At 39.3% G+C, this 516,779-nt stretch overlaps 18 protein-coding genes, 1 long non-coding RNA gene, 1 other non-coding gene and 1 pseudogene across 23 annotated transcripts; 11 read left to right on the plus strand and 10 right to left on the minus strand.

Annotated features, from left to right (window-relative positions):
• Positions 1–7,463: 7,463 nt before the first annotated feature.
• LOC134668728 (uncharacterized Golgi apparatus membrane protein-like protein CG5021) lies at positions 7,464–13,085 on the plus strand. Of its 3 annotated transcripts, none has more exons than XM_063526169.1 (6): positions 7,464–7,593; positions 9,367–9,446; positions 10,576–10,730; positions 11,235–11,314; positions 11,712–11,825; positions 12,213–13,085. In XM_063526169.1, exons 1-6 carry the CDS (start codon positions 7,579–7,581, stop codon positions 12,411–12,413), a joined length of 645 nt encoding a protein of 214 aa, XP_063382239.1. In that variant the 5' UTR covers positions 7,464–7,578; the 3' UTR covers positions 12,414–13,085. The 3 variants fall into 3 exon arrangements, with proteins under 3 accessions (XP_063382239.1, XP_063382240.1, XP_063382238.1); XM_063526170.1 differs by having other exon boundaries at positions 9,382–9,446; XM_063526168.1 differs by lacking the exon at positions 7,464–7,593 and having other exon boundaries at positions 9,275–9,446.
• A 319-nt stretch (positions 13,086–13,404) lies between these two features.
• On the minus strand, positions 13,405–13,498 carry Trnai-uau (transfer RNA isoleucine (anticodon UAU)). The gene is made up of 2 exons: positions 13,461–13,498; positions 13,405–13,440 (listed from the first exon to the last, which is right to left on the minus strand). It is a non-coding gene; the product is annotated as a tRNA-Ile (tRNA).
• A 210-nt stretch (positions 13,499–13,708) lies between these two features.
• LOC134668771 (TATA element modulatory factor) lies at positions 13,709–34,250 on the plus strand. The gene is made up of 10 exons (XM_063526229.1): positions 13,709–15,962; positions 17,607–17,821; positions 18,983–19,124; positions 23,901–24,120; positions 24,701–24,916; positions 25,623–25,815; positions 28,442–28,586; positions 29,254–29,334; positions 29,726–29,920; positions 30,652–34,250. The coding sequence occupies exons 1-10, from the start codon at positions 14,082–14,084 to the stop codon at positions 30,793–30,795; spliced, it is 3,432 nt and encodes a 1,143-aa protein (XP_063382299.1). The 5' UTR covers positions 13,709–14,081; the 3' UTR covers positions 30,796–34,250.
• Positions 34,251–34,527: 277 nt separating this feature from the next.
• LOC134668633 (serine/threonine-protein kinase SMG1) lies at positions 34,528–320,587 on the minus strand (the record flags this gene model as incomplete). Its single annotated transcript, XM_063526074.1, has 15 exons — positions 34,528–37,953; positions 38,608–38,714; positions 39,431–39,519; positions 40,188–40,342; positions 40,893–41,090; positions 41,809–41,907; positions 42,430–42,637; positions 44,719–44,843; positions 46,970–47,184; positions 47,857–47,984; positions 48,985–49,157; positions 49,913–50,128; positions 51,827–53,153; positions 61,856–62,064; positions 313,769–320,587. Coding segments are annotated over 15 exons (10,146 nt in total), but the record flags the coding sequence as incomplete, so codon positions are not given.
• On the minus strand, positions 155,156–158,580 carry LOC134668729 (uncharacterized; annotated as a pseudogene).
• On the plus strand, positions 187,703–188,917 carry LOC134668608 (uncharacterized). The gene has a single exon (XM_063526046.1). It carries the CDS (start codon positions 188,057–188,059, stop codon positions 188,915–188,917), a length of 861 nt encoding a protein of 286 aa, XP_063382116.1. The 5' UTR covers positions 187,703–188,056.
• LOC134668730 (D(3) dopamine receptor) lies at positions 296,249–311,994 on the plus strand. The gene is made up of 5 exons (XM_063526172.1): positions 296,249–296,484; positions 306,878–307,396; positions 308,516–308,675; positions 310,154–310,324; positions 311,207–311,994. Exons 2-5 carry the CDS (start codon positions 307,026–307,028, stop codon positions 311,705–311,707), a joined length of 1,203 nt encoding a protein of 400 aa, XP_063382242.1. The 5' UTR covers positions 296,249–296,484; positions 306,878–307,025; the 3' UTR covers positions 311,708–311,994.
• A 336-nt stretch (positions 320,588–320,923) lies between the features above and the next one.
• Positions 320,924–321,972, plus strand: LOC134668731 (ribosomal RNA-processing protein 7 homolog A). The gene is made up of 2 exons (XM_063526173.1): positions 320,924–321,064; positions 321,183–321,972. The coding sequence occupies exons 1-2, from the start codon at positions 321,010–321,012 to the stop codon at positions 321,938–321,940; spliced, it is 813 nt and encodes a 270-aa protein (XP_063382243.1). The 5' UTR covers positions 320,924–321,009; the 3' UTR covers positions 321,941–321,972.
• A 576-nt stretch (positions 321,973–322,548) lies between these two features.
• On the minus strand, positions 322,549–326,929 carry LOC134668732 (integrator complex subunit 15). Its single transcript, XM_063526174.1, has 7 exons — positions 326,785–326,929; positions 326,420–326,712; positions 325,912–326,166; positions 325,374–325,515; positions 324,767–324,892; positions 324,100–324,248; positions 322,549–323,261 (listed from the first exon to the last, which is right to left on the minus strand). The coding sequence occupies exons 1-7, from the start codon at positions 326,861–326,863 to the stop codon at positions 323,109–323,111; spliced, it is 1,197 nt and encodes a 398-aa protein (XP_063382244.1). The 5' UTR covers positions 326,864–326,929; the 3' UTR covers positions 322,549–323,108.
• A 218-nt stretch (positions 326,930–327,147) lies between these two features.
• LOC134668733 (cleavage and polyadenylation specificity factor subunit 4) lies at positions 327,148–331,485 on the plus strand. The gene is made up of 4 exons (XM_063526175.1): positions 327,148–327,335; positions 327,437–327,713; positions 329,310–329,550; positions 330,298–331,485. Exons 1-4 carry the CDS (start codon positions 327,233–327,235, stop codon positions 330,574–330,576), a joined length of 900 nt encoding a protein of 299 aa, XP_063382245.1. The 5' UTR covers positions 327,148–327,232; the 3' UTR covers positions 330,577–331,485.
• Positions 331,486–343,012: 11,527 nt separating this feature from the next.
• Positions 343,013–343,967, plus strand: LOC134668493 (NHP2-like protein 1). Its single transcript, XM_063525941.1, has 2 exons — positions 343,013–343,225; positions 343,526–343,967. The coding sequence occupies exons 1-2, from the start codon at positions 343,223–343,225 to the stop codon at positions 343,913–343,915; spliced, it is 393 nt and encodes a 130-aa protein (XP_063382011.1). The 5' UTR covers positions 343,013–343,222; the 3' UTR covers positions 343,916–343,967.
• A 1,421-nt stretch (positions 343,968–345,388) lies between these two features.
• On the minus strand, positions 345,389–348,234 carry LOC134668734 (chitobiosyldiphosphodolichol beta-mannosyltransferase). The gene is made up of 5 exons (XM_063526176.1): positions 347,579–348,234; positions 346,936–347,216; positions 346,406–346,691; positions 345,899–346,016; positions 345,389–345,494 (listed from the first exon to the last, which is right to left on the minus strand). The coding sequence occupies exons 1-5, from the start codon at positions 348,121–348,123 to the stop codon at positions 345,399–345,401; spliced, it is 1,326 nt and encodes a 441-aa protein (XP_063382246.1). The 5' UTR covers positions 348,124–348,234; the 3' UTR covers positions 345,389–345,398.
• Positions 348,235–350,346: 2,112 nt separating this feature from the next.
• Positions 350,347–351,716, plus strand: LOC134668735 (RNA-binding region-containing protein 3). The gene has a single exon (XM_063526177.1). The coding sequence runs from the start codon at positions 350,404–350,406 to the stop codon at positions 351,703–351,705; it is 1,302 nt and encodes a 433-aa protein (XP_063382247.1). The 5' UTR covers positions 350,347–350,403; the 3' UTR covers positions 351,706–351,716.
• A 2,721-nt stretch (positions 351,717–354,437) lies between these two features.
• LOC134668738 (nucleolar protein 11) lies at positions 354,438–359,755 on the minus strand. The gene is made up of 5 exons (XM_063526178.1): positions 359,514–359,755; positions 359,219–359,383; positions 358,362–358,568; positions 357,319–357,454; positions 354,438–355,516 (listed from the first exon to the last, which is right to left on the minus strand). Exons 1-5 carry the CDS (start codon positions 359,643–359,645, stop codon positions 354,450–354,452), a joined length of 1,707 nt encoding a protein of 568 aa, XP_063382248.1. The 5' UTR covers positions 359,646–359,755; the 3' UTR covers positions 354,438–354,449.
• A 514-nt stretch (positions 359,756–360,269) lies between these two features.
• LOC134668739 (alcohol dehydrogenase class-3) lies at positions 360,270–361,843 on the plus strand. The gene has a single exon (XM_063526179.1). The coding sequence runs from the start codon at positions 360,549–360,551 to the stop codon at positions 361,677–361,679; it is 1,131 nt and encodes a 376-aa protein (XP_063382249.1). The 5' UTR covers positions 360,270–360,548; the 3' UTR covers positions 361,680–361,843.
• Positions 361,844–362,335: 492 nt separating this feature from the next.
• On the minus strand, positions 362,336–380,727 carry LOC134668775 (regulator of MON1-CCZ1 complex). The gene is made up of 14 exons (XM_063526234.1): positions 380,524–380,727; positions 379,983–380,353; positions 378,967–379,088; positions 378,163–378,278; positions 376,769–376,879; positions 375,472–375,604; positions 374,716–374,816; positions 373,060–373,217; positions 372,237–372,366; positions 368,585–368,675; positions 367,927–368,078; positions 365,998–366,167; positions 365,098–365,150; positions 362,336–363,352 (listed from the first exon to the last, which is right to left on the minus strand). Exons 1-14 carry the CDS (start codon positions 380,641–380,643, stop codon positions 363,300–363,302), a joined length of 1,881 nt encoding a protein of 626 aa, XP_063382304.1. The 5' UTR covers positions 380,644–380,727; the 3' UTR covers positions 362,336–363,299.
• A 169-nt stretch (positions 380,728–380,896) lies between these two features.
• On the plus strand, positions 380,897–390,758 carry LOC134668744 (protein CC2D2B). Its single transcript, XM_063526191.1, has 13 exons — positions 380,897–381,421; positions 381,645–383,459; positions 383,760–383,941; positions 384,026–384,146; positions 384,477–384,636; positions 384,804–384,971; positions 385,258–385,524; positions 386,018–386,170; positions 386,592–386,909; positions 387,150–387,227; positions 388,447–388,607; positions 389,139–389,256; positions 390,267–390,758. Exons 1-13 carry the CDS (start codon positions 380,931–380,933, stop codon positions 390,450–390,452), a joined length of 4,218 nt encoding a protein of 1,405 aa, XP_063382261.1. The 5' UTR covers positions 380,897–380,930; the 3' UTR covers positions 390,453–390,758.
• A 5-nt stretch (positions 390,759–390,763) lies between these two features.
• Positions 390,764–405,796, minus strand: LOC134668765 (diphosphoinositol polyphosphate phosphohydrolase 3-beta). The gene is made up of 4 exons (XM_063526220.1): positions 405,345–405,796; positions 405,084–405,239; positions 395,516–396,286; positions 390,764–394,669 (listed from the first exon to the last, which is right to left on the minus strand). Exons 1-3 carry the CDS (start codon positions 405,441–405,443, stop codon positions 395,900–395,902), a joined length of 642 nt encoding a protein of 213 aa, XP_063382290.1. The 5' UTR covers positions 405,444–405,796; the 3' UTR covers positions 390,764–394,669; positions 395,516–395,899.
• A 3,263-nt stretch (positions 405,797–409,059) lies between these two features.
• LOC134668634 (disks large-associated protein 5) lies at positions 409,060–419,185 on the plus strand. The gene is made up of 14 exons (XM_063526075.1): positions 409,060–409,147; positions 409,257–409,354; positions 409,632–410,709; positions 411,029–411,171; positions 412,330–412,488; positions 413,211–413,376; positions 414,420–414,640; positions 415,799–415,876; positions 416,488–416,735; positions 417,018–417,122; positions 417,211–417,312; positions 417,882–417,983; positions 418,071–418,172; positions 418,838–419,185. The coding sequence occupies exons 1-14, from the start codon at positions 409,144–409,146 to the stop codon at positions 419,151–419,153; spliced, it is 2,922 nt and encodes a 973-aa protein (XP_063382145.1). The 5' UTR covers positions 409,060–409,143; the 3' UTR covers positions 419,154–419,185.
• A 17,120-nt stretch (positions 419,186–436,305) lies between these two features.
• Positions 436,306–437,150, minus strand: LOC134668787 (uncharacterized). The gene is made up of 3 exons (XR_010098824.1): positions 437,034–437,150; positions 436,525–436,677; positions 436,306–436,420 (listed from the first exon to the last, which is right to left on the minus strand). It is a non-coding gene; the product is annotated as an uncharacterized LOC134668787 (long non-coding RNA).
• Positions 437,151–439,585: 2,435 nt separating this feature from the next.
• LOC134668494 (uncharacterized) lies at positions 439,586–441,720 on the minus strand. 2 transcript variants are annotated; one of them, XM_063525942.1, is made up of 3 exons: positions 440,694–441,720; positions 440,484–440,611; positions 439,586–440,015 (listed from the first exon to the last, which is right to left on the minus strand). In XM_063525942.1, the coding sequence occupies exons 1-3, from the start codon at positions 441,180–441,182 to the stop codon at positions 439,667–439,669; spliced, it is 966 nt and encodes a 321-aa protein (XP_063382012.1). In that variant the 5' UTR covers positions 441,183–441,720; the 3' UTR covers positions 439,586–439,666. The 2 variants fall into 2 exon arrangements, with proteins under 2 accessions (XP_063382012.1, XP_063382013.1); XM_063525943.1 differs by lacking the exon at positions 439,586–440,015 and having other exon boundaries at positions 440,022–440,611.
• Between the last annotated feature and the right edge of the window lie 75,059 nt (positions 441,721–516,779).

Below are 516,779 nucleotides of genomic sequence, written 5' to 3' on the forward strand. Positions count from 1 at the left end.
CGGCCTTCGCATTTAGACACTTTTACTATTTTTCTGTGCTAAAGCACTGACATCTTGGACGCTTCGGGCCTTCGGCCTTCGCATTTAGACACTTGTACTATTGTTCTGTGTTAAAGCCCTAACATTCTGGACGCTTCGGGCCTTCGGCCCTACGCGGAGCTCGGCCTTCGGCCTTCGCATTTAGACACTTTTACTATTTTTCTGTGCTAAAGCACTGACATCTTGGACGCTTCGGGCCTTCGGCCCTACGCGGAGCTCGGCCTTCGGCCTTCGCATTTAGACACTTGTACTATTGTTCTGTGTTATAGCACTTAAATCCTGGACGCTTCGGGCCTTCGGCTCTACGCGGAGCTCGGCCTTCGGCCTTCGCATTTAGACACTTGTACTATTGTTTTGTGTTATAGTACTTAAATCCTAAACGCTTCGGGCCTTCGGCCCTACGCGGAGCTCGGCCTTCGGCCTTCGCATTTAGACACTTGTACTATTGTTCTGTGTTAAAGCACTAACATTCTGGACGCTTCGGGCCTTCGGCCCTACGCGGAGCTCGGCCTTCGGCCTTCGCATTTAGACACTTGTAATATTGTTATGTGTTTAAGCACTGACATCTTAGACGCTTCGGGCCTTCGGCCCTACGCGGAGCTCGGCCTTCGGCCTTCGCATTTAGACACTTGTACTATTGTTCTGTGTTATAGTACTTAAATCCTGGACGCTTCGGGACTTCGGCCCTACGCGGAGCTCGGCCTTCGGCCTTCGCATAGGCGGTCCACACCACGTTTCACGTCAGCCATAGCGGCTGTGTCCCTGATACAGCCTCTCTCATTTTTTTAAAGCCCTCTAAGACCTCCATGGACTCATTTACTTATGACTTTTTTCAGTTAGCATTATTAAGTTAAGTTCAAGCTGCGAAGAAACCATATTTTCAATAAAGAAATTATTATTCTTTATAAATGTGGTCGGACTGCAAAAACTGCCCGGCTAAGGTGAGGCCGACTAAGCCATAAGTCAACAGGCTTATTAAGCTATTATAATCCGTTTGTTTCATTCTATTTTTCGATGAGGTAAATTGTAGCTCTTACGTGGTACCACAAAATTGGTCGGACACATTAACCTGCCAACACAGGATTTGGCCGACCACTTTTTGTTTTACTGTCCTAAAAGGCAGCTATCGTACTATACAAGTCTGCAGCGGATTTGATAGCCCACGCAGTGCACCGCTTGCACTGCGTGGGCTATCAAATCCGCTGCAGACTTTTTTTGGTCCGACTCTATGAATTTTACACGCTTTGGAATGAAAATTGTCGAGTTACGAATTTTTTTCAAAAAAATGTATGGTGCAGAAACAAGAAATCATTATTAAGTACCTACTCAAGAACCACAAAACAAACCGTAATATTCTCGCAGATGGTTATACTACGAATTATTTGTGATTTTTTGGCATATTACATATATCCGTCACGGGTGCAGCTTTTTAAAAAAAAACATTAATTGTTTCTATGGAAAAAGCACGAAAACCAAAGTCAACTGTTGTGAGATATTTTGATTTTTTGTACCGGCTAAATACATTTTGTTTGAAAAAAAATCATAACTAGTATTTTCGACTCAAATCGTCTGAAACTTACAACTTAGCATAAACATACTGGGCAAGACCCATTTCAGTCAAAAAAAATCTTAATATATATTATGTTGACTTTGGTTTTTGTGCTTTTCCCATAGAAACAATTAATGATTTTAAAAAAAGCCGCACCCGTGACGGATATAATAATATGTAGTATGCCAAAAAATCACAAATAATTCGTAGTATAACCACCTGCGAAGATATTACGGTTTGTTTTGTTTCTTGACTAAGTAATAATGATTTTTTGTTCCTGCTCCATACATTTTTTTGAAGTGAAAACTTCTTTAGCGGCGCTGAGCACTTTTTGAGGTGGGGAAAAAATGATAAACTCGATACAGCGTAACACATAACGCGTAACGACGACGACGACGGCTGACGTCATGTGTCACGCACAATGTTATTCACCAAAGAACTTTAGTCATAACCAGGTCATAACGTATCATAATCAGGTGAATTATTTAAAACTGGAACTTTTATATTATTTAAGCAATAAAGCTCAATGTTCTAATCTTGTACGGGCTGAAATACGAGAATCTCAGTTACATTCTAACTTTAGGTATTCAAATATAATTCAATAAAGCTGCATCTTGATAAAATCGCTAATAAAAGTGAAAACTCAGAATATCATGACCAAATATATTTAGATGCGAGGTCTGCAAGGTAACTTTACAATTTCTATTCGAATTTTAAACAATTAACGCTACAAATTTAAGCTCACTAGCCAGCAATTTCGGAACTAAAGTTTTTCAATAGTAAGGAGGATGGGTCAATTATACATAGGTAGTGCTGCAGACATTTTGGACTAGTCATTGAGTTTTCACTTCTGTCGGCACTCCAGGGGGCCGATTTTTGAAATTCGACCGTTCGATCGTTCGGAAATCGGTGGAAAACGGCGAAATGCTAATTTTTGAAATACTAGCGATAGAAATTGGGAATCGAGTGGTATTGACCACTCGTTTTCAATTCTATTAGTAGAATTTAAATGCCTAGTAGTAGAGATATTATTGAACGAAATTTAATACACGAAATCGAGTAGTCGAATTTAAAAAATCGGCCCCCAGGAGTGCACCCCGATTTTTTTTTTAATTCGTAACTCATTCCACAACTTTCATACCTAATCGTCTAAAATTCATAGGTTACTATAACAATGCCTAGCAAAACCGATTTCAATCAAGAAAACATAAAAATAACTTCGGTTTCTATGTCAATGACAGCCTAATTTCAGCCCACAGTGTGGCGTCAGTCCTCACAAATTGGTATTCAACCGTCCGCACCTCATTTTATCGGTAATATCGGTCAATATCGGCGGTTGAATTCGGCGAACCAAGTTGGTGTTTGCATCCGCACCTCCTGATTCGATTGGGCAATTTAATCAGATTGGCGAAAAATTTACTAGTCAGGATCTGGTCAGGATACGCCTTTAGCCCCCATTCCCACGGGCGCTTTTACAACGCGCGTTAAAAAAGCGTTTGAATGACACCAATAGATACATGTGTATTTATTCACACGACAGCGGTGGCGCTAAATAATGACCGTAGTTATGCAGAAAACGACCAACTCAATTTTTTTATCAATGCAGAAAGAGACCAAAGCTACTGAGTTAGGGTCAGTTAGTGTGTAAGTCACTTTGACAAATATAAAAAGTTGGTCGCTTTCTACAGAACTACGGTCTTTTATCACGCGTTGTTAGATTTTCGACTTACCTAAGCCTTGGTCATTAAATCGAATTTAGAGTGCGGACAGATTCAAGCGCTTTTTAACGCGCGTTGAAAAAGCTCTCGTGCGAATGGGGGCTTAGAGTCCGTCGTTGCGACCGGCTGTAACGACCGATTTGTAAAAATGCATCGTTAAGCCCGCTCCACACTCGTGCGCGAATCGCGGCGCGAAGCCGAGTCTGGAGTCGATTTCGCATATCAGCGAACTAGACTCCACACTCGCGTTCGCGGCTTCGCCCGCGATTCACGCGCATAGTCTGGAGGGCGCTTTACATTAGGTCCGTGTTCTATGTATAAGCCCCTTTAGCAATCACCGCTACCTGATTGGCTACTAGGCTAATCAAATTCAAATTTTTCAGTTATGACATTTATAATGGGACCAACTTCGTAATCACTTAAGCTTTTTTGGCCGTTTCATACATTTTGATCGAGTGGATGTCGACGTTTTCTATGGGAAGGCCAATATTTTTTTTGGGATTTCGGGGTTGGTCCGATAGAAAAAGTTGTTCAGTATGACCCAGTATGACGGGCGTAAGCCATAATGCTATGTTGGGGGCTGCAATAGTGTCCTGGCTGCTCCTTCGTCGGATGCTATCGCAGCTTGTACGAAAGGCTTTAGTATATAGAATAAGTTAGTTGTAAGAATGTATAAATTTGTAGTTTTTTATGGAGCGACATGTTCACCTCAGTGACAAGCTCTAAAAATAAATAGAAAAAAAAAGTATGACGGGCGGCTATACTAATCTGTAGACACATATTATTAATCTGTGAGCTAGTTCAGCTAATATTTCACGTGCATCTGTTATTTGTGCACGCTTTTTGGAAATAATTATATCTCTGGCGTCAACAATCGGAATCTTTTTTTTGAGTTGAGGGATTGCGATGTTGAGGCTTGATTTTTGATCTGAAAGAAATTCAATCAAGATTAATTTTATCATGAGCAATCCAAGCTATAGTCCGTTTTTTTTAGCATTAGAAAGAACTTCGCAGAAGTAAGCTTCTGGTTCCAAATCCGGCACTTTCAGCGGTAATAATTTGAAGTAAATTATATGTATTGACCATGCTACATTAGATAATTCAATAATTATTAACAATTAAAGAGCCCGATAAAGACTGCACGCTTGCTTCTGTGGAGTTCTTTCTAATGCTAAAAAAAACGAACTATATTCAATAGCAATACACAACAGTATAAGCAAGTTACCTTTTATTTTAATTCCGTCGTATTTTTTTTTTTTTCTTTTATGGCATCGCGCTCCTGGCGCATTCAGCCAAACGAGTAAAACGGGGAAACGGAATTAAAGTCCGTCGTATTTGTATGATATCCTTTAAACTCTTGTCAATTAAAGGCATATCCAGATTAGTCAATTTTTCGCCAATCTGATTCAATTGCCCGATCGAATCAGGAGGTGCGGACGCAAATACCAATTTGGCTCACCGAATTCAACCACCGATAATGACCGATAATGACCGATATTACCGATAAAATGAGGTGCGGACGCAAGAATACCAATTTGTGAGGTTAGTATTTTCGTTCTGGGGCATTTATTCAATTTCATCATCATCATCGTCATCTCAGCCATAAGACGTCCACTGCTGAACATAGGCCTCCCCCTTTTTTGGGGGGTGAATGCCATAATCGCCACGCTTGGCAGGCGGGTTGGCGATCGCAGTCGAGTACACCGAATTTGAGGGACGGACGGACATACCCGTTTATTCAATTAAGAGGGCTCTAATATCACCATAAATCTAAAATTGGAGATTGACGCCAATTTCATTACTGATCAAATCGACCGATTCGATCAGTCCCGAAGGAATAAGGAAGTCTTCGTTAAATAATACAAAAAGAGAGTGTGTAACTCAGAAACTTAGGTCAGATCCAACGGTCTACTTCTGTTAAAAACTATTAATAAGAATTCTCTGTAAAGGCTTCGTCACACAGGCGCGTTTTCCGGGCGGCGCGTGAGCGGGGCGCGCCGCGTAACTAAAGCCCCTCATTCACACTCCTACCTTGTCGTCCGCCTCGCAGGACTACGGTGTAAGATATAGCTCACACACCATCCTACTTTGTAGTCCGCCTCACAGGACTACGGAGCAAGAAATAGCTTACACACGGTACTAAAGGGCCTACCGCGAACCACGTTGGACGTGCTAGGCAGCACCCCTGCCCTGTCACACTTACGTACGAATTTACACGCGCGACGGAGGGGCAACACGTCGAACGTGGTTCGCGGTAGGCCCTCTGTTTTGCCGTCCATCACCAGTACTATGGCATCCTACTTGAGTTTGTAGGACGGCTCGTAGTCCGCAACCCCCATACACGATCCTACCCAACGAGGCGGATTACGAGGCGAACTACAAGGTAGAGTGTGAATGGGGGGCTTAACAGACTATCGCACCGCACCGTGACCTTGGAGTGTCGCACCCATAAGTGAGAGCGAGAAACGTATATCTCTTTTCTTTGTTAGTAGAAAAAGGCGGTAAATTGGAAAAATGTAGGCGCGAAGGGATATCGTCCCATAGAAAATTTTAATTTCACGCCTTTTTTTACTGACAAGATTTGCTTGACCACCTATAGCTACTTTACATATAAAACGCTCACGCCCCGCTCGCGCGCCACCCGTAAAACGCGCCTGTGTGACGAAGATTTAATTATAGTTCGTCAAACATATGTATCTCTGGTCAAACCAATTTGACAGTCAGTAAGCCCCCATTCGCACGACAGCTTTTTCAACGCGCGTTAAAAAAGCGCTTGAATCTGGTCGCACTCTAAATTCGACTTAACGACCAAAGCTTAAAGTCTAAAATCCAACAACACTGAATAAAAGCGTCACCGTTGTCGTGTGAATACATAAATGGTTATCCATTTGTGTCATTCAAACGCTTTTTTTAACGCGCGTTGAAAAAGCTGTCGTGCGAACGGGGCCTAAGAACCAGGAAAACTATACTCATTTAAAGTAGCTAACACACTATCGCACCGCACCGCGACCCTGGTGCGTCGCACTCATGAATGAGAGCGAGAAACAGATATCTTTTTCTCGCCCTCACTTACCGGTGCGAAGGGTCGCGGTGCGTGCAAATTGCAGGCACCTTTCTCTGTCATTCTATTCTAATTATAGCTGGTTTTGCAAATCTTATCAATAAAAAAAGGCGCGAAATTCAAATTTTCTATGGGAAGAGATCCCTACGCGCCTAAATTTTTCAAATTTGCCGCCTTTTTCTACTGACCAGATCTGCTTGACCAAGTATACATTTCATGGATCGAACAATTGTTTCCGTCTGGAAAGCCCCCTCCACACTCGTGCGCGAATTGCGGCGCGAAGCCGCGAACGCAAGTGTGGCGTCGATGTTCGCAGACAGCGAAATCGACTCCACACTCGCGTTCGCGGCTTCGCCCGCGATTCACGCGCATAGTCTGGAGCGGGCTGAAGAAAAATATATCTCTTTCTCGCTCTTACTTATGGGCGCGACGCACCAAGATCGCGGTGCGGTGCGATAATATGTTAGCTACTTAACCTTACCATTATCTGCTTATTTTTTGCGCATGGCAACATTACTGAATCGTAAACTTAAAAATCGTCGCCCCATCCCTAGAATATCACTCTATGTGTCAAATATTTATAGTCTGTGGTGTGGAGCGAAAAGTGGACGCCAATTATTGGGCTGTACATTCTTGGGTTGAGCAATCCCGGGTCGAACATTATCGGTACGGGCCAATAATATGCGACCAATATTCGGCGTCCACTAAATGGATTCGTATTATTGGGTCGTGTATTATTGGGTTGAGCGTTATCAGGGTGTACAAGCTCGGTCCGTGCCAATAATACGAAGCCACTCTTTGAACAGGGCAGTAGTGTACAACCCAATAATACGCATCCAAAAAAGTGGACGCCTATTATTGGGCTGTACATTATTTGGTCGTGTATTAACCGGACTCGCCCCGAACCACTACACACCACAGATCCGGAATGTGATTACACGAAATCATTAATGCGTAGTTAGCAAATTATGTAAAGTCGTTATGTTTTCAGAAACGTGATTTTTTCCCTTACTGAAACAAGGTAGCCAAACTTACAAAATGTACAAATGTCAACCAGATGTTTCAGAGCACGGGTGACTATTTATAATCTGTGAAACTACATGTCACGTCAACTTTTTACGGGAAGCGAAAATAATATTCGATTTTCGGTGTTTTTCACGATTATTCATTGAAAATATAATAATTATCCGAAGTGAAGTGTGTATTCAGAGATGAACTCAGCAACCGTAAGTATTACTAAGTAGAAAAAATGATTAATTTTAATGCAATTAATTGCCAAAAGTTTACATTCGTTATTACTCATCATTGATTCATAATAAATATTTTCTTCCTTTAAAACGGTACTATCCAGATAACTGATTTGATTTGCTCATTTATGACTTTACTTGTTTTTAGTATTTATTTAACTAGCATTTGCGCAAGTTATTTTTCGCATTAGGTTTAATAAACCATACCATTTGTTTGCTTTTGATGAACTGTGAAGTAACTAAGTAACCTATCATATTATTTACCGCCTTGACAATTAATTGGTCTGTTACTATTTAGAATTTTATCAAATATATGTCTGCATGGAATTGATGTGAAGTTGAGAATTGCAATTATGAACAATGCAAAAAACTTGCATGCCCAAACAAAATAAATACATATCTCTATTTCAGACTAATCATGATTACAGATGTAGTGCATAATTGTTTTCCTTCGTAATTTCTCGGAAACGTTCGTATTTGTCATGCTACTTCAGTCAACGTCTGTACTTTTTGTACAGAGGCTGACTGAAATAGCAACATATGTTTCCATGAAAATATGAAGGAAAATAACTAAACACTACATCTGTACAACCATATAATATATGTAAACAAATATTAGAAATAAAACTAAGACCATCCTCATGTTTGATTGCCCATAATAGTATAATTACTACAGCATTCAACCATTACTACTTGAATGCTTTTGTCATTGGGTAGCAACTAGATAAATTATATTTTTGCAGCTCCCCATCCAATATTTACTCATCATAATTAATATCAACCGGGTAGACAACCCCATTTAAAAGCCCACTTTGAAATCAAGTTGTGTTCATACTTCTGTGCAGTTGTATTATCCAATATGGGGTGTTCTTTCATAGCTGGTCCCGTAGCAAAATTTGATGAGTGAGATTATCATATTGTGGTTGCGCTTGTAAATTCCACTATTATGTTAAGCAAGATAACCTTATATTATAATTTCCAAATGTCATTGAAGTTTTCTCAAAATTTACAAGCTCAGTAACAATATATTCATCTTGTAGAGAATGGATTCTCAATTAATAGGTACTTTACTTAACTTAGTTATATCTGAAATAGATGTGAACACATTTTTTTTTAGAAAAAAGTATTGATTATTTTATTAGTGCTAATATCGTAAAATGGGGTGAGTTGGGACAAATCCAAAGTTCAAACCTCAATAAAAGTTTATTTTTATATGTGGCACAATTTACATACTTGAAAAGTGTACTGGTATAGTATGAACTTGAGTTTTTCAATGATAATCTGTCGTTTCATTTCATAGATTCAACGAGAAACACAAAATAGTAGCAAATCCCAGGTCACCCCGTAGTCGGGGTTAAGAGGGGTAGGAATTGAGTGAGATGGGACACAATATTACAATAGCTTGACTTCTCAAGAGAATAAAGTATTTACTTTACATTGGGATAAATAAAATAAAATAAAAAATTGGGATAACTAGTCTTAAAAATACCACCTCACCTCGTCACGTCACCCCATTCATAACCCAACTGCCCTCGTAATCTCTACTCACCCCATTTTACGGTATGTTGTCTACCTGCCAGTGGCGGCGCGTCCAAAAAGCCGATTCCCACCTGCATGCCCGTTTTTGGACGTTTGAGCAGAGTTGTAATGTTTGACGCGCCGCCACTGCTACCTGCCATCATGTAACAAAGTTTGTATGCTCGCATTAGCTTTGCACGGCTTGGCCTGTAGATGTCGCTACTTACATTACAGCCAGGTGTGCCGCAGGTCCCGCTGCTGGATGACGACACACTCGCGTTCGGGGAAGAGGACAATGCGGGGAAGAAATTTATGTAAGTTACATTTTGTAGCAGTAGATGTTGCTACTTACATTACAGCCAGGTGTGCCGCAGGTCCCGCTGCTGGATGATGACACACTCGCGTTCGGGAAAGAGGATAATGCGGGGATGAAATTTATGTAAGTTACATTTTGTAACAGTAGATGGCGCTACTAGTTGATGAATTCGATTGATCAGGGCTGAGTTTCAAGGGTGTTATCTCATAATGTGGTTCAAGCGAAGGCACGGAGACCTAAATACATTATTTAGATGGTCAAGAAAATCTTGTCAGTAGAAAAAGGCGCAAAATTCTAATTTTATATGAGACGATATCCCTTCGCGCGTACATTTTTCTAATTTGCCGCCTTTTCTACTGACAAGATCTGCTTGACCATCTATATATGCTTAGATAATTTTTTACAAAAGCTCATGCCATCATAAACTTTCGACCATGAGTGACAACTACACATACTGCAATTACTCTGGTTCTCTCACGATGTTTTCCTTCACAAAATTATCTATTTAATTGTAAATTTCACGTGATATTTCGTATTGCGCACATAACTTTCGGAACAGTGGTATGAGCCGTGATTCAAGTTTTCAACCTATGGTTAGAAACCCCACACACTCTAATACAAGTGACTCCCTCAACCATGGGTCTCCAGACCCTCTGATCCTGATGTATCAGATGCATGTCCTCGGCTCCTCACATCTCTTCCTTCATCCATCTACGCTCACACTGAGCGAAATTATAGGAAACTTACCAATCCATGTCCTACTACTGACCACGTACCATCTCCAATATTAAATTATGGGAATTGACCTGACAAAACCCTTTAGCTAAGGATATACTTCTGCGGAAATGGCGCTGCATAGCTGACATGTTTTACGAAGGCCAAACAATCACCTATCCACAAGCAAAGGCTGACTTGGAAAATCCCCTAAAAAAGAGAGCAAGGTCGCCCACGTACCACTTGGAGGCGCACAGTGGAAAAAGAGGCTGCATCAGTTGGCCTCGGCTGGGCGGAGCTGGAGGGGGCCGCGCCGGACCGCGAAAAATGGAAATCCCTTATATCCCTATGTCCCTGATGAGGGATAACAGGATATCATTATCATCACCAATCCATGTCCGTATTACTTACAGCCACCCGTACATCGTGTTCTTCCACTTGGTGTTCCGCTGCTCCGCCATCGTGGTGTACATCCTCTGCGGATGGTTCTCGGACTCCTTCATAGCGTCCTTCGTGCTGGTTATCCTGCTGCTGTCCGCCGACTTCTGGAGCGTTAAGAATATCACTGGTAATCTCTTGTTAAATATTAAACTGAATCGTAATTCAAGACCAAAAAAAAGTAAGACAATGTTGATGAATGTTGCCACTTTTTACTAGCGCGTCTTGTATTTATGTAAAATAAGTAAATAAAAGTACTTTTTTTAAATCGTAGGAGTAAAATTACCAATAAATAAATTATCTTAGCGTGTTTATTCATAGAAAAGGAATTTCTATTTTACAAACAATGTATTGCAGTGGCAATTGTCTAACTTTTTTTGGTCTTGAATTACGATTTTCAGTTTAGGAAGACCAACATTTCAACATTACTTAGGCTACGTTCACACGGCGTGATTTTGCTCGCATACCGTATACGAGATTTTATCGAATATCGTAGTGACAACAAAATTTGTTTGACTACCAAAATATATTTGGAGAAGCCATTTTAAATATATTTTTATTCATAATTCGTCTATAAAAACTTAAAATCTCGCAAGGCAAACCCACATTTTATTTATTTTATTTATAATTCCAGGCCGTCTCCTCGTGGGTTTGAGATGGTGGAACTATGTGGATGACGATGGAAAATCCCACTGGGTGTTCGAATCCAAGCAGGTATGATATTGGTTTCATTATATTTTCAGTTAGCCTATATAATATAAAGCCTAAATAAGCACATGAACACTATGGGGAAACGTGACATGGGGCGGTGCAGACTAAGTATGGAGGCAGAGAAGACGCCTTTGCAGAGGAGTAGTCTCTTGAGATCAAAAAGATCCTGCAGCTGTTTGAAGTTGCAGGTTTGGATTGAGAGTTGTAGTAGGTGACGATCACAATAGATGGTCGCAGTGATACATAGGATTTGGAGCCTTATATAGCGCCTAACACGAAGAAGTAGAATATAATATATTACTCATTTCGCATATAGATAATTGAACAATACTTCAAAAAATCTACGTTGGTGCCAGTTTTTTTGCAAACTTTTTTGTAATATAATTGTTTTGTCTTATAGAACCGAGTGAACCGCAATGAGAGCCGACTGTTCTGGCTGGGGCTGATCCTGTGCCCCCTCGTGTGGTGCGGGTTCTTCCTCATGTGTCTCTTCACACTCAAGTTTAAATGGATGGTAATGGCTTAGCCTTTTATCGAGTACAGCGCCATCTATTGGTTGTAGCTGAAACATTAACGACTTTAACTCCTACCCACATCAAAATTGTTGTGTCTGTACCTGGATCTTAAATTCCTTGTAGGGTTATTTTCATCTTTCATCATTACGAGTATGTGTATTAAATAGGAGTATTATATAGCATTGAGTTTCGGATTTATATCAACAAAACATAACAATCTAAAGTTAACATTCATATCACTCACATACTAAGATTTTTTACTGCCATTTTGTGCAAACTACATTGTACTTTATTTTTAAATTTTACCTACTTCTCTGACACAAGAGAACGCCACTCCGCCCTAATCTGCGCTTACATGTTTTTTTTAATTATATTTTTTTCCACAGCTCCTCGTACTAATCGCCCTAACCCTCAGCGGGGCGAACCTATACGGCTACATCAAATGCAAGTTCGGAGCCAAGGAGAACCTGCAATCAGCCACGACTGACTTCGTGAGGAAACAGATACTTCAAAACGCGACGTCATTCATGTTCTCACAACCTTCTCCGCCTAATGCGGCTGGTGGGAATAGTACTGGCGTAGTTTAAGCAGTTTTAGATTCTAATTGAATTAATATAGAGGTGATTTTGCCATAAATGTGTTAAGAGGTACAACAGAACGAGCCTTGTTTATGTTCTCACAACCTTCGTCTTATGTTGAGGTTAGAAATATGTAGTACTGGCGTAAAGCCATTTTGGACTCTGATTTAACGACCATAGGGTTGATTTTTGCCTTAAACGTGTAAAGAAAAAGATAATACAGAAGTCGCTAGGGATGGAAATAGTACTGTCATAGTTTAACTTTTATTTTGAACTCTTAATTTGGAGGGACAGGGGTTATTTTGCTATAATCTAATGTTCTTGTAAGTAAAAACTAAAACATGTTCTCTTGATCTTTAACACATTTTTGGTTAAAAATAATATTTTCTAGGTATTATATTTTCTTTGTAAATAAAGTTCCTTGATGTTTCTAAGTATTTTATTTATGTACCTAAGTAAAGATATTATTAATGAAAAAACTTGATGTAATATTTAAAATAAATGTTACATCTTTGCACACAGATTGATATTTATTGTTTAATCATAATTCTATTTTAATTGTGATTTATTCGATGTTTCATTCCACTGCATATTGTTATGATTGTATTTTCATTCCAATTTGATAAAGAATATTTGTGATCAACATTTCGATTAAAAACTAATAATAATTATTTAAAATTATGGCTCTGTTTGTTTTATTTTGAGACCTTTAAAAACTAAATTTGTTTTACGCAAGGACAGATTAACCTTCATATTCGTGGTGGTCGAAAATAGAGTGCGACGCGCTCATTCTTTCTTCCGTTCATTCTTTTGTTCATTGGACCAAATTATTGTACAGAAGCCTAAGCGAGTGCTCACTATATAGGTTTTACAAAACTTTGTTTTTTGAAGATTTTTTTTCAACAGCAAAACCAGCCGTGAATGAAATTTAGTTTCTTTAGTTCCTCTATTTGAACGAAAATCCTTATACTCTTATGTAAATTGTGTCATACAAAAATTATGCTCCAGGTGAGGCTCGAACTCACAACCCCGGCATTTCTCACACGAACACTGTCTTATAAGTACCGTGCGCTAACCAATTGCGCCACTGGAGCTATGGTGGCACAGGCCGAAATTGCCCGTCACTTTTGCCTACTCACTTTGTGGTCAAATGACGTCCTGTTTCGTGATATCAAACGTCAGAATTTCGGAGTTTTCCATCTGCACACTTTATTTGACACAGTGTTTGTTTTGACAGCTCGTGGACCAATAAGAAACTGTGTCATTTAGCAGCCAACGTTCCTGATTGGAGCTTGACACGTCAATACTACTTTGTTTATGACCGAATCGCAAATCGTTTCAGAAAATTCAGTCCATATTTCGTGTACATGAAATTAAGAAGTGTAGTTATAGTGTTTCAAATTGCTATAAAATTTAATTATTTTATTTCAGAGAGTTTACGCCAGCCATTCTAACAATTTGTCGAAGATAGGGTACCGTCGCAGGATACAAAAAGTAAAACATAAATACAAATATTACAAAATGGAAACGTCACATAGTTCCTGTGTTGTGATAATGTGAATAATGTTTTTCGATTAAACAATGGCCAGTTAAAACATTCATACGGTGATATAATACTGCGGATATTTTTAAATAGACAAACGTGATGTTTGTGTGCGTAGTCAATGAGATTACAATATGAATTGGTTCGACACGTCTGGTTTGACGAGTCTGGCGAAGACGGCGCTGAAAGAGGCCCAGAAGACGCTGGACAAGGCTCTGGACATTCAGGACGAGAGCGGGGAGGAGGAGGAAGCGGGGGCGTCCACTTCTCAGATGAAATCTTCGCCAGGTGAAAGTGAAACGACCCCAAAAGACAACTCTGATTTTTTCGCTTCTTGGGGCCTCACAGTCAGCGCTGAAGGCCCTCAGGATGCCAACGAGCAGACCGTAGTCACCGAGAGCCCTTCTAAGGGCTCTCAAAGCCTCTGGGGCTCTTTTGCGGGATCTTTCTTTGAACATCAAAAGGATTCTGACACAGATACAGCTATTGTTCAACCTCCAAAAGCTAAGTCCATGAATGTTATTAATGACTCGAAATATGGCAGCGCTACTGACTTGTTCTCTAAAAGCCAGCTTGTTATGTCTGACGATACAGAGTTTGATATTAAAAAGGTAAAAGATGAAGTCAAGGCAGACGAGAGACGTAATTCATCCCGCTCAAATAGATTATCACTGGTGTCTAGTAGAAATAGTTCTGATTCCGTTGAGGTATTGTCACAGAGTTTGAAGACTACTCCAGACTCTGAGGCTGCGTCCGTTCACTCCATATCCCACAGTAGTAGTGTTGGGCAGAAACTTAACTCCGAATCTGTGGAAATTTTACCAGACAGCCTTGTGAGTCCAAGCTCTATTGAATGTTTAGGCTTTGACAGTTATTCCAGTGATAAAAACAGCAGTACATCTTCAAATCTTTCACCTGGTGAGTTGAGTGACAAGAAATCCACACCAGTTGACAGGACAGAAAAGGCGGAGACTGCAGACAGTGTCAGTTTGGTCGCAGATGACGATGAAGACACCATGTCCTATAATTCCATCTCAGAATGCACAGCACCGACTGTTTTAGACACCGACGACAAGCCTGTAAGTCCATTTCCGAAAAGAGAAGGCAAGAAGTTGTTAGAGAAAGAATTTATACACTTAGATCCTCCATTGCTACCACAGAAAATGCAGATTAGTGAGAACTCTTCTAATGACGGATCCTGGTCTGATCGCACCTTGAACGCTGACAATGACAGTATGATTCTAGATGTCAATGTTGACGAGCCAAAAAAAGAGACTGAACCTGAAGATGTGCTTATGGAGAAATTAAGTGATTCATCCTCATTTTACAATGTTAATGTTTCTGGAGAAATGATTAGGTCTGAAAGCTCAGCTTTTGTTAATGTGGAGAAGCAGCAATGTAGCCAGTCTGATAAATCCGAGTCTCAAAAAGGTAGCATTAAAGAGCGGACATCACCAACCAGCTCTGATAGCAAGAGTGACTTAGTCAAAATCGGTTCTGATCGTACGTCCGGCCATACTTCAGGGGATGAGCTTGAAACAACCACATCATCCGACATTGAGATCATTCCAAGTCCAAACGGTGACAACCATGGTTTCCGTAACAGTCCTGCTAAATACAACTTCAAAAAATTTGACGGCACTACCTCTCCAAACTTGGTTGATTTAGTCTTAGGAAAATCTTTAGCGACTAAAATCCGTGGACATAATAGAGAATTATCCGAAGCATCAGTTCAAAGTAATACAAGTGACGACAGTAGTACAGAGAATGACCGGCTGATGCGTCGGCTGTGTGAAATGGCAGAAATACTGGAAGCCAGAGAGAACAGACTGATGGAAGTGAGCAGAAGCAATGCAGAGCTGGCGGAGAGTAATGCGGACTTGAAGACCCAGGTGGAGAGCTTGCTGGCGAAGCATGGGACGCATGAGGGAGGGGATATTAGTACGATCACTGAGGACTATACGCAGAGGATGTCTGCATTGGAAAAGAAGTTCCAACAGGCCATAAGGGAAAAGGTAAGCAACATAAGTACATATTGCTAGAACAGTTTATACTTTATGAGGTACCCTTTATTAAGCCTAAATAAATAAACTAATGGACAAATTATCTGCTTTACCGATTATCTTCGTTTGAGACGCGTTAAAGTCACCCATACAAACGCTGTCTTTTAAGATTTAAGCTTGCTATGGCTGAATTCAAAATTATATTATTATGTAACTATGGGTCGATTACATCACATGCGATGCAGCTGCTCCAACGCACATGTAAAGGCCTGTCTACATATCGCGCGGCAAACTATCGAACATTGGCTCGCGAGGCAGCCGCGCGCAATGGATACCGCATTGGCTCGCGAGCAAACACGATCAGATCGAGTTAATCGAGCAGATTTTAATTTACTTAGCTCAAAAGACAATTAAGCACCAGCTCTTAAAGATTAGCCCGTAGACACGCAATGGTTAAGGCCGTCCCTGACGTTACCTAGGTATTTATTGGGTACTAAGTTACAAGTGTTAAGAACAATGCAATATTTATTATAGTTTTAATTATACCTACCCAATAAGTCATATCGTCTTCCGCTAATCGATCTGTATCGATTAGTAGTTACAGTAACTGGTACTTACTACTGCTACTACTGCTTATTAATTTGTCTATTAAAAATAATAATTTATAGATATGGTCCGATGTTTTTATATACCTAAATAAAATGTAGTTATTATATTTTTACTTCTTTCTGTAGGCATTATTATTACTTTTACATACGAAAATCATGAGCATTTAGCCATCAAAGTTCTAATGAATATTATTTTTGTTTAGAACCAAGATATAACTGATATAAGACATGTAAGTACTTACGAACCAATTATATAATTTAGCCTATAGGTACTCATACCTCCCACTGCTCGGCACAGGCCGCCTCTCAGGCACGAAAAGGATAGGGTTATCGTGCCCATACTGGCCCAAAACGAGACAACAAGATCAAAATCTTAAATAAAACTCCACACCTATGAATTTTTTGAGGGATGTAGGTTTCATCACTTCACCGAAAAGCGACTGGTAAATATCAAAATGATATTTCGCATATTAGTTCAGATAAACTCATTGGTATGGGCCGAGGCACAGAATAAATAATAGTACTAGGTACAGAAGATTCACTCTGTTAACAAAACGCGTCTGTTACGATTAGGACAGATATGACCGCTAGGTGGCGACAGCGCCACGCGCGGCTTATGGCTAGCCACCAAAATTGGTGTGGGACGGATGTACTTGTAGCTAGGGTTACCAGATACAAATTTAGAATTTCCTAACAAAATTCCTGATTTCCGAATATTTTTCCTGACATTCATATTTTTGAGGGGGAGGGGTGCGATGGCCACCCGATTGAGCCGATAGCCGCGTTCTATTAATTTAAGTTTTATTTTTGTTATTTGTATTAATTTAAGTAAATAAAAAGGTACTTTATGAAAAAAGTCTATCAAATAAAAAAATCCTGACATTTTCGTGTTCCGTCCCCATTCCTGACAAAAGGCCAAAATTCCTGACATGTCAGGAAAATTCCTGTCATCTGGTAACCCTACTTGTAGCTAGCTGTTGCAAAGAACAATTTGCAAAAAATTATAAGTGAAAATATTTATCATACTTTATAGGTATTTTTTTTACAGGACCAATTACGCAAGCAACTTGACAGCCTCAAATCCGACTCGTCCCGCAAGAACTCCTCCGAGCTAGAAAGCAGTTTGAAAGAGCGAGACGAAGTTATAGCGCAGATGCAAGAGGAAGGAGAGAAGCTAGCTCGTCAGCAGTTACAGCATTCGAATATTATTAAGAAGTTGAGAGCGAAAGAGAAGGATAATGAGCAAGTTATTAAAGGTCTCAGGTAAGTTCTTTTTAAAAGTACCTATATCGTTACCCTAGTAACCCTAGTTCACAATGGTACAGTCGCCATCAGATATATAGGAACGGCCAACGTAGTCACAAATATCTGACCACGCCTCTATTGTCAAGGCGTAGAGTAGTTGTTCATATATTTTTGAACACCTCGGCCGCCCCGATATACATATCTGATGGCGACTGTAATAGGTAATTACGTCGAAAATTTTGTTGTAATGATTACCATAGAGAAATATATGAAGAATAGTGTCAAGTAGCAGTACTGATAATTCCGCTACTCGACGCTAGATGTCGACTGCGAAAATAATAGTCATTATAGTACCAAAACTGATGTATGGAGTGTGCACTCTATTCTTACTATATTTCTCTATGACTAGGGTATCGATATATCAACTATCAAATAAGAAATCGAAAACAAATAGAAATTCAGCGCTTATAAAATTAGATACGCTACCACTTTAAAGCGCAATTTAAATTCTTGGTCATAAAAATCTTTGGCACGCTACGGCGATTTCACGGTACGTAAAGTATCGTTTTGCAAATGTTGCTGATATATTACTGTTCTAAGAATAGGCCTATAGGTTTTCTTAAAAATTCCTTTCTTGATATCTTCATCTTTTGAAAATTCTCTACCATTCTCCACGGCACCAAACCAACCGACACCTAAATGGATATGAAATTTGGTATCCGAAGTAAATAAAACAAATGAAATCATTTATTTACATACAAGATATAATTATACAGTGGTTCTACTAAACGAAATTAATAACTAGCTTAAATCTAAAATAGGCCCCCGTGGCATTGTACCAAGGATGCTGGCGGCATTTCCTCGCTGTATCACAACGTTGATACGTTGTGCGAGGTAGCCGCCAGCTCTTCGGTCACCAGTTACGTCAACCAGACGCTTCGCGATTTCTACGAACAACTTGTGCGCGCTGGGACAATAAAACAAAGTCCCCCGCCGCGTCTGTTTGTATGTATGTTCGCGATAAACTCAAAAACTATTGAACGGATTTCATGCTGTTTTCACCTATCGATAGAGTGAGTCTTGAGGAAGGTTTGTACATAATTTGTTAACCCGTGCGAAGCCGGGGCGGGTCGCTAGTAGTAAATAGTAAAGGTTAATATAAACTGTATTTTATTTCAGAGATAAAATAGCTGAACAGACTTCCGAATTAGATCGCCTGAAGAGGTCTATCGCTGCCAAAGAAGAGTTAGAAGTATCACAAATAGAGGCTGTGTACCGGCTTACCACGGCGAACAAGAAACTAGAGGTGGAACTTGCTGAGGTAAAGTGAACCTTATTATTGTATTTACAGAGTCGAATTCACATGCCGCCAAAGTTCTGTTCATACGTATCACAGGTCGAGGCTGGAACTGCCCACAGTCAATAAGAAACTAGCCGAGGTAATCTGCACCTTATTAATATGTGTTTAGAGTTAAATTTACAAATGCGCCCACAGAGGTCTATCGCTGCCAAAGAAGAGTTAGAAGTATCACAAATAGAGGCTGTGTACCGGCTTACCACGGCGAACAAGAAACTAGAGGTGGAGCTTGCTGAGGTAAAGCGGACCTTATTGTTAGATGTTTAGAGTCGAATTTACATGCCGCGAGAGAGGAACTGTTCATAAGTATCCCAGGTCTCGACCTGGCCTCGGCTCGGTATCAACTGCCCACAGCCAATATGAAACTGGAGGTGGAAATCGCCGAGGTAATCTGCACCTTATTAATATGCGATTAGAGTTAAATGTGCAAAAGCGCCTACAGAGGTTTATTACTGCGAAAAAAGAGTTAGAACAGCGAATACGAATACTTAGTACGGCGAATAAGTAACTAGATGTGGAGCTTGCCGAGGTAAAGTGAGGCCAGGCAGTGGCGGATTTGCAGTCTTTGCCGCCCTAGGCCCTGTAGGGGTGCGTATCGATGGCTATAAACATTTTTATTATAATATCAGTTGCAATAACGCTTATTTAGTATAATTATTAAATGGTATAACAACACTTAATATATTTTCATATGATATAAATTATCATTTTATATAAAGATTAATTGATCTAATAACATTTAGCATAACATTCTTCAAGTATAATACATATTTTCTATACTGAATTTATGATATAAAGTTATTTCATCTAAAGTAGAATTGTTGATATAATGTATTAGATTAGTACATTGTGTATTAAGGGCGGGAAATAAGAAATTACGAACGAGTGTCAATTTTAAGCCCGACGCGAAGCGAGGGCTTAAAATGTTCACGAGTTCGGAATTTCTTTACCGCCCGTGGCACACACAATGTTTTTCATCACACTTGTAAGGAAAAAAAGGAGAATTAATAAAAACAAACTTCTGTATAAAACACTTTTCCGCCCTAGGGCGAAAATTTCAATTTCCCGCCCGCAAGCCCTACGTGTAAATAAGTGTTTTTCATCACACTTGCTCGGAAAAGATTTTTTCCGCCCTAGGGCGAAAATTTCAATTTCCCGCCCGCAAGCCCTACGTGTAAATACATCTTTTCCGAGCAAGTGTGATGAAAATAATATTTCCACATTTACTATTACACACTACAAAAAACGATTATTTCTACATATAACGAACTGCTATTTATAACTGGGTAGGAAAGTTTAAGAACTGCGACCCCTACACAAAACCAACCGCTACCAGAATACTAGGTTAGGTTAGGTTTAGAACTGCGACCCCTACACTAAACGAACCGCTACCAGAAAAGTAGGTTAGGTTAGGTTAGAATTGCGTCCATTATACAAAACAAACCACTACCTAATCTGCGTTATACATTTACATATGTCGTCATAAAAATACCTTTACTATAATATTATACCGAATAATGCTTATACATATAATAATACTTGTATAATAAATGAGCATTATATCACATGATCGTTACAATAAATGAGTTTTATATCAAAAGATAATTATACAAAATGATATGAAACATTTTAATAATATACCAAATGTATATTATACAAAATGAGTTATTATATTTTCTGAAATTATATAAAATGTTGTTATACCTACAGAAAATATATTAATTATTTTTATATCGATCATTACACACCCGCCCTGTAGTTGCCCCTTTCTCAGCACGCATCATATTGACTACATTGTGAGCTATTTCTTGCTATCATCAGCGAATTATGGTCACAATTACCCGCCCCTAATATCTTGCCGCCCTAGGCCAAAACAAAACCTATTTGGCCTTAGGGCAAACTTAAAGCAAAGGGCTTTTGGTCTACAGCAGCGGTTCTCAAACTTTTTTGGTGACGGAACCGTTTTGGAAAGCGAAATATTTGACGGAACCCCAAATTAAATATTTTCGTTCGTCACTGTCGACCAGATATACCTATTGTTTTTTTCTTATTACTAGAAGTCGCGGAACCCCAACAGAGGCTTTGCGGAACCCTAGGGTTCCGCGGAACACACTTTGAGAATAGCTGGTCTACAGGTCGCATTTTTTCAAATTGTAAACTTGTCCTATAATATTTATTTATTATTTATTTAATGGTCAATCAAGAGTATTACCGTTAAAAGATTGTCAAGCATTTAAAACATACATTTGTGTAGATTTTATGTTATGTACTTATTTGTGATTTTAATGTAACGAGCAGGCCTCCAACCCCCGCCCACCTGGGGGAGCATACACCTGCCGCGTGTGTGGCCGTGGGATCCTTTCTCGTATAGGGCTTTACAGCCACGAACGCAAGTGTCGTAACCAGGATGCTGCTTAAAACATCTGACACAGATGATAAAGGCCTGTTATTATATTGTTATTGTTTCCTTTATTCATCATTCTTCTTAGGCTAGGTTTTTATAATATGAATATAAAAGTAAAATATAAAAACACTTACAAAACAATAAAAAATACATATAAACACATTATAAGAAACCTAACCTAGGGTGCCGCCAGCAGCGGGGCAAGGCCCAAGCTACCGGTGGTCAGGGCTGCAGAGAGAGGAACCGGCGGACTATCCGCGCCGTGTCCAAGATCACCGCCTTCTGCATATTGTTATTATTATTATACCAAAGTATTGCGCAGAACTGTTTTACCATGAAGCGAGAGTCAAATCGGTAAAAGTGTACATTACATTACGTATCTAAATGCGTTTTCCTTATCGTAACCACATTGTAACAGTCATTGTCCAATTGGAAAAAGGCTACAACTGAAATACAATGCCATTTGAAATTGAATTCTAACTGGATGCAAATAAAGTTTAATATTAAAGTTGAGATATGTTAAAAGATGTTATTTTTGTGTGCAGTGATTTATAGAGAGGTAATGTTTCTGTGTTGTTTAGACTGAAGGTATTGTACGATCGAGTTTACAAATATGTTTGTTTACAAGCCAACGTTCCAAAAATATTCTTACACGACCTTATTGTCAGTGTCTTAGAGGCGTGTATATATATTTTTGGAACGTTGGCTTGTAAACATGTTTGTGAAATTGACTGTAAGATTACCACTTTATGAAGAGCTGAATGGAACGAATGAAATTGGCAATTTGCATTAGCATTTCGAATCGCACAAATAGATAATATAGAAATTATAATTCATAACGTGTTTCTTTATACATATAGCGTATTGTTGAGAGTCGCCTTTTTTACGTTGTAATACTTATTTTGTAGAGATGCATGCACACATTATTAAATACCTAAATGTTATGTTGTAATTTATATTTTAGAAGTTTTAACCTTTTGGACGCCAATGACTGATATATCCGCACCGCAGGTCCAACGCTAAAGACGGATTAATCGGTCACAGACCACAGAGCAACATAGACCTACGTGCATATGCATAAAGTTCAATTTCAGTTTTAACACTTCGGTGACGTGGCGTCTGAGTGACAGCTTTTGTGTTTGACACGGCATCAAAAAGGTTAAACTTCATACATAATATATAATAATATATAAATTGTTGAAGTCTCATATCAAAAATAGCACTTCATATTAGGCAAGTTTCATATCATATCATCTGGGACCTATTTCACGATAGGTTCTCGCGGGCTTGGTTTCCGCAACTCGACGTCACAATATTCCGTCTATTTTGCGTGATAGGTTTTCGGCACTATTCTTGCCAACCCAACTACCAAGAAGCAGAAGCCTAGCAGACCCTTGGTGTTCCCGACGACTTCTAGGAGAGACCACGGTGAACCGAGGTGTTGTCGTTTCACGATAGCTAGTGGCTTAACCTCTTGTCTGTCTGTCTTAAGCAGCAGCAGTTGCTAAGCGGGCGGCCAGGTGTTCAAAATGATCTTGACGCGACTTTATTGTTAAGAGAATAAGAACGTGTCAAGGTAATTTTGAACACCTCGCCCGCTTACCAACTTCTGCTGCTGACTGTACCTATAATAAGAATCCTGACTGAATTTAAGTCGTCTTTCTGTATTCTTTCGTAGATTTTTTCAGCTCTATACATCACAACCGAGTTCTGAACGAATGTTTACCACTACACAAATATGAAAGTTTAAAGGAAGGAAACATCTTAATTTTTTAGCTTTTTTTGACTTCCGCTAGTATCATGGACACTATTTGATGTAACATTTCCGCTATTATATCGTGAATTATGCGACGATTTCAGATAAGGATACGTTATCTTTTAAGTGTCAGCATGAAATTGTAAAGCGATGTAAATTTAATTAGACAGATAACTGAATGAAAAGATAGTTGAATTATCAATATTAGTAAGCGTTTAAAATAGATAGATTTGACTATAGTCTGTATTTTTAGGTATTTAAATAAAAGTAAGCTAACAATTTGTATATTTTCGGGTAGTTATAATATTTATTGGTTAACCAACCAACTACAAAACCGTCCGAATCAGTCACTGAACGACCTGACTTTAACCTACATTATTTGATCATGTAATGTTTTCATCTACCCTCAACTGGCTTAAGGAGCCATTTGAGGGTAGATTTTGTTTAAATTTATTTATTTTTTGTTTGTATTGGTATCAAAATATACATGGAAAAATTAATCATGTCTAGTGAATTTCAAACGCGCACACAAAGAAGTAGGTAATTTTCCATTTAGCTAATTTTAAAATTAAATTTCTAGACAAAAAGCGCACTAGACGACGCAACCCAACGCCTCACCACGACCCGAGCGTCGCTCGAGGCGGCCAAGCGAGAGTTAACCGACGTAGAAACAGAGCGAGTAGAGCTGCGGGCACGCTGCGACGCCGCGGCGCGCGCGCAGCGGGACGCCGACCAAGAGCGCGCCCTGGTGGAGACACTGCAGCAACAACTGGCTAGCTTGAGAGCGGAGGTAGTTCAAGGTCAGTGTAGTTAGTGCTAGCACGACTCTAGCGTCGCTAGAGGTGGCCAAGCGAGAGTAACTTTATCCTACTTAATTAATAACCTTCAGAGATTTCGCAGCCAGAAATGGCTTTTGAGTCAATGAGTTTTAAAATTTGAATTCTTATTCGCTGACTCGATATCGCCTCGACGCAAAAGCATTTTTTTCTTATGATATAGGAAGCAATCGAATCGCCCGATGGCAACCCGCAACACCAGAGGGATCGTACTTACAACGCACTCGCGTTGCCGGCCTTTGCGATGGGAGTACGCTAATGATATCTCTATAGAGACCGTGCGGTTTGGAGGGTCTGAATCGGAAACATATGTGTACTTGTATATTGTCAAAGCAAGTGCTACCATCTACCGTTCGCGACGGTACGTTTCCTTGTGCATAGTAGGTTCTGCCATCTTGTGAGCCACATCGGAAGCATAAACGACACATTTACGCCTCGCGTCAAAAATCTCACGGTTCATATGCTATATAGTTCCTCCTATATGCCTCCTATAGTTCATGCACGGGCCTATTGAATGTTTTGTGAATGTACATATTGTTTACAGAGGAGCGTCGCTGGGTGTCCCGCGAGGAATCCCTCCGGCGTGAGCTGACGGAAGCCCGCGAGCTGTGCGCCGCGCTGGAGGCGCGCGCCGGCGCCGCGGCGGCGGGCGGGGAGGGCGCCGCGGCGCTGCTGGCGCAGCTCGCCGCGCTGCAGCGCTCGGCGCTGGAGAGGGACCAGGCACACGTCAACACTGTGAGGGGACTCAAGCAGCAAGTCGGTAAGACAGTAGGTTACTAACGGAAGCCCGCGAGCTGTGCGCCGCGGCGGCGGGCGGGGAGGGCGCCGCGGCGCTGCTGGCGCAGCTCGCCGCGCTGCAGCGCTCGGCGCTGGAGAGGGACCAGGCACACGTCAACACTGTGAGGGGACTCAAGCAGCAAGTCGGTAAGACAGTAGGTTACTAACGGAAGCCCGCGAGCTGTGCGCCGCGCTGGAGGCGCGCGCCGGCGCCGCGGCGGCGGGCGGGGAGGGCGCCGCGGCGCTGCTGGCGCAGCTCGCCGCGCTGCAGCGCTCGGCGCTGGAGAGGGACCAGGCACACGTCAACACTGTGAGGGGACTCAAGCAGCAAGTCGGTAAGACAGTAGGTTACTAACGGAAGCCCGCGAGCTGTGCGCCGCGCTGGAGGCGCGCGCCGGCGCCGCGGCGGCGGGCGGGGAGGGCGCCGCGGCGCTGCTGGCGCAGCTCGCCGCGCTGCAGCGCTCGGCGCTGGAGAGGGACCAGGCACACGTCAACACTGTGAGGGGACTCAAGCAGCAAGTCGGTAAGACAGTAGGTTACTAACGGAAGCCCGCGAGCTGTGCGCAGTAAAGGTAGTAAAGGTAGTAACAGTGCAGTGTAATATTGCTTTTATATTTAAAGTTAAAAAATAATAATACGAATATAATCAGAACAGAAGCATAAATTCTAACATCAACTTAACTCTACAGCTGAAGCCGAAACCTCGCTAACCAAAGCCGTAGAACGCGAGCGCCTCTCCCGCGACGAATTAGAAGAACTAACTCAACGACTTGCCGCGTCAGAAGGTTTACTGGACGACGCGCAGAGCCGACTGGACACAGTGACCAGCCAGTGTCGAGAACTGGTCGCTAGGGTCGACACACTAGAGGACGAGTTAGCTAGGTAAGTTAGAACGCTAATTCGACGGCTTCGCGCACCTGAAGGTTTACTTGACGACGCACAGAGCCGACTGGACACTGTGACCAGCCAGTGTCAAGAACTGGTCGCTAGGATTGACTCACTAGAGGATGAACTAACTAGGTAAGTTTGAATAGCTGACTTGACTTGACTTTTAAGGGGATACCTGAGGTTTTCATCGATTTTTGATAAGTTTTGAATCGTATCTCCTTTTTTTGCACTACAGATAGAATTGTAAGACAAACGGATATCTGTTTTTCAATCTTTTATCTCCAGTTTTGGCCACCGGATTTTGAAAAAAATGATGACTTATTTTTTTGCGAATTTTTTAAACATTGTCTAAAAAAACACTTTTTTCGTATCTAGTTTGCAGTGAAAGATCTTACATGTACGAAATTTACATATTTGGGTTCGTCTTTGACGTCCCGAAAAACGTGTCCAAGGTTTTAATTTTAAACTAATTAACACAAAAGTTATAGCCAGAAAACCAGTTTTTTAGCCTAAAATTGTTCAACTATCATGCCAAATATCTCGAAGACAATGAACTTTGAAGTAAATATGGGATACTATATTGCTTAAAGCCGTTGCTATTAATATAATAAGCTACAAAAAACATTTGAAAACCAAGGGATTCAGATCGAAGGTCATTGGCGTGGGGGAGCCCCTTAAGAGGTTACTTGATGACTGGCTGCGTCTGAAAGTTTACTGGACGATGCACAAAGCCGACTGGACACTGTGACCAGCCAGTGTCGAGAATTAATCGCTAGGGTCGACACACTAGAGGATGAACTGGCTAGGTGAGTGTAGGACGAGTTTTAGGAGTTAACTAGATGAGTGGCGCCTCTAAAGGCTTACTGTACGACGCAAAAAGCAGACTGAACACTGTGACCAGCCATAAGTGTCGAGAACTGGTCGCTAGGGTCGACACACTAGAGGACGAGCTGACTAGGTAAGAGTGTGATGAGTTGGAATTACCTTGTGCGAATGGAAGTCGAGTGTCCCCTTACAAAATAATGGTCAGGAGACCAGAATCTACAACACTACTACTTATATACCAGATTGAAAACTATTTTCATGGTTATGGTTGCGAAGGTTTTGAGGGTTGTACACAAATCAAGTGAGGTGTTTCGGCTACTTTTTGACCCCCCCTCCCTTTTGGTGATATTGGGTGAGGTTTTTGGCTACCCCCCTTCCCCTCATACCCAAAAGTATCTGCTCATATAGTAGGTATTTTTCTTAGTTTCGTTCACTGTAGAAAAATACAAGTGAAATCATCTCTTACGCAAAAAATAGTTATGTTAGAAGGGCGTGCAGGTTGTACAACGAGAAATTTTTGAGCCTTGATATTTTCTGTGAGAAACTTAATAGATTTAAAACACTATCTATGCAGTGTGTATAATTTCTTTATTCATAAATAACAAAACCTTTTCAAGATTTAGTTTGTAAAAATTGGTAGCAATACCATAAGGTTGCTATAATACTCTTATTTTTATTTTCATCTTTTTTCTTTTTTGTGTTTTGTTTTTGCACGCACAAATAGCTCTGTTTTACTGTGTAGAAACTACTTAATAAACATGATGTTCAAATATTCTTATTAAGGAAACTGTAAGTCTAGTTTTAAGAAAAGTTCTAGTGTTATATATAACTATGAAAGACTGTTTGTTTCTTAAATAAATAAATAAAAAAAATAAAAAATAAAATCTCATACCCCCCTCCCCCAACGTGATCTGTCGTGATTTTTTCGTGACCCCCCATCGAACCTCGCGTGATTTTTGCACAAGCCCTTGGTTATAGATATCGTAATACTCAATCTTTAAAATCTTTAAATACACTTAAGAACATTACATACACAATTTTTTACACACACAAATCTCACCAAAGTAGCCTGCCTCTGGAATGGTGCCAAGAAGACCCCTTTGTTTCTCATAAAGTTTTAAGTCATAATATATTGTTTGTCATATTATCGTAAGGATTTTTTTAAGGTTATAGACGGGTTAGGTTTGTTTTATCCTCCTAAGGCCCAAGGTCCTACCTATAGTACTTATTCAGTTTGATGTTTAAATCATATTTATTTGGAACAGAGTCGCATTTGTTTTGTTTCGTTCAATTTTCAAACAAAACCAAAATCAACTCTATTCCCTGAACTAAAGGTTCAAATTTCAATGGCAAATTCTGGATTTTTCATTTGTATGGCTGGGCCTTAGGAGGTTATGGCAATCCTGAAAAGTGACGCGTTTCTGAATTATGACTAACGAAAATGCGGGCAAACAATAAATTATGACTTACAGCCGTATTCGAACAATGAGATACGTCAAATACTAGATATTGAAAAGATATGGTTTCGATATGTCAATGTCAAACATGTTTTATATTTACTTAATTATTTGTGAATTAAAATTACTATTCTAACAAGTGTCAAAATTGACATTTCTTCAAACAAAAACGTCACTTTTGACACTGACATCTATTCCATATCGTTTCAATATCTAGTATTTGACGAATCTCATTGTTCGAATATGGCTGTTAAAACTTTTTGGGAAACAATAGAGACCCTGCCAAGAATGCTGGCGGCGTTGCCCCTTGTCTTTCATCTTTAAATTGCGATTCTCAGTAAATCCAGAGAGCTGTCGCGAATAAAAGAAGAAACCAGCAAGCAGATAGCAGAGTTGCGGCAACAGCTAGCTGCCGCCGAGACTGCCCTGGCTGCTGCCCAGGATGCCTTGGAGACGGAGAAGAAACGAAACGCTATTCTACAGGTATACTGCAAACTTACCAACCTCCTGTTCACTGATTTACTAGATATAGTGGGCCTTCCGCGATGGTTCGCAGTTACGTACGAAGTTACAAGTACAACAAAGAGGCAACTAGAGATGCAACGGATAGTTGTTTGGCCTGGCCGATGGTCAGGCCGAATATCCGGTATCCGGCCGCCGAATATCCGGTATCCGGCCGCCGAATATTCGGCCAGCGGAACTATACCTACATTTCGGTTTTTCAGGTGCGCATTCTGCAGGTTTGACCTGTTTCCTAGTCAACGTTCGCGCGGACTCATTTCTAGGTTCGAAATAGTAGGTCACTATCCGATATCCGGCCGGATAGTAGGTCACTATCCGGTATCCGGTCGGATAGTAAAATAATGGACGGATAGGCCGGATACCGGATAGTAACCGGATATCCGGTGCATCCCTAGAGGCAACACGTCGAACCTGGTTCGCGGTAGGCCCTCTGAATAGCTGTGTTTTGCGGAGGTCCTCAAATGTCAAAATTACGGATGGCATTCCACCTGTCCAATCTTCAATGTCATTGCGTTTCACTCTCTCATTGTACAAAGAAATGTAATAGGTGGAATACCATCCTTACGATTATCAAAGACATTTTAGATTTGACAGACGTATTATAAATAATGCCACGAATGTTTTTAAGGAGCAAGTTTCGTGTCGGGGCGACATCAGCCCGCCGCATTCTGTGGCGTCCGACACGCTGTCCTCGTCGTTATGGGCTTCGGTAAGTATTTCATGTCTTTTTGAAAGCAATTCTGTACGAAGTAAAAAGTTTTATAAACAAAAGATATAGGATTTTTTCGTACTGTTGGCACGTGAGCGGAGGTCGGAGGATCTTTGGGGAGTCGGAGACAAACAATGTGTTTCTTATATGCATATATTGGGAAAGTGAAATAAATATCATTAGGATTTGCTAGCCTAAATTAATTATTATTGATTACAGCGCCACCTATGGACTGTCTGGAACTACGTACCCTTATGGGATGCGTATACGTATCGATTATCGATAGCCATCTAGGGTTCGATAAAGTATAAAAAGGGTCAGATAGATGGCGCTGTTAACACGTACCTATCGCATTTTTGTTTTGTAACGTAACTTTTTGAAATGTTTCCAGGAGGACACGGGCCGCGCCACGCCCACCGGCGCCGTGATGACGTCACAGGCCGGCGTCGACGAGCTGCTCTCCCAGCTGCAGCGGCGAGACGGCGAGCTGCGCGCTGCGCAGGCGCGGGCGCTACAGCTGAGCGCTGAACGGAACACGCTCAGAGACCATGTGGCTTCACTGAGAGCGAGACTGGATGATTATCAGGTGACGTAGCTATAGTTGTTATTGTTACTTGGTTAGACTCACCGGTCGATTACTCTCGCAGTTTTGTAACTGTGTGTGTGTGTGCGTGTGTGTGCGTGTGTGTGCGTGTGTGTGTGTGTGTGTGTGTGTGTGTGTGTGTATGTGCGTGCGTGCGTGCGTGCGTGCGTGCGTGCGTGCGTGCGTGCGTGTGTGTGCTGCGCAAGCTCGCGCTCTACAACTTAGCGCTGAACGAAATACGTTACCAGTTCATGTAGCCTCATTGGGAGCGTGGCTGGACGATTACCAAGTAATATAACTATACCGTGTACAGAAAGTTCTCGCTTGCCGAATATCCTAGTTTAATATTTGTATACTTACTAAGAACGTAAATGGGCGTTTTCAGAAATAAATATTGAAAACCTGATTCTTTCACATCTGGACGTTCTAGGGCTCATTCTACTCAGAATCGACAGCATTCTCCATCCCACCATTAAAAAAAAATGTCCATTCCATTACGTCACGTTTAAGTATGAAAAAAAATTTCACTTGTATGTGCGTGACGTAGTGGAATGTACAATTTTCATACAAATTTTTGGGACATTTTATTTTATCATCAGAATTGATTATGCTAGTGATTCTGAGTTGAAAGAACCCAAGAACACCGAGGTCTGTGAGAATCGGGTTTTCGATATTTATTTCTGAAAACGCCCAAATTGGTACCATATTTTCATATCAATCTATTTAATTCACAGAGCGTTCAAGAGCAATACGACGCCCTACTCCAAATGTACGGCGAGAAGGAGGAGCAACTAGAGGAACTGAAACTAGACCTGCAGGACGTGACGCAGCTATACAAGGCGCAGCTGGACGAGCTGGTCGCGCTCAAGCGCAGGTAGCCAGCGGCGGCGGCCGGCCCGTCTTAAGCCTTTGCAAGAGGAAATATAAAAATATTCACCCTGGATTGTATTGGATTTACACACTGTATTTCCCATAATTAGAGTTTCTTTTATTTTTTGCCATTTTTAAATATTGTGACCTTTTACGCCACTTTTGTGTTATTTCTAGCCAGGATCGCGAACCCTTTTCATCCTTATAGGAGAAAAAAGTGTCCTAAAATTTCTATACATTTTTCAATCTTTCCTTTTTGTTACTGCCATACAAAGTATATAGGAGCATTCCACGGGCTGTCCCGTACAAACGCATTTTATTTCCTGTGTTGCGACTTTTTTCTCGGCATTTAAAGCAGGCGATTATTTTTCTGTGCATATTTTTGACCATTTGTCATATAAAAGAAAACTCTTATACCTTTAAATGTTCAGAAACTTCGCGTTTGTACGGGACAACGGTAGACAATTTCATGGAATGCTCCTACAGGGAAATGGTAATAGGAAAAAAACTCTGGGACATTTGTTTATCCCATAAGGATCGAAAGAGCCCCTGATTCTGAGTAGAAATAACACAAAAGTGGCACAAAAGGTCACAATATATAAAAATGGCAAAAAATAAAAGAAACGCTCAATGTAATCATTACAAAGTTTATTTCAGTGATAGGGTTTCGTTTTGATTTTGAATGACTTCTTACAATTTCCAATGGGGAATGAAATTGCCTGTTCCAAAATTATATTACTAGAAACTTCCTTTATTCCTTTTACAATATTTCGAAATAAAACCATTTTTTGGAAATTATGAAAAGCGATGTCATCCTTGTATAGTCACTTGGGCGCGTGAGGTTAGCTTTTTAGCTATTATGTCTCTCTCATGGCTTAGGAGACGTAGCCTAATAGGTGACAGTGACAGTCTTTAATCGCTAACGCAAATCGAGATATCAACACATTCAGGGCCAAAAACCCGACGGTCGGGTATACTGTTCGTAGCGGCTACGCGCTGCATACGGCGAAACCGTGGCTACGCGCTACGCCCGTAGCACTTAGTGGCAATGAATGTGTTAATTGATCACGTTCGCATCAGTTAAATCAATGTATTTTAATATTTCCATTGACGATTAGAATTTAATTGCACATTTGAAATATAATCTTAGAGACGCAACTCATACAAACATGGCAAAAGATATTATATGTCTTGTGTTATTATATGTCTTGTTTTTGTGTCTTGTTGGACTTGAACAATTTTTGACCTGTTCATATAGCTTTTGCAATGAGGAAAGTGAAGCCTATTTCATATCAAAAGGCTACCGCTACTAATATAATGTATTCCAATAGTATTTCCTTCTTAATAATTGTTGCTATAATTGCCATTTAAATGTAAAACGGTGTTCATTGTGTATTTCACTTGAAAAATCACGAATTTGCACCTGTGTGCTATGTACATAGCTGACATTGTGATATGCCTTTATTAAAACAATTAATGTAGATTTTAAAATCATGGTTATGGTCAAAAATGTATGGTCAAGGAAGTTTATTTCTGTGTTAGTTCATAATTTGTCACTGTGAATGAATTCCATTCATAGTGGTTATGCACTTTTGCAGCTGTATGTGCTGTACATCGTGGTACAGAAATAAAATTCCTTGACAGGGAGAAAAATAGGTAAAGAACCTCATTGTCAATGGTTTTAGGGCAATACATAATTACATATAGGTACATATGTTTTGTCATTGGTAAATAAAATATGGCCTTGATATTAAAGTACCGTCAAATAAATTATAAATGTAACGGTGCACAGAAATCTCTGACAATTATTGAATAGCCGAATTAGATATAATCTGGTAAAATGCAGGCATTATATATATGCTTATATTTTTTTTTCTTTAACGTAAGTTCTTTTGAAACAGCTGATTTTGAAAATGCGTAAGTCCGCTTATTATAGTAAATAGAAGTATTATTTGTAGTGATATTTTGAAACTGTCACAATTTACCCCATATTATTATACCCCTATATAGTTCGTTTTTTTAGCATTAGAAATAAGGTAAACAATCTTGATGTGTCTTTTAATTGAAAAACACATTTTTTTTATAAGTTACGGCAAATATGTAACAATTATGAATCTAATATGATCATTTATATTCTTCTGCTTTCATAAGTAATAGTTTTTGATTTTTAAAAAGCGTTTTCCAATTAAAAGACATGTCAAGATCACTTACCTTCTTGCAAGTTCTTTCTAATAAAAAAAAAACGAACTATAGAGTAATTTGCATTTTAAAATTCTGACTTCACGAAGTGATATTGAGTTATGATAGCAAAATCTGATAAGGGAATCTTAAGTAATAATCTAATAATAAACACTCTAATAGAGGGAATAAAAGGATCACTTTGAATGGATTACTTGTGTACTAAAATACTAAACTCTGAGATTGCGTATGATGATATTGTTAAAATTGAATAAACTCAATTTATTTTTTAATTTCTGTTCGGTTTTACCAAATACTTGGTCAAAAAATTTATAGACATTAAAAAATTCATAATGAATTTTTTTAAACATTGTTTTATTGGTTGCTTAGTTATATTCTTTAAATGCCTTAGATATCATCTAAATTTTACTTAGTGTGTATTAAACTATGTAAAGATGTATAGAATGATGTAAAATGTAAAGCTATTCATAAGTCGGTGACATAAATATGTGAATGTAAAGACCAGTGTTTAAACCGTTCGTTAGTCAGATTCGGTGTCCATACATTTATGTCGAGGGCTGGGGGGGTCTTCTGCAATTATAATGTTTTAATAATATATAAGTCAGTGGTGACAAGTGCCCTTATAAGGCAACATCACCTATCGAGGAGTAACGGCTGATATAGACGATGCGAGTTTCATACCATTGCGGGTTTTGATTGGTCGGTCGAATTAGACGTAACCAACAGTCCGCAATGTAACTAAAATCGCATGCGAGTTCGTACGCCGTCTAAATCAGCCCTAAGGCTCAGCGGGCGCAGCATGGTTCCATGTGTATCGCCTGTCACTATGCTTGTCACTATCGCACTTACATACCTGTTAGAACGTGACGGGCATGGTGACAAGCGATAAAATGCGACCGTGCTACCGCTGCTGGGCTATATAACCTTGGTCAATTCGTTCGTTTGTCTCTAGCGCTCGCAGAAGTGTGATAGGCAGACGAATTTTGTAATTTGGTATCCATTTAGGGCTTAGAACCCCTCCGTGGTCACCACATTTGTATTTCTTGAATTAACAGCCATTTAGGGCACTTGTGTCACCTGATTAGTTATGTGTTTCATTCTCAAGGAAAAGGAAATGGGTCTCGCGGGCTAATAATTCGCATTGGAGGTTCGCTATATTTACACTAGCATCTACCGCACGAAGGTTCCTTTTCGTTGAAAACGACACATTATTTAAATAACTCACAGCTGCCTGTATGTTTTTGTAAATAAAAATGAAACAAGTAATTTTTGTTTCTTTTTCCATTCCCGATTATAACTCGGTACATATTGTATGAATATTACCTACGGGTTGCTACGGGGAATAGAAATGTATTTGTTTTGTAATCGATGGAAACAGCAAATGCACCTCTGTTCCTGTTGAAAAAGATTGACATGTAATTGAAGGGATGTTTACAAAAACAACATAACTGACTACTGTGGTATTGTTTTTGTAAACATCCCTTCAATTGAAGGTAATATCTATAGGAAGGATATGCTGACAGATAAAATAAAACAAACCATTTGACAATACACCATTTATTAATATTGAAGTAAACAACCATACAGCAGTGGAGGCATTCCAAGTCTACAGAAGTTGTACAAAATAATTTGAAATAATTGTGGATTTTACATTACTATATATATGACAAATTCACATCGATAATAATTCTTACTATGACGGTTCGTTATACTGAAAGAAACGAGGTTTTGCTTTTACCACAACCACATACCTAGATCGAATGGGCTTAAGAGCCAACAGGAGTGGTCATTTCTCCATACAAACGTACTCGACTGTTTCCTCCGTGGGTTTTGATGCTAGAGCAATGATTTTTTCAACACAGATTAATATTGTCAATGTCTGTGTCGGACCGTTTTGCTTTACACTGATTTAAACTTTCACGATTATTTAACATAATGAAACTACACAACGTTTCATAATGTTTCGTTTTGCTTTTTTGATATTTTTGTTTTTTAAGGCGCTAGAGCCCTTCAAAAATGGCCAAAATGGCCTCATTGACTATGCCGCAATGAGAGGCGTAGTATTCAAAACTGATAATCAATTAGCCAAAAAGCAAAACGGTCCGACACAGATAATTTCATAATCATTTAGATTTCCAAGTTTGGTTAAGTTTTGGAGGAGGAAACAGTCGAGTACGAAACCTCGATTTTTGAGATTTTTTCGCCTTGTCCTTATCGCACTAGTTTTAGGAGCCACTTCCGTTAGCGAGACGGGTATATTTACCTAAAATTTTAAAACTCAGCTCCTGTTTCGTCTTAATTTAGCCAACTTCCACGAGGGTACGATTTGTTCTTGCGGGCTTCAATAGGAATAATATAAGAATGTTAGTACAGTCAACGGTAAAAATATGGGTGTAGACAACTTACTCAAAAATATGTCCCATAGTTCTTAATTCACTGACATAAGAGTTATGGGACATATTTTTGAAATTATTTGTACACCCATATTTTTACCGTTGACTACAGGCGTATAAAGTTATCGTTGCACCCTGAGCTATTTTACTATGGAGTCAAATGAGATACCTACTTATGTGCAACGGTATTTGTATGAATCCCCTCCCTCCTCAGTCGTTCACTCTTGACAGAGTGGTGGTGGTTGTGTGATGAGACGTATCTGTCGTGGATAACGCAGCCCTCGCAATGCGCCTCCATTTGCCACGGTCTTCGGCGTTACGGGAACATTGGACTATGGTGGTTTGTATTTGTATGAATAATTTGACAGATCTTTAATCTTTGATGTTAGTTAAAAATGGGTAAGATACGGACTTAATAGAAGATTTCATATTTCTGACACGCAAGTGGAAAAAAATAATACAAATACAGCTGAACAAAACGTTACAAAATATGGCTATAAGTCTTTGAAATGTGGTCTATCTAGCGCAGCCGTTTGAGTGATCTGAGACATATGGCTGTGGTCATCGCGCAAGATTCCATTTTTCTACAGAATTTCCTAGAAATTTCGTGTTTATAGCTGATTTTACACTTAATTTAACATCGAGTTCATGACATTTACTTATTTCAGTATGTTATAAAAATGTCGACATTTATTTATTAAGAACTCTTGTATCTAAAACACCTTTTACATATAACAATAATATATCTATCCAGACAAATTATTTTTCTGTAACATATAATTTTGTCACATCAATATTTTCTGTTGAAAATTTAGTCTAGTACATGTAACACAAATCTTATTATATATTTTTGTCCCAAAATGCTCCACTGCCCAACCACCCTTAGAATACATATGAAGAATGAAGATTAACACTACACAGTCTCTCCCCAGGCACACATGACACTACAAATAATGCGGGTAATATGATGAATATAGAACTCATTTTCTGTAAATTCAAATGAAAAGTGATATTCTTATACCAATTAGATGATGAGAAAAGAGGTACTTATGAACAAAAAGGTCTACGTATTTTGAAGCCAAACAAGATATATTTTTAATGATTTAGTATGATTTTGATGTGTTACTGTGATTAATAGGGAGGATTAATAATTATGACAGTTATTTTGTCATTTTGTTTACATGAAAACTTGAAAAATAACAAAGTAAGTATATATGTAGGTGTCATGTATAATGTTTTAGAATATTTTAGAGTGACTACCTACTACGCATTCACACTCCTGGTTTTAGGCACCAAAGCTACACGAAATTTGGCAAAAAATCCAATTTAAACAGTTGTTTTTTTTTTATAGATTTCATTGGATCTAGTGAAAATGGTTAAAAGTACTACAGAAAATGAGTTCTTGAGAACGCTTTTGAATGTATTGAAACGTTACATGAACTACTGAGCATGTCACTAAGAATTTACTTGAGTCATATTTTCAAGACTGTCAAAATGTAAAATACAACTAAGTATGTTCGAGAGGACTTTTCATCTTTTCAGACTTGTCAATACAGTTTATTTTGAAATTTTATTCAAAAGTTTTCTTTTTATATGAACCCTAATATTGCGCTTCCACGAGAATAAATTTGTTAAGCAATATGCATACATTTCTATTGAAATATTTTATAAATATAGATCAACGGGTTATCAACCCTATTTATATAGAGGTATAGTTCAAAACAAATTGTCGCACTAAATATTAAAAAGCTATGAAGTTTTCATTTTATTCAAAAGCGTTCGAAGCATGACGTTATAAGTCTGCGGATTCTTACAGTAATATGACATATATAAGCATGTAACTAATCTAAATATAGCTCTCGGCCTGACAGCTTTGTGCTATTGACGCGTATAATCGCCACAAAGACGCATATTGTCGCAGACATAACCCAAGCTGGTTAGAGAGCATAAAAATAATCGCGAATTTAAAACATCTACCGGATTAAGTGACATTTCTGTCAATAATTGTCGCCTAGTTGTTCGGACAACAGCCGCTTTTGCGGCATTCCTGTTAAATGATTAGCTTTGAAGCTTATTTTCCATTGAATACCGTTTTCAAGTTGATCGGCCTTCCTAAGTCTAAAATACCGACAGTTCCGTTACGAAGGCTCAGTAAATCGCCCGACTTTCGAGTTCGAATCCCGAATAAAACGCCTGATGGGTAGGATCCGGGCGATATCATCATTGCCCGACGAAACCTTTAGTAAAACCTGTAAAATAAACCGAACGAAAAAAGACATAGACAATTCCCCCCCACAAGAGGGGGGGTCAGCTCGCTGGCGAGCCAATCTCCGAGCAAAGTCGACCTCTGCGCGTCAGAAACGCTTAAGGCATTTGTTTGTTACGTCCCAGTACTGTGGTACTCATCTCCGGCGGGCAGCGCGCGGGCCGCGGGGCGCAGGCGCGGCCGTCGGTGTGTGGGGGGGAGTGGGGGGGGAGGCCCCGGAGGGGGACCCCTCAGACCCACGCCATCCAGCCTTCGTACATTAGGCACAAGTTCTCTGCGTTAGTCGCTTCCGATATTATGTAGTCCACCTGCGAACATTACATTTTTTTAAATGGGTATACCAAAAACAGTGTTTAGAGCATAGCTTAGGGCCACCCCACATTTAGCGTCTTTCGAGCGTCGGCGTCTGGTCAGCGCTATGGAAAATGACGTCGCTGCGCAGTTGCGTCGACGTTGCGTTGAGCAGCGGCCATAGAGCTGTAGACGCCGACGCTCGAAAGACGCTAAATGTGGGGTGGCCCTTATAGTTTGCGCTCGAAGTCCGAGTTTTAAGTCGAAGAAGCGCTAGGGTGAGCGTCAATGTTACCTCAAACGTATTGTAAAGACGTTTACGAGCGTGACAAGTGAAATAGTTTTTTATACAATAATACAGAGCTTTTTAGACGAGTACCGTGTTTAGGTTACGAATCTTGCTGAGTGGCCTAAGTAAGGTACGAGATTAAAAAGCTTGATTATATCACTATTGTATGTAATAGTTTTTCATTAAGTCAACTAAAATATTATTATTATTTATTAGGTATAATACACATTTACAATATACTTTATATCTCAATTATAAAAATTCCGACACTGGAGATTTTTTATAATATTACTCACGAAGCCTATATGATTATAAAAATAAAATATTTCCGGGCATAAATCTTTGGATATAGTAGAAAAAATCAAACATGTGTATAATTAACCTGGTCCTGGACGCGGCCGGCGCGGGCGGGCTCGGGGTCGCGCGCCTCCAGCTTGAGCCGCACGCGCTTCCACACCCCCGCACCCACGGCGTTGCGTTCCCCTCCTCCTACACGATAAACAAATTGCAACCTTAACGCTTTGTAATAAAGTTTGTTTTAAATATCCCAACGTACGGAAACTTTCAATATATGAAACGATAAAGGTGAACAATAGTTATTTGTTTTATTTACAAGGGGGCAAAGTTGTTGTTTAAACGCTCGTGCTAATATTGATGCCCGAGCAAGCGAACGATTCCAAAATTGAAACACGAGCGTAGCGAGTGGTTCGTAAAATGGAATCTTGAGCGTTGTGAGACTTGCGAGGGTTTCAAAGCACGAGGGTTAAACAAAATTTGCCCCCGAGAGAAACACAAAAGTTTTCACCACACCAACCCGAAGCAAATATTAAATGTAAAATCAAAGAAAATCAAATCCAAATGAATGTTATTAAATATTCATCATCCAAAATCATCATTTAAAAGTCAATTCTACCAGCAAACATAAGAAAACAACTCAAAATTTGCATTTGATTACTTTGCCTCACATGTGAATAAAATGCAACTTTGCTATAAGTTTTTGAAGTGCAAAGTAAGCCTGGTTTGGTGAAAAAAAGAAATTAACAGTTTAACTAATCTACAGTTGGGACCAGCCTTACACAAATTGACCTAGCCCCAAACAAAGCAAAAACTGTACTATGCGATGAACTGTGAATACAGTCTTGAATTAAAATAAATCACTTCGAGTAACATTGCAAAAACTCTTAACGATAATGTACTGTACTGACCATGTTTGACGCCGGTTCCCCGCGTGCCCACGGCGTTCTGCCGCACTAGGCGCCGCGCTCCGGTCTCCGCCGCCCAGCGCGTTCCGAGCCTGCACGCATAGTTGTGTCACTAGGGCTCTATGTATCCAGCTCTAACTTCATATAAATTACATGTTTGCTATCTCAACTTCAGGGTCGACATTGCCAAAATATCTAAGCAATAAGTGTTTTGACCTTCATTGAAAGAAAAAGTAAGCGTCATCCAGAATCTCTATTTTATTCAAATATTTTTTTTGTAGTGACAAAAATTGAGAAAGGTATATTGAGATGTTTTGAACATGTGGAAAGAATGAGTGAAAGAAGGCTTACAAAGAGAGTGTATAAGGGAGAAGTGGAAGTTGGAGTTGGAAGGGGTATACCTCGGCGGACTTTCTCTGATCAGATTGGAAAAATCCTGAAGAAAGGCCAGGTCAAGAGCACCCGAAACCGGCGAGCGTGTATGAGGAATGTTATGAAAACGAAGGAAGCGAAAGAGGTACGTCAGGATCGTAGCAAGTGGAAATCCGTGGTCTCTGCCTACCCCTCCGGGAAATAGGCGTGATTATATGTATGTATATATTAATTTTTATATTTCTATTCTTGATAAGCGAGCGAGACACAGCGAGTCGCGCAATGTCGTGGCCAGGCCGTAAGATATATTTGGAATGAAGATACACTAGGGATAGTAGGAAGAAATATGTACTAGGGAGAGTAGGAAATAATGACAGCCGATACTTACTCAGCCAAGTCCGTGTATACAGCGGGCAGTCGAACGGTCAGTTCGGCCGCGGCAGCAGTAACCGCAGCGGGTCCTGCACTTGTGTCGTTTATGATATTCAACAGTTCCGTGATTCGTTTCTCTCGAGCTAGGATTTCGCTCGCTGGGTTTACTCCCTGTAAATCAATAATATGATATAATTATATTTTCTAAAATAAAATCTACGAAATCTAAGAAATTCTTTCGAGTCCTCATGGATTAAATCATCAGATGACCAAATTTCTGATTATACCCGAGGTGACTTCGTTCACATATACCATGAACGCCAATACAAAATGACTTCCTTATTTTCATCTTAGGTCATTTCGTGAACGTATCCGTATACTTTAAGATTTCTTTAAGGCTTTTCACTGCATCAAACGTTACTGACAAATGCAGTGGTTTCTATAGCCTACAATCCGTGGTCCAATTTAAAGCTTTCTTAAGTTTTACATAACCGGTAGAACTGAATACGTTTCAATATCATATACAAATTATTTGGAATAAATAAGTAGGACAAGTTGATTCAGAGGATAAATTATTCCATGGCGTGCCACAAGGGTCAGTTGTAGGCCCTTCGCTTTTTATATAAATACATGTCTTTCCAATAAAAATGTTTTGAGTTTTCTGACAAAGCTTTAGCTCGCTGGCTTAGTGAGTCCATGTGTGGGGTGCTCGTGTACTCACATCGTTGACGTGTTGTAGGGCCTGCAGCGGAGGCCTGATGTCCTGTGCCAGTGCACTCCTAGCAGCGGCGGGGGCGGCGAGGTTGGCGGCCTTTGACGCCAGTTGCTCCGCGGAGGCCTTGCTCCGCTGTGTGAGCGAGGCCGCGTCTCGGGTCAGGGAGGAGATCATGTCTACTAGGAGCGAGTTCACGCTCTCCACCTGTAGATAATACCAAATAAATTATTAATGGATAAATTACCAAGGACAAACCGATTTCGATGTGGTTTTTTCGTTAATGACAATTTCCTTGCGGTGGTTCTAATTCTTATGTTCGATATAAATCAATCCAGCAGTTTGAAAAGAGTATGAACTCTTTTCCAAAATTATGTTAGGCATTTTTGGTACAATGTAGGGTAGGTAGGATTTTTTTTAAAATTTTAAATTTAATAGTTTTACGTAAAAATTCAACCAGTTAAAGTAATTGCACGAAATGTTTCATTTGTTATCAAGTATTAACTAGTGTTATTAGAAGTAGTTGGTATTTGGTATCAACTAGTTAGTTAAATCAACAATTATCGTTTTTTCCAAGTAGTCATTGGTTGAATTTAGGAGGATGAGTATAGTGACGTAACAGGAATTGAAAACAGTGGCAGAGTGGAACGGAATGGCGATTATTCCATTGGCAAAAGCCAGGTCCATAAAATTATGATGATGAAACTAAGTATCCTCCTAAGACCCAGCCATACAAATGAAAGATCCAAAATTTGCCACTGTAATTTGGACCTACATTGTAGGAAATAGAGTTGACTTTTCGTTGTTGGAAAATTGAACGAAACAAAGCAAAAGCAATTCTGTTCTAATTGAATAGGATTTAAATTTCATCGAACTGAAGATGTACTATAGATAGGACCTTGGGCCTTAGGAGGTTATTACGTACCCAGTGTTGGTCAATGTTGCCTTCAGGATGAAGCATTTCCATGAGTGCGTGTTGGGCGTCAGTTACTTTCAGGGAGTACTTCTGCGACAGCGTGCAAGCCTGTGGATAGTTACAAAATGAAAGTAAAATAAATGAAATATATCTGTTACTTATAAACGTTAGATATTATTTATATCGAACAGTGACAGTTGTTGGAAAAATAAATAATGAAGGATTTATGGCGTAGTATTTTCAAAATGTTGGTCTTTCTTTAAATTTAATTTGGCACGTATTTGACGAAAGATGGGTCACGGCGAAAGATATCAGAATGTCAATAAGTAAATATTCTTTATCGTGCATCATAAAGTTAAAAAATATATAGAAAGTGAAATATGGTAAGCTTAAGGGCCGATTTAGATGGCGAGCGAACTCGCATGCGATTTTACTTTACTTACATCGCGGATTATCAGTCGTTTCCAATTCGGCCGACTAATCAAATACCGCAACGTAATGAAACTCGTATCGTTTAAATAAGCCTCTAGACTAGGTATCGACTTGCAGTTTTATCGCTAAAAAGCGACCTCCGCTAGACAGCCCTCTCGATACGATATCTCGGAGGCTCGGCCCAGTTTCGGACGGTACCTTCTCCCAGTGCGCCAGCGCCTGCCGGGCGGTCTTGGCGGTCTTGGCGTGGCGGGTGCGCATGGCGGCGGCGGCCCGGGCGTGGCGCTGCAGCGCGCGCGCCGCGGCCACGGCCCGGCGCGCGCGCCGCGACCGCGCGCCCCACGCCGCCTCGAGCGCGGCCAGCGGGGACTGCAGCGCGGGGTTGGCGCCCGCACCCCATTTCACTCTGAAACACATCACATATTAATAAGTTACATTCTACAATAGATACAGTTTTTAGGGTTCCGTACCCGAACGATAAAACGGGACCCTATCACTAAGGGTCGGTTGCACCAAACTGTTACGAACGTTAAAGAGTTCGCTAAATTTTTATGTATGGAAAGTTTCATAGTAAAGGCGCGGGGCGCGCCGGCTGACGATGATCAGTCTGTCAAATGTGGTCGGTGCAACTGGCACTAAGACTCCGCTGTCCGTCCGTCCGTCCGTCCGTCTGTCACCGGCTGTATCTAGTCGAAATTTTCGATGATGTATTTTTGTTGCCGCTATAACCACAAACACTAAAAACAGAATAAAGATTTAAGTGGGGCTCCCATACGACAGACGTGATTTTTGACCGAAGTTAAACGACGTCGGGCGGGGTCAATACTTGGGTAAGTGACCATATTTTTTTTACCTTTTTTTGCATTATGGTACGGAACCCTTCGTGCGCGAGACCGACTTGCACTTGCCCAGTTTTTTTGTTACTACAGAAGAATAATGTTTTAAAAAGACGCGTCCCGCCAAATTTGTTGCCGGTCCCATATTGGGATACCCTCTTCCGATTGAGGGAAGACTTAAATCTTCTCGAGGTAGAATCCAGAGATTGGACCCGGTGTAACTTTATTTAACGTTCATTTATCTTTATCTTAACGAACGCCGGTGGCCTAGCGGTAAAAGCGTGCAACCTTCTATCCGAAGATCACGTGTTCGAACCCCGGCTCGAGTTTTTCGGAACTTATGTACGAAATATGATTTGATATTTAGCAGTAGCTTTTCGGTGAAGAAAAACATCTTGAAGAAACCTGACTAATCCCAACAAGGCCTAGTTTGCCCACTGAGTTGGAAGATCAGATGGCAGTCGCTTTCGTAAAAACTGCGCCAATTCTTGAGATTAGTTTCCAAACCGATCCCAGGCTCCCATGAGCCATGGTAAAAAGCTAGAATAACATGAGAAAGAGGAAAAGACCGTATTCAATTTATTAACCGGTATATAAATTGAGTCGCTTAACTTCAAACTCGGGTAAATCCATCTGTCAGATTATGACATTTTGGTATTACGAAAAGGTAATAAGGTAGATATTTGCTGAGAGGGTCGAATGGATTTACCAGAGTTTGAAGTTAAGCGACACAATAGGCCTGATGACAAATTTTGAAATCCCTTTTATTATTGTCGGTACACCTGTATTGGTTCCGAAAAACACAATATTTCAGCTATACTCATAAGATTTAACATAGATAATTGCATTTTATTATAGCTAGTTTAACCTTCGCGCGAAAACGCCTCGCATGCCATTTGTGACGTCATAATTTAGTTGGTGGTAGGGTGGTAGACAATGTTTACATACTTACAGTTACGAATTTCCCTTGAATCCGAATGATATTGTTAATTCAGCACCATATATTACGATTAGGGATGATAAATACATTACAATAATTTATCACAATAAGTACAATAACTCATTTTACACAAAAACTCTCACACGGTTGCAGTTTAAAATAAATTATTTAGATACATATAAATTTTGAGTGAAAATCACCGAGCGGCGGTTTACTTTTTAATTTTTCACTTTTTCTAGTTACGACAGCCAACATGGCAATGATAGTTCCATTCAGCCAAATAATTAAAAAAGTTTGTAGTTGAAATATCGTATTATTTAGCATTTTATTTAAATAATAACAAATAGATATCTACTTTATTTCGTGTAATTATATTTTTTGGACGTAATAAATGTTTAGTGGCGAAATAATATTTTTTTGCACCTTTCGAACTCTTTGGTGAGGACGTATAGATTTCGGTCAATGAGGTTGTCTATGTTGCTCTAAGAAATATGTTATGGATTGATGACGCCACTGTTTAGAACGCTTTTGATTGGCGTTTCAGTAATAATGGCCGATTGGAGAATTTTGCACTTTTATTTTATTGAATATCATAATAATCCTTCAGTTTATACTGAGATTGGGCCATTTTTTAGAATCATATTAACATATATGTTTCTTTGAAACCATTATTTCCATGATTCTTTGTTACTTGCAACAGGCCTATTGTACCTTTGATGGGCGGCCGTTAGTAATCCCTGTGCCTTAGCGGCGGCGGTTGAGAGTCTTTCCATGGCGGCCGCCAAGTCTCTGGCGCGGCGGGCTAACACCGGGGCCTCTTGGTTTGAACCCAACACCTGACAATAACAAAATTACATATTTGATTAATAAATAAGTAACTAGTAAATAAAATAAAATAAATGTCTCTACGGTTAACATCATTCTAGAAGTTGGTATTCTTCGAAAATAGATATCTATCAAACACACTTACGCGCTTTTACGTAAAAAAAGACCGCATCGTAATCGGTTTAAAACTTGTTCGAAAGCTACAATGCCAAAACGGACAGACATTGACGTCAAACATATAATAACCCTATATTTTTGAAAAGGTCTTTTCACAAGTTAATAATAACATTTACAGTAACATCATTGTAGTATTTTATGCAACCGTTGTTTAAGAGAGGTCAAAAAAGGCAAGTGGCGTGAGTAACATTTGAGGCGAAGCCGAAAATTGTTAATAAAGACGCCACGAATATTTTTTGACTCAGTTAAACAACGTTGCATACAATACCTACTTTTTCTACGACCAAGCACTTATTTTGAAATAAAATTGTAAATTTAACAAATATTTTTAAATCAAGAAGTAGCAAAAATGGGCGGGAAAAGAATGAATGGATGAATACAATTTAAAAAAATGTCTATGGTTCACTTATTTGTCAGAGATGACTTTTATAATAAGGTTGATCATTACACGAAGTATCGTAAAATCGCCAAAAAGATACTGCGTGTATGCACAAATTCTTTTTTGGGGAATAGACTAAAGACTTGTCTTGATAACTATAAGGTAGGGTTTCAAAGGTGTGTGCACGACCCTTTAAATGACAAATAAAAGTACGGGAGTAGAAAAAGTATATATAAACATTATGTTATATAACGTTTTGCTTGTTTTGTGTTGCGCATTTAATATTAACCCTTAAAGGGTCAAAATAATAAATACACGATTCAATTCGCATCACATCATAAAAAAATCTACATAAGGAAGGAAGTACAAAAAAAAATGTTATAGAATGATAATATTTACCATATAATATCTTAAGTGTGCTCTATAATGGGTTAAAGTAGCTACCTAGAATACACTCTGTGGGCACTGGGAGGAAAATGACTACATTTTTATATGGAAAAGGAGTCTTCCACTGGGCACTATCCTCAGACGCCTGTAAGCAGTACATACCTCAGCGTGCAGCTGCTGGTGCGCGGCGAGCCTGGAGCGGGCGGCGTGCTGCGCGCTGGAGGCCCGCGCGCGCGCCGCGTGCGCGTGGTGCGCGCGGACCTGCGCGCTGCGCGCCGCCGCCACGAGCGCCGCCAGTGCCGTGCCGCGCTCCGTCAGTGCAAGGAGTACATACCTCAGCGTGTAGCTGCTGGTGCGCGGCGAGCCTGGAGCGGGCGGCGTGCTGCGCGCTGGAGGCCCGCGCGCGCGCCGCGTGCGCGTGGTGCGCGCGGACCTGCGCGCTGCGCGCCGCCGCCACGCGCGCCGCCAGTGCCGTGCCGCGCTCCGTCAGTGCAAGGAGTACATACCTCAGCGTGTAGCTGCTGGTGCGCGGCGAGCCTGGAGCGGGCGGCGTGCTGCGCGCTGGAGGCCCGCGCGCGCGCCGCGTGCGCGTGGTGCGCGCGGACCTGCGCGCTGCGCGCCGCCGCCACGAGCGCCGCCAGTGCCGTGCCGCGCTCCGTCAGTGCAAGGAGTACATACCTCAGCGTGTAGCTGCTGGTGCGCGGCGAGCCTGGAGCGGGCGGCGTGCTGCGCGCTGGAGGCCCGCGCGCGCGCCGCGTGCGCGTGGTGCGCGCGGACCTGCGCGCTGCGCGCCGCCGCCACGCGCGCCGCCAGCGCCGTGCCGCGCTCCGTCAGTGCAAGGAGTACATACCTCAGCGTGTAGCTGCTGGTGCGCGGCGAGCCTGGAGCGGGCGGCGTGCTGCGCGCTGGAGGCCCGCGCGCGCGCCGCGTGCGCGTGGTGCGCGCGGACCTGCGCGCTGCGCGCCGCCGCCACGAGCGCCGCCAGTGCCGTGCCGCGCTCCGTCAGTGCAAGGAGTACATACCTCAGCGTGTAGCTGCTGGTGCGCGGCGAGCCTGGAGCGGGCGGCGTGCTGCGCGCTGGAGGCCCGCGCGCGCGCCGCGTGCGCGTGGTGCGCGCGGACCTGCGCGCTGCGCGCCGCCGCCACGCGCGCCGCCAGTGCCGTGCCGCGCTCCGTCAGTGCAAGGAGTACATACCTCAGCGTGTAGCTGCTGGTGCGCGGCGAGCCTGGAGCGGGCGGCGTGCTGCGCGCTGGAGGCCCGCGCGCGCGCCGCGTGCGCGTGGTGCGCGCGGACCTGCGCGCTGCGCGCCGCCGCCACGCGCGCCGCCAGCGCCGTGCCGCGCTCCGTCAGCGCCGACGTGACCAGCACCTTCTCGCACAGCGACTCCAGGGACACGCTCCATGACGCACCTGAAAGTATTCATAATGAAGAAGAAGAAGAAATACATTTATTTTAACGTCACAACATAGTACATGGAAAAAAGAAATAAAAGAAAAGTATGCAGACATAAAAGAGATTGGGACGCTAAAATAGGATCCCCACTCGGCATGATGCCGCGGCAGACCGTGGCGCTGGTTTTCTGTGGGGACCTGACTTAATCTAAAATTTGATGGCGACACGTACGCCAACGACACACAAATAAAGTATTTACATTGATTTAAAATTATTTATTACAAGCTAGACTCTAGCTTAAACTTTTTCCAGTCGCGGACCGCTTTCAAAATTTAAACAATCTCACGGATTCCTATCTAAAAAAATATTTTAGGAAAAGATTAGGACAGAAGAATTAGTCTCGGCAAGTTTAGGTACTATAAGATTTCCTTATAAGTATGTTTGTAGGAACTGATCTACTGCGAATTTTTGATAAACATGCTACGGACCCCGTTATAAGAAACCCTGAGCTAAAAGACCGTTTACCTCATTTAAAAAGCACAGTACACATATTTTGAGTTCCTCTGGGTTGAAAAGCCAGATGGCAGTCACTTTCGTAAAAACTAATGCCAATTCTTGTGCGTTCAAGCAGACCCCAGGATCCCAAACAAAAATTTTGAGGTTACCCCCATTATAAAACAACATCGTACCGATTTCCTTCTGTTCCACCTCAGCTGCGAGGTCCAGACGCTGCCGTCTCAGCAGCAAGCATATCACTGAGGCCAGCGCCTTCGAGTGCACGCCTAGCACGCAGCGGGACACGTATTCAGCGGTGAACCTGAAGTCAGGAAGAGTTACACTTAGGCCCACTTGCAGCATTCCACTAACCCGGGGTCAACCGGTTAAACCTGGCGTTAACATGGTTACTAGTACAATTTGACACTAGGTTAACGGTTTAACCGCTTAACCCCGGGTTAGTGGAATGGTGCAAGTGGGCCTTAGCGATGCGTCAAATTACCACAAAAAAAGTATCTCTTCTCTTTTTCACCGTGTCTTACAGCGCAAACTCCTTAGAACAGTGGTTTCCAAAGTTGACTGGACTCCGACCTACCTAACCAAAACTGCCAAATTCGGGACCCACTTGGACGTCTTAAAAATAAGGCATACCCGTAAAATATTATTGTTAACACTCAAATGCCCTAGCAGTTTCAGGGCCCACTCAATATTCGCTCGCGACCCACCAATGGATCGCGACCTATAGTTGGGGAAAGGTTGCCTTAGGAGTAATACAGTGTAGCAAAACCATCAAGTCAAATGGCGCAAACTGGTACTTATTTGGCGGGCGTAAAATTCACGACAACGCTTGGTTTAAGACACTCGCAAGTAAGCGAGCCAAGCGTCATCAGCCTGACTCCTGTTCGTCACGGGCACATTACACCTGCCAGGCCTGTGGGCGTGTTTGCCGCTCCCGTATTGGCTTACACACCCACGAAAAACGTTGCCGCCCTACCTGAAGCTGCTTGTATAGCCCGTAATGATGATAATGACCCCCCCCCCCCCCACGGTCCTATCGCTCTATTGCCCATAGTGGCAGTGGCGGATTTGCAATCTTTGCCGCCCTAGGCCTCAGGCCCTGTAGCCGCCCCTTTCTGAGCACCCATCATATTGAGTACATTTTGAGTTATTTTTTGTTGTCATCAGCGACTTTTTTATCACAATTGGTCGCCCCCAAAAAAACTTGCCGCCCTAGGCCCGGACCTACTTGGCCTTAGGGCAAACCCGCCACTGCATAGAGGTATAAAGCCCAAGTCAGGTAAAAAAAAAACGTGTCTACTGACCGTTTGACAGGTTTACATAGCGCCGTGTCATCGTAGACAGCTAGCGGCCCGGAGCCCCGGAACGCGGCCGCCGTCTGCGCACACATGGCTAGGGCTTCACCGATGGCTTGGACGCGACGGACGAGGAACAAGTCTTCGAGGACGGAGCGGAGCGCCGGGCTTTGGAGGGCGGCCTGTTAAAGAATAAAGATTTCACTCATGAGTCATGACATGACATTCTTAATTATGGTGGTATCCCGCCTCTCCAAATTTCTTTGTCCAATATAATTGCGTCTCACTCTCCGATGAAGCAAAATGTGAGACGCAAAAAATAGCGTTGTACCGCAGAGCAAGCTTCACAGCATCAGTTCTGCAGATGCTTAAGACACTAAAGAGTAAAACTTATCGACATATCATGCTTGGTCGTTTACAAAGCCGATCATTCTCCATGCAAGACAGTTCACTCATCATTTTTACTACTGTACAGAGCTTCAATAGAGCCCGGTCTTTATACCATGAGGTCTTCAGTCAATACTTACCGACATATATATGCGAACGGCTAAGGAGTGGAATTCACTTCCTGCAAATCTATTCCCAGTCCACTATAACTTGGATCTCTTTAAATGTGAATAGACATCTCTTAGGTAAGCATGTTCCATCCTAGACTGCATCGGCACTTACCATCAAGTGAGATTGTAGTCAAATGTATACCTTTTTCCAATAAAAAAATAAATGGTCTTAGACTCACCAACATATGCATGGCAGTCGCTGACGTGGTCTATCTTCCTCCAGGCGGGCGGCACGGACGCGGCCAGCGGCTCCGCCAGCTCCCGGGCGCGCATCTCCACCGCCGCGAACAGCCCGTTGAGGCCCATGAGCGCCATGCGGCCGGGGGACTCAGTAGGGCTTCGTAGCGGGCGTAGTTTCACTGGCTAGCTCGGAGACTCACCGACATATGCATGGCGTCGCTGACGTGGTCTATCTTCCTCCAGGCGGGCGGCACGGGCGCGGCCAGCGGCTCGGCCAGCTCCCGGGCGCGCATCTCCACCGCCGCGAACAGCCCGTTGAGGCCCATGAGCACCATGCGGCCGGGGGACTCCCCGGACAGTAGGGCTTCGTAGCGGGTGCGGAGCTCGGCGGCTAACACTTGGGCGCCTGCGGGGCACTGAGAGACAACCTTTGAATGAACTCATTGATGAATATTAGATTACCTTACCTACCTATCTAATACTTTCAAACGAGCACTTTTTGTATATTTATTTATTTATATCATATTTCGGGGATCTCAGACACGGCTCTAACGATTTCGATAATATTTGCCATATGGGGGTTTTAGGGGGCGAAAATTCAACCTAGCTAGGTATTATCTCTAAGAAAACGCTCATTTTTGAGTTTTTATATGTCTCCCAGATATTTACCATTATATGTTACGTTTGAAAATATCTCTTCTCCCTTCCGGCCGGAAAGCATCTACTTTATCATCATAGAATAGCTTTCACAAATGAGTCACTCAGAATTGATATTATTTGGGTATGTTTAAATCGCGAGTAAACCGATTACTTCTAGGCAAACGCGCTCCACTCCATTGTTAACCGCAACTTTCGCTTCTAACGGTCGGCGGTCTACTTAGCCCAAGCTTAATATTTTAATAAAACGGAAAAGACTTTCGGGTTCGAACACGAGATTCACTGGCAATAACAAACACTAAAAACATTAAGTACATTAAGAATTATAGAAATTACGCCGTTTAAATACTAATGGCTATGTGAGTTATAGACCTCCCGAGCATAGCTTACAAGTGAATAAATGTATGACTCCGCCATTTTGAAAAAAAACCACAACATAAAAAACTATTTAATATTCGAACCTGGCTCACAAAATTTCACGAGATTCTATTGAGAATTTCGACATGTTAGAGCAGAAAATCCAGATATACGTACGAAAGCATTTTCGACCACCAAGCAAGTACTTTAATAACTTTAATATTTATGCGTGCTGTAAAATAGGAATTAAATAAGTAAATTTGAAATACTACCTGCCTTACAAAGTTTAGTCGCTAGAACACCTAATAATATATAATAGCGCAATAAACTTCTAAGCGCGAAAATCAAAACAGCATCCACGTGTCGTATTATCTTAAAATATACGATGCAGAATGTTATAGCGAAAGTTTTCGATTCAATCTCAGCAAGTTGTCGAGTAGCAAATTGCGATGCGGGCGACGTCGATAACTTGGAGTTGCGAGTTCTGCCTTTGAATTCTAAGATGCGGGTCACTATCTGATATTACAACTATTTGGAACACTTTTACAGTTATTCTTAGACTTTGCAGATGCTTTGGACACTTTGGTGAGATGAGATTACATAGATCAATTTATTTCTTATTTATCGCAGGATATTTTACAAACGTCACATCACAATGTATCAAAAAATCGTCGACGTGTAAAAAATAATAATATGTAATATGCGTATGATAGATAAACTTATCCACGTGATAAAATAACCATCCCTTTTTAATACTACGAAGGCCATTGAAGGTACTCGTAACTATCAAAATATACAGTGGTTCGTATTTGTTATGCTACTTCAATCAACCTCAGTACTTTTTATACCGAGACTGACTGAAATAGCAAGACACGTTCGTACGTTTCCGTGAAAATATGAAGGAAAATAATTATGCACTACCTACATCTGTATGCTGTATTGTAAACTAAAACACAATGAGTCGTTTCGTCAGAAAAGTTAGTACCTACCTAAATATCAAGTAGATAAACGTAAGGTGGATGTAAAAAGCCTGAACGCCAGTGATTCTGTTTTGAAAAGCAGAATATGATTTTAAACATATCTTTGTTAAATTCTCTTACCTCCATATCCATTAGTAAATATCTGAAGTTCATCTCCAACTGGGTAAGCAGCTCGTTCAACGGCATCGGAGTATTCATGATCACCGCATTCAGCTCACTGATCATCATCAGCGTCGACGGGTCCTCCTGGTGAAGCTTCTTCATGGCTTCCGGCAGAATTATGGTGCTATAGTTGTAGTTCAACTGGACCAGGTCAGATAACAACAGGTTGGCATTGCGAACGCATTCAACTGCTACAGGCATGGCTGAGTCTTCAGCCGAAGCTGATTGTAAAGGTAGCAGGGATAGCAGTTCGACAGCTTGCATCGATAAAGCACTCATGTCGTCTAAGAACCATTCTCCTTCTCTGGACGTCAAGTCCACTAAACAGTCGCCCGCGCTTTGTGCGCTGTTCTCTAAGATAAGATATCTTCTGTTCAAGTTGCATAGCATTCCTATGACAACGCTTTCCAACGCTGCCCCAGCCCTCTCTTCAGAACGCACCCAGGAGCTAATATTCGTCTTCGCTTCAATGTATGCCTCTTGAGCTATTGCCACCGCATCTGGACCTCCGTGTATTTGCAGTCTTTCAATTGCCTTGTTTAAATTAACGTTGGCTTCAGCAGTAATAGTTTGTAGTTGGAAGTTGTACGCAACTATCTGTTCTGTGTTGTTAGCGTTGTCAGCGTTGACTAGAGCCGTAACTTGGCTGGAGACTTCACGGCACACTTCAGGTGATTTGCTCTCTAAAGCTTCGGCCAGCCATTTGCGGAACATCACAACGCGATGGTACTCGGTGTGGGTTTGCGGGTAGTATTGAGACACCGCAACATATTGTGAAAGGAGTTCTAAGCAGGATCTGACGAGGACAATAGTCTCTTGCATGCTCTGATTGAGTTCGTTCTCCGCTTGTTCGCATTGGGTGATCATAGAGCTCTGTCCAGCATTAGCGAGGAACTCTTTGATGTGGTCGAATATCGGTTTCTCATCATCTTCACTTGGGCCTGAAAATTCTTGCACCCATGCAACCAATTTGGGACCATTGATAGCTTCGTTGGCCGCTGCGAAGCTTTCTATTTGAGTGTCAAAATCGTTGAGTATCTTTACGAGGGCTTTCATAGAGTCCTCGACAGCGTTCTTTGCCTTTTTGTAGGAGGAGTATTTCTGCGAGATAGCGTACAAAGGATGGCTGCTTAGGTTCGGTCCGTACGCTTCTATCTCTTTGACCAGCGCCATCTGCTGGTGGCAGTCATGGAGTCTGGTCTCAATGGACTTGAGTTCTTCGGTTTCCTGGAGCCACTGGTCGGCGCTCGCTTGGACGTCTGGCAGCGCAGCCAGGAACTGCTCCCTGAAACAACATCGGACCGTGAATATTTAATGACAGGGCCACTTAATAATGCACATAGGGCGTGTAATCAAAGTGGCTTTCAGCGGAACAGTCGTGTTTAATAATTCTAACACACCTACGTGTCGGCTTTATGCGCCGAGCTCTGAGCTTTAAATAGAAATAACCTATTGTTTGATTCCTAGCTTTACAGCAAAACCAATATTTAGCTGTGAAGCTTTTAGTCCGGAAAATAATGAAAATTATGAACTATGAAGTTTGATTGAGGTACATATTGTTGAACTCTATTTTAATCGATTTTGTTATGTAACACGAGGCCGGCTGTTGTTTAACGTTTCTTCACGTGTGATCTCGTTTATTGTCTGTATCATTCAGTTCGGGTTTGTTTTCAACAAATACTAGCTGTATTGTATTGACGCCTGTAGTTCGATGTAAAGCACAACCTTCATAAGTTCAATAGGACACAAAACCTTTTAATTCAGGTGGAATTAGAACAAAAGTCAAGTTTTAAACAGCCATAGCTTTCCACTTTATCTGAACTAGCACAGAGGCGATATTCGCCTGGCCACCTGGCACAAGTAAACCGGTAGCATTTGTTATTGTGTTATCTCCCGCGGCTCACACTCGGCCGGTTATCGCGACCATAAACGGGACTTATTTGTATTTATTGCGCCAGAAACATTGCTACAGTGAGTACAGAATTATCGTTGTTTAGGGACGGTACGCAATATGGGATTTAGGAAGTGGTTTGAATATTTATAACATTACATAATAGGTACATTAACCACATGCGGACTTTCGGAGTAGGTATCTTTTACTTCGTTATGACTATTTTTCTTTCGTTATGACTTGAACTTTGAAAGTGAGTCTTGAAACACCATTTAAAATTATAAGCTAACACGTCTTGTGTTTTACGCGGTGATTCAATTTCTCATTATGCCAATGTGCCTCGCTCTTGCTCTGATGAGGCGCGAGGGAGCTACAAACTACAAAGTAGGGCATGTCATTAGCAATAACATCGCCATATTGTGCGATTTTGAATGACTTTCCGTTGCCGCAGTTGAGTATAGTCCTCTCGTTGTGTCATATTTTTACGAAAATTCAGTTTAAAAATAAGCACAAATTCTTCTCTTAAAAGTTATATTCTACATGAAACTTATAAAATAGGAATATTTTTTAATCCAAAATCAGCTTGAGTACCTATTGGTAGTTTTTATAAGCTTTGTAACAAAATATGAAAAAAATATTTTTTTCATATTTTTTTTTAAATATGAAAAGTTCCACGTGAGCCGGTAGCAAAGAAAACATTATAAGTATTAGAGTTATTAGACGATTGGAGATAATAGAAACTACGTTAATAGATAGTGCCCTTGTTTCGAGGTTAACCAAGTAAACCACGGTCGGACATCACTAATAATTTATAACTGTGGTGTTAAAGTAATCAAGCGAAACCACAGCCAAATGGTACACATAATCTGTCACGTAACAGTGTCATTTTCGCGCTCATTTATTTGCACGCCCCGGCCACATAGTTGAGTGTGCTCAGAGCATAAAAAGGTCAACCACGGCGTTGCATGAACAAGAGATTTCCTTTGGCAGGATTGGTCCTTAGGACCCAAGGATGGATTGAAGAAGTGGAGCCATCCAGATTTTTGATGCAGGTGGGTGGGGGGGGGAGGGGTTAAGCGTCTGCGACGTCTGAGATCAATAATTGTTTAGGTTTAGGTTCTAAGTCAAGTTTAGTATAATTTTCAACTAAATGAAAGATGTAGACATAGATTTCATCGAAATCGGTTCAGCGTTTATTGATTTCCCATACAATCCTACACCTTACCTTTAACTTTTAAGGTATTTTTTTTGAATAAAACTATCCTATGTTCTTCCCCGGGACTCAAACTATACCAAATTTTATCTAAATCGGTTCAGCGGTTATTGAATCCCCATACAAATTTCCTCCTCCCTTTTCACACCCTTAAGGGATGATTTTTGAGATTAAAAGTATGCTATGTTATTTCCTGGGACTCAAACTATCTCTGTACCAAATTTTAACTAAATTGGTTCAGCAGTTTTATAAGCGAGAAGAGGAATTAAAAAAAAGTATTTTTGGTGTCATTATGATATCAGAAATGTATTCAGCACCCCCGATTTATACGAAAACGATACCAAACTTGGCATACTAGCTTAAATGATATAGATATCAAGACCAAATTGAGAGCCCCCCCCTAAAAATTTACATCAAAAATCTCGGTGGCTCCACTTCTTGAATCCATCCTTGGGTCCTAAGAACCAATCCTGCCAAAGGAAATCTCTTGTTCATGCAACGCCGTATGTTAGGCCCAGCACCATCCGCTAACAGTTTAATTTACTTAATGTCAACACTAAACTCCAGCAACGCACATTACGAACAGCAGCCGCATTCGAACGTTCTCAACTTGATAGGTATAATGGAGAGAGAGCCAATACATCTGTAGGTACTTAGGTAGGTGCTTATTTATATGGGGCAAAACACATTTCAGAAAAAGGTCACATCTGTGGGCAATAAGTACTAAAAGTTAACGACCCGAAATATAAGTGCATTCCCATTGCCAGGAAGGTTTTGGGGTTTTACTGAGCAACTGTTATTATGAGACCAACCCCGAAATCGCGAAAAAAAAATTAACCCTCCCATAGAAAAGGGACCAGCTGAAATGTATGAAAGAACCATATTTTTTCTGCAAAACTGAACTTGAGATAAACTGGAAGTAATGTCAAACTAATATAAAAATAAGTTGCGATTTTTTAAAATTGGAATGAGGCGCCAGGCACGTGTCAAATGTGGGGCGCGACCTTGACTCTCAAAACGCTGCACCACTGGGTTAGGCTGTTGCCTGACCGGTGGCGATAAAGCGAGTAGCGATCGACTATATTCTCGCGCTAGAAACGTACTTGTATTGTACCTCGATGTAAATTTGAATAAGTAAGCATTTTAACAGTTAGCTCTGATGACACTAACCACATGCACCATCTCTAACGCCTACTGTTTACGTGGAGCAGCAGCTGTACAGTCAAAGAATTTAATTTCCGACCCATTTCGTACCTTGTCGCAGTGACAATCAATGTGAAAGTCGCTAGAGACCTCATACTATTGTCACTGTGACTTTGACTGTACTTTATTGCTTTCTGGTACACTTGCGCTTGCGTGCAGCTTATTACAATCATGGCACTTACGTCGAAAATAAAAGTAAACAGAATAAATTCGCGACATATCGCCAGTGATCGGGGATTTGGTTTTGTTGCAACGCCGCGGGATCTAGTAGTATTTTTTGTATGGATACGGGAGTAAGCCCGCAATATGGATTGAATTTTTCACAAAAACGATATCTTAATATTTTTGAAATACAATTACCTACATTTCATGGGATTAAAAAAAAACATTATTTACCCTTAGTGACAACCAAATTCCCGATCACTGCATATCACACAGAGTTGTGTGATGTGTTATGCAGGCAGTCTCGCTTCGTATACGAGTATACAGCAAACGTACAATGACGAATACGCATAATGTGCAATATGAACAGTGAGGCCTTATGTAAAAGCTCTCGCTCGTTAAGAAAATCTCGCCCTTATGCTACCCGCTGGTCGCCGCTAGTCAGTCTGCCGCCGTATGGCGCACTGGGCGAGTACAGTCAACAGCTGATGCATCGAAATTCAGACAAGCAGCTTATGCAACGTATGCATTGCTTACTCTCGATGGGCCTTACGTTTTTGCAAGGATGACGAATTCACTCTTTTCGGATAAACGCACCCATACTTGCCGGCCTCGCCAAGGTGCAAGGTTGACGAATTTTCACTCTTTTCGGATAAACGCACCCATACTTGCCGGCCTCGCCAAGGTGACAATCGCTAATCGCTACGACAAAGAAACGCTTTGTGTCTCTCTATCACTCTTCCATATTAGTGCAAGAGTGACAGTTGCGTTTCGATCGCTACGGAGCGTAACCCAAGTAGCACAGATTAGCTGTATAGCAGCCGCATAATGAAGTACGAATACGCTTGAAGCTGGAATAAAAAAGCTGCATAAGAGCTGTATAAGCCTCTTTTCAGCTTTTATAACTCTTAAATGGACACAAATTATGCAGCCTTAAGTTCACATAGCTGTTTAAGAGCATTATAGCAGCAATTTAATGGAATTATAAGGGGTAACAGGAGTTATAAGAGGTGTATATTGACTGGGTAAGAGACCACCAGTTACCCTTTATTCAGTTAATATGTCACATGTGCGCCCTAATACCGGGAAACATTGACGTTGGGCTGAATAAAAGATAATTATTAACATACTTTTACACCTCTGCCTTAAAAAACATATTTATATTGAAGCAAAAACCTTTAGCGCAACAACACCATAAGTCATTTTGTTAAAGTGTTTAGTTAAATGTTAGTACATGATCTTTTATATATTAATGTGAGAAAGATGTTTGGGAATGCAAGTTTATTGACATTATATATATACATTATCTAAGAAAATTTCAATGCGCCACGAGAATAATCAGGATTTATTTAAATTAATGATATAAATAAGCTATTGTGTAAAAACTACTTTAGTGGTTTGGACGGAATTATGAGATAAAAAGTTAATAATACGTTATAGGAAGTGCTAAACTAGTGATTTAGGTTAAGAACTCATGCACAAAACGTTATTGTTGCCCTTAAAAGTTGGAAAAGTAATTTAAATTTTGTAGGTTATATACAATAAAATGGCGGTCAATGTTAAAAAGCAACGTGAACCGTTAAAATTCTAATATGCAGCATACGACTGTTATATATCTGATTAAGATACTTAAGTGATCCACTATAAAGTCCAAGTCGTTCTTTCGATACACTAGTGAACCTCTAAACAGTTATAAGGCATCTTGTGAACGTTTAAATAGCCGCTATACACACAGTCTCAATGGTAGTAAAATAGGCTGCTTAGCGGTAAACATGTTCAGCGCTAAGCCGTATTATGCGCCACATGTGTTCGATTATACGTCTATTGGTTTCATAACAGTTCGCTCGTTCTCCCTTATAATAAGTCAGCAAAATAAAAGCTGCTTTAGCGGTAAACATCTTCAGTGATAAGCAGTATTATGCGCCACATGTGTTTCATTTATAGGTCTATTGGCTTCATATTAGTTCACTCGTGCTCCCTTAAAAGTCAGCGTAATAAAAGCTGCTTAGCGGTAAACATGTTCAGCGATAAGCTGTATTATGCGCCACGTATGTTCCATTATACGTCTATTGGCTTCATAATAGTTCATTCGTGCTTCCTTAAAAAGTCAGCGTAATAAAAGCTGCTTAGCGGTAAACACGTTCAGCGATAAGCTGTATTATGCGCCACAGGTGTTCCATTATGCGTCTATTGGCTTCATATTAGTTCACTCGTGGTCCCTTAAAAGTCAGCGTAATAAAAGCTGCTTAGCGGTAAACATGTTAAGCGAAAAGCTGTATAATGTGCCACATGTTTTCCATTATACATCTATTAGCTTCATAATAGTTCACTTGTGCTCCCTTAATAAGTCAACGTAATAAAAGTCCACAATTACCTCCTTATACAGCACATGGCGTAATTTTATCCACTAAACAGACCTTATAACGGTTAAAGCATTTGATAACCCTTAAAGCTGTATAGGTTCGTAGCAAATATACCTTTATATCACTCTTTGCGTATTAATGGTAGTTTTCAGAGCCGTAATGCAGCTTTTAATCAGCCCTAAGCTATATAAATATCACTGAAATCTATTATACAGCTGTAGGACCACGAGTGTGCTGTTATAAGTGTCTTAATACGCACAAAGCGTTAGATAGAACTAAAAGTGAGTAGTTATAGAGCTATCTGTGCTACTTGGGAAGCGATTGGAATGTTGGCTCCGCGGCCTGTAGTCCCTCGAGAAAAAGAATGAACGAAGAAGAAAGTTTCTTGTTCACTTTGGCGCATTTAGGGACTAAGAAATTTCCTTTATGATAATACACGTACCTAAGATAGACCTGGCAGTTCTGGCAGCTGTGTCGATACGATAGCAACTTTACGGTGTATACACCCCTAGCTTGCAAAATTAGCTCTTTGTAATACCTATACTGCGCATAATGTGCATCCGTTATTCAGCTACGCGATTTGAATAAAACCAGCTTGCATTCTTGTTAGCAACGGTTTCCTGACTTAAGTGCTAAACAGAAGGATAAGTATAGTAGCAAAGAGGATAGATAGTATAGAGGGGTCCTGTTATAGTAAATTTTGTAGTCACCGTAAAATGACTGCCATCTATCGACACACGACTAAAACTCAAAATAAACACAATAATAGAATTATCAAAAAAATTTGTATATATGGATAAATGATTTTATTATTTTTATATCATTTTTACCCATGTTTATTCCCTGATATCTATGTGTTAAAATTGTTAAATATGAAACGGTGTCGTCACGCCATCTAGACGGGGATAGGCCAAAGGTGTGTGCGCCATCTATCCGGAATGACTTTTTCTTGATTTCCGGGCACGTTTTTTAGGGTTCCGTACCCAAAGGGTAAAACGGGACCCTATTATTAGGGTTCCGTACCCAAAGGGTAAAACGGGACCCTATTACTAAGACTTCGCTGTCCGTCCGTCCGTCCGTCCGTCCGTCTGTCACCAGGCTGTATCTCACGAACTATGATAGCTAGACAGTTGAAACTTTCACAGATGATGTATTTCTGGTGCCGCTATAACAACAAATACTAAAAACAGAATAAAATAAAGATTTAAATGGGGCTCCCATACAACAAACGTGATTTTTGACCAAAGTTAAGCAACGTCGGGCGTGGTCAGTACTTGGATGGGTGACCGTTTTTTTTTGCTTTTTTTTGTTTTTTTTTTTGCATTATGGTACGGAACCCTTCGTGCGCGAGTCTGACTCGCACTTGCCCGGTTTTTTTCTTAAGGGGCCCACTGATTAACAGTCCGCTGGACGATATCGGCCTGTCAGTTAGAACAAAAATTTGACAGTTCCTAACAACTGACCGGCCGATATCGTCCGGCGAACTGTTAGTCAGTGGTCGGCTTTAGACTTTATTCATCTTATACGAAGTTATACATGTCTTTGATAGTAGTTTACATTGTATCGCTTGAGACGAATGCGCCAGTAGGGCTACCGCCAATACCGAAAATCGTCAATTGCGGGGATTTTTCTCTGTCACTCTAATTACGCCTTCATTGGAGTAAAAGAGAAAGATCCCCGCAATTTGCGAATTTCGGTTTTCGCGGTAACCGCTAAGAATCCCCCCTTGCCCTACGGCCCCTTTGTTTGACATAAAGTTTTAAGTCATAATGTATTGTTTGTCATATCATTAGTCCTAATTCTGAAAGCGTTAACTTTTCATCAGGATTTTCCTAAGGTTATCCTATAGATAGATTAGGTTAGGTTTGTTTTATGACAATCCTGAAGGGTTACGCATTTCCGAAAAAACAAATTTAGACTAACGAAATTTCGAGATTTTGAGATAAGATTAACGAGATTTCGGCGTCGGCGAAAGCTGGCGGGATACCGCTCTGGACCGATCAAAGTGGCGTGCTCTTGTGTTGGAGGCCAAGACTCATTTTGGGTCACCGCGCCAACCAAGTAAGTAAGTAAGACTAACGAATTTGCGGACAAACAATACATGATGACCTTAAACCTTGTGGGAAACAATAGTGATCCAGGTGTGAAGGTAACTGATCTATTTAATCCATGTCGCTCGCTACTGAGCCCATCATGTGTAACTGGCGAAAAATAAACACGATTAATCTATGTTTGTTCAATGTTTGTACCGTGCGGGTTTGTGCTATGCTACTGGCAAATTAAGAGACTCAGCTGTTTCTATTTGTTCCTGTACTGGCGATCAGGGTGGGAAACATAACAATTTAAAAACTTGAAAAAGTTGCGTCGGGTGGCGCTCATCATTTGCAAAGTAATTCCGGTAATCTGTGAAAATATTTTTACAGTACATTATGGTCCTATTTTCCCGCACTAGTGCGTAAAATAGCAATTTTCGTGCGCATGTCAAAAGTTTAAAGCGCCATATGTACTGTAAAACGTTACGTTACGATACACGTATACGAATAGGTAATTCGCAACTCGTGTCGATTTAAAGCATGCCTTCAGTCGTGTTTTAATTTATCGCCACTCGTTTCGAATTTCCTCTTTTCCGCACTTGTATCGTAAATAACTATTTTAGACAAACTGCCTGTGCGATAGGACAGATTTTACCCTCGGTCGGTTCTACAGAGTCTATCTGTACCCACCTATACCTATTTGCTAAATTAATGTACGTGTAGACAGACTGCAGTCCAAGACACGTGGTGCAGAGGATGTACTAACAGGTTAGTCAGAAGACCATGTAGAGGTAGAAAGATTTAAATACCTACTCACGTGACGTCTGCTAACTGCTGTTTAAGCTCATGTATGCGTACAGACAACATAGCTACTGCACCACGAAGTTTCCTCTCTCCTCTGCGCTTCTTCGCGCCCCGCCCCATACAATCGTTTACAAGGCATTGTAACAGCCTGGCCACTACTAACTTCAGCTAAGGCTAAAAAGATAGGTAGGGAACGAAAGGTCAGATCCCTGTGTCTCGCTCCAACCTATGGTTGTCGTTGTCGCCTTTGATTTTCGTGGCCAGACCCGTAAGGACTAGCTAGCTAGAGGACTATGATGCGGAGGAAGATATACTCACGTGATATCAGCAAACTGCTGTTTCAGTTCATGTGCGCGCACAGCTAACATGGCGACGGCTGCTCGCAGATCCCTCTCTCCTCTGCGCTTCTTCGCGCCGCCCCATTCTACCAGGGGGTCGTACACGAAGGCTTCAAGTAGGGTTAGGAGGGTCTCGCGTCCACGGCGCATGGTTCGTAGTACGTGCTCGCAGGCGAGGCGGAAGATACCCTGCGAAAGAAAGAGTTAATTAATGTTTTGATTTGAACACAATTTTACACAATTGATTTTACGACACTGTTAGTGCTTGAAAATGGAGACTAGGTCACCGAAACATGTCGCGCTAGTGACTAAAAGCACGTGAGTTTAACCGTAAAATTTGCTTAATGTCAGTATGTCACACGATAGTTTAAATTCGACGATAATTATTGTTAACATGTTTAACTCCAACAACACCGCAATTCTCAAAAAAGAGGGATAGCATAAAAAAAAAACATTTATTTCGGACCATGGAATCCATATCGTAGCTAAATTACATTAAATTGAAAATAATAAAATCGTAACATAAGGGGAGGTAAAAGTTGCAAAACTTTTTTGGATAAGATTGGAGAGGAACCATGTTGTAACAATGCTACAGCATGGGGTATTTATATTTAAATGGTAAATAGAGCATTTAACAATATGGATAGTGGGAACAGTTAAAAATCCCTTACACGCAAATTACAATAGTTATTAGAGAAGAATTCTTACAAAGCAATAAGAACTTTCCCAAGCGGCAAACCAAAGACAACGAGAAATTCAAGGTAATCCTGAGATTTTGCAGTGCTATTATTTTAAAATTGGCACCCGCATTCCACAGCTGGGTTGCAAAATTTACCGCTTATACTAGAAAAGTGCGATTTCATTTTAGGTATAAGTACCTATTATGATTTAACTAAATATTTAAATCTACTAAAACGTTGGCAGTGAATGTGTTAATAAGTAGAGAACGTCTAACGTGCACATTACTTGCTTCTTTAATAAAACAGTTTTTAAAATTTTATATTATAACCCCAATAGAGGTATTTAACAAAGATATTTTTACTAACATAATGTAAAACTACGTCACAAGCGGCAAGTTAAAAACAGGCTTTAAACAGCAGTACGCAATAATTTTACAGATGTAGTGCATAATTGTTTTCCTTCGTGTTTTCTCGGAAACGTTCGTATTTGTCATGCTACTTCAATCAACTCAGTACTTTTTGTAGCGAGACTGACTGAAATAGCAAGACACGTTCGTATGTTTCCGTGAAAATACGGTGGGGAATAATTACCTACATCTGTTCCTTCGCGTATCTACCTTACACAGTTCACAGAACATCAAAACACGAACTAATCCATGATTGAAACTCCGTCAAAAGAATTCAATTTGCAAATTTTCCGTAACAAACGAAATAGAAAACGAGATACGAGTATGATACAGCGTATCAGCATATACCGCGATCGGAACGGAACCGGGTCAGTCCCGCATTAGCTAATAGACAGCGTATGCACCAGGGATGTTGCGGATGAAGATTTTTTGACACCCGCGGATGCGGATACTTAAAGGCTCACATCCGCGAGGTACTTAAAAAACTTCAAATATTACATTTTTAGTTATTTTTATTTAAAAAAACCTACGTTTATTATTTCAGCAAGAACATAGGTGCGTTATATTAATAAACAGTAACTTGGTCGACTTTTCTGGACCTAGACGATTTCGTTATAGGTAATGACGAGATTACCTAGCACTTACGCCGCCGCTAAGACGTAACTACCTGTACCGACTTGTTCGACATCCGCATCCGCATAAGCTCCGCATCGATTTTATGCGGATGCGGATGTTGAAAATAATGCGGAAGTTCCGCGGTTGCGGATGCGGATGCGAATATTCGCAACATCCCTGTAATAGACCATGTATGCACGTGTGCGCGGCATCATAGTTTCCGTGCCTATAGGGAGGTAAGCAACGTAAAAGTTTGATGGACGTTTCCGTTATTCAGCAGTGGGACAGTTGTGCAAATGATGGCTCCTCTACACGATGGGCCAGCGCCGGCCACTCCAAGGGACAAATTTATGCGTTAGAGGGAGCAGGTGATATTGCTATCTCATTCAACCGAATGGCTGCGTCCCTTGGAGTGGCCGGCGCTGGCCCATCGTGTAGAAGCCATGATATGAGAGATAGGAGCAGCGGCATTAGGTACCAGTTTGAGAAGTTTTATTATAATTTCCCCAATAAAAAAATGATAAGAAAAAGTTAGGTTATTTTTAGAAACTTTTTTTTAAATTAAAACATCTCTATAAAGTCTGTATCTTTAGGTATTTAAATAAAAGTAAACAAACAATTTGTAATTTTTCGGGTAGTAAAATAACATCTATTGGTTAGTCAACTAAATACAAAACCGCCTGGATCAGTCACTGAACGACCTGACTTTAACCTACATTATTTAATCAATTTAATCATGTAATGTTATCATCTACCTTTTGAGAGTATATATATATATTCTCAAAAGGTAGATGAATCTACCCTCGAAATCTATATATATATATATATATATATATTTGAGGGTAGATTTCGTTACTTTTATTTAAATACCTAAAGATACAGAGTATATTTATTGTTCATTCAATAGATAGACAATCTATTTCTTGGTGTTTTAGTATTTCACTTATGGCTCCTCTACACCATGGGCCAACGCCGGCCACTCCAAGGGACGCAGTGATATTGCTATCTCATTCTACCGCATGGCTGCGTTCTTTGGAGTGGCCGGCGTTGGCCCATCGTGTAGAGGAGCCATTAGACGAAGTTAGGCACCACGGTGAATTTATGGTTCCCTACGGTAAATACTTTAGCCACTCCAAAATTTTCAATAATTGCGACATTGATATCGGAGTTTTCTTAAAAGTAACACAATAATATTTTGGTGAAAAAGATCAATATTATAGTTAGTATATTATTTGTGGCTATATTTCTGCTGTGCAGTTATTATTGTACGAGAATATTTTCATCAACTCTTAAAGAGTGTTGTTTTATATCTTACTTTAAAGTTCTCGATGTGTTTTATAAATCTTAGTTAAACTTCTTCAAAATGTTTCTTTATGAAAAAATATGTCCAGTTTTAACCACAAGGGTAATATGAAAGGGCCATAAAAACAACATTTAAGAATATTACAATATTTTTAACACCAAAATATTTAATAGTAAGTATGAAGATGTAAATCAATTTTTTTTTACGTTGTCGATATCCATAATTACATTTGCACACCTTTACAACATTGTCATACAATTTACCAAATTTTACATTTTCTACAGCATCATTCTATGACTAAGTATTTATGTGAATTACGATATTGGAATTACTGCTGACGTCAAGTATATTTTTATTCTCACATTATGGAAAGAATTAAAAAAAAATTCTACGTATCCTGAGCCCTAGCCCTACTAGGCAACAAGATGCAGGGCAGATTACAAAACTTGAGCACTGGCGCGACTTGCAGGTCAAAGTAGAGAAGATTGAGCAGGAAAGCGGACCCTGGCGCTAGGCCGGGAAAACGCTAGGTTGAAGAAGATAGGTAACCACGTTTTTTGACATTCCGGATCACGGCCCCAAAATAACCCAGTATATAGCAAAGCTCATATATTTTCACAGATCGGGCGGCTACTTCAGATTCCAGGCCGTGAACAGCACGGCCCACATCACACGATATTTGCATAAGAGTAATCCTCGCCTGTCTGCCTGTCGAGTGTCGAGGCCCGGGGGCAGCACAGAATACCTTCATATAATATAATAGAACCTAGAAAAATGTATGAAACAAAACTATTGAAACGGATTATATCGCGTATATTAAATACATAATATACATCCCGACGTTTCGAACCCATTAAGGGGCCCACTGATTAACAGTCCGCCGGACGGTATCGGCCTGTCAGTTAAAACAAAATTTTGACAGTTCCGAACAACTGACAGGCCGATACCGTCCGGCGGACTGTTAATCAGTGGGCCCCTTAAAGGGTTCGAAACGTCGGGATGTAGTATGTATTCAATATACGCGATATAATCCGTTTCAATAGTTTTATTTCATGGTAACTATCACGGTAACTGAAAACAATACTAGAAAAATGTAGTTGTTATGTGGTTATTGTTAGTTTCAGTGTTGATATTAAGTAGAATCGCCCATAATCGGTGATAATTCTGGCCGAAGGCTGTCGCGTTTCGGAGGTTCCGGGGCAAACTGCCGAATCCGACACAAGACCAGGACCCTTTGTATTATTTATTCCTCGGCTTGGTATGTGTATATAGGTATCGATTATCACAGTATTACTATTTACTTTAACGGGACTTGATTACGTATACTTAAACTTTAAAATTACCTCTGACGTTTCGAGGACGGAGACAAAAAAATGTAGGACAAGTTGACATCGACATTTAGCTGTGTGAGTTTTTTTACTACCCTTGGTATTGTCACTTACACCCAAAAATATGTATTGTAGCCATGTAGATCTCTTATACGGCTAACCTATAATATACCTTGGCTAGAATATTCCTAGGGAAGGACTAAATAGCTGTCGCCGCACAAAATTAAACGTGCATTTCACTACAAACTTTAAAAGACCGGAGCTTTCCGACATTTTTGTGTGTTCCGCTTCGAATTCCACCTGTTTTCATGTAAAATGGGGCACCGCGGTGTCCGCGGTTATATTAAACGAAATCTCTAGTTTTACAGATGCTATTTTCAATGTACAGTGGCGTTCATAAGTGCGTGGATAGATGTCGACCGTAATGCCTTAATATTACGGTAGAAACATGTCCACCAATACAGTTCGATAAAAGTGAAACGTAAGAACCCTGATGTAATATTGGGCCAACGAGGTGTGCATCATCACCATCAGTTAAATTTTTCACAATTGTGAAAGTCGTGATTTAATTCTGTGCCTCATTTTTACTTTAAATATCGAACACGCAAGTACCTAACGGTCGAGTTGGCTCCCTGACGTCACGGGAGCTTTTGAGCCACACAATATTTGCATGTCACGCTCAGTAGCACGATTTTCAATATCAAGTCTATTCTTCCTAAAAATATCCCTGAAAGGAATTCGGATGGGAGATGAAAGGTTCCATTAGTTATTAATAGTGGATGAGAACAACTACCATTGCGATGGAAAGGGCTGATATACATTAGCATATATGTCATGGAACGGTCCGAATTTCGAGATTTATTTTATTAAGTTATTGCACGACATAGGGAAAATTCCATTTTTTGACAGTGCATGTGAGTTTCAATACATTGCGTTATTTGATCGGTCGGCTGAATTGATGTAACCTCAATGGTCCGCAATGTAAGTGTAACTAAAATCGTAGGTATAGATACGAGTTCACGCGCCGTCTAAATGAGCCCTAAAGCTAACAGAATATTTACCAGAATTTAGAATAGAAACGCTAGGCTAAATCAACCCAAAACCAACAGTTTTGTCATCAATTAAACTCTATCGGAAACCAACGAAGTTAGTTACCGGAACGAAGCGTACTTCGCAGTCGGTTAACAATGCATGGGGTTCTATTCAGAAACATAAAATCCAATTCTATTACGATACGAATTTGATTTAGGAATTAGTGTTCCAGTCAAGCCGCGTTTTCACTTAGCACATTCAGGGCCAAGAACCCGACAGTCGGGTACACTGTTTGTAGCGACTACGCGCTCCATACGGCGAAACTGTGGCTACGCGCTACGAGCGTGACCCGTAGCACTTAGTGGCAATGAATGTGTTAAGAGTTCTGGCCCCGTAGACAACATGCCAAACGCCAACGTTCCCGTAGCGAACGACACGCGACTGCCACTGTCACACTAATATGGAAGAGTGATAGACAGACACAAAACGATTCGTGGGCGAAGCGCAAGCGATCGTCACCTAGGCCGCCTGAGCAAGTAATCGTACATTCGTTCCTTAATGGAAAAAGTTGCTCCAATAATAAATAGGAAGAGCATTTGCTCAGAACACAAAATTAATTAAAATACTGCTCTACACATATGCAATTGTGTTCTGAGCGTGCAGTTGAGAGGAGTACCCGTACCATGAGTCGCTGACAGTGACAAAACTGACATGTACGATACGCCAACGTCTGCGTTAGTTACTTACTATACATCGCGCTCGCACTAATATGCGAGTACGAGCGAGATGCAAAGGAATTAAGTTACGTTCTCGATAGCATTTACGTTAGTGCCAAACTGGGGGTAGCCACACAGTAGGTAAATGTGAAAATTTCTGAATCCTGCAAAGGGCCCGCGGCGTTTGCGAATGGTTCCGGATTCAACCCCAGCGGGCCGCCGTATTCGACATAGTCTGAATCATACACGCTTGTAGAAGGCATACATAATATAGACAGTATGGTTTACAATTTTTTGGGTATTTTCTTTCAGCGTTATTAGGCCAATACCCTTTGTATGTTCCTTTGGAATACATTTGTGAAGGACACGGAACAAAAGGAAAATCACGAGTCGGTTTGTTGTATGGCTTTGGTAAGAAAATTTGTTAAGAAAAAAAAACATTTCAAGGGTTCTTGAACAATATGTAACTGACGAATACTGACTGCCTAAAACGTTTCGTAAAGTAGTCTGTTCGAGGTACGGAAAACGGTGAAAAATATAGATAATACTCCTAAAAATACGTGTGATACCTCATTAATATAAAAATATATTCGAAGTGTGTATTAGCATACAAAAAATTACAAAATTTATTAACAAAAAAAGGGAGAAAAAAGTAGAGTTGTCTTATTTCCCAAATATCTCAAAAAGTATTAATATTTAAGAAACCAAAATTAATATTATTAAAGAGGAGGATATTTCCAATCAAATATTATTTACTTGCAGAACTGTATCTCCATTATTTATACTTTTCATTCAATGCTGAACACAGCCCTCCGCGCCTCTTTTTCGAGAAACGCGCGCGACGTGAAAAACCCATTACGTAACATTAAATATGATTTTAAAGACATTAAATATTGATTGAAAAATTTAAAAAAAAATGGTGTATTTAAAACATGTCAACAAATGTACTACTTGTATAAATTTATCTTAAAGTTATTTTTTCAATGAGTTATGCAATTGTTAATAAACAAAATTTTCTCGAAATTGCTTCTTTATTGAAAACAAAATTAAATGTATAAATAACTATTGTAAAATTTTGTCGCTTTCTAGAGCCCTTCTCATATACATTCTTAATAAGATCACATTATAAAAGTTTTAATAAAGTTAATAGTTTGCTTAAAATAAGTTTTAGAATAACATAGAATATTGACGTAGAACGAAAAATCAAGGTAAAATTGTAAAATATAAAACAATATTATAACCAAACTATTACTTTTTTTCAGAACTTTTATACCGTGATCTTATTAAGCATGTATATGAAAAGGACTCTAGAAAGCGACAAAATTTTACAATAGTTATTTATACATTTTATTTTCGTTTTCAATAAAGAAGCAATTTCGTGAAAATTTTGTTTATTAACAATTGCATAACTCATTGAAAAAATAACTTTAAGATAAATTTATACAAGTATTACATTTGTTGACATATTTTAAAAACACCATATTTAAAAAAAAAATTCAATGAATATTTGATACCGTTAAAATTATATTTTCTCCAATATGCTCGGAAATGTTCACCTTACTGTAGCAAAAATAGTACGGGAAGTTCTTCGTTAATGTCAAACTCTAACTAAAAAACATCAAACTATCGCTGTCCTGTTCTAGCGGACGGGAAGTAAAAAAACACTACAGTAATAACTTATTACTGTAGTGTTTTTTACTTTTTAATAATAATAAACGCAAACAGCCAATTATTATTGCCGCGAGCCGCTTCTACACGACCCGATCAGCTATCATTTCACGTGTATGATCGTGCGAATACTGCTTAATAAAATCAAAGATTATTTTTATATTTTTTTTAAATCTCATCCGTGTTCATAAAGCTTACATAGTTTGTCAAAGGACTTTCTCATTTCAAACATAGACAAAGAGAATCATACTATCTTTGTCTTACACTAGTACTAGCACCCAAAAGAAAAGGATGGGTGTAGTTTTCCTGGTTCTTACTGACTGCAAAGTTGGTTTGACAAACTATATTGCGCAATTATATTGAATGAACGAATATTGAATGGTACTGAATGGCAGAATAAGTTTGTGCTTTTAACTTTTAAAAATTAATTAAAGAGGGAAATTGTTTTTGACATTTTGGATGTGAAGGTTTGATTTGAGTGACGCTTGATGCTTAAATAATAATTACTTTAGCTTATTTCCTCGCATGTTTGGAGAAAAGCACTATATATGCCTCGGCAGGAATAGCAATTCGTGGATTCGTCTTCTTTGTCGGACTCCGCTTCGCGTCGTCCGACAAAATCGAAACTCATCCACGAATTGCCCTTTCCCGGCCTCTGCAATAATGTACTATTAATGTTACGTAATCGCTTTTTCACGCCGCGCGCGTTTCCCGAAAATGAGGCGCGGAGGGCTGTGTTCAGCGTTGAAAAAGAAGTATAAATAATGGAAATACAGTTTTATAATATTAATTTTGGTTTCTTAAATATTAATACTTTTTGAGATATTTGGGAAATAAGACAAATCTACTTTTTTCTCCCTTTTTTTGTTAGTAAGTTTTGTAATTTTTTGTGTGCTAATACACGCTTCGAATACATTTTTCTAGACATCATTACGAATCTAATGAGGTATCATACGTATTTTTAGGAGTATTATCTATATTTTTCACCGTTTTACGTACCTCGAACAGACTAAAGGGGCCCACTGATTAACAGTCCGCCGGACGGTATAGGCCTGTCAGTTAGAACAAAATTTTGACAGTTCCGAACAACAAGTTATAATGTAATCTGTATTATGAAATAAATAAATCTAAATCTAAATCAACTGACAGGCCGATACCGGCCAGCGGACTGTTAATCAGTGGGCCCCTTTAATGAATCAAAAAGTGTATTAATCTGCTCACTAACTTTTATGTCCTAATATTGGCCACTCCATAAAGCTCCATAAAATTAATTTACTTCCCAATTATTAATATCCTCGTAGGACCGATACTTCTCACAGGTCATTAGCGGAGGCGAGTAAGCATACATCCAGACGCCCACGTATTAGTACGCTATTTGTAGCCCAATTTGGCAGGCCATCAAATATTAATACGGATATGGTTCAGCACACCTACTCATTATGCTTCGGTAAAATACATATTCATGTAGGTATACCAAAACGTGGACACAGGACATATTACATATGTTTATACCGAGTGTGGCTTGTAGCACGAGCAAATAATTAAAACAGATTTTACACCTCAAACGGTGACACTTTTGTTCTACAACTTTTAAAAATTATGAAGTATTTAGACTCCCTATTTTTCATACAAAATAAATATTATCTTCAATGGACGCCATCGCCACGCCATATCAGTGTGATAGACGTTGCTTGTCACGCTTTAAACATAACAAAATTCGCAATACATTGCGTCTTAGAATAAACTTTAAAGTGTATTAAAAATCAAACCACGAGTTATTTTTAAAAGTCGCTGAATAAATGTTGGTCAGTATGAGGTGTACAGCCTACAGTTTAATTTTTTGCTCATATTACAGGCCACACCCGGTATTCACAGGACATAATTATGTTTACGTATATCACCGTGGAATATTTATTTCGGGTAGCGAGCAAAATGCAGGAAAACTGAATGAAACCTAACTGATGTCATTCAGTGCTCGATTCGAACTTTAAGATACGTCAATTTAAACTTTAAGAAACTATTTGGATTAGATGTGTTGTGTAAAACAATCCTATGTGTACAGACGCAAAAGTTTTAAATGTTATAGTTGAGTTCTACGTTCCACTTGTGAATAGGACTTACATCTTTAGGATCTTACAACTTTAATCCAGTTTAGCTCTAGTTTAGAAGCAAATGCATGTCTGGATGTGTATAATAGGGTAATCCCCTCCTAAAGCGTCAGTCTTGTCTACTCGTATAGTCTACATACAAAGCGATGTCTGTCTACAAAGCTGTTCCCACATTCTCTTCACGTTAGTTGACATGCGTTCTACACGAATCACACGTAACTATTTTAAACGCTACTATGTGTGGTCAATATGACGATGATGAGTGTTAATGAGAATAATGACACACAGAATAAATAATAGTACTACGTGCCGCCGACTTGACACAACGGTAATGAAATGAATGAACACATACTTTAGGGGCTGACGAGTGGCGAGAGTACGTGAAATACGTGAGTTTAACCGTATAATATAATGGCGCGAAAACGATAGATATAGATAAACGGTGATAGATTATATGTCGTTACTGTAGATGTCTTCTATACTTTAATACATAAGTACTTTATAATTTACCCGGTCTAATGAACATATAGGAACCTACGTTGGAAATGCAGCTGAATCTAGTAAGAGGTTTTTTTTAATCATCTAAACAAACAAGACAAAATTTAATGTGTTCCTTTTATGAAACACTGATGCATATTGCTCATCTATAAGTACTTTTGTTGCACGCCTGCATCTAGAATATTATTTACCTACCTTGACACGCACGGGATAACCGTCTTTACCCCAGCGACTTAAAGCTCATTATTATATTCACGTCTACATACCTATATTCAGTATAACCCGTATATTATAGGTACATCCATTAGCTCGCGTAACAATAAATAGGAAATATATTTACAAGCTTTCAGTACGACAATCCTGGGAAAAGCCTTCGTGTACCTAATAATATCATATACCTAAATATTATTGAGTAATTGGTTGGAAGTGGAATTATCGGGAAAAATGTCTATGAGTAATTCTCATCCAATGAGATGTCGGTTGGAATTAGTACAAAGAATTATAAACTAGAGGATTATCGGGAAGGTTGGCCATGTGTTAGTACGTGGTATTGGAAATATTATTGGGAAAAAAATTACTCAAGATTTATTCTAATCCCACGGAATGTGGGTTGAAATTTTACAAAGATTAGTGTAAACTAGAGAATTATCTTGAAGGTTAATTAATTAAAATTAATATCTTGAAGGTTAATTAATTACAGATGTAGTGCGTAATTGTTTTCCTTTGTATTTTCTAGGAAACGTTCGTATTTGTCATGCTACTTCAGTCAACATCAGTATTTTTAACAAGCTTTTATTAGGTCGACCTGTATGTAACTAACTATGTAATGGAATCTAAGGTAACTAATTTAACCATCTTCCAAGGATCGTAGCGTTATAAAAATTGGCAGCTGTATGTAGTTCTGATGACAATACAATAATATGGTACTGTCGAACTGATCTGATGATGGAGACAGGAGGTGGCCATAGAAACGTCGACTTGTATGTAACTAACTATGTAATGGAATCTAAGGTAACTAATTTAACCATCTTCCAAGGATTCTAGCGTCATGAAAATTGGCAGCTGTATGTAGTTCTGATGACAATACAATAATATGGTACTGTCGAACTGATCTGATGATGGAGACAGGAGGTGGTCATAGGAACTTTGTGATGAAACAACGCAACCTAATTGTGTTAGGGGTTTTTAGAATTGTCTCAATGAGTATTAGTTGTCTGTCGTAAGAAAAGTACAGTCAGCGATAAAAGCTTGTACCAAAAATGAAATTTTTGCCATAAACTTATTTGTACTCAGACTGACTGCAATAGCAAGACACGTTACGTTCGTACGTTTCCGTGGTTGGTTATGATTACTTATATTATTCCTGACATTTAATGTTAAACAAATTTTCGGTTAGGTATCCATTTAAGTAAGTGTTTTCTTTTACTTAAATGGATGGAGTAAAAGTGTTTACTTTTACTTAAATGGATAACTAACCGAAAATTTCTTTAACATTAAATGTCAAGAATAATATCAGTAATTATAACCAATTATGTGTATTCCTAAAATGATAATTCATTCCAATTCTACTTCATTACTTTCTTAGATAATTACGAAAACTAAATCTGTAGATAAAAACCGTACTTACCCATTATAAAACACGTAAGTACACACACTTGTATATCCATTCGTTGTTTCTGTTTAAATAGTAAATTACTTTACGTTTTTACAATGTCGCTACTTCCAATTAGTAAAAAAAATAGTAGGTAGGCGGCGACTTAAATTAAATCAGGTTACCTCAAGAATCTGTCAGAGCAAAGGTCAGCCCTGGGCTCATTATATAATTATAACAGTAATTAGTCCTCAAAGGTACTGCATAATTCATTTTTATTGCTCCACACTGCTCAAAGGTCCAGGGAATATTATGAGGTATTCTCTGGAAAAAGAGATTTTGTTGAAGTAAAAGATACATTTTACGAAAATCCTTACGAACCTTACGAAAATCCTGAAAAGCAACGGTTTCAGTTTTATGACTAACGATAATATGACAAATAATACATTATGACTTAAAACTTTATGGGAAACAAAGGGACCCCGGTCGAACTACCCGATTCGAACTTTAAGATACGTCAATTAATAGACCTAGAAACGATATGGATTAGATGTGTCAGTGTCAAAAGTGACGTTTTTGTTTGAAGAAGCGTCACACTTTTGACTGGATTAATATTTTAAGCACTTAAGCTACCGACTACCGAGTGTTAAATTGTTACTTAGATTATTATTTTTCTATTCTTTCTACCTACGAGTAACTTTACATTTGAAAAGTATTACAAAAGATCCGAAAATAGCAAATTGGCTGCACTCAAGCTCATATTACCCACGCTTCCGCGAGATTCATTATACATTACGCCAACGAAGTGCTTGAAACATGATGTATAATTATTTTCGGCCAAATTGTTCAAATGGCAAATACTCCACTCCAGTACAGTTATTTTGCTACATGAATGATTCGATTTCTCCAGCTAAGATAATTAAATAATTTATTCATGTATGTGGGAGTCGCGTTACAATTTGTGGTTGCAATCGCATTAGAACCAGATATATTTAATATGGTTGCTTCAATTGTGACAATGTATGATGATGTATAGTCAATGTATATTTATTGAAACATTAACCAAATAAATAGGTATAAAAATTGTAGAAAAACTTATAAACCAAAAGTAACTAAATTATAAATATTGCGATGAATGCGAACACAAATGCGATTAGCTCACAGAGCACTATGACTAGAGATGTCGGACCTTCAGTCCGCATCTTGCAGATAAACATAGAATAGAAGGGATAAGTGCCGCTAAAAGCGACTACCTGCTTAAACTATTGCATGAAAACAAAATAGACGTAGTCAATATTCAGGAAACACACAGCAGAGATGACGCAGATCTCGAGAAAAGAGGCCAACTCCCTGGGTATACGTTAGTGAAAGCAGTCCACCATCCCAAATATGGCGTAGCCAGTTACGTGAAATCCAGTCTTACGGATGTACATCTAGTGAACTACAGTAATCAAAATCTGATTTTCTCCATAGTTATGCGTATAGGAGACATGACAGTCACGAATATCTATAAGCCCCCAAAGGTAAACTGGGGAGAAGATTTACCGATGAAACAACCTCACCCATGCGTGTATACTGGTGATTACAACAGCCATCACACTAACTGGCGCTATCGGCAATCTGATGAAAACGGAGAGGCTCTAGCTCGGTGGGCAGAGTACTGCGACCTCCATCTGGTCTTCTGTGCCAAAGACAAAGGTACCTTCCGCTCCGCCAGATGGGGTAAAGAATACAACCCGGATCTAACGTTCGTCTCTAAAGACCATCTTCAGCGACCTTTACCGTGTCACCGCACCCTGCTAGCAGTCTTCCCTAATAGCCAACATAGATCAATTGTCTTACATGTTGGTCTCAAACTGCCACTTATGAACTCGATGCCTCTACCTCGTTGGAATTTCAATCGAGCAAACTGGGAAGATTTCCGGAAACAGTTGGACACCGAACTTGCAGCAGCTCACTTAGAACCAATCGCTACAAACTATGGAAAATTCGTAGAGTTTGTTATGAAATCAGCGAAGTCAAACATCCCTAGAGGCTACAGAAAGGACTATATACCCGGCTGGAATCCAGAAAGCGAGGAATTATACAAGCAATATCAAAGATCTGGTGATCACAACATAGGGTCTGAGCTTCTGAAATCCTTAGATGCTGCACGGCATAACAAATGGAAGTCAACTGTTGAGGATATGGATTTCAAGCAGTCCAGTCGCAAGGCATGGAGAGTCCTAGATAGCCTGACAGTTAAACAACACCAAAAAAAGCAGACTGGCAGTGTTAAACCAGACGCTATCGCCGATCGTATGGTTGAAGTAACCAGAGCCAAACGTGATAAACTCTTTACTAAGGAAATAAAGAAGAACCTCAAGGCACTTAAACATAGCGCGCCAAGAAACCATCATCTCGCCAGACCTTTTGAACTTAGTGAAATAGTTAATGCCATTAAAACACTCAAAATAAATAAAGCTGCTGGTCCTGACAAAATTTTCAACGAGTTTATCCGTCACATGGGGCCGGTTGCTGTAAGCTGGCTATCTGAGTTATTTACCTATATTCTCCGGAACAATAGACTGCCAAAACAGCTCAAGCTATCCAAAATAGTCGCAGTACTAAAACCGGGAAAGCCCGAGGATCAACCTGAAAGCTATAGACCAATTGCCCTTTTAAGCTGCGCACTTAAACTGCTTGAACGTTTAATCTTAGCTAGAGTTGAACCGTACATAGAAGCTGTCACTCCACCTGAACAAGCTGGGTTCCGAAGTGGAAGAAGCTGCACGGACCAAGTACTGGCCCTTACGACTCATATTGAAGCCGGATATCAAAAAGCCTTGAAGTCCACAGCAGTGTTTATAGACCTGACAGCTGCTTATGATACGGTGTGGAAACAAGGTCTAGTTTACAAAATATTATCGGTGATTCCATGCAAGGAGATAGCGGATCTCATAACCGGTATGTTGAGCGAGCGGGAGTTCGAAGTGTTCTTGGGTGACGCTAAAAGCAAGAGAAAGAAACTAAATAATGGCTTGCCACAAGGGTCTGTTCTAGCTCCTCAGCTCTTCAATTTATATATCCACGACCTCCCACCTACAGACGCTACAAAATTCATATACGCTGATGACATTGCACTAGTAGCCCAGAGCAAAACTTTCAAGTCTGGAGAAACCACCCTTACCAACGACCTAGAAAGGCTAACAAAATACTTTCAACACTGGCGCCTAATACCCAGTGCAAGCAAAACTGAAGTATCGTGCTTCCATCTGAGCAACCAAATGGCTACCTATGAACCAACGGTCTATTTCAATGGGAAAAAGCTCAAATACAACCAGCACCCAAAATATCTCGGAATTACTCTGGATAGATCTCTCACGTACAAGGAACATCTTGTGAAGCTCTCCCAGAAACTTTCAACGCGGGGTAATATCCTGCATAGGCTATGTGGCACCTCGTGGGGAGCATCCGCCGATTGCCTGCGCACCACTGGTATCGCACTGGTTTATTCAGCAGCGGAATACTGTGCCCCAGTGTGGTCAGAAAGCGCTCACGTGGGCAAGGTGGATACCAAACTGAATGAGACTATGCGGTGTATATCAGGAACGGTTAAGTCCACTCCTTCCCATTGGCTACCAATACTATGCCACATAGCACCTCCACACTTGAGGCGAAAACATGCACTCAGGAGAGAAGCTGAGAAGATCAGTTCCAAACCAGCATTGCCTATCCACAATGAGTTTTTCTACCCACCACCCCAACGCCTAAAGTCCCGAAGTCCTGCGTATGCTGCTGCTCAAACTCTAAATGGTTTCAATGTGACTGAAGCCTGGAAAACTGAATGGACCACTGCTTCTGCTGGCTCTCACGTGGAAACCATAGACCCGACTTCTAAACCATTAGGTTTCAACCTTCCCCGGAGATTGTGGTGTCGCTTGAATAGACTGAGAACGGGTCACGGTCGCTGCAATTACCTTCTGCATAAATGGGGGTGGAAAGACTCTGCAATGTGCGAGTGTGGCGAAGAAGTTCAGACTATGGAGCATATAATTCAGCGATGCCCTCTGCACTCATACTCGGGACCACCAGAAGACCTGCTGCGCCTAACACCCGACGCAATTGCGTGGCTAAACGCACTGAATATTGACATTTAATCTAATTTTTAATTGTAATGTAATTTTTATTCTGTGACATTTATATAACTGCCTATTTTTGTATAAGCCATACGATTAAATAAATAAATACTAAATTATATCCTAAATTAATAAAAATAAAACATCCCTAAACTGCAATAAATAATCACCACTCGGCAAGGTGCCGTAGACGCTGGCAGCATTACCTCGCTGAAAAGCTTTTACTCACATACTTTAAATTACGTAAACTCACTACTTTAGATTTCCGATATTTTTCTTTCATCATCATCATCTCAGCCTATATACGTCCCACTGCTGGGCACAGGCCTCCTCTCGAGCGCGAGAGGGCTTGGGCTATCTATAGTCACCACGCTAGCCCAATGCGGATTGGGGACTTTGAATTTCTTCGCAGATGTATGCAGGTGAGGTATTTTTCTTTATGTACGTATATCAAAATACGGAAGTACGGCTTATTTTTCCACTGTTACTGTACTGCTGGGCACAGGCCTCCTCTCGAGCGCGAGAGGGCTTGGGCTATAATCCCCACGCTAGCCCAATGCGGATTGGGGACTTTGAATTTCTTCGCAGATGCATGCAGGTGAGGTATTTTTCTTTATGTACGTATATCAAAATAAGGAAGTACGGCTTATTTTTCCACTGTTACTGTACTGCTGGGCACAGGCCTCCTCTCGAGCGCGAGAGGGCTTGGGCTATAATCCCCACGCTAGCCCAATGCGGATTGGGGACTTTGAATTTCTTCGCAGATGTATGCAGGTGAGGTATTTTTCTTTATGTAATTATATCAAAATACGGAAGTACGGCTTATTTTTCCACTGTTACTGTACTAATATGTTATGGCCCAACCAATATTCCCCTCGTTAAGCCACAAGCTCGAAGAATACGAGCACCCAACTAATAATGCAGCCGACTAACGAAGGCGAAGCTATTGACTTTCATAATATTTACTACCCCAGGGCATTGCGGAACAATGCACGGATCAGTCTATGAGCTGCGGGAAAATGAGACGATAATACTTTCTTTGAGACCTGGTTCGTTAGTGAAGTTTAACATCGTTGTGTTCCTGGATCTTATAAGGGAGATATACCTGTGTATAATCTTTGACTTTGAGTTTGAATAACAGCATCTCATTAGGTAGTTTTTCCTCTTATGGCCAAAGACAAAATCAACGCAGTGACCTAATGCCGTATTCGAACTTCAAGATATTCACAAGAGACGACACGTACTAGATCCATTCTAGATACGTTATAGTTTAGATATCAACTAGTTCTCAATTGCAGCGCAATTCGGGCAACCAATATCACTTTTAACGTTAGATAGACAAGATATCTATTAGATGTGAATTGGATCTCTAAGTCATATCCTGTGGAAATCGTTCAAGGGTATCTCCAGAATCGCGCAAATGTCAAATTTGACAGGTTAGATCTTAAACACATCGTTATCGTATCTTGGTGATGTCTAAAAGATATCTAATAAATGTCTATTTCAAAATCCGAATCGGGCCCATAGGCATTTTGAACCTTCGTGTATTTCAATTTATGCAAATTATTAATTCTGTCAGAAATAAATTTGGCTTACTTAACAGCCGCATGGTATATTTTGTAAGTGGGGACTTGTCGGTCCAAGTTTTAATGAAGTGTCGCCTCGCGAGCGCGGTGCGCGGCTCCTTACTACTTATATTTTCTACCTACATTTTTAATAGTGTGAAAGAGTGCGTCCCCCTTAAAGCCTCCCCTTTTACTGATACTTATTCGAATATGATTTTTTTGAGTACGAAAAACTGGCCAAAAGAGATAGGGTTTAATACAGACCTAATGGGAACTACTTACAGTATACCTACAATAGTTTAGTTTTACGGTTCAGACACACGGACGGACCCGCGCGCCGCGTCTGTGTGCCATCCGGCTATAGAATAATGTTCATACCGCTCGCTGTCTTGGTCACACAGCAGATCAGCGCGCATCTTGCCGCTTGATTACCAGCGCTACCGACTGCGACGAACAATTTGAGATACGGATTACGAGTATAGTTTAAATTCTAACAAGATTGTTAAAAAAAACATAAAATACACACACACACACACACACACACACATAGAAGATTGTTGTTGTTGTTGTTGTGTGTGTGTTGGCGCTCAAACTGGCTATTTGCAGTAGACTGTGTCTGTGACTTATATCAGGCGTGGCTCACTCCGCGATTTCGTCGCGTCGCTATAAGTACATGGGCCACACCAGTTTTGGTGTCTAGTAGTTGCCGCACACCTCTATGGAACGGACGCCTGCTCGCGCTTGCTCTTGCATCTCTCGTAATAGACGCTTTTTGTTAGAGAGTGAACCTATTATGTAATATTATTTATTCTCTGCCTATACGTACTGGCCGCGTAGCCAACATGCCAATGGCTTAAGCTCCGTAGCGATCGAAACGCAACTGTTACTGTCGCAGTAATATGATAGAGAGACACAAAGCGTTTCGTTGTCGTAGCGATAGCGATTGTCACCTTGGCTATAGTTTGTTTTTTTTAGCATTAGAAATAAGGTAAACAATCTTGACGTGTCTTTTAATTGAAAAACACATTTTAAAAATAAGTTACGTCAAATATGTAACAATTATAAATCTAATACCATCATTTATATTCTTCTGCTTTCATAAGTAATCGTTTTTGATTTTTAAAAAGCGTTTTTGAATTAAAAGACATGTCAAGATTGCTTACCTTCTTGCAAGTTCTTTCTAATGCTAAAAAAAACGAACTATAGGCCGGCAGTACGTGCCGGACGCCAGTGGAGCCGCGCCCGTGCTAAGTCTGCGCTCAACTTGCCACTCATACAAGCCGCCGCAGGCACCCGTTTGTTCACTGTGACGTATTAATACCGCCCGATCGAGAAAGTCAAAGTGTTCGCTCTGTTTTCTTACGATAACTTACACGTGTGCCGTAGAATTCCTAGAAAACTTCAGCTTACTTCTATTAAAACCTAATGGCACGCATAAAGGGACGCATTTATGCGTTAGAGGGAGCAAGTGATATTGCTATCTCATTCTACCGCATGGCTGCGTCCTTTGGAGTGGCCGGCGTTGGCCCATCGTGTAGAGGAGCCATAAGGCATTAACGCTTTAGTTGGATCCGTTAAGTACTCAAAGCGTTTAAAGTCTCAGCTCGCCGGACGATATCAGCCTGTCAGTTAATTACAAAAGGTGACAGTTCCGAACATCTGACAGGCTGACATTGTCCGGCGAACTGTGGGCCCCTTTAGATACAAGCCAATTCGAACGTACACTGACAGTTATCAGACTGATATCTAACTGATGTCATTCAAGTAAATCGTGCAATTCGCTCGTACTTGTCCGTACATGACTGTATTGGCGCGGGCAAGATGCACGATAACGAAATAATATGACTCAAATGTCATTCTAATTTCAGTGTACTAATTGGCCTGAAAATCTAATTTAACTGTCGAAAAAAAGTGAAAAAAAGAACGTAATTGTTTATGTAAAATGGTGTATTGCAAAATGTAAAGTAAAATATTGCGATCGACATTCAAACAAGCGTAATATCAGATAACCGGACAATTTAATCAAAAGTACCAAAATTTCATCAGGGCTCGGAATTTTTCCTGAATCAAGCTTGGAGATGAGCAAACAACGGCCGTCCGGAGAATTAATCGGCGTGATCAAACAATTGAAAGTTAAATTACGTTTTAAATTTCCTAGATAAACTTAACGGACTAAAATTAAAGACGTGCCCACAGTGTAGGGCTTAGCTGAGCGCTGTTTATATTATTATTCATTTATTTAAGAGGGCGTAGAGGAGGGTAAATTTTCAGATTCTGTCAAATTACCCCATTTCACGCACAAACGCAGCTCACGCACACTACCTCAATTTACTGGGACAGGTCAGTGACCCCTAATGTTTTTTTAAAGGTGCTGTTTCGAGTTTTGTGTTAACTACTAACCTTCTTTGAGGAATTCAAACTGTCACAGCTTTCCTTTGTGAGAAGACAGAGAAAAAACACTTTTTTATATATAGCTTTCCTTGTTTGTTCATGTCATGTCATAGGTATGTGACGTATTAGGTAATTAATTATTTTCGTTGTTGACTTTTGTATTAAGATAGGTTCAAAACGGCGACGCTCTTAACTGTCCATCGGTGGACCTTATGCCTTTTGTAATAAGGTTTACGGACTGTCAGTTAACAGTGTGGTGGTGGGCAATGGTAGGTATGCAGTTTGTAGACAGACCGAATTAAACCTAGGAGTTTTATTATTAAAGATATAAGAAATCATCTATTTTACCTACTCGAAAAAAGTGGACTATATCTAAAATTATCCCTTTATTACTTATAGGTCTTGTAACATATTTTTTTACAACTAAAGACGCTTATTATATTTCACTTATAACTTAATTTTTAAAGCTCTGTTAATAATAAAGCTTTAAAAACATCTAATAAAATTCAGGTACTACACTTATACTTTTGTAAGTCAGTAAGTGATGCTTACTTAAAACTTATTGGGAAATCAAATAACTCATAATTACCTATATTAAAATATATAAATTTACTATTTCATCTCATTTCATCCCAATCCGCATTGGGCTAGCGTGGGGACTATAGCCCAAGCCCTCTCGCGCATGAGACGAGGCCTGTGCTCAGCAGTGGGACGTATATAGGCCGAAATGATGATGATGATTTCATCTCATACGTTCAATAAGGCCCAGGACCGGGCCTTGTCACCCGCACTGACAGAGGGCCTTTTTAGCCCTACATAATATTAAAGAACTGTATCCCGGATAGTATGGGTTCTGGTCCATGACGCGTCCTGAAGTAACTTATACAGTGTGTAATCGTTAAGTGTAGCCAGGCTATAATTCCGTAAATATAACAGATATCAGAAAACTTCAAATTGATATCAAAAGTGCATTACCCAATGAGTAAAATTACATTTATAATTTTTTTTAAATAAAAGTAGAAATATCTCAAACATTAACTTCAAACCCTCCCATACATTTAGTACGACGACTCACCCCTCAAAGAACGTCGGTGTCGTAAGAGACAAAACTGCTTGAGATTCATTATTTGCGATAGTAAACTGTAATAAAATAATAAAACTACCGTTTATTAAATAATACATCCAACATTTCTTTTTAAAGGAAGTACATTTTTTGTTTACAGTAGTTTCTCGAAATGACGCCCTTCTTGTGCGATACATTGACGGGCCCCCTTAAATATTTCTAAATGAACTTTGCGGTATAGTTAAAAAATCAATGTTGGATTTATTATTTCATAAACGGTAGTTTTATTATTTTATTACAGTTTATTTTCGCAAATAATGAATCTCAAGCAGTTTTATCTCTTACGACACCTACGTTCTTTGAGGGGTGAGTCGTCGTACTAAATGTATGGGGGATATTTCTGCTTTTATGAAAAAAAAATATTAATGTATTTTACTCATTGGATTACGCGCTCTCTATATCAATTCGAAATTTTCTGATATCTATTATATTTACGGAATTATAGCCTGACTACACTTAACGATTACACCCTGTATATCATTAGATAGTTCATAGCCTATATCGATAGAATATATCGTTCTTATGAGCGTATTTGGTGGGCATACCTTATTAGTAAAAAAGTCTACTGCTTTATAATAGGGTGGCACTGGTGGCAGAAACTCATTTCATTTGTAAAATTATCACCTGTAATTTATCTGTAAAATATAAAAACATTGTATTCACACTTTTCAAATGCCAGATGATTATTTTATTTAATTTTATTACAATATTTAATGTTTGACTTGCCACGTGCGGTGCCACAATTATTATTCAGAAAAAATATATGAGTGCCTATTTTAAAGTGATACTTTTTAGAATGGAGAATAAATGAGCAAAATTTAACAATTTTTTTATTTAGTACAAATCACCACACTGTGATTGTAAAAAAATACATATAATATTCATTTATTGTGCAAAAATCAGTTTATTTGTATGAATCGTTATACATACCTATAACGATTATTTAAAAACTGAATTCCTCGTCCCTAGATTATACAAAAATTATATATAACTTGCCCTAGTTGCTAAGAGCATGAAGAAATATAGCATAGATTGGACCGGGGAGCCGACCATTTCCCCTCTTCCCTTATTTTGGTATACGGTACGATCTCGTTGCTACCGGGCCTTATCAGCCCATTATTTGGTAATAACGGTATGCAAGGCATCTAACACAAGTAATAAAACCTCCATGAACAGAAATGGGTGACATATTTTATAAGATTTGACAGTATCCAAGAAGAATCTTCAGATTCAGAATCATTAAACGGCAATTAAGCCACTAGTATTGGGTTGCCTATAATCATTTTTCTGTGAATGTACTCGTAAACCTCTATCCGTTAGTATGCGATTAATTAATGGACGCACCATGGCCCAAATCGGGACACAGTTCTTTAACACGTAATGTTAATAATCAGTGAACATTATTAATTACGCTCAAATGCTTAAGTTTCAGTACAGGTAAAAGTACATATGAGCTGTACTTTTAATTGTTAGTACAATCGGCATCAAATAGATAGTGACGGCCAAAGTGACCAAATATAGTTATAGGATCTAAATGTGAACGAATAAGGTCAGGTGAGGCATATAAGGCCCACCTTTATATTAACTGAAATAGTTTTATTAATAATCAGGATATTATGACCAAACCAATTCAATATATATTTCATGTTTCTTACACTGTTACTGTTACTGTTACCGACACAAACACCAGAGAGGAGGAGATCAAAATACGCATCCAAAACGCCCTGCGGTGCAGTGCAGCCCTCCACAAAGTGTTGGTGTCCGGGCTTCTCAGCAAACATACACCGTTACGGATATATAAAACCGTTATACGGCCTATCCTAATGTATGGCTGTGAGGCCTGGTCCCTAACACTAAAAGAAGAAGGTCAGCTCCTGGTAGCAGAGAGAAAAGTTTATCGCAAGATCCTGGGACCTATTCAGAGAGATGACGGTACCTGGAGGAACTGGAAAAATGCCGAGATCGAGGAGTTAGTGGCCGAACCCAATATCATCGGCGAAATGAAAGCGCACAGACTTCGCTGGTTCGGTCACCTACTCTGAATGGGAGAGGATCGGGCTGTCAAGAAGGCGTTCTTGGGACGACCGACTGGTAGCCGTCCGGTGGGTCGGCCCAGGTATCGCTGTGAAGACAGTGTGGCGGCGGATCTACTTCAGCTTCGCGTCAGTAACTGGCAGGAAGTTGCGCAGGATCGGGACAGGTGGCACGCTCTCGTTTCGGAGGCCAAGACTCTCTTTGGATCGCTGAGCCAAAATAGTTAGTTAGTTCATGTTTCTTAATATACCAAAATAGTTATAAAAATATTCCGGCGCTTTTGAAAAATCCATTTTATAAAAAAAACATACCATGTTGGTTCGGAACCGGGCCTTGTTACTGGCACTGACAGTGGGCCTTCTTACAATCAGTCATAGTACAAGTTCAAGAATAACAGAAAATACTACCGGGCCTTATTAGCTTTTATCATGAATTAATTTCATCTTAAATTTAAAATGGTCTATAGTAAAATTCGGCCTACATGAGTCATGGAAAAACAAATTGTATTTTATTTAGTACCTATATGTTGTTCAAAATCTTCAGTAAGCTAACTTATAAGAGTCTATCTATTATAATTAATCTAGATTGACAGTTTACTTAGCAAATTGTACTTTTACCTTTAGGTTTTATGTCGGAAATATTTCACCCAATTTGTACTGAAACATAAGCATTTAATATACCTATTATGTAGGGCACTTAAATTATTTTAGCGGACCAAGCGGATGTGTATGTTTGTGGACCACTTTTTTTATTTAAATAATTAAATTGTAATTCATTCAAAAAAAGTTATTACAATTAGGGATTTAGATACCTCACCTACCTTATTACAAAGCATTACAAAAATGTCCAAAGGCCAAAGCCACGCCGATAAGACATAAGACCTCATAAACGACTTCATAAATATAAACGTTCACTAAAAAAACCCAAATTCATTTCTGATAATTTTATTTCGTTACTGAGTTATCGTTTTGCACCGAATATCAATGAAATAAAAGCACGTTGTTGTTTGATAGATACATTTATATAAACATCGTCACATGAAACCAATATAGGCACTCGTAAACCAGACCACTGCGATGCTACTGGCTTTAAATATCGTTCTTTCAACTGATGATATAGCCACAAAAACCCGCTGAAACTGCAGGTCGAGTCTTGATTTCAATTTCTTGATGATATATCATTGCAAACAAAACAAAACTGGTTGAAACTAAGAATTTTATTGCTGAAATTATGTGAACAACATTGCTTCGTCTTCATAAATAACATTTTAATAGTTTATATTGTTTAGGCTAAAATGTGAAGAATTTTGTTGATAAATTGTTTATCTAGTATATTGACATTATGTCATATATGTTTTTAAAATGACGTAATATGAATACCAGCACAATGAAAATTTATTCCAATAAGAAATAACAATTCTTCAAACTTTTTTCATTTTAAGTGAATTAGGAAGAAGCTAATTACACTGATTTGGTTGAATTAATATATTTAAAGGCCGGTAAAGGTTTATTTGACGTTCATAAGCGCATTGTAATATGCCTACTTGAATAAACATTTTTTTATCTTTATCTTTTTTATCTTTATTTTATTGAATAATTTGTCATATTTTTTAAGTATTATGACTTGTGAATAAAAATAAATCGAAATTTTAATGACTCTAGATCTCCGTGTGACGTTATTTATTTACCCTATTTATTTTGAACACAGTTTTTCACTGGTATCATCATTCGTATACGGACATGAATTTCTGTCAATATATATGCCAAATCGAAATGTCAACTTGGGAGAAAGAAGTACGCGTCCGCTTCCAACGGCCCACAGCGGGCATCTGAGGAGAAGGAGAATTTGACAGATATGGCGGATGTATGGAAATTATACGAAAGTTTACGTTTACGATTGAATTTCTCTGTAGCCTTTAGGAAAAATAGGAAAAGCCTAATTCGTTGTAGTCCAGTTATCTGGCTTTCGAAATCACTCGATTTTATAGCATGAGCATCGATTTTTTTATACAAATTTTACTAAACGCTGACACTCGTTCATCACGTTTTAGGTACAACTTTGCATAAATGTATTTATTATATTGTAAAACATTTCAGATTTTCAAGGGTGATTCGTTGTAAACACACTCTTTGGGATAATAATGACATTTATTATAATTTTTTTTATCAAGAGATGTGAACGCTAGCGACTAAACGGTGACTGCCTTTTTCGCTGATTTTGCTCGATGCAGTCTTAAAAAAAAGATATAGGTAATACTCGTAGTTCAGTTTTATACACGGTGGTCAAAAAATAAGTACATTCCCGTTGCCTAGGAGGTTTTGGGATTATACTGAGCAACTTTTACTATGAGACCAACCCCGAAATAGACGTGCGCGCCGCGCCGGCGCCGCCGCGCCGCGCCGCCATTCATACGCGCCGCCGCCGCCGGCTCATCCACTCGGCGCGCCGGTGCACGGTCATATATATAAATTTATCGATTTTAATTTTTTATGGCAAATCTAATGAGATCCTCACGATTTTAATGCTTGAACAAACGTGAACTAACGTGGCCCGATGACTTCACATAGTTAATTTGGCATATTTCGGGGTGGGGTGGTTAGCGTGAAGACATCCACCCCACTTTGTAAAAATTAAAAAAAATAAGGAATCGAGGCCCTAACGATTCTAATGCCTGAACAATCATGAACTAACAAATATCTTGCTATCTTGACCAATAAAACTTATAAAAAGTGGTTTGGGGTGGCTAGCGCGAAGACAGACACTGCCGTATTCGAACTTCAAGATATTCACTAGAGACGACATGTACTAGATCCATTCTAGACGTCTGCGCCGATTTAAAAAAAATCAGCGGTAACGTTGCCAAAAAATCGGCGGCGACGGCGTGTTTTCGGCGTGACCTTGAATTTCAGGTTTCTTAAGAAAAAACATTAATTTGTTGTTTTTCTTGAAAATTTTATCAATGCAGGTTACTTAACTACATATAGTTTGAATATGCTGTGAGTAAAATAGGGTTTGTAAACGAATATAGGATAGGTATAATAACTTATTTTCCCTAGTAACTGGCTTGCATTAAGAGGTTACCTGGTCCCAATGCCCTTCGATCCGATCTGTAACTCTCCGTTTTCTGCTGCTGACTGCCGCAAGCCGACCTCTTCATAGCGTTAGACCATCTCGCACATGCTCCAACTCGAGCACGTTTGCCTTTCATTCAGCTTAAATTGATGTGTTTCTCCACATCATGCGTTGGATAAAATGCCCGAAGAATCTAAGGGCTTACCCATGGCATGTTAGGAAGAGATGAGTGGCGATATAAAGCTCTTTCAGAATGGAGGGGTTTGTTCTTGTAGCTGTCCAAGGTATAAGCAGCACTAGCAGCAGTCTTCGTTCGTTCGTTAACAGTTGACGGTGAATACTTAGGATTACACAGTTAATTTAATTTGTGTGTCAAGTAGTTTCTGCAACTGGCTATTCAGTTTCATTTAATTAAAATTGATAAAATATTTGACAACTGTAACATAAATAATACAAAAAATCCATTTTGTAATCCAAAAACAAACTTGGAATAGCTAATTAACAACACTCAAGGTCACGCCGATTTCACGCCGATCATTTATCGGCGGCGGCGGCGTGGTCAAAAAACCCGGTGGCGGCGGTGCGCCAGCGCGGCGCACACGTGCAATCTATTCTAGATACGTTATAGTTTAGATATCAATTACTACTACTACTAGTTCTCTTTTGCAGCGCAATTCGGGCAACCAATGTCACTTTTCTAAGTCATATCCTGTGGAAATCGTTCCGAGTATCTCCAGAATCGCGTAAATGTCAAATTTGACAGGTTAGATCTTAAACATATCGTTATCGTATCTTGGTGATGTCTAAAAGATATCTAATAGATGTCTATTTCAAAATCCGAATGGGGCCCACAGACCCCCTTTTGTTTTAAAAAAATGTATGTTAGAATCGGAGATATGTTCAAGAACAGCGTGTGCGTAAGTATAATGCTAGTGAAAAGCTATAGATAGTTAATTTTTGCAGTTTTTAGTAGGTAGTACCTAAATGAAAAAATGTGCTACACGCCGGCGCCGCCGCGCCGCGCCGACCAAAAAAGCCGGCGCGCCGCTGCCGGCAAATTTTACGTCGGCGCGCACGTCTACCCCGAAATCCCGAAATAGTACAGTACAGTCGACGTCAAAGATGTGTTTACATTTTTCGCCTATTTACAAATGAGCAAGGAACAAAAAAGTAAACGCACCTCCGTCCAGTTACGTACCTACGTAGCGTATTGCATATAGGTATAAGCATCGCATATACATACATTTCATAAATTGGTTTTTAAGATATCTTAATCATACTTCTACCCGGTTTCCAATCATAACATCTGCTTGAAAAGAAATTAGCCGCTTCCTGCTTAAAATACAGTAAAAAACCTTCATACTAAGAAAAAAATCGGTTAATAAATAAGGAAATGTAAGACAGTCCTCGTGCTCTGTTTTCGTAGAATAAGTACAGATAACACTGAAATACGTACAGACAGAATGACGTATGTTATACGCAGTGAGAACTGAAATGGGACGTTTCGTTACGGAGTTCGGTACGGAAGTAAGGACGGCGAGGCATTTTAAAATTTCAGTCTGTCGCAGTTTCTTAAAGCTGGCAGGTTGTTGAGCTGAAGAGTTTCGGGTTTCATTAGCCTTATGACTATAAGGTACGCCCCTATTCTCTTTAGATTTTTAATATTCTTGGAAAATGAGGAAATTCATGAAAGAAAAACCGGTCAAGTGCGAGTCGACTCGCACACGAATGGTTCCGTACCATTACGCAATAAACGGCAAAAATAAAAACACGTTAGTTGTATGGGAGTCACACGTAAATATTTATTATATTCTGTTTTTAGTATTTGTTGCCCCTATCATAGCGGTAACAGGAAAACATCATCTGTGAAAATTTCAACTGCCTAGCTATCACGGTTTTTAACAATAAAGCTTCAATGGCTTGTTACTTTCCGATTTGTTAGGAGTGACAAATTACCGTTCTCTAAGCACCATACTGGGCTGGCTGAGATGTAGGATCAGTATCGCCGTTATACGCGCCACCAGCATGTGTATCCGAGGCACACGCCACCGTTTTAAGTCGACCGCCAGGTGGCTTGGGTTCGACGACGGTGCCGCCCTTCCACACATCGATTGAAACCACTTTTCTACCCTACCCACATATGTATTACCTAACCCTTTGCCTATGTACTTATGATTTTTTTAATGTAATAAATTTTTGTTCATGGGAAAAGTGACCAATTACTATGAAGTGACCAAAAAGTATAGCAGTCACCCTAGTTACAGATAGCACTGTAGTGTTTCTTCAGGGACATGTTTCTACAAAACGTGCACATACAGGGTGTCCCAGAATTCGATGTCAAGCCGTAAACGGATGATAGTCCAAGTCATAACAGTTATCATAAAAACACAAAAAAAAACCAACTCATGTTTTTTAAAAATTATGGCCACTTTAAAAATTCACTAAAAAATCCACACCCGCTAATGGTTCTTTAACTCTTGTTACTACAAAGACCATAATTTATTCTAATTTTTTTATTATTGTGTAATCATGAATAATTACAGGGTGTGGATTTTTTAGTGAATTTTTAAAGTGACCATAATTTTTAAAGAACATGAGTTGGATTTTTTTTTGTATTTTTATGATAACTGTTATGACTTGGTCTATCATCCGTTTACGGCTTGACGTCGAATTCTGGGACACCCTGTATACACAATACACATGTCCTCCGTAAATCAATACAGAAACATCCAGAGACAAGCCAGATCACGCACGGTTGGTCCGGAGCAAACAATACCATTTGTTATTGTAATGTACCCCGTGCAAACAGATTGACAGCGTGACAGCTGTCACGGCGAAAACGATGACAAACAGAAGAACTTTTGTGTCCTCAAAAGAACTTAGATTCTGAGTAAAATGCGAATTCCTCCAAGAGGTACACATTTTCCAAGATGGCGGCGGTTGAGATCCCCAGATGTCAAATAGTGTGGACATGAAAAAGAAACCTTTAATTAACTGTAGTGGGTGCGCTACGCGTACACTCACACTCCCTTAGGTTAGCCCTATATAAGCTTTTACATTACGTTATTTAAGACATTATAGATCGATACTCCAAGCAAGTCGTTTCATTCAACGTCCCACCTCACATGGCGACCCTGCCAGTGCGGCCTTGTGCTGCACTGGCGGCGCGCCGCGCCAGCCAATTACGAAGAAACATCAAGACGAAAAATAAAAATAAATCAATTATTTAATTGACAAGTGAGCGAAATGTTAACACAACAGTGATATTGACAATTTGACAGTGCTGCAAAGTGGACAGTTTCAAATTTAACAAATATTATTATCAAAAATACGTCGGACTACATTATGAACATTTTTGGTGAATTGGTGTGGTGTGGAACTTAATAGAAATAAATATAGTGTTATACTAAAAAAAGTGCCAATAGATACGTTCGACTAAATAAATTACCCTTTAGAAATGACTAGAAAATATATATAAAAATAGGTAAATGCGTGAGTACGTTTTGGACAGTTTCCAATTAATAAACTATTTTGAATTATAAAAAATAAATAAACAAGTGGAAATTAACAAAATAGTGGCTGTAAAAATGACAAATATAAAAATGGACTTGTTTCAAAACAATGCGGGACTTATATCGTAGTGATGGTGTTGGTATGCTGCTGGGCGTTGTTCGTGTCGTGAGGCCGAATGATGGGTGCTGGGAGAAATAAGAAGGATTGGCACGCCAGACGAAAAATTGGTTCACATACATATTATAATTAAAATATTTCCATTCAAAGATTCCCATTCTATTCCGCGACAAGTATAGTTATTTTAATGTGAAGATTTTTTAATGTGTATGACCATATTAATGACCATAAAGTTATATAGAAAATAGTTCTAATTAATAAGGTGTGCTTGATGACGAAACACCAATATGGTTAAAAGTTTGCTACATAATTATTATATTTCTTAATGCCATTTTTTTTCTTTAATTAAAGCAAACCATTCTTTTTTATATTATGTTGATCTAAATTGTAATTTTAAATTTCAAATATGTTAGTCCAATTTCATTTCAGTGTTACAAGTACATAAGGTTTTGTTTTAAAATTATTCCGAATACATTGCACAAGACACTTAGAGGTAATTCCGTCATCACTTCCGTATAAAGCACATTGGTCACGTTGCTACCACGATTGGTATGCGCCGTTTGTAATTTCAGATCAAATTTCAAAGTAAACATTGTAACATTGTGCATCGATTTAGATCACTTAAATTTTACTGTAATACATATATTATTGTTAATAACAAAGACAGAGCCCACTTTTAACGATATACTAAGTTTATGATTAAGCTTATTACCTAGGTATAGTTTATAACTTTTAGTAGAAATTTAACATGTTTTTCTTATTTTGTGACTTATACTTAAATATTCATATGTATCGGACTTGACATTTTATAAACACGGATCTGACATATAAAACAAATAAGATATGACTATAGAGGTATAATTATGGCTATGACTTTTTTAAATCTAGAATGGTATGTACTGTAAGAGACGAAATTGTATTGAGTTAGTTGGGATTTGGTACGTTTAAGTAAAGATTTAATGTTGGATTTTAGGGGATGAATTTTAAGGTTCGTAACAATGTTTGTAAACCATACCAAATTTCAGAACTCTTCTAGATATTTCGAGGTTAGACCTAATCAGATTGTGCTAATTGTAGAATACTACCATAAAAAATTAAACTACATTAGTAAACATTAAATATTAGTGATTTTTTAACTTATTACTTTTTTTACTTTTATTTTTGTACAAACGAGAGAACCGCCATAACATCCAAATAAACGAAAACATATGCATGGGCTCGTATATATATATTATTATATATGAAACAAACAGGATTTTTCTGTAAGAAACTAGATAATTGCTCAATACCAAAGAGCTACCTCAATGTTTTTACGAACCTGACAAATTCAAAAAACTTCAGCACAATCTCCTGTGCCGCGATTTATAAAATTTTACCAACATTATTTGTATTGAATACCTACCACAATTATTAATCAAAACCATTCGACCGGTGTAATGTCCCTGATTGAGCGCTCATTTTGCGATTATTCAACTGCGCAATAAAATTACGGTTAGCTGATTAAAATTGCGGGATTATCAATAAACAAAGCCGGAAATACATTATCTAGCGAAGCCAGGAATCGGAATCTACTAAATTTATTTCGTGTTGACACCACTCGCAGTGCATCTCGCTCTTACTTATACACGGTGTTGCTTTTTAGCACGGATTCTGAACGATACAGAATAGAAATACTTTATTTGGTGTAAAACATAAAACTTAACCTACTTATAATACATCTTATTCTAATACATACAGGACCTTTTACTTTACTGCATGACATAGGGGGTAGGCCTTTGCCCAGCAGTGGGACATAGTGACCTCTGAATAATAATAGCTATGTGTCAGAGTTGAATATTAAAATTGCCATGTATGGCTGCGTATGCGGTAAAGACTTAACAACAGTTACGTTCAGCGAAAGTAAAAACGATTATAGAGAAATCGACGATTTGGTTTTCTTACTGAACCGTCCCATAAGTACTTTACTTTAGTATCTTGATTATTTGTGAAAGTTTAAAAGTACATCAAATATGCCGTTACAAAGTCATGGACACGAAATAGACTGGAATCTATTATATATTTATAAAGACATAAAACTTTTCTGACGTGGGTCACTCGGTAGATTTTCGTCCTCTACGATTGGACCTCGACTGGTCCCTACAGAACGCGACGACAAGTATCTTGATTGGAGTGAAATGGGTTGCGAAATCAGTTCAATTGGTAAAGTCTGAATGCGCTTCCTGTGGCCTAGTTCCATTTTCACAATTGATACCTGATAAATTATAAATTTGATACTGATAATCTTTTGTTAGACTGATCATTAACAGGCAACAAATAATACATATTTCAGCTATGTTGGGACAAAAAGACCCAGCTAAAAAGCGATGTTTTATGATGATGAAGAGTAACGGGTAAGAAACAACACCACTATGTTATACATAGTGAACCAAAGATATCCAAAATAGGTATCCAAATTACAAAGGAACTGATGCTACAAAAGTTTCATGATTTCTTTATATTAAATCCGCTTTTAAGATAAGATAAGACCGCCGCTGAGCTTGAATTTCGATTTTTGTGTATTTTTTAACGGTGCACATTAATAGTTATTTACGATACAAGTGAGGAAAACAGGAAATTCGACACGAGTCGCGAATAACTTATTCGCACATATATTGTACAACGTTTTACAGTACAATATGGCCCTTTAACTTTTTAACATATGCACGGAAAGTGCTGTTTCCCGCACTAGCGCGAGAAAGTAGGACCATATGTACTGTAAAGAATATTTGTTTAAAGATAGTGGTTTCAAACTGAGTTCCGTGAATCTGGTTTGGTCCGCTCTTCGATTGTAGTCACTTAAAAATACATTTAACGTTCACGGCTTGCAAAAATACAACATCAGAAATAAAACGAATACCGCATGATGGGTTTTTGATTTTAGCGTGATTTGGGGCCTATTTGACTCGATACGCTGTCAGGTCTTGACATGGCTCTATGGCGTGTTGACTTTAGTCTACCTATAGGTACTTGTGAAATAGCCTTTTTGAAATTCACACATTTTATCATGACATCAATATTTTATTTCGCCAAAGGAAAACGTATTGCTTTCAAAACTTTATCCATAATTAACATTGATGTGCTAAAATCATTCTTTTATTACAAAATGTTCATGTAAGCTATTCATTTCGATCGCGAGAAGTATATGTACTGGGTAAGCCAAAATACATACAAAATACATCTGCATAATTGCATTATAACAAAGCTACACTTAATTGCTCTTATCTCATTACAAGAAAGTATACGAAATGACCTGTCTCAAGTCTCAACAACACCAGTATAGAAAATTTCAATTCCCTTATTCCATAAAAAATCCATTTCGCTTATTTTCGGAGCCCGAGTTGGGGATTATGCGGCATGTTTTCTGTGGTACGTAAGCGCTCTGCTTACTGTGACACGTTTTACCTAAAATTCCACGTGACGGCTTGCCTACTAAAGCAAGGAAAGGCGGTATGTGCGACAAAATTTAGCAGGTACGGCTAAAATTATACCGGGTGTGGCCTGTAATATGAGCCTTTGCTCAAGAACTTTTAAAAATTATGAAGTATTTAGACTCGCTATTTTTCATACAAAATAAATATTATCTTCAATGGACGCCATCGCCACGCCATTATCATTGTGATTATGACGTTGCTGGTCACGCCTTAAGGTGAGGTATGCCCGGGGAAAATTTTCAGATTCTGTCAAATTACCCCATTTCACACACAAGCACGCGTCACGCACACTACCTCACTTTACCGGGACAGGTCAGTGACCCATCCTGTTTTTTTTAAGATGCAAATGAGAGTATTTTGAGTTTCGTCTTAACCACTAGCCTCCTTTGAGGAAGAGAAACTCTAAAAAAGTTCCATTGAAAGAAGGAAGACAAAACAATATATTTTATCTTGTTCTCCTTGTCTGTTCATGTCACATGTGACGTACTTAAATGTAAATTAACTAAATAATCGAATTCATTAGATACTCGAACTAAATAAACCGAATAAATACAGAAGTCGTCAAATGAAAAACGTTATTTAGGTACTACTCTAATCAATAGGGCTTTCGATAAGGCACAAATCAATTCAATGACAATTTCATTAAAATCATATGTGTATTCCGATGATGTTATTATTATATAACTTACCTTAGCTTAGCTTCAGTTTGTATATATTTAGTTATACTACCTAGCTACTAAGAAAAAATTGCATGCTTCTTCAAGTGAAATGTAGGGGAGAGCGGGGACAAAAGTAACTGCGGGTGGAAAGTAACTATTGCTCTGTAGGTTTATCTAATAGACAAAATACCACTCCGCTGCTATTAAGTGATAGACAGTGGTGCCCCCTTCACTCAGTCAGCGCATTCAGTCGAAACGGTCGCCACGTGCTATTAGGTTGTGTGAGAGGACGCAACGTGATTTTTCGAATCTAAAGTACGTTTTTTGACTTTTAGTTATTTGATGTTTATGTTGTATTAAAATTCATACATTTTCTGAATATTTGCATATCCCCTAGAGTGGCATTGTCTGGCTAGGTCTCTATGGTGGCGGGGAACCGGGAGACGGACAGATATAACAAGCCGTTGAATGGCGGCGCCTCAGATTTAACGGTGGCTTGAGGTTGTGGTGCGGCCAATTTAGAAAAATATACGTCAAGTGGCGGAGCCTCCATGGGTGGTCATCGCGAATTTGGCGTGTGTTAGAAATATGACCATTTCTCAAAAAATATGTATGAATTATATTAACTATGTATCATTGAATTCAGCATAAAATAGCTTATTTGATTGTATACCAATGAATTTCATTATATTTATTTGAATTTATGCTGAATATGCTGGACTTGATCAAATCTCATATTACCAATCTTTTTTTCTTTCATGTATAAAAATATGTATAATTCGGAAATAAAACAATTGATTGAAAAAAAAAGCAGTCTTTATGACAAAACATTACATTTAACACGATTCACACAGTTTATTTCACTTTTTATCACTGCGTATTCCATTTGTATACCTTTGTAAGGACAATGTTTTTAGCAAATAAATTTCTGGTTTCTAAATGTTCGCGGCTCGAGAGTCGGGTTCCGTAACTCAAAAAGAAAAAACGGAACCCTTATAGGATCACTCGTGCGTCTGTCTATCCGTTCGTCACAGCCAATTTGCTCCAAAACTACTGGACCAATTAAGTTGAAATTTGGTATACATATGGAAGTCTGCTACCCAAAGACGGACATGTAATATAAACAAATGAATTTTAAGTATAGGCGGCTATTTTAAGGGGAATATGAGTAAATTAGAAAACCAAGTTTTGCAAACCATATCGTGTTACATAATAAAAGGGCTTATTTTGAGGATCTATATATTTTTTTTATAATTTTATATGAAACAGTTTAAAAGTTATTTAAGAAAATAGGCAAAAAATGACCGTCCCCCCCTCCCTCTTATCTCCGATAAAATTGGGTCTAAAATTTTGAAAAAAAATACACAACCTTCTTTCTACCTCTAGATGACAGGAAAACCTATTAGAAACCTAGAGTCCAGCGTGAGTCGGACTTAAGAAAAAAAACGCGGTTGGGCTGTTTTAGGGACACAGCCGCAATTGTTTACGTGAAACTGAAACGTGGTGCGGACAGCTAGTGCGAAGGTCGATGGCCAAGCTCTGCGTTGGGCCGAAGGCCTGAAGCATCCGAGAGAGCCCATACAACCATTTCCAGTCGCCGTTACGACGCGGTGTAGAAACATCTTGTGTCGACACCGTCTGTTTCGGTCACAATTCCAGTCGCAGAGTCGTCGCCGTGTCGACACAGTTACCAGAAATGGGGAAGGGTCGACACATGACACAAAGTGACATAAAGTGTGGTCGCCGTGTGCACACATTGTTTCGAGTTTGCGACTACTTTATGCCAATATCATTCGTTCATTTTGTTCCTGTCAAATGGAAACTGTCAGATGGAAAAAATGTTAAATAAAAATAAGTGACATTAATACGCCATCTCTAAAACGGATTACAAGACGTAATTATATATTGTTTGCATTTATATTACAATAGGACTAAAATTATAATGGGGTATTAAACTGCTCGAGTGATTTGATAAACTAAGTGTAATATAATCAACGCGCCACCACATTGTTTTAGTTTAGCCGGAAATGAAATTGTTTACTTCTCAGTGCCTGTGTTCATAACCATATTATTTGATGCATTTTTAGTACTTCGATGCGTATACTATACTTAAATAACAGAAATAACGCTTTACATACTACGAAACTTGTTAATTATGATGTATAAATATGGTTTAAGGCTGAGAAATATTGCAGTCACAAAGTAGTCGCAAAGTACAAAGTAGTCGTTTGTGTCGACTCTGTGTAGACACATGACACGCGCTGTCAAAAGTAATAACAAAGTTACTGGATTTGCAAAATGGCTCCTTGTGTTCATTTGTTTTCAGATATTCTCAAAGTGTAAAAATGCCGTGGTCAGAGATGGGACTTAATAGATTAACTGTTTATTCGACTAATTAATGGAATAAAAAAAGTTCATCCTCAAATTTTAATCGCAATTAGTTTAGTCGACCTATAGATAGAAATTGAATTAATCTGAATATTAATCGAATAAATCTCGGTTGGAAGTTGACAGGGGGCCATTTTTGTACGTAAAAATAATAGAATAATAGAAATGTCTTGCATGCAGATGGTAGCCAAACACTTTGTCATAAAAGTCGAGATGGGTGTCGTTTTATACGTTTTAGGGGGCCCCAATTTTGAAAATGATCATCATTTTGAAATCCAAAATGGCGGCCATGCACTATGTCATAAGAGTCGTCATGGATGTCGTTTTATAGGTTTTGGGGGGCGCAGATTTAGAAAATGATGACCATTTTGAAATCCAAAATGGCGGCCATGCACTATGTCATAAAAGTCGTCATGGGTGTCGTTTTATAGGTTTTGGGGGGCGCAGATTTAGAAAACGATGACCATTTTGGATTCCAAGATGGCGGCCATGCACTATGTCATAAAAGTCGTCATGGATGTCGTTTTATAGGTTTTAGGGGGCCCCGCTTTCGAATATGATGACCATTTTGGAATCCAGAATGGCGGCCATGCACTATGTCATAAAAGTCGTCATGGATGTCGTTTTATAGGTTTTAGGGGGCCCCGATTTAGAAAATGATGACCATTTTGAAATCCAAAATGGCGGCCATGCACTATGTCATAAAAGTCGTCATGGGTGGCGTTTTATAGGTTTTGGGGGGCGCAGATTTAGAAAATGATGACCATTTTGAAATCCAAAATGGCGGCCATGCACTATGTCATAAAAGTCGTCATGGGTGTCGTTTTATAGGTTTTGGGGGGCGCAGATTTAGAAAACGATGACCATTTTGGATTCCAAGATGGCGGCCATGCACTATGTCATAAAAGTCGTCATGGATGTCGTTTTATAGGTTTTAGGGGGCCCCGCTTTCGAATATGATGACCATTTTGGAATCCAGAATGGCGGCCATGCACTATGTCATAAAAGTCGTCATGGATGTCGTTTTATAGGTTTTAGGGGGCCCCGATTTAGAAAATGATGACCATTTTGAAATCCAAAATGGCGGCCATGCACTATGTCATAAAAGTCGTCATGGGTGGCGTTTTATAGGTTTTGGGGGGCGCAGATTTAGAAAATGATGACCATTTTGGATTCCAAAATGGCGGCCATGCACTATGTCATAAAAGTCGTCATGGATGTCGTTTTATAGGTTTTAGGGGGCCCCGCTTTCGAATATGATGACCATTTTGGAATCCAGAATGGCGGCCATGCACTATGTCATAAAAGTCGTCATGGATGTCGTTTTATAGGTTTTAGGGGGCCCCGATTTAGAAAATGATGACCATTTTGAAATCCAAAATGGCGGCCATGCACTATGTCATAAAAGTCGTCATGGGTGGCGTTTTATAGGTTTTGGGGGGCGCAGATTTAGAAAATGATGACCATTTTGGATTCCAAAATGGCGGCCATGCACTATGTCATAAAAGTCGTCATGGATGTCGTTTTAGAGGTTTTAGGGGACGCAGATTTCGAAAATGATGGCCATTTTGGAATCCAAAATGGCGGCCATGCACTATGTCATAAAAGTTGTCATGCGTGTCGTTTTATAGGTTTTGGGGGGCGCAGATTTAGAAAATGATGACCATTTTGAAATCCAAAATGGCGGCCATGCACTATGTCATAAAAGTCGTCATGGGTGTCGTTTTATAGGTTTTGGGGGGCGCAGATTTCGAAAATAATAACTATTTTGAAATCCAATATGGCGGCCATACACTATGTTAAAAAGTCGACATGGATGTCGTTGTATTGGTCATGGTCATCATTTTCGAAATCTGCTCTTCCTAACACCTATAAATCAACATCTATGACGGCTTATATGAAAAAGTGCACGGCAGACATCTTGGAATCCAAAATGGTCATCATTTTCGAATTCTGCACTCCCTAAAACCTATAAAACGATATCCATGACGACTTTTATGACAAAGTGCACGGCACACATCTTGGATTCCAAACTGGTCATCATTTTCGAAATCGGCACTTCCTAAAACCTATAAGATTATATTCATGACGACTTTTATGACAAAATACGTAGCCGCCATCTTGGATTATAAAATGATCATCGTTTTCGAATTCTGCACTCCCTAAAACCTATAAATCGACATCCGTGACGACGCAAGTTATCTTTATTTTCAGATCTAACAAATTGCTACAGAATACAAAGGACAAAAAAAGAAGCGAGGAGGTAATGAAACAAGCAAAAATACAGATGATTCCTCGACGCAATTGGATGCTTCTTAAATTGTGTCCAGATTTTTTTGTCATAAAAGTTTTTATTTTTCACATATTACTCTCACAAGTTCCGTGATATTTCGACCTTGTAATTTTTTAAGTAAATGTTTTTGTTTATCTATGAGAATCTAACTAGAATAATATAATCAAGGTATGTTTATATTTGATGATTGAAATAGTACCGCGAAAAAAAATATATATTTGTGTCTTATATTCCTGCCGAAGACTTTTATTTTTCCTTTTCCTTATACACAAGTTTGGCCAAGTAATAAGAATTTAGGGCTCTCAATTTTATTTTGACTTCTACAACAGTAAAGCTACGAGGCCATGTTTGGTATCGTTTTCGTATAAATTCGCAGTACCAAATTTAGTTATGGTATCACATTGACACCATTCCAAAGTAAAAACATATAAACTTATTAAAATACTTTCTTTTAAACTCCTCTTCACGCTTAAACTGCTGAACAGTTTTAATTTAAATTAAGTACACATATATTTTGAGTCCCGAGACAGGACATAATAAGTTATCTCAAAAATCATCCTTTAAAGGTGTGAAATGAGGTGTAGGGGGGAATTCAGAATTGACTTCTTGAAGTTAATACTGTTTAAGTTTAGGTTTGAAGTCATGTTTTTTTATCATTTTTAACTAAATCAAAGATGTAGACCATCCCAAATTTCATATAAATCGATTCAGCGGTTATTGATTTCCCGTACAAATTTCCACGCCACTTTTCACACTTTCAAAAGATGATTTTGGTTATAAGATCTATCCTATGTCCTGTTCCGGGACGCAAACTATTTCTATACCAAATTTCAACGAAATCGGTTCAGCGGTTAAGCGTCAAAAGGAGTTTTAAAAAAACCGGCCAAGTGCGAGTCGGACCCGCGTGTTAAGGGTTCCGTACATTAAGTCCGACTCGCGCTTGACTGCACATTTCTAATAGGTTTTCCTGTCATCTATAGGTAAAGAACTATTTTGTGTATTCAGACGGACAGACATACAGACGCACGAGTGATCCTATAAGTATTTTGCTTTTGAGGTACGGAACCCTAAAAAGATTTTTTTTAATTTTGTGGAATGGTGTCAATGTGATACCTTAAATGGATTCAGCAACCCAGATTTATACAAAAACGATACCATACACGGCCTAGCACCTTCACTGATGTAGATATATGAAGATAAAATTGAGAGCCCTAAATAAACTTTCAAGAGCGGATATCTCAAAAACTATTCAACATATCGAAAAAATTGACTGAATAAACTTGTAACAAAACTTAAACTTGTGGAAATTAACTTTCATTTTGTATAAATGGCCATGTCGCTAAGATGCATAGTTTCCGAGATATAATCGAAAAACCGGAAAATGGGACCTTCAAACAAAGCCCCCTCTCTTCCTCCCGCTCAAGGGCTACGGCCGGGGACTTTTGATATGTTCACCTCCTAACTTGCCCAAACCAAGTTACAGAGTCAAAAATTGTGTTCCGAGCATTTCCCTCTACAACTTTTTGGAGCATTCGTTGGCTGACCTAAGTAGCTTATTGCATTTCTTTAAAAACTTTTCTGTAAAAGGTTGACGGGTGTTGGGTGTTTATATGGTTTTGGTCAATTATTATCATTTGCATCGCCCATGATGACTTACTAGAATTACTTACGAGCACACGAGACACTAATAGTAGTTTGTCAAACCTTGGTTTTCAAGAGGTATTTTATATTGACATTTGCTGTCACAAATTTGCTGTCAGATTTAGTCGCAAACCGCACGCAAAGTGCACACAAATGTGTCGACACCTTGTTACGGAAAAGTGTACACACGGCGACGACACTTTGTTTCGAAACAATTCTAGACACATTGTGTGGACTCTGTTACGACACATCTGACATTTAGTTACCACTTTGATGATTCTGCGACTGGAATGGTTATATGGGAGGTGCACCTCCACGCAAGGTCGAAGCATGAGCTTTAGGAGGTTAGTGCTCAAACAGAACAAATAATTGGTTTAAGTACGAGTAGCTAAGTGAGAAGGCTGAACTGCCGTATATCGCGACCATCGAATTTCGCAAATTGCGGGGATTTTTCTTTTACACCAATGAAACCGTAGGTAATTAGAGTGACAGAGAGAAATGCCAGCAATTTGCGAACTTCGATTGCCGCGGTTATAGCCTTGTTATCTTGAATTAACAGAGATACGCCTAACAATGAAAAAAAATATAGGCACTATGCTTAACATAATACTTGAACAAAAAAAAATGGGTAACTAACTATCCTAAGATAGCCAGCCGTGTGTGGACGAATTGAATAAATAGTTGAATGTACTTAAGAACTTCGCTTTGCTCGCTCGTTCAAAAATGTGTGCAGTACTGAACCCTTGGGACGCGAGTTCGACTCACACTTGACCGGTTTTTATTTTGATTTGATATGTCATATTATATTAAATTACAGCCCACTGTGTCTTGTTACTTTTGACCCACAACGTGTTACTTTCTGCACGCCAACGGGGTCATTAGTAACAAAAGACGATTTTTTTAAAACAAAATACACAATTATAATGTTAGTCAAGACGTTAATGTACAGAACATGCACTGACGTTATATACGAGTATGACTACATTAAACTCATCAAAATAATAATGGTTAACCAGAAACTAAGGTCAAAGTACATAGTGTTACGTTTCTCCCCGCTCTACCCTACGCATCCAAAATTACTGTCCACCTATGTTCATCACTATATTTTTTGCAAATAAATATATCGTTATCTTTATCAATAAATAAAGTCCTGGCAGGGTGGAAATTTCATTTTGGCGGATTCTTTCTCTCTGCATCTGACTGTACCTACAGCTATTACGGCATTTTTTTGGTAAACTTACGGTTATATGTTCAGACTCTGAATCTCTATAGTTAATATTTAAGATATATGGACATATCGGTATCGGCATATTTAAGATATATGGTCCTTGAACTACGTCCAAAGAGAGGTATGGGAATGGGAACTGAGAATGACATCTCGCTTTGTGTGGTAGGGCACAGCACAGCGGATGTCATTCCAGATCTAGAGCAGAGCTCAACCTTACAGAAATCTGCAGCCAAATAACACTAGCACTAGACCCTACTCATAGTGTCCTTCCTGCCGGTGAGTATGGTTGCCAGTTATCAACGAGGGGTGCGGAGTGTTAGACTCGGCAACGCGCATGGAGTTGCAGGCATCCAAAGGCTACGAAGATTGCTTATCATCAGACGGGCCGTATGCTTGTTTGTCATCGACGAGGTATAAAATTAAATATGCACAGAATATCATTGAACGAAAAACTTTGTTTTATTTTATAGTAAATTAGTATAACACTCGATACATAGGCAATCACAAACCAGGCACCGCAGTGGTTTTGGGCTGTAAGCCTCGTAAGCCAGTATGTATAATGTATATCTCGGCCTCACAAGCCGCAAAAACTCGCTGAGGCTAGACCATAGCCGTTTATTTATTCTTGATTTCATGAAGGTTTGCAGAACAGCACGTAACCGCATTATACATCTATCTTAGACGGACCTCACAGCAACAAAATAGGTGTACCACTGCACGATTTTCAAGTAGTACACGAAATATTTACATAATGTTCCGTATTAATAGGTAATATTTGAAGATCAAAAGTTCTCTAACATAAATACAAGATCACAACATTGTCATCACAGTTCATTGACGTTGACGTACAAAAGTACGTCAAATAGGTATGCAATATTAATACCAGCATAATGAAAATTAATTCCAATCAATAAGTATGAGTCTTCAAACTTTTTTCATTCTAAGCCGGGTTTCAAGGAGCAAATTACTTAAATGATATTAGAATCGTATTGTTTTAAGATAGTTTACTGCGTTTTTCAACCATTATGCCCCAACAAATCAAATCTAAGATGAGACTCGAGCTCCATGTGATGATAATTATTTACCCTGTTTTTTTAAATACTATTTGTCTACTGGTATACTTTTTCGTATATGTATATGACTTAATGTCGAAATAAATGCGAAAAACAACTGTCATTTTAATTAAATTCGCGATACGTGTGCTTTGATCCGAGCCCAGCGGGCATCTGATCAAAGAAGTTGCGTGCACGGAACCGCTGATATCATATTTTCGAACTTATTTAGTGAATGTGAAATTAAAAAAAAAAGTAATCCTGGTAGTCGTTCAAGCATACAATTGCGCGTACATAGAAGCAGTTTTCATATTTCTATCTTTTGTGCACAAATTGTTACGAATCTTGAAAGTCCGTTTTAGACCTATGTTCGTGATCGTTTTCTATCGAGCAAAAGTCAAAAACTTAGGATTCTAATCTCTCCACTCACTAGAAAAAGCCCTCAAGTTTGCTAATTGAATGTATGGCAGCCGTATTGTGATCCAAAAAAGAGCTACGGCTTTTAAAAAACTCCGTTTTCTGAACTCACTGCACCTTAAACATAACAAAATTCGCAATACATTGCGTCTTAGAAAAAACTTTAAAGTGTATTAAAAATCAAACCACAAGTTATTTTTAAAAGTCGCTGAACAAATTTTGGTCAGTATGAGGAGTATAGCCTACAGTTTAACTTGTGGTTTGATTTTTAATACACTTTAAGTTTTTTCTAAGACGCAATGTATTGCGAATTTTGTTATGTTTAAGGCGTGACCAGCAACGTCATAATCACAATGATATGGCGTGGCGATGGCGTCCATTGAAGATAATATTTATTTTGTATGAAAAATAGCGAGTCTAAATACTTCATAATTTTTAAAAGTTCTTGAACAAAAGTGTCACCGTTTGAGGAGTACAATCTATGTTTTAATTATTTGCTCGTGTTACAGGCCACACCCGGTATACTTAGATTATATGAGAAATGAGGGGTACCTACACAAAAATAAATCTTTTAACAGCTATACAGTTAGACCAAGATAAGTCTGCAACGATTTTGATAGCACACGCAGTGCAAGTGTCATTTATACGTCATCAGAACTCATAATTTCATAGAAGATAGCGTTTAAAAAACGGCTCGCCTATTAAAAGTTTTTAAATGTTTTAGCTGAACTTTTGATTTCAAAGAACTACTATTTCAAAAGTCTCAAATAAATCAAAGCGGTCTGAATTTTGTTAAAACTAATCTTATTCTCAAGTACCCTTTCAAGTGGAGTTAAACTGCTAAGACTAATTTGTCCTTTGATTATCCCTTTATTAAAAAAAGAAGACGTTAATCAAAGCCAGCTACTAATACAGGGTGTAATCGTGAGGCCCCCCCCACATCTGACGTTTTTCGAGCGTCGGCGTCTACAATTCTATGGCCAACGTCGACGCAACGTCGACGCAGCGTCGACGCAACTGCGCAGCGACGTCATTTTCCATAGCGCTGGACCGACGCCGACAGACGCCGACGCTCGAAAGACGCCAGATGTGGGGGGGCCCTGAAGTGTAGCCAGGCGATAATTCCGTAAATATAACAGATATCAGAAAACTTGAAATTGATATCGAAAGTGCGTTACCCAATGAGTAAAATCATTAATATATTACGACATTAATATATTTTTTGAATAAAATCAGAAATATCCCAAACATTAACTTCAAACCCTCCCATACATTTAGTACGACGACTCACCCCTCAAAGGACGTCGGTGTCGTAAGAGATAAAACTGCTTTAGATTCATTATTTTCGATAATAAACTGTAATAAAAGAATAAAACTACCGTTTATGAAATAATAAGTAAATCTAATATTTATTTTTTAAGGAAGTACTTTTTTTACAGTAGTTGCTCGAACTCGAAGTGACGTCCTTCTTGTGCGATATAGCATTGACGGGCCCTCTTAAATGTTTCTTTTCTAAATACATGAACTTTTCTTAAAATTTGCGGTGTACCAAATTAAAAAATAAATGTTACTTTTATTATATCATAAACGGTAGTTTTTTATTATTTTATTACACTACGACGTTCCGCTACGACCGTAGCTAAGCGGCGAATGTGTTAATACAAAAACCCCAAAATCTGACAGTTGGATTTATCCAAGTTTGACTTAAGCGACTCAATTGTATTGTAATGCCCCGTGGTCAGAATTATCACGCGTATTCGGGACGCGAGATAATCACAAGATCTAGAAACGATATAGAGATCAACTAGATTTACATTAAATATCGACTAGATGTGACTTGGATATCTAAGTCATAACTTGTCGAAATCGTTCAAGAGGACCTCCAGAATCGCGGAAACGTCAAATTTGACATATCTATCTTACAAATATCTTTAAATTATGCATATCGTAACTTGCTGACGTCTAGTAGAGATCTATTTCATTTTCCGAATCGAGCCGATCGTCAACAATTGTGCTCGTTTTCAGATGTAGTCACTGAGGATCCGCTCGCCGCATGAAATTATAATGAGCGGGCGAACTTGACTGCCCCGGGGTGGGGGGTGCAGGGTGGGGGGTGGTGCAGTATTCATCAGGGAGACAGGACTTCGACGTTGGAGGCCGATTCTCTTTACAATTTGATATGGTTTTCTGCTGCCGCTATAACAACTAATACTAAATATAGAATAAGTACCTAAATAAATATTTAAGTAGGGCTCCCGTACAAAAAACATGATTTTTTTCCCGTTTTTTGCGTAATGGTACTGAACCCTTCGTGCGCGAGCCCGACTCGCACTTGGCCGTTTTTTCTATCAAGCCATCTTCAGCCTTCTATGGTTTTGGTTGGAGTGTGCCCTTACAAATATAGTCTAGATTTGTGTGAATTTTTGTGGAATTTTCCCCTGAATAAAACGTGTAAAAATTCAATATTAAAACTACAATTTTGCGTTAACCCCCTCTTAATTGTAATCCACCAGTGTTTGCCACCAAGACCGCCATGTAATTACGTAATCCCCTAAAATAACATATTAATGTTCCATCGTAAACCGTACATACACTCCGTTCTATATTTAGGAGTCTTTGTCTGAATAAATCCTTTAGAATTTAAGGCTCTGCCCCTACCATATTTTCTTGATACAAAACCATCTTTTCAGAGTAATAGGGTGAGAATTTTTTAAGTAAGCTTAATTAAGTTTGCATTAAAGTACACAGTTACATGTTCATTTAAAATGCAATATGGTTTCAGATATAAACCTTGTATACTTGTATTAATTAAGATAGATAGGAACTTAAGCATGTCGACGTAGTATATGTTTCCTACGTAGTCAGCTGGCCTGCGATAAACGTGGCCGAACCACGTTTATCGCAGGCCAGCTGACTAGGTAGGAAACATATGCCTTAAGCTAGCCCTTGACGGCCCCCGACCATAAGGCAGATCAATAACGCGATGGCTCGATGTCGTGAAGGCAGATATGAGCGTGAACGGGCTCACACGAGACGACGCCCAGGATCGCGCAAAGTGGAGGAAAGCAAGTAGGAAAGCGGACCCTGGCAAAGGCCGGGATAACGCTAGGTAGAAGAAGAAGAGATAGGTACTTAAGCTTGTTTCATAAAATTCTATTGAGTCTCGTTAATAAATTTTGCACAGTGTGAACAAATCAAAGAAAACTATTCATCCGAAAAAAAAACATGACGGAAATACTTATACAATCCATGAAAAAATTTTAACACCGCGATCTAGAAAACACCGTGAAAGGAACAGCGCCATCTAGCGGGACATTGGTAAAGGTAGTACACTAACTTTGCTATACAAGTTGTACACAGTGTACTAATAAAATATGATGGCTCCTCTACACGATGGGCCAACGCCGGCCACTCCAAGGGATGCATTTATGCGTTAGAGGGAGCAATTGATATTGCTATCTCATTCTACCGCATGGCTGCGTTCCTTGGAGTGGCCGACGTTGGCCCATCGTGTAGAGGAGCCATGACACATCGTCAGGAGGAACATTGGTAGGGGCGGGTAAGTGGTGCCGGATCACAGCCCATGCATATTGCAAGCGGCGCTTCGGGAAAGGATCTTAAGCTCCAGTCAACAGCGGCTGTGTTTTGATGGCGGGTGAAATTACGTTTTCTTCAATCTACACCCGATGGAGTAAACAATGTACTTAGGTATAATACAGCATCAAAACTAGCATATTATACCCTGTATCTTTAGGTGTTTAAATTAAAGTAAACAAATAATTTGTACATTTTCGGGTTACCATTGTTATAACCAACCGAATACAGAACCGCGTGGATCAGAACCGACATTATTTGATCATGTAATGTTTTCATCTACCCTCAAGTGACTTAAGGAGCCATTTGAGGGTAGATTTTGTTTACTTTTATTTAAATACCTAAAGATAGACTAACTATATATTAACTACACATACAATCTTAAAATCGTTTAACGAAGGGGTCTTATATTTTTCTCAATAACACAGGACAACCTTTGTAATACATATTAATTTCTGATTCTTTGAAATTCAGAAGCGTTAACGTTATATTTATGATGACATCGGTTCTGATAAATAAAGCACCACAGTCCGTAGAGCGCAGCTCAAAGCACTTTGTGATTCAAATCTTACGGCTCCCAGATAATGGCAGTCATTATAGTTTCAAATCGATGCATTTGAGACCGTAAACTCAACTTCTTCAAGCATATAAAGGCAGTACGGGATCGTGCTGCCTTTATATCTGGAAGACTAAATATCCTCACCAATACCAAAAGTAAAATGTCCCTTAAAAACAAACTAACTCTTTATAAAACTTGTATCCGCCCTGTATTCACCTATTCATCGTCTGTTTTCGCCCATGCCTCAAAAAAGAAACTTTATTCGCTCCAGGTTATCCAAAATAAATTTTTACGTAGAGCCACAGGTTGTCCAGGTTACATTAGAAATACTGATTTGCACAGGGACCTCAAAGTACCCTCGGTGCGTTTTTTCATCAAATCACTATCAAAAAGACTTCACGAGGGGGCTGTGGTTCATGGCAACCCTTTGATCAGGGATGCTATGACCAACACCCCCCTCCCCTCAGTCCCATTCCGGAAGAGGAGGCCCAGACACGCTCTTGGCGATAGTGATGACGAAATCACCAAAGCCTTTGAGGAGGATATTCGCATGGAAGGTGAACTCCTCAGAGCGCGTCTTGGCCTCCCTCCCACAGTCACTCATAATAAAATCCTTACACCTCATCCCACTCATAATCCTAACCCAAATCACAACTCACCCTCCCCCCCTCCTACCTCTTCACCTTCACCTTCATCATCAACTCCTTTACCTTTCCCAACATCATTACCCGCCAATCATCCCATTAACACCTCCCAAACCTCCTCATCCCCCCCTCTATTACTTGGCTCTTCTGCTGATGGTCCAGGTAGCCCCCAAATAGTTCCCGGTACTCCTAGGGTACTCAGCAACACCAAAATCAAAAAGTGGCCAAATAAGACTAAAACTCATTATTGTAGTCCACAGGACACCTCAAATAAAGTCCATAACTATGTACAGATTCCGCTCGATGACCCCTTTGAATTCTTTGCTATGAGCCCCTAAGGCTTGTGAATTCAAAGGGGGCATCGACCTTAGTTATAAGTAAAATGTAAATATAATTTTAGTTTTAGTTTTAAGAGCTCAGTGCGCCTCTCGCGCACTTGACGCTCCAGTCAAATATAGAGTCAAGGGTACCAGCTGCCCAACTCAAAATGTCCATGTCAAAAAAAAAAAAAAATACGAACAAAATTGTTTTTCAATACAAAACCTACCCCCCTCCCTACTTAACCGCCGACGCAAAAACGGGGGTGTTATGTGTTTCAGGCCAATGTCTGTCTGTCTGTCTGTGGCATCGTAGCTCTCCAACGCATTGGCCGATTTCGATGCGGTTTTTTTTTAACGTGAAAGCGAGTTTTCTTGCGGTGGTTCTTAGCTATGTTTTATAGAAATGGACCCAGCAGTTTGAACAGTATCAGCTCGTTTCCAAAATCGATTGTGTTTGCATAAAAGATAGATAGATAGATATAAAAGAAAAAGAAAGAAGAAGAAAGAGATATATATAAGAAGAAATGATATAAAAAGATTAAAAAGACTAAAATCATTTAGATAGTTGTATACATTTTCATTTTGAGTTTTAATCGTGTGTCGATAGATGGCAGTAAATTTACTGTGACTACAAAATTTACTATAACAGGGTCCCTATATACTATCTATTCTCTTTGCCAGTACAATTGGCGTGACCAGTCTAACTTAGATGTCCTTTCATTGGTTAAATACTTTCTTGCAACCACTGTAAGAAACTCGAGCAATAAAGGTGATTATATTCGTTCGGCATAACTACGCGACCTCGAGCCAATTACACCGCTTTTACTTCTGCTGATAGCGCCATTAAATGCCTTCATGTGTGATGGCTGATCGACGATTTACGACTACGGAGATACGAGTTTTACTATTGTTAACAATTTTTATTCTTTACATATCCGTTTGTATATCGATGATTGGTCCAAAAGTCTTCTAGAAATTGATTTTGGCACAAGTCATCTTAGATATGGATATATTTGGTATCAGTGCATTTAGTGTGATGTCCTGAACACAAACACATGAAATAGTGAATAGAATCAGGCGTTACCGGAACCATTATAGACCCGTCTATAATGTGAGTTAATATCTAATCCATATCGTAGGTATCTTATCTTAATATTCGACGTATCTCAAAGTTCGAATCGGACCGCAAGCGTCATTTTGGGTCACTGAGCCAACGGAGTAAGTCATGGGTTATTTACGACTCACCATGTCCTTTACTGCAACCGGCAAGTTCACACGTAGGTATGCGAGGACTAATTAATAATTAACATTTCTAAGGTTACAATCGATACAACTGCGTCCAGGACCCGGGTATGTCCTTAAACCACGTCCAAGACCACCGGTGGACGGGCAGCAGCGTCCCTCAAATTCGGTGTAAGTACTCGACTGCGATCGCCAACCCGCCTGCCAAGCGTGGCGATTATGGCATTCACCCCCCAAAAAAGGGGGAGGCCTATGTTCAGCAGTGGACGTCTTATGGCTGAGATGATGATGATGATGATGAATCGATACAAATCACACGTGTGTTAGGACACTTTCTCGGACTGAAGTTGTACAGTCAAGATTTTAATTATTCTTCTTCTTCATCCTGGCGTTGTCCCGGCATTTTGCCACGGCTCATGGGAGCCTGGGGTCCGCTTGACAACTAATCCCATGATTAGACGTAGTCAAGATTTTAATTATTGATACCAATAAAGTGCTAAACAAATCAATTTTTTTGTAAAATTATAAATTATAAAAACCGTAAACGTGAATGCAACTGCAATTAATTTTTGGGCTCCCAATAAGCTCCCATTAGGTCGTCTGTGCCTAATTCTCGATATGCGAGTATTTTTGTTAATAGTTAGGGAGGCGAGGTAGCTAAATGGCGTAATTCAACGGCGCCGTCGAGACCTATCAAAATCGAAAGATAAAATAATTTCGAAAAGAAAAGCTCGTATGGCAAAAACCATTTTAGCGGTGGGTTTGGCGTGTACGGTTTTTCAAAAATGTTAAAAAAAACAGTTAAAGCCTGGCAAGTTCCTTTTTGACCCTGATATTGTAATACTTTTTTTTTTAAACTAAGGGTCCTGAAGGGGATAAAACAAACAACCCGATAGTGGACAGGTACAATTTAATTGCCGGCCTGGTTAAGTTTACACTTTGGAGCTTAAACACTACTTAACGACTTATTGATAGTAAACTAAATTTATATTTATCTAACCGGGTTTTAATTATTGTTGGTGATACTTGGTCGATTGCGCTATTGGATAGTTAATACTAAAAGGTGAATAGTCCAAAATCGCAGTTTAGGAAAAAGTAGTGAAAGGCTTAGCTGCACTGTAGCGACAGTCGACGGCTCTCTCTCGACCAGATGGCCGGAGGTTCCAATAGCTCCGACTCTGGCGGGGCCAGCTGCACAGGTCGACTGGCACAGAATCTGGCCTACCAAAGGCCGCGCCCCTAGTAGACACCTCCTGTCGGAGGAAAATCGTCTTGCCGGGGTTTATGAGTGATCGAATATCAACTCCGAAGTGCCCAGGACGCTCCTGGTTCGCCCTTTCGGGAAACGGGTTAACCTCAAGGTACACCTGAGGGCAGGCAAAGATAAACGGTTCACGTCAATAATCGCATAATCCAACAACAGATTCCGAATTTCACGGTCTTCACAAACGAATGTAAGATTACTTACCAAAGATGAGAACGTTGTCCCAATTATTTAATATAAAGCCGAGCCCGGCTAGGTCGGGGAAGAAAATCCAAGTCCCAAAATGGCCGAATCACTCTCCCCTCGGTGCCTCCTCCTCGATGTTGCCAGGGTTACAATCCCAAGGCATTTAACAAAACTGACGTGAAATTCTAAATACGGAAATTAGAACAGAGCGTGGTAAACGCTGCTGGACAAGCACGGTATGATATTTTTTAAGAAAGGGAAAGGAAGACTCGACAATCTATACATTCCTACCCGTTAATGGAGAATGATAATAATTATTTTGGTAAGAACTAGTTGTCGATCGAACTGGTTTCGAAGGGATTCAGACCTATCTCCCTGGCAACACGGAATCGCTGCCAACTTGACAGTCCATCGACACTATTCGAGACACAGATTTAATCGCCCGTCCGGCTTCATAGAAGTATTTTGTTATCTAAATATTTTTCCATTACACACCCCCCTAACCAGGAGAATTTTACGACAGAGGCAAAAGACGAAGGAGTAAAATTCCAGCTCGCCCTCGAGCTGTGTCACCAGCCGAACGGTGTAAGGAGAAGGGAATCTAAGGACTTCCCTAGGACGTGGATTACGGCCCACAATCGCACGTCGATTTGTCCCTTGGCATCAATTGAGTCCGCGGGGCCGTCGCTGGAAACAATCGCATCTAGGCCTACGGGACAAAACAAAGAGAAAACAAAAAAAAAATTGAAGCCAACGTCGCTTCAATGGACAAACAAAATAAAAAATAAATAAATAAAGCGCTTTCCCAAAAGATAATAGACTACCCGGATTGTGGAGTATTGGTACGTCTCGTTACAGGAGTCAAGTGGTGTGGACAGAACTTGGCTTGCAGTCTTTTATGTGCCATTTACCCAGACGCTTCCCATTCTCATCTTCCAACTCGTAGACTAAACGGGATATTTTCCGAATGACGCGACATTTGTCATATTTGGGTGCTAGCTTCGCCGAGAAGTATTTACCGGCGTTGCTCTGCTTGAAGGTGCGTTTCCACACTTCGTCTCCGACGTTGAATTCTATATCACGACGTTTATCATTGTAATACTTGATGTTGCGGTCATGAGCTTTCTGTAATAATTCCTTCACGGTCGGGTAAATGGCCCTAAGGGTCTTAATCTTGTCGAGGTACTCTCCCCGGGGGGAAAAAACGATTTCGTCGACCTCCTCGGGGTCGTCGTAAATTGTGCCATCCGGTACTGCTTGGCGTCCATGCACGAGCAGGAACGGAGTATATGATGTTGTTTCATTGACTGAGGTATTTAAAGCGAACTGTATACGAGAAATATTCACGTCCCACGAGCGATGATCCGATTCAACGAACGTTGATATTGCTGTTACTAGGGTCTTGTTGTAACGCTCTACGGTGTTGACCTGGGGACAGTAAACGGGGGTGTAGTGTAGTTGTGGGATATTGTAGTTGGCGAACAACTTCTGAACGTCCCCGCCGGTGAAGTAGGATGCATTATCCGCAATAATTGTTTGGGGAATGCCATGGATCATGAATACATGATCTTCTAATCTCTGGGAAATTACAGCCCCGGTTGCACGTCTCAAGGGAAACAACATACAGTATTTAGTAAAACAACATACTACTACCAATATATAAGTGTTTAGTTTCCTTGAGGGTGGTAGCGGTCCAACCAGGTCTATACTGAGGCACTGAAAGGGCCGACTGCAAACTTTCGCACTTCCCATGAAGCCTGGAGTCGGTTGTTGGCTGTGTTTATAAGCGGCACACACCGAGCAATTGGCGACGTATCGGACTACATCTTCATACATCCGTGGCCAGGAGTAACGAAGTTTTAACCTGTTATACGTTTTAGCGGTACCTAAATGTGCAGCAGTGGGGACTGCATGGTTAGCATGCATGATTTCTTCACGAAATTCCACTGGTATCACCTCTTTCCACTCGAAATCGGTAGTTAAGGCATTCTTTGATTTGGTGTAGCGATAAAGGCGACCATTTAACAATTGATAATTAGGTACCGATCCTGGGTTGGATTCACATTTGTTATAGATCTGCGAATACCAAGGGTCATTATTAGTGGTGTTTGTATCAATTAAACAGATGGGAACTGCCCTTGATAAGGCGTCCGGTACGATATGTTCTGAGCCTCTCCGGTGCTCGATTGTGAAGTTATAAGGTGAGAGACGACAACCCCATCTTTCGAGGCGCCCCGTGGGGTTTTTGAGATTAAGGAACCACTTCAAACTGGCGTGGTCTGTAACAATCCTAAATTGACGACTTCCTTCCAGGTATGGTCTGAAGTGTTCTACAACATTGACCACCGCCAAAGCTTCTCTCTCAGTGGCGGAATAATTTCTTTCTTGAGGCGTGAGGGATCGACTGTAATAGGCCAGTGGGTGTTCCTCTCCTTCAAATATTTGTGTCAGAGTTCCCCCGATGCCGAAATCTGAAGCGTCACAGTGAACCGAGAATGATTTGGAGAAGTCTGGGCAGGCTAGAACTGGGGCCGTGGTCATTGCTACTTTTAACTCATTAAAAGCTTGATCCGCTTCTGGGGACCAACGAAAAGGTGGAGCGCCTTTTCGCGTGGACGTTAACTGATTGAGAGGTCCAGCAATGTTGCTGAAATTTTTAATAAATCGGCGGTAATACGACGCCGTACCTAGGAAGCGTTTAACATCTTTCCGACTCTTCGGTATGGGGAAGTCTACCACCGCTTTGACTTTGTCAGGGTCCGTGCGTAAGCCGTACTCGTCTACAAGAAAACCTAGGTACCTTAGTTGCCTACGAAAGAATTTACATTTAGATAGGTTTATTGTAAGGTTAGCATATCGAAGTCGTTCTAGTACGTGGCGGAGTAGGGTTAGATGTTGTGTAAACGTTTCAGAGACAATTATTATGTCGTCTAAGTATATAAAAATACGGCCGTTGTATTCTGGACCAAACAAAATGTCCATCAAGCGTTGCTGAGTTGCTGGGGCTGAGGTAAGGCCGAAACACATTACTTTAAAATGGAACAAACCGCGGCCAGGGACCGTAAAGGCGGTCTTTTCCATGGATTCCTTGGAATCTAAGCCTATTTGCCAAAAGGCTGATTTAAGGTCCAAGGATGACAAATACTTCGCGTTCCCTAGTTGATTAAGAATTTGATTAATTAGTGGTAGGGGGTAAGCGTCGTGTTTGGAAACTTCATTTAGTTTTCGGCTGTCCAGGCAGAATCGAAAGGAGCCATCTGATTTCGGGGCCATGGTCACCGGGTTATTCCATGGACTGCTGCTTGGCTCGACGACATCCAGCTGGAGCATCTCATCTAGCTGTTTATTGAGCTCTGCAAGTTTGTACGGAGATAACATGTAATACCGCTGTTTGATCGGCTTCGCATCTCCTGTATCAATCGAATGCGTTAGCAGATGCGTTCTTCCCAACCCCTTCTCCTCGGCGGATATTGATGCAAATTCTTTAATAATAGTATCTGCCTCACGTTGTTCCTCCGTCGAAAGAGACTCCAAGCCGTGTATGTACCTGACCTCAGAGACGATGTTGTTATGTTCTTCGTTTGATAAGGAACAGGTTCCATTCTTTAGTAGCGCGAGGATATCCCGTCCGAAGCCGAAGGCTATCCAAAAGTTAAGACCGAAAATAAGTTTAGTGTGGACCTCCGGTATCACATGAAACTTTACGACTTGCGTGTTGTTACCTACAAATACGGGCAAGAATACATGGCCCTTGATGGGCGAACGGACTTTGTTCGCCGAGATTATATGAGTTAAACCGTGCGGCGGATGCAGAGTAACTCGACCCTCAAAGTACTTGTCAAAGGTGTCACCACCCAAAATTGTCAACTCCGAGCCAGAATCCATTAGGCCAGAATAGGACATGCCATAAATTTTTACTTTAAGGTATGGTCGCAAGCCGTGTTCATCAGCTTCGTTTATCGAATCTAGTAACTTCAAACTATGGCAAGACTCAAAAACAAAAGTAACAAATGACAACCAAGAGTGCCATTCCTCTCGATCGAACTTAGATGCTTGGTCGTCGGCATGAGAGATCTGTGATTCGCGTACATTGCTGCACGGACCGATTGTATCCTGTAAGGCTCCATTATAAGAATTAGCGGGGAATGTATCCAAATAAGGATTTGTATCCTGGTAAGTTTCGTTCTGTGGATAAACTACGTTATTTTGTGATAAAGGTGTTATGGGGAATGTAGACGATTTCTCCATACTGTTAGTTGCCTCAGGGTAAATTTCGTTATGCGTGTAAGTTACATTATTTTGCCAAATAGGGGTTGGAGAGGGTACAGTTGGTCCTTCTACACCAAAATCTGCCTTAGGGTAAATTTCATTATGTGGGTAAGTTTCGTTATTTTGACAAATATGGGCCGTGGAGGGTGCAGACGGTGCTTCTGTATAATAATTTGCATTAGGGTAAATTTGGTTATGTGGGTAAGTTACGTTATTTTGCCAAATAGGGGTTGGAGAGGGTACAGAAGGTCCTTCCACACTAAAATCTGCCTTAGGGTAAATTTCATTATGTGGGTAAGTTTCGTTATTTTGACAAATATGGGTCGTGGAAGGCACATACGGTGCTTCTATATAAGAATTTGCATTGGGGTAAATTTGGTTATGTGGGTAAGTTTCGTTATTTTGATAAATACGTGTCGTGGAGGATTGAGTCGGTTCCTCTACACAATAATTAGCATTTGGGTAAATTTCATAATTTGGGTAAGTTACGTTATTTTGCCAAATATGGGCTGTGGGGGCTTTAGGTAGGGCTTCTACACAGTAATTTACATTATGGTAAATTTTGTTAAGTGGGTAAGTCAAGTTATTTTGCGAAATAGGGATTGTGGGGGGTAAAACGGGTAAGGTTATGTAGTTAGTGGGGACAAAAGCGTTAGTAAGGAGGTTTAAGGGGTTAGTTAGGTTAGTAAAGGCCGGATGGGGAAATAATGCGGGAGGGGTAATGTTGTTAGAGGGGTCAAAAGCGTTAGTAAGCGGGTTTAGAGTGTTAGTGAGGTTAGTAAGGGCAGGATAGGGAAGTGAAGTAGGTGGGGTTATGTTAGTGGGTATAACAGCGGTAGTGAGCGGGTTAAGGGTGTTAGCTTTATTAATTGGCATCGATATGGTATGTAATGGGCGGCATTGGCCTTTTGTTGTCAATGAAGTTGATACAGCATTAGGTGCAAGTAAGTGATGGTTAAGTAGGGTAATGGGTGCTGAAGAGCTAGGGTATTTGTTATTAAAATAACTATTGAGTTGTGTATGGTTTTCTAGAGTGGGCTTTCTGGGATTACTAAATATAGGCGTGCGAATAAATATTCTACTTTTATATTTTTTAGTATTTTTTGTGGAAACCGGATCAGCCATACCCTGACTCGGCGTTATTAGTTTTTTGAGGTACTAGGTGTGGACGCACATTTAGGGCAAGTACGGGCTGTTACGTCGTTCTCGCCGCAGCGATAACAAACGAGTTTAGGAGCTGCTTTACAAGTTTTCAAGGTGTGACCGTCCACGCGGCACCGCACACAAAAGTCAGCCGATGCTTGCACTGCCGAGACAGTTTTTGTTGTGAGTGGCTTATAAACCAAATCATGGGCCAGTGACTTACTTAAATCTCTGTCAGGCTCGGCAAAACGTTTGGCGCTTTGAGTGGCGGCCTCTAGCTGCCGACAACGATCTTTAAGTTCACCTATAGATTCTATTTTAAATAATGCCAATTGTTTAGAATAGAATGGTCTGACGTTTTGTACCAATATACTCAATTTCTCGGCCTCTGGTAAGGGTGTCTCTAAACGGGAAAAATAATTAAGCATTACGCTGACATAGTTAACTATTGACTCATCAAAACCCTGCGTCCTAGCACGTATTTCCCTCATAAGTCGGACATTATAATCTAATGGGAGGTAATCACGGATCATCACAGCCTTCAGGTCCGTCCAGCAGTGTACTTGATCACAGATTCCGTTAAACCACGAGGATGCCTCGTCCGTGAATAGTTCGCAGGCGGAGCGAAATAAGGTTGAATCCGGTATGTCACGTGACACACGCACTTGCTCTAACTTACGTAAGAAAGCTTTGACACAGGTCTTGCCATCATATTTTAAATTTAATTTTTGCACCAAATTATGGTGTTTTGTGCATGCTGGTAAGGCCGTAGGATTCGGTTTGTCAACCTCGAGTGCGACATCCCTTGACAATGCACTTCTAAAATTAATCAACACATTGTCAAGGCGAGATAGTAGTTTATCCAACTGATCACTTAATTCACAATGCCTTGAGGCCTCTGATTCAGCTGGTGTTAGGCGGGTTAGACGGTGGTAAAGATGGTGTGCAACCGCCTGTACGCGGTTAAGAAGCTTCAAGGAAGTACGACGCTGTGTTGGTGACTGTAGTTGGTCACGAAGGTCGTCCATTTTTGCAGATATTATGTCCAGTTCTTCCTTGACGTCACCATTGTAATCCGCGACCTCGTCAGTGGGAATCTCCTGATTCAACTTCCGGAGCTGGCTCCGGAGCTCCATCACTGTAGTCAGTGGCACCCCGAGGCGCACCGTCACTTCATACTCGAGTTCATCTTTTTTTAAGAGATTAAAAGCTATTGGACGCTCCTCCAAAGCGGTCTCATTCGCCATTGTTACAGTAGTAAAGGTTATCACTATTAAATATTAAATGTATTTTCCTTATATTTTTCCCCGAAAAGAAATAATTACCTAGTTTATAAGTTTAAGAATGTTATAGCGTTATCGACCAACAACAAGTTTAAGTTCACCAGTTTAGGTATAGCACACTCTTAAAGAGTCAACAAGTAATATGAAATAACATTAAACACAGTGGAAATAATGTTTTCATAAAAATAAAAGTGGATGTAAAGAGTCCTTAAAATAAATACAACTAAAAAAATAAATGTAAACAGTGGATTTTCTTCCCTAAATCAACCTAGTACCGTAAAATGACATGGAAGTGAAATACAACAGTAGGTACTGACTGTGCCAGAAAAAACATGTGGTTAGACACTCTTGCTAACCAAAACTCAATTAAATTTAAATATTTTTAAAGTAAGTTACATTAAAATACAATAGCACAAAACAACCAAGTTCAAACCTTCGCTGAATTTTGGAGGGAAAGAAGCCAAATATCACCAAACCTATTCGGGCGCCGCTGTAATACTTTTTTTTTTAAACTAAGGGTCCTGAAGGGGATAAAACAAACAACCCGATAGTGGACAGGTACAATTTAATTGCCGGCCTGGTTAAGTTTACACTTTGGAGCTTAAACACTACTTAACGACTTATTGATAGTAAACTAAATTTATATTTATCTAACCGGGTTTTAATTATTGTTGGTGATACTTGGTCGATTGCGCTATTGGATAGTTAATACTAAAAGGTGAATAGTCCAAAATCGCAGTTTAGGAAAAAGTAGTGAAAGGCTTAGCTGCACTGTAGCGACAGTCGACGGCTCTCTCTCGACCAGATGGCCGGAGGTTCCAATAGCTCCGACTCTGGCGGGGCCAGCTGCACAGGTCGACTGGCACAGAATCTGGCCTACCAAAGGCCGCGCCCCTAGTAGACACCTCCTGTCGGAGGAAAATCGTCTTGCCGGGGTTTATGAGTGATCGAATATCAACTCCGAAGTGCCCAGGACGCTCCTGGTTCGCCCTTTCGGGAAACGGGTTAACCTCAAGGTACACCTGAGGGCAGGCAAAGATAAACGGTTCACGTCAATAATCGCATAATCCAACAACAGATTCCGAATTTCACGGTCTTCACAAACGAATGTAAGATTACTTACCAAAGATGAGAACGTTGTCCCAATTATTTAATATAAAGCCGAGCCCGGCTAGGTCGGGGAAGAAAATCCAAGTCCCAAAATGGCCGAATCACTCTCCCCTCGGTGCCTCCTCCTCGATGTTGCCAGGGTTACAATCCCAAGGCATTTAACAAAACTGACGTGAAATTCTAAATACGGAAATTAGAACAGAGCGTGGTAAACGCTGCTGGACAAGCACGGTATGATATTTTTTAAGAAAGGGAAAGGAAGACTCGACAATCTATACATTCCTACCCGTTAATGGAGAATGATAATAATTATTTTGGTAAGAACTAGTTGTCGATCGAACTGGTTTCGAAGGGATTCAGACCTATCTCCCTGGCAACACGGAATCGCTGCCAACTTGACAGTCCATCGACACTATTCGAGACACAGATTTAATCGCCCGTCCGGCTTCATAGAAGTATTTTGTTATCTAAATATTTTTCCATTACAATATAGTGTCGCTACAAACAGCTTACATATAGCAATACTACGTCTACGTCACGAATAGTCGGGACAGTGTGTATTGGCATCGTGCAAGAGCGAGTGAGATATACAAATACCTATGTAATTGTAGATTGTGAAACTATGTTTTCAGGTAATTTCTGCAAAACCCATTTCTTAAAATTGTTTCTGTTCATGGAGTCATGATAATCGGCTTTTTTTTCTTTATCATTATATATTAAGAGTGCATTAGGAACAAATCCCGATGGTCCACCAGCATGAACGATAATATATCGTTTGCCGGTTGAAACGGATTTCGACACACCGGGTTCATTTTCACTCTGCCAACATTTTGCATGGTTAAGAGAAGTATGGATGTAAGTCTCATCTAAATAAACAAGAGGCATATTTTTGTCCCTCGCTTCTTTTATTTCGTCTAAATAACTTTCCCGCCAAACTACAATATCCGAACGCTCCTTCAATATGGACCGTTGGTTTCTGCACTTTTTATATTTGAACCCCATACTGTGCAATAGCAATCGCAAATACTCCCTACTACCGGTAAAACCTATATCTTTTTTTAATTCGGTAAGCAGAGTTTTGAGAGTTGGTACTTGCTTTCGCACAGCATAGAATTCATGAATTTTGTGCCTAATGGCACATTTGTCGAAGTCGTCTATTTGTATTCTTTTTTTTGGTATCGGTGGCAATGGCGGCAAAGTCTCATTCTTTTTGTGCATATTTTTGATTGTAGTACTACAGACGCCTTGAATGAGAAAAAAATAATAATTTAATAATTAATATACATATTTAGTACCAATAAACTAACCAGTTCATTACAACCGCACTATGAATATCAGTACCCGTCATGTCAGCAACTAATTTCAAAACATTGTTTAATGGAATGCTGTTGAATCCTTCGTCCTTTTTCTGCCGCAAGTATTTAAATGTGTTTAAAATTATTATTTTTGCATCGGGGTGAATTTTTTTGGGCATTTTGATTTCAAAATCGATTATTATCCTGAAATATATACAATTATTTTCGATATGTTTACATCGGTGACATTCAATGACTTCCAACGTCTGTTGTCAAAAGAAATCATTGCCATTGAAATAAATTAGTTCCATTGAAAATCCGCAACGTGGCCAAGGGCAAAAAGGAACTTGCCAGGCTTTACTTGGGCATTCTCGAGCGCGTCAGATATTCATACTACGTATGCCCCGAGTGCCTCTGATAACAACGGTATACTAATCTGCCGGTTTTCGTGGTGGGGGTAGGCATATAAAGTAGTCAAAAATGCAAAAAAAAAATTTACTCGAGCGCGTCAGATTTTCGGAAGGGGTGTTAAGTAGGCCCCAAGGAAGCTTCCTTTAAAAAAACTGACGATTTCGGCGTGACGATAAGTTACGATGAATTTTTGAAAATGCAAAAAAAAAAGTATTTTTGAAATACTCGAGCGCGTCAGATTTTCATAGGGGAGGTTTATCTCGGTATCCTGAAAGCATATTTTTTTAATCTGACAAAAATGTTGGTGGGTTCTCTTAATCTGACCGAAAAAGGTTTTTTGGTTTGGTTTGGTTTCTTTTTTTTCCTTTCTTATGTAAAGAGACCTTTTTGGTGTAAAATAAAATTACCTTTTTTGTTTATTTAAACTTTTTTTTTGTAAAATGTATCGTTCGCGACTTATATGCCGCAACGCGTTCTTAGGAAGACGAAATGGCTCCTCCACACTTCCGGTCATGCGGAAACCGGCAGATTTTGTATTTTTAGTAAGTTTTAGATTATATTCTTCAAAATAAAAAAATAAAAAATCGCGCTCGAGAATGCCGGATTAACGTTTTTTTTTTACAAGTTCGCGACCCTATAACTCGGCGGCGTCAAGGACTTATCGTCAGATTAGTTAAATTTAGTCTTTAAACACTAAAATCAACCCCCAATATCTTAATCTGACGCGCTCGAGTATTTCAGACTATCCATTTTTTTTTACTAATCTGATCGTCTATCCTAGGCGCGCGTCACTACATATAGAGCTAAATACTTTACAAGGTTGTTCTATTAGGTCTAAGGTATCTCTCATATCTTAAACTGCCACGCTCGAGTATTGCCGAAAATTCCCCTATTCGCCTCCCTAACTATAAAGTGTTCGCGATCTTGTATGCTCTTAACTATATCTAGTAGGTTAGACAAGTGATCAGGGAGGCTAGCCGAGATGCACTACCATATTAGCAAAGACATATATAACTTCGTATAATATGACTAAAGTCTAAGAAAAAAACGTGCCTCGGAAATCAAGAAAAAGTCATTCTCGGATAGATGGCGCACACACCTTTGGTCTATGTTTGGCTAGATGGCGTGACGACACCGTTTCATTACATAGCAATTTTTTCATAACAATTTTAACACATAGATATCAGGGAATGAACGTGGGTCAAAATGATATAAAAATAATAAAATAATGTATGCATATATACACATTTTTTTGATAATTGACAGGACCCCTCTATACTATTTATTCTCTTTGTTATTAGTCACTCTTCCATACTAGCGCGATAGAGAGACAGAAAGCATTGGTCACCTTGGTTAGTCCCCCTAAGCTGCTGAATAAGTGAAACGCTTAACTTATGCACGAATAAATATTCATATTCGGATTCTATCGGATGACGCTGGCATCCGAGATTTAAATATTTTTAGCTAAGATACTTACTCAATCGAACCAGCGTTCTGTGATTAAAATCTCTCGAGACTGGATTCTTAAGACTTCTTAGGGCCCCCCCACATCTGGCGTCTTTCGAGCGTCGGCGTCTGTCGGCGTCGGTCCAGCGCTATGGAAAATGACGTCGCCGCGCAGTTGCGTCGACGCTGCGTCGACGTTGCGTCGACGTCGGCCATAGAATTGTAGACGCCGACGCTCGAAAGACGCCAGATGTGGGGGGGCCCTTAAAAGCAAATTGGAGATGTTATTTTTGAGTATAGTCTGAGAGCTATATTTATTTATGTGCCATCGAAGCCGTGCCGATGAAATTTCCTAAATGGCGAAATTATACAACTTCAAAAATGTCGCAGTTTTTTGTACGGTAATCCAATTTTCCATTTCCAAAATTAAAGTTTCCTTTGTTGACTGTAAAAAAATTCTTTGACATACATGCCAATTCGAACGCCCGCTGCAATCAGAATGATATATGAATCGTGTTATTTAACCACAGAAATATCAAAAACTTCTAAAACCTTCACTTGTTATTTCTGGCACAGCCAAGTAAAAACAAACATACGTATAAAAATACTTCCAAAAATCCGGGGCAATAAAAGCGAAGCTCCAATAAAATATGTATTACGGCCAACTTCGTACTGACAGCACTCTTAACTGACCACCAGAGGACTTTATGCCCTTAGGATAAGGTTCATTATCAGTTACCAGTGTCGACGGTGGTTCGTCGCGTGTACAAAGTTTATGTCGAATGTTCCGAATTCGGTCGTAAGGTTTATGTCATATTTGTGCAATGGTGACGCGTTACGTTTAGTTCAATAATTGTGACACGTTTGGAAATAAAATGCTACAAATAGTAGCGACCCGCCCCGGATTCGCACGGGTTACACGAAATCTTAACAAATTAACCTGAACCTTCCTCAAGAATCACTCTATTGATATGTGAAAACCGCATGAAAATCCGTTCAGTAGTTTTCGAGTTTATCGCGAACATATATACACACAAAACAGACAGATGCGGCGGGGGACTTTGTTCTCCATGGTGGCTAAAAAATAACTGCATTCCCGTTGCTAGGGAGGTTTTGGTATTATACTGAGTAACTTTTACTATATAATCAACCCCAAAATCGCGAAAAAAATACCCTCCCATAGAAAATGGACCAGCCACAATGTATTACGCCCCCGACACTATCATGGATACTGACATTACTTTGACGGAATGACGTTTTTAGTGATAGTGTAGGGAGTGTCATGAAGGAATGACAGCAAGTAATGAAGTTTAATTTATTAATTTCCGTCAGTATTGGAGTTATGTCAAAGTAATGATACTAGAAATGACATTATACTGACAGTGAATTGATTAGAATGATGAAATCAAAAATGACAGAAAGAATGATGGACGATAATTAAGTTATTAAACATTTTTAATATTTTTGAAGAAATGTCAAAATAATGACATTATACTGATAGTGAGTGGAGCGCATCACTCTAATCCCTCATTCCGTCATTTAAAGTACTTTAGAAGAAGGTTTTATACTAACAAGAGTCATTACTGGCATTTAAATCAATAAGTGAAGTATACCTACTCTATTATCATTGCTCTAAAGTTTATTTTCACTTGACTCTCAAGAAAAAAGGAAAACATGCAGAATACGATGCATAAAGAAAATCTCTGTCCCTTTCTAAAAATTTTCCGTACATGAAATAAAAATTAAAAACCTTTTATTTTAAGTTGTTTACAACAATTTAATTATATTTTTATCGGGAAACGCGAAAATCGAAATTTAGTTATCTGCCTCTTTATCGTTCGAATATGCAAAAGTGAGGATGATGATGATGAAAAGTGATAGAGAGGTTAGATAACGAAATTACGTGTTTCGCGGTAGACCCCCAGATTGTGATGGATTGTGGTAGTGGCGCCCCCTACGCAGAGTTTCGAGTAATATTCCCTATTCAGGGAAATAGAATAATATTACGCAATACTCTGCGTAGGCGGCTCTAGCACATACTGAGGGCTTACCGCGTAATTTCGTTTTCTGCCTCTTTATTACTCTTGCGTATTCGAGCGTTAGAGACTGATAACGAAATTTAGATTTTCACATTTCGAAGTAGTTAGGCCCTCTGAATTTGCTAGTGGACCCTACGCCGACTTTTGCGTAATATTCCCTTTTGCGTTTTATTTCGTGCATGGAGTTCAATATATTTTTTAAAATATGGTCAACATCCCTATTTCGTATATTCTGTATATGGCCTTATATAATAACATGTTGTAAGTATGCACCTATCCTATAAGTAAACTCTCTGGTTGATGGCATTATTCATAAACGCGTTACTGGCCTGAATTAGCTATGAATAGTTTTGATCTTCTCGTTTTGGTCTTTATCTCTCATTTTGACTTATGTGTTTGTAAGAAAGGGATAAAACATATTAACTAAATCAGGCCTGTAAAGCTTAAAAAGTTTTATGACTAATTGAGGATGAATAGTTAGTGTTTATGGTTGAATGTTCCATATAAGACTATCCCGTTCGAACTTGCTTTATAACGGACTCTTTTTTTATACCTCCTTACTTCGAACCTCCACAGATATTGTTTTCACTAAACGTCAGGTCAACCGCAGAAACCCCGACTATTTTTAATCAGCAAAATCCTAACCACTTTTTTATAATTATGTACAAGTATTAGTATTTCGGATACCCCAAAAACCTGTGTCTTAAAGGTCCTTCCCTCAGCATAATATATAGAATGCGACAGAAAAATGTGGTACTAAAGACTTTTTCATAAGGATCTGAAACGAAAAGAGATACTCAGATAAAGTTCGAAGGAACACAATATAGATCTTTAAGACGAAATAAATTGCATTCAGTTTTCTTCAAAACATCAATTAAATTTCTGCCATAGCCGTTTTTATTTTACTAACCAAATTAAAACAAAGTATTTTTATTATAGGTAAGTTAACTAGGTTACATATCAGGTACCTTTTTTCTTAACCAAAAACGTTTACATTCTTACATAAAAGAAGAATCCAGTAGGTACAGTCAGCGTCGTATAGTAGGTATCATCCAAAGTATTCAAATAGTTCGGTACATACATACATACATACATACATATAATCACGCCTATTTCCCGGAGGGGTAGGCAGAGACCACGGATTTCCACTTGCTACGATCCTGACATACCTCTTTCGCTTCCTTCACATTCATAACATTAGTTCGGTACACCATATAATAATAGGTATGTATGGCGTACCGAACTATTTGGATAGGTACTTTGGATGCTACCTACTATAAGATGCTGATCGTACTTTAAGAATAGTTTGATTCCCGGTTCGTGGTAGATATGAGCGCCGCGCCGGCGCGCCGCCGCCGCCGACGAAATTTTCGCGCCGCCGCCGCCGACGCTGCGCTATCGGCGTGGCATCGGCGTGACCTTGGTAGATACTAACTACTTTCAGAATCAGATTTTATCTAGTTTAGATCTTTAACGGCACCACTCTGAATAGCTTATAGACATTTTAAAGGTTCCCGCTTGGACCTCCATTCGTACTGGTTGGAAGCGACCCGCATCCAGCGTCTTCCGGCGGCCTTAACAAGGTCGTCCGTCCATCTTGTGGGTGGAGGTCCATATAATTCAAAAATATCGAAGGTAAATTCAAACTTTTCTGTCTGGTAACCGCGCTACTAGTCTTAGGACAACGAAATCACAAATTTTGCCAGCTGGTTAGGTAATCCGTCATTCGCCGCGAAATTAACCATTGCAAGCATGGCTGAATGTTTTTAAAATGTATAAAAAGCGGTTAATATCAGATATTAAGCGTTTTCGCGTCCAAAGGAAGGGCGTCGGAAACGGCTCTCATTTAAACTTGGCCGTTGTTCAAATTTCAAACTTTCCTCTCTCGAAGCTCAATCTTTGGCCTCGCATCGCTCGCATGGAAGTATGCCGCTATCTGAATCGCCAAGTTTTCGGCTCTGTTTGGAGCTCAACTTTCGGCCTCGCTTTTAAAATGTTTGGTCATTGGTTTTTGTCCGATCTTAGCTCCACTGCAGCACGGGCTTTGGCCTCGCACGAAAGCGCCTGTATGGAGATACAGGCGCTTTCGTAGTTTTTAACATTATGGCCTCGGTCTTTATCGGCATTCGGACTTGCTTACACTGGACCACTAGTTCTAAGCTCTGCTCTCTTGCAGCTTGATCTTCGGCCTTGCACAGAAGCGCACCACAATCGGCGCTCCAGGCATTCGGCCGTCAGCGAAGCTCACAATTGGCGTTCGATTCTAAGCTGTATGCTTAATACCAGCAGCTCAGCCTCTGGCCTCGCATGCTCGCATGGGAATGCGTCGGAATCAGGTCTTCGGTGTTAAGTGGAGCTCGGCCTCGAGCCTCACCTTTAGATATAAATCGGTTTTGTTGGGTTGATTTGGTTAACGAAAAAGCTTGATTTTCCTCACTTCGGCTCTTTAGAATATCGACAAGACGTTTTCCTGATGATACAGTCAATCTGCTACTGTTTAGTTAGCACAAAAGATAAGGGCCTCGCAAAGATCTTCCGGCCACGGCCTCACCAAGATTAACACTGGCTCTGATGAAGCGCGATACCGTTTATGCGAGTGTTTATACTATATAAAACTATTTTCGTACGTTTATTCAATAAATTATCCTTGAAATTAAAAAATGCACTTATTTTATAAGTTTCCTACAGCAAAAACATGTTTTTTCGGTAAAATTTCGGTTTGAATTATTTTTTCATTAATCAAAGGTGTTTCAAGGCCACGCCGCCGATTCGCCGCCGCCGCCGACCGATTTTGACCGGCGCGCCGCCGCCGGCTAAATGCCTATCGGCGCTCATATCTAGTTCGTGGTAAGAATAAAAAAATATATTTGTATACATTTTTTAACTACCAATCTTTCACACAGTCATGACTCACGCACGCACGAAAAGGTTGAAACAAATAAATATTCTTTTTAGTTACTTATTTCTTTTTCTGCATTTTTCTGGCTCATCGGGTATAGAGTTGCCACAGTACATAGTATAGTTACGACAGATTAGAAATATTTGAATCGATGCTTGAATAATGTCTTGGTTTTGTGTTCTTCAAAACGTACACTACAACATAACTAAGAACGGTTAGGAAAATAATAACTTAAAATTCCCCGTGACAAGTAATGATGAAAATACTGATAGAAATACTGATAAGTGTGTGGGGAGATTGTGAGAGAGTGTGACCTGACTGGACCAAACGCTGGAGCGTCATGAAATTTCATGTCATTGCTAATGATAGTGTCGGGGCCGTATATGAAACAGCCAAAAATTTTTTTCGGGATTCGGGGTTGGTCCCATAGTAAAAGTTGCTCAGTATAATCTCAAAACGTCCCTGGCAACGAGAATGCAGTTATTCTTTAGCCACCCTGTATAATAAAGGGGCCCACTGATTAACAGTCCGCCGGACGGTATCGGCCTGTTAGTTGTTCAGAACTGTCAAAATTTTGTTCTAACTGACAGACCGATACCTTCCGGCGGACAACTAATCAGTGGGCCCTTTAAGGAAGTGGCAGTTTAACTCTTATGGGTACAGTGGAATTCAAAAGTGCATGGATAGATGTCGACTGTAATGCCTTATGGCTCCTCTATACGATGGGCCAGCGCCGGCCGCTCCAAGGGACGCATTTATGCGTTAGAGGGAGCAAGTGATATTGCTATCTCATTCTACCGCATGGCTGCATCCCTTGGAGTGGCCGGCGCTGGCCCATCGTGTAGAGGAGCCATAATATTTCGGCCGAAACATCTCCATGCACGTTTGAACGCCAGTGTACGTGCACATGATGGTATAACATCGCAATCTAGTTGTATACATAGTGCACAACACGTGCACGGAATGCAATCGAGCCGCAAGTTCACGGCCGCGCCATTTTGTATATTCCCGATGCATTTAAAATGTCACTTCACTTGTGCATATTTGTGATATTGATTGGTTAAGCCTAGCGAGATTCGAACTTTAAGACACGTTAGACACTACAATTAATAGATCTAGAAACTATATGGATTAGATATGTCAGTGTCAAATGTGACGTTTCTTCAAACAAATACGTCACTTTTGACACTGACACATCTAATCCATATATTTTCTAGATATATTAATTGACGTATCTTAAAGTTCGAATCCAGCTGTATGACGCTGATGGGGCTGGAAGCTGGGGAAAACTAACTCAAATAATATATCTATGTTAAGGTAAGTAAGTATGTTTATTGATTAGATGACGCAGTTCTGAAGAAAAATATCTTCATAAATCAGAGAAAACCCCAGATTCAACAAAAAAATACTTTAACATTCATACTTAATACTTAATTAGGTATTGAACTTTTACCATAGGTAGTTGTAGTATTGTTTGAGTGGTTTTACACTTCATTTACAAAATGTTTTTCCCGTTCCTTTTTTTAAACGGTTATGGCATAACGGTAGCACCCTTATTGAATACTACAAAAAAGGGCGCTAAACCATCACAATTTCGTCAGTATATTTTTGTCGTGTCATGAATATAGAGGACTCTGAATAACAAAAAAAACAGGAAACTGTCCAAAAAACTTTCGGTAAAATTATCTTCGATTCGCATGAGCAAAGTCGTAGCCGAAACGTGACAGTTTGAATGCAAGTGGGATACAAAAATTCTCTAGTTTAATTTTCCCATTGAACATACAATGGTTAAACGGATGAAATACATGAACATCAATTTTTTGGTCACTCGTTGCCATGGTTACGTCAAGGGTCACTCTTAAAGCTCTAGTTTTATAGTATTTACTCGTAATTAATCCAGTGCATTTTTGTGTCGGTTCTTAATTCGTTTCTTAATGGGCAATCTACTGAGTATGCTAGTAGAGCGTTGTACAACATTCCTTCTAAACTGTGTTACGATTAAGTGCCAGTTGCACCAACCACATTTGACAGACTGATCATCGTCAGCCGGCGCGCCCCGCGCCTTTACTATGAAACTTTCCATACATAAAAATTTAGCGAACTCTTTAACGTTCGTAACAGTTTGGTGCAACCGACCCTAAAACTCCAACTATAGTTCGTTTTTAGGGTTCCGTACCCAAAGGGTAAAACGGGACCCTATTACTAACACTTCGCTGTCCGTCCGTCCGTCCGTCTGTCACCAGGCTGTATCTCACGAACCGTGATAGCTAGACAGTTGAAATTTTCACAGATGATGTATTTCTGTTGCCGCTATAACAACAAATACTAAAAACAGAATAAAATAAAGATTTTAATGGGGCTCCCATACAACAAACGTGATTTTTGACCAAAGTTAAGCAACGTCGGGAGTGGTCAGTACTTGGATGGATGACCGTTCTTTTTTGCTTTTTTTTTGTTTTTTTTTTTGCATTATGGTACGGAACCCTTCGTGCGCGAGTCCGACTCGCACTTGCCCGGTTTTTTTAGCATTATAAAGAACTTGCAAGAAGGTAAGCGATCTTGACATGTCTTTTAATTGAAAAACGCTATTTAAAAATCAAAAACTATTACTTATGAAAGTAGAAGAATATAAATGATCGTATTAGATTCATAATTGTTACATATTTGCCGTAACTTATTTTTAAAATGTGTTTTTCAATTAAAAAACACATCAAGATTGTTTACCTTATTTCTAATGCTAAAAAAAACGAACTATAGATAGTGTAATTTCAAAGAAATATATACTTTCTCCGACCATAAAGGGTACACGCAATCAAGGTAATATATGGAATTATGGATTTGATCCGCAAGGCCTTAATCTTTCAGTGAAAAATATCTCAAATACGCCATCTTTAAAATTGTCAACCTGCTTGAGCAAAGTCGTAGAAATGTAGCATTTTATATTCACACTGTATGCAGCGGGACTGATTGTCGTAGCGGCGGTAGCTCTACGGCTCGTAGCGGCCGCTACGGCGTAGACGTGCTACGGCGAAATTCAATTCCGTCGGAGAATTTTGTAAGAGAGATACTTGTAAGTATGCATTTCCCTTCGGGAAAATTCAGTGAATATTTTCGATGAAGCACAATTAGCTTAATTTTAACATTTGTAAGTAAAGTGGTGTGCGTTTTCGAGAGTAAAGAGCCTTTCTGAGCTGGTGCGGTAAAAAGAAATTACGACCCAGAAAATAGGTCACATATCTATCAGGTTGAGAAACCAACAAGCCGATTCGAACGTACACTGATGTCAGAATGACATCAGCATCAATAGGGGATATTACTGCAATGTTCTGCCGCTAGAGAGCAGCACTACCGATTCTAGTAATTTCATAGACTAACTTATACATACCGTGCCTTAAACTGTTTTTTGATAAGTTTTCACAGACAAAAAAACTTTTTACAAAAAAAAGAAAACCGACTTCAAAAAGGATGAAATAAAATATTATCCTTTTTAAGTATATGCGTTACCAACTGATATGTTTGAAGTCGGTGCCAAGCCAACTTTTGAAACATACCATGATTTGGGTGCGATTCGATAAGGATGTACATTGGATTGCCTTACACGACGACAATGAACGTACTTTCTGTAGGTACAGTCGACGTTAATAATATGTTTACACTTTTCGTCTTATTACAAAGGGGTAGGGTGCAAAAGTGTAAACATATCATTGACGTCGACTGTACCTAAGAACACACGATCAAACCTTCTTGGCACAGTCCGTACCATGTTTGTCGGCACGCAAGCGTGGGATTAGGACAGAAGTTATTTCCCGTCCCTTATTCAGAGGACTACATTTCAAAATATAAAACAATTCAAGGAATTTACTTTCTTGCCAAATTTCACCTAAAGCGGTTCAGTTGTTTAGCCATGAAAAGGCGACAAAGAGGCAGACAGAATTACTTACACATTTACAATAGTTATAAGTACAGTTCTAATGGGATTTATAGTCATAAAGCTGATTATTTTTGACGGGTATTGTTACTACTTGGCTTGGCACCGACTTCAAACATATCAGTTGGTAACGCATATACTTAAAAAGGATAATATTTTATTTCATCCTTTTTGAAGTCGGTTTTCTTTTTTTTGTAAAAAGTTTTTATTTTTCCATTTTTAGTTTTAATTGTTAAGAGCGCGACGCATGAATGAAAAACAACATCATGATTAACACTAAATTCGTGTACCTACTTTAGTAAATATGTAATCAGGAATTTTCTCGAGTCCATCTGGGAAATTATAATTCCTGTCACTACACTAAATCCATCCTCCGCCCCGCCACTGACCCAATCCCTCTACCCCCCGATCACTCTACCTCACAGCGCATCAACCCCTAATCCACGTACCCCTCGGCCCTGAACCAGCAGCCCTTCAACCACCATTATCCGACCCCTTAATCCCCGACCCCTTAACTCCTAACCCTAACCCCCGATCAGCCTTACCAGCTTACCAAGAGTTTGACATTGATTTATTCGCTAGCGTGTATGTAACTTACTTTCTTTGCATCTCGTTCGTACTGGCATATTAGTGCGAGTGAGATGCATAAAAAGTAAGTTATGGTCGTTAGCATCGCTAACTTAGCGAATATGTCAATGTCAAACTCGTGGTAAGGCTACACTTGCACTACATCAAATTGGCGGTGTTCGGAAGCAAATGCTCGAGTTACTTTAGAAAACACCGAAATCACTTTACACGTGCCTTTAAAAACTGAGGAGTTCCCTCAATTCCTCATGGATTCCATCATCAGACCAGAACCAAAAATAATACGGAAACACCTTGGAGGTAACTCCTTCCAAACAAAAAAAGAATTACTAAAATAGGATCACAGGTGCCGGAGTAATCGCTGAACATACTACATTTAAAAAATCATCATCATTATCATCAAAACAATCATCATCATCAGGTCTAATTTATCAAAGTGGCGGTTTTCGCGAGAAAATGCTCGAGTTGCTTAAGAAAACACCCAAATCACTATGCATGTGCCTTTAAAAATTGAGGAGTTCCCTCAATTCCTCATGGATCCCATCATCAGAACAGAACCAAATTAAAATGGGACCAACTCGGAGTTAGCTCCTTTCAAACAAAAAAAGAATTACTCAAATCGGACTACGGATGTCGGAGTAATCGGTGAACGTACATAGAAAAAAAAAAAAAAATAGCCACAACCGAATACAGAACCTCCTCCTTCTATGAAATGGAAGTCGGTTAATAAAATATGATATGACATTGATGCATCAAGGCGGTTTGTTAACAAGGGCCTACCGGTAAACGCGAAAATTTAAATTTAGTTATCTGCCTCTTTATCGCTCGAATATGCAAGAGTGATAGAGAGGCAGAAACCGAACTTTCTATTGTCGTGTTTCACGGTAGGCCATGTGATTGACGTAGTGACGCATGATGTGTCATTGATGTTTGTTTACTGTATGTGCTAGTTGTGTCATCTACGCAGAGCTTTGCCTAGTATTCCCTATTGTTATTTCATTATTTAATTATCTTGCATTTCTCTTGTAATTATTCGCACGTGTATTGGCGCGAGCGAGACGCACGATAACTAAATAACATGATTCAAATATCATTCTGACGTCAGTGTACGTTCGAATTGGCCTGCGAGTCCAATTCCTACTGTGCAGTATCACTGGTGACACGACATCTGCGCGTGACTACAAAGCTTTGCCATATGAATGAATGAAATGAATGAAAATCTTTATTATATGAAGCAATGGATGAACGCAAGCGAAATTAGACCTTAAACGCTAGTTATTAAGCCCTATTGTGTTTAGAACGGCTTTGTGAATAAAATGTGCATGATTGTGAATATAAATCTGGGTTGGGTGGATAAGGCATGGAGAAATAATAAACGTACTATGATTGCCTGTGGATAACAGAAATTATATGTACTTATATAATTGGGGTGAAGACCGCCAGGCTAAAGTGGGACTGGGCTGGATATGTCTGCCGGATGCATGATGACAGATGGGCCAAAATAGCCACTAGCTGGCATCCCCACGGTAGTCGAGGCAGAGGCAGACCGAGAAAGAGATGGCGGGACGACCTGGATGCATTCCAGCGGGATTGGCGGGATCTTGCTCAGCACAGGGAGGACTGGAAAGGGAAAGGGGAGGCCTTTGCCCAGCAGGCCAGCAGTGGGACACACACATAGGCTGTTGGAAAAAATATATAATTATATAATTGATAAAAGTGCAACTTCCGATGTCCAATTTTTTCTGTAATACTTATAATTTTACATACCGGGGTTGGCCTGACCTCTTCAAAAAACTCCAAATAATAATTTCTATCCTTACCTGAAAAAAGAAACATATTGGTTAAAAATGGTTCAAACATATTCTTGACAGATATAATAATACAGAAAAAAATACATAATTTACAGCACCATTAAAACATTCACTCCCAGCGCGAGCTACGCGCTTCGAGCGAAATCACGGGAAAACCCGTATGTAGCGAAAAGCGCCTACGAACAGAACTCGCCCAGCGAGTCCCTGGCAGTTAATGTGTCATCATCATCTCAGCCATAAGACATCCACTGCTGAACATATGCCTCCCCCTTTATGGGGGGTGAATGCCATAATCGCCACGCTTGGCAGGCGGGTTGGCAATCGCAGTCGAGTTCACCGAATTTGAGGGACGCTAATGCCCGTCCACCGGTGGTCTTGGACGTGGTTTAAGGACATACCCGGGTCCAGTTAATGTGTGCTCAAATTTAATTCTTATCTCGCTCCTGACCCCTTGCAATCTTGTTTTTCACACAAAACATACCAGACACATGCGATTGCGAGTAGAAGGTAGGATCCTATAGAAGTGGTATATTACGCGTGCCTCCGTGAGGGACAATACATACGCAATGCGACACTATGATTGGTCGAATTCATTTGTTGCCCACCATAATACATATTAAATTTACGGTGGGGAATAAAAAAAATATGAGACTGTGACAAGGGCAAACAATAATAGCGCTTTCGCTGCTACTCCTACTGAAAGATACATAAGACTATACCGTTCGGTCATTTCCCCCACTCTTCATGTCAGATCCAGTTAAAATACTAGATTTATAACCAGACACCATATTCAAATTTTATCAAAAGCCTAAATTATCCATTGTAATTAAGTTTGAACGCTCATAAGCCGCATCCAAACAGCGCGGGCCGGCAATGGAGGGCCGGCCGGGAATTTTTTCATTACACACGAATCTCGGCGGACAATGAGGGAATTATGCTGGAGATCAAAGGGGAACCCAATTATGTGGCGTGGGCTAAACGGTTTCTTGGCCGGTGAATACAGGTGTTTTGTAATGTTATTGTTGGACACAGGGACGAAAGTTACATTGACGTGAAACGTGATTTAAGGGTACGTCACGTCACGCTACGCTAGTACGGTACAGGGGGCCCGATTTTGAAATAGACCTCTATTAGATATCTTTTAGACATCACCAAGATCTAACCTGTCAAATTTGACATTTGCGCGATTCTGGAGATACTCTTGAACAATTTCCACAGGATATGACTTAGAGATCCAATTCACATCTCATAGATATCTTACTCTATCTAACGTAAAAGTGACATTGGTTGCCCGAATTGCGCTGCAAAAGAGAACTAGTTGATATCTAAACTATAACGTATCTAGAAAGTATCTAGTACATGTCGTCTCTTGTGAATATCTTGAAGTTCGAATAAGGCAGAGGGGCTCGTTCCTCAAAAGCTTGTAACTTGTAATACACTGGAAGTCCCTTTCTAACAAAATATGTCAAAAAGTGACGTCTGCTTGTAAGAGTACCTATTACAAGTTACAGACCTTTGAGAAACGGGCCTCTGGGCTGGGCCAAAGCGTCCGATCTCACCCCACCGACGGAATATACGAGTATAGCTTTTAGTAAATTTTTGACAACAAAAAACCGGTTATTATTCGTGAACTCCATCTTAGGCTCTGTCTTTACTTTGCATCAATCAGGTGTGACTAGGGCCAATCGTCGATCAGATTATAGTAAATAAGTAAAAAGTTAATTTTTTAACAAGCAGATAGGTACATCTACGAGCGATATTCCAAATTAAGGGAAGGAATGGAAAGATTTGCGAGGTTCTGGTAGGCTTCCGTAGCTCAATTGGTTAAGATCAACGCACGGATTGCGTAGGTTGCGGGTTCAAATCCTGCCAGAAGCGTAACATTTTCTAATTTTTTGCTTGAATATAATATTTTAAATAAAAAGTTTTCTATTATTCCACCATTTTTCTATAAACGTGCACAATGCGGGCACTGCCCCCTTATTACGCCGCTGTCTCCTACCTTTGATTTATAGGCGATATCCAACCGCACGGTGCAAACATCAACACTCAACTGTCCATAGATGGACCTTATGCCTTTTGTAATAAGGTTCACGAACTATCAGTTAACAGTGGGGGCGACAGTACGCAGGGGAGTTCACTTCAGTGAAGATGAACACCCACGTGACATATTGCTTGTTAGGTCGTATAATGATGTGGTGACTTATAATGAGGAGTTTTATATTGCTTATATAATAATTTAATTTAAGTAATTGTGGCCCATAATGGTTAGTAAAAGAGATAATACAAACTTTTTGCAAAAAAAAAGAAAACCGACTTCAAAAAGGATGAAATAAAATATTATCCTTTTTAAGTCTATGCGTTACCAACTGATATGTTTGAAGTCGGTGCCAAGCCAACTTTTAAAGCATACCATGATTTTGGTGCGATTCGATAAGGATGTACGTTGGATTGCCTTACACGACGACAATGAACATACTTTCTGTAGATACAGTCGACGTTAAAAATACCTTTACACTTTTCGTCTTATTACAAAGGAGTAAGGTGCAAAAGTATAAACATATATTTGACGTCGACTGTACCTAACAACACACCTCAGAACACACGATCAAACCTTCTTGGTACAGTACCATGTTTGTCGGCACGCAAGCGTGGGATTGGGACTGAGTTATTTCCCGTCCGTCCCTTATTCAGAGGACTACATTTCAAAATATAAAACAATTCAAGGAATTTACGTTCTTGCCAAATTTCACCTAAAACGGTTCAGTTGTTTAGCCATGAAAAGGCGACAAAGAGGCAGACAGAATTACTTACACATTTATAATAGTTATTAGTACAGTTCTAATGGGATTTATAGTCATAAAGCTGATTATTTTTGACGGGTATTGTTACTACTTGGCTTGGCACCGACTTCAAACATATCAGTTGGTAACGCATAGACTTAAAAAGGATAATATTTTATTTCATCCTTTTTGAAGTCGGTTTTCTTTTTTTTGCAAAAAGGTTTTATTTTTCCATTTTTAGTTTTAACGCATTGTTAAGAGCGCGACGCATGAATGAAAAACAACATCATGATTAACACTAAATTCGTGTACCTACTTTAATAAATATGTAATCAGGAATTTTCTCGAGTCCGTCCACTGGGAAATTATAATTCCTGTCACTACACTAAATCCATCCTTCGCCCCACCACTGGCCCAATCCCTCAACCCCCCGCTCACTCTACCTCACAACGCATCAACCCCTGATCCATGAACCCCTCGAACCAGCAGCCCTTCAACCGCCATTCCCCGACCCCTTAACTCCTAACCCTAAACCCCGATCAGTAGCCTTACCAGCTTACCAAGAGTTTGACATTGATTTATTCGCTAGCGTGTGTAACTTACTTTCTTTGCATCTCGCTCGTACTGACATATTAGTGCGAGCGAGATGCATAGAAAGTAAGTTAGGAAGACGTTAGCGTCGCTAACTTAGCGAATATGTCAATGTCAAACTCGTGGTAAGGCTACACTTGCACTACATCAAATTGGCGGTTTTCGGAAGAAATGCTCGAGTTACTTTAGAAAACACCGAAATCACTTTACACGTGCCTTTAAAAACTGAGGAGTTCCCTCAATTCCTCATGGATTCCATCATCAGACCAGAACCAAAAATAATACGGAAACACCTTGGAGGTAACTCCTTCCAAACAAAAAAAGAATTACTCAAATCGGATCACATGTACCGGAGTAATCGCTGAACACTACATTTAAAAAATCATCATCATTATCATCAAAACAATCATCATCATCAGGTCCACTTCATCAAAGTCGTGATTTTCGGGAGAAAATGCTCGAGTTGCTTAAGAAAACACCCAAATCACCATACATGTGCCTTTAAAAATTGAGGAGTTCCCTCAATTCCTCATGGATCCCATCATCAGAACAGAACCAAATTAAAATGGGACCAACTCGGAGATAGCTCCTTTCAAACAAAAAAAGAATTACTCAAATCGGACTACGGATGTCGGAGTAATCGGTGAACGTACATAGAAAAAAAAAATAGCCACAACCGAATACAGAACCTCCTCCTTCTATGAAATGGAAGTCGGTTAAAAATACTAAGTGATAGTGACAAAAACAGAAAACGAAACAGCATCTATGGCAATAACGATATGGCAATATAATAATCACCCAGTAGCGCTAGTAGTAGTAATGTAACAAGTACCTAAATAATAGGATATTGAATTTGACGAATAATTGTAAGTTTAGTAGGTAGGTAAAAAATACGATAGGGCTGCGAAGCCTCCTACAATGTGCGTGCCGAACAACATACGCTCTGCAACTAAGCTAATCACTGAATAAAACAAATACTCAAAAAGATCTCGTCTGATGGTCTACTCGTAATCCCAGCGGCGTTCGAGGCGACGCAAAACCATACCGACGCGAAATTGGCCAAACAACACATTGAACCACTAACTGTAGTCCTCCTCGCCGTGTCCGACGATGGCGACTCCTCCAAAAGTTTTAATTAGGAAGATGGAACGCTCTAATGTGACTTGCGAAGCCAAACTTGGTTTTGAAGATGCGATCGCAAGGTGCGCAGTGGAGCTGGCCGGCTGAGTTGTAGGTGTAAGTATACGAGGGCTTCGGTCGCGTCTTACGGAGATGGCGCTTAGCATCTAGGTCTTCTAAACGCCGCTGCTTGAACAACTACTAACGTATAGAACCGGTACAGTGAACCAGTATTTTGCGCCATGAGTTGATGCTGTTTTGACAACAAACCATAGAAGCCGGGCGTGGATCTCGCGGCCTAAACGAGTAAGCGCCATGATTTTAAAGCGCTTACGACATTTTGGTCGCGTGGTACAGGTTGTGATTACGACAATTTCATTGTATGCTATGGCTTTTCTATACTACCAATGAAACAACACTACCATCTTCGAGAAATTAAATACACGGCTCGATTCGGGAAATGAATTAGATATGCACTAGATATGAAATAGTAGAGATATGTGATGTTCCACGGCAAAAGGTACCTTATGGCGGCTGGCGCCGCGATTCGAGAAATTAATTAGAGATTCACTAGATATGAAATAGTAAAGTCATGTGACGTTCCACTACAAAAGGTACCTTATGGCGGTTGGCGCTTACGTCGCATAGCGCCGCAATAATATTGGAGCGGTGTTAATAATAGCGTAAGCGCCAACCGCCATAGGGTACCTTTACCCGTGGGACGTCACATATTTTTACTATATTATCGTATCTAGTTAATCTCTAATTCACTTCCCGGATCGCGCCGACAGTCTTCCCTTTTGTAAGTAGAGCCTCAATGGACCTGTTTAATTGGAGGATCCGACATCCGGGCTTTAGGTCTAATGATAGAAAAGCCCCGAGTAATTAAAACTTTTTCACCGACCCCAGAAAATGTCTCCGGTTTTTTCAGGATTACGTTGCCTTTGAGCAAATTGAGTCGAGCACTAAATGAGTTTGTAAATTATTTAAAATAGAATTAGACTTTCAAATTAAGTCTCATCTCGGAGTTAAATAATTAATGAGTAAGTGCGCATTACGAAATATAATTTTAATAAATAAAACACTAATTTACACGTGCTGACGTCATCCATCACGGTTTTGACGTAAGGTCAATGTGGTGAAGACCGGTATATAAAATTGTTGATTGGAAAGAAGAACTCTCTTAAACGTACTTAAATAGCTCAGACACAATGGCCGATTCGAACTTTAAGATACGTCAATTAATAGATCTAGAAACCATAGTGTCAGTGTCAAAAGTGACGTTTTTATTTGAAGAAACTTCACATTTGACACTGACAGTTAGTTAGAAAGGAAGAACATTGCTTCTCTCTACCGCGGCCTTCTGGAAGCGGAGTATGTGTACAAGGGCAAGAGTACAGGCCTATTCGGATTTCGAGATAATCACAAGATCTTGAGACGATATAGAGATCAACTAGATCTACATTAGATATCGACTAGATGTGACTTAGATATCTAAGTCATAACTTGTCGAAATCGTTCAAGAGGACCTCCAGAATCGCGGAAACGTCAAATTTGGCATATCTATCTTACAAATATCTTTAAATTATCCGTATCGTATACTTGTTGAAGTCTAGTAGAAATCTAATTCATTTTCCGATGGAGCCGTAAAGAGATTGCTGCCGGTCTTACCTAATAGACGGTCTGCCCCACATTAACCTTAAATATAATATCTGGGAGACCGAGTTTTGCTCGGAAAACATATAAAAACTCAAAAATACGCGTTTCCCAGAGATAAGACCTAGCTAGACCGATTTTTCGCCCCCGGAAACCCCCATATAGCAAATTTCATCGAAATCGTTAAAGCCGTTTCCAAGATCCCGCGAAATATATAAATAAACAAGAACAAACAAGTAAAAACTGTAACCCTTAGAGGATATAACCAACGGAGACGCCATGTCTATAATTTTCGGTACAAAATAGTCTGCCGTTTTTTGCGGGGGAGGGGCACATCAAATGTATGGGTACGTCATGTCAGATAAACGTCAGTCCATACATGTGGTTGACCATTGGCCGCCTATTTTCGACAGAGGGGAACGCCTGTTAATAGCCACTCCGTTTGGTTATATTATTCTCTAAGCTGTAACCCGACTACAAATTCTTTTGTCAGATCAAAAACCGGAGCTAAAATTCAGTTTTAACAATTTGATAAGGTTTTAATCGGCACGATATTCATTAAATTATTAAGACAAAATATTAATTTACAAGCCATTATCCATAGATAAATCTATACTTGTCCAATAAACTTAAAATCTAACAAGTATAATTAATTTCGTTAGCCACCGTCGGGTTTGCCAAAGAGTATAAAATTAATGAAGTTTGTACAGCCATCCGTCTGGGCTCGTCATAAATATACTTACACATATTTTGTTGCGTCGTGAAAGATTAAGATTACGGTCTTATTATTTTACGTCGGGTCAACTACCGATAGTTGTGATTATCTGTGTATCTTTTTAAGACCCTCTATAGACCAAAGGGCACCGTATTATCGTATGAAACGCCGTTAGATACGATAGGTGAAGAATATTATATACAAACGTAGTCTGACCAAATAATTTCATCACAAGAATAAAAAAAATTTATGCTCGGAAGGTTCAGTCTTCATAAATTTTTAAAACTTTCCACCTTTTTAGGGGCATAAAGTGATACCATGTCCCCAGCGCTGAAGGACGACCCTTCATACATTATTTTATTAATTTACCACATTTTTATCAACAAAAATTGTTGGCCAGTATCTTATCAACATTTTCGTTAGCTTTTCTACATTTATTGTATTCAGCATAGTAATGAGCAAGGTCGCACGGAAGGATTTTCGTTTGTCCTGTTTACTCAGTCCTTGGAGGACTGACGCCCTAATCTTCAGACAGGAACCTTGGACCGTTATTAGGCATGCCAAGATTTATGGCCACAGAACCAAGGTTGCATCTCTAATCAAATCTAATATACTAAAATTAATGGAGCCGGATTAAGACGTTTTGACTGCCCGATTCGAAATTTAGGCACAGAATAAATAAGAAAGGGTAACGGGTACAGAAAGGACACTTCCTACAAAGCCAAAGTTTGACGAATCATGCTATCCCTTTGTATGGCACTATCCCTTTGCCGAGCCGAGTTTTCCCGAAAGGAGGAGTGTCTCCTCACTGCTTTAGGTAACGTCAAATATTACGGCTAGTTACGATATGGATTAGATATGTCAGACTGTCAGTGTCAAATGTGACATTCCTTCAAACAAAAACGTCACTTTTGACACTGACATATCTAATCCATATCGTATGCAGCCGTAATATTTGTCGTATCTTAAAGTTCGAATCGGGCCGTGAGGCTCTAAGAATTAAGACTGCATCGTCCGTCCAGTGGCGCCCTCATTGGGAAAATTGTGTTGTCCAATAAACCAATTTCTGTATATATCAGTATATTAATATTGTTGTCCTACAGATTCCCCATTTTTGGTCTTTGTCACATAGTTTATTGCTTTATCAACTGAACGACAAATAACTAGTGGCCACATGAGTAAATATAAACCTTAATTTTTGGCTCTCTCTCTCTCCGTGAAATCCCGCGTCCACCAGATTTACAAGACAGTTGTGGAGTGTAGACTGTAACTTTAGTGAAGGGGTTCGTTGGGTGAAGCGTAGAAACTCGCCGCTGTGCTGTCTCGAAGTCCGCTATACCTCCATTTACCGGTATATGTGTTGTGTGAAATAAAAACACATATGTCTGATTTTAATTACTGGAGAGTGTTCAGGCAAGTGATAGAGTTAAGCTCTCTGAGTTCTCTGAATAAGCTACAAATGGCTCGGGTTTATATAGGAATGGCCGGGCGATATGTATCTCTGAACTAGTGGATATTATATGCAGAGTAAGTTTTATTTATTTCTGCCAATCTCGTTAATTATAAGCACGTATGAAAGGAGCACGAATCCTAGACTTATAAATAGATACAATATTAAGCACGTATGAAAGGAGCATGAATCCTAGACTTATAACTAGATATAAAACATTCCACGCAATTCATTTAACATAATATACGAGCACAAAGTAAAACATGATATACAAAAGTAAAAATAGCAACCTAAACGTAAAGACTAATTTAACACATGCATGAACCCTAATAGCTATTTACGACAACAGTATTTAAGCAAATGTACAATTTTGTCTTTGATTAATCCAGCATCCAGGGCCTCTCAAATGGCCAACCCCTCTGCCGAAAAACTTGCACAATTGTGCAAACTTTTGTATGGACTGACAATCTGACATGGCTATTTGTACGTTACATACAAATCATGTAGAAATAGCAATACATTTGACGTCCCCTCCCCCGCAAAAAGTGCAGACTGTGTCGTAAAGAAAATGACAGCGATGACATCTACAGTTACTAAATGTTCTAAGCCTCTACTAGATCACCCTTGAACAAAAATGTATACAAATTGTATCGTACTTCGAAGCAATTTTATACCGTTAAGATATAGAAAGTTGGATCCATCATACTCCGAGCTTTAGGGATGTCAGAACAAGTTTATCGATGATTTAATACCCTTCTAGATTACATTCCATAAGATTAGTCCGTCTATATGTTAGTATCATACTATTTGTGAGACATAAACATAAAGAAAAATTACTTATTTATCTCTTGAAAATTAGTATAACTTCTGGTTGTAAGTTAAAAAAAAAACTTAAATGTAGTTCGACATAATTTAAGAGCTGTACCAAAATTGTAGAATCTGTCGCAGAAAGCAATCCGGGACACTGGAACCTCAGGTGGCATGTGCCTTCTCTGCCAAAAATGTGGCAGGTCGTGCCGCTCACGCATCGGCCTCCACGGGCACCAAACCCGTTGTCTAAACAGCAATGCATAAATCGTCTGCAATAGACGGAAAGGCCTATCGGCGCGATTCGGGAAATGAATTCGAGATGCACTAAATATGAAATAGTAAAGATATGTGACGTTCCACGGCAAAAGGTACCTTATAGCGGCTGACGCTTACGCTATTATTTACGCCGCTTCAATATTCAGCCGGGGCAATGGTACCTTTTGCCGTGGAACGTCACATATCTTTACTATTTCATATCTAGTGAATCTCTAATTCATTTCCTGAATCGCGCCGTATGATGATTACCAAAATTGTGCGCATTCGTTTCACAACGTTCGCAACTTTTGGGTACACAAGAAGACAATCTATCTTTCTTGCAAACAAGAAACTTGTAATGCAACAGTTGATGTCGGGAGTGCATACCCTCGTGTGTTGAACAGCGCTAACTGCAACTCGTGAGAAGGTCAGGGGTGTCGCGTCGCCACTTTGCGCCGCTAACGACTGCCGTCTTAGATAGGGCTGCTCAAACTTTCTACTACGGTCCGTAAAATTGCCTTTAAATTATTGATTGTATTTTGAACTAGTGAAAACGTGTATGTTGTTTTGCCTGTCTGTAATTGAGACGTTAAAACGTAGATTTGTAAAAGGCAGATTTAATAGTACATTTCATAATTCTAATACAAATAGTTAGGAAATGCTTGTGGATTTACGCAATGCGAACGTTTTATTGAGGGTCACCGCTTAGTAATATAAAATCTTTTGACCTATGTAAGAAACCGGCTCTTAAAAATTTGGGATGGGTAGCTTTATCTGTCAGATTATGGATAAGTCATGGGTGAGTATTTCCATCATCTTATACCTTTCAGCAGTTTAAGCGAATAATTCTTGTATATTTATATATTTCGGGGATCTCGGAAAGGGCTCTAACGATTTCGATGAAATTTGCTATATGGGGGAACTAGCTAGGTCTTATCTCTGGGAAAACGCGCAGTTTTGATTTTTTCTGTGTTTTCCGAGCAAAGCTCGGTCTCCTAGATATTACTAATAAACGTTTAACATGAAAATTGAGCCCAAACGGCGTAACCCTCTTTGTTTCCTAACAACACATTTTACGGTAATTTCATTAGTACGCCGTCAAAAGAAAGCGTCTTTAAGAATGCATGTGTTTAACGACGCCGGCAACCCTAGTTGTCCGAAGGGCGCGAGCAGGGCGTTATTTGCGAAATAAAACTTAACTGCGCGACGCCCGTCTGCTTTGTATTGTCTGTAGTCGTGTATGGACACCGTTACTGGTCTACTCACAAAAAGGACTACTCTTAAAAAGTTGTGTAGTCACTTACGTCTTTTGGCTTTTCAGTAACTTCTTTATTCTTACGATTTCAGTTTGTGGCGAGGTTAGACTGTGAACGAAATCTAAAAACGCATATAAGTCCGAGATTTCCAAACACATATAATCTTTAGGCACTGTGCTGTATTTCTCAAAAAGAAATAAGCTATTAAGCTATTTGGAACTTTAATGCTGTATACATATGGTGCTTTTTACAAGCGACGTTTAAACCAATTGTAAGACAAAGGAAACCGACAGTTCGATGTAAAATTCGAAAGGTTTAAGTTTTTTTGCTCACATGTGCTCCAATATTGCTGTCATTGGACATTTGGTTGTGTCACCAGACACGCCAAATCTAGCTGCTGAATTGCGCTTTTTGTTGTCGATACAACAGCACCACTACCACCACTTTGACACTGATGCCCTACGCCCACGGCGACTTTTTGTAGCGACAGCATCGCTACTAACACGCGTTAGTCGCATTTGCAACGCGCTACAGAAGCGATGCCAACGCGCTACAGCATCGCTACTAACGCGCGTTAGTCGCATTTGCAACGCGCTACAGAAGCGATGCCAATGCGCTACAGCATCGCTACTAACGCGCGTTAGTCGCATTTGCAACGCGTTACAGAAGCGATGCCAACGCGCTACAGCATCGCTACTAACGCGCGTTAGTCGCATTTGCAACGCGCTACAGAAGCGATGCCAACGCGCTACAGCATCGCTACTAACGCGCGTTAGTCGCATTTGCAACGCGCTACAGAAGCGATGCCAATGCGCTACAGCATCGCTACTAACGCGCGTTAGTCGCATTTGCAACGCGCTACAGCATCGCGACTGTATCGATGCAAACGCGCGTCCGTGTCGTACGACATACATAGCTTTACTGAATCGCGTTTGCATCGCGACAGAAGCGCGACGGTATCGCGTTAGCATCGAGACAGAAGCGCGTCGGTATCACGTTTGCATCGCGACAGAAGCGCGACGTATCGCGTTTGCATCGCGACTGGATCGTGTTATGTGGGCGAGGGCACATAGCTGGCAACTGCATCGCGAATGTATCTATGCGAACGCGCGACAGCGTCGCTACTGAATCGCTACAAAAAGTCGCCGTGGGCGAGGGGCCTGACATATACGCGATCGTGTGCGCCCCGAGCGAGATGTATGGAAAGTCAGATGTTGTTGAATAATCAGTTTGACACTGGTAAGGAAGTCTTGGTAAGACTACTGCTTTCGTCACGAAAAGTCGTGCCCAACGGCGCCCATAAAAACGCTTAAAAGTGTTATGGCGTACACTGTAAATGAAACCTTTGTGCTTTCCGGTAAGGTGCATATTGGCTCGCTTGCGCCTATGATCATTACGTGTGAGTGATTTTTGGTAAGTACATAATTTATGTAAAGAATATTTGAATCGATATCTCTAAAATTTTCAGTTAAAATTGGGCAATAAAGTTTACATAAATAACAACGCCACTTGCTCTAATGATTTCCATTAAAAGATAGGTTTTTTGCAAAAGGCAGGCCGTGCTGCCTTTGTGATTCTAATTCAGGTCTCCGACAGAAATCTCATTACCCCGGGCTGCGCTGGCTCCTTTGAAACCGCTCCACTGTTCTCGTTATAGCCAAAATAAAGGGTTAAATGTGTCGTAAAGTTACGCGCGGGCCACCTTTACTGGATTTCTTTAATATTTTTTAGTATAAAACTTCTTCATAATTGAAGTATTTTACAAGCGGTGTTATAAAATCGTTTTATGTCTCCTCTACACGATGGGCTAACGCCGGCCACTCCAAGGGACGCAGCCATGCGGTAGAATGAGATAGCAATATCACTTGCTCCCTCTAACGCATAAATGCGTCCCTTGGAGTGGCCGGCGTTGGCCCATCGTGTAGAGGAGACATTAGCTTGTATAAATCTGACGGGGTACAGTCACCTGCAATAATATGTTACACAACGAAGGCAGCAAAGATATCTGACTCGATCTTATTTGTAGAGCCATAAGAGCGCGTCACATATTTTTGCGGCCTTCGAAGAGTAATATATTATTGCAGGTGACTGTACTACTTACTTGAGCCCCTAAAACCCTTAATTACCGATGCAATTTTATATTTGTTTACTTATTGAAAAACACTAATCGTATCTTTCTTACCTACGTATTATTTTAATTATGCAATCTCTTTTACGTCTTTTGCATGTCGAGATGTATGTAACCGACAAAAATATGTGACGTTCCACGGCAAAAGGTACCTTATCGCGGCTGGAGCTTACGTCCCATAGCGCCGCAATAATATTTGAGCGACATTAATAATAGCGTAAGGGTACCTTTACCCGTGGGACGTCACATATTGTGAGTGCTGCCGTGACGTTACGATGTATTTTTTGCCTGTTATATTAGGGTATGGCATATCTATTGTAATATAGTTATAACATTATTGGCCGGGTCCGGATATATCAACATTCCTACACATACTGCAGTGGATGGAGCCAGGAATATCCGAGCAGGTGTAACGAGTGCACTTTGTCGCCGCCCTGTTGCTCGAGTTTAATGCTCGTTTGTGTCTCGCGGCCAGGAAACGGCGCTATGTTTGACCTGAATTTCTACTGCCTTATTCGAACTTCAAGATATTCACAAGAGACGACACGTACTAGATCCATTCTAGATACGTTATAGTTTAGATATCAACTAATTCTCTTTTGCAGCGCAATTCGAGCAACCAATGTCACTTTTACGTTAGATAGCGTAAGATATCTATTAGACGTGAATTGGATCTCTAAGTCATATCCTGTGGAAATCGTTCAAGAGTATCTCCAGGATCGCGCAGGATGTCAAATTTGACAGGTTAGATCTTAAACATATCGTTATCGTATCTTGGTGATGTCTAAAAGATATCTAATGAATGTCTATTTCAAAATCCGAATCGGGCCCCTAGTCTTAGCGAAATAAAACGTGTAGAAACGAGGTAAAGTGCTTCGGGGTTGTTCGGAAAAACACTGTTTTGAAACTTTCAATGTGAATCTATGTTAACGCTGTGGAATCGTAACGATTATTGTTTTAGAAACATACCTACGCCAGCCAGTATGGGAATAAAATAAACGCACATGCGAGAAGTAAGCTATCCCATTAGCTAAAATAGACTTTAAAAAGTTAACTGTCACATGTCACGGCAAAGATCTACTTCTAAAATTATATTTCGTTCGTTTTTATCTCAATTGCCGACAAAAATACGGGTCAAACTCAGAACCTCCTTTTTTTAAGCCGGTTAAAAAGAGTTAAAAAGGTTTTAAATTAGATGTAAGCCAGCCGTAGATATAAGTAGGTAGATAGAAAACATTGAAATACATTTGTATTACTCAAAATTTCAAAGATAATGTCTGGTTGATTATGATTTATGCTTCAAGCATCTGAGTAGGGGTCCGATTCGAATTATGAAATAGACATCTTTTAGACATCACCAAGATACGATAACGATATGCTTAAGATCTAACCTGTCAAATTTGACATTTGCGCGATTCTGGAGATACTCTTGAACGATTTCCACAGGATATGACTTAGAGATCTAATTCATATCTAATAGATATCTTACTCTATCTAACGTAAAAGTGACATTGGTTGCCCGAATTGCGCCGCAAAAGAGAACTAGTTGATATCTAAACTATAACGTATCTAGAATGGATCTAGTACGTGTCGTCCCTTGTGAATATCTTGAAGTTCGAATACGGCAGTAGGTCTCTAATTTCCATCAAGCCCGTCTACCGCTATCTCAGAGCTTCAGTGGCGTCGTTTAAAGCGTTTAAACCTTATCAGGCTTGCAGATTAGGCAACTAAACTCGATGATTAACGTAAGACAGCTGTTAAAATTTAAGAAGAGTAAGGGTAACATTCCATTTCTAACCGCAGCTGCATTACTGTCAATTTTACTATGGAAATTGACATTGACAGCGACGCGTTCAGTACCAGTAGTGCAGCTGCGATTAGAAATGGAATGTTACCATAAGGGTCGGTCGTACCAAACCGCCTGTCAACGTTAAAGCGTTCGCTAAATTTTATTGTATGGGAAGTTTCATAAATCTCTGCTGCGTGACGTTGATCAGTCAGTTAACTGTGTTGGTGCAACTGACCCTAATACTACTACATAATTAACGAGTGGGTATTGTATTGGTTTCTATAGCCTTAACTTGCTGCTGGAAGAGCGGGGTCTCCTCTCACAAGTATTGATATACTTATAGACTGAAATAAATGTCATATACTACGGAAAAGTGACCAAGGGCTCCAGTGCTCCAGGCTGGAATTGAACCAGCGTTCTCAGCCTCAGCGTGACATTTATTTCAGTTTACAATTTATATAGTAGTGTTTCTACTTGATAAAAACAAATTAAAATATTTTCTGAAAATAAATTAATTTGTTCAAATACTTCTAATAGTATTGATGTACTTATTTAGGAGGTCCGAACCCTTTCTCAATTTATAAGATAACACAATGATTGTGACAAATAAAATAAACGATTTATCATTTTTCAAGAAGAATATCATCAGTTGCTAACAAAAAGTTTAGCGAATCAAATAAGTTAACGGCTGAAACTAAACCTATCAAACTTAGGAGTTTAGAGTTGTACGACGCTTTAAGAAAAAGCAATGTCTTTACTCCTTCCGCTTTGACTTTTGAGTAAGGGCCCCCCCCACATCTGGCGACTTTAGAGCGTCGGCGTCTGTCGGCGTCGGTCCAGCGCTATGGAAAATGACGTCGCTGCGCAGTTGCGTCGACGCTGCGTCGACGTTGCGTCGACGTCGGCCATAGAATTGTAGACGCCGACGCTCGAAAGACGCCAGATGTGGGGGGGCCCTAAGGTACATACACACACCTAAACCTAATGTATTCTAACCTGCCAAATACCTACCAGTAATCAGGTGTCATATGACACTCTTTGATTACTTTATACTTAAGTTAATATTTGACGATGAAGCGACGGGGTGTATTAAGTACTTATTTAAAATAAATATTAGCATTTCAAGTCATTTATTTATTTGAGTAGGTCACATAAAGAAACCTACAAATCTTTAGTTTATACAGAATACCTAGCGACAGTCAAATGTGTGTGTACTCGCAGCAAAATGTCTAGAGAAGAACGGACAAATAATAACGAGGTCGCAATAAATTATACCGCTATCGAAGTCGAGCGTATATCTTCCCTTACCAAAGATGTACGGGTTTATTCACCTAGCTCAGTGACAAGTATAATACTTTACACTGGTATGAAATTGTATGAAATAGTACCAGACGCAACCCGAAACTCTTGCAATATCAATTTCTCGTTTCACTTTGCTTCATGTTGTGAGAGTGAGTTAAATGGCATGGAAGGTTATATATTACTTTATATTTAGATTGGTTAAATTATTTTAATGGGTTTTTATTGAAAGCTTGCCTAACATAATATATGTTTACATTTTATCGCAAAGGAGTATGGTGCAAAAGTGTAAACATATCTTTGACTTCGACTGTACAGGAGTCAAGAGGTTTGGCTTTAGGGAGTGCTCCCGGTACTGGTTTTCTATACAAACACAGTGCCGGAACCGGGAATTCCCATTGGAAGTGAACACACATCATCCTATCCTGGCCGACTTCGGGCACGGTGAATGGAGCCACTGGTGGTAGGGAACTCGATTCGAACGGTACGTTTAGAATTTCCTGAATTTCGGTCGAACACATGTTCAAATGTAAATCCAAAAGGAGTATTCCACGTAATTGTCCCTAAGATAACACATTTTACATACTCGTATAGCCAACAAATCTCAGACCACTTTTATGCTAGTTTATGCTCGAGGTGATGCTTGGTTAAGCGTTGTGAACTGCAGTCTTGCGGGAACTTCTCAGAACTCTGTGATTTCCCATGAGTACACGCTTTTATTATTATTTTACACATTTAATTCATTTATTTATTAGAAATAAGTTACATATATGAATTTTCATTACTCCATTAATGGCTGCGTCAACTCAGCACTCACCCTTGGGACATTTTTTGTAGATCTGAACGCAATGGACATTAATTGGAAATTTCTTAATTTGTATGATAAAAGGTATCAGAAACTAGTTAACTATAATAGGTTTTTGTTCGTTAAATTGTCCTTTTAACAATTGATGAACGCTGCCGAAGTTGATTGGTCGTTTGAATACTATGAATACTAAATGTTGATAACTGTTGGATATATTAAAGTCAAAATAACCAAGTATATTTAGTCCAACGTGTCAAGGGCACTGTGGTCAGCACGAATGTGGTCCAGGGTCCAGTGATCGTTCTTAATAGGCGAAAGTATTAATTCATGTTCCATTTCGTACCTTGCCACAGTGACAATCAATATGAAAGTCGCTAGAGACCTTATTCTATTGTCACTTTGACAAGGAAGGTACAAAACTTTCGACTGTTCTAGAAAATCGTCACAACAAATTCAAAAAATCTACGCGTGAAAGGTGGATTACATACTTATATAATTGAGTTCCTAAAACTATATTACGTCTAGCTTTCTCGCGGTGATCCAGAAGGTGACATTACCGCATAACAAATTGGTGTTTGTGGAATGGGTTTTCGGTATATGTACTTAATTAATCTAGCAAGAGTTACGAACGAGTGTATGTAATCAATGTCTCATAGACATGAATATAATGCGAACACTCCAACTGCCGTATTCGAACTTCAAGATATTCACAAGAGACGACACGTACTAGATCCATTCTAGATAAGCTATAATTAGTTTAGATATCAACTAGTTCTCTTTTGCAACGCAATTCAGGCTACCAATGTCACTTTTACGTTAGATAGAGTAAGATATCTATTAGATGTGAATTGGATCTCTAAGTCATATCCTGTGGAAATCGTTCAAGAGTATCTCCAGAATCGCGCAAATGTCAAATTTGACAGGTTATATCTTAAACATATCGTTATCGTATCTTGATGATGTCTAAAAGATATCTAATAGACATCTATTTCAAAAACCGAATCGGGCCACAAAACACTTGAGTTCAATAATATCGTCCTTGAGACAATAATCTGAAGGCCTAATAAATAGCTCGGCGGCTTACCTGAGTCCTGAGATAATGAAAACGTAATGTTGCCACAAAAATAAACTTTGCGTCTTTCTGTCTCTGTTGGCAGTAATGTTGTGCTTTTACAACATAACATAATTTATGAGGTAAGCCGCGCGTACATAACTTTAACGTACTGTACGTAACAATATACAAAGCATAGATACGAGTAAGACAGGTACAAAACAACTTATCCATTAAGAACTTTCATTTAAGTACGAGTATACACATACAGCATTGTGCCGTAAGTTAAAGCCACGCACACAACGACATGCCATGTACAGTCAGCGCGATTATAAATTTAGATTTTGACCCACCTGTGCACAGTCAAGGATTCCTTTGAGACTTTGTACAGTTTGTACCTTATTAAAGTGCCAATCAATATGAAAGCCGCTAGTGTTCTCATATTTTGCGACTGTCTGCCGTATTCGAACTTCAAGATATTCACAAGAGACGACACGTAGGTACTAGATTCATTCTAGATACGTTATTTAGATATCAACTAGTTCTCTTTTGCAGCGCAATTCGGGCAACCAATGTCACTTTTACGTTAGATAGAGTAAGATATCTATTATATGTGAATTGGATGTCTAAGTCATATCCTGTGGAAATCGTTCAAGAGTAGGTATCTCCAGAATCGCGCAAATGTCAAATTTGACAGGTTAGATCTTAAACATATCGTTATCGTATCTTGGTGATGTCTAAAAGATATCTAATAGATATCTATTTCAAAATCCGAATCGGGCCCTGTAACAGGGTATGAAGTGGCACAGTAATCTAATTCCTTTACCATTCTTTCCATCACTCATCATTCGTTCCATTTGCCTCCACCTAATTGATAGACCTATTCGAAATTAATCCAATAATACGGTAGTGTTCGTTAGGATTTTATGCCTTTTTATCGCGTTTTCTTTGCGATAGGTATACACGCGTATTCAGGAAACGAGATAATCACAAGATCTAGAAACGATATAGATATAGAGATCAACTAGATTTACATTAGATATCGACTAGATGTGACTTGGATATCTAAGTCATAACTTGTCGAAATCGTTCAAGAGGGCCTCCAGAATCGCGGAAACGTCAAATTTGACATATCTATCTTACAAATATCTTTAAATTGTCCATATCGTAACTTGTTGAGGTCTAGTAGAGATCTAATACATTTTCAGAATCGAGCCGATAGTCATTAACTTAAGCACTTTCAGCAGCACGCTTACACACCAGTTATACATATTTTTTGATATATTTTTTTTTTATACACACCTCGGAGATCTTGAGAGTCCTACCAAAAAATAGCCATACAGTTAACAGCGTCGGCGACGATACACATTCAAATTTAAGGTTAAATCGATTAATCTTGTTTTATTCATGTTCATGTTGTATCCTAAATGGTTTTTCTTGTATCGTCAATTACGTATACCCTTATCAGAACTCGAATTTTAAACTTTCTGCCTAATTATACTTTTAATATCCCGAATATTAAATTACTTAAATTATTTTTGTTATATCAAACTCCGGTGCGCTTAGATATTGTCATAAAATAAAATATTTATAAAGTAAACTACATATGTAATATAAAATTTTAATGAGTCATAAAGAGAATGGAACTAAATTATACTAAGTACGTATTTTTAACCGACTTCCAAATCTCAAAGAAGGAGGTTATCAATTCGGTTGTATGTTTTTTTTTATTTTTTTTTATGTTTGTTACTCCATAACTCCGTCATTACTGGACCGATTTTGAAAATTCTTTTTTTGATTGAATGTATATGCATACAGATTGGTCCCGTTTTTGTAAAAACCCAGTTCTGATGATGGGATCCATGAGGAATCGAGGGAACTCCTCAAATCTTAAAGGCATACACATAGTGATTTTTGGTTTTTTATCAACGAATCAAGCATTTACATCCAAAACAGTGACATTTGATGAAGTGGAACTGCTGATGATGATCAGAACGGAACTCTTCAACGACGCATAGTTCACGGTTGGCGATTTGTCCTCTTCGTTATGTTTGTTAAGCAAGTTAAGTTTTTAAGCCACATTTTTGTCAAGCTCGAGTTCTGATGATGGGATCCATGAGGAATCAAGGGAACTCCTCAAATCTTAAAGCCATGCGTATAGAGATTTTTGTATTTACATCAGAAAATCAAGCATTTTCATTAAAAACTGTCGCATTTGATGAAGTGGAACTGCTGATGATGATCAGAACAGAACTCTTCAACGACGCATAGTTCACGTTTGGCGATTTTTCCTCTTCGTTATGTTCGTTAAGCAAGTTAAGTTTTTAAGCCACACTTTTGTCAAGCTCGAGTTCTGATGATGGGATCCATAAGGAATCGAGGGAACTCCTCAAATCTTAAATTCAATTCAATTCAATTCAATATTTTTATTTCGAATAAAAAAAAATCCATATTATTGTTAGAACAAGCAACACTTATAAATCTATATTAGTAATAAAAAGAACATAAAAACAAACAAAAATAATTACTTATTTACAACTAAAAGCGGCGTGGTGCGGCGACCGGCGGCGCGTGCAGCCGCACCCAGCGCGCGAACATAGGCGAGTCCCAGCGCTGCGCCAGCACGTTTAGAATACTGTTTGGGCTGTGGCGAAGACGGTCGACTAATGACGCACACCGTTTTCTAATTATTGCGTCGAAACTATCGGTGTGCGCCTCGGCAAACATAGTTGACGCGCTACAGTAACGCGGCAGCCCAAACAGCACTCTAAACGCGTTATTGTATTGTACGCGAAGGGCGCTGTATGCCCGCTGCGTAAAGCTGACCCACAGATTGCACGTGTAGAATGTTTGGCAGTATGCTTTAAAGAGCGTTAGCTTCACTTCATTACTACAACGAGCAAATCTGCGGGCCAGCATGTTACTACGAACACACAACGCCCTTCGCTCCCTCTCTATGTCATCATTATCTGTCATGTTTTCTGTTACCCAGTGGCCAAGGTACTTGAACTTCTGTACAACTTTTAAAGCGGTACCACAAAGGGTAACAGGTGTCATTTTGTATGATTTTGGCCCAGCTTTAAATTGCATTACCTCGCTTTTCGAAGTATTGTACCTTAACCCATGGGTACTTAACTGCATAAGTTTCACATATCTTCACCAATCTCTGTAGTGCACCAACCGAGGGGCTCAACAGCACCATATCATCCGCGTAGCTGAGGTTATTAACACACACCCCATCCACGTGACATCCGACATAGGTACTGCTGAGCTCCCCGATTAACTCGTTCATGTATAGATTGAACAGCTTAGGTGAGCTCAACCCCCCTTGCCTCACCCCGCAGCTCATCCTATACACGTCAGAGTGCACGCCGGCCCATTTTACAGTATTCGACTGGTGGCCATACCAATACCTAAATAAAGCCGTGACCTCCCGAGGTACGCTGGTATGGTCTCGTAACTTATGCCATAGCTTGTCATAAGCCACCATGTCAAATGCTTTTGACAGATCCAAGAAGCAGGCGAAGACTGGCGTCTTGCGAGTGGTGTAGTACTGGACAGTCTGCTTGAGACATAACACTGCGCTTTCAGTAGATAAGCCCGGCCTAAAGCCAAACTGAGCGTCATGGATGTTCAAGTGTTTTCCCAGCACGTCGTCAAGCAAACCATCCAGTACCTTAGCGACAATCGTAGCAAGCGATATGGGCCTGTAATTGGATATGTCAGAAGCGTCTCCAGTTTTATTCTTTACAATAGGAACTACAACAGTATGCATTAAATCCTCCGGCAAGTAACTATGGCTAATACACATGTTATAGAAAAGAGATAGAACTCTAGGCAGGTGACTTCCAGCGTACTTGAGATGCTCGACACTGAGGCCGTCGTGACCTGGAGATTTCCCTTTCACCATGTTTTTAATTTTAGTGGCCACTTGCTTCGCCGAGAATCTTATACTGGGAGTCACCACATGATCCTCCGTCTCGAGCGTCTCCGTTGACTGGTGTAGCGGTGAAGTAACAGTAAGATGGTCTTTAAACGCGTTAGCAATACCGGTCAAATCGTGTATGCCAGTCACACTCACCGGAAGACTCGACTTAATATTGAATTTATTGGTGTTTTTCCAAAATTTGTTAAAATCCTTATTAGTATGATTTTTAGCTAAGATGTCCATTTTAATATCGTGTTCGTGCTCTTGACAGTATTTAAGCCTTGATTTAAACGCCTTTTTTGACTCGTGCATCTTATCATAAACATACCCATAAGCTGGTTTACCGTACGATATCCACCATAAGTACCAGAACCGAGCCTCGCGGTGAGTATCGCTAACATATCTATTCCAACCCGTTATGTGCCTGCGTTTTTTGTGACTAGAGTTGTTATGACTAAGCTCTGCGCCCTCCTTTAGAACAGATATAATATCTAAGTACATATTTTTCAGAACCTGCTTATGCGAGTCATTACAACACATTTTTTCGGCACAGTCACAAAACTCGGAAGGAAAATTAACATTTTTAAATTTTGAATTACAATAATTAGAATAGTGTTCGGTTTGCTTACAGTCTCTTTCACCCCAAATTACTTTACTGTGCGTAAATTGAGGAATACAAATTTTCGGTTTAACTAAATTATAATCGCATTCAATTAACAATGGGTAATGATCGGACCAGTAAACGTTATGTAACACTGAGACACTCAGTACCGCGGGACGCGCTGCATTAGTCACCACACAGTGGTCCAGCCAGCGCTTGCACCCGTGCGCTTCACTGATGTACGTAAATGTGTCCTTTGATAACACCTGCATATCTACGCATTCCCAGTTTTGTTCACTACAAAAGTTTAGCAATTCATTGGAAAATAACTCACCGGGGTGGGCATTAAAGTCTCCGAGCACAAACACTGATTCCACGTCATTATTTTCAATTATTGAGTGAATTTCACCTAAGCATTGTGTGAACTCGATTAGATTTTCTGTCGAGTCCGTTGGCATGTACACTGACATCACAATCACCGAGCGGTCATTAAGTAATATTTTAATAGCCGATAGACGCGTACTACTACACTTAATCACTGATACACACGGGAAGGACGTTCGGTTCCACAGAATTGCTGTTCCGCCGTACGGTCGCCCTACATGTATTTTGGTCGATGAATCCACTGCAGATTTGCCAGTAAATGCAAAGCCATCATCTATACTCCCAAGAAAAGAGAGGTTATGCTCCATAAGCCATGTTTCTTGTAAACAAATTAGATCCGCTGTTCGACATAATTTACGCACGCACTCCACTGATCGTACAACGCTCCTGCAATTAAAACTTATGAACTTAGTCGTATGTTCCATTTATTTATTTTTCTATTATTTTTTGGCTTCGAATTTCTCCACGGCTATTTTCATTTTTATTCTTGAAATCGATAAAGCGTCGAAACGCAATACCCTCTGGCCAGAAGTCGTCGTGCAAAAAGATATTTAATTTATGCTTGGGGACATAAACTTTAAAAGCATTGTATTCCTTCTGCCTTTTCATATTAATTTTCTCTAAAGTAACTGCGATATTAGTTTTGCTCCTTATATACTCCAAAATGTCATTCATGGCCGTATCCTTCGCTACGTCGTAAATATAAATAGGAACTTTAATATCGGCTGCTTTAAACTTTGTACTGAGGGTTGTTGTTGCTTTTCCTCTATTTCCAATAAATTTATTTTTAAGTCTGTTTCTTTCCATAATTTTCCATTGTTCATCTTTGGACTGAGGTTTCCATTCACCTCGTTTGGCTACCTCCGAATATTGTAGGGTCTCGGGCAATTTTTGTTCGTCGACCGCGGCGCCCGTGTGTCCCGCTACCATCGCAGGTGCAGGTAAATCGCACTGTTTAGAAGGCAATACTTGCGATAAACAGCTGTTACCTGGTTCATGCATTATATGTTCGTTATCGGTTCGCTCGTTAATAGTAATAGCCGACGGGGCCGAATCTATATCAGCTGATAGCTTACATGGTAACGGTCGAAATTTCGTCGCCGACTGGATTATTTCCCTACCCTCTTGTAATTTATCACAGTCACTTTTACTGATTTCGGGGGACATTGTCACTGATGGACGCTGTATTTCCTTAGGTGATACACTTTCATTACACGAGTGGGACAGTCCCATAGGACCACTATGATATACGTATACGGCATGATATACATGATATACATAAAGGCATACGTATAGAATTTTCTGTATTTTCATCATAAAATCAAGCATTTACATTAAAAACTGTCGCATTTGATGAAGTGGAACTGCTGATGGTGACCAGAACAGAACTCTTCAACGACGCATGGTACACGTCTGGTGATAACGAATTTCGATTTTGACTTGGACTGGGACCCGGACTCGGGACTCATACCCGGACCCGGACCTGGACTCGGATCCAGATTCGGACCCGGACTCGGACCCGGAGTGGAATCCTGACTCGGAACCGGACTCGGATCCGGTCTGGGATCCGGACACGGACACGGACCCGGCCTCGGACCCGGACTCGGACCCAGACTCGGACCCGGACTCGGACCCGGACTCGGACCCGGACTCGGACCTGGACTCGGACCAGGGCTCGGACCCGGACTCGGACCCGGACTCGGACTCGGACTCGGACCCGGACTCGGACCCGGACCTTGGCCCGGAAAACCACTATGATACCTTAACTAAATAAACCACTATGATTACCTACCATAAAATGTAGGTATAAAGTATGATGATGCCAATCTTACTAACCCCTCCCGCTTAAACCCCCGTACACCGCACCGCATGCGCCATTAAGTGGGTTAGGTTAGGTTTGAACTGCGATCCTCACAGAACCGAACAAGGGTTAGGTTAGGTTGAAACTGCGAGCCTTACAGAAACGGAATGCTACTTGAAAAGTGGGTTTGATTAGGTTCGAACTGCGATCCTCACAGAACCGAACTGCTATCTGAGAAGTGGGTTAGGTTAGGCTAGAACTACGACCCTTATGGCTCCTCTACACGATGGGCCAACGCCGGCCACTCCAAGGGACGCATTTATGCGTTAGAGGGAGCAAGTAATATTGCTATCTCATTCTACCGCAAGGCTGCGTCCCTTGGAGTGGCCGGCGTTGGCCCATCCTGTAGAGGAGCCATTACAGAAGCGAAATGCTAGTAGAAAAGTGGGTGGTTTTACCTCCGTTTCTACATAGTGTACTATCTACAATAAGCTTTCACCGGCCCCCAAAGAAGTCGGTTTTTTTTTCTTAAAAATTATATAGTACTAAACTGCTGTTTCTTCTGTATTATTTATAATATGTATTTTCATTGCTACTTTACCATTAAGCTTATTAAATTATTTATGAGCATACGCTATAAAATTCATAAGACATAATAAAAAGAAGTAGGTACCTTATTTTCGTACCAAATTTATTTTTATTTAACATTTTTATACCAGTTTTGTTTATTTCTTATCAGATTAGACATAGTCAAACAAAACTGTGTTGACCTTCATAATCTAAATAAAGTAAGTAGGTGTGGGTGAATCAACTTTTTCTTGTCACTTGCCATGTTTACGATCTCCTGGGTCACTCTTAAAATACTAGTTATTTCGTATTTAAATGAACCAAGAATTTTTTGGTAGTTATAAAGCCTTTCCATAATGGGACATCTACTAAGAACTTTTGTAGAACATGGTACAGCAGCTCTTCTAAGAAACTATGCTACTATTGTCTCCTGGCTGATGGGACAGAATAACAACAAGAAATAGTTGATCGACCCAGGTATATAATATGAGAATGATAATATATGTACTCGATATTTATGTTATTCAGTTATGTTAATCACTGAAATTAAATTAAAGTGACAATGCACTTTATTACACTTTTAACACAGATTATTGTCCAATAATTTCAATGGTGTTGTGTTAGTCAGTGACTTTTGCTTGTCACCCGACGATATACAAATACAAATATTAGTCCCGTTGAAAATTTTCAATCGTTATTGCTTGTTGGAATAACAAGTCTGAATTAAGACTAACCATAACAAGAATCTTAAGGACAAACCGGTCGTAACTTTTTTACAGTTCAACATATATGTAAAATAAAACACACGAGTAACATCAAGATGGCGACAGCGCACACGTATAAAAACATATGTCACCGCAATAAAAGTTAAATTGCGGCGCACCGCGACAAAGTCTCAATTACGAGCGTTATTTGTCGCGCGCGACAGTGAGGGATGCCGTTGCATTCTGTACACCCTCCGCGTAACAACAACTCTTACTTGAACCAAAGAGAATAGAGTGTATAGAGACGCATTGTCAAAGTAAATTATGTAGCCAGTGTTACTGCCATCTTCTGACAAAAAATAAAACTTTTAGAACGCCATTTGACTTCGACCCTTATTCTTTCACTGATACGGGGGAGGCCTATGTTCAGCAGTGGACGTCTTATGGCTGAGATGATGATACGTGTTAACTTATTAAATATTAATATTAACGCCATCTACTCGACTATAGGCAAATATATGGTGTAATCTTTTCGAGCGATGACGCCATAACCCGGCCTATACTCTCGAGTAGATGGCGTTAATATTAATTAATATGTAACAAGTTAACACAAATATCACTGAAAGAATAATGATCAAAGTCAAATGGCATTCTAACAGTTGTAATCGTCTGTCAAAACGCTGCTTATCATGAACAGTGGTACAACTAAAAATGAAATGCTATTGCATTTAATATTCTATCTTTTACTGGTAAGATTTAAAGTCGAATGGCATTTCATTTTGTTTTGTGTCACTATTCATGATAAGCGTTTAAAAGATGGCAGTAAATGTATTGTAGCTACATAAACATAATTTACAACGACAGTATAGGTAACTCTCTATTTCAAATTTTCTTTGCTTAAACTATAAAGTCCATGGCCTTCCATGCGGCAAGAGTCAATACGAGTACATAATAATTCTACGTACAGAATTCTCACTATCTAATTAAACCGAAATTGGCAGGGGAAGGTCACGAATCGCGTTGTCCCTCTGTAACTAACATATGACATAATAATATGGCGTGTACTAGTTCATATTATCTAGACAGATTATTTTAGAACTTCTTATAACGCATCTAATGCTCGTAGGAGATCCAAACTTTACCGGTCGCCGTGGTAAGACCTAGGATTTACCATATCGGTGTTGGTAAAAGCCCGAAGTAAACTAGTAAGATTTAACATTTCGGGCTTTTACCGATCGGCATCGGTAAAAACTAGTATTTACCGGTAAAACCTAGGTTTTGCCGTACTTCGGGCTTTTACACTGACATATATATAAATAAACAAGAATTGCTCGTTTAAAGGTATTAGAATGTGGTACGCCCACAATAAAATGGGAAAATATATTAACATTTAAATTACTTTCTTTGAAAATATTTTAATTCGTATTTTATTTCGTTTTTTTTTATATTTTATTGGACCTTTATACATTTGTACATATCGGCCCTATAAAGCCGCTTCTTATATCTTCAGAAATAAGTGTACATAAGTGGACATTTAAAATAAAAATAATTAGAATCTATTTGTTAAGCATAACTTCAGCCAATCTATATACCAATTGTGCCGTGTCCGATATTGGGTTAATAACGGACATGTAAAGGACACGATTCGACATCTAATTCGAGTGGTTAACCCTTTGACCGCTAAAGATAGCCTGACCCGGCCATGACATCTATTTCATTTTAATATTCAGTAGTAGGTATAGTAGTGTAACTATACTATAATAAACAAAAAATAAAATTAAAATAATTTTATTGGTTCCCAAAATTGCTTTTATTAGGTTACTGTTAAACATCTGTTAACTTACTGTTTTCATTTATTTACGTACTTTCATGCTATCTTACATAACTATTAGACATTTTTCCGTCAGAAATGGAGAGACATCGCGAGAGAAAGTTTGAAGTCCACCAACATAACCGGGAATGAAGACCAGCCATGTGCGTCATCCAAACAGCCACGACCACTCTGACAAGAGTGCATGACTGAGAACTCGGAGTAATTAACAATGGAGCCGCCATTAACAGGCGTTCCCCTCTGTCGAAAATAGGCGGCCAATGGTCAACCACATGTCAACCATATGTATGGACTGACGTTTATCTGACATGACGTACTCTATACATTTGATGTGCCCCTCCCCCGCAAAAAACGGCAGACTATTTTATACCGAAAATTTTAGACATGGCGTCTCCGTTGGTTATATCCTCTAAGACTGAGAAGAAGAAGAAGTAAATACATACCTAACATGTTTTATTTATGCCCTAGGTGTATTAGAACGATCAATTCGAGATGAGTTTGAGATACCCAAAAGGGTAAACCGTTCGCCCTTGCCAATGCCAATCCTATTTTCGGTACAATGCATTAGCAATTTAAAAACTGCAACTTGTTGTTACAACTCAATCGAAACTAATGGATTCTGTAGATTGCCATAAAATTTAGTTATTATACTTATTATAACTAAGTACCTCAGACACATAGAAGTAGCATCCTATAGAAGTGGTATACGCGTGCCTCCGTGAGGGACAAAACATACGCAAAGCGACAATATTAAAAACACGTTTTAACATTCCTGACAACATACCAAAAACAATCTACATAATTCGGTCGGGTTATTTGTTGCCCACCATAAACCATACTAAATTTTTGGTGGGGAACAAACAAAAAGTGAGACTGTGACAAGGACAAACAATAATACCGCCTTCTCTGCTACTCCTACTGAAATTTCCATAAGTGCATCTCGTTTGGTCGTTTGGCCCCTCCCCCGTGTCATCTCTATATTATTGTATCTCTATGCTCAGACATGAATCAAGTATAATGGCGCCTCTACACGATGGGCCAACGCCGGCCACTTTAAGGGACGCATTTATGCGTTAGAGGGAGCAAGTGATATTGCTATCTCATTCTATCGCATGGCTGCGTCCCTTGGAGTGGCCGGCGTTGGCCCATCGTGTAGAGGAGCCATAACTGGATCTGTCATGAGCGGTGGGAAGAAACGAACGGGATAGTCTTATGTATCTTTCGGTAGGAGTGGCAGAGAACGCGTTATTATTGTTTGTCTTTGTCACAGTCTCACATTTTTATTTATTCCCCACCGTAAAGGTAGGGTTTATGGTGAATAACAAATAACCCTACCAAATTACGTAGGTTGTTTTGGTAAGTTGTCAATAATGTTAAAACGTGTTTTTAATTTTGCCGCATTGCGTATGTTCTGTCCCTCACGGGCGCACGCGTATAGCACATCTATAGAAAAAATACTACATCTATGATCTGAGAGCATGAGCTTGCAATTTTAAATACGCTCATTTTTGTAGTGAAATTGTTGGTGAATTTTATTCTATTATTTTAAAGTTGGCTCCGCCTGGGGCGGACGCCTTTCGTGAGTGGAGAGCAAAGTTCGCGGTTGCAAATTGTAATACTCGTATTTATTAACACATTCAGTGTGCCAGCACGGGAAAACCCGTATGTAACAAAAAACGCAGAGATTCCGCGTAGCGGGTCATTCGCAGTGAATGTGTTAACATTATCACGCAGATATGATAAAAAATGTATAGAGATAGAGTTTCAATATATAAAAAATCCCGTTGACAACATTTCTAACTTTTAGGAATTTTTCCGCAACTTACAGGCTCTTATATCAGAGAATTAAGAACTATTGGACTTATTTAAGTAAGTTGTCTACGCCCATATTTTTACACTTGACTGTAGGTACATACCTACTACAAAAAACAATGCGGAATAAAATGCTGAAAATCCTTTTTAGGGTTCCGTACCCAAAAGGTAAAACGGGACCCTATTACTAAGACTTTGCTGTCCGTCCGTCCGTCCGTCTGTCTGTCACCAGGCTGTATCTCACGAACCGTGATAGCTAGACAGTTGAAATTTTCATAGATGATGTATTTCTGTTGCCGCTATAACAACAAATACTAAAAACAATAAAATAAAGATTTAAATGGGGCTCCCATACAACAAACGTGATTTTTGACCAAAGTTAAGCAACGTCGGGAGTGGTCAGTACTTCGATGGGTGACCGTTTTTTTTTTGTTTTTTTTTGCATTATGGTACGGAACCCTTCGTGCGCGAGTCCGACTCGCACTTGCCCGGTTTTTAAATATGTCAACGTCGTTATTTAAACTTATTTAAACGTTTACGAATACTGAATCTTAATTTCATGTACATACATAAAATACCAATAATATTTATTTATTTATTTATTTAAACTTTATTGCACAGTAAAAAATTGTACAAAAGGCGAACTTAATGCCAGAAGGCATTCTCTACCAGTTAACCTTTGGGCCAAACAGAGAACAAGTAGTAATAGGTGCAAGAAAAATTAAAAGTACGAAAAATTAACTATTAAGCATACATTTTTATGTTGAAGAACATACAATTTCAAAAATACATATTGCTATAATATACTTACTTAATATATTGGTATTTCACGTCGACAACGGTCCCATGTGTCGCATATCTGATTTAAATTTTGTTTACAGTTTGACAAGCAATGAACTTGACTCGCAAAACTTAAGGTCAAGGGCATGCATATTGCATGGCTCCACAGTGTACGATCATTAGGGTTCCGTACCCAAAGGGTAAAACGGGACCCTATTACTAAGACTTCGCTGTCCGTCCGTCCGTCCGTCCGTCCGTCTGTCACCAGGCTGTATCTCACGAACCGTGATAGCTAGACAGTTGAAATTTTCACAGATGATGTATTTCTGTTGCCGCTATAACAACAAATACTAAAAACAGAATAAAATAAAGATTTAAATGGGGCTCCCATACAACAAACGTGATTTTTGACCAAAGTTAAGCAACGTCGGGAGTGGTCAGTACTTGGATGGGTGACCGTTTTTTTTGTTTTTTTTTTTGCATTATGGTACGGAACCCTTCGTGCGCGAGTCCGACTCGCACTTCCCGGTTTTTAGGGTTCCGTACCCAAAGGGTAAAACGGGACCCTATTACTAAGACTTCGCTATCCGTCCGTCCGTCCGTCCGTCCGTCCGTCTGTCACCAGGCTGTATCTCACGAACCGTGATAGCTAGACAGTTGAAATTTTCACAGATGATGTATTTCTGTTGCCGCTATAACAACAAATACTAAAAACAGAATAAAATAAAGATTTAAATGGGGCTCCCATACAACAAACGTGATTTTTGACCAAAGTTAAGCAACGTCGGGAGTGGTCAGTACTTGGATGGGTGACCGTTTTTTTTGTCTTTTTTTTGCATTATGGTACGGAACCCTTCGTGCGCGAGTCCAACTCGCACTTCCCGGTTTTTTATTTATAGCCGAGAGCTGTGACATGGATAGCTGAACTTTTGGATATGACCTTAGATCGTGATCGTTCCAAAGCAAACGCAAAGTCAAAGACAGGGAAACCAGTCAGTAGTCTTACCACGACTGGCTTAGCAGTGTCAAACTGCTATATTCGCTAACGCATGTTAATTGCATGGCATTTGCAAGGACATAAGGTGGACCGATAGTCAGTTAAGCCGACCACTGACTAACAGGCCGCCGGACGATATCGGCCTGTCAGTTAGAACAAAAATTTGACAGCTCCGAACAACTGACAGGCCGATATCGTCCGGCGGACTGTTAATCAGTGGGCCCCTTTAAGGGTGTTGCTGTAATACCCCTACCACACACTCGTCGAATGGCATGGGAAGTAGCGAGGAAAGTGGGCAGAGACATAGTGTGGAAGTGTTATTTCGTCATGCCCACCGCTCCTTTTTATGTCGTTTTTTTGGCACGAGTCAAAGGATCGGTAACACCTAAGTAGCGTCAGGGGTGCGAAACTGCTCCCTTCGGGCAAACTCGGCTCCGTTCGGCTCAGCATTGCTCCGAGCAGTTATTAGGGTTGACGCAACTTGACGTCGCTTGGCTTGAATTTTGACAACCCTAAATAGCCGAAAGGGATATGCCATGTATTAGAAAGGGACAGCATGATTCGACCCTGAATCGCAGACAAACTTCGGTTTTGTAGGAAGTTTCTTTACTGTACGGTAGTACTATTTATTCTGTGGTAGCGTCGCGAGTAGAGCAGTGTGTAGCCATAGTGCATCATCGCGGCAGCGCGACAAGCAGTGTGGCGGGGACATTGTAATGGACAGGGACAGACAACAGTCGCAGGCAACAGTTGCTGTAAATTGCATTCTTCCATTACGTGTCCGGCGGCTAATGCACTTTGCTAATTGGATAAAGGATTGTTACGGATTCAGTGCAAGGTTAATTCGATTCTAATCAGAAATTATGTCACAATACCGGTGGAAGGGTAGAGCTTTCAGTAGTCCGGGGTCCGCTTAGCAACTTAATTTCATAGCACAGGTACTAGATTTTACGAAAGCGACTGCCATCTGACCTTTAAAAAAATACAAAAAAAAATCTGGCTGAAGGCCGTATTGGAATTAGTCCGGCTTCCTATAGCCTGAAAAGCGATTGGTAAACATCAAATGATATTTCGTACATAAGTTGGTTCGAACCCGCGACCTTTGGTTTGGAAGTCGCACGCCTTACCGCTATTTGGCCAGAGATACTTCAGCCAGCCCAGCGGGATCTATATCTGAATCCCTAAAGTCTTTTCTCCTATCTTTACATTCCCTAATATTGTTTGTCATAATTATCAGTTGTCCTAACACTAAAACCCTAATTTTGGTTTATTGATTACTTATTCTAAATAAATTAAATATTAAATAAATATTATAGGACATTCTTACACAGATTGACTAATTCCCACAGTAAGCTCAAGAAGGCTCGAGTTGTGGGTACTCAGACAACGATATATATAATATACAAATACTTAAATACATAGAAAACACCCATGACTCAGGAACAAATATCTGTATCATCATACAAATAAATGCCCTTACTGGGATTTGAACCCAGGACCATCGGCTTCGCAGGCAGGGTCACTACCCACTAGGCCAGACCGGTCGTCTATTCTAATGTTATTAAGCATATTTTCTTTTTTGCGAGGGTCGGAATTCTAACCCGGTTAGGGCAACCTACTTTTGTGGCAGCAAGTTCTAAAACCTAACCATTTTCAGAACCATACATTATGGAAAATAATGGTTATGACAATTGATAGTTAGAACACGTGCCCATTAGGACAAACCAGTTAGGGCAAGTGACTTTAGGACAAACGTTGTTAGGGATTCAGAATGACACCCGCCCAGCGCCCAGCGGCATTCAGTTTTAAATTATCCCAATTTGGATTGTTGGTATTTTACTTCTTATGGCCTTATTAATCACGTCCTGCTATATTTGCACATACTTGGGCTGTCCAGGATTGACTTAAAAACGTGACCCCTCCCTTAAATAAATAAACACAGCGCCAGAGTAGTTATTTTATTTACTTGACCAATGAAAGCTTCAATACAGAATCCATTGCTCATCCATCTAAATTCTAAAGCACTCTAAAAGTAAATGACATTTCCTTAATATAAACATCATTCGTTTCCCTTCTCGGATTCGAAACACGTAACAATCGCGCCCCTAATGCCCCGGATTAGACGAAATTATTTCCGAATAGTCCGGGCAATCTTGCCCGAATAGTCCGGGTAACCTTGCCCGAATAGTCCGGGCAATCTGGCCCCGATAGTCGGGCCAATCTTGCCCGGATAGTCGGGCCAATCTTGCCCGCTCAGTACTCCGCCCGGGCGATTTGAATAACGGCCGCACCAAGGAATGCAGTTAATTTACACCAGTCCGGATTCATTCTGACACTGGGGACGCGAGCGATAGGGCGATGTGACCAGTAGGGTAACTTTGGTCCGTATATAAAAAAAAAATTAATAAAACGATTTGAGAAAGATTACAAACAAAAATGTTAATTTTTTCTTGATTAAATTTTAATTGAGTTAAGAGCCCATCGACGTGCACACTAGCACCTCTGATAAATAATCGTAATTATTTAAATTTAACGACAGGTATTTAGAAAAGGGGACCGCTACGTACTGTAGTGTACCTTTTGAACAAACTAGTTTTTATGTTGCTGGCTTCGTCGATCTAATGCGTCCATATCTATGCGTTCTCGAGATATTTAGCTATATGACATACAGATGGCCGGACTGAGCCGCACCATAAGGGTTCCTTTTTGCCTTTTTGGTGCGGAACCCTAAAAACGTATTCACATCACAGGTTACTCTACTGCAGTAATCTCCCTGTGAGCACTTGAGATGGGGTCGTTTGTTTATTGCTTCTCCCACGGTCGAGCGATTCTTTAATTCAGGCCACAATAACGCCAATCTTTCTGTCTTCAACGAGATAGGATTTTAGCACATCACTTTAAGTATAATTCAGTTTTAGAAACAATATTAGTAAAATAGCGATCTGCCCCGGCTTCTCATGGGTTAACAAATTATACACCTAAACCTTCCTCGAGAATCACTCTATTGTCTATTGTATTGTAGGGGAGACCGAGGTGAGTTGTGACAGAGGAGAGTTGTGACATCGTCGATTTTTTGGAATCTATTAACTAGAAACTAGGTCGCTACAGCGTGCGTTTGTTAGCTGTTAGCTTGAACTAAGAACGAAAATCCGTTCAGTAGTTTTTGAGTTTATCGCGAACAAAAAACAAACAGAAGGAGGCGGCGCACGGTGGCTCGGCTTGTATGGAGAAGGGGTCATAAGTCGATTTCTCCAAAAGTATCAAAGATACCCTCAAAATAAAAATATGTTCGTGTTTATTGTTTAAATATCTACTAAAAAAACAGTAATAAATAGTTTTACTTTGTATATTTTAGCATAAAAAAAAATCTAACTGATAACAAAAAACTATGCAAAATACATACTACTTTAAAGGCTTATAAAAATACAATAAAAAAATAAATTATAACGTATTCTTGAATAATATAATAAAACAAATAGTTTTTATCAATTATATTGTATAAATCTATATTTAAAATTAAAACTTATATATTTACAGAGATGCTAATATCGTACAAATTATGCAACGCAAAATATTTTACGTCACGTGTCAGTTACCTTAAAAAACTAACCTAGGTCAACTAATACTTTAGATTCGTCTAAAATGTATTTTAAAAATCTAGTTAAATAAGTACACATTGTGACAACTATTGATTTTTCGTTTTTGGTAGTTTCCTACGGCCCGTAATCATAGGGTTCGAATTTACTAGAAAATGATTTAAGAGATTCGTATTTGTCTTGGTGCGCGCACACAATTACTTTACCATACGAAGGTAAAACAGGATAAACCCGAAAATTTTATAAAAGTACGTAGTAACAAATATTGGTGTTTTGTTAGTATAGCTTCTGTGAGAAGAGATAGCACATGCATCGTAAGGATTTGATTGGTCTCTAAATTAGCTAATATTCGTCAAGTTGTTGACTGCTGCTGCATCCAAGGATGCTAGTGCTGCTAATCTTCTGCGTTTTGACCGCTTACTACAAGCCGAAAATTCCTTTTTTAGCCATCCGCCTGAAGTAGAGGGTTCCGAATTGCCCGATGATGACGGTTGTCCCAATTCAATATTTAACGTATTTTCAGTCACCTTATTTTTAATGGCAAATTAACACTTTACTTCTCACTTAACCAGTCCAAATGTTTCTTAAGAACTAGACACTTAGTTCCCGAAGAAGATTTCCAATAATAAATACACGTCGACTACAAAAATGTACTTAATGATGCTATACAAATTACTAGTATCCACATTTTCTACATCTGGCACCATTCCTATTAGTTGTTGTAGCACTTGACGACGTCTTTCTGTATCTAAACTACTAGTAGAGAGCCATAGTTCAAATACGAATCCCCTTGTAAAAGATCCGACGTACATATCACCTGAAAAAAGAAAGAAAAAGGTAAATTTCCATTCGTAATATTTTCCTAGTAGGTGCTACGCCTTGGCCTACGCAGGCGTAGCAGTCTTATAAAAACTAAATAGGCAATTTACTGCAGAAACAAGTTTATGGCCGTTAATCTAGAAATATCGAGCTTCAAAATGATGCTAGTTTCGTTTTTAAAATCGTGTCTCAAATTAACTAAAAGTTTAAGTCAACAAAATATTCTAATCATTATTCATACGACTTTTTGCCGTGGCGTAGACCCAATATTATGAATATATATTTTATTGTAATACTAAACAATCTATGTAAATCAAAACAACATACCTGATTCTTTAAGCTCCATATTAATAATAGTCACTAAAATCACTATTTAGTCAGGAATGCACCACTAATCACCGATCACTTAATGAGTCTCTGATAAGAGAGCGCGTACAAACGGGAGTTGTGTTCACTTTCTAGGTTCGTTATAGAATGAAGGTAATTACTTATACAGGAACTATTTATACCTAATTAAAGTACGTTTATCGGCAAATTAGAAACAGCCATTAGAAATTTAAAACTACCACATGCATTTTTTTGGATCATGGCCTATGGCCAGCCCACCGTGCGGCGGGGGACTTTGTTTTATAAGGTTTATAGTGATGAATGATCACGATATTTCCAGCCTCCTAAAATCTTAAACTAGTTAAGATCAATAATCTGTTAACAAATGTACTATTGTTTTAGGTACGATTGTTTTAGGTATATAATAGTCGCCTGGTTTTGACTCGTAATGTTCATCTTTCTAAATTTACTCTTTTTCCAAGTTGATAGGTAAGAAAGAGGGTTAGGCCCAACAGAAAAATATGAAAATTCCTATACATGAAAATGTAGGAAACATTTTGACTAAAGATTGGTGCAGCTCACATCTAATCTTTGAATGAAATTGGGTTTTGCGTTAACAGGAAAAACTCACATATTCCTACAAAATACTCTAATGATCTTTTTTGAAAATAAATATCCCACTTTAAACATTCGCGTTTTGTATACATATTTAGGTAGACCCGTTAACCTAATTAAATATAAATATACCACAAACAAACTCCGAAACAGGGTCACGTCTCGGACTACGTAAAACGTGCGTAAACCCACGAGTCACTTAGCCATTCGTTTATGCCCAATTTGTTTCACGTAACGCGATCGCCGTCTGAATGATCACGGGTTCTAGTCGAGGAGCCCCATTCATATTTATCAACTTGTTTGTTACAGTTTTATTTATTTATTTAACATTTTAAATCAGGCAACAAGGCTCATATTACAAATACCTTACAGACTAATGCAATTTTATAAACTTAAAAAACTAAACACTCTTTAGGCGACAAAACGGCGTGGCTCCACTTTGATCCGACCTGGACGAATTTCTTATTGTTAGTGATTGGCGGGCATCTCACGTACCTACTACTTTCACTTCATTTCGCATACTGGCGCATGCGATGTGCAGTGTAAGAGATCTTCATGGTGTTAACAAAACCAGTTCAAAACAGTGACAAGTTTTTAAAACTTATTTGGGCTTCAGTGCTTATTTCGAGAATGTTTATCGTTATGCTAAGACTACTTGTGGGTTATCGCAGGGTCGACAGGGAATTACTGTTCCCAGGATCCATTACGCTACTAGGTCGCCCATAATGTTTTTCACTAAACGACCTAGCCACTCCGACCGCCCGCTCCCGGCCTATAAAACCTGTGTGAATTATCCCAAACAGTCCATCACGTATCCGAGCCGGGATCATTCGATCTCTCGTTTCGATAGAGTATTCCCTTTCTTTTTATGATTTCCGGTTTTATGGGGGTTTTTGCGTATTATTTTGACGTTATCGACTGCAGAGCGGTTCGTTTGTTTTTTTATTGGAGATCGGCTTATGGCACGCTGCCTGATGCCACGCAATATAACAGTTATGAAGTGGCGCAAACATAACCAGATAACGTTATTACTAATCTTCAAGCTGAAATTTAAACAGTATTTTAACAATGAGAGGTCGATTAAACTTAATTCTAGTCATCATTTAGATAATACTGCTTATCTTAGTCGATTTAAAACCTGTCTCGGGAGAGAAGACGAATTCGAACATTTGTCAATGTCACAAAATATTTTAAAGACTTAAAATAGCCAACGTAAGACATTTCGATAGTGTACAGTTGCCCACAAATAAGAAGTAAATGAACAGACACATGTATCTACTTGTATATCGTTCACAGTTGTAAAAAAATACGTGTTAAATTAGAAGTGTCAATATGTACCTAAGAAATACCTGCATAAATGTTGGTCACGGCACCAAACTTTTAACACTATAACAGGGACATTTTATACGAACGCATATTATAATACATTAATAAGTAACCTAATTAACAGCTATCAATCTTCATAATAATGCCATAACAGACATCGTCATTACAACGACGGTGGTATTTAATATTAGTCTGGCCGAAATTGCATAATGATGGGCTGAATACTAGGCTATGTATTACGAGTACATTCCCATTTATGGTGTGTAGGGGCGAGTCAAGGACTCGAGAAAACCAGTGCTACTTTGGTCTCTATCTACATAACAACTATGAGTAAACAAAAAGCTCGTTTACACTGGTTCGTCTGTGTCGTCAAAGTGCGAGTGTTTGGTAAGCGATTGAAATAACACCAGTCTGAGACACATATCTGGACAGTAATGGTGGTATTATGGCCCAGTTTAGTATTGGAGACGAGTGTACTGAATGTTTTGTGTGGAATAAATCTCGGTAAGACTTTTCCGTTATTGCATGTTCTGGGGAAATGGATATAAATGTAAATAATGGTTACTTGAATAAAAGATATGACATTGACAATTTCAATATATATTGTAGTCAGACATGTAAAATGAGTCGTGAAAAAATACACACATGCTGATCTTAAATTCAACCTGTTTTATTATATTTTTAAATGACGATATTGTTAAATTTATATGTTAACGTTAAAAAATAATAATGCGTTTCTAGCTACAAAAGCTAGAAACGCATTCATTAAATCAAACTTCCATAACCCTTCATAATCCATAATCCTTTCATCTTGTTCTTTTTATTCCCTTTCATCCCGTCATTGTGAATAATAATGAGTAAAAATCGTGAAAGTTTAAATCGGTGCCTTTCATCAACATTCCTAATTAGGTAATTGCGTTCAATTCTATTGAACAATTTCTCGCCTAAAACAATCACGAAACATTTATTTGTAACAACCAAGAAACAAGCGTGGCTCCCAAGGGTTTACCCCCAATAACCCGCAGTTTGTCAAGTACAGCTTATAACATCAAACGCAGACCGAGACTTGCCTAGTTACTGGAAACAATGAGAACAACTTTCCCAGACTACGGATGGCACTGTGAACGAAATTCGGAAGTTTGTTCGTTTCATCTCTGTACTATAGTTATCAACCGCAGAAGAGACGGTATTAACAGCCGCGTAAAATTACTACTACTTATGAAATTGCTGGTTTATAGTGTAGTACACTAAAAACCAGCGCCATGGCTAAGGATCTTAGTCATCGGTATATGCTGAGTAGTATTCATTTTGGTGTTATGTGTTAATAAGATGTCATGTTAAATTTTTATTTCACACCAAATAAATGATTTCCATAGTTACCAGCAAGTAGCCTCTATAAATGGATTACAGCCCAAGGAAAGAAAGCAAGTGCCGACTTTGTCCGATTATTACCGGAGCTCTTGACCCGTTAGCGAGGTCAAGAGCATGCTAGCATGCTCATCGATTGTCTTGCAAGTACGATGCATCCGGTCATCGATGGAAATAATGGCCCCACGTTGGGCGCCACTTTAATCTTTTTGCATTTAAAATAATTGACTGATATATGACCGTTTAGTTGAGTCGGTTCTTCTACGTAACTATCCTTGCTAGTGTATTTTTAGGGTTGCATAGCTAAAATGGTAAAAACGGAACCCTTATAGTATCGCCATGTCCGTCTGTCTGTCCGTATCAAACGTCCTGTCGAACAATTGTTTCGTTTGATAGGTCTTTCGTGAAACAGAGGGAAAAAGATCATGTTATTTGAATATATTAAAATAGATATAATTTAATCCGTAAAAAACATCTGATTTTCAAAGGATACTTGTATATTTGCATAAAAACGTCCATTTTTTTACTCGTAAACAACTGTGTCTGCAGTTACACAATTTGCGTCGTTGAAATGGAACAGTATTTCGGTTGTGTTCTATTAAGCTTTAACCTTATCTCTGGAACAAAGAAAGTCAAGGGCGCTCGGTAATATCAAGTGCCTGCGGAGGGTGGCTATTAGGGACTTCGAGATCCAATGTAAGCGATACCATAATGAGTATCTTTACGTACACTGATGAGAAATGAAAGGAAATTCTATTCAAACTTCACCTATTTTTTGTTGCTGTATATACATAGTAGCTATAAAAAGCCTGATAATATTCTAAGAAAAGTCACGGTAACTGTTCTAATGAAACATTATTTTTATAGGGTGTTACAATACACAAAAAAGTTAAGCCTCAATCACATGCGCACATTAACTGAGTCCAACAAAATAAAGTTTTAATAAGGTCTCGAGAAAACAAACTACCAAACAATATGCCCCCTTCGTCCCAAGAGCACTCACAAGATCGCTAAGTGATTTGACAACCTCGAGTCCCATGATTGATTGACGCGTCAACCCCGACGAGAAATTAATTATAACGCGTGTAGGTACTTGTACTTTAACATGTTTACACAAAGACTATTTGTAGCTTGGTAGAACAATGGTTTGAGTTATGACAAGGCAACGTGTCAAAGATAAATAATGGTAGGGCTCACTTTGTGACTTTGAGCAGAAAAATAAGGTTTTACGTGTACATAAAGAGTTTTCTTTCTTTATTTAGCTAGCGCGTTTTAAGGTTTTGATATTTGTAATAATACTATACGTTAATGATGTATGAATTGTCTTTATGTCATTTATATTCAGATACAATTAAAATTGTTTAACAAAGATATAAATGGTTAGTTATTTTAGCAGTTTATGAAATACGGTTCAATGTGGTAAGAATTTAGTATATTCAAAGTTCCGATAATGAAGCACAAAACAGCCGCGTTCAACCAGAATTGATAGGCTTTGACGTATTAATTATTAACTGGTGTGTCGCGATGTGGAGTAAATCACAACTTGTAAAGGGCCTTTGATACCTGTTTGTCGTAAGGTTTCATACATTTCATGTACGTACTTTGAGATGAAACGAAGCGTGAGAGGTTACAATAAATAACTATAGAATAATTTAAGTTCTAATTCTAACCCACCATGTTAGTCATAATAAAATCCAACACCGTAAGATCGAGTTACTTTAACCCAACAGTTGGTAACTTTGGCCCCCAACCAAAACCGCATATAGAAGATTATTTCAAAAAATGAAAACGTGGAAGGTTAGGTAAAACATACCAGATAACAATGTGTGCTAATCCATTAGCAGTATGCAGTATTTAATAATGCACCGAATAATCCCAATATCAAAAGTGTCAATACCCTCCAGGGCCAATGTACTACGTTGATGTACAATTTTACGGCACAGCACTTGATAAAATAGGTGATCGATTCAAGAGGTTATAATCTAAGACAGCATATAGCTGTAATATGTTGGAGGAATCCAGCAGAAAGCAGATTCAATAATCTGAGACTTGATTACATAAATGTAAAATTCTGAAAAGCAAACATGTCGTATAATGTGAAATATAAATTAATACAATAATATATAAATAATGATTAATTATTATACATTAATTATTAATTAATTTATACGGAGTGGGACCCACGGAACACCATAGATGGTGCTGGCCGGAGTGCAGGCAGACTGTAAAGGAGATGGCGGGACGACATGGACGCATTTTATCCGGATTGACTACAAAAGACAGGGTTGAGTGGAGGAAGCGAGGAAAGGCCTTTGCCCAGCATTGGTCCACTAAACCAGGCTAATAAAAAAATTAAAACGTAGTAGGGACTGAAAAATCAATAGAATTAATTATTATCAGTATGTGTGCAAAACAAACGTTTCCGGGTTGGTACGTAGCTCATTTAACATGAGCACACGACTTTGTCAGGATTAAAAAGTTAGCGATCTGAGCGAGGCTTACAGAGGTAAGCCGCTTACGTACTTTCACACCGCACGCTGTGGGATATGGCGACATACATGTTAAGAATTATTTTTTACGTAGGTTTCTGTACAAGAATATTAATGTTCAAGTTACCTGAATACACTGGCTTAGGGATTGGCAAACTGCGGCTTGAAAGACACATGTGACTCACAAAAAGCTTAGCTTCACAAAAACATTTAGAAAGCGGTGACTCTTTGGCAAGGTTGAAAATAGGTTTTTTCTATTGCAGTTTGATCTTGTCTCTATTAGCTTGCCAATATCTGGTTGTTGTATCTGTGGTGGTATCACTTAAAAACAGATAAACAAAGTAGTTCGCACGTCTTCGGCACAAGTTGTTCAATTTTAGTCTCAAAAACCTTTATGTCATGACTGCCTTAATATTTGCTAGAGTTATATTAGTGGGACATGAAATTCGCCATTATAGGTATTCTAGTACTGTCAAATTGCACAACCATTTTGAAAAATGATTTCGTGTGAGATATTTAGTTATACTGGGCTTTTCCGCAAATCGAAGGCCATTGTGCCTATTTTGCGAACACCCACCACCCACCCACCTCAGCTCCTCCACAAAACCTACCAAAGTTTTCAAGTTGCTGACATTTTCCTATTCGTGTGAGTTAATTCAAAACTATCTCGCCTATCACGATTATTTCCTATCAGATCATATAACATCCTATACACCGACAAAGTATAATACCCCAACATGACTGCAGAATGTTTAGAAAAATCAGTATCGCAAGCACTCGCAACACAAACACATTATAAGACTTCGCCAAGGGAGGCAGAGTTATTAGTTCCGACACGTTGGCCTTCGGTCTACTAAATGAATTACTGACTTGCCAGCACTGTGGAACAGTTAATTCAGTTAACTTCGTATTGTTTTGTTAATTGAAACAAAGTTGGTGTGTGATACTTGATTTAAATTTCAGCTTAATAGTCAGGATAGTTCATCAATTGGGTGAGGACTCAGAGGAGACATTAGATGCGAATTATTTTACAATTTTAGACTTTCTTTATGACAATCCACTGTCTGTTGTATGTATGTATATCTTTAATCGTTTGTTTTTCCAGAAGCTGTATATTTTACTAGGTGTGCAATAAAGAGTATTCTATCTAACTATGGTACAGGGAAGAGTGCCATGAGCCTGAAACCTATAAAGCATAAACCCTTTTAGCAAAATAAAGTAGGGCCCTGTACAATTGTGATGAAGATTACGACACTTGTTTAAGATCATCTTGCAAAAGAGACATAATATAATAATAACGATAAGAATTGGATCAAGGGACAGATGCAGAAGGCGGTGATCTTGGACACGGCGCGGATAGTCCGCAGGTTCCTCTCTCTGCAGCCCTGACCACCGGTAGCTTGGGCCTTGCCCCGCTGCTGGCGGCACCCTAGGTTAGGTTTTTTATAATGTGTTTATATGTATTTTTTATTGTTTTGTAAGTGTTTTTATATTTTACTTTTATATTCATATTATAAAAACCTAGCCTAAGAAGAATGGTGAATAAAGGAAAACGATAAGAATATTCCTGCTTTCTTTCGAAAGCATTGTCACGCTACTCTCTCAGTAGCGTGACAATGCCAACCAAAACAAAATACACAAAGTATTGACGATAAAACCTGTTCATGTTCAAATACCTATTCGTGAGCTTATTCGTATAAATCAGATTTCATCGACACGATTCGTTCAGTTAGACTGAAAGATAAATTTAATCGAGAAAATACGAAAAATATCTGTAAGATGCTGATTTATTTCTGAAAACGTAATTTAAGTAGTTCCCAAAGAAGCTAGGTACAGGGTTGGGCAAAATACTGGCTTCCACGTATTTCAAATACAAATTACAAAATACATTTTTAAAAGTATTTGAAATACCAAATACAAACTACTTTGGTGACTGGTATTTGAAATACAAAATACAAATTACAGTGTTTAAAATAATGTATTTCAAATACAAAATACAAAATACTTTTAATTCTTTTTGTCTAATCGTTTAGTTTGTTTAACGAATATCCTTTCCTAAAAACGTATAGGGTCATTGCGCTTGTTTTCGTCCAGCTCTAGTTTTCATCCACTTGACGAAATTTGAATATAAACCTACATTGCTGCAAATAGTAAATTAAAAATGAAATATATTATTTGCCTATCTGTCAAGTGGTCGAAAACTAGAGCATGGACGGAAACTACTGTAATGACTCTATCCCCTGGCTGTTGACGAAAAGTTCCGCGCAGAATAACTCGCGCATGGTACATATTTGCCCTCGTACAAGTTGTACATTATATTTAAAAAAAAAACGTTCCATTTTAGGATCATAGAATTTAATAAAATGTATTTTGTAGAAATGTATTTTGAAGCTTGAAGTATTTGAAATACAAAATACAAAATACATGTGAGTGCAGTATTTGAAATACCAAATACAAAATACTTTTCCAGGTAGTATTTGAAATACAAATACAAAATACTACAATGTATTTCAAATACGTATTTCAAATACATGTAATTGAAATACTGCCCAACCCTGGCTAGGTATTAGCGGTTTCCACTGAGTTTGCCGCTGCGGTCTGTGTCAGGCACAGGCGGTGGTTTAATAATGAATAAAGCAGGCACATGTGATCGCTGGAGGGAAGGCTTTGTCTAATTGATTTTATGTGTCTATCTCTAGGGAAGCAGGCAGGTGATTCTTTGAGCTATAATTAATTTGGGATCTTTATTAACTATGTATGTATGTATAAATTCTTTATTGTACAAAACACAGATTTTGCGATTTCAGGGTTGCTATCATAACAAAAGTTGCTTACATTAATGAGTCTAGACGAGCTACGAAATTCTGAATATTTGTCTCAATCCCTCTACCCAAAGGTTGTCTGGAATATATCGCTATTTAGCGATAAGACTGCTGATTCTGTACCTCTACTTTGAATTTTTTACAGAGATGTTGTCAAACTTGCAGTGAAATGCTGTCTAGTAATTGCTAAGTCTGAACTACTATATACGTAAGTATAATTATGGACCCATAGGTTATTAAGAGTTTTATGAGCCTCGTTTTTAGAAGTATGAAACTTCTAAAAACTTACAATTTGATTTTCACTTCAATACACTCTAAATCATCTGTAATAACTATTTTCCTCTTGACTTCCTCTACAATTTCACAACGTAATGAACTTCACTTTTCCAACCGACGCAATACGAGTGAGTATGAAGGTTGAAAACTGTTCCTTCGATAAAACTACTGTTTGCGAACACATTGGAGTCGTAATTGATGTTAGCTTTGATGTCTAGAACGTCTAGATCGGTAATTACTTTGAATCAATTTATCTTGGTTAGTGAAAAAAAAGTATTTGATTTTAACGTCGTCTTTCTTTAATTAAAAAAGTAGGGTCGGTGACAGTATAGATTCAACACGATCGAACGAGTAGGCTCGGGGTGGTATTGTTCTATAATTCATTCAGAAACGACTTATGATTAAACTATATCTAGAAAAATTGGTTGTATAATATACTACATCAAAATATTTCCTTATTTCTGTGTGATACAAGGAACCATGATTTACCCCGGCATTAAAGCTAGCTACTCGTAACATCAACACGCAATAATTCCCACACATACGCAGTGATACCGCATTTTCGAGTTTAATGTTCAAAATAAAGCTGTCAACTTCAATAACATTCAAACCAGACCGTTATTCTCGCTTACCAAGCACATTGTTTCACCCCTAGTTAAGTTTGATCCCTAATTTCACATAATTGTTTAAGGATTCCGAGCTAACAATATACTGGTTTGGATTGTTCTCCACTCTAACTATGTTGAGTATGGGTAAATCAGGACAATCGCTTACATTACCGGTGTCCTTGTGCCTGCATAAACAAACTCTCGAATATGAATAATTTACGTGAGAGATTCCGCCTTTCACGCGCCAATAACTCTGTTTACGTTCGAAACGATACAAAGCAGGTCAAGATGAATCGGGGTGATTTTTGTTCCGGTTCGTTTTTAGAAATCGCACTTAGTCAACAAGTTAAGAATTATCGCGGGATTCTTGAAAGTATACATTTTAATCGGGAAGAGTTAAAATTAAAATGGGTAACTCACGTTTTGTAAGTCAAAAATAGAGCGAAAGAGAAGCTATATCAAGAGCCAATGACATTGGCTACATTGACGTAGGTACATAGAGAATAGATACAAGCGAAAGACAAAAAAGGGTATGGATAGAAATTCGGGTGGGAAAAATGCGAATGGAAATATTGCTACGCTAATAATATTATTTGGGTGATTCGGCCCAATAAAACGGCGACCAATTGGCGCCCAAGATAATAAAACTTATTCAACATTAACAAACTGCATTAACTCATGTGTGCCTAAGAGCGCATTTGAAACAATGCAGCCAATTTATCTAAAGAGACAACGAAACGTGAGAACTGAGCTCTAGAATTACCAGGGCAGCGGTGTGGAAATGCAGATAGGCCGCGAGCTCGACACGGTATGCGCTTACCTGCAACAGAAATGCATTGTTATTGTGAAAGTATTTTAATGGAAACTTAGTAAAATCTGAAGAATTTAATACTGCTGAGTAATGTTTAGTTAGAAACTTTAAGATAATCGGCTCGATTCGGAAAATGAATACATTTAAAATGAATTAGATTTCTACTAGACTTCAACAAGTTACGATACGGATAATTTAAAGATATTTGTAAGATAGATATGTAAAATTTGACGTTTCCGCGATTCTGGAGGTCCTCTTGAACGATTTCGACATGTTATGACTTAGATATCCAAGTCACATCTAGTCGATATCTAATGTAGATCTAGTTGATCTCTAAATCGTCTCAAGATCTTGTGTTTATCTCGAAATCCGGATAGGCCTGTTAGTATGATGGAACATATAATAATTACGGCTAACCATAATCTACGAGGTCATACTAAACAAACTTTACTATATAATATTAATATGGGACGGAATCCTGACTTAATTAATCTTTCCGCCTTAACCCCAGATGCGAAAAGGGCAGTGTTTGAATCCGGCTAAGCTAACTTTGCACCGACTTGAATACACCAAAGTCAGGGAGTCATTAAAAAAGTCATATTTTAATAGAAATTGGAGATTCTATATAGAATTGTGATACACCAGCGATAATTCTTAGTTATACATAAGTATACATTTAAATGGTGTAATTCTCGTTAATCAAATTTTTTCCGGAGTTTTAAATTTAAAATTAAAGTTGTTTAAATAGGTAGTTAAAGCTCAAAAGAAACCTACTGAATTAGGTAAGGTTCCAAGGTCAATATAAAACGAAGTTCCAAGTACTAATTTAGTGCTCGTCTGTCCTTTGATGCAATAACTTCTGGCTGTTCAAATCTCCAAAGCGTACAGTCGAGTGACTCGAGTCATAAACATCTGTACAAGTCAACGTTCCAAAAATATATTTACACGCCTCTAAGACACTGGCAAGAAGGTCATGTAAACATATTTTTGGAATATTTGCTTGTAAAGATGTTTGTGAACTTCGAGCGTACAGTCGCCATCAGATATATCGGAGCGGCCAAGGTGTTCACAATATCTGAACGCGCAATCTAACGCCCTGACAATAGAGGCGTGTTCAGATATTTGTGAACACCTTGGCTGCTCCGATATATCTGATGGCGACTGTACAACACTATACGATGCCGATCACGTCGCCTTTAGTATCCAGTGTCGCGTCGGGGAGTTATACTTCAAATAGAGACAAGTATGTAATAAAGACAGTTATGTGCGTATGGTTGTAAATGACGGCACTTTACTTGATGGTCTCATTGGAAGATAAGCGCTGGCAAATGCCAGCGCCATACTAATGAGTTTCAGTCCTTTTTTCGACCTTTTTTTCTCTCATTAGAAGGTCTACGGTTTTAGGCGAAGCGAGTGGAGGCGCCACCTATACCAACGACGAAGAATCCAACTTTGTACAGATATAGTAAGTATTTTTCTGATTATTTATTTGTTTTTTTTTTATATATTTATTCATTTTATAACACTTATTTTACAATAAATGAGTTTTCTCGTTAAAATATAATTATGTAAAACATGTAAATTATTAAACGTAATTTGTTTACTCAACAAACATATTTTCATAATATTATAGGTAATTAATACGATATGCACAAATATAAAAAATCTGTAAGGTAATTAATTATTTTTATTTTTATTTAGTTATTATTAAAAGAGAAGTTACATTAATTATTGTTACTTATCTGCCAAACTGCATAGCAGTTTGTTGGCAGAAAACATATTCTACCCTCCACCATTGTAGAGTAAGTTAATTCCTACTTAATTAATAGGTGGATGGACAGGATATACAATATGTCGACGAGTACGTTTACTTGGGCCAGATAGCATCCTTCGAGAACAGGCGGTCTATCGAAATCGATAGACGTATCGAGAACGCCTGGAAGAGCTTCTGGTCCATGAAAGCGCTAATGAAGGGCGACCTTCCCTTGTGTCTCAAGCGCAAACTCCTTGACATGTGCATCCTGCCCATTCTAACCTACGGTGCACAAACTTGGTCATTAACTGAGGCTCTAAAATCTAAACTCAAGGTTTGCCAGCGTGCAATGGAGCGTAGTATACTAGGTGTTCGCAGAACTGATCGGATCAGAAACACGGAACTACGCTCTAGAACTAGAGTTGTAGATGTAGGCGTCAAGACCGCTAAGCTTAAGTGGGACTGGGCCGGACATGTCTGCCGCATGCACCCAGAAAGGTGGGCCAAAATGGTTACTGAGTGGGACCCACGGAATACAGTAGACGGTGCAGGCCGGAGTTTAGGCAGACCGAAAAGGAGATGGCGGGACGACTTGGACACATTCTACCCCAAATGGTGGGAAAATGCCGATGACAGGGTTGAGTGGAAAAAACGAGGGGAGGCCTTTGCCCTGCAGTGGGACACCAAGCTAGAAAAAATAATAATAATAATAATAAAGACCGGGATTTATAGGCCCGTGAAATCCAAAAGGAGACACAAAATAATAATAATAGCTGCGCGAGTGCGATTTCTTACAAAGAGTACCTGTACCAGCGAGATTGAGGGTACCTTTAGTATTTGATTGCCAGTTCTATTCCTTACTAAATATTACTTATAACAATAATTTACATGTGCTATCTTAAACATTTATTACATTTATACCTGTCTCTACTTTAAATCAGCCAAAGTGCCGGCGGCGCGAGCGAAATGGACAATCCGCGAATCGGCCCCCGAGGCGCCGTACCGGACGAGACGAGCGAACTGATCGGCCAAATTGAATACTATAGATGGTCAAGCAAATCTTGTCAGTAGAAAAAGGCGCGAAATTCAAATTTTCTATGAGACGCTATCCCTTCGCGCCTACATTTTTCAAACTTGCCGCCTTTTTCTACTGACAAGATCTGCTTGACCAAGTATAGTGTTCCATTGAACATGCAGACAAATACTAAAGTCTTGTTTTTAAAATTCCGTTGGAAGCATCTTAACACGTACCTACCAAATGTTCTCCGAATATTAGTCCTTAAGTAGACAAGAACAAGAACATAGCCGTCCCCGGCGTGTCCATACAATCGAAATTGAGCTCTCATTTTTAACTCGTAACATGAAACATGGCATAACATATTCAAGTATAATATATTTATAATTTCATTGCCAAAATTGTAATAAAAGCTTAGTACAGAAAATAGTGCGAGTGGAATTCAGCTACAATGTAACTGTTATGTTATAATGTTCATGCCAAGTTCCATGTTATTAAAGTATTTTCAAACAAGCAGTCTAAGATATGACATCTCCTACTGACGACCTTAAACTACCCAGACTCGAATACGAGTGGTTAAAGCATGAATGAAATATTGTTTCCTTTACAATGCACCGTCTAACGGCGCGGTTCGGGAAATAAATTAGAGATTCACTAGATATGAAATAGTAAAGATTATTTAGATTATATTTACTATTGCATATCTAGTGAATCTCTAATTCATTTCCCGAATCGCGCCGTTAGATGGTGCATTTTAAAGAGATGTAGTTCGCCATTTGTCTATAATGTATTACAATAAAGTACAATAAGTATATATTGAAAAGGACAGTTACTTTAACATTTGTTATTTTATGTCAGTATAAAATAGATATATAATAGCACTTAGAAATGAAAACGCTTTTGGATAATATTTAGAGTGGCGCCAAACGTGGGGCTTGTAACTTATGGCGCCGTATAACCTGAGTTGGGTTGTTAACGTCAAGTACAGTTCCAGGACACATAGAATAATATCGCTATCGGATAAGCATCGAAGAGGCTATAAATAAAACTAATATCAAATCGATATCACTCGCTGTTCAGTTAGGTATTGGTAACAACTACTAGTGCTAGCCAGTGATCTATGCATAGTAAATAAAAAAAAATCACCACTTTGGCATTTATCAAAGCTTAATTTAAAATTACAAGCTTCCAGTTACGTTATATTACCAGAAATCTCCCACGAGTTCACCATTGTATGCGTGGAACATCTTAATCGCGCTCCCAAACAGGCGAAACTAACTTCACCCCAAAGAGGATATTTAAAAACAAACATTTATGTAAAGTTATGTTTTAAACTACGAGTATCTTGTATCGAATTCCATCCAATTAATGTACGTTTGTATAAGCATACAAACTTTCAAAATAACAGCACTATTCTGATTAGCACCGCTAACCGCTAAATTATTGACTGACATTTTTTGTACGATAAGTTTTTACCCGTATATTGAGCATTAATATCAAAGACATTTTAGTGCCAAATAGATTTCAGTGCAGGTTCCACAGGCTTCATAGGAAACTAAGCTGATATTTATCGGATTGGGAAGCTTTTGTGTCCGAAGTCTGCCAACTTAGAGTATTACTATATCCATTCAATGAAGATCAGAACGTATTCTAATAAAACCCTAAAAATATCGTATATATTATCTCTCGATTTTCGTTTCCTCTCTTCATTTGCTTATTTTTCAGACTTATAAATGTTATTGAGGCTAATTTGCCTAACTGTCGAGGAAAGGAGGTCAATGTTTATCTAATGTATATTTGTGTAAAACTTAACACGCCGTACCAGTGATGGAAGAGTACTTAACATTTCTTTTCTTTCTTTCTTTCAATATAATAAAAACCATATTTAACCTAGCCCGTTTCATTGATTGGACTACATCTGTAGTTTCAGATGTATCCCACGCTAATGCCAATAATGGTCCAGGTATCTGATTACAACCTAACATGTTTCCTCAGGCTCGAACTAAGTTAGGTAACTCGGGGAGTAGTGGTCCATTAGGGGCGTAAAAATGGACTCTGTGAGTGGTAGATATGTTAGTTGGGTGTAAGTTATTAATGGAGGTAGTATATTGAAAACGAGGGTATGTAACGATCCATTTTATCAGAGGCAATTTGTCTATCCGAGCCGCCAGGCAAAAGCTAATACTTAGATATTTTGCTGGAATTCAGTAGTTCCTCGATTTCGAGGAATAAACCAAAAAAGCTATTTTTCACCACACCAGCTCGGAAAGGCTTACTTTGCACTTCAAAAACGGATAGCAAAGTTGCATTTTATTCACATGTAAGGCAAAGTAATCAAATGCAAATTTTGAATTGTTTTCTTATGTTTGCTGGTAGAATTGACTTTTAAATGATGATTTTGGATGATAAATATTTAATAACATTCATTTGGATTGGGATTTGGTATGATTTTGTTTGATATTTTACATATATATGATTTTGTTTTATATTTGATTCGGGATGGTGTGGTGAAAAATTTTGTGTTTCACTCGGGAGCAAATTTTGTTTAGCCCTCGTACTTTGAAACCCTCGCAACGCTCAAGATTCCATTTTTCGAACCACTCGCTACGCTCGTGGTTAAATTTTGGAATCTTTCGCTTGCTCGGGTATCAATATTAGCACGAGCGGTTAAACAACAACTTTGACCCCTTGTAAAACAAATAACTATTATCGTATTTCTATTCATAACTAAAATTTAAAAGCCAGTGTAATTACTATTATTGTATTTTTTTAGGCTATAATTAGAGTATTAATAGCTCGTAATTTGATTTCAAAAAGTGTCCTGTTAAAAATTTTACTGTTTTAACTATTCTCGATGTCAAAAATTGAATTGCTTCAGAAAAAATTTTTGGATATACTGCACAATATGTTTCTTCGTAGCGTTAACGACACAAGCAAGCCGGGCGAGCAAACAGTCGTTTAGTGGAAACAAGTCGAAAAAATGAGAAGCTATAACCATTTATTTGCGCCCGGCGCAAATGAAAACCGAAGGGTATGCGCGTTTACATTAACCTCTTCATATTTATACGTTACATCTAAATGTTTGCAGTAACGTTGGTGAAAAGCATGTTTATAAACACTTCTAATCATGTCCGCTTTCGGAGAGAAAATCACGAATACAGGACAAAGTATAAAAGATAAAAAGAAATTGGGCAAATAACAAAATAAGGAAGAATATAATGTTGAAGTATAGAATATAATGGAATATGATGTCCCTGATTATGAGCCAGCATAAAGAAGGTTATCAGTCTAACATGGACCGACCACCTATAGGATTGTATGTAGATATTCCGTAAAAGTATAAAAATCAAAAAGAAAATGAAACTTTTCTTCAGAAAGTGTAAGGTAGAAGTACTAGTGCTCGACGCTGCACTAGTATTCGACATGGGCACTTTATGTCAAAGTGACAAGGATTAAATTTTGAATACAGAAAAATCTTCGCCGTTCAAATTGAACCTATATTAATTTGACATAAAGTGCCCATGTCGAATACTAGTGCAGCGTCGAGCACTAGTACTTCTACCTTATCTGTAACTACTTTAAAGTTATTTCGCTTTTAGTGAACTGTGACGCAATGGGCAAAGTTATGTTAAAGGGCAAACTTTTACGGTTTGCGATTTGTCATTGTTAGGTTTTAACGTTTTGTGCACTTCCAATAGTTCCACTTCATATTTTACAATTTTAACTTACGTTTTATTAAAAGTTTGAAGCAACCAGCTTTTGAAACAAACAGCTCCCTGCAACTACAAGAACTACTGCCGACGCCTGTTAAACCTACCTACCCGATGACCTCATGCGCACCACTGTTGTTCCAGTTATTAAAAATAAAACGGGTGATGCTACTGAGGTTTCAAATTACAGGCCAATATCGTTAGCAACTATTGTAGCCAAGGTATTGGACAGTGTGTTGGATGGTCACTTGGAGCAGCACTTCCGTCTTAATGATGCACAGTTTGGTTTTAGGCCGGGGCTGTCCACGGAAAGTGCTATCCTATGCCTCAAACAGACTGTCCAATATTATACTAAAGGCAGAACACCGGTGTTTGCATGTTTCCTAGATTTGTCGAAAGCTTTCGACCTTGTATCTTACGACGTACTCTGGGACAAGATAAGTAATGAGACGACCTTACCTTGTGAAATTACATCTCTTATGAGTTATTGGTATAACCATCAAAAGAATAGTGTCAGGTGGGCAGGGTCTCTGTCGGAAGAGTATGGGTTGGAGTGCGGGGTGAGGCAGGGCGGGTTAACCTCACCTCGGCTCTTTAACCTGTATATGAACGGGTTAATCGAGGAGCTCAGCAGTACCAAAGTCGGATGTCATATTGACGGTGTTTGTGTCAATAACATTAGTTATGCTGATGACATGGTACTGCTGAGTCCTTCGATTGGGGCCCTCAAGCGCCTTCTGGCAATATGTGAAAGTTATGCGGTGGCCCATGGGCTCAAATATAATGCTAACAAAAGTGAAATCATGGTTTTTAAGGCAGGCACCAAAACCTACACGCTGCCAGCAATTTCCTTGACAGGTGTGCCTTTAAAGCAAGTTAGCCAATTTAAATATTTGGGTCACTGGGTCACCGAAGACTTAAAAGACAACTTGGACGTTGAACGGGAGCGAAGGTCGTTGGCCGTTCGATGCAATATGTTGGCCCGCAGGTTTGCGCGATGCACAGAAAAAGTTAAGATCACTCTCTTTAAAGCCTTCTGTGTATCTTTCTACTCATGCAGCCTGTGGGTCAATTATACGCAAAGAGCGTACAGCGACCTTCGCGTCCAATATAATAACGCGTTCCGGGTGCTGATGGGGCTGCCGCGACACTGTAGCGCCTCTGGCATGTTTGCCGAAGCAAGGACAGACAGCTTTGCGGCCGTCATGAGGAAAAGGTGTGCCTCGCTTATGGCCCGTCTGCGCGGCAGTCCCAATCGCATTCTGAGCGTGTTTGCTAACCGCTGGGACAACCCTATGTTAGCCCGGTGGACGTCCATGCATGTTGTCAAACACTGCTGACGGTATATACAACTTTTATTTTTATTTATTGTTTTAAATTTTGTGTTAGTTAAGTATAAATTAATAATTAGTTTTTAAGAATTCACTAACAAAATTGTATGGGCAAAATAGTCTGAAATAAATGTTTATTATTATTATTCTCTTTATTTATCCTTCGTCTTAAGTTAGGTTTGTTATAATATGAATATAAAAGTAAAATATAAAAACTTATTATTATTATTATTATAAACATTTCCTAAGGAAAATTTGTAGAACGTTAAATTAAATAATCCCACGAACACCGAAAACCTCATTAAAATGACGAAGTTGGGTTATCCAAACTTTAAGCGGATAAGTACAGTCAAGGAATTTAAATTCCGACCCATTTCGTACTTTGTCACAGTGACAACCGTATGAGGTCTCTAGCGGCTTTCATATTGATTGTCACTGTGACAAAGTACGAAATGGGTCGGAATTTAAATTCCTTGACTGTACATTTGCCTCTCGACTTGTAATTAAGGAGTCGCTCAGTAAAAAAGCAGCAGTAAATCATCTGATTGTTTTATCTTTTAATAATTATGAAGCAATTATTTGACAGTCCAATCATATAGGTATTTTTCAATATGATTTTATTTACATTTTATATATATGATTAAATACAGATTGCTATAAAAATGCACTGCTTAAAAAAATCACAAAAGATAATAAAATATCCACAAAAGGCGCTGCCACTTTTTTTCCGAACCACTCCTTACTTACCGTAAAACGGGGTCAACAGAAATCGCGGGGTGAAAAGAGAAATTTTTAACTTTTTCTTTCAAGTTGTTATATTTAAAAACGTACATCTCTAAAATCACTAGTCTACTATATACGTATTCCAAAAAATCTGATTATAGAGATGTACGTTTTTAAATATAACAACTTGAAAGAAAAAGTTCAAAATTTCTCTATTCACCCCGCGATTTCTGTTGACCCCGTTTTACGGTACGTGTGAACAAATTGGTATAAATCACGTTTTAATTGCTCATGTAATTTTTCTACGGACACTATTTAACGATTGAGTAACAGCTATTAAATAATAAATAACATAAATTACTGCTCATGAAAAATCTATTCACAACACACCTATTAATTATTAACGCAATCTACTCAGTTTCATTACACGCCATTAATAATGTAATATTAATAAAAGTAATCACGAACAATTTGTCGCGTTCCGACGTCGTTAACCGCCATCGAAAATATGTATACATTCTAAACCTTATTACAAAGGAATTAGGTACAAAAGTTTACATATCGATGGCACAAACTGAACAACAAACTGAACATGCACGGTAATAACACATTTATGTCATAACAAATACGTAGCAAAATTGTGTGAAGAATATAATAAAATCCATTTGCCCCCACCCTATTAAAGTGCCGTAAGTTCAGAGAGCGGAATTTTGAAAAATTGTCCGCTTTTTTATACCACAATACGGTTGGCAAAAATTTAATTGGCAATCTTGGGGATTTTCTCTTTGGACTTCAACGATTCAAATCCTGATTATTTGACTTTTAATTAATAAAATCACGAACATAGGTCTAAGAAGCACTTTAAAAATATGTAACAATTTATACAGAAAGGCTTAAAATAGGGATGAAAATAGCTTCTCAAATGCGCAATTTTATTTTTGAGGGAACTCATCAATTACTTTTTTGTTACAACTTACAACAATTAAAATTCAAAAACATGATATCCGTGGTCTCGAGCACGCACATCCATCTCGCTCACGCTTACGCCCAGTGAGAGTGAGAGAATAACACGAACCTACGGGGCCTTAACACTTTTATGATTAACATGTAGGTGCTATTTTGGTGTGCACGTGTTTGCACTCGTTGCATATAGGAGCGTGGGCAGTGATAATTAGCAGTGCAATGCTAAATTAAAGGTATATTTAGATGTTTTGTTTGATTATAATGATCCCGCGTGGTTAGTTTCAATTTTCAACCGTCAGGTTGGAAACCAGCATAATCAACATCATCTAATGTACATAATGCGAGTAAGGGCCCGATTCGGATTTTGAAATAGACATCTATTAGACATCACCAAGATACGATAACGATATGTTTAAGATCTAACCTGTCAAATTTGATATTTGCGCGATTCTGGGGATACTCTTGATCGATTTCCATAGGATATGACTTAGAGATCCAATTCACATCTAATAGATATCTTACTCTATCTAACGTAAAAGTGACATTGGTTGCCCGAATTGCGCTGCAAAAGAGAACTAGTTGATATCTAAACTATAACGTATCTAGAATGGATCTAGTACGTGTCGTCTCTTGTGAATATCTTGAAGTTCAAATACGGCAGTAACTGAGTTAGAAAATGACGTTTGCGGTCCTGTATTTAATGAGATTGTGGTGTCGTGGTGAATTTGGTACAAATATGTATTACTATTATTAATTATTGATTTCTATGGTCTATTCCATTACGTATAACAAATCCTATTACCTACATGTGCTTGGAGCACAAAATATTTGTTAAATTGCTGTTTTGTTGCTGTACTCTTTGTAATTCTGAACTCCATTAAATGGGTTTTGCTTGATTGATTATAATTATATATACCAAGTTGTTCATTCCAACCCTGTCGGATTACACTGAGAGAAAAATCATCACCAGGAATTAAAAAACAATTCTGTACTGGGGGAAAAAATGTAGTTTTAGTAATCATTATGGACGTTTCACTATTTCTGTAAAGTTTATTTATTTCTACAAACAGCTCAGTAATCCCAAATATAATTTCAACAAACAGATAATAAAAATTGCAAGAACTAATAGAAATTGCAAAAGTCAATTTGTTCCTATTAGTTAACTCTCCTTGTCCCCGGATTAAGTTTATTTTTGTAATTCTAAGTGTATTTTTGTTGTACTTTTCTCCCAGTGTAGATTTTAGGATAATCAACAACATGCTTTGTTGTGCTTTGCTCTATTATAAATTGTATAGTTAACAATAGTGTCCTACTAGTAGAAGAGCCGGCCGCAAATTTTCTAACCGACTTGATACCACGATGAAATGCACAATGGTTTCCCATAAAAGTGATGCTAAGTCCGAATTCGATAGTCTGCCACGGCGGAACTTGCCGAAAGTACGAAAAAGAAGGCCACTTCCGGTGCGAAAAAAGGGGGCTGATTTAACCCATCTGATACCGAAATAATAGTTATGGCAGCAGTTAGAAATTTACATGTAGACACATAAAAGCGAAGTCTGCCAGTATTTTTTTTGCCGGAAGTGCTTGGCAGACGCTCTCAAAGGTGGCCAACGGGACCCCTAATTTAACCCATCTGATACCACCATGAAACCAATTCCAGTCGGTAGGTATGAACCCTCATGTCAGGAATATATAAGTCTGCCAAGGCTTTTCCTGCCGAAACACCTTGGCAGACGAGATTATGTAAGCAAGGTCGGCATCGGTTACCCTACACTAACCCATCTGATACCACCATGAAACCAATTCCAGTCGGTAGGTACGAACCCCCATTTTAGGAATATATAAGTCTGCCAAGGTTTTTCCTGCCGAAACACCTTGGCAGACGAGATTATAAACAAGATGACCATCGGTTACCGTACACTAACCCATCTGATACCGCCATGAAACCAATTCCAGTCGGTAGGTATGAACCCTCATTTCAGGAATATATAAGTCTGCCAAGGCTTTTCCTGCCGTAACACCATGGCAGACGAGATTATGTAAGCAAGGTCGGCATCGGTTACCCTACACTAACCCATCTGATACCACCATGAAACCAATTCCAGTCGGTAGGTATGAACCCCCATTTTAGAAATATATAAGTCTGCCAAGGTTTTTCCTGCCGAAACACCTTGGCAGACGAGATTATAAGCAAGATGACCATCGGTTACCGTACACTAACCCATCTGATACCACCATGAAACCAATTCTAGTCGGTAGGTATGAACCCTCATTTCAGGAATTTATAAGTCTGCCAAGGCCTTTCCTGCCGAAACACCTTGACAGACGAGATTATGTAAGCAGCATCCACATACGAGGGATCCGTATTTTGGGATTATACAGATTACGGACATTATTAATAGCTGTAGGCTTATTTATTACTTTATGCTTATACATATTTGTATATTATTATGTTATTAATAAAATATATTTATAATTTATTAAACCTAAACTTAATACATTGGGAATTCATTACCTGCTTACGGCAGTAGTAGGGATAAGCGGGTGAGTTCTGGCTCACTGAGCCAGGCCAACAGTCCCTCCCCCTTTTTTCCCTTGTTGAGGCCCCGCAACCTTGCCTTGAACCCAAACTAATGTCATTGTAGCTCGAATCTAACCTAATTTATTTTTATTGCTTTTAGAATATTTCAATTATCTACTTTTGCAAAGTTAAATGTTGAAATCTCTATTTCGAAAAATGGAATTTTAATGTGACTTTAACACGTTCACTGCGTTACGGGGGCTTTAAGCCCCGTACGACGTCATCATTCAGTGCGAAGTTAAATTTATTTTAGAAGTTAAAGGGGGAGGGGAGGGTGCACACATTTTACCACTTTGGAAGTGTCTCTCGCGCAAACTATTCAGTTTAGAAATAAATGATATTAGAAACCTCAATATCATAAGCGATAAGACCGCCTGTTGTTACCTCTATTGTCTTTGTTTATGTTATTGTCCATTTATTGTAAACTAAGTGTATGTGAGGCGTGCAATAAAGAGTATTGTATTGTGTTGTATTGTATTGTATTGTATCATTTTTGAAAACCTATCCATAGATACCCCACACGTATGGGTTTAATGAAAAAGACATTCTAAGTTTCAGTTCTAAGTATGGGGGACCCCCAAAATTTATTGTTTTTTTTTTCTATTTTTGTGTTGAAATCTTAATGCGGTTCACAGAATACATCTACTTACCAAGTTTCAACAGTTCTTATAGTTTCGGAAAAAAGTGGCTGTGACATACGGACGGACAGACAGACAGACATGACGAATCTATAAGGGTTCCGTTTTTTGCCATTTGGCTACGGAACCCTAAAAAGGAGGTATTAATTCGGTTTTTTAATGTTTGATATCTCCGTCATTTCGGGATCGATTTTGAAAATTATTGTTTTAGTTGAGTTGTAACTTGTAAGTATATACATACAGATTCGTTCCGTCTTTGTCAAAACCCAGTTCTGATGGTGAGATTTATGAGGAATCGAGGGCACTCTTCAAATCTTGTAAGGGTGGTTCACGTTTGTATGGGAAAAATTCAAACTCTAGCTAGAAGAAGCGGCACCCCCTCATTTTGTTACACTTATTATGTTGATAAAATACGCCAAGTTTGTAATCTTACAATCTTAACTACAAGGGGGTGCTCAAACACTTTGAAATTTTTTATCAAAAAAATAAGTTGCTATTTTTTTGATTTTTATGTAAGTATGTAGTAGTTTTCACATTATTTGAAAGTGTGATTTAAAAGATATTATTTTGAAAGAAAATGTTTTTCTTCTTCAAAACTTAACATCACATGTGCAAATAGTGTGAAACCAGATATTTAAATAAAATTCTGAATCATAAATACTCTTTTTGTTGGGTTTCAAACAACATACAAAATTTCAACGTGATTAAGCACCCCCTTGTTTAGTTCGTTTTTTTTAGCATTAGAAAGAACTTGCAAGAAGGTAAGCGATCTTATAGAATGTCTTTTAATTTAAAAACGCTTTTCAAAATTCAAAAACTATTACTTATGAAAGTAGACGAATATAAATGATCGTACTAGATTAATAATTGTTACATACACTCGCGTGCAAAAGTATTGCATCACTTTGCATTTTTTCAACTGCACCCAATAATTTTGTAAACCGGTTATTTTCCATTAATTATTTTAATGGGATCATGTCCCTTGAAGTTTTAGCTTTACGAAAAGTTAAAAAACATGGAAAACGGCCCAGTATTTTTCAAATTATCGGCATTTTCCCGATTTGTGAGCGGTTTCGCGTTATCACGGTTGTTATCAGTCACTTATCAAAAGTTGACCGGTACACATTTCCGCATATTTTCCCGTGAAGAAGACCTGTGAAAAATGGAAACCACTGAAGCTGAAGTCCGCCAAGTCGTCCAGCTCCTGCAAGAGGGGCGTAGCCAACGTTCAGTAGCTGCCACGCTGAATTTAAGTCAATCTACAGTTTGCAGAGTTTACCAGAGGTTCCAACTGACTGGATCCTTTACTTCAAGACCAAGAAGCGGCCGCAAAAAGTGTACATCAGAGAGGGACGACCGCTTCATTGTCACAACATCTCTCCGAGATCGACACCTGACAAGCGTTGCCATCCAGCAGCGTCTGCGTGAGATACGAGGAGTGGCTGCCAGTGAGTGGACAATAAGAAGAAGACTCAAAAAAGCGAACTTGACACCCAGGAGCCTTGCAACAGGGCCCAGATTGCTGGCGCGACACCGTACAGCCCGAAGATAGTTTGCAGAAAATCATATGGACTGGACCATTGAGCAATGGACCCCAGTTCTCTTCTCGGACGAGTGCAGAATATGTTTGAATGGATGTGACCGAAGAGGAAGAGTCTACAGAAGGCCAGAAGAACGGTTCGCCCAATGTTGCTTCTCCGAAAGGGTCGCCTATGGCGGTGGATCCGTGATGTTCTGGGGCGGCATTTCCTACGACGCGCGAACAGAGCTGGTTTTCGTGCCTGGCGGGGGCCGTGGCGGTGGATTGACCGCTGCAAAATACATTACTGACATCCTGGAGGAACATGTTGTTCCTTATGCCGGTATTTTTGATGAGGGGTTCATCCTAATGCAGGATAATGCCCGTGTCATACCGCTAGGGCCACCGCAGCCTACCTTCTCGAAGTGGGCATCGACACCATGGACTGGCCAGCGATGACCTTAACCCCATTGAACACGTGTGGGACTACCTGAAAAGGAGGATTCGGAAGCGGAATCCTGCCCCGGCCAATGTTGAGGAGCTGAAGGGAGCCTTGCTGGAGGAGTGGGACGCTATTCCACAAGATTTCATTAGAAAATTAATTAGGTCTATGAAAAACCGCTTGATTTGTGTGAGGAGGGCTAGGGGTGGCAACACCAGGTATTAATTTAATAATAATAATTTATTTTGTATTAAATAAATGACTTTTATTCTTAACTTTCCTAAATTTAATTCTCGACCATTATGTCGCTACTTTCAGTTTCTGATTTTTTTTAGTCTTCAGATTTGAAATTTCATTAAATTTAAATTTTCTAATGCGTTAGATTATAAGCTTTCAGTTGATACCAAAATTTTCAGAATCGTCTCTAGAATTACAAAGATATTGGGTGCGGACGAAAAAATGCAAAGTGATGCAATACTTTTGCACGCGAGTGTATTTGCCGTAACTTATTTTTAAAATGTGTTTTTCAATTAAAAGACACATCAAGATTGTTTACCTAATTTCTAATGCTAAAAAAAACGAAGTATAGTTGAGATAAATTAAGAAACTTGGTGTATTTTATCAACATAATAAGTGTAACAAAATAAGGGGGTGCCCCTTAGGAAAAAAAATGTTTTTTGAACCACCCTAACATATAGTGATACTGGTGTATTTTAAACAAACCAAGCATTTACATTCAGAATTGTGACATTTGATGAAGTGAAACTGCTGATGATGGTCAGAATGGAACTCTTCAACGACGCATAGCTCATGTTTGGGGATTTGTCCTCTTCGTTATGTTTGTTAAGCACGTTAGATTTTTAAGTCATATTATCGTGAAGCTCAAGTTCTGATGATGGGATCCATAAGGAATCGAGGGAACTCTACAAATCTTAATGGCATTGTATAGTGACTCTTGTATTTTCATCAGGCAAACAAGGATTTACATTAAGAACAGTGGCGTTTGATGAAGTGGTATCGCTGATGGTGATCAAAACGGAACTCCTCGACGACTTGTCTTATTCTAATTGATTGTTAAGCAAGTTACCCCACTGGCAAAACAAGCAAGATTTTGAATTCGACTTCTACCTGAACCTGGACCCGGACGCGGACCCGGACTCGAGATCGCGAATTCGGACACGGACCCGTTTTCTATTTGGTTGGTGTAAATGGAGTTGGTGAATTTTTTGAATAATTCGGGCGAAAACTGGAAGGTTAGGTATCATAAAATGTTCATGAAGAGAAATTGTAAGAGATGGTATCATTACCAACAACTGTGGAAAATACTGTTTAGTTACTCTTTATTTAAAAATAGCAAAATCAAATTGCATGATTTCATTCGTTTTCTCCACTGTACACAGAATAAGTAATGATATTTAGACTAGACAAAAAAATTCAAAATCGCTCTCCTTCTTGATGCGACTGGCAAATCATATTACTTTTTGGCAACCGGGTTTTTTAACCTAATTAGACCCCGCTGAATCCGAATTTGCCGGTTGCTCGATCGAAATCTTGACCGGAAGTGAGATATTTGACATTAAAGGTCCGTTTTTTTCGTTTTTCGTAAATAACTCTTAAACGGTGGTGCATAGCAAAAAATGTTCTATTACATAAGTAATATGCATAAAATTGCTTACAAGAAAGATTCAGTACAATTTTTCGCTAAAATCAATATTAAAAGAGATTTTAACGCGGGAAATTTAATTATAATCACTTCTAAGGTCCCGTTTTTTAGGTTTTCGTAAATAACTCATAAACGGTGGCCAATATCAAAAAACGTTATTAGACGTTAATAATCTACACAAAATTTTGAACAATAAAGATTCAGTACACTTTTTGCAGGGATCAATATTTAAAAAGATAATAAAGAGGGAAAGTTAATTATACTAAATTCTAAGGTTCCTTGTTTTTATTTTTTCGTTAATAATTTGAAAAGTATGATTCATAGCAAAAAAAATCTTATACAAAAATAATAAACGTAAAATTTCCTACAAGAAACATGCAGAACACTTTTCGCTAGGATCAATATTTAAAAAGACAAAGCAGCGGGTAAGTTAATTATAATCAATTTTAAAGTCCCTTTTTAGTTTTTTGTAAATAACTCGTAAACGGTGTCCCATAGCGAAATAGGTTTTTAAGAATAAATTGTCTACATAAAATTTCCTCCAAAAAACATCTAGAACACTATTCTCTAGGATCAATATTTCAAGCGATATTAAAGGAAGAAAGTTAATTACAATCAGTTCACAGGTCACTTTTTTTTAGTTTTTCGTAAATAACTCGTAAACGGTGGCCCGTTGCAAAACAATATTCTACATAAATATTAAACATAAAATTGTCCACAAAAAAGGTTCTGTACACTTTTTCGCTACGATCAATATTTAAAGAGGTATTAAAGGGGGTAAGTTAATTATAATCAATTTCCAGGTCTCTATTTTAAGGTTTACGTCTATATAGGTAAAGAACTATTTTATTTTATTTTATTTTCAAAATTTAGACCCAGTAGTTTCGGAGATTTTATTTTGGGGAAGGGGGCTTTGTCTCCGAAACTACTGGGTCTAAAATTTTGAAAAGATACACAGAATAGAATCTATAGATGACAGGAAAACCTATTAGAATTATGCAGTCAAGCGCGAGTCGGACATTACTTATGAACCGATCCCTACAGGTTTTTTAAAGGCAATTCACTCGCGTTTCACATATATAAAATACACTGTTAAAAATTGGGTAATGTACGGAACCCTTGCAACGCGAGTCCGACTCGCACTTGGCCGGTTTTTATTCATTTTGAGGTACGGAACCCGAGGGCCCAACGTTTTCTGTTCTCTTTCACAACGCAGCAACTAGTATCATTTCTCTCTCCTCGCTCTTTTAAAATGCCGTTTGTCAAAAAAGGACAACCATACTGTTGACAAGGTGGACTTCAAATCAAGTGTTGCCTTTCTTGATGCGCCCAGGCTGTGTATGTGTGCGTAAAAGCGTATATGTGTGCTCTTTTAGGGATGTGAAAAGTCGATATTAATCATGTTATATATCGATAAACGCTCCACAGCGGAACGAAATAGCGATTAATTGAAGCTTCAATATCTTCGTTAAACATAAACATAATTGAAATGCTAATGGATAATGAATATATTATAATATAATAATATAATTCAATTATTGCGGAACACCTATTTTAGGAGGTATTTATGTATTTTAATTAAATATCTGAACTTTCCCTTGGTTCCCTGCTGGGGCGCGACTATAAAATTGTGATCTGATAACCACAATAAAGAATAAAAGCGTTTTTGGTCATTTTAGGTATCGTTAAGCCTTTGAAGTAAAATTAAAATTGCAAGAAATGTCGATATTTTATCGATATGACTTTATCGACATGGCTACAGCAACGTGGGCCTCATTGTTAATCGTACACTAAACAAAAGTGGCAACAGTGACAGCTCGCTGAGACACCGTCTTTATATATTATTAAGTCTATGACGGAACCCTAAAAAGAGAAAAGTGTTCCATATGTCTTTCGTAGAAAATTTTATATCGATTATTTATTTACAAGGACATTAAGAACTTACTTTGCTATGAGCCTTATTTTACGAGTCATTTGCGAAATCCTAAAAATAGGGACCTGGAAATTGATTATAATTAACTTACCCCCTTTAATATCTCTTTAAATATTGATCGTACCGAAAAAGTGTACAGAACCTTTTTTGTGGACAATTTTATGTTTAATATTTATGTAGAATATTGTTTTGCAACGGGCCACCGTTTAAGAGTTATTTACGAAAAACTAAAAAAAAGTGACCTGTGAACTGATTGTAATTAACTTTCTTCCTTTAATATCCCTTGAAATATTGATCCTAGAGAAAAGTGTTCTAGATGTTTTTTGGAGGAAATTTTCTGTAGATATTTTTTTCTTAAAAACCTATTTCGCTATGGGACACCGTTTACGAGTTATTTACAAAAAACTAAAAAGGGACTTTAAAATTGATTATAATTTATTAATTAATTAAATATTGATCCTAACGAAAAGTGTTCTGCATGTTTCTTGTAGGAAATTTTACGTTTATTATTTATGTATAAGATTTTTTTTGCTATGAATCATACTTTTCAAATTATTAACGAAAAAATAAAAACAAGGAACCTTAGAATTTATTATAATTAACTTTCCCTCTTTATTATCTTTTTAAATATTGATCCCTGCAAAAAGTGTACTAAATCTTTTTGTTCAAAATTTTGTGTAGATTATTATCGTCTAACAACATTTTTTGATATTGGACACCGTTTATGAGTTATTTACGAAAACCTAAAAAACGGGACCTTAGAAGTGATTATAATTAAATTTCCCGCGTTAAAATCTTTTTGGATATTGATCCTAGCGAAAAATTGTACTGAATCTTTCTTGTAGGCAATTTTATACAGAATACTTATGAAATAGAACATTCTTTGCTATGTGCCACCGTTTAAGAGTTATTTACGAAAAACGAAAAAAAAGGACCTTTAATGTCAAATATCTCACTTCCGGTCAAGATTTCGATCGAGCAACCGGCAAATTCGGATTCAGCGGGGTCTAATTAGGTTAAAAAAACCCGGTTGCCAAAAAGTAATATGCTTTGCCAGTCGAAATCGATTTTATGAAAAATATGACCAGTCTAATTACTATATATGTTCAGAATATTATTTGAATAAACTTAGGATAGGATACTTAGGATAGGAAATAAAATGTGTGTTTTTATATCTTTAAACCCAATTACTAAGTAGACTGCACATACGTTAAAGTCACATTAAAATTCCATTTTGCGAAATAGAGATTTCAACCTTTAACTTTGCAAAAGTAGATAATTGAAATATTCTAAAAGCAATAAAAATAGATTAGGTTAGATTCGAGCTACAATGACATTAGTTTGGGTTCAAGGCAAGGTTGCGGGGCCTCAACAAGGGAAAAAAGGGGGAGGGACTGTTGGCCTGGCTCAGTGAGCCAGAACTCACCCGCTTATCCCTACTACTGCCGTAAGCAGGTAATGAATTCCCAATGTATTAAGTTTAGGTTTAATAAATTATAATTATATTTTATTAATAACATAATAATATACAAATATGTATAAGCATAAAGTAATAAATAAGCCTACAGCTATTAATAATGTCCGTAATCTGTATAATCCCAAAATACGGATCCCTCGTATGTGGATGCTGCTTACATAATCTCGTCTGTCAAGGTGTTTCGGCAGGAAAGGCCTTGGCAGACTTATAAATTCCTGAAATGAGGGTTCATACCTACCGACTAGAATTGGTTTCATGGTGGTATCAGATGGGTTAGTGTACGGTAACCGATGGTCATCTTGCTTATAATCTCGTCTGCCAAGGTGTTTCGGCAGGAAAAACCTTGGCAGACTTATATATTTCTAAAATGGGGGTTCATACCTACCGACTGGAATTGGTTTCATGGTGGTATCAGATGGGTTAGTGTAGGGTAACCGATGCCGACCTTGCTTACATAATCTCGTCTGCCATGGTGTTACGGCAGGAAAAGCCTTGGCAGACTTATATATTCCTGAAATGAGGGTTCATACCTACCGACTGGAATTGGTTTCATGGCGGTATCAGATGGGTTAGTGTACGGTAACCGATGGTCATCTTGTTTATAATCTCGTCTGCCAAGGTGTTTCGGCAGGAAAAACCTTGGCAGACTTATATATTCCTAAAATGGGGGTTCGTACCTACCGACTGGAATTGGTTTCATGGTGGTATCAGATGGGTTAGTGTAGGGTAACCGATGCCGACCTTGCTTACATAATCTCGTCTGCCAAGGTGTTTCGGCAGGAAAAGCCTTGGCAGACTTATATATTCCTGACATGAGGGTTCATACCTACCGACTGGAATTGGTTTCATGGTGGTATCAGATGGGTTAAATTAGGGGTCCCGTTGGCCACCTTTGAGAGCGTCTGCCAAGCACTTCCGGCAAAAAAAAAATACTGGCAGACTTCGCTTTTATGTGTCTACATGTAAATTTCTAACTGCTGCCATAACTATTATTTCGGTATCAGATGGGTTAAATCAGCCCCCTTTTTTCGCACCGGAAGTGGCCTTCTTTTTCGTACTTTCGGCAAGTTCCGCCGTGGCAGACTATCGAATTCGGACTTAGCATCACTTTTATGGGAAACCATTGTGCATTTCATCGTGGTATCAAGTCGGTTAGAAAATTTGCGGCCGGCTCTTCTACTATACTGCTGGGGAAAGGCCAGACAACCCGGCAAACTAGGAAACCCCTCAAGAAACAATTATACATCGACAAACCCCAAACGAAAAGAAAAACCGGGCAAGTGCGAGTCGGACTCGCGCACGAAGGGTTCCGTACCATAATGCAAAAAAAAAAAACAAAAAAAAGTAAAAAAAAAACGGCACCCATCCAAGTACTGACCACTCCCCACGTTGCTTAACTTTGGTCAAAAATCACGTTTGTTGTATGGGAGCCCCATTTAAATCTTTATTTTATTCTGTTTTTAGTATTTGTTGTTATAGCGGCAACAGAAATACATCATCTGTGAAAATTTCAACTGTCTAGCTATCACGGTTCGTGAGATACAGCCTGGTGACAGACAGACGGACAGACGGACGGACGGACAGCGAAGTCTTAGTAATAGGGTCCCGTTTTACCCTTTGGGTACGGAACCCTAAAAACGTATCAGGATGACAGATGCTACGAAAAATCATATAACTATTTTCATACATTGTTTAAGTTTCCATTAGCGTTTTCTATTTTCATCTTGGGTTAGACCTTTACTTAGCTACTCATTTATATGCTTACTATAATACCCAGTCTGCTACCTAATAAACTCGTCTCCATTCACTGTACCTACACAGCATAATGTAAACAAGCAGCCTTATTCATAAACATGTTTGAATAACGGAGTCCGCTTTCACAGATAAGCAAATATTGCTAACGGTAGACAAACAATCTCGTAATTCTCGTAAACGATGTGCTAAAAATAGATCTGTTCGATCACCTCTTGGCAGCCGAACATTTTGGCCATTGCCATTACGTGGGATAGATTGGCTTGTTTACTTTCATTCCATTCACAAGTTCGGCCGAACTTTTTATGCAGTATGGCCACTTTTAGCTTCCAACTAACACATTTACGTCGATGTTCATTTTCGATATTCATAGGTCGATGATCATTTTCTCTTACAATTATCTAACCACGGAAATTTAGCTGAGCGGTAACGTAAGGTCTACGAGTCGCAGGCCTGCTTGCATAAGCAAGTTTGTGCTAAAATATAGCCTGGCACAATGCGTTGCAGTTTCACACACACTACACGAGAAACTCTTTGGCACGAATCGGAGTTCGAACTATATCCTCCGACTTGGAAGCTGCATCACGCTTTGCTCCATGTGTGATATAGTTAAAATAAACCTTTATATGTGACGTTCCACGGCAAAAGGTACCTTATGGCGGCTGGCGCTTACGTCGCATAGCGCCGCAATAATATTGGAGCGGCGTTAATAATAGAGTTAGCGCCAACCGCCATAACGTACCTTTACGCGTCGGACGTCACATATATCGCTGATTCGCTAAGTGAAATTTACCGCGAAAAAGTAGAAGATTAAATTATTTCGAGGTAAATCTCACTTAGCAAATCAACAAACAACAATTCACTCATTCAACTAGCACGTACATAACTCAAACAGATGTACCATCTGAAACTCTCAGTTCATAAGCGCCCCGAAACTGAACCGAGTGCAGTTAAACAGAAACTTGTGCCGAATTGGGAAGTTTCTTGCTTACCTATCTGTTGGGCGTTATGAGTTGTATGCACAAAGAGGATATAACTGCGAAAGTTAACAAAACTTGCGTAAGCAACGATATCTAAAGGGCTGAACGGATTGGGATCAAATTTGACACGACCTACTGTACTAATATTCGAACTTCAAGATATTCACAAGAGACGACACGTACTAAATCCATTCTAGATTCGTTATAGTTTAGATATTAACTAGTTCTCTTTTGCAGCGCAATTCGGGCAACCAATGTCACTTTTACGTTAGATAGAGTAAGATATCTATTAGATGTGAATTGGATTTCTAAGTCATATCCTGTGGAAATCGTTCAAGAGTATCTCCAGAATCGCGCAAATCGCGCGTTATCGTATCTTGGTGATGTCTAAAACATATCTAATAGATATCTATTTCAAAATCCGAATCGGGCGTCTAGGATATGTGATGAGGGTTAAAATTCTGAATATTAAGGATAGATTTTCTATTAGAGCAGTTAGGTTTAATTGATGACCATCAACGTTTTATACTCATTTTTTATCGTTTGTATTTCGTATATGTGTATGTTTATTCAATGTGATTGTGTGTGTGAACGTAGGCTCCATAATGTTCTCTTTGCAACACTTACTTTTTCGATTAAGTACTTCTCTGTTTCCGCTACCCAAAGGTTGTCTGTAAGAGATCGCTCTTTAGCGATAAGACCGCCTGTTGTCTGCCTCTACATTTAATCAATTGTATTTTTCTTTTGTATCTTTTTACTGAGGTGTGCCAATAAAGAGTATTCTATCAATCTATCTATCTATACTTACGTATATAAAAACTTTTTACAAAAAAAAAGAAAACCGACTTCAAAAAGGATGAAATAAAATATTATCAATTTTAAGTCTATGCGTTACCAACTGATATGTTTGAAGTCGGTGCCAAGCCAACTTTGGAAGCATACCATGATTTTGGTGCGAATCGATAAGGATGTACGTTGGTTTGCCTTACACGACGACAATTAACGTACTTTCTGTAGGTACAGTTGACGTTAAAAATATGTTTACACTTTTCGTCTTATTACAAAGGAGTAAGGTGAAAAAGTGTAACCATATCTTTGACGTCGAATGTACCTAAGAACACACCTCAGAACACACGATCCAACCTTAGCACAGTCCGTACCATGTTAGTCGGTACGCAAGCGTGAGATTGGGACTGAAGTTATTTCCCGTCCCTTATTCAGAGAACTACGTTTCATAGTATAAAACAATTCAAGGAATTTAATTTCTTGCCAAATGTCACCTGAAGCGGTTCAGTTGTATAGCCATGAAAAGGTGACAAAGAGGCAGACAGAATTACTTACACATTTATAATAGTTATTAATACAGTTCTAATGGGATTTATAGTCATAAGGCTGATTATATTTGACGGGTATTGTTACTACTTGGCTTGGCACCGACTTCAAACATATCAGTTGGTAACGCATAGACTTAAAATGGATAATATTTTATTTCATCCTTTTTGAAGTCGGTTTTCTTTTTTTTTGTAAAAAGTTTTTATTTTTCAATTTTTAGTTTTAACGCATTGTTAAGAGCGCGACGCATGAATGAAAAACAACATCATGACTAACACTAAATTCGTGTATCTACTTTAATAAATATGTAATCAGGAATTTTCTCGAGTCCGTCTGGGAAATTACAATTCCTGTCACTACACTAAATCCATCCTCCGCCCCGCCACTGACCCAATCTCTCAACCCCCCCGATCACTCTACCTCACAGCGTATCAACTCCTGATCCATGTACCCCTCGGCCCTGAACCAGCAGCCCTACAACCACCATTACCCGACCCCTTTATCCCCGACCCCTTAACTCCTAACCCTAACCCCCGATCAGTAGCCTTACCAGCTTTCCAAGAGTTTGACATTGATTTATTCGCTAGCGTGTGTGTAACTTACTTTCTTTGCATCTCGCTCGTATTGGCATATTAGTGCGAGCGAGATGCATAAAAAGTTAGTTACGAAGACGTTAGCGTCGCTAACTTAGCGAATATGTCAATGTCAAACTCGTGGTACGGCTACACTTGCACTACATCAAATTGGCGGTGTTCGGAAGCAAATGCTTGAGTTACTTTAGAAAACACCGAAATCACTTTACACGTGCCTTTAAAAACTGAGGAGTTCCCTCAGTTCCTCATGGATTCCATCATCAGACCAGAACCAAAAATAATACGAAAACACCTAGGAGGCAACTCCTTTCAAACAAAAAAAGAATTACTCAATTCGGATCACAGGTGCCGGAGTAATCGCTGAACATACTACATTTAAAAAATCATCATCATTATCATCAAAACAATCATCATCATCAGGTCTACTTCATCAAAGTGGTGGTTTTCGGAAGAAAATGCTCGAGTTGCTTAAGAAAACACCCAAATCACCATGCATGTGCCTTTAAAAATTGAGGAGTTCCCTCAATTCCTTATGGATCCCATCATCAGAACAGAACCAAATTAAAATGGGACTAACTCGGAGGTAGCTCCTTTCGATCAAAAAAAGAATTACTCAAATCTGACTACGGATGTCAGAGTAATCGGTGAACGTACTACATTAAAAAAATCATCATCATTATCATCAAAACAATCATCATCATCAGGTCTACTTCATCAAAGTGGTGGTTTTCGGGAGAAAATGCTCGAGTTGCTTAAGAAAACACTCAAATCACTATGCATGTGCCTTTAAAAATTGAGGAGTTCCCTCAATTCCTCATGGATCCCATCATCAGAACAGAACCAAATTAAAATGGGACCAACTCGGAGGTAGCTCCTTTCGATCAAAAAAAGAATTACTCAAATCGGACTACGGATGTCGGAGTAATCGGTGAACGTACATAGAAAAAAAAAAAAAAAAAATAGCCACAACCGAATACAGAACCTCCTCCTTCTATGAAATGGAAGTCGGTTAAAAAACATGACATACGGACGAGCCTGGATATTTGCCATTTTGTTTAAAACCAATAGGTTATTTCAAATTTAACGGTAGGTTCTGGTGTTGTAAAAAAATATGGGAAGTAAAGAAACAAAACAGAATGGCATTCAAACTTATTTCCACCAATTAATTTTAATTAAATAGTATTCCATTCGTTCTCAAGTAAAATTTCACGCCTGAATAGGCCCCAACGGTCCCCGAGGCTTGGCACTAACATGGAATAGTACATTTCGATGCTAGTGCGGAAGGTATGTCATTACTTCACGAGTACCGAGATATCTTGCCACGAGCCGCAGGCGAGTGGCAAGACTCGGGACGAGTGAAGAATGACATTTCCGCACGTGTATCGAACGACGTTTTTTAATACAGTTGCGAAAAAATAAGAAAAACATTGTTAATCGTACACTAAACAAAAGTGGTAACAGTGACAGCTCGGTTAGACGTCGTCTTTAAGTATATTATATCTATGGGCGTTTGGCAGCTATTCCGTTCCATTCAGTCAACTTATTAAGAATGGAATTTTCAATATTGAATATTAAAAAATAAACGTGTTATAATGATGAAGAGGTAAGTAATTAAATATGAAATATGTAATATTTTTCGTATTCTTACATTAACGGTAGGTTTTTATGCTGATTACGACGTTTAAAGGAAACTAATATTAACACTCATCAATAAGTAGTCGTGAATTGGAACAAGTATAAATTTAAAAAAATTGGAAAAGTAAAAAGCACTAGTTCGAGATAACCAACTTTCCGCACGCTAAACAGCTACGTAAAGTAGCACTTTTTGAGCAACTGTATTAAAAACACTTTTTCAGCTCGCAACTCTATCCCGTTTTCATCCTGGAATACCAGACGCGTGAAATATGCCCGTTTTAAGACTTTTAACAAATTACGTGAGTTGGACATGTGCGGATTACAAATCGGAGGTCCTGGGTTCTAAACCAGACTCATAACTTTTACTACGGTAGGTCATCATCATCATCATCTCAGCCATAAGACGTCCACTGCTGAACATAGGCCTCCCCTTTGGACCTCCATACGTGCCGGTTGGAAGCGACCCGCATCCAGCGTCTTCCGGCGACCTTAACAAGGTCGTCTGTCCACCTTGTGGGTGGACGTCCTACGCTGCGTTTGCTAGTCCGTGGTCTCCACTCGAGCACTTCGAGCTACGGTAGGTACGTTTCCTTAAATTTATAATATGATATTTTTTGATTGAAGCCTTTATTTGGTTTATTTAATGTAGCTCTCTGCAATGTTCCTATCTATTTACTAGTAGCCCTTCAGAGAAGGAAATCCCAGTAGTACACCTCTATTGAGTATATACGTAAAGTGTATTCATTCATCCTTACTTGTCCTATCATGTAAACAAAGACTTCTCGAAGACATTATCACACTTTTCTCTGGAACTACACAATAATCATCACTTTAAATGTTGTTGTTTACTTATAGAAACACACAAAGTATTGAAATAAACCAAATAACCACTGGAAATATTATTTCTAATAATAAGATTTTCATCAATACTTGCAGTAACGAACGGATCACCTCAAAAACATCTGACATTACGATGTCTAAATTTTCTACGAATCGTATTGTTGGAATGACACTTTGACGTCACGTTTGTTTACATCGTAATGGCTCCTCTACACGATGGGCCAACGCCGGCCACTCCAAGGGACGCATTTATGCGTTAGAGGGAGCAAGTGATATTGCTATCTTATCCTACCGCATGGCTGCGTCCCTTGGAGTGGTTGGCGTTGGCCCATCGTGTAGAGGAGCCATAAGACACTAAGGATACACTTTATCTATAAGCCCTTAACGGAACCCTAATAATGAGTAAGCCGGTGGCCACAAAGAAGTGTCACTTCCGACGGCGTTTGAAGGACTCGCCATTTGCATTTTAATTGTATGGCGTCATGGTTATCGGGTACAGTCGCCGAGTTAAATACGTGACTGTTGAAAGATAGAAAGGCTTTGAAACTATTATTTACAGGGGAAAATATTTTATAAGAATTACAGCTTTCGTCGGTTAGTTTCGTTTTAGGTTTAGATGATGTAAACGGCATTTATCTCAATAGAATCGTTTAGTCACATACATATCTTTAGTTTACCCCTAGCTTTTTCAAGCAAGACCGCCTGTTGTTTACCTCTGCTTGTGTTTTTGTTAATAATGGATCCATTTAATAATATCCCGTTAGTGGAGTCTCTATTATCTTAACACAAAGGAAAATGATGATTAATGACGATGATAGCACAAACTAGTGGATATTTGGTGATTTTAACGCAAAAAATATACATATAAATAATATAAAGACGGCTACTCCTAGTAACTCATTAACTTCAGAAAAGCTATTAACGCTATTATTGCACAGAACTGTACTGGTCTATTCCGCAAAATGGAAATTTCCCATAGCGGTTCTAAAAGCAATTAAAATTACACAGGCTACTGCCCCGATGAACTGCAGACGGTCCGATATCGGAGGTTGGGGAAAAAAAAAAACTATGATCGTGCTTAATTAAATACGACGTAAATAACAGAGAAAGAAGTTATACAGGGTGGCCAAAAAATAAGTGCATTCCCGTTGCCATGGAGGTTTTGGGATTATACTGAGCAACTTCTACTATGGGACCAACTTCGAAATCGCGCAAAAAATATTATCTTTTATCTTTATCTTATCTTTTATGGGAGGGTACACAAAGATTGATTAATTGAAGGCGTTTTCAAAATGAATAGGTATCTAACGCGAACACATAATTTCGAACTGATCTACTCCGGTCTTTATAACTGGGTGAACTGACGTAATAGTTAGGGAGGCGAGGTAGCTAAATGGCGTAATTCAACGGCGCCGTCGAGACCTATCAAAATCGAAAGATAAAATAATTTCGAAAAGAAAAGCTCGTATGGCAAAAACCATTTTAGCGGTGGGTTTGGCGTGTACGGTTTTTCAAAAATGTTAAAAAAACAGTTACTTGGGCATTCTCGAGCGCGTCAGATATTCATACTACGTATGCCCCGAGTGCCTCTGATAACAACGGTATACTAATCTGCCGGTTTGCGTGGTGGGGGTAGGCATATAAAGTAGTCAAAAATGCAAAAAAAAAAAAATTACTCGAGCGCGTCAGATTTTCGGAAGGGGTGTTAAGTAGGCCCCAAGGAAGCTTCCTTTAAAAAAACTGACGATTTCGGCGTGACGATAAGTTACGATGAATTTTTGAAAAAAAAAAGTTTTTTTGAAATACTCGAGCGCGTCAGATTTTCATAGGGGAGGTTTATCTCGGTATCCTGAAAGCATATTTTTTTAATCTGACAAAAATGTTGGTGGGTTCTCTTAATCTGACCGATTTTATGATGCTTCAAGTCAAAAAGTTTTAACTTTGGACAAAAATGTAAAGAGACCTTTTTTGTGTAAAATAAAATTACCTTTTTTGTTTATTTAAACTTTTTTTTTGTAAAATGTATCGTTCGCGACTTATATGCCCCAACGCGTTCTTAGGAAGACGAAATGGCTCCTCCACACTTCCGGTCATGCGGAAACCGGCAGATTTTGTATTTTTAGTAAGTTTTAGATTATATTCTTCAAAATAATAAAAAAAAAATCGCGCTCGAGAATGCCGGATTAACGTTTTTTTTTTACAAGTTCGCGACCCTATAACTCGGCGGCGTCAAGGACTTATCGTCAGATTAGTTAAATTTAGTCTTTAAACACAAAAATCAACCCCCAATATCTTAATCTGACGCGCTCGAGTATTTCAGACTATCCATTTTTTTTTACTAATCTGATCGTCTATCCTAGGCGCGCGTCACTACATATAGAGCTAAATACTTTACAAGGTTGTTCTATTAGGTCTAAGGACGCTCGAGTATTGCCGAAAATTCCCCTATTCGCCTCCCTAACTATAAACAATTAAACAAGATTATCCATAAATATACCTTTTTACAAGCTTTTTATATGGCTCTATTGATACTGTAGATGATTTCGCCAACGTCAAAGTGGATACCACGTGGGATTGAATTAATATTGTACCAAACTTACATAAATCGACTTATAATTGCGTTCGCGTTAAGAATGCAATAAAATCATCAGCGGAAACTGATCAGATCAGATTATAAAGTTCAAATCACCCTCAAGAATGCAGTGTTAAATCTGGTCCAAACTCTCGACATATCGGCGGCGTGGGTATTCAAACATGCACTATCGATGCCGACTTGATTGAACAGGTCGTATTTGACACGATCTAATGACGACTCATAATATAGCGGTTTAGCAATATTTTCTTTCGTTATCGTTCCGTCAAAATAAACTACGAGGCGCGTTAGGTCATCAATGCGTTGCAATGGTCAGACCTAGTCAAAAGTGCATTCAATGAACCACTTCATGAATGTACAAGACAATGACAAGGAAATGTACAAGGAAGGACAGAGAATGTACAAGGGCTACAGTACGGGAGGAATGGCGACGGATTGTGAAGCTTGCCACCGGCCCTGATATGACGCCCACGACCATTCTGACAAGAGTGTGACGACAAGAAGTCCGTCGACATTATTTCAAAGCAGCATTGACAATTTTCTTATCTTTAAATGAATGCTAGTGATTGCTTTATTTCTATGCCAGATATAGCATAGTTTCTCAATGCTGCCACGGTAATTAAGCCTCAACAAAACGGGTTTAATTCGCTTTAAATTTTCACTATATCGACGGCGCGGGCATTCAGAGGTGCATTATCGGCGCGCGGAATGTATTGAACTAGTCGTATTAGATTCGTTCGAATTATCAGTGAATTAAGCTTTAATTTACAAATATATACATGTAGACCATTCTAAACATTGAAAAAATTTGGTACTTGTGTATAATGACCAAGGAAGTCGTATCACGTCAGCCCAATCCAAACCAATTTACAATCCTGATCGAATTCATATCCTATACCTAATTAAAATTAGAATACATCTGAATATTTAAAAACGGTTAGATAATTCGAATGTCACCATAAAACTGGCGACAGTTATATCCCGACTCAAGTCGAATCGGCTTCACGTATTGACGCCGAAGCATACATCCGCGCTCCTAATCCCCCCACCCCCACTACGGGTCACTGCATTCCAATTTGAAGCAGCCTTCATACACAACCCACATTTACCGTTAATCACACTCCAATCAAGCGATTTTAACCTTTGATTACCACGATTTAAAATCCAATCTGAACTTTGGGGACCGCAGAATAAAGATGGTTGGTGTGCTAAATGATTTTGCAAGTCTGAATGGCGCAGCTACAATGAGATTTAAGAGTCAATTGCAGAACGGTTTAAATGCTATCGCGCTGATTAATGCTCCAATTGCTTATTGGAAAGAGTATTAATGAGGAAGAGTTAATTACGTTGCCAATTTTCAATGGAAATGATCGTAATATAAGGCTTGTATCATAGTAAAACAGGTGTCTACATCTGTCATACACGTTGGCAAACATCAAAATACAATCCAGTCTTATACTAGCGTGTAACAAACAGGGTAATAAAAAAAAGCACAATGGCACGCCACAAGTGCATTTAGCACGTCCCCACTACCCCGGACCGAATCTTGGTCGTTGGCCAGCTGCCAAGGACACTTTCACTGCTATCGATTCAGCCGGGAGGCTGGATAGAGTCGACGTTTGGGCACAGAATAAATAATAGTACTAGGTACAGAAGACTCACTCTCTAACAAAACGCGTCTGTTACGATCAGGACAGATATGGCCGCTAGGTGGCGACAGCGCCACGCGCGGATGTACCTGGACCTGTTGCAAAGCGACGAAATCGCGGAGTGAGCCACGCCTGTTTTGGGAAAGCGGATGCCTTAAAAGTCCGGTTTGATATTATATTATGGACACAGCACGAATTCAAGATCAAATTATGTACAGATGTAGGTAGTGCATAATTATATTAATTATTTTCCATCGTATTTTCACGGAAACGTTTGAACGTGCCTTGCTATTTCAGTCAAGTGTCGGTACAAAAACTACTGAGGTTGACTGAAGTTGATAGGATTAGTTATTTACCTTCTCAAATCCCAAAACCGGGTGATTTCGCTTACCTGTAACAAAATAACATTCATTAATTAATATCGTAAAACTACTAAACAAAAGGTCAATACAAAAAAAAAAGAAAGGCCTTGGTAAAATGCAGTTGTTTGCAGTAAGGATGCTGCAAAGTAGAAGGTCATTGGTGCGATGCAAGTGATAATAGAATACGAATGCACTAATTATGGACTCCGACTCAGCATATTGCAGAGAAAGTAAGCTTCATGTATGCGTGTAAAGTTGGCCACTGACGAACCTTCCAACAGTCCAAATAGCGTGGCTACATTCCAAAATCGGTCCGTGAATGTCAAAAACGTACAATGTTTAGTATTAGGATGCCGTCCATTTGGATGAATCCATTGTAACGGCATCCATTTGGAAGGCTCGTCAGTGGCCTGCTTAATAGGTTTAATGTTGTAGGTGCTGTTGATATTGTTGGTGAACACTGGCTATGTTGCCGTTTCTAAAATGTATCCTGGCATTTTTTTTTTCAAACAAAAACGTCAATTTTGACACCGACAGACAGATCCATAACGAACCAATTAAGCCGGCGTTTTATGGATGGTTTTATCCATCTCTATCCACGTGATAAAGTAACTGTTACTTTTTAACACCGTGGGATAGAAAGTGACGGACACTGTTTTATCATCATATCCGTACGGGTCTACTTCATAACCTGTTATTAAAATCAGATAAGCCTGTAAGTATCTGCTGGGTAAGTTTGATGTGCTTACTCTTAAATCGATGCCGTAGCCGGGCGATGCTGCCAACGTCAAAATTGATTTTGTAGCCTAGTCCGACTCGCACTTGCCCGGTTTTTGGTTTTTAAAATGCGTTTTTCAATTAAAAGACATGTCAAGATCGCTTACCTTCTTGCAAGTTCTTTCTAATGCTAAAAAAACCGGGCAAGTGCGAGTCGGACTCGCGCACGAAGGGTTCCGTACCACAATGCAAAAAAAAAAACAAAAAAAAACGGTCACCCATCCAAGTACTGACCACTCCCGACGTTGCTTAACTTTGGTCAAAAATCACGTTTGTTGTATGGGAGCCCCATTTAAATCTTTATTTTACTCTGTTTTTAGTATTTGTTGTTATAGCGGCAACAGAAATACATCATCTGTGAAAATTTCAACTGTCTAGCTATCACGGTTCGTGAGATACAGCCTGGTGACAGACGGACGGACGGACGGACGGACGGACGGACGGACAGCGAAGTCTTAGTAATAGGGTCCCGTTTTACCCTTTGGGTACGGAACCCTAAAAAACGATCTATAGAGCCTTTTAAGTTTCATTTCCGTTAACATGAATCACGCTTAATTCCTGTTTATTTTGTATAAAACCTCACTGTTATAAAAACCTGGCAATAATATTTTCGTTTTAACTTTTTATAGTTCCAAACATTTCAAACATTCTAATATGTTTTCCTTTTGGGTTCGTGCGATAAACTTTTTAGGCTCCTTGTTTAGTGAACAATACTCGGTCTAAGGTCGTATTTTATGATTATTTTAGACATGTTTTATCTTTCAGACATAAATGTTACAGGTATATCATGCCGGTACTGTACAGAATTGTTGCATATATGTAGATCTACTCGTCAATAGCAATAAATCTCTCAATGTCCTTCTCTTGAACACAAACTTATTTAATGCATGAGAAGGAATGGTCTTTTAGTCCTACACTCTACCCTTTCTGTACACAAAAAGGTCAGTTCTAATTGACTAGAATGCCATTTGCGGCCAGATTCGTACTTTTGGATACGTCAAGACTAGATACGATATGGATTGGGTATGTTCCCTAACATATCCGATTCGGATTTTGAAATAGACATCTATTAGATATCTTTTAGACATCACCAAGATACGATAACGATATGTTTAAGTTCTAACCTGTCAAATTTGACATTTGCGCGATTCTGGAGATACTCTTGAACGATTTCCACAGGATATGACTTAGAGATCCAATTCACATCTAATAGATATCTTAGTCTATCTAACGTAAAAGTGACATTGGTTGCCCGAATTGCGCTGCAAAAGAGAACTAGTTGATATCTAAACTATAACGTATCTAGAATGGATCTAGTACGTGTCGTCTCTTATGAATATCTTGAAGTTCGAATACGGCAGTTAGTGTCTAATGTGACGTTTCTTCGCACATAAACGTCACTTTTTACACTGACATAATTCACATAATCCATATGGTATCTAGTCGTAATATTTAACGTATCTTTAAGTACGAATCGGGCAGTTTGACTCACAAATGCCTCTATTCCAATATCGGTTTGATTTCGCCCGTGGCCATAAATCTCCCGAAGCGCTCCCACGGCCGCAACTTCGCCAGGTGTTTGTGCAACCAATCCACGGACATTGCAACGCAGTATATTACCTGCCCGGGACAACTTTGACTGCAGTCGGATTCTACAAGGGCACGTGTTTCTGAATGGCTTGTACGGAAACTTGAAAATTAAAGCTGTTTTAAGACAATTTTCCAGTACAAAACAACAACTGCCGCGCGTATTCGAACTTCAAGATATTCACAAGAGACGACACGTACTAGATTCATTCTAGATACGTTATTTAGATATCAACTAGTTCTCTTTTGCAGCGCAATTCGGGCAACCAATGTCACTTTTACGTTAGATAGAGTAAGATAATATCTATTAGATGTGAATTGGATCTCTAAGTCATATCCTGTAGAAATCGTTCAAGAGTATCTCCAGAATCGCGCAAATGTCAAATTTGACAGGTTAGATCTTAAACATATCGTTATCGTATCTTGGTAATGTCTAAAAGATGTCTAATAGATGTCTATTTCTAAATCCGAGTCGGGCCCCAAGTGTTAGTTATTTCTTTCAAAGTGACTTAATCGTTCCTAGACATTGGACTATTTTAAGCAACAAAATATACTGTTTTTTTGCTGTTTACGTTCCACAGACAGATGAACGAAAATCTTCACGAAATATTAACGAACATTTACAACAATTTCTTTTCTCCAATGCACTCAACAACTCTAAAGCCAAGAAATTAAGCATTCACCTACACACCTGCGAGAGTTCAACCCTAACAGGCGTACATTTGCAAGTCGCGAATTTCTTATTCAATTAAATATTTAAGAGGAGAAAAGGTCGAATTATTGAAGCGTCTCGTTATTGTACCGAGTTGCGAAGCCTAAGGTGAATTAACAATTACATGTCTTGCGTACACCTGTCGCTCGGTAATTCGTATGCAAGTAACTCAAATAACATTTTTGGACTGTTATTATGAGACCTTGACAACAGAAATATGTGCTTATATAATCGCAGATCAGCTGAACTGATATAATTGAGCAGGTTCTGCAAGAGTTGTGAAAAAAAAAAACACAACATTGAGATTCATGACTTAATTGATATCAGTAACAAACGAATTTAAAATAATAAATTTGTTTGTACTGATATCAATTAAAATGTGTGTATTTGCGAACTTATTTTCTAAGTATAATCAAATCTATTCCTGATCCCCTTATCCTGCACACTGAAAATGGTTTCAATCGTCTAACAATCAAAATATAACCTTACAAATTCGATATCTGTTTCATCCACTTAAATATATATATATTTATATATAACAGTGGTAGCGAAAGCAATCTGAAAACAGTTTGGTAAAGAGCAAAAACGAAATCTCAAGGAGCTATAAACCGTCTGTCTGATGTCTGGCGAGTGTCTCGAAAACCAAGTGACAATTGAGTCGAAAGTTTGCTGATTCAAAACTACTTTTTAAATAAAACTTGGAAAGAGCACGTCTGCAGAATCGTATAATGTTTAAACCGAAAAACATTCAAGAATGGTGCATAACTCTTTACTTTTTTGACCAACAATTCTAAATAAAGAAATAATAAAACTAAGGATTATGTTGCTATTTTAATTAGGATGTAATTTGTAGAAATGTAGTTTGTAATTATGGGATGTTATTTATAGTTTTTGTACTTTTGTAATTTGGGCGTAGTGTTCTAAATTGTAATACTTAAGTGTGTTGAATAAAATCAGTTTTTTAATTAGTAGTTACATTAAATAAACCAGTGTCCAATTTTAAACAAAAATGAAAACCTATTTTTGATTTATTTATGTAAGTAGGAATCAGTTAATATTTAGTTATGTTAGCCACGTAGCAATGGCACAAATATAATATTCTCCATCTTATCCTGTCTTTCTTTTTACCTTTAATTAATAAATAACAAGACTAAATTTAAAAAAAAGAATTCGAATCTTCTTATAAAACAGCTAATACTTGCTGATGAATCTTCTCCTAGGTACTCAACATGAATTTATTTGAAGAAGTTAATCGAATTACATAAGGAATACTTATTACTTGGAATAATTTTACAATTGGATTTTTGGCTGGAGCAGACTTTAGAAAAGCGTTTAATTCTACGCCTCCTTCAATTGGAATGACTAATAAATTTTCGCGATCGTCAATAAGAAAGATCCAGAATATTTAGACTTTAGGTTAGTGTTCCTAAGTCTGGGTTATATTAAAATTTAACATTTACCGAAGCAGAGTTAATATGCGTGAATAAATCACAGTTTAAACCTATTATTTTCGTAGCATTAACAGCTCGGGGAATCGCGTAAATCATACTAAATACACTAGGTATATTGAATCGAGGCTTACACGCGTTTTAGGCCGAAATTTTAGGGCAAGGCCAATTCCATTTAGGATTTTGATATATAAGCCGTTGAATTTTCTTTCGTACCTAATATAGAGATGTTGGAGACATTTTGGTCTAAGCTCTTTTCGAAAGCTAAGCCTATTAAAGTATTATTATATAAAATCCTATAAATTGCTTAATACTATAAGCCGACAATATTTGACTGGCTCCCATTATTGAGTGGTCATGTTATGACGACGTATATTTATTTACGGGCGGAAAAAAATATCGCTGAAAAGTTTTATTAGTGTAAACATTTGAAGATAACCCTTTGGGCGCAAACAGAGCTTTTTACCCTATAACAGTTCTCATAATATATCATGTCTCGTTCCGTTTGGGGTTAAAAAAAATACCGACTTCATCCATTTACATTTGCATTTACTCCATCTTTTGTGGCACACGTTACTTCAGAGATCTCAGAGATCAGAGAGAACGATTAAGTAAATTAAAACAAAACAATCATGATATAATTCCTGGCAACGTTGCCTAGTTCTGGGGACAAATATCGATAAGCTAGTGTTTCAACGTACGATATCACCACTTGCCACTTAATTTTGGCCCAAATACTCTGCACCTCTATTGGGCACACGTCAATGGCGATTAGATTACCTATGATAGTTTATATCTGGCTTCCACACACTAATACGATGCTATGCCACTAACAACAGTGTACCGTTAAGGCCTGTCTTTCTGTATCTTTAGAATGAGCAGACGTGCAGTGCCATCGACCAAAAGCTTGAATTCTTGACCGGAGAACCAGTCAACTTACCTTCGTCATCGGTAAGTAGTCACCGTCAAATACAGAACGCCAAGTGATACGTCAAGCATGGCACAGCCATACTATCAACCCTGTGTAGACTACATACCTACTTAGCGTAGACCGCCTATTAAATTTGCGCATGTTAAATTTAAGTGCATTTAAATGCCTGAATCAAAGAATAATGACGTTCACTTTTAAATAATAAATAGCATAGATGTAGCTTGTTGCTCGAACATAAAAGCCGCAAATTCAGAATGTAAAATAAGAGAGAGATTTCGTTCGAATTTCAAACACCAAAGAGCATATTTGCTATCAACCTGTTTACACTACAACTAACAAACAACCCCTTAGGCCGTATACAAGGTGAGCGGCCTCTGTCCACAGGCCGTGGTCTCATAACTCACTAAGCGTAGGGCGAGTCGAAGTGAATTAATGTTGACCAGGTGCATAAATGCACTCTAGCATACTTGTAACGGATTACGAGGTCACGGTTAAACTAGATCGTTCAAACTTTCAAATCGCCAGCCCTCTTTAAGCAATTAGAATACGTGGTCTGAAGCTACGAACAAAAGTACATAACTCACCATTCGTAACCCTTAATACCACGGCATAAGGTCCACAAACAGGCGAAATGTCGCGTTAGCATAAATAATTTAAACTGCAGATGGATTCAAAGGGGCACGGACAGCTGGAGTAAACAAATTCACATTATTTCGTCCAAATAAATTTCGATTTCTCAGCAAAATATTGTCCAACCTGCAATACCTCTCGAGATGGTCTGTAGAATTCAAAAGAGTTGGAAGAAATATTGGTTTAGTATTTTTTAGAACGTCTTTTATTTTTCTTATCGCATTTCTATAAATTGAGACGAAGGCATCGAGATAATATTTAGAATTGCAAAGAAGCGGTGATTTATTTGTACATTTTATACTTTTTATTCATGTAGTTTATAAAGAACTTCATAAATTTGGCGTGTTTATTAGACGTATGTATGAATATAGTCTACAAATACTTGCTTTAATACAAGATTAGCATAATTAGCGATTTAATTTATGTGAGATATTTATCTATTTATTTAAGATATTGACCGCAATATAATATTTATTATTATACAGGGTGTTACTGACCATGGGGCTTTAAATCTAGGGCTCGATTCTACTCGCCAAACTGAGCTACTTTTATTATGGCACCAACCCCGAAATCACGAAAAAAATTTTTACTTTTTCATACATTTTGGCTGATCAGATGTCGACGTTTTCTATGGAAATGCCGAAAATTTTTCCCCGATTTTAGGGTTGGTCCCATAGTAAAAGTAGCTCAGTTTAGCGAGTAAAATCGAGCCCTGAAATTAAAGCCCCATGGTCAGACACATACTCTATTAAACCTTTTTAGGAAACTGAAACACGTAGAAATATCTACACTCGATATAAAACAACTTTCTTGTTAACTCAGTCGTGTTTTTAAGCATAATGACATTTCTATTACTTAGATCTATTTCGCTATAGAATTTCTCAGTATTGGAGAATATTAAAGCACCAGTATAAATGTTGCCCCTCTTACAGGCTCCACTGTATACTTAACATCCCAGCCAGACAATTAATTCCACATGAAACACATGGCAATTCGAACGTACACTGATATCAGAATGACATCTAAGAGTGATGTCATTCGGTTATTTCATTTCACTCGTACTAACTATTTTATTAGCGCGGGCGAGACTAAATAACATGATTTATAGTAGAAAATCATTTACATACAAGATATTGGTACTACTAAACGAAATAAATAACTAGCTTGAATCTAAAATAGAGGCCCTTGAAGCATTGTACAGTCGCCATCAGATATATCGGAGCTTCCAAGGTGTTCACAATATCTAAACACGCACTCTAACGCCCTGACAATAGAGGTGTGTTCAGATATTTGTGAACACCTTGGCTGCTCCGATATATCTGATGGCGACTATACCAAAGATGCTGGCGGCATTTCCTCGCTGTATCGCAATGCTGATGCGTTGCGCGAGGTAGCCGCCACATGATTCAAATATCATTCTATCATTCAGTGTATACGTTCGAATTGGCCTGACAGTCTGAGCATTACTCGACGGCAATACCAAGTAGGATCACGTAGAATCTAGACGTATTAGAATTATTACCCTGTTCAATTACTGGAGCAGAGGGCCTACCGCGAACCGCGTTCGACTTGTTGCCTCCCTGTCACACTTGCGTACAAAATTACGAGTGCGACAGAGAGGCAACACCTCGAACGTGGTTCGCGGTACGCCCTCAGATTTGCATTAACAGCGAATATTGAAATTAGAGATAATTGTGTATAAGACGTTGCGTAATACATTATTAGGTTTGTTGTAATGAAATGCTCGTATAATTCCCGGCAACGTTCGTAATGTATATAATTATTTAGAAGCTAAGAGCAATATAACGAAACTTGATGTCAAACTTTGTAAAATTGATCGTGAGGTTTTTAGCTCATCTATTAAGACGAAACAGGAGCTGAGTTTCAAATATTTTAGGTAAATATACCCGTCTCGCTAACGGAAGCGGCACCTAAAAGTAGTGCGATAAGGACAAGGCGAAAAATCCTGCGTAAAAATCTCAAAAATCGAGGTTTCGTACTCCTCTGTTTCCTCCTCCAAAACTTAACCATCGTTACCAAATTTGGAAATCTAAATGATTATGAAATTATCTGTGTCGGACCGTTTTGCTTTTTTGGCTAATTGATATCAGTTTTGAATGCCAGGCCTCTCATTGCGGCATAGTCAATTAGGCCATTTTGGCCATTTTTGAAGGGCTCAAGCGCCTTAAAAAACAAAAATATCAAAAAAAGCAAAACGGTCCGACAAAGATATTGACAATATTAATCTGTGTTGAAAAAATCATTGATCTAGCTTCAAAAACCACGGAGGAAAACGAGGAGTACGTTTGTATGGAGAAATGACCACTCCTGTTGGCTCTTAATAATTACAGTTATTTCTAGAGGTAGAGCACAGCGAAATGTCATCTAATTTGAATATACAGCACGGGAACTGAAGAGAAAGGCGCGTCCGCGTCACAGAAGACCATCGTAATCATTGGGATTTTCGTCCATGACATGCAAATAGGGTTACCTTTATTATGTCATAAATGGTAGTTTTATTATTTTATTACAGTTTATTATCGCAAATAATGATTCTCAAGCAGTTTTATCTCTTATGACACCGACGTTCTTTGAGGGGTGAGTCGTCGTACTAAATGTATGGGAGGGTTTGAAGTTAATGTTTGGGATATTTATGCTTTTATTTTAAAAAGTTATTAATGTAATTTTAATCATTAGGTAACGCACTTTCGATATCAATTTTAAGTTTTCTGATATCTGTTACATTTACTGAACTATCGCCTGGCTACACTTAACGATTACACCCTGTATACTGTACTTGTACTCGTAATAGTAATATCATTATTTACTGGTGATGTCATTATTTGCTGATAGTGTGTGGCCGGCTAAAAAAGTTCAAAGGAAATGAATAATACTTTTCTCTCTCAAAATTAGTTTGTAAAGCTTCATATTTCTGACAGCAGCAAAGAATCATTATTTACCACAAATGAAAAGTTTCGGAAACTTTTTTATTACTCTGCGGAGGTGGCTAGAACGAGTTTAATTTAATCCAGCAGTATGATCGTGTTTTCTGTGTAGATGTTTACTTAACAACCAGACTCATTTTTTAAAAATCTTTTAAAATGTTCACGTTAACCAAACAAAGTCTTCTTACTTTTTTACAACTTAAGAATTGTCTACTCTACACAAACTAAACACTCTATAAAATACAGGGCGAAATCGGGGTCGTGATTCAAACCTATTGTACTTAACTCGGTAAATTAACGTGATGTTAGGTATAAAGTTAATTTTTAAATAATTGCAGCCATTTATTAATTAATCAACAATTTAAGTATCCCAGTTAAAAACTGAAATTATGGTTACCTTACAATTAATGTTAAAACCTATTTAATAAACAACTGATTAGATGAGTAAGAAATGTCAACCGTCACTGTTATGACAAAGTCAAAACTTCAAAATAAATAAAATCATTCAAAGATTGTACATTGAGTTCATTAATTCTGGCAATTCTGAAGATAATTAAGCAGAAAAATGCCCGCGGCATATCCGTTTTCAAATGTTGAGCGGTCTGACATGGTAATGTTTTATTACCAAGCGCGTCGTGCTACCACTGCTCGGGATTTAGTTCAGCAACGTTATCCATTGATATGTTGAGACAAGTGATGCCTGAATTACTGCGAAAAGTGCCGGAACATTACTTGCATAACTTACACTATCAACACGATGGTGCTCCGGCTCATTTTAAACACTGAGTACGCAATCATCTCGATGAACAGTTCCCGGGACGTTGGATTGGCCGCGGCGGACCCGTGGCGTGGCCTCCTCGTAGTCCCGACCTGACGCTCAATTGCTTTTACACTGAATGTTAAATCGAAGATAAGTGTTATCAGTTACTTAACGTAAGTTACCAATACTTTCTTTACTAGATGTTTGTCTTGTCAAGTCTGTAGGGTGACCATGACTCTAAATAAGAAATTATTTTGTATTTTATTTTTGTATGTGCGAAAAAGATACAAATTAATGCACTCTAATCTACAGTGTTGTGTTCCTAATTAAGTGGCAAGTCTTATTTTTCTTTCTTGCTACACGACCCCGATTTCACCCTGTATAATTGGATCTAACGAATCTACAACTTCAACACATAAACATGTACTTTCTAAGAAAAATGCAAGTGAAATAGCAATAACTAGCGATCCGCCCGGCTTCGCACGGATTAACAAATTATACACTTGAACCTTCCTCAAGAACTACTCCATTGTAAGATGAAAACCAAATGAAAATCCGTTCAGTAGTTTTTGAGTTTATTGCGAACATACATGCACACAAATATACCTACATATAGTTATCCATGCCGTAATCGGCAACGGCGACCCTAGCTAATTACGAGCGTGAGCTCTGATATGGCAAGCAAAGCCGAACTTACTTTTAAAAACTCTATCGCAGGTGGGACAGTAAAGTTGACCAGAATTATTGTAAGTATAATTATAGGAGGGTTTCGGCCGGGATTTACGTATCTGACGTTTCGCATCAAGGTCAATGAGACGAGCGTCTTCAAAGTTCTTTACGCTTATCTTAACGCGGGAACGCCATTCTGGCCGCTGAGAAGCAAGCTCCTCCCATTTGTCAGGTGGTATACCGCAGGCAGTTAGGTGGCGCTTAAGCACATCCTTGTAACGTAGGTGCTGCCCACCTTGCTTCCGTTTACCAGCTGATAGCTGGGAGTAGAAAACGGATTTCGGTAGTCTGCAATCACTCATACGCCAAACATGCCCACACCACCTTAGCTGACCCTTCATCAAGAGCGCCTCCATGCCAGGCATCTTGCAACGACGAAGTACTTCAGTGTTGGGAACGCGATCTTGCCACTTTATATGCAGAATGGAACGTAGACAACGTAAGTGGAACGTGTCTAGCAAGCGAATGTCGCCTTTGTACAAACACCATGTTTCCGAAGCATACAAAAGAATCGGAAGAACCATGGCTTTGTACACCGACAACTTCGTCTGCAGCTTTAGATCATGCGATCCCCAGACACGATGCGTTAACCGACCGAAGGTGGACGCAGCCTTAGCAATCCTAGATGGGATCTCGGAGGTTAGTCTGTTATCCTTTCTGATCTGGCTCCCAAGATACTTGAAAGTGGACACTTCGGTTAGGGGTTTCCCTTCTATAGTTAGGTTGGAAGTGTCCGCTTCGCAATTACGGGCTGGTTGTTTAAGCACTTGAGTCTTGGATATGCTTATTACTAAGCCAAATCTAAGGCACGACCTTTGCAGAGCATCCATGTAGGACTGAATCGCTTCCATGCTATCGGCCATCAAGCAAACGTCGTCGGCATAGAGAATCTCGAGAACGGAGAGCTTTCTGGTTTTCGTTTTAGACTTAAATCGAGACAGGTCGAATACACTTCTGTCAGAACGAACGCTAAGTTGTATTTGTCCAGAGCACGCAAGAAGTGAGTCCTCAAGTACTGTGGAGAAATACAACGCGAAAAGAGTTGGAGCCATCACACAACCCTGTTTGACCCCGCTGGTGACTGGAAAATGTTCCGAAAACTCGCTTTCATGTCGAACTGTAGCCATCATATTTTCATGAAACAGTTTGACTAAGTTGACGAACTTTTCGGGACACCCAGTTTTTTGCAAAACAAGCCAGAGAGCTTCGCGCGGCACGCGGTCGAAAGCCTTTTCAAGGTCTACAAAGCACATATATAGGGGACAATTTTGTTCTAAGCTTTTCTCTTGGATTTGTTTTAGAACAAATATAGCATCAATAGTGCCCCTATAAGGTCGAAAACCGCACTGGCTCTCGGGCAAGAGCTGTTCTACTAGGCAACCTAGGCGGGTGTTAAGTATATGCGCTAAGATTTTACCGGCAGTGGATAGAAGGGAGATGCCTCGATAAGAACCGCAGTCAGACATCTGACCCTTACCCTTGTACAGTTTACAAATAGAGGCATCTCTCCAAACTTGAGGAACAGTTTCTGATTCCCAAATCCTCAGTATCAGTTCAAACAACCTGTTGTTAACGTTTGGTCCGGTGTACTTAAAGATCTCTGCGGGAAGGCTGTCTGATCCTGGTGTCTTATTATTTTTAAGTTTCCTCACTGCCGCTACGTACTCGTTGTAATCCGGAGGTAGAGCAAGGTTATCTGATAAAGGCTGGTTCTTCAAGGTACGTATGTAGGCTAAATCAACGCTTTGGGTGACAGGGTTTAAGACGTCTTTAAAGTGTTCTGCCCAACGAGCTAGCACCTCATGCTTGTCTGTGAGACGTCTTTCCTTGTCACGCGAATAAATAGGTGCTATTTTCCTACATTTCGGGCCGAAAACCGCTTGAATACCCTGAAAGAACCTGCCCGTTTGGTTTGTATCAGCAAGGTGTTGCAATTCATTCGCTTGCTCATTCCACCATTTATCCTTTTGCTCGCGCAATTTCGCTTTTAAGAGTCGTTGAGCAGCCCTTATAACCTGTGTATTTGCTGTAGATTTGAGTGCAAGCCTATATTCTTCTACAAGACGCGTAATTACAGGGTCAGAGTTGTCTAACCAGTCCTTATGTTGTTTGGGCGGTTTTCCAATAGTCTCGGAGGAGATTTCGTACAGCTTTGTGGCAAAGGCACGCCACTGTACGTCTACTGACTCTGGCTCAGATGACGATGGTTGACTACCAAAGGCTGCATCAATGTCTTTTCCCAGTTGCCTGTCATGAACAAGTTTGTTGGTGTCGAGTCTACTAGGGGTCTTGAGGCATGCTCTGCGTGGTGCTATTAAAGTAATTTTTAGTTTTGACCGAATCAGGCGGTGGTCGGTCCAGCCCTCGGCACCTCTCATAGCTCTCGTAATAAGAACATCTTGGATGTCTCTTTTGCGCACTATGACATAGTCCAAGAGATGCCAGTGCTTGGATCTTGGATGCATCCACGAGGTCTTGTACTTTTCGGGCAGCCTAAAGTAAGTGTTTGTAATACACAGGTCAAACTCTGCGCACAACGTCAAAAGGTCCAAGCCATTAGCATTGCACTTTCCGACACCGTGACGACCGAGGATACCTTTCCAAACTTCAGACTCTGCGCCGACTCGAGCATTAAAATCCCCCAGAAGTATGATCCTGTCACTTGATGGTATTTTAGTGAGGATATGACGGAGATCCTGATAAAACCTAGCCTTATCTTCGTCCGAAGAGGGCAACGTAGGAGCATATACGCTGATAAGATGGAGGTGCTTCATCGATGATAATTGAAGCCGAAGCGTCATCAAGCGATCACTAATACCCACTGGCAATTCCTGTAATGATCTCGCTATATGGTTGCGTATAGCAAAGCCTACCCCACTCGCTGCCCTTTCGGAGGCAGGTCTACCGTTCCAGTAGTAAGTATAACCACCTAGTTGCTCACAAAGCTCTCCACTGTCACTGAGATGGGTCTCGCTAATTGCTGCAATGTCAATACTATACCGGCCCAATTCCCTGGCGATGAGAGCGGTTTTTCTCTCAGGGCACAAGTTGGTGTCAGCATCCAGGAGCGTTCGAACATTCCACGCCCCGATGCACAGATTTTTACAATTAAATGTATGTTTCCTTTTTCGACCGCGTTAGTTCGATGTCCGGATGCCCGCGGTTTGGCATCTGGGTGAGGGGTGAGACGGACTATGTTTAGGCCACCTTTTCTAGGCCCTTCCCCTGATTGGGGAAAGCAGAGCGATCCTAAATAGGGTTGCTTTGCCACCAGACGTGCTGCCGAACCTGTCCTCCCGCCTCTGTCGAGTCCAAGGAGCGACCACTCTCGTCTGACCGCCTACGTGCAGAATGCCAACTAAGGCCCGGATACATCGGAGTCCGGAACCCCACCGCTGACATTCCATCGCCGGAGGACTTTTGTCTCGATGTCCATTGAGAACTTTGCCAGGGTCATCTGCGCGTGATTAGATTAAAGTGGGCTAATAGTTGCGCCCCTACAGGCCCACTCCCTCGTTCCCAGCCTCCTGGCACCAGTGCACCGTGTAACCGATACGACTGGCAGAGACAGGGAATGCAGTGACTTGCCAACGCCCAGGTGGACGTGTGAATTGTGGCATATCACGTAGGATCCATTAGTCGCCTCTTACGACACCCACTGGAGGATAAGGGGTGGTGACATTCTACGCCGGCACCACACGGCACATACCTACAGACGCGGCGGGGAACTTTGTTTTATAAGGTGTAGTGATATAGATAGACGAATACATATTACCTCACATTTATAGACGGGTCTAACGCGAATTTTATTCAATTACCTTGATTTACCGACGTTTCGACAGAGGTTTCACTGGCCGTGGTCGCGGCTGACTGATATCCCAGCAAAATGTCAAAACAGAGATTTGTGCAACTACCCGACGAAAAGTGTATGGAAAAGTTTGGGGTAGACATCACATTTTCAAACCACCCACTACACATAATGTTAATTATTGTCAATAGTCCGACACGCAATACTCACAATACCACGCACCCGTCCGAAGATAAATCGAAGGTAGATCGTCTATAAATGTGAGTTAATATGTGTTCAAAACGCGAAAGTTTAAAATATTAGATAGACGAAACCCTTAACGTGTACAGATAGTACAGATAATTTTTATAGCGTCATTCCTCATAAGTATCCATATGGCTGCCTTCCCACTAAAACGGAGACGAATGGAGATGAGAGGCGACGTGCTAATCAACCAATACCATTGGTTCTCTTCTCCGCTCCGCTGGATTTGACCGCTCTTGGATGATTTCTGCGCGATTTCTCTTCTCCTCAAATCCGTCTTTGCGGAAAGGCAACATTAGACAACACAAACTATAGAGTGGAATCATCATTGGCCTGTAGCATCAATAAGATGATGGTTTAAATTAAACAGCGCCCATAAGAGTGCGGAACTTCCGCAAATGGCTATTAAGCCCAATGCGAGAGCGGCAGCCGCGACCGCATGCTGGCAGGAGAATGCCCGGTGACGAAGGTGGAAGAGCGGCGCGCTGGTGTCTCAGTTCTCGCCTAGTGTGAAGAAGGCTAAACCACGCTTCATCGTGTGCAACTACCCCTTCACCCTTCACAGAGTGGAATATTTTATGTATAATTTAACTGTATACAATAAAAGCTTTATAGTGTAGCATTATATTATAAACGGGTTAAAGTTTATCTTGCGTCCATTCTGCGAGTGTGCACTTTTCGCGCTTTTGTATTGCAACTGCAACTAAAAACGCGCGAATGGCCGAATGCAGTACCCAATTAACCTCGAAATGACACCCGGAAATGGGTCAACGAAACGCGATTCGGGTTTTATGTGGATACTTTCTAGGTTTTTACACTTAGAGGAATAGAAAGGGCACTTTGTTAGTTAATTTCTATACAAAGTGGCCAACCAGTTCGCATTGCTATTGAGTGTATTATGTACATAACTAATAACTATATAGGTGTAGTTTTACTGTAGGGAGTTCTATACAAAATTATGTGCGCATGTTTGATAGGTTAACAGCCCTTTAGATTCAAAGCAGATAATCATAGTCTTATGTAAGTGAATGTAAGTAAATGTAGGTAACAAAATAGTTCAAGTGCTCACAGTACCAATTTCATTAATTAAATTTAAACACGAGTGACTGTGAGTGTTCCACAGCGGCACAACAGTTGAGTATATTTTGGCAGAGTCGTGGATTACGAGTAATAGTTACATTAGTTACTATTAAAATGTACCCCCAAAACACCGATTTCCACCGAATCCCTAACACAGAGATAGGTCCTTAAGCACGGCAGCGCAGCGTAGGCGTTACTCGTAAGAGCACTGCACTCATCAGGCAATCAGGCTAGGCCAGGTAGGCGGACATCATTTGTGCAACCAGATTACCGTCAAGTGGACGGGATCCGATTGTCCCGTGTTCAGTAACTGTATCTGACAAATTAAAGCCGCGTGTAGGGTGGACCCGTTTCTAGGAAGGTATTAGACTGATACTATTAGTCAGTGAACTGTCACATCTTATGGGTTTCCATGACAATACACTAATGAGAATGAGAAATAACTCTTTGCATGTAAAATGGACTGGGGGGGTAATTTTCGGTTACTCTTGACATTAAATAACTTGTATAACTATTAAAGATTTCTGATTTGGAAAAATATAATAGACGATTGTTTAAGATGATGGAGCACATATGTCCGAAAGCGGTCTTGAAAAAACCTTGTATATGTCGGCGGCCGATCGTAAGATCAGGCATATCGTGAAATTCCTAGGCATATCGTGAATCGTGAAAATCTTTGACTCGTTCCCTGAGTCGACGGAGCCCCGTTAGCGGGGCTCCTATTTCTGGGCAATTTGCCCTTCGGGCATCTGAAGCAACCTAACGAACCTATCTTACCTATATATTGGTTTAATTTGACTATCCTCAAAACAATACACAGGAACATTACGATCTGCCTGATCTTACGATCGGCCGCCGACATATACACCCAGTTATTTAGAAGGCACAGTTTTCTTACAAACACCTAAACTAATTAAGCTAAGGCACAGAATAGTTAAGTAATAGTAGTGCCGTCTTCTTGGTCGTGACCTCATGTCTGAGGGCCCGATTCGGATTTTGAAATAGACATCTATTAGATATCTTTTAGACATCACCAAGATACGATAACGATATGTTTAAGGTCTAACCTGTCAAATTTGACATTTGCGCGATTCTGGAGATACTCTTGAACGATTTCCACAGGATACGACTTAGAGATCCAATTCACATCTAATAGATATCTTACTCTATCTAAGGTAAGTGACATTGGTTGCCTGAATTGCGCTGCAAAAGAGAACTAGTTGATATCTAAACTATAACGTATTTTGAATGGATCTAGTACGTGTTGTCTCTTGTGAATATCTTGAAGTTCGAATACGGCAGTGAGGGACGTAACTCCTGTGGGGTATCCTTCCTATCACTGCTCTCCAGGCCTCTCGAGCTTCGGCCATCTGCATCGAAGTCTGGGTAATAAGTATTTTGGACCACATTTGACCATCTACTGGGCGCACACTCATTCGTATTTTATGTTCTACTCGTAACTAACCTAATTGTCCCAAGAAGTGATAACAAGGAAACAAACTCACTTTACAAGTCTAGAAAGTTCCACTTGTTATTCAATAATAGTAAACAAACAGTCGCTTCGTTTGTTCCACTATTGGCTCGGACAAATCTCGTTATCTGCGCGCTCGACATACTTGTACACTCGCTTGCATTTTTACATTCCAATTTGCACTTCGAAAAGTGAATTTAACACCCACAGTGGCAGTAATTTGATTGTGTACATGACTGCAATTGGGTGTTGTTTCTAATATTTCCCCGTTTGGCTGATATTTCGAGACGAGTGTGTATAGGGTACAATTCGAAAATAGGTTAACAGGATTTACATACCTGTAGAAAAACGTATCCCATCAAAAACATTACATGTAAAAAGATGCAAGTCCCGCAATGCAATTCTTCTACTACAAAAAAGTTTTGGATGTGATGTGAAACCAAGTCGGTTATTTTAGTCAGTGCCAGGGGGTGTTAAACCGTATCAATAAGATATCTTTAATTTTTAATACCGATGAGACTATCCGGTGAATCAATAGACGCCTTTCTGCCATTTTCTGGGTCAGTTAAATACAGTTACTAGTTTTCAACTGCCACACTAAGCGTCCTTAATACGGTTCATAGGAAATTGGTAGACACGTGCAAACCAATCTAGTAATTGGTTTTTAGTAATAATATCCAAGTTGTGTAGATTATTGTCTGCAGAAATAGAATCCAAGGCTAATTGACATATTTCGGGGCGCGACCTTTCTACCTTTAGATAACGTCGACATAGAAACACCGTTAATTGGTATGAACAATAAGTACATGTCACTTAAGGGCCAATACAGGTGGACTGCAACCCGACTGCAGTTTATATGGACACTGCACGTTGACTGCACGCCGACTGCACAGTTTCCATACAAATTGCAGTCGGTCTGTACCGGCTCGTTCCGGTTTGACTTCTAGAGAATTACTTTCGCGCCTATTCTCGAGTTTTCTTATGTTTGTATACACGTATACCTATATATACCCACACAAAAACATACAAAGATTTTGTTTTTTTATTTTTTCTAAGTAGAAAATTTAACGAAATAAACTTAAACTATAAGCAACTCTGTTCCATTTAATTAGTCATTTACGTTGTTAAAGTCATTAGTGTACTATTATTAGGATGATGGGACTGGGAGGTTAAGAGTATATATGAGAGTAGCCTAATGGTAACATTCCATTTCTAACCGCAGCTGCACTACCGGTACTGAACGCGTCGCTGTCATTGTCAATTTCCATAGTAAAATTGACAGTAATGCAGCTGTCGTTGGAAATGGAATGTTACCCTAAGAATGAATTTCATTCCCCAGCGTAAGTAGAAGTTTCCGTGAAGAAGCGTATTAGAGGTTTCAAAACAGTAGCACAACACAAATACAGACAAAACACTCCGAACAACTTTAAATATTTACCAACAATTTACATAACCCGGTAAACAGAATGTTCTCGCATTTCCAAATCGTTTTCATCACCTTAACTGCCCGTGGGATGAATTGGATCGTGTATTACTACTGGTCCCCGAGGGGCTGAAGAAGGGTTAGCCTCTGTAGGCCGTGTACTGTCAATTGGTATGACTAATAATTAGTCGCTGTACATACATGTACATGTATAGTATACACAGGTGAACAACCGATCTACAGTATGTACATAATTGAACGAAAAGCAATTACTCAAATCCGTTAATGTTTAGGTCATACTGAGCAACTTTTACTATGGGATCAACCCCGAACAAGCGGAAAAAAATTGGATGTTTCATACATTTTGCTGGTCTGATGTTGGAACTTCCTATGGCAGAGTCAATTTTTTTTTCGCTATTTCGGGGTTGGTCCCATAGTAAAAGTTGCTCAGTATGATCTAAACATTAACGGATTTGAGTAATTGCTTTTCGTTCAATTATGTACATACTGTAGCTCGTAGTTTCTCGTGGCTGATATTGCGGGTTTGGTTTAAAATTACGATTTTACGTAATAGGTACGTTACATGCCCTTTCAGTAATTGTTCAGAGAATTAACTAACACCCTCGTCGGCAGTATGAGCATACAATCAGGGTAGATGTGTCAATACGAGGCGCTGCCTTTGTTGATTGCCAATCTGCGCTCGCACTGGGATTGTTTCCTTTAATAATCCAACGGCTCTCTGGAGCTTTTGCCTGAAGTAAATGCTGACATTTATAGTTATATAACACTATGAGTAATCTAGTTATAATAGATATCGCCTACTGCAACATTCCTGCACATTGTTTATGAATCGTATTTCAAAAACATTGGATTTTTTAGCCAACAAAAAATTAGATAGTACTTACAGTAAATTTAGTGTGCCATTGTTTTATTTAAACAAAACGAATTAGTAAATCAAGCATTAAATCGTATCATATGAAGATACCTAATTCCAGCATAACTAATAACAAGACATGTCTAGAAGGAACTTTAAGGCGAAAATCGAACGCTCCCGCGGCGTCCCCGACACAGGTTGCAGATGCAACCGACGCAAACACAACCGCAAATAAGAAACACGAGTCACCGACAGTTTCTAAAGAACATGAAGTTATTTCTCAGATTGCGAACTCGGGCTTAATCAACCCTGAGTCAACGCCAGAATCCTTATCAACAAATAACTTGGATGTCACTGAAAAAGAAGACGATGACCAGTTATGGGAGGAACAACGGTCTCGAAAGAAGACGCGAAAATTAATCCGAAGATCCGCAATTAAGGGCAATGGATCTGCCGATCCGGAATTACAGACAATGGACCGAGTGAGGCGCATACACGCGTGCTTTTTTAAAACCGGCACTACAGCTGATAGCCTAGAACGATACATGAAAAAGAAAAATGATTGCGAGGGATACAAAGTTGAGGAATTAAAACTGAAACACAAGTACTACGCTTCCTTCTCAATCATATTACCTAGTGACAAGTATGATTATTTCATGAATCCGAGTAGCTGGCCGCCAGGAATTGAAGTCAGCGAGTGGTTTCGTCGCAGCTCCCGGCGCGCGAGAGGCCCGCCCGAAAGTCCTGCAGCAGTCTACAAATGAACTCACCGGCATCAAAACAACAAAACAAATAATTGAATCAAAACAAATAACCGTTATTCACCAAAATATCAATCGATTGAAAAACAAGACATATAAATTAGAATGCGAACTCGAACTTTTAAATAAAAAAGATGTGTTATGTTTATCGGAACACTGGTTATCATCCGCCGAGATAGTGTCAGTTAACATTATGAACTTTAAACTTAGTGCAAAATTTTGTAGATCAAAACATCAAGGCGGAGGCGTCTGCATTTTCACCAGGTCGTCTCTTCTAGCCATAGAACGACACGAAGTCTCTGAACTCTGCCAAGAAATGGACTTTGAGGCCTGCGCAACCGAGCTCGTCGGGCTAAATGTAATAGTGGTATGTGTATATAAACCACCGCCACAACCAGGTGAGAAAAATAACTTCACAACATTCCTCAATTCACTGAACCAGTTAATTGAACTCCCGTCATTTAAACAATACAAAGTGCTCATTGTGGGTGACTTTAATATAGACTTAATAACCAACACAACTGAAAAAAAACTCCTGATCGATTCTGTGTCGTCCGCTGGACTCAGGTCACTTGTGTCTGTCCCTACAAGAATCTGTAAAACAAAAGCATCATGTATAGATCATGCTTATACCAGTATGTCGAAACACGAAATATTAAGCACAGAATGTTTTGAAATGCATGTATCCGACCATAAATGCACCATTATAACTTTTAAAATTGACATTACTCAACAATGTAATAAGACCGTATGTAAACGACTGTTCTCTAAATTAAATATAGACCAATTTATTTTAAGTTTAAACGACTATGACTGGACATCTCTTTTGAATAAACCTGTTAGTGTAAACCTTATCGTGAATTCAATTCTAGACATAATTACCTATTATTATAACTTACATTTTCCTTTAAGGAAATATCCTCATAAAAGTGTAACCAGGTCTTGGGTAAATGAATCAGTAAGGGAGCTACGCTCACGTTTACGAAGTACCAAAAAACAAATGTGTAGTAACCCTGACAATTGTCATTTACCCAAAGACTTGTCAGTACTCGAAACCTCATACTTTAAAGAGCTATGTACAAGTCGGAGGGATTTTATCAATAAATCAATAGCCAACAGTGACAACATTAGCCGTACGTCGTGGCGCGTAATTGCCGCCGAAACAGGTAAGCAAGTAAACAAAGGTGACGCAATCGATATACTGATAAGCAGATCAACGGCTGAGAGCGATGCGCAACGATGCGCCTCCGTCGCTGCAGATCTGAACCGGTTTTACGTTAGCGCAAATATTAATTTACGAGCACACACTGACATTCCATTAGCACTCCAGTATCTGAGTAAGCATATCGAGCGACATCGGTGCGTATTTCACTTCAATGGGTTTTCTTATCAACAAGTGGCCAAAGTTGTGCATAAAATAAAACGTAAGAGCTCAACTGATATTAATGACATGTCGACACGTTTGTTTGACCTACTTCCGCCATACATTATAGATATTTTTACCAGGTTATTTAATGACTGCGTAACAAGCGGAGTTTATCCCACTAACTTAAAAAAGGTTAAGGTTCAGCCTGTGTACAAAGGAAAGGGAGAGAAACACGCGTTAAAGAATTATAGACCTATTTCGCTAATTCCGATATTCTCAAAAGTTTTTGAGAGATTATTAAGTGACGAACTAATGTATTTTTTCTATAGAAATGAAATGTTGAATAAACAGCAATATGCGTATCAGCCGGGCCGATCAACAATTGACGCGGCGCGTGACGTAATAGGCAGAGTAATGGGCCACTTGGACGGGCGGAGGCAGGTCGCTGCGATCTTCTGCGATCTGTCGCGCGCTTTCGAACTGGTGAGTCATCCACTTCTATTAGCCAAGCTCGACCACTACGGCATCACGGGTAACTATTACCGAGTAATTAAATCATTTCTCAATGAACGCAAACAGATAACGTCTGTAAATGGTGCAAAATCTGACATCCTGGAACTCGGTCCCTGCGCAGTCCCCCAGGGCTCGTGTATGGGGAACAATCTCTTTATTTTGCTAATGAACGACTTCACCTCTGCAACCGACCAGGCCGAATTTGTCCTATTTGCGGACGACGGATGTGTCATTGTTGCGGCTGAGACATATTTACTACTAAAAATAAAACTGCAAATGGTCATGGACCAAATATCTTCTTGGTTTTCAGCTAATGGCATGGTGCTCAATGTTGAAAAAACCAACATTATACATTTTAGTCTACGGTGCCTAAGTGATCAATCACTTAATAAATTAAACATCTCATGCAATGGCCAACCTGTACCTCAAGTCGACCAGGTTAAATATTTGGGACTAACCATCGATGCCGGCTTAAAATGGGCCCCACATATAGACGCACTGTGTCTACGGTTGTCTTCGGCTTGCTTCGCCCTTAGCAGACTAAGCCCATGTATGGACTTGACTAACGTTAAAAAAGCCTACTACGGCTACTTTAACTCCATACTAACTTACGGTATTGACCTGTGGGGCTGGGCTGCGGAACGTGAACGAGTATTTAAACTCCAAAAAAAAGCAGTGCGCATCATCGCTGGTGTAAGTTGGGACCATCCTGCAAAGCAGTTGTTCAAAGAACACAATATATTAACTGTACCCAGTCTTTACATATTGGAACTGGCTAAGTATGTTAGGTGTCACATTAACCACTTCCATACCAACGCTGATGCGCACGGCTCCATCACGCGACGGCGGCATGACCTGAGCTTGCCACACACACGATTGGCTAAAACTAAAAAATGTCTTACCTCCATTGGTCCGAAGGTTTATAATAAGATCCCTCCGGCAATTAAGCAGGCCCCGAGTTACGCCTCATTTGTTCGACAAATGAAAACAAAACTAATTAAAGACGCTTTGTACTCCATTGACGAATTTTTTTGTAGTAATTAATAAGTATTTAAAATGTTAGATTTAATGTTATGTGGTAAATAAAAAAAAAAAATTGTAAATGTATAAATATATACTGTTAATAATAATTAAAAATGGTGTACAAATTATAAATGTAAATAAGCCCATGTGCAGGGCCGGATTTGAACGCCCCAGTTTCGGCAAAATTATTAAATTATACCTATTAAGTATATATGTTAACTATTTAATGACGTATAAAATGTAAATTTTATGAATAAATAATTGAAATTGAAATTGAAATTGAACCTAAAACATAGTAACCGAAATACAAATATCATCATAGTTCGGCTAGGTAATAATTTAATGGATTCCAATAATGATAGGTGTCAATAATAATCCTACATGGTAGTAAAGCACTCATTACTGTTAAACTAGTAACTACCCAGAAAATGGCAGAAAGGCATGTATTGATTCACCGGATAGTCTCATCGGAAGATCAGCGCTGGAAGTCGCCAGCAACATGCTAAGATGAGAGTATTCCGTTGCACTTTCTCCTTTTTAGGGTTCCGTACCCAAAGGGTAAAACGGGACCCTATTACTAAGACTTCGCTGTCCGTCCGTCCGTCCGTCCGTCCGTCCGTCCGTCTGTCACCAGGCTGTATCTCACGAACCGTGATAGCTAGACAGTTTAAATTTACACAGATGATGTATTTCTGTTGCCGCTATAACAACAAATACTAAAAACAGAATAAAATAAAGATTTAAATGGGGCTCCCATACAACAAACGTGATTTTTGACCAAAGTTAAGCAACGTCGGGAGTGGTCAGTACTTGGATGGGTGACCGTTTTTTTTTTGTTTTTTTTTTTGCTTTATGGTACGGAACCCTTCGTGCGCGAGTCCGACTCGCACTTGCCCGGTTTTTATGTTTCTCTACTTGTATAATTTTCTTTTTTGTGTTTGTGCTCACGATTAAAAATATTTTTATTCTATTCTATTCTTTTGTTAAGATTTGAACCTTATCAGTGAACTTTTGTACACTCAAAAACATTGAAAACTCGTCAAGAGAAGGTAGAATTTTCCGAACAAATTAACCTGTGTTCTTGAATTAAAATTCTACACATTGACATCGGACGCACAATAAAACATAAAACAACAAATTAGGCCACAGACAGACCCTTGCGGAAACACGTCGGGTTGACCCGGACCTAATTAAAATTAAAATTCATCGCGTCAGCGCCGCGGGACAAATTTCGAGAGTCGAAAGAACCCTTTTGGTGTTCGACTAATGATATATTAATATATTATAATATTAGACAAGCTCCAAGTAAGTTTTCTTTTAAGCGGTTGTTGCGTAAGCATTTGCTAAAACAAGAGTTCGAATAATATCCATCATTATTATATTTATAGTATGTATTGTATAAATATGTAGTAGTTTATATATATTTTATTTATTTATGTAGTTTATATGTATAGTTTGCTTTTTTTTTTTATTCACTGAATAAGTATATTTCTCTCTCTGCACCAATTGTAGATGTCTGTTTGGCCCTATGGTTGACTGGTAGAGAATGCCATTTGGCATTAAGTCCGCCATTTGTACAGTTTTGTTTATACTTTGTGCAATAAAGTTTAAATAAATAAATAAATAAATATATCAATATGAAAATATCAATATCAATTTGTATGAATTGGCTTCGTGCGAAGTTTGGTGGGGGAAAAAGATCTTTGGTGTCGGAAAAATGTGTCCTTCATACTATTTACAGTCAATTGTCCCCTCTCCCCTGGTAGAACTGTGGTGCATAAAATTGCCGCCCTCGGCACAGTAAATGCTCATGCAAAGAGTTGGTAGGTAATTAATAATTAACAATCCAGAAATTAATCGACTCGAAATACGCCGCTCATGCGGAAGAAATTTAACATAATGATGTTCATTTTGTATGGGCCCAATTATCTGTGAATTAGAATTGGTGACGTGTTGCTGCACAGAGATATCACCCAATTTAACATATGCCCAATATGATAGATAACAGAAGGGTTTTCTTCATTCATTTAGGGCCACTTTCACCATCTCACTAGCCCGGAATTAGCCGGTTAAACTGTTAACCCAGTGTCAAATTGAACTGGTAACCATGGTAACTCAATGATTCAATGATTCCCTGCAATTTGTATTAGATCCACCATATCGGAGGCGTCCCACTCAGAGTTTCCGATAACGTCGACGCCACACAAAACATCACCTCTTTCTGCGTGCGCACGGTGTTACTACTTGGTAGCAATAATCGATGGGTAAAATAAAATAGCACGTACTTTCGTATCTAAATAAATAAAAATAAACAAAAAACAAACGTCAGGCAAGCAAAGAATCCGGAGCACACTGAAACGATTCGGACGTTATTTTTTCAAATTTACCGAGCAATCAAAATGCAAATGGCCGCCAAACGACCCCGCGGCGTGTCATGGCATACGCCGTCGATTATGCCGGGATTTACACCGAGCCGTGACCGAGCCCATGAATTTTACATTCATTTTAAGGTAGTACTGTGTTTTAATCTAACTCATCATTTTGTCGGTCAATATAGACAGGAGGGATGAGATGATGAGAATATAATTAATTTTATTTTCGGCCGAATGACGACGAAGCGTTCTATTTCTCGCTCAACAGTTTGGCACTGACATATAAACACTATCGAGAACGTAACTTACTTTTCTCAAAAATGGACGGCAAAGTCGACTTTGCCGTCTAAAAAATAGGTCGCGAAGCGCGTAGTTTATGGTCAGTCAAAAATTAAAAAGTTAAAAACATTGCAGTCTCGATTTTGGGACTGCAATGTTGCATACAAATTCCATTATTTGTCGAGTTCCAAACTTTTTAAAAGTTGAAATGACCATATCAAATGAAGGCACAGGCCCATTAAACAGCCAAACAGATGATTAGTACCGCGACTATTTAGATGTCTCAAATAGGTTGGCGTATTTTTGGCAGAAAAATACACTTCTATTTTATTATTAAAAACAATAAAAAGGCGGCAAGGGCTTTTTTCTGTCAAAATATATATGTAAGAACGTTGCTTTTGTAAAATATTTCTATGATATTTATATTTCTTGCACCATTTTTGAGAAAAGCACTATATATGACTCGGCTGGACGACTGGAAGCTCCCAAGGTCGTCCGTTTAAAACGAATCCTCAGCCTGCAAGTAGATACTTCCGAGCCTCGACAATAATGTACTATTTCTCAAAAATGGACGGCAAAGTCGACTTTGCCGTCTAAAAAATAGGTCGCGAAGCGCGGAGTTTATGGTCAGTCAAAAATTAAAAAGTTAAAAACATTGCAGTCTCGATTTTGGGACTGCAATGTTGCATACAAATTCCATTATTTGTCGAGTTCCAAACTTTTTAAAAGTTCAAATGGCCATATCAAATGAAGGCACAGGCCCATTAAACAGCCAAACAGATGATTAGTACCGCGACTATTTAGTTGTCTCAAATAGGTTGGCGTATTTTCGGCAGAAAAATACACTTCTATTTTTTTATTAAAAAAATAAAAAGGCGGCACGGGCTTTTCTCTGTGAAAATATATACGTAAGAACGTTGCTTTTGTAAAATGTTTCTATGATATTTATGTTTCTTGCACCATTTTTGAGAAAAGCACTATATATGACTCGGCTGGAAGGCTACTTGCTGGCTTCGGATTCAATTAAACGGACTCCCAAGGTCGTCCGTTTAAAACGAATCCTCAGCCTGCAAGTAGCTACTTCCGAGCCTCGACAATAATGTACTATTCTATGCATCGCGCTCGTACTCGTATATTAGTGAGAGCAAGATGTACTTATAGAGAGTAAATTACGAAGACTTTAGCGTATACGTCAGTTTTGACACTGTCAGTGACTCATGGTACGGGTAAGGGTTGTGCCTTTAAGGACTGCTAGAAGTCATAGGTCGGGCGCGCCCAAACTATTGGGTGAAATGCCACTGACTAGATAATCCATTATTTACCTGCCCATATATTCTTTGGAATGCGGATATATTTAGTTGACCATACCTGTAACAAAACATGTAAATTAGTTTACAGCAAAGACATATGTAACTTCGTATAAGATGAATAAAGTCTAAGAAAAAAACGTGCCTCGGAAATCAAGAAAAAGTCATACTCGGATAGATGGCGCACACACGTCACGCCATATTTAACAATTTTAACACATAGATATCAGTGAATGAACATGGGTCAAAATGATATAAAAATAACAAAATCATATATTTATTTTTTTGATAATTTTATACGTGTTTATTTTGAGTCATAGTCGTGTGTCGATAGATGGCAGTAAATTTACAGTGACTACAACATTTACTATGTATGACAGGACCCCTCTATACTATCTATTCTTTTTGGTTTACAGTAGATCAAACACCCGTAGCCTTACCGTTAACCCTAGTGTCAATTTCATTCTGCGTGACGAGCATTCGCGTTTGTATTATGTCTATTTTTGTATGGGATTTTGAACAGCGCGCCACGCGGGACGTTTAGGAAACTCAAAATCCTATAAAAGTCAGAGCAAATTGTTTCTGCTATTTAAGCTGTTTAGACGACCTAGTAATTGGGCGACAACTAATTCGCCAAGTGCCTGCCGGATTAAGAACTATGTAATCCTCTAGGGCCTAGCCTAGAAGTAGGACTTAGTCAGAAACTAATATAAGATGACATCGCTGAAAACAAGTTCATACAAGTCCGCTCTGTATCGACCGGGAATGTTTATGAAAATATGAAAAGTAATGGAACCGTCTCATGCCTGACCGCAATTAATTGACTAATTGATTAATTGACGCAATTAATTGATTAATTGGGTTGACTGGTAGAGAATGCCTTCTGGCATTAAGTCCGCCATTTGTACTCTTCATTTATTGTGCAATAAAGTTTAAATAAATTAATTAATTAATTAAAGTGCACCCGCGCCAGCTAGCGGACGCCCTTAAAAAAACAATTAGTTTATTCGGTAAATATTCGGCAGTTCGAACCGAACTATTCGGCCGATAAGATCATTGAAAAATATGCCGAATAACGAATATTCGGCCCATCTCTAGTGCAATGTTAGCTTAGACTGCACTATTACAGATAGTTTGACAGACAGAAAGTTTAAAGATAGAGATAGATCCTAGAGATAGTTATGACTATGTATTAAGAGTATAAGTGTTTTGGCATATCTAGAGCTGTAAACTTACAGCCGTATTCGAACAATGAGATACGTCAAATACTAGATAATGAAACGATATGGATTAGATATGTCAGTGTCAAACAAGTTTCAAAAGTGACGTATTTGTTTGAGGAAACGTCAATTTTGACACTTGTTTGACACTGACATATCTAATCCATATCTTTTCTAGATCTATTAACTGACGTATCTTAAAGTTGGAATCGGGCCGTTATACTTGTATTTATTTAATGAATAAAGAATAAACAGAAAAATACCACCAATATGCCTGTGCATATCTTACCTTAATCTAGTAAAAACGGCAGTTTAATGAAGTCCGCGGCGATAACGACGACATGTGATAACTGATAGCGATAATCGATAACGCGAAAAACAACGCTACCTCCATTTTATATCGGGTTAATAAACGCGAGACACTGCTGCCATCTGTTACTAACAACTACTAACGCCGCTTGTATAGAGGTACAATACGAGTACAACACAATACAGTACCACAGAATAAATAATAGTACTAGCACAGAATAAATAATAGTACTACCGTACAGAAAGGAAACTTCCTACAAAACCGAAGTTTGACAGCGGTTCAGGGTCGAATCATGCTATCCCTTTCTAACAAATAGCACTATCCCTTTCGGCTATTTAGGGTTGTCAAAATTTAAGTGATTATCTTATCTGTGGTCGTGCACGCAAAAGGAAGTCAAGAGGTGCCAACCCTAAAAATTGCTCGGAGCAATGCTGAGCCGAGCGGAGCCGAGTTTGGCCGAAGTCAGGAGTTTCGCACCCCTGGTACTAGGTAGGTACAGAAGACTCACTCCCTAACAAAACGCGTCTGTTACGATCAGCACAGATATGGCCGCTAGGTGGCGACAGCACCACACGCGGCTTATGGCAAACCCCAAAATTGGGGCCGAACGGATGTACTTTTAGCTAACTGTAGCAAAGCGACGAAATCGCGGAGTGACCCACGCCTGACAGTACTTACAATTACAAACACTCTTTATTGCACACCTTATTACAGAAAACAATACAAACAATACAGAAAAGAAGAGGTTAAACAATAGACTGTCTTATCGATCTTCCAGACAACCTTTAGGTACTGGAAATTAATAAATGTATGTAATATCACTAATGTCACTACCTGTTCCAGATGCAATAAAAGAATGCTAGCACAAAAAAACACAAATCAAAACAATATAAGAAAAGAGGTGCATAAAACTGTAGAAATTATATAAAATGAAAATAAAGACGAAACTTAGTGGCAACACCAATCAACTTGTCACAACAATCACATTCGTCACAATCGCACACAATAAAGCACCACAGAAACCCACGCATACAAAACAACCCTTTCATAACAGTCTCTGTGCGATAACAGCACTCTTACATCATCAGCTAAATATAGCTACTAATCAACATGCCCAATTAAATATTAATTACTACAGGTTATGAAATGAAACATACTGCCGTATTCGAACTTCAAGATATTCACAAGAGACGACACGTACTAGATCCATTCTAGATACGTTATAGTTTAGATATCAACTAGTATTCTTTTGCAGCGCAATTCGGGCAACCAATGTCACTTTTACGTTAGATAGAGTAAGATATGTATTAGATGTGAATTGGATCTCTACGTCATATCCTGTGGAAATCGTTCAATAGTATCTCCAGAATGGCGCAAATTTCAAATTTGACAGGTTAGATCTTAAACATATCGTTATCGTATCTTGGTGATGTCTAAAAGATATCTAATAGATATCTATTTCAAAATCCGAATCGGGCCCATAACATAAACAGCAAAACAGTAACCTCAAGCTTTTTAGAAGTGAATTTAAAACATCGCGAATTACATGAAAGTTGTTTCAAGCGAGAAATTCTCAGCTGAAAGTGGATAAATAAATAAACAGCCCGAGCGTTGCCTCTGATATTTAGCTACGCTCATGTGCATATTAATTAAAAGTTCAACGTTCGTGCCCGTAAATAAGTAAACGTCTAAAATAAATAAGCACGTGGGTAGACAATAGATAGACATTCGACGTTAGCTAACCCAATCCTGAACGATGCAATTATATTATAATTATAATAGGTATCATTGGAACGATGTGGCTTTTTGATAGCCGTGGCAAATAACCCTACGGGCCACCTGGTTAAATACGGACACCTTAGTGTATGAACGCTGGGATGTTATTAATAAATAGAATTACCAGAATAATGAACTAATCTAACGACGATACGACAATAACGACGGTAAGTGATGACAATTAAAATATTCTCAATTATGTATTATGTAGGCGAATTCTTTATTTTTAAATTGTCTTATATTAAGCAATGACAGTGACATAAAGTAAGCAATATCATTCACCATAAAACTCTATCAAGTAACACCGAATAGGGGCATTGTAGTTCACAAACAAATCAAGAATTCAAGATATCTTTCTCGCACTCACCTCCTCTCCTAATTTATTATTTTAAAGTTAATTTACTAAGTTAATATATCTCGATATGTATGTCCCTAGCTCATTAAGACTGATATTAAATTATACTATTTAATTATAATTACTTAGTGCAAGTCGTAGGTGGTCTACGCCGTAGCACCGCTACGCAAGCTCGCTCTGCAGCCACGTAGCCAGAAATTAGTCGGCAAAAGAAACATCAAATAAATACAGTACAGTAAATAACACAACTCGGTTGGCAGAGTAAACAATTTCATAGTAGCGTCACAGAATAAATAATAGTACTAGGTACTAGGTAGGTAGGTAGGTAGGTAAGACTCACTCTCTAACAAAACGCGTCTGTTACGATCAGCACAGATATCGCCGCTAGGTGGCGACAGCGCCACGCGCGGCTATATAATGGCAAACCCCAAAATTGGGGTCGAACGGATGGAGTTTTAGCTACTTGTAGCAAAGCGACGAAATCGCGGAGTGAGCCACGCCTGGTAGCGTAAACATTATAAAACTGTATTTTTTTATGTTTTAATTTATTTATTTGTTTTTTTTCTTCATTTTTTTTATTTTATAATCTAACTATTTTTTTCTCTAAGTCATTTGCTACCGTGTACCGCGTGGACATCAGCACGTGCACTATTAACAAACTTCACAAAGCTCTCATAAAATTATTCATAGATTTATAACGAGCGGGGCAAGTATTCGAGAAGTTTCCACATCGGCCAACTTTCCGAAAGTATTCGAAGAGTGTTCAAAGTTGACGCCCTAACTAACCAGCTTACAGATGAAACCGTTTCACTCGTGTGTAGGTTTTTTCCAGTATAACTTGACATGTATAGTCTGTTCTAAACAGCTTGGTGACACAGGTGTCTGAATGACAGATCATCTCAATACAAGGTAAAGCTTGTGTTACGTACTAATAAGGTTATAAATTGTATTGAAATTGCAAAAAGGTGTGTTCAACCCTGACGAAAGTGCCTCACATAATTTCCTCATGCACACAGAAAAACCTCCTTGTTGGTTGGTCTGTGCTCGCGCACTGATCGTTCTAACAACATGTGCATTCGGGGCGCGTTCACCATATATGGACTAGAGCGGAATTCTACAGACACATTAACTGAAGACCTAGTGGCTGAACCTATAACATCATGGTCCGTCTAAAGCTCACAAACTCCGTTGGTTGGTCTATCTTGAGAGAATGGATGAAGATCGGAACGTGAAGGAGCGTACCTGAGGACCTACCGCGAACCAAGTTCGACGTGTTGCCTCCCTGTCACACTTACGTACAATCTTACAAGTGCGACAGAGAGGCAACACGCCGAACGTGGCCCTCTGGGCCGCCCAGCAGGAGGACTTCCTATCGGACGCCCCAAGTATCGCTGGTGCGACTTGGTGGAGGCGGACCTGCGCGAACTTCGAGTCAACAATTGGCGAGAAGTCGCAGAGGACTGAGAAAAGTGACGCTGTCTTGTGTCGAAGTCTCATTTTGGGTCGCTGAGCCAACGGAGTAAGCCACCACCCTGACCAGTTCCGCACCGCTCTTGACTCCCCAGTTCACATGGCTCTCCACGCCACTAAGGACAGAAACAGATGGAGAAAGATCGTGAGAGGTCACGACCCTCTATATTGAGGAATAGGACGCAAGGAGGAGGAGCCAACGGAGTAAGTAAGTATTAACTGAGGCTCCGAGAGGCTTGAGAAATAAGGTGGATCTTCATTAGGGGCTGTCCATAAATTACGTCATCGATTTTTGAAATCCCCCCCCCCTAAAATCATCCAAAATTCATGCTTCTAATGACCCCGTTTCCTCCTACGTCATGCTACCATCATCCGATGTCCAGACCCCCCCCCCCCCCCAATTATTTGAAATGACGTAATTTATGAATAGCCCCTTATGGTAAACTGACTGACGATGAACTAACGAATAAATTAAGAGTTTCAGAATTTTCAGATGTCGATTCCAGCCATTTGTATCGGAAGATCTAGTTATATTTGTACATTTACAGCGCCGCCGTGGATACTCTTGTGAATAGCAGCCCAGCTGCCACCTCAGAGCCTGCTCCGAAGTCAATTAAACGCGTCATTAATTAACGTTTTCTGCCTTAAACGTTATTTAACTGAGTGCTGGCGACATAATACAGTGACGTAATTTTGTTTACAAAATTAGACTTGAATTCTTGGTGTGTTTTCATGAGATTCATTACTTTTTTTATGATATAACAGGCAAACGAGCAGACGAATCGCGTCATGGTAAGCGATTACAACCGCCCATGGACACCTGCAATACAAGAGAGGTTGTAAGTGCGTTAACAGCCTTTGAGATGGGAATACGCTCTTTTCTTGAAGGTCGTATCGATCCGTAAATACCGCAGGCGACCTATAATTCCATGCATATTTTAGCAGATTTTACTTCAAAAAAGAGTAACGTCCATCAAACGGGTTATCCGCAGATGGCCTAAAACGCAAAATGACTAGTGTGTTGTTTTGCCTAAATCGCAATTAGTCTACATCGCAAACGGTCTAGAACGCAAAATGCCCGAATTATTTTTTCCTTTTTATCTTAACTTTATAGCGATGTCGATGGAGCCCCGCCGGGGCTCCTATTCTGTGCTGTTTGGCCTTCGGCCATTTGAAGATACCTAACGAACCTAACCTACCTATGTAAAATGTGGTGATATTAAAAGTAGGCATTTTGCGTTCTAGACCCCACATGGACCTTGTAACACACAAAAATATGTCATTTAATTTAAACTAAAACGTTCTGTCAAAAATAAAATAATTAATTTCAAAGACAGATTTTTTTGAGTTGTCTGTTTGGCCCTATGGTTGACTGGTAGAGAATGCCATTTGGCATTAAGTCCGCCATTTGTACAGTTTTGTTTATACTTTGTGCAATAAAGTTTAAATAAATAAATAAATAAATATATCAATATGAAAATATCAATATCAATTTGTATGAATTGGCTTCGTGCGAAGTTTGGTGGGGGAAAAAGATCTTTGGTGTCGGAAAAATGTGTCCTTCATACTATTTACAGTCAATTGTCCCCTCTCCCCTGGTAGAACTGTGGTGCATAAAATTGCCGCCCTCGGCACAGTAAATGCTCATGCAAAGAGTTGGTAGGTAATTAATAATTAACAATCCAGAAATTAATCGACTCGAAATACGCCGCTCATGCGGAAGAAATTTAACATAATGATGTTCATTTTGTATGGGCCCAATTATCTGTGAATTAGAATTGGTGACGTGTTGCTGCACAGAGATATCACCCAATTTAACATATGCCCAATATGATAGATAACAGAAGGGTTTTCTTCATTCATTTAGGGCCACTTTCACCATCTCACTAGCCCGGAATTAGCCGGTTAAACTGTTAACCCAGTGTCAAATTGAACTGGTAACCATGGTAACTCAATGATTCAATGATTCCCTGCAATTTGTATTAGATCCACCATATCGGAGGCGTCCCACTCAGAGTTTCCGATAACGTCGACGCCACACAAAACATCACCTCTTTCTGCGTGCGCACGGTGTTACTACTTGGTAGCAATAATCGATGGGTAAAATAAAATAGCACGTACTTTCGTATCTAAATAAATAAAAATAAACAAAAAACAAACGTCAGGCAAGCAAAGAATCCGGAGCACACTGAAACGATTCGGACGTTATTTTTTCAAATTTACCGAGCAATCAAAATGCAAATGGCCGCCAAACGACCCCGCGGCGTGTCATGGCATACGCCGTCGATTATGCCGGGATTTACACCGAGCCGTGACCGAGCCCATGAATTTTACATTCATTTTAAGGTAGTACTGTGTTTTAATCTAACTCATCATTTTGTCGGTCAATATAGACAGGAGGGATGAGATGATGAGAATATAATTAATTTTATTTTCGGCCGAATGACGACGAAGCGTTCTATTTCTCGCTCAACAGTTTGGCACTGACATATAAACACTATCGAGAACGTAACTTACTTTTCTCAAAAATGGACGGCAAAGTCGACTTTGCCGTCTAAAAAATAGGTCGCGAAGCGCGTAGTTTATGGTCAGTCAAAAATTAAAAAGTTAAAAACATTGCAGTCTCGATTTTGGGACTGCAATGTTGCATACAAATTCCATTATTTGTCGAGTTCCAAACTTTTTAAAAGTTGAAATGACCATATCAAATGAAGGCACAGGCCCATTAAACAGCCAAACAGATGATTAGTACCGCGACTATTTAGATGTCTCAAATAGGTTGGCGTATTTTTGGCAGAAAAATACACTTCTATTTTATTATTAAAAACAATAAAAAGGCGGCAAGGGCTTTTTTCTGTCAAAATATATATGTAAGAACGTTGCTTTTGTAAAATATTTCTATGATATTTATATTTCTTGCACCATTTTTGAGAAAAGCACTATATATGACTCGGCTGGACGACTGGAAGCTCCCAAGGTCGTCCGTTTAAAACGAATCCTCAGCCTGCAAGTAGATACTTCCGAGCCTCGACAATAATGTACTATTTCTCAAAAATGGACGGCAAAGTCGACTTTGCCGTCTAAAAAATAGGTCGCGAAGCGCGGAGTTTATGGTCAGTCAAAAATTAAAAAGTTAAAAACATTGCAGTCTCGATTTTGGGACTGCAATGTTGCATACAAATTCCATTATTTGTCGAGTTCCAAACTTTTTAAAAGTTCAAATGGCCATATCAAATGAAGGCACAGGCCCATTAAACAGCCAAACAGATGATTAGTACCGCGACTATTTAGTTGTCTCAAATAGGTTGGCGTATTTTCGGCAGAAAAATACACTTCTATTTTTTTATTAAAAAAATAAAAAGGCGGCACGGGCTTTTCTCTGTGAAAATATATACGTAAGAACGTTGCTTTTGTAAAATGTTTCTATGATATTTATGTTTCTTGCACCATTTTTGAGAAAAGCACTATATATGACTCGGCTGGAAGGCTACTTGCTGGCTTCGGATTCAATTAAACGGACTCCCAAGGTCGTCCGTTTAAAACGAATCCTCAGCCTGCAAGTAGCTACTTCCGAGCCTCGACAATAATGTACTATTCTATGCATCGCGCTCGTACTCGTATATTAGTGAGAGCAAGATGTACTTATAGAGAGTAAATTACGAAGACTTTAGCGTATACGTCAGTTTTGACACTGTCAGTGACTCATGGTACGGGTAAGGGTTGTGCCTTTAAGGACTGCTAGAAGTCATAGGTCGGGCGCGCCCAAACTATTGGGTGAAATGCCACTGACTAGATAATCCATTATTTACCTGCCCATATATTCTTTGGAATGCGGATATATTTAGTTGACCATACCTGTAACAAAACATGTAAATTAGTTTACAGCAAAGACATATGTAACTTCGTATAAGATGAATAAAGTCTAAGAAAAAAACGTGCCTCGGAAATCAAGAAAAAGTCATACTCGGATAGATGGCGCACACACGTCACGCCATATTTAACAATTTTAACACATAGATATCAGTGAATGAACATGGGTCAAAATGATATAAAAATAACAAAATCATATATTTATTTTTTTGATAATTTTATACGTGTTTATTTTGAGTCATAGTCGTGTGTCGATAGATGGCAGTAAATTTACAGTGACTACAACATTTACTATGTATGACAGGACCCCTCTATACTATCTATTCTTTTTGGTTTACAGTAGATCAAACACCCGTAGCCTTACCGTTAACCCTAGTGTCAATTTCATTCTGCGTGACGAGCATTCGCGTTTGTATTATGTCTATTTTTGTATGGGATTTTGAACAGCGCGCCACGCGGGACGTTTAGGAAACTCAAAATCCTATAAAAGTCAGAGCAAATTGTTTCTGCTATTTAAGCTGTTTAGACGACCTAGTAATTGGGCGACAACTAATTCGCCAAGTGCCTGCCGGATTAAGAACTATGTAATCCTCTAGGGCCTAGCCTAGAAGTAGGACTTAGTCAGAAACTAATATAAGATGACATCGCTGAAAACAAGTTCATACAAGTCCGCTCTGTATCGACCGGGAATGTTTATGAAAATATGAAAAGTAATGGAACCGTCTCATGCCTGACCGCAATTAATTGACTAATTGATTAATTGACGCAATTAATTGATTAATTGGGTTGACTGGTAGAGAATGCCTTCTGGCATTAAGTCCGCCATTTGTACTCTTCATTTATTGTGCAATAAAGTTTAAATAAATTAATTAATTAATTAAAGTGCACCCGCGCCAGCTAGCGAACGCCCTTAAAAAAACAATTAGTTTATTCGGTGAATATTCGGCAGTTCGAACCGAACTATTCGGCCGGATACGAACATTGAAAAATATGCCGAATAACGAATATTCGGCCCATCTCTAGTGCAATGTTAGCTTAGACTGCACTATTACAGATAGTTTGACAGACAGAAAGTTTAAAGATAGAGATAGATCCTAGAGATAGTTATGACTATGTATTAAGAGTATAAGTGTTTTGGCATATCTAGAGCTGTAAACTTACAGCCGTATTCGAACAATGAGATACGTCAAATACTAGATAATGAAACGATATGGATTAGATATGTCAGTGTCAAACAAGTTTCAAAAGTGACGTATTTGTTTGAGGAAACGTCAATTTTGACACTTGTTTGACACTGACATATCTAATCCATATCTTTTCTAGATCTATTAACTGACGTACCTTAAAGTTGGAATCGGGCCGTTATACTTGTATTTATTTAATGAATAAAGAATAAACAGAAAAATACCATCAATATGCCTGTGCATATCTTACCTTAATCTAGTAAAAACGGCAGTTTAATGAAGTCCGCGGCGATAACGACGACATGTGATAACTGATAGCGATAATCGATAACGCGAAAAACAACGCTACCTCAATTTTATATCGGGTTAATAAACGCCTGACACTGCTGCCATCTGTTACTAACAACTACTAACGCCGCTTGTATAGAGGTACAATACAACACAATACAGTACTTACAATTACAAATACTCTTTATTGCACACCTTATTACAGAAAACAATACAGAAAAGAAGAGGTTATCCAACAGACTGTCTCATCGCTCTTCCAGACAACCTTTAGATACTGGTAATTAATAAATGTATGTAATGTCACTACCTGTCCCAGATGCAATAAAAAATGCTAGCACAAAAAAAAACACAAATCAAAACAACATACGAAAAGAGGTGCATAAAACTTTAGAAATTAAATAAAATGGAAATAAAGACGAAACTTAGTGGCAACACCAATCAACTTGTCACAACAATCACATTCGTCACAATCGCACACAATAAAGCACCACAGAAACCCACGCATACAAAACAACCCTTTCATAACAGTCTCTGTGCGATAACAGCACTCTTACATCATCAGCTAAATATAGCTACTAATCAACATGCCCAATTAAATATTAATTACTACACGTTATGAAATGAAACATACTGCCGTATTCGAACTTCAAGATATTCACAAGAGACGACACGTACTAGATCCATTCTAGATACGTTATAGTTTAGATATCAACTAGTTCTCTTTTGCAGCGCAATTCGGGCAACCAATGTCACTTTTACGTTAGATAGAGTAAGATATGTATTAGATGTGAATTGGATCTCTACGTCATATCCTGTGGAAATCGTTCAATAGTATCTCCAGAATGGCGCAAATTTCAAATTTGACAGGTTAGATCTTAAACATATCGTTATCGTATCTTGGTGATGTCTAAAAGATATCTAATAGATATCTATTTCAAAATCCGAATCGGGCCCATAACATAAACAGCAAAACAGTAACCTCAAGCTTTTTAGAAGTGAATTTAAAACATCGCGAATTACATGAAAGTTGTTTCAAGCGAGAAATTCTCAGCTGAAAGTGGATAAATAAATAAACAGCCCGAGCGTTGCCTCTGATATTTAGCTACGCTCATGTGCATATTAATTAAAAGTTCAACGTTCGTGCCCGTAAATAAGTAAACGTCTAAAATAAATAAGCACGTGGGTAGACAATAGATAGACATTCGACGTTAGCTAACCCAATCCTGAACGATGCAATTATATTATAATTATAATAGGTATCATTGGAACGATGTGGCTTTTTGATAGCCGTGGCAAATAACCCTACGGGCCACCTGGTTAAATACGGACACCTTAGTGTATGAACGCTGGGATGTTATTAATAAATAGAATTACCAGAATAATGAACTAATCTAACGACGATACGACAATAACGACGGTAAGTGATGACAATTAAAATATTCTCAATTATGTATTATGTAGGCGAATTCTTTATTTTTAAATTGTCTTATATTAAGCAATGACAGTGACATAAAGTAAGCAATATCATTCACCATAAAACTCTATCAAGTAACACCGAATAGGGGCATTGTAGTTCACAAACAAATCAAGAATTCAAGATATCTTTCTCGCACTCACCTCCTCTCCTAATTTATTATTTTAAAGTTAATTTACTAAGTTAATATATCTCGATATGTATGTCCCTAGCTCATTAAGACTGATATTAAATTATAATATTTAATTATAATTACTTAGTGCAAGTCGTAGGTGGTCTACGCCGTAGCACCGCTACGCAAGCTCGCTCTGCAGCCACGTAGCCAGAAATTAGTCGGCAAAAGAAACATCAAATAAATACAGTACAGTAAATAACACAACTCGGTTGGCAGAGTAAACAATTTCATAGTAGCGTCACAGAATAAATAATAGTACTAGGTACTAGGTAGGTAGGTAGGTAGGTAAGACTCACTCTCTAACAAAACGCGTCTGTTACGATCAGCACAGATATCGCCGCTAGGTGGCGACAGCGCCACGCGCGGCTATATAATGGCAAACCCCAAAATTGGGGTCGAACGGATGGAGTTTTAGCTACTTGTAGCAAAGCGACGAAATCGCGGAGTGAGCCACGCCTGGTAGCGTAAACATTATAAAACTGTATTTTTTTATGTTTTAATTTATTTATTTGTTTTTTTTCTTCATTTTTTTTATTTTATAATCTAACTATTTTTTTCTCTAAGTCATTTGCTACCGTGTACCGCGTGGACATCAGCACGTGCACTATTAACAAACTTCACAAAGCTCTCATAAAATTATTCATAGATTTATAACGAGCGGGGCAAGTATTCGAGAAGTTTCCACATCGGCCAACTTTCCGAAAGTATTCGAAGAGTGCCCTAACTAACCAGCTTACAGATGAAACCGTTTCACTCGTGTGTAGGTTTTTTCCAGTATAACTTGACATGTATAGTCTGTTCTAAACAGCTTGGTGACACAGGTGTCTGAATGACAGATCATCTCAATACAAGGTAAAGCTTGTGTTAAAGCTTGAACACAGTAAAATGTGGGCACAAGTAAATGCTTATATATTTTTATTTATACAATATGGAAACTTCTTAGTATTATAAATAAAAACTATTTGATATCCTGAATAAAAACTATTATGACAGCATTCCACTTTGATCATTTGTTTTCACGATGGCGAGCTCTGAACACAAGAAACGTGAAATTATTTTGCGCAAACATACTGAAAATCCTCATTTAAGTTATAGGGCATTAGCAAAACTTTTAAAATTACCGCAATCTTCCGTATGTTTAGTTTTAAAAAGGTTCCGAGAACGATTGACAGTAGATCGCAAGCCGGGAAGTGCAGGTAAGCAAGGCGCAAAGGATAAAAAAAAAGAAGCCCATGTCTTGCGACTTTTTACAGCGAATCCGAAGTTATCGTCCCGTGATGTCGCAAAAAAGGTCAAAATGTCGCAGTCATATGTACAGAAAACTAAGTCAAGAGCTGGATTAAAGTCGTTCAAAGCACAAGCTGCACCCAATCGCGACGCTAAGCAAAATCTGTCTGCAAAACAGAGATCACGAAAGTTGTACGACAATTACTTGACAAAATTTGGATGCGTTGTATTGGATGATGAAACGTACATCAAAGCAGACTTCAAGCAGATACCGGGGCAAGAATTTTATACTTCTAAGAATCGTAAGGATGCCCCAGAAGATTGCAAGATAAAAAAGAGATCGAAGTTTCCAAAAAAATTTCTTTTATGGCAAGCTATTTGTAGTTGTGGTAAAAGAAGTCGTTCATTCGTAACAACAGGCACAGTAAACGGTGAAATCTGCAAAAAAGAATGTTTGCAAAAGCGTCTACTGCCCTTTTTACGCAGTCATAGCTCACAGCCATTATTTTGGCCAGACCTTGCGAGCTGTCACTACTCTAAAGCAGTAGTTGAGTGGTATAAACATAACGATGTCGCAGTGGTACCTAAAGAGTGCAATCCTCCAAATTGTCCTGAACTGAGGCCGATTGAAGAATATTGGTCAATTATGAAAGGGATTCTAAAAAAAGGAGGCGGAGAAGTTAAATCGGCAGCTGAATTGCAAAACAAATGGAAATGGGCTTGCAAAAGATATCCTGATAGTGCTGTGCAAGACTTAATGAGCCGGATTCGACGCAAAGCACGCAGTATGGCATATAGAAAGCAAATTTAATAATTGTATATATTTGTAAAAATGGTTATTAGTCTAGTAAATAAATGCAATAAAAATTTCCTTGAAATATGTTCAATAACATTTTTATTTTTGTTACTTTATGTGCCCATGTTTTACTGTGTTCAAGCTTTACGTACTAATAAGGTTATAAATTGTATTGAAATTGCAAAAAGGTGTGTTCAACCCTGACGAAAGTGCCTCACATAATTTCCTCATGCACACAGAAAAACCTCCTTGTTGGTTGGTCTGTGCTCGCGCACTGATCGTTCTAACAACATGTGCATTCGGGGCGCGTTCACCATATATGGACTAGAGCGGAATTCTACAGACGCATTAACTGAAGACCTAGTGGCTGAACCTATAACATCATGGTCCGTCTAAAGCTCACAAACTCCGTTGGTTGGTCTATCTTGAGAGAATGGATGAAGATCGGAACGTGAAGGAGCGTACCTGAGGACCTACCGCGAACCAAGTTCGACGTGTTGCCTCCCTGTCACACTTACGTACAATCTTACAAGTGCGACAGAGAGGCAACACGCCGAACGTGGCCCTCTGGGCCGCCCAGCAGGAGGACTTCCTATCGGACGCCCCAAGTATCGCTGGTGCGACTTGGTGGAGGCGGACCTGCGCGAACTTCGAGTCAACAATTGGCGAGAAGTCGCAGAGGACTGAGAAAAGTGACGCTGTCTTGTGTCGAAGTCTCATTTTGGGTCGCTGAGCCAACGAAGTAAGCCACCACCCTGACCAGTTCCGCACCGCTCTTGACTCCCCAGTTCACATGGCTCTCCACGCCACTAAGGACAGAAACAGATGGAGAAAGATCGTGAGAGGTCACGACCCTCTATATTGAGGAATAGGACGCAAGGAGGAGGAGCCAACGGAGTAAGTAAGTATTAACTGATGCTCCGAGAGGCTTGAGAAATAAGGTGGATCTTCATTAGGGGCTGTCCATAAATTACGTCATCGATTTTTGAAATCCCCCCCCCCTAAAATCATCCAAAATTCATGCTTCTAATGACCCCGTTTCCTCCTACGTCATGCTACCATCATCCGATGTCCAGACCCCCCCCCCCCCAATTATTTGAAATGACGTAATTTATGAATAGCCCCTTACGGTAAACTGACTGACGATGAACTAACGAATAAATTAAGAGTTTCAGAATTTTCAGATGTCGATTCCAGCCATTTGTATCGGAAGATCTAGTTATATTTGTACATTTACAGCGCCGCCGTGGATACTCTTGTGAATAGCAGCCCAGCTGCCACCTCAGAGCCTGCTCCGAAGTCAATTAAACGCGTCATTAATTAACGTTTTCTGCCTTAAACGTTATTTAACTGAGTGCTGGCGACATAATACAGTGACGTAATTTTGTTTACAAAATTAGACTTGAATTCTTGGTGTGTTTTCATGAGATTCATTACTTTTTTTATGATATAACAGGCAAACGAGCAGACGAATCGCGTCATGGTAAGCGATTACAACCGCCCATGGACACCTGCAATACAAGAGAGGTTGTAAGTGCGTTAACAGCCTTTGAGATGGGAATACGCTCTTTTCTTGAAGGTCGTATCGATCCGTAAATACCGCAGGCGACCTATAATTCCATGCATATTTTAGCAGATTTTACTTCAAAAAAGAGTAACGTCCATCAAACGGGTTATCCGCAGATGGCCTAAAACGCAAAATGACTAGTGTGTTGTTTTGCCTAAATCGCAATTAGTCTACATCGCAAACGGTCTAGAACGCAAAATGCCCGAATTATTTTTTCCTTTTTATCTTAACTTTATAGCGATGTCGATGGAGCCCCGCCGGGGCTCCTATTCTGTGCTGTTTGGCCTTCGGCCATTTGAAGATACCTAACGAACCTAACCTACCTATGTAAAATGTGGTGATATTAAAAGTAGGCATTTTGCGTTCTAGACCCCACATGGACCTTGTAACACACAAAAATATGTCATTTAATTTAAACTAAAACGTTTTGTCAAAAATAAAATAATTAATTTCAAAGACAGATTTTTTTGAGTTGGAGCGTTTTTGCGTAGGTAAGTATGTTCATTTGATTGATTGATAATTAAGTGTTATAATAAATGCCCAACTTAAACCTAGACAGTGTAAGTACAGTCATCAGCAGAAGTTGCTAAGCGGGCGAGGTGTTCAAAATTACCGTGACACGCTCTTATTCTCTTAACAATACAATCGCGTCAAGATAATTTTGAATACCTGGCCCGCTTAGCAACTTCTGCTGCTGACTGTACCTAAAGTAAAATTAATACCGTACAAAAGGAAAGAGCAGTTAGTAACAGGTACAGTCACCTGCAATAATATATTACACGACGAAGGCCACAAAAATATCTGACCCGGTCTTATTTATAGAGCCATAAGAGCGTGTCACATATTTTTGCGGCCTTCGAAGAGTAACATACTATTGCAGGTGACTGTACCTCATAACTAAACTAAACACACTAGCACGGCACTGTTCCTTAGACTATACAACCCCAAGGGGAAAGTCGCAGCATTTACTAGAATTTAATCATACAAGAGAGAAAACAAGACTCTTCGCCAACGAGACGAGATGGATTTGTATCGAATTACCTGGATTAAACTTTGTAAGTTTAATCTTAGTAGGCTTAAGGGTAAACTTCTTGGGATTTGAGATCAACTCTTAAATAAAAAGAAGACAAAAGTTTAGATAACTTGTAGATCGCCTACGTGTCCTAGTATAGATTCTCTTATTGTATGCGTATCGGTAAAATGTAATTTTTGTTACCCAAATCATACCAACCTCATTGGTTGATTCCTAACACATAATACATAGCTAAAACTGCTAAAATGATAACCCATTTTGACGTAGTAGACGGGTATTTACTGTCATAATATTCTTTTCACTACACCAGCTCGGAAAGGCTTACTTTGCACTTCAAAAAGGAATAGCAAAGTTGCATTTTATTCACATGTGAGGTAAAGTAATCAAATGCAAATTTTGAGTTGTTTTCTTATGTTTGCTGGTTGAATTGACTTTTAAATGATGATTTCGGATGATAAATATTTAATAACATTCATTTGGATTTGATTTGGTTTGATTTTGTTTGATATTTTACATTTAATATTTGCTTCGGGTTGGTGTGGTGAAAAATTTTGTGTTTCACTCGGGGGCAAATTTTGTTTAACCCTCGTGCTTTGAAACCCTCGCAACGCTCAAGATTCCATTTCTCGAACCACTCGCTACGCTCGTGGTTCAATTTTGGAATCTTTCGCTTGCTCGGGCATCAATATTAGCACGAGCGGTTAAACAACAACTTTGCCCCCTTGTAAAACCAATAACTATTGTATTCGGACCATATGGAAGACTAGGCTATTAGAAAACTATTTATGGCAATATGTTTTAAAATATATTTTTATAATATGTATGCTAGTTTTAAGGTATTTATGTATGGGCCACTAGTTGCCTGAAATTAAGATTTTCATTAATTTTCATTCATTTTCATTCATTCATTAGAAAAGCGGACAGACAATACTATGTGTTAATTTGACATAGTTCTATTCAGCTGAATTCACACTAGATAACCCACGAAAATAAGTACGTGGCAATGTACCTCCCAGCCAAGGCCACACGTGTATCTTTCTTAATACATTTACAATAACAGAAAGACTCGCTATTATCTCGGGGATTACTTAGCAGATTGCGAATTCGTTCGCGAGCTCGTTCGCAAATTGAAAGGTTTTCGAAGGTGAGCGTGGATTGAGATGTAAACGACCGAATTAAAACGATAAAAATTCACGATGAAGACATTTGAAGCAAAGATATTTGAATGACAATACATCAAAAAACAGACAAGATTGATGTTAGTTTTATTACTCAAGTAGATAGAGATTAGAATATCATGCAAAAAATCCTGAAAATATGAATATTCAATACCTCACTCTTTAGTCCGAAAGATTATCTCTCCAAAAAGTCTAAAAAATATCATTTCAAGGATCCTCAATAATCAGTAGTATGCGCAGTTAAGTTTTATAAAGAAGAATGAGGAAGAAATCAAATTATTTTATTTATTAAATATTTTTGATGCGTTTTGTAAGTAGTTGCGAAGTAGTTTTTTTTTTCATTTCCGTTTTAGCTTTATTACAGATAATTACATCCCCGAGACCAGGGGGACAACGCCGTCCTCGAAACGTCGGAGGTAAGTCTTAAAACTTAAATACGCGATTAAGTCCCGTTGTACAATTTAATAATGTGTAAAACTCTTTCTGTGCAGCATCCGTATCTTATTAAAATGAAGTGACTTATATTCCTCACGAGGCGCTTGAGATAAAAAAACACTGAATTCGGTATGCGCCAACAGTAAAGCCTCAGGCCAGATAGAATTAGAAGCACAAGTTTCGCGGAGATCCTATCTAGCACACTGTTGAACCATATTAGATGTCGAGTTTGCTCCAGTCTGGTCTGGTATGGGGTTCTTTGATGGATATAGTTTGATAAAAGTTTTGTGGGACCATAACTTATGTAATGTTACTCACAAATATGGGCGTAACCATTTTTAGACGGACAATTTTCACGTCTCTGTCTCCGGCTTTACCAAAAATTACCCTGGAATTACCAAGAAATAAAGTTTCTAATTTAATATGTGATATATTTTAAACCCAAGAGACACAACCAATGCCAAGCGAAGCGAGCAAGAAATGATAAAACAAGTTGATTGACCCATTTACTTACTTTATTCATCTTTGTTTAGGTAAATTCTGTAATCATCAGCGTATTATAATTTTACCTTTTACCTTCCACACAAAAACAAAACCATCGCAAAATTCCACTCCTTTAGCTTCATTATCATGTCGCCGTCCTTATTTATTCATATCGGAGGGAAGAGCGCGGGCTGAATAATCCTCGTGCAAATAAAAGTATCGCTATTTGAATATGAAATAAGGTGAGGTGAGAATTGCAGTGGCGGAAAGATATTATTTAGGTATTAGTAGTAGTTCTACTATAGATTTCTCAACCATAGAACAACACATTGCAACTATAAAAAATGTAAAGATAGAGAATATACAATATTAGACAAAAATTCATGACAGACTTTAGCGGCGCGGTGCACTTTTTGTGATGGGGAAAAATTTTAAACTCGCGAGAGCGCAAGACGTAAGACGCTTCGTAAGACGGACACGTGACCTGATCGAAAAACTGTTACAATGTCATTGAGTTTTCACTTCTGCCGGCACCCCCAGAGTGCAACCCGTTGTTTTTTTTTAATAAACACATAAGTAAATCTTCTTACCTATTAAGCATAGGTCTACAAAATCCAAGATTGAATTTTTCTGTGGTATCATGACTGATTTAGAGTGATTTGTCTAGAGAGGTGGGTGTTAAACACACTTAAAACTAAATTATGTGGATTCAAGTATCGCCTGTATAGTGTATCTGTATAATACTTATAGGTACTTAGGCTAGAAGATAGTGGGCTTTATTACAGCTCAATTCCTCTATACTCATACCCATTATTCCCATTAGAACCTTGGTCATCTAAGTGTTTTGCAATGGGAGGGTTTTAACTTGAGTAGGTTGCACTCGAAAGTTTTCTTTTCGCCCTCTGTTTTTTATTTATATTCGTCTCATTCTCGTCTAGTATTTTTATTTCTCCTCTCTAAATTCCAAAATTATACTTTTGCCTTAAATCCAAAATTTCCGCTGATATTGGGACCGCGCACAGACTAAACGGATTGGAATGTAATGAATACAACCGAGACGTGAATAATCTGAGAGGGAACCCGCAGATTTATTCTCCAGTAGCGCTAATCAGTCCCGACTTTAACTAAAATTCTTAACTAATGAAGTTATTTATTCAATAGCTTTTCTGAACCGTTTTCTGAACTAAGTCACTCATTTGAATAACCTGACGATTACATTGATTAGACCAGCGTTCGGCAACAGGCGGCCCGCAAACCTCTCTCTCTTTGTATGTAATATTGACAAACGACAATGTCTGATAAAGTCATAAATATTAACAAAGTGCGGCCCGCGTCAACTTCGTTAACTACTATGTGGCCCTTGGCTGCTAAAAGTGTGCCGACCGCTGGATTAGACGATAAACCGCATTACGATTTTAGAGTGAGTCGTACTTTGATACATATAAAACATAGGACGCACGGAAATTATTAAGTTGCTATTGCATAACGCCAAAAAATCTTATTGGGAAATATTATTATACAATCTTACGCAAAGGTTGCCTTCATACTTTCACATAAGATTTGTTTGTTATTGTTACTGACTTTTATACAGCCTCTTATAGAAGGACGATTTAGACGACAAATGAGTAGGAGGCCGATAAATAACCTCGACTTTTACGACATTATTACATGTAGGTCAAGGCATGACAATCCCAGAAACAGTAGCGAGCTTTTTTCACAGATTTCCTCCGTTTCAGCGTCCTTGAAAATATATAAACAGTTGCTTATTAAAATCAATGAATCAAACTATAGCATTCATCGCTAAACAAGTAGAATTTCATTGAGAATGGGCCCTCCGTGGGTAGGGTTACCAGATGTCAAGAATTTTCCTGACATGTCAGGAATTTTGGCCGTTTGTCAGAAATGCGGCCGGAATACGAAAATTTCAGGAATTTTCGTAAATTAACAGACTTTTCTATTATGTACCTAAATATATACATTATTCAAATTTACATATTTGATTATACAAACGGTCCTACCGCGATATAATTTCATTGTTTTTACCTTAAATTCCGACGTCGTGTCAGGAAAATATTCACAAATCAGGAATTTTGTCAGAACATCCCAATTTTGGATCTGGTAACCCTACCTGCGTGGGTGGGGTGTCGGAAATAGGTTATCTTATCAGCGCGATAGGCGAGCACTGTAATTACGGAGAGAAAAACACTCGATGCTCTCATTCAAAAAGGTTGTTTTATTGAGGCAATTTTCTTTATAGTTATTTACCTATCGTCCACGTTGTTAACTAGTCTTGAACCTTAATATAAAGACATAAGAACCACCGATGGTCAGCCAAGTGCTTCCGCTAGTATCATAAATAAGACTAGTCCTCGACAACTGAATAATGTCTTCGCTAATAACTTTGCACAGGCCATTTTTCCTCATTCTCAAGTAAGAAACCAGCGACTTGACGCAAAAGAAAACCATTCGAGCTTTATAATGAAGCAATATAGTACGTGGTTTGGTTACTGTTATAGTCTATTATGAAATTCCAATTAGTTATTAAAATACAGTTGATTTTATATTATAGGTGGAAAACAATTCTTAACAGAAACGAAAACATCGTTAAGCTTATTATTTGAAAGCAAGTTTTAAAACATGTAAACAGTCAGCTTTAAAAACATATAGACTAGAGATTTTACTATTTACTGAGCAACTTAAAAAAAACGTTAAATAAAACGAAAACAGTAATTAAAGTGTTGTAAACGGTACGGCAGAACGTTTTAAACCAAGCAATTCACAATAAATACAATTTTACACGATTGTTAAAAAGCAAAGTATCCTTTTGCTTTCACAGTGTTGAATAATGTACGAGTTTAAAAGCAATCGAAATATACAAACGGAGGAGCCATTAGGAAGCTTGAGCTTCAGAATTCGAGGCATTGTCGAAATATCACGCACCTGGTTTCCTTCTGAGCCTACAAGGATTTCTTTACCGTTACATATCTTTGACAAGTAAAATTATAAGACCAAACCGGAGTTACATTTTGACAAACATCTATGACAACAGTGTATACAACTTCAATACAACTGAGCATACAACCTCATGTCTTGAAATAGTAGTAAAAAATTACCGAAGTACACATGTAGTGCATAATTATTTTCACGGAAACGTACGAACGTGTCTTGCTATTTCAGTCAATCTCGGTAAAAAAAAGTACTGAGTATACTGACGTTGACTGAAGTAGCATGACAAATACAAATACGAACGTTTCCGAGAAAATACGATGAAAAATAATTATGCATTACATCTGTAAGTTTTTTTTATAGTTAACTATCGGTGCAAGCAATGTTAGTTATGTTTGAAGCTGCAAAAATATATTCCATTACATAATATAAAAATCAGCCCTTAATATGCGTCATGTATCTCACTTCTCAAATCACTGCTCAAAGTGCCTCGAAATTGTTACAGTCCGTTTGTTTAGCCTATTTATAAGATGCCCACGAGGCATATTACCCTTGAAGGTTAGGTGTGAGCAGTATTTGATATCGACTACGTGCCCTGACTATTCAGGGCATTATCCTGAAGTAGAAAAGGAAGTAAGGAGTGCTGCGGGCCTACCGCGAACCACGTTCAACGTGTTGCCTCCCTGTCACACTTGTAAATTCGTTCGTGAGTGTGACAGGGAGGCAACACGTCGAAAGTGGTACGCGGTAGGCCCGCAGGTCGTTAAATGTTACGGCGCTTCTCTATCGGGCAGTTTTCGGGGGTCAAACTTCGTTAACTTACAGACGTAACACTTACACGTTGGGGCTCTAGTGTTAGGTGGTAATTGTGTTTAGAAGCGTCCTTATTTAGTGTTACTTAAGTGACGGGACGAGACAGGACTAGTCTTAAAACTTCGGGAAGTCTACAAATAATACAAACATTTAAAGAAATTATTTGGAAGAGAACAATCTCACACCTGAGGATGCCGAAGACCGGGCAAAGTGGAGAAGATTGAGCAGGAAAGCGGACCCTGGCCCTAGGCTGGGAAAACGCTAGGTTGAAGAAGATTTAAAGAAATTATTTGGCTAATTATCCAATTTATTTCTGAATTTTTAGAATAAAAATTGATTAATTAGTTGATAAATATGTGAAACAGTTTAATAAAAAATGTATTAAATTTCTTTTAAGTATCACTACCAGGTAATCATGCAGCATCATGTATGTAATTCATGAATTCATTATAAAATCGGCAACAATATAATTTAGATTAATCAAGTTATCATGGCACTAGGCATGGCACAAGTCATGGCATACATAGATAGAGAATACATTGCCTGAGGCATAATTTCTATTGGTCAAACTGTTTTCACCACGGCTCACATATCTATATAATGAGCTAAATATAAACTTCAAATTGAGAAAATGGACCAGACATACTATCCTTTCTTTTACCTCATAGAGACCATTGCTTAACTGCTAACATAGAATAATTCAGAATTTATATTCGCGAAATGCTTGCACCGCAGCACTCAAAGTAAAATGTTACGTCTGCGGAATGCAACGGTATCAAATCATTTGGGAGCGATAGCATTCAGGTTACCCGGGAATTTATAAGATCTGAGCGGCTACCGCGAAAACCGAAATTCGCAAATTGCGGGGATCTTTCTCTTTTACTCCAACGAAGGCGTAATTAGAGTGACAGAGAAAAATCCCCGCAATTTGCGCACCGCCGACCTGAATCTAATAAAACTGTTGAGTTTATTTTGTTCACCCGAATAGAAAAGATTTTAAACAACAATTCAAACAATATTTATTGTGAATAAATTGGTTAATTGAAACAAATTGAAGTTTTATTTCAAATCGAAACCGTGTTATTGTTATATAGGTCAAGCAAACAGAAAATAAAATAATTGTCAATCAATGTTTCCAATCTAGACTGAGCTAGCGTGATGTGCACTAGTACCCCTTGTCAAAGAGAATTTGAAATAGAGAGTTACTACAGTACATTTAGGGGGGGGAAGTCAGGGTATGGTCTTGGTGGGAATCGCTGTATGTGAGAACAGCATTGCCTATAAAATGCCAAGAAACCGTCTGCTGTGTTAGTGGCGGAACACCAAATTGAAGCAGAACCCTGGCCAGTCCGAGTCACCCACGTCCCCGCCGTCCCTCCTGGGAACTGCTGCAACCGCGCAACCGCGCGGCCGCCACATCAGAGTGCAGCTGAGCCGAGGGTGCAGGGCGAAAGGCGAATCTTCTGCGCCTCAAAACAGAACAAATCTCACTAGGGAGGAAACCCGAAACAAAACCGAGCACGCCCACAGGCTCTAAGGTGGCAGCCCCGCCAGTAGGCTAGGGTACAGTGGGTTAATCACTCGCTTACCTGAAACCCAAACTGATTACTGAAACTGATATAGTGCGAAACCGGACCGATCATAATACGACGACCTTTGGCATGAAAATACGGACACGAATTGCTTGTTGGAACGTGCGAACACTAAGCGATGACAGACGACTAGCCCAAGCAGAAGCAGAAATGCTAAGATACAAACTGCAGATACTCGGTCTCAGTGAAGTGCGCAGAAATGGATTCGGAGAACTGAGAACGTCCAGGGGCCTTACATTTCTTTACTCCGGGAAGGAAGATGAAGAGAACGTTCGTGAAAACGGCGTGGGATTCCTCCTTACTGACGCTGCGAAGAAGAGCCTGCTGGACTGGAAGCCCATCTCGGAGCGAATCATCACAGCCCGGTTTAACAGCAAAGCCCGCAAGATAACCGTCGTTCAGTGCTACGCTCCCACAAACTTGGCATCAGAAGAAGTTAAGGACGATTTCTATAGTGCACTCCAGCTGACTTTAAAGAACATTCGCAAACAAGACATAGTCATCGTCATGGGGGACCTGAATGCCAAGGTAGGCACTGATAACGGCGGCTGTCAAAGACACATGGGCACACACGGGCTGGGAGTCCGGAACGATAACGGAGAGAGATTTTTGGAGTTCTGCCAGGACAACGACCTCACCATCGGAGGCACCTTATTCATTCATAGAGACCACCATAAGTACACATGGAACTCACCCGATGGAGTCACCAAGAACCAAATCGACCACGTTGCGATAAGCTCCAAATGGCGCTCATCACTGCTCGACGTCCGTAACCGTCGTGGTGCGGATATCGACAGCGACCACCACCTAGTCGTAGCCGAGGTGCGGCTCAAAGTAGCCGTAGCTCGAGCTACCAGAGCGACCACCAAGGTAGGCAAACGATTTGAGGTAAACAAGCTGCGGAACCCAGACGTAGGCGACGCCTTTAGGCTCGAGCTGCGAAATCGCTTTTCCGTTCTCGAAACGGATACTTCTTCAGTCGACGCTGAGTGGAATCACATCAAAATGGCCTATACAGAGACCAGCTCCGTCGTTCTTGGACACAAAACATACACACGTGAGGACTGGATGTCACAAAGAACCTGGAACTTCATCGAAGAAAGGCGCCAACTCCATCTTCAACTCCTGGGAACCAGCGACGTGGCAGTGCGCGAAGACCTAAGGCTGCAATACAGACAGATGCGCAGAAAAATCTACCGCAGTACCCGGCACGACCGTCGAGTATGGGTTGATAGTGTTGCGGATTGCGCCCAACGCGCTGCGAACTCCGGCAATCTCAGGGAGATGTACAAAGCAACGAAGACCTTGGCCGGGAACGGCAACCAGAGGAAGAAGAAGCCCTTGAAAGACAAGAATGGCCAGTTAATTGTGACATCGGAGGGGCAGCTTCAACGCTGGAGGGAGCACTTTGAGGAGATCTTCCGAGTCCCGAACGACCCCGTTAATACACACACACCTGCTGCCAGCTCGCCCGCACGCAGCCTAGACATTGATGTGTCTCCCCCTACAGGAGAGGAAGTAGTGAAGGCCATCCGATCACTGAAGAACGGCAAAGCCCCAGGAGTCGACCTCATTACAGCGGAAATGCTGAAAGCTGACATCCCAACCGCTGCAAACGCGCTGACGCCTTTACTACGGAACATCTGGTCAGCCGAAGAGTTCCTCGACGACTGGAACAAAGGCCTTCTTATAACCGTGCCCAAGAAGGGAGACCTCAGTGATTGTGGCAATTGGAGAGGCATCACTTTGCTTTCGATTCCATCTAAGGTGCTCTGCAAGGTCATCCTAGATAGGTTGTCGAAGGCCGTCGAACCTCTTCTTCGCAAAGAGCAGGCTGGCTTCCGACCCAACCGATCGTGTACGGACCAGATCAACACCTTGCGCATAATACTCGAACAGGCATCAGAATGGCAGAGGGAAATGTACTTGACCTTTGTGGATTTCGAAAAAGCCTTCGACACACTGCGGTGGAGCTGTATCTGGGACCGGCTACGTGAAATTGGAGTCCCCGAGAAGATCACGAACATAATTAAGGCCATCTACGGGAAGTATTCTTGTAGGGTAACTCACGACGGCCTAGTCTCGGAGGACATACCGGTTCATGCGGGTGTTCGCCAGGGGTGTCTCCTTTCACCTCTCCTCTTCCTTGTCGTCCTCGATGGAATCATGAACAACACCACTAACAGCAAGCGCCGCGGCATAGAGTGGGGACTATCCAACGTCTTGGAAGATTTGGACTATGCCGATGACCTATGCCTATTGAGCCACACGCGCGCCGACATGCAAGCCAAACTGGACGACCTACGGCGAGAAGCTTTGGAGACGGGACTAAAAATTAACACCCGGAAGACCCAGGAGATGAGGTGCGGAGCGACGAGCTCGTTGCCGTTGCTCATCGGCACAGAGGGTGTGGAGAGGGTTCACAAGTTTACCTACCTCGGAAGCGTAGTGTCGGAAACCGGAGGGACCGAAGAGGATATCGCTTCGAGAATCGCCAAGGGAAAAGCGACCTTCGCACAACTCCGTCCTGTATGGCAATCGCGGAAACTGACTAGGAGAGTTAAGCTCAAGATATTCCAGTCCAACGTGAAAACCGTATTGCTGTACGGATGTGAGACGTGGAAGGTCACAAACGACATCTCACGTCGGCTCCAAGTCTTCGTCAACCGCTGTCTTCGCCGTATTCTCGGTGTATACTGGCCCAAGAAAATCTCCAACGTAGATCTGTGGGAACGCTGTGGTGAGACTCCGATCGACCAGCAGATCAAACGCCGCAAGTGGAACTGGATCGGCCACACGTTGCGAAGGGATTGCGATCACATCCCGAGGCAAGCCCTCGACTGGAATCCCCAAGGAAAGCGGAAACGTGGCCGCCCTAAGCAATCCTGGCGACGGACGATCATCGCAGAGGCGGCGACCATTGGCAAGACGTGGAGCGAAATGAAGCGCGTAGCTCAAGACCGAACGGGATGGCGTAGCACTGTGGATGCCCTCTGCCCCATCTAGGGGACATAGGATATTAAGTCAAGTAAGTAAGTCACAGTACATTTACTGCCATATTTCGACAGAAGATTAATATTGTTAGAACGCCATTTGACTTTGATGATTATTATTTCACTGATATGTGTTAACTTGTCAAATATTAACGCCATCTACTCGAGGGTAGGCCAAAGTTTTCGAGCGATGGCGCCATAACCTTTGGCCTACAGTCGAAGAGATGGCGTTAATTTCAATTTTTAATAAATTAACACATATCAGTGAAAGAATAAGGATCAGTCACATGGCGTTCTAACAGTTAAATCTTCTTTCGAAAGATGGCAGTAAATTTACAGTGGCTACATAATTTACTTTGACAATCCGCCTCTATATACTCTATTCTCTTTGCCCTTATGAAACTGGAAAGGAGGCATGTGACTATGCAGCGCTAGTACTATGATGGTTCTGTGCTTGGTTGTGATGGTATTGATGGTAAAGCAAAATCGAAAAACTGTAGTTGTACACTGAGAGAAAAGGATAACAAAAACACACTTAGAATTACAAAAATAAACTTAATCCGGGGACAAGGAGAGTTAACTAATAGGAACAAATTGACTTTTGCAATTTCTATTAGTTCTTGCAATTTCTATTATCTGTTTGTTGAAATTAGATTTAGGATTACTGAGCTGTTTGTAGAAATAAATAAACTTTACAGAAATAGTGAAACGTCTATAATTATTACTAAACTTATTTTTTTCCCCCAGTACAGAACTGTTTTTTTTTATTCCTGGTTTAGTTTACTAATGATTTTTCTCTCAGTGTAACATCTTTCGTTAGAAAGAAGTTTAATTTAAACTACAGTCACAGTCCACGACTCGTAAGCTCAAAGTACAGTCCAAACCTGAAGAAAGCATATAACTTGGCATGCATATTTATAGCTTAGCTATTATGCTATAGCTTGTGACGGTAAGAAAAAAAATACAGGAGAAGCAACATAGTAACAAAAAATTACATGCTTTCTTCCATCTGGAACCCATCTGGGTCTAAGTATAATTTTGATATTAATTAGGGAAATTAACTAACAATTATTTTAACAAGTATCTGTTTCAAATAAATTATATAATGAAATGTAAATGTTTTTTCTCAAACATGCAATGAAATATGAATATATATTGTTAGAATTTATTATAATAGGCTGCGAAGTATGACGTTTCAGGTGCGGCTAGGACAAAAGGTCGTTAATGGAATTTCATACACATCTTGCAGGCCTAGGCCGGCAAAGTCCTCTTTTTTAATTTTCATTTCACAGATATTTGTGACACAGCATCGTGGCATTCATCCATTAAAAAAAACTAGAGGCAGTATTTGCTTTATGGTTCGTAATGACACTCTGCTACTACACCTATAAAAAAAAACAAAAAACAATGTTTGCTATAATTTGCAGTTTTATTTGTATAAAATCAACATGAACTTAATAAATAATACATTCTATAATTTTATAATTTTAAATTATAAATTTAACTACTTTAATTTAACTACACAAATAAATTTAAAATATTTCATCTAAACTTTCGCGGTAAAAAGGTCTACTCAAACACGCGTAGTTATATTTTTTAAATTGCTAAAGAGGTAAAGTTGAAAAATATTCATTCTGTTTTATTGGATTTATGGTGCGTTGTTGATTTTTTGACTTTAATATGAGTTCCGACGAAATAATGAAATTAATATCAATTGTAATCGTAGGTGTTGGAATTGGCAGCGTAAGCAGAATTGATTTTAAATAACTAGCTGCCTCTGCCGCCAAGTCAAAGACGAAGTATGTATATGGTTGCTTATGGCAATTTTATTATTTGAGAAACTAAGAAAAATAGCTTACAGTTTATTAGAAACAATTTTGTGGCATATTTTAAATGAATGTAACTACAAATTCGTCAACACTGTGGAAATTATACTTATTTACTCCATGCATAAAGCAACGATGTATGTGAAACATGATATCAACATGAAAGACTATGTAAACTTATGTGACGAAAACGACAGTCAGACGGATACAAGGCGAAAAAATCAAGGATACATGAAAATATACGGGTAGTAAAAATACACGACTCGTGTAAAACATACGCGTGATAATGATATAGGTACGTGTTGGTTATATTTTGGGTGTAGTTTACTTTTAGTTTTTTCTATAAATAAAACTTGGGTTTCGTGGATTTTAATTTAATTTAATTTATTTCATTGCATGTTTGAGAAAAGCACTATACATACCTCGGCGGGAAATGGGGTTGCCCGCGCTCAGACCTATCCGGCCTCGCTTCGCTCGACCGTCTATATGTCTTCGGCCGGCAACCCCTTTCGTCCCGGCCTCTGTAGTAATGTACTATTATTCCTTCTTCTATGTAAATTCTCGCAAGCTGCCATGTTACTGTCAAACGTAACTTCTCTGATAGCAACAGAATTGTTTTTATTTCCCAAGAGAAATAATATTGTCATATTTGTAATATATACTCTACAATAAATGCAAAAGGTTGATTTTGCAAATAAAGAAAAAATCGGCTAACCCAAGGCTCGTTTCTTCAAAGATTCGTTTCTTGCTTTATAGTAATTCAAAATACAACCTTCTATTTTAAAAATAAGCTTCATCTTAAAGAAAACACGTAAATATATATTTTTAAGTTTTCCGATATCAAATGTGTAAAACAATAACGTCTTTTACTCTCTAATGAAGCCTCGAAACCGCGCTCAACCAAGCCACTTCAAACATTAATACATGACCAGACCAGTTGCCCAATTCGAACTTTAAGATACGTCAATGAATAGATCTAGAAACGATATGGATGAGATGTGTCAGTGTCAAAAGTGACTTTTTTGTTTGAAGTACCGTCACATCCATATCGTTTCGATCGGCTCGATTCGGGAAATGAATGATATGTGACGTTCCACGGCAAAAGGTACCTTATGGCGGCTGGCGCCGCGATTCGGGAAATTAATTAGAGATTCACTAGATATGAAATAGTAAAATTATGTGACGTTCCACGACAAAAGGTACCTTATGGCGGCTGGCGCTTACGTCACATAGCGCCGCAATAATATTGGAGCGACGTTAATAATCGTAAGCGCCAACCGCCATAAGGTACCTTTATCCGTGGGACGTCACATATCTTTACTATATCGTATCTAGTTAATCTCTAATTCACTTTCCGAATCGCGCCGGATATCTATTAATTGACGTAGGTATCTGAAAGTTCGAATCGGGCCGTGGGGCCTCGACTTACAAGCAAATAAAGCAAACGATATAAATGAAAATCCGTCATTATGTTTATGTGGCGATTATACTCCTGAATACAGGGATATTTCCAATGTGACACTGAAATGATATGAAACTAACCTGATATAATAATAAAGCTATTGTTAAAAAGGCACTGATAGAGATAAATGTAAAACGACTCAGTAGCATGTAAAAACACTTAATGGTAATGTTCAATAATTTTGATAGGGGTTGCTCCCCATGTCCCTTAGTTCTGATAATCTTAAAAATGTAAAATTAGTTCTAAGTTAATTGTATGTTAATTCTATTTTAAAAATAAAGAGTTTTTTTTTATATGGTGTCCTATAAGTTACGTAGGTATATTACGTGACCTGTTACTAGTAAAACCACTCCAAGTTAGTACAAACTAATTAAGATGAGAAAATTGGATTTTTGTTACAACTTCTTTCAGTATTTAGGTTTTCACTATTGCCCTGAGGGAATTTCTGTGAATTGTACAATGGACGTCTGTAAAGAAAATGGAACAATAATTAAATATTACGGGGCTATGTTAACGGGACATAACTCAACCTACTAGTACTTAAAGTACTACATTAAGTGCAATAAGGCACGTGTTGTATAACACATATAGAAAGATAATGATTTCATTGATTAGGTATGCTATTAAAATATACAAATCATTCGGAAAAAATACACCTAAACTAAATAATACCTTAATGACATTTTAAAAATACTGTATCAAATCACATCTAAAATTTAGCAATATAATAAATAAATATTATAGGACATTCTTACACTTGACTAAGCCCAACAGTAAGCTCAAGGAGGCTTGTGTTGTGGGTATATAACTCAGACAACGCAGCTTATATTATATATATTTACCTTCAAAGAGTCTATACTGTCTATATGTCGGCGGCAGATCGTAAAACCGGGCATATCGAGATATTCCTAGGCATATCATGAAACGCCGCCATTTCATGATCTGACTAAGATTTGCCCAGGCATATCACGATCTGCCTTATAAAAGAGGCAGCAGATCGATCAGAGCATTGGCATTCGTTGATATTCCTAGCTTCATACCGGGCGCCTGCCTAGGAATATCACCCTGTGAGGTTTGCACGATATGGCTGGTGTTCGCTAGGCAGATCATGGAATGCCGGCGTTTCATGATTTGCCTAGGAATATCTCGATATGCCCGGTTTTACGATCTGCCGCCGACATATAGACAGTATAGACTCTTTGAAGGTAAATATATATAATATAAGCTGCGTTGTCTGAGTTATATACCCACAACACAAGCCTCCTTGAGCTTACTGTTGGGCTTAGTCAAGTGTAAGAATGTCCTATAATATTTATTTATTATATTGCTAAATTTTAGATGTGATTTGATACAGTATTTTTAAAATATTCCCAATTCACCCCGTGAGGTTTGCACGATATGGCTGGTGTTCCCTAGGCAGATCATGAAATGCCGGCGTTTCATGATCTGCCTAGGAGTATCACCCCTTGAGGTTTGCACGATATGGCTGGTGTTCGCTAGGCATATCATGAAATTCCGGCGTTTCATGATCTGCCTAGGAATATCACACCCTACTTATTTGATATGCCTAAACGTAGCCAGGCAAATCGTCAAACGTTGAGGTTTGAACGATATGGCTGGTAGTCGTTAGTCAGATCATGAAATGGCGGCGTTTCATGATATGCCTAGGAATATCTCGATATGCCCGATTTTACGATCTGCCGCCGACATATATACCAACCAGCTATGTAATCGGTCCCAAAATCTACAATGTCATCCCAAATGACATACAAAACGTAGAAAATAATAACTCGTTCTATAGGAAATTAAAAAAATGGTTAATTAATAATGCATTTTATGATATTCGCGAATTCTGTGACATTTAATTTGAATTTACCTACTTTAGTATATTTTTTTATTGTTATTTATTATTCTATTTAATCTGACATTGTATGATTTGAATGTTTTCCTTTTGCCCATTATCAATGGTGGAAATGTAATTAATAATAAGTGCTAATCTAGTCCAGCAAGTACCTAGACTTAGCTCACGAGATAACCGCCATGTGGGATGTTGACTCGACGATCATTGTTCCTATAGTCGTGTCAGCGAACGGTCTCATAGCGAAGAGTCTCGACCAACACCTAGAGAGACTCTCGCTAGGTGGTTGGATCAAGGGTCAGATGCAGAAGGCGGTAATTTTGGACACGGCGCGTATAGTACGTCGATTCCTCACTCTGCGGCCCTGACCACCGGCAGCTTGGGCCCTGCCCCGCTGCCGGCGGCACCCTAGGTTAGGTTTTTTATAATGTGTTTATAATTTTTTTTTTTATTGTTTGTAAGTGTTTTTATATTTTACTTTTATATCCATATTATAATTAACCTAACTTAAGAAGAAAAATAAATAAAGAAGTGCTAATCTTATCTTTAAAATGTTTTGACGTGTAATGTATCCGTGCTTTTACGAAATAAATAAATAGGAAATATGAAATATAGTCTTCTAGTCGGAGAGTACACTGAGAGAAAAATCATCACCAGGAATTAAAAAAACAGTTCTGTACTGGGGGAAAAAATGAAGTTTTAGTAATAATTATGGACGTTTCACTATTTCTGTAAAGTTTATTTATTTCTACAAACAGCTCAGTAATCCCAAATATAATTTCAACAAACAGATACTTAATAGAAATTGCAAGAACTAATAGAAATTGCAAAAGTCAATTTGTTCCTATTAGTTGACTCGCCTTGTCCCCGGATTAAGTTTATTTTTGTAATTCTAAGTGTGTTTTTTTTTGTACTTTTCTCTCAGTGTATATAGACATTATAGACGGTTTTTCATCATCTCTCATTCTAATAATCAGAATAATCTCCCATCTCATAAAACTCGTTAAACCGCAGACGAAACCGTGGGTCGGACTAGATCATAAAACAATTTAAAGCTAATAGGGGGGTAAAATTAGGTAGTTAAGTAATCAGAGGGCGCCAAGTTAATTTAAGGACTCCATTAAGGGCTTTCAAATTGTTATAACTGCTTAAATATAAGTATTAAGACGAACAGTTTATTTTTAGTTACCAGACTGTACAATAGATGGTGTTGTCGCCGTGGGGTAAAATGAATAACTTAAGCGAAATTGTGTAATTTCTTTAGACAATAAATACTCTTTAAACCGAATTAATTAATTTATTTATTTCAGATAACATATAGGACTAAATCAAAGTGGTATGCTTGTATGATAAAAGTACTACAGCCTAGCCAGCTTGCAAGATTTAATAATGCAAAGTGCGTGTATTTTAATTGTAGGTTTAACTTTCATTTTAAGTAATTTTAATTTTGGATAAACACTACATCGCGCTGTTCACTTTTTGCTGATTACCACAAATAGTCAACAGCGCGGTGCAAATGTACATAATTCCACTAGATACACGCAATATTTGTTTAGTTCACGAAACGTGTTTAAGATGGCTCTGTTATGTGTAATAAGATTTCCGAATGAAACTAATTTTCTTGGGATAACCTCAGATTCACGCGTTTTAAGTACATGAATCGTCCACAAATGGAGCATAAGTTATTTATTTTTTTATTTTAGTATTTTGCGCAAATCACACTTTACTAAACTATAAAGATGAACTCCCTCTGCTGAATACTCGTGAACTAAACAGAACCGCGGGGCCGGCTTGTCTATAAAACGATTTAAAGCTAATAGGGTGTGAAATTAGGTAGTTGTTACGAAATCAGAGGGCGCCGAGTTAATTTACTAACTCAATTAAGGGTTCTCGAACTTTTATTTCCGCTTCTGTATATCATACATGTTACTTTGGTAAGGAAAGTATACTTGAGAGAGTTGTGCCCATACAAAAAAATAATCAGGAGAGCCAAATTAACATCATACTAAAATTTCGTGAAATTTAACTGAAACCACTTTTTCCCTATGTTTGCTGCGGGGTCCTTTACTAAGTAGTGACTTTTGTTTACACAGTTAGCAAGTAAGTAAGTAAGTAGCATTGAGTTTTTCGGAACTTATGTACGAAATATCATTTGATATTTACCAGTCGCTTTTCGGTGAAGGAAAACATCGTGAGGAAACCTGCATACATCTGCGAAGAAATTCAAAAGGTGTATGTGAAGTCCCCAATCCGCATTGGGCTAGCGTGGGGACTATAGCCCAAGCCCTCTCGCGCTCGAGAGGAGGCCTGTGCTCAGCAGTGGGACATATATAGGCTGAGGTGATGATGATGATGATGATGAGTTAGCAAGTTCCATATACAGGGTGCTTCCTGTAACAGGAGCAATAAATTAAACTAAAGGCTGTCGTACTCCTCAAACTGACCAATATTTGTTCAGCAACTTTTAAAAATTATGAATCCTTTAGACTTCCTCTTTTTCATACAAAATAAATATTGCCTTCAATGTACGCTGACATCAGTGTGTTTGACGTTACTTGTCACGCTTTTAACATAACAACATTTGCAATACATTGCGTCTTAGAATAAACTTTAAAGTGTAATAAAAAGCAAACCACGAGTTATTTTCAAAAGTTGCTGAAAAAATGTTGGTCAGTTTGAGGAGTACAGCCTACAGTTTAATTTATTGCTCCTGTTACAGAAAACACACTGTAGAATGACACATACACATTTCTTAATTATATGAAAACATGTCTGAAACTGGTTAAGCATGCAGAGCCGCGGGACGGACTAGTCTATAAAACGATTTAAAGCTAATAGGGTGTGAAATTAGGTAGTTGTTACGTAATCAGAGGGCGCCGAGTTAATTTACTAACTCAATTAAGGGTTCTCAAACTCGCTTTATCTCCGCTTATGTAAGTCGAAATCATGAGTCTATGTTGGTTATTAGGATGTTACTTATGTAAGCATAAAAATATCTTATACCTTTAAACGAGAAATTCTTGTATATTATTAATTTATATAGACCCCAGGTATGAAAGGCTCTAAAACCGTCAACATGGCAATCGTATACCCAAAGCCGTCAAAACGCGATAAAATTTAGTACAACACGGGAACAAAGAAAGGCACTTCGCAATGATTTATACACGGCTACGTGCCGTAGCAGGTGTAGACCGCAGCTACGGCGTAGCTGCTACGGCATTTATGTAAGAATTTTAAAGAATACTTAAGTCACGTAGGTGCACAAGTTACAACCTGTATATTTAATTATATCATGATTTTTTTTGGTTAAATAATAAAAGTTTTTCTGCTTAATTTTTTTGTCTTTCACCTGTACCCTGTACACTTCCACTAAAACCCTCCAAAAACAAATATATCCGTGGTTTTAGTTATTGTGAGGTGCTGATCTCTGTCCTTACACCAGAAGAAGGTAAAAAAATCATCCAATACTACATACGAAATGAATTGATCCTTCCGGCCGATTTCGGCCATGGCGACCACTTCGACTTCTACTTATAGTTTGCTCTGCGCTCCTAAAAAATCTACATATACGAGTATGTGAGTAATAAATGTTTATTAAAATAATGTTTTTTTTTTCCTTTTTTGCAAAATCATTTCTAAGCGTAAACCCTACTGTTGTTTCGCCGGCGCGTGCGTTCAACGATCGAATTGAAGGTCGCTCCATTTTACACGATAGATACCAAAAGGTAAATTCTAAATGTCGCGATATTCGCATTTTAAATGAAATATAAATATCTATTCATGTGTACAAACTCTAACTTATAGGGATAAGTTCGCCTTTGTACTTCCATTACTGTAATTTATTTTTGTAAACTTGTGTTGTGTACAATAATAGTTATTGGTTTTACAAGGGTGCAAAATTGTTGTTTAACCGCTAGTGCTAATATTGATACCAATACCTCGGTTTGAAAGAACGAGGGTTAATCAAAATTTGCCTCCGAGTGAAACACCACAAACAATTTTCAAGGAAAATTTTCACCACGCCAACCCGAAGCTAATATTACATGTAAAATGTCAAACAAAATCAAATCCAAATGAATGTTATTAAATATTTATCATCCAAAATCATCATTTAAAAGTCAATTCTACCAGCAAACATAAGAAAATAACTCAAAATTTGCCTCACAAGTGAATAAAATGCAACTTTGCTATCAGTTTTTGAAGTGCAAAGTAAGTCTTTCCGATCTGCTGTAGTAAAAAGTGACTACTACTACAAACTGGGCTATAACCGCGAAAATCGAAGTTCGCAAATTGCGGGGATCTTTCTCTTTTACTCCAATGACGGCGTAATTAGAGTGACAGAGAAAAATCCCCGCAATTTGCGAATTTCAGTTTTCGCGGTAGCCCCTCTGTTATATAATCTGTCTGCGGGTGTACGTAACTCCAGGTGCGTATAATAAGGCTGCCAGCGCCAGGCGAGTATTGTGCCGCGACAATGGTCGCCAGACGTGACGTGTGCAGACCTCTGCATACTATTGAGAGCATTAAACTATCGCGAACATGCGTCGTTGACAATGTATGGCTGATATGATGAAAAACATCGCTGATTGAACCTTAACGCTACGTCTTACGTAGGCGAATAACGCGCGAACGCGGCGCGGCGCGGCGCGGCGAAAGCGGCCGCCGCCGCGCCGCGCCGCGCCGCGCCGCCTGACATTCGCGTGCAAATCGCGCCGCACCGCGTTCGCAACGAGATCGCTTACGTAGGACACTTCTATGGGCATCAAAGGATTGATTTCGCCGCGCCGCGCCGCGCCGCGTTCGCGCGTTGTTCGCCTACGTAAGACGTAGCGTAAGACGAAACAGGAGCTGAGTTTTAAATATTTTAGGTAAATATACCCGTATGGACGGAGAGCGTATGGTAGACCCAAAAAACGATGGATGGATTGTGTGAAAGAGGATATGAGAAAGAAAGGAGTGAGTGCTGAGGACACGAAAGACAGAGGAGAATGGAAGAGAAAAACATGTTGTGCCGACCCCACATGACGTGGGATAAGGGCAGGGGAAAGAAGAGAGAAGAGGTAAATATACCCGTCTCGCTAACGGAAGCGGCTCCTAAAACTAGTGCGATAAGGACAAGGCGTTTTCGCGTAAAAATCTCAAAAATCGAGGTTTCGTACTCGACTGTTTCCTCCTCCAAAACTTAACCAATCCTAACCAAACTTGGAAATCTAAATGATTATGAAATTATCTGTGTCGGACGGTTTTGCTTTTTTGGCTAATTGATATCAGTTTTGAATACCATGCCTCTCATTGCGGTATAGTCAATTAGGCCATTTTGCCCATTTTTGAAGGGCTTAGCTTAAAGAAGCGCCTTAAAAAACAAAAATATCAAAAAAAGCAAAACGGTCCGACACAGATATTGACAATATTAATCTGTGTTGAAAAAATCATTGCTCTAGCATCAAAACCCACGGAGGAAACAGTCGAGTACGTTTGTATGGAAAAATGACCACTCCTGTTGGCTCTTAAGAATAAATACTTGAAAAATCGTAGCGCTTTTTTAGATCACACTACGGTCAATTTTTAGATATTACCTTTCGGCCCGATTCAAACTTTAACATACGTCAAATATTACGTCTAGATACGATATGGATTAGATATGTCAGTGCCAAAATTTTGACACATCTAATCCATATCGTTTCTAGGTCTATTTATTGATGTATCTAAGTCCGAATCGGGCAGTCTAACCCTTACAAATTTCCCTAGTTTTACGAACCACCGAATTTAGGTTTCGTTTAGAGTAAAAAAAAAACAATCGAGTGGAATGAAAACATTTATCTTCGTCTGGCCCCAGCTTCCGGACGGTCCGGGCTCCATTTGTTCCGGATATTCGAGCGCTGCCGGATAACGGCCGCTGCCGGTCCGGTAAATAATAGGCGTATTGAGAAATATTTTGTGCTAGTGTTAGGATATGATACGAAGACAGTGAGAATTTTGATAAAGCCAAATATATAAATGATAAATAATCGGACTCTTACAGAATGCATCCAAAAAAGCACTAAGAGGATATTATTTTGAAAGTGCAAAAAAATCCGTCTGTCTGTCTGTCACTAGGCTGTATCTCATGAACCGTGATAGCTAGACAGTTGAAATTCTCACAGCTGATGTATTTCTGTATTTCTATAAAACAGAATAAATTAAATATTTAAGTATGCAAATACAACAAACGTGATTTTTATGCCGTTTTTTGCGCTGCCATTTTACCATTACGTACGGAAACCCTTCGTGCGCGAGTCCGACTCGCACTTGGCCGTTTTTTTACATGTTAAGTCAAAAGGCGCCGTTAGCGCTAGGTCACATACTCGTAGATCCATATAAAAAGTAAAGTGCGACTGAAGTTCACTATAGAGTAACACCGGACCTTCGGTTTCGGCGAAAATCTGGTTTCAGTCGGACACTAATAAAAACCCTCGTTTATCAAAAAAATGCAAATCGGAATGTTTAAAAAAAAATACAAAAAGCACTGGATAATGGACAAACACAGTCCCTTTTGAGCCGACGCGCCGCGCGTACCATTTCGCTGATAAAATACAGCACAAACTAGGATTCGTCGAATCTGGGCAAATATGGGTGGAATAATAAACCTGGTTAAACATGACGGTCTTATACAAATTCATGTTGTAATCACCGGAATCTCATGCATACAGTACAGTGGTAAAAACATAAATTATGACCAATGAAAGAAGGGATGGACTAAAATGAAAATTTACTTTTGCAAGATTATGTTTTTAGTGATACGCTATAGGCATCAGTCTTATTAAATATAATAAAATTATAATCATTACAAACTCATCTAAGTTTACAAACTGATATATTATATGTATAATGTATAAGTAATGCAGTTAATTCTCAGAAATCCCGTTAAAAGATCAACGGCCCAATTCGAACTTTAAGATACGTCAGTTAATAGATCTAGAAAAGATATGGATTAGATATGTCAGTGTCAAACAAGTGTCAAAAGCGATGTTTCTTCAAACAAAAACGTCACTTTTGACAATTGTTTGACACTGACATATCTAATCTATATCGTTTCCATATCTATTATTTGACGTATCTTAAAGTTCGAATATAGCTGTAAGTCCAGTTTTCGTGTACGTGTAAAGATCATGAAGGTTTAAATCAGTATTCAAGAGACCAATTACCACCGAAGACCGGCGGTTAAAACCAGTTCTAATGCAATAGTCAGCCCATAAAAAAAGACGAACGCTAAAACGTAAAACGAATTAGAAACCTGGATTTGCGCTTTCGAGACTCACGTCCAGACGGCTCAATTTCAACGTTCAGTTTTACCTTTTGTGCTATCTCCGGTTCCACAATAAGTATCGTTGACACTGTTAACTGTCCATCGGTGGGCCTTATGCATTTTGTAATAAGTTCCACCGATGTACAGTTACGAATGTTGTGTTACTAACAGCTCAAAAAGCCCCTATGACTGTTGGCATTCGTGGCTTCACACCATTTTACGACACTAACATTTATATTTGATATAGACTTCCGCCACTGTTTGTCATGTGTATATAATAATATAATATAATAATTCACCCTATATACGTCCCACTGCTGGGCACAGGCGTCCTCTCATGTAAGAGAGGGCTTGGGCTATAGTCCCCACCACGCTAGCCCAATGCGGATTGGGGACTTCACATACACCTTTGAATTTCTTCGCAAATGTCTGCAGGTTTCCTCACGATGTTTTCCTTCACCGAAAAGCTAGTGGTAAATATCAAATGACATTTCGTACATAAGTTCCGAAAAAACTCATTGGTACGAGCCTGGATTTGAACCCGCGACCTCCGGATTGAAAGTCCAACGTCATGTCCACTCGGCCACCACCGCTTCATGTACTTGTCATGTAGTTATCACGTAATAACCGCGTTCATCGTACACCAACATATTATGTGGTAGACCAGAGGAAGAAAGTTGAGCCTGCATTTGTGGACAATGAAAACAGAACCGCCAGCGGAGCGGTTTCCGCGTATCACGCTTCTGCGATCCACTGGGTCTTTTGTTGCGCTTTAACATGTTTTTTTAGAGAGCGTAGAATAGTGATGTACATATCGAGTCTTATGAGTCTAAATTTGAGGAACTTAACTAAGGCACAGGCGCCTAAGATGGCCCGGCTCTTAAGCTCGCATAATTACGAGGGTTGCCTTTTATGTTTCGGGATTTGAAATTATTAACAACTTTATACTAACAAAAATGGCTTTATTGTTTTTAAAAATATTCTCCTTTGAGGTCTACGTATTTTTTCATTCGATTAAATCAATTTTTAAAGCAGTTCAACCACTACGAAGAGGACACCTCTAAAACGTGCGTTTTGAACGCATCGACCGCTGCTTCAGGTGTCAAAAAACGCTGACCGCGTTTGTCCTTGATGTGAGGGATCAAAAGAAATCGTTGGGGGCCAAATCAGGACTATACGGCGGGTGACCCATTAAATCGATATTTTGAGCTTTTAAAAAGGCGGATGTTTTTGCCAACTGATGGGGACTCGCAGTATCGTGGTGCAGTATAATCCGTCTGCGGTGATTGACTTCCCTGACCTTTTCAATCACCTCTGGCAAACAAATGGTTAAAAAATGTAATTCATTTCATTTCGCTCGTACTTGTCCGTGCATATATTTGCGCGAGCGAGACGCACGATAACTAAACCACATTCATTCAGATATCATTCTAATGTCAGTGTAGATACATTTGAATTGACCTATTTGTGAGTTTCGTGACAGTCTTAAAAATTGAGCTGTTCTTAAAGGTTGAAGACTCGAATCTTTGCCAACACTATCGTAGAACGTTATAAATACAACGTAACAGAACAGGGGAAGGTATTGTTTCAATTCCCCTTACACAACACAGCGAATATTAGTTTGTTTAATAGTTTTTTTTTCCACGTCCAGGGTACTACACTAACAAATAGAAAATTCTTGGGAATTAGTATATAAAACAAAGTATTTTATTGTTTTCGTCGTTGTATTACTCGCGCATGAATGATAAGGATAATAAGAGATTCGGATGCCATACAAACATTCGTACGAATGAATATAATCCAATTGAGGAACAATTTAGAAGAAGACTAAGAACTAATAACTAAGAAAATCTAAGTTAATACTTCATGATTGAATTGAATTGTTCAATGTTTCATTAATTTTATTGTATTAATAAGAGATATTCTCAAATGCAAACGACAGAAAATTAATTCAAACTTGGCGATTCTTTTTTTGCGTAATAATAACTTTTCCCCCCATTGAAGGCATGCCAGCGTTGCAACAATGGCAGGAAACTCTTGAAAGTTATTCGATTACAAAAGTGGAAACTTTGACGTGATTCAATTCAACTTTTAAATAAAATAGTCGAAGGCACAGAGAACAAATATGAAAAGAATTCGAGGGGACTATTCTTGGGCGAACGACATTCGAACAATCGAAAGACATTTTCGAATGAACAAGCAATGTAATAAGAAACATGTAGTGCCTGGAATTCACTCACTGAGATTGATAAAACGGAACATTTTAAAATAAATACAGCTGAATAAATGACAGACAAGAATGTTCTGCAGAGCTCGCACATTCTAACTAACGTTTAAGATATTCAATGAAACTGTCAAGTATTAGATTTTTTACTGGAGGTATTTTGAGTTAAAATTTGTTAAGGTTTACTATGTATATAAGATACTCGTATATAAAAAGACAAAGTGCGCGTAGTTCGAAATACTCGCGCGCCTAGATGTTGATTTTAACTTTAGCCAGTCTTCTCCGAGGCCACGGGGACAACGCCGTCCTTAAAACGTCGGAGGAAAATTTAAAACTTAATTTTACGCGATTACAAGGGTTTAATATTAATGATGATGGCTACCAGTAATTATATTAATGTCTTATATCTGAATACCGCTCCTGGCCCTCCTGTTGTCATAAATACTTAATACAGTAATATACTTAATGTTACAAATGTTCCATGTTTCCTCAAATGTGGAATCTCTCCTTTGAATAATAATTTCATATCCCTAGGGGGATTATGAGTATTTAATTTGTATTATCAACACAAAACGATCCAATCTGAACTCCGACAAGCCAAGTCAAATTATGATAGACAAATGTCGACAGCTTCGGAATCCACCCCTAAGCCGGTGAAATGAGTTATTTCATTTAAACTGACGCCTTCTGGCAATTCCGGGTACGGGGCACCTGACATGCCCCGATTTCTATCGCTTTTTTTTAACTGTTTTTTGGATATTGGAATTCTGTGTTGAAAAAGCGATCCTATTAGTATGGGGTTAAAGTCTAACTTTGATACCAGCAAAAACAGGAGTGTGAGAGCATTCTGTTAAAGGGGTATTGAAATCTTAGACAGGCATTTATTTGGATCGACACGATATGTGCGATGTATGAGTCTCTCTTAGGTAGGGTTACGAGATCAGGAATGTTGGCCGTTTATCAGGAATGCGGCCGGAATACGAAAATGTCGGGAATTTTTGTGAATTAGCAGACTTTTCTATTATGTAAGCCTAAAAAGGTACATTATTCAAATTTAAGCTATTACATTATTCAAATTTAGATAAAATAGACATAAGGCGCGATTCGGGAAATGAATTAGAGATTCACTAGATATGAAATAGTAAAGATATGTGACGTTCCACGGCAAAAGTCCTTATGGCAGCTGGCGCTTACGCTATTTATTAACGCCGCTCCAATATTCAGCCGGGGCAATGGTACCTTTTGCCGTGGAACGTCACATATCTTTACTATTTCATATCTAGTGAATCTCTAATTCATTTCCCGAATCGCGCGGATAGGATAGTTCTTATCAATCATGATCATTCCACGCAGACGAGGGTATTAGAAATAAACAACCGTATTGTATGTCACATAATTCACGTATAAACTTAATTTTAATTTGCATGTAATGTAGTATTAGGGATAGTTGTAGGCATTTAACTAATGTATTTAATGTGCAAACCTATCTACCTGTTAAGTACATATTCACTTATTCGGTTTATCTTTTCCTGGTTTTGAACTTTTAACACACCGATTGGATATTCCGATATTTAACTCTAATCGCTTTCTAAATTGTCTAAGATATGCATCAATAATAATGGCTTGACTTACAAATCAAGTAACAAATAATATTCCAACCTTGATATTTAATATTCCCATAAAAATAAAAACGTGCAATAACAACGGAAGCCATAAAGACCTGTATTCCGGGTGCAAACCTGCGGGAGTTAATAGGTATCATATTCATAAAAGGTTTACAAAAGAAACCAAAACAGTATTTCCAAAAAGTTGTATTTTCAGTGACCTAGTTCCGTCTGCTCGATTCGAACTTAAGATACGTCAATTAATAGATCTAGTAGGTAACGATATGGATTAGATGACAGTGTCATATCTAATCCATATCGTTTCTAGATCTATTAATTGACGTCTTAAAGTTCGAATTGGGCAGACGGAACTACGTCGCTGAAAATATAACCTTTTGGACGTATTTTTAATCGTTAAATAACAAAGTATTTTTAATAGTTTTCGTTAAAAAACAAAAGGAGATTATCAATATCATGCGCAATCCGAATGGAAAACTTGTAGTAAAGCCTCTATCAAACCACATTCAAATATGTACTTATTTTGAAATCCAGTTGCCGACAAAATGACAAGTATTTTATCGGTATGTACCCATATGCTCAAAATGTACCCCTATTTGTATTTCGTAGGTAAGTTTTAGTTAAACGTCTTGGGCCCACTTGCACCATTTCACTAACCCGAGGCTAACCGGATAAACCTGGAGTTACCATGGTTACCAGTACCCGTTAACCGCTTAACCCCGGGTTAGTAGAGTGGTGCAAATTGGCCTTAAATAGGTACGAGTAAATAAACTTTTTTTGTGCACCTGGCTGTAACTCGGTACAGTTTACAGCAAAAAAAAAACAAGTCGGTTGACCCAAATAAATTTTCCTCTATCATTCTAAACGGAAATACTCTTAACATAGATTTTATCGGAGTGAAAGTTCAGATGAAAGATTGAACAATCTCAGAGGATTTATAGTATCGGTGATGCATCAGCGCCCTCTGAAGATAGAGTGGACCCACTCTATTATTTATAGCCCTATGAATTATTTGTGTGACTTACCCACGGTAGGTTTTAGAAGATAATTTTGTAACATTCTAACCACCTCTATATGTATATATATATGTACGAATTAATAAATTTACAGTACATATGGTGCTTTACCACACTAGTGCGATAATTAGCACATTACGCAACTATGTCTAAAATTTAAATGGCCATATGTACTGTCAAACGTTGTACGATACATGCTCGATAGGTAATTCTCAACTCGTGTCGATTTAAAACACTCCCTTCGGTCATGTTTTAAATTTATCGCCACTCGTTGGGAATTTCCTATTTTTCGCACGTATATCGTAATGACCATTATAACATCATCTATGTCTTGTCCTAAATACCAGGAAAGTGCCTTTCAATATCCATAAAATTGGTCAAAATTATATCAGATAAATGTACAAGTCATCCTTGATCCAATTCTGATAGTACCTATTAATCTATTAACCTTGTAATTATGTTTCCATATTTACGACAGCTCCATACAAAGCCTACATTCTAATAATAGATATAGAGACAGATGAGCCGTATAACTGTCTATTATCACATCTTTTATGGCGGCATTTCGAACTGTAATAAAGATATCGGGAGTAATAAAACGTGTGGTATGATGGCGCCTGGCTTCTTTGAATTAGCCATGTCAGAGGGTGGCATGTTATCACGACTTCCTGTTGAATATCCAGGTTTTTAGGATTCTGTACTGTACCCTAAGAGTAAAAACGGGACCATATTACTAAGACTCCACAGTCCGACTGTCTGCCTGTTACCAGCCGGCGTATTATGGATGGCTTTATCCATCTTTATCCACGTGATAAAATAACTGTCACTTTTTAACACCGTGGGATAGAAAGTGACGGACACCGTTTTATCACGCTGTCACGTAAACAAAAACGACCATCATATCCGTACAGGCTGTATCTCATGATCCGTGATAGCTAGACCGTTGAAATTTTCACAGATGATGTATTTTTCTTACCGCTATAACAACAAATACTAAAAAGTACGGATCCCTCGGTGGGCGAGTCCAACTCGCAATTGTCCGGTTTTTAAAAGAGGATATCTTTAGGAGACTTTGGCTGTAGCGTGACGTGATAGAATCCATAAAAACGATCGCCTATACAAGTACGCCTATTAATATTGAATACCTTATCTTACTTTCACGTATAAAGAAAAATTGAAGGTAAATACTTGAGGAAGTAACCATTAAACAAAAAATATTTAGTTTTTTTGTTTAATGGTTACTTCCTCAAGTATTTACTCGAAGAAATCTATTCAGCTCGGAAGCCTATCAGTACTTTATCTAGGCCATCTAGTGATCAGATTTAGGTGTTTTTTTACGTTGTTGTTTTAGATAAGCCCTGAAGATAAATATTAGATTTATAACTACAAAGTGATTGTAAGTCGCTCTAAGTTGCTCCAAACTTTCCTGGAACACTAGAAACGTTGAAGCCTTGGCATTAACGATATATCCACAATGTGGGTCATTGCCGTCCCCAATGCCGCTCCAGTGCCAAACTTCGCCAATTCACACGAATAATGCTCACAATTCTATTTATACAACTAAATCTACCGGAATAACAACTTGAGAACAGGGCTCGATGCAAGAAAGTTGTTGCTGCCGCTATACTATCATGTCATGTGTCATTGGATTATTAGGTAAGTACGTCGATAAAGTTTAAGAGCCAACAGGAGTGGTCATGTCTTCATACAAACGTACTCGACAGCAATGTTTTTTTCAACACATATTAATATTGTCAATATCTATGTCGGACCGTTTTGCTTTTTTTGATATCTTTGTTTTTTAAGGCGCTAGAGCCCTTCAAAAATGGCCAGACCGGCCTCATTGACTATGCCGCAATGAGAGGCGTAGTATTCAAAACTGATATCAATTAGCCAAAAAAACAAAACGGTCCGACTCAGATAATTTTATAATCATTTAGATTTCCAAATTTGGTTACGATTGGTTAAGTTTTGGAGGAGGAAACAGTCGAGTACGAAACGCAGGATTTTTCGCCTTGTTCTTATCGCACTAGTTTTAGGAGCCGCTTCCGTTAGCGAGACGGGTTTATTTACCTAAAATATTTAAAACTCAGTTCCTGTTTCGTCTTAAGTTATCGCTGCCAATATCACATTTTTTCTCTTAAATTTCCTGATACTACGCATTCTGAGGGTCTTCTAAGCAGATTTGCAAAGGATTGCTGCGCCCATTCTAATTTTGGGAATTTAGGATTACTTTTAATACTTATTCCAATGTTGAGGTGATTGCTTTTATTGCCATTTTACCATTATGATGTGGAAACAGTTATTGTATGAAACGAATGAATGGACTAACAACCTACAAAGCCAGCTAACTCGTAAATATTTCTGAGAGAGAGAGAGAGAGCTTGAACTGCATGAATAATTTAATAGGTATTAACCACAAGTTTTGATTTATCAGTGACCCTTCTATACTGTACTACTAGTATATGTTCTATGGTGACAGAACGTGAACATTGCAAACTGTATCGCATCGACATCGTATATATGCTTTTAAAAAGGCCTCTTAAAAGCTTACTTGAAATGTCGAACGGCCAGGCTTGGAAGAACTAAGTGTTAGAAAGTTTGCCAACTTAACGTCAGAAATTTTGACATTTTCTCGCACATTTACTTTCTTTGTTGGCGGCGACATTAAAGAATCGAGCAGTTCTGAAAACAGCTTATATTTTGACATAGAAAACTTGCTCGCTTACACTAAAACTAAGCAAGCTTTTTATTTTAGTACCAACTAAATGCGGAACGCACGTAACCGTACATAACCTGTCCAGTAAAACTCCCCATAAACCATTCTCAAAGCATTCGATAAATCCAACGAAGCAATAATGTCATTCACACTGATCAAAGACTACGCTAGGAATCGATGGGCCGATATGTTACCCCACTCTCAAGGTCGGTCCAAGTTCCACACCACATGCCATTGACATTGGGGAGCGGCTGGCAGGGCGCCAACGCCATATGAACACGGGATCTTTGCCAAAAGTTCAAAACACAACCTTATTAGACTTGTTTTTGAAGTTATTTTTGGGTAAACAGCGAACGGGACGCGACGGAAGTTTGTACACTGCCTGGGATAATAGGGAGTAAAGTTGAGCCGGGGCTAAGACGCCGTCTTTAATAAATATATAAACATTTGGTTGAATAGTCCGAATGGGATAGGTTCAAAGACATTCTTTTATTAAGGAACTCTAGGAGTTTCAGGAAAAATGTAGCTTTCAAGAGCTCTGCGGGGGAATACAGTAGGCTATTTAAAGTTAAAGTGGGTCATAAATTATGAATATGGGTCAGCAGTAAATCTCGGGGAGCACTCAAAAATATGTGACCTTAATCAAGAACCGTGGGAACTGGTCAGAACTTTTCCAATTTCCAAATAGGTTTGAATAGTTATAGAGATATATTAGATAGGATCATAGACTTGATTTGAGGATTGGATTGTCGCAACTCGCAACAAGTCAAAGAGATATTTTTTTTGACAGAGTGTCACAGTCAATTATGTCTCCATCCTTGTGATACAAAAGTACTATTACAGCATCCTTCAACTTTAATGTACTAACAATATTAACATACACATCAGCTACTAAGGCATACACATCATACAGGCCCAGAGAAATAGACGTTTACATTATACGGCTTCCGAAAGAAAAGTAGATTTTAAAGTCCTTTTATTTTATGATGTCTACAGGAAAGACGCATAACCTTAACTCGGACTTCAAAAGTTTTTGACTCATCTAAAAACGGACCAACTACGAAAACAGAATTCGGTTCAGTGATATGTAAATCTCAGAACTAGATATATAGTAGATACGGCGACATTTGGGTCGTGTCAGACGCCACTCTGCGTTAGCTTGGGTCCTCGGTGGATTAATTAATTAACTGAACTATAACCTAACGTGATAATAATTTAGCAGGCTCTGCAGCTGACGTTTTAGCAACTGCAGAAACTGTCGTGGTAGTGAACTACTGAAATATATAAATGAATCTCGACCCTAGAACCTAGATGGTTGCGGACTGTGCATTTTAAAGCTCGGTTTTTATAGGATAGCGGTGCCGTTATATAGCGGCCGTCTCCATACAAACTAATACGGCTTAATATGGATGTCGTAGTATTTTGCATGGAGACGACCGCTATATTACGGCACCGCTATCCTAGGAAACCAGAGCTTAAGAGGAATTTTATCCCGTGGACGCTCCGGCCGTAGAATGAGATGCCTGCCGAGGTTTTCTCGAAGGGCTACAGTAAAAATATAAAAACAACTTACGAAAAATGGCTGTAATCGGCACGATTACGATGGAAGGCACTTACCTGTAACAAAACATATCTATTTTATTTAAGGGTTAGCTTAGTATTACTAGAGCACCAGACACAAGATAGGTATTCAATAAAGCAAAATCAAAAATTAGTTCACCATAATTTGGAATTCGCGTAAGTGACTCCTCAATGAATTTAGTACATGTTCATCTTCTTATACATATTTCATGTCCGCCTTCGATCGCCTCTTATCGAAGGCGGACAAGGAAGTACGAAATATCTCGTGTAACCTTGGAATAAGTTTCAGATATACGCAAAAACCATGACTCCGCGAAACTAAGTCGAGTCGGCGGTCTTCACATTGGACGTGGAACCGCTCGCCGCCGGTGTGCGAGCGGGACATAGCTACATACGAGCATAGCGCTGTCTCGCTCGCACACAGGAGCGGCGTGCGGTGCATTAGTGTGCTAAACGCGTAAGTCGGGTAACAAACGGCTATCGATTGCCAGTGGCGCCATATGGCCGCGTGCCAACCAATGTCAAGAACACTTTCCCTACGCAACTGAGACCCGCGAACATTGAAAATAGAAATTCGTTCTGCCTCTATCGCTCTCCCATATTCGAGAGGGACAGATAACGAAATTTCGATTTTCTACGTTCGGGGTTGGGGCCCATGGCTGGATATTAGTTGAGCTAGGGAAGCATTTCCCGCCTTCTGCGGCAGTTGGGTGAAAATGAAAAACGGAATCCCACGCCATTCATGCTGCATTTTCTAGGCATATTTGACCCAAATTAGACATTGTTATTTTTAAATACAAATTATTAGATCTTTAGATTTTTTATTACTATTTCAAATAATCTGATTTACATCGGTAAATATGTACTGCGTGTAGGTGACTTCAGGCACCAGAACTTCTTCTTTTCTTTTTTTAGATACCAGGTAGCGTAAATAGAATGTAATAATAGTCATCACCAAAAAACTAATGAATAAAAACTAACTAAGATACAGCACACAAATACGCGCCGAAAATTCAACGTTCGTGACACTATAAACCCGACCACACACTCAGTTTTCGAGTACCTATTACTAATAAAACTAATTCGAAAACCAACTAAAACTAACCATATCTCAAGTATTAGATTTCGACGCGTCCCTAAAACTAAAAATACCAATGGCAATCTAACTTTTAACCCTTATTTATGCTTTCTAGGAGCTAAAAAGGCCGGCCCGCAACCATTTTGATTACTTTCGGGGCGCCGAATATCGTTAAATGGCGCTGAAGGAAAAATATATGTCGATTTCCTGTAAGCCGCTTAACTTTTCAAGTTAAAATCAAACCTTTTATCTTTCGTTGTTCTGTTCTTTCTGACATAACAAATTGTTTGTAACGAGGTAAAATTGGTGAGTTGCGATGTTTTATTACAGAGCTACCATAGTCTAATATCCCATCTTCTCTTCCCAGAGTGACACAGGCCTACGTCACAATAACATGGCCGCTATATATAGCGATATCGCATATTATCACATAGCGCTGTCGCATGATGACGTAGGCTTGTGTCAGTCAGTCAGGTGACCTAGAAAAGACGGGAAGAGAGTACCAGGCGGAGTATATTATTATACCATGCAGAGCTACTATCTTCCATCTCTATCATCTGAACAAATTAGGTTCACAGATGACTAGGAACACAGACTTTTACGCCAGTTTTGCTAGATGGTCACTAAAATCACCTTTTCTGAAACTTTGGGCCCTGGTTTGTGACATGGTCAACAATGTGCGTGACTTTTGGAATAAAAATTTGACTTTTCGTTAAAGAAAACTTAACATATGACTTAAGAGCCCTGGGCGCGTAACCAACGTGCCAATGGTAAACGCTCCGTAACGTATCGTAGTCATCTCTCTCTATCACTCTTCCCCACTAGTGCGACAGTGACAGTTGCGTTTCGTTCGCTACGGAGCGTTAACGATTGCACATTGGCTACGAACCTGGGCACAGAATAAATAATAGTAGTAGTAGTAGTAGTAATCACTTTATTGCACACAACACAGGTTACAGGTTAGGTAATAATAGAACTAGGTACAGAAGACTCACTCTCTAACAAAACGCGTCTGTTACGATCAGCACAGATATGTCCGCTAGGTGGCGACAGCGCCACGCGCGGCTTAGGGCTTTCCCCAAAATTGGGGTGGAACGGATGTACTTTTAGCTACCTGTAGCAAAGCGACGAAATCGCGGAGTGAGCCACGCCTGACCCGGGCAACACTGTTTTACGTGATCATTCGCATTTTATAATTGGAGTTAATGCGATCGTTAGCAATGACAATAAAAACAACGGGTTAGAATCGACATCCACTTATCTTTACGACCACTTTAACTCTGGAAATAAAAGCCGATTCAACATTTCTAAATAGAACTCGATTACTACAAGATTGCCTAATTTGATTAAATGATTAAAAAACATGAAGGCCAAATTAGCTCCGGGTTACCAATGGGTATGTTTGACTCGTCATTACAGGTATCTAAGATGGTGAGTGGGACTAACAGAGGGCTTACCGCAAAAACCGAGTTTCGCAAATTGCGGGGATTTTTCTCTTTTCCTCCAACGAAGACTTAATCAGAGTGAGAGAGAAAGATGCCCGTAATTTGCGTACTTCGATTTTCGCGGTTATAGCCCAGTTCATGTAATCCATTGTTTCCCAATCTATGGACCGGGAGAGTATCAACAGCGACCTACCAAGGGATCATCGTATTATACTAATATTTAGGTTATGGATTTATTAGCCACTACTAACAACAAAAAAAACAATTATAGTTGATCGAATAAAGGGGCCCACAGATTACCAGATCGCCGGACGATATCAGCCTGTCAGTTTTTCGCCACTGTTACCTTTTGCGAGTCACTGACAGGCTGGCGTCCTACGAACTGGTAACCCGTCAGCCCCTAAAGTGTTGGGTTTGACTGATCTAATGTTAAAATACAACATTGACTCTCATTTAAAACTTTTATTAAAAGCAATATTATCTTTTAAAGTACTATAAGTTGGTTAAATGTTAGGTTAAGTAATTATCTAATTCTCCTGGCAGGTTTTTGATAAGTAAATTGACTTTAATGAAATACACTCAGACTTATACAAATAACTTCAGAGATGCGGTCTTCCGGCGTAGTAAATTCAACAAAGGAAAACAAATAATTCCACGCGATTACTTAACTACATTCTGGGGGAAGTAAACAGCGCACCCCTTAAAATATTCATCATATTCAAATCAATTTTATCTTGAAAAGGTTTCACATTTATGTTTCAGACAAAAAAAACCAAAGGGGTCTCCTCTATCGTGCTTGTTTTGTATGGTTGCCATAGAATTCCAATTTACACGATTCTACAACGGCCGAAATAGAAAGGCAACATACAATACTATGTTCTTGCAATAGTTCCATTGTGTTAAAAAAATTATCATAGCATAAATATTGACGTATCGTCGAATTTTCCAAACAACCGGACGCGTTTTAATTAAATCCCAATACACAAAAATCCGGCAACACACCGGAACTCCGTAAAAATAAAGCTCAGCCTTTTTCACTCTTTTGTATCCGCTATCGGCGGGCTCCCTGCCAAATGACGTCATAACTCACCCGTAACACTATATGTGGTGGATTCACCACAAAGGAAGGAATTAAAACATGTAAATATTTATAAAGTGGGACTGGGCTGGTCATGTCTGCCGAATGCCGAGTGAGCTGAGGGCCAAGATCGCCACAGAGTGGCAGCCCAGCTCAAAACGAGGATTTGGCAGACCACGTCGGCGTTGGCGAGACGTGTTAGACTCTTTTAAAGGAATTGTCAGATACTGCACAGGATCGGGAAGACTGGAAAAAGTGGAGGGAGGCCTTTGGCCAGCAGTGGGACATTTTAGGATCCCAATAGTAATAGTTAAATATTTAAAAACATACACCTGCAAACACTGGAGAGCCTAACGCTAGAATACACATTACAGATATCTAAATGTGTTATCTTATAGGGGTCCCGTTAATAATTGGTACGTGGTGCACATTACAGCTAAAATGCAACAATATTGCCACAACATCTACGTTAGTTAAGCTACAATCTACGCCATAGCTTTGTTGAAAAATATACAGTAAGTCACTGTAGACAGATAAGTGCATATATATTTTCTTACTCCTAACGCATGCGTCTAGCTAAGGAGGCTTAGAGTCTAAATGCAACATTACTCTTTATCAAGTAACTGGAACATACGTAGGCGGAAAGCCGGACTTGTGGGTTAGAAAACAAAGTGTAAAACTAGCTAACCGTCGCCTGTACGAGTGTACGCCCTGTACATAGTTGAGTGGTATGAGACAGAAAAGAGATATTATTATAGGTACGTACAGAAGGTCCGTTTTCCAACAAAAACGATGTTTGATATCTGAAGGTCTTTTTCAACTTCCTGAGGTTGTGAAGTTGCCTAACGATACTTAAGTGAAGTAAAACTTTTAACAACAACGGGTGCAAACCACTGGTAAACTCGGAGAGCTGAACACAGCCGTTACCCTAATCTTTTGAACTAAAAGCCACTGACTATGATGACCGGGTGTTTCACCTCTGTGACAACCAATTAAAATGATCTGTAACGACTGAAAGGCCACCTGTTACGGTCAGGTACCAACACACGGCTCAGACCACAGTAACCGTACCTACTTTATCTGAACTTAATCAACTCGGGAAAAAATATTTTCAAACTCAACTTGTGAGGATTTGAGCGGAAGGCCCTATGTACTCGTAAGAAACACGCACAATGTAATAAGTAGATACTGACGTCATCTAAATTATTTAACCGGACAACAAACAAGTCCATACGGCAAATCAACCGGACAAAGTCAATATTGAAACACAACTTCTAATAACACAAGTTAAACAAGCGTCAATATTTATGAAACCTCTAAAATAAATTCGGATCGACTTTAAAAAATACACAAAAATCTTCAAAAATTCAATTAAGAGGACTCTTCATCAGGCAGGGAACAGGGTTTTCATCTCCAGTATTTACCGAGCGTTCGCCTCAGAGATATGGAAAATTAGAATTATTGGACGCGCCCAATGATTGCTCGAAGAATCGATGAGGCAGAAACTTATGATGCCTAGTGGTAAACACGCAACGCAGCGTTAGGAAGGAACGCAGCGGCATCAAATTGGACTGACGATCCGGTCAAGATTGTGCAGATCATCAGATCAAGGGCAACTGAACCGAACTGCTGCTTAAGACCAGTCATGTGCAGACGCTTAGACTTCTCTAAGCGTAAAGCTAAAAACACTGCATAGAGGACTTCTCCTCCAATGTTATTGACCATGGATTGACATAAGCTAACCTCATCTGATGTGCCCCATCAATCAATCGTGGAAATGATGTGAATGATAAGGCGTGATAGATCACATTGTACTGGTTTAATCGAATTGAACGTCCGCGCTCTTGGTAAGCTTGAGAATAACGGAATAGCGCTTAAATGAAAGACAAATAAGCGCCGTCGGATTTTTCAGCGGCCATGGCTGGATAATGGCGGCGTGTAATAATTAAAACCAGAAACACAATGGAGGGAGTTTACTTTGTTAATGAAGCTCGGCGGCTCGGTATCTATGGTATTTACCACGTTCGGTCGACATCTTTTTAAAGGGCCCACAGATTACCAGTCCGCCGAACGATATCAGCCTGTCAGTTGTACGGAGCTGTCAAATTTTGCATTTAACTGATAGGCTGATATCGTCCGGCGAACTGGTAATCAGTTCTTTAGTTTCTAGCATCTTAACCTCCTAAAACTCCTCACACAAATTTTTGCACCTATTCCACAAACCAAAGGTATTTTGAGTACTAACCAAACAACTGCATTTGGATCTCAGGAGGCTAAAGGTGTCCGAGGTCTACTAGATAATCTTATCACATGACTCGACCCCGGCACCAAGTATTACTTCGTTAAGTTCCTCTCTTCGACAAAAAACCGACGGCAAATATTTTCGTCGCGCAAAAATAGATCCGAAAAAGTTATTGGTACGAAGTACGAACTAGCCGTGTTTCGAACGACGACCTCTAATATGTAAAGTAAGTTGCCAACTCGACTGGTGCTTTGTATGTACAGTCAGCAGCAGAAGTTGCTAAGCGGGCGAAGTGTTCAAAATTACCTTGACGCGGTCTTATTCTCTTAACAATAAAGACGCATCAAGATCATTTTCAACACCTCGTCCGCTTAGCAACTATTGCTGCTGACTCTATCCCGTAACATGTGAATGTGACATAAATTTGTAGGACATAATTTGATAATTTATTCCAGAAAATGACATAATCATAAATTTTAATTTCGTAGAACAAGGATTTGTTGTAGTACACGTTTTATATTATCTAGACATGACACTGAAACAGTTTTAGGACGTCAGTTCAAGGACTTTGTTTGTGTGAAGCGCCGGTGGCCTAGCGGTAAGAGCGTGCGACTTTCAATCCGGAGGTCGCGAGTTCAAACCCCGGCTCGTACCAATGAGTTTTTCGGAACTTATGTACGAAATATCATTTGATATTTGCCAGTCGCTTTTCGGTGAAGGAAAACATCGTGAGGAAACCGGACTAATCCCAATAAGGCCTAGTTTCCCCTCTGGGTTGGAAGGTCAGATGGCAGTCGATTTCGTAAAAACTAGTGCCTACGTCAAATCATGGGGTTAGTTGTGAAGCGGACCCCAGGCTCCCATGAGCCGTGGCAAAATGCCGGGATAACGCCAGGAAGAAGAAGAGTTCAAGGACTTTGTTAACTATGCTGGTATTTTTACAATAATATTTTACAAACTTTAAATTTACGTACTCTAATTATCAAATACTTAACATCAAAAAAGCCTATGTGAAAAGTAAGCCTGTGTGATCTGATCTCTCAAAATTTAAGAAAATAAAATATTACGTATGGTTTTCATGGTTTCATTTCGTTTTTAAAAGATCGAGCATATGTTAGAATTTACAAACGCAGCGACCATATTTACATATGAATTTTATTTTATTGGTGCTTTAAGTTATGCTTACGCATTCGAGAAACTTAAAGCACCAATTTTATTTATAGATTGTTCACAAAAGCCTTACAAACTTCCGAGAGTAGATACTCTCTTCTCTTTCTTTATTTTTCTTCTCTTTTGTGAACAATCTATAAACAGCAATATATAATCAGCTTTAATAAGTCCAGTCAGGCAGATTGTATTTGCATATTTCACTCCTCCGCGATGTTCGATTGTTTCCAAGTCATCCACTGACGTAAATGGCTCGACTTCCAAAATTATTTCCGACCACTTGCGTCACCGGGAAAACAACGAGACATTATAATTTACAAAAAAATAATCAAAATATTAATCAGAGAGCCTTAAAAATTTTACGGACAAAAAACAAGACCTAAGAAGTAACGACGTCATATATCCAGATTATTTAAATGGCTAATCCGCAGGCTGCAGTGAAATAACTAAGTTAGCATCAACCGAGCTCCATAAACCACCGCTTGCCGCAATTTATGTCCGTGAGAAACTTAAAATTTCATGAAGATAATTCAGGCATTTCAGGATCCAAAGGAATAATTGCGCTTGCACTAATTATTTAAGTCAAACGTTGACTATTAAAAAGTTCATTAGCAGGATTCCTGATGGAGCTTACAGTGACCCACTTCCGTAAATTTCTGTTAAAACCATCGCGCGCTCCACTAATCCGTTCGTATCCCGCAAACAGAATAATGACATATGCTCGGATTATCCTAGCTGAAAACCATGACCTTTGCCACTGATGCTTAGTCCACTAATGCCTGTTAGAGGCCTCGATTCGAGTTTGGGCGTCGCGTGCCGCCGGCTTCCACATCCACAGTTAGTTGCGTGCCGGCAGCCGACGCGGGCGTGTGTCTGCGGCCCTTCACACAGTACCTACACAACGTTGCCGTCGGAAAACTTGCGACCGCTTTTAGAAAATAACTTACCAAGTGATTTTTTTGTTCTGATAAAAATTGGGTGTTACCGTATGATGTAGGATTGCTGTGACAATTGTTTTGGCGGGAAAGTGAAACTTAGTTGCATCGTTTCGCCAATGGCGACGTCGTCGCTAAGGTAAATATTGACCAGAGGAAATCACGACGCGGACAACCGGAGAATGCCCACTACACCATTATTTGCGGAGCTGTCGAGGGCGTCCATCCACGATCACCATATTGACACGCACACTCAAAGGACTCCAATTTAGCTCGGACACAGTTTAAACATAAAACAATACGAAAACAAACACTGTTAGCGCAAATTGAAACACATTAAATTCCACACCCTCGCTTAACGAGCAGCAGTTAACTCATTCGTCGTTTGCCGTTTGCCAAATGATACGAGCGGGGTAGATTCCGATATGCAAAGTGTGAATTAAAACTTAAGTAGACATCGAGTCAGCTGTGGGACCGCGGTGAGCCCGCCAGCCGGCCTTACGTAAGCCTTCGGCTAAGTCTCCACCCCCACTTATGTAACTGCCCGTTTCGAGGGATTTCATCTGAGGGATTCAATTATAGTGAATATTAGATTTTATATCCGATAAAAAATCTATCAGTATGAGTATAGTGGACGCTAAAAGCCAATTTGTAAGCACAGCAGCCACCAATATATATATATGTATACGCATTAAATATGTAGGTATAAACATATACTTTCGCGCGCCTACGGCCCTTTTACTTCATTTTGTTTCGTCCAAAGGCTTTATGTTTTGACAAAGCGCAAGAAAATTGAATTGCTACGGGAATCGAAATTCTTACGATATACAAAATCGGGGGATGTTTGGCATTGGCATGGCAAAGGAATGTTTGCCTTGCAAAATATTTTTGTTGAGTATAATTCAATATGAATGTCGAATATAATTAAAGGGCGCTGGCAATTATATTGATCAATTCGAATTGGAGGGATACTAATAACAAAGAATGGATTATCCAGGGAACAAAATCAATCAAAAACTTTCTCCGGTAAGTCTTGACTGAGCTCTGATTTATTTGAACCTCGGCTGTAACAACAATCTTAGGGGAACTAACTCTGACTCAACTCATCCTTAGTTACTCCCAATTCAACAGATCAGATTAAAGTTAAGCCTTAGTATCTAAAGAACTTTGCTTAATTAATTAAAGCTGAAAGGTCGTTAGCATCTGTTTCTCGACTGCCGCTGTTTACGCAAATAGTTTTATTTTTTCTTCGAGATTATCCTGATAAGCCTGTGTACAAAGTATGCACATACTTCCACATACAATTTGTCTGAATTTAGCTAGATTCAGCGTCTTTGTGACCTTAACTGTTTCTTTATCCTAATCCGACGATGATTTATTACGGTCCTAAGCATTGTGTGCTTTGGTAATGGACAGGTAATTACTTCTTTCAAAGCTATATAATAGTTTGTATGTAAAAATATTTGACAGTTATTTGAGTCCGTTTATTTTAAGTATGTTTTAGTCAGACTGTTTAAGTGTTCATTTCAATAATATACCAAACAATGTAATCTACATACTTACACCGTGACATACTTCTGTTGTTTGTCCAAGAAAGAAAATAAAGTTATGTTCCATCATTGCGCGTGGATTAAAGTCACTATCATTTTATAAAATTTGGTATCACTTCAATCGAGTGGACGACAAGAAATCGGGCGTGGCGCCAGCCTATTTCGGTTTATCAATCCCATTAAAACGAATTGCCTTAAATCGATATCACCCTAGAGAGTCTAACTTTCTATCCAATCTCACTTGCTGACTATATGAATATTTTACTCCTATAATCTGATAAGTCATAAGAGCAACTGTTGCGTTTAAAATCCCTTTACCCGTCACAAAGGGCAACAAAGTTAATAAAAAGAATTACATCTCTATAAGAATCGGTATTTATTGGCGGGTCAGTAAATCCGTTACGGCCCAGAAGCGTTTTACGGGTCATAAACCACATCGTGCCAATTTAACCCCGACATAAAGTTTGCAGGGAGTTTTAAATTGAAACCCCTTTAACGGTCGAACTAATTAGATACCTATAAGATATTGACAATTAAAATAACAGGAGATACAAAATATTCTGATACACATTTATGATCAAAAGTGAAAAGAAAACATAAAAAATCTCCAAAGAAGTAAGTATTACATGGAGGGAGCACAGTAATCGGTGTGGGTGTTAGTGTCTAGGGAGCGGACATTTTAATATGCACTGAATTCCCCGTCTATCGTAAATGGATTCTAATACAGCTCAGATAGTCATGTAGGTGTTTCTACGTCGTCCAACCTTTGCCTCTCATCATCTTGATGAGGAAATGTAGGTTAACTGTTGAACGAAGATATGCGATATCGATATTTTATGTTATGACTGCATTTATAATAGATTTTGCGACCAGAATAAGCGAATGTTATTGTGAAATGTGCAACGCTATTTCAATCGTCAAATATTTTGTGACGTTTTTGGAGATTGAAACGATTGAAGAAATATTTTATTTTATTTCAACTGTGGTGATAACTGCATCTTTGTTTGAAAATTGCTAAAGTAGTGAATTGGAAATTTCGAATCAGTTCAATACTGAAATGCAATTTCAAATTTCAGGGTGTTAATTGGTAAATTTAATACAAAAGGTCTTAATTGGGCGATAACTTCAAACAAATCAATCATGTGATCGGCCCAACCCCTTGTTAACGTTACATTAATGAACGTCACGCAATCAAAATCACGCACAAACACTTAATTTGTAATAAAATGTTTTGCTAATACATTATTCATACTCATTTCGTAAGTACATACTTTGATTTTTGAAAGACCGCCATGTTGAAAACAGTTCATGTATTTAAATAATGGATGTAGTAAATAATACAAATACAAATACAAATACAAATGCGTTTATTTCATTACTTTTTACATAAGTTCTTAGGTATAGTGTATAAGGGTTAGGTAGGTAATTAGTCCATCTTAGGTATAAGGAGTAAGTAGGTAAGTATTAATCTAAACATTGTGCAACAAATTGTGTAAGTAATGAAAAAGGTGCGGGTACAGCTTGCTGAATTTAAACCCGCCCTTGGTCAGCTAATTGGAATGGTATTAAGATTACATAATATTTAAATTATGAAATTCACATAAAAAACAAAACATTAGTATTTGACAATAGTTTCCTTACGGGGTATTTAATACAGAAACAGTATTTAATAGCATATGTTTCGTGTGGTTAGTATTTACCTAAAAGTTAACTTTATGAACGCATCCCTCACGGGGCTGGTCACGTGTATATTCTCAAACTCTTTTTGATTATTCATGTACAACTTTTTAAGTCTAGATTTGAACTGTTGGATACTCTTTGCCTCACGCACAGGAGGGGGGATATCGTTCCAACATTTGGTGGCAGCGTAACGAAATGACCCCCTGAACGCGGCCGCACGATACTCGGGCGGTACCAGCAGCAGCGCGTGGAGGGCTCGGCGCGGGCGCGCGGAGTCGGCCGCGGCCGCGCGCCGCAACTTGTCGGCCAGTGCGCGCGACGTTTGCCGTGCTAACACGCGGAAGGTCGCGCACGCGAGGTGGAGCCGCCGCCGCGCGGACATTTTCAGCGAATTTAATTGATTGAGCGCTGGAGTTATACGATCGCGACGCCCAAGCCGCTCACTAAATCTTGCGCAAGAATTTTGAACTTTTTGTATACGATGACTTGTTTTCTGTAATATACACGGGCCGTAGACTGTGTCGCAATAATTAAATTGGGACAAAATTACAGATTCAACTAGCATTCGCCTCACTTCGGCGCTAAGGAATTCATTTATTTTATACAAGGACTTGAGCTTGTACATCGCTGCTTTTATCTTCAAATTTATATGTTTCTCGAATTTAAGTCCCGAATCCATGTACAAGCCCAGGTTCCTAGCACAATCCACAAAAGGTATGTCTGTTCCGCCTAGGCGTACGGGAAGACCGAGGGAAGGGAAGGTCGGGGAGCCGACCGAGAAATAATGAAGTGTAGGATAATTCCGCGGTCACTCATGTTTTTCTATCGAACTATGTTTAAAGCTTTTGGAAAGAATGCGCGCAATCAAACACGGCGCCTGGTTTTCCCCACGCTTTGATTCTCGCTTCCCTTTAACAGAAACTTTTATTTCAATGCACAAGGGAGACGAGATTGTCTTTGTTTCCAGTAGTTTCACACATGTGGAATGACTTGAGAATTTTAGTATTAAATCTGCAGCAGACACGCTAGTGTACGATAATGTAACAAGTCTCCATAGAAACCTTAGTACATAGCAACCGGAGAATATATCAGATGATAATAACGATAGAAGTTTCAAGCACGACTGCAAATATGCAATCGACTTTAATAAAACTGATATAACTAAAAGCGATAAAGAACACGTAACATTAAACAACAACAGAAGTAATCGAGGCAAAGTCAAAGTCAACAGTGCGGCCAAAGTTGGGGTAACTCCGCTACGTAAACAATACCGGCTGGCGATAAATTGTGATCCTCAAACAACAAACTATCTTGTGAAGTGTAGCGGGAGTACAATTAGAAACCAGTTCATAGAATATCCTTATCAAAATTTAAGCTTTATAAACACAGTCTAGGGCCTAAACAATACAGAGAGTTAGTAATAACATAACAGCTAACTTGAGCTGTAAGTCTGCCAAAACATCGAGAGATTAAGTAATCATTTTGATTTATTATTAATACCGCACCAGCATCTGTACAATGCCGTAAAACGTGCGCACAAAATAAATAATAAACCAAGTCACGAAGCCCTTGTTATATCAATCCACAATATCGTAATGGAAAATTCATTTTCGGTAAAACAAGACAAAGCCACACATTACGCTTGAAGCTACCGCTGCAAATTCTTAAAAAGGAATCAGAAACTTTTGATTAAAAGTGGAAGAGTATAATTCGTGCGTCGTCGGTTCTGATTTTCTTAAACTTGACATGAACAGAGTTATATACTCGTATATTATAAGGGCTATTTCACATTAGAAAGGGTTGGGGATATTTGTTTGGAGGCAATGTACACAAGTGCCCTAAAGCACACAATGTACGTGATACAGGCGTTTACGATTGCCTTGTGGGATGGCACGAGTACAATGGAGAGGTATATAAATAGGTAGAGTTTTCCGCTACCGCAGTGATTGCAGTACCTTTTTATTTGTCGATCCGAACACGAGGCGATAAGCAAACCGTATGTTACTTTTTAGGATTGCGGTTTTTCGTTTACCAAGAAATAGTCCTTTTTCTCTAAACGCCTGTAGAGACAACAACTGTAATTTAAAGCGGCGAAAGTTATACTAGTAAAGTACTATAATATCACAAATAGCTTCAAGACACAAAATACATTTGGTAATACATCACCAAAACCAATAACAATAACGAATGAAGAACGAAGTATATCACGAATTTTGTAGTGCCGTAGTTGGTAAGAATCAATCATCAATTGTTTGAATATTCGTTGATGATTCTAATTTGATTTGGGTTTAGGATTAAGAAGGTTATTTTTCTCTAACAATTTTCTGAAGGATCATATAATTCAATTTCCGGAGGATCAAAGCGGTGGCAGACAATTTTCATAACATATTGGAAGTAGATAGCTTTATACGATGCTGGTATAGATAGAAGAAAGTTAGTAACATGACATAAACAGAATTTCAGGGTCCATTTGGTACACGAGAAGTTTTCATGTTCCGCCGGACCCTTTCCAATGGCCTTCGGATCGCAAACAAGCGTGCTTCAGATACATTCAGTTCCCACCTAAACGCGATGAGAGTTCTAAACGTTTAAGTCTCAACAGCTTCTTAATGAACCGTACGAATGCAAAACGCCACCTTATCAGGAGAAACACTTCGTTTTCAAGATCACAAATTACCCCTGTCCGCAAAACAAACTGTTTAAAATTCCGACAAAGAACCCTGTCTGCTGATAAATGGCTAGTGACCCCGAGCCCCTGACCTTCGAGGCATTGATGTAGAGGCAAGAGGCGATACGGATCTATGGCGTGACGTCACGACCGCCGCCCCGTTCTTAACGAAAATCGACTTATCGCGTGTAACTGCACATGTTAAGAATACCCGCCCTCTCCTAAAATAAAGTCACGTTTTAAAATAAGAACAATGTCTCCACGATGTCGTGCTGTGTTAGCGGGTAATCGTCAATGAAGAACAACCATCAATACTAATTAAATAACCGCCTAACTGAAGGCCAGTTTCAGGGTTAGAGTATATTGTTGAATTAACAAATCATTAGGTTTAAACGGTTGCGTTTGCAGTGTCATCAGATCAATTAGCCGACGAAACGTAAAGAACCGCAATTGTCCCAAACTGCTTACATCATGTATCCCACGTACTCGTAAAACACGCGATTCCAGACCGACTGACACATCTAATTGGGGATTTACCAACATAAGCGGTACGATAAAAAGAAACCACACTAAATACGGTAACGAACCTTGATCCTATAAACATTTGAAAGACCAAAAATATTCTTTGTGTCATATTTGCTGGGATAACAATGCCAAAGGATTTCGACAAAAAAATAATGATAACATCTCGTACATCGTAGAGATCAATGTCGCATAGTTTTTGTGATACAATAACATTTTCCTGTTTGAAAATTACTAAGCGGCAATAACATGAAAGGAATACATATTTATAGGAGTAAAAGTGCTAAAGTTTCGCTTCATTTATTTGCGAGGAAATGAATGCAACATAAATTTCCGAGATAGTTGCATATCTTAATTGACTTTCAATTTCAATATCGTCGGGACAAATCGATGTTCATCTCGACTTTAGTGCCCAAGTGAACCGTGACGCGGTACAACTTGACTTTGCGATGACAGACTATTAACCTTATTGTGAACTACAAGTGCAAATTTTGCGTAACTCGCAGACCTTGGCTTTCAAGAAGTCCTCAGTGATATCATCACGGATTTCGAAATCTCATATTTGTACTAAACGAGTAAGTGGTTTTAATTAGCATTTTTTGTAATTACATGCTCATCGTAATAAAATTGTAAGCTACGAGACTGTTACAGATGCATTTTATGTTTGCTTTAATGCGAAACGATTTCAATACCCCATATATCGGGTGGAACAGAACGATGGACTTTTACTCAACCGGGTAATTGTTTAGGCTACGTAATTATTTTTCACTTATTAATCAGGTTAATATTTCTAACCGTTTTTGAGATAGGTACAGTTTTTTAAACATTAGTACTATAGTATTACTTTACGCTGACAATCTCTTACGTTATGTTCTACATATGAAAACACCGTGGCATTTCAACCGTTTATTTATAACCTTGTAATTTCTATAATAGTCATCAAACGCATACATATGCCCATTATCTAGAAGAAGGGTGTTATTAGCAGTGTCGGACTAAATACCATTATCCACGAATGAGTGTTCACAATGACTGGACATTGGACAATAGCATCGTCCTTGGAGACCATCGATCCGTGACAATTACCATCACATTGTAAGGGTGGGTTGAACAATACTGTTTAAAAATCATTGTCAAAACAATACCGGACATACAGTCAGTACAGCAACAGTCACTATGTCCTTTCATTCCGATACGTCTATCTTTTATACTTTACAAAAATGCATACCTAAGCCCTCTAAATGTAAAAGCAAAATATTAAATGGCCTTCAGCAAAGTGCTTTTCGTTTGGAGGTAAAGCCTTTGCACGTGACCGTCCAAGTACCCATCAACTTGACAAATTAACCGGTGTCATCTGCTTCCCTTCCAACCCAATATTACCTAGTCCCGGATGAGTTTTTACTGCGCCCCATATTAACCCAGTAATTTTGCGAACTGAAATATGATCAGAAATAATTCAGGCAACTTCATGAAACAACGCGAAACTCCATTAAACCGATTCTTCTTTGTTACAAATGTGATCTGGGGGCTTTGTCATATTTGACGCCATTGCAACCGCATCCCCAAACTAGGCGGGCATCAAAATGCGGAGATTAGGTCGCACGTATCGTCGCAAATGTCAAACAACATTAGCCACGGTGATCGAACGCTGTTGCATATTAATGCCGTGTCATTGGTCATATATAGTCTACTGTTTAACTCGAAATAACGGGAATATGGGTAATAAACGTTAGGTAATAAGGGCTATAGTTGCACGCGTGAATTGTTTGAATATGCGCCTAGTTAGGTGCCAAAGGGCATTTGATGTTCTAACGTTGTCGCAACGCCAGATTGTGACCGGCATACATCCCGAAGGTTTCACTGCACTGTGCGTGACAAGCCACATTGTTTATAAACTAGAAAATGAGAGTGATTTTACTTGGCCTGACTCTGACCTAGATTATTGCCGTTCTTTATCAGAAACATTTTCTAATAAAGCAATTTTCCTTCCAGTAATAGAATGTAGTTGATGAAAGAGCCACTAAAACAAAAGGAAAATAATAAACAATTTACGCAAATTAAAGCTTTGTGGCTTCGTACAGGTAGGTAAGGATAGTTTTGGTTAATTCAAATTCGTTTAATATCAAAGATATTATTGCGACGGCTGGGAATAAACCCACCGCAAACCTATAAATAATTGAACACGTGCTGCTAATCTAATGCGATACGAGCGCAATGTGCACTCCGGTTAGCTTATAAACGCAAGAAGAAAAACAGACTCAATCCACTTAAGTATTCATCCAGGAATAATCATTGCCAAGCCATTGACAAATTCAACAAATTATGCATGGCTGCCGTTCCATTCGTCAAACTTATGGATGCACGTGGTCCTGTGATGCGCGATTAGTCGATTACACATTCCATTAATATAAACGCGAACAATAGGCGATGTCATTCTTACGGAATCCATTATACAGCCAATCAATCTTCTTTAATCCATTTTTCTTCCGTCAGCTCGAAAATTGTCGCTCATTTTTTCGACTCGATTACCGTCGCTCGTTGCCAATGAATCGGAATCATCGTAAACAGGCTATCGAACTCCGCAACGGCCTTCTTGCCCAAATCGATATGTTTCCGCACCGCATACGATAATTTGCATCCGACCACGCTACATTTCTGCCTCCATAAATTAACTTTAATGGACATTCCTTTTCCACTCGGAATTAATGGACGATACTCGTAATTTGATCAGTCTTAATTAGGCAACAGTGAAAGACGCAGTGTCAGTCACAACGCTGAAACGGATGGATAAGAGAGCTTATCAAGATTAACGCCCAGTGTTTGATGATAGCGCATTTGAAATTTAGATAAACGTAGCCCGGTGCCGGGTCAGAGGCTATAATTGACAGTCAGTTTCAGCTGAACTGAATATTTCAGCCAACAATACGCCCCCGAATACATTAACGGAGAAGATTAAAGAAAACCGGGCAAGCGCGAGTCGGACTCGCGCACGAAGGGTTCCGTACCATAATGCAAAAAAAAAACAAATAAAAAGCAAAAAAAAAACAGTCACCCATCCAAGTACTGACCCCTCCCGACGTTGCTTAACTTTGGTCAAAAATCACGTTTGTTGTATGGGAGCCCCATTTAAATCTTTATTTTATTCTGTTTTTAGTATTTGTTGTTATAGCGGCAACAGAAATACATCTGTGAAAATTTCAACTGTCTAGCTGTCACGGTTCGTGAGATACAGCCTGGTGACAGACGGACGGACGGACGGACGGACAGCGAAGTCTTAGTAATAGGGTCCCGTTTTACCCTTTGGGTACGGAACCCTAATAAATACGACTAGTGGCGAGTTTTCTAAAGGTCTGGCGGATGCCACGAGATAGGTACTGTTAATCCATAACATTATCTCCTATAATCCCCGAAACATCTTCGACCGTCCGTTTCTATCCGCCGGCGCCGCGTCTGAGCTCCTTGCGAAGCGCCACTTAATATCATATCTGTACGAGAATCTGCTTCAACGTTCATTTTACCTGGCATCTATATTAAACGCCGCTAACAGCTATTTTCGAGCGAGATTAGCGCATAACCGAATAGACCGGTGCTTTCGCGAAATGGAACGGCTTAATTTCCTTCGCATCGTGTTTACAGTTCATGTTGTAGATCTCTAACCACAAACACTTCAAACTCAATCAATAAATCGACGATAACAAAACTCTATTCAAGGATTTTTCCTTGGACATTAATAATGCGTTACAAAACATGAAAGCAGTAGTTTGACTTTATGGATCACCCTATGGCCTTCGACTCAGAATAACTCATTTATAGCTGTACAGCAATCGATTCGGCTGTAGACAGACAAAGCTCATTTCGGATCATGTTGTGGGCCATAAATAATTCATCGCCGAGGGCGACGGGCGAGTCCGCGACACGCGTACCCTCGGAAAAGTTGATAATGTGATTTACAGACGCGAGAAGTGGAGCGCACTAGCCCTAGCCCCCGCTGCGAAGTAATTTGTTGGGGAAACGCGCCCCCGCATACAGACTCGCTGTTCATACACGCCATGCATTCACAAGTGTTGCACTACAACTCACGCCCGTCTCTTACCTTAACTGTTCTGTTCCAGATGTTCACGGCGAAACTGAGAGTGCAAATGGAACAATGGAGCGATGGACTAAAACCGAGTGTGACTAGTGATAATAACAGTTAAGGCGATGTGTTAAAGTTCGGCCACGACGACGAACTACAGCGGGCTGGCCGCGGCCAGCGATGTTATGGACGGTATCTTCGGCAATGAGAGCGAGTGGGCGAACGCGACGGCGGCGGCGCCGGAGCAGGACCTGTACAACTACTGGCCGTGGAGCATCGTGGATGGAACACTTATGCTGCTCATCGTCAGTGGGAACACCCTCACGATCCTGGCCGTGACCCTCAGCCGCCGGCTCTCATCCCTCGTTTCCAACCAGTTCGTCCTCAACCTAGCCATCTCCGACCTGATGGTGGGGTTGACCCTCCCCTACCACCTCGTCTTCTACCTGGACGACGACTTCGGCAAAATCAAATGGTCATGTCTGATGAGATTTATACTCATCATATTGGCCTGCCTGGCGTCCATATACAACATCATAGCGATAGCTGTAGACAGGTATGAATGTTTTTCTCATGTGTATTTATATGATATTAAAGCTAAAAAGGTCGTTCAAAAACGGTGACACGCTATAACTTGAACCGCACGAAGCATGCCACTGAACTCGAGGGTGCTGTTCCCACCGCTTACAAAACACAGTACCTAACACAAACCTCTATGAATATGACGACTATGGATCAATCAGAGATCAGATCTCACTATTAGCCGTTCTAATACAGCGTCCCCAAATAAGAATCTCTTTAAACTGTCCCTAATCTCAAAAGTACAGCTTAGGGATTTTTTAGGTGGCTCATGTATTGGTTCTATGTATATGTGTGTGTTATCTGAGCATTAGGAATGCTAGTGAAGTTCGTGTGCACGTCGCCAGCAATAGGAGTAAAACTATTTATTCGAAGGAAACTTCTAAAACGTAGCTTCAAATTTCAAAGGGTCTCATTTCACGGTACAATTTCACATGCATGAAAGCCATATGCATTTAAATTCTCTTTATCAGTTCACCTTTGCGAGAGCTTTTTAGTGGTTTAAGATATTTTAGCTGCGATGAGTATATCACCAATCGAAATTTATCGGTAGCGATACGGCACCTTTTTTATCGACGTTTTTGGCTTTTACTGTAAAGTGTAGGGAATGTTTGTACAACAATTGGAAGTTTAACACACCAGTGCAGTATTTATGATATTAGCAATTCACTACACGATCTCATTTCGAAATCACCCGCAGTGCATCTTATCATCTCATACCTAACTAAATATAGCTGCGGTCGAGAAAATGGATGTTCAATTGAGATCAATTTGTGAAGTATGAATAGGCTAGAATAGCAATAGTATTTTGAAACTTTTGAAATAGTAACATTTTTAGTGATCCGCTGTATTGTGCTATCACAGCTATATAGCACAATACAGCGGTATAGGTATTATTTAGCTAAAGGACATCTCCATCTCCACGACACCTCACCGATAAAACTTACCAGCTATGGCTCTATAAACTTTGTTTCACAAATGCCAAACAATCGGATAGTCCTCCTGACAATCATCGGTCGTAATTTTTGTAGCCTATATGTTCGAAAGTGTATTTATTGCAAACTATTTATAACCTAAAATTATTCTGCACTTGCAGGTACATAGCGATAGTGCATCCCCTGCACTACAGCCGCTACATGACGAAGCTGGTGACCAGGCTTCTGATGAGCACAACCTGGTCGGTGGCTCTTTGCATCAGCTGTATACCCATGTTCTGGAACGATTGGCACGATGGCGTAGCGTGTGAGATGAATATGGTAAGTCCTCTCTTTCTGTGTCTGGTCCTAATTACAGAATCGTGATGGTCATATACTTAGATGGATTGTCCTCCAATTCCTACATCGATTTAAGTTCTCCTCGCCCTTCACAAATGATTAGAATTTAGTTAAAGAATTGTGTAGGTATACTATGCGTTGCGGGAAACGGTATGCTCCCTTCGCCGACTCAGCTCGCTGATTCTAGATCTTGAGTTACACGCAAATACCGTAATGTAGTCAAGGGAGTCTCAATATTTTTTTATAATGTCACTTAGTGCCACTTGCACCATCACACTAACCTGGTTTTATCCGTTAAACCTGGAGTTACCATGGTAGCCAGTACAAGTTGACACTGGGTTAACGGTTTAACCGCTTAACCTCGAGTTAGTGGGATCACCATCCATCCAAGTGGCCCTTAGTGTTATAACTTTATAAGTATGGACTTAAAATATAGTACAGAATGGTAATATCCTATTATTGCAACGATCGTAGTACCATGATCACCTCGCGAGCGCTGTCTATTAATAACACACGATAACACTATTTCGATAACCATTTCAATATTAGTTCCCGAAGCGTAATACGGTAGATTAGATACGCTCCTGTTTTCTATAACGTTTATAGGACACGTTCACATGTCGATAATAGATTACGGGTTAATCCACTGAAGATAAAACTACTCCGTACATGATTCTCTCTGTCTAACAAAGCTGATTCTCTTTCTCGCTCATTAGCTCCAATGACTGTACTGGATATAATAGGTGACTTGATGATTTGTTTTTTTTTAATGCTGATAGATAGCCCGGCAGCAAGCAAAAGTGATTAAGGTTCAGATTCCAAACTAACTTGATGTTAAATCTTGACTGCATCACTGCTCAAAGTTCCAGTGTGTGGGACGGCTCTTAGTCGCATTATCTCATTGAGAAATATATGAGTTGGCACTGAGCTTAACTGTGCGATAGAATTTAAAAGCATCGTCAATCGTTACCCGACTGTCCAAAGGTACGGAGTTATGCACTTGTTTTATTTGTCTTAAAAACGGCCGAAGTATCACATGGGGAAACCGAATGGCGTAGTGATGTTGCTATACATTTTCATGTTTCTATCGATGTTATTAGGTTAGAATTTTGCGTTATATTTTCTTTTCAGTTAATGCACGCATCTACCAGTAGCATCCATACTGATAATCTATTTAAATGTGAAAGTACGAGTAATTGTCTGTTCTGTACCTTTTTACGGCTTAGTTACTAGGCTGATTTAAAGCTCTGGGAATGATAGACTTAACCTACTTTATTATTATTAAATCTACCTCCGATGGGCACATGTAAAAACACAGGCCGAATATCTGGGCGGCGGGTATGCTACTGCTACTCAAATATTTTAATGAAAGTATCACAGTACTTTACTCCCTTGGTAAAAAGATTCAGTAGCCATTTACTTCCAACAAGCGTTCTAAGGTTTTTTTTTCTAAATTCCAGGTGGTGCCGAAAGAGTACACGACGTCAATCCTAGCGCCCATGTTCTCTCTCATCTGGATGGTGATGTTCGTGCTGTATTGGCGGATATGGCGCGAGGCGACGTGCCACGCGCGCCGCATGCGCGCCAACACGTGCTGCCCCACTGGCGCCAACGATTGGAAGAGCATACAGGTACGGCTGGCAACTAAGATTCCCAAGGCCCTTATAATTTGGTTGCCACTCATCTACTATATGGTCGCCTGCCACTGGCAGTCGTGTAGTGCTTTATATCGGCCTGTCTGTAGTCGGGCTTTAAGAACTGCTGAAGGTAGCCTGAGGTCAGGCGCGCAGGCCAGGTGCGAATCTAAATTTCCGTCCCTCTACTGTATCTTGATGTCCCTCTCGTGACGTGAAAATCGGAAGAAATGAACTACCGTATACCTTTTAGATTGAGGGCGGAGGAACTCTATTCCGAGTGGCGCGTTAGAAACTTATTCTAGAGGGAGATGAAAGGTTTCATTGAAATTTTTACAACTGATAAATTAAATTACAGGAATAAACATGCAACATATAGGTATGTTTAAATCCTTTAAAGCTGCTGTACACAAACAAAGAATATGAATATTTACAATACGTAATTAATATGAGGTACATAATAAAACACGCATCACCTTAGCGTACCTACAAGTTCATGTCCGTGCCGTGCCCACATCCGGGTCAACAAGCAAGAACAAATATATGACCCAACCAAAAAAATATACGCCATCTACAAAACATGACCTCACCTCGAACATCGACTCAGCACATAAATGTATATGTCTGCCGTTATATCTCTGGCTGTCCCTAAATTTTACGAGTCCTTCATAAAACCAGACTTTACCTTTACTGCCTTCCTCGGAACAACATAAAAACATGTTTGATTACGTAACGGATGGAATTTAAATAATGAAAGACAGCCTTTCATGATAGATTGCATTCAACCGATATTCCGTTCATTTTAAAGCCATTGTTTCGAAGCGATGACAGGTTGACACACGATTTACATCGGAAATAAATTGTTGTTTTAAATTTCAGGTGGTGCTGCTAGTGCTGGGGTCGTTCTCAATTTGCTGGATGCCGTTCGTGGTGGTGGCGTGCGCTCAGACCCTGCCGGTCATCACGCTGCACAGCCCCGTCGCGTACCGGTTGACATCATCCCTGGCCATGTCTAATTCGGGCATTAACCCGCTGATATACGCGTGGAAGAACGCAGGGTTCCGAGCGGCGTTCGTGAAGCTACTGCGATGCAAACGGCCAGATACGTCGGAGTATAGAGGATCGCCAGCGCCGGAGAGGAAAAGAGGCTCAGTGGCGCTAAGGGAAGGGTCTATAACGCGTTCGAGCGCTCCCAGCGCGCTCTCAAGCATGGGAGGACGGCCAGCGAGGCTGCTGTACGTCGAACGCGAGACCGACACGTCGAGGTGCCGCATAATCGAGAACGCAGGCTACGTGGAGGAGGGAGGGGACGCGAACCCCTCCTACGCGCCCGACCCGACCCCGGTGCACCGACCCGCCACGCGACCCGACGTAGTGTAGTGTATCTTAAAACGTTCATAGACGTTCAGTGGGAAACGTAAAACGCTTCTAGCATTTAAAGTTGTTAGTGACTTTAGGTACCCCCTTCGCATTAAGGTACCTGTTTGAATCTACGCTCAAGTTTATAAAAGCTTTATTGTTGATATTTTATTGATAGATTTTAATGAGTTCCCTGCCATAATGAAATTCTTACTGAGGTTCTCTGTCACTTAAATAAATTGAGATGTTTAAATTATAAAATTATAGCTAAAACTGTTCGATGTAAAATTAAAATATGTAATTAATTCTATCTAACTTTATTGAATATCATCTTAACCCTTTAACGCACGGAAAGACAGAAAAAAATCCTCAATTCAAGCCTCATCGCCAATGTTGGACCAAATAATACGTGTTGGAGAAAATGCGAATTCAAAAATCATTTGGACGAACTGCGTATTGGACGTGCAGATGGGGCGTGCTAACATCAGCTATAGTACCAAAAAATTTTGTACAAGAAAAAAGTACTAAAAGACGGTGTTATAGAGTGGTCTTTTTTGAGACCTATGCCAAATAAACGGTGTAAACTAAAGGTTCATTGAATGTATTCCACATGTAAAGTCTAAGACAAATTTGTGCTACCATCGAAACCTTCGAATTTGACAGTTAATGTAGATATACAATACATCGTATTTTATATCTACATTACACTATATTGCTGAGACACGAGTCGCCATCTATGAGCGACAGTTTGATACGACGCCGACGCTGTTAAGTGCGATGGTTCAGCGCGCAATGTCTTAGCGTTTCTTAGAAAGATGGCGCTTTCGTCAAAGATACAGCACGATAGTTTCTAGTGGGATAAAGTTCGGTTTTCCTAGGATAGCGGTGCCGTCATCATATAGCGGCCGTCTCCATACTAAATAAATAATACGGCTAAATATGGATTTCGTAGTATTTGTATGGAGACGGCCGCTATATGACGGCACCGCTATCCTAGGACACCAGAGCATAAGACATCCACCAATAACGTCTCTATTTTAAAATAAAGTTTTAAATCAAGGAGCAAAGTAGACGAACCGACTAAAATAGTAAGCAACTACTTACTATTTTACTTAATATTTTACTACTACTGTGTACTTTATTTACCTATTCATTTTATACCCTTCTGCGCGACAGCAAAGACTGGGTTATGCTCTAGTTTCCTAGGATAGCGGTGCCGTCATATAGCGGCCGTCTCCATACAAATACTGCGACATCAATATTTAGCCGTATTATTTAGTATGGAGACGGCCGCTATATGACGGCACCGCTATCCTAGGAAAACCGGTCTTTATTGATAAATATGATCAATCATAACATTCATAACCAATTTTTTAATGGGGTCATTAATACGTTTCATGTCGAGCCTTAATTGAAGTCTGACAGCAAAATTACTGCTGTTGACTCCTAATTACAATGAGTAAGAGAAAGCGCTTGTAAACTTAAGGAGTTCAGTTTAATAACAAAACTTCCTTGAGACGCATTTATAATTCAAAGCAATAAACGATGCTAAGTTTAGTTACACGCTTTTTTCCAAACTGATTGGTGGCGGTACGGGTTAGGTAGTTAAAGGAATTGTTATTAGTGGTTTTTTCAATGATGGAGCATTCCACGGGCTGTCCCGTACAAACGCATTTTATTTCCTGTGTTGCGACTTTTTTCTCGGCATTTAAAGCAGGCGATTATTTTTCTGTGCATATTTTTGACCATCTGTCATAGAAAAGGAATCTCTTATACCTTTAAATCTTCAGAAACTTCGCGTTTGTACGGGACAACGGTAGACAATTTCGTGGAATGCTCCTGATGCACTAAAAGCAAGTAAAGCAAATTCCATATCAGTAACTGTTGTTGTGTATCGTACTGAAACAGTGACCTCGATCGTAAACAATGCATATTTTAACAGGTGCATAATAGAGCCACGTCTGATTAACCGTTGTGGTAAAATATTCTTTTGACTGACGATATAAATCTGCAAATTTTGAATTAATAAGTGATAGCGTTTTTTAACCCAAACCCCAACCAAACAATAAAAACAAAACTCACCTCAACACCAGTCACGCCGAGCGCCGTCACCAAGTTCGGGGTCATCCTGAACGGCACCTTCTCCGGAACCCGCAGCGTCTTCCCTTTCTCGAAGCACACGTTATAGTCTATATGCACCACCTCACCAGATGTCAAGTCCACCATCACATTGTCCAAATGTCTATCACCAAGGCCGATTATATAGCCTATTGTACTCATCACTGCCACTGAGTAACTGTACCGACGGACCATCTGCCACCACTGCTCGGGAGACACGCTGCTGCACCAAATCTCTCTCCACAGTAAATCGTTAGGAGTCTCCGCTGCTAACTCTTGGAGCACTTGTTTAAGTATAGATACCGGCCATTCTTTCCTATTCTCAGTAGGTATACCAGCTTCTTTCAAAAGAGGGTTCAATTTATTGTAGAACAGTTCTGAAGGGCGCAACACGTTGACAGTTTTGTTGGTTTTAGCGGACAGAATAGCCGCTTCGCGATTCTGCCAGCGTTTGTAAAGCGCGAAGAGTGGCGTTACGTTATCCACCCAGCTGATCAACCCTGAACGGGGTCCTAGAGGAATCACGGAGTAGTGCCGCGCTCTGTAGGTCTGATTATCATTGTTTTCGGAGTCTCTAGCCAGCATTGTATTTGTAATGGAGAGCAGCTGCATTATTCTTTCGTCCAAATGTAAGTCTTCTAAGCCTTTGAATAAATATGTGTACGCTCTACCGTCTGAGCCGCAGAATACCAATTTCTTTGGCCTGGTTTTAGTTGGAAGGATAGCCACATTGTTTTCAACTGACTTTATCGTCACTCTGACAGTCCTTTGGTTAGTATGGACTCCAGGCATCGTAATAACAGTATTTTTCAGTTCAGCTAACACAGGGCTAATATCTGACATCCTCAAAATGTAAGAAGTTCTCTTATTCACTTTTTGTTGGAGCTTAAGCTGTAACTGTTTCAAAGGTGCCCAAGACTCTTGTGGTTTTTCAGGATTCGTCGGATTTTTCAGTTTCTCGATTACTTCTGTTATTAAATTATGGAATTTAGCTTGGAAATTTGCCTCGTGAGGAGTTTCTGGTTTTGCAGACGTGATACGTTCTAGTTGTTCTAATACGTATACAACGGGTTCAAATATAATTCGATGTTTCTCCTTAATCAGCTTTTCTTTATCTTCAGCGCTTAAATTAGCATTATCTTTAACTCTAGCAACTTCCGTCTCTAGTTGTGAGAGCCTCTTAGTGAACTCGGAGTGATGTTGCAAGAGTGTTCCAAGCCACAATTCGTCCCACAAAAGATTAATCCTCTGTAACTCCTTCACTAACAATTTCACTTGAAGTATTGTCTTTGGTGCTTGCTTCGTTAATGTCTCCACCATGTCTAAGAAACAAGAATTTAGTTCATTATTAACGACTTTGTCACTAGCCGTATCGTCTAAGTCACTATCAGGTTGACTGTTTTCTTCGTCATGCGACAAATAAGATCTTGCTACACTAAGCTCGGTCAGATCTTTCGTTTCGTTTTCTACGGCACCAACAACAGCAGGAAATGTAATAAGATGAGGCGTATCCTCCGCGAGTCGACATAGCAGATCAGAAACACATTTCCTCACGTAAGTCTCGGGATGATTTAATCTTGAAAAGAGCTGTGGGATAATCACTTTCCATGGCTGCGTTGGTGTGTTCGCTAATCCAGATTCCAAGACTGTCTGAAGTTCCATAGCATGCTTTACTATGAGACGAAGAAGCCTCAAAGTAGCATTTACGACTGCATTTTCGCCACTATGGTTTATGTAATCCGAGGCGCATATTAACTGCAAGAACTTGAAGTAAGCGTCTGCTGACAGCTCAAAGTAAGAAAATACTCGTTTTTGAGCTTGGCGCCATATATCAACGAGCAAGGCAAGGTGTTCAGGGAATGCGTTGCTCAGGGAAGGCACCGTGCGAAGTTGGCTCTCTATCATCTCCGACGTGTTGATCTCATTCCAATCAATATCTTCGTCGTCGCATGTGGCCTTCGTTTTTGATAAGATTTCACATACAGCTTCGAAGTCCTGTGGCGAGCATCCAATCATGACGCTCTCTATCTGAACTTTATCATTGTCAGTTAATTGTTCACGCGTCTTTGAACTGAACTCAACCATCTTCCTGCCCCATCTGAAGCACCAAGCTGCGAAATTAGCCCATGCTTTAGCAAGTCCTGGACATTGATTGACTCCAAACTGCAGTAGTTTGCCGACAGCGGAGTCAGCTAGCGGGATCACGTTTTCAGAGATGTTATTGTCCACAAGACCGATTTCAGGTAGAGCGGATACCAATTTCATTAAAGGTGAATCTACTTCTAAGATATTTTCGTTCTCGGTTTGACTTTGGATCCATTTAGACAAAGTTAAAAGCATCCGAGTTCCTTTTTCACGCAGTTCGTAACTTTGTTCTCCCATTGCAAGTCTTTGCGAGAATCCAAGGGATATGTTCGAGCACAAATTTATAGCTTGCATTTTGGTTTCTTCTTTAACATACGTTAGTTTGCATAATTCCATTAGAGCCGTCGTGTTGTTTAATGTCCAAATGTCTAAATCATACGTGTTTGTTGACATTACCAACACCTCACTCAGTTCATCTAAATTACCAACGTTACCAAGATACATTTGGAATGCTGAATTATGTTTGAAATGATTTAATAGTTCTCTTTTAGCCATTCCTATATTAGAATGCTTCCTGGCATTCTTTATTACATCTAACCGAAGGCACTCTGCATAGAAGATGTTCTCTTCAGTCATGTTCAGTTTCGTAAAATATTGATTCCACCAAAGAATGCGACTGAGATTTTCGAAATCCGTGCCATATTTGTGTTCTTTTAGAACTGACGGTTTGAATGGATTTGAAATTACTTTTCCATTCTTGGCGATATTTCTTAGACCTAGATTAGCCAATTGAAGCACTGCAATGTCTTTCATGAAATGCACAGCATTCGTTCTAGCGAATTCTTGAGCGCTACATTTCAGCAGAGCGTCGCAATCTGTTAGCAAACGCTCATATTGTTCGAAGTTATCGGTGTAGCACACGTTTACAGCAGTGCACACTAACGTCGATTCAATCTTGTTTATGAGGTTTTGATATGAGCAAGCGTTTTTAGAGATTTCATTAGAGTTCATATCAAGAATGTCCCAATTAGTAAGTTCGTCGGGAATTTCAGTACTCCCCTCGAATACTCGCAGTGCTGTGAATGAGTTCCACGGCGAATTGTGCTTCTTTTGGTTCTCATTTTCTTTCCATTCCTGCATATCCTCCCAATTCTGAATATGCTTGTAGCTGTCCATCATTTGTTCGTCAATGAACTTCTCACTTTTAGTCTCTGTTTGAGGCGTGTCACCAGATTCTTTTTTGTCTTCTTGGGTTTTCATATTGTTTAGTTTTTTATAGAATTCCAAAGCTAACTCGTGTCGCGAATTAGCCTGCTCTGCTGCGCCCTTTAGCCAATACAGCTTTTTATCAAACGTTTGTTTGATCCAAACGTAGAGTCCGTGCAATACCTCCGGCTCTTGGATTTTTATGAGGGCACGAGCTAGATTCATGCTTATAGCTTCGATATCGATGTTTGTTGTAGAGGTGGCAGCAGTTTGGAGAATCAGCGAGGCGTGGTAGATAGCGGCGCCGTAATGGCCAGCGTATTGACTGACAGCAAGAGACGCCGGCCGCAGCCTGTTCTGCCAATCTCGACATGTTGTCCAGTTTGTATAGAAGAACGTCCGTACGGGCTTGGCGACTGGTGGTAGCACTGTAGCTGTCCCTTCAGCAGCATTATATATGTATTTCTCAAGGAACATCATAAACTCTGTGATCCAGCGAGATCTCATTTGCTCTCCAACAACCACATCCATTAAATTTCGCTGATCTGTAGACACATATTTAGTTTCTAATGAGGAAGTCTCTCTTGCAATCCCTTTCAGTGCTCCTTCTATTTTCATGAATGTTTCTTGAGGTTTCCCAAGAGCAGTTCTCAGTTTTAATGTTACAGTAGTCAAAGCCAGTTCCGACAGTGCCCAGCTGATACAAATTGATGAAAAATTCGTGGCACATTGTCGGAAAAACAGAATATTGTTCTCGTCGGCGTCTTGAGAATGCAAGGGCCAAGAAGTTAAAAACGCATTTAGTAATAAATTTTTATCTTCGACCGTAGACTGAAGGATACAATTGATTATTGATTTAAAATGTTGATTTGACAAGGTTGTGTATGACCCTTTCAAAAGGTATTCTTTTAGAGAGTTCGCTTTACTTTCATTGTTAAGCAGATGTAGGCTCATTTTTCGATATCTGAATACTTGTATGACTTGTTTGTCAAGCTCTAGTTGCACTATATCCCATGGAAGTTCAAAAAGCACTTCCATACAAATGTTTGACACTGCGTCATTTTGATTGTCCATGTGTAATACACACAACACAGCTATAGTTTTCAATACCATTGCATTCAAACTGAGGTTTTTATTTTTCAACAGCAACTGGCTGTTTTTCATAACAATCAGCACAATATCATCGTCAAAACAGTAAGCTAGAGATAGCATGTTTGTAGTTAAAATGAGGAATCCTTTAGACATACTGACAATTGGTAGGTACTTGTCAAGCTGGCTAAGTATGTCTGAAACCCAATGAAGGACAAGCAACATGGTTTCCTTGCAAACTTCCTTTTCCAATATTACACTCAATGTGTTGAGAATTACCGCTAGGTGTCCAGATGTAGGGCTTGTGCCTTTCACTTCTCCAAGGTTTAATTTGGATAAGCCAAATATATCATTTGCTCTCTGCTGGGAGTTCTTCATCTTTACTAAATCGCTTGATGCAATAAAATGATTGTTCTTTCTGCAATGGGAATAAAGCAAATACAGCACAGCATATTGGAGGGCTGGTTTATCTTGGCTCAGTTTATCATCTTCGGGACGCATTTTAATTGCCAGGAGTTCTAAAATACTTGGCTGCAGAGCCCACATGCCAATGATCGAATTACTAGCATTTGCAAGCTCGGAAAGACATTGCAGGTAAAATATAACATTTTTTTCAGCATCTTCTTTGCATACTTCATCAGTGTATTCAGGCTGAATGATTTGTATGTCAGGCACGATAATAGAATACGAGTTTTGTATGTCTGTAAGTACAAACTTGTAAGTTTCTTGCAACAGTGGGATATTCTTTAAGTTCAATAGGTTACTATATACTGACATTACCCCATTTAGAACAAGGGCACTCTCTGAATTTCGCAACTGACGTAAATTAGACTCGGGACCTATTGTTTCAGTGATAAACTCTATAGGAAGGTTTGATGCAATCTCTTTGACAGTTTTAGATATTAAGTCAATGACACTGAGACACACATTTTCTTCATCATTCAAATAGGTTGTAATCTCCATAGAAATCAATGAGAACAAAGCCGGGAAGCTTGACATAGCTTTAGTTTGTAAATGCTTCAATAGTAATGTAATGCTTTCATTTCCGGCCACAATCAAATCAGGTTCTGCATCATCTTTCAAAGTCTTAGTAAGTACCTGAAGTATCTTAGTTATAGATTCAGTCAGGAAAGACCAGCTGACAGTCTGAGATGTAGTTGGGCTGAGTAAACTGCCCAGACTCTTTACAACAGTATTAAACACATTAAGAAATGAGGTTATCTTCTGTATGCAGTCCTCTGCTGATGTAGATTCTGTATCTGTGTCACTTTTATTAGAATCCAGGTCAGTTGAATAAGCTACCATATCCTCAACAAATTGGTTGAGCAGGTTTACTGAGAATCCAACATCAGCCTGCCAGTGACGGCTCAGTTTAAACAGTGATTGTAGAGCGAACTCCTTGATCTTTCTCGGTTGAGCATTATCTACATGCCAGCCAACTAAAATGTCCACAGTATCCACAAAATGATTGGCAAAATGTTCTGGGTATGAGTTAGACATCACTATCATGGCAGTTATGGCAGCCATAAAGACATCGGCTGAGTCAGTGCCCTCTATGATGACTTGAAGGCGAACCAGAGTTGTTTCTGCAAACTCCGACAGATTTGGTGTCTGAAAGTCCAGTTGAAATGTCTCAGAAAAGGACAGTATGAGCAGGTGTTTGATAGAGCTATTATGTGCTGCATATGTGGTCTCAATCCACTCCAGATGCTTACGGAAATCCGGCCCCATAACGTAACCAATCCTGCCTAGGACAACAGCAGCTTGTTCCTTTGTCTCTGGCCCGGGGGCATCATACAGCACATCAAGTAGCGATTCAACCAGTATGTCATAAGATCTTCTAATGTATCTGGCATTTTCTGGAAGCATGACTGCCTCCTGCAGCTTGCTGCATATCGCGAGGGACTTTTCGACGTCCACCTCGGCACACAGGCGACGCAACAGTTTCGATATGCGTGGGTCTTCGGGCAGATGGATAGCCAGTTCGGATCGCTCGTAGAAATTTTTAGTAGTGTTCGTTTGGGCCCAGGAATCAGCCGCGGCATGAGCTAACGGTTCGTGATATTTAAAGGAACCATCGAGATCTCGGTCGCTGCGGGGCGGCAGGCCTCTTCCTCGGCCGCCGCGCCCGCCGCCTCTCGAGTGTCGAAACTCCGTAACCCGGCCGCGGGGCCGAAAACGCCCGTCTCGGCTCGGCCCGCCAAAAGAAGACGATGCATCATACGACCCAACATAACCTCTGACCTTATCATCCGTGTTTTCTTGCGCGATTTCTTCCCTTTCAAGAACGTCGGGGGGCTCCGACCCCTTCAAGTTTTTCACTTTATTATTTGCAGTGGTTGATAACATCACTAAAATTGTCTCTAGGGGCACGAATATGACCACACATGGCCGCAAAATTACGCAAATTTACGGTCAAAACAGTCGTTTTCTTTCAGCCAACACACAACGAAAACGTTACCATAGACAATTTTCACATTTTTCTAAAACGTCATTGTAACAGCTGTCACTTTAAAAAAACTGAAGCTTAACAGATTTCTGAACAATGAAAGAAAAATATTTTACATCGTAATTTGAATATTTACAGATATTATTAGAAGGACTTGAACAATTTTGAATAAATTACTCAAATAATAATTCTTAGGGAACATGTTTCTTTACTGTAATTATTTATTTTATAAAATGACAATCATAGAGAATCATCTCACAATTCCTGAACGAGAGTTCATTGTCATCAAAGTCACAACAAATGATTATAACCTCTAATACTACAAAGGCATGTATTGCCTATTTCTTCGTGTATAAATAATGAATTAGAAAACTAAATGAAACTTGGAAACGAAAACATGAAGTCTAGTAAACGTCCACTAATTTTCAAAGGTACGTTGTCATAATGTGTGGAAATAAATAAAATAAAAAAATGATTATTAATACTATATAGTCTGTCTCTAAAGACAGTTCATAATATTCACTTTTATAACGCAATATTTGGTTTCAGCTTTAGAATTAAAAGTCACGGATGATTCAGAGTCTCCCCACACAATCTATATCAAAGAGCATGCGGTAAGGGATCACACGGAGGACAGACCTCAAGGCAGAACTTTATTCGTCGTCAACATACCTCCATATATTGACGAAAATGGAATCAGGAACGCATTTCGAGACGCTGGCACTGTTAAATCTGTGGCTCTTTTAGAAAAGCCGGGTCCCTCAGAAACAAAAACTGTAGACAAATTCCTTCCAGTCATCCAGAAACCTATTTTCAAAGTGGGCTATATAGTTTTTGCTAAAGTAGCACAGTTAGATAAAGCTCTAGCTCTTACGGAACTCGTCCCTGTTAACTTTGACAAATATCAGATCAAATGCGGCATGAAGAAGTGGGTCGAAGAATACAACAACTCTGTACTGCTCGCAAAAGAGCTGAAAGAAAAAGTAGAGGCATTCATGACAAAACATGATGAGAAAACTAAACAAGCTGAGGATAAAGAAAAGAAGTTAGAGGAAGAGGATGATGATGGCTGGATCACGGTCACTAAGAAGGGAAAAGTCCAGAGCTTCGCTCGCTCCGAGAAAGTAGAGAGCAAAGTCATGGCTAAAGAAGAGAAAAATAAAAAGCGAAAAGAATTGAAGAACTTCTACACGTTCCAGATTAGAGAGTCGAAAATGAAGCATGTGGTAGCTTTGCGACAGAAGTTTGAAGAGGACAAGAAGAAAATAGCTCAGATTAAACAGAGTCGTAGGTTTAAGCCTTTTTGAATAAACTAGTTTAGTATAAAAATGTTTGTATTCTTATTTTAGACTATTGAGTTATTAGGGGTCATCCATTAATTACGTCACACGTTTAGGGGGAGGGAGGGGGTCAAGAAAATGTGACATATTGTGACATGGGGGAGGGGGGCGACACAAACTTTGTGACGTCACTTTAACTTCATCAGTAACCGAAAATTTATTTAAATTATTTAGTTTGCTGTACATTTAAATAACAAGTTTTTAAAACGAAAATAGTTTTTAATCATTTAATTTTCTTTCCTAAGCAGTTTTGGGTTATAAAATTACTAATATTTATATCGTCAAAAATATTTTTATAAAATATTAATAATACTTAGGTATTTACTTAATTCGATTTGGCGATTTCGTAGAAAAAATGTGACGTTACACTAGGGGGGAGGGGTTTGCCAAATGTGACCAAGTGTGACAAGGGGAGGGGGGGTCAAAAAACCTAGAAATTGGTGTGACGTAATTAATGGATGACCCCTTACATGAAGACTAAATAAATTCCTTTATATTATGACAATGAAACTACCACATTAGTTTTATGAAATAGTCTTTAATCTATAAGTTATTTACAAAATACATTTATTTATAAACTTAATTTAACATTTCCTTTGTACAGCAATTCATCTTCTATGAAAACATAATACATATTTCTGTATACACTGACAAGTAATTGCTTGGTTGCCTGACTAGGCTGACTTCTTTCATAATAATTAAATAAGTTTCTGCCATAAATTTCATTTTTAAAACACACTTATTTATCACCATTGTACTTCCCCAACATCCCCAAAGAATCTTCAACGACATAAATATCCACACAAGAAATAATAGTACTACCGTACAGAAAGCACACTTCCTACAAACCCGAAGTTTGACAGCGATTCAGAGTCGAGTCGTGCTATCTCTTTCTAATATATAGCACTATCCCTTTCGGCTTTTCAGGGTTGTCAAAATTCAAGTGATTATCTTATCTGTGATCGTGCACGCACAAGGAAGTCAAGTGGTGCCAACCCTAATAATTGCTCGGAGCAATGCCGAGCCGAACGGAGCCGAGTTCGACCGAAGTCAGGAGTGTCTCCCCACTGACATATGTAAAGTGGTATTTTAGTAGCAACGTACAGATCTAATCAATCTCAATAGCCTGATCCTGTCAGCAAAGCGAGCGATGTGCTTGCACTACAATTCGCAGCAACCTGTTCTCTGGCAGGGAATCCAGGGTTGCCAGCAGGTGATTGATGTTGCCATACACGCAGTCAGATGAGAGGGCCACTTGCACGGCTTGGCCTAGTCGGTCTAGGCAGTCCTGGGAAAAAAGTTACAGTTTTAAAGATACACAATCAGAACAGTGGGCTAGAGCTGTTTGGAAAGAGAAGAGTCGTGAAATTTATGAGATCCAATACATATTCTACTCTACGGCTCTTCTTATTCCGCACAGACTCTATTAGTGGAAGAACTAATTTAAAGCATGAACATTTTGATAATTTTAATGCCTGACCAAACTGAAATAGTGGTCTGTATGTAAGTGGGGCTCTCGTCAGCAAACTTTTGGTTAAAATGCAAAATATTTTCCCATTATTACAAAAAGACAAGTGTGATTTTCTGTTTATGCATCATTGTCATCCTCATCAATGAGTAACTCTTTGTCAAACTATAGGGAAAATTTGTGTCGCGTTTTTACAGTAAGGGCCACTTGCACCATTCGCTAACCCGGAGTTAACCGGTTAAACCTGGAGTTGCCATGGTTACCCATACAATTTGACACTAAGTTAACGGTTTAACCGCTTAACCCCGGGTTAGAGGGATGGTGCAAGTGGGCCTAACTGTTTTATAGTAGAGTCAGCTGCAGAAGTTGCTAAGCGGGCGAGGTGTTCAAATTGACCTTGACGCACTCTTATTCTCTTAACAATAAAGTCGCGTCAAGATCATTTTAACACCTCGCCCACTTAGGAACTATTAATAAAAATAAAATAGCCTTTATTTACAGGACAAAAACAGTTGCATATCCCTCTATTATCTCACATCTTTTGTATTCTTTGTCTGCTTGCCCTTCGGCAAAGGCCTCCTCCAACCTTCTCCACTCTCTCCGATCTAATTGCCACTCCGCTACAGGTGCTATGGCTATTGCTGGTGCCTGTACATACCTGCAGCTTAGCGTCGCTCTGCGGGCGCGCCTGGCCGGCCGCGTGCGCCTGCAGCGCGGGCGCGGGCGCCGCCAGCGCCGCCGCGTGCACCGCGCCGCCCGCCCCCCCGCCGCCCAAGCCGCGCCGCCCGCGCAGGCTGTGCAGCACGCCTGTCGAAGTTGAACGTTATTTTGATAAATAGCTACACTCGCGCCCGATAAAGCTCATAGCGTGCAACATTATTAAAATAAATTAAAAATATTCGCAGTGTATAATGATCTTAAATGTGTAGGGGCTGTTATACTACGACTGGAATCATACACTCAGTTGCGCCATTTTATACAACAGCCCACATTCACCCCTAAAACTCAATTTATTTATATTATTATTTAGGATAGGTATTTCAAATTTATATCATGATGATCTCTCTCTCTTCCTAGCTATCTATCCCACATGGTGGTGGGGTTAGCTTTCCTGCTTAACCTCCACTTCGTCCTGTCCACAACATCTTCCTCGGATAACTTGCACTCACTCTGCCCACTCATGTCCTTTTAGCACTACATCCTTCTATCTTGTTCTTGAAGTCGTAAAAGTAAACCCAACTGTTCTTACGACCTTAATGTTAGTGAAAAATTGTTAAACCACTTTCACACATTAACATTTAAGTAATATTAGTGTCAAAACTTACCTAAATGTAATTTTATATAAAGCTCAGACTCTGTCAACACTTTAGTTGGCACAGGTTTGATCAGTGCCAGGTTTTCTCCTTCTATCTTGATCTTTTTCGGTGGTGACACCTCAACCATTTCGGAGTCTGTCAAATAAAATATTTAAGTATGTAGTATGTAGTCTATATTGTTATAATGACGACAAAATCAACTCTTATAATTCTTCACCAGGAAACCGTATGGCTATAAGTATTTCACACAAAACTATCACAAAAGAAATCACCATTATTACAAAAAATTACTTACAAAACCATAGACTTAATGCTATAGACATAGAACTACTAGTCAAGTCAGTCAACCTTTGAGCAATAAGTACAGTTAAACTATAGTGGAAATATAAATAAACTAGTTTGACATGGGCACCTTTGCGCCGGGGGTAGCGCGGGGAGCTCTCTTTGAGTAGTTTTTATATTCTTTATTTTATCTTAGATATATTTAGGGTTGTTAGTTTTAATTTAGTATTATTTATAGATGTATTTAGTACATAAGTTATTTATTTGTCTTTCTACTGTATGATATCTATCTATTTTTTTTTTATTTTTTTTTTTTACAATTATGGTTTTATACCCGTGTCTATATAGAGTGGTGCTAGTGTACACCAGTGCACGAGTCCAGCAAGAGGCGTCACGGCCGCCATCGGGATGGAACCGGGCGGCAGTTGCGGAGGGTTATTCTGCGCGGAGAGGCATAGGGTTGGATTGGAGTACACCTGGAAAAAAAAGTTGTTGCAGTATTAATTTTATTTTTAAATTTCTTTGTGCAAGTGTCCCACGAATTTCATCAAAATGTATACTTGAAAGGATAAATAAATGATTTAATTTCTTATTTAGGCTTCTTTGACATGCATCTGATAAAATGGTCTTTGAAAATTATGTATTGTTTAAAAACATTCAAATAAAGGACAAGAAGAAAACAAAAAAGGAAAGGAACAGATTTAATATGTACAAAAAAATGCATAAAAATTTAAAAGTATTACAGTCATAGTGAAAATGCAAAAAAATATACAGTCCTTAATTCAATCAGTCACAGTTTAGCTTGGAATGAGTGTGGCACTCGAAAACCCCAAACAATAAATTTTCAAGCTTTAGATTTCTTTGGTACCCACCCAAGACGTGATCACTTCCAGTAAGTTCTTAGGCGGGAGTTTCCTCACACCGTTCACCTCTTGCATGTACAGTTCTGTGACGGCTGTGATGAAATTGGCTACAAACTGAGGGGCACTGGAGGCTAAGCTCTTGAGAGCTGTTTGGTTAAATGTGTTCAAGTGAAAGTGGTCTCTGATGATGTTTTCTACTAGTTGCAGGGATGGTGGTGATGAGCAGCCCATTTGCTGCAGCCACACACCTACTGCTAGTAGCACCTGGGGACAAAGTAAATCTCTGTGAAATATATTATGTTTTAGACAGCAAAGTAAAAAAAGGCATAAAAGGAAGGTGCGTCACAAAACAATAAATTAGATTTATAAGTCTTAATGCATTCACTGCCAGGGGGAGTGGCCTAGGAACAAACTTATATGACAGTGGACGCACATGTGCGTCGGGGGCAGTGAATGTGTTAAAATCCTTTATGCGCATAAATCTTTTATACAGAGGATATAATGACTAAATACTCACTGGTGTACTGGAAGCTGACACAGCCATACTAGCAAGTATACTCAATATTTTCAGTCTCTTCTGAGTATCTCCCCCTCCAAACAGAGACAAGAATATTGTGTTCTTCGTTGTCTCATTCGTACAGCTCGATAAGTACTCGCAGATCACATCAATAAGCTGTAGCTCTTGTAGGGGGTTCAAACCCCTCCGCTCCCCGCGTCGCGTGGACTCGCAGAATATGAACTCGGAAATTATCTCCATAGCTACGTCTACTTGCTTACTGTTGGGGGCTGCACGACCGGCCAGCAGTTGCTCTGCAAATAATAATGTAAATAAGCATTTTTCTCAAAAAGCCTATATTGCAATGCATAACAGGAAAGTTTTACCTATTCTTAAAAGAGCTTCCTTCGCACATTGAGGGAATTCATATTTCCGCAATGAATGCTTTAGATCCGACATAGACATTTTGTCGGATTAATTCTTGTAAAACGATAATAAATGATGAAAACACGGCGTCTCCCCCAGTCTACGAAGGATTTGTATGGGATTATTGGGATTTGTCGATTTTGACTTTTGACATTGACATTTGAGATTCGAAAACTAAAAAATGTCTAAGCCAAGGATAAAAACGCTATTTATAATCTATCAAAATAACATATATCTCCATGTTGGCCAACTATAATTTATTTTGATATTTAGGTTTCGCGTGCCTTATCTGTGTTCATAAAAAAAAATAGAAAATGTCAAGCTGGTAATGTCAACGCTGCATCGGTGTGCATTGCAAGCAATTTATTGCAGTTTTCTCTATAAATAGTCTCAATTTTACCATTCCAAATGGAAGTCCTAGTCGCTAACGTAGATCATATCAAATTCGACATAGATTTCGCATTAGACGAGCAATATGGAGCTTTACCTTTGCCGTTTCCCGGAATGGACAGTAAGTGTGATGTTACACCAATAAAACAGTGATATACCAGGCTACTGGTGGTTGTAGACGTTTTGGGTGACATATGAAACATTTTTCACTTGATTTTTCAGAGTCCACGGCAGCAGTATGCGAATTTTATAGTCAACCCAATGGATGTACGAATGGACCTCAGTGTCCTTACAGACACGTCCGCGGCGACCGCACGGTGGTTTGCAAGCATTGGCTGCGCGGTCTGTGCAAGAAGGGAGACCAGTGCGAGTTCCTCCACGAGTATGACATGTCCAAAATGCCGGAGTGCTACTTCTACGCCCGCTTTAATGCCTGTCACAATAAGGAGTGCCCGTTTCTTCACATAGACCCGGAAAGCAAGATCAAAGACTGTCCCTGGTAAGAGTCAAGGAGCATTGCAAAGCTATATTAGTACAGTACCTCATTAACTTGAAGTGATGTCCTCTGTATATGTTTGTACGGGTCAAATCTTGCAAGTTAAATTGGACCCAGTCCCGGTTTCCGATTAAACCGAGAATTTGCATAAAAATGTAAGTTCGATGACAATGCACACACACAAACTTCTCTAGCTATATTTTTTATGCCGAGCAGTATGAGGCTATACTGGATGTTTTTTCAATCCTTAGACCTATTTCAGAGTTCAATATGTAGGCCATGAATGACTTACTATTGCCTTGCTGGTTGGGTGAATTGACTCTCCTAAAAAAAAACTGAGTAATTTAAAAAAAAATCCTTTTTAGGGTTCCGTACCCAAAGGGTAAAACGGGACCCTATTACTAAGACTTCGCTGTCCGTCCGTCCGTCCGTCCGTCCGTCCGTCCGTCTGTCTGTCACCAGGCTGTATCTCACGAACCGTGATAGCTAGACAGTTGAAATTTTCACAGATGATGTATTTCTGTTGCCCCTATAACAACAAATACTAAAAACAGAATAAAATAAAGATTTAAATGGGGCTCCCATACAACAAACGTGATTTTTGACCAAAGTTAAGCAACGTCGGGAGGGGTCAGTACTTGGATGGGTGACCGTTTTTTTTTTGCTTTTTTTTTTGTTTTTTTTTTTGCATTATGGTACGGAACCCTTCGTGCGCGAGTCCGACTCGCACTTGCCCGGTTTTTTGTGATATCACCCAGCGTATGGTTAAGAATTTGATAAACACTCTCTAAAATTGTGTAGCTCTTTTACATAGTGTTGCCTGCAATTAAAGGTTTTATTGGAAAACAGCAGAATTGGTTGCAAATGCTGCTGAAACATTTTATCAGGCCTTACCCATGAAAGTCATTTACGCGCATCCAAGACTGCACCACCTCACCGCACTTTTAAAAAAGTATTTTTAAAAGTATAATCTGATCCAGTGGCGTAGCTAGCATGGGTGGCACCCGGTGCGGAAATTGTGGGTGTCACACCAAAATTCAATCAAAATTGTAAAATATATTTAAAAAGAGTAATTGTAATTTTTGCTAAATAGCTCAGGATTTACTCCATCATTTTCATTTTACGAATTTTTATAGATGGCACTACTGATCTGATCCCCCCCCCCCTAGCTACGCCACTGATCTGATCTACTCGTTATTGTGATCTCACATAACAACTATCAGGTTTCTTATCTCACGCTCTTATAAATAAGTTATGGCTGAGCCCTCTCCCCTTAATAATCTTAGTAGTAAATGAATTGCGCTTAGAATGCCCTGAAAAAGTTATGATTTTCAAAATAAGAAAACTCCTCTTGTTAGTAATGAAATAGACTAAAGTTTGTTTTTATTGAATTAAAGCCAGCTACAGTGGTTTCATTGGGACTACCTCATTATTTGACAACATCTTTATACATAGATAACAATGCAATAGAAATCCTCTTTATTGCACAACCTCAGATGTACATGAAAACACAGGTGGCCTTATCGCTAAAGAGCATCTCTTCCAGACATCCATGTAAACCAATTTAGGAGATAAGGATATCTTTAAACGAAATTCCAGGTACGACCGCGGCTTCTGCCGGCACGGGCCTCACTGTCGGCACCGCCACGTACGCCGCGTGCTCTGCACCAACTACCTAGCTGGTCTGTGCCCCGAAGGGCCCTCCTGCAAGTACATGCACCCGCGCTTCGAGCTGCCTGCGCCGCCCGAACAAACTAAGGACGCCAAGCGGTTGCCTGTCTGTCATTATTGTTCTGAAGTCGGACATAAGGCGTCGTCGTGTAATAAGATACCGCCAGAGGTAAGATGCAAACTAACAGCACAATTTGTATAGTATTTTTCAAACTCAATGAGCCAGGTGTCTTTTTAATACAATTTTGCAAGATTTGGCATTTTTAGGGTTCCGTACCCAAAGGGTAAAACGGGACCCTATTACTAAGACTTCGCTGTCCGTCCGTCCGTCCGTCCGTCCGTCTGTCACCAGGCTGTATCTCACGAACCGTGATAGCTAGACAGTTGAAATTTTCACAGATAATGTATTTCTGTAGCCGCTATAACAAAAAATACTAAAAACTGAATAAAATAAAGATTTAAATGGGGCTCCCATACAACAAACGTGATTTTTGACCAAAGTTAAGCAACGTCGGGAGTGGTCAGTACTTGGATGGGTGACCGTTTTTTTTTGCTTTTTTTTTGCATTATGGTACGGAACCCTTCGTGCGCGAGTCCGACTCGCACTTGCCCGGTTTTTTATCTATTGTTGTACCATCAGTGGCCTATTTTATAAAGCTACAAGTTACAATTTACAAGCGGAAGTCTCTTTCTAAGCCTATGTGTTAGAACGAGACTTCCGCTTGTAAATTGTAACTTGTAGCTTTATAAAATAGGCCACAGATAGTGGTGACGATCAACTAATAGTCGACATTCGGCAATTTGGCATGTCGCTCTGTTGCTATATTTAACCGCAATTTACCAATTTCTTTTAAGCGAAAGATACTCGCGACGCATAGACATAGACTTAGGTCTCATAACTACCTCATTATTGCAGCAACGCGAAGCGGCCCAACGCCAAGAAGAGGCCCGGTATCGAGCGCTCGGCTACATCAAGCCAGCCAACGAGAACGAGAACTCCGAGAGCCCCCGCATGCAGCGCATGATGCACAAGCCTCTAGAAGAAGTCACCTGCTTCAAGTGCGGCACGAAAGGGCATTATGCCAACCGGTGCCCAAAGGGGCATCTCGCTTTCCTGTCGAGTCAGAATCAAAATCAGCAGAACCAAAACCAGTGGCTTAGGGACAAACAGCAGCAGCAACAGCAGCAGCAGTGATAGTGTTAAGTTTTAGCTTTGATTAAGTGACATGGAGTGTAAGGTTAAGTTGGTCTTCACATTTAATGCGGATCAGACTCTAACCGCGAAAATCGAAGTGTGCAAATTGCGGGCATCTTTTTCTATCACTCTTATTACGCCTTCATTGGAGTAAATGAGAAGATGCCCGCAATTTGCGAATTTCGGTTTTCGCGGTAAGTCCCCTGCAGGCCGTACAGAAAGGGCACTTCCTACAAAACCGAAGCTTGACAGCGATTCAGGGACGAATCATGCTATCCCTTTCTAATGCCTCTTCCCTTTCTGTCCCTTTCGGCTATTTAGGGTTGTCAAAATTCAAGTCATTATCTTATCTGTGGTCGTGCACGGATAAGGACGTCAAGTGGTGCCAACCCTAATAATTCGGAACAATGCTGAGCCAAACGGAGCCGAGTTTGCCCGAAAGGAGGAGTCTCACTGACGCCGCTCATGTATGTGAGCGAGGCACCGCTATAAATTACCATGGTTTTGTCTCGCTCTCGCATGGAGCACCGTGCGAATTCGCAATCAGTGTGATAACTAAGTGCGTGATGTAATCGCATTTTTTACGCTTGTTAAGAAGAACGATAAAGATAGATGTAAACGAATGATAGAGAAGTATTGTTGGTGTCTCATTCTAATAGATTGTTGGAGTGAAGTATATCATTTACTGTGTCCCTAATGTTCTTTTTAATGCCGTTTAAAAGGTTTGCATGTTTAAATAGTATGAGTAACAGACAGTTATACATGGAAGGTGGTGTGTTATTCATTAGTTTGAAGACAATATGTTACATTACAGTGAAGAAGACTATAGTTTAATTTATGATTTGATATTGTGCAGTAAACTGCAGAGATAACTGTTTTTGCCTTATCAGCCGGGCTAGCACATGATTGGCGCGACGGTATCTCGCGGCGAGATAGACTACCCGTCTTTTTCTAATAACTATGTTAATTAAAGAGGGACGGGTGGTCGTACCTCGCTGCGAGATGCTGTCGCGCCACCGCCAATAATGTGCTAGGCTTACAGTATACCATATGAAATAATTTTCTCAACGAAATGAAAAAAATATTTAAAATTAAACTGTCAACACTAACTAAACTGTTATTGATTGTTTTATTTTTACATTGTCAATTACCTATTGAAACTTATCGGCTTATTATAAAGGCGGCCTAAAACAGGAGGTCTTTTACATATTCAGGGCCAAGAACCCGACTGTCGGGTACACTGTTCGATAGCGACTACGCGCTACATACGGCGAAATCGTGGCTACGCGCTACGAGCACAAAACAGATAAGTACAGAAGTCAATCACATGTATGTACTTTACTTTTCATACCTACGCTCGGCAGTCGCTCTAGGGTTGCGAACTATGTATGTAGGTATGGCTTATGCACAAAAAACTATCGTGGTAGTGGCACTCGTATATCTATCGTATCGTATCTCGTATCTAGTTGTTTGATTTATTGTTGAGGAAGAATGGAAATATAAATTAATAACTCAAATATAGGTATTTTAATTTTAATGTCATTATAATATTATAAAACAGAAAATATCTTGCGATGATTTCGAGATTGGCGAAATGCACGATTTCTATATTTTAAAGTGTAATAAATTCGCATTCGCATGTACAATGTAATAAATTCGCACTCCCATTCTCTCTGAAGCCACTGGTTGCTTAAAAAACGACAATTCACCATTAAACAACTGTACCGCTATTCGGAACCTAATAATAATATTGAGAATGGCAACCCTGTTGTCGGTCGTATTGTCCTTTTCTAGCATATACGTCCCTCTCTCTCCCACACTCCCACCACACAGCAGTTTGCTTTTTGGCGGTTGTCGCAAAAAACAAATTTCCAACTCATTGGCTTGCTGTTTTTCCATCTGGAAGGTCGTGAAGCTAAACTGCTGGTGAGTTTTTGAATTGTACCCCAGTTTAGCTGACTATATTGAAAAACAGTTTCTAACGGCTTTTGCCGTTCGAAATAAATAATTAAAATTTAGTGTCCGTTAAACTATCTAGCAAATAAAAACGATCCGGAATAGTAATGTGTAAGTTTTCAAAGGCTGCCTGCGCGCACCGTGGCTATGCTAATGAAAATACTAAAACACATAATGGTAGAAAACACATCGAGCTGGTAAAGCGTGCACTTGTCACCATTAGAATTTAATTAATATTATACCTACATTAAGTCTCTTCAGAGTCTTATTACTTATTACTTTAAATCTTTGTGTGTCTATAATAACTGTTGAAATTAGGTATAACACTTAAATGGTGATGTGTGGAGGCATACCCTTCAGTTTTCAAGTGATTTGTGTTTTCGAATACGAAAGGATCGGATAGTTAATACGTGTTACGTAGAACCTACGTATTAAGGTAGAAGCTTATAGACGTGTAGGGTTTATCTGTCCAAGTATCTATCAGCAACTTGTCGGTTTATCCCGTTCCGGGTTAAATATAATATTGCAAAATGAATTTTTTGGTAATAAACTTGCTGATAAATAACGTGTACCCGCTTAGGAGTCGACGAAGCCCCGCTTCGCGGGGCTTCTATTTCCGCTCTGAGGGACACAAGGTAACGAACAAACCTACATCGCAAGAATTGCATTTATTTTTGTGGAAAGTGAGTACTTCGGCAGTACGTAAACTTAAGTCTGACTAGATAAAGAGATATATTAGCATGGCTCTGCGCAAGAATGACATGGAAATCCTTAAGTATTTCACTCCTTATCAATTTACATCTCTCCAACTAGATCTTAGATTTTGAAGAAGAAAAAAATGGTTAAAATGTAGGTAGATAGGTATCTCTTTAAATAAATAACAGGTACTAACAGCTTAAAAGAACTCTTGCATGTAGTTGCTATATGTGCTTGTATTATTTTGGATTTGAATAACTTGATTATTCATTCTATATGTAACTATAGGTACATACAAGACGGTTCTTTAAGCCTACCTACCTACCCAGTGGCGGATTTCCCATAAGGCACAGTAGGCCCGGGCCTAGGGCGGCGAGATATTAGGGGCGGCAAATTGTGACAAAAAATTAGCTGATGATAACAAAAAATAACTCAAAATTAGGCCAGGCAACGAATTCTCAAAAAAAGGTACCTATAGAGGGAAATATTAAATATATTAAAAACGGGTTACTCACGTATTTTAAGTCGAAAAACGCTCGACATGTTTCACTCCGTACCGAGGAGTGTCATCAGGAGCTTGAGTTTACGGTGACGGACCGGCGGCGGCGCAGACTGCGGGCCGCAGCTCTCCGCGCCCGATGACTCGGCGCAGGCACCATAACATGATGTGGACTAACCATTAGCGAATGACGGTGTTGACACTCACTACGGTGTTGTGTGCAACCCATCATTTGACAATAATGCCATAAATGAGGGTATTTTCTCGCCCCCCCTGCCGCCATCGGCGCCTGCGCCGAGTCATCGGGCGCGGAGAGCTACGCTGCCGTCCTAGTCTAAAAGGCAGTTTTTGACAAAAGCTAGTTTCGAGATAATCGCAAAAAACCAACCCAAACATCTTTCTTGAATTTCTACGAAACGGTAAAACTTTTTGCATTTTTTCTTTTTGTATGTGGTAGGTATATATATGTACTTATTTTAGGTATTTATAGTATGTTTCTAAACAGCTCAGTTTTTTTATATTTTATAAAAAACACTTTAAATTAGTATTAAGCTTAAAAATGAGTAGGTCGTACTAGTCAAGAAGGCGGTAAACATGCGTTATGCGGCGTTCTAGCTTAGTTCCGAAGTAGAAACTAGGTAAAAACGCCGTATATGTCACATGCTGCCTTTTTGCTTAGTACCAATGAATAATTCGCACTTGAGATCCTAAGTTAAAAGACCCTATTGCAGCTATTCGGCCTTTTTGGTTAGTATACTAGGAAAAATTATGAATTTGACCAGATTTTCGACTAGCGTGCTAGTGTAAAAAAACGTATACCAACAAAAACACCGAATATACGGTTTTATAGATTAGTATTTATGGAAGAAATGGGAACAATAGTTACCACTGGTAACAACTTGATCGTAACTAGTGGGAATAACCCAATTTATATGTTAATTTTGTATGGTAATTAAGATTATAATCCAAAAAGTAATCGCTGGATCTTGTTTTTTTAATAATAGCCTGGTAGTATAGTGTTTTGTGTTCATATAATAAACAAACATTTAAATTGTACTGTAAAAAAATGTTGGTGGTAACTACTAGGAAAAAATCCTACCTTTTACCAGTGGTAACTACTGGAAAAAGAAGTTCCCAGTAGTTACCACAAAACTGAGTTCGTGGTAGCTACTGGGAAGAAAAGTGGGATATAAATTCCCAGTAGTTACCACTGGTAACAACTAGGCGGTAGATACCTAACTAGTGGGAATAGCCCCATAATATGTAACAAATTTTTAGTGTACGGCCTTTCTGATTTTATTTGTATAATAGACTAGATTTACTCGACTCTACTAATGACATTACATATACTTCTAATGAGCATGAGCAACGAAACTTAACAGAGTCCGCAGTAAGCTCAGCCGAATTTTTACTTCCCATAAAAACGGAGATTCGTACTCATTTTAAAACAACGTGTTGGATTGTACTAAATTGCACATACAATGACATGAGGTATATCTATGCCAGTACCTAATTAGTTTATATATTCCAACAAAACTAATGAAATAGAGGAAAAATAAGTTTTGTATGAAAAACTTATTTTCGCTCTATTTTTTTCATGGTATCTGAAGCTACACATTAATTACAGGCATAGATATACCTTATCCTTTACTGAGTACAAAGTTTTAGAGCAATCTAGCTAATCGTTTTAAAATGAGAGCGTAACTACAGTTGTATGGAGAACCCAGCTTGCTGCTGACTTAAATCTTAGCAAACATTTATCTTTGTAGGTGACCAGTATTTTTATACACGTAACTCAAAAAATACATAATGTTTTACCGAATTCGTGGCATCTCTAATATTTATTTTAGCTTGTTATCAATAGGCATGGAATTTCATCGCACGGTAATACGTTAGCGAATTATGTAGTCTACATTAGCAATAAAATTAATACGAGTGTATTAATTCCTGCACATACTCTGTCATTTATTTAATTCTAAAACGCCTTTTAGCGGTTGTAATTAAAAATTAGATTCACAATAAAATTATTTTTCTATTAGATTACAAACTCATAGCTTTGACTATTTTAACATACAACTATTATCTAATACACAAACATACCAACCTATTTTAAGATACATATTGTTTTTTTATAAAACGTAATAGATAGTACTGTAATATATAAATTTATACTATGATAAATAAAACGTAATATAATTTGCAGTAATTAATTTACGATATTTCTTATCGAAATCTATTGGTGCGATATGAACTAGATAAAACCTACTTAAGTATTTCATTTAAGTAAAATATTATATATATATATATATGTGTATATAATATTATCTTTAATTCTCAGTTGGTTTTCGGATGGACCCAGGTTCCATACAAAGATGCCCATGGTCCTTTGTCCTGGTTATCTAAATACTTAGGCGGAAAATGTTATACTGCCCGTAAGAATTCTCATTAAACTCTTCATAATGTCAAATACCTACTTGGCTTATAAGGAATTAAACCCGATACGATTAGCTGTAATATCAATTTGATTTTATTTAAATAAATGCAGTCAAACCGTCCAATGAATAAATAAAACTTAAACAACGTTTGCTGTAGAAAAGTACGTATGAACAATTTTACCATCACAAACTACGCTAGAAAGACGTATTTGCTGTCGAGCGGAAGTATTTGCGAGGCATTTTTAAAGTATATACCTTGATAAAAATGATAATACTCGAAGGTACATACTAATTGTAAACACTACATATTATTGATAACATATGATGGTAATGCAATAATAAAGTATTTTTTAACCTTGGCGTTCGGTCAATATTTCGCGCGCAAAAAGCCACCTCCGCTCTTATTCCGGCAGCCACAAGCCTGCGCTTGCGGCTGACGGCTTTTACTTAGCGTAAAGGTGTCTTTCGGCGCGCGGGGAGCATGACGAAGGTTGGAGCATATACTGCGTTATAGACTAGTTAGACGCACTTTCAACCATTTTAAAAGTTTGTTTGCGTTTAATACGACGTCCATACAAAATAAGAAGAACGTATAATAGTTATACGTTTCTAAAGACTATTATGGTGACGTAAAAAAGTTAAGTGATACTAGGCTAAAATGGCGTATGAGACATTTAAACAAAAAAAAATATTATACGATTTTTTTGACTAGTATCAGATCTAAAATTTTGCTAAAGATCCTAATCTTAAAGTGCGTATAGCGTCTTTTACGTATTTTTAGCCTAGTTTTTGGCTTATACGTTATTTTAGGCTAGATATGGTGGATAAGATTTTACGCAAACCAGAGCGTAAAAAAACGTATAGCTGCATATACGTTGTTTTAGCCTGGCTTTGTCAAATAGTCGCTTTTTAGACTAGGAACGAACGAAAATTAGTGCAAATACGGTCTTTTTACGATATTTTTCTCGAAAACTAAGCCACTTATCGGAAAACGGGCCAAAGTGGTCGATGCGTCTCGATCTCTACATTACGAATATCACAAAAAGTCCATTTTGGCAAAATGTCGAAAAACTGCCTTTTAGCTTAGGGCGGCAGTACGGGGCCCGCAGCCTGCGCCGGTCCGTCACCGTAAACGCAAACTCCTGATGACACTCCTCGGTACGGAGTGAAACATGTCGAGCGTTTTTCGGCTTAAAATATGTGAGTGACCCGTTTTTAATATATTTAATATGTCTGTGTCTCACGGAAGTTTTGTTATAGAGGGAAATGCTTGAAACACAAATTTTTGACTTTGTACCTAACTTTATTTGGACTATCTAGGAGGTGAACATATCAAAAGTCCGCGGCCGTAGCCATTAGCCACATTTTTCAGTTTTTCGCTTATATCTTTTTTTTCGCTTATTATAATAAATAATAAGCGAAAAACCGAAAAATGTGACCTTCAAACCAGACCCCCCTTTTTTGATATGTTCACCTCCTGACGAGTCCAAAAAAGTTACTAAGTAAAAAATGTGTCCCAAGCATTTTCCTCTATAATATATCTTTTAGTTGCCTGATCTAAATGTAGTCAATATGATGGGTGCTGATGCTGAGAAAGGGGCGGCTACAAGGCTTGGGGCCTAGGGCGGCAAAGACTGCAAATCCGCCACTGTACCTACCTACATAAATAGTACCTACACTTGTAAACGTTTTAAATAAAATCGGAAGCCTGTGACTTGAAAGGGCATTAACAATATGGGAATGTTTAGATTGATTCATTGACGAAGACGCGTGGTTTGCTTCATAATTTCAAATTATATTCGCTAACTGTAGAGTTAAAGTTTAGTCATGGCAAATCTCGTCACCGTGAATGACACTTTCTAAAAGTGCCTATTAAAGTAAATCCTTTCCCCTTGTCGAGCGAAGAACTCGCAACTAAGGGAATATTACCCATAAACATAAACTTCATTTGAATGATATTCTTAAGCTATGTCTGTTATGGTTCCACCTGCGTAAGGTGTGCCTAAGAGAATCTTTTATTCAGTCACAAACTAACGTCAAGTTATTTGTGATGATACCAATATGTTGTGTACCTATTTAAGCCTGCGCAAGGCTGCCATGTTTCCACCTGCGTAAGGTGTGCCAAAGAATCTTTGATTCATTCACAAACTGATGTCAAGTTACTGATGATGATATTACAACCTATATAAGCCTGCGCAAGGCATGTCAGAAATTAAATGATATGGTCATAACACAGGCGAGCGAGTAGGCCACAATCATAAAAATATAACAAAGATGAATATGTAAATACCTCCTTTTGGACAAAGGACAAGTGAAAAGGGTTCTAACAAAATAATGTTCTGGGTAAAAATCAGTCGAAATAGGCTTCGTTATTCGAGGTTTCATTTTTGTTTACCAATCTATTTTAAGGGTCCCGGACACCCTATTGGCTAAACTCAAAATTGGAATAATTAACATTTCTAAAATTATAATATAATAGATATGAAATAACCTAAGATTCCAGGCCTATCTCGACTCATTTTTATTTTAAAGATGAAAAAATCTTTGCACCCTAATATAAAATTGTGGTCTAGAGACGCTAAGCCTCATAACGTTGGTGGCATAGATAATACTAAGAGATTTAGTCACCTAAATTCGACCATAAGCCCAGACAGAATATTGATATTTAGAATAAGGTGTGGTCAATCCTCCAAGGTCCAGATAATCTGTGGACTCTAATTAAATCAGGCTCACTTAAGCTCACGACACAACATAGCTTACGGTTCAATTCTGAAATAAGCTATGTTTAATATCACTGATGGTGTGAAAATAAAATTACAAGAGCACAAACAGCCTGCTCAAGGTGTACAAAGGGTTCCGTTTAGCGGCCCTATGAATATCTAAAAACCTTTGAAGTCTATGCCTGCTATGACAGACTAGAAATTAATATAAATTATATTTGCCTCGAGAGCACTAGTCTTTCAGTTAACATTTTTACGAGTACCTACCTATGTAGGTACACGACATAACCAAGGTTAGGTACCTATTTAATTATTATATCCCTGACTGGCATGGTATAGGAAAATTGTCATGTGCTGCACAAGCATGTTGGAAATAAAAATGTACAAAACTGACCTAACGGGGCGTTTATGAATGATTTATTTTACACCCTTATGTCTGCCTTGTGAAACTTGAGGATTCGAACCACCTTGATCGTAAGTGCTCTTATGCACAGATTAAGTTTATTTTAAACTACCCATGCACTAATCTCAAAGGCACGTGCTTCTATGCACGGACCAAATATTGTTATCACTTATATAATTCACTTATCATTATTCGTCATAGTTTGATACTATACGTTTAACAAATGTACCCACCGTGGAATGTAATGTACCCAGTCATAAGGTTTTTAATAAACAGTGACTTAATGGTTTGCACGAACGATTCTAGTATAACTTCTGGGCGGTCACGTCTAGGGCATGACCCTCTAGTTCTCAATTTATACAAAATTATAGCATTGCGATACTGTTTGCTTTGCACAATGTGAAACAGCAGCAAGCCTTGCGAAAAGGCGAAGCTATTTTGAAAGGCGAGTACTTTTCAAAAATACATTGTAATATATATAAATATGTTTTTGTCGTGGAACAAGTACACCCAAACAAATGCAGTCATTTATTATAATATGTTGGCAAAACTCTGCAAAAGAGTTATATAGTCTGTCTGTACAGTGTAACTTGAAGGCATCAATGCACATGAATCTCTTGAAACATGGTGGATCAATTAATTTACACCCCGTCTGTGTCTTGCTCCTATTACCAAATCCACAAGTTAAGGACCTCAACCTATATATAGGTACCCTTCTTGCTCGAGACCTGTAAAAAATGTACACAATAATTTCATGCAGTCAAGTGTCGGAAAACTAGATCCACACACTTAGCGATATCGTGAATATATATCCAAGAACTCTGTATATTGCCTCCCAGGAGGCGGGATGTTATTAGACTAACCTATATAGTAGGTAGTAGGCCAGAGATATAGTATACAAAAGTACACTGGCCCAAATTAAGTAATATTATATTTCAGAATATAAAATAATTTACAATCTTGCTATTATTGAAATATAAACAAGTAACAATTATCCTTAGTTCATAAGGAGGATAAGTATACCTAAATATCTAATAGATTCGACAAAGTGTTGATTCTAGCATTGGATAAAATAGGTCCCTCTTAAAGGGCCTCTGCGCTGTTGGCTTTGGGGCCACAGGCGCCCGGCAAATGGTCGGGAACCCCCTGGTTTCCCACAGCAAATAATGTAAAATCACGAAATAAGCACATAAATTTGTATTTCGGTTAAAAGCACCTATGCGATGAGCTAGGGTTTCGAATTAAGTAAGTATCTGATTCCTTATAATTTACACACTGAATAGAGAAAACTGAATATTCAGAATTAAGCAATGTCTATGAATAGTTTACAGAAATTAAGCCACTTTAGCGGTCAGAACCAATAAAGTTTTAAGGCTTATGTCTACCAGTAGGCACCAGATAAAGTAAACCACTAAGAAACTACTCTTACTACATATATACAAATTATTGAGTAAAATTAAGGTTATGATAGCTAAACATGAATTTAATTAGAATGACTCTGCAAATATTATTGATAAAGTTCTGTGGCAATTCTACACAAGAACACCACAAAGCGTCATAACTAGTGCCACAGCGCAGTGAACAATGAGTGTTGTGGCTTAAGCTCTCATAGTACCTAACCTTCACACTTTTAAGTAAGGTTTATTTATGTATGTACAGTGACTTGCGTTCTCGTTAGTAAAGCATATAAAAGGGTTAAATGCATTTTATAGCTATAACTATAACCTATAACCAAGTATATGGCTTACAGTCATTAAATAAATTTAGTGATTCCCTATGACATTTGAATAAGTACCTAATTTTATTAACTCTGTTTGTGGTGATAGTGATATAACGAATAATTAAAATATTCGTCTACCTAATCCCGAGGGATTCTGGAAATAAGAAAGGTCCTGTCCTTGTTATATTCCTGCAACTGCTTACTTTACTATTATAGATAATTATTATTGCGACTTATAAATAAAAACTACTCTAGTACGTTATTATTTTTATCTTTTCATACTTGAATTACATTACTCCTTATAACAGATGTTGTATGCTCTTTGAAGAGTAGACTGACTTATCACATCTTCTTTTACCTAATTTTCACATACCTACATTTAAGTAATTAAGTATAGCACCCTTGTGGTGACTCACTTATTCTTTTTGAACATTTATAAGTACATTAAGTACGTATATAAAATGTTAAGTTAGTATCATAATCATAATATAATGGAATATCAAATTGTATGCTTTACTAAATACCTCTCTCCTCACAGGTGTTAAAATAAAGGGTGTACTGCATAATTAATTAAACACTCGTAATATAATAATATTACATATACATAATAAGTACATGTATAATCACATTGGCTTGGCGTCTTCCCACCACCAGGCGATAACAAACACGTCTCAATATTATTATTAGGTTCCGAATAGCGGTACAGTTGTTTAATGACAGCGTTTTACACAAAAATAAAACGCTAATTAAATAACTTACCCTATTCGGAACCTAAAGTTTTAATCCTGCCTGGTGTAAATATGTATAATTTTGAGACAATGAGTTGGAAATTTGTTTTTTGCGACAACCGCCAAAAAGCAAACTGCTGTGTGGTGGGAGTGTGGGAGAGAGAGGGACGTATATGCTAGAAAAGGACAATACGACCGACAACAGGGTTGCCATTCTCAATATTATTATTAGGTTCCGAATAGGGTAAGTTATTTAATTAGCGTTTTATTTTTGTGTAAAACGCTGTCATTAAATGTTGAATTTAAACAACCGTCCACTGTACGGTTATAATATTTTTTTTTTTATTTCTCCATTTTTGCACAAAAAAGTTCACAGGCGTGTCTCAAGCTGATGGCACTCGCGCTCGCAGTGGTCCCAACCGGTCCGAGATATCGTGTCCGTGAGTAGTGTCTATGTGTGCGTTGCTCGAGCGCGCTTTGTATGTAGATTGATTTCTGTACCTATCTATTTTGTGCTACGAGCGTAACCCGTAGTACTTAGCCCCCATTCGCACGGGAGCTTTTTCAACGCGCGTTAAAAAAGCGTTTGAATGACACAAATGATGCTTTTTATCAAGCGTTGTTGGATTTTCGACTTTAAGCCTTGGTCGTTAAGTCGAATTTAAATAGAGTGGAGACAGATTCAAGCGCTTTTTTAACGCGCGTTGAACAAGCTGTCGTGCGAATGGAGCCTTAGTGGCAATGAATGTGTTAAGGGCTGATTGTTCAGTTACCATTTCACTCGTCCGGTAACTATTTCAAAATGTTTTCAACGAATTAATTAAAGTTATGAGAATCGTGTTATCCCTGGAATAAATCCAATCCGTCTGTTTAACTGGGGACTGGAAAATCAGCTCTTAATCAAGTAACCAGATTAGGGAATTAAACTTAGTCGTCAAAGGATTGTCTTATTTCAATCATAGATAGAGAGAATCACATTATCTTTGTCTTACACTAGTACTAGCACCCAAAAGAAGAGGATGAGTATAGTTTTCCTGGTTGTAACTGACTGACAAATTGGTTTGACCAACTACATGCATTTTAGCACTCTTGCAAGCTCTAGTGGTAGAGAGGGAAACAGTATTATATTCTTTGGAGGGAAATAACAAAATTTCCATTCTCACTGTGCAATAAATTTGAAGATCAGAGATTTAAATTGTAGCTCAAACAGTTTAAAAGAAAAATAAAAACATGACATTTTGTTGACAGTCACTGTCAGTGTCACATTAGCGTCGTTCGTGCACGCGTTGGTTGTGGTACTTCGGCTACTTGTGCTTTTACTGTGCATTCCTCGTGTTTCTGTCCTTTCTTTTGGCTATCCCACGCGGTGAAAGTAATAACAGTTATTACTTTTTCTTCAAACCCTTCCTGGATACCGTTTCCTCAGTGAAGCGAGAAATCGCGGAGAGGTTGCAACTTGAACTTTACAAACTCTTCAAAAACAAGCAAGATGGTAAGTCCACGTGTTTATTGTTATGATGTTCGCTTTCTACAGAAGGTTAGCATTTTTTCTACTTTCCTTAACATTTTAAAACCTATAAAAATAGGAAACGTAAATAAGTCGGAGAAGTGAATAAAGTTTTGAGGTTATATATTAACCGCGCACATGCGTTTGGTTATGAAACCCTGAACAAACGTGGGTTTCAATTTAAAACATATTAATGGATATCCCTTCTTTTATTGGTAACAAAAAAGTTCTAACAAAAAGTTTAAACACAAGGATTTATCACTCGTATTGTCTTCATTATTTCAGAGCGAAACCGAAGCGGCAGTTAACCCTAAAGCGTACCCGCTGGCCGACGCGCCGTTGACCAGCAAGATGCTGAATCTGGTCCAACAGGCAGCTAACTACAAGCAGCTTCGTAAAGGTGCTAATGAAGCTACGAAGACCCTGAACAGAGGGCTCGCTGAGTTCATTGTTATGGCTGCTGACGCAGAGCCCTTGGAGATTGTACTACACATTCCGCTGCTCTGTGAGGATAAGAATGTTCCCTATGTCTTTGTCCGGTCCAAGCAAGCTTTGGGCCGTGCGTGCGGAGTCTCCCGCCCTATCGTGGCGTGCTCTATTACAATTAATGAAGGCTCGCAACTGAAGCCTCAGATTCAGAGTATTCAGCAAGAAATTGAAAGACTTTTAGTGTAAGAGTGTGTGCAAAAGAGATGTATTTTCTTAAATATAATAAGCTTTAAACTGTTTTGTTTTTTTCTTTGTTTAAAACCTTTACGGGTGGATTCATGAAAGTCTGGTTTGCAGTTAATTATTATTTCATGGTCAATACATAGTACTCTTAGGTTGAGTGTGTTAGGCTTAGATCCATAGACAACAGCTTTCTTCATACTGAAGATAATGGTGCATAGCACCCTACACACGGTCTGTTTCCTGGCACCCCCTTTACTTAGTGTTTGGATGGGAGTATAATTTAGGAATCAGGCTATTCAGACTACATCAAATAATTTGCGTCGTCTCGCTGTGACTCTGTACTTGAAGTTGTAATGTAAGTTACTTAAGCTACTCTTTCAAATTAAATAATAGGTAAGTATCCAAGAAAGATTACTTTAGGTCATGAGCCCAAGTTGAAATAAGTAAACAAACATAACAAAATACATTTATTATTGCATATCATAATAATATTAACATTATTTGGCCCCAATTTACAATTTAACAATAATAATTTTCATCTAAGGACTGTATCGTTTATTATAAATACAACTTTACTTAGCCGTTTTTTCTGGTATTATGTTTTTATTAAAAAATTACACATATAGTTTAATTAGTGCTTTAATAATAAGTAACATTTCGTCCTGGGAGATCACGTAAAGCATATGGTTTGGACAATATTTACCCAATCCTCCCGAGTAACTACAACGATTTCGGACAAATACTACAAGAAAATTTACGGTTTGCGAACAAGATAAGTATTACACAAAAAAAATCGTACTATGTAAACAGCAATTACATATGATTCGTAAAGCGAAACATCTGGGCATAGTCTAATCATTTCTTTTAGTTGGAAAAAAAGTTTTGGATCTGTGCTTGGTGGCCTTTTTGAAAATATGGCATGTTACTTACGACAACCCCGACTTTGGTATACAATATAACCATCATGGAGCGTTTCTATCGACCTGTTCTAGCCATGGTTCAACGCCATGAATGTCCGTTAGGCTTTGGATTTCGGTAGATTCTTTTAGCTGTTTCCGTCATTTCCCTGGCGTCAGAAATTGACGGGAATCCAAAATGTTGCATAAAAAGTCGTTTTCATGTAAAGATAAAATACACCACATTTATTCTGTGGATGTTCAATTGAGCAATCATGAAAAGGACACTTAGATGGCATATTTTGGCAGCATATTAACCTTTTGTTTCTTTAAATCGTACTAAGGAATCGGTGAAATAGTCTCAAATTAAGCTCGATAGGCTTGTCCGAATTACATTTGCTAGAAGGTATTAAAATCATCATAAAGTCCCTAAAATAAAATAAATGTAAAACATTCTTATATCAGATATGTCTTAAAAATACCCCCAGATTATACCTTAAGAACATAGTAATACAAAATAATACACACGTCAACAGTTAGACCAGGTTTTATCTGTATTTATAATAAACGATACAGTCCTTAAGTTGAGATCAAAATTGGAAGAATTTCTTTACGCGCAAATCCCAGTTGCTCTCCCACCGAGACATTTGGAACTTTTCTAACTCCTTTCTCATATCTGCTGCTACCTGCAAAAGCACCAATAAAATATGGATTTATTGTAGCTTACAAGAAGAGGATAATTTTAAGCCTTTGCCTCTAGCAGACTCTAAACATTGTTTACATTTTATGAAAAGATTTCTATATAACTCCTCAGGTAATGCAGCATATGGTGTTAACTGCAATCTAAGGTAAATTTTAGCCTAACCTTTTAGCTTACATTTTAACCTTTTGACCGTAAAGACGTACTGACGCGCGCGGGTACAGCCCGATATCATTACCGGCAAAGCAACAATGGTAAAACCAAGTTGAACATCTAGGATCAATTTGAGAGCAACATACACTGAGGTGAGGTTGAGTTACACTGAGGTAAGTTACCCCCACTCACGTTAATAGACTGTAGGCAGTCTCAATAACAAAATATGAATTTTACCTTATTCTGTTCATGATTATTGGGAAAGTCTTCAAACCATGCAATAATCCGCTTCGAGAGCTCATCACTATTCTTGAATGTGTATCCATTTACACCATTTTCTACCAATTCATCAATGCTGAAATGAAAAACTTGCGTATTAAGAAATTGTGCGGAAATTTCTCTTAATTTTATATGGGGATCCGATTTTTTCCGTCACTAAAACGAAAGTTTACTTAATTATTTCTTATCTGAAATTTCCAAGATCTTTTCCAGCTTTTCTTTATGCAAGAAGAATTTTTTTATGCAACTTCTGTAGAAAAGACAGTGATGACTGTGGCTAGGCAAAAGAGAGGGATACTGTTATATGTCTCTAAAGAACAAGGACTGAATTACCTATCTAAATTCTTCCACTTATATACAATAATAGTGATTCTTAACAAGTAAGTATATTGATACAGCCCAAGTAACTAAAATCATGCATGGGCAAATTTTTCAAACATTAAATTTTTGCAAAACTTAACCCACCAGCTAAACTCATACGCGCACACTGGCAACCCAGCCCCAAACATATCCACAACCTTCATTGGCAAGTCTAAACCCGATGAGCTGGTATGAAGGCACACTCCTAGGTCTGCACTAGCCACCATGGTGGGATAATCAGCCGCTTCCAGCCAAGGCGTGACTACTTTAATGTGTTGCCAGTTTTTAGAGGTGATGAGGTCTATGTAGTGTTGCTTCATTGGCCCTTTACCGGTTATTACGCAGATCAGTTTGGGCAGCTTCTTCGTTACGTCGAATGTGGTTTCGTAAACTGAAAAATTTACATGTTTATTAAGATTCTATTTCTAAAACAATTTAGAATTGTGTTTGCAATGTTACAAGAGCAGAAGGCAGCTATCAAGTCATAAGTCAAGTTGCAGAATATTACAAGAACTCTTACTGTGTGAGAATCCTGACCCCCGTCAAATTATTATGAATTATTATGTTTCAAGGCCTGACATTGACCTGAGTTGTGTTTATTTAAGAAATACATCCATGAATCAGTAAAAAATCACCTTGAAGTGCTTCCATCAAAATTCCAAAGTCTTCATCTGGTGTCCAGCTAGTGCTACTAAAAAGAAGTCCAGGAGCATCTGCCCTCATCTCCACCTTGTTGTTCACAAAGTTAGTGAATGCAGTCTTTGTGACCATGTCTCCCGCAGGATGGTTGAGCAGTTCTCTCCCTGGACAGCTGAACTCGGGGTATTGCTGACTTATTTTGAGGAACCATTGGTGTTTTTCTTCTAGTGTTATAGGGTGGAAGATTTTTGGAGGTCTGTCGTAGAGGACTGTTGCCCTGAAAATGGGTTAATAATGAGATAAGTTCATAGGAATTTAAGCAAGAGGTATGCTAAGAAAAGGTAGGCTTGACATCATTATGCTTGACACTGTTATAATTTTTATGTCTTGAGAAATAAATTAAGATAGTTGCAAATTTGTGTAATTTCATTGCTGTTTCCTTTCTGTCTAAAGCCTATTAGTCAGTTTAAGATTATTATTTGATGTCAATATTTAGGTGCAACTGGGCGACAAGTGTTATGCACATTCACTTATTATCAGTGATAATTACAAACAAACAATTTAATTTAATTACTGAAGTTATCAAATAATTTTACCTATTACCTTTATCTTATATGATGAAATAGCTAACCAACTTACTCTATTCCCCAGTTCTGGATCAAATCTGCCTTCATAGCATATGTCACACACATATTGTGGTGTGCGGATTGCCCGAAGTACCTCTCCAATGCCGTCGCTACCTTCAACAACCATCTATTCGGCGAAGCAAGAGCCATTATAGAATACGCATAGTTATGCCAGTCAATAATAAACTTAGTCTTAGTTAATAAGCAGTAGAACCTACAAACTGGCAATGTGGGGATCGCAGGCGGGTTCTGGCACAGCAGATAATGGCATTTACCGGTTATAAACAATGTTAGAAGCAAACTTATCGTCTGCCATATCGCTTTCATCGCGTACTGAATTATCTTCGGCCCTCGGTTAAATACCAATGGATACAGCTTTGTTATCGTGATATGCTCGTGCTCTAATATCTCGGGTAGTGGTTTACTGTCTAAGTAGCCTATTATATTTACATTTAGACCGCTATTGGCGAGTGATAGAGCGTGATATTGCATTCGTGGACTGCGCCCGATGTCTCCAAGCACGACAACTTTTGCAGTCTTTTGCGGTTTTTCAGTCATGGTGTGCAAGTTTAGATTGGTATATTGATTACGATATATTAAGTTTCAGAAAGAAGGAACTTTTTCAAAACAAGGGACACGACATTCGGCACAGCACAGATGTGACACTTTTGACATTTATGCCATGACAAGCATGACAGCAGCAGTATTAAGGGATGCCATGCTAGACGAACTTTTTCCCGAATTTACTGCATATACACGGTGGGCTGGCAAAGTAGTCACCTAGAAAAGTGTATCGATTTTGATAGCTCACGCAGAGTAAATGTTATTTATATGTCATTATTTGATAGAAGTCTGACGTTTAAAATAACACTTGCACTGCGTCGGCTATAAAAATCGCTGCAGACTTTTCTTAGTATAACTATAAAACCCGACAGATTTTAAAGGCGTATTCTTACTAAAATGTCATACAAAGTTTTATGAAATCGGTCTCGTTTAGAGATTATGACATTTCTTGTGAACATTTGTTTCTGTAATAACTGAAGTAAAAAGAAATGACGTGTCGTATGCAAAAAACGCCAATCATTTTTTTGCACCAAAAAACAAAACAACAATAACAAAAAAAATTAACTATTTTTTTTGCCGAATCTGACTAAAACATATATACAATTATTTGCTCCTTCTCCTTATGACCTCAGGACAGGAATGCGTGGTTAAAATTTTACGGGTTTTACCAGCCCATGCTGTATATGTATATAGGTACTCGTAGGTAGAACGATTACAATCATCTAATGGAGGCTCACCATATCCATTTACTTACATACCTATTTGTTTTACTCTTTGCGACGTCCTGTATATGTTTGCAGTCCTTTTAGAGCAGCGGTCGGCAACCCACGGCCCGCGGGCCAAATGCGGCCCGCCGACCTCTCGCTCGCGGCCCGCGAGCCTCCCTGGCTATTTTGTATGTAATACTGACCAACGAAAATGTCTGCTAAAGTCTCAAATATTACCAAAGTGCGGCCCGCGTCATCTTCGTTAACTACTATGTGGCCCTTGGCTGCTAAAAGGTTGCCGACCGCTGTTTTAGAGTTATGTGTTTGCCTGTGAGGTGTTGCGATAGTCAGTATTGGTCGGTGTCCAGGTGGAAGAATTTTACGCACAGTCAGATCAAATTCACAATTTAATTTGGCACGTATTTAACCGGTAACGGTAACTAATTAATCGAATTTGGGTAGTTTAAAATAATAGAAATGGGTGCTAAAATTAATAGTTTGGCAACAAAAACGGAGCCTTAAAATATATCAATATGAGTTGTATTTTAATGCCGTTACAGCTTTTGTTTATTTTTAGGCAGGTACCAAATATTTATTTGGCAACTGAATTATTATATTGGCAACTATTTATGAAGCACATTTTAAAAAGAAAACGGCTATCTATTAATTTAAAGATGAAGTTCTTTTAAAATATTTTGTTTGTCACTACACGGTCAACCTAACACGCTCCTCCTCGCTTCGCTCGTCGTCGCACCTATCTCTTGACTCTGTGGTAACTATTGAAATTAGTAATTAAAAATTTAAAGACCTAATGGTATAATGGCCATTAGATGTTTCATGATAAGGAATTTCGACTATAAGTATAGCAAGTATAGTAGGGTATTATTGGTAAATAAATTTGTGGTGTTTTATGGATTAGGAAATTTGTTAATTTAAAGTACTAGGTATGCGTTATTTACGCAGCGACGATTGGCCAATTTAATTTGCACCTTAAAATTGAATTGTCAATTTAATCAGATATGCGAAAAATTGTCGTGTCTGCTTATTGCTTTAGTTTAGACGTATAATGCCAAAGCATCCCGACTATATTTTATTTATTTATGACGAATGTTATTTTTCCTGTTTTGTTTTTTGAACAATAAAGTGTTTTACTACTACTACTATTATATTTTTCCCCTATGAGAAGGGTATTTTTAATGCTCTTGCAACATTTATCTTGGCGTTGGACTAGTGTGCGTTCGAAAACTACATTATAATTAAAGATTTTTTTTTTAAAGAGTAAACCAAAATTTTAAAATAGCTTCATAGCTACACATAATATTAAATATTGTTATAAACATAAATTTGTATTTATATAACAACTAGAATATCTTTGCAGAATTAACTCCAGTCCAGTAGAACACCACTGTTTTTCTGTAAAACCAAATGATAAATGAACGTGCATTAAATGACATGTTCGTGTCAATTGTCATGTCAAGTCTAAACTTCAAAGTTCAATAAAAACCAGAACCAACCAAAACAACTGTGATTTATTATGCGGAGCTTTGCGTGGTAGTTATTTTGCATAATGTCGAAGGTACTAATAATCAGGCACCTTCCCACGGCGTTGACGCTTAAAGAAAAGGAGCAACTGTTAAAGCATTTTGGCGCCGAAAAGGTTTGGGAGCCTTCTTCCAAAAGGAACTATACTTTCGCCGCTTTTTCTTCCGAACACATAGCTCAGCAGTCTCTATACCGTCTGCATCAACTCGAAATAGCTAATAGGAGGCTGGTTGTTGAGTATTCATTCGAGAAAGAACCAGCGACGCAAAAGAAAGACGATGACGAACGTAGTTCACTCACTACAAAACATGTAAAAGAATTCCTTAGAAGGTTAAACGCTTGGAATCCTTCAGTCGATTTTTACCAGCCTCCTCTTAATTATATAAAGTACAAATACCCAGATATATCCCCAAAAATAATTATAAACATTATTCATGCTTTAGTATCACACAAACCACTGTATGTTCAAACTTTACACTTAATGAACAAAATGTGTCTTCAAACACCTTTCAATGAGAATAGTAAAGCGATGGACTACTTCAAGGAAACTTTTAGAGAGTTCTTCCTTGATCAAATAATGGAAATACCAGTTCCTGATTTACCAGAGCAGCCTGAAAGTGAACCGGAATCAGAATTATCAAGCGATGAGACAGAGCGTGAAAAACATCACCAACCAGCCGTGAGCAAGAGAAAACATACTTTACCAGTGACTAGAAAGAGGCCAGCTGCAGTTCTAAAAACAGCTGTATTACCTAAAGTTAAGAAAACAGTTGTCAGTCAAGAAGAAGTATTTGAAATGGTTGCACCAGTCGAGCCTAAAAAAATATCTTTAGTTGTTCATCAAGATGCATTGCAGAAAGCATCTGAGGAAACAGAAGTTGTCGGAGAACTTGGGAAGTTTCAGAAAGAGGATGAACCTGTGGAGGAAGAAGCTCCTACGGAAGAACCAGATCTACCTACTATAACGAAGAATGAATTGCTACGTAACAGGATATCACGAAGCGACATGAAAGTAATGAAGGTGTTTAAGAACTATCATCCGGGACAGCCGTCAATGAGGCTTTATATTAAGAATTTAGCAAAGTCAGTAACTGAACAGGAGCTAAAGAGAATTTACCGACGTTACATTGAAGGTGTGTCAGAAGAAGAGCAGATAGGGTTTGATGTAAGAGTCATGCAAGAGGGTAGAATGAAGGGACAGGCATTTGTGACATTCCCTTCCGAGAGGATGGCAGAGAAAGCTCTTAACGAGACTAATGGATATATGCTGAAAGAGAAACCTATGGTTGTGCAGTTTGCAAGAGCTGCTAATAAAACTGTTCAATAAAAACTGGTTTTAATCCTCATTTTTCTTCTTCTTCTTCGTGGTTGTGACCTCATGTCTGAGGGACGTGACTCCTATGGGTTATTCTTCCTACCACTGCTCTCCAGGCCTCTCGATCTTCGGCCATCTGCATTGTTGCCTGGAGCGAAGTCTGGGTAATATTTTGTACCACATCTGACCATCTACTGGGTGCACGCCCTCTACTCCTTCGTCCGTCGACACTCCCGGTAATAATGCACCTTTCTAGCGTGTCCGTGCCGCGTCTGACTGTGTGGCCGAAGAATTTGAGGACTCTTTGGGTACAGATGGTGGATAGCCTTGTGGTGATATTGAGCTCCTTTAAGATAGACTCGTTTGTGCGGCGTTCAGTCCAAGATATATTCAGCATTCTGCGCCAGCACCACATCTCGAACGCGTCTATCCTTCTAAGTGCCCGGGCTTTCAGTGTCCAAGTCTCGGAAGCATACAGGAAGATTGAGAAGATTAGGGTATGCATGAGCTTTATCTTTGTTTTGCGGTTAATTCCTCGGTTCCTCCAGATCTTCTCAAGTCGCTTCACTGCTGCTTTTGCCATCTGACCTCGCCTGACTATCTCCTGATCACAGTCCCCGTCATCGCTAATTTGTGATCCTAAGTAAACAAACTTGCGTACTGAATCAAGGTCACGTAGCTCGTTGGTTCTCTGTGGATGGCCGCTCCGGTTGACAAACATCAGTTTGGTTTTACTTCGATTGATCAGAAGACCATATTCTGCGCTGATGCGATCAATCCGGTCCAGTATATCGGCGAGTTCAGCTTCCGTCGAGGCTATGATTGTGGTGTCATCAGCAAACCGCAGATTATTCAGGAGGTAGCCGCCAATGCGTATCCCGCCTTGCTGGTTCTCTAAAACCCTACGCATGATATGTTCACCGATTAGATTGAACAATTGCGGTGACAGGATACATCCTTGACGCACCCCGCGTTCCGATTGGAAAGGTTCAGACACACACTCCCCTATCCTCACCCTGGATCTACCACTGAGGTAGAGGTTTTGGACCAGAAAGGTTAGGTGATCTGGCACCCCCATTTCGCTCATCACCTCGAACATTTTCTTCCAGCTGATGCAGTCGAAGGCCTTTGCATAGTCTATGAAGCACATAGCGGCACTGATGTTATGTTCCCTACACTTTTCTATCACCAACCTAATGTTGAGGATTTGCTCCCGTGTCCCTCTTCCTCTCACAAAGCCTGCCTGTTCTTGTGGAATCTGTCTCGCTATAAAGGATTCCAGTCTTTTGTTCAGGATGTGTAGGAGAATTTTGCTGGCATGCGAAATGAGCGAAATGGTGCGATAGTTTTCGCACTTGCGGGTAGATCCTTTCTTGTGCAGGGGCACCACAGATGATTCTGTCCAGTCTTCCGGCCACTGGCCGGTTCTCCAGACTTTTAGGCAGATTGTGTGAATAATGTTTACTCCTTCCGGTCCTAAGTTCTGAATCATTTGCGTGGTAACTCCGTCACTGCCGCATGCTTTATGCTTCAGTTTCCGGATGGCAGACTCTACTTCGTGCAGGAGGATATCGGGCTCCCTTTCTGCGTAGTCCAAATATTCTTCCTCTTCGCATAAAGTGTTATTATCACAGTATAACTGCTGACAATATCCTCTCCACCTTTCCAGAATTGTCGTCTTGTCCATCAAAGGTGTTCCATTGTTGCTCTCTATGGTCCAGTGTTTAGGTTTAAACTCGTTCTCATTTTTAGGGGAACCCTTTGTGTGGAACTCTAAGGGCCCCCCCACATCTGGTGTCTATCGAGCGGCGTCTGTCGGCGTCGGTCCAGCGCTTTGGAAAATGACGTCGCTGCGCAGTTGCGTCGACGCTGCGTCGACGTTGCGTCGACGTCGGCCATAGAATTGTAGACGCCGACGCTCGAAAGACGCCAGATGTGGGGGGGCCCTTAGAGTTCCACACAAAAGGTAAAATGGGGCCCTGTTACTAAGGCTCCACTGTCAGTCTGTATTTCATGAACTATGATAGTTATAATTATTAGAACATGAACTTAAGACAGCTGAAATATTCACAGATGATGTATTTCTGTTGCTTTCACAGATGATGAGTTTCTGATTTTGTTGATTTTAATTCCAATAATGGTCTTCCCTGTTATACTAATTACGTAACACACATAGGCTAGAAAATAACAGGAACTCATAGTCTCCATAAAAGGATTGTGTGCTACTCTACAGCGGCGCCACCATAACGAATACCAATGAATTATATGGTAAAATGATGTACCTAAAATGTTTATGGCTGTACCGGTGATAGGAAACGAAATAATCATTGAAAGTGCGCCGCTGCTGGGGAGCATACTCCCACCACACAGTACTCATAGATATAAATGATATTAGCAATTTTTTTCTTATGTAAATTGATGTATTCACTACAGGGACCAGGGGCGTATTTTGAAATTTGGTGCCCCGGGCCAATACGTTCCGCCGCCCCACAAGTCAAGGAAGAAAAACAATGCAATCTCCAGGGGCGGCATATGCCGCCCCCGGGGGTTGACACCCCGGGCCATGGCCTGGATGGCCCTAGGATAAATACGCCCCTGACAGGGACTAGATAGGGACATTGAAGAGAAGTCTTATTTCCATATACCTATATGGTCTAGTCTAGGACCTTGTCTATAATTTTACAAATACATAGATCGTCATGCACCCAGGGTATAGGTAGTCTTTGAATTAATAAAACAGAATGTAGAAATGATACTTATATTTCCAACAATTCAATAGAATACGGTAAATCTTCACCAGATTCAACTGTTTTAGTATACAGCAGTTTATGCATCAGTGCAATAGTGCTATTGACCACGTCTAGGTCTTGAATTAGGTCTTTAATGACCGCTAATGTCTGCGTCAGCACCTCTGTCACCTTCTCGTCTTTCGTCATCAAGTATTGCTGGTAGAAAGCGTCCATAAGCACCATACACCAGTCCAAAAGTTTATTTTCTTCAACTTCCACACCTTTTCCTGTCTTTAGCAAACATGCTACATATGCTAATAAGAATAGAGAGTTATCCATAGACATATTACTCCTTAGATAAGTTAGCATGAAAGAATCGCTAACTGTTATACCAAGTAGACAGTCAAGAAGATTAAACTCCGACACATATTTGCTATACGCAGCAACAACTTTGTTGCTAATTGAACCATCTTCTTTAATCGTTTTCATTTCATTAATTGTTTTCATTACATGGTTTATTAAAAGCACAACCACTGATTCAGGGACATCTTTAAACTCCTTTAAAATATCAATTATTCTCTCACAATCAATGTTGGATTCTTCAAATATATTATTAATGACTTGTGCACAAAGAGTCCTTTCAGATAATCCCTGTTTCAACGGTTTACCGTTCCAAGTTAATTGCGATTCGGATTTGTTTGTCGAAGATCCCCAATCGGCAATTTCTAAGCAATCATCTTCGACGATTTCATGCGAGCCTAGTAAGCTCGACAGGTGGCGTTTCTCTTCAATGACATAGGGTAGTATTCCGATATGGTTTGAAGCTTCGAGAATAATCCTTTCATCAAAACAGTACAGTTTAGCATCGGCGGTGTACATTTTCATAGGATATTTGCAGGATCCGATGTTGAGTTGGACGTTGTAGGCGACTATGATCGCTCCGTCGCGGTCCGAGTTGCTGCCGAAGGCCACGATGTGGTTCTGGCCCATCCAGCTGAGGGAGACGCGGGAAGGCGCGGACACCCACGGGATGGTGCCTATAGACATCCAGAAGCGCCTGGATAGATTGTATGCGGTCATTTTGGAGTCGCTCCCTGAAATGAAAAAAAAAAAAGGTTGTATTTATTCCTGCTTTCACATACAAATACGAGATGCATAGAAAGTAAATTACGTCCACGATAGCGTTTATGTCAATGCCAAACTGATGGTAGCCGTACTGGTGCACGCGCATTTCATCTTTGATTTTGGCACCTATTTAGCGCAATTCATGCCTGCAAGGTAACTTTGTTACACCTAAACCAGGACCGCACGCACGCACGCACGGAGCGTACGCACTCGCCGCCTCAGAGGATGATGAGTTGTGAGAGAGTGTGTGTGAGACAACATATGTAACTTTGAGTAGGTAGGTGCGTAGTAGAGAAAGCGCTGATGTTGTTTGTCCGCCTTCTTTTAAAGTACGAATTGCCACGTCAGCCTAACGGGCGTACAGCTCTCAACTGTCCATCCGTGGACCTTATGCTTTTTGTAATAAGGTTTACGAACTGCTGTATCAGGTAGTATATTGCTAAGTTTGACGCTGCCGCCGACCGCCATACATTTGTTTATGTATGTCGGTATGGTGGTCGGCGTCAGCGTCAACACGACCTAGAAAGGCAGATTATCTTGGGCCAAATGGAGGTCAGGCGAGCGCGAGGAAAAGCACCCACGAGATGGTCTGATGTTGTGAAGAGGGTGGTTGGCGGCAACATGCAGTGCGTGACCCATATGGCCTATGATCGCACACTGTGGAGACGGAGACGTAGCATACATGGTCGCGATCCTCGGCCAGGAACTCTCGGCTCGGACCGAGGAAGAAGTCAGCGTCAAGCGTGCGTCCCGTGACCCTCTTGTCGCGGAGATCGCGAAGACTCTTATTATGGTATGTATCTTATCTGTCACTCTTAGCGTACTTTCACTGGTAACACTGGCAATCGAGGTTGGCCAGTGTCATGTGTGAAGGCTCCTCTTCACGTTGGGCCAACGCCAACGCCAACGAGGGACGCATTTATGCGTTAGAGGGAGCAAGTGATATTGCTATCTCATTCTACCGCATGGCTGCGTCCCTCGTTGGCGTTGGCGTTGGCCCAACGTGAAGAGGAGCCTTGACAGCGAGGAAGATGGCGGGAACCGAGTTGAGACAAGTTGAGAGAGGTCGTCTGAATTTCTGGTACGTAAGATGTGGTGACGCCGTGGCGCGTGCATCACGTACAGGAGATTCTTGGTAAGCGAAACATATCTATATTTTGATATATATGGGTATTGTAGTGACCTTGAATTAGCGACGACCTTGAGATCTATATGAGTTGAAGAATTGTCTGATATTCTTTGTATGTAGCTCGAGTTTGAATGTATTTCCAAGTGAGGTGGCTAGAGTTTATCGGTTTGAGTTACTGGAGGTTTCTATATGGAGGCTGATGGATGAGCTGTAGGGATTGTTGTGGAGGCTCGTCGGGGACCACATGGTCCCCACCTCAGTACTCATCGCATATGAGTTGAGAGAGATATGAGATTCTGAGTTTATGAGAATATATGAGTTGCGGGATGCACGACGAGATCTCCTGTGTTGTGGAGATTCAGTTGTGCCGTGCATCCACCGATATAAGCCACGGGACTTGGGGCCCTTCTAATTTTCCCTGAGAGAGTTGAGGTTACATTCATAACAAGAGATACCTACGAGATTGAGAGGAGATGGAATTGTGCGCCCATCGAGTGTATTGATTCATGGTCATTGCAGTAGCTATTTTATACTATGCTTTAGAGATCCATGTAGCGAGGTTATCTTTACATCCCCCTAATAGTAAAACTCCGCTACACCTCTGGCTGGAGTTATATCTAGAGAAAAACAATTATCACTTACACAGGATGTAGACCGTTTTCTCGGGCGCGTGGATAAGCTGACCAACCACATACACGTTGGGTCGCGTCACCTTGACTCGTTGCAGCTTAGACTTGTCCATGTCTCCTAACTCCACTCTCAACGGGCACTGTATAATCTGAAACACAAATATGTAGAATAGATATAATAGTTTTTTATTCGTAGGTAAACACACAGACAATAGACATACATAAAGAACATAGTGAAAAATAAAGTGTCACGAAATGGCCCCATCTCAGCATGTTGCTGGCGATTTCCAGCGTTGATCTTCCGATGAGAAGATTTCACTATATTAACTTTAAAAATGAAGAGGGACAGGGTCAGGGATCTTTCAATTTGACGAAGGCATTATTTCCCCTCACTGAGCCAACATGGAGATTATTTTCTATTGCAGCCATGTTGCAAATGTTGCACCTAGTATCACACCTCATAACTCACATAAGCTATGAGTCATAACATAATCCTACTCTTGACAACATAGCATTATGTTGTTGCCTTTCCTTAGTGACTATAAAATTTCATAAGCATCCCTGATAGTCGTCTTGCTGTCATGCATCTATCTTATCTTACCTCATAGTCCTGGTTATTCTGCTCTGCTTCAATGTGCTGACCTCCACAATTTCGTCAGCATTTCTGATAGTTGCCTTAAGAACAACTTCGCCAACTCAGGGACCAGGGGCCCTTAAAGTAGGGACCAACTGAGCCCACGTACGCAACGTACGCAATTCAGTATGAAATCTGGACCCTCAAATTTGTATGCTTAGAAACATACTTGTCATTCATACGCAACTCATGACAAGTGTTTCTAAGCATACAGATTTCAGGGTCCTAATTTCATAATGCATTGCATACATACGTTACGTTGCGTGGGCTCAGAGGGCCTACCGCGAACCACGTCCGACGTGTTAGCTCTCTGTCGCACTTGTAAATTCGTACCTAAGTGTGACAGGGAGGCAACACGTCGAACGCGGTTCGCGGTAGGCCCTCAGTTTGTACCTTTACTGTCATGTGTAGGTATATCTCACCTCATAGTCCTGTTTATTCTTGACAATGCAGCATATGTTGTTCACGCGATCTTTGTAAGTGCTGACGGCCACAATTTCGTCAGCATCCTTAATAGTCGCCTTGCCATCGTAAGAGTTGCGATTTTCGAGCGCGTACGTCAGGGACGCACAGTTTCCATTTGCAAAGATGATCAGCCCTCGTAGTACTCGGAAAATCGGGAGTGGGAACTGAAAAAGATAATGTTGAACTTTGACAAGGACTTCAAAAATCTTTTCTTATTTTTTTGCAAACTACTCAAAAGCGAATAGCTGGTTTGTTAGTGCACGACACCTTGCACTTTGTGACTATGCGCTGAAACTTGGCACAGTTGATTCTTAGCTGGTCATGAGTAGATACAGACCGGGAGACATCGAGAGCCACCTCTCAATTAGTGGGGGGGAGGGGGGAAGTTCGACACTGCCGCACTTCATTTAGAGCTACATTTTTCTAAAACTATACCTATAAGGGCATGTGATATATCATTTTCGGATAAATTAAGGATGAGGAATCTATTTTTAGAACAAAAAAATGCACTTTCTAACAAAAATTTTATCTAATATTATAGCATTTAAGCAAACAACATACATTCAACAACATGATATTTATTTTATTATTTTATTATTATTTGTGAAGCAGGCAGGCAGTTGAAATAACTGATAATGCCTGTATCTAGAGCCATCAAGTTCAAGTTTGTGTCCATTTTTTATAATAAATATGAAAGAGATACTTGTAAATAAATGTTATTTTACATTCATGAAACCCTCTTTACCAAAGTGATATTATTTACCTGCTTTTTCATTTCACTAGTAAAGCTAGAAACAGACACAGTATTGCTTACCTTATACTTCTTAACTTTATCCAAATTGTCTGAATCGTCCTTCCACATTTTTATCGTATTATTGTTAAAGACACCGACATAGCAACTGTTCTCTTTGTCGTAAATGACTGGCGCCGTGATGTGATCCTTGGACGTCCATCCTCCCGTCTGCTTCTGATCTGTAAGCTACATTGTAAACATTTTAAAACATAACCTCACTTTGAAGTAGAAATTCATGTTATATGAATATATAGTAAATATATTTCTTAAACTTTCATTTATAGTGCTTCTTTATGATATTTAAAAGCTTACTTACCCTGTATTTGTTGACCACATTGCGTCCCAACGTAACAACAACAGTTTCTTCCTCCTTATCCTGTGATATTCCGAGGAAACTCTTCTGATCAATTAGGGGACACAGCACATAGTAGCTCTGTAGTTTGGCCATTATTGACGACAAATTCACGTCGCAAATATTTTATAGCATGGATTTTAATGAAATAAAGCACATGGATCTGTTTTGTATTCGCATTACCATGAACTCTATGAAACTGTCATTCTGTCCATTCTGACGACTTCTGCTGTCACTGTCATATAGTGAATGTATGATGATAAAGTCGTTTTTAACGTTAGCTCGAATAGCTCAATTTTGTGTAGGTACAGTCGACCACCCAAGTTTGGAGCTAGAAACAGATAACAAACTTCAAATGTGCGTGTGGTAAAAAACGAAATGACGTTCGTAGACCGAAGTATTTGCTAGTAGTGCTGCCATGCTCAGCTTTTGGAGTTAAACCACAGAATAAATAATAGTACTACCGTACAGAAAGGAAGCTACCTACAAAACCGAAGTTTGACAGCGGTTCAGGGTCGAATCATGCTATCCCTTTCTAATACATGGCACTATCCCTTTCGGCTAATTAGGGTTGCCAAAATTCAAGTGATTATCTTATCTGTGGTCGTGCACGCAAAAGGAAGTCAAGTGGTGCCAACCCTAATAATTGCTCGGAGCAATGCTGAGCCGAGCGGAGCCGAGTTTGGCCGAAGTCAGGAGCTTCGCACCCCTGGTTAAACATAAGTTTGTCGACGTTGCTTTGTTTTTGTTAGCGGTGTTGCTGACTGTGCAACTTCTATTCCGTTCCACCCATTTGTGTCGTTCACGTTCAAGGTCGCGTATTATCGTTAGTCCCCAATTCCATTACATCACTATTTATAATTTTATTCTCAAGTTCTTATCACATGTGCACGAATACCTATTTGCTTATCAATCAAGTTTAAATTGGAGTTTATAATATTTGCTCACTTTCTGATCGGAAGTCGTCCGGGGTGCACGTCCAATAAGCCGGTATTCAACATGTCCACAGCTGGAAAAGTGATCAAGTGCCAAGCGGCGGTCGCCTGGGAGGCCGGCAAACCTCTTTCCATCGAAGAAATCGAAGTGGACCCTCCTAAAGCGGGCGAAGTCCGCGTCAAGATCACCGCAACCGGCGTGTGCCACACCGATTCTTACACGCTATCCGGAAAGGACCCGGAGGGTGTGTTCCCTGTTATTTTGGGGCACGAAGGCGGTGGAATCGTCGAGAGCGTCGGCGCGGGCGTCACCGCGTTCAAGGCCGGCGACCACGTCGTCCCGCTATACGTGCCGCAGTGCAAGTCTTGCAAGTTCTGCCTCAACCCGAAAACTAACCTCTGCCAGAAGATCCGTATCACCCAGGGCCAAGGAGTGATGCCTGATGGCACCCGCCGCTTCCGCTGCAAAGGTAAAGAGCTCTACCACTTCATGGGCTGCTCCACTTTCAGCGAATACACTGTTGTCTCTGAAATTTCTCTCTGCAAAGTCAATGAAAAAGCTGCTCTGGACAAGGTCTGCTTGCTCGGCTGCGGCATCCCCACTGGCTATGGTGCTGCTCTGAACACTGCTAAAGTTGAGCCCGGCTCCAACTGCGCTATCTTTGGTCTCGGAGCTGTCGGTTTGGCTGTTGCTCTGGGCTGCAAAGCTGCTGGGGCTAAGAGAATCATCGGTGTCGACATTAACCCTGACAAGTACGAGGTTGCGAAGAAATTCGGCGTCAACGAATTCGTCAACCCTAAGGATTACGAGAAACCCATCCAGCAGGTGCTGGTTGACTTGACTGATGGTGGTTTAGATTACACTTTTGAATGCATTGGTAATGTTAACACCATGCGGGCAGCTCTCGAGGCTTGCCACAAGGGCTGGGGAGTGTCTGTGATCATTGGTGTGGCTGCAGCTGGAGAAGAAATCAGCACCCGTCCATTCCAGCTGGTCACCGGTCGCACATGGAAGGGAACGGCTTTCGGAGGATACAAGAGCATTGACAGCGTACCCAAGCTTGTGGAGGAGTACCTGTCCAACAAACTGCCTATTGACCAATTTGTGACCCATAATGTGCCTCTTAAGGAGATCAATGAAGCCTTCCACTTAATGCACACTGGCAAGTCCATCCGTGCTGTTGTCCAACTTTAAACTGCAATTTATGTTCAGTGCTGAGCACTTTATGAAGCCTAGTTATACTCACAAATTTATATATCGTATAAAACATATAATGTAAAGCATTTATTGTATGTTAACCCAGTTGTATGTTTGTAACAGCATTTTTGGTGTTTGAATACTCTATATTTTTTACACTATCTTTTGTTTTATTGTCACTCCCTAGTGAATAAAGTGATTTACATTTCACAACAAAAAAAATTTGCTGATTTAACAGGTTCCTGATGGATTTAAAAATAAGTTACTATGGAGTCTAGGTAACCAAAAGGACACTTGATTAAATGGTAATTATTTTTACCAACATTTTTTAATTCTTTTATAAAAGGGTAACAGTTTTGAAATCTGATATGAATGACCCTCACAATACATCAATTGTAATTTAGGTAGAAAATACTGAAATTCACATGACAACAAACAACTTCTACGATTGGCTGCACAAAAACGATAAGTCAAGGTTATACTGTAACCTGCATTTGTTATCGATAACAAGTTACGTAAATAGCGATATAACGATAGAGTCTGTGCGGAAAGAGAAGAGTTGTGGAATGTATGGGGCCCCATACATTCCACAACTCTTCTCTTTCCGCACAGACTCTACAGGAATGTTAGTATCAATAAGAAAACTAAAGTAATGAAAAGTAATTTAAGTTTATTTTCTACAAATACATATATTCATTTGATAATATAAACAGTTATAAATTACTAATAATGATTTTGTAATTATTAATATGGTGTTTGTTAACATTAAAAAAAACCATTAGATTCCTTAACTACAGTAATAAAATATCTACTACCTAAATACAGAAATGTTGAGTTCACACTACCTTTATAAATAGGACAGAATAGTGGAGGCCACTAACATTTGGTAAAGGTCTCAAGTTGCTATTATAATTTATAAATATATCTATATTATTTATAAATGATTTTTTGCTCAATTCATTGCGCGTGAACTCAACTCGAATAATCACAGATCAATTTATTTTATTTGGTTGGAGCCCCAACATCACTTTATCTATTATCAACACCCCTCCAATTGTTGGCACGTTCAACTTTATCTCAAAGCATTAGTGCTAAAAATCGTACGCCAACTGGGTGCATTGGTATTTTTTGTGTCATGGGTGTTTTCTTCTACATGATTAGCTCTAAACCAATAGGTTTATAGAAGAGTTATAAAGGGCCACTTAAACCATCCAGGGTTAGCCACTAACTCGGAGTTTAATTGTACTGGCAACTCAGGGTTAACCCTGAGTTAGTGGCTATCAGCGCAAGTGGCCCTAATAGGTAGATACTTTAGGTAGTAGAAGAGGTCTAAAATTTAAGAAAAATTCATGCTTCGCGTTTGACAGCTAAAGTAGATGTCGCTGTACGGCCACGTGCGTTATGTGCAAACTTCGATTGTCAAAGGTTGACTTGTAACAGTTCAGTTAACACAAAACATAGCGCCACATAGTTCAGCAATCAAATTTGAAGACACAATTCTTTCACCACGCCTCTTCTAAAATCTATCAATGTTTAGATTAAAGTCTGGTCTTGGACGTTTTTTGAAAACCATTTATATTAGGCATTTCGATGTTTATGTGAAACAGGATTTTTTCTTCATTCCGACATTATCTGCTTGTAGTATTCCACGTACGCGTCGCACTGTTCGCCTGTAACAAACAAATACCTAAATTTAAAAAGATCTTACTACATACACTTGTAATAAATCTAGGTAAGCTAAGTACCTACTCGTTCTAATTGCGCGCTTCCTCTGTTGCACCTTGCACCCTAAAGCAGGCCACTGACGAGCCTTCCAAATGGATGCCGTTACAATGGATTCATCCAAATGGACGGCATCCTATATTAGGATGCCATTGTACGTTTTTGACATTCACGGACCGATTTTGAATTGCAGCCACGCTATTTGGACTGTTGGAAGGCTCGTCAGTGGCCACTTTAACGGAGCTCTCAGCTCTGCTCAGGGTTTGTTTGACAACCTAATCCCAAAAATTAGTTGCATTCCCATTTCGACGGCGAAGTACCATGGACTCCTAACTAACATTTTGAGTAATACACATTTTCATACATTTAGAAAAAATAGTTACGCTGCGTCTTACGTAAGCGAACCGTGCGACGCGGCGGGCCCAACGTTTTCAGCCCACCGTCCCGGCGGCCCAGCGTTCGCGTTCGCAACGAGATCGCCCACGTAGGACACTTCTATAGGTATCATATCAAAGGATTGATTTATACATATACATAGAAAACACCCATGACTCAGGAACAAATATTTGGACATCACACAAATAAATGCCCTTACCGGGATTCGAACCCAGGGCCGTCGGCTTCACTGGCAGGGTCACTACCCACTAGGCCAGACCGGTCGTCTATTGTCCTATTACTCCTGTCCTATGTTACAATGATATAAGTTTCAATCACGGTCCGAATTCATGTTTATCGTCACCATAGCACCATACCGATAACTTATGGCATGGCGGGTCACCTAGCTGATAATGATAAGTATAGACGTCAAAGAATAGGTATCACGCTTGCCTTTGGTTGACTTTTATGGTGGTTACATGTCTTATTTATGTATATACCTATATGACTATAACCGTTGTGAAATTAATATTGACATCATATCCGTGCTGCCGATACATTACAAATATGTACTCAAATAGACACATTACATTATAATAACAATGGGACAAATAATATTAAAACATATTTTGATTTTTGGTACCTATATCTATTTGAAAGTATAAACTAACTACCTACGTATATTATGTATTAGATAAATTAAATGTGACGTTCCACGGCAATAGGGACCTTATGGCGGCTGGCGCTTACGTCGCATAGCGCCGCTATAATATTGGAGCGGCGTTAATAATAGCGTAAGCGCCAACCGCCATAGACTACCTTTACATGTACGTCACAAATTATGTTTTTCCCTTACAAATACATAAGTCAAAATGGCGGATTAAAACAAACGATTCATAGTTGATCAGTAAGCCGTTTATGGATAACGCCACAACTGTCCAAGTTTGTGAAGTTTGTGATCGAGTCTTTTGGATCACTAGTCCAAGTAGATATTACATGCAAATAACAAAATCGATTTATCCATTAAAGATAACGCATAAATAATAAGATAAACTCGCATATTATGGCATGGGCACGATAAAGACGGAACTGGTCGTATTGATAACATTTATTTATCGTTGTCTGAACGTGATAAACTCACTGCTGACCTCATCATAATCTTGATTCTAAATTACTGTTGGAGTTCAAGAAATTTTTATAAAGCCCACACCCGTTCATTTTCACTGAGATTGGAGTGCAAAATCAGCGACATCTAGCGAGTGAGACTTAACAACTATGTACTTATAAAGAAAGCTACATCAACTTATTTATCACTGACCTTTCAGAAAATGCGGTGCCCCTCTTATCCTGTCGTTTCTCGCCTGCAGCGCTCTGTAATAAAATATTTACAATGAATGAATGAATGAATATTTTTATTACGTGTAACATAACAATGAACACCAACGAAATTTTATTTCTGCACAATGAATAATATTATATGTTTTTATTGTCACCACTAATTATGATGTGTGTGTGTGTGTGTAACGTTACCTATAGACAGCCGCGAAGGCGCCCGGGTCGCCGTTCTACTCCGCGCACTGTTTGGCGGCCTGCAGCAGTTTCCGGGCGGGTATGGCGTGCCACACGTGTGTGTGTGTGTAATGTTACCTATAGACAGCCGCGAAGGCGCCCGGGTCGCCGTTCTACTCCGCGCACTGTTTGGCGGCCTGCAGCAGTTTCCGGGCGGGTATGGCGTGCCACACGTGTGTGTGTGTGTAATGTTACCTATAGACAGCCGCGAAGGCGCCCGGGTCGCCGTTCTATTCCGCGCACTGTTTGGCGGCCTGCAGCAGTTTCCGGGCGGGTATGGCGTGCCACACGTGTGTGTGTGTGTAATGTTACCTATAGACAGCCGCGAAGGCGCCCGGGTCGCCGTTCTACTCCGCGCACTGTTTGGCGGCCTGCAGCAGTTTCCGGGCGGGTATGGCGTGCCACACGTGTGTGTAATGTTACCTATACACCGCCGCGAAGGCGCCCGGGTCGCCGTTCTGCTCCGCGCACTGTTTGGCGGCCTGCAGCAGTTTCCGGGCGGGTATGGCGTGCCACACGTGTGTGTGTAATGTTACCTATAGACAGCCGCGAAGGCGCCCGGGTCGCCGTTCTGCTCCGCGCACTGTTTGGCGGCCTGCAGCAGTTTCCGGGCGGGTATGGCGTGCCACACGTGTGTGTGTAATGTTACCTATAGACAGCCGCGAAGGCGCCCGGGTCGCCGTTCTGCTCCGCGCACTGTTTGGCGGCCTGCAGCAGTTTCCGGGCGGGTATGGCGTGCCACACGTGGGCGCCGGCTTGTTTCGCCGCGCCGATGGCTGACACGGGCTCGTTCCAGCTTAGCAGGACCTCTTCTATTTCCTGTTGATGGGCAATTTCATTATAACTTGTACTTTAAAGGGGCCCACTGATTAACAGTCCGCCGGACGGTATCGGCCTATCAGTTAGAATAAAATTTTGACAGTTTCGAACAACTGACAGGCCGATACCGTCCGGAGGACTGTTAATCAGTGGGCCCCTTAAAGCGCGACTTAAGTCATGTTTCAGTTATGTCAGATTCCTGATAAAATGTACGGGATTTGACATTGACCGTCAGTTATAAATATATACACCAATTTTCAATTTAACTCACTTTAAGGCCTTAAAAATCCTTAGAAGTACGAGTAAATGTCACCTGAACGGCGTCCAGTCTCCACATCATATCCAGCGCCAGCTGCGCGTGGTGGCTATGCTTCCCGCCCAGCGCCAGCAACTGGCACGCCAGCGGCCTGGCGTCACGAGCACTATTGCTAAAGGGATGTCACCTGAACGGCGTCCAGTCTCCACATCATATCCAGCGCCAGCTGCGCGTGGTGGCTATGCTTCCCGCCCAGCGCCAGCAACTGGCACGCCAGCGGCCTGGCGTCACGAGCACTATTGCTAAAGGGATGTCACCTGAACGGCGTCCAGTCTCCACATCATATCCAGCGCCAGCTGCGCGTGGTGGCTATGCTTCCCGCCCAGGGCCAGCAACTGGCACGCCAGCGGCCTGGCGTCACGAGCACTATTGCTAAAGGAATGTCACCTGAACGGCGTCCAGTCTCCACATCATATCCAGCGCCAGCTGCGCGTGGTGGCTATGCTTCCCGCCCAACGCCAGCAACTGGCACGCCAGCGGCCTGGCGTCGGCGAGCGACTATTGCTAAAGGGATGTCACCTGAACGGCGTCCAGTCTCCACATCATATCCAGCGCCAGCTGCGCGTGGTGGCTATGCTTCCCGCCCAACGCCAGCAACTGGCACGCCAGCGGCCTGGCGTCGGCGAGCGACTATTGCTAAAGGAATGTCACCTGAACGGCGTCCAGTCTCCACATCATATCCAGCGCCAGCTGCGCGTGGTGGCTATGCTTCCCGCCCAACGCCAGCAACTGGCACGCCAGCGGCCTGGCGTCGGCGAGCGACTATTGCTAAATGGATGTCACCTGAACGGCGTCCAGTCTCCACATCATATCCAGCGCCAGCTGCGCGTGGTGGCTATGCTTCCCGCCCAACGCCAGCAACTGGCACGCCAGCGGCCTGGCGTCGGCGAGCGACTATTGCTAAAGGAATGTCACCTGAACGGCGTCCAGTCTCCACATCATATCCAGCGCCAGCTGCGCGTGGTGGCTATGCTTCCCGCCCAGCGCCAGCAACTGGCACGCCAGCGGCCTGGCGTCGGCGAGCGACTATTGCTAAAGGGATGTCACCTGAACGGCGTCCAGTCTCCACATCATATCCAGCGCCAGCTGCGCGTGGTGGCTATGCTTATCCCGCCCAGCGCCAGCAACTGGCACGCCAGCGGCCTGGCGTCGGCGAGCGACTATTGCTAAAGGGATGTCACCTGAACGGCGTCCAGTCTCCACATCATATCAAGCGCCAGCTGCGCGTGGTGGCTATGCTTCCCGCCCAGCGCCAGCAACTGGCACGCCAGCGGCCTGGCGTCACGAGCACTATTGCTAAAGGGATGTCACCTGAACGGCGTCCAGTCTCCACATCATATCCAGCGCCAGCTGCGCGTGGTGGCTATGCTTCCCGCCCAACGCCAGCAACTGGCACGCCAGCGGCCTGGCGTCGGCGAGCGACTATTGCTAAAGGAATGTCACCTGAACGGCGTCCAGTCTCCACATCATATCCAGCGCCAGCTGCGCGTGGTGGCTATGCTTCCCGCCCAGCGCCAGCAACTGGCACGCCAGCGGCCTGGCGTCGGCGAGCGCGCCGCGTCGAGCCAACGCTCGTAGACGAGATGCCGCGCCGCCTGTTTAAAAATAAGCACAGTCGCCATCAGATATATCGGAGCGGCCAATATGCTCAAAACTATCTGAACATGCACTTTAGCATGTTGATAATAGTTTTTGTGAACACCTCGGCCGCTCATACGATAATATTTAGTACAATTGAAAATTCAACCACTGGGCAAAACAGTTTTTTAGGGTTCCGTACCCAAAGGGTAAAACGGGACCCTATTACTAAGACTCCGCTGTCCGTCGGTCCGTCCGTCTGTCACCAGGCTTTACCTATCTCACGAACCGTGACAGTTGAAATTTTCACAGATGATGTATTTCTGTTGCCGCTATTACAACAAATACTAAAAAGTACGGAACCGTCGGTGGACGAGTCTGACTCGCACTTGTCCGGATTTTTAAGTGGGTGCAGTGAGACAAATATTTCAGAAGACATAACTTGACTCTACCGGACAACATTATTTATTTTATTTTATGTAATACTTGTATGGATAAAATAAATAGCAATATTATACATTACCTGTTACCAGTGCGCGTACGCAGAGCGCCGCGCACGTATGCTGGACCGTTATGTTGTGGCGGGCTAGGGAAGCTAAGTAAGCTGTCACCACCTGCGGATGATTATTGGGATAAGTAGAGTTAGAGCAAGAAAAGTCTGCAGCGATTTTGATAGCCCAAGCAGTGCAAGTGTTTATTAAGCCGGATACTCATTAGCGAGCCGTAACCGTAACCGTTGCATGTACTGTAACCAAAAAAACATAGTGTGTACGTGGTTCGCAGGTTTGCAAACCTAACATGCACTAAACCTAACGTGCTAATGAGTATCCGGCTTCACACGTCATAATTTCAAAGAAGTTTGACGTTTAAAATGACACTTGTACTGCGTGGGCTATCAAAATTGCTGCAGACTTTTCTCGGTCTGACTGTACTAGAGTCAGACTAACGAGTAGTGTACCATCTTTGACACAGCTGACTGATCAATGATCATTAATAAAGGTTTAAAATTAGTCATTTAAAAATCACTTATAAGTTATAGCGCGCTTCCGCGCTTTTCGCTTTCTGTTCGGTTATGGCAGCGGTTCTCAAACTTTTTATGTGACGGAACCCTTTTGGAAAGCGAAATATTTGACGGAACCCCAAATTAAAAATTTTCGTTCGTCACTGTGGACCAGATATACCTACAGAAGTGCTGGTCTTTTTCTTATTATTACAAGTATTTTCGCGGAACCCCAACAGAGGGTTCCCTAGGGTTCCGCGGAACACACATTGAGAATGGCTGGGTTATGGCATAGCGAAATATAGTAAGAATACATTTTCACAAAACGTAATAGTGATGTACAGCGCCATCTCTGTCGAAGCTGCCACAAACCTGCACCAGGTTGTTGTGTGGCTGCAGCAACGTGCACATGTGTTCCTGTGTAATGAGCACGGGGATATGTGCAGTGGGGGCACAGAAGAAATAATAGTACTACGGTACAGAAGGACACTTCCTACAAACCCGAAGTTTGACAGCGATTCAGGGTCGAATCGTGCTATCCCTTTCTAGTATATAGCACTATCCCTTTCGACTATTTAGGGTTGTCAAAATTCAAGTGATTATCTCATCTGTGGTCGTGCACGCACAAGGAAGTCAAGTGGTGCCAAACTGCCAACCCTAATAATTGCTCGGAGCAATGCTGAGCCGAACGGAGACGAGTTCGACCGATGTCAGGAGTGTCTCCCCACTGGTGGGGGCTCCGGTCTCCCCTGCGGTGAACAAGGTCTGGCCACAAACCTGCACCAGGTTGTTGTGTGGCTGCAGCAACGTGCACATGTGTTCTTGTGTAATGAGCACGGGTATATGTGCAGTGGGGGCTCCAGTCTCCCCTGCGGTGTTTCGAGCCACTTTTCGGTCGGCCCACTCCCTATAACAAGGTCTGGCCACAAACCTGCACCAGGTTGTTGTGTGGCTGCAGCAACGTGCACATGTGTTCTTGTGTAATGAGGACGGGGATATGTGCAGTGGGAGCCCCAGTCTCCCCTGCGGTGTTTCGAGCCACTTCTCGGTCGGCCCATTTTCTATACCAAGGTCTGGCCACAAACCTGCACCAGGTTGTTGTGTGGCTGCAGCAACGTGCACATGTGTTCTTGTGTAATGAACACGGGTATATGTGCAGTGGGGGCTCCGGTCTCCTCTGCGGTGTTTCGAGCCACTTCTCGGTTGGTCCACTTCCTATAACAAAGTCTGGCCACAAACCTGCACCAGGTTGTTGTGTGGCTGCAGCAACGTGCACATGTGTTCTTGTGTAATGAGCACGGGTATATGTGCAGTGGGAGCCCCAGTCTCCCCTGCGGTGTTTCGAGCCACTTCCTATAACAAGGACTGGCCACAAACCTGCACCAAGTTGTTGTGTGGCTGCAGCAACGTGCACATGTGTTCTTGTGTAATGAGCACGGGGATATGTGCAGTGGGAGCCCCAGTCTCCCCTGCGGTGTTTCGAGCCACTTCCTATAACAAGGTCTGGCCACAAACCTGCACCAGGTTGTTGTGTGGCTGCAGCAACGTGCACATGTGTTTTTGTGTAATGAGCACGGGGATATGTGCAGTGGGAGCCCCAGTCTCCCCTGCGGTGTTTCGAGCCACTTCCTATAACAAGGACTGGCCACAAACCTGCACCAGGTTGTTGTGTGGCTGCAGCAACGTGCACATGTGTTCTTGTGTAATGAGCACGGGTATATGTGCAGTGGGGGCTCCGGTCTCCCCTGCGGTGTTTCGAGCCACTTCCTATAACAAGGTCTGGCCACAAACCTGCACCAGGTTGTTGTGTGGCTGCAGCAACGTGCACATGTGTTCTTGTGTAATGAGCACGGGGATATGTGCAGTGGGAGCCCCAGTCTCCCCTGCGGTGTTTCGAGCCACTTCCTATAACAAGGTCTGGCCACAAACCTGCACCAGGTTGTTGTGTGGCTGCAGCAACGTGCACATGTGTTCTTGTGTAATGAGCACGGGTATATGTGCAGTGGGAGCCCCAGTCTCCCCTGCGGTGTTTCGAGCCACTTCCTATAACAAGGACTGGCCACAAACCTGCACCAAGTTGTTGTGTGGCTGCAGCAACGTGTACATGTGTTCTTGTGTAATGAGCACGGGGATATGTGCAGTGGGAGCCCCAGTCTCCCCTGCGGTGTTTCGAGCCACTTCCTATAACAAGGTCTGGCCACAAACCTGCACCAGGTTGTTGTGTGGCTGCAGCAACGTGCACATGTACGTGTTCTTGTGTAATGAGCACGGGTATATGTGCAGTGGGAGCCCCAGTCTCCCCTGCGGTGTTTCGAGCCACTTCCTATAACAAGGACTGGCCACAAACCTGCACCAAGTTGTTGTGTGGCTGCAGCAACATGCACATGTGTTCTTGTGTAATGAGCACGGGGATATGTGCAGTGGGGGCTCCGGTCTCCCCTGCGGTGTTTCGAGCCACTTCCTATAACAAGGACTGGCCACAAACCTGCACCAAGTTGTTGTGTGGCTGCAGCAACGTGCACATGTGTTCTTGTGTAATGAGCACCGGGATATGTGCAGTGGGAGCCCCAGTCTCCCCTGCGGTGTTTCGAGCCACTTCCTATAACAAGGTCTGGCCACAAACCTGCACCAGGTTGTTGTGTGGCTGCAGCAACGTGCACATGTGTTCTTGTGTAATGAGCACGGGTATATGTGCAGTGGGGGCTCCGGTCTCCCCTGCGGTGTTTCGAGCCACTTCCTATAACAAGGACTGGCCACAAACCTGCACCAAGTTGTTGTGTGGCTGCAGCAACGTGCACATGTGTTCTTGTGTAATGAGCACGGGGATATGTGCAGTGGGAGCCCCAGTCTCCCCTGCGGTGTTTCGAGCCACTTCCTATAACAAGGTCTGGCCACAAACCTGCACCAGGTTGTTGTGTGGCTGCAGCAACGTGCACATGTGTTTTTGTGTAATGAGCACGGGGATATGTGCAGTGGGAGCCCCAGTCTCCCCTGCGGTGTTTCGAGCCACTTCCTATAACAAGGACTGGCCACAAACCTGCACCAAGTTGTTGTGTGGCTGAAGCAACGTGCACATGTGTTCTTGTGTAATGAGCACGGGGATATGTGCAGTGGGAGCCCCAGTCTCCCCTGCGGTGTTTCGAGCCACTTCCTATAACAAGGTCTGGCCACAAACCTGCACCAGGTTGTTGTGTGGCTGCAGCAACGTGCACATGTGTTCCTGTGTAATGAGCACGGGTATATGTGCAGTGGGGGCTCCGGTCTCCCCTGCGGTGTTTCGAGCCACTTCTTGGTCGGCCCATTTTCTATAACAAAGCATGAATATCATATCACTACCCCTTATAAAACAAAGTCCCCCTCCGCGTCTGTCTGTTAGTGTATTTGTTTGTATGGTCGCGATAAACTCAAAAACTACTTACTGAACGGATTTTCATGCGGTTTTCACCTATCAAATAAGTTTTTGGCAAAAATTTCATTTTTGGGACAAGCTTTTATCGCTGACTGTACTTTTCTTTCCACAGGCAACTAATGCTCATCGAGACAATTCTAAAAACCCCAAACACAATTAGGTTTCGTTGTTTTATCACATAGTTCCTATGGCCACCTCCGGTCTCCATCATCAGATCAGCTCGATGACACCATAATATTGCATTGTCATCCGACTTACGTATGTATGCAAAATTTCAGCTCATTCGGAAACCGGGAAGTGGATCAAATTTAACTTGCAAGATTTGATTACAGACAGACAACGGTCAGGTGAAACTAAATAAAAGCTTGTAAAAAGTGATTCTGGAGGTAGGTTTAGGTGTATAATTTGTTAAACCGCGCGAAGCCGGGGCGGGTCGCACTCAAATCCGTTCAGTAGTTTTTGAGTTTATCGCGAACATACAAACACCCAAACAGACGCGGCGGGGGACTTTGTTTCATAAGTTGTAGTGATTCCTAAAGCTGTTTACAACCTTATTGTAATAGCCTTAAGGTCTATTATCCGTACTTGCCTGTACACTGCATTAATTTCGTCAAACACTTTGGACAGTTGAACTAGATAAGTGGCTGGACTGGACACCAATTGATCTAATATGCTGTAGATAGTTTCTTTTCCGTCCGTCCGTCGGAGCAGCACTGCTACTATCTTCGATATCTCATCTTTTGGCACCTAGAAGGAAATCATTATAAGTACAGACAGCAACACTCCTAACTGTACATCGGTAAACCTTATTACAAAAGGTATAAGGTCCACCAATGTATAGTTAACAATGTGGGCGATGGTACGGAATAACTCATGTCTTAAAATAGAGGCGTCAAAGGCGGAGGAAAAATAACAGCCGAAAATCGCGCTCGCTGTTTAACTATTGAAATTATTTTAGCAGAGTAATAATAAATATATTGATATTAACCAGAACTATAATTCGTTTTTTTAAGCATTAGAAAGAACTTGAAAGAAGGTAAGCGATCTTGACATGTCTTTTAATTGAAAAACGCTTTTTAAAAATCAGTAACTATTACTTTAAAGCAGAAGAATATAAATGATCGTATTAGATTCATAATTGTTACATATTTGCCGTAACTTATTTTTAAAATGTGTTTTTCAATTAAAAGACACATCAAGATTGTTTATGTTTACCTTATTTCTAATGCTAAAAAAAACGAACTATTATCCATCCAAGCGAAAATAATCTTAGGAGACTTATGTGGGCCTGCTTATATATAGGTACAATAAGGCGGGTCATACGCTTGTTTACTTACGAGTATGTAACGTTAAATAGTATTTTATACAATTGTGATATAATAGAGAGCTTGCTGAGTGGCCTAAGTGAGGTACGAGATTGAAAACCTTGACGGTACGTGATTGGTCGAATTCATTACAGTAGACTAGAAAGCGTTTCTTAAGAAGGGAGCCCATTGTGAAAAGTATGCAGTTACATGGTATAAGTACAAAGTCTAAATTCAACCGTTAAGACGAAACAGGAGCTGAGTTTTAAATATTTTAGGTAAATATACCCGTCTCGCTAACGGAAGCGGCGCCTAAAACTAGTGCGATAAGGACAAGGCGAAAAATCCTGCGTAAAAATCTCAAAAACCGAGGTTTCGTACTCGACTGTTTCCTCCTCCAAAACTTAACCAATCGTAACCAAATTTGGAAATCTAAATGATTATGAAATTATCTGTGTCGGACCGTTTTGCTTTTTTGGCTAATTGATATCATTTATGATATTTTGAATACTACGTCTTTCATTGCGGCATAGTCAATGAGGCCATTTTGGCCATTTTTGAAGGGCTCTAGCGCCTTAAAAAACAAAAATATCAAAAAAAGCAAAACGGTCCGACACAGATATTGACAATATTAATCTGTGTTGAAAAAATCATTGCTCTAGCATCAAAACCCATGGAGGAAACAGTCGAGTACATTTGTATGGAGAAATGACCACTCCTGTTGGCTCTTAATGTCAGATCGGGGAAATCCTGAAGAAAGGCCAGGTCAAGAGCACCCTAAACCGGCGAGCGTGTATGAGGAATGTTATGAAAGTGAAGGAAGCGAAAGAGGTATGTTAGGATCGTAGCAAGTGGAAATCCGTGGTCTCTGCCTACCCCTCCGGGAAATAGGCGTGATTATATGTATGTTAATGTCAACAAGTAGAAAAAGATATATTTACGGAATGAGCCAGCCCAGAGGGGATTAGCTTGACGCGCCATAGACATCCCAGACGCGCATCGATTATATAGTCCGGTTGGAACACCACCCAGTTGCCTGAATCTAGCGGGTATAATATGGTCAAGGAAAAAATTACACATTAAAATCAATCAGTTTCATTACTTAGAATCTGACTGAACTGTACCATTGAAGATAAAACCTTAACAATAACGAATTGTCAGTAGAAACAGCCACACGTTTGTGTGAAAGGTAAGGTCTCACATATCAAATTTGAATTTCGTGCAATTATCAATTTTCAACACGATCGGGCTTAAAAATTAAGATGGCGGCCGACTTTTGCTCAATATTTTACCGTGGCAACGTGTACATATTTAAGGCCCGGTACAGACAGATTGCAACTACACGCCGACGTTGCAGTTGGCGCGCAGTTGGGTTGCAGGCCGTCTGTATAGGCCCTAAGACACAGAATACTTAATAGTACTACCGTACAGAAAGGACACACCCTACAAAACCGAAGTTTGACAGCGATTCAGGGTCGAATCATGCTATCCCTTTCTGCTATTAGGATTGTCAAAATTCAAGTGATTATTCTAATCTGTGGTCGTGCACGCAAAAGGACGTCAAGTGGTGCCAACCCTAATAATTGCTCGGTCGGAGCAATGCTGGGCCGAACGGAGCCGAGTTAGACCGAAGTGAGGAGTGTCTCCCCACTGGTAGCCTGCCTAAGACAATGACACTTCGAACTAATAAAGGATACACATAGGACATAGTTGTCCGTCGACGTAAGCGGGCCGCATAGTGTGCGCCGGCACCACAGGGATGTGAACAGTCGCGTGGGGCTCCGATTTGGCTTCCTCCATGATGTCGAATATTTGGGAGGTTTGGCTTGACTGGAATAAATAATGTTATTGTTAGTAAAAGTTGTCAGTTTACACCTAAGAAATACTCGTATACATTTTGGAAATACAATTGGAATAATACAATAAATGGCGTCTCATGGATTCTCTATAATTCTACCGACCGGACTACCTGAGAATAATTTAAAATAAAATTAAGTGAAGCCCCTTATTCTATTATTGGACTTGTAATCTACTGTAACTTTACATAATGAGTAATGTACAAAGAAACGATAAGTTATCAAACTTTTTGATGGTAACGACTTTTTACAACATGACCATCGTTTTGTGGTTGACCATTTAATGCACACACAAATACATCCAAAAACAAGATGGGTGGATGAAATCCGCATAACCTTGGACCCTTACTGGTCCAGTGTTGCAGAAGACGAGTACAGTGGAGAAGGTTAATTAGAGGAGGCCTATGCCATGAGGGACATCGAACTGCGGGACATTTTGTAGTTTACAAAAAAAAAACCGGGCAAGTGCGAGTCGGACTCGCGCACGAAGGATTCCGTACCACAAAGCAAAAAAAAAAAATGCAAAAAGAAAACGGTCACCCATCCAAGTACTGACCACGCCCGACGTTGCTTAACTTTGGTCAAAAATCACGTTTGCTGTATGGGAGCCCCACTTAAATCTTTATTTTATTGTTTTTAGTATTTGTTGTTATAGCAGCAACAGAAATACATCATCTGTGAAAATTTCAACTGTCTAGCTATCACGGTTCGTGAGATACAGCCTGGTTACAGACAGACGAACGGACGGAGGGACAGCGAAGTCTTAGTAATAGGGTCCCGTTTTACCCTTTGGGTACGGAGCCCTATAAACGATAAATCATTTTAATAACCGTTGTACCCAAGGATCGGAAATAAATGCCTATATAGATAGATAGATAGATAGATATAGATTGCCATTGTTTCCTTGAAGAGTGCTTTGATATTTTAAACTTTCGCGATTTGAACACATATTAACTCACATTATGCACAAATCTCTGTTTTGACATTTTGCTGGGACATCAGTCAGCCGCGACCACGACCAGTGAAACCTGTGTCGAAACGTCGGTAAACCAAGGTAATTGAATATAATTCGCGTTAGACCCGTCTGTAATGCGAGTTAATAGAGTGCTTTGAGTTGATCAGCCAAAATGAACTATACCTGGTGATGTACAGCAACAAGGTTGTCAAGCACGCTGACGGCGAAGCGCCCCGCGAGTCCTGTTCTTAGAATCCGCGTCTGTCCGCCGCCAGTCACGGGCAACAACCACAGCTGAAATTAAGTCAAAGTTAATCATTTTCCAATTCTTTTCGTAAAATAATACTTTATCAAAAAAAATGATTTTTGATACGAGCTTTTAGCAACAACTGTACAGTCAACAACAGAGCTATGAATACAGGCAAAGTGTCAAAAATATGCATACAGTACTTTATTGCCTGTACATTAAGGTCGTGTATACATATTTTTGGCACTTTGCCTGTATTCATAGCTCTGTTGTTGACTGTACGAGTACTTCTCTTTAAACTGTTATCTATTACTCAAGGCGATTTTACATAAGTACTTACTTTTTTACTCGTCTGCTTAGCTAGTATCAGTATTTTTCCATTTAATCTACCATCCATAACGGTGTCAAAATGTTTGACGATAACCGCCTCACAAGCCTAGAGACAAAACGCCAGTCACGGAGAGAGAGACCTAAGCCCTCCTACGTGTACACGCTCAACGCAGCTGGCCAACTTTATTGTCACACGTGCAATAGAGTATTTAAGACCAAGTTCGGCCTGGCCAGACACATAACACTGTCAGTATAATGTCATTTCTAGTATCATTACTTTGACATAACTCCAATACTGACGGAAATTATTAAAATAAACTTCATTACTTGCCGTCATTCCTTCATGACACTCCCTACACTATCACTAAAAACGTCATTCCGTCAAAGTAATGTCAGTATCCATGATAGTGTCGGGGCCGTATAAGGGCTCACGCTAGACAACGTCCATGATGTTTATTTAGGGTCTCCCCTGATATATCGACGCGCATTCGGCAAAAGCCGATAGGAAAAAGCTTTATGTCCACGCAATAAGAGCGAAAAAGCCGCCGACGCGTCGGCAGGCGCCGGCCGATGCGAGCCGAGCCGAACGACGACTTTTTCGCTCTTATTGCGTGGACATAAAGCTTTTTCCTATCGGCTTTTGCCGAATGCGCGTCGATATATCAGGGGAGACCCTAAGGGTCGCCGTCATCGAAAACGATGAGGAGGACTATGTATAGTATCAGAAACTTGTATAAAATGTTGTTGTGGTTTAATGTAGTGTTTTAATAACAAAACTTCCGTGCGATACAGACATATTAATATATTAAAAAGGGGTCACTCACGTATTTTAAGTCGAAAAACGCTCGACATGTTTCACTCCGTACCGAGGGGCTGTCATCAGGAGCTTGCGTTTACGGTGACGGACCGGCGCAGACTGCTTACAGCTCAGCATGTAGTGTTGCTTACAGCTCAGCATTTAAAAGTAAACGCTTTTTAAATGTAACGTCTGTGGCCTTACCTCAGTGGGTCCAGGTGCCAGTAGAGAAGAACTAGTGGCGTGCCTGAACACGGCGCACCAGGTGGCGCCACACAGCCGTAGCAACATCACATCACGTTCCACTACAGGCTTGTCCACTGCCAAAATTAAAATTAACTGTTGTCATAAAAAAATATTATTTGTTCAAAAAGGTTGTAATAGACCTAAGGGGCTGTCCATAAATTACGTCATCGATTTTTGACGATTTTTGACCCCCCCCCCCCCCTAAAATCATGCTTCTAATGACCCCGTTTCCTCCTACGTCATACTACCATCATCCGATGTCCAGACCCCCCGCCCCCTAATTGGAAATGACGTAATTTATGAATTGTCCCTAAATTTAAATCCTAATTTAATAAAATTAAGGTATCAATAAGTGAAAAATAAATGAGTAAATTAAGCAAATTCAAGTCATGACTCGTGGGACCCAGGTATGTCCTTAAATCAAGTCCAAAAGAGAGGTATGGGCACTGGCAATGCCATCTCACTTTGTCTGGTAGGGCACAGTACAGCGCGTGTCATTCCAGATCTAGAGCAGAGAGAAGTACCTCCACCTTACAGAAAACCGCAGCCAAATTACACCAGACTCACTCATAATGTTGTATTACTCACATTCCTGCCGGTGAGTAAGGATGCCAGACCTCAACTAGGGTGTGGAGTGTTAGGGTCGGCAACATGCATAAATGTAACACCTCTACCTTAGAGTTACAGGCGTTCATAGGCTATGGCTGGCCGGCTATAGGGTCGTATGTTTATTGCCACCGAAATAGTATAAAAAAAACTCACATTCCAATTTCTGCAGCTTGCTGATGGTGGAGTTGTTCAAAGCAAAAGGCTGCAGCAGGGCTCCATTGTTTCCTGCCAATAGCACTATGTTGCTCTGGGCGCACCATGAGAACCAGGCCCCACTGCGAAATAATATGTATACATGTTTCATTGATTACATTTTATATATATCAACAATCAAATGTGTGTTCTTTCAATAAATTAACACACTACCAGAGCAAAGTTCAAGAAGGCTCACCAGGTGGGTTCCTGGCAGTGAATGTGTTAAGAAAACTGTAGATCATGAAAAAAAAAAACCGGGCAAGTGAGAGTCGGACTCGCGCACGAAGGGTTCCGTACCATAATGCAAAAAAAAAACAAAAAAAAAGCAAAAAAAGAAACGGTCACCCATCCAAGTACTGACCACTCCCGACGTTGCTTAACTTTGGTCAAAAATCACGTTTGTTATATGGGAGCCCCATTTAAATCTTTATTTTATTCTGTTTTTAGTATTTGTTGTTATAGCGGCAACAGAAATACATCATCTGTGAAAATTTCAACTGTCTAGCTATCACGGTTCGTGAGATACAGCCTGGTGACAGACGGACGGACGGACAGACGGACAGCGAAGTCTTAGTAATAGGGTCCCGTTTTACCCTTTGGGTACGGAATCCTAAAAATATTATTAAATGAATTACTATCAATTATTTTGACATACTTAACACACTGATAATGATGATATTCATATGTAACTATTAGTGCCTACAAACATAGCGCCTAGAAGGTTGCTGGCAGTGAATATGTTAATAAGCAGTTCGGTCAATTTATCGCAAAAATAAATATTGTTTGGAACATGATACGATTTTTTTAACAATTTTGAACTGCAGTTTTTGAGTATAATCTGGAAATTTTATAAAGATAATATGAGTTTAATAAATCATGTCCTATTTTTGAGATATAAATGATTTGTGATGATTTGTCCGATCACTGTTAATAAGAATAAACATGGTAAATTATGATGGTATACTGATTGTTACCTAAATGAAGTACTTTTCAGGCTCTTCAATTGTTTCTTCTCTGGAAAAACTTGCAACAGCTCAATTCCATGGTCTGTGATAAAGGCTATCTCATTGACCCTCGGCCACACAAACCCCAGTATTTTGGCATTCTTCCACTTGCATGTATGCGAATATTCAACATTCGTAGGAGCCAAGTCTTTGAAATTCACGAATTCCACATTAGCATTCTGATTATCCAGATTTCTTTGAATAGCCAGAATATTATGGTCTGGCGAGAATTTGATTGAGATTATGGGACCTCTGTCTTCCATTCTGAAGGATGTTGATTTGGATTCGTCCATTCCGCTGACCGTGACGCCTGTAACGCCCCCGGATCGGACTGTAAAAACCTTGAAAACGAAAGATGTTACAAACGATGAAAAGTGAAATTTTACTAAAAGTAAGCAAGTTTAAATGATATATTTAGTTATATTTGCATTTTCATTTGTTAAATTATAATTAACAAGGCACTTTAAAAGTAATACATCGTTTAGAAAGCGTTAAACAGGAGTTCATTTACCTGTCCATTGGTATCATCGAAAAATACATTTGTTACCGGGCTATCAGCGTCAAATCTCTTCGGTTGCTCTGAAAGCGCTAAATAGTATTCATCGCTATCTTTAAGGCTGAATTTAGCCATGTTTATTGCATAATATTGTTATTTACGCTAGAAAACACAATTTCCAAATTATTTACGTTGTTTTGACACTGACAGTTGATGTGTTCCACTTTGAATAATGTTTGAATAGAATGCAAACAAAAATTTGTGACATTTTTGTAATAAATTGGAACGTAACCAAAAAATACTATTCAAGACAATAAATATAACGCTGATTTGAATGCATATGAATGCATCAATGCAAGCTTATGGTTGCGTTCGTATTAAGGTTTTTGATCAGTCATAATTTTGAATGTAGCATTATCTCTATGACAACAAATGGCGGAAGTTATAAAAACAAACAAAGCTTGAGTAAAAGAAACCACTCTAGTTCTTTATATTGTGTAATGATGAGTGAAAATATTGAATTAAAATCGTTTCCATCTAGCTTTAGGAAGGATAATGACATCGAAGAATACCATGAAATAGATGAAAAGGCTATTTCTGAACCGAAAACACATTCGCTACGCCGGGCTTCGAAAGTTCATTCAAAAACTATCACCGAAGAAGATTTCTTTACAGAATACGAAGTGAAGTACGCTCATAAGAAGCCAGGCAAGAAAAAACATACCAAAAAGAAAACAGACACCTCAAATTTAATGGATATAATTAACTCTGAATTAGCCGGGCTTACTCCCCCAGTGACCGAAGAATTAGTGACTATGAAGATTGATAATTCGAAGCCATTATTAAACAGATATTTAAGAAGTTCTGGGATACAAATGTTTAAAAAACCTCTTTGCTTTATACCGGAGCATGGGTAAGTTAAAGCACCTATTATAGGACTATCTGCTGTAGGACTTGTAGGTACCTACTTAGACGTATATAAAATCGAACAAATTGATTTATGACTCACCATAACGTTTTTACAGTGTTATAGCCAATGATGCAATAAATGTGGAAAGATTTCACAGTCGGTCAGGAATCAAGTTGTTTTTATAGTACCTATAATCCCTATTAGACTTTTGTAAATTTTATTTCAGCTATGGAGACAAGTTACTCACAACAGTTTTAAACCCTGTATACCCAAAAGTGCTGGAATATGCCGTAACAGAATATCAACCTATACCAGTTCAGTATATGGAAGCTGAAAAGTTTGAAGACGTCGTGGCTACAAATGAATCTGACGACGGATTAAGTAAATTTCTAGATTTGACAATTAAAAATATTAAATTTAAACATCACCATGAATTGTCTTTAGAAGAATTACTTTGTAATAAACTTGATGAAATATACAATGAGTACAAACGAAATGAGAGAATGCTAAGTGAATTAATAAGAGATATCAAAGTTATTAGAGAAACTAGAGACAGTCTGAAAGAAGACTTCACGAAAATATCGGCGAAAAAGGAAACTGTAAGATTCGATGAAACAGTTAGAAAATATTCGGCGAAACTTTTTTATTTGAAAAGCAAGCATGAACAACATTTAAATATAAGAAACGAAATGCTACACCAAATTGGTTCCTTGTGGTCAGACGTTTTAATGACCAGAGAAAAATCAGGGAAAGTTAAGACTGGCTACATTTTAGACATTGATAAAAGTACGAAAGATTCTGAAGAATACGAAAAAGAATGGTCTGAAGTATTTAATATAGAATACACTGATAAACTTGATAGAATTGAATATGACTATGTTACGAAATATGTCGAGTACAAAAATGCAAAAGCAAATAAATTACAATCTAAAATGAATAAACCCAAATTAGATTTTGATGAAGATATAATAAAAAAGGAAGCGGAAACTATTGCTAATAAAACAGTAACAAAAGATAAGATCGACATAAGCCTCAGACAAGATCTTAAATTAATATCAGATAGACGAAAATCTCAGAAACAGGAATCTAAAAAGTATTTTTTTAAGATATTCGTAGATGACGTGTTTGTTTGTGAGTCTGACGCATACGAAAGTAGCCCAGTAGATAAAACTAACGTGGAATTTACGGAATCTTTCTCAGTACAAATACTACCCAAAAACACTGAAATAACAATAGAGTTATTTGAACAAGACGAATCTGTATCTTACGTAAAAATAGCTCTAAACAAAATAAAAGAAACTAGTGTCAATGCAGAAAATAAGACTGAAGTATTTGTTTATAACAACATTGTAGAACCCAATCCCAAACATGTTGGTTGTGGACATAACATCAAAGAAATAGCAGCAGAAAATAAAGTAAGATTGAAAAGCAGTAATCTGTTTAAAGGGAATTTGTATACAACTTGCGAGGTAAGTTTGCAAATGGGCTGGAATGAGAAATTAAATGAAAACGAGATGGAGTCCATCAAATCTTCCATGGAAATAGGTAGAAAGCTTAAGAGATTAATACATGGTATTGATAAGCCTGATATTGATGCGTTGAAAAATATAATTGAAAATATATATGAAAAGGACATTGGAAATGACGAAGAAATAATAAATACCTTGAGACGTTTATCCAAATTAAATGTCGCTTCTGATGATAATATTCCTATAGATAAACAAAGTCCGGAATTCATCAGACTAAGACTCTTACATCTACGAAATAACGGTGGTTTTACAAATGTAGAAAATAAAATTATACCTTTATTGGCAAGTCAAATTTCAACAGAGCAGTTGAACTGTCTCCAAAAGAGTACAGAGAATGAGTTCGATGTTCAATATTATGATAATCAAGATATGGACCCAATAGAGATACAGAGGTACATCGGGGCCAAATATGTGGAGAAGTTGAATAAGAATATGCTGAAGAATTTAAGTGAGCACCTGTTGAAGAAAACTCATAAAGATGTCGTACGGGATTTCAAGGATTTGAGTTTAAGGTTGGTTTGAAAATTCTTTATTTAGTAGTCGTTTTTGACGAGGAATTGAGTATAAATAAATAGGCATGAGGTTTCCTAAATAGTGTTTTTGATGATGACATTTATGTACCCACAAACTGTTAAAAATTAAAATTACATGATCGATCGAACTGACAATATCGTAGTTGTGCCTGCTTTCTTGAAAGACAAGCAGAAATTACAATTTCAGTTACTTCAAATCTGACGGTTTTCCGAGGAAAATCGCTTTTTCACATATCAACACTTTACTCTTTTTGATTTTTTTACAACCATAAATTTCAGGGGCCTCTTCTCAAACCAGTCCAACCTATCCCTGGCCCTCTCGAACAGCACTCGGCAACAACTTATGTCAGATGCTCTCCCCAAAGAGCACGAGATCCGCGTGAGCGTGTTCCGTGCTCTCGGACTGTGGGATCGCAGTGCTCCGGTGGTTCAGAACGATGATGATGATGAGAAAATCGCTGGTAGGTATCATCTGAATTGATCTTGGACTGGTTAGAATATTTTGATTTTGGTATACCTTTTTCTGGTCTGCTATACTTTTTTAGGTTTCAAAATTCGGCCTCTTCGTCCTTTCGTTCGCGTGTCCTATCATAAGATATCGGAGCAAACTACTCCTGCCATTGGCTGCCATCCTACCTGGAATCAAACTCTAAAGATCAAGACTAAGTAAGTTTTGTTTCATTATTGTGATATCTGGTTCGAAGCTCCAACATTTGAGAAGTTTAGACTTGGACCTATTGAACCAGGGCAAACTGTGTTCTACATAAGTAGCTTAAATTAAACTTATGAAGAACTTCAATACATAGTACAAGAAAAAGGTCACTTGAGAAAGATAAGTAAAGTTAATTCATCATTTCGTCAATCTGTCTGCCTAGTTGCCTACACCGTATTGTATCCGCCAAATATTTAAAGAAATAATACCACAAAGTTCTTCCTTTGGGCTGTCTCTAGATCCCACGCAGGAAATACCTGTGACACCTACCATTACCATTACAGGCTGTCTCCGCTTTCAACAATCCAAGTGAATGTATTCGATGAAGAGCGGTCACCGGTCGCAGATGATTCCGACCAGCCGCTTACTGTCCACTACCGTTGTCAAAATAAGTGGCTTGGCTGCGTAGAGGTTCCATTGAAGACGGTTCTGGATATGGGCATGGTAAGTAGTACTACAAATGGATATTTTTTTTTTGCTAGGCTATAATGGTGTTGCTGGGCAAAGGCCTCTCCCCTTTATCTTCCACGACTACCGACATAGCGCCTGCTCTGGCCTGTGTGTTTTTAGATAGTAAAGGACATAAATGAAAGATCTTGCGTATATTTCAGCTAAAAGGCACCTTCAAGATATCCTCGCCACCCTTCCTTCTAGGCTACGAGAGTGCCCCCAAAAACTCCCACTCTTTGATACCTGAGGTAACTCAGCTCATGAGTAAAGAAGCAGCTTTCGTGTCACTTCAGATAACCAGCAGCCTTTCACATTTGGGAGGAGGACAGGTGAGTTGAGACCTGAGTGATTAACTTACCACGACAGAGTTAATCGATTATTGTAATCTTTAGGGCCTATCGCGAACCATTTTTTCGTTTGTTCGTTCGTCTATTCGCTTGAATATGCAAGAGTAATAGCGTATGCAAGTAAAATTTGATTTTTGATGTCCGCGATAGTACTTATAGGTAGTATTCAGACAGTTTTATGTGTGACGCTGATAGTTCTTTATCAACAGTTGTAAAATACTAGCTTGTTAACCTTTTGAAGGCATTTTCATCACGCTCAAATTTTCAGGGCTACAATCAACCAGTCCCAACCGATCCTGACGACTACATTATCCGACATCTGAACAACTTTGTCACCGAGTACACGAACGAGTTCCCTTCCAGAAACATCTCCCTCACGTACATAAATAGTACGGGTCACAACAAGTCTGTGACGCATTTCCTGCAGCCCATCCCGCCGCCGGATTATGAGAATAACTTTCCGAAGAATCCTAAGAGCGGGTCGGCTATGTCGAAGAGTTCTCGATCGTCGAGCAGTGGAAGGAAGAAAGACGCGGTAACTACCTATGTCAGAACAAGTCCTTCGGGTGGTATTTCATCCGTCCAATGTCATTGCGTCTCACTCCCTCATTAAGCAAAACGTGAAACGCAATACACATTAGACAAAGAAATTGGATAGGTGTGGAATACCACCCTTCCGAACCTCAAAGGGAACCTTTACAGAATCACTCCGTATCTGTGTCATTACCCTGAGAAAGCATAAAGTTCAGATCTCCTGTCCTTTGGTTGGAGCGAAATAACGCAGAGGAGGCAGCCAAAAGCGTGATTTAGGCTAACATGACCTGCTCTCTAAACAATAATATGTAATATTACCAGCACAGCGTAAGGTTTTACACAGTGGGCAAGTTACATTTATAGAAACTATCTACTAGTCTGCCATCTCAGCTCGGGAGTCGCACTTGAGGGTTGTCAAGAATTTTGTTACTGAATTTGGTACGATAAGTTAGTTAAGTATTACACTGTGATATTACTTTGGTACTATTTTGTAGATCGAAGAAGGAACCGAATTGGAATCAATCTACAGCGGGTTCAGCGGCAAAGCGGATAATATGGGGAAAATGATGGACGCGTGCTTGAGATACGTGTCACTGATACCGTGCTATGAGCCAGTGGACAGACGAGTTGTCACGTTACTGGGGGTGGTAAGTATTATTTTAGATCACGTAATAGGTAAGTACTTTTAATGCGAGAAAACACATTATTTAGTGACACGGCCTGCTTAGGCCAATGTCACGTCACGTGGCAAGTTTGACGGATAGGGCCCTACAGAATTTTGTGATAATTTTAGTCCTCCGTGATCATGTGAGCCGGGGTATTTTAGGCCTGGTATATTTCCCGCACAGTGTGATAATAAAATAACGAATCAAAAACTATTTGGTCCTTCGAACCGGATACTATTATAGTTCAGTAACCAATACCTGGAAGAGGCAAACAGATGATCCTTAAAGTATATCATCGTTTTTGTACATTCTCCGATCATTTTTATTAGTAGTTTAGAGTTAGACGACCCAATAAGACTAAAATGACCAACCAACGAACTAGCTAACGCTAAATTCTTTCCAGGAACTCCTAAAAGTACTCCACGGCTCCCCCCTCGACCACGCCATCCTCCTAACCAGCTATTTTCTCCACCTAGGCCTCAAATGTTACATCGCCGCAGGCCTAGGTCTCCCCCGAGGCCTAAGCTTTTACGTCCTCACCAAATATGACATAACCACCCACAGGATGGTCATGTCCAGTGATCAGTATAAGAGTAAACTGTTTGGGAGGAACGATGGATTTGTGTGGTATGTTTACGATGCAGTCGGCGGGGAGAGATTTGAGTTGAGAGATGTCAGTTGCCCGCTGAAGAGTGTGAATTATGTCTTTGATAATGATAATGTAAGTACCCTATATCCTTAATAATAATTAAGAGCCCATCAACGTGCACACTAGCGCCACTGCTAAATAATTGTGATTATTTAAATTTGTATTTTGTATTTTGAGTTTCCTATTTACCTCCAAAGGCGTTTGACCGTTTAGTAAACAGTTCTTTGTACCTAAAGTGTGTTTAGCGGTAGTTTTTTTAGGGTTGATAACTATGCACTGAGTTTATATTATGGATCGCCTTTTTTCTTTCAGATATGGGTGAACGTCCAGTGTTCTCTCGATTGTGAAAGCGTCTCTTTTGATTTTAATCGATCTTCAGACTGGCAGCCTGTAAGTTATTTATTGAAATTTAAGCGTACAATACAGGTTTGATAATATAATATCCAAACTTAACTTGTAACCACTCGAGGAATAGAATGAAATAGGCACCTAGTCCTTAAGCCCCCATTCCCACGGGCGCTTTTACAACTCGCGTTAAAAAAGCGTTTGAATGACACAAATGGATACATGTGCATTTATTTGGATGGATACGTTGTTGGATTTTAGGCTTTAAGCCTTGGTCGTTAAATCGAATTTAGAGTGCGGACAGATCCAAGCGTTTTTTTAACGCGCGTTGAAAAAGCTCTCGTGCGAATGGGGGCTAATAATATTTTCACATCAGCAGCTCGAACAAGGGTACTTTGCTTCTTAAAAACAGTGAGCAAAATGCGTTTTTGCTCACTGAGTAATTTTGTCTCACTCAGTGAGCAAAATCGCATTTTGCTCACTTAGTGAGACAGTATGAGTGAGCAAAATCGCATTTTGCTCACTGAGTGAGACAAAATGTCATTCAAGTGACTTTTATAGTCAAATGTCATTTCAACATGCGGGGTCTAATACAAGTTCGATATAAGTACTTGGGTTCTATTATCTCTGTCCCTCTAGGTATGTTTTCTAGAGATGCACCGGATATCCGGTTACTATCCGGTATCCGGCCTATCCGGCCATTAATTTACTATCCGGCCGGATACCGGATAGTGACCTACTATCCGGCCGGATACCGGATAGTGACCTACTATCCGGCCGGATACCGGATAGTAACATTGCTTGATTTCGGAGTAAACAAATTGGATTTATGAAACAGACACGATCATAATCGTACTTGTTTATTATTTTAAAACAATTTAATAATTCCATTGACTTGCACGCGCACTCATTTCGAACCTAGAAATGAGTCCGCGCGAACGTTTACTAGGAAACAGGTCAAACCATCAGAATGCGCACCTGAAAATCCGAAATGTTGGTATAGTTCCTCTGGCCGAATATTCGGCCGCCGGATACCGGATATCCGGCCGATGGTCAGGCCGAATATCCGGTATCCGGTATCCGGCCAAACAACTATCCGTTGCATCTCTAATGTTTTCACTGCTTAGGGTGAAAAATTTTGTGTACTACACGAGATCAAAGTTATTTACATCTCGTGCGCTTTTGAATCCCTTACTACGCTCAAGATTCTAAATCAGATCAAACTTTGATCTCTTGTTGTACAAATAACTATTTTACTTCTCAGGTATTCGACAAATCTATTTTCGTAATGAAGCTCCCAGTAGTAACTGATACCAGTCTGTACTCCGCTCCCGTCGGCGTCGAGAACTTACGAGTAGCCTTGGAGAGCCGGATTAAAAGTAAGGTGCAGCAGTGGCGCCCTCACGTCAAGACTATTTGGAACAGGTAATTTATTGTAAATAACACTAATTTAAGCCTAGTCAAGGCAAGCCGCGGCTTCTAAGCCCCATACGTCTTTTTTCTCTTTCCGTCATTTTCACTTTAATTTCTCTTGCCGCTGGAGTAAGTTTTTTTCACTCTTTTACTTGATCCATGTAATGTAACTGTGTTTTACTATATAGTTTTTGAATGGTCGAGTCACACAATAAGCCCCCTCCAGACTATGCGCGTGAATCGCGGGCGAAGCCGCGAACGCGAGTGTGGAGTGGATTTCGCTGTCTGCGAAAATCGACGCCACACTCGCGTTCGCGGCTTCGCGCCGTGATTCGCGCACGAGTGTGGAGGAGGCTATACATCAACATTTTTTGCCTCGCGACCAGCGACATTTAAAGCCATTACAGACGCGCGTACCGGACCGCGACCTTGGTCCGGTCAGAGGCCTGTTAGGTCGTGTATAAGGTGGTACGCCGTACGTCCGTTAGGTTAAGCTATAAGTGAGAGTGAGAAAGATATATTATTGTTATTTATGTTGTATAGATACTGTAGCACGCTGCTCCGAGAAGAGTTGCCGTTCTGGGAGTACTACGCCTTCAACCCCACGGAACAGAAACCGGGGTTAGGACAGCGGTTGAAACAACTAATGGTCACACACAAGGTAGGATATACTTTAGGTACAGTCGCCATCAGATGTATCGGAGCGGGCAAGGTGCTAACAAATATCTGAACACGCCTCTATTGTCAAGGCGTTAGAGTGCGTGTTCAGATATTGTGAAAACCTTGGCTGCTCCGATATATCTGATGGCGGCTGTACCTAGTACCTGCTAATTCTGGATGTCTAGAGTTAGACCAGCGAGCCGTGTCACGAGCCAAACTCAGCAGCTGGCGGTGTAGCACGAGTTGCGTTCTCGCGCGCGTCCATACTTTGAAGTCGCGTTAGATGTATGGAGTCGCGACTCGCGCGCGAGAACGCAACTCATGCTAGACTGGCTGATGGTCACAAGGTAAATAGGTGTCATAATTTTGTGAGTTAGACTCCGGCCACGCTAATTTTGCATAAACTTGGCAGTAAGAATATTCATACTTGACGAAGCACTTGGTATGAATACTTAGCGTGTTCCGACCATATTGTCATGTTCATTGTTCACCGGCGTAAGAATAGGCAGTATGACAGATTTTACCCGTAACTTTAATTAATTATTATCCCCGCATATTTTCTAATATGTATAGGTACATATCAACGTACCGGAAGGCGCAGCGTGGGTAGACCCCCCACAAGGTGGACTGATGATCTGGTAAAGGTCGCGGGTGGCGCAAGACCGGACATTGTGGCACTCTTTGGGGAGGCCTATGTCCAGCAGTGGACGTCCTCTGGCTGATATGATGATGATTAACAGTAAAAAAGAAACAACCGGTTGCACTCTGGGAGTGCCGGCAGAAGTGAAAAATCAATGACATTGTAACAGTTTTTCGATCAGGTCACGTGTCCGTCTTACGAAGCGTCTTACATCTTGCGCTGTCGCGAATTTAATATTTTTTCCCCATCACGAAATCTTACGTCTTACGGACACGTGACCGGTCGCGAGTTTAACATTTTTTCCGCCATCACAAAAAGTGCACAGCGCCGCTAAAGAAGTTTTCACTTCAAAAGTAAAACTTTATTTTCAGATGTTCGGGTTCCCATTAAACATGCCATTTGTCAACATGAAATCTGCCATCTCGACTGTCAAATCGACGGGCCTCCACGTGCAAGCGGACCCTAATGCAGAGTTTGCGCTGGGGGTCGAAATATATACGTACCCCAATAACGTTATTAGTGTATGGGTGTTCCTGGCTAGCATTTCTAGGATATAAGCATAAATACCTAATAAATACTGTTAACCATAAGACAGAATAATGTCAAATATTACTCAAAATTTAACTAAAATTACCACCACCCGGCAAATATGCGACCTTTGACTTTAGAGTTAAATTGAAAACTAGTAATATAGTGAACCCTCGCTACGCTCAGGATTCTTTTGTAAGTGTCCTTGCTTATAATGTAAAGTGTCGGTTTAGGATAAATGTATCTTCTGGAGACAGTTTATCAAACAAAAACCCTTTACAGAAGAGCAATATAAATTTATTATTAAAACTATACCAGGATACTTAAAAAAAAAACAAGATTTAATTTAAATAAAAATATCGGCGATGTCTTTTTCGTTTTAATGCTAACAAAATAAAATTAACATTTATTCCATCGTAGTATAAAAATATACGTAAAAATAGAAAAGAAGTGTTCATAGCGATGATCTACCGATACCGCCAACGTTACTGAGGAAAAGTGACAACTCGCGCGCAGAAAACATCAAAAATGAGCTAATGTCTAAAAAATTAATACCAAATTCGCAAACACTAGGTTAATGTCCATCTACTTGGCAACCCCACTTTCTTTTTTATGTTTTTTTCAGACACTCATTAAAACTTACTAAAAACGTAAGATTGACATATAAATTATGTTGGGTTGCTGGCAAGGTGATCAATCAATAGCAACCCCAAATTTATTTAGATTACGCATTCAGGCTACACGAGATTTTGAGTATGTACCTACACATTCAGTATAACTGTTAGGCCTCATTCACACGAGAGTTTTAAAAGCGTCGCATTAAAACCTGACGTTAATAGTTTCGCACGCTAAATTCGATTTAACGGCCAGCACTCAAAGTCGAAAATCCAACAACGCTCGTTAAAAAAAGCGCCAGCGCCATCGTGTGAATAAATACACAGGTATCCATTTCTATCATATAAACGCGCGTTGAAGAAGCGCTAGTGCGAATGAGACCTTACTAACTTGTCAAGTCAAAGAAAAAATCAAAACGAAAAGTGGGGTTGCCAAGGAGCTTACCATCTCTTTAGGGTTGTCACTTTACAAGCTAAAAATCTCAAAGTTCTACGCGCGCGTTGACAATTTTCTCTTACAAACTTTCGTCGAACGCGTCCAACAGTGATCCTTATTTCGTCGGCATAAGGTTCACAGTTTTCGCTGAAGTTCCCTAGCCGAGTTTCAGTCCGGTAACCTAACCTAACCAGTGACAGGCCAATGTGAATGTCAGACTGATTCCACATTTAAATTCATTAGATATTGATTGTGAAAATTTAATGTTATTACTTATGAAAAAAAAACGTAAGTTTGAATGGGAGAGAATGTATTGCATGTTTATAGGTAATTTCACGAAATCTGCCACAAATAAAATGTAAATGGATTGCTCATTCAGTATCACACAAATTATTTTCGACAATTTTCGTGAATCTACCTGTAAAACGTTGGTAAGTTGCCAACACTTCATAAAATGCCACATTTTCAAACTACCAAGACTCATATTTACTCGATATTTCAGGGGTTCCTTTCATTTTCGATACAGTCGCACTCAGACATGAAGTGAACAAGGAGCTCATAAATAACTAAACACGACTCTTGCTATTATCTATCCCCAAGCAGTATTTGCCCCTTTAAGCATGGGACAATTTGATATGATACAAGTTCATCTAAGCACAACCGGTACGTAATAAATAATTTAATATCAACTCCTGTAGGGCTAAGATGGTCGGCTCTTTATCATTTGTCACCATGCCTGTCACGTTCTAACAAATATGTGAGTGCGAAAGTGACGCACAGCGTGACAGGTGATAAAAATGCGACCATGATACCGCTTCTGTTATATCGCCAACTTGGTAATTAAGGGGCTCCCAATGACCTTCGATCTGAATCCCTTAGTTTTCTAATGTTTTTTGTAGCTTATCATATTAACAGCAACGGCTTTAAGCAATATAGTATCGCATATTCAAATTAAAATTAAAACCTTGGACACGATTTTCGAGACTTCAAAGACGAACCCAAATATGTAGATTTCGTACATGTAAGATCCTTCACTGCAAACTAGATACGTTTTTTAGACAATGTTTAAAAAATTCATAAAAAAATAAGTTTTTTTTTTCAAAATCCGGTGGACAAAACCGGAGATAAAAGATTGAAGAACCGATAACCGTTTGTCTTATAATTCTATCTGTAGTGTGAAAAAAGGAGATACGATTCAAAACTTGTCAAAAATCGATGAAAACCTCGGGTAGCCCCTTAATCAGAAAACACTATAGATAGATAGGTACATATGATTGAAACTGTGATATTTTATAAGCTTGATAGGTATGTTGTTGCGAAAGATATTACCACCAAAGACGTCAACTGCCGTCCGCGGCCCAATATATGCCTCCGTGCATTCCGAAAAGGTAACACGGTAGGCGTGGCGTTCAGGGTTTAGAATCTATGGTATTTTGAGGATGTGGCATTTTATGATCGAGTGGCAACACAACATTGTCTATTGTGTAACTGGCAATAAAATTTATGAAAATCTTACTGCGAGATACCACATAATTATGAGTATAGACTTTTAAGTGGTTTCCTGCAGTTGTATTAAGAGTGCAATAAGTATACATTTTCACTTTTATACTGCCCTATTATGAGTTAAAATAACTTGTCAGTGTTCGAAGAATACAATTCCAGTAACTAATTAAATGAAAATGTATAATAAAACATGAAACAGATCTATTGTCAGTTGGTTAAAATTGCCCTAATTTACAATATAAATGTTCATTCATGCTATGATAATTTGACATTAAAATTACATTTGTCATTCATATAGGACAGTATATAGATACAAACTGGGCGCCTTAATAAAATAACAATAATCTCATACCCATCCCTATAGCGGTCGATTATGAAAGTGTTGGCTTAGGGATCTATCCTTAAAAGAAAAGGTCCAGTTTTTCACTGCTTTCTTAATATTCACAAACGTCATTCACCAATAGGCTATGTGCACGATTATGGCAGTGCCATAATGGCACCCGACTGTCAGTCTCAGTAATGGGCCATTTTACATTTGTCACAATATATTTCACTTAGGTATTAGTCTTGAAGGTTACTTAGACAATAGTTATGCCGTAACTCGTCACATCTCCAGATGTTTTTTTTTAATGACGTATGTTTTTGTTTATCGTAAAAAGACAGAGTGTGGTCGATGTAGAAGCGACATCTAGTGAAACTTATTTCAGCATTTTTCACTTAAATATGCACGGACACAAACGCTAAGACCGAAATGAATCGGGCGAGGCATTTTTACACACCGAGTTGCCTCGTGAGGCGCCCCGTTCTGTGTCCAGTCAAGATTCAATAACGACACGGACAAATTGCCCATACATTAAGCCCTGTTTGAGATTATAAGTATTATAACTAAACAGTTGTCTATTCATAAATAAAATATGTGTTATGATTATAATAAATACAATTACTGGTGTAAAACTAGGACAAATCGAAAGCCAACACTGCTAAAATAGTATTGTAGAAGATTAAAATATGCGGCATCTACAATGTATAATGCGAAAGTTATGCCTCCCAGGACCATCCCATTCTAACCTAACAAGTTACAAGATATCAAGACACTAGATACCATAAAATAGACGTTGATTAGTCAAATTTTTCCGCATCAACGGCCTGATTTACAAACACGTGCTTACTTCTGCAGAGTTCTTTATAATACCAAAATAACAGTATACCAATGTACTATAAAGCAAACTTAAACTCCTAGGTCCGCTGACGTCATCATTTTCAGACAAATTTTAACTTTAACACTGTATGAATAGAGTCCAAACCCTATATAATTATGACACGGGACTTCACAAGGTTAAAACGGAATTTACCTGTAAACGGTTATAACCTTTTCGACGCCGTGTCAAACACAAAAGCTGTCGGACGCCACGTCACCGAAGTGTCAAAACTGAAATTGAACTTTATGCATATGCACGTAGGTCTATGTTGCTCTGTGGTCTGTGACCGATTAATCAGTCTTTGGCGTTGGACCTGCGGTGCGTCCAAAAGGTTAAAGAACGACCAACGTGTTCGCAGTAGGTACTCTGTGTCAAGTTATCTTGTGTCGAAGGTGAGAATGTGGCGGGGTGCGGGAGGCGACAGCGAACATCACAAAAACCTGTCAGGACACAGCTTAGCTCCCGTCGGGGTCCGGCTTCCGGCTGCGTCGGAGCTGAAATCAAATAAATAGCAAATTAGACATATAATCTTCTTCATCATCATCATTGGCCACAGCATCTTTGCAGATGATAGTTGCAGCGACTGAAGAAAGTATTTTGAGGAGTTAGTCTACAGCCTACATCGTACATCGATAATCTCCATAAAGGTCTTAATAATGGCGCTATAGAGGCTTCGTCACAGAGGCGCGAGTGGCGCGACAGGGGGTTTTACATATAAAGCACTCACGCCCCGCCAGGGCCGGCCGCCGTTCTAGACTAGTATTTTTTATACAATTTTTTTTTATGTTTGACGATCTTTTTGTGAAATTCTTAGTATTAAATTTGATCTGTATAATAATCCAATATTACTATGGAATATTATTAACTTCAATAAATTGCTCTGATAATTAGCTTAAGATAATATATTATTATGTAAAACGTTCATAAGTGCTTGTTACTAGGCCTACATGAATAAAGTATTTTTGACTTTGAAACGCGCCTGTGTGACGGAACCTTAAGGGATTGATTGAATTGATTTCATGGGCCTAACCTAACCAGTGACAGGCCAATGTGAAATCCCTACAAAAAAAGCACCATTTTGTTCGATTAGACGCCAAATTTTAAAACAAAGAATAGCGTCGGCAACAATTGCTGTCACCAGATGGTTGTTTCTGTCTGCACTATTTACGGTTTATCTTACCCGCTGTGATTTGAATTCACGAAACCTGAACTGTTGACAGTCGAGTTGAAACCAATTCACTACAAGGCCATTACATCTGCATTGAGCTCGCGTTTAACTTCAGTCCTTCAGCCGTCCCGCTCCCGCGTCCACACGAGCCCTGTGTTAGAGCGAGACCCACCTGCTGCAGGTAGTGCCGTTGGATGGGCTTGTGCAGCGCCAGCTGGGCCAGCGCGTCGTCGATGGAGAACCACTGCCGCTTGCGGCCCATGAGCCGCGCGTCCTCCCACTCGGCCAGCTCTTGATGACCGTCGCACACTGCAGACCATCAGCCGTCCCGCTCCCGCGTCCACACGAGCCCTGTGTTAGAGCGAGACCCACCTGCTGCAGGTAGTGCCGTTGGATGGGCTTGTGCAGCGCCAGCTGGGCCAGCGCGTCGTCGATGGAGAACCACTGCCGCTTGCGGCCCATGAGCCGCGCGTCCTCCCACTCGGCCAGCTCTTGATGACCGTCGCACACTGCAGACCATCAGCCGTCCCGCTCCCGCGTCCACACGAGCCCTGTGTTAGAGCGAGACCCACCTGCTGCAGGTAGTGCCGTTGGATGGGCTTGTGCAGCGCCAGCTGGGCCAGCGCGTCGTCGATGGAGAACCACTGCCGCTTGCGGCCCATGAGCCGCGCGTCCTCCCACTCGGCCAGCTCTTGATGACCGTCGCACACTGCAGACCATCAGCCGTCCCGCTCCCGCGTCCACACGAGCCCTGTGTTAGAGCGAGACCCACCTGCTGCAGGTAGTGCCGTTGGATGGGCTTGTGCAGCGCCAGCTGGGCCAGCGCGTCGTCGATGGAGAACCACTGCCGCTTGCGGCCCATGAGCCGCGCGTCCTCCCACTCGGCCAGCTCTTGGGTGACCGTCATCACGTACACTTCGGTACGGTGCTTGTGTTCGCGGTTCTGAAATTATAAATTAATTTAGTAAATGAAGGGTGTGGCTACTTTTAGTTGCGCTGTATAAATTCACGTCAGTGGGGAGACACTCCTGACTTCGGTCGAACTCGGCTACGTTCGGCTCAGCATTGCTCCGAGCAATTATTAGGGTTGGCACCACTCGACTTCCTTTTGCGTGCACGACCACAGATAAGATAATCACTTGAATTTTGACAAACCTAAATAGCCGAAAGGAATAGGCATATATTAGAAAGGGATAGCATGATTCGACCCTGAACCGCTGTGAAACTTCGGGTTTGAAGGAAGTGTCCTTTCTGTACGGTAGTACTATTATTTCTTCTGTGTTCACGTCTCCCTCTTAATTAGTTTAGTAGTGCTGAGATACGTTAGAAAGCAAAATTTACAGCAACAGTTAAATTAGTACATTACGATACAAATGCGAAAAATAGGAAATTCGCAACGAGTGGCGATAAATTAAAACACGACCGAAGGGACTGTTTTAAATCGGCACGAGTTGCGAATTACCTATTCGCACGTGTATCGTACAACGTTTTACAGTAGGTACATGGCGCCTTTTTTGACATAGGCACGTATTGTCCTTAATCCCGCCCTAGGGGGGTAAAGTAGCACCATATGTGCTGTAATCTCGGAGTAATTAACAATGGAGCCGCCATTAACAGGCGTTCCCCTCTGTCGAAAAAAGGCGGCCAATGGTCAACCATATGTATGGACTGACGTTTATCTGACATGACGTACCTATACATTTGATGTGCCCCTCCCCCGCAAAAAACGGCAGACTATTTTGTACCGAAAATTTTAGACATGGCGTCTCCGTTGGTTATATCCTCCAAGGCTGTAATGGTACCTATATTACATACTTATACACGGTGTAACATGAGGAAACCGAATAATTTTAACCACGCATTTCTGAGGTCAAAAGAAGTAAAAAATGTAATATATGAGTTTAAGTCAAAATCGCCAAAAAAAATTTTTTTTTGTTTCGTTTTTTTCAATTTTTTGAATGTATTTGTACATAAATAATAAATGTTATTGGTAAACTTGTCACTTAAAATTGATTTTTACATTTTTTTTTCGTAGAACCTACTTTTTGCAAAGTGTTACTTGTCACTTTTTGACATCTACCAATAAGGATATTTAGACTACGTCCCTTAAGCAGCAACATCACCATCAAAAATGCCTTTTACACCATGTAACAATAAAATGTTTTTTTTTTTAAATTAATAATATCTCTGAAACTAGGCGAATATCAAAAAAGTTTATAGGACATTTTTGTCTCTAAATATGATCAGGAATACGCTGTTAAAATTATTCGGTTTACTCATGTTACACCGTGTAATAGGGCAGTAAAGTAATGGCTCCTCTACACGATGGGCCAGCGCCGGCCACTCCAAGGGACGCATTTATGCGTTAGAGGGAGCAAGTGATATTGCTATCTCATTTTACTACATGGCTGCGTTACTTGGAGTGGCCGGCGTTGGCCCATCGTGTAGAGGAGCCATAACACACACCATCTGCGCTACGCAGTAGGGTGGAGCGAAATTCTTTTTTTTGGATTTTGGATTTCTAATAGTGATAAAAAGTTGCCTTTAGGGTTTAAGATAAGAAGTTATTATGACGACTTTACTATCAAAAGGGAGTAAGTGCCTCCGCAAGGTCAATGAACTTTTGTATGAAATTTTTTTGTCCTGTATATAGCACCAACTTTGTTTAAGGATTATTTGGACTTAAAATGACAAATTTAGGTTTTTTACTTATTAATTATTCTTTTTTATTTAAAGTTATTATTTTAGGTGAATAAAAAGTTCAATCAGACATTCACCTCTATAGTAATTATTGACTATACCAGTAGTCAAATATGGGCCGTATCCACTGCAATGACGTATATTTGAAATATAGTAAAATTGACCAAGTAGTGGTAAAAAAGTATGTTTTATGTCTTCATTATATCAGCGATGAAAGTGAATCCATGCTATTGCAAAATATAGATACCAATTTGACGAAATTTTCTGCGAATTCCAGTTTTCTATCTGATGATTAAGTGGAGGAGGGATATATATCGCTTTGGCCTTAAATATTGATTATAATATTATAAATAGGTACACAATTATATTGTTTCTGAATTATTTATCAAAGTTGATTATTTTTGTTTCAGAAGACACTTAGTTTGTCGTTGTATATAACTTATATTGTAATTAATCACGTTTAATATCTTGTCGTCCTGAAGTGGGTTATACGGTGAGAAGAGTGTAGTCTTCAAATATATTGCAAAACTTTTTATGGAGTCAAAATAAAAGAAAAAACTCTTTTAACACCTAAATGTATTCTAATACATATTTATCTAAAGTAAGAACCTTTTAAAAAAAAGGAAAACAATATTTAACACATACATATGAGAGTAAAAGTTGCTTGCACTCACGTAGTGTTGGTGGTTCCTTCTTAGGTATTTGAAACCATTTATTATGGTTTATTTAACTGGGAAATGGATAATATCGAAGAAGGAAAACATATTTTTATGATATACAATAATCAATACATACATATCATGTTTTATTTCTTTATTTCGGTTATTTTCACTTTAGCGATGTTGATGCTGCCCGTAATGGATTTTAAAGGCCCATTTTATCAAGCAATATATTTTTTTTATAATTGGTACTTATATTTTTAATAAATATTTGTTTACTTAGGTGCTTACAATAACTGTATAATTAAATATTTAGGCAGGAAATAAAGCTTTAATATCATTTTTGATGGTTACACACGTGTCACGTTTTTCCACTTCTTTAAATATTTGAAAGGTGATGCGGAGGCACAAGATCACGTCATAAAAAAATATAAAAAATCACACAATATACTCTTACCATAAGACAACTTTTCCGCACTATTAGAATTGAATCTACGAAAAAAAAAATTTTTCCATACAAGCGCGCTCCACCCTACTACGCAGTCTTTATTCCCGTTATAGCATTAATTATATTCTAATGAAATCATTTGATAAAGGAAACGTAAAACAGATAATAAAAACTGTTTACGCACCCGGTACACACGAACGTAATGGCAATTAATATCGCAATGAATTCTAATGCGATCGGTCGCGAATCAAGGTCGGGTCAACGACCTGTAAGTAAGACGCTAACTAATCGAATTTTGCAACTTTGAATCACTATTACTGATGTGTCATTCCGACAGCCTAGTGTTTTTTAACTAGGTCTGTAGTCAGAGTAATATAAAGTATAGATTATTATTAAAAAAAAATATATATATATATTATTAGGGTTCCGAAACTATAAGAACTATACTGTTGAAACTTGGTGAGTAGATGTATTCTGTGAACCGCATTAAGATTTTCACACAAAAATAGAAAAATAACAATAAATTTTGAGGGTTCCCCATACTTAGAAGTGAAATTCAAAAAAATTTTTTTCATCAAACCCATACGTGTGGGGTATCTATGGATACGTCTTCAAAAATGATATTGAGGTTTCTAATATAATTTTTTTCTAAACTGAATAGTTTGCGCCAGAGACACTTCTAAAATGGTAAAATGTGTACCCCCCCCCCGTAACTTCTAAAATAAGAGAACGATAAAACTAAAAAAAATATATTATGTACATTACCATGCAAACTTCCACCGAAAATTGGTTTGAACGAGATCTAGTAAGTAGTTTTTTTTAATACGTCATAAATCGTAAACCGCAATTTTATTATGTTACTTGCTGTTACGGAACCCTTCATGGGCGAGTCCGACTCACACTTGGCCGCTTTTATAAGTATTGGTATACAACAGTGGCGACGCGTCAAACATATCCATAGGCAAGCCGGGGCTAATTTGGCTTACATATTTGACATATTTCCTTTACAACTCTGCTTAAGCGTCCAAAAACAGGCAAGCCGGTGGGAATCGGCTTTTATAGACGCGCCGTCACTGGTATACAAATAAATATGAAGTTAAGAACGGTCTGGACATATACAGCATACCGAGCTATCGCCTCAGATGAATCAATCTCGTGACTGTCGTTACTTATAAGTCACAATTCGTCAAAAGTGTCAAATTTCGGTTTTGTAGGAAGTGCCCTTTCTGTCATCATCATCTCAGCCATAAGACGTCCACTGCTGAACATAGGCCTCCCCCTTTTTTGGGGGGTGAATGCCATAATCGCCACGCTTGGCAGGCGGGTTGGCGATCGCGGTCGAGTACACCGAATTTGAGGGACGCTGCTGCCCGTCCACCGGTGGTCTTGGACGTGGTTTAAGGACATACCCGGGTCCTGGACGTAGTTTAAGGACATACCCGGGTCCGGCCCTTTCTGTACGGTAGTACTATTACTTATTCTGTGACTGAACTGAACGCATCATAATGGGGTTCATAATGGGGAGTAGTCTGAAAGGACATTTCCTACAAACCCGAAGTTTGCCAGCAGTTCAGGGTCGAATCATGCTATCCCTTTCTAATATATGGCATTATCCCTTTCGGCATTTTAGGGTTGTCAAAATTCAAGTGATTCATTTATTATCTTATCTGTCGTCGTGCACGCAAAAGGAAGTCAAGTAGTGCTAACCCTAATAATTGCTCGGAGCAATGCTAAGCCGAACCAGAGATATATGTAACTCCGTATAAGATAAATAAAGTCTAAGAAAAAAACGTGCCTCGGAAATCAAGAAAAAGTCATTCTCGAATAGATGGCGCACACACCTTTGGCCTATTCTCGGCTAGATGGCGTTGACGACACCGTTTGATATTTAACAATTTTAACACAAACATATCAGTGAAAGAACATGGGTCAGTATGGAACAATAAAAAATAAAAATCATTTACTTATCCGTAAACATTATTTTGATTAATTTATACATTTTCAATTTTATTTTAAGTTTTAATCGTGTGTCTATAGATGGCAGTAAATGTACCGTGACTACAAAATTTACTTAGGCAATAGCCCTCTATACTATCTATTCTCTTTGGCCGAACGGAGCCGAGTTCGACCGAAGTGAGGAGTGTCTCCCCACTGGTACAATAGGCAACTGCCCAACTGGGCTTAATACTCTATAAACTTCTATTTTAACTAACGAAGTTTATACGAAACTATATTTAGGTGTTTCCGAAGTAAATACCGGGAAACATTAAAGTCCGTCGTTAATATGTTACTGAGATTACGATTGACTTTCAGCGCTAAAAACAAGGTCACGCTAACTTCACACATTGGGTGCTAATTATTCCTTTTTACGCGTATGTTAAAGGAGAGTAACTTTACAGTGAAGAAAACCCGACTATCGGGTATTATGATTTCGTTCCCAGGCCGGACGACCCGATAGCCGGGATCGTGGTACTACTGCTTTATATGACGAAATTGTTGTGGCCTGGCGCGGACGTCTTGTTTGGCTGGCGGCAATGAATGTGTTAATTCAATTTTCGTCTACACTATGTCTTCAGTCCTATTATAGGCTAGACGTATTACATCGCCCTATCTGAAAAATAGCATAAGCTAAAATCCATTTTATTAATTCTGATGGAAGATTAAGTCTTGATTGACTCAAGTAGGATCTTCTTGATGAAAATATACCATAAAAAAGCCATCAAATCATTTTTACCTACTCTAATTATGAGGAGTCAGCAGGGCCGTCTTAGGGTCTCCGCTGATATATCGACGCGCATTCGGCAAAAGCCGATAGGAAAAAGCTTTATGTCCACGCAATAAGAGCGAAAAAGCCGTCGACGCGTCGGCAGGCGCCGGCCGATGCGAGCCGAGCCGAACGACGACTTTTTCGCTCTTATTGCGTGGACATAAAGCTTTTTCCTATCGGCTTTTGCCGAATACGCGTCGATATATCAGGGGAGACCCTTAAACTATGCTGGGGCCCTTTTGGAAAGTAAAGAAAGCTAATTAAACTAACATTTTTCTACTATGATTATGATCTTCTACTTATTATGAGTGATCAAATCTTCGGAGGCCCCCTGAGGATGGGGGCCCTGGGGACGGGCCCCGTGTGCCCTTATGGTAAAGACGGTAGGTACTGGGAGCCAGTTTGATTACTTACAGATATTGATTACTTATAGATTAATATAATATTACTGTAAGAACTCATTCTTTTACCAATTTTATCACATTTTCCTTTAAATTTCTTTCATCAAAATGTACAACTGTTATTTCGTTTGTAAATAAAGCCGATTACCTGCTAATTTCCAGAGGAAACAGCAGAAATATCTTAAATAATAGTCATAAACGAAACGACCAGAGGGCCTACCGCGAACCACGTTCGACGTGTTGCCTCTCTGTCGCACTTGTAAATTCGTACGTAAGTGTGGCAGGGAGGCAACACGTCGAACGTGGTTCGCGGTAGACCCTCAGCTATTAACTTGTTTTATTTGTTGTTGTTTGAGTCTCAAAATGGTCGTTAAAAAGTTTGAGTATCTCTGATAAAGGTATTTAGGACTCGAATAAACTTTTTTATTCATTAGAAGGGTAGTAAATTGTCACAACTCAAAAAACTTGATTTTACTGTGCATCCAGTCAGAACAGTCAGACAATCATACCTCAAGGTTACTGTTACAATTACGAGTACTATGGGCAAAGGTGTAAAAATAACTAAAAAAAAAACGTTCAAAAAAAAATTTTGGTGCCTAATAGTCTAATAGCTATTCTAAGTAGGGAGTTAGGGAGTAGTAGGGAGTTTCACGCAAAATAGGCACAATGGTTGTCGATTCTAAGTAGGGAGTTAGGGAGTAGTAGGGAGTTTCACGCAAAATAGGCACAATGGTTGTCGATTTGCGGAAAAATCCCCAGTATAACTAACCCGAGATGTGAAAAATACTTTCTAAAAAGTATTTAAATACAAAACGCTAATACTTTCTTGATATACTATTTCAAATAAAATACAGAATAGTTTTCTTCAAAAGGCATTTAAATACAAAATAGGTATTTTGCATTTTGTATTTGCATTTTAAATACAAGTATTTCAAATAAGTCACATCTCTATAACTAACTAACTAAAGTAGGGAGTTAAAGGCCATTCCGGCACGCAAAAAAAGTCAAAATTACTCGTGTGAAAAATGGAGAAATTTTCACATGGAAAAAATTTCAGGAACTTTGGGAACCATTGGTACACAATTTTAGCAGTTTTAGCTCCTAAGTCTAAAGGCTCCGTCACACAGGCGCGTTTTACGGGCGGCGCGTGAGCGGGGCGAGCCGCTTTTACATAAAAAACGCTCACACCCCGCCCGGAAAACGCGCCTGTGTGACGGAACCTTAAAGCCCGCATAAACAGCATAGGTATTTTACAATTTGTTTACACAAAAGGTCAAAGGTCCCATTTATGGTGACTGGCAATGCAAAGCGGTTTGTAAATAAGTGACCTTATATATGGTCTATTAAGACCTAGCCACGGATATAGGTATGCAATTTATAGAGCAATGAAATCCCTCTAGTCAGTATGCCATACTATCATTATTAATTAATCCGGGCGCCTGGCGGCTGTTTCGCGGTGGGTGTGGGAGTGGATGAGCAACAAAGTGGCTGTAAAATCAATTGAAGGTGTGCAATTTATAGAGCTCTGTGTTTGGTGTGATATAATAGCTAATTACGTATTTAATTCAAATATAACAATGCCAGGCGTTTTATTTGGGGGAAAAGTAGTGCCAGGTGATGAAAATACACAATCACTTGTGCGCCTGCAGGAAGATCTTCGATCGGCAAACACTTTAGAAAAAGAGCCAATCACACCAAAAGTCAGCAATATGTAGCTCAAAGAGCCACACGTGTTGCTTATGGTCAGTGATCGGCACGACCCGTGACGCACCGCGGGATTCAAAGAGGAAATAATAATATGGACATGACATGATTAGCAAAAATTAAGAGTTATGTATTTGTAAATAGAAGTCAGAATATTTAATAAATTAATAAAATGTATCATTTTTCATTAAAGAAAATATAAACGTTGGTTTTATTTTATACTGCGTAAAATATTACGTGCACTCATATAAAAAATGTACCTAAGTGTTAAAATATTAATCATTTGAAGTGCATAAAAACCCTTTTCCCTACCTGGCTACTACTACCTGGCATGTCGAAGGTCGCTATCGTGTTTTCTATTGTTTGCGTTTATTACCAATCCCGGGGAATATCCATATTAACATAATGATTGAGGTCATTGACACCATGCGGCACGGGTCGTGCCGATCACTGCTTATGGTAGACTAAGAATTCTCAATTTTGTGTGGCTTACAGCTCGGCCACTACATTCAGAAACTTGTGACAGCAACAACCATAGGTGGAAACGAAAGGTCCGATTACTGTCTCGCTCCAACCTATGGTTATCGCTGCTGCTGTCGCTCAATGTTGTGGCCGAACCATTAAAGAGCGACAATAATTGTACGTTCAAAGAGCCACCTACAGCTCGCGAGCCGGGGTTTGCCGACCCCCAGTGTAGGGGTTTCTTACAAGTGTATTTATATTTTGTATGTTGTCTATAGTTAATTCCATTATAATAGCAACAGGTACTTTCTGATTATTACCTGGATTATACTTACAAGTCAGTAATTTTACATAATGAAATACATGATAACATAATGCAATAAATCAGTATTGAAGTCACTATGATGGCACCAATGTAAATGCATACTCAATATGCTGCAGATATTGAAGTATTGGATTAGTGTAACATATTATATCATGACTCAAATACTACGTCTGTATTTCTGTTATGACTAGGCCTTGTTTTGACCGCGTTTAAGCAAATAAATGCTTGTTTGACGCCTCATTTTTATGACCATATGTGATGGTAAACACGGTACCTCAAAGACGCCGAGGCAGCGGCCGAGCTTGCCGATGACGCCGGCCTCCTCGAGCACCTCCCGCATGGCCGTCACCGACGGCTCCTCCTCGGGCTCTACGCCGCCGCCCGGCACAATCCAGTTGTCCGGCCGCCGAGATGATGTCACTAGCAACACCTGCCACAAACACACCGATTTTTCACGTTTTAAAACAAAATGGTGAACCTCCTCAAACAAATAACGCTAGTTAACAATGCAGTGTAGTATTTTCTTGACGCTAACCTCCGTTTCGGCGTCGGACCGCACGCATATACAAGCCGCACGGCGTCGGAAACCTTCCTCATCGTAGATCCGGATCGAATTTGGCTTCTCCTTCACCATTTCGAGTAAACACGTAAACGCGAACGAAACAGACGATCACGAACGAAAAACGGACATCAAATATAAAGAAAATTATCAACCGAATGAAATTTTTTAGTGATCAACAAACGCCATAACTGAGGTATCCTGTGATAAACGTATCCATTTTCGACTAATTGAAAAGTTACACAACGTACATGTAAAATGAAACTATAATAACGATAACACTACAATTAGAGCAATATTTCAGCTATAACTAGCTCTTGATCGCGTATTTCGAGCCCATGTTGAATGGTGCCTGACGTTTTCTTTGCGAAAATCGAAATAGGTTTAGGAAAGCAAAAGCAAGGGACTATCAGCTGACAGCCGGAAGAAGGAAACAAGGTTGCCATGCCACGCTTGTAGAGGGTAGAGGCGTGCAATGTTGCTAGGGTGACATCAGACAATCGAGTTGGAAACCGACTACTCGAGTTATTAGAATCAATCAGTCATATTTTGTTTCACGTTGTAATAAGAATATATCAAAATGATAAAAATTAGCCATTTTACTAACTTGATAATAATGTGTACTATTCGTTCACTGTTATGCAACTTGAAATAATGGATACGATTCGTATATCAATGCACATCGATTTGTAATCGAAAACAAGCTTCTAATTGTCTATGCTTTTATTTTTTTTGAATTTATTTCTATTGTTTGACGGATGTTTGACGGTGAATGCAGCAGTGTTGCCAACTTGGCTTAAATGATGCCAGATCTGGCATATTTTCACTCGCTTAGGCACCAAAATTTTCCATTTAGCATCTGGCATATTTTTTAGCAAAATTTAGTTTAAGCCAAGTTTGCACCAACTTAGCAGCAACAATATGCGCCATCGCCTTGTGTGGTTCATATTTTCATATGAATTTTGACTTTTGTGGGTTTGACGTCGACGGACTATAAATGTAGAACTTTTTAATAAATTCAGTTAAATTGAATTCTGACTTTTTCGTGGATTGACGTATTTGAGTTCCGTTTTGCAGATTTGATCAGTCATTCAATCAATTCAATTTAATCAGGTTCGGCGAAAAATGTCCCATCTGGACTGGCCTTCACTGATCTTGTAGGTATGTACGTACACATAAAGGGTCTAGCCGCAATCCCATAGTGAAACTGCCCCTGGCTGAAATGCATACCTTTCTTAGGCGCGTTTATTTGCCTTATTATAAGATAACATTTTACCAAATCCCCTTGGTTTGGCAAAAATATTTTTTTTTTTAAATCGTTTTTTTTTTAGCTAAACTAGTGGTCCTATTGTTTTGAAATTTGGATGTTACCTGCACCTTATGGTAGTTCATTTAAAAAAAATCAAGATTGTAACTTGTTTATAAAGGCTTAAAAAAATATTTTTAATTTTTAAAACTTTTTTTTTAATACTTGTGAGATAGCGACAACCTCAATTTTTTGTTATTTAATGCAGAATATACTATTGCATAAAATATATTTTTTGTAAAAAAATCAATTTGTGGCAACAAGGTAAAAATCTCTTACTAATGCATACAGGCCGTCCTTCTTACGTACTTTAGTAGTTGTTTTTCACATTATTTGTAAATGTGATTTATAAGTTATGGAGTAAAAAAAATATTTATATTTTTTTTCATAATTTTTCTAGTATTTTTTTAAATTACACCTGAAAAATTCTTTAAAAAAAAATATTTTTTTTAAGAATTTTAAAATAATTAAAAATATATTTTTAAGCCTTTATAAACAAGTTACAATCTTGATTTTTTTAAAATGATCTACCATAAGGTGCATGTAACATCCAAATTTCAAAACAGTAGAACTAATAGTTTAGCTTAAAAAAAAAAAGATTTTTGAAAAAAAATTTTTTTTTGCCAAACCAACGGGATTCTAGGCTTGAAATTTGGTAAAATGATATCTTTTAATAAGGCAAATAAACGCGCCTAAGAAAGGTATACATTTCAGCCAGGGGCAGTTTCACTATGGGATTGCGGCTAGACCCTTTAGCCAAATCTCTGTTTTGCTATTTTGCTGGGATGGGACAGCAGTTGGCATTTTAGTCATAGCTGAGGGCCTACCACGAACGTCGATAACGAAAATTCGAGCAATTACCTCTTTTACTCCTTTTAAGGCGTATAATTAGATTGATTAGAGTTTGTTGCTGGATATTTTCGATTTTCGATGTTCGCGGTTATACGCATGAAACGGAGAAGCTTTGATCTCATTTGAGCTCAATTGGTCAATAATAAGGCTGGCTCCAGACGCACGGAATTTTCCGTACGGAATGACAGGTGCAAACGAGACATAGTTATGTGCAGTGGCGTAGCTAGGGGGGACGGGGACGGCGGGGGCGGTCCGCCCCGGGTGCCACCCATTTAGGGGTGACACCCGATCGTGAACATCAGTAGTACCACCTATAAAAAACGTAAAATCATGTAAAATGAAAGCGATGGAGCAAATGCTGAGCTATTTAACATAAATTACAATTACTCTTTTAAAATATATTTTACAATTTTGATTGAATTTTAGGGTGACACCCACAATTTCCGCACCGGGTGCCACCCATGCTCGCTACGCCACTGGTTATGTGTATAGCGACGTCCCGTTCACATCTGACCGTCCGGAAACCGAATGAAAATTCCGTGCGTCTGCGGCCAGACTATATTGCCAAACAACAGCAGACTCATAACCGTCGTAACTATAGTCTGTTAAGCCATTTCCGCTAGTACACAAAAGCGGCAAATTAAAAAAAACCGGCCAAGTGCGAGTCGGACTCGCGTTCCAAGGGTTTCGTATATTACACAATTTTTAACAATGTATTTTTTATGTGAAACGTGAGTGAAATCTCTTTAAAAAATCCGTAGGGGTCGGATCAAAAACTGTAATTAAGTCCGACTCACGCTTGACTGTAAATTTCTAATAGGTTTTCCTGTCATCTGTAGGTATAGACCTATTTTTTTATTTTTTTTATGTTACGTATTCTTTTTCAAAATTTTAGACCTAGTAGTTTCGGAGATAAAGGGGGGGGGGAATGGTCATTTTTTGCCTATTTTCTTGAATAACTTCTAAACTGTTAATTCAAAAATTATAAAAAAATATATTTGAGATCCTTACAATAAGTTCTTTCATTTGATATGTAACATGGTATAGTTTGAAAATTTTTATTTTTTCATTTTTTCATTTACCCCCCAAAAGTGGCCCCCATGTTTAAAATTCATGTTTACGTTACATGTATTTGGGTCACAGATTTACATATGTGTACCAAATTTCAACTTGATTGGTCCAGTAGTTCCGGAGAAAATCGGCTGTGACAGACGGCCAGACAGACAGACAGACAGATGCACGAGTGATCCTATAAGGGTTTCGTTTTTTCCTTTTGAGGTACGGAACCCTAAAAAATAGGTGCGAAGGATTATCATTCCATAGAAAATTTTAATCTCGAGCCTTTTTCTACTGACAAAGTACTGTGTTTTTTACTGAATACTTTTAGACACCATATTATTTTGTGTCTATTTTCAAGTGACATTTTAGCATTTTTTTAGCATATTTCAAAAAATTTTGGCATAATTTTAGCATATCTAGACATTAGTCTAGCATTTTTTCAAAATCCAAGGTGGCAACACTGGAATGCAGTTATTTCAAAAAATTGATAGATGAGGTTGAGGTTGTTTGTTAGTTAGTTTCTATTCTAATTTTGTTTTAGTTTTTTTCAGGTCAGTAATGGGTAAGTTATACAATCAATTCTTTAATATTTTACTTTGCATTTGTGAGATATTTTACTTTGGTTTGTGGTAAAAGTGGCTTAGTCAAATCTGTTTGTTGTTTGGTTTTAGATACAAGCTTCGATTTAGTGGCTCTACTGAAGCAGCAACCAACTACGAAGAAGAGCCATAAAATAAGGCCTACGCAGTTTGTGAGCGTAGCCGGAGGGGTACTGTCTAACATTTAATTAGTGATTGTTTAGTTATTCCCCAGTATTCTTAAAAATATAAAAATGCATGCGGTAGGTGAACAGGGTCTCTTTACTCGTCTGAATTTTGTGTAATTTTGAACACTCATTCGTTAACAAATATGTGAAAATGTAGAATATTATTTAACCACTTACATTATTTATATTTATTAGGTACACAAAGTTCAGACCCAAAGTATGTTTGCATCAGTAACTTTTGATTGCTATCCGTCTTTAATAGTTTAAAACTGATTTGCAGGTCCAAAAGAGATTGGAGACCAATATCAAGAATAGAAAGAGCAGTCGCTTCTCTGTATTTGACAGAATCAGAAATATCACAAAATGCGAGAGCCCCAAGGCACAAAATCTTTCCGATGCCCAGCAGAAAGCACTGCACAGAAAACAACAGTTGGAGAAATGGAAGGAAGAGAAGGACAAGAAGAAAAAGGAGGCTGCAGCACAGAAAAAGAAGCCATTTGTTGCCGGAGTGTCTCAGAGAAAGACGTTTGGGCCTCCACCACCTCCCCCTAAGCCAATGCCGAGTTCATCAGGACGAGTCACAAGGTCCCAAGCGCGTCAAAAGACTGAATCAAAGCCCTCAAATGCAAAAACAAAATCCTTTGCACCAAGTAATGCCGCTTTCAAACCTTCTATCTTCTTAAACACTGAAGTTCCCACCCTGGCACCTATAAACAAAAAAAAAGCCAGTAAACCGAAATCTAACATAACTTTTGAACCTGTGCTACCCAAAAATTTGCAGAAAGAGACCAAGACCACCCGAACAACAAGAGCCAGACCAGTCGCAAATAAACCAGTAGTAGATAACATGAAAAAGCCATATGAAAAAACCAAACCCAAAATGCCAGTCAAACCACCACCACTGAAACAACAGATGTTCCAAAGCAGTTCGTCCAGCAGTGATATGGAACAGCCCAGTAAACAAAGAAGTAAGCCAAGCCGAAAATCTGTTATTAAAACTCAGGAAAAACCAGTGCCAATGGCACAAACCTCTGACTCCCAGGATTCAGCCTGCAACATGCAAGAGACTGCATCTATGTCATCCGTAGATTCACAATTGTCATCCCAAGACTCACAAGATGCTGTAATGTCCCAAGACACAGCATCAATGTCATCACAAGATGAACTAAGTACTCCCAGGAACAAGGTCCCTAAGAGTGAGTCTAGTTCTGAAGAGAAGCTTCGTTCTCCAAAGGCGGTTGATGTGCCGCTGACTCCGGAACAGATTGCGGAAGAGGCTAAGAATATCAGTCCGTGCGTCACTATGTCACGAGGAAAGGATAATGCCAGGAAAGAGATGAAGAAAAAACTGGAAGAAGGTATGTTTTTTAAAACCTTTTATTAAGTAGGTCTGGTCCCGTTTTCTTATATAAATTGTTTTGAAATGGACGACACTACAATATTGCCACTTTTTTATTCCTACTCTTTTTTGCCAAGCTGTAAAATAAAAATTCTTAAAGTTCAAATTTCTTCAATTTTTTCTCGCCATTTATCAACTTTTTCCCGCCGTGTACGGATTCACTACATCTGTAGTGGCGAGTGGTGTAAAATGAAATTGTTTATATGCCTTAATTTAATTAATTATAACTTAATTAATCACGCCCAGGACCCTATTATAACTTAATTAATCACGCCCAGGACTGTTGGATGAGGATAACAGCAACATGGAAAGCGTGAACCACTTCCGTCGCCAGCTGAACTCTGAGATCGCTCGCATTACTGCCATGTGCGAGACTTGGGACCAGATCTTTGCTCAGACTGTACTGCCGGAGCCTGTCCAGGTTCGCTCTCACTCTTATCCTTAATTAATCACGCCCAGGACTGTTGGATGAAGACAACAGCAACATGGAAAGCGTGAACCACTTCCGTCGCCAGCTGAACTCTGAGATCGCTAGCATTACTGCCATGTGCGAGACTTGGGACCAGATCTTTGCTCAGACTGTACTGCCGGAGCCTATCCAGGTTTGTCTTACTTTTATCCTTAAAGCACAAAATCAGCAGGAATGTAATGTAATGCTACTATTAATTGTTTTTAAATATTATTGAGCTCGTGACATGATCGAAATGTCACTCCAAAAAAAAATGGCTTGTGTAAAATTACCGAAATATTTCCTATAGTTCGGTAATTCATAGCAACACATATACGAGGCCTCAGCTGAGTCACAAAGATGTAGATAAATAATTACTGTTCTTGCTTTAAAGATTAGAAGAATTCATTTCAATCTATTTAGACTTCCTTTCATAGATTTCAATCTTTATATCCTATCCCCCTTATTCATAAAACTTTACGGGCCTGATTTAGTTAAATTATGATTCATCCCTTTCTGACAAATACATAAGTCAAAATGACAGATAAAGACAAACTATTCATAGCTAATTCAGGCCAATAACGTTTATGAATAATGCTATATGAAGTTTTCAAATAGTTTCCAAAGCTTTGTGTAATATTTCTGCACCTAGCACATCCAGCACATTTATGGCAGGGCTACACTCTTACAACATCTGATACAATCTTAATACCCTGGCCACACACTCGACGAGTGGTACTGGTATGGGAAGTAGTGAGGGAAATATGCAGGGCAGTATGGCGGCTGGTGACGAGTATGTCGGCCACACTACGTCTCTACCTACTTCCCATGCCTGTCTACCCGAGGCATTGCTGCCGAGGCAAGTCTCCACTGACCGAGCTGCTTCGCGAGGCAATTTCCTCACGAGGCGGCTCGTTCTGTGTGAAGGCATAATAGCTAAGCTTACGTAACCTCTCTTAGTTTTCGAAATGAATTATTAGACCCAATTAGTCAGTGTCTTAGTCGGAGTTCTCGTCAGCAGTGTGACTAAATTCTTCTAGTAGCTATAAAACACCTTTATAGTCCGCTACTTCCCATGCCCCTCGTCGAGGATGTGGCCGGGGTATAATAACTATAGGTTCTTTATTCCAGGAGTTAGTGTTAACAGCAGTAGGGCAGGCGCGGCTGCTGATGTCGCAGAAGATGCAGCAGTTCGCGGGGCTGGTGGAGCGCTGCGCGCGGCCCGCGCCCGGCGCCGCGCTCGTCACGCCGGCCGACCTGCACGGCTTCTGGGACATGGTGTTCATGCAGGTGAGCCCAGGAGTTAGTTAATAGGTGGGTCCACACAGAACGAGCCGCCTCGCGAGGAAATTGCCTCGCGAAGCAGCTCGGTCTATCCGCCCGAGACAATACGACCGAGGCACGTCTCCACTGACCGAGCTGCTTCGCGAGGCAATTTTCTCGCGAGGCGGCTCATTATGTGTGGGCCCGCCTAATAGTGCTTAAAGTAAGTAAGTAACACTTTATTAGTTACAAAGACTTTCTTGGTTTTCGTAATTAGTTAGACACTATTACTCAGTGTCTAGTTGGAGGCGATTGGCGAGTAGCGATATGCGAGTATATTGCCGCAAGTGAATATTTCTCTTATAAAAAGATCCTGGCACATGGCCACCTACATGCTAAATATGTTGGGATAATATTGACGTTTTTAACAAGTTTTTATTAGGTCGACCTGTATGTAACTATGTAATGGAATCTAATCGTCATGAAAATTGGCAGCTGTGTGTAGTTCTGATGACAATACAATAATATGGTACTGTCAAACTGATCTGATGATGGCCATAGGAACTCTGTGATGAAACAACGCAACCTAATTGTGTTAGGGGTTTTTAGAATTGTCTCGATGAGTATTAGTTGTCTGACTTGTCTGTCTTAAGAAAAGTACAGTCAGCGATAAGAGCTTCTACCAAAAATAAAATTTTTGCCAAAAACTTATTTAATTATATTTTTTAAAATAATTAAATTCTACACAGGTAGAAAATGTGGACATGCGCTTCAAGAATCTCGAAGAGTTACGGTTACGGGACTGGATCGAGGAGCAAAAGCCAGTGGCCAAGAAAGTGGTCGCCAAGCCGGCGGCCAAGAAAGTAGCTGCCAAGCCCACTGGAGGGCCCAGCCGACTCAGGGAGATGATTGCTGGTGAGTCAAATTGTAATCTTTACAAGTTTACATCGTGACTATAGGAGCGCTGTCAGGCGCTGTGGCCTAGTCATAAGCAGTCGAGCTCGTAAAAACTACTTTAATGTAATACTTTTAAACGAGCAATTCTTGTTTATTTATATAATTATTATATATATTTCGGGGATCTCGGAAACGGTTCTAACGATTTCGAGGAAATTTTCTATATGGAGGTTATCGAGGGCGAAAAATCGATCTAGCTAGAGTTTGAGTTTTTATATGTTTTCCGAGCAAAGCTTGGTCTCCCAGATATTAGGTTTTAAATACTCAACGTGTATCGATTTTTTTAGCATTAGAAATAAGGTAAACAATCTTGATGTGTCTTTTAATTGAAAAACACATTTTAAAAATAAATTACGGCAAATATAAATATGTAACAATTATGAGTCTAATACGAATTTTTCAAAAGCGTTTTTCAATTAAATGACGTCAAGATCGCTTACCTTCTTGCAAGTTCTTTCTAATACTAAAAAAAAACCGGGCAAGTGCGAGTCGGACTCGCGCACGAAGGGTTCCGTACCACAATGAAAAAAAAAACGGAAAAAAATGCAAAAAGAAACGGTCACCCATCCAAGTACTGACCACGCCCGACGTTGCTTGACTTTGGTCAAAAATCACGTTTGTTGTATGGGAGCCCCATTTAAATCTTTATTTTATTCTGTTTTTAGTATTTGTTGTTATAGCGGCAACAGAACTACATCATCTGTGAAAATTTCAACTGTCTAGCTATCACGGTTCGTGAGATACAGCCTGGTAACAGACAGACGGACGGACGGACGGACAGCGAAGTCTTAGTAATAGGGTCCCGTTTTACCTTTTGGGTACGGAACCCTAAATAGGGTCCCGTTTTACCTTTTGGGTACGGAACCCTAAAAAACGAACTATAGCTATAAACATAAAGTTCAACATTATCAATCAGATCTTAGAACGAATTATCTTACTACCTGCTAGCAAAAATTTACAGCAGTTATTGCATCACATACATTCTTTATTCGAATTTTCAGCCGCAAGAAAAGCAAAGAAGGACCAAGAATCTCAATCCGAAACCTCGGAATCGGAGAAATCTGAGCCAACAACATCCCCTGAAACCAGAACATTTGAGGCCGGTTTCTTCAAAATCAGCTCCCCGATGAAGCGAGGGTCTCCGGCCCCGGGCACACCCAACAACAGGCCTAGTTTGCTGAAAACTGTACTCTCCAGTGAAGCCAAGAAATCTGTGTCTAAGGTAAGCAACACACTTAAACTTTCGTCGCAGAATAAGTAATATTAGTACTCTAAGAATAAGTAGTAGTAGTAGATCTTTCGTCTTTAAGCAAACGAATGACTTTGAATCCAGTCGACTTGTGGAACTCGATATCAGACGGGATGAGCTGAAGGCCCGCCCACCAGCGGCTATTAGGTATTACGTCAATGGTGTGCTTTCCTGCCCGTCATGCGCACGGGTCTTCGCAAATAAAATCGGCTACGCGAGCCACATGCGAGCACACGAACGTATACAACAACGGAGCTGAAACAGTCGCCGTGGTCGAAACCGGCCGGGAGAGAGTATAATATTAGTACTACCATACAGAAAATAAACTTCCTACAAAACCGAAATATGACGGCGATTCAGGGACGAATTATGCTGTCCCTTTCCAATGTATGGCACTATTCCTTTCGGCTATTTTTGCTTTACAGTTTGATTTAACAGTCTACTCTCTAGTCTCAGTCTAGTCTACAAAGTAAAAATACTAAGTTATTTATGAACAATTGCTCTACATATTTAAAATGGCCGAAGACTATAGTCTGTATCTTTAGGTATTTAAATAAACATCAAACAATTTGTACATTTTCGGGTAGTTATAACATTTATTGATTAACCGACCAATTACAAAACCGCTTGGATCAATCACAACGACCTGACTTTAACCTACATTATTTGATCGTGTAATGTTTTCATCTACCCTCAACTGGCTTAACGAGCCATTTGATAGTAAATTTTGTTTACTTTTATTTAAATACCTAAAGATACAGAGTATATACTCTGTCACCATTTCAGCCTATATACGTCCCACTGCTGAGCACAGGTCTCCTCTCATGCGCGAGAGGGCTTGGGCTATAGTCCCCACGCTAGCCCAATGCGGATTGGGGACTTCACATACACCTTTGAATTTCTTCGCAGATGTATGCAGGTTTCCTCACGATGTTTTCCTTCACCGAAAAGCTAGTGGTAAATATCAAATGATATTTCGTACATAAGTTCCGAAAAACTCATTGGTACGAGCCAGGATTTGAACCCGCGACCTCCGGACCACTGCTTCTATATACTCTAAGCAATTTGATTTAATAGTCGATTTGAAAAGGTGGTATCAAAAATAAGACCCATTTTGCGTATGTTATCCAGGACTCGACGTCGTTCGCCATGCTGCGAGCATCGTTGATGAGCAAGAACGTGGACATCGAAGGCGTGTCCCCTCTCATGGTAAGTGTTGTTGAATATTCTGTTGGTGTATATGTTACGGGCAATTTGATAAGCAGTAGGGCTACCGCCAATACCGAAAATCGTCAATTGCGAGGATTTTTCTCTGTCACTCTAATTACGCCTTCATTGGAGTAAAAGAGGAAGATCCTCGCAATTTGCGAGTTTCGGTTTTCGCGGTAGCCGCTCAGGGCCGTCTTAAACTATGCTGGGGCCCCTGGGCACATAAGAATTTGGGACCCACTTGGAAAGTAAAGAAAGCGAATTAAATCAACATTGTTTTATTATGATCTTCTATTTATTATGGGTAATCAAATATACTGTTACTGTCTGTCCTTCGCGGAACTAACACATTCAGTGCCGAAAACCCGACTATCGAATGACCACATTTCCTCCTACTTCATGCTACCATCACCCCATGTCCAGACCCCCCCCCCCTAATTTGAAATGACGTAATTTATGAATAACCCCTAAGAGCAAGTGCTCTGGCGACTGCTTGGCAACCCTGGGCTATATATATTAATAATCCTGGTTCTCTTGAGGATCTCATCATCAGTAACTTAATTTCGCAGAGAAACTCGAATATTCAACTGATTATTTCAAACTAATTTCAGCAAACCCCAACCATCACCCCGGTGAACCTCTACGCAACCCCGGCGCGCAGCATCCTGAAGCAGAACCCCGTCAGCAGCAAGAAACCGGACAAACTCAAGACCGTGCTGTTCCACGACGAACCCTCCAGCCCCACGTCTTACACCAGCTGTGAGAAGGAGACAGAAGTAGAGACGGGGATAGCGCCGTTGCCGGCCGAGGACAAGGAGAATGCAGCTACGCCGAAACAAACTTCGACAAGAAAATCAAGGTTAGTTTAAAATACTAGAATAACATTATATAAGCTATAAAACAGTGCTTTTCCAAGGCCAAGCTTCCAGCCCCTCGTCTTACACCAGCTGTGAGAAGGAGACAGAAGTGATAGAGACAGAGATAGCGCCGTTGCCGGCCGAGGACAAGGAGAATGCAGCTACGCCGAAATAAGCTTCGACAAGAAAATCAAGGTTAGTTTAAAATAACTAGAATAACATTATATAAACTACAAAACAGTGCTTTACCAAGGCCAAGCTTCCTGTCCCGCGTCTTACACCAGCTGTGAGAAGGAGACAGAAGTAGAGACGGGGATAGCGCCGTTGCCGGCCGAGGACAAGGAGAATACAGCTATTACGCCGAAACAAGCTTCCACAAGAAAGTCAAGGTTAGTTTAAAATACTAGAATAACATTATATAAGCTACAAAACAGTGCTTTTCCAAGGCCCAGCTTCCAGTCCCGCGTCTTATACCAGCTGTGAGAAGGAGACGGAAGTAGAAACGGGGATAGCGCCGTTGCCGGCCGAGGACAAGGAGAATGCAGCTACGCCGAAACAAACTTCGACAAGAAAATCAAGGTTAGTTTAAAATAACTAGAATAACATTATATAAGCTACAAAACAGTGCTTTTCCAAGGCCAAGCTTCCTGTCCTGCGTCTTACACCAGCTGTGAGAAGGAGACAGAAGTAGAGACAGGGATAGCGCCGTTGCCGGCCGAGGACAAGGAGAATGCAGCTACACTGAGAGAAAAAATATCACCAGGAATTAAAAAACAGTTCTGTACTGGGGGAAAAAAATGAAGTTTTAGTAATAATTATGGACGTTTCACTATTTCTGTAAAGTTTATTTATTTCTACAAACAGCTCAGTAATCCCAAATATAATTTCAACAAACAGATAATAGAAATTGCAAGAACTAATAGAAATTGCAAAAGTCAATTTGTTCCTATTAGTTAACTCTCCTTGTCCCCGGATTAAGTTTATTTTTGTAATTCTAAGTGTGTTTTTGTTGTACTTTTCTCTCAGTGTACGCCGAAACAAGATTCCTCGAGAAAATCAAGGTTAGTTTAAAATACTAGAATAACATTATATAAGCTGCTAGAGTGCTTTACCAAGGCCAAGCTTTCAGTCCCGCGTCTTGCATTCAGCTGTGAGAAGGAGACGGAAGTAGAGACGGGGATAGCGCCGTTGCCGGCCGAGGACAAGGAGAATGCAGCTACGCCGAAACAAGCTTCGACAAGAAAATCAAGGTTAGTTTCAAATACTAGAATAACATTATATAAGCTGCTAGAGTGCTTTACCAAGGCCAAGCATTCAGTCCCGCGTCTTGCATTCAGCTGTGAGAAAGAGACAGAAGTAGAGACGGGGATAGCGCCGTTGCCGGCCGAGGACAAGGAGAATACAGCTACGCCGAAACAAGCTTCCTCGAGAAAGTCTAGGTTAGTTCAAGAATTACATTAAACAGCACGGTCACGTTCTAACAAGTATGTAAGTGGGAAAGTGACGGGCATAGTAACAATCGATAAAAATGGAACCATGCTACATTCTATATAGCCTCCGGTCCTTGGGTACAACGGTTATTAAAACGATATTATCTTTCTTTTTTTGCTACTAAATGTCCCGTAGTTCGGTGTGCCTCTTGGCATAGGCCTCCTCCAATTAACCTTCTCCACTGCGTCCAAATTATTGTAATGTAAACTAAAGCTAAAATATGTATATTCATTATCTTTGTATTAAACTAATTCCAATTTAATTTCAATTCAATCTGATAATCAGTAAGTCTCGTCAGGCGTGGCTCACTCCGCGATTTCGTCGCTTTGCTACAGGTAGCTAAAAGTACGTCCGTTCCACACCAATTTTGGTGGCTAGAAATAAGCCGCGCGTGGCGTTGTCGCCACCTAGCGGTCATATGCATGTCCTGATAGTAACAGACGCGTTTTGTTAGAGAGTGAGTCTTCTGTGCCACTGTACTCTGTCTTCTGCAACTCTGGACCAGTAAGGCCCCAAGGTTAAACGGACTTCATCCACCCATCTTGTTTTTGGATGTCTTTGTTTTCTACTTCCGTCTGAATTATTATTATTTAAGTTTTATTTATTTTTTCAGGCTATCTAGACAAAACGCCGAAGAGGAGCCCAGCCCGGCCATGACCCGCAGCCGCCGCAAGAGCGCACAAACCCCCCTAGTAGAGACCGAGGTAGAAAAGAAACGCACCACGAGGAAGAGCGCACAGACCCCTTTAGAAGAGTCCGACGCCAATGTAGAAAAACGCTCTACAAGGAAGAAGGCTCAGACCCCTTTAGTAGAGTCCGACGCTAATGTGGAGAAAAAACGCTCTACAAGGAAGAAGGATGTTCAGGCGCAGGAAACTGAGACGCCTAAGCGGTCGACGCGGAGACGAAAGAGCGCTGTAGCTGTGTAAAACCTCTTCTGGTAGGCTTGGATAATGACTAGTTCAATGATATAAAATGTAGACAAAAGAATACTAAGATATGTAAAATATTCTAGCCACAGTTTAGTTATAGTTAGTTTTTTTTACCATTAGAAAGAAGGTAAGCGATCTTTACATGTCTTTTAATTGAAAAACGCTTTTTAAAAATCAGTAACTATTACTTATGAAAGCAGACGAATATAAATGATCGTATTAGATTCATAATTGTTACATATTTGCCGTGACTTATTTAAAAAAAGTGTTTTTCAATTAAAAGATTGTTTACCTTTTTTCTAATGTTATAAAAACGAACTATAGCTGACTTTGATGGTGCTTTACGGTTCTGAATATAATGCTGTAACGAAGTGGTCGCCATAGAGGAAACAGTAACCTTATCTTAGTTCACATATTTATATACGCAAGCGCTATTTGTGAACATAGTTACAAAGCCTATGGCACCATAAAGTTAAGGGGTCCACAGGTGAACAGTTCGTCGGACAATATCAACCTGTCAGTTGTTCGGAAGCGGAACTTGTCACCTTATAAAGCAAATGTTTATAAGGTGACAAGTTATAAGTGCTTAAGGTGATAAGTGCTTATTATAAAGCAAAAGATAGTGCTACCATCTATCGTTCTCGTCGGTACGTTTCCTAGTGCCATCTTGTGGGCTACATCGGAAGCATAAAGGACACCATTACGCCTCGCGCCAAAAATCTAACCGCTCCTATGCTGCCCCCTATATTTCATGCACGGGGCCTATTGCGTTTAACTGACAGGCTGATATCGTCCGGCGAACTGGTAATCTGTGGGCCCCTTTAGTCGAGATATTAAAAATTAACAAAATTAAATTTTTTATCCAGTTGAATAAAAGCCTAAATAAATGTACAGCCAGCTTGTATAATGACTGCCAGAGGGGCCAAATATACCGGAACACATAATTTTTATGGTGACAAATAATGTGTCACGATATATTTGGTCACTTTGCCCATTTCATTTTTGTCTACAATGTTATCTTAGTTGTTTTAGTATTCATTTGCCTAACTATGGCTCAAACGGAGATGTGTTGAAGTGCTTATAAGAATTAGACCCTATCACTTGGTAATAAGGTTCACGAAGCCATTCGACTGTCTCTGATGTTACATATAAACAGATGTAGCTGTATAATTATTTTCCATCGTATTTTCACGGAAATGTACGAACGTGTCTTGCTATTTCAGTCAGTCTCGGTACAAACAATACTGAGGTTGACTGAAGTAGCATGACAAATACGGACGTTTCCGAGAAAATACGATGGAAAACAATTATGCACTAACTATACCTGTACTCCTAGTTATAAAGGTTTGGTTTTAATTTTTAAAACCGTCAGACCTTATCGATACATGTATATGTTTGCGATTTGGTAATAGCTTTACGATACATATTTAGTTTACAGACATTTTGGAATTTCTAAATCATGGTATAATTTTAATTTTTTAATTTTTATTGGTATTAACCATACACTGTCACTTACATACTTAGCAATAATTAATTACAAAACGATTATACATTTAGATTCACATGTCAATAATTTTAAATTCGCATAACTATAAATTCATTGATATAATTTCATTGTTTTCGACATAAATTCCGACGTTTCAGCTGAGTTGCACCATCTGTGGTCATGACCCTTTATATTTTATTATCATGTGAAAATATTAACTATATCTTAAAAATATGACATGAATGAGTATTGAGTAATATAATAAGAAAGCAAGTCAGATTTTAATGAATTAATTTGGTTTGAATAAATTAAGTTTTTGTTTTCAACTTTTCAATGCTATTTTTTAATTCAAACCATCATGTTGATAATGTTAGCTTATTTTTGTATACATACAGTTTAATATTAATGTTTGACTTGAATATATACAAGCAATTTTATTAGTAATGTTTGACTAGAATAATATAATATTTACGATTAAGGTAAACCTCACAATTAAAGGCACAGTTCAACTTTGAGATTTTCTTTACAGATTTGCCTAATGAGTGCTATTAATAGTATTAATTAGCGTGACTTATTATTTCACTAGTTAATTATCAAATGCTTTACAAGCATATAAATATATATCAAATGCTTACTTTCTCAGTCACTAGTAATGTATGCAAATAATTCTCAAAATATTTGTAAAGTTTTCTAGAAATAAATCGATATTCATAATTTGGCCTAGCTATTACACTGCAAAAATAAACTTAATAAAAACAATTACTTGGATAAATAAGATGTTATGTGGTTGAGAAAACAAGCAATCGATATTAGTGCCATGCTATGGTACTTTTTCGTGCCTAATGTAGGATAGTAATGTGAATGTCTGTGTGTCAATGTATGTGCGAGTAGAGTATAGTGTTAGAGAGGTTTTTACATTTAAATAAATAAAGTTAGAATGATTTTTTAGGTGTTTCCTTTAAAGTTTTACCCTCTACGAAAACAGGTGTTTAATTCTAGTTTTTGCGTATTTTGTCTATCTATGGCATCCATCGTAGCGGACATACATTCACTGCCTGCGCTACGTTCGTAGCCGATAACACAATGTTTCCCGTTTGTAGTGAAAAGCCCCTATCAACAGAAAACCCTCCTAGCGGGTCGCTGGTTGTGAATGTGTTAAGTAAAAATCCATAATTGCTTTATGAAGTTTTTTCTTGAGTAAATGATTTCAATTGGTTATTGTCCCTCTGGGACAGTAGTACTACCATCTAGTTCAACTGGTAGTACAAATGATACACCTTAGGGTCACTAGTACTACTTCTAAAAATACAAGAATATCCCTCGGGTTTTGTCATAGACCACTGTATTAAAAGTTCAACTGGTAGTACATATGATGTAAACAAAATATGTATAACGTGTTTTCTAACCCACTGAAAACCTTGATCGGGGTGATTTGGTAGGTTATACTGAACAACTTTTACTATGGTCGATCGGTATCGATCGGTCAAAATGTATGAAAAAGACATTTTTTTTAGATTTCGTCATTAGCACCATAGTAAAAGTTATTCAGTACTAGCTGTTGCCCGCGACTTCGTTCGCGTGGAATCTTATCTTCAACATTTTACATCTTTAGTACCTATAATTTTCATATCCAAGCAATGTTGAAATTAAGTAGGTACTTTTCTTTTTTAGCAAGTTGTATGAAGTTTTAAGTCAAGTGGATTTTGATGTTGGTTGCTGAAATTACTTTTCTTGTATTCTCATAATAGGTACCTATGCCCTTATACAAAGATTCAAGTTCCGCATTCCGCACTCACAAAATATCTGATCTCCATACAAACTTTCAACCCCTTTCTCACCACCTTGGGGGATGATGAATTAGTTTTCATGTTTTTTAATGTATTACCTTTTTTTCCAAAAAGTTAAATTTCCTAGCTAAAAAATTAAATTTACACCCCAAGACGAATTTTCATCCCCGTTTTAACCCCCTTAGGGATTGGATTTCCAAAAACGATGCAATTACTTTTTTTTTTGTAATCGGCTATTATGTCTTTTTAAGAAGTTTCAAAGCATTTGTAATGGATTCAAACTTTGAACCCCATTTTAACCCTGTTAGGGGATGAATTTTACAAAACGCTGAAATTACTTTTCCTGTCTTCTAATAATATCCCTAAATACAAAGATTCAAATCCACCACTTGAATTTTTTTTTGATATCCATACAAACTTTCAACCCCTTTTTCACCACCTTAGGGGATGAATTTTATAAAACGCTGAAATAAGTTTTTTTTGTATCTTAATAATATATCATTTAACGAAGTTTCAAATTCGTAGCTCAAAAGAAAACTTTAACCCCATACAAACTTTCATCCCCTTTTTAACCCTGTTAGTGGATGAATTTTACAAATCGCTGAAATTACTTTTATTGTCTTCTAATAATATCCCCAAATACAAAGATTCAAGTCCCGCGCTCGAAAATTTTTTTGATATACATACAAACTTTCAACCCCTTTTTCACCACCTTGGGGGATGAATTTTCTAAAACGCTGAAATCAGTTTTCTTGTATTTGAATTTGGTACTTTTTTACAAACTACAGGACAGTTGTACTACCGGTCTGCCGTTATGGTCACTAGTACTACTGGTAGTACTAGTGACCTTAGGGTGTATTATTTGTACTACCAGTTGAACTAGATGGTAGTACTACTGTCCCAGAGGGGTTATTGTTTATTAGTTACTTAATTTCAAACTAGGTGCCGCTGTACTGTGTAGTAAAAGTTCTGAATCGCGCTATTAAAATTTATTTTTCTCCAATATGCTCGGAAATGTTCACCTTACTGTAGCAAAAATAGTACGGGAAGTTCTTCGTTAATGTCAAACTCTAACTAAAAAACATCAAACTATCGCTGTCCTGTTCTAGCGGACGGGAAGTAAAAAAACACTACAGTAATAACTTATTACTGTAGTGATTTTTACTTTTTAATAATAAAAAACGCAAACAGCCAATTATTATTGCCGCGAGCCGCTTCTACACGACCCGATCAGCTATCATTTCACGTGTATGATCGTGCGAATACTGCTTAATAAAATCAAAGATTATTTTTATATTTTTTTTTAAATCTCATCCGTGTTCATAAAGCTTACATAGTTTGTCAAAGGACTTTCTCATTTCAAACATAGACAAAGAGAATCATACTATCTTTGTCTTACACTAGTACTAGCACCCAAAAGAAAAGGATGGGTGTAGTTTTCCTGGTTCTTACTGACTGAAAAGTTGGTTTGACAAATAGACCAGCGGTGGAACAAAAATGGGTTTTGATAACATTAAAGTTTTTTCTTTTTTGATATGTTATTGTAAGCATGTTAAATAACATTCATGTAAAAAGTTAGAAAATTTTAGGTGGAGCGTTCGGCCATATTTAAATTTTTAATTTTTGCTAAATAACTATGTAAATATAAAATTAAAGTTACAAAAAACTTTAACATATTCAATAACACTTTAATTTATTCACACTATTCGGTTTTTAGAAATCTGGAACAGCTGCTTTCTGGTGAACGTAAAAACAGGAATTATTATGAAAATACAGAATTAGAGTAGCTGATATTGCAAAATTACGATATTATCTATCAACTTAGTATACATGTAAAAAGTTAGAAATGTAGACAATGTGCTTGTCTAGATATTGATTTCTCGTTAAGCAGTATAGCCAATATTGAATTAAAGTTTGTAGAGTTAATATTACACGGTCATAATAAAGATCTTACTTCTCACACAAAAGATTAGAAATATAAAATCACGGCGACACTAAATACTGATACGTAAGTATGCATTCCGAGCTTATATTAAGTTACATTTCAAACGCGCGGCGTTTGCGCGCGCCGCGCTGTGCGCCGTGGCAGGAGGCAGCGATCGACGGTCGTGGGCTAGCGGTTAGCGCGGTGCCCTTAAAAATACGCAAAGCGTTTATAAAATTATTATCAATGGTAAATAGTTATTTTACACAGTACACTAATGGAAACTTACCTTCCCTTATTTATTTCTATATGTACTAGGGATTGCCCGCGGTTTCGTTTACGTAGAATTCGTTATCGTGTTAAGTACAGAAATAATAGATACATTTGAAAATTATTTTAGGTGCATTGTCATACAGATAACTACCCTTGTTAAAGTATTCTTCAAATTCAATACACAGGTGTCATTTCAATATAATTTTGCGTAATTTGGCGCTTTTAGGTTATAAATGACTAGCGACATATATTTTTTAAGAGCGATCATCTCCGATAATATTTACTTTATCATAAAATCAATTTCAAACTGACGTTATTCAATATTTATCATTTTAAAGTCAATATTACCAACCAACTGATCCAATTTACCTACGGTAACAACTCAAAATTTGCATCAAATTAAATGCCACTTTTCTTATCCGTTACGAACAATCAAGAGGGCCTTTACGAGCTGATGTGGTGAAAATTTTATTTAACCTTCGTCCCTTGAAACCTTCACTACGCTCAAGGTTCAACTTTACGAACCACTAACTACGCTCGTGGTTCAATTTTAGAATGTTTGAATTTGTGAATGCCTCGAACAGCCAAACTGTGGAATGAACTGTCCGATACGACCTTCAAACCTTCAAAGACCCCCATCTTAAAGGTCGGCAACGCGCTTGCAACCCTTCTGGTGTTGCGGGTGTCCATGGGTGGCGGTAATCGCTAACCACCAGATGATCCGTCTGCTCGTTTGCCTCCTATTTAATAAAAAAAAATGTTTCGCTTGTTTGGGTATCAATATTAGCACGAGCGGTTAATCAACAACTTTTCCCCTTGTAAAACAAATAAATAAGGTAGATGAGGTGCAGGCATATGAGGCCCGGCGGGTAACAAGGCCCAGCATTCAAAAATAGCAGTTGCTCCCTATTATTCCCAATTATTCTGAATTTGTACTTGTTGCTAAGAAGGCCCACTGTCAGTGCAGGTAAAAAGGTCTAGTCCCGGGCCTTATTGAACGTATGAGATGAAATATTAGATTAAAATACTTTAAGATAATTTTCAATATTTTTAATCTCTTATTAATAAGGTCGATTTGAAGAAACTTCTATGAAATTATGACTTATAAATAACACTTGCACTGCGTGGGCTGTCAAAATTGCTGCAGACTTTTCTTGGTCTAACTCTAATAATTTTTCACGTGCTTTATTGACCTAAAGACGTTTTAAAGAATCAAAAAGTCTAATAACATTGAGGCACTTATACTTTTTAAAGGCAGTAACTAATTACAAGTGACTTTTTTTTGTTAATACATAGGTAGGTATTTACGATCATCATCATATATTTAAGAGTATGACTCTTGTCGGTGGAGCAAATTCCATGTTTGGCGGTCCTCCGCCTTCTCTTTGACAGCCCGATACGACACGACTTTGATCTTTTCCTTTATTTGATCCATGTACGCTCTCCTTGGTCTTCCCCTCTTCCTGTTTGCTTCAACTTTCCCTTCTATGATATTTTTGATAAATTCGTCGTGTCGTATCAGGTGCCCAAGCATCCTTCCTCTTCTATTGTCTATAGTTCTTAACAAACTCCTCCTCTCTCCTACTACATAGGCCACACTGAATGTTTTGCACTACTGGCCACTGGTAAACATTTAAATTACGAATTGTATATTTAAAAAAAATACAGGCTTTTGATTATGGAATGTGACAAATGTTGGCGACAAATCGATCGTCTTTTGTTTTTAATGGCTTGTCAAAGTAAGTCAGTGCGTTGAACGTGGCTTTAACGCGAAAATATTTTTAGAGCTATGATTTTGTTATGATTTTAAAAGTTCGCTTACTCCGCAAGAGTGTAGTGCTTGCCTTCAAAATGCTTTTGGGATTGAAGCACCACATCTGAGCATCGTGAGGCGTTGGTATGGTGAATTTAGTAGAGACAGTATTATTCTAGATAATTATTTTCGTGAAGGTCGACCGTCCACGGCGATCATTCAAGGAAACGTGGCTACTGTGAGACGACTCATTGAAGAAAACCCACGAATCACCTATGACGAAATTTGAGGACAATTAGGGATAGGTATGAGACAAATACAAAAGATTTTACAAGAATATTTAAAAGTCGGGAAGCCTTGTTGTCTTTGGATTCCTCACGAATTAACTTCAGTCCAAAAACAGGTACTTTTTGACTGGTGCCGAGAAATGCTGCGTAAGTACAAGCAAGAAAGTTCAAATGCTGTATATAACATCGTTAGAGGAGATGAAATCTGGATTTACTGCTACGATCCGGAAAAAAGGCATTAGTCCAGTCAATGGGTCTTTCGAAGGTGACAGGAGGCCCATAGAAGTTCAACAAGCCAAAAGCGTTGCCAAACATTTAGATCGTCTGTTTTTTTTAAACGCGACTTTTTTGTACCGTACTTTTAAATAATAAAAGAACGTTAAATACTGAGTAGTACACTACCATTTGTGTGCCCGCAGTCATTGAAAAAGACCGCGAGAGACGACCGAGAAGCCGCATCCTCCTGCGTCATAATAATGCGTCCACCGATACCGCAATAAAGGCAAAAACATTTTTTAATTACGAAAACGTGGAAAATGTCTCTTATACGGATTATAATCCAGACATTGCACCCTGTGACTTCTATCTATTTCCCAAAATTAAGGATTTAATTTGGGGTTTGACATTTAAGACCCCGGATAAGGCAGTTACTACGTTTCATCACCACGTCGAAAACATGCAGTCAAGTGATTGGGCCTCATGCTTCCAAAAATGGTCTGAGCGAGTGAATATGTGCATAGAATGTAAAGGGAAACATTTTGAGAAGCAATAAATGTATTATTATGGTTATAAATGATTTTATTCAAAAGTTACGCAAAACTTTCAGTGCGGCCCTCGTATGCGTAAAACCTCTTCGTTAGTTTTCTTTTCTTTTACGATAGAATTGCGAAAAATAGATATTTTGCAACGAGTGACGAATTTTAAAACACGGTCAAAGGGAGTGTTTTAACGTGCTTATTATAGCACCGGTCGTAATGTAGCACCAGATGTACTGTAAAAATTATGTTAAAAGATAATACTTACTGTTACGAATAAATATTTTTACTGTAAAAAAATATCCCACCAAACACATTTTCATGTAAATTTTGTTGCTAAGACGAAACCATAAGACTCGCACTGTCAAAAAGTTGTCAGATCTCTTGTCGAGCCAAGCTTCAAACTCTACAAGCCCTAACTTCACTAACTCTACACCTTAGTCAAAATATGTGGCTTGCCTGTTTCGCTACCGCCACATGGGCATAAGGTGAAAAATTTATTAAATTCATTATTTTTAGGGTTCCGTACCTCAAAAGGAAAAATACTGAACCCTTATAGGATCACTCTGGCTGTCCGTCTGTCACAGCCTATTTGCTCCGCAACTACTGCACCAATAAGTTAAAATTTGGTATACACATGTAAGTCTCTAGCCCAAGGACATACACGTAAAGTAAATAATAGAAATTCAAATAAAGGGGTCACTTTTGAGATGAATGATAAATAGAAGAAAAAAAAAACTATATCTTGTTATAATTAATATAAGAGAATTAGAATATGAATTAATATAAGAGAATTTTGTTAGAATTTTAATTAGTATAAGATAGATATGTATATTGTCATGTTATTTTCTCGAACTCCCCATCGGCATACAAACCTCCTCAAGGTTTTGCCCACGATGGGTCTTGTAATAATAATGTACTTTATTTAGCTTATTGTTCAATAAATTAAAAATATATATATATCAAACGAAGGGGCTCATTGTAAGAATCTCAGATATATTTTTTCATAATTTTAAAATAAATAGTTTAGAAGTTATTTAAGAAAATACGCAAAAAATGACCATTCCCTCCCCCCTTATCTCCGAAACTACTGGGTCTAAAATTATGAAAAAAATACACATATTAGCTCTCTTCCTATAGATGACAGGAAAACCTATTAGAAATGTGCAGTCAAGCGTGAGTCGGACTTAAGTACCTAGTTTTCCGATACCTACGGGTTTTTTAAAGACTACTCACTTTTCTCTTAAAAAAATATATTGTTAAAAATTGTGTAATGTACAGAACCCTTGGAACGCGAGTGCGACTCGCATTTGGGCGGTTTTTGTATTATACTTACATACAATAGTTCTTGTAGAAACGAAACGGCCAAGCCACACACTTTTGGTGTAGAGCTAGTAAAGTTAGAGGGCTTGTAGAGTTAGAAGCTTGGCAAGAGATCTGATAACTTTTTGACAGTGCGAGCCTTATGGTTTCGTTTGGGCAACATTGTACATCAAAATGTTTTTGATGGGATTTCACTTCTTTTTGTAAGTTGTTTATGACAATCTTCCATCCCCTAATTTAAAGGGTTGGGGGTGATTTACTATTAAAAATCCTGAAATAAGTATCTGGGGGCATCTGTTACACAATGTACTTCTTACTGATTCCCCATATAACCCTTCACCCCGTAAGGGTAAACTTTGGGGTTGAAATCTGCCTTCACCCCGTAAGGGTAAACTTTGAGGTTGAAATCTATTCTATATCCTTCCCCATGACAATACCTATCTACATACCAAATTTCAACTAAATCGGTTCAGCGATTATTGATTTCCCATACAAAATTAAACCCCATCTTCATCCCCTTAGGGATAATTTTTTTTTGAATTTATTTGTTGTTTGTGTACTAAAACTATCTTACATACCAAATTTCAGCTTCTTAGAGGACTTCAGGAAGTACCCGGTATTGATGATCATCAAGTGAGTGAGTCAGTGACGAAATCGAAGTTTTTAGATATGAATAAAATCTAAAGTATAAGAGCTATGCAATTGATATGCTTAATAAGTCCGAGAACTTTGTTTATCTGGTATAATCCAACCCTTAGTTATGAGGGTTCCAAAAAACGACGAAGCGCTTCGAGAAAAGGTAGATAGTGCCCTTGCGCTTTTCTCGTCTTGGCGGGGGCACTGCCGTGCCCCCAGATGTTAAAAGATGAGACTACTGTAACTAATAAAGATTTATGTTTAGTTACCTACTATTTTCGCGTAAACTAGACAATTTTTATATCTTTAGTTATTAAGACCCAAAATAATTATTTTCACTTATTATAAATAAATCCTCCTGTTATGAAGTATCAAATATTGTTATTTGTATATGTATAAGTCTTAAGTTAAAAACAATAAAATCTGTTATTACCTACTGTCAAAATGATTATTTTTTGCGGGATTAAGTAATACACTGGTAGTGTTCAATAAGGCCCATAATAGGACTTTTATAAAAGGTATATTTTCCAAGAGTATCGTAATATTTTTATAACTATTTTGGTATAATGAAGAAACTTAAATAAATGAGAAACCTATTTGAGTGAGTTTTTCATACTTCATATCCTGTTTATTAAAAAAAAACCATTTTAATTTAAGGTGGGCTGTATATAGGCATATACGGCCCACACGGAATATACAATAAGGTAAGTGAGGCCACTTACCTTATTGTATATTCAGGATGTATACCGTGTAATATTGATCAGTTGGTTTATAATATACATATTATGATATTGACGTTGAATAGGACAGGACATGACAATAGGAACCAGAAATGGGTATAGTTGGTCAAACCAATTTGTCAGTAAATAAAAACAAAAAACTATATTCATCCTTTTCTTTTGGGTGCTAGTACTAGTGTAAGTCAAAGATAGTATGATGATTCTCCCTGTCTATGTTTGAAATGAGACAGTCCTTTGACAAACTATGTATAGTAAAAAATAGTTGTGAATATCTTGTACATTTTTATTACAATATTAGTCAAGATAATGAAATATAGCTGGTCAAGCAAATCTTGTCACTAAAAAAGGCGCGAAATTCAAATTTTCTATGGAACGATATCCCTTCGCACCTACATTTTTCAAATTTGCCGCCTCTTTCTACTGACAAGATCTGATTGACCAGCTGTAGGTATTTTGACTTAATAAGATATTTTAATTTCACGTAATGTCCGCATCTAATTTATATATGTGCACGGTAAACAAACAAATGAATGATAAGAAAAGACAGACAGTGTTACTGAGCGGGAGGTGGGGCGAGGGGCGAGGTATAGGTAGGCTATGATAGGCTCTCGAGCGCCGCGCCGGCGACTGACGGACCAGCGCGGCGTATGTATGAATTTCGCGCCTTTTTAACTAGATTTTACTATTACAATGCAAGCTACACACAGAAATTTCTTACTTTCCATAATATGGCTGCGTATATTATTTTATAGTAATAGACTTATTTTTACAGACTCTAATTCAATATTAGATCTTATAGGACAAAAAACGTATATTAATTCTAAAGCATATATCTTATTCTTCTAGCTTTTTAGCTTGCCTATTAACTTATAAATTTAGATATGTTGTTGTGGATTTATTAAACTTTAATTCAATATCGACAAAATAATAAGCTAATTGTAGTTTGACAAAGAAGCACGTTAAAAAAAATTCTAATAATTTTACATTATAAAGCGTCATACATATTATAAACAATGGAACTTAAACATTGCACTTTAATTCAATATTAAAAAATCATTACTAAAAATATATAAATACCTAATTTATATCTAACGCTCGTTCTAACTTTTCATCATATATAGCATATATGCTTAAAAATATGTCCTATATCAGATAAGTATCACTTTTTCAACTTTAGAATTATCAAAACTTTTAGTGCAAAAATCCGGTCCCACTATTGAGCTAAAACTATATTCGAGGTATTCGAGGACCTGCGCAAGCCCTCATGTCAGATTTCATGAATAAAAGGACGCAGTATGTAACGGGACAAAGAGGCACCTTGAACTCACACGGCCTGTCGGCCGCCATCGGCGTCCCCCAGGGATCGTCCCTGTCAAATGTGGTATTCTCCATCTTACTTAATGATCTACCTATGGCAGTCAGTGAAGGTGAGGTCTATATGTACGCGGACGACGTTGCGGCAATTGGGTAGGTAAAGTTTTTTGAAGATAAGCAAATTATATTTTTTCCCGATAGTATTCATTATAGCGATCACGGAAATGCAGCTCTTTTATTTTTATATTATTTTATTGATTAAATATAATTTTTTAAATGATCGATATGACGTTTGTGAGGTGAAATGGCAGATTCGAGTAATTAATTCCTTTGCCGTAGTAAATGGGACGAGATAGAAAAAAAATCGATGTCAACTGTCAGTGTCATTCTTGGAAAATAACATGTATTAAAAAGTGTCCCTCAAAAACATTAAATAGGCCGCGCCGCGGCGCCACTGTGCATCGCGAACCAATTTTTGACGGTCTTTTAGCCTTGTCGGTAGTGACCCCGCTTATGAAGCAGGAGGTCCCGGGTTCGAATCCCGATAAGAGTATTTATTAGCTTTTTATTATTTGTATTTGTAGGTATTTAATACCAATATATAAATTAATATTGATATACATATGTAAGTTGAAAAAGATAGAGAACAGAAATTGTGATGACCAGCATCACTGGAGGAGGCCTTCACCCTCACAGGAGGGGTTGTTGCAGAATAAATTACAAGAAAAAATTATAATTACTTACTACTTATTACATAACCAAGCATAATAGAACATTGATTTGAGGAATATTAAATATTATTGTAATACTAAACCTAATGTAAATTTAAGTTTATAATATTGTGTTTGTTTTACCGGCGAGAAATAAAAGGCTCTTTTTGTTTTTCGTTTTTAATATTAATATAAAAGTAAAATATAAAAACACTTACAAAACAAAAAAAAACACCCGAACACATTTTTATATATGTATAATGTAGTGGCGGATTTGCAGTCTTTGCCGCCCTAGGCCCCAGGCCCTGTAGCCGCCCCTTTCTCAGCACCCATCATATTGACTACATTTTGAGTTATTTCTTGTTAACATCAGCGAATGTTTTGTCACAATTTGCCTGCATCTGACCCTTGATCCAGTCTCTAGGTGTTGGTCGAGACTCTTCGCTATGAGACCGTCCGCTGAGACGACTATCGCAACAATGATCGTCGAGTCAACATCCCACATGGCGGTAATCTCGTATATAAAGTATTACTTACCTAAGTATCACTAGTGAGATTGAGTTGGAAATCAAAACCTGAGTGTGCGCGCTGCGCGGTAGTTTTCAGCGAATGCGAGTTCTTAGTTCGGGGCGAACTATTAGTAATTAAGACAATAACTTGGCATTTTTCCTATTCATTTTAGTTTTGGTTTTGGCTGCGGCGTAACGTTTATTTTTATATTTTGCCAGAAAGTGGGCTCGCATAACTACGTACATATCGATAACATTTTTTAATATATGTTTGAAATGGTCGACACATCTAACTTTTATCAATGCTCCTTTTAGTCATTCTTGCGTAATTTCACTGATCGTCTCCATATTGGTTAAAGCTTTGCTTATTACTCTTAACATACATTTCTCTATCATTTTGGTCAGATTGAATAGATCGTCACTAGCATAAATTAACCCGCCGTATAAATCCATTTTATCGATTACGTTGTTTCTCACTAACAGTTTTCCCTCATTAGGACTCATTTGTATGAGTTTTAAACAATTATTGCATTTTACGATTTTTCGCAATTTGCGGACGATGTACCCAGCAATGTAAGACTGAACCGCGTCACTGGTTTACAGCCTCGTTGTAATCATGGTCTTCATAACCATGAATCGATGGTTACCAGATCCTTCGCTCCTAGTAAGTTCTTCAGCAAATCCTTGCCGGAAACATTACAACCGGGCGTATTAGGGAAAAACGAGACGCCAATCGGTAAACTTGTGCAAACATTTTGGGATCAGGGTGATCGTTTCCTCCACACGAATATCTCATGACGGAAAAAAAACCGAGACGACTATCGCAACAATGATCGTCGAGTCAACATCCCACGTGGCGGTAATCTCGTATATAAAGTATTAGTAGGTATCACTAGTGAGATTGAGTTGGAAATCAAAACCTGAGTGTGCGCGCTGCGCGGTAGTTTTCAGCGAATACGAGTTCTTAGTTCGGGGCGAACTACTAGTAATTAAGACAATAACTTGGCATTTTTCCTGTTCATTTTAGTTTTGGTTTTGGCTGCGTCGTAACGTTTATTTTCATATTTTGCCAGAAAGTGGGCTCGCATAACTACGTACATATCGATAATTTTTTTTGATACTTGTTTGGAATGGTCGGCACATCCAACTTTTATCAATGTTTCTTTTTGTAATTCTTGCGTAATTTCACTGATCGTCTCCATATTGGTTAAAGCTTTGCTTATTGCTCTTAACACACATTTCTCTATCATTTTGGTCAGATTGAATAGATCGTCACTAGCATAAATTAACCCGCCGTATAAATCCATTTTATCGATTACGTCGTTTCTCATTAACATTTTTCCCTCATTGGGACTCATTTGTATGAGTTTCAAACAATTATTGCATTTTACGATTTTTCGCAATTTGCGGACGATGTACCCAGCAATGTAAGACTGCACCGCGTCACTGGTGACAGCCTCGTTGTAGTCATGGTCTTCATAACCATCAATCAATGGTTCACCATTATCTAGTATATGGTCGAGGCTTTCCAGCCATGCTTGCTTAGCCTCGTTTGAACCAGTTACCATATCCTTTGCTCCTAGTAAGTTCTTCAGCAAATCTTTGCCGGAAACGTTACAACCTTTCGGAGGGCGTATTAGGGAAAAACAAGACGCCAATCGGTAAACTTGTGCAAACATTTTGGGATCAGGGTGATCGTTTCCTCCACACGAATATCTCATGACGGAGAAAAATCTCTGAAAACAAGTCAAAATTATTATTCAATAAAAAATATAGGACCTCGGGTCTCAAACTATCTCCATAATTTTATCTAAATTGGTTCAGCGGTTTAAGCGTGAAGAGGTAACAGACACACTTTTGCATTTATAATAGTACTAATATTTGTATGGCTATGTTCGTTTTTTTAGCATTAGAAAGAAGGTAAGCGATAAAAAACGTCCACAGCCCAAAGTTACGCCTCATTTCAAAAGAATTAAACCCAAAAACACCAGGCAGAAATATATTGATGGGTACATTAAGTATATGGACTAGGTAGGAACTGTATCCTAAAAAAATATGTGCCACCTGTCATGCTTAACGGAGCTCTCTTAGACAGAGTACAGAGTTTCAAGTACCTAGGGCATATTGTTACTGCGGACCTCAAGGATGATGTGGATATGGAGCGGGAGCGGAGGGCGTTGTGCGTAAGGGCGAACATGTTGGCTCGCAGGTTTGCTCGTTGTAGTAGTGACGTGAAGATAACGCTTTTCAAAGCGTACTGCACGTCGCTGTACACGTGTGGCCTGTGGGCGGACTACACGCAAAGAGCGTACAACGCGCTCCGCGTCCAGTACAATAACGCATTCAGGGCGGTGTTGGGGCTGCCCCGCTACTGTAGCGCTTCGGGCATGTTCGCGGGGGCCCACACGGCCTGTTTCCACGCCACCATGCGCGTGCGCGCAGCTGCGCTGGTGCGGCGCGTGCGGGCCAGCGCCAACACTGTCCTGGCGATGATCGCAGATCGGCTTGACTGTCCTTATATTGTGCACTGTTGCAACAGGCATGTAAGGACAGGTGTAGGTTCGTTTTGTATGTATTGTTGTGTTTTTGTGTATATATTGTATATCATTATTCTTTAATGTGATTTGTAAATTTTTAAATTTTATTGTTAATTTTAGTAGATTATATTTAAATGTAATGTTATTAATGTTGTGTAATCAAAATGTAAATAATGTAAAAATATGAGTATAATTAGCTTGAATTAATGAATTTTAATTTATTTTTTATTTTTAAAAAGGCTTTCTGGACTTTCTCCAAAAGTAAGGCAGCATACATGATGCAGATTCCATACAAGCAGATTCATATTCATTGGATTACATAATTAGTAATTATTAATTACCTCCAACGGATCTTGAGATAGGGTTGCTGTCATCAAATACTTGTAATCACATGCAACATTCAGCATATCCAAAATTTCAAGTGTTGCCCGTAAAGTTACTTTTAATCCAGTTAACGTGCTCCTTGACACAGGTATTTTTTTTTCGAGCTTTTCCCAGTCTGCAAGGAATTCTAAAAATTCCTGGATTGCCTGAAAAAAGTATTTCTTCATTAAGTAAACAAGCTTCAAAGCTATACAATGAAATATTAAGAGGAAAGGGGACGGCCGCTTCTCTACACAAAAGTATAGTCAGTAGTAGACATTTACAGATATTAGTAAGGAGCAAAAAATATATTCCATACAAATTTTTAAATGTTCCTAATTTTTATATTAAACTAAAAATTACAGTATAGGCTGTATAGGTGCCAAGGGATATATTCAGGTTGCGAGGCGGCGGCGGTTCCGGCATATTAACATTAACACATAATATTCACTACCAGCAACGCATAATTATATTAATTCTAATTATAATCGGCATAAAATATTCTTCACTATAAGAGGTATCTACTAACAAAAATACATTAAAAGGTTGGCTACTTCTGGTTTAAGGCACCGTCCGGCCGGTCTTTCTTTATGACGGTCTTCCCTTAAATGTTATAGTGAGTAGACGGACTTAGCTGATAGACGGTCTTCTCCGCATTGACCTTAATTTTAATCGCCAATTATTTCTTACCTTTCTTCGTCTGCAATTTTCATTCACGTACAGAGCATCTCTTGGTATACGCGAAGACATTGCTTGTATCAAATTGAATACAAGATCAATAAATTTTTGTGTTGCAGTTGAATCCTTCAATTCCTCGCAATAGGGTTGATAGTGAGCCATGGCGACCGAAATTTCGTGACCAAACACCTGTTTTTATAAGATTAATAATATTAGTTTTGATGAGCCGAAAGTCCTACGAAATAAATCCGGACAATCAATGAAAATTATTGATTATATTTATAGGTACATACTTCAGTTGCAAGAGGAACATTCATTACTTGAAAACCTTTCGGTTTCAAATGCGCTGGTGTTAACTTGTAAGCGATTTTTAAGTTAGGCTGACGATAATTCTCTTCCTCTAATACCGCTTCCCAATGTCTTTTTTTCACAGTTCCGTAAGGGGTCTGAAAAAAGAATATTACATTAGTTTGACTTCGTATTATCATTTTATACAAGGCGAAATTGTTATCTCTGACCAAACTCTGAGGGGTGAATATAGGTCATACTTAACAACTTATACTATGGGACCAGCCCCGAAATTGTGAAAAAAAATCTGCTGTCTCATACATATTGCGGTGAATCGGTAGAGTCAATGTTTTCTATTAAACAGGCGATTTCTTTTTCGTGATTTCAGGGTTGGCTATAGTAAAAGTTGTTCAGTATGACCTACATATTCACCCCTCAGAGTTTGGTCAGATGTAATAATTACACCTTGTATATTTTTAAAATTATCATTACTCATGCATTACTCTTAATTAACCTTGAACTCTTGTAGCTTATCATCCAAAGTAGATGTTCGAAAACATTTCACTAAATGATTAAAATCTGAAATCATCCATAACCGTCGTGAGCAGTCACAAGGGTGTTCACAGCTAACAGTGTCTTCATTTACACCGAATATTTTCCATACTCCTCGGTTCCAAGGTGCACCGTCCATCACGACAGCATCAACACAAATTCCGCTGTTTTCCATTAAAACAATACACTCTAAAACTAGTTTATGTAGCGGTTCGCTTTTGCATGAATTTTTCGATAAAAAGCAACCTAAGGCTTGAACCCATCTACCTCGAAAAGGCACAAACTTGAACACCAAAGCATGGTCCGCTGTTGTATTTTTTAAATTATCTGGAGTGTGTTGCCCCAGGTCAACAAAACCATTAAATTTCATGGTTTGAGAATCAAAATAAACGCCTTCACTTAATTTCATTTCATCCACTAAAATAACTCCTCGTTTCTCCTCCTTCTTCATCGCCTCACATCTTTCTTTTAAACTAAAGAAAGTAGAGGATTGGAATCCATATGCAGAACAGCTGATTTTGCTGAGATACTTATTTAAAGTTTGTACAGAAGGAAGGGGTAAAATATTTCTTTTACGTATAAATTCATACGTATTCCTGCTTTTTATACGTATCAACATGCACTCATAAATCCATTCTAACGTATATCGACGACCTTTTGTATTATTTTTTTTCGCGGCTTCAAAACATGATCTCACGGCATTTTGAAATTCTTCAGGTAGTTTTGAAATAGATGCTTGTACTACGGTATCCGATTTCTTTGCACACTGCGCCTTAGCCAAGGAAATTTTCTCCCTTAATTGGATATTCTGCAATTATATGAACGGTCGATATGAAATTCGTTACTCAAGTAGGTACAATGTATAAAGTTATAAGCCGACAAGATATTGTAGTAATTAAAATGTGGCAACATCGTAGTGTCGTCCCGTTTTCTTAGATTGATTTGAAAGGGACGACACTACGATGTTGCCACTTTTTAATTTCTACAATTTCTTGTTGGTCTATAAGCGGGTGTGCGAATAAAAAACAACAGCTAAGTAAAGTGGTATCCAGACGGGACTGATCAAATCGGTTGATTTTATCAGAAATGAAATTGGCGTCAATCTCTAATTTTAGATTTATGGTGATATTAGAGCCCTCTACATTGAAAAAATCCAGAAATGGTATCCAGACTGGCCTCACAAATTGGTATTCTTGCATCTGCACTTCATTTTATCGGTAATATCGGTCATTATCGGCGGTTGAATTCGGCGAGCCAAATTGGTATTTGCATCCGCACTTCGATCCTGATTCGATCGGGCAATTGAATCAGATTGGCGAAAAATTTACTAATCTGGATACGCCTTAAGGGACTTCGAAATGATTTCGAAAAATATGTATGAAAACTTCTTGCTCAAGTTTCTTTTTGTATTATTTTACGTCTTCAATTATACAAATACAGTATATTATAGCGTCGCCTAGTACCCATAGTACAACTTTTGCTTAATTTGGGGCTAGGTTGACCTGTGTAAAGGCCAATACACAATGGGCCAGCGTGGGCTAGTCTGGGGGACGCATTTATGCGTTAGAGGGAGCAAGTGATATTGCTATCTCATTCTACCGCATGGCAGCGTCCCTTGGCCTGGCCGGCGCTGGCCCATTGTGTACAGGGGCCTTTAGATCTTGTTAATACAGGCTACGAAGGCATGTATTCCCCTATAGCTAGCAATTTTTTTTTTATACGCTTAGAGACAGGTACGGGCTGAAAAACAGCGCTGTGCAGTCGCCAGACTCGCGGCATAAGCTGAGTCCCGAGCCTATTGTCGCACTTAGGAATTAAACATTAACAAATAGTTCTTAATGTTATACCTATTATATAAATAGTTATTAAAAGATGTATGTATACTTATCGCTATTCTGCTTTGTGCTGTAATTAATGCTTATTGCCTTTATATAGGGTGGTTGACTGTCAAGTCAAATCAAGTTCTCTTTTTTTTTTTGCGACGTGTCGGAACGGTTAGCGACTATGGAGTGTATATGAACGCACACACGACACGATGTCACGTTAAAATTACATTCTCCTTGTATATCTCGTTAATTAAATATATTCTATATTTTATATACAGTCAACAACCCTATTGGACTTTAACCTTATAATGTAAGCTGTAACCTTTTTTGTTTTCTCTTTGTTCGATTTGTTGCTGTAAGTTTTGTTGCGACAATAAATGACTTTTATTTATTTAGATGTCCCCTAATATTTATTTATTTAATATGTTTTTGATAAAAAGCCGTAACAGACTACCGCACCATACCGCGACTTTAGTGCGGTGCGGCGCACGTATCGATAGTCGTAAGGTGGTCGCCGTACGTGCGTTAAGAGCCCCCTCCAGACTATGCGCGTGAATCGCGGGCGAAGCCGCGAACGCGAGTGTGGAGTCCAGAACGCAGACCTGCGAAATCGACTCCACACTCGCGTTCGCGGCTTCGCCCGCGATTCACGCGCATAGTCTGGAGGGGGCTAAGGATGTAGCTATAATTTGGAGCGTGAAAGAGATATTTTAACCGCACCATCAAGGTCGTGGCGCGGTGCGGTAGTCTGTTACGGCTTTAATGCCGGCTACATACGTAACGATAAATCGTTGCGATAAAACTGTGCAGTCCGATTGTCCGATTGTCGATTATCGTAACGATTTGTCATACACACGGTTCGATTTATCTGCACAGTCGGACTGCACAGTTTTATCGTTACGTATGTAGCCGGCATAAGACTTACCGTCCTCTTCAGACGCTTGCATTTATGTACAAGATTTGAAGCGCGCCGTTTAGCTTCTGCCATTTTTTGTAATAGAGTTGAAGTGGAATTACGGTTCTGCAAACGATTTCGTAATATTCGACAAGATTTACATCTTGGGTACTGTTGATTTCTTTCGTAAGTATCATCACCAATAATCACACCTTTACAAAATCTGAAAATTGATGTAATTATTAGATAAATTCGTTTTTATCTTTTATTATTCTCCTGTACCATTGTTTATGTATAAATAGTGCTTTAATCTACAGGTACCTACATAATAAGGGTTCTTAAAATACACATAAAAGTCGAGTTTTAATAGGATAGGTTCAAGAATTAAGACCTATTTAATGTACCGTTACATACAATATTTTTAATGACAAAAATGTTAAATAAAATCAAAGTTAGGCTTACGAGTTATCCTTTTATTTTAAATACAACTGTTACATTATGGTATATATATTCATAAGACGACTGCAAACAGTTGTATTATCGCCTACACCCATAGTACAAGCTTTGGGGCTAGGTTCCTCGTATTCGAAATGAAAAGTAGAGTGTTTAACTCGGGTGAATGGCATCATTTTAGCCTCGGACTATACTCTCACTGCGTTCATCCCTTGGTTAACAATCTACCAAAACTTACTTATTGTCGTCAATCTGAGTACCAACGCACAAAGGCCATCTTTCAACCGATTTTAAGTAATCGTAGGTGTTGTCATATGAATTAATTTTCTCCTTTAGTGGCAATTGTTCATTATTGGGAAAAATTACCTGCAATTAAATAGCAATTATGTTTCGTTACAAATTCAAATCATGCCAACCGAATTTTATTGTTACATTAATAAACACTTACAGTGACAGTTAGATCATCGTTTAAACGTATATGATGTTTAATCTTCTGAGTTTTTGGATCCATTCGCATAAATTCCAGCCCATTAGGATTTTCTGCATGTAGCCAAAAAGGCGGCAACAACGAAAATGCCCGAAACTTACTTTTAAAATTCTCTATTGGATTTATTGTTACATTAGTATCCTGATATTGACTAAACAATGGTTCCGCAAAGTCCTGTTGTATCATTTCATAATCCATTAAATAATTAGAATCATTTTGATCTTCTGATAATTCCTGTTGCTCGGCATTGATTTGTTGTTGCTGCTCGTCCTTAGGTTGATTGGGGTATGGTTCGAAAGATTCCTCTATGTGAATAGTATTGGCTTGGAGTTCATGTTCGGGAATGGGAATAAACTGATGCTCAATCGTGGGCACAGCTTCTTCCTTAAGCGTTTTTCTTTGTGTAGGAATATATTTGAGCTCTCCTTTAATAGTTAACTTTTCGTACATATTTATATTTTCTTCTTTAAAATGAAGATGGCAAATATAATCATTTGCTTTTAATGCAATTCCTAACGACTTTTTCCAACTTTCCAACCGTGCCGGAGTCTGAGAATTAATAGAAAAATGAAGAATTGTTGAAGTGAAATTGTGAAATTTATAAGAAAAATATAAAAATCACAATATAATATTTTATTAAATAACTAGCGACCGGCTTCGCACTAGTCAACAAATTATATAAGTAAACCTTCCTCAAGAATCACTCTATTGATAGGTGAAAACCGCATGAAAATCGAACTGAAACCGTCCAGTAGTTTGTTTATCGCAAAGATACATTCAAACCCACGAACAGACAGTCGCGGCGGGGGACTTTGTTTTATAAGGTGTAGTGAAAATTACATACTTACCGTTGGTTGGAAAAAAGATACGGATTTCGTAACATTTTTCTGTTTTTTCCTCTTACGCCCACTTTGGCAACTGTTTACGATGCAAACTTTTCCCATTTTTACTATAGAAAATATATCCTATAGCGGTGGATTTGCCCTAAAGCCCCACATTCACACTCCTACCTTGTAGGCCGCCTCGTAGTCCACGTCGTTGGGTAGGATTGTGTATGGGGGTTGCGGACTACGAGCCGTCCTACCGTTTAGCCGTTTGTAGGACGGCTCGTAGTCCGCAACCCCCATACACAATCCTACCCAACGAGGCGGACTACGAGGCGGCCTACAAGGTAGGAGTGTGAATGTGGGGCTTAAGGCCTGGTAAGCCCAGGCCCGAGGTGGCTAGATAACAGAGGTGGCAGTCTATATGATGCGTACTGAGACAGGGGCGGCTAGTTTTACTACACAAGGAAATCCTAAATTTAATAAATCAATTTATGAAAATTTTAAATAAAATTTCAAAAAACTGACAGCGCACTTCACTCAGTCAATAAGGTCTAAATTCATGTTAAGTAGTTCCCAGTACTACCTACTAGCGCCACCGGAGAGATTTCGAACTATTCTTTATACTGACAGCTGGACACTTTTACAACCGTCTTATCATAAAAGATAGCTCTCCTTTACTTCTACACTCCATAATAGACATAATATATATATAGACGTAGTCTCAACGAGCTGTCACTGTTGCCACTTTTGTTTAGTGTACGATTAACAATGAGGCCCACGTTGCTGTCGCCATGTCGATAAAGTCATATCGATAAACTATCGACATTTCTTGCAATTTTAATTTTACTTCAAAGGCTTAACGATACCTAAAATTACCAAAAACGCTTTTATTCTTTATTGTGGTTATCAGATCACAATTTTATAGTCACGCCCCAGCAGGGAACCAAGGGAAAGTTCAGATATTTAATTAAAAAACATAAATACCTCCTAAAATAGGTGTTCCGCAATAATTGAATTATATTATTATATTATAATATATTCATTATCCATTAGCATTTCAATAATGTTTATGTTTAACGAAGATATTGAAGCTTCAATTAATCGCTATTTCGTTCCGCTGTGTAGCGTTTATCGATATATAACATGATTAAAATCGACTTTTCACATCCCTAAAAGAGCACACATATACGCTTTTACGCACACATACACAGGGTGGGCGCATCAAGAAAGGCAACACTTGATTTGAAGTCCGCCTTGTCAACAGTATGGTTGTCCTTTTTTGACAAACGGCATTTTAAAAGAGCGAGGTGAGAGAAATGATACTAGTTGCTGCGTCGTGAAAGAGAACAGAAAAGGTTGGGCCCTTGGAAAATAACTTGCAAATAATTGGAAAATAATGGTCGGACGAAACATTTGTGTTTTCTTGTAATTGGATGTCGGTGTGATTTCTAGAATAAGTATTTTTAACGTCCCTAGCACGCTCAACACGGATATTTTGATAATGATAACCATTGCTTTCGACTACTTGGCACTGCTTCTTGGAGAACATTTTCATTAACGCCTTCACCACGACTCTTGGACTGCTACACGAGTCATTTTGGATCTCAGTATCAACACAATAGATGGAGACGATCCCGGAAACGTTCGAATGGAAATAGAATATTACAGAGATGAACTCAAAGTGCGTCGTACCGTCTACAAGACAGTACAGACGTTACTTTCCAAATTCAGCGTATTTGAGCACACCAAAGTCTTTAACAGCGATTCGGTGCCAAGCTTTGAAGATATATTGGCCAAAATGGTAACTTATACGTTTGTGAGGACTATATAAACGTGATTGTTGTATTATACATACATAATGATTAAGATTGTAATAGTCTTATAACTAGGTCGTTATTGGCTATTATATATGGGCTCGGCAAGGTGTTCACAATATCTGAACACGCACGCCCTGATAATAGAGGCGTGTTCAGACATTTATGAGCATCCTAGCTGCACCAATATATCTGATGGCGACTGTACTTTAGAAAACTTATAATATAAATCCAGAATAATATAATATAAATCCAGTAAATTTCGTTTCGTTTTATTTTATAAATCCACAAATTATTATCCTTAAGCATTAACATTACAACAGTATATAGAATCACGCTGTGTGGCGTGCCCTTGAAGAGAGTTGAGAGGTTCAAATATGGTCAATATGGATAAGTATGTCTGTAGGGTAAATGTGCTTCACGTTGGGGCCTGTTTACATATTGATTAGTGTTGATTGCGGGTTTAATACATTTGCCACTATACACAAGTAGCAAGTGTATCAACTCGCAAAAATACTATATTTTTGCTTCCATTGAGGTATACATAGTAAGCACTATTCTCAAATTATGTGAGGAAATAAAACAAATTCAATTTAGTAAAGCGTATTTAATAGGGGTAAAGTGACGCGAATACAATTAAAAAAACAACGCATATTCTTAGTTTATATTAAATGTAGATGGCTTTTTAGTTTTCACTTGGTCACAGAAATACGCTAAAAACCACTTTCAGAGTAGGTGTTTCTTGCGTTTTGGCTGTCCTTCTTGTGTCCTTCCACAGCATGAGCATGTCGTAAGTCCTGTTGTATTTGTCCCTGGACTTAGCAGGAAGCTAGTTATTCATTATTAAGTTTGCTTCTGCTTTCAAATGAGGCGGTGTGCCGTCTATTCCAGGTCGTTTTCGTCACTTGAACTCATTTTGTTTATTACGAGTATTAAAATAACAAGCGGTAACTTATTGAGTATTGCACAACGAATAAACTTTGCCGCCTTTTATCTGCATATTTTTTTAAATTATATTACCATAGATACGAAGCATGCGGTACGCGCATGCGTCAATCCGCGCGCACCGCGCAGCGCCCTTTCGCGGTGCTAAAGCGGTATCCAGACGGGACTGATAAAATCGGTCGATTTGATCAGAAATGAAATTGGCGTCAATCTCCAATTTTAGATTTATGGTGATATTATAGCCATTTAAATTGAAAAAATGCCCCATAACGAAAATACTAGCCTCACAAATTGGTGTTCTTGTGTCCGCACCTCATTTTATCGGTCATTATCGGCGGTTGAATTCGGCGAGCCAAATTGGCGTTTGCGTCCGTACGTCCCGATTCGATCGGGCAATTTAATCAGATTGGCGAAAAATTGACTAATCTGGATACGCCTTAAGCAACATCGAGTTCACGATAATTTGACATATAATAATAATAGATTTTTAGCATAAGTTGCATTTCATAAAACTTAACCCAAATCATTTGTACATTTTCAAGTCAAAGATAAAGACATGTTGGTTTTAAAATTTTAATAAGTATAGACCATAACATTGTCATGATCTTGTAACATTGTTAAAATAAGAGAGTCTCCCATTTTCATTTTATTGCATTTTTTATAAAATGTCTTTAGATTCTCGGGATATCTTGGTCCTAATTCGATTGCTCTTTTTTATGGAAATAATTATATCCTTCAGATTCACAGGATGCTCGAGGCTTAGCCGAATAACACTGCAAGGAAGTATGTCATGGCTCAATGGTTCTAATTAGCCATTAGTATAATACCGCCAATGAATGTTTACATCCACCTGAAAATAAGAACAACATTCATAAAATGAGGATAACCACACAAAACTAACAGATGGTTGAAATTGTTAAAAAAAATTAGACCGATTTCTTGTTTACGAACTTAACAGCTCATGGCAATTTAATAATAAAAATCAAAACACAAGTGAAGAAAGTTTTATGTACCTATGAATTTCACGGATAGGTACGTACTCCTGTACGGCCATTGCTCCTCTAATTCAACGGCATTGTGCTTATCACTGTTATGATAATAATTTCAAATTTGTAGAATCTGCTCGCAATCTCGCATGAACTCGCTTATTTTTCTTGCAAAACTCTGTCCAAGGGTCAGCGTAGGGGCCGTCGTGTAGGGGTGGGGAAGAAAACGTTGTCCAATAATTTTATTATGCAGTGCCAAGTTATCGAAAGTAAATTCAATCTTTGTCCAAATACGCGCAGATGTCGTGGGGAATCAGAAGTCCGTGGGTCGTGCTGAGGTCGTCGAAAATCTCAATGATAACATTAATAGCAATTCGCAAGGTAACATGAGGCTTGTCCGTTATTTTTCGGGAATGAGAGCTAAGTGACACTGACAGTTGACATCGTTTTTTTTTCTATCTCGTCCCATTTACTACGTGCAAAGGAATTACTCGGATCTGCCATTCCATCTCACAAACGTCATATCGATCATTTAAAAAATTATATTTAATCAATAAAATGAAATAAAAATAAAAGAGCTGCATTTCCGTGATCGCTATAATAAATACTATCGGAAAAAAATATAATTTGCCTATCTTCAAAAAACTTTACCTACCCAATTGTAACTGCCCCAAGCATCGATCAACTAGAATCGAAGCTAAACCTAGTAGCTGGACAACTGTCGAACTGGTTTGAACAGAACGGTCTCATACTAAACCTAACCAAAACGCATTTCATCCAGTTTGATTTGTCTGGGCGCAAGCGCCGTCCGTTGCATGTAGGCCTCGCCGGCGGCACCATAGACCAGTTTAAAAGTACCTCCTTTTTGGGCTTCCACATAGACCAAAGCCTAACATGGGAGAGTCATATTAATTCCCTGTGCGGCAAATTGGGAAAGGCATGTTTCGCCCTTGGCAGGCTGATGACAGTACTTCCGCTTCAGGCAGGCCGCAGCTGTTACTTCGCCAGCATACAGTCCATCGTTCAATACGGGCTTGAGCTATGGGGACGTGCGGCCGATTGGCTACGTGTATTTAGGCTCCAAAAACGAGCTATAAGGGCTATTGCTCGAGTTCCATGGTACGAGTCTGCAAGGCCTCACTTCACCAACCTAGGGATTATCACGTTGCCAGGTCTCTTGATACTGCAAATAGCCTCATACACGCGAGAGAATTTAGATAAATACCACAGGCGGGGTGACAACAGCGACCGTATTACACGATACGGGCATAAACTAGCAGCAGTGCCCCGAAGCTTAGCAAAGACGGCAAAAACTATACACGTCATGGGCCCCTCTGTGTATAATAATCTACCAACAGTAATAACAGACGCACCTAGTTTGTTAATTTTTAAAAATAAACTTAAAGCTTGGCTTGTTGAGCGGTCGTTCTATAATATAGAAGAATTTCTGACTTCGAAATATTAATGATAAAAATAGAAATCTACGCAAGTAGCTAATGTATTTAATTTTAATTTTTAATGTTATTTGTACTAGTTATGTAAGCTGACATGTAATTACCTATTACCAATAAAGAATGAGTATGAGTATGAGTATGAGTATATTGCGCAATTATATTGAATGAACGAATATTGAATGGTACTGAATGGCAGAATAAGTTTGTGCCTTTAACTTTTAAAAATTAATTAAAGAGGGAAATTGTTTTTGACTTTTTGGATGTGAAGGTTTGATTTGAGTGATGCTTGATGCTTAAATAATAATTATTTTAGCTTATTTCCTCGCATGTTTGGAGAAAAGCACTATATATGCCTCGGCAGGAATAGCAATTCGTGGATTCGTCTTCATTGTCGGACTCCGCTTCGCGTCGTCCGACAAAATCGAAACTCATCCACGAATTGCCCTTTCCCGGCCTCTGCAATAATGTACTATTTCTACTTTACGTATTTTTTTAGAAAAGTGTGAAGCCTGTTAACTGTTTTTGACCCGTTAACAAATACATTTACCTACACTGTACTTTGTTTAGTTTGTCCTAAAGAAAGGTCATAAGACCAGTCACCCTATCAGTAGGTAAGTATGTACATAAACTTAACAGAGATGTCAGAGATACATTTGTACCTACAAATGTATATTACAACAATGAAGTCCTGAGCCAACGCGCAGTTACAGAGATATCCTGCGGCCTAGTTGAGGCAACGCCAGCGTCTGTTATCTAGGAATGGTAGGATCCGTGGAGTGGGCTTTTTTGAGAGGGAGCTTTTTGAATTTCAATAACCAATTTCAAGGATAAATGCCATTAAAAAAATTACATGAAAAATAGACTACTGCAGAAGACTAACCAAAATTTTAAAAGGTTAAAGTTGCTTCGATAGAAAAATTCACGAAACATGACTAATTTAGATTTATTTTCAGTTGTTTAACTTTATTATCCCGTCGGGTAATTCGCCAGTAACTGGCCACCGGCCAATAACTCATATTAGTATAATAAGGTTTCAATAACTGGCCAGCCTGTTCTGTTTATATTTATTTATTGTAAGCCTATACGGTGTCCCACTGCTGGGCAAAGGCCTCCCCCCTTGATTTCCATTCGTCTCGATTTTGGGCAATCTCCGGCCAGTCGTTAAGAGTGCTATTACATTTCGGGGTTGAGCGAGTTTAGGTATTTTACGCGCTGCGGCAGGCCGTGCGAGCTCAGTATTCCGATCCCTTCTACCACACTCGCACTACAATGATGGATTAAACATTCTTGATCCTTCGCGAAGCATATTGAAATCAACCATAACAACACTAACTGTACTTAACTTATAAAGTCCTAAAACTGTTATTTGGTAAGTACGAAAATACTAAATGCAGTGCAAATGTACATAGGGGCTGTTCATAAATTACGTCGTCTATTTTTGACCCCCCCATCCCTCAAATCATCCAAAAATCATGCTTCGGATGACTCTGTTTCCTCCTACGTCATGCTACCATCATCCGATGTCCATGACCCCCTCCCCCCCTCCTCCCATTTGAAACGACGTAATTTATGAATAGCCCCATACTCGTACTTATGAACGTATATTACTCGAAAGAAATTATAGGTACTCGCTTATTTACAAGAAACAAGTTACAAGAAACTGAAGATACACAGGGTCTGATGATGGAGCTGGAAGGTGGCCACGGGTACCAGTCTATCATGTAACTAAACCACTTCGTGTTTGGGCTCGTTTGATTCGTCTAAACAAGATCTTTGACACTGAAGATACACAGGGTCTGATGATGGAGCTGGAAGGTGGTCACGGGTACCAGTCTCTCATGTAACTAAACAATTTCGTGTTTGGGCTCGTTTGATTCGTCTCAACAAGATCTTTGACACAAGACAGTACTCAGGGTCTGATGATGGAGCTGGAAGGTGGTCACGGGTACCAGTCTCTCATGTAACTAAACAATTTCGTGTTTGGGCTCGTTTGATTCGTCTCAACAAGATCTTTGACACAAGACAGTACTCAGGGTCTGATGATGGAGCTGGAAGGTGGTCACCATTACCAATCAACCATACAACTAAACCACATCGTGTTTAGGCTCGTTTTATTCATCTCAACAAGATCTTTGACACTATATAGGTGATACTCAGAGTCTGATGATGGAGCTGGAAGTTGGTTACCGGTACCAATCAACCATGCAACTAAACCACTTCATGTTTAGGCTCGTTTGACTAGTCTCAACAAGATCTTTGACACTAGGTGATACTCAGAGTCTGATGATGGAGCCGGAAGGTGGTCACCGGTACCAATCAACCATGCAACTAAACCACTTCATGTTTAGGCTCGTTTGATTAGTCTCAACAAGATCTTTGACACTAGGTGATACTCAGAGTCTGATGATGGAGCTGGAAGGTGGTCACCGGTACCAATCAACCATGCAACTAAACCACTTCGTGTTTAGGCTCGTTTGATTCGTCTCAACAAGATCTTTGACACTAGGTGATAAACCAAACACGAAGCCCAAACACGGAGCCCAAACACGAAGTGGTTCAGTTATGTGATAGACAGGTACCCGTCGCCACCTTCGAGCTCCATCATCAGATCCTGAGTACTTTCTTGTGTCAAAGATCTTGTTGAGATGAATAAAACGTGCCTAAACACGAAGTAGTTCAGTTACATGATAGACTGGTACCCATGGCCACCTTTCAGTTCCATAATCAAACCTTGTGTATCTTCAGTGTCAAAGATCTTGTTGAGACTAATCAAACGAGCCCAAACACGAAGTGGTTTAGTTGTATGGTTGATTGGTACCGGTGACCACCTTCCGGCTCCATCATCAGACCCTGAGTACTATCTTGTGTCAAAGATCTTGTTGAGACGAATAAAACGAGCCTAAACACGAAGTGGTTTCATTGCACGGTTGATTGGTACCGGTGACCACCTTCCGGCTCCATCATCAGACCCTGAGTACTATCTTGTGTCAAAGATCTTGTTGAGACGAATAAAACGAGCCTAAACACGAAGTGGTTTAGTTGCATGATTGATTGGTACCGGTGACCACCTTCCGGCTCCATCATCAGACCCTGAGTACTATCTTGTGTCAAAGATCTTGTTGAGACGAATCAAACGAGCCCAAACACGAAGTGGTTTTGTTGCATGGTTGATTGGTACCGGTGACCACCTTCCGGCTCCATCATCAGACCCTGAGTATTATCTTGTGTCAAAGATCTTGTTGAGACGAATCAAACGAGCCCAAACACGAAATGGTTTAGTTGCATGGTTGATTAGTACCGGTGACCAAATTCCGGCTCCATCATCAGACCCTGAGTACTATCTTGTGTCAAAGATCTTGTTAAGACGAATAAAACGAGCCTAAACACGAAGTGGTTTAGTTGCATGGTTGATTGGTACCGGTGACCACCTTCCGGCTCCATCATCAGACCCTGAGTACTATCTTGTGTCAAAGATTTTGTTGAGACGAATCAAACGAGCCCAAACACGAATTGGTTTAGTTGCATGGTTGATTAGTACCGGTGACCACATTCCGGCTCCATCATCAGACCCTGAGTACTATCTTGTGTCAAAGATCTTGTTGAGACGAATCAAACGAGCCCAAACACGAAGTGGTTTTGTTGCATGGTTGATTGGTACCGGTGACCACCTTCCGGCTCCATCATCAGACCCTGAGTACTATCTTGTGTCAAAGATCTTGTTGAGACGAATCAAACGAGCCCAAACACGAAATGGTTTAGTTGCATGGTTGATTAGTACCGGTGACCAAATTCCGGCTCCATCATCAGACCCTGAGTACTATCTTGTGTCAAAGATCTTGTTAAGACGAATAAAACGAGCCTAAACACGAAGTGGTTTAGTTGCATGGTTGATTGGTACCGGTGACCACCTTCCGGCTCCATCATCAGACCCTGAGTACTATCTTGTGTCAAAGATCTTGTTGAGACGAATAAAACGAGCCTAAACACGAAGTGGTTTAGTTGCATGGTTGATTGGTACCGGTGACCACCTTCCAGCTCCATCATCAGACCCTGAGTACTATCTTGTGTCAAAGATCTTGTTGAGACGAATCAAACGAGCCCAAACACGAATTGGTTTAGTTGCATGGTTGATTAGTACCGGTGACCACATTCCGGCTCCATCATCAGACCCTGAGTACTATCTTGTGTCAAAGATCTTGTTGAGACGAATAAAACGAGCCTAAACACGAAGTGGTTTAGTTGCATGGTTGATTGGTACTGGTGACCACCTTCCGGCTCCATCATCAGACCCTGAGTACTATCTTGAGTCAAATAAATACATATAGAATGTCAGGTCGTTTCAAATATTTTTAATCCTGTCCGGTAGTTTATTAAACTGTACCATTATAAATTATAATACTATAAAAACAGTGCTAGGATCAAAGTCTCTCGTTGCGGTTTACACGCACACAGTATAGCGTTTTACACGGCGCCCGCCGCACACAATGATAAAAAACCTCGTCGTCGCCGTTGAAAATGTGCGGAGCCGACCGACACACGTCCTGCCTGTACAAGCTCTGCCGCGGCACTGAGCTGGTGAGCGCGCGTCATCGGTAATATAGAGTAGTTTTCAAAAAATTGCCAAAAAATTATAGTAGAATTTCATAAACACTAATGTATACCAACAGTATAAGCAAACGTTGCAGATTGCTTGAGTATGAAAATGACTTCGATATTAAGTAGATTTTCGTAGAAATTGACACTTGTTTCGGAGAGAAAATTGAGTTCGTTTTACTTTGATTTTCTCTTTCTCAAAGGTATGTAGGATAAATATCGTTTGATATGCTTAAAGTACAGGGTATTAGTAATACAAAATAGCCAGGTTTAGCAGAGAAAACTTCTCAACATTTCCAAATAAAAGCTTGCCGTTCAGTGCTTCACGCGGTTTTTCGGAAACGACCATCAGAAAAAAATTCATTACTTATTTAATAAGTCCTTTTTCTAATATTTACAACGATATTTAAAAAGATAAGAAGACGCTTTTACTGGAACAAGTACTCATTGTTTCTAATAAGGAGCACAAAGTCCTGAATTTCGTCGACTAGTATCATCAATTTTGCATTATTTCGACTTTTCTTGTAAGAGCGCTCTTAAGATATGCGTCCAGGTCGTCCCGCCATCTCCGTCTGGGCCTACCACATCCTCGCCCGTCTTGCGGCACCCATATCGTGGTTATTTTGGCCCACCTCTGTGGGTGCATGCGGCAGACATGGCCGGCCCAGTCCCATTTCAGCTTGGCGGTCTTAGTTCCAACATCGGTAATGCGCGTTTTTGAGCGCAGCGTAGAGTTACGGATTCGGTCAATCCGTTTTACTCCTAGTATGCTGCGCTCCATAGTTCTCTGGCAAACCTTCAATTTGGTCTTTTGCGCCTCGGTGAGTGACCACGTTTGAGCACCGTAGGTTAGGACAGGCAGAATGCACATGTCGAAGAGTTTCCGTTTTAAGGTCAGAGGAAGGTCGCCCTTCATCAGCTCCTTCATAGACCAATAGCTCCTCCACGCGTTTTGGATCCGTCTTTCGACTTCTTTATCCTGTCTATGGCTGAAGGAGACTAATTGGCCCAGATACGGGTACTCGTCGACATAATGTATTGTCTGCCCATCTACCTCGACCCCACGTTTTGTACTGTTGGTCATTATTTGCGTTTTGGTCCTGTTCATTGTAAGACCAACTTGAAGGCTTGCTGAGCTTAGGTCTTGGAGCATTAGCTGGAGTTCTCGGGCTGTTGAGGAAAACAGTACAATGTCATCGGCGAAGCGGAGATTTGTTAGTCTTCGGTCGACAACGTTCTGTTTATAGGTGAATAGAATTCATTTTTAGTTTAGGGTGGCCACTTTTAGTTTAGGGTGGCCAGTTACTGGCGAATTACCCTATATCGTAGCAGTACAAGTTTATAATATCGGCGTCGCGCCATATCTTTGGGCCTCTTCTAGTTTCATGGCCCCCTCCTAAAGCATTGATTGTAATAGGTACGGCCCCTCTAGTGGATTGTCTTTATATGAAGAAAAGACACACAGCACATTGTTTTCCCTTTTATTAAATAATATACATTTATTTCGCATTTACATAGGTAGTTACTCGTACCTATAATTTATAATATTCGACCCACAAATGTCCACATTTTGATCTAAGATCCCAAGTAACGATCGACCTTCACTGATCTGTTAACTAAAGGACGTGAAACTTAGGACTAGTTGCACCAACCACATTTGACAGACTGATCAACGTCAGCAGGCGCGCCCCGACGCTGTACTATGAAACTTTCCATACATAAAAATTTAGCGAACTCTTTAACGATACGAACAGTTTGGTGCAATCGACCCTTAAAGATGTCCTTCTGTTCTGCAGGAAAACAATAAGATCTGATTTGAGGAGAATAGTGTGTGTGGGGGGGGGGGGGGGATGCCGCCGGGACAGTAACCGGCAGCTCCACCAGGGAATTCGCAGCTCACTGTACTGGAGCCGGGCCAGGCTACATCCGGACGGAAACGAATTGCTGCCTAATGACCGCGCCGGCTCCTGACCTATCCCGTACACACAACATGCATATTAATTAAGGTGTATTCGGGTAATACCGAATGTCGGATAATTCCGAAATTCAGATGAAAATCACCCTAAATTCCATCATAATAAAAGTCTCTTTTCGGAATTATCCGACAGTTTTTGACATTCGGAATTACCCGAGTAAACCTTACGTCCTTATTAGTTATTAGCCATGTGTAAAATAATGCTGACTAAGGGTGAAGTGGCGCCCTCAATAATTTTCTACCATTTCTTGTCGGACTATACAAGCTGATCTTCCATCACTTCTAACTCTTCTCTTGCGTTAAAACGTATTTTTTTAGTTCCATTTTATTTAATTTTTAGGGTTCCGTACCTCAAAATGAAAAAACGGAACCCTTATAGGACCACTCGTGCGTCTGTCTGTCTGTCCACCTGTCACAGCCTATTTTCTCGGGAACTACTGGACCAATGAAGTTGAACTTTTGGTACACATATGTAAATTAGTGACCCAAAGATGGTCATGTTTTTTTTAGAATTTTAAAATAGGTACATAAGTTCGAATTTATTTAATAAAATAGCCAAAAAATTACCATCCCCCCCCTTTATCTCCGAAACTACTGGGTCTAAAATTATAAAAAAATACACAATATAGTTCTTTACCTGTAGATGACAGGAAAACCTATTAGACGTGTGCAGTCAAGCGTGAGTCGGACTTATGTACGGAACCCTAGAAACGCGTGTCCGACTCTCACTTGGCCGGTTTTCTTTTTCTATTTTACCTATGTCGCACTGTAGGTAGACTGTTCCCCTAAAGACGGTATTCTCCAAATTGATCATAAAATGCTTACAAGCTGTAGTGCCAACTTATTTCTTGGAACCGATACTAGAATTATTGATTGAAGCAGAGTTGAGATGTCTGGGATAATTCAAGCCTAGAGTAGCCTGAAGTAGATGGCGTCATAAGGATTTTCGTATGTTTCTTTTGAAAATATATACCTAGCTACTTAATTGTTTCAGTAAAATATCATGAAGATCCCTCAGTAGTGTACAAGAAATTCAGCTACTTTTCAAAGTTCATCTCATTCATAAAACTAATTATATTCCCCCAACAGAAGCAAAACAATCTCGCATAATTTCACCCCTGAAGTCTCAAGTACAGTGCAATTAAATAAGCAATTAAAAATGGCAACGGGCGCCATGACTATAACAATTAAGAGGCTCATTAGATAACGGCTCAGATTACCTAAATCTATGCAAATTAATGCCGTCCTGTAATGGGGTAATTTGGAATTTGCTCCTGGCAACCCCGAGTCGCGGGATGGGGAAACTGCCATAGTGCCATAGACTATAATAATTATTATGAACTTTTAATAATTTTTTAAACCGACCAAATACAAAACCGCCTGGATCCGTTACTGAAAGACCTGACTTTGACCTGCAATATTTTGTAATCATGTAATGTTTGCATCTACCCTCAACTGGCTTATGGAGCCATTTGAGGGTAAATTTTGTTCACTTTTATTTAAATACCTAAAGATACAGACTATATTACAGTGTAATATTTCCTCCACTTAGGAATCTACTCACGTAACACACTTAAACACGTACTCACGTAACTTCACACCGAAACTTAACAGATATATTATATAAAACAGTCCCTTATTCATAGGAAAACTGGTGCCGTAGTGGCAGCAAATCACTCAAATAAAACTGGCGAAGAAAACTACCAGAAAAGTGTAGTTACGGGGAGTTAGGTTAATTTGTAACTTTGGACAACTGTAGCCATGAGTTATGAGAACTTCGGAATTCGTTTTTGATGTTTCTTCGGGATGTTAAAGATATCCGACTCGTTTGTGTCTGTAGTTTCAGTAAGAAAATAGGTCAACAGATATTAAGGTTCAATTTGACTTTTCTGGATTCTGTATATATGTACTGAAAGTTAAGAACAATCATTTGGGTACACCTTAACACAGCGGGACCGGTTTTATGCGAAAGTCACAACCAGAAATAAAGCGCTTATTTTTAACTTGGTAGTTAGCATTTTTAAGGCTCCGTTGTCTACTAGGAACCATTATAGTTTCGTCCGCGGTTTGGGTCACAGACCGTTAGTGCTAGAAAGCTGCAATTTAGCATAGTTATCATATAAATCAATATTGCCGAAAAAGTGTTAAAATAAAAAGTAGATAATTTTTAGGGTGTATAAATAGTCGTTCGATTTGTAGCTAGCTCCGAGCGGCTAATTCTTTGCCTATTGTTAAGTAAAACAGAGCCATACGATACGAACGTTCAGCTTCAGCCCTATAGCGCCCTCCAGACTATGTGCGTGAATCGCGGCGCGACGTCGCGGAGCGAACATATCGCGAAGTTGACGTATGACTCCACACTCGCACACTTCACGGTGATTTCGCAGTTTGGTTTGCGGCAATATGGCGGAAAAGCATCAGCTGATCGAGTTTAACTGTTAGTTATCTATGGCATCATACGTGATTTAGCTGTTTTCCCATTTTGTTTTATTGTAAAACCGTAAAATATAGCTGCTTAGTATAATATAATCATAATATAATTCATATTTATCTTGCCACAGAGGAGCCAAAATATTGTGTAATGTGGAGTCTTGCAAGTTCGCGCTTCGCGTCTCCTTTGACGCGGGCCGAAATACCGACAAAAAACGGAGAACAAGGCGCGAAGGCGTGAACAATCTGCGAAATCGACGCCACACTTGCGTTCGCGGCTTCGCCCGCGATTCACGCGCATAGTCTGGAGGGGGCTTTTGGTGTAGGCCTAATCTAAAAGAAAGTAAATTTCCAACTCAATTTTAGTTACACCATAAAGAAGACGGAATAATAAAACAAATGTAGGGTCATCTACATTTATCTACATTTTAACTTGAAATTGACGATTTCTCCATACAAAAAACTCGCACAAAGAAGATTATGTAAGCCATTTTTAAAAAGGTACGCCTCAACGTTTTTCATTAAAACCATAGATAAACTTAAACTTCTTTCAATAACGCCATCAAAGCGTGCACGTTGAAAAACCCGACGCCATTACATTTCCACGCGTGGAGATTAAATTAAAAAAGAATTTTCATTCAAATTTGGAATTCTTGCGAGGGTCGGGGATGCCAGCCTGGGGGAAGTTTCCCCATAACATGCAAATGGGCAAAGTTTGGCTAATTGCTGGCAAGACTGTCTCGTCGGACACTGGAGTTAATTAAGACTACGTTACCGATATTGGGCTGGTTATATGATTGTTAAACTTTACCAATGAGGAATTACCATTCAGGTATTAGGTATGCCTACCTACCTACTAGAGTTAAAGAGACAGATTTAGGAAGATATTGATTTACCTGATCGAACAGCACTTATAGAATATAAGTACGTAAATAAGATGCACTGACCAAATGCTGATAAAGAGCAGTGGAAAAGATTTAAAAAATAAGGAAAGTAAGTAAGATATTTATTAATTCATTTATAAGCAAACTTCAAAGTATAATTCTTTACTCAATACCCAATTAAAGATTGCACAATTTGCACATCTAAAAGGGTTACCGACAAACATATTTTTAACCGACTTCCAAATCTCAAAGAAGGAGGTTATCAATTCGGTTGTATGTTTTTTTTTATTTTTTTTATTTTTATTTTTTTTTATGTTTGTTACTCCATATCTCCGTCATTACTAGATCGATTTTGAAAATTCTTTTTTTGATTGAATGTATATGCATACAGATTGGTCCCGTTTTTGTCAAAACCCAGTTCTGATGATGGGATCCATGAGGAATCGAGGGAACTCCTCAAATCTTAAAGGCATACATATAGTGATTTTTGGGTTTTTATCAACAAATCAAGTATATACACCCAAAAAAGTGACATTTGATGAAGTGGAACTGCTGATGATGATCAGAACGGAACTCTTTAAAGACGCATAGTTCACGGTTGGCGATTTGTCCTCTTCGTTATGTTTGTTAAGCAAGTTAAGTTTTTAAGCCACATTTTTGTCAAGCTCGAGTTCTGATGATGGGATCCATGAGGAATCAAGGGAACTCCTCAAATCTTAAAGGCATGCGTATAGAGATTTTCGTATTCACACCAGAAAATCAAGCATTTTCATTAAAAACTGTTGCATTTGATGAAGTGGACCTGCTGATGATGATCAGAACAGAACTCTTCAACGACGCATAGTTCACGGTTGGCGATTTGTCCTCGTCATTATGTTTGTTAAGCAAGTTAAGTTTTTAAGTCACATTTTTGTCAAGCTCGAGTTCTGATGATGGGATCCATGAGGAATCAAGGGAACTCCTCAAATCTTAAAGGCATGCGTATAGAGATTTTTGTATTTACATCAGAAAATCAAGCATTTTCATTAAAAACTGTTGCATTTGATGAAGTGGAACTGCTGATGATGATCAGAACAGAACTCTTCAACGACGCATAGTTCACGGTTGGCGATTTGTCCTCGTCATTATGTTTGTTAAGCAAGTTAAGTTTTTAAGCCACATTTTTGTCAAGCTCGAGTTCTGATGATGGGATCCATGAGGAATCAAGGGAACTCCTCAAATCTTAAAGGCATGCGTATAGAGATTTTTGTATTTACATCAGAAAATTGAGCATTTTCATTAAAAACTGTTGCATTTGATGAAGTGGAACTGCTGATGATGATCAGAACAGAACTCTTAAACGACGCATAGTTCACGTTTGGCGATTTTTCCTTTTCGTTATGTTCGTTAAGCAAGTTAAGTTTTTAAGCCACATTTTTGTCAAGCTCGAGTTCTGATGATGGGATCCATAAGGAATCGAGGGAACTCCTCAAATATTAAAGGCATACGTATAGATTTTTTTGTATTTTCATCATAAAATCAAGCATTTACATTAAAAACTGTCGCATTTGATGAAGTGAAACTGCTGATGATGACCAGAACAGAACTCTTCAATGACGCATGGTACACGTTTGGTGATTACGAATTTCGATGTTGACTTGGACTGGGACCCGGACTCGGAGTCATACCCGGATCCGGTTCGGACCCGGACCTGGACTCGGATCCGGATTCGGACCCGGACTCGGAACCGGACTTGGACCCGGACTCGGATCCGGACTCGGACCCGGTCTCGGACCCGGATACGGACCCGGACTCGGACCCGGACTCGGACCCGGACCTTGACCCAGAAAACCACTATGATACCTTAACTAAATAAACAACTATGATTACCTACCATAAAATTAATGTAGGTATAAAGTACGATGATGCCAATCTTACTAGCCCCTCCCGCTTAAACCCCCGTACACCGCACGGCATGCGCCATTAAGTGGGTTAGGTTAGGTTTGAACTGCGATCCTCACAGAACCGAACAAGGATTAGGTTAGGTTAGAACTGCGAGCCTTACAGAAACGAAATGCTACTTGAAAAGTGGGTTTGATTAGGTTCGAACTGCGAGCCGCACAGAACCGAACTGCTATCTGAGGAGTGGGTTAGGTTAGGCTAGAACTACGACCCTCATGGCTCCTCTTCACGATAGGCCAACGCCGGCCACTCCAAGGGACGCATTTATGCGTTAGATATTGCTATCTCATTCTACCGCATGGCTGCGTCCCTTGGAGTGGCCGGCGTTGGCCCGTCCTGTAGAGGAGCCATTATACAGAAGCGAAATGCTAGTAGAAAAGTGGGTGGTTTTACCTCCTTTTCTACATAGTGTACCATCTACAATAATCTTTCATCGGCCCCCATGGAAGTCGGTTTTTTTTTCTTAAAAATTATTGATAGACACTTTTATTGCCATTTGCCAACTGTAGGTACCTACAGGTGTTGCTAGCTTATCGAAAAGTCCCCAACCGAAAAACGTTTTCTATTCTTTTCAGCCATTTATCCATAATTGAATGGTGTTTAGCAAAAGTGAGTCATCCCACATCCATTTTACAATAAAATGTCAACTTTAAGCGTAAATTTTTAGAGTTCACATCTTATTGAAAAATTTATGTGGGTTGACACATTATTGCTTAACAGCATCCAATTGGTGTCATTAAAGACAAAGGGAGAGAAAGCCATTTATTTTTTATACGCTTGTCTGAAAAAAATATTGAGTTATGAATGTAAAACATTTTAATTAGCGTTGAGGAGGACTATGAGTTTTTTTAAACTTAAATAATGTTTAGGGAGGTTTTACGATCTAAGGTCGGAAATATACCTATACTTGGTCAAGCAAATCCTGTCAGTAGAAAAAGGTGCGAAATTCAAATTTTCTATGAGACGATATCCCTTCGCGCCTACATTTTTCAAATTTGCCGCCTTTTTCTACCCTAAACAAAAACCCTAAAAAAACACTAAAAATGTTTAGCCCCTAAAAAAAACCCCTATAGTAACAGCACCAGTCATGGGACATTTAAGAGGAAATTTGGAGTATTTATGATATTTCCCGTATACATGTAAATGGTCTACCGCTTAGCGTGTTAAAAGATGAAAGTCCTATCCGTCTTTCATGTTTTAGGCGTGTTGTATCAAAGATACAGCAATTAGTTTCCACATATTTAACAAATTAAAACTATGCTTTTTTTCTCCAGTCATGGACACCAAAGCTCCAGTAATGGGCCCCCGGTAATGGACGTGGATCCAGTAATGGGCCCCCTATAATGGACATTGCTCTATCAGTATAAAATATTGAAATGGGGAGAAAGTTAGAAAAAAAAAATCAATTTTTGGTATAAGCTTTATTGCTGAATGTATTTTTCTTTCCACAGCCAATTATTATTGTATTAGAGCCATCGAGACAATTCTAATATACCCAAACACAATTAGTTAGGGTTTATTGCGATAAAGTTCCCATGGCCACCTCCTGTCTCCATCATAAGATTAGGTCCATGTTATCATAATATTGCATTATCATCCGATTTACATACTTAATTACGTACTTACACAAAATTTAAACTGAATCGGAAATCGAAAAGTGGCTCAAATTCAGCTACCAAGATTGGACCCACACTAACTAACAGGGCAAGTTAAATAAAAGTTTGGAAAAACGATATTAATTTATCCGAAGTCCGAGAATACCTCCTGATTGACATATTTCGTAACTACATTTTACTTCTGTATTGTTTAAACATGAAATTATGGCATGGCAAGCATCATTCTTTCAATTGTCCCATCATAGGAGGTACGCAGTTTTACAGCTCCTATAATGGGATTGGGCCAAATACCACTATTTTTTTACATCTGTGGAGTCACAACATAGTGTGTTGTAATACCTTATCTCATGGTAAATGCAATTAACAAAACACATTCTAGTTTTCATCAAGTATTAATTAATTGAAATTTAATAAATTAACTCACCTCTCTTAGCGAAGTTGTTAAGAATTCGTAGTGGTATTTTTTTCCAGTGACACGACAACTTTTGGGTTGACGCCAATTTCTTAAAAAGCAACCAAATTTAATGAAACTTCAAACTGAAACAGCTCTAGGACTCTTATTTATGATAATATACAGCCAGTGTTTATAAACTACTTTTAGATACTTATTTTAGAGGAATTATGTTTTTTTGTCCCATTACTGGTTCCACGTCCATTATAGGGTATACTACTATAGCTGGTTTATTTCCCCCTAAATTTAGTGCTAAAACCACTAAGTTGGCATCCCTGTTTTCAATTAAAAGACACATAAAGATTGTTTACCTTATTTCTAATGCTAAAAAATACGAACTATAGTGTAGGACATGCAATGCAAGCTCCTCTTTTTTCCAGAATTAAAACACTAGTGAGTGGAGCCTGATTTCTGGATGTGATCTAAATAGGCCATAACACACGATATTTTTCTTGTAATTTGGAATGGTTGTGGGGACTATTAATAGCAGGTAGTTGTAGGGCAGAGTTATGTTCTGCACTATTCAGCTCGGCATAGAGTTTCGGTACCTTCACTAACTACACAAGACTGACAAGTGCTTCGGAAACGAGGGCTTTATCTGTACCAAATGCCACCCCACAATATCCCAGCCCATCAGTAGGTATTTACAAAAAACTCGGCCGGTCAGTATTCCTATGTGGCAAATAATAGTCTGATAGGTAATGAAGACACGTGAGACGTGACGTGTCCGGACACGTAGCGAAAGTGGCGCACGTAGCACCCCGTCGGCACTATGTAACTGCCCAAACTACTGCAGGAACTCGAATACAATACAGTCTGAAGTTGATTTTGGTGTGACGAATGATTGAAGGCACGCATGTGAGACTTGAGGCGGAGACGTAATGTGTCCGGACACTTCCATACAACAAAACCTGATTTTTTGATAATGGTACCTACGGAACCCTCCGTGAGTGAGTCCGACTCGCACTAGGCCGGTTTTTTCAGTACTTGAGACTCAAATAAGAAAAACGTGATATATACATATGTATCCGGTTCGTAATTTTTATTGAGTTAGGTATGTACAGAAGACAACGTTTTCTTAAATGTATTTGACTCTTCCAATATATTGGTGACTCGCATTACCCTTGTCGTAAAATGAGTAAGCGGCCACTTCCACCATCCCACTAACCCGGGTTTAACCGGTTATACCTGGAGTTACCATGGGTACCAGTACAATTTGACATTGAGTTAACGGTTTAACTGTTTAACCCCAGGTTAGTGAGAGTGCCCACCCCACATCTAGCGTCCATCGAGCGTCGGCGTCTACAACTCTATGGCCGCTGCTCGACGCAACGTCGACGCAACTGCGCAGCGACGTCATTTTCCATAGCGCTGACCAGACACCGACGCTCGAGGGACGCTAGATGTGGCTGGCCCTAAATGACTAATCAAGTAGTGACTAATCGAGTTCCCGTAGTACCGTCGAGATTAACCCTCTGCTGACTGCGCACCGGATCAGCTGCAGTGTTTGTCTACTCCGAATAATTGCATTTTCTCGTTAACCCCCCCGCTGCCATCACTAGCTTCTGGCTACGATTTACGAGCTCATTAGCGGGGAATTTAATTTAGAGGTGAATTACGGTTTTAGTCACACTAATTAAGTTTGTAGTTATTTTTAGTCCGCCATTTTTGCACTTTGTATTTATTTTCTTGCTCTATAAACTTTTTACCGTAGGGAACTAAAAACAGTCAAGTGTCTCCATCTACGATTTAACCGAGAATTTACATTTAGCATATATGACATTTATATTCGTATTAGTTGGTATTAGTGACAAGTCCACCCATTGTCATGATATACCTTTGGCCTACTCTCGAGTAGATGGCGATACGTTTTGACATATTTATAACAAACACATAAGTATTAGTGAAAAAATATCAAATATAATCAAAGTGAAATGGCGTTCATAAAGTTTTAATCATGTAACAAATTTAACACATATTAGTGAAAAATAAGGATCAATGTCAAATGGCATTCTAAAATGTTTTAATCATTTGTGTCGAAAGATGGCAGTAAATGTACTGAGTACATAATTTACAATATTCTAGTCTAAATTCTCTTTGGTCCGGTGCAGAGTTAGCTTAGATAGACTGCACCAACTTGATTCCAATGTCAGTGAATTTATACAGGGTGATTCAGGAGACGTGAGCAGGACTAACACTGCGCATTTCGTAAATTATAAGCAACTGTTTCGTATCAGTATTAGTGAGGTTAACGTTAATTTTCTAGTCGTGTTGAAAAAAAAAGTTATTAATTTATTTACGACATGCATGGTCACCCTATAGTTAGAATACTAAACTACCGATATGCTGTGTCAAATTGAATGTCATCACGGACTGGTTACTTTTGAAAACTCGTATCTCACTCAAGTTTGACAGTTTATTTTCTTCGTAATCATAATGCTGTCATTACGGTTAAAGAGGTTTTATGTTTATTAATTAGGTCTTGTAGGGTGACCATGATTGTAGAGAATTAAATTTGCCCTCGCCAAAAAGTTAAAAAATAGGAAAAAGTGTGATTGTTTCACCTAAATACGACGGTGATCGATCAATTATCAGTTACTGAGTGTGCAGGATTAGTCCTGCTCACGTCTCATGAATCACCCTGTATACTTCTATTTTTGTGAAAAAACTGAATGAAGGGCCAAAAAACAATTACCTAACGCATTGTCACAATTTCATCCCAGTGATATTCTCACCTCACACATGTTGTTATAACAATCTTTTTTAATTAAAGCAGATCATTTGCACGGCAGTGTCTGGCCAAGTTCGATAAAAAAACTTTACATTTCTTGTTTGGTGATGACCTTGACATACGCAAAGTAACGGAAACACTGTTCAAAGTCACTATTTCGATGCAAAAAAATAATTTGAACGTCAACAACTAATGCCGCTTTTTTGGTACAATACAAAATAATTCTACTAAGTAAAGGTACCTAATAGTCCAAAAGCTCCTAACTACCGTCCAACATTAGTAACTCAGGTATCTTCGTTCGGGTATAAATAATGTTTAATAGAGTTGTCTAGTTAAAAAAAACAACGGGTTGCACTCCGGGGGTGCCGGCAGAATTGAAAACTCAATGACATTGTAACATTTTTTCGATCAGGTCACGTGTCCGTCTTACGTCTTACGAATCTTACGGTCACGTAACCTGTCGCGAGTTTAACATTTATATATTCCCCATCACAAAAAGTGCACAGCGCCGCTAAAAAGTTTTCACTAAAAAAAACATTTTTAAAAATGAATAAAAAAGCAAAACGACATTGGTATTGATACCTACTCCATTACGTATTGAACCTGTGGAACATAGTACTGCAGGGCTAGGATGGCCGACTCTTTATCCTTTCTCACCATGCCTGTCACGTTCTAACAAGTATGTAAGTGCGAAAGTGACGCATGACATGACAGGTGATAAAAACACCATGATACCGTGATGATACCGCTGCTACACTTTTACAGGACTTGGCCGATTTCTCTATGTGTGCTTTTACCGAATACTTTTCACACAGACAGCTAATGAAGTCACAGATGCCGTTTATGTCAGCCTCCGACGTCTTTTTATCGTCGGCACGAGTTCCATGGCTTATTCTCTGAAAGTATTGTCTTTTGGAGGTAAATGATGTGGGACAGGAGAGATTCGAAATTAGAAAACCTGTTTTCGATTTCTTAATGATATGTTTTATGACTGGGGTAGGTTATTCATTTACTGCTACGCTACGTGCGTAGCGCTAACTCGTAGCTGAGCCGATATCATGGAAACCTATGGGTTTCCTATGGAAAATCCCCAAATTAAACATTTTAAATTCTAGGTAGTTATAAAAAAAAGATTATATCAAATAAGTAGTATTTTAAAGGTTTGTAAACCAAAATCCTTTTTAAAATCTTAGTTGCTTGCATTGAGAATCATAATAAATTAAAATCCAATGTAGTTTAACTTAGCATGTTATTAAAACAAAAAATATATCAATTTTTAACCTGCAATATTCTAACGAAAATTATCACACAAAGACCTAGGTTTTATCGGAAACTTCTCCAGGCACCGTTACAAACGTGCTCTCCACTTCACCAGAGGGCGCTCCAAGCACTTTACAGGAACCAGCGTCACTTGACCCCCCGTCCCCCTCTACCCTTTAATTAAAACAGGTAACAAAGGGCCCGGACATGTAAACTAAGGGGTCAGGTAACGACGGTTGAACTCAATGACAAAAGACGCGGGAAAACAATGGCCGGTGCGCCGTAAAGATTCTCTTTTTAAAATTGCATTAGATTTTTCTGCAGTTTATGGAGCAATTTTTTCAAGAAGGTAAGTTTTTTCTTATATTGGACAGGTTTAATAATTACTGGTCGAAAGCGACGGGGTTCTATCTATAGTTAGCAAACGCGCATGTGTGGAAATAAGGACTTTTGGAATTGTTATTAAATAGATTGGTGATACGTAATTAGGCATCGATACAGTAAAACCCAAGTCTAGCAATATCAAACGGCAAACCCAAGCCAGGGCCTATTAGCTAGATGACACCCTTAAAATGTTTCACCAATACCTTATACCTGACAAATATTCATAGCGACTCATTTTTTTGGGTTTGATGCTGTTCATGTTCGAGGTATAATGACTGTAACAGTTTGACTACTATTGACAATTTGATAATTTAAAGTCCCATACCTATACTTATCCTCTTTATTGAGACATGTTTACATTCATTTGTAATAAGTTAATAAAGTTAAATTATTATTTTTCATTCAGCTGAAAGACCGGTTGGCTAAGTTTAGTTCATTCAGTCCACATCCACAGACATTGTAAAGAATAGACTTGAAAAATATAAATAGGTCAGCTAGAGCAAGTGACATGTATAGTCTTTAGTCGCGTGATGAGCTCATTATTTTAAGCAATTCGTTATGAGTTTGTATACAGTGTTGTATTGTATACTTTCCGTGAATTCGTGGGCGCAATATTGCCTCTAAAACCTGAATCCTATGGTGTATTTTTGAAGTGAAAACTTCTTTAGCGGCGCTGTGCACTTTTTGTGATGGGGAAAAAATGTTAAACTCGCTACAGGTCACGTGACCGTAAGATTCGTAAGACGTAAGACGGACACGTGACCTGAGGGTCTACCGCGAACCACGTTCGACGTGTTCCCTCTCTGTCGTACTTGTACATTCGTACGTAAATGTGACAGGAAGGCAATGAATCGAACGTGGTTCGCGGTAGGGCCTCTGATCGATAAACTGTTCCACTGTTACAATGTCAATGAGTTTTCACTTCTGCCGACACTCCCGGAATGCAACCCGTTGTTTTTCAATTTATTTTGTACGTCATCTATACTTCCCATTTTAATTATGAAACGTGTAACATAGATACAGTACAAAGATATATAGAAAACATTTATAACTCAGGAACAAATTTTAATAACAAAACTTACCGTGAGACACAGACATATTAAATATATTAAGAACGGGTCACTCACGTATTTTAAGTCGAAAAACGCACACACACATGTCGAGCGTTTTTCGACTTAAAATACGTGAGTGACCCGTTCTTAATATATTTAATATGTCAGGAACAAATATTCGTAATAACCACACAAATAAATGCCCTTACCGAGATTCGAACCCGGGACTAAGCTACGTATGCGGCTCACTACCGACTATCCATTATCGTTAATATCTGTTTGATATCGGTAAACTTAGCGGGTATATAGTCTGTTTCTGCAGATCCATTAGAAGTGTCATCCATATATCTGTCTGTCTGTCTTCCTTCTGATGGTCACATGGTCTGTGGAACATTAGTCGTGATCAAAGAGAATAGAGTGCATAGAGGCAGATTGTCAAAGTAAATTATGTAGCCACTGTAACTGCCAGCTCCTCCTTCTTCCTCGCGTTATCCCGGCATTCTGCCACATCATGGGAGCCTGGGGTCCGCTTGACAACTAATCCCATGATTTGACGTAGGCACTAGTTTTACGAAAGCGACTGCCATCTGACCTTCCAACCCAGAGGGTAAACTAGGCCTTATTGGGAGCCACTGTAACTGCCATCTATCGACAGAAAATTAAACCTGTTAGAACGCCATTTGACTTTGATCATTATTCTTTCACTGATATGTGTTTATTTGATAAATATTGAAATTTTCGCCATCTACTCGATTATACGCCAAAGGTTATGGCGCTATCGCTCGAAAAGATTGCACCATACCTTTGGCCGACTCTCGAGTAGATGGCGTTAATATTAATATTTAACAAGTTGACACATATCAGTGAAAGAGTCATGATCAAAGTCAAATGGCGTTTTAACATGTTTAATCTTCTGTCGAAAGGCAGTAAATTTACAGTGGCTACATAATTTAATTTGACAGTAACTCTCTATTTCAAATTCTCTTTGGTCGTGATCAATCAAGCGTCACCTGTGCCTGACTGTCCGCGATACTAGCCCAATGCCACAATACAAATGGGTTCGTTCAGACCCATTCGAAATGTCCTCCTTATGAGCTTTACTAGGACGGACGGAATATATATGTTTTTGGGTCATAAGTACAAAGATTTTATAATTCAAGTTGTCTGTTTTGTAGACGATAGCGTAAATCACCCTATCCATTACGTAAGAAATTATTAGGTATTATGAATTCACAGCGAAAAACTGATGTATTTGAAATGTCTGTAATCGACATAGATAAATAAAGCCGTACTTGCCGCCAGTATTAAAAGGAAGATAAGAAACTATACTTCTTATCCAAATAACCAAGATAGTTTAATTCTAACTTTACCTATCGGGACTGCGTTGAAATAATCCTGAGTTCCAACGTCAAGTGCGGTAAACCAATTTCGGCTCAGGAAAACAGTGCATTGGTCGTGTGGTAAACACACACCCGTCCGATATATTGGCCCGGGCATACTTGCCGTGTTTGACTCCCACCCTGTTGAGCGGTGTGGTGAAAATGGTCAATAGGTACAAAACTAATAAATGTGACGGATATACATATATACCTACATATATTTTAATTTGCTCATTTAACTAACCCCGGCTACACACGTTACGATAATCGACAACGATTTGTCATACACACGGTAGATAAAACTGCGCAAATCGGACTGCAAAGTTTAATCGCTACGATTTATAGTTACGCGTGTAGCCGGCATAAGTATACAGACTGTTAAAAGGGTGTGTTATAGAGTGAAGTGTGCACTACGAACGTAACTATTCCGTCGGGTAAGGATCAAACTTTCAACCAACAAGTTGTCTCATTTGACGCCACTTACATGGCGACCCTGTCAGAGCGGTCTTGTGTTGCCCGTAGACAAGGATTAAGACTGCGTCGCGTGATTGTCAAATGGGAAATTAAACATTTTGAGTGGCGAATACTTAAAGATCTGTTCACGCGAATTTAGTTCGTACTAACGCGGGATCAAACATTAATGTCGAAAAGTGTCCCAATTTGATATTCGCGCAAAGATCGCGTATTCGCCTTTTATTAGGACACGCAGTTTTTGTTATCGGCGGCCACGCGACGGTAGTATTGCTTATAAATCTGTTGTAATTGTCGTTCGGTTTTGTTTTTGTTTTGATGGACGTTCTTGGTTGAAGAAAAGTCACTTATGACTCTGACAGATCGGTATCGTATCGCTGTGACATCTTATAAGCATTGTTCGAATACGGCCGTGTGTTGTATTAGGACGATCCCTTATTGTATTCTCTGTATTGTTTTGTTATGGTATACTTATTTATACTGTATTAAAAGTGTATAAAATTCTAAAATTCATGCCCATATAGGCTGAAGCGTTTCAAAGAAGACATTAATCTCTCCGCGATTTAAAAGAAGAATCCATTTTTTCTGTCGGTGGCCCCTGTTACAGCGAATGTCCGTGAAGTGCTTTATCGTGTCTGCCCCGGGCGCGCGTCCGAGGGATGTTGCGATTTGCGAGCGGCTGTGTAGCTACTTCCTTATTTGTATAAGTAGGTACAAATGTACATCTAGGACATTTTGTGGCAAAACGAGGAGTTTACCAAAATTACACATAGATGTAGCTGGTATAGATGGGTAATTTAGAAAACCGAAATCATCTTTAGCAATTTTCTATGAAGTTACGGTACTGTAGGCTATAAATTTCATTTTTATATTCAGATACTAAATATAGTAAAAGTATTAAAGGTATATAATTTGTACACATATAGGTATACTGATATAGGTACTATAGTTTACTGGGTCATAGGTACCTATTACACATACGCAGAGAAACAAAGGCTCGGAAAGCTTGAATTAGAATTGTGATTGTGACATATCGGCCAAAAACTCGCCTCGGTGCAATCTTAGCCAGACCAAAACTGTGAAATAATGAAAACCAAATCGAGATTATGTTGTAAAGTTGAATGCCGCTTTACTAAATTTCGAGGGTTCCGTACATTTTAGTATTTGTTGTTAGAGTATTTGTTGTTGTTGTAAACTGTAGCAACGGAAAGTAATATGGTCCCGTTTTTAGTCTTTGGGTACGGAACCCTAAAACTGATTAATGTTCTACAAAGCTATAAGCTCAAGTTGTGTCCTGGTAGGCATAATCTATAATCCTCTCAGGTAGGTACCTACCTACCTACCTACCTACCTACCTACCTACCTACCTAGTAGAGTACCTACTCTACTTACGTATAAAGCTCCATATTGCTACAGTTTGTTTCTGGTGCTCCCATTTCTCGAACGCAGGAAAAATATGTTTTTCCTGAACAAAAGGCATTATAATAAGGCATTATAATTATAAGGCATTATATATAGTACCTACCTCAATTTTATTTGCGGTACAAAAAGCGAAACAGACCATAATATTTATTTGGAATCTTATGATTTCTATAGAGCGTAACGGGATTACCCGCCGGGGTTTCTATTGTGCGACGGAAATACACGGTCTGAAACATCGGGCATGAACGCATATACCAGGGGTCACCAATTAGTTTCTTCGGGGGTCCAATTTTTCAAAATAATATGACCATAGCGGTCCGTTTCTACTTGAGTTTATTAAATAAGTATTAAAATAATATGTCGGCGGTCCGGATTCGGACCGCGGTCCGCCATTTGGTGACCCCTGGCATATACTTACCTTTATAACAAGCAAAAATTAACCTTAATTAACATAAAGATAAATAAGACCACAAGATACCTCTTAATCGCCATTCCTATCAACATTTGTTTCATAAAAGCATACCAGTCATTCAGCGAATTCGTCCGACGGTGTTTTCTGAAAATCAGGGTAAACGAAATGATTAAGAAAAACGTATACCTACTCGTTTCGGAAACCTTAAAATGTGAACTTAATTTATTATGTTTAACTGGACTTAAACGCGTAAACTTAAGTTTACGCGTTTAAATACCTTCGACGTTTCGAGGAACGGGAGAATACCCCCGTGGCCTCGGAGAGAGAAAATAAAGCTAAAGTATGTAAATAATAACGTGTGAAAATCGTGCACTAAATCAGTCCCGTAAAATGGGGTGAGTTGGGTGAAATTTGACTTTCAAACCTCGATAAAATTTTATTTTTACATGTGAAAATTGAATGGTGTACGTATATAATAAGTGGTTCGGACGTTTGTATTTTAGTTTGTATTTTATTTTGGCTAGTTCCATTTCATAACTTTGACGATAAAGAGGAAAAACCCACTTCACCCGTAGTGCCTTGTATTTGGGGTGAGAGGGTTTTTCATACAAAGGTGATTTTGGAAGATTGTTGGATTGTTTTTTTTTTTATTATGCATAGCCCCATTTTTAATTGGAATACATTATTTTTGTAGCAGTAGCCTTAAAATCCCTTCTCACTCCCTTCTCACTCCCCTCTCAAACCTTCTCTCCCCATTCATAACCCAACTCTCCCCGCGAAACCTACTCACCCCGTTTTACGGTATTTAGTGCACGATTTAAACATGTTAATAAAGCACTGGCTTTACTTAAATACCTGAAATGTGGGTACCGACCAAAAACATCTCCGTACATTTTCAAGGGCCCGTCCCACCTAATATGTGCTTATGCGCCACCAAAGGGCAGGAATGATGGGCTTATTACGAACCAATCATTTCCCTGTGTGTTTCGCTTTGCTTTGCTTACCGTGATTTAAAAATGTAAAGGTATTTCAAAGTCGGGTGGTGCCTACTGTTCGCATAACAGAGTAATGATGCACCAAAACTCGAAAAATATTATTAACTCTGTACTGTGTGTCTGTGTGTGTCTGTGTCTGTGTGTGTCTGTGTGTCTATGTGTGTCATATAATACGATTTGTTTTACCTCTGAAACTTGAAAAGATCTCAGAAATTTCAAGAAAATCATAGGAAATTAAGGAAGATTTAATTTCGAAAACAGGAAATCCTGATCTTCATATGAGAAGTTTATAGGAAATTAAGGAAGATTTAATTTCGAAAACAGGTATCCTGATCTTCATATGAGAAGTTTCCGAAAATTTTACAATGTTAAAATTTCACAATTCTGGAAACTTTTCTGACGGCACACCATTCACGTTTGCTGCGCCACAAGAGCATGAAATTCCAAATGTCCACAATCTGTCCCAAAAAAGGAAGGAAGCATAAGTCCAAAACACCCCAGGTTTATAGCCCCAAACCAAATGAAACTAGCCATCAGACCCACAGAGCATGAAGGGGTCCAAGATACACGCGGAGTTAACGACTGTGAAATACATACAGATTAAATAATACTAGGGCAGATATGCCACTCGTATCCAAAACAAAATTAGCCATCAGAGCCGCGGAGGATGAAAGGGCCTGAGATAGATGCCGAGTTAATGAATGAAACATAGCACTGATTGATATCACCGAGCCAAGTATGCTAATCGTCAGAGGGCTTAGCCAATTTGACAATCGTATAGCGGGACACGCCAAACGAATAGAAAAAAATGTATGGGGTCGACAGACGCTACGAAAAGTCACGTGACTATTTTCATACATTGTTTAAGTTTGGATTGATACATTTGTTTGACTCCTTTTCTATCAATGATTGCAATCTTTGCTATTAAGCCCTCTGATAAAAACCAATAAATTGACGAGTGCCTATTTATTACACGACTGCCCAAAAAAAAGAGAGTATCGTTTTCAGTGATCATGTTTGTATGTATATATTTTTCTCTATTTACAACTAGCCTTTCAATTCCCTGGTAAGGATATTAAATCATGTAAATGAGTGATGAATGTAACAAACAAAATCGGATGGTATAAATAATATCCTAATTAAAAGACTTTATTGAGCAGAGGCCCGTTGATTCTTAACTGTGTTGTTCTACGCGTCGCATATTATCAATGTTACAGCTCCTCAATGTGCGCGAAAACATTGGCATTAAGATCGTGAACGATGATAATAATATTTTACAGATTTGTTTTAAAATACTTTAAAAGTGTTGTATATCTGTTAGTATTATGTAATCTGTGGAAACGGACCCTCGCTGTCCTCGTCATTACGACTGCCATTTCTCTGCTGCCGTGATTGTGACAGTGGCTTTTGTATACTTTATTTTTGGGCTATTAAGTTTTTTGGGAAAATTTACTAGCTTTTTACTGTCGGTGCAGAGGTACTTTCATTCTGCACGTTGCACCTCCTGAGGTCAATTCTAATTTAACTATTTGTTATGGTTTTCGAAGCGCTGGTAGCCTAGTGGTAAGAGCGACTTCCAATCCGGAGGTCGCGGGTTCAAACCCCGACTCGTACCAGTGAGTTTTTCGGCACTTATACCTATGTACGAAATATCATCTGATATTTACCAGTTGCTTTTCGGTGAAGGTAAACATCGTGAGCGGGACCCGGGTATGTCCTTAAACTACGTCCAGGACCCGGGTATGTCCTTAAACCACGTCCAAGACCACCGGTGGATGCGATCTCGACTGCGATCGCCAACCCGCCTGCCAAGCGTGGCGATTATGGCATTCACCGCCCAAAAAAGGGGGAGGCCTATTATGTTCAGCAGTGGACTTCTTATGGCTGAGATGATGATGATGATCAAACATCGTGAGGAAACCAGACTAATCCCAATAATACCTAGTTTCCCTGCTTCTGCTGCTGGGTTGGAAGGTCAGATGGCAGTCGCTTTCGTAAAAACTAGTGCCTACGTCAATTCTCGGGATTAGTCCACCCTAGCCAAAACACAAATGGATCAAGCGGACCCCAGGATCGTGTGTGCCCGTGGCAAAATGCCGGGATAACGCGAGGAAGAAGAAGGTACAGAGGTACTTTCATTCTGCACGTTGAAAACTCAGGAAGTCGATGCTGATTTAACTATCATAAGTCATAACAAATACGTTATGGTTTGAGCTGGTTTTGATACGACCCTGAAAATAGTTTTGCTGATTGGCGCGACCTCATTAAAGTTAAAACTACCTAAAGCATTATTTAAACTCTAAATGGACCCAAAGTAAATTTAAATTACTTAATTCCGAACAAATTTTTAAATTTCGACTGTCGTTTAGAGGTCTAACGTTCAGGCAGAATTTTGATTTCCTGTAAATACTTCCACGGCTACTTAACACCGATTCGCACTTGACCCGGCCGGGGATCGACCCCTGTTTATTCAACGGATGGAATCATTTATGCACCATTTTTTCCCTGTCCATACCTTTTTATGTAGATATTTTGTTTGAATTTTTGAAGGGATTCGATTTACGGGTAATGTTAGAAGGTTGATAAAACTTAAGTTTACCCGGGTATAACTAGTATTACCCGTGCCTTGTGGGTAAAGTCCGAAAATTTAAACAACATTAAGCTGTATTCGGGGTTACCCGTACACGCCTAGGTCTACCGTACACGTCTAGGCTGGGTATAATGGCGTAAAAGTTGATTGAATTTTCGGGCTTTACCCAAAAGGCTTGTGTAATACTAGGTATAACTTAAGTTTATTTAAATTAAGTTTACCCATGTTATGGGTAATGCTAGAATAAACTTAGGTTTATCCGGAGGATCTTGACTTTATTTTGCCCGATCTCCTGTAGCCCCCACCGCTTGATGGAGTTTGCCAGGTGGCCTTAGCTTGGTGGTGGATTTTAGCTTGGTCAGGACATCTTATTTGCGCCCTTAGGGTGCCTTCCAGTTCCAGTTTTCCGACTACGATCACTTTTTCTATGAAAAGGATCAAGTTTTTCATACAGCAACACCGTGAGAAAATAATATGTTCACAAAAACAACTCACCGACCAGCTATACTGGTACACCCAGCCTGTAATAGGGATTCTTTCGTAAGGGTCCGACAATCTATTCAGTTGCCATGCGATTGGAAATGCAAGAAAACATGGCCGTCCTGAATGACAAATGGCTCTATTATGTCATTAATGCCCATATTGCGCGCGCATCTCATTCACTCGTGTAGTTCAGTCAAAAATATGTATTCTATGTACAAGCTTTTATTTCATAGAATCCATGGATTCTGTAATATATCATCCCAACTCATAGAGTACGAGCTCTATAAGAGTTCTAATCCGAACCGAACCGAAATCGGCGCACTCGATGGTCCTCTGCAGCGGTCGCGGTCACAAAAGAGTTGAAGTGCACGTAGTGACGCCATCGAAGCTGGAACACCCAAAGCGTGTAACCGATCTTCTGGTGTGGTGGAGTATCTACCAGTCAGCAGTCATGGCGGTATGACGCAAGCGTGACAAAATCAGCGTTTCACTTGGTGTAGCAATCCTCAAACCAGAATTAGCCGGTTTGGCGGTATTATACCACACCGAATATTATGTTACGAGGCGCCTAGGGAGTATTTTTTTCCTATCACCAGTGCGAAACCCTTCTCATCCACAATGACACCTGGGAGCTTCTCCGTCGAAGCTGGTCTTACTTCCTTATCCTTTGAAGGTAGGCTCGCCCAGTGCGATGCGACTTTCGGAAAAGCGACTTTCCGCATAAGCACGATGACGTGAGTTCAAAGAGGCGGGGGAAGGACAATGCACATTCTGTCACTTTAAAGTTTAAAGGACTGTGCACACCAGCTGCGTGTGCGTGCGGCGTTGTAGTATACAGATCCTTATGAGAGACGGCACACCGCTTGCGTGACGTATGCGTGTGCGGCTCCAACATTTTAGCGCAAGCTAACGTGCACGTCACGCACACGCAAGCCGGTGTGCACAGGCCTTAAGACTGTGCAGTGTTTGCTTGGTCCGTGGCTAGTCGTCTTGAACCACCGAGCCGCCTCGTTGACTAGGCTACATCTACATAGTCGGCAGCAGGCGCCGGCGCATCTCGGCCGCTAATTGCAATAATTGCGCCGTAATTGCTTGTAGTTGCGCGCCCGGATTCCCTGGGCTTGGGACTCGTTACTGGTATGCTTGGGGACGAAAGTGGACATTTCCCAAGTAACACAACGTAGCTGAATATTGTTTGAATAATAGAGCATGCCGTACTTAATGCTGAATAAGGTAGCTGTATAACAGCTGAATAAGCGCTAATACAGACGTTATACAGAAGGTTTGGGCGCAAAGTGGGCAGTGCCCACGCCGCTTATTTCTGAATAACAGTAATGTAATAGCTATATAAGTGTGTGCCCACACATTGAATCGCTGAATAACACTTGTATAGAGGCTGTCAAAAGCTTATATACCGCTTTTAAACCAAAGTTATCCAGCTTTGTACACAATGAATCAGTTATTCACACGTTATGAAGCTTTTGGTTCCAAAGTGCATTTTTACAGAAAATATATTCAGATATTTGTGTTAAATCAATGATTTATCTTCCATTTTAATTTGTGAACTCGTGTCAAAGTGTAGTTTCTGCAGTGAAAACTTACAAAATAAGGAGGACATCACCCATATATTTATTTGATGTTTACATAACTTCAATTTCATTGCGCATGCGATTTTACTGTTAATATATATATGCATTTTATTTAAAATTTTAAAGCGCCGCGTAAATAATGCACCGTTTCAAAAGTAAATATAGAAAATTTACTACTCCACATTTAAATTTGTAATTTTTCTGCGGTGTTTAGATGTTTTAGTGATAGAAAATGTACTTTAACAAGTTATGCTACGATAAAACTAGTTTTATAAATGAATAAAATGGGTTTTTCAGTTCATTTTCAATTCCTATATAATTGTAGAGGTTAGAAAGTGAGCAACCGTAATGGCGTCCGACTGTGCTGAATATAAGCTGCTGCCACAGCTATTATTGTGCTAATTTCTGAATAAGCATTCACATTATTCGCGTTACTAAGCATCATGTTAGATAATAATGGTCTTAACACAACAAGTTTTGAATAACATCAGTATAATAGTAATTGTTTTCTCAATCTTAAAGCCTATTAGGGTTCTATACACAAATAGTAAAAACCACATAGATCCTCACTACATTGATGATAAAACATTATAGGTATGTAACACGGGCAATATTCAATCCTACTTCCCACTAATATTATAAACGCGATATAATATATAAGTTATATGATAAATCTGGGGGCACGGCAGTTTACACAGTTATTTTTTCCGTTATCAGTTCCGACAAATATGTAGTAGGTAAAGGTAACGCAAAGATGTACGACGTGAGTACGAAGATGTATATAGTATGAGTATGGTATGGTTACGAGTATGGTATGAATATGAATATGGTATAGGTGCGAAGGTGAGGGTATATCATTCATTCATTCATATTAGTAGCGGGTATCACGGGTATGAGTACAATTAAGTATAGTTTGATATGGGCAGTATTGTTTAGGTATGAGTACGAGCTGTACGAGTACAGTGTGGGATGGGTATGAGTAGACCCACTTGAAAACTAAAAACAGTCTGTTCAAAATCGACAGGAGAATCGATTTCGCTATGAGGGTGATTATTTTATTTTTCTCATACCCATTCCAGTCTACAACTTTTTAATGCAACAATATGAATAACTTGAATTGTTTGCCAACTAACAACAACCTTAAATGGCCATTGGTAAACTTTATCTCGTTGCAGTAAGGTATGAAAATGGTCAGTTAACAGTGTTTACGATGGTAACTAGCAATTGTTTTACGTCATTAAAAGTAGAGATGCGACGGATAGTTGTTTGGCCGGATACCGGATATCCGGCCTGGACACTGGCCGAATATCCGGTATCCGGCCGCCGGATATTCGGCCGGCGGAACTATACCTACATTTCGGTTTTTCAGGTGCGCATTCTGCAGGTTTGACCTGTTTCCTAGTAAACGTTCGCGCGGACTCATTTCTAGGTTCGAAATGAGTGCGCGTCTGCGCGTGCAAGTCAGTGGAATGATTAAATTGTTTTAAAATAATAAACAAGTACGATTATGACCGTGTCTGTTTTTTAAATCCAATTTGTTTACTCCGAAATCATGCAATGTTACTATCCGGTATCCGGCCGAATAGAAGGTCACTATCCGGTATCCGGCCGGATAGTAAAATAGTGGCCGGATAGGCCGGATAGTAACCGGATATCCGGTGCATCTCTAATTAAAAGGACAATGCATCTTGTGTAAAATAACCAATCGAAGAGAATTGTTAAGAAAACTAAACCTCGATTTTTTAAATAATGGCTGGATTAAAGAATATGCGTATTTATTCTTGATGCGTTCAAAATAAAATAAAAACACGCTCAAGCTCAAAGCAATCAGACTCAAGTAGCACTGTTGACCGTGTATAAAGCTACGGAACCCTCTCCACTGCGCACTTGTTGATACTAAGCAGTAGTTTGAATAGCGCTTCTCATTGCGTTCATTTTGCAGCTTTTAGCAAGAAAATATAGTATATGTGTACTAAAATCGCTATAACTTAAGTATAAGTGTTGTTTTAGTATTTATTATTCAGACGTTATGTCAATAAAAGCCATAATTAACCCATATATGCAGCTACTGAATAACAAATAATATGTGGATTTTATTACAGCTTCCAGTAATAGCGTCCACCTTTATTCAAAAACTAGCGTTAAAACAGAAACTGCAACCGCTTTTATACAGTTGAAAGTCTTCACCGACGCTTCTTTTCAGCATTTAGTAGCCACTATCACATTTTTCTTAATATTGTTTGCTTAAAATCATACAACACAGAATATATACAGCTAATTGCTGTTAATGCTGCTATTATTCAGCTTTTAGTAACCACAAATGCTTTAAGCTGAATAATGTCTGAGTAACTGTGTAAGAAATAAGTATTATTCAGCTTTAATATGCAAAACCAATACTATGCAAAATTTATTCAGCATTTATTGGTATAAAGGCCCCACTAGGCCCACATATTTTCTTATTCCGAATTTAGTAATTTCCACCGCATATACACAAAATTTATGCAATCTTAATTTGAATAAGATGATAATTTTACTCTATTATCCTGCTTGTGTGTTACTTGGGTTATGATCTTATACATACTTACTTGGTTGGCGCGGTGACCCAAAATGAGTCTTGGCCTCCAACACAAGAGCACGCCACTTTGATCGGTCCAGAGCGGTATCCCGCCAGCTTTCGCCGACGCCGAGCTCACGGAGATCTGCCTCCACTCTATCTGCTCAACGGTATTTAGGACGACCAACAGGACGGTGCCCAGTTGGTCGACCCAAGTAGGCCCTTTTGGCTGCCCGATCTTCACCCATCCTTTCGAGATGGCCAAGTCAGCGGAGACGATGCGCTTTGGTCTCACCTATTATGTTCGGCTCGGCTATCAGGTGTCAGGTTCAGGTATCAGGTTTATGATCTTATACCTATTTCAAACTTGGAGAACTGTAGAGTACGTCTAAGTTAAGTCAGCTGTAAAAAATATTTGGCAACTTCAAATATTTCTAAGAAATATATGATGATTAACGATAGTGTTGCGTTGCTAATATATTTCACGACAGACTTGACGATCGCCTCTAAACATTTGTTTGTTTAATACAGTGAAACCTGGTTAATTGGCACCTGGATAAATGGAAAACCTCAATAATTGCAACCAAAAGTCCGGTCCCGGTCCCTTGAGACCAAAAGGCCTCTATAATTGAAATTTTGGAACCTCTATAATTGCAATTTAGATTTTAGTGCTTTTCGTAATTTTGCCTCTATAATTGACCACATCGCAACTTAAGACCTCTATAATTGACACTGTGCTAAAAAAATCCGTTATTTTTGCTCTTGTTTTTACCTCTATTATTGAAACGAGTCTTGCTTATTACCTCTGTAATTGAAATGTAGTTGTATACAGCAGAAACAATATTTTAATAGCAATGATCATTTTATTTATATCTCCATCCAGAATTTTATTTATTTATTGGGTATCTATCACAGCCTGTAGTAGGTGAAATAGTTTTGATCAATAAAAAACAAAGTACTTATGCTTTTTACATTCTAATAAAACTTTCTTCTACAATTCAAGGGAATTTTTTAAACCCAAATGATAAGAAAATAAAGTGGTAATTAATGTAGGTTAAAAGTGCAAGTATAGACGGAAGCAATATATAGAATGTAATAAGCGTGTAAATCTACTTAAAATGGTTATTTGCACCTCCATAAAAGAAATTTGTCAGAACGCAACCTCTATTAATGAAAACCTCTATAAATGATACAACGATTTTTTGAACCTCGTTAATTGACACGACCTGCTTAAATGAAAAACCTGGTTAATTGACAAAAATTGGCCGGTCCCTTGAGATTGCAATTATCCAGGTTCCACTGTATATACACAATTTTTCAATTAATATGTACAAACAATAAATGTTGGTACCGAAACGGGCATTGAATAAAATATGAAAATGATCAACACATAGAGCGTACGTTTAGTTAGGTACGCTTTAACTTACCCAACTTACTTCTTATTGTGCGACTGATTCCACGTGGAGAATTTTCAGAAATTTGACATATTTAGTATGACAACGAAAATTTAAAATTCCAAAATGGAAACTTCCTTTACCTACTTGTGAAATTACAGAGTCTAACTTTTTAGAAAGTTTTCGCAATTTGCATAATATATTTTTCACCACACCAGCTCGGAAAGGGTTTCTTTGCACTTCAAAAACTAATAGCAAAGTTGCATTTTATTCACATGTGAGGCAAAGTAATCAAATGCAAATTTTGATTTGTTTTCTTATGTTTGCTGGTAGAATTGACTTTTAAATGATGAATTTGGATGATAAATATTTAATAACATTCATTTGCATGTGATTTGGTTTGATTTTGTTTGATATTTTACATTTAACATTTGCTTCGGTTGGTGTGGTGAAAAATTTTGTGTTTCACTCGGGGGCAAATTTTGTTTAACCCTCGTGCTTTGAAACCCTCGCAACGCTCAAGATTCCATTTTTCGAACCACTCGCTACGCTCGTGGTTAAAATTTGGAATCTTTCGCTTGCTCGGGTATCAATATTAACACGAGCGGTTAAACAACAACTTTGCCCCCTTGTAAAACAAATAATTATTGTAATTCGACTGAGCCTACATAATAAGAAATCATCGCTTGTCGTTGACTGTATCTTTTGTTTTTTGTGTTGATGAATCAGTCGCAATAAAAACTACATTCGTATTGTTTTCTAAGTAACCCGGTATGGCTGCTATTGTAATTAGATTGCATTTGAAACATTTAATTGTCATTCAATAAAAAAAAATCATGTTTAAGCACGAACATGGCCGCATCCGGCGAGAGCAGTTTTTATTTGCCTGATTTGATAAATGTATTAAGTATGTATTTTACCATACCATAAAATCTTTGGAGAGGATTCCATGGTTACATTTACCATCTATGGCATATAAAAACAGACTATTTCGATAATCATTAAGCAAGTAATTTGTCAACAACACACGGCTAAATAAATATTGGAATTTAATGGAATCCTAACCATTCATAGGTAAGAATTTATTTTATAAGTAATGCGCCAAATATATTGCTTGTCCTTAATTTTTTACTGTTTTCTAAAGCCAAGCGCGCACCACGATTTTTTGTCGCGCGATAATTTAGTCGCAGAAATGTAACGTATGGGTTTATATGGCGGTGCGCGCATATGCGACAAAAAAATCGCAGCGATTTTAAAATTGTGATTTGTTACATTTTTCCGCGACAGAGCGCGACGCGATTGTCGCAAAGTGAATTGCAGCATACGAAGCTGTATGGCCCCGCGCGCACTGCGATAATAAAATCGCAGCCGGGACCTCAGTCGGCATTTCGCTCTCCAAGCGTCAACATATCGGAACCTGCTTCTCCAATGGAGTTACAAGATGAGACGCTAGATGTTGACCGTTTAATTATAGAAATAGAAGGAGATCACCTTTGTGGTATAAATACTCAGTCATACAGCGATTGCATATTGTTTCACGACAAGCGACTGGTACCACATCCATGTCGAGAATGGACAAATCGTCGACTTTTTCATCGCAGTGCGCGCACTGAATTTTCTGCGATAAATTACAGCGCGATTCTAAAATCGTGTCGCAAAAATTAAAATCGTGGTGCGCGCTTGGCGTAAGATGCACTATTTTTTACGTCAACTTGTGAAGAATGCCAACAGGCATAAAGTGCACCGTTTGTTTTTTTTTGTATTTTGTGCACCATACCAAGTATATCAACCCTCACCTCTTATAAGCGTCAAGCTGTTTATGGCTCCTCTTTACGATGGGCCAACGCCGGCCACTCCAAGGGACGCATTTATGCGTTAGAGGGAGCAACTGATATTGCTATCTCATTCTACCGCACGGCTGCGTCCCTTGGAGTGGCCGGCGTTGGCCCAACGTGTAGAGGAGCCATTAGATGGCACATCATACCATTGGGTTTTACCTCTCTCTCTGTGGTCGCTCCCTCATAACTGAGGATCGTGATCATTGGTGGACGTGGTTGCTCCACACCTGGTTTTTATGATCCGCCTCCAACGGTGCTTGTTCATCGCGTCTTTGATAACCGAGCAAAAGTTGGTTGAGGATGGGGCCCCTTTTAATTGATCGCTCCATCTTGTTGGAGATCGTCCTCGGCTTCGTTTGCTCTCCGTTTTTCCAACAATGATCAGGTTTTCAAGGCTTTCATCTCCCCTCCTACCTTTACATACCTATCCATGTTAATCATACATATGTCTAAATCAATATCCTCCCTTTTAGTCAGTCAGATAAACAGAACATTACCATACCAAGTACATCATGAGATCCGCACTTTCTGAGTATGTTAAGTAAGCAATTAAGTTGCAATTACGCTTAACATTTAGTAATGGCTTTAACCGGACAGCATTTTGCTTGTTTTATAATTGCTTGGGCCAATGCAGGCTCTGTATTCACTTTGCTCAGCGAGTCTAGCCTCGTGGGACTAAATAGTATTAGGTCTGACCTCGACATCTTTGTTAACCAAGGCTTGGAACCGTTTTAACCCTTTTCCAGGCCGCATCAGGCCACCAGTCTACAAGGTTTTCCCAAAAATCCAAATCTGCTTTATCTAACCAGGGCTCATATTCGAGATGTACAACTGTCAGATTTCGCACCCACATCAAATCAACTCTTGGTTTAATCGCATGTTGATTCTATCTAGTTTTGCTTCGATCAACTGTGGATAATACCATTTGGTACAATCAAAACTCAGCTCTGAACTCGGGGTGGTTCGGTTTGGTTTGGTTGTCACCTGTGGATTGGTAATGGCAAATTTTTTCAGCTGCACGTATTCGTCAACTCACAATTTTTCCCACATCAACGGGAGATCAACTTTTGATACGTCAGTTATCGCTAGTAGGTCCAGTATATATTATTTTAGAACGGAATTCATAGATCATACTTATCATACTTAAAGATCATACTCGGAAATAGATGCCTCAATCTCACTGTCCAAGGCCCTAGATCAAGTAGTAGTAGGCATATGAAGCGCTGGCTGGACGTCGTGACAGCGGACAAGACATCTCACACCTGAGGATGCCGAAGACCGAGCAAAGTGGAAGACTGAGCAGGAAAGCGGACCCTGGCGCTAGGCCGGGAAAACGCTAGGTTGAAGAAGATTCAAAGATCAATGTTCAGGTCTAGGCTCCTTTCTAGTGGTGCAGGGATCTTCAATGAAGACTTATTATTTTAACTTGTGTACAAGATTCATTTGTACAATTAAATTAAATTAATATACTTGGTCAAGCAGATCTTGTCAGTAGAAAAAGGCGGCAAATTTGAAAAATGTAGGCGTGAAGGGATATCGTCCCATAGAAAATTTGAATTTCGCGCCTTTTTTTACTGACAATAAGATATAATATGACAAAGATATACAATACAAGTAAGAGTTTGTCGTTCAACGTATTTTGGAAGATTGCCGTTGGCTGCAGTCGGCGGACGTTATATACCTACGCATCCGATCGTTGCCGATCTTCGAATTTCGGACACAATCGGCCGTCCATGACGTCACGTAAGATGCGTTCTGAACAATCATACTTATATTGGTTTACTAAGCATTTGGAATACTCCTTGTGAAGATGCGGCTTGTACCTACAGGCACGCTACAGCGTCGAGGATAATGATTTGTTATCCCTGGGAATATTGCCCGGGGTGGCAATATGCTGTTAACGTGCCTTGGAATATCTTCACAAACCCACACGCGTAAAGGCCCCTGTACATTTATATTGGGCCAGCGTGGACCAGTCTGGAGGACGCATTTATGCGTTAGAGGGAGCAAGTGACATTGCTATCTCATTCTACCGTATGGCTGCGTCCCTTGGACTGGCCTGCGTTGGTCCAATATGTGCAGGGGCCTTAACACGTTGATTGCAAAAAAAAAATGCATATATCCAAACACATACCTACCTACTTCTTTTAAGGATCTTAACGTTAGCACATTGTTGGATGATCATTTGAGAAAATCAACTGCTAAAAACAACAAATAATAAATAAATGTATGGAAAGCACTTAAAATTGACTCTTTCTAGACCGGACCGTGCCCGGACCGAGGCGTCCAACATGTCATTTTCTATGACGGCTGATCGGTGATCACATGGTGCTTTCCATAGAAAACGAAACTCCGGAAGCTCCGGCCTGGCCACGGCCCGGTCTAACGTGAGTCATCCTTTACTTAGTATCAAAATCGGTCCGAAAAACGTGAAAACGGACACTATGGATTGCCATTAATAGTGTCCGGTTAATAACCGTCCGTTCGAGCAAGATGGCAAAAGTGAAAAAAAAAAAAAAAAAAAAAAAAAAAAAAAAAAAAAAAAAAAAAAAAAAAACGTTCCATGTTGTGAAATAAAACATGGAAATCACTTTTGATACATGTATTATCATAGAAACACAATTTATTTGCAGCCGTACAACATGCGATGGCCATGATTGTTTGAGAAGGACGTTAAAGAAAAAAAGTGTTGCCAGGACAGTTTGGCCATAGACAAAATAAAATTAAATCTGTATGTTTTGTTCGTGAACATAGTTGGGGCGGCCAATGCCTAGCTGGGGTTCTAAGGTCCACCACCTTGCATTTTGGAGACAAAGCAAACCGCTTGGAACAGGTGTTCCTGGGGATGATCTGAGCCGATTAAGCCCGGTTGCCAAGAGGTTCCACCCAGCAGGTGGGCAGGGGAGGGGGGGCAAAAGTGGCTCCGGCGCGCCTCACTCTAAGCTATATATCTGCATACATCTAGCAAGTATATCAAGTTTGGTGTCTTTTTCGTGTAATTCGAGGATGAAAAATTCATTTCTGTGACTAAATTTTCACTCTTCCATACAAAAAAATCGAGAAATTAAAAATTCCAAAAAAATCTTTTCACTTTTTTTTTCGAAAATCCTCTACAAAATTAAAACTATGAGGATTTGCTCTAGAAAAAAAATACCTGTGAATAGCCCAGTTATCCTACTATATAGAATAGTAAACTTGTTAAACATTTTTTTTTCATAACTCTGATAAAAAAAATGTTTTGTGTCGCGCGGCGTACCTGCATTGTAAGAGCGGTATGCAGCGTTTAGGATTTTTAAGTATGTTTCGATGGTTTCTGATAAGTTGTTATTCTTCTGGTTGTAGAAAATTACTTCTGGACGTGATATATATACAAATATAAATTAAATGTATAAATATAGATGTTGGGAAAACTTTCGCCAATAGAGTTATTATAAATGTGATAAAATTAACAAAGCAGATGTTTGATTAAAATGCGGGTTAAAATACGAGTAAGATATATATTGTTCGCAATTGCCACTATATGCCCATGGGTCCGTGCATTTTAGTTTTTTCTTAACGCAGTTGCACCTCCCTGCGCATTTTGTTTTGCAGCGGCAACGAATAAGCTCTAAACAAGCAGCAGCCGCCGCAGGTAGGCTTGTACATATGGGCTCCCAATAACCATTTTGTTTGGACCAGCTCCAGTCAGCAGGACATGGAAGCTGTTGCTAAGGGGCTATAATCTGTCCCCAAACATAGCCTCCTTGGTAAACTGCACGGAGAATATGTTTACGTAGGTAGCGCATCTTCCATTGGAGGTAGATTCTCTAACTGAAGATTATTTTTTGTAAAAAGTACTTTTCGGCACTCTTTTACACTTGTACTTGTACCTGATCCGAACACTGTAACACAATGCATAGTATCAAAATAATGTCTAAGGACCAATTCACATCTCGTAATTCAAATCTGTTCAGATTTAATATTGTAAGACTCTTACTTGTCATACAAGACAATAACATTTTTTTCCAAAATTGGCTGCTCAATGTTGTTTTGTTTACCGTATTTAAATCCCTCCGGAACATTACAAGGACCACTAAAACCAGGATTGTCAGATCCCTCATATTTCCCACTTTTCTGTATGCTGTATGTCTCACATGGACACTAAGGGCATCCGAAAAACAGAAAGTGAATGCACTAGAGATGTGGTGCTGGAGACGAATGCTGGGCATATCATGGACTGAGCATCAATTATTGAGGAGCTTGGCATTAAAGAGCGGTTGCTTTCTACGGGCAAAACTCGGTACTCAACTTCTTTCGACACGTGTCTCGTCGAGACGGAACCTCTACAGAACGTCTAGTTGTGCAAGAAAGAGTAGGAGGTGACAGGGCTAGCCTAGCAGGGAAGATCTCTAATGAGATGTACTGACCAAACCAAATCAGTGTGTCGGTCACAGTAAGCGAATGCTTACGGAAAGCAGCTCTACGGGAGGAATGGCGACGTGTCGTTAAATGAGTCGCTCAAAAGTTTTCATAATGGCCACGACCACTCTATCAAGAGTGTAACGAAGAAGAAGGCCCTCCGGTACAGCAGGATATGCGCTTTAAGCTTGAAATACGCTTTTTTTCCCTTTCCACACACAAAAGAAACTGTGTTGTAACCTGAAAAGGCGTGGAAGAATGGCAAGACTACTATCCTTTCTGGTCCTGTAAAATAAATCATATATCTATGAGTTACAAATAAAATCATATATTTAAAGAAAGTTTGCAGCACGTGACCATTAGCCCAGTTGACCTGTCTCTTATTGCGGTGACATATTTATTTATTTTATTTACAATTAATGGAAGAACTACAAACGTTAGCTTAAGAAAATGCAATAGCATGGCACGAGAGGAACAGGTGATTCTTTCCTGTGCCAATCCTCCATTAATTGTAAATAAAATAAATATGTCACCGCAGTATACGAGACAGCTCACCAGGGCAATTGGTCAAGTGCTGCAAACTTTCTTTAAATATATGATTTTATTTGTAACGCATAGATATATAATTTATTTTACAGGACCAGAAAGGTCAGAAGTCTTGTCATTCTTCCACACCTTTTCAGGTTGCGACACTGTTTCTTTTTTGTATGGACAGGGAAAAAAGCGTATTTCAAGCTTGGAGCGCATATCCTGCCGTAACGGAGGGGTTTAAATACGGCAAACAAGGCAATATTGAGCAGGCATTGCCAATATTGATAAAAATTGTTATTGTCTTGTATGGCAAGTAAGAGTCTTACAATAGTAAGTATGGACAGATTTGAATTACGAGGTGTGAATTGGCCCCTAGACGTTATTTTAACAAAATGCATAGTATTTTGTTACTGATTTTACGAGTACATCAGGTACAAGTACGAGTGCAAAAGAGTGCCGAAAAGTACTTTTTACAAAAAAAAATCTTCAGTTAGAGAATCTGCATCCAATGGAAGATGCCCTACCCACGTAAACATATTTCTCCGTGCAGTTTACCAAGGAGGCTATGTTTGGGGACAGATTATAGCCCCTCAGCAACAGCTTCCATGTCCTGCTGACTGGAGCTGGTCCAAACAAAATGGTTATTGGGAGCCCATATGTACAAGCCTACCTGCGGCGGCTGCTGCTTGTTTAGAGCTTATTCGTTGCCGCTGCAAAACAAAATGGGCAGGGAGGTGCAACTGCGTTAAGAAAAAACTAAAATGCACGGACCCATGGGCATGTAGTGGCAATTGCGAACAATAATACGAGTAAGATCGTATTTTAACCCGCATTTTAATCAAACATCTGCTTTGTTAATTTTATCACATTTATAATAACTCTATTGGCGAAAGTTTTCCCAACATCTATATTTATACGTTTAATTTATATTTGTATATATATCACGTCCAGAAGTAATTTTCTACAACCATAAGAATAACAACTTATCAGAAACCATCGAAACATACTTAAAAATCCTAAACGCTGCATACCGCTCTTACAATGCAGGTACGCCGCGCGACACAAAACATTTTTTTTATCAGAGTTATGAAAGAAAAATGTTTAACAAGTTTACTATTCTATATAGTAGGATAACTGGGCTATTCACAGGTATTTTTTTTCTAGAGCAAATCCTCATAGTTTTAATTTTGTAGAAGATTTTCGAAAAAAGAAGTGAAAAGATTTTTTTGGAATTTTTGATTTCTCGATTTTTTTGTATGGAAGAGTGAAAATTTAGTCACAGAAATGAATTCTTCATCCTCGAATTACACGAAAAAGACACCAAACTTGATATAGTTGCTAGATGTATGCAGATATATAGCTTAGAGTGAGGCGCGCCGGAGCCACATTTGCCCCCCCTCCCCTGCCCACCTGCTGGGTGGAACCTCTTGGCAACCGGGCTTAATCGGCTCAGATCACCCCCAGAAACACCTGTTCCAAGCGGTTTGCTTTGTCTCCAAAATGCAAGGTCCCCTTAGAAAACAGGACCTTACAACTTCTGCTAGCCCAGAAAAATTAAAACTTAAAAATTGCACCATAACAATATGCTTTAAAAATACCTTAATTAGTTAACATTAATTGGTAAAGGACAGAGCTTCCTATATGAGCGTACAAATATCTTTCCTGATCCAGCCATTTTTATTTCAGCTACCCTAACTCTATCATCAGCTCCGGGTATTACTTTTACTATTCTTGCCATAGGCCATTCAAGTGGAGCCGTATTTTCTGCCCTTACAATAACGAGGTCACCCTCTTTCAAATTTGGCTCTACATGGTGCCATTTTGGGCGATTTTGTAGTTGGGTGAGGTAGTCCTTTGACCATAACTTCCAAAAGTCTTGTTTTAATTTCTCTACAATTTTCCAAAATTTTAATCTATTTACATTTACATTGGTATGATCAACTTCCGGAAGGCTTGTCAAAGGTGCACCTATAAGGAAATGCCCAGGTGTTAAATATCTGTAATCGCTGGTCTCCGCACTTATTGGCAACAAAGGCCTAGAATTTAACACCGCTTCAACCTGAGTGATCACTGTATACAATTCCTCAAAGGTAAGTATTACATTTCCAACTACCCTTTTTAGGTGATATTTAAGGCTTTTGACACTTGCCTCCCACAGACCTCCAAACTCAGGAGAGTAACTGGGAATGAACTTAAATTGTATATAGTTGTTGCAGCAAAAACTGGCAACCTTTTGTCGGTGAGCCTCTGTGGAAGTCAAGTCATAAAGCTCTTTTAATTTATTTGAAGCTCCTTTAAATGTCTTGGCATTGTCTGAAAATATTTGTTTAGGAACTCCTCGCCTAGCTATAAACCTTTTGAGGCACGCCAAGAATGCTTCTGTAGTTAAGTCACTTACTAATTCTGCATGTACTGCTTTAGTAGCAAAACAGACAAAAATAGCTATATAAGATTTGGTTATTAATGGTTTTCTGATCCTGCCTACCTTCAGGTTAAATGGTCCGCAGAAGTCTACTCCAGTAACTTCAAAGGGGCGTGCAGCTGTTACTCTTTGAGCAGGTAAGGAACCCATTAATTGCTTAGCAGCTGCAGCTTTCAGTTGAAAACATTTGACACATTTTAATAGTACATTTTTAACTTGTCTGATGCCATTTACTATGGAGTATTTTTGGCTTAAAGAACTTAGCACTAGTTTGGCACCAGCATGTAATAATCTTAAGTGTTCCCTATGTATGAGTAAGCGGGTGATGTGGCAAGCTTTTGGCATTATAATAGGATGCATTTTGTCATATGAAATATTACTTGCATTTTGTAACCTGCCACCAGTCCTTAGAATGAAATTTTGATCTAGGAAGGGGTGTAAGCCACTTAAACCAGTCTTGATTGGAATGTCTTTCAATAAACAGTCAATTTCTTTTGAAAAGAAGTGTCTTTGGGTTTGTCTTATTATGACAATCATAGAATTATTTAAGTCTTTTGGTGTTAGAGCACCAGTAATTTTTTCAGAGGGTTTTTTACAATTATTGCAAAAGCGGAGCATATAGGCTACAACGCGTTGAAGTTTATTGATATCTGAATATTTATTTAATAATTCTATGCAGTCTTTATTATTATCATTATCTTGGTTAATTTGTACTAACACAGTCTTTATTGGTAACTCATATTTAGTAGGACACGTTTTTATATCAAAATTTGGATCTAATAAACCTGGTGGCCCATGAAACCACAAGGCCTGGGATTTTAGTTTCTCTGGAGACAGCCCTCGAGATAAAAAGTCTGCGGGGTTCTCTGAAGTTTTGACATAACTCCACATAGCAGATCCTGTTAACGTATGTATTTGTTTTACCCTGTTATATATGTATGTATTACCTTTAGGTGGATTATTGATCCATGCAAGAACAATTTGAGAGTCACTAAACAATATTGAGTTGTGCTCAAATCGAGAACTTAATGTTTTGCTGACCTTGTGCACCAATTTAGCTAATAGCAAGGCAGCATTTGCCTCAAGCTGTGGAATAGTAAGTACCTTACCGAGGGGTGCAACTCGAGATTTGGAGCACAGTAGATCTACACTGACTTTATTATTTTTATCTGTTACTCTTAGATATAAGCAACAACCATAGGCTTTAAATGAGGCATCTGAGTATCCTATCAGTTCTACTTTTGCTATATCTTTTACATTTAAACATCTTTTTATTTCTATTTTATCCATGTCATTTAACTGTTTTAGATATTTTTTCCAGGTGTCAAGCTGCTGCTCAGGTAAGACAGAGTCCCAAGAAACCTTTAAAGCCCATAGTTCCTGCATGAAGATTTTGGCCGACACAATGATTGGATTAATTAAACCCAGCGGATCAAAAATTCTTCCAATAAAGCTTAGAATAGTTCTTTTAGTTTTTAATTTATTCTCATCTTCTTGTGGGCTTTCAAATGTAAATGAATCATTATTTATATCATATTTAACCCCCAAGGTTTTTATCACATTATCTTTATTAAGATCCAAATGATCAAAATATTTTTGTTCCGCAGGTATATCTGAAAGTACCTCATCAACATTTGAGCACCATTTGTGCAATTTAAATCCGCCTAATTCTAATAGAGATATAAGCTCTTTTTTCAGGTATTTTAGAGAGTCTACATCATCAGCACCGCCGATAACATCGTCAACGTAAGTATTTTGCCTTATAGCCTTTGCCGCCAAGGGATATTCCTTTTCGTACCTAGATGCAAGCTCTATCAAGCAGCGTGTGCTCAAGAATGTAGATGATTTTAACCCGTAAGTAACTGTCTGCAGCTGCAAGCACTGAATAGGCTCAGACAGACTGTCACGCCAGAGTATGTTTTGTAAGCTTTTTTGCTCATCATTTATAAAAATGTTTCTAAACATTTTTGCAATGTCGCATATTAACGTATATAGATACGTGCGTGAAAGAACTAGTATATCGAAAAGTTCATTTTGGACCACTGGGCCATTCAGCATGACATCATTTAATGATTTATTATTTTTTGTATTCATGCTACCATTATATACTACTCTTAACTTTGTAGTTTTACTAGCTTCATTTAACACACCATGATGTGAAAGAAAGTAGACAGCACCATTATATATGTCATAGTCATTTATATCTACAATCTTGGCATGCCCCAATTCCAGGTATTCTTTTATAAAATTTTTATATTTTTCGAAGTAATGTGGATTGCTTTTAAACTTTCTTTCCAAACATAGGAATCTTTGCAGGGCAGCAGAGAAGGAATCGCCGAGTTCAAGTTCACTCATAGGAGCACTCAAGGGTAAGTCCACTTGGAATTGATTATTTTCTAATTTTACTGTTTTCTTAAATATCTCCTCCGCTTTTATAAACTCACTAGATTGCTTATTTTTGTCAATATTTATTGCAGGTTCTCCAGGAATTTTCTCGGAGAGCCAAAATTGTTCCATGATATTTTCTAATTCATTATTTCTGTTTCCACAGGCAACAAAATTTGATACCAGAGTGGCATTTGAGATGCGGCATGAAGATTTCAAGCAATCCACTTTACCTCCCACAACATATCCAAATACAGTGTTTTGCAATGTTGGTCCATTTTCCAACTGTATCATACCATCTAGGAGCCCACTAAAGTATATGTCTGCACTCAAAAGTATATCTATCTCTGATGGCTCATTGAAATTCACATCTGCCATTTGAATATTTTGCGGGATTTTTATTTTTGAGACATCTACAGGATGTTGTGGCAATTGTTCAGTTATTTCGTCAAGTAAATAGCACTTGACTTCGCAATTCACATTGTGTACGCATGAATAAACTTTTACATCAAAATATTTTTGCATTTTATTTGTTTGCTTATTAATGCCAGTAATGTCTGAATTTTCAGTTTTAGCTTTTAAGTTCAATTTATCAGCTAACTTTTTTGTAATAAAAGAAGCCTGGGAGCAGCAATCGAGGAGTCCCTTTACAATATGCTCATGACCATTTGTGTCATAAAGCTTGACCTTTATAGAAGGTAACAAGATGTTTACACATTTTTTAATATTTGAATGGCAACTGACCATTGGTTCAGCAGCTGTGCTTGAAGATTTGTCTTCATGTAACAGGGTATTGTGCCCTTCTTTACAAACTTTGCATTTAAAATTAAATTTACAATCATTTTTATGTTGTTTTAGGCACACATTACACAAATTGTTTGATTTTACAAATTCTAGCCTATCTTTTACAGGTGCCAATTGAAATTTTGCGCATCCATATAGAGGATGCTGTTGTTTGTTACAATATGCACAAGGACTGTTATAGCTGCCTGTGGCTACATTTACAACTTTGTTATTGCTATTTGGTTTGTATTGAAACTTAGCTTCTTGAATAGTATTTTTCTCCGGTGGACTGTCTTCCAGCGCCATAGCACGCTTTTCCAAAAAGGCTATAAATTCAGCCATAGTTGGCATTTGATCCGGGTCCACACGGTCTAAATGATACGCGCGGTTGGTATATGGATCCAACTTTCTGGTTAAAATGGATATTAACAGCATATCCCAGTCCTTGATGGGCTGCTGCAAATTTTTCAGTGCATATAATTGCTGTTGTATTTGGGAAATAAAAGCCCTAATATTTGCAGCAGTCCCTTTTTGCATAGAAGGCATATCTAAAAGCACAGCAATATGGTTGCTGATAAGGCGTGGTTTGTTATCAAACCGTTTTTTCAGTAATTCCATCGCCTCATGGTATGACTCGTTTACAATGGGTAAGTTTACTATAATGCCTAAGGCATCCTCAGTCACATACTTTCTTAGGTAGAATAACTTTTGAACATCAGACAGTGTTTGGTTTTTATCAAATACCGCACAAAAGAGGTCCATGAAAGGTTTGAATTTTGTGAAATCCTTTCCACTGAAGTAAGGGATATCTATATTAGGTATCTTAGAGCTGTGAGAAGTCTGTGGATTTTGTGACTGCTCACTCTGTGGAGGTTTCAAAGCTTTCATGGCCCTGTCTAAAAGACCTACAATTTTAAAGTATCTGTTCTCCATGACCGAAACGTCTTCACTATCACTTTCATCAATAACTAATATGTCTGTATTCACTGATTCGTAAGTTTTAAATGTACTTACAATACTTTCTTTTCTAGCTTGTAACTCGCCTTCAGTGGCGGTGTTGCAGTCACTAGCAAACGTTTCCGCTCTTGTGATGGCACCCTTAAGCGCACTCCGCTTAGCCTTCAATCGTTTTAGTTGTTCCTCCATTGCAACTTTTTCCTCTGGAGTTATTTTGAAATAACAAACAATCTAAATTCTATAAATAGCCTCTTCGACGATGTCAATCGCACGTCATTCTGACATTTGTGTCATCCGTCCAGTCTGACGTTTTCTCACTCTTGCCAACTTGAAGCACGAAGAGCTGTCATTGAACGTCACTGCCAAGATCGCCGATTTTGAACCGAGGCGGGAACGAGCCGCGGAGAATGGCCGCCGACTTCCCGGAAATGGTCTCGAAGTTTCGTAATTTTCGTATGGACAAAGTATGGATATAGCCGTACTTGTAACAATTTATTGTTTAAATCACTGTTATTCACTAGAGGAATGCTTCACGGGCCGAAACAAAACACAGGCGGAGCCGAAAATTATAGATTTTCTGACAAATACTATCACGCCCGGCACTTTACTTGCACACGCGAATTGTTCAATATTGTTGATAAACTTCACTGATTTATTGTTTTTTACGAAGGACCACGTTCCATGTTGTGAAATAAAACATGGAAATCACTTTTGATACATGTATTATCATAGAAACACAATTTATTTGCAGCCGTACAACATGCGATGGCCATGATTGTTTGAGAAGGACGTTAAAGAAAAAAAGTGTTGCCAGGACAGTTTGGCCATAGACAAAATAAAATTAAATCTGTATGTTTTGTTCGTGAACAGACTTCAAGTAAACTATGAGCGTACTAAGGGCTACCTAAGGGCCAACACATACCTGCGGCCACAGACGATGTTAATTCCTCAAAGTTAACTCCTCTGCATTCCGCCAGACGAACGAGACTGACGATCTAAAATATAATAAATATCATGAGATTTAGCTTGTGCACAACTGCTGACAGACACCTAAACACTGAACCGAATCGTAACACTTACAGAAAAGTCTGCAGCGGTCAAGAATAGCATTTGGGTCGGAACTTGTGACAATGGCCATGAAAGGCGTCCCGATCTTGAGAAGACCCGTCTCTTACATCAGCTTGCCACGCTCATGGGCACACACCTCTCTCCTCAGCAACATTTGCCTCGATCTATTAAACCCCAGTATCCAATAATATATATCAATATGTATTTCTGGAACTATATACAGCGACAATGGATTTCCACGCTGAGTTTTATATTAATATATTCTAATTTTTGTAACAAACAATATTATGAACTGACACTAATCAATGCCGTCTTTTCTTCTTATTCCATTTTCAAATTCAGTGCTCTTTACAATACGAACAGCACGTTGCCAGTCATATCGTGCTACCCTTTAAACATGTAGGTTTAATTAACTAACGACACAATATCAAGAAAAAAGGTGAAATACAAATATTTATATTTGTACCTAAACTATAATTAAATTAAATCCTGTTCAATATTTCTAAAAAGAAATTAACACTAACAGAAATAACAAAACAACGAAGTTCCACCTAAACCACTAGCTGGCGCTATGTGACAATAGCAATTCATGTGGTTTTTCTCCATCATACGAACGTGCACTGACATCAAACCGATATTAGAATGATATTGAAATCATATCAGTGAAATATTAAATATATTAAGAGCGGGTCATTCAAGTATTTTTAAGTCGAAAAACGCTCGACATGTTTCACTCCGTACCGTATTTGTGTCTCACGAAAGTTTTGTCATATCAGCCGGCCTAGCCGAGGTTACAATCGCTATCGCTTCGACAACGAAAAGCATTATGTCTCTCTATCACTCTTCCGTATTAGTGTGACAGTGACAGTTGCGTTTCGATCGCTACGGAGCGTAAGCGATGTGCATCTTGGCTACGCGGCCAGTTAGCTGTCATTTGCGCGGGGCGGGGGTCTCGCACGCACTAATCTTGTACGGACTAGTCTGAGCGAAATAGCGTCCGAATGGCAGCTGATATAATTTCAATATCGGTTTGATGTCAGTGCACGTTCGAATTGGCCTGTTGGTTTCATACGCCAATACTGATTTAACAATTTGTTATGGTTTGATCTTGTTTTGACACGATCTTGTATATCGTCTCGTCTTGGTTCGCATCTCACGCACAATTTCCATTTTATTTTGCATGCACCAGGTGTGATTGATTTTCAATGTGAATCGGCCTTCTGCACTCTCACTGTCTAAAACTAAAACATGAGAACGGGACCACAGAATATATAATAGTATTAGGTACAGAAGACAGTGAGTCTTTTACGCGTCTGTTACGATCAGGACAGATAAGGCCGCTACGTGGCGACAGCGCCACGCGCGGCGAATGGCTAAAGCCACCCATATGGTGTGGAACTAGGGTTGCCATATGGAAGAATTAAATGTCCTGATAAAAATCCGGACATCACCCTAAAAATCCGGTCAGCAGATTCTTGTAGCAGAGATATGGCGTAGCTTGAACGACGCCCCGACGGCGCGCTGCTCTCTGTGGTGTTCTGTATCGTGGATCTACTTTTCCCTTTCCCTTCGCCCGATCCTGTAGCCCCCTCCACGGGCGCGCATTTTATTTTTATAAGGTCATTCCTAAAAATCCGGACACATGCCAAGTCCGGCCGCAATCCGGACAAAGGATCAAAAATCCGGATATATCCGGACAAATCCGGACGTATGGCAACCCTATGTGGAACGGATGGACTTGTAGCTACCTGTTGCAAAGCGACGAAATCGCGGAGTGAGCCACGCCTGACGGGACTTACCTACTGATTATCAGATTGAATTGAAATTAAATTGGAATTAGTTTAATACAAAGAGAATGAATATACATATTTAAGCTTTAGTTTACATTACAATAATTTAGAAAATTTAGAGCAACGTTGATCGTCGTCATTATTCATCATCATCATTATCTTTCTTTGTGATTTAATTTAATGTAGCACAATTTCCTTTGCTCTATGCTTAATTGGAAGCGGACCCTCAATATATTTTGTCAACCAGTATGTAAATAAATCTGCAAAACTTCAGAACTAACTAGTCAAATTGGTAGAAACTGAAAGCAGAGGCTTAGTATCTGGTATGTGTAAATTAGGTTAAAATGGGGGACCTATTCGAATCCTCAGATTATCAAATTGCTACGTAGAGGTTGAGACTACGCGTCAAAAGTATCTATCGTTCTCAAATATCTTTAAAAACAGGGAAATGTACCTACTGTAGAACAAGAGACTGATAGATAAGCGCTTGCTACATCTATACTGTCGTCGGGTACTTTTTGTAGGGAGGCCAGTTAACGGGAGTTAAGGCGTATCCAGCCTAGTAAATTTTTTGCCAATCTGATTAAATTGCCCGATCGAATCAGGCCGTGCGGACGCAAACGCCAATTTGGCTCGCCGAATTTAACCGCCGATATTAACGATATTACCGACTTTTCCTGCTCTAACTGTAGCTACAGTGCAGTTGTATTGCACTTAAATGTCCTTTTAAGATATCAAAACAAAGTTGATTTATGCAGTTCAGTGGTGCAGACGTTAGTGTTTCCAAAGTATGTTTAAATTTTGATTTATGTCCTGCAAGTCTGCAAGTCACATCCGTAAACTTGTTTTGATACCTTCCACTGCCAGGTAAATATCTAGTTAGAAAATGTAGACTGGAGTTTTCGGAAAATAGTTCAGGTATCAGATATAACGGAGCGACCAAGGTGTTCACAAAATCAGAACACGCACTCTAACGCCTTGGCAATAGAGGCTGTTCAGATATTTGTGAGCACCTTGACCGCTCCAATATACCTGATGGTGCCTGTACATATAAATATTTTCACTTTTTCGAAAAATTAGCATTATAATATATTTCTAGCCCTCCTGCTGAGTCAAAAAATGAATTACAAAACCGCCTGGATCAGTCACTGAACGACCTGACTTTAACCTACATTATTGGATCATGTAATGTTTTCATCTACCTTCAATTGGCTTAAGGAGCCATTTGAGAGTACTTTGTGTTTACTTTTATTTAAATATCTAAAGATACAGACTATAATGGAGTATACTTATATTCGGTAGGTACCTCAAAGTATAATTAAAAATATATAAATTTTAATTATAATTTGACAACCGGTCTGGCCTACTGGGTAGTGACCCTGCCTATGAAGCCGATGGTCCCGGGTTCAAATCCTGATAAGGGCATTTATTTGATGATACAGATATTTGTTCCTGAGTCATGGTTGTTTTCTATGTATTTAAGTATTTATATATTATATACACCGTGAAATTTTAGTGGTTGTTTTCCCGCGGCAGGGCTATTTGCTATCGGTAGTACTTTCGAATTATGATAGACAAACTTATAAATAAACTGTTTTCCAAAAAAAAGAATTACAAAAAAATAACCTAAACTCGAACAAGCGAAAAACAATAGTAACACACTAAAACTGCAAGTCGACGACAGTTCCCGATATTGTAAACAGATAAACAAATAAACATGCACATGTTACTTTTTTAAACTGTGTAACAGGCTAGAGTGCTTTACTGTTTGACAACTGAAATTAAAATTTACTTAGACTGTTCCTTCGCGATTAACAGTTGAAATAAAACCTTTTTATTAGTTTGATGATTGCCATTACGTTGTGTCAACTTTGGTAAATAGAATAATTACATCCTCTTCGCTCTTGGAGGATATAACCAATGGAGACGCCATGTCTAAAATTTTGGGTACAAAATAGTCTGCCGTTTTTTGCGGGGGAGGGGCACATCAAATGTATAGGTACGTCATGTCAGATAAACGTCAGTCCATACATATGGTTGACATGAGGTTGACCATTGGCCGCCTATTTTCGACAGAGGGGAACGCCTGTTAATGGCGGCTCCATTTTTAATTACTCCGAGTCTTCGCTTATTAAACTAATGTGATAACAGATCCTGTCAATGTCATCACTGCTATTTCTAGTAAAATGGATCGACATTACGAATATTCTAATTTAGAGTACGTCGCGATGGTGCAGCTGTACGCTAGGGCTAACTACGACTCCCACGCCGCCCGGCGACTTTACGCGGAACCGGACCATTTACAGTCGCTGCGTCTTCGGGGGATTTTAAACCCCCAAGTTCCACACGGACGAACAATTGTCGCCGCAACACAGCGGCTGCTTAACCACGGGCAGTTTCAAACGCCAGCACATGCACAGGGCAGAGGTGATTGTGTATTGAATGTGGCGGATTGCAGTTCGAACAATTATTGCGGTATCGGGAAGTTTAAGTGTTTGTTTAAGTTTTTGATCATTAAAAGCTTGATCTTAACTTGTTATGTTTACTTTTAAGGATCTGCAAACTAACTGCACGTAAAATGTGTGAAGGAAAAATAAATGGAACTACTTTTTAGGTTATTTTGTTTCATTCACTCAAAAGAATTAGGTAGGTACTACTGCAGTGCTACTACTGGTGTTAGGTCACTTTCGAGTTTCGTTCGACACATTTATAAATCTGGCATTTCTTAACATTATTTAAAAAAAAGATTACACGTCGACTGTATATCGATAGCAGAATCATTTCGTTGCGGGAAAACAACCATTAAAATTTCACGGTGTATATCGTTGTCTGAGTACCCACAACACAAGCCTTCTTGAGCTTACCGTGGGGCTTAGTCAATTTGTGTAAAAATGTCCTATAATATTTATTTATTTATTATAAATATGCGTTTACTCTGAGACAGGCCGCACGCTCCTTTGCCACCATCGATAAAAAAGTGCTTAACGGGCAAAACAATCGAGCGATAAGTCCGCAGTGGATTGTCCCGGGATCCCGGGAGATAAATCACGGGAATTAGTGCAGTGATAACGTTCCGGGTCAGGGCTGGGCAAATATCATATAAAATATCTCTTGTTTTCTTCTTCTTCTTTCTTCAACTATAGTCCACTACAATTATGGTCCTTAAGTTCAAGTTCAATACTAAATAAAAAACATTTTTGAGTTGTGGTTTTTCTCTTTCTATCATAATAGAGGGATTTTCATGTACATAAATGACCTTTTCCAGCTCATTTGTGTGCATAGATTTTTTGTCATTTGCTTTATGTTCCTGTGTAATAATTTCTATTGCAGATACTGTTGTTACCAAATTGAGAGCTCACACCTAGGAGAGGAGGAATCACTGACTCCCGAGTCACATCAGGCTTGGTTCTAGATCGAGAGGCAGAGGCTCAACCCCACTACCTAAATGTGTTACAAACCTGATACACCAGTTTTATAATTAGGGTTCCGTACCCAAAGGGTAAAACGGGACCCTATTACTAAGCCTTCGCTGTCCGTCCGTCCGTCCGTCCGTCCGTCCGTCTGTCACCAGGCTGTATCTCACGAACCGTGATAGCTAGACAGTTGAAATTTTCACAGATGATGTATTTCTGTTGCCGATATAACAACAAATACTAAAAACAGAATAAAATAAAGATTTAAATGGGGCTCCCATACAACAAACGTGATTTTTGACCAAAGTTAAGCAACGTCGGGAGGGGTCAGTACTTGGATGGGTGACCGTTTTCTTTTTGCTTTTTTTTGTTTTTTTTTTTGCATTATGGTACGGAACCCTTCGTGCGCGAGTCTGACTCGAACTTGCCCGGTTTTTAATACATTTATAATGCGAAAAATGTAATGTTATGGTTTAAAGAAATAAATATTTTTTTATTATTTATGGAAATATTTTTCCTCTATTATGAGAGAAAGAGAAAAAAAAACTAAAATAGTTTTTTTATTTCATTTAAAAACACAGTGGTCGCAGCCCTAACAGGACACGATACAAAAACATGCTGTAATCCGCCCTAACGACGCGTAGAGCGCCACCTAGCGGCGTTATTTGTTCCTCTCTGCTCATTAGCGACTCCCGATGAGAGATTTATTGCTAAGATGGATTTGCACATAGATTGGTAATCTATCTGATTGTATTCAGTTCGGTTTTTATTTTAGAATATAGATTACGCAGGGTTTATTTAAGGATTTATACGCGAACAGTAAGTGTAAGATCTTCAATAAAACGAAAGTAGAAAGTCTTCGAGTATTTATTAACAATGTTCACTTAAAGATAAGCACAATATTATTAATATTAGATTAGGGCTAGCTGTGTACCATATCAAGCAAGGCCCCTACCATTATTGTTCTATTTGACGGTGCAGCAACTAGTATCATTTCTCTCTCCTCGCTCTTTTAAAATGCCATTTGTCAAAAAAGGACAACTATACTGTTGACAAGATGGACTTCAAATCCAAGTGGCCCCTTTTTAGGCGACCCAGGTTGTACATGTGTGCGTAAAAACGTATATGTGTGCTCTTTTAGGGATGTGAAAAGTCGATTTTAATCATGTCATATACCGATAAACTCTACACAGCGGAACGAAATAGCGATTAATTGAAGCTTCAATATCTTCGTTAAACATAAACATAATTGAAATGCTAATGGATAATGAATATATTATAATGTAATAAAATAATTCAATTATTGCGGACCACCTATTTTAATAGGTATTTATGTATTTTAATTAAATATCTGAACTTTCCCTTGGTTCTCTCCTGGGGCGTGACTACAAAATTGTGATCTGATAACCACAATAAAGAAAAAAAAGCGTTTTTGTTCATTTTAGGTATAGTTAAACCTTTGAAGTAAAATTAAAATTGCAAGAAATGTCGGTAGTTTATCGATATGACTTTATCGACATGGCTACAGCAAAGTGGGTCACTTTGTTAATCGTACACTAAACAAAAAGTGGTCCCACTGACAGCTCGCTTGGAAGGGATCTGTATATATTCTTATATCTATGATATCAAGGATATATGGCAAGAGAGGGCTGTCACAGTGACACTTCGTAAGGTTTGACAGCACGTCGTATTTACAAAGGATGTTATGACAGATGCGTTTATAGAGTATGCTACAGTAAGTACCTATATATAGTGCGTCAAGCAAATCTTGTCAGTAGCAATGTAAAGCAAACTAAAGTAGGGCAACACTCAAAGAGTAGTATTGCGCTAAGAAAAGCAGCAATGTACAATGTACATCGAACCAAAACTTTTTTTTCCGCTGAGCGCGCCCTGTTACGTACGTCAATTCAAATTGTCACTCGTGGATTCTCTATTGAAAATGTTAAAAAAATTGTTATTAAATGGTATGGACGGACAATTTAAAAGCGGTGTGTGGTGAATTTGAAGATCTCAAAATAAAATTAGAAGTGGTATATGCTGTTAAACAAGAATGTAATGAATAAAATCATTGCTTCAGCAGATAGATGTCCTATTGGATTTTAATATTCGAACGAGCGAGCGAAGCGAAGCGAAGTTCTTACATTCGACTTGGATCACGCGGCTGGCTAGCGGCACGTCCCGGCATTTCGATGTTTTTAAGCTGAACTATCAGAAGATAGTTTGATACTCAAGAACTTAAGTAAATTTGTTCTAATTTAAATGAAATTGGGTAAACGTGTAGTTGAGGGCATTATATTATAGTCATTAATTTTTGAGCAGGCTCGAACAAGAGGTTATTGAGCTAGAAGACCTTAAAATGCTAAAAAGCCATTTGTGAGGGGTCTTGCTATTCTGGTCATTTAATTGCAAGAAAGTATGGTCGAGTTTGGTATCAAATGAAAGTGCTCGGTTTGTTACACATTTATAATATTGTTTTTTTTTTTAATTTAAGTTTTTTTTTCAAAAATGATGACAATTTTGGAATCCAAGATGGCGGCCATGCACTATGTCATAAAAGTTGTCATGGGTGTCGTTTTATAGGTTTTAGGGGGCGCAGATTTCGAAAATGATGACCATATTGGATTCCAAAATGGCGGCCATGCACTATGTCATAAAAGTCGTCATGGATGTCGTTTTAAAGGTTTTGGGGGGCGCAGATTTCGAAAATGATGACCATTTTGGATTCCAAACTGGCGGCCATGCACTATGTCATAAAATAAAAATCGTCCTGGGTGTCGTTTTATAGGTTTTTGGGGGCGCAGATTTCGAAAATGATGACCATTTTGGATTCCAAAATGGCGGCCATGCACTATGTCATAAAAGTCGTCATGGGTGTCGTTTAATAGATTTTAGGGGGCGCAGATTTCGAAAATGATGACCATTTTGGATTCCAAAATGGCGGCCATGCACTATGACATAAAAGTCGTCATGGGTGTCGTTTTATAGGTTTTTGGGGGCGCAGATTTCGAAAATGATGACCATATGGGATTCCAAAATGGCGGCCATGCACTATGTCATAAAAGTCGTCATGGGTGTCGTTTTATAGGTTTTAGGTGGCGCAGATTTCGAAAATGATGACCATTTTGGATTCCAAAATGGCGTCCATGCACTATGTCATAAAAGTCGTCATGGGTGTCGTTTTATAGATTTTTGGGGGCGCAGATTTCGAAAATGATGACCATATTGGATTCCAAAATGGCGGCCATGCACTATGTCATAAAAGTCGTCATGGGTGTCGTTTTATAGGTTTTAGGTGGCGCAGATTTCGAAAATGATGACCATTTTGGATTCCAAAATGGCGTCCATGCACTATGTCATAAAAGTCGTCATGGGTGTCGTTTTATAGGTTTTAGGGGTAGCAGATTTCGAAAATGATGACCATTTTGGATTCCAAAATGGCGGCCATGCACTGTGTCATAAAAGTCGTCATGGATGTCGTTTTATAGGTTTTGGGGGGCGCAGATTTCGAAAATGATGACCATTTTAGATTCCAAAATGGCGGCCATGCACTATGTCATAAAAGTCGTCATGGGTGTCGTTTTATAGGTTTTAGGGGGCGCAGATTTCGAAAATGATGACCATTTTGGATTCCAAAATGGCGGCCATGCACTGTGTCATAAAAGTCGTCATGGATGTCGTTTTATAGGTTTTGGGGGGCGCAGATTTCGAAAATGATGACCATTTTGGATTCCAAAATGGCGGCCATGCACTATGTCATAAAAGTCGTCATGGGTGTCGTTTTATAGGTTTTAGGGGGCGCAGATTTCGAAAATTATGTTCATTTTGGATTCCAAAATGGCGGCCATGCACTATGTCATAATGGTCGTCATGGGTGTCGTTTTATAGGTTTTAGGGGGCGCAGATTTCGAAAATGATGAGCATTTTGGATTCTAAAATGGCGGCCATGCACTATGTCATAAAATAAAAATCGTCCTGGGTGTCGTTTTATAGGTTTTTGGGGGCGCAGATTTCGAAAATGATGACCATTTTGGATTCCAAAATGGCGGCCATGCACTATGCCATAAAAGTCGTCATGGGTGTCGTTTTATAGGTTTTAGGTGGCGCAGATTTCGAAAATGATGACCATTTTGGATTCCAAAATGGCGTCCATGCACTATGTCATAAAAGTCGTCATGGGTGTCGTTTTATAGGTTTTAGGGGGCGCAGATTTCGAAAATGATGACCATTTTGGATTCCAAAATGGCGGCCATGCACTATGTCATAAAAGTCGTCATGGGTGTCGTTTTATAGGTTTTAGGGGGCGCAGATTTCGAAAATTATGACTATTTTGAATTCCAAAATGGCGGCCATGCACTGTGTCATAAAAGTCGTCATGGATGTCGTTTTATAGGTTTTGGGGGGGCGCAGATTTCGAAAATGATGACCATTTTGGATTCCGAAATGGCGGCCATGCACTATGTCGTAAAAGTCGTCATGGGTGTCGTTTTATAGGTTTTTGGGGGCGCAGATTTAAAAAATGATGACCATTTTGGATTCCAAAATGGCGGCCATGCACTATGTAATAAAAGTCGTCATGGGTGTCGTTTTATAGGTTTTAGGGGGCGCAGATTTCGAAAATGATGACCATTTTGGATTCCAAAATGGCAGCCATGCACTATGTCATAAAAGTCGTCATGGGTGTCGTTTTATTGGTCATGGTCATCATTTTCGAAATCTTCACACCTGTTACAAATAAGGTATCCTAGTAAGTCAACAACATCTATATCTACTATGGAAATGTACTTTTGATAGTAGTAGTACGAAATGTAATCTGAAAGGAATCAAGTAATATATTCCTGTAATGAGGAATCGACATTGATTCCAATTACTAGTAATTGTAATATTCGAAAAATTGATTCCTGATTCCTCAAATGGAATTGTAGGTTCTTAGTAATTCGGTATTGTTAGATTACAAAGTAATCTGGGAATCTGTAATCAGATTACAAAGTAATTTTAAGTAATCGTGGAATCAGGAATCAATTACGAAATGCCCATCTCGGACTTAGTAGCACTGCATTCAATTGATCTTTTTGGCGAACCGCGAGTTCACAGTTCGGGGCGAACTACTAGTTTATTAGATTTATCAGTTGGAACTGTAGGCATTGTAGGCACCTTAGCTTTGATTAAGCACAATTTTATTTAATATATTGGTATTTAATGGTGACACAGCAGTAATACTAATATCTCTTGAAATATAATCGATTCAGAATGTAAACAAAGATGATGGCTGTCATTCGCGATCCACATTCCACAGATAAAACACAGATGACACGCGATTTTCGAATTATTCGAACACAGTGTTGCTAACCCGCGATTTTTCAAATTTGCCGCCGTTTGCTACTGACAAGATTTGCTTGACCCAGTATAACCCTGAATTCTAGTTTAGCTACTCGTACTGATCTGTTTTTTTTTTACTTTTGAACGCCACAGACGGCAATTGACGTCAACGCAAAATCGTGACAACGACGCCAAAGACGGCATTTGACGTCGATCGTTTTTTGATGAAAAGCTTCTGAAAAACACCCCACTTTTAGGTTAGCATTATATTTATTCATAATAAATATAATAATAAATTTTACCCCTGTGGCGTCAGTGGCAAAGCAAATGGATGCGCCGTTTGGCGTTCAAAAGGTAAATTTTATTTAACTTTAAGTTTTATAAACTGTTTTGGCTTTAAAAAAATGTACAATAAATTGTAAAACTTATGGAATCGTCCAAAATAAGTAAAGGTACCTACAAGATATAGTATAGGTACAAGGTATAGTACTTACAAGATATATACCTAATTTGATTTAAAGACTTTTAGATAGGTATGAATAAAATTTATACAAAATTATGTAAATTACATTATTATCTCGCATCTATATCTACATTCTAACTATCAGACCAGCTAGCATTAAGTAAATTGGTTTACGTTCAAGCCTGATTGTATGTAAATAAAATAAATTGAATTGCCTAGTTATTTACGAGAGACCTAACTTAGCTTTAGACTTCAGCCTTTTAGAGCTTTTGGAAGATTTTTCTGTAAATTGCATTTAGTGATTGTATTTGGATAGTAAGGGCTAATTTATTCTCAGTAACATTTTATTAGTTTATTCTTGTTCTGTTTTCGTACTTTTTGCTGAGCTGAAGATAAATTATTTTAGTACTAGCCAAATGAAATAAGTTTCCAGTTGTTTTTGGGTCTACACAGAATTGCTCAGATACGACACAGAATAAATAATAGTACTAGGTACAGAAGACTCACTCTCTAACAAAACGCGTCGGTTACGATCAGCACAGATATGGCCGCTAGGTGGCGACAGCGCCACGCGCGGCTTCTGGCAAACCTCAAAATTGGGGTCGAACGGATGTACTTTTAGCTACCTGTAGCAAAGCGACGAAATCGCGGAGTGAGCCACGCCTGGTTACGAGTAGAGTCTGTGTGGAAAGTGAAAAGTCGTGGAATATAAAGGAACCACATTCTATGTCTTTCTGCACAGACTCTATATAGAGGGTAGAGATAAGGAGACCACTCTAATGTCGGGGAACCGTACGTGTCACTCTTGCTGTCGTGGCGCCATCTATTTAACGTTTTTTGACGCATACTTTTTCAAACAGATCTCCATACCTCTACCTTCCATAGCTCAGTAACTAGTTTCACCATTACGTCGGGAAACACGCTAGGTATAATATATAATACTAACAAAGAATTTAAGAATAATAACCCTTTCTTCTAACTTAGTTACCTACTCTGTTAGTTACCTACGACTATAGTAGCGTACAGCGTCCCCATTTCGCCATGACTCGTTAACTTACGTAAGTGGAGAAGTATAATAAACACAATATATTTAATCTGGCCTAGCCGATAACACGCTTATTAAATGTTCACAATGCCATTTCAATCAGGAAATATTTCCATAACATTCTATATTTTGCATTTAATTTATAAATAAGTGCGGGTAACATAGTTAGGCTTCCGTACCTGACGGTCTAGCATAAGTTGCGTTCTCGCGCGCGACTCCATATTTACATCAAGCGCGACCTTAAGTATGGACTCGCGCGCGAGAACGCAACTTATGCTAGACCGCCAGAAGGGCACTGAACGGAATCTGATAACATGGTGAATCAACTAATATTTCTTGTTGTCTTTCTACCCTGTCATTCAGTGCTCGACATGATCTAATAGATGACACCCTGCTGTCACCTCTACTGACGGTGTCTTAAGTTTCAAGATGACATGTACTGGGACCGCGTCGAGCACCAGTACGTTTACCTTATGAAAAGTTTGACGGTTTACAAGTATGGCGAGTACGTATGTGTAACATAAAATAGTAGAAATTTAATAAAATAGAACTAAAAATACTTTAGTAACAATGTATTGTTGCCATGTAAGCATTTGACGTTACAAATCAAATGTGACAGTTACGTAGACATTGGCGCCCTCATTTATTTTCTACTTTTTTATGTGGCACTGTTACTCCTCCATTTTTAACGAGACGAAAAGTGGCGTGTTATGTGTTTGACGCCAATATCTTTTTGTGTGTCTGTGGCGTCGTAGCTCTCCAATGAATGGACCGATTTCGGTGCGTTTTTTTGTACGTAAATGCGAGTTTCCTTGCGATGGTTCTTAGCTACGTTTGATGAAAAAAAAATACACATAAAAGAACAAACGGATGGTGTTTAGCAAAAATGTGTCAACCCACATTCATTTTGCAATAAGAAGTCAACTCAATAAAATGGGGTTGGCAACTGTCAAAGGTTTGCATAGATGGCGCCATCATAGCTTGCCCCTTTTTCTATGAGATTTGTCTTAAAGGGCATCCAGGGTATTAAAAAAACAAAAAATTAACTCAACTCTAGGGATTTACAGGGCAAGCTATGATGGCGCCATCTGCTATATAAAAACTTCCAGCGGCCAACCCCATTACGCTTAAAGTTGACATTTTATTGCCAAATGAATGTGGGTTGACACATTTTTGCTAAACACCATCCAACGTTGAAAGCTCGAATGCCTCTCCGAGGGGTCTAGCGGATTTGCAATATTGAGAATTGAGATCATTGTTTGTGCAAGACTTTTTTTCGCAGCTCGGGCGCGGTTGGATCGTATTTTCGCCGCAAAGGGCATTAAGGGAGGCTACACATGGACTGCATTTGCTGCTCAATAAAGTAATAATCTGTATGTCTGGAACTTTACTCAAATACTTATGCGAGCTATTGCTATATTCGTTTTACATAGGTATACGTCATGTTTATCATTTTATTACAAACAAATTTTTGGTACTTACCCATTTTTGATATCATCATCATAATTTAATACCATGGCTCTTGTCGGTGGAGTATGCGCCAGTTTTCGCGGTCTTCGGCCAGGGCTATAACCGCGAACATCGAAGTTCGCAAATTGCGGGGATTTTTCTCAGTCACTCTAATTACGCCTTCACTGAAGTAAAATAGAAAGATCCCCGCAATTTGCGAATTTCGGTTTTCGCGGTAGCCGCTCAGGTTTTTTAGGACCCTGTAAGACACGACATTTACTTTTGCTTTTAGTTGTTGTATATAACTTGCTCGTGGTTTTCCTCTTCCGCTCGTGGATTTTTTTAAATAAGTCATAAAAAATCGAGTCGGTCAGTTCTACTGATACGTACCTAACTTTATAATTTAATACTTGTTATACGAGTAGGTACCTATTGTATTTATGGGTTTTATAGCCAAGTGTGAACTGGAGCAAAATAATAAAGTTTGGTAAGTCAACCTTCCGCGCACTTTTTTAAATTCCGATTCTTCTAGTCACCTGATGTTACGGCCACTCCGGCCAGACTACAATTAAAAACTGTTACAACCATAATATATACAAAGGTTACTTCAACATATTAAAAATGCAAATGCTTTTTTAGTTCAGAGCCATATTGTTCAGAGCCAGAGATGGTCAAGCAAATCTTGTCAGTAGAAAAGTAGGCGGCAAATTTGAAAAATGTAGGCGCGAAGGTATATCGTCTCATAGAAAATTTGAACTTCGCGCCGTTTTCTGCTGACAAGATTTGCTTGACCATCTTTATTTACTATCGGTTTATTTAAAAAAAAGTTAGGCATACCTACCCATGCCCATCTGTACAGCCCCTTATCCAGGCTGCCAAGTCACGCTGTTTTGCCGCCGGCTCGATGCCGGGGCACGTTCTTAAAAAAATATCGGTTTATTTTCCATTCTAAGCCACTTTTGAAAATGGAATGCCGACGACCACACTCGTAAAGTTTAATTTTCTGTTTGACAAAAAGCGCTAGAGTCTGTGCGGAAAGAGAAGAGTCGTGGAATGTATGGGGCTCAATACATTCCACAACTCTTCTCTTTCCGCACAGACTCTACTGTAGTTTTATTAGGAGGCAGTCACGTATAATAAAAAAAACTAAGTTATGTAGAGAAAGCCGATGTATCAAGAGTTAGACCAAGATAAGTCTGCAACGATATTGATAGCACACGCTGTGCAAGTGTTATTTTAAACGTCAAATATCTATGAAATTATAAATAACGTTCACAGAGAGAGGCCATGGTTGAGCGAATGAACTTGACCCTTAGTCTCGTTTCCCAGTGGGGTGATGACAATCTGGTCACGTTCAATGCCTCCAAAACGCAGACGTGTCTATTTTCCGCAAAACGGAGTCCATTCGACCTGACTCCTTCTTTCCGGGGTGCATCTGTACCTATTACCGACAGCCTGGAACTCCTCGGCATGGAGTTGAGTTCAGTCCTCAGCTTCGGCAGCTTCATTGAGTCTAAAGCACTAACTGCGGCCAGAAAGCTGGGCGTCCTAAATAAGGTGAAGCGATACTTCACACCTGGACAGCTTCTAACACTTTACAAAGCTCAAGTCCGGTCGTGTATGGAGTATTGCAGCCACCTGTGGGATGGCTCAGCTAAATACCAACTCGCCGCTTTGGACTCAGTGGAGCGCAGAGCCAGGAGGATGATTGGCGACAAGAAGCTAACGGCTAAGCTTCAGTCTTTGGCCCATCGGCGGAAAGTCGCCAGCCTGTCGGTATTCTACAGGTTGCACTTCGGGGAGTGTGCCCAAGAGCTACACGAGCTTATTCCACCGTCCCCATTCTACCATCGGACTTTTAGACGCACGGCCGGTTTCCATCCTTACTTGGTAGATATTCCACCAATTCGCACGAAGCGCTTTGCTTCTACTTTCCTTATGCGCACTGCCAAGGAATGGAATTCCTTGCCGGCGTCTATATTTCCGTGTTCTTATAACCCGGCAACCTTCAAATCAAGAGTGAACAGGCACCTTCTGGGCGAGCTCGCTCCATCGTAGGCCACGTCTACGCCTCGGCTAGTCTGTGGCCATGAGTAAGCCCATTCATAATAAAAAAAAAAACACTTGCACTGCGTTTGCTATCGAAATCGTTGCAGACTTTTTTTGGTTTAACTCTACTCGTAATTTAGGAAATCTCTAACAACATAATATTTTATTAGTTGCACTTTTTTATATTTTTTTACCTTTAAGCTTTATTTTTTGGCCTTTATTTATTATTTGGTATGGGAAGCATGACGAACGGGTGAGGACATATGGAAGACAGGAGGACGGACAGACGTTGTAATACGGTCTCTTTGGAACCCTTTCGTTACGGAACCCCAACAATTTTGGTAGGTTTCAGGGTGCAGACATACCTCTTTAACGGACACGACTGAAAAAAGTCCTCAATTCAAGCCTCATCGCCAATCTATAGTTCTAAAAATTCTGTACAGCCGCCATCAGATATATCTGAGCGGTCAAGGCGCTCACAAATATTTGAACACGTCTCTATTGTCAAGGCGTTAAAGTAAGTGTTCAGATATTTTTGAGCACCTCGGCCGCTCAGATATATCTGATGGCGACTGTACCTACAAGAAGAAAATACATACATAAAGATAATGTTATTGTTTATACATATACACTCTCGGACAATTTTTTTAGACCGTTACCCTATAAAGGTCCACATCTACATATTCCATACTGTTATTTCTTAATTGTATATTCACGCCAGACTTCTGGGATCGCACAGACCAATTTTATATTTGTAGGTTTTTACTTTTTAGGTAGTATTAGTTTAGTTTATAGTATAAATAAAATTATTTTTTTAGTTTGCTTTTAGGTATAATTTTAGCTTATTGTTAAGGTGTGTTATGTTAATAAATATTTAGCTATTTAGCTTCATAAACTGTTCATCCAATCCAAATCCATTTGCAATTAAACCAAAGTCAAAAGCCCACGAATTTTCTTTCTCAATTCACATGGTCGGGCAAATTGGATGATCCGACGTGAAATCCTCGCCCACGCTCTGACCACCTTATCATTCACTTGTCAAACACCTTATGATTTTATAAATAAGGGTTACTTTTGATTGAAAGACAGGATTTAACTTTGTCTAACTGCCAACTTTTTCATGCGCTTCCGAAGAACCTTATTTGATTAGAAATTAAGGCTGATTTTGGTAAATTTGTGTTCGAGTAAGTCTTTTTGGAGTCTAAATCAAAGCTCTTCACAATGTTCGTGTTTACTTTACATTGCATTAAGCTATGTTATGACTGTTGGAAGGATTGTTAGATTGATGGATAAGTACAGTCGCCATCAGATATATCGGAGCGGCCAAGGTGTTCACAATACCTGAACACGCACTCTAACGTCCTGACGATAGAGGCGTGCTCAGATATTTGTGAGCACCTTGGCCGCTCCGATATATCTGATGGCGAATGTACCTATAATGAAATCAGGGCGAAAGAGCTGTTGATACGAATCCAATTCAATAAGTAGTTATAGTTTGTGTTTTTATTCGGTAACAGTCCTTCCGCACTGGCTATTATATACATATATAACGCTATATATATAAATAACACCGTAGACTACACAATATAAGTAAAGTAAATAGACTACACAAATAAGTAAATTAGAATGAATTTCGTTTGTTTTAAAAAGCAATGGAACGAAAAAATGCTACTTTTTTTGGACCATTAAATTTTCAAATTAGGTTTCACGAATATGTACATTGTAATGTACATTTAAATAGTCTCAGGAGGTTATAAAATGAAACTAAAAAAAAATCTAATACCGGGTATTCCGATATTGATCCTCTTCATGGTATTGAAATGTAGTAAAAATCGGCCTAATATTCTGAAATTCCTGTATTTATGCCCAAGTATGAAGATTTTGTATTTACTAGCCGTTGCCGTTACCAAACAGTTCTGTGTAGGTGGGATGTTGATTGGCGATCCGCACAGATCATACACATAGACATACAATCTACACGCTGCACAATGTGTGATTAAAATGTGCGTGCGCACAAAGAAAGCTATTATCGACCATTGTTGGGTCATTATGCTAGAGAGAGCTTAGGCCGGCCACAAGCGGGCGATTTTCTAATGAATTTAGTCCGACGTGGCTCACCCCGCTATTTCGTCGCTTTGCTACAGGTAGCTACAAGTACATCCGTTCCTCACCAATTTTGGTGGCTAGCCATAAGCCGCGCGTGGCGCTGTCGCCACCTAGCGGCCATATCTGTCTGACCGTAACAGACGAGTTTTGCTAGAGAGTGAGTCTTTTGTCTATTATTATTTATTCTGTGGTTTTGTTGGACTATACTTATCTCTCGTGTCGAATGATGCGATGGTCTCTATGACTGTTCCTTCAAGTGTTTTGGTCATATTTAATAAATCATTTAAAAAATACCAGGCTATTGGTTTAGAGCAATTGACTAACTACTGGGTTAAATATTTAATGAAAACCGGACCCAAATACATAGTGTTACCCAAATACTTTTCATGGTCTAAATCTACATAGGTACCCATTTATATTATTAGGTATCTCCCTTCGTCATTTATGTTGCAGAAAGGAACCTACGAGTACGTTCGGCAATGATAGGTAAATTAAATTTAAAATAAACTTGATTTTATTTCAATTTATTGATTTGATAGTTTTATTTATTCTTAGACATTGTATGATTTAAAATTTAATTTATTATAAGTGGATGACATTTTATAACTATGTATATGATAAAATAATAGTCTTGTAATAAAATGTACCTACATGTTTCTAGCGTGAAGTAAATATGCAAAAGTTTATCCCACTAGTTAGTTTTTTAATAAAATCTAATATTATATTAATCGTTTTATTAAGCTTTGTATACTTAAGTATACCGCATTACAGTTATAATTCTTACTAAAATTTAGAGAAAATACAGACAAAAGAAACTAAGTAGTTATTTCCCAAGTCTGATTGTTTCTTTTGTTCAAGTAATAAGCCAAGCGAAGCAGAAAAAGAAATCACTTTGTGGGCGTTGATATATTTTAGGTAATCATTCTTAATTTGATTTAGATTTTGCTACCGCCGGTGGGCGGCGATTTAAAATTGATGGCTTACTCTGCGTTGACATGGTAATCACTATTGTTTGAACAATATTATATTGTGATGTTGATTGACTACTTCTTTCGGGCCATTCTGTATTATATTATTCCGTAATCTAGTGTTGAATTGTTAGTAAAAGTTTTTTAGATATACTTAAATACCTATAAGTATGTAATGTAATGACATATTATGTCACAAACTTTCCTCTGTATACTATACTTCAGTTTAAAATATTGAATTTCAGAATTGCTTAGCGACAGATTATATCAATGTTTAAATTAATACAACTAAATCCAAACTCTTTAAAAAAAAAGTTGGAAGATGTAGCACAAAACATATTTTTCTATAAAACACTAGAGGAACGTTTAAATATCTACTACAAAAGCAATTTTTCCAAAACAGAGGTAGTTAAATAAGCAGGCCTCTTGGGCACCGCACGTTGACAGTTCAATTTGTTTTCCATGCATTTCATTACAACTTTTATCAAATAACTTTTTACAGTTTTGAACTTTTTTCACGTTAAAAATATTCCAACAGTTATATTTTTATTTTTAACTCTCTAAAAAATAACTACGTAAGTTTTGGCACTTTTGGCTGGTTACGTATCTCCACTCTAGGCAGCATAATAGACTAGATCATGCATAAATAATAATATCTCACTCAGAGATACGAGTTTTCAAAAGTAACTAGACCATGATGACAGTGATGACATTCAATTTGACACAGAATATCGGTACATAGTTTAGTATTCTAATTTTAGGGTGACCATGCATTCGTAAATAAATTATTTTTCTTCAACACGTCTAGAAATTAACGTTAACCTCACTATAACACTGATACGAAGCAGTTGCTTATAATTTACGAAATGCGCAGTGATAGTCCTGCTCACGTCTCCTGAATACATTGAATTAGTTTTCATAGTTGCTATGCGTGATAGATGTCTATTAGTTAGGTATTTATCATTTAGAATTTTTCCTTTATTAATGTCATACACACATACATACTTACATGCACACACACGTACATATTGAGGTACATCGATCGGAATACGAGTTCCATTTCAAGAGTACCAATTTTCTCTAAGTGCGTATTTGAACTCATTTTATAGATTTTATAGATCCTACGTCCTTATGTCGGCCATGTGCGAACAGCCTTACTTGATCAAAGCACAATAGCGCCACGTAATCGCGAATGCTGCACTCTTGTACCTATGCATGTCACAACTCACAACCAAACAGTTAAGATCTTTTAAGATCAGTACGGATATGAAGGTCTTTCTTGTCTACGTGACAGCGTGATAAAACGGTGTCCGTCACTTTCTATCCCACGGTGTTAAACAGCAGTTATTTTATCACGTGGATAAAGATGGATAAAGCTATCTATAATACGCTGGCTGAATTATTAAGATATAGGGGAAAATATAGACACATGTCAGTGTGTGTGGCTTAAGGATGACTCAACGTTAGACCGGGCCGTGTCCGGGCCGGAGCTTCCGGCGCTTACTTTTCTATGACATGACAGGTGATCACGTGATGTTTTCCATAGAAAACGATGGGCCGGAAGCTCCGGCCCAGACACGGCCCGCTCTAACGTGAGTCATCCTTTATTTAACTCAACTTAGGTAGCGGGGACGTTTACTTTATTTGATAATACCGTTCTCAGTTCCACTCGCGAGCAACGTGTCAAATAAGATCGAAATGCACTTAGATCGAGTTATTTATCACACGAGTAAAATGTAAACCCTGGCAGTCACTTTATCAATGCCAGCACTCATAATTTTCTCAACTCGCCCTTTTCTTGAGATCCCTCATGTAAGCCCAGAACAAATAAACATACGCGATAAAACAAATTTAAAAGCACGTTCGACCCTGATTTCCCGAGGGACTACCATAGTCACTATCCGAACGACCCTTGCAAAAATGGTGTGTTTCGATGAGTTATGGTGGGGAGTTGAGACTTTTTGTTGTTAGGACGAGGTTTCTGTACTGTCTATTGAATTAATAGTTTTGAGGGTTTCTTACTACGTGTTCTAGCATCCTTAATCATCTTAAAGGAGAAGCGATTCCGACGTAAGTCCGTTTACGTCCGCGAAGGGTAGGTATGTTAGGTAACGTCACTTCATGGTATAGGTACATTCAACAACAGAGCTATGAATACAGGCAAAGTGCCAAAAATATGTATACACGACCTTAATGTACAGGCAATAAAGTACTGTATACATATTTTTGACGCTTTGCCTGTATTCATAGCTCTGTTGTTGACTGTACTTACTGAACGATTTTTCCTTTGTGACTAACCCCGAAACTGTTTTGACAGGTTTACAAATTTCGATTAATTAAACCTGGAAAGTTTTTATAGGAACGCTATTTTTTATTGTTCCCTGTTAGAATATTCTAGAAATTCCGGAAACTTTCATGAGAAAATTCCAGTTCAAGTTTCCACTTAGACAGTCCCCGTTCAAATTAGGGCTTAATACTGAATGTTCATATCATTGATGACTGTTTCATTTAACATTCATACGTCACTCACGTCATTACGTCACTCATTGGCGTAGGTATTTTTCAAGTAATTGTAAGGTTTGGCAATAAACGTGCAGAAGAAATGCCGAGAACATTTCATGGGTACTTTGCAATTTTTGAACATTATATTTGGCACATTACCTATTATTCATATAGCAAAAGACGTTTATACCTACATACTTACGGGTATTCCACTTGCAAATGATGGCTAAAGAGTAGGTATACCGCGTGTGGCCTGTAACACGAGCAAATAATTAAAACATAGATTGTGCTCCTCAAACGGTGACACTTTTGTTCAACAACTTTTAAAAATTATGAAGTATTTAGACTCCCTATTTTTCATACAAAATAAATATTATCTTCAATGGACGCCATCGTCACGCCATATCATTGTGATTGACGTTGCTATTGTCACGCCTTAATCATAACAAAATTCGCAATACATTACGTCTTATAATAAACTTTAAAGTGTATTAAAAATCAAATCACAAGTTATTTTTAAAAGTCGCTGAACAAATGTTGGTCAGTATGAGGAGTACAGCCTACAGTTTAATTTTTTGCTCATGTTACAGGCCACACCCAGTATATAACGAACCAATCCTTACTAGTTCATAACATAGTGTAAGACCTAAGTTTACAGCCCATTTTCCCCAAGAGACAACTAGCCTGCACCTAGGTCGTTGCACTGTATTTCGGCATTCTTTGATGCGACAAAAAGCTGACCCTAGACAACAGGGAACGCTAAACCAAACAATGCACAGAGCGAAGTCGTTTACATTCAGTTCTGCTAACTTAGATTGCTGTTGTGACTGTTGCAAGACTTGGAAGACATGTTGGAAGTGTTTCGTATTTACATGTAAGTACCAACTTTCTATCTGAGCTACGGCCGTTACCGATTTTTCGATTTTTATTCTCGTAAAGTTCGTCTTTACGGATGAGTGTGAAGTGTGTAATATTTTTATGCAATTTAAATAATTTCAAGAATTACATATAGGTTACATATATTCAATTACATATATTCAATTCTTTGTGGCAACTTCGCCAAGTGGACGGAAACAGGCACTGGACGGAGAACTGACGCAATGACCCTATGCAAAGGTGTTAAGCGAAAAGTATTGCTGATTGTACCTGTACCCACAGCATAATTATCGGATGTCTACCTTACATTTTTAGGTACAGTTTCATTTCAAGTTTGGAGCTTATGGCTAATGTGTTATTTTGATTTTTTTTAACTCGTCCGTTTCCCTAAAGAGACGAAGAAAGAAAACTACAGATAAGTATAATATTGTAGTTTTATTTTTAAATAAATATAACTAATAACATTTATTACATCACAGGAGCAGGGTATTATAAAACACAATTAATGATTATTGCAAATACACTACCAACACTATATTATTTGTTCGCCATAGAGAAGTGTGAATGTCTTTCTCTATGGCCAACTAATGAACAAAATGTGCAATGCCGTAATACAATTGACGTTTCTTAAATATAAATAAGTAAACTACCATACATTACTTTTATTTTAATTTCGAACAGTTGCATTTTTAATAATAGGCCTTTGTGCGCTAAAACATATTTTTTTACTTCAAAATGGACAGTTTTTATTCGATTTTATTAGACGGATAATTATTTTAAAAACCAAAATGTCAATTGGTACACAATATAATCGGTTTTAATTCATGTCGTATCATGACTACATTTTTGTGCTAATCACTAAAAATATATAAACAAGGAGTGAAGTGAAAATCTATCAACACTGAAGTTTCCAATATTGTGTAACTTTCTACATGGAAAGATTATAGAAATTCCTAAATCTTTCCGAGAATTTTCTGGACTCTTTCTCTAACTTGTGCAGTCAAAGAAAATAATTTCCTACCCATTTCGTATTTTGTCACAGTGACAATCAAGTAT

This window comes from Cydia fagiglandana, chromosome 11, assembly GCF_963556715.1.
Source record: "Cydia fagiglandana chromosome 11, ilCydFagi1.1, whole genome shotgun sequence".
In the NCBI taxonomy this organism is placed as follows: domain Eukaryota; kingdom Metazoa; phylum Arthropoda; class Insecta; order Lepidoptera; family Tortricidae; genus Cydia; species Cydia fagiglandana.

What these genes read in the sequence shown, in the direction of transcription:
- LOC134668744 (XM_063526191.1), top strand. Translation starts at nt 380,931, where the DNA reads ATGACAACAAATGGCGGAAGTTATAAAAACAAACAAAGCTTGAGTAAA. An exon ending in CGGTTCTGGATATGGGCATG is followed by an intron (nt 384,637 to 384,803) that starts GTAAGTAGTACT and finishes CGTATATTTCAG; the next exon opens with CTAAAAGGCACCTTCAAGAT. An exon ending in GTCAAGACTATTTGGAACAG is followed by an intron (nt 388,608 to 389,138) that starts GTAATTTATTGT and finishes TATGTTGTATAG; the next exon opens with ATACTGTAGCACGCTGCTCC.
- LOC134668739 (XM_063526179.1), top strand. Translation starts at nt 360,549, where the DNA reads ATGTCCACAGCTGGAAAAGTGATCAAGTGCCAAGCGGCGGTCGCCTGG.
- LOC134668735 (XM_063526177.1), top strand. Translation starts at nt 350,404, where the DNA reads ATGTCGAAGGTACTAATAATCAGGCACCTTCCCACGGCGTTGACGCTT.
- LOC134668608 (XM_063526046.1), top strand. Translation starts at nt 188,057, where the DNA reads ATGAGTTATTGGTATAACCATCAAAAGAATAGTGTCAGGTGGGCAGGG.
- LOC134668775 (XM_063526234.1), bottom strand. Translation starts at nt 380,643, where the DNA reads ATGGCTAAATTCAGCCTTAAAGATAGCGATGAATACTATTTAGCGCTT. An exon ending in TGGCACCTGGACCCACTGAG is followed by an intron (nt 376,880 to 378,162) that starts GTAAGGCCACAG and finishes ACTTAATTTCAG; the next exon opens with CTGTGGTTGTTGCCCGTGAC. An exon ending in CGTACGCGCACTGGTAACAG is followed by an intron (nt 368,079 to 368,584) that starts GTAATGTATAAT and finishes ATTTTTAAACAG; the next exon opens with GCGGCGCGGCATCTCGTCTA.
- LOC134668731 (XM_063526173.1), top strand. Translation starts at nt 321,010, where the DNA reads ATGAAACTTGGAAACGAAAACATGAAGTCTAGTAAACGTCCACTAATT. An exon ending in ACGTCCACTAATTTTCAAAG is followed by an intron (nt 321,065 to 321,182) that starts GTACGTTGTCAT and finishes ATTTGGTTTCAG; the next exon opens with CTTTAGAATTAAAAGTCACG.
- LOC134668771 (XM_063526229.1), top strand. Translation starts at nt 14,082, where the DNA reads ATGAATTGGTTCGACACGTCTGGTTTGACGAGTCTGGCGAAGACGGCG. An exon ending in AACAGGCCATAAGGGAAAAG is followed by an intron (nt 15,963 to 17,606) that starts GTAAGCAACATA and finishes TTTTTTTTACAG; the next exon opens with GACCAATTACGCAAGCAACT. An exon ending in GGGACTCAAGCAGCAAGTCG is followed by an intron (nt 24,917 to 25,622) that starts GTAAGACAGTAG and finishes TTAACTCTACAG; the next exon opens with CTGAAGCCGAAACCTCGCTA.
- LOC134668494 (XM_063525942.1), bottom strand. Translation starts at nt 441,182, where the DNA reads ATGTACGAAAAGTTAACTATTAAAGGAGAGCTCAAATATATTCCTACA. An exon ending in ACGATGATCTAACTGTCACT is followed by an intron (nt 440,612 to 440,693) that starts GTAAGTGTTTAT and finishes ATTTAATTGCAG; the next exon opens with GTAATTTTTCCCAATAATGA. An exon ending in ACTCAGATTGACGACAATAA is followed by an intron (nt 440,016 to 440,483) that starts GTAAGTTTTGGT and finishes ATCAATTTTCAG; the next exon opens with ATTTTGTAAAGGTGTGATTA.
- LOC134668765 (XM_063526220.1), bottom strand. Translation starts at nt 405,443, where the DNA reads ATGGTGAAGGAGAAGCCAAATTCGATCCGGATCTACGATGAGGAAGGT. An exon ending in GGTCCGACGCCGAAACGGAG is followed by an intron (nt 405,240 to 405,344) that starts GTTAGCGTCAAG and finishes TGTTTGTGGCAG; the next exon opens with GTGTTGCTAGTGACATCATC. An exon ending in GCTGCCTCGGCGTCTTTGAG is followed by an intron (nt 396,287 to 405,083) that starts GTACCGTGTTTA and finishes TTATAATTTCAG; the next exon opens with AACCGCGAACACAAGCACCG.
- LOC134668733 (XM_063526175.1), top strand. Translation starts at nt 327,233, where the DNA reads ATGGAAGTCCTAGTCGCTAACGTAGATCATATCAAATTCGACATAGAT. An exon ending in GCCGTTTCCCGGAATGGACA is followed by an intron (nt 327,336 to 327,436) that starts GTAAGTGTGATG and finishes TTGATTTTTCAG; the next exon opens with AGTCCACGGCAGCAGTATGC. An exon ending in GTAATAAGATACCGCCAGAG is followed by an intron (nt 329,551 to 330,297) that starts GTAAGATGCAAA and finishes TCATTATTGCAG; the next exon opens with CAACGCGAAGCGGCCCAACG.
- LOC134668732 (XM_063526174.1), bottom strand. Translation starts at nt 326,863, where the DNA reads ATGTCTATGTCGGATCTAAAGCATTCATTGCGGAAATATGAATTCCCT. An exon ending in TGTCAGCTTCCAGTACACCA is followed by an intron (nt 326,167 to 326,419) that starts GTGAGTATTTAG and finishes CTTTGTCCCCAG; the next exon opens with GTGCTACTAGCAGTAGGTGT. An exon ending in TTATATAAAATTACATTTAG is followed by an intron (nt 324,249 to 324,766) that starts GTAAGTTTTGAC and finishes CAACTTCGACAG; the next exon opens with GCGTGCTGCACAGCCTGCGC.
- LOC134668730 (XM_063526172.1), top strand. Translation starts at nt 307,026, where the DNA reads ATGGACGGTATCTTCGGCAATGAGAGCGAGTGGGCGAACGCGACGGCG. An exon ending in TAGCGTGTGAGATGAATATG is followed by an intron (nt 308,676 to 310,153) that starts GTAAGTCCTCTC and finishes TCTAAATTCCAG; the next exon opens with GTGGTGCCGAAAGAGTACAC. An exon ending in ACGATTGGAAGAGCATACAG is followed by an intron (nt 310,325 to 311,206) that starts GTACGGCTGGCA and finishes TTTAAATTTCAG; the next exon opens with GTGGTGCTGCTAGTGCTGGG.
- LOC134668728 (XM_063526168.1), top strand. Translation starts at nt 9,346, where the DNA reads ATGTCGCTACTTACATTACAGCCAGGTGTGCCGCAGGTCCCGCTGCTG. An exon ending in GGGTGTTCGAATCCAAGCAG is followed by an intron (nt 11,315 to 11,711) that starts GTATGATATTGG and finishes TTTGTCTTATAG; the next exon opens with AACCGAGTGAACCGCAATGA. An exon ending in CACTCAAGTTTAAATGGATG is followed by an intron (nt 11,826 to 12,212) that starts GTAATGGCTTAG and finishes TTTTTTCCACAG; the next exon opens with CTCCTCGTACTAATCGCCCT.
- LOC134668634 (XM_063526075.1), top strand. An exon ending in ACTTCGACAAGAAAATCAAG is followed by an intron (nt 417,313 to 417,881) that starts GTTAGTTTAAAA and finishes TCTTGCATTCAG; the next exon opens with CTGTGAGAAGGAGACGGAAG. An exon ending in GCTTCGACAAGAAAATCAAG is followed by an intron (nt 417,984 to 418,070) that starts GTTAGTTTCAAA and finishes TCTTGCATTCAG; the next exon opens with CTGTGAGAAAGAGACAGAAG.
- LOC134668734 (XM_063526176.1), bottom strand. Translation starts at nt 348,123, where the DNA reads ATGACTGAAAAACCGCAAAAGACTGCAAAAGTTGTCGTGCTTGGAGAC. An exon ending in TTTGATGGAAGCACTTCAAG is followed by an intron (nt 346,692 to 346,935) that starts GTGATTTTTTAC and finishes TAAATTTTTCAG; the next exon opens with TTTACGAAACCACATTCGAC. An exon ending in TGCGCGTATGAGTTTAGCTG is followed by an intron (nt 346,017 to 346,405) that starts GTGGGTTAAGTT and finishes TTTTCATTTCAG; the next exon opens with CATTGATGAATTGGTAGAAA.
- LOC134668738 (XM_063526178.1), bottom strand. Translation starts at nt 359,645, where the DNA reads ATGGCCAAACTACAGAGCTACTATGTGCTGTGTCCCCTAATTGATCAG. An exon ending in ATAAAGTTAAGAAGTATAAG is followed by an intron (nt 358,569 to 359,218) that starts GTAAGCAATACT and finishes TATCTTTTTCAG; the next exon opens with TTCCCACTCCCGATTTTCCG. An exon ending in AGAATAAACAGGACTATGAG is followed by an intron (nt 357,455 to 358,361) that starts GTGAGATATACC and finishes TTTGTGTTTCAG; the next exon opens with ATTATACAGTGCCCGTTGAG.